At 35.2% G+C, this 516,389-nt stretch overlaps 31 protein-coding genes and 2 long non-coding RNA genes across 46 annotated transcripts; 17 read left to right on the top strand and 16 right to left on the bottom strand.

The window, feature by feature from the left end:
- Positions 1-15,756: 15,756 nt before the first annotated feature.
- Tsp74F (Tetraspanin 74F) lies at positions 15,757-20,373 on the bottom strand. Of its 2 annotated transcripts, XM_020946192.2 has the most exons (7): positions 20,170-20,373; positions 19,182-19,389; positions 17,136-17,222; positions 16,868-17,059; positions 16,653-16,748; positions 16,291-16,587; positions 15,757-16,229 (listed from the first exon to the last, which is right to left on the bottom strand). In XM_020946192.2, exons 3-7 carry the CDS (start codon positions 17,211-17,213, stop codon positions 16,182-16,184), a joined length of 711 nt encoding a protein of 236 aa, XP_020801851.1. In that variant the 5' UTR covers positions 17,214-17,222; positions 19,182-19,389; positions 20,170-20,373; the 3' UTR covers positions 15,757-16,181. The 2 variants fall into 2 exon arrangements, with proteins under 2 accessions (XP_020801851.1, XP_086692429.1); XM_086836303.1 differs by lacking the exon at positions 20,170-20,373 and having other exon boundaries at positions 17,136-17,391; positions 19,182-19,310.
- A 3,413-nt stretch (positions 20,374-23,786) lies between these two features.
- On the bottom strand, positions 23,787-33,760 carry Prestin (solute carrier family 26 member prestin). 2 transcript variants are annotated; one of them, XM_020946182.2, is made up of 6 exons: positions 33,111-33,760; positions 26,621-27,027; positions 25,917-26,553; positions 25,107-25,850; positions 24,903-25,051; positions 23,787-24,837 (listed from the first exon to the last, which is right to left on the bottom strand). In XM_020946182.2, exons 2-6 carry the CDS (start codon positions 26,644-26,646, stop codon positions 24,228-24,230), a joined length of 2,166 nt encoding a protein of 721 aa, XP_020801841.2. In that variant the 5' UTR covers positions 26,647-27,027; positions 33,111-33,760; the 3' UTR covers positions 23,787-24,227. The 2 variants fall into 2 exon arrangements, with proteins under 2 accessions (XP_020801841.2, XP_086692129.1); XM_086836003.1 differs by lacking the exon at positions 33,111-33,760 and adding an exon at positions 30,107-30,185.
- A 260-nt stretch (positions 33,761-34,020) lies between these two features.
- Positions 34,021-35,155, top strand: LOC110178958 (uncharacterized). The gene is made up of 4 exons (XM_020946261.2): positions 34,021-34,341; positions 34,398-34,611; positions 34,670-34,809; positions 34,868-35,155. The coding sequence occupies exons 1-4, from the start codon at positions 34,302-34,304 to the stop codon at positions 35,098-35,100; spliced, it is 627 nt and encodes a 208-aa protein (XP_020801920.2). The 5' UTR covers positions 34,021-34,301; the 3' UTR covers positions 35,101-35,155.
- A 329-nt stretch (positions 35,156-35,484) lies between these two features.
- Wdr92 (dynein axonemal assembly factor 10) lies at positions 35,485-37,168 on the top strand. The gene is made up of 2 exons (XM_020946245.2): positions 35,485-36,047; positions 36,113-37,168. Exons 1-2 carry the CDS (start codon positions 35,773-35,775, stop codon positions 36,963-36,965), a joined length of 1,128 nt encoding a protein of 375 aa, XP_020801904.1. The 5' UTR covers positions 35,485-35,772; the 3' UTR covers positions 36,966-37,168.
- A 104-nt stretch (positions 37,169-37,272) lies between these two features.
- On the bottom strand, positions 37,273-45,712 carry LOC110178945 (tetratricopeptide repeat protein 27). Its single transcript, XM_020946244.2, has 3 exons — positions 39,744-45,712; positions 38,851-39,688; positions 37,273-38,792 (listed from the first exon to the last, which is right to left on the bottom strand). Exons 1-3 carry the CDS (start codon positions 39,805-39,807, stop codon positions 37,334-37,336), a joined length of 2,361 nt encoding a protein of 786 aa, XP_020801903.2. The 5' UTR covers positions 39,808-45,712; the 3' UTR covers positions 37,273-37,333.
- A 44,127-nt stretch (positions 45,713-89,839) lies between these two features.
- Eip75B (Ecdysone-induced protein 75B) lies at positions 89,840-206,977 on the bottom strand. 3 transcript variants are annotated; one of them, XM_086834864.1, is made up of 6 exons: positions 205,514-206,977; positions 203,308-205,451; positions 135,230-135,318; positions 108,495-108,639; positions 97,108-97,346; positions 89,840-93,999 (listed from the first exon to the last, which is right to left on the bottom strand). In XM_086834864.1, exons 2-6 carry the CDS (start codon positions 204,746-204,748, stop codon positions 91,522-91,524), a joined length of 4,392 nt encoding a protein of 1,463 aa, XP_086690990.1. In that variant the 5' UTR covers positions 204,749-205,451; positions 205,514-206,977; the 3' UTR covers positions 89,840-91,521. The 3 variants fall into 3 exon arrangements, with proteins under 3 accessions (XP_086690990.1, XP_020801936.2, XP_020801937.2); XM_020946277.2 differs by lacking the exons at positions 203,308-205,451; positions 205,514-206,977 and adding an exon at positions 142,312-147,112; XM_020946278.2 differs by lacking the exons at positions 108,495-108,639; positions 135,230-135,318; positions 203,308-205,451; positions 205,514-206,977 and adding an exon at positions 99,230-100,222.
- Positions 206,978-208,202: 1,225 nt separating this feature from the next.
- LOC110178973 (uncharacterized) lies at positions 208,203-216,738 on the top strand. Of its 2 annotated transcripts, none has more exons than XM_020946282.2 (4): positions 208,203-208,377; positions 215,209-215,888; positions 216,040-216,611; positions 216,673-216,738. In XM_020946282.2, exons 2-4 carry the CDS (start codon positions 215,336-215,338, stop codon positions 216,718-216,720), a joined length of 1,173 nt encoding a protein of 390 aa, XP_020801941.2. In that variant the 5' UTR covers positions 208,203-208,377; positions 215,209-215,335; the 3' UTR covers positions 216,721-216,738. The 2 variants fall into 2 exon arrangements, with proteins under 2 accessions (XP_020801941.2, XP_020801942.2); XM_020946283.2 differs by having other exon boundaries at positions 208,250-208,377; positions 215,283-215,888.
- Positions 216,739-217,276: 538 nt separating this feature from the next.
- LOC110178875 (uncharacterized) lies at positions 217,277-218,710 on the top strand. Its single transcript, XM_086835235.1, has 3 exons — positions 217,277-217,873; positions 217,992-218,557; positions 218,642-218,710. Exons 1-3 carry the CDS (start codon positions 217,318-217,320, stop codon positions 218,687-218,689), a joined length of 1,170 nt encoding a protein of 389 aa, XP_086691361.1. The 5' UTR covers positions 217,277-217,317; the 3' UTR covers positions 218,690-218,710.
- Positions 218,711-224,298: 5,588 nt separating this feature from the next.
- Positions 224,299-225,295, bottom strand: LOC110178982 (SUMO-conjugating enzyme UBC9-B-like). 2 transcript variants are annotated; one of them, XM_020946295.2, is made up of 3 exons: positions 225,207-225,295; positions 224,720-225,128; positions 224,299-224,651 (listed from the first exon to the last, which is right to left on the bottom strand). In XM_020946295.2, exons 2-3 carry the CDS (start codon positions 225,081-225,083, stop codon positions 224,632-224,634), a joined length of 384 nt encoding a protein of 127 aa, XP_020801954.1. In that variant the 5' UTR covers positions 225,084-225,128; positions 225,207-225,295; the 3' UTR covers positions 224,299-224,631. The 2 variants fall into 2 exon arrangements, with proteins under 2 accessions (XP_020801954.1, XP_086691730.1); XM_086835604.1 differs by having other exon boundaries at positions 224,299-225,128.
- A 3,659-nt stretch (positions 225,296-228,954) lies between these two features.
- LOC147645182 (uncharacterized) lies at positions 228,955-234,823 on the bottom strand. The gene is made up of 2 exons (XR_015272364.1): positions 234,542-234,823; positions 228,955-229,575 (listed from the first exon to the last, which is right to left on the bottom strand). It is a non-coding gene; the product is annotated as an uncharacterized LOC147645182 (long non-coding RNA).
- A 2,111-nt stretch (positions 234,824-236,934) lies between these two features.
- On the bottom strand, positions 236,935-238,020 carry LOC110178983 (uncharacterized). 2 transcript variants are annotated; one of them, XM_020946297.2, is made up of 3 exons: positions 237,841-238,020; positions 237,582-237,673; positions 236,935-237,247 (listed from the first exon to the last, which is right to left on the bottom strand). In XM_020946297.2, exons 2-3 carry the CDS (start codon positions 237,652-237,654, stop codon positions 236,991-236,993), a joined length of 330 nt encoding a protein of 109 aa, XP_020801956.1. In that variant the 5' UTR covers positions 237,655-237,673; positions 237,841-238,020; the 3' UTR covers positions 236,935-236,990. The 2 variants fall into 2 exon arrangements, with proteins under 2 accessions (XP_020801956.1, XP_020801955.1); XM_020946296.2 differs by lacking the exon at positions 237,841-238,020 and having other exon boundaries at positions 237,582-237,785.
- A 1,014-nt stretch (positions 238,021-239,034) lies between these two features.
- Positions 239,035-260,285, bottom strand: LOC110178975 (uncharacterized). The gene is made up of 7 exons (XM_020946286.2): positions 259,687-260,285; positions 252,486-252,596; positions 241,217-241,379; positions 241,035-241,142; positions 240,614-240,778; positions 240,446-240,546; positions 239,035-240,377 (listed from the first exon to the last, which is right to left on the bottom strand). The coding sequence occupies exons 3-7, from the start codon at positions 241,329-241,331 to the stop codon at positions 239,913-239,915; spliced, it is 954 nt and encodes a 317-aa protein (XP_020801945.1). The 5' UTR covers positions 241,332-241,379; positions 252,486-252,596; positions 259,687-260,285; the 3' UTR covers positions 239,035-239,912.
- Positions 260,270-261,211, top strand: mRpS26 (mitochondrial ribosomal protein S26). The gene is made up of 2 exons (XM_020946290.2): positions 260,270-260,629; positions 260,685-261,211. Exons 1-2 carry the CDS (start codon positions 260,421-260,423, stop codon positions 261,163-261,165), a joined length of 690 nt encoding a protein of 229 aa, XP_020801949.2. The 5' UTR covers positions 260,270-260,420; the 3' UTR covers positions 261,166-261,211.
- LOC110178977 (uncharacterized) lies at positions 261,141-267,745 on the top strand. Of its 3 annotated transcripts, none has more exons than XM_086835299.1 (4): positions 261,141-261,241; positions 266,536-267,034; positions 267,104-267,585; positions 267,642-267,745. In XM_086835299.1, exons 2-4 carry the CDS (start codon positions 266,548-266,550, stop codon positions 267,690-267,692), a joined length of 1,020 nt encoding a protein of 339 aa, XP_086691425.1. In that variant the 5' UTR covers positions 261,141-261,241; positions 266,536-266,547; the 3' UTR covers positions 267,693-267,745. The 3 variants fall into 3 exon arrangements, with proteins under 3 accessions (XP_086691425.1, XP_020801948.2, XP_020801947.2); XM_020946289.2 differs by lacking the exon at positions 261,141-261,241 and adding an exon at positions 266,148-266,394 and having other exon boundaries at positions 266,541-267,034; XM_020946288.2 differs by lacking the exon at positions 261,141-261,241 and adding an exon at positions 266,148-266,394.
- On the bottom strand, positions 261,293-263,059 carry Polr3D (RNA polymerase III subunit C53). Its single transcript, XM_020946281.2, has 3 exons — positions 262,595-263,059; positions 262,149-262,537; positions 261,293-262,084 (listed from the first exon to the last, which is right to left on the bottom strand). The coding sequence occupies exons 1-3, from the start codon at positions 262,849-262,851 to the stop codon at positions 261,453-261,455; spliced, it is 1,278 nt and encodes a 425-aa protein (XP_020801940.2). The 5' UTR covers positions 262,852-263,059; the 3' UTR covers positions 261,293-261,452.
- Positions 263,081-265,958, top strand: mus304 (mutagen-sensitive 304). Its single transcript, XM_020946280.2, has 2 exons — positions 263,081-265,517; positions 265,583-265,958. The coding sequence occupies exons 1-2, from the start codon at positions 263,192-263,194 to the stop codon at positions 265,804-265,806; spliced, it is 2,550 nt and encodes an 849-aa protein (XP_020801939.2). The 5' UTR covers positions 263,081-263,191; the 3' UTR covers positions 265,807-265,958.
- Positions 267,746-268,099: 354 nt separating the features above from the next.
- Positions 268,100-304,425, top strand: geko (olfaction protein geko). 2 transcript variants are annotated; one of them, XM_086834433.1, is made up of 4 exons: positions 268,100-268,344; positions 281,181-281,256; positions 302,331-302,532; positions 303,914-304,425. In XM_086834433.1, the coding sequence occupies exons 3-4, from the start codon at positions 302,381-302,383 to the stop codon at positions 304,098-304,100; spliced, it is 339 nt and encodes a 112-aa protein (XP_086690559.1). In that variant the 5' UTR covers positions 268,100-268,344; positions 281,181-281,256; positions 302,331-302,380; the 3' UTR covers positions 304,101-304,425. The 2 variants fall into 2 exon arrangements, with proteins under 2 accessions (XP_086690559.1, XP_020801952.2); XM_020946293.2 differs by lacking the exons at positions 268,100-268,344; positions 281,181-281,256 and adding an exon at positions 296,515-297,246.
- Positions 269,112-270,541, top strand: LOC110178979 (uncharacterized). Its single transcript, XM_020946291.2, has 3 exons — positions 269,112-269,498; positions 269,568-270,024; positions 270,095-270,541. The coding sequence occupies exons 1-3, from the start codon at positions 269,164-269,166 to the stop codon at positions 270,509-270,511; spliced, it is 1,209 nt and encodes a 402-aa protein (XP_020801950.2). The 5' UTR covers positions 269,112-269,163; the 3' UTR covers positions 270,512-270,541.
- On the bottom strand, positions 274,696-275,867 carry LOC110178976 (reticulon-1-A). The gene is made up of 2 exons (XM_020946287.2): positions 275,236-275,867; positions 274,696-275,174 (listed from the first exon to the last, which is right to left on the bottom strand). Exons 1-2 carry the CDS (start codon positions 275,741-275,743, stop codon positions 274,819-274,821), a joined length of 864 nt encoding a protein of 287 aa, XP_020801946.2. The 5' UTR covers positions 275,744-275,867; the 3' UTR covers positions 274,696-274,818.
- On the bottom strand, positions 284,435-286,349 carry LOC110178873 (Cytochrome P450 312a1). Its single transcript, XM_020946147.2, has 3 exons — positions 285,674-286,349; positions 285,048-285,610; positions 284,435-284,883 (listed from the first exon to the last, which is right to left on the bottom strand). Exons 1-3 carry the CDS (start codon positions 286,300-286,302, stop codon positions 284,525-284,527), a joined length of 1,551 nt encoding a protein of 516 aa, XP_020801806.2. The 5' UTR covers positions 286,303-286,349; the 3' UTR covers positions 284,435-284,524.
- On the bottom strand, positions 286,774-289,112 carry Cyp312a1 (Cytochrome P450 312a1). Its single transcript, XM_086834094.1, has 3 exons — positions 287,914-289,112; positions 287,288-287,850; positions 286,774-287,217 (listed from the first exon to the last, which is right to left on the bottom strand). The coding sequence occupies exons 1-3, from the start codon at positions 288,534-288,536 to the stop codon at positions 286,868-286,870; spliced, it is 1,536 nt and encodes a 511-aa protein (XP_086690220.1). The 5' UTR covers positions 288,537-289,112; the 3' UTR covers positions 286,774-286,867.
- A 4,478-nt stretch (positions 304,426-308,903) lies between the features above and the next one.
- On the top strand, positions 308,904-350,712 carry LOC110178981 (uncharacterized). 3 transcript variants are annotated; one of them, XM_086834549.1, is made up of 4 exons: positions 308,904-309,230; positions 311,378-311,594; positions 322,101-322,145; positions 350,595-350,687. In XM_086834549.1, the coding sequence occupies exons 1-3, from the start codon at positions 309,023-309,025 to the stop codon at positions 322,111-322,113; spliced, it is 438 nt and encodes a 145-aa protein (XP_086690675.1). In that variant the 5' UTR covers positions 308,904-309,022; the 3' UTR covers positions 322,114-322,145; positions 350,595-350,687. The 3 variants fall into 3 exon arrangements, with proteins under 3 accessions (XP_086690675.1, XP_086690632.1, XP_020801953.1); XM_086834506.1 differs by lacking the exon at positions 322,101-322,145 and having other exon boundaries at positions 350,595-350,712; XM_020946294.2 differs by lacking the exons at positions 322,101-322,145; positions 350,595-350,687 and adding an exon at positions 313,791-314,221.
- Positions 309,505-310,107, bottom strand: HP6 (Heterochromatin protein 6). Its single transcript, XM_020946298.2, has 2 exons — positions 309,970-310,107; positions 309,505-309,917 (listed from the first exon to the last, which is right to left on the bottom strand). The coding sequence occupies exon 2, from the start codon at positions 309,836-309,838 to the stop codon at positions 309,587-309,589; it is 252 nt and encodes an 83-aa protein (XP_020801957.1). The 5' UTR covers positions 309,839-309,917; positions 309,970-310,107; the 3' UTR covers positions 309,505-309,586.
- On the bottom strand, positions 316,272-321,241 carry LOC110178970 (uncharacterized). The gene is made up of 5 exons (XM_086834733.1): positions 321,029-321,241; positions 319,957-320,881; positions 319,021-319,643; positions 317,986-318,106; positions 316,272-317,896 (listed from the first exon to the last, which is right to left on the bottom strand). Exons 1-5 carry the CDS (start codon positions 321,124-321,126, stop codon positions 316,406-316,408), a joined length of 3,258 nt encoding a protein of 1,085 aa, XP_086690859.1. The 5' UTR covers positions 321,127-321,241; the 3' UTR covers positions 316,272-316,405.
- Positions 350,627-351,987, top strand: LOC110178974 (uncharacterized). The gene has a single exon (XM_086834308.1). It carries the CDS (start codon positions 350,627-350,629, stop codon positions 351,731-351,733), a length of 1,107 nt encoding a protein of 368 aa, XP_086690434.1. The 3' UTR covers positions 351,734-351,987.
- A 356-nt stretch (positions 351,988-352,343) lies between these two features.
- LOC110178949 (histone H3.3A-like) lies at positions 352,344-361,891 on the top strand. 2 transcript variants are annotated; one of them, XM_086834639.1, is made up of 3 exons: positions 352,344-352,712; positions 352,779-352,914; positions 361,481-361,891. In XM_086834639.1, exons 1-2 carry the CDS (start codon positions 352,431-352,433, stop codon positions 352,902-352,904), a joined length of 408 nt encoding a protein of 135 aa, XP_086690765.1. In that variant the 5' UTR covers positions 352,344-352,430; the 3' UTR covers positions 352,905-352,914; positions 361,481-361,891. The 2 variants fall into 2 exon arrangements, with proteins under 2 accessions (XP_086690765.1, XP_086690718.1); XM_086834592.1 differs by lacking the exon at positions 361,481-361,891 and adding an exon at positions 353,566-353,748 and having other exon boundaries at positions 352,346-352,712.
- hid (head involution defective) lies at positions 357,028-377,213 on the bottom strand. The gene is made up of 4 exons (XM_020946246.2): positions 376,225-377,213; positions 363,499-363,976; positions 361,470-361,854; positions 357,028-359,821 (listed from the first exon to the last, which is right to left on the bottom strand). The coding sequence occupies exons 1-4, from the start codon at positions 376,604-376,606 to the stop codon at positions 359,750-359,752; spliced, it is 1,317 nt and encodes a 438-aa protein (XP_020801905.2). The 5' UTR covers positions 376,607-377,213; the 3' UTR covers positions 357,028-359,749.
- A 20,518-nt stretch (positions 377,214-397,731) lies between these two features.
- Positions 397,732-400,495, top strand: LOC110178872 (larval serum protein 1 gamma chain). The gene is made up of 3 exons (XM_020946146.2): positions 397,732-397,780; positions 398,452-398,579; positions 398,642-400,495. The coding sequence occupies exons 1-3, from the start codon at positions 397,732-397,734 to the stop codon at positions 400,430-400,432; spliced, it is 1,968 nt and encodes a 655-aa protein (XP_020801805.2). The 3' UTR covers positions 400,433-400,495.
- A 3,460-nt stretch (positions 400,496-403,955) lies between these two features.
- Positions 403,956-405,391, top strand: LOC110178871 (uncharacterized). Its single transcript, XM_086834787.1, has 3 exons — positions 403,956-404,502; positions 404,564-405,099; positions 405,167-405,391. The coding sequence occupies exons 1-3, from the start codon at positions 404,016-404,018 to the stop codon at positions 405,248-405,250; spliced, it is 1,107 nt and encodes a 368-aa protein (XP_086690913.1). The 5' UTR covers positions 403,956-404,015; the 3' UTR covers positions 405,251-405,391.
- Positions 405,392-422,368: 16,977 nt separating this feature from the next.
- LOC110178923 (uncharacterized) lies at positions 422,369-423,924 on the top strand. The gene is made up of 3 exons (XM_020946209.2): positions 422,369-422,937; positions 423,007-423,713; positions 423,788-423,924. Exons 1-3 carry the CDS (start codon positions 422,457-422,459, stop codon positions 423,830-423,832), a joined length of 1,233 nt encoding a protein of 410 aa, XP_020801868.2. The 5' UTR covers positions 422,369-422,456; the 3' UTR covers positions 423,833-423,924.
- Positions 423,925-460,663: 36,739 nt separating this feature from the next.
- CheA75a (Chemosensory protein A 75a) lies at positions 460,664-461,460 on the top strand. The gene is made up of 2 exons (XM_020946210.2): positions 460,664-460,719; positions 460,780-461,460. The coding sequence occupies exons 1-2, from the start codon at positions 460,669-460,671 to the stop codon at positions 461,281-461,283; spliced, it is 555 nt and encodes a 184-aa protein (XP_020801869.2). The 5' UTR covers positions 460,664-460,668; the 3' UTR covers positions 461,284-461,460.
- A 1,932-nt stretch (positions 461,461-463,392) lies between these two features.
- On the top strand, positions 463,393-463,819 carry LOC147645180 (uncharacterized). Its single transcript, XR_015272554.1, has 2 exons — positions 463,393-463,516; positions 463,578-463,819. It is a non-coding gene; the product is annotated as an uncharacterized LOC147645180 (long non-coding RNA).
- A 45,528-nt stretch (positions 463,820-509,347) lies between these two features.
- Positions 509,348-511,591, bottom strand: LOC110178928 (transketolase-like protein 2). Its single transcript, XM_020946219.2, has 2 exons — positions 510,673-511,591; positions 509,348-510,609 (listed from the first exon to the last, which is right to left on the bottom strand). Exons 1-2 carry the CDS (start codon positions 511,489-511,491, stop codon positions 509,557-509,559), a joined length of 1,872 nt encoding a protein of 623 aa, XP_020801878.2. The 5' UTR covers positions 511,492-511,591; the 3' UTR covers positions 509,348-509,556.
- Between the last annotated feature and the right edge of the window lie 4,798 nt (positions 511,592-516,389).

Below are 516,389 nucleotides of genomic sequence, written 5' to 3'. Positions count from 1 at the left end.
AATCTGCATACTGCAAATTGGCAAAATTCGACAAAAAATTGAATTTTTAAAATTTAAAAACGCAGTATGCAGATTTGTTAGCGCTATAAAAACTAGCACAGAACAGCTTTCCGAATTGAAAATAACGCATTTTTGGCTTAATTATGATGTTTGAAAAACGCTGAATTTCTAAAAAAATTGCCTGTTTTTATACCTTTTTTCTGGGTATTATAATTTAAGTCAAAATCTTTTAACAGCATCAACAAACGCAGTATGCAGATTTGTTAGCGCTATAAAAACTAGTATAGAGCAGCTTTCCGATTTAAAATTAATGCATTTTTGGCTTAATTACGAAGTTTGAAAAACACTGATTATTTTAAAAAATTGCCTGTTTTTGTACCTTTTTGCAGGGTCTTACTATTAATCAGAAGCTTATAACACAATGAAGGAATCATTTCCGAGCCCATAAATCATATATATTCTTGATCAGAATGAACAGCTGAATCGATCTAGCCATGTCTAGTGGAAAAATAAATTTTTTAATTTTTTCCGAAATTTGAAAAAAAGATAAGGGGTTACATCATTAAAATTGGCAAAATTCGACAAAAAATTGAATTTTTTAAATTTAAAAACGCAGTATGCAGATTTGTTAGCGCTATAAAAACTAGCACAGAACAGCTTTCCGAATTGAAAATAACGCATTTTTGGCTTAATTATGATGTTTGAAAAACGCTGAATTTCTAAAAAAATTGCCTGTTTTTATACCTTTTTTCTGGGTATTATAATTTAAGTCAAAATCTTTTAACAGCATCAACAAACGCAGTATGCAGATTTGTTAGCGCTATAAAAACTAGTATAGAGCAGCTTTCCGATTTAAAATTAATGCATTTTTGGCTTAATTACGAAGTTTGAAAAACACTGATTATTTTAAAAAATTGCCTGTTTTTGTACCTTTTTGCAGGGTCTTACTATTAATCAGAAGCTTATAACACAATGAAGGAATTATTTCCGACCCTATAAATCATATATATTCTTGATCAGAATGAACAGCTGAATCGATCTAGCCATGTCTAGTGGAAAAATAAATTTTTTTAATTTTTTCCGAAATTTGAAAAAAAGATAAGGGGTTACATCATTAAAATTGGCAAAATTCGACAAAAAATTGAATTTTTTAAATTTAAAAACGCAGTATGCAGATTTGTTAGCGCTATAAAAACTAGCACAGAACAGCTTTCCGAATTGAAAATAACGCATTTTTGGCTTAATTATGATGTTTGAAAAACGCTGAATTTCTAAAAAAATTGCCTGTTTTTATACATTTTTTCGGGGTATTATAATTTTAGCCAACATCTTTTAACAGCATCAACAAACGCAGTATGCAGATTTGTTAGCGCTATAAAAACTAGTATAGAGCAGCTTTCCGATTTAAAATTAATGCATTTTTGGCTTAATTACGAAGTTTGAAAAACACTGATTATTTTAAAAAATTGCCTGTTTTTATACCTTTTTGCAGGGTCTTACTATTAATCAGAAGCTTATAACACAATGAAGGAATCATTTCCGAGCCCATAAATCATATATATTCTTGATCAGAATGAACAGCTGAATCGATCTAGCCATGTCTAGTGGAAAAATACATTTTTTAATTTTTTCCGAAATTTGAAAAAAAGATAAGGGGTTACATCATTAAAATTGGCAAAATTCGACAAAAAATTGAATTTTTTAAATTTAAAAACGCAGTATGCAGATTTGTTAGCGCTATAAAAACTAGCACAGAACAGCTTTCCGAATTGAAAATAACGCATTTTTGGCTTAATTATGATGTTTGAAAAACGCTGAATTTCTAAAAAAATTGCCTGTTTTTATACATTTTTTCGGGGTATTATAATTTTAGCCAACATCTTTTAACAGCATCAACAAACGCAGTATGCAGATTTGTTAGCGCTATAAAAACTAGTATAGAGCAGCTTTCCGATTTAAAATTAATGCATTTTTGGCTTAATTACGAAGTTTGAAAAACACTGATTATTTTAAAAAATTGCCTGTTTTTATACCTTTTTGCAGGGTCTTACTATTAATCAGAAGCTTATAACACAATGAAGGAATCATTTCCGAGCCCATAAATCATATATATTCTTGATCAGAATGAACAGCTGAATCGATCTAGCCATGTCTAGTGGAAAAATAAATTTTTTAATTTTTTCCGAAATTTGAAAAAAAGATAAGGGGTTACATCATTAAAATTGGCAAAATTCGACAAAAAATTGAATTTTTAAAATTTAAAAACGCAGTATGCAGATTTGTTAGCGCTATAAAAACTAGCACAGAACAGCTTTCCGAATTGAAAATAACGCATTTTTGGCTTAATTATGATGTTTGAAAAACGATGATTTTTTAAAAAAATTGCCTGTTTTTATACCTTTTTTCTGGGTATTATAATTTTAGCAAACATCTTTTAACAGCATCAACAAACGCAGTATGCAGATTTGTTAGCGCTATAAAAACTAGTATAGAGCAGCTTTCCGATTTAAAATAAATGCATTTTTGGCTTAATTACGAAGTTTGAAAAACACTGATTATTTTAAAAAAATGCCTGTTTTTATACCTTTTTGCAGAGTCTTACTATTAATCAGAAGCTTATAACACAATGAAGGAATCATTTCCGAGCCCATAAATCATATATATTCTTGATCAGAATGAAGAGCTGAATCGATCTAGCCATGTCTAGTGGAAAAATAAATTTTTTTAATTTTTTCCGAAATTTGAAAAAAAGATAAGGGGTTACATCATTAAAATTGGCAAAATTCGACAAAAAATTGAATTTTTTAAATTTAAAAACGCAGTATGCAGATTTGTTAGCGCTATAAAAACTAGCACAGAACAGCTTTCCGAATTGAAAATAACGCATTTTTGGCTTAATTATGATGTTTGAAAAACGCTGAATTTCTAAAAAAATTGCCTGTTTTTATACCTTTTTTCTAGGTATTATAATTTTAGCCAACATCTTTTAACAGCATCAACAAACGCAGTATGCAGATTTGTTAGCGCTATAAAAACTAGTATAGAGCAGCTTTCCGATTTAAAATTAATGCATTTTTGGCTTAATTACGAAGTTTGAAAAACACTGATTATTTTAAAAAATTGCCTGTTTTTATACCTTTTTGCAGGGTCTTACTATTAATCAGAAGCTTATAACACAATGAAGGAATCATTTCCGAGCCCATAAATCATATATATTCTTGATCAGAATGAACAGCTGAATCGATCTAGCCATGTCTAGTGGAAAAATAAATTTTTTAATTTTTTCCGAAATTTGAAAAAAAGATAAGGGGTTACATCATTAAAATTGGCAAAATTCGACAAAAAATTGAATTTTTAAAATTTAAAAACGCAGTATGCAGATTTGTTAGCGCTATAAAAACTAGCACAGAACAGCTTTCCGAATTGAAAATAACGCATTTTTGGCTTAATTATGATGTTTGAAAAACGATGATTTTTTAAAAAAATTGCCTGTTTTTATACCTTTTTTCTGGGTATTATAATTTTAGCACACATCTTTTAACAGCATCAACAAACGCAGTATGCAGATTTGTTAGCGCTATAAAAACTAGTATAGAGCAGCTTTCCGATTTAAAATAAATGCATTTTTGGCTTAATTACGAAGTTTGAAAAACACTGATTATTTTAAAAAAATGCCTGTTTTTATACCTTTTTGCAGGGTCTTACTATTAATCAGAAGCTTATAACACAATGAAGGAATCATTTCCGAGCCCATAAATCATATATATTCTTGATCAGAATGAACAGCTGAATCGATCTAGCCATGTCTAGTGGAAAAATAAATTTTTTAATTTTTTCCGAAATTTGAAAAAAAGATAAGGGGTTACATCATTAAAATTGGCAAAATTCGACAAAAAATTGAATTTTTAAAATTTAAAAACGCAGTATGCAGATTTGTTAGCGCTATAAAAACTAGCACAGAACAGCTTTCCGAATTGAAAATAACGCATTTTTGGCTTAATTATGGTGTTTGAAAAACGATGATTTTTTAAAAAAATTGCCTGTTTTTATACCTTTTTTCTGGGTATTATAATTTTAGCCAACATCTTTTAACAGCATCAACAAACGCAGTATGCAGATTTTTTAGCGCTATAAAAACTAGTATAGAGCAGCTTTCCGATTTAAAATTAATGCATTTTTGGCTTAATTACGAAGTTTGAAAAACACTGATTATTTTAAAAAATTGCCTGTTTTTATACCTTTTTGCAGGGTCTTACTATTAATCAGAAGCTTATAACACAATGAAGGAATCATTTCCGAGCCCATAAATCATATATATTCTTGATCAGAATGAACAGCTGAATCGATCTAGCCATGTCTAGTGGAAAAATAAATTTTTTAATTTTTTCCGAAATTTGAAAAAAAGATAAGGGGTTACATCATTAAAATTGGCAAAATTCGACAAAAAATTGAATTTTTAAAATTTAAAAACGCAGTATGCAGATTTGTTAGCGCTATAAAAACTAGCACAGAACAGCTTTCCGAATTGAAAATAACGCATTTTTGGCTTAATTATGATGTTTTAAAAACGCTGAATTTCTAAAAAAATTGCCTGTTTTTATACCTTTTTTCTGGGTATTATAATTTTAGTCAAAATCTTTTAACAGCATCAACAAACGCAGTATGCAGATTTGTTAGCGCTATAAAAACTAGTATAGAGCAGCTTTCCGATTTAAAATAAATGGATTTTTGGCTTAATTACGAAGTTTGAAAAACACTGATTATTTTAAAAAATTGCCTGTTTTTATACCTTTTTGCAGGGTCTTACTATTAATCAGAAGCTTATAACACAATGAAGGAATCATTTCCGAGCCCATAAATCATATATATTCTTGATCAGAATGAACAGCTGAATCGATCTAGCCATGTCTAGTGGAAAAATAAATTTTTTAATTTTTTCCGAAATTTGAAAAAAAGATAAGGGGTTACATCATTAAAATTGGCAAAATTCGACAAAAAATTGAATTTTTAAAATTTAAAAACGCAGTATGCAGATTTGTTAGCGCTATAAAAACTAGCACAGAACAGCTTTCCGAATTGAAAATAACGCATTTTTGGCTTAATTATGGTGTTTGAAAAACGATGATTTTTTAAAAAAAATGCCTGTTTTTATACATTTTTTCGGGGTATTATAATTTTAGCCAACATCTTTTAACAGCATCAACAAACGCAATATGCAGATTTGTTAGCGCTATAAAAACTAGTATAGAGCAGCTTTCCGATTTAAAATAAATGCATTTTTGGCTTAATTACGAAGTTTGAAAAACACTGATTATTTTAAAAAATTTTCTGTTTTTATACCTTTTTGCAGAGTCTTACTATTAATCAGAAGCTTATAACACAATGAAGGAATCATTTCCGACCCCATAAATCATATATATTCTTGATCAGGATGAACAGCTGAATCGATCTAGCCATGTCTAGTGGAAAAATAAATTTTTTAATTTTTTCCGAAATTTGAAAAAAAGATAAGATAAAATTGGCAAAATTCGACAAAAAATTGAATTTTTAAAATTTAAAAACGCAGTATGCAGATTTGTTAGCGCTATAAAAACTAGCACAGAACAGCTTTCCGAATTGAAAATAACGCATTTTTGGCTTAATTATGATGTTTGAAAAACGCTGAATTTCTAAAAAAATTGCCTGTTTTTATACCTTTTTTCTGGGTATTATAATTTAAGTCAAAATCTTTTAACAGCATCAACAAACGCAGTATGCAGATTTGTTAGCGCTATAAAAACTAGTATAGAGCAGCTTTCCGATTTAAAATTAATGCATTTTTGGCTTAATTACGAAGTTTGAAAAACACTGATTATTTTAAAAAATTGCCTGTTTTTGTACCTTTTTGCAGGGTCTTACTATTAATCAGAAGCTTATAACACAATGAAGGAATCATTTCCGAGCCCATAAATCATATATATTCTTGATCAGAATGAACAGCTGAATCGATCTAGCCATGTCTAGTGGAAAAATAAATTTTTTAATTTTTTCCGAAATTTGAAAAAAAGATAAGGGGTTACATCATTAAAATTGGCAAAATTCGACAAAAAATTGAATTTTTAAAATTTAAAAACGCAGTATGCAGATTTGTTAGCGCTATAAAAACTAGCACAGAACAGCTTTCCGAATTGAAAATAACGCATTTTTGGCTTAATTATGATGTTTGAAAAACGCTGAATTTCTAAAAAAATTGCCTGTTTTTATACCTTTTTTCTGGGTATTATAATTTAAGTCAAAATCTTTTAACAGCATCAACAAACGCAATATGCAGATTTGTTAGCGCTATAAAAACTAGTATAAAGCAGCTGTCCGATTTAAAATTAATGCATTTTTGGCTTAATTACGAAGTTTGAAAAACACTGATTATTTTAAAAAAATGCCTGTTTTTATTCCTTTTTGCAGGGTCTTACTATTAATCAGAAGCTTATAACACAATGAAGGAATCATTTCCGAGCCCATAAATCATATATATTCTTGATCAGAATGAACAGCTGAATCGATCTAGCCATGTCTAGTGGAAAAATAAATTTTTTAATTTTTTCCGAAATTTGAAAAAAAGATAAGGGGTTACATCATTAAAATTGGCAAAATTCGACAAAAAATTGAATTTTTAAAATTTAAAAACGCAGTATGCAGATTTGTTAGCGCTATAAAAACTAGCACAGAACAGCTTTCCGAATTGAAAATAACGCATTTTTGGCTTAATTATGATGTTTGAAAAACGCTGAATTTCTAAAAAAATTGCCTGTTTTTATACCTTTTTTCTGGGTATTATAATTTAAGTCAAAATCTTTTAACAGCATCAACAAACGCAATATGCAGATTTGTTAGCGCTATAAAAACTAGTATAAAGCAGCTGTCCGATTTAAAATTAATGCATTTTTGGCTTAATTACGAAGTTTGAAAAACACTGATTATTTTAAAAAATTGCCTGTTTTTATTCCTTTTTGCAGGGTCTTACTATTAATCAGAAGCTTATAACACAATGAAGGAATCATTTCCGAGCCCATAAATCATATATATTCTTGATCAGAATGAACAGCTGAATCGATCTAGCCATGTCTAGTGGAAAAATAAATTTTTTAATTTTTTCCGAAATTTGAAAAAAAGATAAGGGGTTACATCATTAAAATTGGCAAAATTCGACAAAAAATTGAATTTTTAAAATTTAAAAACGCAGTATGCAGATTGGTAGCGCTATAAAAACTAGCACAGAACAGCTTTCCGAATTGAAAATAACGCATTTTTGGCTTAATTATGATGTTTGAAAAACGCTGAATTTCTAAAAAAATTGCCTGTTTTTATACCTTTTTTCTGGGTATTATAATTTTAGTCAAAATCTTTTAACAGCATCAACAAACGCAGTATGCAGATTTGTTAGCGTTATAAAAACTAGTATAGAGCAGCTGTCCGATTTAAAATTAATGCATTTTTGGCTTAATTACGAAGTTTGAAAAACACTGATTATTTTAAAAAATTGCCTGTTTTTATACCTTTTTGCAGGGTCTTACTATTAATCAGAAGCTTATAACACAATGAAGGAATCATTTCCGAGCCCATAAATCATATATATTCTTGATCAGAATGAACAGCTGAATCGATCTAGCCATGTCTAGTGGAAAAATAAATTTTTTAATTTTTTCCGAAATTTGAAAAAAAGATAAGGGGTTACATCATTAAAATTGGCAAAATTCGACAAAAAATTGAATTTTTAAAATTTAAAAACGCAGTATGCAGATTGGTAGCGCTATAAAAACTAGCACAGAACAGCTTTCCGAATTGAAAATAACGCATTTTTGGCTTAATTATGATGTTTGAAAAACGCTGAATTTCTAAAAAAATTGCCTGTTTTTATACCTTTTTTCTGGGTATTATAATTTTAGTCAAAATCTTTTAACAGCATCAACAAACGCAGTATGCAGATTTGTTAGCGTTATAAAAACTAGTATAGAGCAGCTGTCCGATTTAAAATTAATGCATTTTTGGCTTAATTACGAAGTTTGAAAAACACTGATTATTTTAAAAAATTGCCTGTTTTTATACCTTTTTGCAGGGTCTTACTATTAATCAGAAGCTTATAACACAATGAAGGAATCATTTCCGAGCCCATAAATCATATATATTCTTGATCAGAATGAACAGCTGAATCGATCTAGCCATGTCTAGTGGAAAAATAAATTTTTTAATTTTTTCCGAAATTTGAAAAAAAGATAAGGGGTTACATCATTAAAATTGGCAAAATTCGACAAAAAATTGAATTTTTAAAATTTAAAAACGCAGTATGCAGATTTGTTAGCGCTATAAAAACTAGCACAGAACAGCTTTCCGAATTGAAAATAACGCATTTTTGGCTTAATTATGGTGTTTGAAAAACGATGATTTTTTAAAAAAATTGCCTGTTTTTATACATTTTTTCGGGGTATTATAATTTTAGCCAACATCTTTTAACAGCATCAACAAACGCAATATGCAGATTTGTTAGCGCTATAAAAACTAGTATAGAGCAGCTTTCCGATTTAAAATAAATGCATTTTTGGCTTAATTACGAAGTTTGAAAAACACTGATTATTTTAAAAAATTGCCTGTTTTTATACCTTTTTGCAGAGTCTTACTATTAATCAGAAGCTTATAACACAATGAAGGAATCATTTCCGACCCCATAAATCATATATATTCTTGATCAGGATGAACAGCTGAATCGATCTAGCCATGTCTAGTGGAAAAATAAATTTTTTAATTTTTTCCGAAATTTGAAAAAAAGATAAGGGGTTACATCATTAAAATTGGCAAAATTCGACAAAAAATTGAATTTTTAAAATTTAAAAACGCAGTATGCAGATTTGTTAGCGCTATAAAAACTAGCACAGAACAGCTTTCCGAATTGAAAATAACGCATTTTTGGCTTAATTATGATGTTTGAAAAACGCTGAATTTCTAAAAAAATTGCCTGTTTTTATACCTTTTTTCTGGGTATTATAATTTAAGTCAAAATCTTTTAACAGCATCAACAAACGCAGTATGCAGATTTGTTAGCGCTATAAAAACTAGTATAGAGCAGCTTTCCGATTTAAAATTAATGCATTTTTGGCTTAATTACGAAGTTTGAAAAACACTGATTATTTTAAAAAATTGCCTGTTTTTGTACCTTTTTGCAGGGTCTTACTATTAATCAGAAGCTTATAACACAATGAAGGAATCATTTCCGAGCCCATAAATCATATATATTCTTGATCAGAATGAACAGCTGAATCGATCTAGCCATGTCTAGTGGAAAAATAAATTTTTTAATTTTTTCCGAAATTTGAAAAAAAGATAAGGGGTTACATCATTAAAATTGGCAAAATTCGACAAAAAATTGAATTTTTAAAATTTAAAAACGCAGTATGCAGATTTGTTAGCGCTATAAAAACTAGCACAGAACAGCTTTCCGAATTGAAAATAACGCATTTTTGGCTTAATTATGATGTTTGAAAAACGCTGAATTTCTAAAAAAATTGCCTGTTTTTATACCTTTTTTCTGGGTATTATAATTTAAGTCAAAATCTTTTAACAGCATCAACAAACGCAATATGCAGATTTGTTAGCGCTATAAAAACTAGTATAAAGCAGCTGTCCGATTTAAAATTAATGCATTTTTGGCTTAATTACGAAGTTTGAAAAACACTGATTATTTTAAAAAATTGCCTGTTTTTATTCCTTTTTGCAGGGTCTTACTATTAATCAGAAGCTTATAACACAATGAAGGAATCATTTCCGAGCCCATAAATCATATATATTCTTGATCAGAATGAACAGCTGAATCGATCTAGCCATGTCTAGTGGAAAAATAAATTTTTTAATTTTTTCCGAAATTTGAAAAAAAGATAAGGGGTTACATCATTAAAATTGGCAAAATTCGACAAAAAATTGAATTTTTAAAATTTAAAAACGCAGTATGCAGATTTGTTAGCGCTATAAAAACTAGCACAGAACAGCTTTCCGAATTGAAAATAACGCATTTTTGGCTTAATTATGATGTTTGAAAAACGCTGAATTTCTAAAAAAATTGCCTGTTTTTATACCTTTTTTCTGGGTATTATAATTTTAGCCAACATCTTTTAACAGCATCAACAAACGCAGTATGCAGATTTGTTAGCGCTATAAAAACTAGTATAGAGCAGCTTTCCGATTTAAAATTAATGCATTTTTGGCTTAATTACGAAGTTTGAAAAACACTGATTATTTTAAAAAATTGCCTGTTTTTGTACCTTTTTGCAGGGTCTTACTATTAATCAGAAGCTTATAACACAATGAAGGAATCATTTCCGAGCCCATAAATCATATATATTCTTGATCAGAATGAACAGCTGAATCGATCTAGCCATGTCTAGTGGAAAAATAAATTTTTTAATTTTTTCCGAAATTTGAAAAAAAGATAAGGGGTTACATCATTAAAATTGGCAAAATTCGACAAAAAATTGAATTTTTAAAATTTAAAAACGCAGTATGCAGATTGGTAGCGCTATAAAAACTAGCACAGAACAGCTTTCCGAATTGAAAATAACGCATTTTTGGCTTAATTATGATGTTTGAAAAACGCTGAATTTCTAAAAAAATTGCCTGTTTTTATACCTTTTTTCTGGGTATTATAATTTTAGTCAAAATCTTTTAACAGCATCAACAAACGCAGTATGCAGATTTGTTAGTGTTATAAAAACTAGTATAGAGCAGCTGTCCGATTTAAAATTAATGCATTTTTGGCTTAATTACGAAGTTTGAAAAACACTGATTATTTTAAAAAATTGCCTGTTTTTATACCTTTTTGCAGGGTCTTACTATTAATCAGAAGCTTATAACACAATGAAGGAATCATTTCCGAGCCCATAAATCATATATATTCTTGATCAGAATGAACAGCTGAATCGATCTAGCCATGTCTAGTGGAAAAATAAATTTTTTAATTTTTTCCGAAATTTGAAAAAAAGATAAGGGGTTACATCATTAAAATTGGCAAAATTCGACAAAAAATTGAATTTTTAAAATTTAAAAACGCAGTATGCAGATTGGTAGCGCTATAAAAACTAGCACAGAACAGCTTTCCGAATTGAAAATAACGCATTTTTGGCTTAATTATGATGTTTGAAAAACGCTGAATTTCTAAAAAAATTGCCTGTTTTTATACCTTTTTTCTGGGTATTATAATTTTAGTCAAAATCTTTTAACAGCATCAACAAACGCAGTATGCAGATTTGTTAGCGTTATAAAAACTAGTATAGAGCAGCTGTCCGATTTAAAATTAATGCATTTTTGGCTTAATTACGAAGTTTGAAAAACACTGATTATTTTAAAAAATTGCCTGTTTTTATACCTTTTTGCAGGGTCTTACTATTAATCAGAAGCTTATAACACAATGAAGGAATCATTTCCGAGCCCATAAATCATATATATTCTTGATCAGAATGAACAGCTGAATCGATCTAGCCATGTCTAGTGGAAAAATAAATTTTTTAATTTTTTCCGAAATTTGAAAAAAAGATAAGGGGTTACATCATTAAAATTGGCAAAATTCGACAAAAAATTGAATTTTTAAAATTTAAAAACGCAGTATGCAGATTGGTAGCGCTATAAAAACTAGCACAGAACAGCTTTCCGAATTGAAAATAACGCATTTTTGGCTTAATTATGATGTTTGAAAAACGCTGAATTTCTAAAAAAATTGCCTGTTTTTATACCTTTTTTCTGGGTATTATAATTTTAGTCAAAATCTTTTAACAGCATCAACAAACGCAGTATGCAGATTTGTTAGCGTTATAAAAACTAGTATAGAGCAGCTGTCCGATTTAAAATTAATGCATTTTTGGCTTAATTACGAAGTTTGAAAAACACTGATTATTTTAAAAAATTGCCTGTTTTTATACCTTTTTGCAGGGTCTTACTATTAATCAGAAGCTTATAACACAATGAAGGAATCATTTCCGAGCCCATAAATCATATATATTCTTGATCAGAATGAACAGCTGAATCGATCTAGCCATGTCTAGTGGAAAAATAAATTTTTTAATTTTTTCCGAAATTTGAAAAAAAGATAAGGGGTTACATCATTAAAATTGGCAAAATTCGACAAAAAATTGAATTTTTAAAATTTAAAAACGCAGTATGCAGATTTGTTAGCGCTATAAAAACTAGCACAGAACAGCTTTCCGAATTGAAAATAACGCATTTTTGGCTTAATTATGGTGTTTGAAAAACGATGATTTTTTAAAAAAATTGCCTGTTTTTATACATTTTTTCGGGGTATTATAATTTTAGCCAACATCTTTTAACAGCATAAACAAACGCAATATGCAGATTTGTTAGCGCTATAAAAACTAGTATAGAGCAGCTTTCCGATTTAAAATAAATGCATTTTTGGCTTAATTACGAAGTTTGAAAAACACTGATTATTTTAAAAAATTGCCCGTTTTTATACCTTTTTGCAGAGTCTTACTATTAATCAGAAGCTTATAACACAATGAAGGAATCATTTCCGACCCCATAAATCATATATATTCTTGATCAGGATGAACAGCTGAATCGATCTAGCCATGTCTAGTGGAAAAATAAATTTTTTAATTTTTTCCGAAATTTGAAAAAAAGATAAGGGGTTACATCATTAAAATTGGCAAAATTCGACAAAAAATTGAATTTTTAAAATTTAAAAACGCAGTATGCAGATTTGTTAGCGCTATAAAAACTAGCACAGAACAGCTTTCCGAATTGAAAATAACGCATTTTTGGCTTAATTATGATGTTTGAAAAACGCTGAATTTGTAAAAAATTGCCTGTTTTTATACCTTTTTTCTGGGTATTATAATTTAAGTCAAAATCTTTTAACAGCATCAACAAACGCAGTATGCAGATTTGTTAGCGCTATAAAAACTAGTATAGAGCAGCTTTCCGATTTAAAATAAATGCATTTTTGGCTTAATTACGAAGTTTGAAAAACACTGATTATTTTAAAAAATTTCCTGTTTTTATACCTTTTTGCAGAGTCTTACTATTAATCAGAAGCTTATAACACAATGAAGGAATCATTTCCGACCCCATAAATCATATATATTCTTGATCAGGATGAACAGCTGAATCGATCTAGCCATGTCTAGTGGAAAAATAAATTTTTTAATTTTTTCCGAAATTTGAAAAAAAGATAAGGGGTTACATCATTAAAATTGGCAAAATTCGACAAAAAATTGAATTTTTAAAATTTAAAAACGCAGTATGCAGATTTGTTAGCGCTATAAAAACTAGCACAGAACAGCTTTCCGAATTGAAAATAACGCATTTTTGGCTTAATTATGGTGTTTGAAAAACGATGATTTTTTAAAAAAATTGCCTGTTCTTATACCTTTTTTCGGGGTATTATAATTCTAGCCAACATCTTTTAACAGCATCAACAAACGCAATATGCAGATTTGTTAGCGCTATAAAAACTAGTATAGAGCAGCTTTCCGATTTAAAATAAATGCATTTTTGGCTTAATTACGAAGTTTGAAAAACACTGATTATTTTAAAAAATTGCCTGTTTTTATACCTTTTTGCAGAGTCTTACTATTAATCAGAAGCTTATAACACAATGAAGGAATCATTTCCGACCCCATAAATCATATATATTCTTGATCAGGATGAACAGCTGAATCGATCTAGCCATGTCTAGTGGAAAAATAAATTTTTTAATTTTTTCCGAAATTTGAAAAAAAGATAAGGGGTTACATCATTAAAATTGGCAAAATTCGACAAAAAATTGAATTTTTAAAATTTAAAAACGCAGTATGCAGATTTGTTAGCGCTATAAAAACTAGCACAGAACAGCTTTCCGAATTGAAAATAACGCATTTTTGGCTTAATTATGGTGTTTAAAAAACGATGATGTTTTAAAAAAATTGCCTGTTTTTATACCTTTTTTCTGGGTATTATAATTTTAGCCAACATCTTTTAACAGCATCAACAAACGCAGTATGCAGATTTGTTAGCGCTATAAAAACTAGTATAGAGCAGCTTTCCGATTTAAAATTAATGCATTTTTGGCTGAATTACGAAGTTTGAAAAACACTGATTATTTTAAAAAATTGCCTGTTTTTATACCTTTTTGCAGAGTCTTACTATTAATCAGAAGCTTATAACACAATGAAGGAATCATTTCCGACCCCATAAATCATATATATTCTTGATCAGAATGAACAGCTGAATCGATCTAGCCATGTCTAGTGGAAAAATAAATTTTTTAATTTTTTCCGAAATTTGAAAAAAAGATAAGGGGTTACATCATTAAAATTGGCAAAATTCGACAAAAAATTGAATTTTTAAAATTTAAAAACGCAGTATGCAGATTTGTTAGCGCTATAAAAACTAGCACAGAACAGCTTTCCGAATTGAAAATAACGCATTTTTGGCTTAATTATGGTGTTTAAAAAACGATGATGTTTTAAAACAATTGCCTGTTTTTATACCTTTTTTCTGGGTATTATAATTTTAGCCAACATCTTTTAACAGCATCAACAAACGCAGTATGCAGATTTGTTAGCGCTATAAAAACTAGTATAAAGCAGCTGTCCGATTTAATATTAATGCATTTTTGGCTTAATTACGAAGTTTGAAAAACACTGATTATTTTAAAAAATTGCCTGTTTTTATACCTTTTTGCAGGGTCTTAGTATTAATCAAAAGCTTATAACACAATGAAGGAACCATTTCCGACCCCATAAATCATATATATTCTTGATCAGAATGAACAGCTGAATCGATCTAGCCATGTCTAGTGGAAAAATAAGTTTTTTAATTTTTTCCGAAATTTGAAAAAAAGATAAAATTGGAAAAATTCGACAAAAAATTGAATTCTTAAAATTTAAAAACGCAGTATGCAGATTAGTTAGCGCTATAAAAACTAGCACAGAACAGATTTCCGAATTAAAAATAACGCATTTTTGGCTTAATTATGATGTCTGAAAAACGCAGAATTTCTAAAAAAATTGCCTGTTTTTATACCTTTTTTCTGAGTATTATAATTTTAGTCAAAATCTTTTAACAGCATCAACAAATGCAGTGAGCAGATTTGTTAGCGCTATAAAAACTAGTATAGAGCATCTTTCCGAATAAAAATTAATGCATTTTTGGCTTAATTACGAAGTTTCAAAAACACTGACTATTTTAAAAAATTGGTCGTTTTTATACCTTTTTGCAGGGTCTTAGTATTAATCAAGAGCTTATAACCTAATGAAGGAATCATTTCCGACCCTATAAAAAAAAAAATAGCACAGAATATATTTCCGAATTGAAAATAACGCATTTTTGGCTTAATTATGTTGTTTGAAAAACGCTGAATTTCTAAAAAAAATTGCTTGTTTTTATACCTTTTTTCTGGGTATTATAATTTTATATAAATTTATAATAAACCGACAATTCCTGACTATATATCAACAATGTATTATCATCGTTTGTTTATTATGATATGCCGTTTCGAACAACTGGTCTTAATGCAAAATTAAAACTTGATTAATAGCAGAGACTAATTTTACTTATCCTATGGTTGATTATTTCATTAATATACTTAACCAGAATACGATTTTTAAAGTTTTAATAAATGAAGCCATGAAGTATACTACGAAGTATAAGTTTAAAAAATAGAAACTAATCTTAAATCGTATGACTTGTATAGGTCCTCCTTTAGACGTTACTTTATTATTTCAAATCATAAATCTCCAATTCACAAGTTTTCAACTAATTTTATTAGAAACAACAATGGACAGAAATCTATATTCTCTAGAAGCAATGAAAATGCTCACTTAAAACTAGCAATTGCATTTGGGGTATTGATTATGGGACCTTATGTCTAATTTTACAGATTTATATAAAAATAATACAAGATTATGCAACAGATGATAACAATACGATCGGTTACTCAACATGAATACTCACTAGATAGGCGTATCTAGTCACGTATATACATACATAATACAAACAGACAGTTGGCCAGCTTAGGGTCAACCTTATATATCGTACACTCGGATAATACTCTTAAGACAACTCCAGCGGAAGTGAAACATTCAAAAATGGGTCTCCTCGGGACTTTGGACATCGTGAGTGGCCGCCTTTTCTGCCTGGCCAGCGGATTCCCCTGCTCTTTGGCGCTATTCGATCATATTGAATAGTAGACAGGAGAATATCATGCCAAAGATCTGGAATAAGAAAAGATATAAAATTAATTTAAGTTAATTAAATTGGAGGCGGATAAGTTACCATAAGAATGGCCACCGCTATAGAAGTGCCTCCTATAACCGCCGCATGATCCCTGATGAAGTTGGTCGTCACATAGAGACATCCCTGGTTGTACAGATTCGTGATGGTGGGAAAGATGGTGCACTCCTTGCGCTGTCCTCCAAACAGCTCCTGGCAGCAGGACTCGGGCACGGGTCCATAGCGGTTCCAATCGTGCCACGTATCCACACCGCAGCACTGCAGACGCTCCTGGGTGAGATCCCAGGCCTGGGTAATCTCCCTCCGGCTGCCATACAAAGCCATAGTGGATCTCATTTCCTAAAGGGAAAACGAGGTTGTTTCAGAGGTGTGTCTTGGTCGGGAAGAATAGGGATCTGCCTCACCTGCCGCATAGTCTGTTGCACTCGCTCACGAAACACATAACCCAAGACGCCGCCAATTAGCATGGTGACGAAAACCAGTGCCACGATTATGAAATACTGCAAGTAAGTGAGAAATAATAATGGACATGTTAAGAGGCTATGGCTTCATTTAAGAGAAAGGAATAATAGGGGTACGTATCAAATAAATCTTAATATAACCAATTCCTTTTACTCACCGTTAATAGCAGACATTTGACCTCTTTTCCAGCACCTACACAACCCAAAAAGGACACCAGGCAGATGATGATCGAGGTAACCAGCAGCACATAGACAGCTCCCGAAAAGAGATTTGTTCCAAGCAATTCATTCACGAAACTACGATCCACCAGAGTCCACAATGTCAGGCAGAAGACGATGGCTCCACCAACCTAAAAATACAGTAAGTGTGCATTATAAATTTCATTTCCTTTTAAAAACCATTAAAATCTTTCAAGGTATACTCACAAATATAACAAAATTGGCTATAAACAGACTGTACTTGACAAACTGCCCGCAGCAGTCCATTCGGGAACTGAAGCCCATATCGTCTTCCTGCAAAATGGTATTAACATATTATTAAAAGATTATTACCTTTTTAATATAATTTTAATGTTGTTTTTACTTTTTTCTATAGGTGAAGAGTCCCAAAAGGTATTTTTTATGCAGGGATAATGATGCAAAAGGATTTGGGAGAGGAGATGATGCGGAGGATCGAGATGCTCTAAATGGTAAACAAAGACATGGATTATTGAATAGGTAATAATAATAACAATAATAATAATAGTACTAATAAAATTATTTTAAGATAATTGTTTATTTTTAGTTCCTTAAGTTTGTAAACATATTATTTAAGGCCCCAGGGAAAATAAAGACTAATTAATACAGTATTACAATTATATTGGAATTATTATTTGCTTAATTTATGGAATATTATGGTGAGTATTATAGGTGTAATCTGTTCTATGTTTTTTTCCAGCCAAGTTGTGAGTATCTCAATTCTAAATAAATATTAATTCCTATTGTTTAGTCCTTTAAATTTTAGTATGAGTTTATTATGATTTTAAGAACTAATCATAAAGACTTTAAATATTTCAATTTTTAAAGCGAATAAATTTGATTTTTTGTCGAATTTATAAAATTTTATCGATTTAACCCCTTATCTTTTATAATACCCAGCAAAAAGGTATAGTAACAGACAATAATTTAATAATTTATACATTATCACAATTAAATTGGAATTATCTTTCGATATCTGATAGCTGACTAATCACAATCTAAGCTGGGAGAGACTACTGCGCATGCGCAGCTGCGGTTGAGGTTGTGACTGAGCTTCAGCTTTAGGCAGCGCTTCAGAGTCGTAGTCGGAGTCGGAGCCGGGTTTGAGCCAAAGTACTCTTAACCATGACCCACTTTTGTGAGCGGCAACCAACGCAATGGGCCTAGACAAGCGTTCATTATCGGCTCCGACTGCGTTAGCTTTCGGTGGGCTTTGGTTAGTTACGGCTCTTAAAAATGACACTTTGGCCGCTTACGTACACTTCAAGGGTTCTCTTTTTCGTGACGAATCCCGACGATCAAATCAAGTAAATCAAAGTAATAGCTTGGCTAATTAGAGTACCTTATGTACGAGTTGCCGCCCCATCTCTGAGTCAGATCGGCGAACTGCGATGTTCTCTAAATGCTAATTAAATGTAATTGCAGGCTAAGCCAGCGAATCCCGCCTCCCTTCTCCCAAACTAAGCGACATCTCATTTCGAGCATTATTCTCGCCAAATACAAATAAGTCGCCGCAAAGTTGCAGGTAGAGTAAGCCAAGTAATTGGCGGGGGGTGTTATTAAAAACAAAACAAAAATGTTCTCACACTGTCTGAATATTCACTATTTTTCATTCGACGACGTTATCATGACCCAGGGAATCGTGCCTGAGATGACAGTAAGTCATCTGAAAGTCGCCATTAATGACGACTCACTATATGTGCTGCTTGTTAACTGAAACCAATTAAGTTTATGGTAATTGTTCTAGCTCTATGTGCTACACATCATAATAGCAAATTTTAAAAGGAAAGATTTAAGGAAATTTAGAATAATCATAGATAAACCAAGATTCCTTGTAGAATGAATAATATATTATATCAAACTAAAGCCTTCTTATGTTTCGTTTTTGCTTAACCAAAAAAATACCTTTTTTGAGTACATATGGCTAAATTACATATAAAGCTTAACCTTTTCGGAAACGTTTTAATATATAATAGTTTAAATAATGAAGTATTTATATTATATATTCTTTGATATTTCAAAATTAAATATGATATAATAATTTCCTTTTAAGTTATAAACAAAATTATAAATAGATATACTATATTTCTCAAAGAAAGCAAGATCAATGTATAAGTAATACGTATAAAAATTCAATAAAATAAGCCTGCGCTTGGATTATATTTCCCTGTAAACAAGCATAACATAACTTAACTTAATTTAATACAATGTCTTAATGAACAACAATATACTCACAAGTTTGCCGTCCCGTAGCACAAACGAAGTTTTCGTTAGGTAACCAATTTTGGCGGTTTTCTTTTCCCAGCTTCAGTGTATGTAAATTGCCTCTAAGTTGTGGTTTTTTTTTTGCAAAACAAAACAAAAACAAGCTTAGCTTAGCTAAACTTATTTTTGGTTGCACTTGACTGCACAGAAACTTTAGCGGTTGGGAATTAGTAGTAGGCTAGACATGAAAAACAAACGCAAAACATAAAAGGGAAATTAATTTTAAGTAATTTATTTGTGCCTAAAATTATTTTTAGATATTTTTTTGTAAAAGTTCAGCAAGTATATTTTCAAGGATAAATTAGAAATGAGTTGATTTGTGGCCATAGATTATTTGATTATTATTTATAATAATGGTAAGACACCTTGAAGGCATGAGTTTAATTTCCATTGAAACTAAAACATAATCTTTGATTTAATTCCTGCAGACTTATAGTCGGTCTTGTTTTTTATTTACAAATAACTTTCTTTTTCTTTGATGTTTAAAAAACCCTTATTTTTTATTAATTTAACAAGTTTTTGTTTGGTTTTCATGGCTCCAATTCGTTTCATTCAGATAGCTAGAGCTTGCCATGGCAATTTATGCAATATTCGTTAATAATGTCTCTCTTATTTATATATATATTTAATACAGGTTTCTTGCATTTGTTTTAAGCGTCACTCGTAGCAGTTGATAATTGTTATTGAGTTTTTATTTTGTTTTATTTTTCGATTGTTGCTGCTGCGGCTGTGTTATTGTCAATTGCAGTTTTCCCATGGCAAACCACTTTTTTTTCCAGCCGCCTTGCTTTTCGCATTTGCTTTTCAAGTTACGTCACAATTACGCCTAGGCGGACACTATATATCCTTGCTGGGGTTTATCCTTAAGGTTCAGGTATCTTTATAATATATACACTTGGTGTTTTTATTTTTCTTAATTTAAACAGTGTTGTTTTTATAAGATTTCAGCTAGGCTTACAGGGGGCGCGTGGATGGGAAAGAGCGACTTTGAGGCGATTTGGGGAATGGCGGTTGGCGACGACTCCTCCGCTCGGTGGATGGCTTGAAACTGGTTGTGGGAACAGTCTTGGCGATCGGTTTTTTATTATTTTCGCTCACAAAGAGCTTCGTTGTTGGGCTTTTTCTGGCTTCGTGCCTCTCGAAATTACAACAATTTCGACTTGAGCAGCGGCTTAGCTTAGCGAGAAAGAGCAAGAAAGACTGCTGGCTTACAAACCGCAAATATTTCTGAATGTTTTTTCGTACTTCTCTCTTATTGATTCATCTAGTTTACTTTATGTTTTATCTATTTTTTTTTTGTTCGTTTCTGCCATGTGAAAATATGCTAAGCAAACAAAATTTGTTCGCCTTCGTACCACACTTCCTTCCACAGCCAGGGGCTTTGTTCAGGTAAAAATTAAGCATAGATCAGCAATTGAAACTTAATATTTATTATCAGAATTGTCATATTTATGAAATAAAATGCTTAGAGCAGCAGGCGGATCAGTGGCTCGTGTAGCTCTGGAAAGGGTATTTAGTTTGGGACTAGCCCATCCTTTATAAGGGGTTTCTTAGTCAGTCAAATAATTAACTTTAAAATAAACAAGAAAGGAAACTAATTTCGAGAAGTCGAAGTTAATATATCTTTACAAAATATTATCCTACGTCCGACATTTGCGAGTTTCGACTAAGAAAGAGCTCAGTATTTTCTAACTTATACTATTTATTCATAGTTTATTTTACTACAAATAATTTCTAATCTCTAAGAAGAACTCTATGGTTATTCTCATATTTTTTGGGTAGTCCCTACATAATAAATTTTCTTATTAAATACTTAGAGACATATCTCTTTTAATGTAATATATTTAAGTTGAGTTTAAGTAGTTTATTTATATTTTTATTTAATCCTTAGAATAAAGCCTTCCATTACTTCCCTAAATTGCCACTGTGGTTGGCATTTAACGGCCTGCATTTACGGACAACCTTCGGCCATTAACGGCTTAATTTTTTTGTTGGCCAAACAAATAGTTTTGACTGAGTTCAACTGAGTAATTTTGTAAGCAATTTTGGGAGCTAAGGTCAGAGTTGGTGGTAGCTCCACCCCCGAAGCAAGCTTTACTTACACCCATCGTCGTCGGCATGGTTGAAAAACGTTCAATTTGTTTTCTGTATTTTTTGTATTTTTGTTTTTATTTGTTGTTGAGGTTGGCTCCACAAATTGTTGGGTTATTTAGCACTTTTATGGCTGTGTTAACAGAAACATCACCCCGCCCGGAAAACAGCCCCTCAAAAGGCCAGTAACTGTCAAAGTTGCATGGCAGTAATAGAAATAAATAATAAAAAATTGGAAAAACAATTACTCTGCCTGTTGATTTTGCATCTTACACTAGCTGTGGGAACCTTTTGCGTTTTATAGTTGCCATAAAATTAATTTCCACATACGACGAGTAGCCGTTCGACTCGTGATAAAAATATTGCACAAAAATCGAAAAACGGTTGAAACATGATCTCAGGCGGAGACTAGAGTTGTATGGATGTCTCTCTTCAAGTGCCCAAGGTATCATTAAGATTATGTATAATTTCTAATATGATTTAAGGCAAGTCAATTTCAACACTCAGAAAAATTTGAAGATGTTCTAGATTATTATTAAAAACTGAGCCAGCCAACTTATTTAGAGCTGTAAGATTTCCTATGAATTCTATAGGGAAACCCATACAGAATAGGAATATACTTAAAATAATATTAACATATTAGTTAAACTCAAACTTTAAACATATAAATTACAATTTACAAAAACCTGAAGATTCTGTCTATTCAAAGTAAGTAAGATATTTCTTACCAGCAATTTTATAGTAAAGACATTCGGCTTCGTTTTTCTTTAATTTAGAAAATACTATTTTGATATTTAATTATCCATAAACTAGTAAATAAAAAAGGCTTCTTGTGGCTTATAATACTTTACAAATTTCATTAGAAATCATTGTTTATTATACCTTTTGCTCAGTGTACATGGATATACCCACACTCCCATACTCCGATCTCAATTGTGATTAGTGTGAGCGATTTGAAAGCCTCGTTGAGTTCTCCGAAGGTGAGAAGCGTCAAAAGCGTTAAATTGTAGCACTTAAAAATGATTAGAATGAGTCAAAGATGGAGGCTACAAGTAAATGACAACAGTTTTGGGCAAACAATAATTAAATTGTACGACAAAATCTCTGAAAATTCTGGATTATAATATGTAATAAATTCTTCTTGATACCCTTGGAATACTCCCAGCAACGATATAAGCATGATTATAAATGCAAAATGTCGACTTATGCCCCCATCCATTATCTGAACTCAAGATCTAAGTTCAATCAATCATTAGCATATTCCATTAATAAATTAATGAGTTTATACTCATGATCAAATGCACTTGTAAAGTTGAACAGTTCCCAGACCTAAAAAAAACCAATATATTAAATACAAATTTTGTTCTTATCAAGGAAAAGTCACCTTCGGGTAATTGGAACTTGGCGGTTGGACAATTGTTTTGGTGGACAGACAACCACAAAAAACGCAACCAACTCTCAGCTCTTGACCAACTCAAGTCGTGTAGGTTTTCCCATGTGCGCCGCTTCAAGTGCATTCTGTGGCCTCGGGCCAGGAGTCATACTACATATAATGGCTAATCAGCCGCTAGGCCGAACAATTGTTTTCCCTATTTGCCACCGCCTAAGGGCATTCCTCCTTCCCGTCCGCATACAGCTGATATTTTGGACAAACAATTGGCCAAAAAAAATAAAATAAATTTGACTTTAGTCATGTGCCCGCTAATTGCTCGGTGTCAGCTCCAGCGATTGTACGTGGCGATGCGGGTGCGTCAGTCTAGAGCTCAATATTCCGCCTTCTCGGTTCATTTCAGGCATTTCCTGCTGGGAATATATTTAATTAACTTAAGAGTATTATATGTTAGAAGGAATACTATACTATACTTTAATGTATACATACTTTATTCAAAAACAAAGGATCTCGTAGTAGAATTAGAAAGGAATCTAAGTTCGACACGCCGATGTTAATATACCTTAGCAGTTTGAAATTGAATTAGCTTTTTTGCCTTTGCATATCTCCAAGAAAATTTAAAATATATGAAATCTATGAAATTAAATCAATATTTTTATATACCAATTTTTTTGGGTAAGTCAAAGTTTTTCAAAAACCCAAATTATAATACCCTGCACATCTATAAAAATGTAACCCATTTTTCCCTTACAAATTATCGCTTTAAGAAAACTTTATACATTTAGGAGCTCATAAAAATAGTTCAATTTTAAAGATAAAAGGCTAAACAACTGAACAAATTTTTATTTAAAATTTTGTTTACTTAATGCACATAAAATTTCGAATTAGAAACATAACAAATATGTTAAAGTTCCAGTAGAAACTCCAAAAGTATCTGAAGTTATTTCCTGCTGCAAATTGCAGACCAATTGTGGAATGTATCTCTCAAACACAGCCTAAAAGTGTGCTTTAAAATATTTAAACATTCAATCTTAACAGAGCAAACTTACAAATGGCATAAAAACCGCAAAATACCAATAATAACAGCAAATAAATTACAACAATTTCAGTTTAATAATTATGTACAGTTTATACATCTCCATACATATGTATATGAACCTTAAAAGCTACTTGTGTGTGTGTGAATTGTTCATTTTGGTACAAATTACACGAAATCATTGATCGCTCGATCCCTGATCGTTTGTAGTTCATCGGTTGCCTTGACTGGTGGGCTCTGTTTGTGTTTGCATTAAGTACAAAAAAATCTATATTTTGGGTTTTGGAGGCACTTAGACGAACTTAGCCTAATCTGCTTGATTTTAGACGGCGACTTTGTTTCTATTCAGTTTCCTAAAAAATATATGTATACGTCTTTAGCAACTAGGAAGGGGGTTTTGGTGCTACGATTCACAAGCTATCACTTGGACATATCACAAAACTTCGAACTTGCCCCCGGAATCCCCGTTTACCGGGGATCCAGGAGCAGTGTCATCCTCTCACGCCGTTCGGCAGGCATTGGCATACTCCACACAATCATGCAGCGTGGGGAAGATCTCGAAGGGGCCTTCACTTAAGGCCATACTATGTACCAGGGTATCGTACACTCGATCCACGGGACTGGCCAGCAGCAGACGGGCTCCCCGCGCCTTTAGTTCCTTGCTCACATCGCTGAGGGTGCGACAGCCAGCCACATCAATGTGTCCAAGCATTGAAAAGTCCAGGATGAGCACCTTGAAGGCACCAGAAGAGGACTCCGTAAACTGTACACTCACAACCTTGCCGCCATTCTGCGACACTGGAGAATAGCTCGATTTGCTGCCTTTGCTGGGACTCTTGCTGCTGTCACTACTGCTGGTTATGGTGAGGGGAATCTTGTCCAGACCCACTGCCTCGTACAGAGCCCGTCGGAAGAACAGACTGGTGGCAAAGTTCAGGGATCCACTATACCGGAATATGCGAGTCTCCGGCACTTGCATGGCATTCCTATGCTGGTTGAGATCCATGTAGACACCAGGTGCCTCAGGCATATAGCCCAACAGACAGGAGTAGGGCTTCAATCCCTTGATATACAGGGCCAGCAGGGAGATGCAGATGCCTATCAGCAGACTAAAAGGGAAGAAATTAAACAATTATTATAGAAAACATAAGGAAAGGAAAGTATTAAAGCATACCCAATGTCAATGTCGATGAGTACCACGCAGAGGAATGTGGATATCCAGGTGAACATCTCCAGTTTGCCTTGCTTGGAGAACTTCTTCAGCTCCCTGGCCTGCATAAACATGGGCTTCAGGGCCACTATGATGACGCCAGCTAGGACACACTGAAAATATAAACCATTAGGAAATGATTTCACCAAAAATATGTACTAAACTCACTCTGGGCAAACTGCTAAAGAAGGGACCGATCCACATTAGGGTGACCACTACCAGCGAGGCGGAGACCAATGATGCAATCTGCGACACTCCACCCGTTTGATCCTGGATGACAGATCGCGACAAGGAGCATGCCATGGGAATGCAGGAGAAGAATCCACCGACCACGTTGCCCACGCCCATGGCAAATAGTTCCTGATTTGCTCGCACCTCATAGCCGTGCTTCTTGGCAAAGGTGAGACCCATGGACATGATAATGGAATAGGTGACAACGGCAATAGCTATCGAGTCCACGGCTACCTTGGACACCAAATCCAAACGTGGCATTATGGGTTCCGGAAGACCGCTGGGTATATTTCCCACCAGATTCACAGCGAACTCGTCATGCATGTTGAACCATTTAGATATCAGTGTGCCACCAATAACCATTATCAATTCGGCGGGAAATGGGAAGCGACAACGCTTGCTCAGGCACGGTTTCAGGCACTCGTTGCAGATCGTCATAAAGACTATGACTCCCACACAGAAGCCAAAGTTCACCAGGTTCGTCTCAGGTATACCCTTGATGACATCAATCAGCGTGTATATGATCTTGAAAGCGCCTTTGTAACGAGCCACGGAAATGCCCAACACATCCTTAAGCTGTGCGGTGACGACGTGACAAGCAGCTGCCGTGGTGAAGCCATTGACCAAAGGATCACTCAGAAGGGAGGCCAAGGTGCCCAGTCTCAGAAAGGCCATTAGGAGCTAAGAAAGAGATAAACTTGAGTCATGGGAATGGATAGGATAATCTTCAAGTTACAAAGTACTTACGTTTACAATCCCCACGGTGAGGGCTAAGGAGGTGACCACCTCCAGCTTTGTGATGGGATCCGCAGGAAATGCAGCAGCCGTGGCATTAAGCAGGGCCAACGGGGACATCGTCGTTGTGGCATTCGATGCCAACACCTCGTAATGCGGATGATCCTCCACATTGGAATACGTGTCCACCACTTTCCGCGTCATCATACTGGCCACCGCAAAGGTGCCTATGGAGATGTGCTTGGAGGTGCCCAGGAACATATAAACTAGCACCGGAAATACGGCCATATAGAGTCCATTTCCGGCGGATACTCCCGCCAGCAGACCATATGCCATGCCGTGTGGTATGTTCATAATGGCCACAGTGAAGCCAGCTATGATATCGCCAGGTAAATCCCTTCTCGGCGAGTACTTGGGTAGCCATTGCAGGATGGGAATTACGCCGGTAAAGAGCGAGAAGAAACTCCAGGTATGCCAGCAGTTTCGCAACGAGGAAGGTATGCTCTTGTCCCGAGCCGCATAGCCCGTTTGCTTGATCACCACCTCGTGGGTCAGGACATCCCGATGGATGCTGTATTTTGGCTGGATCTTTGGCTTGCTCGTCGCACTGCCATTTCCATTTGTGTTGTTATTGTTCAGTGGTTTTGTTCTGCAGAAATTTAAATGTTTTATGAAATGAAATGAAATAAAATTGAGGGATTTTTATTAGTACTCACTCTTGACTTTCTTTATCACTAGGCATTTTGACTATTTCTTCCTCTACTTCTGTGTCCTTGGGCTTCCTGTCAGGCTCCACATTGGGGTCTGTGTCTGTATAGAGATGGATGCGTAGATCACGTTGAAATTGCAACTGTCTGAAGCGAGACACTGGGCAACTTTGAATCTCTGGATCTGAATGATTTTTTCTGGGTTTCTTGGGTATAGTTCCAGTTGATCGATTTGGCGGTATATCTTCGTGAACAATGGGTATTAACAAGGTGCCAGCTTCGTTGTTGTCTGTGAAATAATCCTGGGAAATACTCCTCTGTATTTGTAAGTGACGTCGTCTATTTGGACGATCGTGCAAGTCTTTTAAACGCTTCCAGGCATCCTTGGACAAGGATTTTAGATGGTTTTTTGGTTTCTAAAATAGAAGAATTAAAAATTAAATCCCTTAATTAAAAAGCACAAATATATAAAAATTAAATAACAATAATAACCTTTCTGAGGCCGCACTATCTTGATTGGCCAAGGAAATGAGATATTTTGATTCTTCTAAAAACACTCTAAACACTGTCAATCTCACAAAGATCTTCAAGTATATGTTTTTTGTCTTATCACTCAATTTTTAAAGCCAACGAAAATTTGATCAATCAAGAGATAGTAAGCTGTGGAAAATTTTCGAGAATCCACTTAAGACAACAGCAGCTTATAATCTCAAGCATTGAATCGAGAGAATCATGAATTTTTCCACAATTGCGGTTAGATAACTTAATAAAAAACCGAGTAATTAACAACCCCTTCGATCCAGTATCATTGGAGAACTTTGGCTAACTGAAGCATCGATCATCACTGACTGTGTTCTTTAAATGCCATCCATTGTTACCCCCAAAAATTCGTGAACATTTTCGGTTATTTATATAATGAATAATGATTTCATAGGCAATGCTAATTGGTTAAATTATTTGATAAACATGCGTTCCATTGGTGACCGCAGTGTCGTCTTTAGAATTCCCCTGAAAAGGCATTCGCTATCAGTTTTTATTACGCATACGCAGTGTTGGCCAGCGTCTAATGCTTCTGACGTATTTTCCTGGGAGAAAATGTTCATCATCTATCAGTGGCCACTTGCTAAGTGCTCAATAAACTAACGTATGTACACTTGCGATAAATGGGATAACTGTAGAGGCTATTCTGTGCTTTTGTCATTCGTTTCATTGGCACAGTTAATAATCAACTATAATAATCGGTTCATGGTAGATAACTTTTATGACCAGTGTCTGGGCCAGCGCGGTTTATAAAAAACAAACAACTACAACCTACTACAAAGACTACAGTTAACTGTAGTAGAAATAATAATAGAATAATTAAAAGCCAAGGGCACATGTATACAGAGATTTATTAATAACAAATTAGTGTGAAGTTCAAGCAGCAGACCCAACTGAAAAATGTATTTATTTCTTAATGGAAATACTTATAAACAATAATGATTAAAAGCAACTGTGCTGGCTCAAGTTGTTTAACAGTAATCCCCACCATGAATAGCATATTGTTGGCTGCAGTCTTTTGCTTGTTACCAACTGACACAATTCCCGCTAAGTAGCCATAAAATGGCACTTCGTAAACCCAAGCAAGCAACTTCATAAACCGGATTTACCCCCAGTCAAAATAACAAATAACTCTCAAAAATATACAGACGTATATTTTGAAAGCTGTATTGCATCACAAAGTCATACTCATACTCTTGTAAAAAGTACTTCCCCTGATTTTTAGCTCTGTGCAGTGTCAAGTTCAATGCTTGGCCAAGGAAAATCAATATCCATATTGAATATTTCATTTATGTAGAATCAAGAAGGAGATCAAAAGATCACTGGCTCACCGAGATCAAATGGCTCAATTGCATTAGCATTTTAAATAAGGTCGTGGGAATCGAAAATAAGAGATATATGTCAGACTATTTAAAACTTTGGTATCAATTCTTACAAAGAAACTAAGTACTAATTATTAGATACATTTTAAATAAATCATTTGAGGTTTCCTTTAAGTTAAAAAGACTTCTATTTACTATTCATTTTGAAAAGAAAACCTGGCTTTTAAAATGTCTATTCATCATTTAAACAATAAACCAAAGCTTGTAACTAATATTTAATGACAAGACCTCTCAGTTTTTAAGTACATAAACAACAAATTCCTAATAATATTTAAAAGCTTCTCCGAAATATAACAGTCAGTTTATTTATAAATTTATAAATTCATTTAGCAAAGCTCGAATCTCGAATTGTAATTGCCTCTCTCCACTCCGTATTTTTCGCTCACTTTTCGAAAGTAATGACTAATACTAAAGTATTTATCCATAAAAAAATGTGAGCTTATAATATATAGAACAAACACCTCGAATCCGGTTTAATTGTGATGCCCCTGGCTCATTGTTGTTACGGGATCTCATTAGTTCTACCAGCGAACCGCTTACAAAGTGCACAATTGGCCCAAACCGAATGGCTTATGCAATGGCCCTGATCGCACATGACCATACCGAGATTAGCCCCCAGAAAAGGGAGCCAGTTAGAAAGGGTAGACGAATATATATAGTATATAATTATATAGCTGGAATATTTGTGTACTGTAAGCAAAGCGCACACAGGCGACTTCTTATCGAAAGTGTCCACTTTTGCTTATCAGCACTGCGAGCACTTCCATCAGCGCTCATTAATCGATGTTTTAACCTAGAAACAGAGACAGAATCGCACTAGAACACGTTGCCATCTGCCTTGGATGACAAATTTTAAAGGGGAATTGGGGCTACTTAAAAAAAAACTATTTAGGTTTCCTTAAAAAATTACACCGTGTTAAGTTGTTAGGCTTAGTAGCTTCAACGGAATTTTCTTTGTTGATATTTATAGTTCCAATAAACAATTACAATTAAATTATATTCTTTGTGTACCTTACTTTTCAAATTAAATAATTTAATTCAAATTGAATTCGTAAAATAGGAACTTAATGTTTATAGGTAATCTCGTTAATTGAGTAAGCAAAAACCCTTCTAGTTTTATTTCCAAAATAGTTAAAGTGTCAATCGTTTAAGCAGATAAGAAACATTACATGGTCAACTGAATTAAATCATTAAAATAATTTTGAGATAGATAAGGTATAATGAAAATGTTTTTTTAGTCAAATTATCTTATTGTTTTTATAGATTTTAAGCCTTTTGAACTTGCAATGGAAAAGTACAAGCAACAGTAAAACTTGAGTTTTTAACGCTCTCCACAGTTAATTAAGTAATATTATTTTTTCTCCAGGGGGTGACCCTGTCCTTATCGGAAACCCAGTGACCATGAAACAATGACGGTGAGCTTCAGCATTCTCAATTATTTTCAGTAACCATATGCCGTGCTTTCGATATCAAATCATTTATTGCGTAAGTGGTAAACCCAGTGTCATAGATAACGCTTTGATGGAAAGGAGAGAGAGCTAGAGCATGGGGTTTGTATTAATGTGGTACCTACTTCAATCATATTGATTGACTTGCTGTGGCTTTAACTGACGCACTTGACCCGCTCTGCTGGCGGTGACTTCTTTGCTCTGGCTTTATAGAAAAACTAAAGTATTTAGTAAAAATCTGGTCTAGTTTCCGTTCTTCTTCGCAATCAGTTGATGCTGTCTCTGTGTGATTTGATAAAAACTGACGTTGAAGTACATAAACGGGCATTTCTTGGCAAAATATTTGTCTGTCTCGGCTGCAAGATTTATGAAGCACGCGAGCTTTTTATAAACTACATACATCAGAACGTTAAGCAGGTATTTTCTGAAGCTATTATTAAATATTATAAAAAATAAAAATAAAATCTAAAAACAAACAATGGTTTGATAGACTACTTAAATATTTGTAGAAATATTTAACTAGAAAGCGATTTGTCTTTTAAAAGTGGCCCGTGACTCAGTTTCGATAAAGCGTGCCAAAGCAAAGGCCACATATCTCACAAGTGATAAGTGATTCACTTTTTATTAAGCCCAAAATAAAATGATATGTAGATATATTATTTTATTTGGACTTGCAATAAAGGTGATATATGATTTTTAACGGACAGAAGGTAATACAAATCTTGTATATTTCAGAATTAGTTTGCAAGGAATATCCCTAGGGTAAATTAATAACAATGATTAAATTTTATTACACTACCCTAGGGATAAAACAATTATAAAATAGCACAGTAGTAAACAATTTTTAATGACTAATAATCCCCGATTTAATAGGGTCAAAAGCTCAAACTCAAGCAAACATTGAATGGGGGAATATTTACATTTATTTATAATATAGGGCCCTTATCATTGCACTTAACCCTTGCCAGTGGAATCCAGTTTCCCAATCGATTTGAGCACAAAACCTGAAAAACGATTCGCAACAAAGCTATATTCCACACATAATGTTTAGCTTCCTTTAGATATGAATTGCATTTATGGATTTTGGACTTTGAATTCCCCTTTGTGTGGCTTCTGGGGAAGTGCTGGTGCGGCAGTTGGCAGATTTTTTATATCTCTCTCTTTGTTTAGATTTCGATTGTGCGGCATTTATTTATTTTCTATGGTAGGGCAAGAGCAACACCAGGAGCAGGAGAGTGGGCGGAGGGTGGGAGCTGGGGACAGCTATGTACATTTTCCATTTTCCTTCAATGTGTGCGCCAAGCACGCACGAAACTTCTGACATCGCAGTGGAAGCAATAAAAATAAAAATCAATTGGAATATAGTTCAATTGATGAAAATATTTGAGAACGCAATACTATAGTGTTTAATTTGAAAAACTGTATGTACACAGCAGAATAAGAGTCGGTAGAAAATGGTTTCCCTATACGTATTTTGTTTGATTTTTAATCTAAATGAATTTAATGTTTTGTGAACCCATAGTTATTGTTTAGCCACTTTCAAAGTCAAAGACGTAGTCGAAACATTACTATGAATATATTTTTCAGTTGAATGCCATAAGCATCAGCATTAAGTTAATTAATTTAAAAACAACCCTTTTTTTAAATTAACCTCTTTTCAATATTGTTTCACAGGTTATTATAAATTCCATTGAAAAATTATTTTAAAGTGATATCAGAAATCCTTTAATCAAGCCCAGGCACAATTTCCGGGTTTTTGCCATTGTAAAATAATAGTTTTTACAATTATCATGGCAATAATATAAAATTATACAACTTTTAAGACCCAAACTCGGAAGAAAAGCAGCGTTTTCATAAAGATTGACCCACAACAGGTGTGAAATTGGAGAGTTTTTGTGTTTATGGCCTCGATTATTGGCAATCTTTACAACTCACGTATGACTGATAATGTTGAAATAATCAGATTGTGACTAACTTTAAACTTGTTTAAAGTACTTTCTGCATTTTTGCTGCGCTTATATTGTAAGTTAATCAAAAGTTAATAAAATAAAAGGTAATTTTAAAAGTACGTATGATTATATTGTGTAAAACTCAACGCAAATCGAAGCATCACTATAATAAATTTAATATTTTCCTATTCGGTTTCTACCCTTCGTACATTTTGTTTATAGTTATTGTCAATAACATGCACTAAGTACTTAAGCCTTCAGACGTCTAATTGCATAATCTTCAACACTTTTGTTTAGACAAAAATAAAGCAAAACCAATTAAGCGCCATTCCACTATTTGTTCTTTCCAGAGCGTCGGCTTATCAACAGTACCAAATATGTATAGGGTATATGTATATTCTCAACGAGCGACGCGACAGGTTGGAAAAAAAAATCGCCAAATCGGAAGAACGACATAGCCGGATACATATGTATGTATGAACAGCGTACAGCTAATATAGTATATAGTATATATAGTATAGTATGCTAACCATGAAATCACACCATGTACTATATACTGTGCACGCTCTAAAAGGTCAACCAATAAAAAGGCTTTCCATAAAAAAAAATTTTATAAAAACGATTCAAATTTTATAAAGGAGTTACCCAATAAAAGCAACTCTAAATAATGTTAATGTTAGCTGAAGTTGAAGACTGCATAAAAGAGAAAAGAAAGAAACTAAATGTATTCTAGAATGAGAGTAATTAAAGCTTAGTTATGAACGATTCCTGAGTTGATCCTATTATTTATGATTGATTTCAGAAAGCTTAAAACTTTCTCTATCTAAAATAAATTATAACTAAATTATTTTTGTACTAAAATAATAACTCTAGCACTCAATGCAAGTTCACTCTTTGGGGGGTGCACTGTACAAAGTATGCCTGTGAGTCAAGTGCAAATGCACCCATTAAGAACACAAGAGTGGGAAGGGATGATGGGGAAAGAGAAACAGAAGAGAAAATAAAAACAATAAAGGCAATGAAAAAGCTGAAATAATATACAATTAATTTGATTGTCCCGAAATTGACGAGAAATCGAAAGGCAAGCGGAAGAAAGAAGACGAATACCGTTTGGCAATAAGAGAAATAATATATGTACTAAACAAACAAAAGAATTTAAGAATCCTCGTTGGTATTTTACCTTAAGAAAACTAAATTAATTTTTGTTGGCATTCGTTTCGTTGCCGAACAAGAACAGCTGTTGTTGTTGTTGTTCTGGTTGTTATTGTTGCTTGTTATTTCTTGTCACCTTCAACTTTTGATAGCGCCCGCCGTTGTTGAATGGTTGTTGCTTTTGTAACGGTATCACTTGTTGCCAGTAGAAAATATATGATTAACACTTTTCTGGCGCATGCATCGAGAATTGATTGAACTTCAAGCACTCTTTTTTCTGTTTGCTATTCTGCCAGCACAATTATCACGTCTATAAAACTTGTTAAAAGCTTGCAAATTGATGTTAATTAAAATATTAATGAACTATTATTGTAGGCGAATCTTCCGTTATTTATATTTTTATATTAATTTTCGCTTATTTAACCGCACACGCTCGATGTTTTTCTAATACCAAAAGCGTCGCTTGCGACACACACGTAAAACTTTGTCGTCGCTATAGTTGTTGTTGATGTTGTGGTTGCAGTTGTTGTTGCTGTTGCCAGTCGAAGGGGTCGAACGCCAAAAAAAGATGCTCGCGCCAAAAGGAAATAAGTTAAGTTAAGCAAAGGCCGCGACAGCGGACGATGAGGAAAACAGCGTTCGACTGACCCAGTTGGGAAAAAAACGCAAAACTGACAGGCCGGATGAGCTTTCCCATAAGAAAGCTTTCAACAGCTGTTTGTTGTTAATCGGAATCGGAATCCCTAATCGGAAATTATCATATCAAGTTTATACGCCATAGATATTGTTCATACTATTCCTTATTACTTATTTTTAATGGTTAAATTCTTTCGTTCTATTCTAATTTATGTAAGCAAATCGATTTGCGATGAAATTTAAAAATTTGAGTTCGGAACAGCTGAATTTTTGCTAGTGGTGACAATAGAAAAAAGCCAAAAGTAGCCAAACCGTTTTATGGCAATCGAATAAGTTCTACAATTTTTGTTTTACATTTCCTATATATAACAGATATTATTTTTATTTATTTTTAAATTAAAACAGAAAAAAAAGAAACATTAGTTTAAGCTGAGCTTTCCAAGGAGCAATCCTCTTTTTGTTGTTTCCATTTCAGCTATTTTCCCATCAATTTCAGATGGCAAATATCGGATCGTCTCTGCAAGCGGTATTTAATCGATAGCTGCATTGTGCAGCACTATCTAGCGATTCGAAAACGTAAACAATGCGGAAAATGGACTCGGCAGAGGAAGAAGCGAACAGCAGTAAGTTGATTATTAAATATATTAAATTGGTTCATTTAATCAGAAATATTTTACAGCAAAAAGGCTGAACCACCATTTCCGAATCCGATGGTCAAAGGAGATGGAGCAGCTGGTAGTAGATCTCTGGGAGGAATACATAGATGACTACTTTGGGGCGCGCAAAAGACGCCTTATATACAAAGACATGGCTGAGAGAATAACAGCTGCAGGCTTAGCCGTTATATGGACTGATGTACGGAACAAGCTTGAGAACCTAACCCGAAAGTACAGGTAAGTGTTCCTTACCTTTTGAAACGCACATTTTCATATAATTTCCATGCTATTAAAGGATAGAGAAGGAGAAAGTCATGTCCAACCAAGGAAGTCCTTCTAGATGGCGGCATTTTGAGAAAATTCACTCCATATTGAGCGATGTAAAACCAGGCAGACCATCGAGTCGAGCGACTGTCAAAGAGGAATTAGCCGAGGGTCAGTTTAATGCAATCTTCTTGCTTTACAACGTATTAATTTGTAAAGTTATTTGCAGATGATTTTGAAATATCTTTGGATGACGCCGAGACCGAGACCAACGTTGACCCCCAGTCCGAGCTCCTCGTTATAGCGCGGGAACAACTACAAATACAGAGGGAGGAGCAGATATTCAATAGAGAGCACCGACGAGCCCAGCTTAAGGTCCTAAAGTACATTGCTAGGTCGCAGGACCGATTGCATTCACTGTTAATTCAGCTTTTGACTGACACAAATGACGACGACATGTAAATAATATATTAAAACTACCTCCTAATTGTCATAAATAAAACTGCACAATTCGCCAGTCTCTTCTTCTTTTCAAAATTTCGGGCGCAATCGAGACGTTGCTTATTGCATCAGCTGTGAGGAAAGGACGTAGACAGCCATGCGGGAGGGTTTCCGGGGGTTAAACTGTGCCCCTTTAATGCATTATCGGTAATTTAGTTTAGTATTCTATGAATTATTATATGAACCATAATTTCAGGTTTCATAATATCAATTTAATAGAAATGATATTAAAGAAACTATTTTTAAAAACCTTTTGATCGGTTATAAGCCCTCTGTATAAATTGCTGCATACGCCCATGTGGACCTTCAGCTGTTTACGGCAAACGGTGGTTTTGTGGAAATCAGAGTTTAGAAACTAATTCCCAATAACTGTTTAAAACACATATCAGCTTTCCAAAACCTTATTTTATACAAATTAACTTCTTTGTGGCTGAATTATTATTTTCAACATTTATAAAGTGGTTTAAAAACAGGTTGGCAGCCCTTTTCTGTTGCAAGTAACAAGCGGCAGCTCTGCCTACCGGCAAACAAGAGGAAGAGCGAAGTCATGACAACAAAACAAGTTGCTTCCGATAATACCTTCATTTTTCACTTACCACTTTGATTATAAGGTCCAAATAAGAGATTTTCGGCATGGACAAGCCTCAATTGATCGAGCACCTTCACGAGTCGGTCAATTACACCGTCTACGATACCAAATGGGTGCCGCTGTCCGCGAAGTTCGTGGTGCTCGGCTCCAAGGCGAACGGCCACGGCATCATGGACATCTACGAGCTGAACAAGGATAAGTTGGAGAAGGTGAAGTCTGTGGAGAAGAAGGTGGCCTTCAAGTGTGGCACCTTCGGAGCAGCTTCGCTGAGGAACCGTCACATGGCCATCGGCGATTTCGAGGGCAGGCTGCAAGTGCTGTAAGAAATTACAAATTTTCATGGGAAAAAGCTCGAAATATACTTTGGCTTACTCTATTTTTCAGGGATCTGGAGCAACCGGACCTGCCGGTCTATAATGTCAAGGCCCACAGTGCCATAATTAACACCATTGATGCCATCGGAGGCACGCAGATCGATTGTGGAGCTCCCGAGATTGTGACAGGCAGCCGGGATGGAGCTGTGAAGGTCTGGGACATCCGTCAAGGGCAGGCCCCGGTGGTGGATATGTCGCCGCCGCCTCAAATGGGCGATGGGGTGAACCAGAGCAGCTCTCGCCGAGATTGCTGGGCCGTGGCCTTTGGAAATACGTACAATGCCGATGAGCGTATCGTGGCTGCTGGTTACGACAACGGGGATCTGAAGATCTTTGATCTACGATCCCTCTCCGTGCGCTGGGAGGCCACCATGAAGAATGGCATTTGCGGCCTGGAATTCGATCGCCGAGACATCCCGATGAACAAGCTGGCAGTGACTACTCTGGAGGGGGGACTTCTGGTCTTCGACATGCGGACCCAACACCCGACCAAGGGATTCAGCTACGTGGAGGAGCGCAATGCGGGGCGTAGTGTTGGCTCAAATGGAGTGATCAGCGGACCAAAGGCCACGGTATGGGTGGTTCGTCATTTGCCCCAGAATAGAGATCTATTTCTGACTGGCGGAGGAACCGGCTCCATTCGTCTGTGGGACTATGAGTATCCCGCCAAGAGGGTCATCGATGATTCGGATGGCAACAAAACCGGTGTGGCTGGGACGATGCACATGGTCAGTGCGGCAACTCTGAGCACTCAGCCCGTTCACTGTTTTGATTGGCACCCGGATAAGCTCGGCCTAGCCGTATGCGGATCATTTGATCAGAGTGTTCGGGTCCTGATCACCACCAAGCTGAACACATATTAAGGAATTTAAAATCAACAAAGACGCTTAATGCTTGTGATATCGGTTCATGGGTAGATGCAAATAGATTTATATTTTTCTCAATATAATTGCACCAACTACTGGGGTAGCTAGTCACCTAAATGAGCTGAGATACACATAAATCAATGGACAGATCTTTGATAATTAAATCAAAATAAACTTAAGCACCTTAACTTTACTCACTATATGAACTCTTTTTCTTTTATGATGCTCTGGTTACAAGATCAAAGGCTATGGATTCTTTTATCTAAGCTTGCTGACCCCAGCCATTTATAAACAATACTTTCTATTACAAGTGAGTTAAAAAATCATTTAATGAAATCAAAAAAAATGTCGATTGTAGTTAAGAACTACGAACGCGGCGCACTCATTCGCTCTTGAACTATTTTGGTTAGATCTGCGATCTGTTTTTCCAGCTCTTCCACCTTCTGCGTCTGCTCCTCCGGCACTTCCACGTTGATAACCTTTTTCAAAGCATTTAGACATGATGTGCCCGCCAATCTGGCGGAATTCAGCTGCGATGTAATCATTACCTCACTCTCATCCTCGTTGTGCTCTTTAATAGCCGCCATTGATAGTTCTGCGACCTCCAGGCAGAGATCAAGAGCCTTTAGGGCATGCTCCGATTTGGTTTCCCAACCCAAATGCTTGGGTGTGTAAGCCCGATATGATTTGACAAGCTTCTCGGCTTTTTTCAGTGGCGTTGAAGCCACTAAGGCAGCCAGTTCCCAAACAAGAGGCTCATTTCCATGCTGAATGCTCTGCAATCCCAGCAGCTTGACGAGACGTTTGATAAGCGCACTAGAGCCCGCAGGATCCTCCTTGGAAATGCCGTAGACAATTCGGGTGAGCACTTCCTGGTCGAGGTAGTGCTGCTTTAGCTCCGTCAGACGCTGATATGCTCGCATGGCATCCTCCCAGTGAGACGTATCCACGGCCACCAGCATGTAATTCTCCCACACCTTCCAGTTGCTGTAGTTGCACTTGAGGGCTTCGCCTAGGACGCGATGGGCTCGTTGTTTGTCACCTAACTTAATCAGAGCCTTGGCTAGATTGTTCCAGGACTCAAATCCGTTCGGTTCCAGGTGGGTGTAAGCTAGATACCATTTAACGGCAGCCTCCCATCGCTCTAGCTGAATGGCGCAGTAGCCGCATCGCAGCAAGATCGCCTCCTGCAGCGTGTTGATCTCCAATGACACCTCAAAATGCTCCATGGCCTGCTCGTATTCTGCCCTTCTGTAGAAGTAATTGCCCCAATAGGCTTTGGCCTTTCCGCTGGTCTTTTTGGAGTAGATCCAGGCCTGCTCGTAGCACTGCGGATCATCGATTGCGTCGCCGAGAAGACAGTATAGCAAAGCCGTTGGCTTTTTCTCCAGCTCCTGCCGGATGATTTCCGCCGCCTTATGCCGCAACTCCAGACTGGTGTAACACTCGATGACCTGCTGCCAGGCGTGAATCTTCAGGCAAATATCCAGCGCGGTCTTGGTCATGCCCAGGGAGCGCAAAAGATCTACCAATTGCAGCTGCACTTGCCACTTGGGCTGCAGATGGGCGGCGAAGCCATAGGAAAGCCTAGAACGAAGGGATAATTCCTCTTCGGAGCGGTCTAGTAGCTTAACGCACTCTTCGCACTGCTTCCAACTCCGTTCAACCGTTCTGCGCTGTCCCGATTCCTGCAGGCAGTTTAGGAGAAGGGCTGCCTGGCGTACTTGGAGCGGTCCGTGCTCTTGGTAAAGGAGCGTTTGGGTATAAGGCTCCAGCTGCTCGTCCGCCAAGCGATCCTTGGGTTGTGAACGTTTCAGTTGTTTTCTAGGAGACGAATAAAGGGAAAAATAAGTATAGTTCGTTAATCAGAGGCCTTACTCACACCTTGGCCAGCACAAGAGCTTGCAGCACGCTGGGCAGTGTCATCACTTCATTGTCCTTCGGCTCAACAAAGCGTATCCGTTCCAATCTCGTGTCATCTTCCAAGAGCAGCAACTTAGGTAGCTGTGTCTTCTCGTTCGTCTTGGTGGCAGGAGTCAGGACTTCCTGTTCCTTCAGCTGCTCCACTTTAAGGCAGAGTTGCGGGAGAGCCTTCTGCTGGAACTTGGTGCGCACACCCAGTAAACCCTCGACCTTGAGTTCCACTTGCAGGTGTGTGCAGAGCTGATCCAGCAGCTGGGAGGCCGTGTCGGAGCGGTGGAACTGCAGATAACCGTTGGCCAGCTCCAGCAGCAGCAGAGCTTGCAGCTCCCTGCTTTCGAACTGATCTATTTGGGACTGAAGCAGCACAGCTGCCTTTTTAAATTGCTCGTACAGCTCAGCCGCCAGATCGTCCAGGACATGTTGGTGCAGACAGATCAGCCGCAAGCGCCACCAGGTCAAGACCATTGAGTTGGGATGTGTTTTTTGCAATCCATCAAGTATTTCCCGGGCCATCAGCAGGAGTTCTGCTGTCTTAACATTAGGATTGAGCTCCTCGCCACTGGCCTTTAGCTTCTCCGATGCATCTAGTTCCAGGTCGAGGCTTAGCTGGCATTCGACTGCCTTGTCGAACGGTCCAGTGAAGTTATTCTGAACAAAGGCAAAGATAAGGCAAAGGAAGTCCCTTAGGTTTGTTTTTCCATTATCCCGCCAGCGTTGAAGGATCTCTCGCAGATCCTCCACTGTCCACAGGTCCTGGCGAGTCCACAGCTGACGCAGTGCTTCATCGGCGGGCAGATCTAATGGATAACAACTATTATTTATGTTTTATTTATTATTTTAGGTAATACTCACCCTCTGCAGCCACTTGATCATTAAAGTTGCATATGTAAAATTCACTGAAAGCCTCGGCAACCATTATCACAAATGTCCTTGTGATGAAATCCCAAAGATTCTAGAATAAACAATTTTTTCCACGTGCTCCACGTACTGCAAAACCCGGTTTGTTGTTGGATTTAAGTTCTGGTTTCTCTAACTATACTCATATAAGTCCTTGTTTGCTCTTAATTAAGTTGCAATTATCACTTTAACGATTTATTGCAAGTAAATAATTACAATTCTTATATTAAATTGTTGAATTAAAACCAAAACAAGTGTTTTCGGTGGAGTTTATACACATTTTAAATGAAAATACCAAAGAAACCTAAAAACAAGTGTGGTATTTTAAGTAATTTGCCAAACGGTTCATCATCCAAACCAATAACGATAACAAACATCGGTGTGGTTCCAACTGTTATCGCTTACCAACACTTGTTATTGGCGGCATTTTTAAATGAATCCTCGCAATAGCAAACTAAAAACGAAAGCATTATTTTTAGCAATTGCTAACCAACGCCAACGAGCGATACACTTAATTTCGAGTAATTAGACGGATTTACATCATTGACCAAGTCCCGACGGCGCCAGCACGCAAGTCAGTCATTCAGTCATTTAAAAATAGGTGTTCTAGCCGGGACATAAATATTTACATAATTGCACATGCAGGCAACGCGTGGAATGGTCAAATTTCCTTTGAATCTTTATCTGAAACTGAATCATTTGTTTTGGAAGGCTGGAACAAAGGGAAAGTATTACCTGTGATAGAGCGCAGCTTTTACTCTTTATTATATATTTTCTACCTTTTTTTTTGCATTTACCGGCACACACAGAATGACTAATACTCACGCGAAAGATAGCTTCGGAAAGCTTGTGGGGTATTTTTTATTATTTACGTCTTAGCCGCCGTCGCCACAGCCGTAGCTTCTAAATTTAAATTTCACGGTCAAGGTCGTCGATTGCCGTCGTCGCTATCGGAGAATGCGATGGGGGTTGGATAGGGTGGGTAGGCGCTGCGCCGGCGGGGGTGGGTGGTGATTCGAAAACAGCGCCACCGAACATAGTACAGTTGGCGATGGCGGAGAAACAAAAGAAATCGTATCTGCCAGATAAGTTGTATGCGTTATTGTATTCTAGCGAAACTTGATAGCACGAGATGTGATAATGGTTGGGTATTTGGTATCAGAGAGCCCCGCCCCTCCTCCGATGCATTGTGAGGGGGTTATCTGTGGACGCCACTTATCGTCGAACAGGAATCTGCTCCAGTTCAAGGTTGTCAATGGGGGGGAAAAACAAATCAGCGTTTTGAAAATAGATAAGCCTGGCATTTCCTATTATTAAAATATTTGTTTTAAAATTTGGCTCAAAGGTAAGCTCAGAAACTGAAGCATTGGTATTAAGAACAAGAAAGTTAATGAAAATATTGCAGATATTTAAAATATATTTATAATAGTATGCCTAGATACTTAAACTGTTTTTGTTTAATAAGTATTTAATACTAATGGTTAATAAAATGTTAATTAATTTTTGAAGCCTTTTAGTTCGCAAATATTTCTTATTATTTCAGCTGAACAAATATTCAACACAATTTCTATAAAGATTTGACTATTATTATTATTATTTTAGTAAAGCACTCAGGTTTAAGTGCTAATATTTTCACATATCAACGTCGTATACACAATAAAAATGTATTTTAATACACATTTGTAAGGTTTATTTTATAGGTTTATTTAAATTAAAACTCCCCATTTCCCTTTTAAATAAATCCAAAAATATAAGGCATCTGCAAAAGCTTTTGTAACCTTTTTTTTTGCGCCAAAAAATACTCTTAAATGCATTTAAATTTGTATTTCCACCACAGCGTCAAAAGAGAAGGAAAATCAAAGCTTTCTTATTATTTTCTCTTTAAAAACAAAATAAAACTCTTAGTTTACTCAACTCTTTGGATCTCTTTGGGGCTCAGTAGCTTTGCTCTTGACTTAGTCACTCGCCTGCAAGTTTTTTGCCATGTGCTATTTTTTTTGGCGCGATTATTATTACTTTTCGCTCAGTCCCCTCCAGAGTTTCTGCTCTCGTTCATGCCGGCGTTGCAGTTGCAGTTGCATGGCGCATGCACAAATTGCACTGAGCATGGAATCCACTTGGAGCCGGCACGCGGCTGCGGTGTGAACGTCATCATGACCCAAAACAGGCAGCTGCATCTGTCTCGGCCTCTGTGTCGAATTGCACGTCAGCAATGAATAATGCAGATACTTTTTTTTTATAAACAAATACTTTAGATACAGATACGGATTCAAACTGCTATCTCAAGTAAGCAGAATCGGGTTTGAATTTACCAAATAGCATATATGGGAACTTGTTAATTGAGCTGAAATAGATAAAGTAAAATAAATCAATAAATAATACAATATATAGGAACATTATTATATGAAAGTTAGAAAAATGCTTTTAAAGAATATTTATTAATTTAAATTCTTATAGCAATTTACCTTGTACTAAGTCTTGTTTATTTTATAGGGTAAGAAGATTTTAAAAATATATATTTTGAAGCTCTATAACCTTTAACATTTGTTTAGCTCATTATAATTAAACATAAAGTTAGTTTAACTGTCTTTAATAATATTTTTAAAAGCTTTAGCTCTTAGAAGCATAGACAGCTTCTTAGGCAAATATGAAAGATATATTTTAATAATTAAATAGCAACTTTATATATAAATATATAAAAAGTAAATCTTAGTTATGTTTATGATTGGTCCTTAAATAACAATAACATAATACTTGAAAATAAAAGACTAAGTCAAACTAAGTAAAAATAATACTTGCAGGTCATTAAGTATTTTGTAAATTCATAAATTAAACATTTCCATCTGTAATAAGTTGTTTTCCTGCAAAAATAAACAAATTTTATCGTATTTAGTATGTCGTCATAAAGTATACTTCAGATAACAAATGGCGTAAATTCTTATCGAAACCTTTTCCTTTTGTGGATTTATTTTAAAGCTTGACTAATCATATTAACCCTTTCTGGTACATGTACAAATTCCCGCTTAAAAGCTTTATTCTTTCAAAGTAATGACGCAAACAAAAGAAATGAGCAAGAAAAACTTTCCATAATAGGAGGAATTTAAAACAAAGTTAGGTGGTCTTGTTTGTACTCTAAACTAAAAAAATAAAATATAATAATAATAATAATATTGAAATAATAATGAATAAAACCTTAGCAGAAAAATTAAAGAATAATAAAAAAAATGTAATTTTTTGTTGCTATTTTAGAATTTGTGTTCCTGGAGAAATAAATTGTACCATTTTCTCTTTGAAAGGGTATTCAAATATTCTACTAAAAAAGAATGTTTCAAGATCAAGATCATGTCATGTTTTTTGCTTAACTGGTCTTTATAAATAATTTAAAGTTAAAGTTCTAAACACAAAAAACAGTTGCTCTGTACCGCAGCCATCTCACCGTCTCTATTTATATTTATTTATATCTGTTTTGCTGGCTTTAATTGCATTTCGGTTAATTTATATATATATATATATTTTTAATTTCAACACTTTTAATGTTCCTATTTTGCCCGTTTTGCTTGCGAGCCATTCAAGGTCGTTCGGGTTTTGTTTCAATATTGTATATTTGTATTTTCATTTTATTTTTATGCATCTGTGCGAGTGTATGTGTGCTTTTGTTATGGCAAATAAATGCAAATAAATATAATTTGTTTTAGTGTTTATTATACCCTTGCAGGGTATTATAATTTTAGTCAGAATCATGAAACGAAGTAAAGGAGTTATTTCCTATCCTATAAATCATATATATTCTTAATCAGCATCAACAGCTGAAGCGATCTAATCCTGTTTGGAGGAAAAATAAATTTTTGAAATTTTTTTAGAATTTTATAAGGGGTTACTTAAAATTTTTGAAATTCGAAAAAGAAAAATTAATTTTTAAAATTTAAAAACATAGTATACAGATTTGTTAGCGCTTTAAAAACTAGCACAACATAGGTTACCAATTTAAAATTATTACATTTTTGACTTAGTTATGATATTTGATAACTTTATAAATTTGTCAAAAATTCAAAACATTTTAAACATATTTGTCTTGTCCCATGATCCTAGGGTATACACACTTCGGCTTCCCCAACTTAGCTTCCTATCTTGTTTTTTTACTTGTTGTCCTCTTCAAGTGCTCGCTTGAAATAATTTAATTGCTGTGACATAAAGGCGACAGCCACACCAGTTGCCCAAACATTTGGTTACTCGATTATTAGCTGCCGATTTTGTTTCTGATTTTTTTTTACCTCTCCCTGGGTCTAGTCAGTCGAATCGATGTCAGTGGGTTTCCAGAGCGCCAGTGCAACATTTTCCAGAGTTAAAACAGTTTTCACTTTCACGCTGCGACTTTTACATAGAGTTGTGTTAGCCACTTGCTCACGGGGTGCCCTTTAATTTTTATGAAGGTGAGGATTAAACCTTTTCCAGTTCACCTTCTTTTCCTAGAATTTTTGAAACATATTTTCCAAAGTGTAATGACATTTTTTAGGTAAAAAAATTAGCAATATTTTAAATCATATTTCGAAAATAATGACCATGAAATAATCTGTTCCTCTTAATTTCCACAAAGACTATTTTTTTTCCTTATTATTGTTATTGATTAAAAACTTTAGAAGGTTCCATAGGTTTCCGCAAAAAAATTTAAATGGAGTTATCTATTATCAATTAGCAGTTCATTAAGAAAAGTCATCTTTATTATATTAATTAATATATTAAGAATATTAACACATTCATATATTGTCAACCATGTTCCATTCATAGTTCAACAAAAAGGTGCTTTTTTATATTAAAATATATAACATAAATATAATTTTAGTATTTATTTAACACCTTTAAAGTTTCAAATATATCTGCTCTTTTCCAGAAATTAAATGACGATAAAAACACTTTTTTTTTAATTTAGAAAGAATAGAAATAAGTATTATTCAATTCCTTCGTTAATTTGCTAAGAGGCTTCAAATATTTTATACTATTATTTAATATGGAATACCTATCCCCATCCCACGCACTTTTGGCCTTGAGACCATGCTTCGGTTTGACCTTGCCCATCTATTAGGAACCATAATTTCTTGTTTGCCATTCGAGATGGATAAATTTTCATATTTTTACGGTGCTCTGTGAACTGTGTGAGTTGTGTGTTGACTAAAATGCCACACAACGCATGCTAAAAAGTTCTACCGAAATTAATTTATTTCGCACTTAATTATTCAGCTCGAGCGACTGAGAGAAGCGCGCTGACCTTGGCCGGCAGCCTCCGTTGCGGCGCCGCCCTCTACCCTCGCCACTCATTTCTGGTTGCGATCAAATAACAACAGCAACAACAAAAGGCGGGGCCAAAAAAATATTAAAAAAAAAAGAAATAAAAACAAAAATTTGATCATACTCGGACATCTATTACCCAGAGAGAACCGCAAAAGCAAAGTCAGAACGCAGAACGAGCAACATTGTAGAGCTTCGCGTAACCAAAACAAAAGTTTTCGAAAATAGTTTTTGGATCTTGTGACGGACAATGAGGAAGATATTTTAGATATTTAGGAATTCTATGAAAATAATGCGCAATTGTGCAAAAGGTGCTGACTGCACTAGAATCTATATAGAATCTGTGCCTGTTGTCTGGGGATCAAGTGACATCACGAGAACATGTGGGATTCACAGGGACGACTCACAAAATGATGAGCTAAGCAAGATTTTGTTGGCAAATGCAAGAGGAATTGGAAGAATAAGGTTAAAATATTCTATATATTTAAAAATCTTTATTGAAATTATGTTATTTATTTTTGTAATATATTTATGCTGAAGTAAAGGTTACTCTTCAATGATAGTTAAAGTAAGAATTAAAACTTACTTCGGGTAGCCAAAGGCGAAACAACTATCACTATAATGTTGTTGGGTTTCATTTGTAAATTTCTGGATAGCCACTCTACCCTATATATTTCTTATCAAAATTCCATATACTGATTTCTATAAATTATATAAAACAAAAACGCCAAGTGTGTATTACCCACTGGATCATTTTATAGCAATCATAACTAAAAACAAAAAATTTAGCTAGGCAATTAACTTTTGAGTTATGCGACTTTAATTAGGCTTTAAATAGTATCATCCTCTTCTTCTTCCTGGTTATCCAGATGTATTACATGGGCCACGTCATATTTATGAGGTCGAAGCGCAATCACTATCACTATCACCGGAGATGTTATCACTAGGTACCCCCTGGACAGACTGAGGCGCGCGCGAAGCGAGGGCCTCTATTTATAGTTCCCGAGCCAAGAGAGCAGAGAAATTGAGAGCGCTAGAGAAAGTGGTACCTCTAGAGATAGGCAGAGAAAGAGCGAGAGAAAGCCATATCTCTAGAGCTACACAGAGAGAGAGATAGACATACCGAAAAATATTGAGTTAAAGATCAAGAGAGAGAGAGGGACAGAGAATGAGAGCTATACTCCATCTCCCGATTAAAATTTTAAAAATAATAAATACATTATTATTATATTTTAAAAGATATTTGCAGCGTCTAAAGACTTGTTGCCACAAACAATGTACTTATTTTTATAAGTTCCTTGTAATCCAGATATAAATCTTTTAGAGCATATTTATTATTTTGAATTTCAAATAATTCTTCCCTATTTTCTCTTTTGTGAATTACAGTTTAGTCACAACTGTTTACACATTGCCCAGGCAACGTAATCCCCATCGCGGTATAAAATTGGCAAATTACCTAAGCACAATTTCCCATTAACTTCTTTATGGGTTTTTCATTGTTTTTGCCTTATTTTTATTTTTTCTTATTGATGTTATTTCACACTTGCAGAAGTGCAAGCTCATTTCGGAACATACTATATATAATACTATATCCACCTGCTGACACCGCCCCTTTGAAGCTCTCCAAAATCAACTTGTTTTTGGCCATATTCTAAGGCAGAATCTGCCCGTTGACCTTGAGCAATTATTGCTTATTAATACTATAGCTGTTGATGTTTCTATATATTTTTGTTTTTATGGATTTTTATGCGTTTCGCTTAATTCCTGTTTCTCCGGCCAGTTGTTCTTTTCTTTTCCATGTTTGATTTTGGCGCGCGCCAAAAATTGTTCATAAGTACTTATTGCCTGAGAAACTATTTTATTAAATTAATCATTTTGAGGAGAACACGTGTGGATTTTTGTATGAAAATTCTAGAGAATATAAATCAAATAATTTAAGTGAACTTTGGTATTTACATTGTGTTTCCAGTTGGAAAACTCAGAAAAACCTTGAACTCATTGAACGCAACAATTATCATAAAGACCTTAAAATGCAAATAAAATTTAATGAAATGGAACAAAAGGAAGGTGCAATAAGAAAGCTGGTGACTTTTAAAATAACCTTGTTATTTAAAAAAAAAATTAGTATAAGAGTATATGCATTTTTATAATTAAATATGTAAGTATATAAAAAAACAGGATGTGATGAAACGAACTATAGATGCATGATCAGAATCTTAGAATATAGAGAAGAAGTATATTATATTTATAGTTAAGTATTTTGTAGAACTATTATAACAGTTATTATTATTTTATTTTGAATATTATGTCTGTTTTTTATTTTATATATAACTTTATTATATTTTTTAATAATATTTATAATTATTTAGGTAAGAACCTATAAACCTTAGTTTCCTTTAGGGCTTACTGGGTATTGGCATGTGTAATTTTACAATCAGTTCAAATTCAAGGGTTACACAGTCACCACAAATTTGCATGGCATTCACAGAGTTTATGCCCATAAAAAATAAAATATATATATGACTGCAACAGTGTATAAAATATTAAATATATTTTCTTATACCTTTCTTTATCAATGAAAATGAAATGCTATTGAAAGTGCATATTGATATTGCATATTTTTTTGCATTTCTACGGGTCTGATCTGATCTACCTATGTATGTACCTCTCTCTTTCTTTCACCTATTTCCATCTCTTTCTGGGGCGATGTTCCCTACCGTTTCTTGCCCTGTGCATTGTGAGTTATTTGCGTCGCCGTCGCCGTTTTTTTGAGTTTACCGGCCTGTCGCATTTTCAAGGACGTCGCGCTTTGTTTTGTTATTGTCTGGAGTAACTCAGTACTTTATAAAAAAATAAAATAAATAAATAAAAATACCGACAAAAAAAGCAGAAAAAAATAGCAACAAGCGAAAGTGCATTGAAATCAAAGTCATGCAATGGCTGGGAATTTTTAAAACAATTTCTGTCTATACATCTTATTGATTTCCTAATAATTCTTAATATTGTTTTCAATTTCTTGTTTTTGTTTTTCTTATTTATTTAGAATTTTAAAGGCAAACGGATTTATTTGTCAAAATATTCGCAAAACACAAACAAGGTGAAGGTCAGCCAGGAAAGTCCCCAAATGAATTTCTATTTATCTAATTAACAAAATTAAAATAAGCAAATGCCGCTGAGAATATTAAGCGATAATTTTGCAAACACTTATACACTCACACACTTAAAAAACAAATAAATAAACTCGAAAACAGCTTTGAAAAGGGAACGATGGAGGGAACGAAATGAAGCTCAAAAATTCGGGTTTATGGTCAAGGTCAAGGACGCGCCATGACAACCAGAAAATAAAGCAACAAAAATGCGAGTACAATGAATAAGCAAGGCAAAGTGAAATAAAATCAAACTGATTATGAGGCAGACGACTGTCAAAATGTCGAACGTGAAAGGAAAGTGAGGAAAGCATTAAGCGAATTGCTGGATACGCTTTCTTTTTCTAAAGATTGAAAGATCTTTTTAAAATATCTTAAAGATTGCAAAATATTTTTACATAATATTAAAATCTTATTTAGATGATTCCCAGATACTATTAAATTATATTTGAATAAATAGAATCTCTTGTTTCTTATAATGTTCAGGAGATCTTTTCAAAAGATCTTAGAAAAGTATCTTAAAGATTGCAAAATATTTTTACATAATATTAAAATCTTATTTAGATGATTCCCAGATACTATTAAATTATATTTGAATAAATAGAATCTCTTGTTTCTTATAATGTTCAGGAGATTGAATTTTTTTTGTTTATGCTTTAACAAATTTTTAATAAAATTATTAAGCTACCTTGCTATTAAATCTTCTTTCTTGTTTTATTAAATATCATTAGTATAAAAGAGTATTCCTAGGTCATTTATGTCACCCAAATTACATGCTTCATGGGTATTTCATTGAGATGCGAACTTGACATTTTCCAGATCAAATCACTCAAGATCGAATCGAAAAGAATCTGAAGAATCAATTTTAGGCTCTATTAATCACGGCGACAAAGCGAGACAGAGAAAGAGACAGAGACACTGATAGACAGAGATAGCTTGCAGCATCTGATGTTCCGTTCGAGTCCTAAAATAAAAGATCTGAATAATCAACGCTGGGGGCTCGCTCGTGCTTTTAATTAATGAGCTGAACTTGGACTTGGTGGTGAGTAGTTTTTTGTTGTTTTGTTTTTTTTTTTTGCTTTTGTTTTATTTATTTATTTATTTTGCGTTTTGTGGTTGCTGTCCATGGCAAAGCGGAAGCCGAAAAGCGCTTGACCATTTATTATCGTTTATCGCTATCGCTTATCGGCGCACTGGAAACTTAATTGAAAGTGCAGACAGTGCCGAGTAAAGAGCAAATTCTAAAATAAAATCCAGCAGCGACAGACACAAGTAAAACGGCATTAAAATGTATACAAAAGAAATAACAAATAAAGCAAAAAATAAAAAAAAGCAGCAGCAACAGCAAGGCAGCACAAACAAAAAGCCAAAGGCAGGAACAACAAAAAATCAAACACGAAACGTTGTTCAAGGTTAGGTTATCACGTTGCCAAGATCAAGGTTACATTTTTTTCTCTCCTCCTCTTTTTTTTGGAATTTGTTTTTGTTGTATATTTTTTTGTGAGACGGTTGCTAGGTGTGTGTGTGTGTGCGAGTGTGTGTTGAGTGTGTGTGCGTCCGTTGCCGTGCCAGACAGAACGTCGATAAATTTGCGAACCTGCAAAGAGCTTCTGAAATATGTACAAAAAATAAACAGGCTCAGACACAAGTAATAATTATAATTTGATGTTATACTCATTGATGGTTCTTTAAGTTGGGGAATATTTAAGATTAAAACAGTTGGAATATGCCTGGGTATAAAATATTAACTTGAAAATGTATACTTCCTAAAATAGTTCAACAGTTCACTCATAAAATCGTAACAGAGTAGGGCTTTTTGAATAAAAATCATAAAATGTTAGCTTTATTATCATTTTTATTTATTATTATTTATTGTCAAATTTTACTTATCCAAAAAATATTCTTGTTATAATAATTCTAATAAAATATCGATTAAATAATTGAGATGTTCTTGGGATCTCTTTGGGATATCTTTGTCAACAAAAAGTCTAATAACCGAATGTCATATATTTTTCAATTTGCATTCAAAAGCTTAATTAATAAAATAAAAAAACTAAGCAAGAATAGTTCATTATATTAAAACATGTTATAGAGGTGTAACAATATTAAAATGTCCCACAATTGTTGTTGTATGTTACTTATTATTAAACTAATATGCAATTTAATTAAACAAATTATAACTAACATAAAAAACCGTTCCAAATTGAAATTAAAGCATTTTTAGCTTAGTTATGATTATTTTTTACTTTGGAAGTATTCACATATATTTGATAATACGAAAATATTAAAGATACCTCTGGTAGAAACGAAATCAGTTTATATCTAAAGTAACTCTCTAAATAAATGATAATAAAAATGTAATAATACAAATTTTAATAGATTTAAAAACCACACACTTAATTCCTATTATATATGATGTTAATATGCCTGAATAATAATCTTTTAAACTTATCCAGCTCAATGCCTAATAATGGTCTAATGTGTTTATCCCCCAAAAACGTATTTGGCAAATTAAATCCCCGATATTGGATCACTTAGCGCTATTTGCTGATTTTGTTGACGCTTTTTTTTCTGTTGAGGGGGAGCTAATAAATAATTTTCGCTACTTTGATTTTGATTAATTGGCCAAATTGATGTTGAGGATGTTGAGGAAGCTTTTTTGTCTGCGATCGATCGATGACATCTGTGAAACTAAGGCTGTCACTTGTCATTGGTGAAAAATCCGATATCCGAATCACCAACGGATAAACAAAATAAGCAAGTCGAAATCGGAAGTAGAGAGGTTTTATAACGGTGCCTTGTGCATATCCATATGAATGAATGGCAAATCCGAAACAGAATCGTTGAGATATGCGAAGGAAAACTGGTTCCGATCGAATCGGCTGCGACCGTGATTTGTTTTATGCGGGCGACTGTCGAAAAAAAAAGCTTCTTTCGGAGTTTTTAGTTTGGTTTTCCAATTCCGTTCAAGTTCAAGCGCCCAACCCAAATCCATTGGATCTTGGATGGACATAAAGACCGAGGAGAGACCTAAGGTCAGTCGCTGCCGCCGGTGGAGATGGAATGAGACTGTTTAGCAACGCCCAGATCCAAATATTGACGCTCTAAATACCCGCAGAGACCGAGAGTTGGAGCCCTCGCAGTGCGGAAAAACCTTCGGTGGTGCGACACCTTGACTTCAATTTTTAGGTTTGCCGCTGTTTACCTGCCTTTAGATCTTTGTTGTTATTGTTGTTTTAGGCTTGTGGCTCTTGGAGATACTGTTTGTTGTTGTTATTGTTGTTGTGGCAGCACAGTTTCTTCCGTGGAGCCACCAAAAACTTGACCCAATTATCTTACAGCGTTAACCATTGTCTGGCATAAAAGTGCCTTTAATGCGTGTGTGTGTATGACCCTGACCCATGTCTGGGTGGGATGGGGAGAGACTTTGCTGGGTTTAATTTGTAAATTTCTGGATAGCCATACATCCATATATATTAGTTATCGAAATTCCCTATACTGATTTCTATAAATTATATAAAACAAAAAAAACGATCATAACTAAAAACTAAAATTAAGTTAGGCAGTTAACTTATGAGTTATGAGACTTTAATTAGGATTTAAATAGTATCATTATCTTCTTCTTCCTGTTTATCCAGATGTTAAACATTGGCCACTCATATTTTTGAGGTTGAAGCGCAATCACTATCACTATCACCGGAGATGTTATCACTAGGTAACCCCTAGACAGACTGAGGCGCGCGCGAAGAAAGAGCCTCTATTTATAGTCCCCGAGCCAAGAGAGCAGAGAAATTGAGAGCGCTAGAGAAAGTGCGCTAGAGGTGTTCTGAGAGGGATAGAGAGTGCTATCTAGAGAGGAGCACAGAGAGAGACAGCATACATACATCGGCTCGGCAATATTTGTTTACCATTGCAAATTGTAACTTGATCGTTAATAATTAATATAATATAAATTATATTTATTAAGAAATTAATTAAAATTAATATTAAAACTATAAAATAAAACAAAATAGCCTTTTCTTAAATAAGATGACATATGATAAACAAAAAAAAGTATAATTTGTTATCTACAAAATTTCTGATTGATGCTATGGCGGCTATTGGATATATTCTTTCGATCCGGTCCATTCCGACTTATATAACAAATGTATGCATAGTATAGATATAGTTTGACTTATTATTGATATACTTAAACTGACTTTTGTTATCTAAAATTTGTAATCCAATTAGACTGCCTCTCCGTCTGTCTTTAAAATTTCTTTTGAATACTCAAAAAGTGTTTGACTCTTAAACATTAATTAATTTCCTTATCTTTACCATCCGCCAAAAAATAAAGTAATAAAAAAGTCTAATTTCCCGTCTGATCTTCTGTCTTTTGTCCAGATTTTTTTGCTATCTCAGCGCTTCAGGCTTCCAGTTTGAGATCAACAAACCGATGGCGTTCATTCCACCCGCCGGCTGTGGACGCAACTTGACACAACTCCGACTGGCCATGTTTATTGTTATTTTATTATAACCGCCAAGTGGCCGATAAGAAGCCGATGAAATGACAAAAAACGAAGAATATAAACAATAAACACAAATCTGCAGGCTAACCGACATGTAAACAAAGTGTGACTAGCAGAAACCCCGAGGGAGTCAATGGACCATTCCCCGAGATGAATCAACTCCTGGAAATGGAAGGAGTATTTGCCTGGAAATCTATTTCTATTTATGGCATCTGGAATAATGGGTTCATCGACTGTAAATCTGCATAGCTGGGTGGAGTTCTCCGATCTGGAATCTGGACTCAGATCTGCCTGTCTGTCCCTATCTGTCCCTGTAATTTGCCAACATAATTCCCATCTTTCTGCGGCTTGGATACGTGCAATGCATTCGCAATGAACTCAGGCCCAAAATGCGACTTGCTGCTCAACTGTTGAAATGCTGAGTTGTTTTCATAACTCATCGCAAAAGGCGTCGTAAATCAATCCCCGAAAAAAAAGAATGCCCCCCCAGAGGACACAGAGATGAGCACTTGGGGAGCTCCAAAGAGGAAAGGAGGAGCATTTTATCCTCCACGATTCGTGCCAAGGCCAAGTGTCTCATGTCTCACCGCTGAGATTGCAAAAGAAATTGCTTGAAAAAAATATATATACAAAAAGATTTCTTAAAAGTTTTTAAGGAAATTTTAAGCAATCTGATTTGATATTATAGTTTTAGGGTAATTTAAAATATAGATAGCTAAGTTCTTTGATTTTGTATGGTATTTAAACAAACTTAAGCCTCAGCTCTCTTAGCCTTTTTTAAAGTTTCTTACGAGTCCCAAGTCCTGTTAATTTTTTTTAAATCTACATACATACATATATGTAGATTTTATAAGTAAACTTTTTAAGAATCAAATTACACAGGCTATCTGCAAACTGACCACAAGTACTTAACACATTTTAAGCCATCAAGGACAACTTGATTGAGAGTCGCCGGCATCGCCAACGTATTTCCGGCAGACTTTTGTCTTTTCGCTGCACTTATTAGCCGCTTCCTTTGCCTTAAAAAAAAAAAAATAAATAAATAAAAATACATAAAAAATAAATTAAAGAAATCTGATGCACAGACAAAAGAAAGATCGTGGAAAATCAAAGGAGAAGAGACAGCTGGCAGACCCTGAACTTTGTCGCTGACTCTGGGCATTGCAATTCCCCATATTTTGTTCCCAGATTCCCTTTATTTCTTTGTCGCCGCTGCACTTGAGAGTTTGCTTTGGTCCCCGGTCACTGGGATCTCTTTATTCTTTATTCTTTATTTTAATTTTTTATTTTTTTGTATATTTTTTATGTTGCCTTGAATTGAGTGAGTGAACCAATGATTATATGCATTAACAGAGATGTGCATAAGTCGTGATTCAGATGAGATTCCATTTTTATGTAAAGTAAAGTCTTGAAAAATGTGACTCATGATTTGGTGAATTTCAAAAGAGATATAATTTAAATACTTAAAAATAAAAAGTGAATTATAATTCCATTTATGGGAACAACATAAAGTAAAGTTTAGTTTTATACAAGTATTTTCTAAATGGAAAGTTTTTAAAAAAGACTTTTAACTATTTAAATATAGGAAAAACAAACTTCTAAACTTTACTATAATATACTATGAAATTAAGTCCTTACAAATATGACTCATGATTTTGTGAATTTGTTATTATGTGCAAAAGTGTAAAACTTAAATAATAAAACGTTTGAGGAGAAATATAATCACATTTATGGGAATTACATAAAGTAAAGTTTAATAAAAGTATTGGCCTAAATGAAAACTTAATCAAAACTTATTTTAAATATTTAAGTATAAGAAAGAGCAACTCATAAATTTTGCACTCCTTTAATAATCTTCAGCATATAATTTTTATATATTTTTTAATCAGTTTGAAAAGTCCCAAGAATCGTGTCACGCATTAAGGTTCTCCCAAGGGATATGTGAAGTACAGCACCCTTGAACCGCTCATTGACCGCTTAATTAGGTCGTTTAAGTACTTTGTTTCGTCATGATCGCCGAGTGCCCACTTCCTCCGACCGGAGATCCCTCCTCGAATCACTCTTTATATATAGAGTACAGTACAATGCCCGGTCCGATCGGAATCTTGATGGTCTTTCCATCGGTCTATGACCTGACACGAGCGTCAACATTTTTAATTGTGTTCTCTGCATATCATTTGATATTAAATATATGCCCCTGCAGTACAAAGAACTCGTTAATGTTCACATATATAAATGTATATATGCTTTGTACATTGGCCTGTAGTGATTCCTCGTGTATGCCTCTGATTAATTTTCAGACCGATGATTAAGTCCATTTGCATATATGACACACACATGACTTTTCATACTCTATTCCAGAAAAGGCTTAGCTGTCTAGGGCAACCAGATGTGTTGAGGTTTTTCCAGGGGGTTGGCTTAATGACTCACACACCCTTATCGCTATAACTTCAAAAAGTGGCAAAAGAAGCAATTGAAACCCATTTGGACTTTACTCTTGTTCAGACTTAATGCCTTTCAAAAGTCATAAGCAGCTTTGGAAAACAGATACAAAAAGCAAATGGAGATGTGTAAAATTATAAATTGAAAATTAACATAACTTTGGGCTTTTTATACGTTCTTATAATTAATTGAATTTGAAACAAAAAAGAAGTCTTTGAATGGGATTAGAGACTTAATGTTTGTTTTGGTTTTTGTTTTTCAATAATTAATACCTAAGAAATGTGTAAATATTTAACACATAACTGGCTAAGGTACTTAGTCTATAAGGAACCCTTTCTTAACCCCCAAGCTTTAATTAACCCCCAAAACCGTAAGACCCTTAGGGTCTTTGGAATTTCCCCAAGTTCTATCAAGTTCTTTCCCCCCCAGAAGTGGCGCTTAACTAATTTGATTCATTCTTATTACGCAGTCAGCGCTCGACTGCACTTGACCCTCGGCAATTTGCGTCAATGTCAACGCCCAACGCCCCTATGCCAACCCCCCAACGCCTCCATTTTCCCCACCCCGAAAAAAAAGTGGGCGTTGGGCTGGACAATTACCGTTGTGCGGGGCAACGATTGCGACGACGTTTGCCGGCTGCAGCAATGACCTTGAACATCCAGCGGCAAACGAATGACCTTTCAGTGCAGCACACAACCCCTCCCCCTTTTCTGGGGGTTTTCCTATCCAAACGAATCTGTTACTAAAAATAAGCTCGTTGAAAAAGCTCACCGGCTGAAGGTCAAAAACCCCACCCGGCAAAAGGGGCACATGCAATGGCCGCGTGCGCAAGTTCAAGTGCAAGGACTACTGCACCACTGCACCACCGCCATCACCACCACCCCGTCAGAGCCACCCCCATTCGGTATTCTCGGTGACCTTGCCAGGCCGCACACCTCGCTGCATTGACGTACCGGCCACGGTCACGGCCATGGCCATCATAGATGAGTGGGGTTAGTGATGAGAGCTATGGGTTGAAGGAAATTATAGTTAAATATTTCAATAAAATATTATTAAAACCTTGAATTTTCTAGTAACTAAAGATATCTTAAACTATATATTAACTAATTTATATCACTTTATTTAATAGTTATAAATAAAATATAATTTTTAACTTCTTATGTGCTAAAATATAGCCAAAAGCCCATCGGCGTTTGTATGCCGTGTGGGTGTCGTCGTCCCCAAGTCCCCATGGTCACCACTTGAGCTGCTCATCAAGTCTGCCACCCATCCACCCACCGCCATATTGACACCTCCCTCCTCCCCCCACATCTTACATCATCTCCTCCCTGAGTTTTCTAATGGAATTCTGAGCCGGCCGGCGGCTTTGGGAAAACTTTCTCATGGTCACCGCGACGGCGTTGGCCGGCATGAAACTATTTTTAAGCATTTCTTCTACCCATTTTTCCTACACACCTCCCTACACCTGTGGTTATCAACGTCACGCGGCCAACTTAAGCAATTTATTTGATTTTAATTGAAACTTAACGGAATTTTCTGGGAAAACTTGGCTGAATGAATGGTTTGAGGGGGTGTGTGGTGGTGGTGGCATGTGTGTGTGCGGCATGACAAATGGTTTGCAACTTTTGGGATTAATTGGTTAAGGGGTTGTTTTTCGTATTATAAATTGAATAAAATAAAAACATCATTAGAAGTTAAAATTAAACAAGGGTTACTTAGAAACTATAGGGAAATGTGGAACGGATTTAAAATTGTTTAATTTCTTAAATTGTTAAGAAGTTAGTTAAGAAATTTAGAAATTTAGCAATTTAGAAACAAAATAAACTAGACCTACCAAAGCTTATATATCCTGGCAGTTTTTTAATACATTTAAAAAAACCAAATCGAAAATCGAGCCTTAAATTGTTATTTACTGATAGCAAGATATAAAGTATACAGATATAGAAATATAAATATATATTTTATAATTCTCGGAAATCATTTCATTATCATTTTATCATTCTCTTGGGAATCATTTGAATATTGCTTATATACATTTTTATATACATTTACTCTTTAAAATAATTAGAGGTAAGAACTTTGGTCTAGTAAAGAAAAACAAACATGTCCTTAAGTATATAATTTTTTTATTCATAAGAGAGTTGTTAGAAAAGTTTATATATGTTTAATATAATATAAAACAATATCTCTGAAATTAATTATTCCAAAGCAGAAGAGCTCGTAATTATATAGCTTAAATATCTGAATATCCTGTTTCATTTCCAGTTTATTAATGTGTAAAAATTTGTTGTTTTTTTTAACACTTCTCAAGGAGGATTTCTTATAACAAAATCTTAAAGTCTTAACATCCAAGCCTCTTTAACATTTCCTCTTCCACCGATTTTCACCTGTTACTATATAACTACAAATTGAAGCCAATATAAAGTCAAGAGCTCTCTGTTGGCCATGCCACCTTCATTCCCCCCAATCTTGGCCACTTAGTTCCAAGAAGACAAGTTAATAAAACAAACTTTGACGACGACACGTGGCTTAATTGCATTAAAGGAATATAACTTTGTTGGCATTTTCCACACCAGATTCACATCCTGCCCACTCCCACTCTCTCTTTCTCTTCATCCTCTTTTCGACGGTGATAAAAAGCAGCCAAAGCGTCGTCCTTTTGTTGACCTTTAACGATGCCAAACCTGGCCGAGATGGCTCTGACAAGGGGCGAGGAGTCGAGTCAAGCTGCTAAAAGAATCATTTAAAAATCAAATCAAAGTCACGCGCCGCAATGTAATCAACAGTCAGAAGGAGGTCCTGCGTGCAAAAGAGATGGATGCAGTGATATTGCGAGCGTGTGAGCGAGATAGAGTGTTTGGCAGGTCCAAGGTCAAATGTCAGCAGCTGGCAGCAGGTGCGTAAGAAAGGTCCAGCAGCCCTCAACAATAAGCATCTCCACGCGCCGCAAAGTATGCAAAGATATCGGTGGCCGGGGGTTAAGCCACGTGTGCGTGTGTGGGTGGCAGGACGAGAAAGAGAAAGAAGCAGAGCGTGAGGGAGATGGGAGATCCTTTAACCTTGAACTTCACCGTTGCCAAGGCAAAAGCTTTCTGACGCCTGCAGCAGCCATCTTTGTCTCTGCTACCTTTTCCCTCTCTCTCTCTCACTTAGTCTTGCTCGTTGTCCTTTGAAGCTTTTACGCTAACCTTGCCTGAAAAGTCCTTGAGCGTAATGTAATGTGAGTGGAAAGTTTTCACAGGCCTCCCTCAGGGTAGGAGAAACCCCCTGGAAAAGCTGCCAAAGAGAACGTTGGCTCTCTCCCTTAAGGGGAGTGGCTTTTGGAGAGAGCTTCCCTAGGGTTGACTGTACTTCACTGGCATTGGCAAGCTTTTGCCTTGGCATTGCACGCTTTTGAACTTTTACCTCGCACTCTCTCTTTATCCTGACGGGGGGGGGAGGCGGATAGCACACTCTCTTTTGCACCCTGCGAAGGTCGCGCGCGGCAAGTTTGTTGCCATTTTCCGTGGGTGGTGGCGGGCAAAGCTCCTTTCTGCTGTTGCGCATTTACAAAGTTCGTCACTTGCCATGGTCCTCCCTTTTACCTCCCTCCCCACCAACCGGGTTCACACAAATTCAATTTGCATTTTGAAATAATTTTCTGTGGGCCTACACACACACACGCACAGAAACTTTCCTGGAAATGGCTGCTCTTCAACAACTATAGCATACTTATCAGCAAAGGGGCTTGGGCAGGCTATTAAGAGACTTTTCGCATATATTTTCTAAGTATGGTTAACCCCTTCGTAGAAATTTTGAGTTGCTGAGATGAAGTTCTATAAATGGAAAACATTCAAAGTCGACTTAGAACTGAAAATTTGTAGCTTTATTAAATTAAGAAGCTATTTTATAGGGTAAATATGTGGTTTCTTGAATATAAATAGGTTCAGGAATAGATCTACCTTTCCTTAAGGTATATATTAGGTATATTCAGCTCATAATGTTAAGTAATTCAATAAATTAAATCATAAAGTATTAAGATATCATTAGACCTAGGTACTGTTTTAAATACCAATCAGGTTTATCTCTCTTAAAAATACCAAAAGACACTGAAATAATTAACTATAAATCCCCAATTAACTATGTTTATCATTTTTTTGGACACCCTATATAAAATATAGTTCGTATTAAATTTAATAATATTACAAGTAATATCACCACAATAAAGTTTAATTTACAGTACTCTTCCTGTTATCTTCAAGTCTTTATAAGTTATCATTTTCTTGTTTTATTATTTTGTATCCCCTTGAAAGCCTGTTTTTTTGTGAATGAACTTTGTGGCATGCTGGAAAATTTGTTCAGCGTGACTGGAAGATAGAAAATGAGAAACCTTTTCTCTCTCCTTGGCCAACTGGACCCCTGGACAAAGGCAACTTCCGGGCCCAGGGCACAGGGTCAAAGTCAGGCAGGCTATTTATATCCTTGCCGCCACCCAACTTGCCTGATGATATCTTTCAGCCACTGGGAGGCCGCTTTTATTTGCACTTGTCAACTTGTTTACTGCCCCGTGCTGGAAGTTTCTAATTATTACGAAAGCCGAACCACAAATTTCTTGTCACGCAAAAAGGAGAAACGCAACCTTGACCAGGCGTAACCTTGGCCCAAGGGGTTGGGGTTTGTTTCGCTTTGTTTTGTTTTTTCTTTTTGGGGGGAAAACTAACTCGAACTAGTTGGGGTTGGTTTACTAACTCTTAGAATTTAGCGGGAAATTGTGGTGATAAGAAAGGGAAACTTTGTCTTTGAGAGGGTTTAATTAATATATATTATATTCTGTTAAATTTTTGGTTATAAAACTTAAATTAAATTATAGGTTTACTTAAGTGAATTTATTTATCAAAGTTATTGCTCCTATCAAACCCCTTTATTAGTGATTCCTGGCCTTAAATCTGCCAATCTTGTGGACTCTCTTCAGTTGGAAAACACTTGGTGCCAGAAGGAATCGTTAGCAAAACCAAGAAAAGCAAACATTTACATAAGACAATGGTATTAGCTTTTATCTCCTTTCACCTCCTTTCGACTCTCAAAGGACTCTCAGTTCTTGGGTATAAAGTTCACCCGCATTTGGCAAGTATTATTTTTGGAAATTTGAACTTATTATCGATTCAATGTCAAGTGTTTGCCCTGAACTTCTGGCGCACTTGAGTGGATTCCGATTCGGATGCCTGGCTGCCACCCAAAAGTATCCCCCCGCCTCACATTTTCCAGCTTCCTTTGGTTCCGTGGTTCACCCCACTTCCAACACGTGTCCTGGGTTTGCTGCTTCCGCATCCTGGCGATGGATGGTGGGGCATGGAATGCTATCGGGATTGGGTTCAGATTTTTGGATGCTGCGCAGTTTGTTGTTGGATGTTCACCTCCCCAAACTCATTCTCTCTCTTACACTCTCCCAAATCTTTCGCCGCCTGCTCAACTTCAAGGTTAACCGCCGCTCCTGTTCGCTCTCCTCCTTGCCCAACTTTTCGACGCTTGTGCGGGCGCCACGTTGTCCTGGCGGAAGCATTATGTAATCTAGTCCTAGGGCCCTGCTCCTTGCTCCTGCTCCTTGTTTCGCCACCTCCTGCTTGGCTCCTTTGGGTTCGTTCAACTCGCTTTTGCGGTCATAAATCTCTCGGATGGGACATCCTGCTGGGTCAATGACTGCGAGAGTTCGTTGCCTGGAATTGCCACACTGCCACACATATCATGATTTTTCCATTTTCCACTCCCTATTTTAGTAAAGTTTTCCCCATCACTACCATCACCATCGATGATTACATTCTGGCGTGTGGTTTGTCCCCATTCCCAGTTTGCTGCCATTAAATTGATGAATTAGCGTTTACATATTGGCCAGAAAATGCCACCCACTCAGGTTCATTTCCATTAAAATTATCTCTAACTGAATGAGGGGGGAGCTGCTATCATTTATATTTCTGTGTTGTGTTTATATATTTATGTAAATTTTTGGGTAACTTTATACGAATTCTTGGAATTCGCAATGGAAGTAGCTATGGTGGTGACCTTTGCGATGACAGGGAATTGTCTTTATAAGGAAATAAGGATGGTGATCAAAGAGGAAATTTTAAAAATTTGGGAAAAGAAAGTTTGATTTCTTTAAGAATTAAGTAAGCTTATAACCAGAACTTAATAATGATCAATTAGTAAGTATCCCTACCTTACTTTATCATTACCTTTGTATCCCTAATCTATATTCTACCTATACTTCTTTGACTACCATCCATTTTATCCAAGTAATTAAATGTTTTCACTAATTTCCTTTAATTACAATAAATCCCATAAATCATTTGCAATGCTATTTTTATACCAAAAACCCCATAAATGCGTTGTATTTATTGGTACAGCTATATTTACACCTGCTTTCCCCAACCAAAAACCCCCAATAGAAACAATTTACATTTAACCAAAACAAAGACTATATATATATATAGTATATTTCCAATCGTAAACAAAAAAGCCTAAAAGAACTTAGAAAAGAACAATAGAAACAAAGCCCCCATGGCAATGAAATTTCAATGTCAAAACTAAAATTGTAGAACCCATTAGCAGGCGGATGAATGTATGAATACCTAACCCCCAAAGGTCAGGGTGAGTCCAGTGGAAATGGTAATATCACAACAAATAGAAATCCGAAACAAAGTCTTTTGCTAAATGTTTACAGAAATCGATGGGTGAAACTACCGCGCAATCAATGACCACACCCCACCATCAGCGCCCCCTGCTAATTGCGTCTCAATTGTGTGTGGGCACCACCTACCACCCCCACCACCCCCCACTCTTTTTGAAATAGTTTTGGGTCATTTGCCTGACCCATGAACACCAATTGACCGCCGCATGGCATTCTCAGCAGTTCTCAGTGCGTCATCATTAGCACAGCAATTGTCTCACTTGGGCGGACATTGGTCATTGGTCATTGCTCTGTTCCTCCCCAACCATTCAGCAGAACTAGAACCTGAACCCCCTTTCCGTAGAGAGCACCCCCCATCGCCACCCATGTGGCCACTTCCAGTACTAAAAGCGATTTGTCAGCTATTTTTCGCTGAACTTGAAACCTCATCATGCATTCAAGACGTGAAAAGCGGGTTCAATACTCATTATTATGGCTGGTTTTTGAGAATGAATTGAGTTAATATTTTTTTTAGGAGAATTATTATAGTCTTGAGTAATAATTTGGTTTATATCATGGATATTTTTAAGCAAAGATATACTGCAAATAAATGTATAAGTAACATCTCGTTGATGTATTACATTGCGGCTTTGAAAATTACCAAGTAAATTTATTTATTTATTTAAATCTATTGAAAAGTCTTAAATTACATTAATTTTTTTGTAACTTTAGCTAATAAAAAAAAATTATTATATTATATTGTTATTATAAAAATCATATTTATTCTTTGATCCCAATAAAAAACATTAAAAATATATATCCAAGTGTACTATATAGTGTCCAAGTGTACTCCTATAAACATAAACCTCTCATTGTTTTTCCTTAATTTTCAACTGAGCTATATTTACGCTATATCTACCCCCGATTCCATATAACCCAGGCTTCCAGGAAAACAGTCCCGTTGAAGTTGGCACAATTTGCCATTGGATAATTGCTGAAACCTTGAAAATCATTGCAGGCAATCCAAGTGGCAATTACATAAAACTTTTGTTATGACAAAAGTAATGCGAACTTTGCTTAAAAAATAAACAAAAAACATTAAACAAAAAGGGCTGTGTAAAGTGTATAAGCTTATAAAAAAAAGAAACCAAACAGAGACAAAGAAAATGTGTAGTAAACATTTTCACTGGGTTCTTGTCATGCGGTCACTGTGTGGTGTTCCCGGCTCCCATTTCCCCGGAAAATATAACGAGTTCAAGCCAGTAGTCAGTCCATTGGCCCGTGGGCAGCGTGAGAAAAGTGGAAGCAAATATGGTCATAAATGTGGGTCAACGTCAGCAGGAATTTGGAGATTTCAAATTTCAGTTTCATTAGAATTTGAAGATAGATAAGCCCAAACAACAACAACATGTATGCTTTTCCTGTCCAAAATAAGATGAAGAAATTCCGCTGAATGTGAGACAGGTAAGAAACAAGCTACAAGCTGTAAGATTTTGTTTTTTATAAAGGTTTGTTTTAAGCCTAAAGTTTGTGAGTTTACCATCTTTTAAAATTAAACTAATACAAAGTAAATTCTGTAAGACTAGAATATATACAATATTAAAGGAAAAACAGAGGTAAAAGCAAGAAAGTGTATTTGTTTTATACATATATAAAATATATTACGAATTTTCTTATACTTTTCTTTAAGTTTAAACCAAATACGTCTGCATAATTCTATAGTTATTTTAATAAATATTCAACCCTCTCAAAGATGACTGCCCTTTCAAGGAATCATTTCTTTTAGCCACTAAAGTTCATGGCCTCCTAACGGTAATCCCAGTTAGTAACTGGATACTTCATCATCTCACAATTTAAACTCTAATCCCAAAGCTCCTTGTTTCATCCTCAGGTGGCAGCTGGTCTTGATTGTCAGCCTGTAATTTGATATTAGCCCTTTTTCCATCCATTGGCGTTCACTGACCTCTTTTGGTTAACACACAACAGAGAGTGAAGAAAGTTTTTTCTTGGCCCGAAAATGCGTCATGGCCCGAAACAAACTACAAGATGAATGCCCAGAAACTGTGAAGAGTATTTCATAGAAAAATGGATACATGATCGATAAAGATCTTCATTAAGTCTGGCTGAGAGCCCCGGTGACTGGGTGACCCCGATAGGCATTCAAATCTCTCGCCCAACTCTCACTTTTTCGCCGATCGACGGTGCTGTCGGTGAAAATCATTCAAATTCGGCTTAGGCACTGTCCAGAGGAGGAGGTGAGCCGAGGGCAGTTCAACAAACCCCAATGAACTCAATCCGGAGCAATGACACCTCGCTGGGCCCTACGATCTGCACTCGAGCTCACTTTCTTTTACGTGCAATATGCCCATCCCTGTCTCCCTCTTTCGTGAGGGAAAGAGCTAAGGTGTGAGGTGAGGAAAAAGGATGGATATATTTCTTATAGAGCGATTGCCGTTGTTGCAACATTTTTCACTTTCTTTTCGGGGATCGCCCATTTAAATGGGTTTCTTTGGTGATACCCTAACCAAAGAGGGGGTGCATAGTAATAGATATCCTATATAATGTATAATTATATATGTTTTAGGAATCTTATTATTCAATTAAGACTGAAGGAATTAGTTGTTCAGACTTTATTTATTCAGAAGTTGTAGGAAGATCATTTCTTAGAAATTAATAAATAAATAATTAAGAATACAAAAATAAAGGTACTGGTCAGGTGATATTTTTTGGGTCGTAGGACAATCACTATCACTATCACCAGAGATGTTATCACTAGGTACCCCATGGACAGACTGAGGCGCGCGCGAATGAAGCGCCTCTATTTATAGTTCCCGAGCAAAGAGAACAGAGAAAGTGAGAGCGCTAGAGAAAGTTCTACCTCTAGATATATGCAGAGAAAGAGAGAGAGAGAAAGCCATATCTCTAGAGCTTCACCGAAAAATAAGAGCTAAAGAGAGAGAGAGAGATAGAGAGAGAGAGAGAGAGAGAGAGAGATAAAGATAGAGAGAGAGAGAGAGAGGGAGAGATGGAGCTAGAGAGTAAAATAATAATAATAATAATAATAATAATATAATACCCAACAGGGGGATAAAAACAAGGTTACCTTTTCGATTCTGTTACGTTTAATTCCTATAAAAATCTTTTCAATATTTACTATATCATATATTTTATTAATTTTAAAACTTAAAAGAAGAGTAAACAAATCTCCATTAAATTTTCCCTACTCTCCCCTCACTTGTATCGTTTTTAGCTCCGATCGTAGCTTGTTATAGTTTTCTGATTTGTTTTTTTACTCCGGGACAGGTAATTGCTGGCAGCCACCTACCCAAAAAGAGAGTTTGAACTTGCCACTGTTTGACAATGCCCCCAACGTACCGAATCCCCAAATCTCCACCAAAAACAACAAAAAAATATGTATCTTTGCAGAAACCGGGGGAAAAGAAAGTGTTGAACTTTCGTTCGACTATGTCTCAATTTCTTTTTGGGGGGACCCCTTTCGGAGTTTGGTTTCGTTTATTCAGTTTCGTGTTTATTGTGGCAAAACATTAAATTGCTTTTAATGGAGAGATGCAAAGATTTGATTTTCGTTTGGAAAATGTGAAATGAAAGCGCTGAAAATTGTCTCTCTGGCAGCTTATTGGCATCGGAATACTCTAAATGTTTATTATGATTTGCTCCAAGTACCCCGACAGCTGCCAGAACTCAATTTCCCCCCCAAGAGTTAATGTGGTTTTAAATGTCGAAAAGTCGGGCAGATCATCGATGACCGCGAGGGTCATTAAGAAAGTTAAAGCCGGCTGCTCTGGGATAATGTTAATCGGTGAATGGCTTCAAATCGAGGATCGAGAAGGGAAACAGGATGTCGGGAGACATCTTCATTTCCGTATCACTTTTGCGGTCGTTTATGGCCAACAGCAGTTGCAGTTTTTTATGCGCTTGCATAAATGCTGTTTTATTTGCCTTTTTGCCTTTGCTTGGCTGTTGGCCAAGTTAACCGACGTGTCACTGCAGTTTCTGGGTCAGCGGCGAGTGAAAGTCACTGGGAGCCACAAGGTGCAATGGTTTTGCATAGCCAGTGAAAGGGGGGGGGAGGGGGACTGGTAGGATCTGATGAAATTATGCTCAGGTAAATCATATAGCAGGGATACACATATAATAAATTACTTGAGCATGAAAAATAACTAAACTTGGCTTACAAAAAATAACTTTAATGTGGTAATTATTTAAAGTATATTGTTATTCTTGCAATGTCTTGAGTCTCCTTCTTAAAAATTATAATTTTACATAAAGGCTTCCCGAAATATTTGCTCTAAATTAGCATTTCCTGCCCAGCAACCTTCATTCACCCCCTAAAAGATGCTGGATAGCTTTAATTAACCCCTGGAATGAGGGAAAATACACTTTTACCCAGTGAATTACAAATTCTTGGTCTGCTTACTCCACTCACTCACTCACTTCAAAAAATACAAATAAAATAACAAAAACAGACATGAAAATAACTCCCCGAGAAGCACCAACGACTTCTGGCATAATTAACTCAATTAATGGCAAAGCCAAAAGTCGGCTGAAAAGAAACTTTTAATTTCTTTTCTTTTCTTTGCTGCTCCTCTCGCTTTCTGTTCCGAGAACTCTGAGCCACTTTCATCGGCTTCAAACTCTAAACTTTAAGCCACAAACTCCAAGTTTTGGTCTCAAAACCTTTGAACTTGTGAAGCTGCTGCCAAAAAGCAGGTCAAACACACTCGAATTGAAAATTTCACTCTCATTATTGAGCTGTCTTTCGATGACTTTCGTCAATTGTTTGTTTCTAACAAATTGTCATTAATAATGATCGGGTTGAAAATAACACTCAGATCGTGAATAAAAGACATTCAATATGGTTAAAAGTGAAAACCGTTGACAAAACGAAAGAAATTTGAAGAATTGTGGCCGCGCGAAATGAGGCAAAAAACAAGAAAAATAAAAAACAAAACCAAGGCAAAATAATATAAGAAAGAAAGAAATACACTTTCGCTTTTGCTTTCAATTTCATTTCAAACGGTGGCTCTGCCCTCTCTTTCTCTTTCTCCGCAGCTATCTCTTTCCTGCTCCTATTGTCTGTCGCGCATGCGTAGCAACTTAATGCGAGGCACGAGTTTTGAAGCGACTCTTCCAGGTGTCTTTTCTCCCCAGGCAAAGGGTACACGGGGAGAAAATATATAAAATACTATTTTCCTGAAGCTGATACTAAATATGTTATCTGGGTAATTTTATTTTTATTGAATATGTGTTATATAATGATTAATAAATAATTTACCTCTCAGTTTGTAGTCAAGAATAAATATTATAAATTACATTCAATATATAATTTTTCTTATACGGGAAAATGCTTGCCTGTTGTTTTCCATATCCTGAATATATAATAAATGAATTAAATAAATGTATAAATATTACATTTAAATATTAAAGACTCCCTCCTTTTTCCAAGTGTTACCCCGGACGTATCTGAATCTATTCGGAACTGTGTAATTGATGTTTATTGGACCTGCTGGCCAGTTGAAATGTTATTTATGTTAAATCAGTGAGTGTGTTGGATGGGTCATTGAACTACTAATGTAATTTGAAAGAGAAATTGGGAGAATGAAATATAAACGATCATGAAAATTGGATTTTTAGTCACGAAAAACTATGATATATAAAATAACCGAATAGTTCCATTTAAATTAATGGACTTAATTTTAAATAGCATTTAAGTCCTAAGAAACGAATTAATAAATACAAATTTGTAGGGCATTATAATTAAAATCAGCAGTTTAAAATACAAGAAAGAAGACATTTCCGATCCTATAAATCATATATATTCATGATCAGCATCAAAATCCGAGTCAATCTAGTTTTTTTGAACATCTTATAAACGGTTACATAGTTAAAATGTTCAAAAAATTTACATAAATCTGGTATTTTTAAGTTTAAGTTGGTATGCAGATTTTTTAATTTAGTAAAAACTAGCTTAGAAAGGCTTTCCGATTGGAAAATAATGAATTTTTGACTTAGTTATGACTAATTTTCTTTGCAAGGGTATATCAATTTGAGGTTCCTAAAGTAAGCATCTTTTCTTGTTATTGTCTAAAATACATAAATATATATACATATAAATATATTAATTAAAAAACAGGTAACAAATTATACTTTTACTTTAGAATTTTACCTACAAAAGTATCAGAATATTTTTAGCAATTTAAGGCGACACTGTGAGCATTATCCATCTTCAATTTCCAACCTAGAGACACATAATATAACTATAAATTAAATACCCATTTCATTTCCCCCCAATTTTATTATGCTAGACCCCCAACTTAACCGAGACCTTTAGTCTGGACAAAAATCTGACGTTGAACTTGCCAATAAAGTAAAAAAAAAAGAAACAGGCAGTGGCACAACAAATTGTTTCATGTTCACGAACAGAAAACGTTTTTGTACGCGTATATTTGAGGTTAATTCGCATAATTCATTGCAAAGACCCTCAACGGCAATTATGAGGTTATTCAAGCACACACACACTCCGCACACCACAGCAGCACACACACGGCACACACACACGGCACACACACACTCTACCTGTATGAGATCGCTGGCCTCCTCCGCTGTTGTTGCCATTGCAATTGTTGTTGGTTTGTCGCGCTCGCTGAGCATTGAGCTTGGCTCGTGGGACATGGCCAATACGCTGATGACTTGGCCAAGGGGCGGAGCAGGGCGGTTGTGGGTGTTTGCCCGCCTCGAACGACACTTGCTAATTGTTTGTGACCTTTTTTTTGGCGGTTTTTTACGTATATATATCTATTTATACTCTTGCAGGGTATTATAAGTTTTTAAAGAAGTTTGCAACGGAGCATTGGAGTATTTGCCTACTCTGTAAATAGTTATATATTCTTGATCTTGATCGATCTAGCCATTTCCACCTGTTCATCCCCCCCTGTGAAGCAGCCCTAAGCCTTCCATTAAAAATGTTTCAAGAGAGCCCCCGAAAAATTGGCAGAATAAACTTCTCTAGAAGTAAAAGAGAGCATCGCACTCTCAACCCGCCTTCCCGCTTTTTTTTTGCCGCATTCCTGCATTCCAATAGTTTCCGCATTCCCATTGCACTTGGTCACGTGACCAATTCTGTTAATTTACTCTCACTCCTCTGCTCTCTGGCGATCTGTTAATGAAATTCGGCTTTAACAGTGAGAATTTGACGCCAAAAGTCAAAATTATCTGTAAACGCTCTGTAAACGCGCGAAATGTAAGCTGTTATCCAGCTGTAAATGTTAGTTAACAGAAAATTTGCGGTCGGTGAAAACGCAGCTCCTCGGAAAAACGTCTGAAAAGCGGGAAAACGGCCGGGAAAATTGCGGTTTTCGATGATATTCGCGAGTTAAGTGATCCGCCGTGAAAAACCAACCCTCCGTAGGGTCAGGAATCGGGTCAAAGTGCGAAAATCAGAAATAATTGCCAGCCGACGACTGGCGGGGGGGGAAAAGCGCGCGAAGCCGCCGAAAAAAAGTGCGAAAAGAGGGAAAACGGCCGGGAAACTCGACATAAGTGGTGATATTCGTTGATCCTGTGCCCCCTCTGTGGAAAACCAACCCCCCGGGGGTGGGGAAAGCCGATCAATGCGTGAAAATCCGGATTAAAAGCGTGAAATTTTCCGTCCTAGCGGAGCACCCTGTGCGTTCTAATGGCGGCCTACAGAGAAAAAAAAGTGGAGAGAAAGAAAAAGTAAAAAATAAAGTGGCTTTAATCAAGTGCCGCTAGTTTTAGTGTCGGTCTCGTATTTATTTTATATATTTTGTTTATATATTTTTTTTGTGGTTCAACACGCATATTTCCTCTGGGCAAAAGTTTTTTTTTAGTGTATGTGAGTTTCGGCCTACAGAGAAAAAAAAAGCTAAAGTGAAAAAGAAAATTTAAAAAGTGCAGTGTTTTAAAAAATAATTGTTAGTGTCGATCTAGGTATCGGTTTCAAATTCGTATTTGTTTTATACATTTTTTTTTATTTTTTGTTTTGTGGCTCAACAAGCTTTTTTCGCTGGCCTCAATTTTTTCAAGTGTATAATCTGTGAGTTGATGCAAAGAAGAGGGAGAAATGAGAGAGAAGTCGCTCTCGCCGCTAGGATTTGCCGCTAGGATTTACCGCAATGTGCGAAAGAGTGGGTGAGTAGATCATACATTTCTCTTGTTCTCTCCTTTATTATTGTTCTTCGACGGCCTGAAGTTCACCGTTAGATTTTCTGCTTTTGATTATTGCCCTTGAAATTGAGTGTAAGCAAGCGAAACTCTCACGGGAAGTGAGCTCTCGTAGGGGATATTTATTTCCTGGACTAGGAGCGCTTAAGCGATTTTTGTTTTGATTTGATGTAATGGAAATGGAAAGTGTTTGTAAATGGAAAATAGAACAATTTGAATTGGAAAGCATTAAATAATTAATGTTTTAAAGTACGTTGTAAGGATAAATTTAAATGAAATGAAAATTAATTTATAGGTAAAATTTAATCAACTATATATCCGTTTTATTTTACATTTATCTATTATTTATACGATTTAAAAAAAATGTTTAAAATATGAGTTTTATTTCGTTTTTCTTTTAATGCTAACTTAAAGAGTTTTTAAACGTTGGCGTGCCAAATTTAGCTTCCTTTCTTGTTTTTGTTTTGGCCAAGAGGCGGAGAGGGCGGTTGTGGGTGTTTGCCCGCCTCGAACGACACTTGCTAGTTGTTTATGACCTTTTTTGGCGTTTTTTTATGTATATATGTATATATGTATGTTATATTCTATTTATACTCTTGCGGGGTAATATAAGTTTTGTAAAAAGTTTGCATCGCAGCGATGGAGTATTTTCCGACTCTATATGGTTATATATTCTCGATCTTGATCGATCTCTCCATGTCCACCTGTTTATTCCCCCGTGAAGCAGCCCTAAACTTTCCATTAAATATGCTCCAGGAGAGCCCCCGAAAAATTGAGAGAATAAACTTCTCTTGAAGTAAAAGAGAGCATCGCACTCTCAACCCGCCTTCCCGCTTTTTTTATGCCGCATTCCTGCATTCCAATAGTTTCCGCATTCCCTTTGCACTTGGTCACGTGACCAATTCTGTTAACTTACTCTCACTCCTCTGCTCTCTGGCGATCTGTTAATGAAATTCGGCTACAACAGTGAGAATTTTACGCCAAAACTCAGAATTAGACCCCATGTATCTGTAAACGTGTAGAACCGCTCTGTAAACGCGTCAAATGTAAGCTGTTATCCAGCTGTAAATGTTAGTTAACAGAAAATTTGCGGTCGGTGAAAACGCAGCTCCACGGAAAAACGTCTGAAAAGCGGGAAAACGGCCGGGAAAATTGCGGTTTTCGGTGATATTCGCGAATTAAGTGGTCCGCCGTGAAAAACCAACCCTCCGTAGGGTCGGGAATCGGGTCAAAGTGCGAAAATCAGAAATAATTGCCAGCCGTCGACTAGCGGGGGGGGGAAAAGCGCGCGAAGCCGCCGAAAAAAAGTGCGAAAAGCGGGAAAACGGCCGGGAAACTCGGCATTAATGGTGATATTCGTAGATCCTGTGCCGCCTCTGTGGAAAACCAACCCCCCAGGGGGTGGGGAAAGCCGATCAATGCGTGAAAATCCGGATTAAAAGCGTGAAAATTTGCGCCCTAGCGGAGCACCCTGTGCGTTGTAATGGCGGCCTACAGAGAAAAAAAAGTGGAGAGAAAGAAAAAGTAAAAAATAAAGTGGCTTTAATCAAGTGCCGCTAGTTTTAGTGTCGGTCTCGTATTTATTTTATATATTTTGTTTATATTTTTTTTTGTGGTTCAACACGCATATTTCCTCTGGGCAAAAGTTTTTTTTTTAGTGTATGTGAGTTTCGGCCTACAGAGAAAAAAAAAGCTAAAGTGAAAAAGAAAATTCAAAAAGTGCAGTGTTTTAAAAAATAATTGTTAGTGTCGATCTAGGTATCGGTTTCAAATTCGTATTTGTTTTATACATTTTTTTTTATTTTTTGTTTTGTGGCTCAACAAGCTTTTTTTCGCTGGCCTGAATTTTTTCAAGTGTATAATCTGTGAGTTGATGCAAAGAAGAGGTAGAACAGAGAGAGAAGTCGCTCTCGCCGCTAGGATTTACCGCAATGTGCAAAAGAGTGGGTGAGTAGATCATACATTTCTCTTGTTCTCTCCTTTATTATTGTTCTTCGACGGCCTGAAGTTCACCGTTAGATTTTCTGCTTTTGATTATTGCCCTTGAAATTGAGTGTAAGCAAGCGAAACTCTCACGGGAAGTGCGTTCTCGCATGGGATATTTATTTCCTGGAATGTGATACATTTTTGTGGGCTAGGAGCACTCAAGCGATTTTTGTTTTGATTTTCTGGGTGTAATGGAAATGGAAAGTGTTTGTAAATGGAAAATGAAACAATTTGAATTGTAAAGCATTAAATAACTAATGTTTTAAAGTACTTTTTAAGGATACATTTAAATGAAATGAAAAGTAATTTATAGGTAAAATTTAATCAACTATATATCCATTTTATTTTACATTTATTTATTATTTATGCGTTTTTAAAACAATGTCGTTTTATTTCGTTATTCTTTTAATGCCAACTTAAAGAGTATTTAAACGTTGGCGTGCCAAAGTTAGCTTCCTTTCTTGTTTTTTGTATAATTTCCAGTGGCAAGGCACGCCGAGTGCATAAAAAATCGATGCCGGCCAGATCGGTTTATAAACTAAAAGGAAATACACGTACTGAAAAATTAAAAGAAACCGAAACTGAAACCAAAAGTTGCCTCTTAATTTGGGTTACCAGACGGCCGGCGCTTTCATTTCCAGCGTTCATTGACTCTTTTTTTTCCCTCCACTGAAACATATATTGTACATAGTATATATATGTGTGTATATATTTTCGTTAAGCCTTTCGAGTGCAGCATGTGAAAAGAAAGTAAAAATTTTGGTTCCGCTCCAGTTATAGTCAGCCCCCCTCCCTCGGTCTTCCTCTTGGCGAAGTTCAAAAACCCCAAAAGAGTTTCACTTTCGCTATCTGCCATGGCCGCATGTGTTTGGCTTTATTTCGGCTTTCAGAGCCAAGAGAAACTCCTAGTGTTTCAAATAGCAGGTTATTGACTTCTCCAAAATAACCTCACGTGAGGCTGTGAATTCAAAAAGCCAAATATAGGAATTTTAATAGGCGAAAAAACAGTCTAAAGCACTTATTACAGAGGGAAAAGACCAATGTAATCTGAATGTGTCTTTATAACCCTTTAAAATATATTCGAACTTATTTAAAAACAAAATCTTTAGTCAAAACCTAAAAATTCCTTGTTTATTTTACATAAATACGAAAAATATAACCCAATATATTATTAGTTATTTCAATTAAATGTAATTTCCGTAGCCTAAGATGACCAAAAACGTTCGTATTCTTAAAATTGATATTAATAGATATATTTATGTGAAATTAAATGACAGAACCGTATAGGATCGCATATTTATTTAAATTTTGTAAATTAAAATTTCTTCAATAAATCAAAGCTTAAAAATATCATAACTCAGTTTAAAAAAGTATTTATTTTTGTTTGGAAAGTTGTTCTGTGCTAGTTTTTATCAGGTTTATAAAACTGTATTCTAAATTTAAAATATAAAATAATCTAAAAATTTTCCAATTTTTTAATTTTCCAAAAAATAAATAAAATTTTTAATTTTCCCAAATATGGCTAGATCAATTCGGCTGTTGATGCTGATCAAAAATATATATGGTTTATAGGGTCGGAAATGACCCCTTCGCTGACTAAAACTATAAAAGGATATAAAAATATATAATTTCTGTAATTTTTTTCTGTGTAATCTCCCTGAATTTCAGTCATCGATGAGACTTGACTCATATACCAAGCGCCCCTCTCTGAACCCTCTTAAAAACGAAACACAAAATAACAAATGTCGCCGCAACTAATTCACAAATTGCTTTGCAGTTAACTGAAATAGTTTTTGCCTTGATTTAAGGTTAACAAAGCAAAAAAATAAAACTAAAAAATCATGTACTTTTCGAGTCTCGGTTTCAGTGGCGCTTTTATTCGCTTCGATTTTTACATAAACAGAGACTAAACATGGCAGATTTTATGTGGGAAACCTCCAAAATATTTATGGCCGGCTGGCTCGCATTTTTTTTTGTTATTTTCTGTATTTATTTTTTATTTCGTTTTCAATGTTTGCGATATGGAAATGGGGTCACTTGCAAAAAAAAGTCGCGTGCTCACTGCGATTTTCAGGGGCGAAAAATGCTCACACTATGCCGCTCAGGGCCTGACAAATTTCTCCTTCATTTCACTTTATTTCACTGTTGTTTTGTTGGTGTTTTATTTTCTTTGTGCTTTTTCTTGTTCAGCTTTTCAGTTTTCATACAAAGTCCGTTGACTTTCGTTTTCATAAGCGAAAGTGTACTCCATTTAGTTTTCGAAGCCGCCTCATGTTTTTGTTGCATTTCTTTTGGGCCAAACTGGTTTTCTCGCCGCCTTTTCTGGGTCAGCAGCAAAGAAGAGTGTGTGTGTGTGGAAAGTGTGTGTGTGTGTGTTTTCCGAGAGAGGGGTAAATGGTAGCTAGTGTCAATTATTTGATATTTGAACATTTAAATAATTATTAGAGGCAACGGGGAGCCGCCAGAGAGTTGGAGAGCTGGAAAGTTGAGTGAACTCTGGCCGAGAGAAACTCCAAGTCGAATGCAAAGAAAGTGAATTTCAGTTGCGGTCTGCACACAGAAATTGGGTCGTACCAGCCCCAAACTCCAATCCCATTCCCCTCTAAAAAAAAAAAAAAAACCCCGCTCATTGGTGTAACAAATTGATGGCGCTTAGAGCCGGTTAATGTCGTTTTTTACGGATTTTTTTTCGTATTTTTTGTTTGCCACCGCACAAGCGAAAAGTGAAATTATTTTATTTATGAGCATTCAATTTGATTTTTATGCATTTGCGCTTAAATTATTGAATACTTTTCGTGTATTTATTGGCCTGCCGCCAGCCATAGTTAATGGATACATTTGAGGCTCTGTCTTGGTTGTTTTAGGTGGGTTTATGTTGCTTTTAAGATCACTTGCTCACTTGATCTTTAGTTGAGCTGATTAACAGGTTTAATTGATTAATTTTAGGGGGTTAATTTATGATTTGATACAGTTTCTGATCGGAATTTGAGGTAAATTTAAAGTATAAATTAAAGTCAAGAAATGAGGGTTAAATATCTTCGACTTATTTGCTTATCAGGGCTTTAAAAATGGTATAATTAGGTTTAAAAATAAATTCAATTCACATAGGGTACAAAAATGAGCACCTAAAGTTATTTATTCATTTATAAAAAATAGTTGTATGTTATTTTCACATTTTTGAATTGATTTTACCATTTTGTAAAGACTAAACTAAACGTTAATATGTACAAAAATATATAATAAATATAAAGACACTTTAAATATAGTTTTACCAGTTTATAAAGATTAAACTAAGAATAAATACATTAAAAATCTCTAGAAAAAGGCACAAAATATAACTAGAGACTTCCTCAACCTTAACCACAAGGAGAACAGCACCTTAAAGCCAGCCCTTATATTTAGTTATTAATTATTCCCTAATTCCATTCTTTATTTGCCTATTAAGTGCTTAATTTTGGTTCCCTTTTTTCTATTAAAAATCCCCTATAATATGTATATCCCCGCGATGACAAGTGCCTGGGGGCTATATAGAACAATGCTCTCATATGCTTGATAAATTGTAAGCTTTATGGGATGAGCAATGGCTCACATTTCCTGACCAAATCCGGGTCGGGCTTCTCTCTCCTTTCGACCCTCAATTCACGCATAAAATCTGCAATCAAATGTAAATAGGAAAAGCTCATAAGCTCGCAGGGCTTCAATATTGGGATATAAAAACGAGCGAACCGTGCTTTGTACAGGACACCGACAAAGGAATGTATTTGCGGCAGGCTCACATCATCGGGGGTGGTTTTTCATTTGCTTCAATTTCCACAAGCAAAAAAAAAAACAGAAAAAAAAATGGAGGAAAACACACAAAAATGGTGCCAAGGATGGGGAGTGTTGAAGACATTGTCACGTATACGCCGCGTATGCCAGCAATTATGTATGTAAACGAGGGCGATGTGGTGCCTGGAGGTGGCCAAAAATGGCGGCTGAGAGTTAACCAAAATAAGGCCCCAAGGTTATGGTGCCCAATAACATAAAGAAGGGCCTACACACATACATATATATATATACATAAATGTTCTTGTATAAAAGACAGTTGAAGTTTCCCGATGCGCAATTCAATCAGTTGATGGACTGCCAAGGGTCTGGGGATTGTTGCCGAAGCTCATTATGTTGGGTGGCTTGGGTGTAACTGCTTCAATATTAATATATATATATGTACATACTTATGTAGCAGGTATTGCGTAGCCTGAAATATATGTATATATTCCAGGTAAAGCTTACCCTACCACCTACCCATCAATCAATTTTTCCTGTCTTTCTGTCTCCGTCTGAATCCGACTCCTACTCCTCCTCGGTTTGGGTAGCATTTCAAGGTCGCCTTTATCCTCATTACCCTGCAAATTAGTTGGGCTGGGCTTTGTTGCCTTTCCCCTAAATGCGTCGCAGTCACAGAAATGCCTCAATACGGTTTGGGTCAATTTTCCACCAGACCCTACAATTTGTTCCACATTTATCCACACAGTTGGAAATTTACATTATAAAAATCTAGGTATTACAGCTTTTGAGATTTATGTTTTATAAATATTTTATTTATTTAACAAAATTTATAAATTTTTTCAGTTATTTGTAAAGTTAACTTTAAGATTTGGGAGGGTTTTTTTGCATTTCTACAGATTTTACTTGCAACTTTCTTACTTCTTAAAGTAGTTTCCTTCTAGATTTAATTTAAAATATCTAAAATATACATACAAATAAAAACAATAATCAAATTTTGAAATTTATTATCTTTAAATAGATAGATTGGTTTGATTTTTAAGGCATTTATTTAAGTAAGTTCTTTTCAATAAAAGCATAGAAGTTTAAGATATCTTTAGTTCCTTAGAAGTACTTTTATATACATTTAATTCTGGTATTTAAACAAAATTTAAATTATTTCCGAAACTGAAATAGTTCAATTTTATATGTTTACAATTTTGCTAAATTAATGTCACTCAAGTAAAGAGTTGTAGAATTTTTCTCTGTGCACTTGGCGACTAACTGATAGCCTGTAATTATCTAGCGTAGGCGTTCTCAGTGTTTACGGCGCCATCATTTTAGTTATGGGTGTTTCTGTTTCTGTTTCTCTTCGCTTTTTGGACTGTCATTATGAAGGACTCATAAAAATTCCAGTTAAGCAATTGCCACTTCTGTGTCTGATGCGTTTTTCAACTGAAATGGGCCCCCAAGCGTCACGCCTTTTTGAAAAGGGGGACACACATTCAAAATGGGACAAAAAATATATTTACAAAGGATAGAATTACATATTTTATTATGTACATTTATATTTTTAGATTTATTTTGTGTTTATAAGCATATAAGTTATTTTATTATATGTTTATAACCTTAGAAGGTATAAGAATTTAAGTCAGAAGGCCAAGAAAAAGAAGAAATTTGGTAGATATTTGATTAAGAAGCTTATTAAGAACTCAAATACGATTGACTCTATATCGATTATCAATTGAGCACTCAGAACTTTTACTCCCTATAATCAAACCTGAAACCTTTAATGTTTATTTTGGTAGTATATTATACTATACCTACTTATAAGTAGATAGTAATTTGTCCTACCAAAAAGCAGTCGCTGAAGATCTGAAGGATTCCCAGGCCATAGCCAAGGGTTATGGCCTTATAAATAAAAACCCAGTGTGTCAGTCGTCCTTGGGCCTAGGGTGCCGCCCTCTTTTATGGCTGCTCCTCCTCCCCCTGTTACCCCAAAGTGGGATATATAGATAGATAGATAGACAGAGAATAGAGAATGGCAACCAACTGTTGCCGGCAAATAAATGGCTGGCGGCGACAGGCGGCACCAAGGAGGGGGTTTTTTTTTCTGTCGAACGATAAGCCGGCGTCGCCTGTCTCCAGTCTGCTCTACTTGTCAAGGACACATCAGTGGCAATAAGAAATGCGCATACAATATGACAGAAGTCGAGGAATGGGGGAAAACTTTGTTCAAAGGGAAGTCTGCCTGCCTGCCAGCAAGATGTTTGCCCCCTCTCTAAAGGGATTTGCAATGCAAAACTATGGCAAACATTTTCAATGTCATGTCCATTTTACTGACCATTCAGGAAGTGCTGCTCAATATGCCAAAAATCGAAATGGCAATGCCTTAATATATCCGCCTCCTCAGAGCACAAATCTCGTCTATCCGCCATTGAATCTAATGAATAACTACGATCACTTGATCCCCGAAAAAGTGTTTAATGTATTCGTACTCGAGTGGGACAGGAAACAGTCGCCGAAAAAGAAAATAAAAACAACATAAAAAAAAAGGTAACAGCATTCGGATAATCGAGTTTAATTTATTCCCACAAAAACCAAATGAAATAGAGCGGAATAATGTGGATTTTATGGCATACGATCAGCCAGGGAAGTGATCTTGAATATATTGGTATCAAGGGGGCTTTGATCAAGAACCTAAGGTAATATATGCTACATATGATTCATGGAGGTTTTTTTTATATAATAAAATATATTTAAATAAATCTTGATAGACTCTAGTAGCTTTTAAATCAAAAGAAATTAGCTTGTAATAGTTTTTGTATCTATATTTCGACTCATTTAATATTACTCATTCAATACAAATAGTTTTCTTTTGTAAATTACACTAGAATTTGTATATTCCCTTAAGAACTCATTGGTCTTTCCCATTCACAATTAATTTTACTTAGAACCTTGGCAACTCAGGCCACTTGTCACTGAACTCACGTACTCTTCATTGATCAAGGCAAAGTAAAATCCCCACACACAATATGATCATCATCCGGCCAAAGTTCTTTATAGAATCGAACGTAATAAGAAACCAAATTTAAATATTTATCCCGACAGCGTCTGAAATTGAATGAAATGTAATGCCCGGCACCACTCACTCTCTGTGTTTTGTTTACTTGCCTCGTGAAATGAGGTTTTATGCGTAATTTGATTTATTTTACATACCCTGACGGAGGCCAGCGATTATAGAACTATGATTTCGCATTTTGCCATGTGCCAGATTGAAACTTACGACCTTGAAGGTCGTTGCATAAGTTGCAGTCAAGTAAAACACAAACTTTAAAATGTACTCTTGCCATGGTGAGTAATGTTATCCCTGATCCCAATTCTAGGCACTCAATGCCAAATGCAGATGCTTGGGATTATTCCCATATCATCTCCTGTATCCTCTGGCATTTAAAAAACTCTTCTCTATCTTCTTTTAACCCTTGTCAAGCCAAGAATCGCACTAATGTCAACTTGCGAAAGAGTATTTGTATTGTCTGGAATTGTTTCAAAGAGCAGCATCTCTGATTTGGGTCGAGTGCTGGTGACTGGTCTAGAAATATAATATGTATGTACCATATATGTATGAAGGTTTATATATCTCCTAAAAATTATGCTGACTTTCGGGGGTGGCCTTTTTAATAGCCCTGCTGGCCTAATTCTGTTTCTAGCCAGCACTTTGAGGGCAGAAAATCAACGGATTCTGCGCGTTGCTTGGCTGAAATACTCTTTTTAAAAATGAGAAAATATGAGGGATTTTTATACCCTTTTTAGGTACTTAAAATTCAGTTAGATGCTTAAAACGCAATGAAGGATTCATTTTTGACCCTATAAATCATATATATTCTTGATCAGCATAAACAGGCGAGTTGATCTGGCTTTGTTTTAAAGAAGAAAATTTTTTATAGTATTTTTCGAAACTTTATAAGGGGTTACATCGTTAAAATGTTCAAAATTTTAAGAAAAATTTCAATTTTAATTGAGTATAATAAAAACTAGTAAAGGAAAGTTATCCGATTGGAAATTAATAAATTTTCGGCCTAATTATGATCAATTTTCATACCAAGGGTACAGAAATTTAGGGTTTTCGAAATTAGCGTCATTTCCTTTTAAACATAGAATTATATTTGAAAATTTTAATTAAACTATGAATTATTTAAAGCATTATTTAAGTAGAATACTATTTCAAATAAAATTGAAAAGCTAAATTAAGTAGGAATGATTTTTCTAACTCCAAAACAGAATCTATTTCTCCTAAGCTCCCCAATTTATTTTACACATATTTAAAGAATTTACGTTCAATTTATAAAAATAGAGCATTTCATATTCTTCATTTTCCCCATTTCCTTTTCGAGCCTTTCAGCAACCGCCTTTGTTTTTATGGCCAGCTCTCAACTTTGACCTTGAATCCCCGAATAAAAAAAAGTGGAGCATGAGGCATGGAGCACTCCTCCCTCCGCCTCAATGCGATTCTCGTAAAAATTCCCTTACGCCAAAAATTTTCGACGCAATTTCATATAGCCAGGGTTAAGGGGGCGTGGCGGGAACAGAGGCGTCGTCGCCCCCTGAGCACTTGGTTGTTGTAATTGTGTAAATAGCGAAACGCTCTAGGTTATTGGCTTGTGTGTGTGTGTGCGCGTGTGTGTTTTGTTGTTTTTCCGTGCGGTTGTTTGCCTTGGCACAACCCCCCGCCCCCCCCTGACCACTGACCCCTCAGGGGGGAGACCCCCTAGCGTAGGGGGGGAGTATTTGTGCGCGGCGCCCATGTTTGCTTAATATTTGTAAAATTAACTGGAATCGCCGCAAGGGGGCCGTCGCCAGGACTGGCCACTTGGCGAGGAATTCTTATTAACTGGACTTTCAACAGACAATCTCAGGAGGGGAGGAGGTGGGGAGTGGAGGGAGAGGAGGTGTCACAACCTACCTTACAATGGCAAACCATTTAAGCTTTATCTTTGCCATTATCTCTTTGGAGTCTAGGTAGTTGATTTCTTTATAAAACGGTATTTTATTAAATTTAGTCTGCTGAAAATGTTTTCCACTCTATAAATTTTATTAAAATAATTTTGTTAGTTCTATTTTAACATAGTTTATTTAAAATTAAATTCACAACAAACAAAATTTTATTTTCCTTTAAACTTTCCTCTATCAGATTTTAATTACGTTAGAGACAAAACCCCATAAAAAATGACATTTCCACTGCCATTGTGCTAAGCCTGTTTTAAAATTCAGACCCAGGCATTGTTCAATGAACATAGAAAAAGTGGCTGACCCACAGGAATTCTAGCACCCAGAACCCACAAGTTCCAAAGTCCTGTCTCCAGTTCCCGAATGTGCGCCACGTGTAAATAAGCAATCAAGCAAGTCGAGAACCACCGCCCACCCAACCACCGCCCACGAGCCACGTGGCAGATAACGGGACAGGGTGATCCGGAGAGGGTCCCAACTGAGAGGCCACCAGGCATGCAATGTTATTGTCAAGGACATTTCAATACAACACACGCGTCGTCGACCGAACCCACAAAAAAATATATATATATCATACCCCCCCAAAGCCCCCAATTTGTTTTGCCAAGCTTTGTGGCCCCCTTTTAGCCCACTGCCCTCCCCCTCTCACTCCCTCCATTTGCTCCCCCAGGATGCTGCGGCATTGCCTTTGACCTTTCTGAAGGAGATTCTCAGAGCTCTCGATGTGGTTTGTCCCGCTGACTGCACAAGCATGAAGGAGCTACGGGTTACAGAGAGAGAAATTTAAGGAATTTAGTAAAAGGGAGTTCGTATAATTAATACAGAATATTAATAAATATAAACTAATATGAAACTACAGCTAGCTTCTAAACTTGAACTTTAAAGGCTTACTATATTTTTTGTACTAAATTTTTATTTGAGCTCATAAATATTATTTAATTTAACTCTGATTATTTCCCTCTGCAATGCTGTGTATGTGATTGAATCCCACTTTTGTTTAGCTTCTCAATAAGTGTAAGGGAATTCTTTTTATCGAAATTCTCATACTACATAGTTAGGGAATCTTTTGAGGAGTCCTAAGCGATTTTCAGTTCAGTGGAAATTACCATTCGATTGACATTCTCAGGACTCCACGAAGGAGCCAAAGGAACCAAACTCGAAATCAAGAGGATGCCCAATTCTGTTTACACTACCCAGCAGGGAAGGCAAAAAGGGAAGCAAACAAAACAAATCGTGGGAAGTGTCTCTAAATAAATCTGCTTAAAATCAGAAATCACTTAGCCACCGCACACACGCTTCCAGGACACATACATATATATAAAAACATATAAATATATATATATATTTGCGAATATATAGTATAACAAGAAGGGAAACTAAGTTATACTCTTACAGTGTGGAATTGGAATTAAAGACCGATATTTAAATTGATTAAAACAAAGACAAAATAAGTATTATTTGCCAAATATTTGATAAGTAAATAATTAGGACTAGATTCTCCTGTTGATTTCGATCAAGAATATATCTGATTTATAGGGTCGAAAGTGATTCCTTCAATGACTTAAATGAAAATACCCTCAGCAAGGATATAAAAGGGAGCGCGTGTCGGTAATCAAGTGCAAAACGCAAAACAGAATGAAAAGCCAATGGAGGGGCACCGTGAAAAGCAAATGGAAAACTTGGGAGAACCTCTGACCCCAACCCCTTCTCCGCCCCATTCCCCACTATGAACAGGCGCGTGCAACACTTGTCAGCGTGACCTTGGCAGCTGTCAATGCCATTCAGGCTTCACTTTTGGGCCTACTCCCCTCACTCCTCCTCCTGCTTTGTGTAATTTGCGCGCTTAGCATATTTTTAGTCCCTCCAAAAAGTTTTTTGGCACATTTATTGTGTTTACCCTTCCTTCCTGCGGAGCCTTAATTTAACGACCATCCCCCAAATGGAACTCATCAAACGCTGGTCGTTTATGCCGGCATTATAGGGTTAAGGTCCTTGCGGTGGTGAGCTCTGGCCAAAAGGACTTTTTAAACGGGGTGTCAAGAGCAGCAGCCTTTGTCAAGGGTTTGAAAATATGGAATTGGTAGTGAATAATTAATAGGAAATATTTCTGGGAAGCAGGAAATGCAAATCTTTGGTAGAGAGTTTAAGAAAAGTTTAAAGAATAGGAAAGATTTTGAGATGGTTTAAAAACTTTAACATTTAAAACTAAATTCAAAGGTTTTTTACTTCTTTCTTGGAGGTATAATAATAATTGTTTAAATAAAAATGAAGCTCAGTAATGCTTGTATTAATAGTTTTTTGCAGTTTATTATTTTCCTTTTTATACAACCCTTAAAAGCTTATCTTTCCTGGCAAATGAATGACTGTTTTTCTTTAGTGTTTAGTTTGAAAAAAAAAAAATCCCCATATATTCCAAGATCAACTAAATATATTTCATATAATTAATTTGTTTCCTTTGAATCAGTTTATGAAGAAAGCACATTACTCATACGCCACCGACGCTCTCTCTGTCTCACTCTCTCTGTCTGGCTATCCTCTGACTCGCTCTGTTGGAAATTTGTGTTTGTAATTTCAATTATGGTTTACACGAGTCCCATTGTTGTTGTTTGGCTGCAGTCGATGACGCTGCTGTTCTCTGTTCTCCCTCCACCACCCACCTCCCCTTAGATATATATTAAGTATACGCCCGAGAGTTCGTTCGCCAGCTGCATTTGGCATTGGCGGCGCCTCCCCCTCTTCAACCTCGCCGCCCCCCTCTTATCCCACTTGGTGCTGCTATCAGTTCTGCCGCCCCTCGACTGCAGTTCAAGTTCAATGTCAAGCGCATTTTCAACGCGTTGTGTTTATATTTTCGAGTGTAAATTCCGCCTTTGTGTTGGTTGTGTGTCTCTCGCTCTGTTTCTGCCTTGGCTATAAAACGTAAATTTCTGTTGATATTTACTTTATATATACATATATATATACTCTTGTGTTGTTATATCTGCTGTTTTGTGAGCGAATCAATTTTGATTTATCTTAAAGTTCATATTTATGGCCTTTAACTGGAAATGCTAAAATTATTAAGAGGTCAAAAACTTAATTAAAAAAACAAGTAGGGAATTGAAATATTGAGAATCAATGGAGAATTTTTTAAAATATTGAGGATTTATCTTAAAGTTCATATTTATGGCCTTTAACTGGAATTGCTAAAATTATTAAGAGATCAAAAACTTAATTAAAAAAACAAGTAAGGAATTGAAATATTGAGAATTCTTTAAAATATTGCGGATCATTTAAGAATTCTTTTAAATAAAAAATATAATAAATTTTTACTGCAACTGTAACTAAGAATTGAGTTATAATTGCTGACTACACTAACATTTTATTTATTATTTATATATTATATTATTTTATTAGAATTTTACTATTTTAATTAATTTTCCTTACCCACATTATTTATTTAATATTTTATTTTAGTATAATTTTACTATTTTAATTCATTTCCACTACCAAAATCTCCCCTATAAAAGCCTTAAACTATTAGACTGCAACGATCAAAAAGATTACACATTTAACTAGCCATAAAATGTCAATGAACTCTGCGATTTAACCCTCTAAATTGTTCATATTTTTCAGCATATTAATGTTGCTAACCTATGTAATGTATATACATAAAATGGCCATCATTTTATCTATTAAATTATACCCACTTCCCGGATCGATTTCGTGCTTTCTAATCTATGTGAACCTATGAGCAAACTGTCGCCAGGTTGGGGAATATGCCTATAAATCGCAATATTTACCAACTCGCAAACACACGACAAAAAAAATCCCCCTGGCAAGGCCTCTCAAGGACAACTTGCGCATAATTCCAAATAAAATGTATAACCATTAGGGGGAGGATAGAGGCGGAAGGGGGTTGGGGGATTGCTGGGTGCTGAGCACGCGGCACATAAATGAAATTTATTATATGCTGCGCAAAATTTTCTATACATTTGCCATCGAATTTCGTTGGCGGGAATTTTTTCCCTGCCTTTTTTTCTCTTTCTACCCATTTGATTTTTTGTTGTTTTTGTTGCTATTTGCTATTTTGTCTATTTATTTGGTGGGGACTGTGTATAGCTGTCTCTGTTCAACGCAGGCAGCTCCTCCAGGCATGGCCCCCTCGGGAATATATCAGCAAAGGCTTAGCTAAAAAAAAGCAAAAAAATAAGCAAAAAAAAAGAGTGAAAGGCAAATAAAAGTGCGTAGATTAGAGGAAAGAGTATGGACTGAAAAAGTACCTAGTAGATAGAGATTTTCTTAGGAAAACAGGATACTCTAAGTCAAAATAAAAGACTAAATATTGGTTTAAATAAATATATATAGTATCTATATATTTCCATATATATTCCAGAAAATAGCTAATCCTTTCTCATGAACAATAAATTTTATAATATTTTTTTTTATTATACCATTCCAAGCTATTTTAATTTTAGTCAGAAGTTTAAAACGCAGTGAAGGAGTCATTTCCGACCCTATAAAGTATATATATTCTTGATCAGCATTAAAAGCTGAATCGATCTAGACATGTTCGCAAAAAAATAAAATTTTAAAAATTTGTTCAAAAATTTTATAAGGGATTACATTGTAAAAATTTAAAAAAATTGACCAAATTTTTAATATTTTAAAATATTGAATTCAGTATACAGATTTTTTAACCCAATAAAAACTAGCACAGAACAGTTATCCGAATTGAAATTAAAGGATTTTTGACTTAGTTAGGATCAATTTTAGATGGGTGATCCTGTTGAAAATTACTAGTGTATTTTGTATACTTCGACTTTTCAAATCTAGTTAACCTTTATATTTTTATTTACTTTGTTTAAGCTATAATAAATACAGCTGACTTTTTTATTAAGACAGTATATTTTGCTATAATTAAATCTTTTGAGAACACTTTACAACACTTAATAATTTTTGGTAAAAAGAACAAGATCTAGATAAATAAAAAAAACTTTATTATATATATATATTTTTCATGTAATTTGCAGAGTACTTGGTTAATTTTTACATTGTTTAAATATCATGTTTTGTAAGAAGTAAGTCATATTAAATACCGACTCTATATACCCTTACTAATCCGTTGCGTATAATGAATACCAGGCACTCGGCAATAATACCCGAAAAAGTGTATAAAAACCGAAAAGGCCTACGCACTGACGACAATGGCTATATAGAGTGAAATATATATAAACACATACGCATGTAGTAAGAGGGAGTAAGAGCTAGATGGGGGCAGAGCGAGAGGGCGATAGCTATCACATGCGTACGCACGCGTACAGTTCGTTGGGGCCGTAGGGGGGATTGGGGCTAAGGGGGAGGAGCTAGCACACACCACACACGCACCGATCGAACATTGCGTGAGTTCTTTATTTCAGCGCGTGCTCTCATCAAGCTTTGCCGCTTTTCGCTTTCCGCTTTCCTCCTCCTCCCCCCTCAATCATCTCGGGCCAGAACTTTGCTAATTTCGTCTAATCAGTTAACCTTGAATATTTGTTTTATTCCCTCCCCCCCTTTCCCCATTCCCACATCCCCAATCCCGCGGGTGTATTTATGCTTCGCTTTTATATTTTTCGTCGTTGGAATTTGCTCTCAGCTTCAGCTTCTTCTTCTTCTTATTGTTCGTTCTACTGATTCTACGCGCGAGTTGTTATTTGCCGCCTTAATTTATTTGAGGCTTGTTTTATTTCAAGGTGAAATATTCGCAAATAAAAATTTTGGCGAAAAAAAACACACACACACAAACATACACATATCGAAAGGAAATTGCCAAAAATATCTGTGCTTAAAGGTGGATGTCGCAGTGGAGAGATGCTGGTGAAAGAACTCGAACTATAGATACTCTATATAGAGTTACTAATGTTATATTTTCATATATTATTAAGAAGACATTATATTAAGTTAGGGGTTTAATGGTTCTTTGGAAACTAAAAACCTTTTGGTAATTATATCCTTTTTTGGGGATCTTATGACCTGAGGATGACTAGAATTATTAACATTCTTTCAATTGATAATTATCGTTATTTTTATTTGGTAATTTTTTGGAAAAATTAAATTAAAAAAATTTCATAACTCAGACAAAAATGCATTAATTTCAATTCGGAAAGCTGTTCTGGTCTAGTTTTTATAGGGTTAAAAAATCTGCTTTCCGCTTTTTACATTTTAAAAATTTCAATATTTTTGTCAAATTTAAACAATACAATTTATACAATTTTGAAAATTTAATTTTTTCCCAAACATGTCTAGATAGACTCGCCTGTTTATGCTGATTAATAATATATATAGTTTATAGGGTTGGAAATGACTCCTTCTTTAAGTTTTCTGCTTCTGAGTGAAATAATAATACCCTGGAAAGGTAAAAGTATTCATAAATCTTTACTTTTTCCAATATACCCTTTTTTCGGTTACTAAAAATCATTTGAATGAGCAAGTAGCTCCATTGATTGATTCTCTGAGAGTATCCCGACACCTTCACCCCTCCGGAATGCATTGTAGTTGCTGCATTTCCTGCTTGTCACTTGTCGCACTTGTCACTCATTACTCATACGCCACCGTGCCCACACTTGGTTAATTTGTTGCACTCTCCCCTCTTTCTCTCTCTCTCTCTATCTCTCGCTGCCTCCCTGCCTTCTCCCCCTGTCTCTTTTAGATTCTAATTCTGTTTCTGTCTCGCTGCGTCTCCCCTACACCCATCCCCCCCATAATCATCTCCCACTTGGCTTTGACATTGACTTTGAAGATAACAAAGCACTCGTCTCTGTGTGTGTACAAGTGGCTTCCTCCCTCTCTCTTTATCTCTCGTTCTCTGTCGCACACATTTAAAATTAGAATATACAAACACACACACTCATGGTAATGGGTGTTTTTGGGGTGGGTTGGGGGAGGGGGACAGCATGAGTGAGTGTCTCGCTATCGCTGGCATCGACTGTTGTTATCTACACGCGGTACTCACGCTGCCCAGACGCCGCCTAAAACCCCCTTCGCCGCTCTCTTTGGCTTGCTCTTACTCTCTTTTTCTATATATTCCTCGCTGGCCGCTGATTTGATTATTTCGGCAAATTCATTTCGCGACTCTTATCGCCTCAAGGTCACGGGCAAAATTCCAACACACACGCACACACACACACAGGGGACAGACAGGCGCGACATTGAAAATAATCGCTATTCTCAGCGAGGAAGAATCCGCGTGTGTGCGAGTGTGTGATAAGCTTCGGGCAACTGTAAATATAGTGATCTACGATCCCAGGTTGGAAGGTGAGGAAAGCGAATTGTCCAAGGGTTAATTCTATATAGAAAGTTTACTATATAAAAGTTTTGAGCTAAGATCAAAAGACGATCCGATCTAGCCACTTATTTTCTTATTATAGCCTAGCGGGGTATTATAATATTAGTCAAAAGTCTGTGAAGAAATATTACTAAAATAATTACCAAAATTTTTTTAAAATGTCATAAGGGGTTATATCGTTCATATTTCAAAAAGTTTATAAAAATGATCAAATAAAAATTAGGATAAATATCGATTTCCGAATCAATTCTATAATATAATCGCATACAGCAAGGGTATATAAACTTCGTCTTCCCGAAATTAAACTCTTTTCTTGTTTCTGCTAAAAACTTTTTTTTTTGTTTTAAGTAGCATTTAAATTGCTACGTTAGGAATCAGATTTCTATATATTATAGCTGCCAAAAAATTTCTCAAATTTATCTTACCTTCTCTGGTATTTTTAAACAAAATTTAAACCCAAAAATAAATAAAAACACATTCAGTATTTTTTTCATAATTTCTGTTGATATATTTTAAATACTTATTTTCAATATTTTATTCACATATTCCATTCTGGGGGGGGGGGATGGGGGGGACCTTTTTTTCATTGTATTTTTCCATTTAAAACAAACTGTAATATTATTTTATTTCACAAATACAAATTTTTTGCTGTTACTTCTTGTCTTTTTTTTATGGAGATTTAATATCAATTTTCCGAAACATTTTCTTGCTCACAATTTTTCCTTTTTGCCAAATTCTTGTGTTTAAAAACTCTTTTATTTTTTGGTTTTGCCGCAATTTGATTTTGTGACTGTCCTTGAAAATATATTCATGTGTATATATATATATTTATTTATATGTATATATTAATAGATATTATTTATATGGTATTTTCATATGCCTCAGCTGGAGTTGCCTCAAAAGTAGCATTCGTCTGTCTTTTCAATTAATCTCGTCAAAGTTTTTAGTTGCTATTACGTTACGGTTACTCCTACGGCTGTTTACGGTTACGATTTACATTTACGTTTACGTTTACGTTACGCTTAATTGTCGCAATTTCATTGTTTCAGTTGTCGCTGCCGTCGTTCGATCGGATATCTATATATATATATCCAATCCCTTATCCTTCGATCTCATTAATCGCTCAATGCTGAGATAGTTTTTTTTACATAAAATATTCACTTTTAGATACTTTTGTTTTTTGTAGCTGTTGTTGTTGTTGTTGTTGCTTGGTGTGGCTAAAAGTTACGGACAAATACGCTTATACATACATACACACACACACACAGACGACACCAAAATCGTTTCATCTACGTACATATTGTGTATATATATGTATATATATATATTTATATATATATAGAGTCAATTATTGAAGAGTGATTATTTTTTTATTTTTTGTTAATTTCCGCGCTTCTTGGCGCTGCATAAATTTTAAAAGAATATATAATATTTCTGTAGATTTCCTCATACTCTTCGGAGTTTTTCATTTCCAACAACGTTGAGAGTGTTTTCTTCTTTTTTTTTTGTTTTTTCTCTTTACATATTTTCCTTGTGGCTCATTTTTATACACTTAAAATTGTTGGTTTTTTGTTTTCTTGATTTAATTCTGATATAAATACTTTAGATATAATTTTGTGAATATTTTTTACAGAGCGCGGTAGTCAAGGGAAATTACAAAAAATAAATTCCAACTGAAAAGTAAACATAATATAATAATATCTTACCATTCAAAACTGAAAATTGAAAAAACTGAAAATTTGCAAAACTGAAAATGAAAATTGAAATGAAAAAAACGGAAGAGATTTTTTTTTGAAAATTTTTAAACAAATTTTTTATTGATTTGACAATACAAATTTCTGCGCCAGTGTAGTTTTTTGTTTGTTTTGTTTTTGTTGTTTTTTTGTTTGTTTTTGCATCTTTGTTTTTGTTGTTGTTGTTGGTTTGTTTTGTTTTCTAAGCATAAAAATAGTAATTAATTAATCATAATAATTAATAATCATAATAGTACAGCGTAATTAAATGGTAATTAATGTAATAGTTTTTTTGCTACCGCAAGTTTTCTCTTTTTTGTTTTTGTTTCTTTTCATTAATCATAAATGTATACGTTACGTTTTTAAATAATATATCATAATTTCTGTTTGTTGATTTTCTTTTTTTGTTGTATTTTTCGCTTGGTTTTCTAAGATGCCAATCAAACGTTGAACCGTTAAGCATTAGGTTTTGTTTCTTGTCATTAATATTTAATGTGTATTTATATGTACTTTAAATATGCATTCTTATTTCATTTGTTTAATTTAACATTTAACTATGTACACAACAAATATATTTAACGTTGGGTTCCTCTGCATTTCTTTCGTCTTACTGCTCGCTGCTAAAACTTTAAGCATTTTGTTTGATTTTCATTTATTTTATAAAGTTTACTTTAAATTGTATTTTTTCGTTTTGTTTTGTTTGTTTTTTTTTTTGTGGTAGTTCTTTTTAAAATTAGAAAACAATATTCATTCCACTTGATACTTTAGCATAGAAAAAGAGCTTTGTGCCAAAGGAGAAATAAGGAATATGATTAAGGGGGGATATAGCTAATCTGATAGATAGAAGGATATATAGATAGATAGAGGCTGGGGGAGGGTGGAAAACTATAACAAATTCATAAAATTAGTTAAATTCATAAAAAATGAATCATTCTCAACTTAATTGTAGTTAAAATTTGTTGCAAACTGCACTTCAATTCTGCTCCGGAGATCGCACAATAAAAAAATTTCACACACATTGTTTTTTGTTTTGTTTTTAGGTATTTTTTTCCTTTTCTTTTTTAATTTAATAATAATCATAATCATAATAATAATAATAATAATAATTTGCAGTTTTTTCAAAAAACATCCACAAAAAAGCAAAGTAGTTTTGCTGCGCCTACAAACTAAAGAACTAAATATATTTTTTACTTTTTTAAACATAATTAATATGTACAACAAGAGCTTAAAACTTATAAAACAATCAGATAGGGGGGGCGGGGAGGGTCGATAGTGGGGGGGGAGGGAAGAGGGGCTTGTTGCAGCTGAAGGAAAAGTTAATGCAAAAAGGGGAGGGCGGCTGCCTTGTGTTTCATTTGTTTTTTTGCTTGCTACGTTAAATGTTTAACTGCTAAAATATATGTTTTATGTTTTTTTCTTTTTCTTTTTTTTTTCTTTTGTAATACCATTCAAGCTTGTTTTTTGTTTTTATCTTCTTTTTTTCATTTAAATTAATAACTTGTAGTTCTTTTGTTTGTTTGTTGTTGTTGTTGCTTTAAATATTAGTTTTTAAATTGCATGCATTGTTTTTTTCATATATTTCTGTTTTTTTGCTTTGAAACTTTGTACACGGCTCAATTAAAAGGTAAAATAATTTAACTCAACGCCTGACGATCCTTGCTGATCCTTCTCCTCCTCGTGCCACTCCCAGTCTCTGTCTCTCCCACTCTTCAACACTTCACCACTCCACCACCTTACGCCTCCAGCATGACCTTGTGCACGGTGGTGGTCAATCCCGGATTAGGGGAACCCACACTCGCCGGCGGACTGCTGCTGGGAGCAGGACTTGCCGCCGCTGAGGGGGGACCACCATTACCATTGGATGCCGTCACTGTGACATCAGCGGATAGTGTGGGATAACGCTGAACGGCATTGGCGGCAGCCACCAAAGCGTGCAACTTGCTGGGCGGCGGCGTCGGTGATTTCTTGGACAAATTCAACGGTTGCGCCGAGTCGGCAATATCCACCTGGAGTTCCAGGAGGGGAGTGGGATTCGAACCGGAGCTGGAACTCGCCGGGGCACTGGAACCATTGCTGGTGGAGTGCGGCGATTGGAAATATTGACAGCTGCCAGCGGAGCTGGAACTGCAGTTGGAGGATGTGGAGGAGGAGGACGAACTGGAGCTGGAGCTAGAGCTTGAGCTGGAGCTGGAGCCATTACTATGCGGCGATACGGATTGCTGACGCTGCTGGCAGGTGGTGGTAATCACCGAACTGCTGCCCCACCTTTGTTGCTGCTGCTGTTGCTGCTGCTGCTGCTGCTGACCTTGCTGCTGAACCGGTGGCGGTGTGGAGCTGCTGCTGGGACTACGGTTACCCACACCATTGGTGGTGCTGCTGGCCGCCGTGCTATTCTCACGCTTCAGATAGTTTTGAATGATATCGCTGCGCTTCATCTGCTCGGGCGTCATGCGGGGTTCGGCCATCAGGGATTTGGCCAACACCGAATGTGAGCTAGCCATCGAGGCTTTGGGGCTGCTACGGGTCAAATGCATATGCAGCTGACTCTGGGCGGGATTACCCAGGGCGGCGGGTGTCACCGAGGGTGGTGGCGTGGCCACACTATTCGGCACCGGACTCTGGCGGGGACTCACCGCACTCAGGCTATTCGAACCGGAAGTAGAACTGCTGGCATCAGCCTCGGCGGTCTCGAATTCACGGTGTCTCAGGGCCCGGAACTTCTTGTGCGGCTTGTAGGCCTCATCCATCAGCGAGTTGGTATCGTAGAGCGGTGGAGCCTGCAACACACGCTTCAGCACTGGCATATCCTCAACAATCTGCCGCTTGAGATGACCACTGCTCGAGGGTTGGGGTGAACGTACTGGTGACACAGTCACCACACTCAGCTGGGGATGTTGCACCACCTGGGCCTGAGCCTGAGCGGCGGCATCACTGCAATCCAATGCATCATCCACACTGGAACGGGGACTGGAGCAGGAGGAGCTGCCACCGGAACTGACCGCTTTGCATTCGTTCTTCTCGTTGCCCGACTCAATGCCCGAATCTGTGGGTGAATCTAGCTTTCGGTAGCGAGCCGCTCCAGCGGTCAAATGATGATGCAGCTGTGGATGTTGCTGATGATGCATCTGCTGTTGCTGTTGCTGCTGCGGGTGAAGTTGCTGCTGCTGCTGCTGCTGGAGTTGCTGATGTTGCTGCTGCTGTTGCTGCTGCTGGTGGTGTCGCACAATCGGTGTGATTGTCAGCCCATTCTGGGTGAGATGTGCATGGGAGCCAACAATATCCATGTCAGCTGCCCCAGAATCACCACTAGAACCAGAGTTGGCTCTATTTCTGAGCGGACAACCGCCGGAGAGGGTGGCCGCCAGCAGGGGAGCCGAACTGGCCAAAGCCGAGGGTTGTTGCTGCTGCTGCTGCTGGGGCGGTGAGGCCAAAGCCACGCCCACACTCTGTGGCTGTGAGCTGCTCGGACTGCCATAATCCAAATCCGCCGATTCACTGCTGGAAACGGAACCCAACGGACTCTTGGCCGCCTCCACATCCATGGCATCGGCCCAACTGCCAGTTGGGGACTTATTCTGCTGTCCATCACTGTTATTACCATCCTCCATGGACCACATTTGCTGGCGGAGCAGTTCCTTGTGCTCAGTGCGGAATACAACCAATTTCTCGGTATGCAGGGTGCTCAATGTACGCAGATCGGGCATCGTTTCCAACAATTTGGCCAAGAATTCGGGCTGATCGGGCCTATTCTGGGCCACAATATACTGCAGGCAACCCTTGAGACGTGAATACATCTTCTCAATCAGCTCCAAATTGCGCAATCCCGGACGATCGGGTGTGATCAGGACAATGGCGCAGAAGAGACCAATCTCTGCATCCGTCAGGTTCATCGAGTTCATGCGCTCGGCAAAATTAAAGGTGGAATCCACCAGGAAACGGGCATTGGCACCATTCTGGATGGCATCACGTCGCATAACCTGACCATTGAGGCATATAATCGAATTGATTGAGGAATCAAACATGCAGATCAAACGCACAAAGAGGGCATCAAAGAGGCCGGCCTTTAGGAGCGTGAATTTATCATCCTGGGTGAGCAGCTGGAAGCCGGGTATCATGCCAGCAAAGTCAATGACACCGCGGATAACATGAGCGAATCTTTGCGAGAATTCCTGCTCCGATTGCAGCTCTGGGGCGGGATTCAGTGGGCAGGCCTGGAAAAATTAAAAGAAAATATAGTTAAAGAGGGGTTTACTCTATATTTATATATATATTTATATTTATGAGTTTATACGAGTTAAGCTCCATTTCCCCTTGGCCTGTCACTCTGAATGTTAAACTTTTCCTCTAACTGTTGCTTGTTTTTCTAGCTGTATTATCACGTCATCGCTCTTTTCACACGCGAAGGTCAGCGAACCTCCCCTGGCTCTGCCCAGCCACACACACTCATTTAAATCAATAATAATAACTATTTGTACTTCCGCACCGCCCACCAACAACTACTGCCTCTCCCCTCCCCTCTTTTCCCCCACCTCCCACAAATGTCGCATTTCCTTAAACACCGCTGGAAGCTTTTCTCTGTGAGAGGTTAGAGAATCGTAGGGGGAGGTGAGCTTTGCCTACGTCAGTTGTTAGTTTTCCTGTTAGTTTCTAGGGGCTGTTTTCACCTCTCTTTCTCCCCTCTCTTTCGCTCTCGCTCTCTCTCTCTCTCTCTCTTTATATAGCTTCCCTTTTGTAGTTTTGCGTTGAGCTTTTTTGCCGCCTGACATTACCAGCCAAGGTCGACGAACCAGAGTTCAAGGCTTTTTTGCCTTTGTGTGTTTTGTTTTTATTTTGTCCCGGCGCGTGTTTTTTTTTTTTTACTGTACTAGAGAGGGGGTTGGAAAAATGAGAAAAAAATAGGTGGGAAGGGGAGGTTAGGGTTTGCAAATGTTCATGCTATTTCGCCATTTGGTTTTCCGGGTTTTGAGTTACATGAACATGCGCCAAGTGTGGCGCAGACAGTGAACGTGCCGCCTCTACAACCCCCAGCCCCAAACCCCTTTAATTTATAATTCTATAAGTATATATATATTCTTATTATTACATATTTGATATTTTCACTTGTATTTTTCTTAATAATTTCCCATCTTTATGTTCTGTTTCAATAAGCACACGTTGTGCTGTCTGGCGCCTTCTGTTTCCAAGCCAAAAAGTGTTTTTAATTTTTGGTCTGATTAACCTTGAAAAATGCTCTTTTCTTTCTTGTGGCCTTCGGCAAGTGCAAAAAAGCACAAGCACAAGCACAAAAGCAGAAGCACAAGTAGCCGGCAACCGGCAGTTGTCGGCTTTTCTGCTTTTTATTTTTATTTTTTCAAATATTTTTTCCTCTCAATTTCTTTTCTTTTGCCGGCGCTTTTGACGTCGTCGTATCATTTCATTGTGTGTCTCTGTATAGATTTTTTTCTCAGTGATTTGCGCAAAAGCGGAAATAGTTGGCAAAAATACTAATGAGCGAGGGGGAGGCTATTTATGAACGCTCCTGAAATTTCCCGCCATATCACAGAGATATAAAAACGAAGTGACCTTCAAGGCGAGACGACGAGTATTTGTGGTATTTGCCAAAAATAATTAATTACCAGAAATTCTTTCATTGCACCAATTGATATGGGTTTGTCTAGGGAATGGATTGAATAATCTTCTAGAGAAATTTGTATAAATATATATATTACAGAGAGCAATTCTAACCTTGTTTCACTCCTCTTCCGTCTTCCGTCATAAACTAAATTGCTTCTTTTTTTTTTTGTGTGGCATTATTACGATGCTTCCTAAATGAACCACCTGACAATTTTTACAGATTTGTTCTCTCAACCTCTATCTCTATGTCTATCTCTATCCCCGTCTCTTTCGCTGACTCGTTGTCTATCTCTTTCCTATAGTGCATTTCTGTGACGCCGCTTGTCTGGCATTTGCTTCCTCATACTCATGACATTTTATGCATATATTTTTGTTTTTGTAGTAGTATTATTATTATTATTGTTTACTCATATAGAGTCGAGTCCGAATACATTCCGAGTCTAGTGGAAATATCAACTGTTTATGGTGGGGCGGTGGAAAAAAAAGAGAGGGAAATAGTGTATTATTCCAAGGTTAAAAAATAACTCACATCAAGGTCGTTGGTCACTAAGGTTCTCTACTTGCTTTTTTTTTATTTGTGCTTTTTTGTGGACTTCTTGAGCTGACGATCCAATCGATCGCCTTTCATTGGGTTTTTTTTTTTGTTTTAGTAATCAACAAATCAAATTTTAACTTATTTAGCCTTGCACTTGACTCTGACTTTGTGTTTTATTTTCTTTCTCTGGTTTTACTTTTTTCTTTTGTTTAATTTTTTGCCCGACTGGCTTTTAAATATTTGAAATAATAATTTATTTAAATGGGCAACGCATGTCTCTAGCTATCTCTCTCTCTCTAATCCTGCTATAGCCATCTCTTTCACACCGGCGATAGGTGCTTTTGTGTGTTTGCTTTCATTAATAATGACGCTACGCTTGACCTTGAGCTTTAGAACTTTATTTGTATTTGTTGTTGCCGTGCCGGGACACGTTTTATTTTTGTTGTTTTCGCTGAATTTTATTATTTGATTTTTTGTTTGTATATATATATTTTCGTAAGCACTTTTCTTTATCGCTTTTTGGTTCTAGTACATTATTATTTTGTTGTTGTTGTTATCCCTTGACTTCCATGACGTTTTTGACTTGTAAACTCAAAGCATTTATCACTCAAGTGAACTGTCTGTCAGAGGGGGGAAATCGTCATAAATTTGACATTGACAGCTCTTTGCTTTTCGTCAAGAACTTGACCCCAAACTTGCCACGGGCGGCCCCGGCAAAAGAATCCAAAGAAACCAAAGAGTCGTCGTTGAACGCTTGTAGACGCGTCTACGTGAGGCCAGCGATTTCCTGGTTTAGAATCGTCCAAACAGGTTCACCTTGGCGCATGACTAACGCCGCCGCCAGGTAGGTAGGTAGGTAGTAACCAGTAACCAGTAACCAGTGAGCAGTAACCAGTAAGCAGTGAGCAGCAGTAACTAGTGACTATGGCAGGGTTATAGTTGTTGTTTTTCCTAGAGCTGATCTATGCATGTCAACAGAAGTTGGCCCGGAAATGTGACTTCGCCTACGCTAATATAATAACCTTTTTGCCGGAATTGGAAACTGATTCTATTAGAGGGGGGGCCCAGACAGAGAAGGGCTCTATGGATTTTCATAATTTTATGGGCAATGGTTATTTATGATACTTGATTTATGATAGTTATTTCCCTACTTAAAGATCTTGAAACTCACCAGCAATGTGGGCATCGAATATGAGGGGCAATCGCGTGCCCTTTGCCGCATCGCCGAGACCTTCTCCTTGGTAAATTCACAGGTCTCGAGGTGGGCGCGTAGCACGGCGGCAAGTAGGCGTGGCTGATCATCCAGCTCGGTGGCTAATGCACGCTGTTGGCCACGATTTTGGGTGCTCTGCTGCATGGCGGCCAAAATGCGCGCCTTCTCGCGCTTCGGCACGCGTCCAAAGCGCACAGCTGGAATAAAGAAAGAAAAAAATGATTAAAAAAGGGATCTTTAGTAACCTTGCAACATCAAGTTGAAACTATACATATATGTAGGTAGGCATAAAAATTAAGGCCCCATCAATTACACAGTTGAGTGCCCCGGCAGGTGCAAGGGACAGCTGTTGTACGGTTGGTTGTCCTGTTGTCACGCAGGAAGTTCCCTTCAAAGTGGGTCATTGCCTCAGCTGCTTCGTGTTGCCACAGTCTGTCAGTCTTCAGTCTCTACTCTTCAGTCTTCGATCTACACTCTCCTCTTCTCTGTTACACTTTCTCTTTTTTTTTTTAGATTTTTAATTTCTGCCTCTGGCCGCAACCGAAACAAAAATTTGTATGTGGGTGAACTTTCACATTTCACCAATAAACAGGGAGAGAACAAAAAAAAAAACAAATCAGGCACGTTTGCGGTCACGTTTTTCGCACTTGAGAGTAAGAAAAAGAGGAACTAAAGGGAGGGACAGTGAGATTAAAGGTTTAAAGGAGATTAAGAAGAGATTATCTTAAAATTTAAGAGGTTTTATCAATCAAATTAGTTAAGTTTTTTAAAGTAAAGGCTCGTAAATATTAATTAAAATATTTATAAGATTTACAGAAGCTTATTTGATCAACTAAATACTTTATAAGATATTTAAAAATGTATCTTATATATACTTTACAAGTATTGCAGTAAACCTAGGAAATTTTCAAAAGGCTTTTTCCAATACTGGAACAGGGGAATTTTTTCTACATTTCCCTTTGTACCCAAACTTCCTTTTTCAACTTAATCTTTTTTTTGTAAAACTTTTCCCCTGACTTTAAACAAACAAAAAAAAAAAATACAACAAATCTGACAAATGTTTGGCCAACTTTTCAATGTCAAAAGAAATCTGCCGCTAGTTCAGAAAAAAATTTGACTCTGGCACAGAAAAGTGAAATAGCGTTTTCCATGCGTTTTCCACGGCTGCCAACTGAGATAGAGAGACAGAGAGACAGAGAGACAGAGAGAGAGAGAGAGAGATAGGGAGAGTTAACCGGCAAGAGAGTGTGACCCAGTTGGCGGGCAGCGAAATCCAGGTCAAACGAAATGGAAAATGAAGCCGACTCTGCGCAGGCGCAGCAGCTTGGAAGCGCTGCGCGTAGAAATTAGAGCGTTCCAACTTTCCAACGCGCCGACGCGACCGCTCTCTCGCGGTTTCTTTCGCTCTTCTTGTAGAAAATAGCAAACGCAAAACGCCGAAGCCGAAGCTGTCGCCTTCGCTGGAGTTTCGATTCAAGTTTAAAGCTCTTCCGCAGCAAAGAAAAAAAAAATATTGTATGTTTATAAACGAGGTCAACACTTCAATGGCGCTCGCTTTTTTTTTTTTGTGTGTGTTGATTGTGGCGGGTACAGTGGGGACTCAGCAGTGTGAACAGTGCAATGCTAATAAAACTTCCCTAGAAGCAAGAATTTCCCTTTCTAAATAACAGGAATTTTAGGAAAGAGGATATTTGTATAGCTTTAGAAATCTATTTAGTTTTAAGTTTATTTTCTCTATAACAAGTCTCCACTGTATTTGTTTGAAGCCATAGTTAGATGGAGTTAAAAAAAAGGTAAACAAAATGAGTGGAGGAAAATAAAGCCAATCAAAAGTAGAGAATCTCAGAATGCTTGCATTTCTCTGGTACGATTTTTTTTTGTTGTTTCTTTTTCTTTTGGAAACCGAAAGCTGGGTGTTATTTTAATTTTAACTCTTTTTTTCTGCGCTTTTGGCCAAATCTGTGTCAGTCGGGCTTAGGGAAATTGGTTTGAGCTCTTTCACTTTCTAACTTTCGTCTTGCATTGTTTCAGCCGATGGAAATTGTTTATAAAAAATCCCTCGATTCTGATAGAAACTTACGGGCATTGTGATAGTTGACATTGCCTTTGAGTATGCCCTTCAATATTGGCAATTCTTCGCCCATTTTTGTATGTTTTTTATATGCTTTTTGGATTTATTTTGACAATTTTGGATCTTGACTTGGTCACTTTTCCCTTGGAGGGCACAAAAACCACTCAGTTCAACGCGGTCATTAAGTATTTTGTTTTTAATTTTGTAAGATATAATTCTTTACAAATATTCTTTTGAATTTTTTACTTGGTTTTGAATTTTCTTTTTTTATTTGGCACACACACAGCTTTGGTTGGAGAGAACTCTCAGGTACAATATAAATATTTGGATTTTTTGAGTAACTTGTTATCTTATTTGCACTAAAAACTCGGTTAAATATTTTTTAATTAACTGCTGTTTTCGTTTTATTTTGCGAGAGAGGAACTTTCTTTGCTTCTGGGTTTTTTGTTTCACTTGGATTTGTATTATTCTTATTATTTTTTGTTGTTAAATATTTAGCAAATAAATTAGTGGTTTTGTATTTTAGATTTTATATTTCTTAATTTTTAGCGCGTAATCCAGACAGACGAGTGGTGTGTGTGTGTTTTTTTTATTTATTATTTTTTTTGTGGGAGACTCGGTCAACTTTTCTTCACATTAACTGGCTTTGGACACTTTGGGCAACTCTTGTTGTGTTTTAGTTGCTTGTAATTAATTTATTAATTTATATGTGGTTTAATTTACTGTTATTAACTATTCGCACTCGCGCGCTGCTTGGCTCTCGGCTTACTTCGGATCCCGCGGATCGCTGCTGGCTAACATGACAAAACTTGACAAGGTCTCGAACGCGACTAACTGTAAAAGCCAAAGCGCGTTACGAATATACCCCAAAGGTATCGGGGCATCGACATCGGCATCGGTATCGGTATATCGGTGCCGGAGAGCGAACCTCAATGACGGCGGCAACTGAGCTTCAGCTGCCGCCAAAAGCGAAGCACAACAACAGACAAGGGGGAAACTCGAACAAAAACACACAGAGAGCCGAAAGCCGCTAAAGTCATCGAGAGAGAGTGAGAAAGAGGGGGGCTAAAGAGAGACACAAAGCTCTTTGGTGATGATTAACCAACCATTAAGAGAGCCAGTGATAAGGTAATGAAATGTGCTCTAAATATTTCATTATTATTTAGGGGGAGTTTTTTTAAGGCAAAGAATGTAGGAATTAAATAAAGTAAAATTTTAAATATATATAGATTTTTGTAAAATTATATTATTTCTTGCTATAAAAATTAGCATTACTTTTAAGTTAGTTAAAACAAATATAACTATATATTCTAAGTATTATTTATATCATCGCATTATATTTTATCTTTTATTTATTCATTTATTGTACTTAATATCGTAAAACAATGACCCTTTTGCAAAAACAAAGCAAGTTCAAGCACTGATAAGCTTTTCTGATAAGCTTGTCATCAGCTCTTGTTATTTTTCATATTTTTTAAGGGCAGTGCTCTTTCTTACTCTCTTTACCTAAAAACAAGTTCAACAAACTTAAAGAGACTCGAAGAGATTCCTAGAGAATTATTCTCTTTACACCCCCAAAAGCTTTTCACCACTTAAGAGTACTTCGTGTTGAATTACTCAAAGCTTTTCTGGAGCTTTCGCCGTACTTGTACGTATTTTTGCACTTTTGCTACGTTCCTCACTGCGTATGAGTGATATTTTAGTAGCAAACATTACTCATACGACATGTTGGCAACAGGTAACACCTGCATTTACATGCAGATTTACTAGAAATATTATCAATTCACATTATGACTCACAATCGCTCCAGTTTATTGTTTAATTTATCCATAGAAACCCACTGAAAGAGGGGGTGAAGAAGGGAGGCTTTGTCATCGCATCGTTTCTGGTTGCTTCGGTTTCGGTTTTCGGCTGGTCAATGAACTTAGCCGCTCGAATGAGGCCACAGAAACGTAACGAAGCAAACATTTAATAATCATTCCGTCGGCGCGAGGAAAGTAAAAGTGAAAGTTGTTTGGCTCAATTTTTTTTGGGGGGGAGAAAGAGGGGTCGAAGCAACGAGAAATTTTCGTGCGTGCCGTGGAAATGCAAGCAACATCAGTCGATTGGTCAACAAACTGCCGCTGTTTTGGGCCTAAATGGGTTGCATAACAAGTAACAAAGATTGGGGCGGCAGACGAACTGGAAGCAACGAGAAAGGGGGAGTGGAGCAGGGGAAAGGGTGACCCCAAAAAATGAACAGGTTTTGAGGGCTTAAAATATATTTCCTGTAATGCATATGACCTCATTTTGATAGTGTCTTGATTATATATATATAAATATTTATTATAAATTTTATATTTTTAATATTTTATTAAATATTTCCCCTAGTTTCTTGTTATTTACGTCTCAAAACTTTATATAATTCCCTCTTCTTCTGCTTAAAACCAGTTCAATAGCATTGCTTTGGGCCATAATTGACATTCACAATAATGCCGGCAATTAAAAGCCAATTAACAAGTTTCACTTTCACTGCGTCGTCCTCATTTCACACATAAACACCATAAAGGCACAACAAACAAACACCATGTGTGTGTTTAAAGCCTTGTGTCAAGTTGCTTTCTAAATCTCAACAAAAAAAAAATGTGTTTATGATCTCTTGTTATTTGTTTGACTTCCTGAATTACGGGGAAATAATAAACGAGAAAATCAAACTAGTTGTTTACTCTACGTTTTTTTGTAAAGTTCATTAAACTTTGCAAGCAAAAAAGAGTCAGAGAAAGATGGAAAGATAGAGAGATAGAGAGAGATGGGCCTACTTTCGGCTATGGTGATTCACACAAAACAAAAAAAAAGACACCTCTGGATGGAATGGCTTTACGTAAACTCACATAAGCGACACAATTGCTGTTGCTTTGGTTTTGTTTTGTTTTGTTTTTTTTTCGGTCTTTGGTCTTCGGTCTGCTTGCGTAAGTTGTTTACAACGCGATCGAAAGAGTGTGTGGAAAGAGTGGAAAGAGTCAAAAATGACACCAAAGAAAGGGGGCCGAATAATAATAATAACAATAATAATAATAAACTTGTCTCGACTTTTTTTCTGTTTTGAAGTTTTTCTTGAAATTTCTTCGAAAATAAACAAAAAGGAAAGCGCTTGAGTAATTTTATTTTCGATTTGAAGCCTTCGTTGTTCGCTTTTTGTGGGTCATGAAAAAATGTCTCAATGAAACAAGCGTCGTCGGGGAGGTCGCCAAACGCACGGAATGCTCAGGGTAGAAGTATAGACCCTGTGCCATATTATTAATTTAACAGAAACAAAAAAAAAGGTCATATGCAATGCGTTTCATTTCATTTCATAACAAATCATCGATAAAGTGGAAAATACAAGGGAGAAAAATGGGAAAAAATTCAAAACAAAGAGGGTACTTTTCAAGGGATACAGGGCGTATGCGTAATATTGTTAAAATCAAGTTTTTAATTTATTTCTTTATTTTATTTCTTTTCAGATCATTTTAAAACATCAAATATAATTTTATAAAATATTATGTAAGTATTACTAACCCCTTCTTATCCGCCCCCTTGACCTTTATTACCAAAATCTATTACCAACTTGTTTACAAGTTCACTTGACTTTGCTGTGCTCAAAATCAAATTGGGTCAAGCTAAGCCGCAAATCGAGCAGACTTTTTGAAAAATAAAATGCATATAAAGCATGAAAAATAATTCCATTTTCCATTTCGTGTCTAATCATTTTCAAATAAAAATTGCCCGCCAAGGCGAACCGTTGGCAAAAAGGCGAATGACCGTGCCTGACCCAAATAAGAGTCGCTGCACTCGGCGACAAAACTGCCAGAGTCGTTGTGCCCTCCCCCCCCCACCCCCCTTAAACCCCCTTCTAGCAGTGCCTGCGAATATTGCAGTCGAACGAATCGAGGCCGAGTGCAATGAACAGCATTCAGCACGCCGAGAGAGGGAGAGAGCAGCACAAAGATACCGAGAGAGAGAGAGCGAGAGCGAGCCAATGCAAATGCAGCTTCGAACAAGTTGCGAGCTCACTGGCTCGGCTGCTCTCCTGCTCGCTGATGTTGCAATGCGAAACCTTCGAGAAATTTTACAAAAGTCGTTGAACTCGACAGCAACTGCAACTGCAACATTTGCTGCAACATCTGCTCTCTCTCTCTCTCTCTCTCTCTGTATGCTGCTCTCTCACTGAGAGCTGCTGGAAAACTAGTTTTTTGGCGCCGAGGCATTGAAAAAAGCGAAAGTACATTTTTTATTTCGAGCAGAAGAAAAAAAAAAAATAATATGAAAAAAAAAACAACTATAAACCCGAGAGCTTGCTCGCCCAGCCAGACGAAGCTTGTAGCTCGGTTCGTTCGCTTTGCTGGCAGCAGCGAGGTAAATGAACCTTTTGAAGGTTCAACTTGCGTAGTAGGCGACGCCAGGCAGAGTCTCGTGTAAAACAAGTTTGTTACGTTCGCTTTGCCTTTGTCTTTGCCTTTGCTTTGCTTTTGGCTTTCGGCTTTTGGCGCTCATTTCTTTGCAATTTCACCGTTAACCAGGCAGGTGAAGGCACAGCCAGAGACATTTTATGTAACCAAAAAAAAGTATATATATGTATATAATAATAAAGAGAAGCATCCAGCAAGTTGTCAAGCAGCTGCCGTTGCCTGCTGCTCTCTTTTTCGTCATTCCTTTAGTTTTAATACCCTTGCAGGGGAGTATTATCATTTTGGTCAGTGAAGGAATCATTTGTGACCCTATAAATCATATATGTTCTCGATCATCATAAACAGGTGAATAGATCTAGCTATTTTTGGCGGAAATTACAAACTTGCAATTTTTTTCCTAATTTTGTAAGGGGTTTAAATTTAAAAAAAAAAATTATAAAAATTTCCAAGTTTTTTTATTTTAAATTGAGTATGCAGATTTACTAATATTTTAAAAACAAACATGGTAAAGTTTTCCGAATTAAAAACAATGCTTTTTTGGCTTAGTTATGAGTTTTTTAAACTTTGATTTTAGCCAAAAATTGGTCATTTAAAAATATTGATATAAAGTATTCAAATATTTTAATCATATTTATGATGAATTTTCTGTTTAATTGAAAAATTCTATTACAAACTTCCAGGGTATTTCTACTTCGACTTTCCAAAGTTTCTAGTTTTATGTTGTGCTTTTTTTTTTGGTGATGGATGACACGCGTGAAATGATTTCACTTATGAACGTCAACGGACAAGTGAACAAGTAATTGTATAATAAGCGAGCAAAGGAGGGCTTAAAATGGACAAAAGACAAGAGCAGAAGTAATGAGAGTTTAAATTTAAGTCAAGAAATATTAAAAAGGTTGTTCAAGAGGTTGTTGCTAAGACCTTTACTTGGAAGCTAAACCCAAAAACACAGTTTTAGAACTATAAAAATCCACATCATTATCACAGTCTCAACTTGATTATTAGCATTTTGTACTTGAAGCTGCGACCGCCCACTCACTCACTCACTCACTCACTCACCCCGTCTCGAAGGCTCCTTGAACTGCTGCTCCGCAAAAGCAACTCCCACCAAAAGGCCCAGCCCCAAAAATTCACCCCCTCCCCTCCTCCCCTCCCTGTCCTGCCACTGAACCCCTTCCCACGACCCCGCTACAAGTCGAATCGTGTCTCCTTGTTCTCGCCGTCGTTGTCGCTCGTTTCATTTCGTGTAGTGTAGCCTCCAATATTATTTTAGTCAACAGCTTTGTGTCTGTGTGTAGCACTGGCATTTTAATGTATTTGTAATTGACCTGAATAAAGTTCAAAACACTCGCAGCGGCGAGGCAAGGCGAAATCTACATGCATGCTGTGTGTGTGTGTGTGTGTGTGTGTAGCCTCAAAATAATAATGATTGCGACAACAACAAAACAGCAGCAACAACATTGTAGCTTATATATTTATGTGTGCCTCTGTATATATACAAATAATGCTTGTGCCTTCGATAATTGACAATTGTTTGATTATTTTATGTGCTTTTGGGGACAACACACCAGCAGCAGCAGCAAAAGCAACTAATTGCTGCTGTGCATGTCTGTTGCTGCGGTTATCTTTTCAAGTTAAAAACATATCTAATAGATATACAATCTATTTAATGTTTAAATAAAAATAATACAAAACTATCTAGAGTTACTAATTATAATTTTTGAGCTACTTTAAAGGCTTAAAAATGATAAAAGTTAGCCTAAAATGTTTTTATTTATGAATATAAATTATTTTATTGGTAAAAATATTTTAAAATATTTAAAGAAGGTTCTTATGGGAAGAATTGTATTTCAAATTTTGTTTTTAAAACCCCTAAAATTCCAATATTTCTCAAATCCCTTTCAATACTTTTGACATTTTAGTCACTCTGCCTCCTCTGAGCTCCTTTTCAAGAGCTTTATCTTTGCAATTCCTCGAATCGTCGGCGCCTTTTGGCTGCCTCGTGTTGCATATTTACTTTCAATTTGCCTCTAACCTCGCGCTAATTTAAGTTCATTTCAATTAAAAGCCAGCATGTGTGTGTGTGTGTGTGTGTGCAAGTGCATGTGGCAGCTAATAAAGACAAGGCACAGGCGGCAAATGAATTTATATAGAAAATCTACATATAGCTAGAGTAAAACCTAAACAACATATTGTTGAATTTTATTTTTCCTTATTTTTTCTTATTTATTTTGTTTGCTTTTTTGTTACTAATAAATTTTCAAGCAAATCCACAAAAATCAAATGCAAAACTAGAAACTTGCGTGGGGAAGTCGAAGTGGATATACCCTTAAAGCTTAATTTATAGCACACAAAATTTTGAAATAATTAAAATGGCTAGATTGACTCGTCTGTTGATGCTGATCAAGAATATATATGATTTATAGGGTCAAAAATAACTCATTTAGTTAGTTACAATCTTCTGATTAAATTATAATACCCTGCAAGGGTATAATGAGCAGTGAGTGTGCATTGTTCGCTGTTTACTATCACCAATAAACACACATACACACTCCCAGAGAGAGACACACACACACATTCGCCACCACCTTCACTGCCGCGCTGCTGCTGGCGTCGCTGCCTTTGGTGACCTAGTTTTGTTGCACGTCAGCGGCGGTCAATGAACTGAGCTCCCCGCTTTTTTTTCTGTATTTTTTTTTTTTTGCTTTTTGTGGGGGGCGCCGCTTGTGTGCGCTAAATTTCGGTTTCGTTTTCATTTCTTGCGTTATTTTTGTGTCTTTGCAATACCAAAAAAAATACAACGAAAAAAAAGAAAACAGTGAGGGAAAAACACCAACAAAATGGCGCCTATTACTATGGCAAAAGAAATTATGAAAGCAGCCGAAACGAGCCGAAAAAGAAAGTGTTTCGAAATGGCCGCCAATTATCTCAGGGTTTTTTTTTAACTAAAAGTGAAAGTAGTTTCTTTCGCTTTGGTTACAACAAAATGTTGTAAAATATGATTTCGTGGCGTTTTCTAGGTCAGCTGCTCTTGTTTTATAACTGTAAATTGTTCATCAGCAGCAGCAGCAGCAGCAGCAGCAGCAGCTGAGCGCTTGTATTTATTTTATTTATTTATTTCAGTGTGCGTTTTATTTTAATTTTCCTTGAAAGATAAGGCAAAACGCTACTGCTGCTGTCGGCGTCGCTTAAATAGCACACGGTCATTTTTATTATAAACAATTCGACATTTTTTTTGTGTTGCTTTTTTGTTTTTCTCTGTGTTTTAATTTTTTTTTCGATTTCATTTCATTTAATTTCATTGCTGTTGCCGAGTTCGAGTTTTTGCCTGTGTTTATTTGGTTGGCGGTCGAATTTTTGTTTCGGTTCACATGACTTATTTTTGGCACTAGCTTTGGGATACAGAACTAGTTCAAGGATTTGCTAAATTCAAAAAAATCGGTATTTGATGGCTAATAAATGATGGGATTTTTAGCAACAAATGATTGGACATCAGAGTAAACAAGGGCATTAAAATGGTAATAATTATTAATACTGCCAAAGTGGTCTTTTTGAGGGTAAAGGTAGAACGATTTTAATATTGGAAATCTTTATTAAAAACCAATATTTATTATTTAAAACGTTAACAAATAATGTTTTATATTATTTTATATATCATCTATTATTCAAATTGATAAATTTGATATATTTCCCCTAAAATGTTTTAGAAAACTATCATTTTATTTATTTTTGAGCTAAATACTCTTTGTAATAATTAATATTTTCTTCCATATTACTTTCCCATTGCCTCTAACACGCGCGCTCTATTTTCAAAACCCAAAAAAACCAAGAAAATACAAAATAAAAAATATCAAAATCTAATCCATCAATTACAACATCGATGGCAACAACAAATACTACATTTATTACACAAAGGCCGCGTCTGCGTGTTGCCTACAAAACAGTTTCTCTCCCACTGTATTTCTCCCTCTCCCTCTCTCTCGCTCTCTCGCACACACACAAACATGAACCACTTTCGTTTTCGTTTTCACTGCAAACAGCAAACATGGCCGCCTGGCCGAGAAGTCAATGAACGTGGAAAAGAGAGTGCATGAGAGAGAGAGAGAGTTGGAGTGTGTAGGACTGCTTGCTTGAGAGTAAGTAAGTGTGTGTGTGTGTGTGGCTTTCATAATCTCTTGCTGGCGCTATTTCCTGTAAATATTTTCCGGGCCTGTGAGCTTAATTTAAACAAATTATTACAAAACTCGAATATAATAACAAATGCAGTCAGCGTAACAAAGACAGAGGGAGAGAGAGATAGAGAGAGAGAGCAGGCAAGAGAGCGATGGCCTCGCTCTGCTGTCTCCATTATGGATTTAGGTTAAGTGCGTTCATTCAACTTTTAACACAATTTCGAAATGGCGCACACACTTCTTTGCTCTCGATTTATCATGCGGGTGTGCTCCTCTCGCCCTCTGCTGTCTCTGTTTCTGTTTTGTATTGTTTCTCCCTTTGTGTCGTTTCGTTGGGGAATTTGTTTAAACAAAATAGACAACTTTTACTTTGCCGTGAAATCCGCGCGCCAAGCTAAATGTTGCAATACAACTACGCACACACTCATACATGGAGCTGAAATTTCGTTCATGGCTGGTCATTGAACTCAACGAAACGAACTTCGTGTGGCGTTCGGCTGGGCTTCGTCTTCGCTTCGTGTCTCGTATTTGCTGCTAGCTAATATTTGTCTCTGAGCTTGATTTCATTTCATTTCCCTCCTCTCCCCACTCCCTGATTTTCGTCTAGATTTTTGCATAATTTGTTGTTGTTGTTTTTAATAACTAATAGAGGGATAACATATGTTTGAGACTCACCATCGCGACTCATGCCAACGGCAATGCACTTTTTCAGGCGGCAATATTGACAGCGATTGCGATTGATACGCAGAATGCTGCACTGTTGATTTTTGGTGCAGGGCCGATACTGGATCTTTTGCTGGATGGAGCGTCGAAAGAAGCCCTGAAATTAATACAACAAATAAATAAAAGAGATTAGTAAAGAATAAGCTATAAGAATATATAATTTTTAGATATTTTAGGGTTTTTAAGCCATATTTATGGGAAGATTTCAATATTTTGTACTATTTACTATACTATTTATAAGGAAATGATATTGGGCATGCTTTGGGTTAAATTTGTCTTGATCCCTGCCCATTCCCTTCTTTATGTTTCTATATTCTATATCATTAAATCCCCTATTAAACCTACATCTGCATCTTCGGTGGCTGGTAGTGTTGCTGGTGTATTTCTTTCCACATTGTTGCTGCTGCTATTGCTCAGCGCCGTGTCCAGATTCTCATCGAACTTCTGGCACAGATAGTTCAGCTGCGAGGAGTCCAATCGCTGATGATGTTGCTCGCACAGTTCATCATCGCAACCCGAATCCTGAGCCTCCTCCATTTCGTCCAGCTGCTGCTCATCGCTGCTGCTGCCACTGTTGCAGGTGCAACAATTGCCCGCACTGGAGTTGCTCGAGTTGCTCATCAGCGAACAGTTGCTGTCAGAGCTATCCCTTCGCTGCTGCTGCTGCTGTAACTGTTGCTGCTGCTGCTGCTGTTGATGTTGCAGGTGATGTTGCTGCTGCTGCTGCTGCTGAGACTGCTGGGATTGTTGTCGCAGGAGATTGGCGATCTCCTTGTGTGTTTGCGCGGAAAAGGGACTATCACAGTGCAGCTGCTTGATGTTGCCATTGGGCATAACAGTTGGCTTCACATCAAGTTGTTGCTCTTGATGCTGTTGCTGCTGTTGTTGCTCTTGGCTGGGGATGCTGGTGCTGGTGGTGGTGGTGGTGGTCTGCTGCTGCTCCAGTTCCCGCTGCTTGAGCTCCCGCGCATATCGAATCTTTTTCCACGGACACTGATATTGCTCGTAGCTGCTGCTGCCACTATCATCGAGGGATGTGGCAGTTGCAGGGCAATCCTCATCGCTGTTGGGGCAGTCTTCATCGATACCCGATTCGCTGTCATTTTTGGCGCTCAGATCGGCACATGGCTTTGGTGTTGCAGGTTGTTGCGGCTGCTGTTGCTGCTGATGCTGCAGCAGCAACACAATCTGCTGCTGCTGCTGACTAATACTATTTGTTGTCTGCGTGTTTTTGCTGATGTTGCTATTGTTGGTGGTTGTCTTTACTAATGTTGCAGGTGTTTGCTGTTGCTGTTGTACGATTGCTGCTTCGTTTTTCAGTCTTTTGCGTTGCGGTTGCTGTTGCTGCTGCTGTTGTTGCTGCTGCTGCTGTTGCAGGTAAATGATTTGTTTGGGCGTCTGCTGTTGCTTGCTGATGGGCGCTGATTCCAGCAACTTGACCAATGCCGAATGCTGCTGCTTTAGCTGCTGGCTCTTGACCTGCAGCTGCTGCTGCTGCTGTTGCTGCTGTTGCTGATGTTGCTGCTGCATTGGCTGCGGTGCAGCAACAATGTGCAAATTGCCGCCGCCATTGCCCGTCAGCAACACTATCGTTGTGGCATGTTGCTGCTGCGGCATCTGCTGTTGTTGCTGTTGCTGCTGCTGCTGCTGCTGCTGCTGCTCTTGCATTGCACAAACCATTTTAGAATTAGAGATTTTTGTTTGCTTTTTGGCTTCAGAATGACACTTGAACTCTCGATTGTTGGTTGCTCTACGATTTGCTAATAAGGAACATTGCACGCACTTCACTTAAATCTCACTTCACTGGCACCAACAAAAATAATTGCTATTATTTGCTATTGAACATGTGTTGCTGCTTGGCTATCTCTCTTTCTTTCGCTTGATTTATTCAAATTGTGATTATGAGTTTTCGCGCGCTTTTCTTGCTCGGTACAGTTTCCAACGACGAGCGATTTGCGAATGAAAGCAGCGCCAGTCCAGCAAGCAACACAAAGCTAGCCCGCAGCAAGCTTTGCCAGCCGAAGTTCGTTCGTGTCGCTTCGTGTTTCTCTCTAGAGAATCTCTCTCTCTCGCTCTCGCTCTCGCTCTCGCTCTCTTTGGTTGTTTCTTTCGTTTTGTGTGTGTTTTTGTTTTTGTGTGCCAACTGAGGACATTCACTCCAAAGCGTCGACAGCGAAGCCAGCGTCTAACAATAGATGTTGCTGCTGCTGCTGTTGCTGTTGCTGCTGCTGTTGCAGCGGGGGCGCCTGGTAAACAATTCTTGGAACACCCACGCGACACCCTGATTTCCCAGGTAGGTAGCCCAGGCACTGGCACAGCCATCTCAGGTAGCTGCTGCTGCTGCTGCCACTGCCACCTGACTGATCAGCTTTGTTTGATAACAACAGAGGGGCGTTCAGCTTTCAGCTTTCAGCGTTCATGTGTTCGATTGTGTATTGTGTGTTTGCTCGTGTTCCGATATAAATGAGTGACAAATAAGATTAATTGATATGGGGGAGGGCGCTGTGACAGGCCTAAGAGGATCCCAGATCTGGAGCGATGGCTCCCGCACAGGCCCCCTACTTTGGGGTCACCAAAAGCGAGGGAATGTTGGGGGTGTGCTTTCCAGAAATTACTTTATTTTTGGGTAGATTAATTCATAAATAATAATGAAAATGGAATAAAAGTATTACGAGTAAATACTTTTGGGGCTTTGCCAACTTGCAAGTTGGGAATTTTAGCTGGAATTCATTAGAATTCTCAACTAAAAGGTTGGCCAATTTTTGCAACACTCGTTACTATTTTTTTTTTTTTTTTTAAAACAATCCTATTTTTCTTAAAAATCTAGCCTATTTTCCAGCTGTTTTTTTGTTATTATTTTTTAAACAACAAATATGACCTAAATTTGAAGACAGTCCCCGCCTAATTAACAAAATGCAAACAATTCGCTTGAGCAAATATTTTTCCCGCAATCAGTCTCTTAGTTCGATGAACTCCAGGCCGAGTGCGGGGCCAGATGATTTAATAAATGTATTAAATAATATTTTGTGCGCATTGTCATTTTGCTGTTTGGTTTTATTTATTTTTTTTGGGCCAAATAATGCACACACATAAGTCGCTCGCTCCATCTCTTTCCCACACTAGCTACGTAACCAAAAAGCCCCCCAAAACGACGTCAGCAGAGACGCGGCCAGCAAACGGCAACAGCGACAGCGACAGCGACTGAGGCTGAGGCTGCGGTGGTTCAGTTCAACGAACCCGCCATTGTCGTGACCCACATTTCGGTCAGCCACCTTCGAATGTGGAGCTGCCGAGCGAGAGAGAGAGAGAGAGAGAGGGCTACATACGTAGCCGAACGCCACAAAAGCCGAACGCCAGCCCGAAGTCGACCGAGCGAGCGATAAGCAAGAGAGCGCTTCGCTCTCAATGCATTTTGCATGCAAATTCGCTTGCAAGCCAGATATGTTCTCTTATTTCTTTGGCTTTACTGCTTTTTGTATTCTTTTTTTTTTTTGCTGCTGCAATTTTTTGAGCTGTGGCGGTCGGTCAACGACACAGAAACCTCAGGTGGGCTTGGCTTCAAATCGGGTAGGATGGGGCGACGGCGGTGGGGAGGGAGTGTCGAAATGCGTCCAAGGAAATCTTTGGCAATTAAAAAATTTGCACACATTTTTTTTAAAACCAAATTTTTACGATTTTTTTTTGTGTGAGTTTGAAAAGCCGAGGTCATTGTACTCATTGGAGGAGTGGGGGAGGTGAGTGAGTCAAGAGATTTGCACTCATTTCAATGCTGCAGCAGCAGCAGCAGCAGCCGCAGCAGGGAACTTTCGGGAACAAAACAGCTGTCCCACTTCTCTCCCGCTCTTAACAGCTCCCACCTCTGTAGTTCTTGCTCCCTCTCTCTCTCTCTATCTCCCTCTCTGTGTGTGGCGCTCTTTCTCCCGTGGTGGCGTGGCCAAATGTGAATGAACTCTGGTGGCAAAGCGAATAACAAGTTTCAAAAGAAAGTGAGAGCACTTCCACAGAGCACACAAGCACACAGCAATATGGCTCCCTCTCTCTCTGTCCCCATATAGCCCTCTCTTCTTTTGGCGGTTCCCCACACTTTTTGATCCGCAACGTCATTTTATAATTCATTCTTTGTTTGTTTGTTAAATAATTTTCTTTTTCGGCTCTGCTTTTGGCACATTTGTTGGTAATATTGTTTTTAATTTTTTTTTGGGTTCTTTTAATGAATGATTCTATGCCGCGGGGGGTTCGTTGTTTATTTCACCGCCTGTATATGCTTTTTTTTATTGCAAAACCGCCTACCTGTTGGCACGATCGGTGCTCCAACTGCTTGACCAAGATTTCTGTTCTGTTTCGGTTCTTTTTGCATTCTTTGTTTTGCTTTCAGGTTTATTTATTTATTTTTTTGTTTTTTTGGGGGGCTACCGTCGGAACTTGACACGAATTCGACCGATCGATCAATTGTCGATCGTCGCAAAAGAACTGTTGAGCAGGTCCAAAAATATTCATGGGAAAATCAATGGAAAGCGTGGATAGATTTGTGTTGAAGTTTGATAAATGTATACTATTTTTGTTTCATCCAGAAAGAAAACTGACTTCTTCTATATTACAATTTGTTCGACAAATTAAAGTTTTAATAACCCCTAACTAAAAAAATGTATTATAAATTCTAGACTCCTTTCCGAAAATATACGGAAACTTCCCAACCGATCGCCACTTCTATTTTGCCTCTATCTTTTTCCTTTCTTTCTTTATGTTCTCTTTGGTACGTCAACCGCCCACATAAACAAACAAAGAGAATAGAAGAATAAGACGAATAAGAAGACAGACAATACCTAATCTCCTGTCATAACGACGATCGTTTGTTGGGCTTTAAGAACTCTTCCCCTTTCTTTCCACACTCACTCGATGCGTCATCAATTAGCACGTGCCCCAGGTTTTTGGGACTCATTTTGGGGGTCTTCAAATCCGATCCGGAACTTTATGGCGCTTTAGCTTTTACAGTTCATTCAACGCTCATTCGTCAAGCTCGTCTTGAAGTTTATTGGACAGTTGCTAATAACTCAACGAAGGCATTACAGTCAAATTTCGTTAACTTGAAAGAAGGTCTTATATTTTGAACGAGGGATTAAGTTGAAATAAAGGAAGGAATGAATCAATTAAAGAAAAAAATTTTAATTACCTTTTAAAAGAAGTATTAGTATTTTTTGGAAATAAAATCTTTCTTTAAAAACATTATTTAGTAAAAGAAAATCATAAAAAGTTGTGAAACTCCAAAAACCAATTGAAATAGCCCTGAAAAGTATGCTACAAAATTGTACAACTAATAAAATGGCTTCCTAATTCACTATCTAGCATAATTTTGTAAGAAAATCCATTGTTTAGTATATTTTTTAACCCTTATTTAGATCGATTTTAAATATACATCAATTTCTGAGGTAGTTCTGTATCAAAATGTCTAGGATTTTCCTCATAGAGATGTCCTACTGTACATAAATACTTGCTGCTGGTTGGCCAAAAAAAAAGTGTGATATGATGTGTAAATAAATTATGTTCGAATTACAACCGTGCGACCTGCGCCTGGCCGCCCATTCAGGTCAGAGGTCAACGCTCCCAGCCAAGCCACCAAGGATAATTCACCCCTCCCTCTCTCTCTTTCACTCTGCATTCCTTATGCTCCCCGCTCTCTTCTTGTTCTCTCTCATGTTTTCTGTAGTAAAAGCAACACGAGGTCAGCCGCACGTAGGCACACAAAAAAAGGAGGGAGCAGCAGTCGCACTCATCCTCTCCCACAACAAATCCTCCCCCTCACCCACAGCACACACACACTCGCCATTTGGCCTCGCGCTCATTGACGTCACTTCTGCAGTCGCTGGCTCTGCCGCTGCGCTGCTTGGCTCAGTTCGTTCAACTCGATGCCTTCATGGTCGCCTTGCAATAGTTGTTATTGTGCTATTGCTATTGCTATTGCTATTGCTTTTGCAATTGCTTTTACTATTGCTTTTGCTATTGCTATTGCATTTGCATTCGCTTGTCTTTGCTTGTTTTCTGTTAGCTTTGCTTTTGCAAGGGATTTGGGAGAGTAAAGAACATTGTTTAATACCCAAAATAAGCATTAAAAATATTTAAGTAATATTTAAAATATAAAATACCTAATAAGAAATCATTATTTGATTTATTTTGCAATTATTTAAACAGAATTTGTAGTCTGGCAACTAATAAACAAAACCCTACAAGGTTTTAAAATAGTTTGTAATTATTTTGAAGTAGAAAATCATAACCTAAACATTATTTAAAGAAAACAACATGTTTTCGAGATATATAAAATCCATTTCTTTACTTCAATTCCTATAATTTATTTACTTAAATAATCACAACCTAAAATCAAATCCATAGTCCCTTTTTCCCCCCACATTAATCAACATAATTAAGGCATTTTCGGTACACAGATTAACTTCCATTTCTGTGGCTAACCATTATTTAATGCTTTTCCCACTCTAACTATCATATTGTGACCGCAAAAGCCACAAAACTAACGATGACAAATCAGAAATCAACACAACACATAAAACCAATATTGGAGGAGGTCCGGAATTGGAGCCACAAACACACAATAAAACGGAAATACCTTTCACATTTCACATTTTGTGTGCCAGGCGAAGGGCAAACTGCAGCTACAGAAAGAGACAGACCATATATAGAGAAAGAAAAGGATAGAGTGAGAGAGTGTGAGAGAGAGAGCGAGTGCAAGGGACATTGCGACAGCATCTGAGCTCCCGAAAAAGGCAGCAACAAAAGCAAAAAGCTCAAACCAAGGCGACCGACAATTGAGGACATTGCACTGCAATAACCTTAAAGAAAATGGTATCAACACTGTGAGAGCGAGAGGGAGAGAGGGAGCTGTGGGGAGCAAAAGAGAGCGCGCTCTCTTGACTTGGCGCTCAGCAAGCGAATTTTTTTTTTGCATAAGCAAAATATGCAGCAGAGGAGGAGTAAAGAAGGGGAGCTTCTCGGGTTCTATTTGTGTGCCTAGGAACAGTTCTGTGCTTTCTTTGCGCCACAAGAAGAAGAATAAGGAGAAGAGACAGAGAGGTGGAGAGGAAGTGACCTCAGGAAGGAAATGCATTGCATTTAATTGGTCAAAATGGACAGGTGAGGCTACATACGACCACCTGGTTGCTATAGAAATTCAACTAAAAGGGTAGATGAGTCAGTTAAGAGGAATTTTTTTGTTTTTTATTGTCGTGAATTAATTTGTTAAAATTATTTCTAAATAAATATATTATAAACAACCTGTAGATATGACTATACCAAAGGGTTCGGTCTTAAGTTGATTTATAGAGGAAGTAATTTCATTTTAAAAAGTGTAGATACGAAAATTGTTTCTCTAAATTTTGTTTCTTATTATACGAAATATGTACATAAATCCCTGACCCCCTACACTACTTTTAATTTAACCTACAACCTAAATAATTCGTTAAAACCCTTCTGAAATAATTAATTTCAATAGTTTAAGCCTTTTAGAGGTGTGAATACCAAAGGGTTCGGTGGTGAGACCTCAACTAAGTGCTAGAAAAACCCCCACAAAAAGGAAGCTCCATTACAAAGGCAAATCAAAGACTTGGCTGTGCACCTCTATCTCAGCTATACCCTGCACATGATTCTGTTCGTTTTCGCAGTGATTAGTTTTCCACTCAAACACTTTCGTTGCACTAAAGCCAAAGGAAAGATATCTAGGGGAGGGAGACACAGAGAGAGAGGAGTGTAGGGAGCTAAAGTGGAGCTCTGTCCTTTAACCAGGCCAATGAACTCCGAGGCCAGAAATTGGCGCGCACTCTCTCTCACAGCAGGGGAAAAAAAAACGGAGTGTTACGGAATGGACTGGAATGGAAGAAGACACCTGTGCCCTGTCAGACCAGATCACAACCATCCCCCTCCTCCCACTCACACCCTAACTTTTCACTTTTCCTCTGTGTGTTTTCGGGGGTGGCCTGGGGATTGGGTGGTTTCGATGGTGGTGTCTCGGTTTTGCTTTGACCCACTTTTCGTGCATTGAACTCAACGACGAAGCGAGTGCTGCCGCCGAGTCCAAACCGGATGCACGGGCTCGGATTCGGAATACGGATTCGGATACGGAATACGGATTCGGGTTTCGGGTTTCGGGTTTCGGGGGTTGATTGTGGGTAGTGCACACACACACGAAAATTTTTAGGGGTTACGCTCTGGGTGCAACGAAAGTGTTTCGGTTTTAAAGTATGTTTTTTGGGGGCTGCTTTTTGGTCATGTGACGACCCTTATGCACTGGGAGCCCTTGCTGCACCATGGGATTCCAAAAGCTAGAGCAATGACCGGAGCCTGGACAAAAGTTGAAGGATAAATGTGTGTGAAAGGAAGGAAGTAGTGTGTCCTCTCTGTTCCTCTATATATATTTTCTTAAATCATTTTTTTCGGGCTTCCTCAAGTGCTCTACATATCTGAGAATTTATATCTGAATATTTATATCCACAACCAAATGCATATTCTCGTTTCCCTCAGCTAGTTTTATATTTTCGTTGGTACTTAGGTTCCCATCTATTTGTCAGTCAGTTCGTCAGTCAGTCCCCTTTTTTAGTCGTGCGTCACAACAGTTCGAGAAAGAGACAGAGTAGAAATAGAGGTAGCAGTGCTACACACACACAAGTTCAATGAACTCGCGGCAATTATTTTGCAATTACTTTTGTGTGGCCTGGCTTATGATCTATCAATAGATAAATTCTTGGCATTGGAACACGCATAGTTAAGCTGGGGTTCAAATTGATATTTGGGATTAATATTATATAAGATCAATGGTTTAGGGAATTATTAGAATTTTAGTTTATTTTTTTGTGAAATAACTCATTTCATAAATAAACAATAATTTAAGACTATCGATTATTTCGATAGGTATATGAAATTGAAAATTGCAAGTTTCTTTACTTCAAAAAGATATAAACTTGTGTTAAAAATATGAAATTTAGTTAATATTTAATGGGAAATTCAGGATTTTGGTTTACAAAACGAAGCACTTGTTTTCAAAAGAATATAAACTTTACCTTTCGATAACTTTAAACACAACTATGCGATTATTTCGATAGGTTTTTCTATGACAAAATTTAGCAAATTAAAAGTCCCATCAGCTACCAATCTCTTAACCATTTTGTGATGATTCTTGTAATGACATCTAAAGTGGCAGCATTATTTTTGTTTTTAAGCAAATGAATTTAAATTTACCTCAACTAAGTTCCCTCATTACCCAATTCTTGGACGGCAATTGACGCAAGTGGGTTTTTAAAGTAAAGAAACATTTTTTTCTTCATTTTTCTTTTGGCGCTCAAAACAATTATCTAGCATTATTGCGCGATTGTTATGTGTTATTTGGGTTTTCTAGGTAGGCGAGCCGCCGAGTGAGCGAGCAAACAAAAATAATCATACACAAAAAGGTAGAAAAAAAAAACACACACTAATAATGCCAAACAACTCAAATCTAATCCAAGACAAGTCAAGCAATTGCGGCAAATATTAAAACAGTTGACCAAACATACGGCGGTGGCCAGAACTCGTTTTTGGGGAGACCCACGAAAAAAATATAAAAAGAGAGAGGCAAGGTCTTTTGCGTGCAACAGCAACTGCAGCAGCAGCAGCAGTAGCGGCAACAGCAGCAGCAGCAGCAACAACTACGTTTGCGAATCTAACTGCAGTTCTGCGCAGGTCGTTGCCATTTGGCAGCACCAAGAAAGAGAGGGCATCAGGCCACAAGAGCGAGACGGAACGAGCAGGTGATGACGGCCTCAAGCTGACCAAAGTGCAGTGAACTCTGAAGCGAAGCCTCCAGCTCACAGCTCCCCCAGCTGCCCCTGCTCCACTTCCTCTCCCCTGAGACTCCACTCCCACTCAAGCTCAGGCTGCTCCAACTTCGACTCTGGTTAATGCCGGGGTATTAATGTAATTTCAATCATTGTTTTCGCCTTTTTTGGTCTGCCTCCGCCTGTCATATAAATTCTTCACTGCTGTTTGGCGGCGGCTCTTTTAATGACTCACCCAAAAGACCAAAAAGCCAGACTTCCAAAAATGATACAACCAAATCAGCCCCCAAATAAAAATACAACAAAAAAAGAATATACAAAAAATAAAAAATAAATAAACAAACAAAAAAAGCCGCAGCTCACGTGCTGTATTTGGGCGTTCGTTGGCATTTTTTTTTTGCGAGTGTGATTTGATTTTGTTTCAGTTGCAACGCATTGAGATTGCTATCTCCATCTCGCTCGGCTAAGTGGGCGCTTTAAATGCATACACTGGGAGAAATAGTGAAGTATTTTTGAGACTTGAAAAATATATCTAGTTTCGGGAGAAGCCTACAATACAAAATAATTATAATTTTAAAAATATGATATTAAGGTTCTATTCTTGATTATTTATAGAGTATATTGTTGCAAGATTTGTATTTAAAATTCTCAAGTACGAAATTAGAGACAAACTCCTAGTAAAAACCAGCAAAACTTGAGGTGGGATCAGTTAAAAAAATAATACTTATAATGAAGTGTATATTTACTATATTATTAATGTGTTTTTGTATTACAAAATTCGTGATTAAAGGATTAAGATTAGCTCTAAAGTTAGAAATTACCTCATTTTTCTATAAATATATTTTTAATATAATATTTAAAAATTTAAAAAAAAAGTTCCAATTAAGTTTTTCAAACCATATTAAATAAGATATATAATAAATTACACACAAAATTTCTCTCAGTGCCTCAGTGCACAGCTGCAGCTTCGACTCATATTATGCAATAGCTCTTTGAACAATTTATGACAAAAGTCATTGCAAATTATTTTCAATATTGAGTCATATATGTGAGAGAGGCGTCGCCAAGCAAAAATCAAAATTCTCACTACAGGAAATGGGCGTGGCATCATAATGATTACAGACTATAATTGAAATATTGAGTTCAGAGTTCTAGGCAATTCCCAATATCAAGTCATCTATCATTATATCAACTTTATCTCCAATATTTTGGTGTTCAATCGAAATTATATGGAATTAATGAAAATTTTGGGTCCTACAGCAGAAAAGAATTTGGGATTTGGTAATAAAAACTAGATATTTAAGTATTTAAGCAAGTTTTTGAATATTTTGTAATAACAAAAGTGTTTGTAATATCTTAAGAAATGTGGTTCTAAAGGGGATACGAATTTGTTAAATTTAATCTTATATTTCTAGTTCAGTTCTAATAGTATTTTTTGAGTAGGCGAAAGAATATCAGCAAAAATCGAGCAAAAAACCTTATTGAATTGAACTGAAAATGTTTTGTGGGTTATCCACAAGTGCTGACAGTTGCTTGTCCAATGGCAATAATTTATTTGATTAATTTATAAATTGCATTTGTGCGCGACAAGAGCAACAAGAAAATTGCACAGCAATCTAATGTGTGCTTGATTTCAGTGTGTGTGTGTGTGTGCGATGTGTGTGTATGTTGTGTATATGTATTTGTGCAATGCAAAGTGAGGTCGCTGCCGTTCAATAACCTCGAGTGTCTGCGGAGAGACTCTCTACGCAATTGCTAAAGCTATTGCAATTGCAGCCAAACGAAGTCAACGAGCATGGCAACAACACAAAGTACACACACTACACACACTTGGCCACACACAGATACACACGCACAGCAATAGACACTCTCGCCAGAACACTAATCGGTTGAGTCCGTTTGTCTGTTTTTTTTTGTTGCTCGCTTGTCCGTTGCGTGGGGAATTTTTTCTAAGTACTATATATATGATATATATATATTATAAAGAATTTCAAAAAGTCAAAGAAAAATAAAAATTTTAAACCTGGTTTTTCCTAGACTTACTCATGCAGCTTCTTAAAGTATTCATTTGATTGGAAGTTAGTAAACATACCTGGAAATAGAGAAGGAAAAATGGGTATAAATTAATAAATTGCTTGAAATTTAAGTAAAGTTTAATAATATTTAAAAATTTTAAATATTATATAGTACTTTAATATATATTTCTTCAAACTAGATGCATAAATATTACTTTAGAACCCCTAATAGTAACTTTTCTTATCTCTAAACTATTCCACAAGTACCTACTTTATAATGTCCCATAAAAACCCCACTTGAACTCATTTGAACTGGTCAAAAAATCAAAGCTTAGATATCTCACATGTCAATACCAATTAAATGAAATCAAAATAGAATAAATCAAATAAAAAAACATAAGCCATCAGAGATTTCCCAGTTAAAATACACACACTTCACAGGCATTGCAGACGGCCCAGTTAAGATCTCTTGAAAAAGCAAAAAAACAAATAGAAACAGAAACAGACCCCAATTAACAGCAGCGGGGGAGGGGTAGGGGGGGTTGGAAAATCTTATACCCGCCATCTCGGGACATTTTCCCAACATTTGAGGCACTCAATCATATAGCTTTTTACCTATATAGTCCACTTATCAGGATTGCTGCATCTCGCAACTCCAAACCCAAAGCCCTGCTGTTACAGGTAACTCTCTTTTGCCACTTCACCTGTGATTGCACCTGCATACCCCTACCCCCCTACCCCTACTCCCTCCCTATACATGACTCCTAACTCCTGGGGCAATTAAACCAAATCAAAGCCCGCATAGAGTCTACCCAACGAGTGTTGTTATCGCATTTCACAATTTTAGAACGAGCTCTCAGATACGAATACGAGTCTGAGTATGAGTGTGAGTATGAGTGTGAGTTTGAGTATGAGTGTGAGTTTGAGTATGAGTATGAGTATGAGTGCGAGTACTAGTGCTGCTAGCAGCGCTGCAAGTAACTAACCTAACCCAAAGCTAACCTACGCTAACCCAATTCGTTGAGTTCATTAAACCCAAAACGCAAGAGGGGGGAGGTGGGGGCTGCTCATGGTTTTAGGGTATTCCCCGCCTTCTCCTTGGCTAGTTGCTAACCTCCCCTCCCCCCTCACTCTCTCTATATTTGCCTCAACTTAATACAATTCTAAAATATAGATTAGCTGTAAATCTTTAGGCCTAATCAGCGGGCATACAACTAGGTTTGCAGAGAGAGAAATAATGGAGAAGATATAATAATATTAATGAATAATATAAATATATATGATATAATATATATAATATAAAATAAAATAAAGAAGATATAGTATATTTAAAGTATAGTACTTATAAAATTATATTGAAAGAACGATAAAAATACATAAATTTATGATGATAAAGTATTAAAAGAGGTGATAATATAAATTTACAAATGAAGAATCTATAAATGAATTATATTATATGAATGAGTTTATAATATAAACATAAATTGGGTTCATAAAGATATAGAAATAGTATTAGAATTAATGAAGACATATATTAAATAAACTAGTTAATTATTGAAGATATATTATGGAAGCATAAGATTATTAAAGAAACATTAAAGAATTAATAAAGATATAGAAAGTATGAGTTTAAAACTCAAATAAAAAATATGTTTTCTGAGTTAGTTGCTTAATTCTTCATAAACTCAATATATAAAATAATATAAATTAATAAATAAATAAATAACTAATAATAATATGTCACATGTTATATATTATTCACATATTAGTTTAATCAGTTTAAGAATATTTATAACAGTTTTCTGTAGCTTTGAATTGAATAAAATTAAGCAGAAAAGATGTAGAATTTATATCATTATTATTATGATTATTATTATTATTTTTTTTTTTCTATTATTATTATTATTTTAGCTACCATTTTATTATTTTATACATTTTTTTCTCTTTACCCTTTTTCCCGTAAATATTTTTTCTCAGTGTCCCCCCAAACGATATTTCTAGACTTTTATAATGACATGCATGCGCTCCGGTCTGGGGCCACCGAGCTATATAGCTCTCTTCTGCTCGATTTTACAGCTCCTCACGAAAGAGAGTGTGTGTGTGTGGTGTGTGTGGTGTGTGTGTGTGTGTGTGTGTGGTGTGTGTATGGTGTGTGTGTGTGTGTGTGCCTGCCTCAACTAGAACTTGCTTGACTTCGTCGTTGCTTTTCTGATTTTTCTGATTCTCTTGCCTTCTCAGCTTTTCTGCTTTTCAGCATTTTTCTGTCGTTCTTTTGTTGTTGTTGTTGGCGCCCAACCGAAGTTCATTGCACTTGGGGTATAGCGGCATATTTTGCATTTGCCTCTCTCTTTCCGATTTTTTTTGTTCAGTTTTTCTTTTAGTTTTTCCTCAGAGACTCTGAGACTGAGTTCTTATCTTCTTGACCCACAACAAACACAAGAGAGAGACACAAAAGGCATAAAGGCCTTTGCCAAAAACACACAAGTCTCCTTTTCTGCATTTTCCTAGATTTTCTTTTCCATTTCATGAGTTTTCTTTTCTGCTGTCGAAATAATTGCATTAATGACACACACTCAGCGAGAAATTATTATGCTTGTCACTTAAAATTTTGTAGGTTCTGTTAATTAAAAGCAATTAAAAATAGTTTTCGCCTCTCAAGTGAATTCCTGACAAACGTCGCCTCGCTTTTTTCTTTTATTTTTTTTTTCGTTGCATTTTCTTAGCATTTTCTTTGGTTTTTCTTTTTTTGGGGACTTATTCTGACAGTTGCCTGACGGAAACACAAATTTTTAAGCATTTGAAAAACGATTTGTCGCCAGACATACACACAAGACAAGTGTCTTCGAACACTTTTATTATTAGATTAGAAAATTATGTTGGAAAACGAGTATCTTTCGAGTGGAGTAGTTTTTAGTTCTCCTTTTTTTTTGAAGAAGAAAAAAATGGGTTATGCGACTGTCTGAGAGAAGGGAATTTAGGGATCTAGAGTTTCTTTTTTAGAACTTTAAAGATTTAAAGCTTTAACTCATGAGATACAAAAGTATCTTACAGATTTCTAGGTGTTCTAGTTTGTTTTTCTTCAAGTAGTATTTGAAAATATTATTTTAATAGCAAATTAACTTGGTAAAATTCTCAATTCATTGCTTTTAAATGCAAACAAACACTCATAAAACCCCATCAACTACTCATTGAGTGTTTAGAACACTTTAAAAACCCCAACAATTTAGAAGCCAAGTTAGTAGAGTCTTTACTTGCATCGATTTGCAATGAATTAATTGCTCTCAAGTTGAATGACTTGTTGCATCTGTCACCCACTTGAGAGCGTTGCTTTTGATTTTTCAATTTGTTGTCGAAAAATACAAATAACCTAATGCCTATGGATTGGTGTCGTTGGTTCGTACGAAGTTGGAAATATATTAAAAAAAAAATAAATTTGTAAAATTTGCAATTGTAAAGAGAAACACAGAGATCGCCTTTGCTCGGTTTTCGTTTCAATTCGTTTCGATTCGGTTAGGTTTTTAAGCCCATTAAATGCAATTCCATCTACTTGACTTGGGTCCGCCAATCGAGTCACGTTTTTTAGGAGGAGCAGGAGAAGGAGGAGGAGGAGGAGGAGGTGCTGGTGGTGGTGGTGGAGGTGGGCGGGCATTTGGACCACTCCATCGACCGTCGGAGGTGATTGTACGGCCGGGCTAACAAGGTACGTGCCGTGGATTTCTGAAGGCTGGCAAACGAACGAACGAACAAACGAACGAACGAGTTTTCGCAGCCAAAAAAATCCAACTTTACATTCGATTTTGTTTTTGTTTTTTCAGAGTCAACATAAATTACGAGCAGCTTAATCTCTAGTTCTCTGCTTGACATTTTCATATATATATAGAGAGAGATCTATATAGTTTTTTTTAGTTTGGTTGCATGTTTGAGGTTATGACTTGAGGCTCTGACTGACTGACACGAGGCGGCTTCAAACTCAATTCAATTCAATTCGAAATCGAGTCGAGATTCGACACGACACGACATCATTAAATGTGGCAAGGTGTTGTTACCAGTTCGAAGTTTTTTAAGGGTCTCCATTTTTGGTGCTATTTAAGGGGAGTTTTTTGAAGGAAAAGCAAGAAAATAAGCTAAGGGAAATGTCAAATGTTGCGGGATTATGTCAGCCAAAGCTAAGCTATATAAATAAATCAAATTTAATAAGAAAACTTAGGATGGTGTGGAAAATGAGTGCATAAAAATATATATATTTATATTTATTTATATTTTTATCTAAAAATATTTTTACAAAAAATATGCATAAGAAAAATTTCAATATAAAAAATATCAGTATTAAAAGTACATTAAAATTTCTAAACAAAATATTAATGTATAAATATCTATAAAAAAATATCGTAATAATAAAGGACATTCACATTTCTCTTAGAAAACTTCCATCATTAAATATTAATACAACTGAAAGGCAAAGTAAAGCTTACTTTCCTTTGTTTACTTTATTTAATTTGTGCATTATATACTCAATTATAAACTAAGTTACAGCTTAGCTAAGCTGACCCTTTGTTTATATTATTCTAAAAACACATTTAACCTACTTCCCTTAATTTTTTACCTCGCTTAACACCCAAATAAAAGTTTTTACTCATGTAAAAATATTACTCATACGCACTGTATGCGGTTGTTAACCCCCCTTCGGAAGGCCACGCCCATCCAGAAACCCCAAAAGCCTCCCAGTGAGCAATGCAACAAAACGTCGGAAAATTCTAAACCGAGGACAGAGAAAAATATTAGATTACTCATACGCCGCGTTGACCAGGCCAAAAAGGCAGCCTGTTCCACATTAATTGCCATAAAAATAGTTGTACCCCCTCTCAGCACTCCCCCCCTCAAATGGGAGGGGGCGGGTTACACACACACACACACACATTCATAGAATTTGTGACGGAAATGAGTTAGTGCCATTTGGCATGCCCCCAAAGGCGGCATTAGGGGTGGGGGGATCATCGCAATGCAACATCATACGCATGCATTGAAAGCGCGTGCAGTGACTACCAAAAAGAGGGGTGGAGAAGGGGGAGGTGGTAGTGTGTAGAGGGGAGAGAGGAGAGGGTAGTGGTGTGCACACACACACACACCGTTGTTGATGTTTTTGGCCTGCAGCATTCCCGGGATTGCATAATTATCATGCAACATGCGGCAGTCGACAGTGGAGTGCCTGAGATTTGTGGCCAAAAACAAAACGTTGTTTAACGCCTGAGAGGGTTTTTTTTCTGCAGAGGTAAAACTCCCTCAGAGGCCACTCTTAAACCCCTCACAACCCCCTCTAAAAACCCCCTCAGAGTCCCCTCTGAAACACCCTCTTACAACTCCTCTATAAACCCCTTTAAACCCCTCTTAAAACCCCCTTTAGATCACCTCCTCTCTATGGGCTTAGATAGGCTTAGTCACGCACTTTACGCACAATTTTCAGCCAAGAGGGTAGGGTAAAGAGTTTTCCAGGGAAAAGCGAGGAAAGTTGAAAGGTTTTAGGGTTGAGATAAACCTTCAATTAGAGCTAAGCGAGAAGCTTTTGCGAGAAAGGTAATTTATACCTCAAAGAAAAAGTAAATATTTAACTAATGAACAATAAAAAAATCTTTAACGAGTGGGTAATTATTTAATATTTATATTTCAAGAACTCAAATCAAAATCACCTCTTCCTTGACACCTCTTTTACTTACATTTCCCCTGAAAACTTTTCAAACCACCCTATTTTTCCCAACCAAAACATTTTTCCCTGGCTTTTGTGGTCTCTGTGTGTGCCTGTGGGCCTTGTGCTGCCTGGCAACTAGCTCTTAGACCAAAACGTGCGTGGCATGACCATTTGCTATCGAAACCTGGCCAAAAACAAAAAAAAAAAACACAAGAGAGTGGGCAGCAGCTGCTGGTAGGCTGTTTGGAGCGGTCTTTGACCGCGGTAGTAACCAGTAACCGTTAGGTAGCCAAGAAGGATTACGAGCGAGGCCACAATGTTTGGTTGCTTGTGCGAGGTTAGTGCCACAGCAACAGCAACAGCAACAACAATAAAGAGAAAAAGAAAAAACCGAGGCAGCGGTTAAATCAGTTAAAGCTAAACGCCTGCCGGCCATAGTTGCAAGGTTTTTTTTCTTCTTTTTTCTTCACTCCACACAAAAATCCAACTGAGCCTCATTCCCCATTCGCCTCGCGTGCCCCATTGTTACTACCGTGGATGGAATCGCCTTGGAGGTTGCAACCAAAAGACTGCTTCGTGCTGCTTATCGCGCCTCAAAATGCTACGCGCCACATAAATCAATTAGGTGAGGAGTTTGGTGGGGGCGAGGAGGGGGCGATGGAAGGGCGCACATTTTGTTTTTGTTAAGGTATAATTGAAGGCTTGTTGCAAATGCTACTTACTACCCGTACAATGAAAAAAATTGGTAAATTAGGCGGCTCGAATCAAAGCCCAAAAGCTGGGGTAATGTTAGAGGAAATGTGGAACCCTTTGGTATGCAACTTAATTTAGGCTACACCCAACATTTTCAACGGTTTATGGGTGGTCGAGAATACACAGTCGTGGAAAATAACTCAGGTAACTAGGTTGGTATAAGTTTGATTAACTAGGTTTTGGTTTCTTTTAATTACTAAGAAGATGTAAACTTGAATTGTGTGAGATGTCTTGGATAAAATCTTACTATGTCTTGGGAAACCTATGATAACTAAGCTTTGAGTGGGGGGATTTTGAAGATTTTTGTTTTAAAATAAAGTTTAAAGAGTTCAGAAGTAAATTACAAGAGATGTCATGGACCAAGTCCATCTTAACTCTGAAAAATCTATTATAACTAGGTACAACCTTTACTGACTTGCCTCAAGTTGATGTATTTTTAAAGCTAATATAAGTAAAAGTATAATTTATCATGACTAAAAAGGGCATAAAACTTAATTTTCCCAAACAATTTCCATGTCTAAATACCAAAGCTAAAAGTTCAATTAACTCAAACCTTAAATGCTCCCTTAAAAAAGCATAAAGGAAGGGAAAATGTTCTTGGCAGGTAATTAACTAAATCGTGAGCCATTCCCATGCCTTGACACACCAAAATTCCTGGCCAAGATGGCACGCCCCTTTGGCCACATAAATAATTCGCTCTTAATTATTGGCCAAGTCAAGGCGAAAAGCCAACATAAAACTGTCAACGGCAAAATGTCAGACTGTATTTTATTTCATTTTTTTTTTGACTTATGACATAAGACAATTACAGCCAAGGTGCAGCAGCACATTGAACTCTGTCTCTAGCTACCGTTGATGCGGATGATGATGATGATGATGTTGCCGGGGCAAACATCTAGTTGCAACTTGGCTTGAGCTTGCAACATGTGATCCGTCGGCTTTGGGGTTCGGGTTTTTCCTCGAACAAAAGTGCATTCACCTCCGCTGACTGAGTGACTGACGTCAACGTTTTTGGCTTGGCAAAGAAAGCATCGGGGAGTCAATGCACTTTGTTGCAACTATCTAGCCTCCCTCTCTTTCTCTCTCTCTCTCTATCCCTCTCTCTCTCTCGCTTTTGCCATTTCCCTAGCTTGCGGTACTTTCATTGCTCGAACGGCAAGCAAAAAAAATAAAATAAAGCAAAGCAGAAAACTCGTTGCGTTGCAAGTTCGTTGACGTTGCCGTCTGTTGGTTGTGTGTGTGTGTGTGTGCGCGTGTGTGTGTCTGAGTGAGTGTTCTAGAATGTTGCCGCAGTCAAGAACTCTGGGCACAAAGTTTGCAGCTAGATTGCAACGGAGAAAGAGAAAGCAACAACATGTGCAACATGTTGAAGCAATGGCTACGGAAAAATAGTGCCACAAACAAAGGAAAGGCAATGGGAGAATGTGACAGAGATTATATAACTTGAATATATATATTTTTTATAACAGAATTATTTGATTTTATTTAGTTTTAGGTTTTCTAATCTCTTTTAAATGCCTCAAAAAGTATGCTATTATAAAAGTAGCATAACAAATACAACTGCATTTGGTGTCTTGAATTTATTTGTTGCCTTCTTTTAGACCATTTTACAAAGGATTTCAGGTCCTTAATTTCCTTCGAAATAGGTTTAAATATATCAAAAACTATTTATTTCAAGAAAATATTAACTTATTTAAATTTAAAACTTATTGAAGTCGAGGGAATTTGAAATACAGCTTTTTATGATGTGTTAAAGTTGCATTAAAAATAATATTGTGTTTCAAATTAATGACAACATAATTTTTAAACACTTTTTTAAGGATTTGCAACCGGTAAATTCTTTTAATTGGTTTAAAATAATTTAAAAACTTTAAATTTCAGGCTAATAATATATTTTCTTTTAATTTAAATTAAATTTAAGCCGTATAAAATTCAAAAGAATTGAGAATTGAATTAAGAATTGAGAAATTCTCCTTACTTACATCAAAGAACTCTTTTTAACTTTTAATTGATTGTAATAACCCTGCAACTCGTAGCTTAATATTTCATACTTTTCAATTAGCCATAAAATAAAGACAACCCTTGAACCCTCACAACCCCAAAAACACCTACAGCACCCCCACACCGACGCCCCTAAACAGCAGTCTAAACAAACAAATAAATATTTTTTTTTGGGCCCATCAGTAGCAGCAGCAGCTGTGGTAAAAAGTGAAACAAACCAAGTCGTTGGGCAAACAGCAGCAACACCACCCCCCCAAACCCACACCCCCTCCTCTATCAAGCTCTCAACCCCCTCAAAAAAGGGGTAAGTAACCTCGAATGAAAGCAAAAGACTTGAAGCCAGAAAGCAGTAGCACGTGGCTTGCAGAGAGAGAGACCGAGGCGAATGACTTTTAACTGGGTCAGCAAAAGTGCCTGATGTCCCTCAGCCTCAGCTACGGGGGTGGTTCAGGTACAACCCCTCTCTATATACTCCTATATACATATATATATATTATGTATATATGTTTGTGTTTGCCCAGCTACTCGACCAAATACACACACAGAGGCACACACATTTTACTATCGCTCGTAAAGAAAGAAAAAAAATAACATTGAATCGTAGTAGAGTTTTGCAGCTGCAATTGCAGCACGTTCTCTTTGGCTTACAGATAAGGCCAAAAAGAAAAAACTAAAGCCCCCTCCCCCACTGGGTGGGCGTGGCCTGGCCATTAATTTAATCCGCCATTTCATTATTTTTTTTATTGCAGTGCTAATTACTCATTCGTTGGAACTTATAAACCAATTTTGAATTTGGCCTTGGATGAGTAAAGATTGTATTAAGTAGTTTCATTTGAATTTTAACAGATCTCCCAGTGTTTGATAAAATTCTACTTTGGGTCATAAGACAAATAGATCTTTCCTTAATCTGTATTGCATTTTTTAAATCCAAATAAATACATTTTAATTGTTTAATTTTGCATTTAAAAAATATAATTTTTACTTTTCAAACTCTCTGCCTAATCACTCTCAAAAGCTCGCTGCTATGCCTGTAAGATATCTGCCATTTTTCGTTGCATACTTTCATGCTGGAAGCACTCGATCGTATTGAAGGCAGCTAACGCCAGGTGGCGCCAGCCCCAAACTCATGTAGAAAAGTATGTAAAAAGGGATTCAAGTGTGTAAAAAACGAATTTAAGATCTATTTTCAAATTTAAAATACATTTTTTAAATAAAATAAAAAGAAAATATGAAATACTATATATAAATGTTTAAATATTTTCAATTTTTTTTTTCTTTAAATTATCCTTTATATTCTTAAATTTATTTAAGCGGATAATTTCGCAATGTCCCTTTTTGCAAACCTATTTTATCGTTTATTACAAATTTTATCTCCGCCTGTGTGTGCTGTGGCTTGTAACCCAAATAGGCTGAGGTTGTTGACCCAAATTGCAAGGTGCATTGAACTGTTGGCGGGAAAATGAAAAGCGGAGCACGAAACGTCACCAGCGATGCGTAAGCGAAAGAGAGCGAAAAAAAGTGGGCGAAAAATAAGTGCGAGAGAGTGTGTGTGTGCTTTGGTGCATTTTATACAATTTTCTATAGTTATTATCTATTATTTATAGATATTATTATTATTATATTCATGCTAAAATATTTCTTTTATATATTTCATAAATTCATTAATTATTTGAAATATTTTGCCAGTAAACTTCTTTTGTAATCAACTTTTTTAAGACTTTTTAAGACTTATTTAATTAATAGATTTTTACAAGGAATATATTTCCTTTATTTGTTATATTTTGTTCAAATGGGACCTGCATTTTCCAGACTTTTCCTTGGAGATACAGAAAATTCCCATTTGAATTTCGAGCAACCTAAATAGTGCAACCTCCTCCTCCCCCTCTCTCTGTTTCTGTTGCTCATCTCCCCCCCAACCTCTGCCTCTGCCACACCTCAGGCTCGCTCTGTCACACACATACACATGCGCGCACACACCAACACGCCTAGACAATTTCATGCAACGCTGCGTCGCTGTCGGGCATCTCTGCTGGCGTCGACAGCGACTGCAGTCAGTCGTTCAAGTGCATTTCAGAGCATTAACCTTTCTGTGTTTGAGTGTGTGTGTGTGTGTGTGTGTGTGTCCTAGCACAACATTTCTGACGCTCTCTCTCTCACTCTCTGTTGCTACTCCTCTCCCTCATCTACTTGCTCTCTCTCTGGTTTTCCTTGGCTTTTCCTTTTGGTTTTCCAATTTGAAGTGCAGGCAAGTGGAAAAACCTCGAAAGCAAAATCAGTATTAAGGTCTTTGTGGTAAAATCTTAGGGAATAATGCCAATAAAGATGCATTTTTATTAATATTAACATTATTATTTATAAATTTCTAATTCATAAATTTTATAACAATAAAGAATGTTTTGAAGCTCAATAGTAATTACTAACTGTGAACTCTATTCACTCCAAGCATAATAATTTAGATTATTCGGGACTCAAAGAAAATTATTTTGTAATATTTACACTCTCTATCTATTCCCTTACATTCATCATTGCTTTCTTTTCTTTTTTGGGATTATCAAGTGCATTTCGTGCCCACATATAACATCATTATCATTATCTTGCCCTGCATTTTAAAGTTGATGCAGGTTAGGGTCTATGAGGGAGCGAGAGACACACAGCTAAAGACAGAGAGGGAGGGAGGAGATAGGAGGCAAATAAAGATTTGGGAATTATAGACAAATATTAGCTTGTCTTATTATTTGTTTATTTTCGGGTTGTGTGCAGATCAAGGAAAGTATTTAATCGTTGATAGGAAATTGTTCTAAATTCCATATCTCTCTATCTCTCTCTATCTTTTTACCTCACCTACAAATAAAATGCATTAAAAAGAAAAAAGAAAGAAAAGAAAAATCCCCCCAGAGTGCTTGGGAGAGAGCCGAGCTAAACGAGGGAGTGAGCGAATAAAAAAGCATGCTCTCCAACGATTATGCTCTCTTTTGCACTCTCTCTCTCTCTCTGTCTCTGTCTCTGTCTCTCTTTCGCCCTCTCTCCTTTGCCTTTCTTGTGGCCTATGCTGCGTACGCTGCTTCTGTTTTCTGCTTTGACATTGAACGAGTTCATTCACATTTGCTGCACGCATACAACTGCAGCGAGCGAGCACACAGATACAAAAACTACACGAAGCATAAACAACAACCGAACGACGGAGCGAAATGGAAAGAGAGAGGGAGAGAGAGGGAGGCAAAATAAATATAAAAAAAATACACACAATAAAAATAGGGAAAAAAGCAACAACCGAATTTATTCATGCGCCTGTGTGCGTTTAAATAAATAAATAAATATGCTAAATAATGTGAAAAGAATAACAAAAAACGCATTAGATAATAGTAACCAACGAACAAGAGAAAGCCCAAGAGCACAAACTGAGATCCCCCGGAATTTTTATTGAAAATTAACATCTATTTAACTATTCCTTTTTGCGTCTCCACTTTGCCTGCTCCTTCGTGTTCTTTTCTAGAATAAGCAAAAAACAACAACAAAACTAATATCACCTGCCAGAGCCTAGACATAATATTTTGTTAGTTACGAAATTGGGAATTGGGTCATTAAGGCAAACACAAAAAAAAACACACACAAATGTGTGAGTAACGATAATTAGTTGTTAGGTTAAGGATACAGGAAAGAAGGGGGAATATCATTATAGATGACAATAGTGAGTCATGCGTGAAATAGGAAGGAATTTTTAGGGGTTTTCTAGAAGCAGGGTTATTCCCATCTTTATAAGCAGAAAAATGTTGTATTTTATGTTATTAAAACAGATACTTATTAAAATCAGTTAAATTAACACTTTTTTAGGTACTAGTTTAGATCAAATCTTTAAAGAAACATAAACAACAATAAGGAACGTATTTATTTAATTACTAATTAATAATATAAACACCTTTCTATTTAAACTAAAACCTTTAACGAAACATAAACAATTATAAATTTACAAAAAACATTTCTAAATATTCAAAACCCCATTCTCGGTGGAAACCTTTTCCGCCATAATTAATCAACCTGAAGAACCCTTAAGCGTCTCTCAAAGCCATAAAACACAACCAAGAACATATAAACGAGTTTCCAAATAGAGTTTCTCAGTTGCCAAGTGTCGAAATGAGTCAGTTGTTGTTGCTGTTGTTCTTAACCAGCGAATGAAGTCATTCGTCAGCTCAAAACGCAGAAAATACAAAAAATACAGATAAACGCCAAGAATCTGTCTCTGAAATAGAGGTCAATAGACAAGACGAAGGTCCAAGTCGGATGGATCAGGTAGGCAGGAAATATCAGCCAAAAAAAAAACGAGCCAACGTTCCACGCGGCGTATGAGCAATGTGCGTGAGCCAAGACGGGTTTCCAACATGTAACCTTGAACTTCAAAAACAAAAAAAGAATACGCATGCACACACAAAAATTTGTAGCTGGTAGGCCTACCTATTCAGTTAAATATATATTTACATTCACATAATAAACATATAAATTAGCACACACAACACAAAGATGTTCCAAGAAACTTGAAACGAAACTGGTCCAAAGTCAATGAACTTCTGCTTCTTCCTCTGCAGATCGATTCAAAACCCTCTCTTTTTTTTGGCACACACAGTGGTTGCTTTTAAGGAGTTTTGCGAATCAGGGGTTTATATTTTTTAATACCTTTTAAATATATCTTTGAGAAGAAAGGAAGATTACTTTGGGTAGTTTATATGCCCATGAAGTTAGATATTGCATTTTAAAATCGAATCGGGTATCGATCTTGAACCGATATTTATCGATAATTTTATATGACAATTTTTGCGATAAATCGAAAGTTTAAAAATCTCATAACTAAGCCAAAAAAGCATTAAATTTAAATCGGAAAACGTTGCTATGTTTGTTTTTATTAGGTTAATACATTTGCATACTCAGTTTAAAATTAAAAAAAAATTAAAAATTTCGTTCAATTTTTTGTCAATTTTAATGACCTAACCCCTGAAAAAATTTTGAACATTTTTCAAAAAATATTTTTTCTGCCAGAGATAGCAAGATCGACTCGGCTGTTAATGCTGATCAAGAATATATATGATTTATAGGGTCGGAAATGAGTCCTTCATAGTGTTTCATGCTTCTGACTAAAATAATTACACTCTGAAAGGGTTTTAGGCTTATTACTATTAATTTCTTTTAATAATAAGTATTTCCAACCCTTTCTACACTCTCTTTATATTTATTTCTGATTTATTTTATCCAATTCTTATGTTTTAATATCCTTAAAATCACTGTGCCTATAATTTCGCAACGTTTGAAATTTCAGAAGCGCAGACAGATTGAATGCAAAAACAAATACCAAGGATCGCCGAAAGCCCAGACAGTATATAAAATGGGGTAAGGAGAAGGCACAGGGGCAGAACCAGAATGAGAACGAATGAACCTGGCTGTTAACCCAATTCAAGGACGTCATTGAGACATTAAACCCAAACTCGCTCCGCATCGAGAACCCCGAAGTTCCGAGTTCCAAGAGAAGTGCGAATATAAGGGAATAGGGCAAACTACTTTGCCAAGGTTGTGCAGAATGAATTCTCCTGGCGATGGCAACGTGACACGATCATCTCCAAGCGATATATATCGGAAGCTCTGAACAAAAGTGAATATTGAGAATCACTGGACTCTGGCCAGGCGAATGAACTGGCCGGCATTTTCAATGTCACAGACGACAAAGGGCAATGAAAAGCAGCAGGAGTCCCTAAGGAAATGCACCGGAACAAAAGTGGTAAGTACTCAATTTAAATTATTAAATTTTAAATTACATTATATTTATTACATAAAATATTATCAAGATTTGCTACACAAACTTTAAAAATATTTATTTTTTGGTATTAAATATTATTGTGAAATACTTTATCCTGCAAGCTCAATGCAAAAAAACACCTATACAAAGAAGGTTTTAAAAATTTCGTTCTGGTTTTGGTGGTGGCTTTATTTTATTTGTATTTTGTTTTGTTTTTTTTTTTGTTGTTTTTTTTTTTATCGCAAAATCTTGTTGTTGTACATTTTGATTTATTTTATTGCGACGCAATTTAATGCAAGGACAATTCGCCAGACGACGACGACATGGCAGGTTTTGTGTGAAGGGCAAGGGCAAGGCATATATATATATATATGTATATATCTGAGCCTGTTGCTGGAAATCAACCCTAAAACTGAAACTGAAACTGGAACCCCTGGTTCAAAATAATTCCCGATCCCTTTTTATTTGTATGTATTCCCCTGCAAAGGAGGTCAACTGAGTTCAATGTCAGACCCAAAGTCGGTGGTTGTACATCAAGTTGCACGTGGCAAGCACACTTTTGCCTTGCCACCCCCGCCAGGATAGAGTCTTGTTCCTTACCCCTCTGAAGGATATAACATATACAGTATAAGATATGCTGAACTTACCTTGCAACCCTCGCAGGAATGCACGCCGTAATGGAAACCGGAGGCCTTGTCCCCGCAAACGCGACACAATACCGTAGTGCCATCGAATTCTGGAAGAAATTAAGGGAAATTCAATATAAGTTAAGCGGGAAAAGGATATAAACTTAAAGGAGTTTGATTAAATAATAGTACAATTTATTTTATATATATAAAAATATACCAAATAATATATTTGAGTACTAATTAAAGTTATTTAACATTTAAACCTAGTAAAGATTTGCAATCAATCAACAAACTTTCATTATCACTTCTATCTGCTTCCCATAACACTCAGAAGAAAGTCTCACACACGTAATACTTTCTTCATAATAAACAAATACCGAGACGAAGAAAGCAGAAAGCAGAAAACAAAAAACTTGTTGGCTGAACTTGAGCTCGTTCTTGGCCAAAAGAAATGTTACGTAACTTTCACCGGCACAGGCAGGTAGGCAAGAAAACAACAAAAAAAGTAGCCAAACCAGAAGAAAGTAAAAAAGAGAGCAGCCAAGAATCTGAGAAGAGAGAGCAAGAGAGCGAAAGACTTTCTTTTGGTGCTGCTTGGGAGAAGAACAAAAAACAAGTTCTGAATGCTGGGTGAAAGACTTTCTTCTGTAAACTTGTTTTTGTTTTTTTTTGTTTTGGTTCTTTCTTCATGTTGAGGCAGCTTCAAAGAAAGGCTTTCTTTAGAGTAAGTAGGAAAAGATCGCAGTCTCTCTCTTTTTCTCTCTCTGTATCTCTCTTTCTCTTTCTCTTCTCCTCTTCCTCTCTTTCTGCACTTCCTCTTTTTGTTCAACAATCAGACACGCCACGCTTTGTAAACAATTGTAAATGGCAAACAATGTTCATGATCTTCACGCTGCCACGGCCAACGTCATCATTTGCAATGATCATGATCAACTTGTTTTTTTTTTGCTATTTCTGTGCCAGTCACACAAACACACACATATACATGCATGAACAGCATCTATATCTATCTCTCTCGCAGACTGCATTGCGAACAAGTTCACTGACATTTTGCACTGCAGATCGTTGCACTTTTGCCTGGGAAAACAACAGCAAAGAGGAGGAGGAGGAGGGGGATGTGGCACTGATCTCTGGGCAACGCCACTGACTGAATTCAAGTTTTCACACTGAAAGATTGCCGCCAGTAGATACATAAATGATCAACTGAGAGTGCAGTGATCAGTGATCTACTTTTAAAGCGGTTTTTTTTTGCTAATTAATTAAGAGGCAAATGAAGATCGTTTCAAAAGAGAAGAATTCAAAGAAGATTTTGATCTTATAAGTGGTAATTTTGAGGTATATTTAGTTTAACAGTATTCCCAATGTTATTTGAGTAGAAAAGATACTAATAGAGCTTCTTGATCAGTGATCCTCAAAGTATTAGAGATGTAACCTATAAAACAATAAATATTCCTAATTCAATTCTTAATAAAAGATCTTCAATCATAAAGGCCATCTTTTCATTGTACCGCCCTCATAATTAATCATTCACTTGTATCTGACAGATGCACAAATAGGAAGCAAAAAAACATCACAATAATACGCTTCTTCCCTTCCTTATAGATAAAGATACAAAACTATCTGTAAGATGTAGTAGCCGCAATTGAAGCTCTTATCGGGGAAAACATAGAAAACACACATTCATGAACTTGAGCTAAGAAAGAGAATGAAATTTCCCAAAGGCTGTGTCTTTTTATTTAATAACAAATTAATTTATTGTTGTTTTGGTTTAATTTTTATTTGCATTTGTTTTCGGTGGAATTTCGTGGCACACATTTATAAATATTCCAATGGGGGCGGCATTTTGAGAGCAAACAAAAAAATATAATTCTATAGGTGTAGATTCTGGTTCTCTCTCTCTTTCATTCCTAATTCGGAAAGCGATTCGGAAACACTTTTGGCTTACGTCATGGCCATTGTGATTTATATAAAAATATCGCTTTATTTTTTTTTTTTTTGGCAAGAACTTGCTTTTGTAATGGATTCTCGCTTATGGGTGTTACCAAATTCTATATTCTATAAACAAAAGGCGGCCAGGCAAGGTCAGTAAAGAGGAGCCTCCCTATCTCTCTCCCTCTCCCTGTCCAGCCATCTCTTTCGCTTCCTCTGTAGCTATCTCTATCTATCTAGACATTTACCTTGGGAACTTTTGAGTGAATTGTTGGCATTCGCTAATCGGCGACACGTGTAATAGCTTCCTGATAAATGAAATTCTATTTATTTGTTTCTCTAGGTGTAATAATAAAATATAGGAGGTAAACGGGGGAGGACTTGCTGATAGTTTCTTTTATGATAAAGATACGTAGTTTGGGTTTGTTTTTTTTTTGCGATCTATTTTGAAATTCACTAAGGTCGAGTGGAAATGCTATTGTTTATGGGCTTAGTTTGTAGGATTGTGAATCAGAGTGTTTGAAATTAGGTACTTGAAGTGAATGTTTTGAGGTTTACAGATTTTATCTATCTTAAGCGTAGGAGAACTTGCAACTCCTTAAAATGCAAACCTTCAATTTGCTTATAACCCTAAATTTCTTAAATAAACATAAATAAATATAGAGATTAATTCTTCTCCCTGAATAAATATTATTTATGTCAAATTCCCCCTTAATTAATATTATTAATACATTGCAAATAATATTTTTCTCTTGAAATATAAAAAAGCTAACGAAATAATCTTTTCCTGCCCAAAAAATCTATGGGAATTATCTAATACGCACTCTGCACACACTCAAACACACACAACACACACACACTACTAAACGTAGGCGACCTTGAAAGTTTCATTCACTTCACACGAACACAGACTGGGTGGCTTTTGTGGGAGGGGTGCGAGGGGTTTTTTTTTGGAGGTGGAAACGGTTGGCACTATCAGAAAAATACTAGAAATAAACCAAACAAATGGCAGCAACCCACACACACACACACGAAACACTCGCAAAAAACCACACACACATACAGATACAGCAAAATTTTGACTACTCAAAAAAATTTGTTGATATAAAAAAATGGAGAGCAAGAGAGCGACAGAGAGAGAGGATCGCCATATTGGCAATGTTCTGTGTGAGTAAAAAAAAAATACAACAAATAAATATATACGAAAAATATTCGACGAAAAAAACTACAAAATTAAAATTTGACATTGAAATTTTTGTTGGCTTCTCTCTCGCTCTCACAGTTAATCAATAAAAAAAAATTTTGCGCGTGCGAGAGAGCGAGAACGCGAACTTCAATGCGGAAATGTTCAGACAGGTTTTTTTTTTGAAATTTTTTATTATTTTTGCTTTATTTTTTGTTTTATTATTTAGCGCCAGTTCAATGTATCGCTTAATCAAGTCAAGAATACAAGATTTTATTTCCCAAAAAAATGTTGCCCGTGAAGTTCAAGAAACGCCAGTGAGGTCAGTCCATAAATATATATAAAAAATAATACCATATAGTACCTTGTAAAGTGGGCGTGTGTCCTCTGAGTTCATTGAATTTTTAAATAAAAGCTGTTGCTGCCTCCCAAAATTCAGTCACTCAACTTTTCGATTATGCAATGAGTTTAAATGAATGTTTAAGTGAATTTCGGATAATTTTTTGAGAATTCCTTACTTATAGGGAGTGCATTGATCTGCAAATTCATTTCGCTTTTTTTTGCGGGGACCTTAACCTTTCAGGGAGATCATTAATTTATGAAACATTCATCGAGAGGTTATTGATCGAAGCGTGGGAAGGTTTATTTTGTACCCTTAATTAAGCTTGGGTCATTGCCTTGGGTTTTTTAAATATTAAAGAATTAAGATCAATACAGAATATTTGAGGTTATTTAAGGAAAAAAAACTAGTTCGAGATACAAAAGTATCTTAAAGTTTCCAAGACTTATTTATATTTTTTTTCATCCCTTGATTCTCAGAAATTTCCCTCAAACCTATTAGCCAGAAAGTAAAAGTCCAGTTTTGAAAAAAATAAATCAAATCCCTCAATTGCCGTCAAGTTCATAAAGTTCAAACAAAAAACTTTTGCCTATAAATAAATTGCAACACACAAGTATTTTACTTTCAATTCGCTTTGCTGGTTTTCACTTTCTTCGTCTGCCTAATAAATTTCTAAAAATGCACAAATAATTGTGCCAATAAAAATAAAAATAAACACAAACAAAAAGTCAAATGAATTGAAAATAAAATAAAATCGAATAAAAGTTAAACTTTCGAAGCAAGCAAAAGTTCATGAAGACCGCCTACGAAAAATCGGGAAAAATATAAAAGAAAGAAAATGCAAACAAATAAATTGCGGAGAGCAGAAAACTTTTCTTTTTGGACAATTGTAGCGTTGCAGCTTGACTTTCACCGACATTTTCAAAGGCGGAGGGGGAGAAGAGGACATTAACCCGTCGCTATGTAAAAATGTCAAAAGAGACTTAGACCCGGTTTTTTTTACTTATTTATTTATTTATTTTTATTTGTATTTGTTTTTGTTTTGTTTAGTATTTTTTCTGTTGATGGCTGTAAATTGGCCGCGCATGCTCAGTTGTTGCCTTGCAGTGAAAAGTGAATTTGGTTTGGGCCAAGTCAAGCAGTTGCAGTTGGCTTTTCACTCTCGTTTGGCGGCAAATTGAAATGCGAAACTTGGCAAAACGGATGCAACCCGGCCAAGAAATTGCATTTGCGAATTCAAAAAATAAAAAAAGAAATCCAGCGATCCAATGGATTCACTCGTGGTAGCAATGAACTTGGAAACAGACTTTGTCATCGCCCGGTTTTTCACTTAGTGAAATGCAATGCCAATACACACACACACTCACACACGCATAAATAAATATCGAAGGCATTGGGGGAAAACAACAACAACAACAAAAAGAAGAAACATATACAAACTTTTGCCAAGTAAAGCAAATATAAAATTGCAAAAGCCATCGGAGTGCACCGAGTGGGTGAGAAATGGTCGGGGAATTGGAAATTGGAGACATAATCCAAGATACACTCACATAGATATACATATATATAAATATTATTTTGGTTTTCACTTTCGATTCAAAGGAGGAGTGAGTGTTAAAATGCAATGACTGGAAAAGATACTTTAGGAGATCGAAATGCAGATTTAATGGGCGGTTTTTTCCCAGTAAGATATGGGTATTATTTGATAGAGTTATGGAGACATTTGTTATGGTAATTTATGTAGGATAAATATCCTATTTGAAATATATATTAACTTGAATGGAAAGTAACTTCGGGAAGTCCAAGTTTATATATCCTTGCAGTTTGTAATTAAATTATTGGATCAAATAGGAAATTGATTATAAATAAACTTCAAATATTCATTAAAGGATATTTATTGATATTTTTATATGACAATTTTTTGGTTTAAATCAAGGCTTAGAAATCTCATAACGAAGCCAAAAAGACATTCATTTCAATTCGGAAAACTTTCCCATGTTAGTTTTTATAAGGTTAATAAATCTGCATACTCAATTAAAAAATTTTAATATTTCAAAATTTTTTCATTTTTTTATGACAATTTTAACAAGAAAATTTTAAGAAAAATATTGAAAATTTATTTTTTCACCAGACATGGCTAGATCTACTCGGCTGTTGATGCTGATCAAGAATATATATGATTTATGGGGTCGGAAATGATTCCTTCACAGCGTAACAAGCTTCTGACTTAAATTATAATACCCTGAAATGGTAAAAAATTGGGTATTTCCTAATTTTACAAAATTTTTAATTTAAATCAGAACTCATATAAAGAAAAAGCTTCTTTGCTAAATTGATAGATACATAATTAAAGCTACTTCCTAGTAATGTTAATTCATTCAGTATTCCCAATTCCCGGGGTCGCATTATCATATAAAACACCTTGGGAATACACCCGGCTTGGTAACCACAGGCCCAAAAATCCATTTTGAACCCAACGACAACGACAACGACACTTTCCGTTGCCCCAAGGTTCCATCGACGGGTTTTCATTGGAATCCAACAGATTAGCCCCCATATGAAAAGGAAAATAAAAGAAAAAAAGATACAACATTCAACCAGTACCAGTTCCCCTTTTATAGGAAGAACTACCTTGACTCATCGCTTGAACTGCAATTGCCCCGATCCGATATATATACTATATATGTTAGTCTTGAACCGGTTGTTACTCATAAAGTGCATTAACTTCCTTTACTCATAAAACAAAAGCCTGACATTGGTACAGTTATATTTTTCGGTTAAACAAAAAAAATGAGAAACATAATAATAATGAAACAACAAAAAAAACCGAAATGTGTGCGGTCGCTTCAAGTTAATTGAACTCACTTGAACTCAACGCAAACAGCAAAATGATTTCGGATGCGGAACGACCTTGATGACTGGGAGCTGCTGAGCGACTGACTAAGCGACTAAGCGATCAACGCACTGATAATGATAATCGCATTGATAATGATGGTCACACGATAGCTGGGCCTAGTGACATCACACAAGTCACATTTTTTTGGAGGCGCCACCCCACCTCGCAAATTTCCGCTTGGGCCTAATGCTAATTGGACTGTTTGGGGGGAAGGTCAAAATCAAATCAGATCGCCTATATATATTCATTTGTTTGCAAATACAATATATACATGTATATTGGCTAGCCAAGGCTTCTATACCTTTTTTGGCTAAAACGGAAGCAAATCTTGAGATTGCTTTAGTTTTGATTTTATGAGATTGAAACGGTTTTCTTATTGGAGGTAATGCCTTATTGGGGGATGTATTAGCAAGTTCTTTATTATAATATTTATGGTTCAAGCTTGTGTGAAATATGAAAATTTATTTATATATCATATTTTATATGAAATGAATGTTTTAAAGAGTTTTAAATGGTCTTAAATATGATATTTTGATAGGATGATTTTTTAATAGAGTCCTGAAGACCTATACCATTTTCTTTAGCGGTTTTCAAACTACAAATCACTTTTATTTCTCCTTTTTCTATTATTACCTAACTTGATACATTATAATATATAACAATCTTAAGTTTCAGACTTTTGGGGCTATTCTAGACTCTCCAGATCCTTCCTTATATACCATATAAGGGTTATCCTATTTTTCCCCACTCACCTATATTAAGCTCTGGTTCTCCCTTCACCGAACTGGCCACAGTTGTATCCATAACTGGGTAAGATTTGATATAATCCGGTGTTTGGGGTCTTGAGTCAGCGGGCACCACCACAATGCCACCGTTGGGATGGTGGAGATTTGCCTGTGGATATCCATGGGGATACATGGCATGTGGATGGGGGTGGTGCTGATGAAGGTGATGTTGCTGCTGCTGTTGCAGTTGCTGTTGTGGGTGGTGGGGCAGGGACTCAAAGTGTTGTGGTTGCTGCTGCACCACATTTGCCGGACCTTCCGTGGTGCTAACGGCACTCGATTTGCTCACAAAAATCACATTGCTGTGGGGCAGCTTCGACGAGGAGGAGGATGAGGATGAGGAGGAACTGGAACTCGAATTTGAATTCGAGGAACACGAGGCCATGGTCACACCTGTGGGTGGCACAGTATCCAGATCTGTGACAGGTGCTACCAGGCTTCTAAATTCCGTGGGTCCGTAGCTCTGTAGCTTGCTGTTGTGCTGATAATAGGCCGAAACGCTGGTATTTGGTGGCAATTTCAGAGCATTTTCCAAATGCGAACGACCAGCGGTCAGAATGGGCGACGAGGGCGGCGCTGTGGTGCTGGGCTGCTCGGGGGCCGGCGGTGGCGGTGGGTGGGGGTGTGGGTGTGGGTGTGGATGTGAATGGGTTGGCACTATAATACTGGCGCCCACTGTACTGCAGATCACAGAGGTCTTGGCGCTGTCCGAACTGTCCGCGGACATGAGCATTTTTGCTTATTTGCGGCACTTTTGATTGGGGAAATTTCTACGCGAAATTAATATTCTTTTTATTTTTTTGGTTTATAATTCTTGGCCTTAAACTGACATTGTTTGGTTAAAACTTTTAACTCTTATTTTATTTAGTTTGCATGGTTTTTTTACGCACTTTATGGGATATTTGCATTTGGGGGAAACCGAAGAAGCACTTGTAGTTTAATTAGGAAGTATTTTCACTTGTTTTGGGTTATATATCCTTTGCACATTACACTGCGCCAAAAGCTCACTCACTTACGAACGTAACGAATTCAGCAGATCGGAGCCGAGTGAAAAAACCGAAGTGAAAAAACCGACTGAATGAAAAATCCGACTTGCGTTGGATCTTGTTCAGTTTTTCGGCCAGCCGACCTCGAGCGAGCGTCGACGTCGACGCCGGCAGCGGCCGCTCTCGCCATTGCACAATGGGTAAAATGTAGAAAATTTTGAGATTTTTATTTGATATTAAGATACAAATTGTTTTCCTAATTAACGAAGCATTAAGATTAATAGAGCATTCAAAATATAATTTAATCAAGTGTTCTAAGGGTTTTTTTCGTAATATATTTGATAAGAAATATTTCAAGAATAAGGCTTTAATGGGACGGAACAGAAAGCGTGGTTAAAATAAAAAAAATGATCAAAATTCAGGCATAATATATTACTTTTATTTCCAAAGTTTCCTGCTTTTGTCTTCAAAACAAGAATTGATGCTAAAAACATTTATATTTTGCCCACAGTACATTGCTCTCTCCCTCTCAGGAAAGCGAAACATGTGCTGGCACTGAACATGCGGGTGCGAGCGAGAGGCCAGCAACAGCTGTGAGAGCGAAACACATGTCGGCCAAGCCAGAGATAGAGAGAGAGAGAGAGAGATCCAGAGCACAAGAGGCAGATAGAGAGAGTGGCAGAGAGAGTCACACCGAGAGAGAGAGAGAGAGAGTGGAGTTCAATAAAACTTCAGCGGAGTGAAAATTTATGAAATTACATGCAATTAAAAATTATATCACTCTCAGCAGTTAAAAATAATAATAATAATATTATTAAAGTTCGGATAGGATCGTTGACTTGCAGTCGTTGACACTGAGCGGAAAAGGTGTACCATGTAAATCAAATATTTACACGGCCAGAAAGGCAATAAACTATACAGAGACTTCGCCTAGGTCAATGCCGAGTATCTGTGAGATATAATGTATTTCCTGGATCGCAGCGCCACGTGTGTGGGTTAAAGTGAGGCAGCAACAACAACAACACTAAAACTACCACCTCCCCTGCCTAGTTCAACCCCTCCCCTTCTCCGTGGGCCAATGCCACCCCCACATTTGACCCATTCAAGGCTAGACATACGCCGTCTCGCTGCCTTTTCCAAAAATAATCTTTGACTGAGTTTTCCTTGTTTCCATTTTATATATTTTTTCTTCTACACACATATTTTCCTGGGGAGGGTTTTGTTTTTCTTTTTCTCGGCCACGACATGTTTTCCTCCAAACAAAAACACCAAGATTTTTCCCATTTTCTACGTCTTTATGGGGGCATCTTTGCGGGAAATGTGGAAAATGTTCTGCTTTTGGGATCTGGGCTAAATTAGCTGTTAATACTTGTGTTTATTGAACAGAATTGACAATGTGTTTAGCAGTGTTTTTATTATTCTTAGGGGGAATAATTGCTATTAGAGGGATCTTTTGTTAATGAACTCAAGTTAAAAGTCTTTAAAAACATGTAAAATGGTTTTTTAAAAAGTATTTCAAAATATTTAAGTGTTTACTGGTTAAATATATCGATTTAGGAGTTGATTTTCATAGCAGTAACTACTTAGATACAGATTAAGCACTTTAAGATATAATATCTTTAACTCTGTTCCTTTAAAAATATACAAAATACTACATTTTAACTATCTTTTAATTGTTTACTTTTTATTAGAAATATATTTAGAATTTATTGATCTGAAATACCTCTAAATACAAGCTATTTTAATGATTTTAAACTTATATTGATTGTTTTGTGAGAAGTACTTTTTTCACAATTAAACATAGAAATAAAACCATATCTTAACTCCCCACAGAACCCTTTTCCACGCCCAACTATGATTCATATTTACTTAAAGAAAAAGATATATATAGTATACATCTCCAGTTACCTTAAACCCAGTGATCTTCGATCACTTTCACATTGGTTTGCTGACGTCGTTCAACCACCGGACCCCTTAATCAGTAACTTGAACGGCATATAATATGAATAAAAAACACATTTTCATTTTCCTTCAGACTGCCAGACTCAAACAAAAATAAACATTGAACTTCCTTATTAATGCAATTTCAATAATGACAACAGAGTGTACCAAGGCAGCACCCAGAGTCCAAGTCCCCCGCCGTTGTATCTCAAAACCAGAGAGTTTTCGAGTCTGGAGATATATTAACGAGCAGACAAAACGAAAGTGGAAATGAACCTCCAAGGAGGAGGCGGAGAAGGAGGAGGAGTAGGAGATTCCAAACCCGGGGTTCAAGTGGGGGTCAAGTTCAATGAGCATGCTGAACTCTTCCAAAAATATTGTATTATTATTGGTTTTTCTGGGAGATGGTTTTCTTTCCTTTCGTTTTTTTTAGTTTATTAGTTTTCAAGAGGTTATTTATAGGAAAAGATAGCAGGAAAAGTGATCTTAAGATAATATTCTGAAGATATTAGTTTAAAGATTAGAGACCCTTCTTTCTTTTTAACAAACCCAAGAAATACAGAAGAAATTTCAAGGATCCTGGCTCTATATGTAGACATTCTTTCTCCTAAACAAGTATCTTTTTATCAATTTCAAAGAGTATCTTCTACAAAACTAATCCAAAAATCTCCCTTACTGCCTTTAATAACCTTATTTTTTATTTGGCAATTTTCCAAAGAGTTTCGCCATGTCATGATCTTGCCTCGCGATCATGAGGCGAGTGAACTCCTTGGAAATGTCATTGGCTTTCTCCCCTCTCATCCCATCTCGCTCGTTTTTTATGTTGCGAAAAAAAAATTCAATTCGTTTATCAGCATGTATGGTAAGCATGGCAGTTACTTAGTCACTTTAGTCACAACGACCAGATGGATCAAAGTACTCCGATAAAGAAGTGGTGTCCCTGACGCAGTTGCCTTCAACTTTCCAGCCGCGAAGCGTGTGCCTTAGTACGGCGTACAATTGACCGATAAATTGAGAATGAGGGCCAGCATGGCACGCACATGGCAGCAGAGAAATGTTTCATTATTATTATTCTTATATATTTTAATACCCTAGCAAAGGAGGAAGTGTACAAAAAATTATATAAAATTAATTAAATGATTTTATAAGTAATTTTCTTCTTATAAAGTATTATTTTTAGGCAGTAGCTTGTGAAGGAGTCATTTTTGACCCTATAAATTATATATATTCTTAATCAACATCAACAGCCGAGACGATCTAGCCATGCCTGGTCAAAAAATAAATTTTCGAAATTTTTTCAAAATTTTATAAGGGGTCACAGCGTTAAAATTTTTAAAATGTGAAAAAAATTTAAAATTTTTACATTTTAAATTGAGTATGCAGATTTTTTAACCTCAATAAAAACTAGCATAGAACAGTTTTCCGAATTAAAATTAATGCTTTTTTGGCTGAGTTGTGAGTTTTTTAAACTTTCGATTTGTGGAAATATCGATAAATATCGATTCAAAGAATAGGAATATTTTAAGTTTAGTTATGTTCCATTTCCGATTCTATACTATAAGTTAATTACAAGTTAAGGGTATATAAACTTCGGCTTTCTTGTCTACCGTAACCCATATCCTGAAAAAGTATCTCATCGATTAAATTTACTTTAAACTTATTTATAGTGACTAAGAATACATTATTTTGGAATATATTTATCATTTTATATTGAAAAAACCTTTAAGAGTAAATAAACTTCGGTTTTCGAAAGCCTTGCTTTTAAATCTTTATAATAATCATTGACAATTGTTAATCGGTTGACAAGCAGAGTTGAAGGCTTCCGTGCTACTCTTAATGCTCTCTCTTCTCTGTGTCATACTCTCCTGATCAAGTTGAACGACTCTTTTATAAGTTTTTCCTTGTGTCTGGTATTTAATTTGCCAAAAAAAATATATATAATAAAAAATGAGTGAATACTCGTACGACAGCAAAAAAAAAAAAAAACTTCCTCGATAAGTTGTTAACAATTTGGGCAAGTAGTTTTTTAGAACTCCGAAACCAGTTTCGGATTGCGTAACTCCCCGTCTGTCTATCGCTCTTCTGGCCCATCTATCTGTGGGTTTGAGTATCCGTATCTGTATCTGTATCTATATAATTAACGCACAATGAGAAGGTGCGTGAGTTCGTACGCGTTCATGAACTCGGTCAATTTGAAGGCCAACCATTTTGCGGCTTACGCATTGAAAATGTGTGTATATTTCGTCTGAGTTGTTGTTGGTTTTTTGTGTGTGTTTTTTTTATTCACTTTAGCTGTGCCGCGCTTTTTTTCGGTATTTTTTTTATTCGAATTTTCGTACTCGAGCAATTTAATTTTTTTGCGTGCCTTCTTTTTTTTCGGTCGGCATTGTTGTTCTGCTAGGATTGTGTCGTTGATTACGCATAATTTTTTGGGCCTGTTCATGATGTCATGGGCAAAGGGGGAGGTGAACGGTGCAAGAACATTTCCTGAAGGTTATCCCAAACCTATTTTAGGGGTTAGGTAATAGGTTTTCAAATAAAATTCTTATTAATTCTATTAAGGAAGGCTAAAGACATTAAAGAATCCTATTAAGAAGGGCTTGAAAAATTCTAGAAAAAGTATAAGTAGTTGAGATTAATCCTAAATTAAAAATTTTAATATTACCAACACTTGGGTAATTATTAAAGTTCTTTATAAACTTTCAAAAACTGATTTTAGATCTAGCTAACATATAAAATTATTAAGCAGTATCATTTCTCTACCATACCCAGAATATTACCTTATTTTAATTTATTATAATTTACTAAAACAAATCACCAGAGAAAAGTTAATCTCCTAATAAAGAAGAATTATCTTTATAACAGCAATTAAAACCTTTCCTGAATACTATACAAAAAATCACCTTTGAAGTGCTGACACAAACATTATGTCATTTATAATGAAATGTTTTTTCGCCAAGGCTCTTTATAGTTATAAAATATCATTGAGTAATAAAACATCTAATCGCATACGAATCGCACTGACTTAATATTTCATAATATTTGTTCACTTTCCTAGACACTTTTCCCTCGGGAAGCCCTTGTGATTACAGCGGTAAGTCCCTGCCGAGAGTGTCCCACACCCACGTGTGAAATATAGATAGATAGATAAAGCTCTTTCGGTTAGATCGTAATAGTTTCGGACCATAATATGCCATAATAATAATGACAACTAATCGGGGACTGTTGGTGTACAGTGGAACAACAACATGCCCGCCTTATCGACGTAACCAGCCCAGCGAAAAAACTTAAATAATAATAATAAACACACAGTGACAGTTAGTCTGCCTGTTATCGGTGGTGGTGGTTGCTTCGTTTGTGTTTGTTATCAGCGATGAAACCAAAATGAAGGTCAGCAGCACAAATTCCTTGGGCCTCAGGCCTTCTCTTATCTCTGTTCCTCAATGAGTGTGTCTCCCTCACACGGTATATAACCATCTCTTTCTCTGCGCTTTGTTCCCCCGCGTCATATTATTTTTTCACTTTATGGAATGGGGTTCTATGATTTTAGGTAGAGGTTTGGATACATTTTCTTTCTAAGAAGCCACTTTTAGATTCTTAAAAAATTTTTTAGAATTATAGAGCATTTTATCATTATTAATTTTTATATGAAAATTTTTTCTACAAATTGAAAGTTTAAAAAACTCATAACTAAGTCAAAAATTCATTGATTTTGATTCGCAAAGCATTCCTAAGTTAGTTTTTATAAGGGTTATAAATCTGCATACTCAATTTAAAATGTTAAAATTTTTGTCAAATTTTGATAATTTTAACGATGTAACCCCTTAAAAAATTTTGAAAAAATTTGAAAAATATTTTTTTCTGTCTGATATGGCTAGATCGACTCGGCTGTTGATGCTGATCAAGAATATATAAAATTTATAGGGTCGGAAATGACTCCTTCACATCGATACAAGCTTCTGACTAAAATTATAATACCTTTTTTATTCAATAAAAATCTATATTTACTACTTTCCATTTTATATAATTTTTGTATTGAAAGAGTATGCATTCATTCTTCTAAAACTACCCAAAATTTTCCATATATATTTCTTTTCACAAAAATAGCTAATAGAACAAGCCAAACCGGCATGTGGGTGTTGGGGGGTGAACAGGTGTGCTTATCAGCAGTTGATTTCTATTTATTCCGGACTCACTGTATTTTTGTAGTTTTCGCAAAAGGTGAAGATTCGATAAGGGATTTCAAGGTCCCCGACAGCTGATAGTTCGGGTACAGTTACATAATCTATGCAAAAGCTTTCCCAGGCCCACACTTTTTTATTAGCCAAGGTCGTCGTCGGAATTTTCGCCAATGCGTGTGTGAGCTCTTGCTTTTTATTATTATTATTTTTTTCCTCCTCTTTTTTTTTATCGCCAGTTGGAAACTGCTAAATTCTAAATCAAACAAAACAATCATCTCTTGACCATGGCCCGGTCTCAGTCTATTGAACTGCTTTCCACACAATTTTTAGCCACTTCCTTCTTTGTTGTGTGTTTGTTTAAACCCAAAGCGATAGTTATAGAGTTTTGTTTGCGGCATAAACAATTAGTGCAGAGTGCCAAAATATAAGGTATATACATATATAAATATTTATCAAAGATACAAATTTTGTTTGGATATGCAAAATATTCCAAACTAGAAGGTCTTGAGGTCAAGTTGTAGAGGATATTGATCTGGGGTCAACTGGAGGAAAGTATTTTTATTGAAAAATATATGTATAAATTTATGCGGTTTTCAAGAAATTATCTATTATTTGTTATTTAATATTTATTTATATAGAAATATAAACAATCAATCTCTTATATATTTTTATTAAATTACATATAAACTCCTTTTATTATGCAACTCGAATTTTCTTTGAGCCTAAACTCATGTCTTTCCTTGTTGTCTCTTCAAGGAAATTTCTAGCAACAATTTCCAGAGCTCGTTGCATCCACAACATTTTCCATTTCCCCCCATTAAGTCCTATATCTATCTCCCTCCTACTGTATTCCTCTCTCTTTCCTAGAATGTACTTGAACTCGTTTCTAGACTCCTTCTTTCTTGGCAAACTTCTTTCTTTTGGTTTTTATCTGCCTCTCAAGCGATTCGAGTTGGTTCTGTTTTTTTTTGGTTAATTTTCTAAGTTTTTCCACAATTTTTCCCCCTCACCGATTTTCCAATTCCCATTTCCCTCATTGTTATTATCTGCTGACATGCAAGGGCAGGAAACGCATTCCCTTATCGGTGGGGGAAGAACGCGGGCCTTGGGCAGGGGGGAAAATTAATCAAAAGTGCCTTGGAGCAGACGCCTCCACTTGAGTGCGATGATCACTCAACTCGAACTCGATTCGAACTCGAACTCGAACCCAAAACCCAAACCTCGACTCGACTCGACTCGCTTCAATCAAGGCGCATTGAACGTTCAATGATCTATCCCAATAGCAGTGCTCAGTGCCCCGCTTTAAAAAGTGAACTCGACATTGAAAAAAAGTGTATAAAAAACAGACAACTCACACACTGCACACCATCCATGCACACAACATTGATAGTTAGAAAGAGGGGGTAATTTGTATCTCATAGATTGAATATTTTAATACTCTTTTATAATGATAATTATGGTGTATTTAAAGTATATATTTTATTTATATTATTTTGTATAGACTTTATATAAAATATAAATAAAATATTTGACGGTATAAATGTAGTTATTTTATCATTTCTGTGGTCTATTTAACTTCCGTTTGTGTGGTTTCTTTTATAATAAATTATATATTAAATATAATCAAAATATAAAAAATTAACACCAAGTCTAATACGAAATATGGTCAGTGTGTTTCTATTGAAAACAATTTCTGAGGAACATAATTTCTTAAGAATTTTTTTATATATTATCTATAAAAAATATATCTTTTTTAGGAAATTTGCTAGCTAAGCTAAAAAAGAAATAAATCTATATATGAAAGGGATAAATCTATTTGATATAAATTGTATGTTGTAAATATAAAATATAATATATATTATATTTATATACTTATAATAATAATATTTATATTATTTATATTACATTGTATTAAAATCATATTTATAGGCACCAAAACCATTTTAGCTAGAACAACAAATACCCCCAACTCAACATAGAGTATTTACAACAAAGACCCAGAGAAAGAGAAAGAGAGAGAGATACATGTACAGAGTGAGAGAGGTAGAGCAAACTGTATCTGAATCTGTGTGAAGTTCAAAGCCACTGCTCTGCTGCACTGAGACAGAGATTGCTGCGATCCGATGGATGTTGATGTAGGTTCGTTTCGTTTCGTTTCGCCTCGCTTTGTTTTTCTTTTACTTTTCTCGTATTTTTCTTTCTATTCGAAAGAGAAAGAGAGATAGGGAGAGGGAGAGAGGGAGACTGGCGCTGCACTTTTGCTTTCCCGCCGCACAGATTCCAATTTCCGTTGGTGTGCGTGGATGTGGATCTTTTGGATTTTTCCACTCGCAACGGATCGCAAAGAGCTCGTCCGAGGGTCTTTAACCCTTCATTTCAGTGCAATGCACTCCGCTCTCCTGCTGTCTCTGTCGGTGTCTCTGCCCTCTCACTCACTCTCTCTCCCACTGTCTCTGTCTGTCTCTCTCCTGGTGCAGTCTTAAGTGCAATTTTTTCTTGGACATTCTTCTCTGGTCGCTTTCGCATTCGCGTATCTATGCCTAGTTGCGTGCATTGACTCTACACACAGATACGCACAAGCACTAACACACACACACACACACACACACTCAGAGCAAACGGGAGGAGGGGGGAGGAGTAGGGGCGAAATGGGAGGAGAATGGCTTTACGACTGCTTACAGTTTTGTAACTGTTATTGAGGGTTATTCGCACACAGCAATGATGAGCTCAAATAAAGCTAGGATTTTGGATATAAATAATATCATTAGTAAATAATAATATTAAATAATAAGATTATCAATTATATTAATCTTAATCATATACAATACAAATATTCATGTCTCCTTTTCTATTTTAAATAGTAAATAAAAAGTATCTGGAATCAGACAAAATAAAACAAATAAATATGTATCTTTGACTTGAAAATATTAAGCAAAATATTAAAAAATATTTTTAAAATGTAAAATGAACTATTTCTTGCCTAAATTGAATTTTTATCAGTTTTTCATTGATAAAAATCGATATTTTAGTAAATTTCATATCAGAAATAAAAACACTTTTAAATTCAGGTAGATATAAATGCATAATCTTTGTGTTTTAATATGCTTAATATGCTATTCAAAAATGTTGAAATTTTAAATGATCATTTAAGATCGATAACCGAATCAAATTAATATCGATTACTCTTGCATATTTATGAAACAGTTTTTAAAATATCTATATATCATACCCCTTAATGCCAGGTCTTTGTACATAAATTTAAGGGAATTTTATTAGAGTTTTCTTTCTGTTATCTATCTTGTTTGTTTTTTTTTAACTCCTTTCTAGCGAAAAGAAAGCCAAATGATCAGCTCTGAATTCGCACTCCACAGCTGCAGTTTTAGTTCTGCGATCGTGCTTAGTTTGTCTGATAAGCTCTCCGCAGTTTATTGACTTGTCTCGTTCCCCTGTCTCTCCCTCTGCCAAGCTCTCTATTGCCGCCACGCATGTGCACAGTTGGCCAAGTTGAATGCACTTTTGGCCATGTTTTTCCTTTTTTTTTTTGTTGTTGTTGTTGTTGTGAAAATTGGTAATTGCCACACGTGCTTTCTATGATTATGCCAGCAGAGACACAATACCTTAACCCGAGGCTCCTCTGCACCTCTTGATTGCTCTTTTTGTAAGTACTCCCTGTTTAATTGGCAATTTGCACTTGGTTCGGGGACGGTAATAAGCACCTGAACGGCCCATGAATTATGGCTTTGCATCCGATAGATACATAGATGGACAGATACATTCGAACGGTAGTTGATTGGAATGGATATGATACTTGGGCTGGTTAGCAACAGAGATACATCGAGAGATGATGGCCTAATGGTCCACCAGAGGGTTCAAAATATGACCAAAGATACTCCAAAGAATATGAGTATAATTTCATAGCACAGAAAAACATGATTATGATGATGATTTATGGATGACTTTGGTCTTTAAATGACAAACTGATGGAAATGCTTACTGATTTGGTTGGAAAAAGACTCAGGGCTTGTAAAAAGATAGTTTGAAGATTGAAGTACATAAGGTAGTAAAGAGTTAATAAGAACTAAGTGAAGTATTTCCTAACAAAGATTTAATTTAACTTTTAATTTATTTACATTTGTTAAGATGAAACCTTGATTCAGGAAAGGAGATTGTGTAAATTGAAAGTAGGAACAATGTCCTGGTTTTTCTTGATTTTTAAAATGCTTTTTTAAATCGGTTTTATATACAGAAGATCCTATATAAAGCCTACACTCTTTCCTGTCATTCTTTACAACATTTCCAACCTAAATTCTATAACGATTCTTCATTCTTTAAGCCTCAAGCTTTCGCCACTTGACCAAAGCGAATTGTGGCCCTAAAGAGACCTGACGGAAACCAATCTTTAACCACATAATTTGGAATGATTTCAAACCACTTTTTTGGTCAATAGGCTGACAGCTGCCATTGGACACACACAGATTGATATCTCAGTCGATAATAAGTGCAGAAAAGCACCATAAAGACACCATTCACAAAGAACTAAACCAACAAGTAAGAAAAAGCGAAAAGAAAACAAATTGTACCGAATCGAGGTAAAGAACAGCGAAAATCAAAAGTCTGAAGATATATAAGCCGATGTATATTTTGGCAACGTAATAAGATTATGCGATATATGTATATATATATATATATATATATATATATATAGATATATATGTATATATATGGCGGTAAGTTGAAACTTGGACTTGGACTTGACTCTGCTGGAGAAACAATTCGTGCGAAAGTGAATGACCTCCATTAACCGAAGACTTGTGTCTTGTCTTCTGTAGAATTGTGCGTTCTCCTCCGTTTCTTCTCGTTTCTTTTTGAAAATTCGCAACCCTTTGTATCTCCACTCTCCACTCCAATCTTTTTTTTTTTTTTGGAGCTTAGCATAATAATTAGTGAGACAACAGAAAAAAATATATATAAGTATAAGTATATAATAAGAAACTGGGGGACCTGAAAGAGAGTACATACGCATAAGGCCCCAAAAAAAAATTGGTCTGTTGGTCGTCGGGGAATTTGAAACCTGTTTGAGTCGCTTTTTAAACGTGTTTAGCATAATTTTTGTTGATTTTTTTTGCTTTTTGCCAAGCTCCTCCGTCTGATAATTTATGAATGCGAAGCGATGAGCGCCAGTGCCAGTGCCAGTGCCCCCTTCCCCCTCAGAAAACACAAGGAAGTAAAGTTTAATGCACGATCTGAGGGTTATAGAACATGAAGCTATCATAGAGTATCCATCGAATCAGGTGGCAAATCGATCCATGAGCATGCTTCTGGTTTTAGATTAGATTAGAGACGCCCCCCAAGCCAAGCAGGAAGATAGTTATAGGGGAGGGGAGGTCGAGACACCGAGGTCAAGTGGCTTTGGAAATCAAACAATTATCACTCAACAGTCAAGGCAGTTCAATAGGTTCGATTATCGGATTGATTGCCAGAAAAAGGAAGTGTGACAAGTTGATTAGTTAGCTTAGATATGATTCTGGGTTGGTAGAAAGAGTATAAGGTATTATATATATTATAAAGATTAATGGGTTTTCAGAAGACTTCTCTATTATCGGTAAAAGTTATGGTTCTAGGTTGATAGAAAGAGCATAATTTATATATTTTCTATAGTTCAATGGGTTTCCATAAGACTTCTCTGTAATAGATAGAGATAGAAAGATCATAAGGTATTATATATATTCCATAAGACATCTGTATCATTACAAGACATAATTCTGGGTTGATAGAAAGAGCATAATGTATATGTATTCTATAGTTTACTGGGTTTTCCTAAGACTAGATAGAGATAAGGTATTATATATGTATGTTACTACTAACGTTTAATAGGTCTCCATAAGACTTCTCTATTATTACAAGATATAATTCTAGGTTGATAGAAAGATCATGTTGTATTATACATATTCTATAAGTTAATGGGTTTCCATAAGCATTATCTATCATCAGTATAGTTTAAAGTTGAATAACTCTCAAGAAACCCCCCAGAGATCCCCCTAGAGATCCCTTAAATATTTCCTAGTTCGATACTACTCTACCCCCTGAAATGGATGATCTTACTCCACCAATTACCTGGTTATTCCCCAGGTCGTATTTCCCAGCTCTATTCCAGTACTTTCAATCGGTTGGTGCCAGGCACAGAAGTCAAACACCCCAACGACAACGACGAGATTGTTCGGAGAGTTCATTATACTATAACATGGCAGTTGGCAGTGCATTGGCGCTTTCTACCACATATGTGGCACCCCCCTCCCGGTCCTACCCCCCCTCACCTCTGTAGTTTTCCCCCTCCTTTTCCTCCTCCCAGTAGCACCAAACGATCGCATGCAAAATAGCGCGAAAAAACTGGTATGCAACTGCAATGCGGTGTGCGGAAAAAGGGGGAAGAAGTAGGGAAATTAGGGGGAAGGGAGGTAAGTCAGGGGGGAAAGGTAGCCGACAGCTGATGACGTTGCCAAGTCAAAGAGAAAACCCCCTACTACATCACCCTCCTCCCCCCACCCCCATTTTTTTACCCCCTTTTGTGCAATTCCCATCCATGATTCAGTATGCGGTATGTGTTGTTGACTCGGTCGACGATCGCAGGTCGCTGCACTCTTTCCATCTCTCTTTCAATTGCTATCCCTCTCTTTTTTTGTTTAGCACTCAGAGAAAAAAGAGAGTTACTTTATTAAATACAACATAAATATTTTAGGTTGAATTTGTTGGGGGATATATTATACTTATGCAGCAGGTTTTATTTTTTTGAATATTAATTATTGGAAAATTATAGTAGTTGTATTGTTTAGAGTCTTTTATTTAATATTTAATTTTTTTCACACATTAAATATTTTATGGATAAGGAGAATAATGTTAAAAATAAATGATAGATTTTGTAGAGAATTTAAATATTTATTCACAGTCAAATAAATTTATATTCCAAGTTGTTTTTTAAGTCTTGAACCCTTTACACTTTCTTATAATTTGTTTTTTATAATTCCCAACTGGTTCCAAAAAAATTTTATTAGAGGCTTTTATAGATTTTTTAATGAGCTACAAAATATTTTTTATAATATTTAAAACTTATATATATTACTTATAAAATGTATAAACATTTTAATAATATTGCTAGTTAAGATTTTACACATATAAAAACTCTATAAAAGCACTCATAATTATGCTCTCTGTACTAAAACTCAGTGGAGCATTCGAGTGAGTTTGGTGGGCAACTATGCTAGTGATACACAGCAGCAACTTGCAACTTGCAACGGGCAACTTGCAACTTGCAACTAGCAACATGCAGCATGCAACGACGGGCAGGCAAGTTGACTGACACCACGATGGCAGGACTTTAACCCACAGCAACCCAAAACAAAGTGAAATTTGCTATTCAGAGTCGAAGTTGAAATTAGTGGGGAAGCGAAGGAAAAGGAGGAAAATGAGGAGGAGGTGTGCTGGAAATTCGATTTTCCACGTGTTGCACGAGCATTGGCATCAAATTGGCTCAGCTGAAAATGTTGTGAAAGTGTTTCTCTTTTTTTTCGGCATTTTCTTCGATGGCTTTTTGATAGTAATTTATAGTTTATTAACTTTATGGAGCGAGTGCATTGACTGGAAAATCAAGAGGATGGAGGAGCGAGATGGAGCGATGTAAGAGCAGTGACTCTGGGAAAAACTACTCCACTCTCTCCCCTCAGTTTTTTTGTTGTATTTTTTTGGAGGTCATTTAAATGCCGTGGGTGGCAGTGAAAGTCGGTTAAAATGCTGGCAAGGAATTGAAGGGGTTGACTGACTTTGTGGAGAGGAAAAAAATACTATATGCAGCTGTGGCAGCCAAAAAAGGGAGAGGAAAAAATGCAGGGAAACTCCAGGTGGGTGGCACTTTGAGTGGGTGTCGAAAGGAAAGCGAGATCTTTGAGGAAAGATAAAGCAGAAAATGTAAATTGTATGCAAGAAATTTTACAGAAAATATAAGATGTTTAGTGAAATATAGTAATGATAACTTGTAAAAATAGTTATAGTTATATATAGTTTTCAGGTTTTTTTTTTTTTTTTTTTTAATGATTATATTTTTGTTTACACACTTTAAAGTATGAAGATTCTTAAAGTGTCTTAATCTGGTCAAAGAACTTGTTGAACTTTTAAAATTCTAGGAAAAATCATATGACAATGGCATAAAAAACCTTATAAAACCCCAACTATTTCCTTTTTTTTTGGCTATTCCCATTGACACCGACACCTTTATTTTGGCATGTAAACAGCGATGGAATAACAAAAGAAATGAAAAGTACGCAATAAGAATATGGTGGAGCAAAGAAAGGCAGATGAAGAAGGGAAGAAAGGTGGGAAGAGAAGACAGGAGACAGAAGATTTTGGTGGAGTGCGAAGAAAGAGAGAGAAGGAAACCGTTTTGGAATTTTGTTTATTTGGGACAAGTTCACTGGCAGTCAGAAGAATCCAGAAGAATCCGGGGGAAGAGAGTACCCCTTGCCTCCCCTTCTTGATTTTCGTTTTCTTTTACGCTCATATTTGTTTACAACTTTTGATTTTTTTCGTTCTTTCCTTTTTTTTCCGGTCTCTGTTTCTCTTTTTTTTTTTTTGCTTACTTAATGACTTTCTACTTTTTTTTTCTCTCCTATTTTTGTTTTTGGAAAAGTTTTCGGGGGAATGGTGCTTATGTAATGGTCTATTCTTTTATTGTTGTTTTGACTGCCGGTGTCTTTGGCATTTGGGAATTATTATGCCTTGATGTTTTGTTGTTTTTCCACGCTCGATTCTTTCGTAAACAGAATTTGGCCAGAAAGCAGAGATGGCCAAAAGAAATTGTCCATTAACGGTATTTAGCTAGAGAGGCTTACAAAAAAACTGCGCAAAAAAATAGATTTTAAAGTGGCTTTGTTTTGTCTTTAGGCCTGAAATTAAGAGGGGGTTAATTAAGGCTTTAAATGCAATTTGTGTCAATATAAGTATGATTATTTTTAATATGAATATTTAAAGAAAAGAATCTTTAAATAAAATTTCAAATTGCGTGTAAATTTGTTTAACAAATCGTTGTAAACACTTTATAAACTCTTTATTAACTTCATTAACTTGCAACTCTTTCCAACTCCCATAAAGACAGCTGCATTTTCATTAAAAAAAAGATATATACAAAGCGGATGCAATTTCGATCTTATCGTTGGATCCAGTGCTTTTGGCAACCCAATTAAAGACGCGTGTTTGCCCTTCCCTTCCACTTGGTGGAGTCCACTAAAAACGCACAAAAAAGTTCAAACCTCCTTCGAGATTCAACACCAAATGGGGCCAGGAGTAACAAACAAACCAAGAGTCAAGTTAATATCCAAAAATATTGCTTCCTTTATATGCTTTATGTATCATTATCATCAACGCCCGCAGAAAAAATCAAGCCAGCAAAAAAAGCAAATGATCTCCAGAAGGCGACGCAACAAGTTCAAAAGAATCTTTTGTTTCTTTTCTCAGCTCTGCTTTTTATATCGCTTTTTTGCATTCAGAACAACACGGAAAGCGTTTAAGTAACAAAAAAAATTTGTATTGCAAAACGTCACAGCTAAAAAAGTGACGAATACACCGGGGAATGAGACAGAAAGTCGAGTGGGTATCTTGGGGAAATGCAACAGGGGCAGGCGAAGGGGGAAACTTTCTTTAATTATGAAAGAAAAATTGGTAAATATTTAAAAAAATTAATACTCTCACAGAAATTAATTAATATTCATTGATTTGGTTTAAAAAAAATAAAGAATACTTATTAAGAACTGACTATAAAGGACCTGACAAGCCTTGGCTAAAAACTATTGCCTACTTATTGGGTGACCCAAAGAAGGGTACAAGGATAGATGTGAAATGGTTTAAAATACCTTTCCTATGAGACTTTAAAATCTATCAAGGCAGCCACATAAATCATTATAACTCGTAGATTGGATTTTATAATTTTACATTTATTATTCAGATATAAACCCCTTAAATTCTCTCCTAAAAACCACACTGCCACTGGAGTTTCTCTGTTTGTTTTTAAATTGCATTCAGCATGAGTGTTGTTATTGCTCTCCTTCGGCACATGTTGCTTCTCGTAAACGGGGTGAATGTCATCAGGATTGTGATTGTGTATTTTGTATACATTTCTTTTTTTTGTTTCAACCGGCTGGTTGGCGGGTCAACTGCCTCTTGGGTAACTTGTGAAATTTCATGAACTGGGAACTGCTGACGAATGCCGCCGATCCAAAAACAGACATATATGTGTATATATATATAGCTGATTGTATAATCGTGACGGGGCCACAATTCCAATCGAGAACGAAATGTAAGCCAGAGCGATAATTGTATTTGCGGGGGGTACTTTTTTTGTACTGCGTTTACTCTGATTAATGTCCGGGCAAGAGATTTAATTTGATTTTGCAAACATTTTATGACACTTTCTGGGAAGAAGAGCTTATGAAATGTTTAGCGAAAAAACGAATCGATCGACACAGTTTGTGCCTGGAGATTTTGTTTATAAAATCGAGTGAGTCACAATGGGAAGTCGAGCAGGTTGTTGACATTTTTCGAGTTCAGTTTTAAATGAATGCGATTGCCAAAGATGAGTAAATTCTTTAACAGGGTAAAGCTGAAGAATGATATAATAATCATATGAATTTACTCCAAATATTGAAAATGTAAATTACTATTTAATAATACTTCATTTACATTTTCAATATGCTTTAAACATTTTTTTCTTGGCTGCCCATTTTTACATTTTTTTCCTACCACTTTTTCCATTTTCCCTGGCAACTAAACTGTTTTCTCTATGCCAAACAAAAAAAGTAAAGAAGAATAAAACTGCAATCAACAACACAACAATAACAGCTCGAGACAACCATTTGTAAGTCAACGAACCAAGAGGATCAGCAACACCAACAACATCAACAACAACTCCAACACGAACAACTTTTAGACAACAACTCCAGCCATGGAGTATTTATCTATCGTTTAGTCATCTCATTTCATTTTATTTGATTTTCTTTTCGCACATGGGCGAGTGAATGGCCCCCTCGAGCGGCATTAGTAACATGGCCTGAAAGCCAAACACCAATACATTTACAACAACACCAATACTAGTACACCAACAGCAATACTTTTACACCAACCAAACATATATGTACAGAAAAAGCAATGACAACGTCCTTGCTTCAGTTAACAAGATGCCAGTAAAAATAACAACAAAAAAATAAAAATACATGTTGGCAAAATGACGCTGCAAAACTTGTTGTTGTACTCGCTGTTGTTGTTATTTTTGTTGTAGTTTGTTGTTGTTATTGTTGCTGCTGTGGTATGCCTCGTTTGCTGGGTTAGTTACCCCCAGCTCAATGGCAATGAACCAGAGAACCATTGACCGACCAGAGAAAGACAGACGATGCCGAAGCTCTCCGACATTGCAACTTGCAACACGAAGATTTGCGCGCCACGATCGTTACCAGTTTGGCGAGTTCAAAAAAGAAGAAAAAAAAAACACTGCATATAAGAAAAAAAAGAAAAACCAAAACGAAACTGGTTTCTTTTCACAGTCAACACACAATTTGCAACACGACGAACCGCAGACGCAAAGTGCAATGATCGCAACGAGGCTGCAGATTGTCGGTTTTCATGAAGGGGTTAAGTGAGAAGGGGCATTTCCCCAGTGAATGCCGGATTCGGTGGGCAGTGGCGATGACGTTGGCGTTTGCGACAAGACAAATAAACAATTTAACAAAAAACAATAACAATAACAATAATAATATGCGTCACTTGAGGCGTGGGATTCTGTGAGGTTTTAAGAGGCACAAGGCAAGCCTTTAAATAGTCCGAAAAGTGAAGGAAAGGAAGCAAAAGTTTGATATGATTTAAAGCCATTACAAGTAGGACTACTAAACTTTATTTTGTATATAAAATATATAGATTTCTGTCCATAAATCCTTCTAAAAATATCTAAACTATCATATCAAATCTTTTCTGCAAAATCTTACCAAGTCTCACAAAGATATTGCCTAACCCAATCGCTTTCGGCTTGGACTAGCAACCAATTCTTGGACTACCAAAATCTACATAAGCCATCTGAATGTTGAAATACATTCTGGCTATATATATATATATATCTTCTTGCCAGATCAGCAGTTACCCTAGCTCGGTCAGTCAGTCAGGAGACAGAGACCTGGAGACCAGAAATCGCTTTCGGCCAACTCAGCTTGATGGTATGGAATTGTAAGCCAAACCAGAAAAGCGAAAACCTGGCAAAGAGAAACCGCCAACAAAGATTTTTATACATATCTCTCTCTCTCTCTCTCTCTGTCTCTATATACACAGTCACAGAGTCTGTCTCTTTCGTGGCTGAAAATTTGGCAATGAACTTGAAACACGTGTAAGAGGTATGAATAATTTTTTTTTGGCCAAGACAAAGACAGAAAGCCATGAAAGCGTTAACGTTAACCAAAAGAGGCAAGAGACGTAGTAAGGGACTTCTTTTGTAATATTTTTGCATGATTTACGAAATTTTTGGGTTGCCTCTCTTGGTTCTTTCCATTTTTTTTTGTATTCTTTTGTTGTTGTTTTTCTGGCCGAGGTTTATTGTATTTTAATTTTTTTTAAATTATTTTCGGCGTAATAACCTAGATTCGTGGCATCGACCAGGGAACAGAGAGGTTCGTAGTCCAAAGGGGGAAGGAGGAGCTGGAGGAGGAGCAGGTGGAGAACCAGGTGAAGGTAAAGAAGGAGGAGCTGGAGGGGGAGAAGGTGGAGTCCGAGTCCAATTCCAAGTCACTTGGTCGATCGACAAAGGGAGATGGCCATATAATTTCTACCTTTTCCCACACATTTTGCTTGTTTTTCTTGGCTTTAGGTTTTTCTTTCTTCTTTATTTATTTATTTATTTTTTTGCTAGACTTTGGCTAAGTTAAAATTAAGTAAAGTGGAAAGATACTTTCGGATTTCTGTATTTTGCGGCTTATTATTTAATGCTTTACAGGGATTTTGATTTACTTTTTAATGTAATATAAAGAAAAGTCATTAATAAACCACACCGTTTTAAAAAAATAAAGGATTTTACTATATAAATATTCAAAAAATCTGTATTATAAAGAAAAGTCATTTACAAAGCACAAAATATTAAAGAGAATTCAAGATTCTGCCATGAAAATATTCAAAAATTCTTTAATATAAATATAGGTTATTTAAAGCCCAAAAAAAATTAAAGAAAATTCAAGATTTTACTATTTAAATATTCTAAAATTATGTAACATGAAGAAAAGTCATTAACAACCCACAAAATATCAAACAAAATTCAAGATTCTACTACAAAATTCAACAACTCTGTAAAAAAAAACCCAATTCCTAGAAAATGGCCCAACCCAAATTGTTGACCAACTTTTCAAACCCCCAAAAACCCTTTCGACTTCTTTTTTTATATTCTCCAAAGGTAACTCCTATTCCCACAACAGGTACCCTTAGAAAAAAAAGTAAAATAAAAAAGGGAAGGCTGTATGTAGGCTATAACCTGACAGTTCATTCATCACAAGAAACCTTTTCTACCTGCCACAAGAACCATAACCTAACGCACTTGAAGAAAACAGGCTAAAAACGTATCCCATACATAATTCCAATCAGAATAGAACGGTAAGTGGCAAGGTAGAAGACACCTGTGGCAGCACAAATTAATGATTCCTGTTGCCCAAAACCTTACCACACCTCAATTTCATTTCATTGGCATACCAAATGAGTGCCTCAATTCCTAAATTCAGTTTCGGGGGTTTTCTCTCTCGTATAACTCACCTGGAACGGAAAAAAAGAGGCGGAGAATAGATTATCAGCAAAATTAGTCAACCAATTTATATATATATAAATGTATATGGGCATGTAACAAATGTTAGCCTAATAAAAAAACATGCTCAATATCAAACATTTGCTAAAGGGCCCTTAGAACACTTCCGTGTTTGCTTTTTTTTGCGTCTGATTTGGCTTGGGTTTATGACCGCTTCAGGGTCTCGCACCACGAGAATCCAAGTGCGCAGCAAAAAAAAAATTAAGGCCCTTGCCAGAGTTCAGCGACAGGTAATATATATAGTTGGAACCTTATCTTATCATTGAGGTGCACGTGAATGGACTGGACAAACATAAATGGTTAGCATTGCCACAAATATCGGGCAGCATAATGGTAACCATGTGGATTTGTAGAAGGAAAATTTGATATTCACTAAATACTAGGAAGTAAAAAGTCTTGGGTTTATATTAATTAATAATTAATCTTAATATAAACTTCATTTGCTAATCATTAACTGCTAGAGGAAAGCTAGATTTGTTGAATTAATAATTAATAAGAAGGTAAACTTTATATGATATATACCCCTTAAGAGGTATACATTTAAGATAATTATTTAAAGTACTTAAATCATTTTGGGAAAAAGGAAAGAAATGGGAGGCAGACTCACTCTATTCCAGAAGTATCTTTTTCAATTTTTACATACAATATCTCTTGCTAAATCATTATAAATGAAATTACAATTTATAATCAATATATGGGCGGATGTTCCTTATCGAAGGTTATCTCTTAAATCAAATGAACTTCATTGAACTTGTGCTGATTGGATAATGGATAAATGATCCATGGGCACAGCGGGGGCAAACGACTAATCGCGTATCCATGAGATACATTTAACTATTTTTAGCTTCATAAATAGATAGCTGCGTGTGTGACTTTTGCGTTCACTAGAAAAACAATGAACATTTTTTTGGTTCACAGACGGACAAAGTTCTGCCTTCAAGTGCGAGTACAAATTTTGGTTCAAAAGTAAAAAAAACACTGAGTTCTCTATTTTAAAATGCGTGTGCGAGTTGATTTTTTTTGTATTTTTTTGGGTGCCCTTATATTTGTGTGCCGCAGTGTGGTCTCATTTTCGGTGTACATGCACAGAAATACAGAAATTATTTCGAAGTTCAAGGTCAGTAAACTTGCTACGCACACGCACAATGGGCGGCGATGTGAAAAAAAAAATTAAATAAAATAAAACGAGGCACGAAGTGCGGACAGCCGACCACGAAGGCAGCCGAACACCAACGGAGCTCTCTTGCTCTCCCTCTCTCTCTCTCTGTCTCTCTCTTTGTATCTTTTGGATTTCTGTGAAACTAGAACGAATTTCAGAGTGAGCTGCTCTCAGGAAGTGAGATGGAAAGATACTGAGAGAGTGAGATGAAAAGATACAAGAGAGTGAGAGAGAGAGGTCCAGGCAGGGGATCAAATGGTTGGAAGGTAAAATAAACTCAGTGAATATAATTGCATTGAGGAAGTATCTTTTAATAACATTTGTAGATACTCTTTAAGTATAGATATTTAAAGAAGTAAATGCATCTATGCATTTTATTAAAATTTTATCAAATTTTTCAAGAAGATTTATGAAAATATAAGGTGGAAATGATGGTTAGGTATTAAAAAATATTCAGATAATAAATTAAAAAATTGTTTTTAGTTAAAAAACCTTCTTTTATGTTGCTAAAAATAGTTTTTAATTCTTGTGTGAGTTATATGACAATTATCTTTATTTAGTATATGAAATATATATACATAAAAAAACTATAAACTCCATATATAATCATTAATTTCCATAAATAATATAAACAAAATGTTTAGGTGGAAATATATATGATTAACTTTTTAAGTTCAAGTTATAGTTAAATATCTTAAACCCAATAAATCTTTTATATACAAACCTATCAAGAACTGGTTTTTTAAAACATTTCCTTAAAGTAATACCAAAGAATCTATATAGAACTAAATAAAAATCTGATTAATAAACAAAAAGATCTAAAATATAGAACTCTCTTTGCTCTGTAACCATCCCCTTTGAAAGAGTATTTTCCCTGGAATGAATTTAGGAAATAGTTGGTAACGATCCAAGACTTGTGTGCGGGTGTTAAAATGATATCAACTTGATTTGTTTGAGCCTCGCATGATCTCTTGATGATCTGATGCCCCCGAAGAACCAGTTCCCAAATCTTGTTAATTAACAAAAATAATCGTTTGAAACGTGTTCAAGCCAAACTTCTGGCGATGATCGAACCGCGGAGACAAAAAGGCCGAATCATAATTTGCCAATAGCAAGGGTCAAAACACGCTGAGAAGGTCAGAAACTTAACTGGCAAAGCTATTTCCTATCACAAAGTCACACTGGGCATTCTTTTTCACAAAAAACCAATTTGAATTCTAATTCGTATGTTTACTGGCACAAAAAAAAAAACGGAAAGTTGTTGAACAACTTTTTCTCTTTTTTTTGTTAGTTTATATAGGAGTTACCTCATCCAATTGATGCTGGCTCGCTTGCTTACCTTAAAAACCAAAAAATCACACCTTTAAAACTATAAAAAACAAAACTATGCGTTCTTCTTAGCTGATGCTGAAATCAAAAGTTGAAATCACTGTGCAAGTGCCCCCCTTTTCTTTCATTTCTTTCTTGCTTTCCCCTAAGAAATTCTCTGCTTTCTTCTTGCTTTGTTTATTCTTTGTCTCTCTTTTGCTACTTTCTTCGCTCTCAAGACGTTATGTAACCTGGTCTTGGCCATGGCCTGCTTTCTTTATTTGGCCCGCCTGATGGTCAAGTGAAATGGGTTAATGGGCACTTTTTTTTCTTACTGCCATTGTTTGTTTTGGTCTCTGGTTTTTTTTTTTTTTTTTTTAATTATTTTTGAAGTGCATACGGTAGGGATTTTTTTTATCTATTTGTTTTGGTTTTTTACTTTAGATTTGATCAGAATATATATGGTTAATGCTGCATCATTCTTAGGAATAATAGAATAGAGATTGTTAAGATCTGTAGGAAAGGAAAGGTGTTTCTGGATTTTTTTATAGGATTCATATATCTAATTTTTAATTATTACCTTGTTCTGCCTTAAAATATTAAGTTCTTTTATTTTCTTATATCTAGAACCCTTCTATTAAATATATTTATGATCTCTACAAAATTAACTCCTAAATAAATGCTGGCGGATCTTGTTTAGACATTGCCCGGCTTTTTGTTCTAATGATTATTGTTAAAAGCTTTCATTGTTATTTTTGTAAATAACACAAAGTGCGTGGCTTTGCCCATGATTAATATTATTAAGAAAATTTGGACTGATGACTGAATGATGTCATTTTGGCCAACAGTTTTTCAAGTTTTTTTAAAGACTGGCAAAAAGCCTATTAAAAATTTATGAGAATTTCGCAGAGTCATATTTTGGTCTCGAAGTTAGACAATCGTAATTCGCGTAATTAGTCGAGTTCAAGTAACTTTTTGTTTAGTGTGCTTAGTTTTTGTTTTTTGGCCATGTCATGGCTCAGTTGCCAGGGGGCCAAAAAAGATCCCCCTCCCTTTCCGCCTCTTTGCGTCTGTCTGGCATATTCAAGTGTCAATTACAATTGCCTCAGGGGCGCAAAAAAACTAAAAAATTTAAATGATTATACACGGGGTGCGAACGCAGGCAGCATTTAAAATGCGTAAAACGATCTTGAACTTCAGCACAAAAAAAAAGAAGGAGGAAGTAGGCCCGAATTATCTACCTAGCGCAATTCAAGCAAAACCCACAGTCGACCCTAAACCCAAAATAAAATTAAATAAAGAAAAAAAATACAGAGCCCAGCCCAAACTCAACTCGATTTCAAAGTCAAGGGCTAAGGGGCGAACGTGTTCAAAATGCCAAATTACCCTACATAGATAAGTCTAAATTAGAAAATTAGGTTTCAATTGATTAACACGACTATAAGATACCCAATTAACTTAATTACAATTTTAAAATTATATAAAAATTTATATAAAATATAATAATAAATATATAAAATATATAGGTAGAATTTATTCAGAAGTATGATATTAAAAGCTTGGTAGAATATCAATTTCCACTGCCAACAGTTTTTGAAAGTATAAAATTATTAATTGCAGGATTTTAAAATAGTAAATTTATATTGATAACTGTCTATTAAATATATTTGTTAAAGAATTTAACAATAATGCATAAATATTTCTTATTTGTATAGTTTAAATACACAAATACATAATTAAGTTTATACACAAATTTAAATTTCAATGCCAAGTAAAAAAGTAATACTTTACTTACTGTTGGCAATGCCCTAATATTTTAGGAAATTTCAGTTTCTTAATTAATCTTATTTTTTATATATACACAATATACCCTCGTATACTCTACAACTATTGGTTATACAAATTGCTGCCCTAGAAAATCAGGAACTTTTTTTGGAATATATTATATACTTTGGGGGAGTTACGTGGCTCGTGTCACGCTGGTCGCCATTTTGTAGGAAGAACCATCGAAAGACGAAGAAAACGAAAGAGAAATGAGCGACCACTGAATAAACCACTTTTGGATCAACTCAAATTTTATGCGGGCAACATTAACAAAATAAAGAAAAAAAAATTTATACAAAAAAAAAGTAAATAAAAAAAGAAGCACAAAGAACCAGAAGAAGAAGAAGAAGCGGAGGGTGAAGAACACGCACCAAAAAGCGAACAAGAAGAAGACGACAGCAAAGCCGAAAAACCAAAACTTTTTTTGGCAGTATCAAAAAACAAAAAAAAAAAAAAAGAACACACCAAAAATAATGAAAATGTCAATGTCCGAACAACCTTGAAAGAAGCCAAAGGAGAAAAGCGCTGCCGCTCAAAATAAAAAATAAAATAAAGTGAGAGGAAAGGGTTGGAAGCCAAAAGGAGAGTCGAAGGTAAAGGAATCACTTAAGTGTAAGGGCCCAGGGCCTTGGCGGAATTTGCAATGCGCATAAGATTTTGATTCTGATTTTGATTTCGATTCTGAGCCCACCCTAAAAACAAATTCTTTAAATTCAATACCAATAATAAAGGGTTTCGCCAGGCCGCCAAAGAGCCAAAGCAATTTGAATTTGAATTTGAGATCGTTTAGATATCGGACAGTGCGCAGTTGAATAAGAAAGTTGGGAATTACAATTGGGAATAGTTTGGTAAAGTAATAATAGATAATAATAAATCAATAATAAAATCAAATATATAAAATATATTTTAACATATATAATATTACAAGAGAATCAATTTTATTATTATTAAAAACCTTGTTTGCATAACATGTTTTCCTTTTGCATTTTTTTTTGTTTACAAATTAAACAAAATATGTTCCAAAAATAATGTTTTCACTGATAAACTATTTTTTAAACACTTCCAAATAATATTACTTCATATCAACAAAAACATTGTTTTTTTAATTTAATTTAAAATTCATTTTGATTTAATAATAAAACAGAAAAATGCAAAAATACAAATGTAAACTCTCATTTCAAACGTGAATAATAAGTAGTAAACTTTATTTTGTTATTTTAATTTAATTTAAAATTCATTTTGATTTAATAATAAAACAGAAAAATGCAAAAATACAAATGTAAACTCTCATTTCAAACGTGAATAATAAGTAGTAAACTTTATTTTGCTTAATAAAAAATAAATTATATTTGTAGGTGCCTTTTTTTCATATAAATATAAAATAACATTATAAAAGCTAAGATAAAAAACATAATTAAAAACAATTTTAATTAAAATAATCTCAATTATGTATAAAGGTGTCAAAAATGGCTTATAGTGTGTTGCCCTCTAGCGGCCAGCACTAGGAACTCAAAGCTTTCGTTGAGTTCCCTAAAACTGCCGCCAAAACCCGCTAGATGGCGCCACCAAAGACTACCAAAAATGTTCGTTAAATTTCAAATAATATTTTCTCTTCTTCCAATTATTGTTTGAATTTTGTAAATAAATATAAATTATAATTCATAAATATTTCACAGACAATATTTAAGCTTTTTTGGCTGGCTAAAAGAGTAGCTGCAAAAGCTTGCCTCGAGAATTTACAGTTGCACTTTGACGTCATTGCAGATTTTGAAGGAAAAACCAAAATTGAGTTCATGAACGTTTGTCGACTTCAATTTGTGCGCTAGGCTAGGCGAGAGGCAGCAGCAGCAACAACAAAATGTGCATAAAATGCACACAGCAGTGAGTGACAGAGAGAGGGAGAGGGAGATAGAGAGGGTAGAGAGAGAGAGAGAGAGACATGCAACGAGGTCACGTGCAGTGCAATATGGCGCTGCTCTACACTCGCAGAAATCACACATACAGAGGCAACATAGCAACGAGAAGGGGCTCTGGGGCTCCTCTATGAAAATGCCCGGCAAGGTTGCACCTCCCCCTTTTTGTAGGCACCCCCCTGCTGCGTCTCCCCCCGCTGCCACTGCATTTTGCGAGACATTGTCGCTGGCTGGCAGGGCGAATGAACTGAACTGACCCGCTTCGGTGTAACCTCTAAAAAACTAAAAAAAAAAGCACTCAGCGAGCGTTAGTGTTTTGTGCAATAGTTTTTGTTGTTGTTGTTGTTGCTGGTTTTTGTCTACTGCTCGTGATATTCGTTCTACTGAAAGCGACAGTCGATGGGGGCTTATGGTGTGTGGGTGGGCGGTCTTTTGTTCATTGATTTTGAAGCGAATTAATTGGAATTTTTAGTGACTTGGTTAGATATTGTAAATTATAATTAAATATTGCTATTTTTAGTTGGAGTTCCTAGGTGGTTTTATTTTGGAAAAGTCGGGTTTTATGGCTATCGCTTTTCGATCTTATTTTTAATACATTTTCTTATTTTTGCTTTATGTTTTTTTATGTAAAAATAATATTAAATGTGTTCTCTTTATGGTATTTCTTCAATTTATATCCAAATCATTCAAAATTTTTCATAATAAATATTTTTAAGCATTATTTAAATAATTTATTTCCAATACATTACTATTTTGGAATATATGAATATTGGGTTCTTTATTTTTGATTTTTAAGACAAATTTTAAAACTAAAGAAGCTATAAGTTTAACACTATTCAAAAATTTTAATAAAATGAGTTTCTGTACCAAAATATAAACATATTTCGCGAAGGAAACTAGTCAAAAAGGGACCTAGTTTTGTTGGACATTATTTATATTTAATAAATTTTAGAGAGAATGAGAGATAGAGAGATAGATAACCAACTTTGCTCGTACTTCTCTTTCTCTCTCTCTCTCTCAGTCTCTCTATCTCTCTCCCATACCTCTGTCATTTCCGTTCGCCATCGCCAAAATCAAAAGCTTTCCGCTCGAAGCTTTGCCCCCTGAGAGTGTGTTTGCGTGTGTGTGTGTGGCACACAAATTGAGTGCAAGTTCACAACACACACACACACTTCCACACAAACGTAGGCCTTTAGCTGTATGCGTGTGTATCTGTGTGTAAATTTAGATCGAGGTTATTGCTTCACAATGCTGCCGGTGCATTCAACTCGGAGTTCAGCTCAGACAGAGAGCGAAAAAAATATAAAATAAATTCAAAGTATATCAAAAAACAGGCATTACAAAAAAATTATGTTGCATAGACTGCTCTCTCAATTAAGTTTGCTTTATGCAAATCGTGAAGCTGCATTCGCCTAGAATCACATTTATTTATATGAGTTATTTGAGTCAGTTTTCAGCAAGGTGGCAAGGCTGCTGAAACCCACTAGAAATGCTTTGGATCAGGTGAAAAACCTTTAATGACATTCAATATCGTGAGCTTGAAATTGAGATTCAGATTTTCAGTTTTGCTTGGCTAATTAATTAAGACTTACGTGGCGGTAATTGATCGATTGCAATTGACTTACCTGAAAAGAGAATAAATACATATTTGATAAGTAATTGAAAGTGATTTTTATATAAAAGATGAGGTATTAGATATAAGTTTTTAAAGCTAAAAATTAGAAAATGTTTCTGTATTGAAATGCTTAAAAATGAAACCTAAATTTCATTGATTATTAATAGAAGGTTAGGTAATTACAAATCCATTAAAAGGGAATAAATTAAATGCTTTAAAAATATTTAAAAACAGTATAACAAATGTAAATCCTTTCAAAAATACCATAGCATACTTTTTTGCAAACTTTTTCTTTAACCCAAAAAGTGATATATCATTAACAATGAAAATTCGTTAAGAATACCATTTACTTTTGCCCCCGCGAAAAAACTTTTCCAAACCAATTAATCTTTGATCTTCAATGCAGCCGAAGCATAAATCAAGCATTTTCCCAACATTTTCAGCCTTCGCTGTGGCAAAGCCAACTTTTGTAAGCCATCATCCGCTCACTCTTGGCCCAGTACGGCGATAAAACAGTTAAGCAAATTTTCATTCAGGGGCATACTATATATTATATACTCTATATATATGTTCATATATATATAAGCAATCCAACTCGACCAGGAGCGGATCAAGGCAACTTTGCTGGCAGCTTCCATGCTGCTGTGGTGCCCCTCGTTTGGGCGCCAGAACCGGGCCAATTTGAAGGTCGGACATTGGCCCAAAGCGACTGATGCATTTACCCCAGAAAAAACTGCAGTCGCCGAGCATGATTTTGACGTTATATTCTCTCTCGCTCTTCGTTCTCTTTCTCGCTCTTGCGTCCCTCTCTATGACGGCCACGTTGCGTATGAGTAATATAAGTTTCTGTCTCACTCGCTCGCCCCGCTGACTGTCTATGTCAGCAGCAAAAATGTTGATATGTCTGCTGGCTTTGACAGGCAAATGTGATTTCTCAACCGACGTAAACAAATGCACTTTTGGAAGGATGCACAATTGAAGCAGATGCAGTTTTTGGCTTAGCTTTTCATTTTAGTCAGAGGCTTATAACACGGTGAAGGAGTCATTTGCGACCCTATAAAGCATATATATTCTTGATCAGCATCAACAGGGGAATCAATCTAGCCATCTCAGGGGGAAACAAATTTTTCAACATTTTAAGATAGCTTTTTTAAGGGATTACATCGTTAAAATTTTGAAAAATTTGTAAAAATTTCAAAATTTTTAATAGAGTAAGCAAATCAATTTTACTAAGAAAAACTAGCACAGGACAGTTTTCCGATTTAAAATTAAGGCTTTTTTGGCTCAGTTATGCGATTTTTCAAATGCTGATTTATCGAAAAAATTGTCATATAAAAATATCGATAAATATCGGTTAAAAAAATGCGAATATTTTAAGCTTGGTTATAATCGATTTCCTATTTAATCCTATAAGTAAATTAGAAACAGCAAATGCATATAAAATTTATTCATTAACATATTCAAAAACAAAGTAAATAACTCACAAAATTGATCCTAATCAAGTATACGCACTGTGGCCTAAGCAAATGAAATTGAAAACTGAAATCGAAACCCCTAGGCAGCCTCATCCACCCCCTATTTTTTTTTTGCATCTCCCCTTACACAATTTTACACCCCCCCTTACACCCATTTTGCATTCCCCTTGTATCTCCCCACTTCCTCTCCTAAGCGAAACGCAAATGTTAGCAAAGCGGCAAAAAAAGAAAAAAATAAAGCAAAACAGAACAAAAAAATTTTATTAGGTCATATGGCTGGCATCATATCGCCGCGTACATCGACTATGGCGATAATAGAAATAAACACACACGGTCGCACAACAATCGCACACTCACACACACACACACACACTCGCAGAGATAGGGGGCAGCAATGAAAAAACAAACCCGAGCTGCGGCAGGTCAATGAACGCCATGGCAATTCCAAGGCCAAAGCCACAATGCCTAGAACCCCAGAGAGAATCACAAAAAAAGTAGTAGTGAGAGAGAGGTAGTGCGATAAGCGAGAAATCAGAGAGGTAGAGAGGGGAAATCAAGGAGAGAGGGAGAGAGAGAGAGGCAAAGGAAATTGGCTGGGAAATGGTTGGTAAAATTAGGAAAACCACACTTCAGGTTGCAAGGCTTAGGGAAAAAAAGGATCCTGAAGGCATTATAAAATACACAAAAAATCACACCAACTCTCTCAACTTTTTGACACTTTCAAGTAGTTTGGAGAATATATATTTTATATATATGTATATGTTTATATATATAACAAAAGAAATAGAAAGAGAGAAGGCTCTTTAATAAGGCCAAATGAACTAGGCAGCTATCGGGAGTCTTTTATAATGCCGGCGACTGTCGCTTTGCTTATCTAATCGTTTTGCCAGCAAAAAAAAGACTTAGACAAATTGCAAAAAATATAAAAAAAATTGTATGAATAAAAAACTAATAATAAGAAAAATAATTCCAGAAAAGAGGCAAACTATCAAAATTAACTCTAGATATGGGTAAAGCCTGGCAAATATGTCATGTAAATAAATCTTCTATTTGATAAATAATGATGGATGACCAGGAACATCAATAAATACAGCATTAAGTATAAATATAACTGCAAATATTATAAAAGATAACCATAGAAATATTATAGGCTAATCAGATTCTGACGTATTAAGGAATATGTTAACGTATTTCCTATTTAAATAATATTATTTTATAAGTTATTCTTTAGAAGAGTCTTTCATAGGATGATAAACATGAGTATAAAGAAATCTTTCTAACATTTCTTATTTTATATTTGTATATTTAATTCCTTATTAGAATGAATTCAAACTTAATTCCTTATTAAAATGTATTGTATTTTTATCCTTTCCTATGTTAAATATTACTAAACAATTCCTTATTCCCATAACAACTTTCAATAATTCCACTCATTATTTCCCAATTAAAAATTTCTCAAAAGGTTCACAAATTAATAGAATTCCCACCGAAAAATATCTGACAAAAGACAAACCCATTTATCCACAAGAAAAAAAAAGTGACACCAAAGCATTTTGTTCGATCACAAAAACCTAATATTGTCGGTCATAAATCTCTAACTGGCAACAGACAGAACAGCAAAAGAGCGGAAAAATATAAATACAACAAAGTAAATGCCACAAAATGTCAACAAATGCCCCAAATACTTGGGGCACGTGCATGTGAATATGTGTGTAAATGAGTGTGTCAACGAATCACGTCACTTGCCACACTTACGACAAGAACTAAGTATGAAAAAGAATTAATTTTTTAGGAGGCTAAAAAAAAAAACACTAAATTCCATGGCACTATCTTTGTGCCATCTATGAACGCTATCAATTGAAAGCGAAATTCACTTTCATCGCCCTCTCGACATAATCATTGCTGTATACAGCTGAGGGCGAAAATATAGTACTTTGGAAAAAGAAATAATATAAATAAAAAATATAATTATTAAGGAAAGAATCTAAAATGATAGATTAAAATATAAAAGAGAATATTTTGTCATAAAATATATAGACTGTTTTCCATAGGGAATTTTATCTAATAGCTGAAAACCAATTAAAGTGCGATCAGCTGAGGATTGTAATTGTTAAATTTAATATTTCAATTATTCCTATAGTAATTTTCCACTTAAATATTCACGTTCCATAGTTCTTGAATTTTTTTAAAAATATAATTCTTTAGTCCCTATTAATTTAACCCTCACTGTGAAATCCCCTTTCACCAAGCGACCGAAATATTCGTCCCGTACATTTGGCCAAGTTCAACGACCGCACGAGTCCCTGGCCTAGATTTTACAACAGCAACAAACGGCAGAGCAACAGACGCTGCTGATATTGCCGTTCGTGCTTTTACTTTCGTTGCAACTTCGGCTTGCCTTCGGCTCGCCACGCTGCCTTCGGCTTTGGTTTGATTGGTGCTTAGATTCGGGCCTCCCGTTCTCTCGCACACGAAGTTCCAGGCTAACGAGCTTCGAGATAATGTTGCTGTCCGTCCAAAATGTACAAGATAAAAAATATAGTTTATACAGAAAATAGGAGTCAAGAAAGATAAAAAAAAAACATAAAATATAACAGAAATTATGTAAGCTTTATAATTTAAATATATATAAATTAGGGTTACTAGGACATAATAAATAAAAATAAATAAAGTAAGTTATCTTGGGAAAGCCGAAATTTATATACCCTTCAAGAATATAAAATCCTTCATAACTAAGCCAAAAATGCATTAATTTCTTATAAGAATGCTTTACTATGTTAGTTTTTATTGGATTAACAAATCTGCATATCAAATTAAAAATTTAAAAATTTTAACATTTTTTTTTTTTTTTAATTTTTTGATAATTTTAACGATTTTCAAAATTAATTGAAAAATTTTCTTTTCTCCGGGACATGTCTAAATCACCCATGCTGTTGATGATGATAAGAATATACATGATTTATAGGGTCGGAAATTATTCTTCACTGCTTTCGAGAAAAACTAGAATTCCCTTGCAAAGGTATAATAATGAAATATTTTAACAAAAGTCTTCAAATAAAAACAAATACTTGAAAACTTTTCAAATATTATTAAATTAACATATAATTTTTATGCCTAAAAAGGTTTATAATTACAATATATTTTAAAATATTTATCAACTTACATTTCCCAAAAACAAACCTCGCATAAACGAAGACGATTCGTTCCAAAATGTTTCCCATTCACACACTTTGATTGCCAAACATGAATATGTAATTTAATTATGCGGCAAATATTAATCATAATTTGCAAAATCATGAAATATTCACTGCACAGGAACAGTCACATTTATAGTCACAGGATATGCCCCGTTAATACGACAATAAAATTCTTATTGCCTGGCGGCAAACCGAGAAATCCCTTCTCGGAGATAACACTAAAAAAGCACAGAGCGAGCAAATACAAAAACTTATTGCTATCGTCATGACGCGCCTTCCGCCACCGCCCCCTTCAGTTTCTTCGCTTTTCCTCTAGCTCTTGGCTTGTTGCGTTTGCCTCTTGTTTTTGCACAAAAAGGAAATATTTAGGTTAATGAGTTCAACGACCGACGAGGAAGCGCCAAAAATACACATTCGCAGTACATGGAGCCAATAGAAGAGATAGGAAAGAAAGTGAAATAACTTTTTTTGACGGAGACGGGGAAATTTATTTTCACGGCGCTTGTGGATTAGGGAAAAGCGCAGGAAAGTGGGTGGGGATAGGGGAAGTCGAGCATTAGTAGGAATTCTTTAGAATTTCATGAAAGCACTAATTAGAATTAGAAATAATTAATATTGATGGAATTATAAATAATTACTTCTTAGTTAGATATTATTAATAATTAAAAATCAAGTCTTCTTGCGAAATTTATCTTCAAAATGCTTTAAATTTTTGTAGAAAACATTTTGTAGAAAAATGTTTATAATTAAATTGGAGAGATAATTGTAAGCCATAATAGTATTTGGTTTTTAATTACACAAATATTTATGAATACAATTTAAAATACATAAAATCCTAAGTACTTGCTATTTATTTATACAGGAAAAATAAATATTCGGAATAGATTACGAAATAATAAGATATTAAAAATATAGATAAGAGTTAGAAATCCTAGAAGTAAATTATATTAATAAAAAAAGGGAACTTGATACCTTAAAATTTCAGAAACAACATTTTAGAAACATTTTTCAAATTTTAATGATTTAAGGAGTATTCTAGTTTATATAATTTTTAAGATTTAATGTTCTTAATACATAATGATATAAATTAAAACCCAAGCACTAAAAAAAGGATCATTAGTCCAAAGATATCTTAGGCTTGCCCTTCTCATTTACCCTAATACGAAGTTATATAATTGTGAAGTTGTTTTTCTGGTATATCTAAAACCTTATATATTTATATATGTACATATATATATTAGGATGATTCACTAACTCACCAGCTAAGACACGTCCAATGAGACGTTCCGTATCGTCAATATGTTTTGCCTGAGCAAACAGATCCTCCCGACTGCCGACAGTCATTGTTCTTGGTTTTGTAACTAGGACCTCGACTTGAAGATTGACTAATGCAACTATATATATTTTGTTTGATTGGAATTTGATTGATTGAACTATATAGATTTGCTAAGATTTGTACGAAGTGTTTGTTCTATATATTTGCTTAATATTATTTAGTTAAGGCTTCTCTTTCGTATGGCACCTTTTGTGAGTGTTTTGAATTTGCTTCTTTTGAGCTAACTATACTAGCTATGGCTTTAGTTCCTTAGTTAATTAATTTATATGAATTTAACTATTAAATATTTTTGTGTGCACACGGGAAATATCACAAGATAACAGCAGCAGCAACAATGATTTTTGGGGATTTTTTACGTGTTTTATTTTTGGCCAAGTCCTTATGCATTTTCATCTAATAAATGCCACAATTTGTTTTCTCATCGTTAACTAGTTAACATTTAATAAAGACTTTTGCACTCTCTTTTATGACACTTTTTAAGTATATATTTATATATATTCTTTTGATTTTGTGTTTTTGGCTGTTTTAGAATTCACGTGAAAATTACGACAATTGTTTCTTTTGCGGTTTTATTTTGAGCGCCGGGCACACAGTCTCTCCAAATGTTCAGAGTTCGTTCGGTATTCGCGCAGCGAGCGAAGAACGCTGAATAATAAGCAAAACAACAAACGCGCGGCGCCAAAGCCGAAATGCCAGAAGCTGACTCAAAAACAACAACAAATCGCATGGCAAAAGTTTCTATCAGCTGTTTGCCATTTGCCTAGTTGTTGTTCTTGTTTTTGCTTTTGTCTTTGTTTTTGTTTTTAAATTTTTTTGGGGCCCGCCATGTGGGTAGCCAGGTGAACTGCTTGCTTGAAGCTTTTGCACTGCTTGCAAGCAGAGCTTTTCTAGAGCGCCAGGATTTGAATTGAAAAAAAAAGGGAATTATAATAGGATTGATCATAATTAAAGGTTGTTTTTTATATAGAAGTCTTAAATAAAACCCTGCAAATCACTGCCTAAAATTGGTAATATTTTTAGAGAAGGTTCAAATTTGTGAGGAAGCTCAAAAAAGACTAATAAAAAGGATATTTTGTGTGGATTTTGTTACTTTCAGATCTAAGCAAGTATGTTTAAAATACAAAAAGGATGTTTATTTCATTTTTTATTTAACATTATATTTGCCTAATTCAATAAGGGAACAAAATATAGCCTTTTTGTTTATATATCTTGAATTTCTTTTTACACAAAAGTGATTGGCATTAGGTTAAAGTTAAAACATTCATAGAAATACGAAACTATCAGATTGTGGCCGCCAAAAACAAAACCTGCAAGGGAATTAAGAAGCTCAGCTACAAAAACTCAGTCCTTAGCCGAATTCCTATAGCCTCTCCGCTTGGCAACAGAAGCCCCAATAGCCATGTCCTGCTAGCTGAGAGCCCAATAGGCCAAAAGCAATATAAGCAACCAAAAACCAACAAAAGCCACAAAGCTCAAATGCAGAGCGGGCCAAAGTTAAATGAACTGTGAAAATGCCAATGACAAAAGAATTATTCAAGGCCGAAGTGACGAAAAACGAGACGAGGGAAAAAGAGAGAGGCTTGAGAAAGGCTTTGGGGATAGGTCTAAAGCCTATATTTCAAGGAAACTTCAGAGAATAAGTTTAAAAAGTTGCAGTTATTAACAAGAAAAATTAATCAAAGCAAGAAGCCTTTAAGCTAAAATACGATTTAAGCTAGGTAATGGCGTTTTTTTTTGCAGTTTGTAATTAAATTAGAGGAACAATTCGGAAATCAATCATAACTAAGCTTAAAATATTCGCACTTTCTAATCAATATTTTTATATGACAATTTTCTCCTCAAATTAAAGTTTAAAAACTCATAACTGAGCCATAAAATCATTAATTTTATTTCGGAAAGCTGTCCTATGTTAGTTTTTATTACATTAATAAATCTGCAAACTTAATTGAAAAATTAAAAAACAAATAACATTTTATTCAATTTTTTTTTAAGTTTTAACGATATAACCCCTATAAAATTTCAAAAAAATTAAAAATATTTATTTTTCTATGGGACCTAGCTAGATCGATTCGGTTTTTGATCCTTATCAAGAATATATATGATTTATGGGGTCGGAAATGACGCCTTCACTGCCTTCACTGCCTTCACTGCTTCTGACTAAAATAATTATAATTATAATAATTATACACTGCAATATATATAATTCTACCAACTATGACTTAATAGTCATAGTTACAAAATATTATACAACATCAATAGTAAAATATAAAAAAGCTAACTATATCCCTTCCATTCGAGACAAAAACATAAGAGCCCCTTGACTTGGGGTTCTGTTCTGTTAGGTAAGTCAACGTCTGTGGCAACAGTATCCTTGAGCTACATTGGTATTGTCCTGACCAGTAGCAACAACCAAAGCACCCATTTTCTCAACACTCTCTCTCTACACCCTAAAGAGCCCAATGTCACACTGTGACAAAATGTCAGCGAACGCATTTGAACTTTTCATTGCTGTTGCAGCAGCAGAAACAGCAGCAAACTTCCCACGTAAAATTGGCGACTGGGGCGAACGGGCCGTGCCTCTGGGTCTGCCCTCGATTCGGATTCGGATTAAGATTTGGACTTGGATTCGGCTGCCATGTTGCACAATCCCGTCCAGCAGCAGCAACAGCAGCCGTAGCAGTCGGAGCTATGTGTCGTTGCACGAGTTCAGGGTCAGTTGGTGTTGCACTCAGCGCCCAGCAGCTAAAAAATGGGTGTGGGTTGAAACACTTGGGCTGAGGCACTCGAAGAAAAATTAGGGGGATAACTTTAACATTTCAATTACATTTTTGTGAATTTATAATGGAAAATGTTGTAGAATTTTAAGAAAGAACTAAACCTTTACTATTATTCTTTTTATTATTATAAAATTCTATTTTTCTCGAGAAAATCAATCTGCAGCTAGAGTTGATTGATCTTAAATTATAGAATATGTATTTAAATGAAGTATTTGTTATATTTTATCAACAATTTTACTTTAAGGTTTATATAGAAATGCTTAATGATTGTTTTTGAATTGTTTCCTTCGACTTTTGTCTGCTATAAAGCTAACTAAATTAGGTTTTAAATGTGTTTTTAGGACTTTTAAAGTATTTTAAATATTTATCTCTTATTCAGGTATCAATTCTGATCTATATTATATTTTTGAAGATTTTTTTTCTCTGTATTTTATTCTCATATTGCTTGGGTTGTTGTGCCACTGCCACCAGTGCTCCATTAACTGTGTTAGGCGCCAAACGGTGTGAAAATAAAAAGCACTTAACCCACCAGCAAATTCGCCACTGATTCGATTAGGCAAACACACCGCTGAGAGCTGGAAACTGAATAAATCAGGCAAGGGGGGAATAAGCCAAGTTAATAGAGAAACATTTTAATCTGTTAGAATAAATAAAGTTACAATCTCCATGAGATGACCAGGGGTTATTATGAAGCAGGAAAGTGAAGTAATTTTAAAGGGAAAGTCTGCAAAAGAGTATGGATAATTAAAAATTCTTTTTAATAAGTGGTTCCCCAAAAATACTTTATATTTTTCTAGTTCTATCAAATAAAAATGATAAAAAATTAACGACAATCAATTAAAATTGAATTCAATCAGCTTTCTTTGATTTTCTCGATATATATCTGAATAAACTCATATATATACCCAATAATCGTTTGATTCGCTGACGTGGTATCCTCACACACTTACCAAACTTCCATAAACATTTAGTACATATACATTTATAGTGTGGATAACCTTCAATGTCTATTCAACTCTCGGGGAAATTCGTCCAAGGACATGAACTTAGCTCACCCCTAAACGCGGATTCGACTTCATGTAAATTGGGAACAGAAGGCGCCGCTAAATGTGGACCACCTCCCCCCTTTTTGGCAACCTTGCAAACCTCTTCAAATTACAAAATAAAAATAAACGAGAGAAATATTCAGATAAAAAAAAACATTTGGAAATTTTAATTAAAGCCAAAAATAATGGCAATCGAATTGGAATTCTTTGGCTAATGGTCTAAACGGTACTTATGTACATATATGTATATATATATATATATATTTAGATTGTTCTTTGTTCATGTGTAGGTGTATGTGTGCCGTGTCATTGTCCTGGATAGAGTGCAACGACTTTGGCCCTTCAAATGGAACGTCACGAAAAGTGCGTGGAAAGCTGTGTGGAAAAGCTATTCTGAGCTGGGCTTTCAAGAGGGAAAAGCTAATGAATTTTCTGCAGGGAAAAGCTGTGCAGAGATGCCAAAAGAAAATTGTTATGGGTTTAAAATTTATCAAAAATGGTGCTATAAAATGATTATATAGTTAATTTGTTGTTAAATTTGGCAGTACACTAATCATTAAAAATAAAATAACAAAGTCAAAAGTAAACAAAAAAATTTACATATTTATATATATTTGCAGAGTTTTTGGCATAAATTTTGAATATTTAAAATTATTTACGATTTCTGTGGCATTCATAAATAAAAGATTTATTTAAGGACTTCATTGGAAGTGTAATTATATATTGTAAATTAAAGTAGAAGTAAAAAGGTAACAAAAGTATTAGCTTGTTGTTGAAGATGTCACTGGAATACAACAACTATAGCATACTTTGTAGCATATATTATTCCTTGACTTGAGTTATATTTTAGAACATTTTTAATTGGTTTTAAATCTATTAAAAAAATCGGAATAAAATTAGCTGCATATATCGTTATAATCTTTCTATTCACAAACCAAAATTTATTGTTTATTTAAATAAATAATAAATAAAAGTACTTTTGTTCCAGGGATTAAACCAAATTTAATGGGATATATTCAACGCAATAAGTTGTGATAGGAAGCGCATAAATATATATATATATTTTTTGTATTCCCCAATCAGCAGACAACAATAGGAGAAGCAATAAAAAAATAATTCACACACAAAAAAATAAGGGAAGAGGCCCCCAAAGAGGGGGCTGGGTGGCAGCTGCTGGAGAGAGAGAGAGAGAGTGAGTAAGAGTGAGAGTGAGAGTGCGTGAATGCTCAACCCACACACACACATACACACTGGCACAGCGACTCACTCGCACACACAGATACACACTGGGACAGCACTTGGCCCAGATTATTTTGAAGGTCGCGCATTATCGACGGTCGTTCACCTATTTACTTGGCAGCCAACAACAAAGGCAACACACACACAGCAGCGACGGCGACTGCGACTGCGACGCCGACTGCGGGTGGGCTCCGCATTTTGGTTATTTTGTTTTTTTTTTTTTTTATTGGGCTTTTGCTTTCTTTCTGCTCATTTTTTCTGCGTCTGTTTTGTTCATTTATTCTATACATGTACGCAGTTATATACAAATGTATGTAAATTCATAAATATTCCTATACATACAGTAAATATAGGAATTATGGGAAATTTTAAATTAATTTATATGAATATATGTATGATCTTCTGGGAATTATATATAAATTCATTTATTTTTTGGGGTTTTATTTATAACAAGAAAAGAAACTAACTTTGAGATGCAGAATTTTATATACCCTTGCAATTTGTAATTGAATTTTACGATCGTAATGGAAATCGATCTTAAAGGTTAAAATATTCGCATTATTTGAATCAATATTCGATTCTTTTATATGACAATTTTTTAGACAAATCAAAGTTTAAAAAACTCATAACTGAGCCAAACATACATTAATTTTAATTCGGAAAGCTGTACTATATTAGTTTTTATTAGTTTATTAAATCTGCATACTCAATTCAAAATTTAAACAAATTAAAAATTTTATCAATTTTGAATTGACAATTTTAACGATGAAAAGCCTTAAAAAATTTTTAAAATTTTGAAAAAAAATAAATTTCTGTCAAAGATGGCTAGATCGCTTCAGCTTTTCATGCTGATCAAGAATATATATGATTTATAGGGTCGGAAATGAGTTCTTCAGGCGTTACAGGTTTCTGACTACAATTAAAATACACTTAAGGCTATAAAAATACCATAAATGATATAAACGATATACATGTATATAAATATTTACCTAATAATGTTAAAGTTACGATAAATTCATTATTTTTTTTAAATATCTCAAAACACTCTCTGACTTTCCTTTCAGATATAAAATTATTTACGTATCTAAAAACCATATCCTCCCTATCCTTCTTTAAGCAATCTTCCCTTATTTTCGAGTCCCCACTGTACCCACTTCAAATTGGTTTTCTTATAGTATATAAATACTCCGATATATACATATTTTTTGTAGGCACTGTCTTGACATTAGGTGTATATTTAATCAGCAGTTTTCACGGCTGTTTGTTGCTTTTATTGCGGTGGCAGCGCGTGCGACATTTGTTGCTGTTTCTTTATATTGGGAAAGCTCTCGGAAAAGGAAGCATGAAAATTATGCGGAAAAGCTTTCCACAGGAAGTATTGAGGCAGGCTTTTCTTGATATTTTCGTGTTAATGCGCATTAGGTGAGCCAGCGAAAATAAACAAACGCTTTACAAACACCAATATACTTAAGAGGTTAATAAACACACACACGACAGATGGGGGGGGGGGGCATATTGTTGGCTTTCAATAAGCTAAAACATATGTGTAACATTAAATTTTTGAGTGTAATGGGAGCAAGGTGGTTGGAAATCTCTGGGGGAATGGTTTACAGAGATGGCAGTGAGGGAGGTTATGTATCTTCTTTCATTTGGCAAAGTAGGCCGACGACGAAAGCTTGTATACAGAGTTAGGTCATTAGGTCACGACTGAGTGAGAGAGAGAGGTAGGGGCAAAAGAGAGGGATGAAAGCAGACTGTAATATAATCAGAAAGCATCGTATTTAAGCCAGAGAAAGGTGGAAAATGGTTGAGAAATACAAGAAAGTACGAGTTATTAAAAGGAATTTGATTATATACAATTCATATATAATATACATTTCAGTATAAATGTTTATATTAATATACATTTTCCTATATTTTATATATTAAATAAAAAAAAATAGATTTTAATGCTTTCCTTGTTCTGTTTAAATCATCTTTATAACTACTTTTGATCGAAATGAATTTTTAGTATATACAAAGTGATTTATTTTTAAAGAACCTTTATAAAAATATGAAAAACTAAGAAAGTTCTAAATTACAGAATTTATTTAGGACAAAATCTTAACTTAAATTTACAAAAATCTTTATAAAAAGGCATTTCCCTTCCTTAAGCTCAAAAAGTAAAGCGCAAATAAGCCCTAAGAAATGTTAAAACAAATACATGTGCGTTTTCCCCAAGGATCTACGCACTCATTTCAGAATATTTCGAGCCTAGCTGACTTTAAACATCCCTCAGCATGAATCAATAATATCTTAACACCCTTCTCTTTCCAGTTTTTGTATTTTTAGGAAAGAAACTTTTTCATTTTTCCAAGCTAAAATAAAAGAACCCCATCAAAAATTTTTAATAATAATTTACTAGAAAAAGACAAGTACTTCTGAGAGAAATAGAGAAAGAGAGAGAGAAAGACAACCAAAGACTAGATGGTAGAACAAAAAAAAGAAAATAACGTTCGTGGAAATTCTGAGTGGGCCAATGGGGCGTATGAGTTATTTTTAGCCACAAGCCATGAGAGAGAGAGAGAGAGAGGGCCTAGCACAACAGTCTCAAACTTGAGGCTGCAAAAGATTCAAACACAGCTGAGTGGGGAGTTCCTGGGGGGAGGGAGAGGGTGCTCCTCATGGGGTGTGGTGAGTACCAAGGGGGAAGGGGATGATGGTGGTGAATACGTTGACAGGTTCTCCCCCCCTTTGCGTGTGCAAAGCAGCTTATGTGGGGACTTTCGACTTCGCCCAAGGGGGTTTGACACATTGACCATGAATTTGCTTTTACGAAGAGAAAAAGTTGGAAGAGGAAGGAGAGGGGGACAGGAATAAATACACTGGAAGATAAATGCTATAAATAATTACGAAAAGGTAAGGATTAATATGGGTATTAGAAGAGCTTGCAAACACTAGGAAAATCATGTATTATCATGTATTATTGAAGCATGTTTAAATATAAAAAACTATTAAATAATAATGCAATGATATTTATAAAATGTATTTTAAGTAGGTTTATTTTTAAACCAATTTAATAAATAATTTTTAAGTCGTAGGTAGGTTTTCTTTAATTAAATAATTGCCCTTAAGAAGCATTATATTTATAGAAAAGAAACAATTCAATGTTAGCAATGAAATATCTTCTGGAAAACAATTCGCTACATAAGTATCTTTTTAAATTATATAATGAAGATTTAAGTTTAAAGTTTTAATTATATAATTATGTTTAAAGGGCATTATATTTATAAACAAACAACTAGGTAACCTTAGCTTTTCTTAAAAGAAATATGCTCAAGAATATAGATTTTTTAAAGGCACCCCTATAATTTTCAGTGCACCTGTGGGTGGTCCCAGTGTTGCAGGTGAGCTAACGGAAAATATCCTGTATATCCTGTCAGCTTTTGACATAGCTTTCCGCTTATCAGCACGAGTGCTGGCTTAAAATCATTTATCATAATTTCAACACAGAAAAGCTTAACAACTTTTGGTCTTTTGTCAATAAGAAACAGCATATTCAATTAAACCATGAAAACAGAGACCCTAACAATGCGACAGAGCAGGATAGACTGACCGGGAGGAAAGAGAAAGAGAGAGAGAGTGAGCACAACGAGCACAATTTCCACGAATTGCTCCATTAATAACACTAGAATTAACCGAAAGGTTACTAAAAGTCAAGGCCACCGAATGAAATTCGACACATGCCACAGGGTTCGGGCCAGAAAGCAATAGGAAAAGGCCAAAAAGAAAAGCGAAAAGAAAGAGTGGGAGCCACAAGTGCGATAGAGATGGCTTTAACAGTGACAAAGTGCTAATGCGTGTGAGAGTTATGTGCCAAATTTATAGGCTTCTCTCTCTCTATATATATATATATGTATATATATTGGTGGCGGTGGCAATCAACTTGGTTAACACACACACACATATACCCCCCTCGGCCAGAAACCAAACTTAATGGCTGTAAGGAAAGGAAACACATTTGGGGTCGTAAAAAGCCCGAAGCAAAACGACCAAGAAGTTCAACAGAAATATTTCAAATATTCTTTCACTGTGTTTGGGTGAAAATGCTTAATTAAATTTGTTGCTGCCCAAAAATTTCCACAACAACAAAAAAAAAGGAAAGAAAAGGAAAAAAAAATGGAAATGAAAATGAAAAGAAGCCGAAAATAAACAACAACAAAAACTAATGGTTTCATTAGCTCAAGGTTAAGGTCGCCTCTTAATGGTTGTGTGTGTTTCTGTGTGTATCCAGGCAATCTGCTGAGCTATTTGTTTAGGTTTCAGTTTAGGATTTATAATAAAAGCCATAAAAAATCATAAAGAGGTGCAGGAAATAAATTATGAAAAGAGCAGAGAGCGAGTTAAATAAATAATTAGTCAAGAGAAAAGTTAAAAATTGAAATAATAAATATGAAGTGTGGGTTCTATTAAGTTTCAAAAAGGTTAAAATAATTTCTAAAAGGTTTTAAGCTATTTAAATTGTACTCTGAATTGTTTTTATACTTTTACAACTATTGTTTATAATTTTATTGATTAAAATAAATATTATTTAAGCCTTAAAAATAGATAAGAAACTTATGAAAGGCTGGCTCTACATTATTTTAAAATAAAACTGCATCAAGTTTATCTCCTAAGAAAAGCTTCAGCATTCATATTTTCCCTTGCATTAGACCAAAGTTTTCCCCTTTTGGAAAATCCTCAAAAGCTGCTAGTGCACTGGAAAGCTATGTCAAATGCATTTTACACTTTTCCGGTTGCATTCACAGCTAAAAGTTGTTGCCAAAAGCTTTTGCAATTGAATGCAACTATTGCAAAGGAATGAAAAGCGAAATATAGGCAACCCTACAGATAGAGAAATATATATAAATATATATAATAGAGAGAGAGAGAGAGCAGAGTGCACTCTGAGAGAGGTTGAGCAAGTGAAAAGCTTTTCCTTGCAGGTGAAAAGCCACAAGTTGCCACCGGGAAGTGCAACAGTTGCAGCGGCAGAGAGAGAGAATTCCGCGAACAGCTGTTTGCAACAAAAGGGGGTAGGAAAATACAAGAGGACCTTAAAGAAAGGTCACCCAAAAAGAGAGGAAAAAAATATATGCACTAGCTAATTAAAGTAAATATTGTTGGGTAAATATTATTAGTTACTTTTAGATGAAATTCTACCTTAAATCATTTACAAATAATGATTTTAGAGCTTAGAAAAACTACTTGAAAATACCTTAAAACATTCATTCATTTAAAAACAAATCTATATGTTGTTTAATCTTTCCTAAGAAAGGATAAAATTCTAACAAATGTTACATACCAATATTAACTCCACATTTTCTAAGAACGATTCTAAATCTTTTCTAACAAATATCAAGAAAGATTATAATTTCTTGGAATAAATAATTATTTTATATATTCACTGCACACTTCCTAGTACTTTCTCTCAGTGCATTGCAGTCACATCCTGCACCAAGGATCCGACATTGAGCCGCCCTTGATCGCAAGTAACCTTCAGCAGAGGGAAAAGCTTTTTCCTTGACGACAGCAAAATGAAAACTGTAAAAAAAATACAACAACAAACAATAAGGGCTGCAAGGACATCGAGTGGGTCCTTGTCTAAGGGTAATTGGTTTGGGGGCCAAAATGGGTAAAGTTAAAGCCCCTGCTAAATTGTCAGTTAATTGACTTTGAGTGGCATTAACTGGCATCCGCGAGAGTGACTTACATTTAATTGAACCTGACAGCAAAAACATCAAGTATTTCTTTACATACCTGCAATGAAAGAAAAGGGAAAATGGATTAATTATAAATATGGGTCAATTTTAGGAATAGAATATTATTATAGAATCTTTATTATTATTATAGATATTTAGTTATTAAGTATTTTATATATATTTCTAATTATAGGGTATGGTAGAGTGCCCTTATATATTTATCTATTTTATATATAACTAAAAGTAGCAAGAAAAGATATGTGAACAAGTCTTACACACATTTCCTAGAATAAGATTATATAGTCCCTAGGCTAGTTATATATCTTCCAATTTGCCGAGAGTTTCACTAACTTTTATTTTTGTTTGTTTTTGCACATTTCGTTTCTCCCATTTCTTTGCACAGTTTTTTTGCCACTTTTTGTGTTATTTGCTTTTTTTTTATTGCGCAGAGCGCACATGCCAACGACCTTGACCATCACAATTTATTTTCATTTTACTTTTTCCCTCCCTCTCCGCCTGTTTGTGTGTGTATTTGTGTGTGTGTAGCGAGTGACACACATTACGTAGGTCCCCATTTAGTTGCTTACACAAGACCTCAGGCAAGGCCAGCCACTCTCTCTCTCTTTCACTCCCTCTCCCTCTCTCTCTCTCTCTCTTTCACTCACTCTCTCTGCCTTTTATTTATTTATTTATATTTTGTGGTTGTTTCGTTATTATTATATTTTTTTTGTATTATACACTCAAGTGTGAGGGTGATTTTCTATCGAGCACATAATGATAGGGAAATCGTTTTGGGTTTTAAATTATCCTTAAATGAGTAAAGATAGTTAATTAATAAATTCAATGGATAATTTAATAAAATATGTGAATGCTATGCAAAAGATTTATTATATTTCATATTTTTATTTGCTAATTTATTTATTTATCAATTCGAAATATTCATGAAAATAACATAAATGATAGAGATGATTATTAATCATTAAATAAAACGGATATATAAATAAGATATATAAATTTTATGCAGATGATTTAGTATGTTTTATATATTTTAAATAAATAAAGCAATTAACAGTTCAATATAACAATAATAATATAATAGAATAATAAAATACATCATTAACAACGAGTTCTAGAATAGGACTTTATGCTTCCGAGTAATTTATTATCCTTATTGTTGAAATGCTTTCGATATAATATCTAACTCTATCTATATAATAAAAGATCAGGTTTATTTTATTCCACTTAATAAATAAATTAATATAATTAACTTGCACTTAAATGTTTTAATATTCTTATACAATTTTCAAGTTAATTTATTCAGTTAGGAAAGATAATTTCTATTATAATAAATACTGTAAGAGTTTTAAAGTTTGTTCTATATATAACATAAGGTTATAAGCAATTCATTTAACTATTTAACAGTGGTTATTATTATCTCATTTACTGTAACACCTGATTAATCACTTAATTAAATACTTGTAAATATTTCCTCATTTGCTAACGATTCCCCCCTATCGTTGACCACCTGTCAATAATTTATTTAAATCCCATTTGTATTCCTCATACAATTTTGCTTCCTCTAAATTTGTGCGCACCTGTAATTCCACCTGTGCGAGAGAGAGCAAGTTCATTAGAAAAACTTAATGCGGAAACTGGCGGTCGACTAACCGATATCGAAGCGTTTCAATATACACATTTTCAATGTCACAGAACAGAACAGAACAGAACAGACGCGTGGGGAAATCTATATTTATATATATAAGTACATAGAGTGAGTGTTCCAACGAAAACCGAGTAATGTGGGTGAGGTCAATAGAGACCCCAAAGACCTGGGCAGAGGGAGCTACGTCAACGAACAATTGAGTGATTGAGTGTGTGTGGGTCTTGTGGTGGCAACTCTGGCAGCACAGTGGGCAAGATGCCAGGTAAATTACCCAAGGCACGGAAGTGAGCCAAGGCTTTCTACTCATCAAATCAACAGAATTTTTGCCAATTTTCGAAATAATAACAAAATAAACTAAAGTAGGAAATGCTCAGAATATAGCTGGATAAGCAGCTAAAATTGGGTTATTATAACACAAGAATAATACTTAACAACAAACCCCTTAGAAATAAAGCAAATTTCATCATTACATCAAAAGTGTTGGTAATTGAAGCCAAAATGGCAATTATAAGTTGACATTGACATTGCTTATCGCACACAGGACACCCACTGGGAGGGAGTGATAAAGAGAGAGAGAGAGGGAGAAAGAGACGGGGAGAGGGAGCCTTCGTCCTTATCCTTGTCCTTGTGCGTTCATTATACAATCCGAGACACACGCGCTCAGACCGCTGTTTGTGTGTAGTTGTCAACGCATGCACATTTCATTGCCATCTTGCAGTCCACAAAATCCACACACACACACACAAATACATATGCAGACACACACACACACACAGACAGGGCCCACAGCACGGCCCTGACCATGAACAAGAACTTGTCAATTTCAAGCAGCAGCAGAAATAATATACTGCAAAAAATCAGAGTCCTTTTTTATGAAAATATATATTTTCTTTTGCTATAAACAAGGACATACTGATAACACATAAAACTTAAGTATTTTTTATATATGTTTTTATATTTTTTTGCATATTATTTATCAGTAATATTTTAAATTTCAATTTTGAGCAGACAATAATGACTACACTGCGTATGAGTAATAAACTTATGAAATTTTAGTATTGATTCATGTATTTAATTTAGAATTTACATTTTAAATATATTGCACTGTATTAAAATTTATTATATTTAACATCCTGGATCAACTTTATTATTATTAAAATTAAAACAAAAATGACCAAACTGCGTATGAGCAATAAACTTTTGAAATTATAGTATTTATTGATGTATTTTATTTATAAATCATATATTTACATTTTACATGTATTGTTCATTCAAATAAATTATTTTTACCATCCTAGATAAACTTTTTAATATTGAAATTGAAATAACAGTGGCAACACTGCGTATGAGTAATGTGCATTCGACTTTTTAGCATTAATACATGAATTTATTTTGCATAAAATCAGATATTTAAATGTCAAATATATGGTTTACCGAGTTCTTCTTCTCATTATTATATTAAATAACAACAAATGAATGTTTTTGCAAATAATACAAATAAATTCAGGCAACATTGCGTATGAGTAATATTTTTTAGGGCTAATTGCATGAATTCTTAGATTTTTGTATTTCATTGTTCCTAAATATTATTCTATCATTCTGTAAATAATAAATTCTTTCAAGTATATATATTACTATATATTACACTAAAGACAACACTGCGTATGAGTAATATTTTGTGGGAAGAAATTTTTTGCCGTTTTTTATAAACTTCTATTAATAAACTGTTAATTTTAAGCAATAAATACTCATCTAAAATCAATATAACATTGTTTATTTTTCCATTTTTTCCAGTGGAAGCTGTTGTAAAGCCAAAAAGGACGCAGTGAGAAAGTGAAGAACGAGGAAAAGCTGCGGAAACCCTTTTTTTCGTTACGTGATTGTAGTGAGTGAGTAGCCAACGTAATTTAATTTTTTTGTTATGAACATATTTTGCCTCCCTCGATTCTTGGAAAGTTTATCAAGCAAAATTGCATTAAGCAAGTGAAAAGTTATATTTTTGTGTCACTTGGTCGACTTCATTAATGTTGCAATATGGGATGATAACCCAAAGAAACCATTGATAATCGTTATTGAAGCTCCAAGGAAAATTGGTACCGAACCCTTCTGTATCCTCAATTTAGTACTCTTAATGGGGTTTGATTGGACTGAGGGGAAATTCCGCTAATAAGTGATTTAGAATGATTATAATTGCAGAAAATTATACTTGAGAGGTTGAGAATATTAAGGATAATTGAGTAAATATTATTGGTATGGCAATGGGGAATCCTTAGGGAACGAGTACAGATAAATTTAGTAAGCGACGATGTTTTTTTTTAATAAAGGTCATAATAGAATAATAAATTTCTATATTCAAAATCCTTAAAATAATGTTAAATATTTCAAGAAATATATGTCAAGTATTTAGTCTGTAATTTAACTTTCAATTGAGGCCAATGAAATCGTTACCCTCCCACTTGCATAAACTATAAACAAGTGCTCCTATTCAGATCTGAATCAACACAGTATTATTCTTACAAAATACTCCAATTTTTGTAATTAAATCGAGCTAATTGTCGGGAAATTCCAAGTTTAATGGCTTTGGGTCAATGACACCAGAGACTGGGAACTGAGACCAGGCAATACCATGTTGTTTATAAGAAATAACCAATCAAACTTTTGCCTGACACACTAACCCATATATATCTATATGTATATATATATAGTAGGTAGTGGAAAGCAAAGAAAACTATTTTGCACTTGAATATTTATGAGAGCCATGGCGGGGAATAGGGGGGATAGAAATGTCAAGTACTTTGGCCCTGACCTGACCTCCGATACAACGTCGGTTGCCCACGCTATAACCCCCTGTAACCCCAGTCCAGTTGAACCGGCAAAAGCAACAATGTACAGAATGCCATCAAAAATTCTCGGCCAACGGGGCGGGGTGATGTTATTTTTCCCATTTTCCACCCATATTTGTGCTCTCCCTCTCTCTCTCTATCTTTGTTCTACCTCTCTCTGTTACTCTAGGAAGTGTGTAAGAAAATTTCATTGCCATCGCATTCACGTTCAATGTCAGGTTCATGCGCATCGCCTCGAAAATGCAAGGCAAAGGTTATGCAGCAGCAGCAGTTGCAGCCCCCATTCGAGGGTATAGATGGGGGGTGGGGTGGGGAAAGAGGGTGGTGATTGGGTGGCTAACATTTTTTGGGGTGGTGCCATTCGGCGGGTTGTAAGGTCACTGTCAAGTGGCAATGGCAATGTCCAAGGATAAGCGGGAGTTTGTCGGTTTTTGGAGTCATTTAAGTGGCAACGTTTGTGGGGATACTTTCGGTATTTGTTTTGGGTTTGTTAAGGTCCTTTGTCCTGGCAGGATATGGGTATCGAGAGGGAACTCAATTAATGTGGTCCTATGAGAGGTGTTTTAATGATTCCTGGGGTCAATATATATATATTTGTAATATAATTCGTTGCTAAATAATTTTTACTAGTTAATTGGATTGGGAGATATTAATAATATCAGGTATTATATTATCTTTTACATATTTTAAGGAAGTAATGAAGGATATTTCAAGAATGAATGATGATTAATGAATGAATAATGAATAAGACCTCAAATGTATTTTAATAAATTCTCCAAGAATTTGATTTATATATGTAAATTTGTTAATATAATTTGTTGTTAGCCTGGATAAAATGATTTTCTTATAAGACTTTATATTTAATAACATTGTTCAAATGTTAAAACCCATTTTAATAAATGAATTAAGGATATTTTAAGAAGCTAATCAAGAAGACTGAAAAGTATTTTAAGAAATTCCACAATAATTTCTTTTTTATACCTTTTAAAAATTTATATAGTTCTAACCTATATTTCCATATAATACTGTACAATAATTACCCCTTATTATCCTCCTCCATTAAAAAACATTTCATAGATTTAACAGATTATAATATAAAATAAAATTATAATATGAATTTAAATATAAAAATGATCTTCTGATCCACATAATCCCCATCAAAAATGCAAACATAAATGCCAGGCCACAACAACACGATCGTGTGTGTTATTGACCTAAGTCAAGGGCACTGCACTTGGGCTATATATCCCCCTATACCCTATGTGTGTGTGTGTGTCTGTGTGTGAGAACAACATATAGACGGGAATGCAGATTTCAGATCGGAGTACAGCCGCGATTCGAATCGGAGTTGAGGGGTTTTTTTTGGGGGGGGGGGTATAGAGGGAGGAGGTTTCCCCCTCTCTGTATATTTTTGCAGAATCCGTGAACGTTTTTAGGCGCGCAAATAAACAAAAAGCAGATCACAAAGGCGGCAAAAGAGGGGGGGAGGAGGAGGAAGAAAAGAAGGTATAAATAGCGCCCCCAAGCTTCCCAAGCGTGACGCTCTATGGCCTTCTCTCTCTTTCCCCCATCTCCCTCTCTCTCTCTCTCTCTCTGTCTCTGTTTTTTTTTTTATATTGTATTTTTAAATTCTCTGTTGATGTTCGTGGAGTTCTTGGTTGCTTTTGTTTTTGGTTCGGGTGAAGTCATGTCGTTGACAATATCAAGGCCAAGCCCACCTACCTACCAACCCTAGATACACTACACCGAAAAATATTTAAGTGGGAGTTAAAGATCAATTCATTAATTTGATTTTATTTTTAATTTATGATTTTAATGATTTAAGTTTTTAGGAAAAGTATTGATGAGTTCATAAACTAATGTATCCTATATTAAATATGATTTCAAATGTTGGTCAAATTGGTTTAATGATATGTTTGGTGTTTTTCGGGAGCTTTAAACCAATAAAATTGAGTTTATGTAGCAGATTAACAATTTTTTACCCTAAATAATAATGTATATAATAGAATATATTAAATAACCATAATATTTAATTCTTTTATCCTAAAATACCATTTTAAAAGATCATAAAAAACATGAATTGATCAAATATATGTATAAATCAGTAATAGATAAAATATTTGATATTATTTGAAGTTTTAAGAGTGTTTGTTATAAGAAAATCATGAATTGATCAAAGACTTAAAATTATCCAGATTAATATAGATTTTCTCTGTGAACATTCTATCCTTTGCTCCCTTTTTCGGGAGCGTTAAACCAATAAAATTGAGTTTATGTAGCAGATTAACAATTTTTTACCCTAAATAATAATGTATATAATAGAATATATTAAATAACCATAATATTTAATTCTTTTATCATAAAATTCCAATTTAAAAGATCATAAAAAACATGATTTGATCATATATATTTATAAATCAGTAATAGATAAAATATTTGATATTATTTGAAGTTTTAAGAATGTTTGTTATAAGAAAATCATGAATAGATCAAAGACTTTAAATTATCCAGATTAATATAGATTTTCTCTGTGAACATCCTCTACTTTGCCTGTCTCACGTGCTGTCGTTTTCGCTGTCTCCCTCTGTCTCTTTCTTATGCCCTCCCTCCTTCTCTCTCTCTCTCTCTCTTGTTCCCTCCCCCTCTCTTTCCTTCTCTATCTCCCTCCCTATTCCTGTCTCTTTTTGCGTTCTTGGCGATCCACAAGAAGCCAACGACTTTTGCTTGTAGGTCAATGGCACTTGCCGAAGCCACCACAGAGGCAAAAGGCGAAAAAGGGGCTCTTTTTTTGCCAACCAGTTTTTGTATTTTTTTGCCCCGATCCTGCTAATAACCAGACGTATATATGTATATATATTTAGAGATATATACTCCCTCTGGATGGTGCCGCTCTCTTCTGTCTGCCCTACATTGGACCCAAAGTCTGCTTGATTTAATGGTGCTGCTTCTGCTTTTGCTCCTTTGCCAGCTTGATTCTGATTTTTTTTTGCCAGGCTCATTTCTTCGTCGTTTTGAACTGTTCTGCATTCTGTTGTTGTTACCAAAAGTTCAAGGTCTTCCAATATATCGTTCCAGCCTCGATTTGTGGATGGTACAGTGGAGAGGCAGAGGAATTTTGTACATTTTTGCAAAAGATTGCAAAGATATGTTTTAGGTATTGAAATATTATCAGGGAATGTATCCCTTATTTTAAGAAATGTTTATACACATTTTAATATTTTATAGCACAATGATGTATAGTCAATAATAATAATAAACAAGAAAGGAAACTAACTTTGGGAGGCTGAAATGTATATTTCCATGCAGTTTGCAAACTAATTTAGAGAATCCTTTTTTAAATCGATTAAAATATTCGCATTTTTTGAATCGATAATAATCGATAAATAACGATTAATCATTATTTTTATAACATAAATCAAAGTTTAAAAAGCGTTGATTTCAATTCGGAAAGTTTTCCTATGTTAGTTGTTATTGGGTTAATAAATCTGCATAATAAATTTACAATTACAAAAAATTTAACATTTTTGACAATTTTTGAAAATTTTAACAATGTAAACCCTTATAACATTTCGAAAAAATGTTTAAAATTTATTTTTCGACCAGACATGGTTGGATTGGTTCGGCTTTTGACGCTGATCAAGAATATATATAATTTATAGGTCCGGAAATGACTCCTTCAAGCGTTTTAAGCTTCTGACTCAAATTATAATACCCAGAAAGAGTATAAAGATACTTAGAAGATTGATATAATTTTAAAATTAACATTTTTTATTTTTTAAGAAATCACTACTCCATTTTTTTCTGGTGACCGCTGTCTGCACCGATTTCGTGCCAATTTGCTGTTTTTTATTTATTTTTAAAGAGTCCAGCCGAGCCCTTTGTCCGCTGATGCCCTCCCTTAAGTCCCCCTTCCTGGCCCCTTTCCTGACCCCCTTCCTGTGGTTCCGCTCTGCTGGCCAGCTTAATTATTTAACTCTCGATTCGAGTATTTTTTATATGCAATTCTTTTCTGTCTGCGCCTGTTTTGCACTCCTCTCATTTTTGTTGTTTGTACTTTTGATTTTCTTGTTCATTTTGCATTTTTTTTTTCACTTTTGTGGTGCATTTAAATTGACTTTGAGCTTCACTTATTCCATGTAATTAAGACGTTTCCGGTTCATGACCTAAATGTGCAATTTAGGGCAACTCCAGGGTGGCCTGAGGGGGTGTGGGGGAGTGAAAGAAGAGGGGGGTTGGTGTTGATATTTGCATAAACATTGGGGACGACAGGCAAGTCATTGTGTCTTCTGCACTCGCTATGACTCAGGGGGAATTAAAAGTTGGCCAAACAATGGCACAAATTAATGCAATTTAGTGAAGGATGATCCTTAAGTACAGTAAAGTTTTATACTATAATGGGTTCTATAGTATATAAGATTTATAAAATATGATTCACTTTTAGTAGCATTTTCCAGACCTTCAGTTTTTAAAACTACCTTCAAAAAAGTCTCGAATTTATATGTATCTCAGTATTTGCGTGCCCATCGGTGCTTTCCCTCATATTGTCATCTAATATCTAAAACAAATATGATTCAGTTCGGTGCCAGCTATAAGAAATTTAAAGCTTTCCACCAACTGAATCAGACTCAGACCCGGGGACAACCTTCGCAAACAAAAGCGGCACGTGTCAATGTAAAAAAATATCTGAATAGAAATAATGTCAGAGTCGGACTTCAAGAGCAGGGCCAGACACTAGAACAAATGCAGTAATTATAGAAAACTACTGAATATACATATGTGTGTGTTATAAAAAGAATAATATACATATATGTTTATAAACAAAAGCATTTAAATAAAATATGATAAACATTCTGTCTGTGTTGTATTTTTGATTAAGTATACGTAAAATATTAAGACACAAATTAAAAACATTAAACTTGAAATCTCTTTTCAAATAACTCTTTAAATTAGAATTTATTTTAAAAATATGTTATAATAACAGATTTAAACTCAATGTTTTTTTAACCAGAAATTAAAGTACTATTTATAATAAGTATACATCATATACAAAATATTAATAAATAGACAAGTACGGATTTTATAAAATCTAACAAAAGGATAAGACTATTTTTAGCTAAAGAGTACTATAATTTCCAATTTGTTCTATCCCTTATTGCCATAATGTTCAAATTTGATTCTAAAAATGTTTATATTATATTAAGTAAATTATAAATCTAAATCTTTTCTATTTCTTATATAAATAATGTTTAAATTTTAGTTTGAAATTTCTATTATTGTTTATTATTGCATCAATTATTTTAATAACATTATAAATTCTTTTTAATCTTTACATATATCTCTGACAGGCAAAACAAAGTCTTAATATAAAAACTAAAAGACTTCCTTAAATCGCTTGACTATTTTCCGTGTAAATAGTTATATTAATAACCATAAATACCGCTATTTGAATTTCTCTGTAAAGCAATATCCATAAATGTAGTCTTGGGTTTGGGATTACCAATGGGACCTTGTGTATGAGTATGTGTATGTGTGTGTGTTGGCCTAGTGGCATAACCGATCGTAACGGTACTCTCGGCGAGGGCAGATGAGATGAGCACTCGAGAGAGAGAGAGAGAGAGAGAGCGCGCGCTATGCGATGTGACGCTCTCAAGTACGTCACATCACTCATACGCCCCGTTGTAACTGTAATCAAATTCGCTTTTCGCTAATTGTTGGCGCCATCTCGCTCGCTCATTGAGGAAGTGTTCTAGATTCACGTTACGCCTGCACTTGTCTACCTCTCCCTCGCACACCCACCGCCTCTCGCTCATACTCAGTGTCTGTGTGTTTGTGTTTGTAATTGTTGTGTTCTCGCTTTCAGTGTGTCACATTTTTTGTGTGCTCTTTTTTTTTGCTCGCTTTTGTTTTTGTTTCTATTGCTATTTTGCTATTGCTTTTCGCCTTTTTGCTATTTTTCTTCCGCTTTCAAGTGACCTTGTTGCTAGTTTTTGTTGTTTTTTCTCTCTCTTTTTTCTAACATTTTTATTGCTCTCTCGCCCACTTGTAATTCGCATTTTTATACAATTGCACATTGTATAATATTATTTGTATTTTATTAGCATTTTGCTGATTTTTTGTTTTGTTTGGTTTGATTTTGTTTTTACTATTAGAACAGGTTTTCTTTTGCCCGACTTTGTGTGGCATTTTTTATCCGCTAGATACTTTTGTTAACTGTTTTTGTTTTTTATTTTACTTTTTATTGGCATTCAGTTAAGTAACTGCAAAAATTAGTTATAACCAGACCTGGACTTGGCGTGACTTTGTGTCAATGTTTTGTTGATTTAGTATTGGATTTAAATTGAATTTGTTGAATGAGGGAGGGGTTTAGGAATTGAATTAAGCATAGTTCAGTTCAGTTAGTACAACAGTTATAAATCAATCAAACTGTTGGTTAATTAAGCGAAAAAAAAAAAACAATATATAGAATGTAATTCAGGGTCTACAAGTTGGCCTAAAGGAATTCTATGCGGAAGGGAAGGGCATTAAATAAATGGTTTTGAAGACAAAAGAATGTTCTCCTAATTGGATCAGTTTTGTTTATATTAATTCAAAATATAATAATAAATAAACTACTTAAATGATCCAAAAATCAATTGATCATTGTTTAATAGTATTATTATTTTATTTCCGTAATGAAAACCACATAATACCACAATTTAACGTTGCAATTTACATTGTTATTAATATGCATTAGAATTTTCTATCAATATTCAATTCAGTTATAAAACACACTCTGGGGCACACTTGACTTTCCAATGGCTATTGATGGGAAATTAGCAATAAATACGTAGGTATATATATTTATTATTAGTTTTTGTATAACCTCAAGGTCGAAGAACCCCCAATGCCGCCCACCATCTCTTGCTCTCTCTGTCTCTATTTCACCTTTTCGATCGACTCTCTCTCTATCTGTGTCTCCGATGATCGTTGATTTTTATTATTGATTTTTTGCAATGGCAAATAGTTCAACCAAACCTTAACAAATTACGCGTTTGATTTTTATTCTATTGAATAATAAGTACAAGTGGCAATTGCATTTAGTATCGCCCCTTTATGGGTGTTATGTAAGCGAGTGAGAGCAAGGTCGTCGGATGACTGGAACTGGGACTGGGCCAGGCAATCCGGAAAAATAAGTCGAAAAAAAACAACAAGCACCGCTGCTAATGAGTCAATTGAAAGTTGGCCAGAACGCAGTAAGCCAAATGCATTTAACCAACATACACAGGCTGTCACTCAGTTGGCCCGGTAATCGAATTATGGCCACTGATTTATACTGAAAAGCTACTGACTGAAATTCTTTCTGACATATGTATATATATTTTTTTAACTTATAAATTTGTTAATTGAATTTCTGGGACTTAAAATCACTTGACATTTTTTTGTGTAGCATTCAGTGCACTAAAGATAATTGTATGACAGTTTATTAACTGAAAATAATAAACAGTTAATGATAATAATTTATCACAAAATTTTGGGTAAGTTTATAGAAAATAAAAAAGCAAATTAACTTCGGCTTGCAGTTTGCAATTTAACTTAAGAATCGTATTGGAAATCGCCATGTTTCAATCGATATTTATCGATATTTTCGTTTGACAATATTTTCGAATAATCAAAGTTTAAAAAACTTATAACTAAGCCAAAAAAGCATATATATTAATTTGGCAAGCTTGGCCATGCTTGTTTTTATTAGGTTATTAAATCTGCATACCCAGCTTAAAATGTAAAAAAAAAAATCAAAATTTTGATATATTTTTGAAAATGTTCACCAGTTATAAAATGTATTTTTCTGCCGTAGATAGCTAGATCGACTCGGCTTTTGATGCTGATCAAGAATATAAATAGGGTCGGAAATGTCTCCTTCACATCGTTATTAGCTTCTGACTAAAATTATAATAGATATATAATATGTAAAAATACTATAGGAAATCCACGTTTGTTCATTTATTTGCTTCAAATATTTTGTATCACTAAATAGTTAACTCACACATTTAAACTGCCTTCTTAAATAACAGTTTGCGTAACACTATATACTAGTTAGTTAGTAGAACGGTTTACACAACAGTTGGCTAACTCGAGCGTATGCAAATTATTTCCCACTGAGCGTAAGGCTGCCCCTTTCCTCACTTAACTTATTTTATTTTTATTATTATTTTTTTCACAACCAAGAGTGCAGGCAACAAAGTAAATAAATAAACAATGTATATTTTGCACTGAAATGTGCACGAAAGTCAAGTGTTTTATAATGATGATTGGTAATTATGTAAATAAAATCAGTAAATATAAGAAACAGTTCAAACAATTCATTATTCACTTAATATATTTTAATAACCATTCAAGTTTTTTCAACACATTTCCACTTATTTTCCCTGATTTTTCCCTCAAGTATGCCTCTGGTCTGTGTGTGTGTTGTGTTTGTATTTATATTTTTTGTGCCACAATTGCTGGCTGTCACTTGCGCAAAATGATAACAATGGAATATAAATAAATACATTTCATGGGGAATATAGACGTTTATGAGTGGTGTGTACACACACATTGACCCATTGCTACTGATATGTTTTTATATATGGCATTGACATTGAAAACTTCTCTCTTTCGAAAAAAAATAAATAATACAAAAGAAAAACAGGTAGCAAAATTGGGAAGACTCTCTCCCTCTCACTTTCACAGATTTCTTCTTTTGACTCGGGGGGAAAAGGCAAATAAATCTATTCGAAGCCAACTCTGGTTGGCCTTGACTTTTATTCGCATCAACTCACAGACTCGTTTATTTATTAGCCAGGCAACAAAAGGAGAACGGCAAGAACAACAAGCCAGGCCAAGTCCAAGTCCAAGAAATCAGTTCTCCACACACGCTTCTCCATATATGTATATATATATATTGTATAACACTCTAAGCGTATCTTGAGAAATGTGCAAAAAAAAAAATAAAGAAAATCAATGCAAAGAATATAAATAAAAAACCCACAGCTCAAGCAAAATGAAATCATTAGAATACCGAGAGTTCTCCGGCTCCCAAAAATCATTCTCAACTGTCACTTTCAAACCTAAAAACTCTCTCGTGGAGATTCGTGGAACAGGTTCTTCACAGCCAACATATGATTTAATCCATACTAAAAATAATAATAATACATAATCAAATCATTAGGCGGAACAATAAACAAAACTTTGATTAATTACACGTCTTAGGCGAAAAACAAAACAAAATTGAAAGTGAATAATTTATGGAAATACTAGCAGAAATTATACAAGATAAAAAATGTTTAAAGAACTGGGAAAAACGATAATAAATAAATTAGTTATAATTAGGAGACAATCACAGTAATCAATTTGAAGAATTTGCATAAAAATGGCAAAAACATAAATTAAAAATGAAAAGATTACATAAGTTCTAAACAAACAAATCAATTCCCTTTTACTTTTGATTTAAAACTCTACCAAACAAATTGTGCCAGACAAAACGGAAGTAGCCCCGTAAAATCACCAATGCAGATGCAACTAGCCAAGTTATTCATAAATAAATTGAAAACAAAAAACGGAAAACAAAAAATCAGATATATATATATATCATTTATACGCATTTCACCTATATATGCAGATTTAATTCCAAAAAACTCAGACATCACGTCAGAGAAGAGCTGAGAATCAGCAGACAGAGCGGCAAGTTTATTCCAGTTGAAGTTCAAGGTGAGAGAGCAGCCAAGCAAATTGCCGAACACACACAAAAAATTAACACAAATAAATATATTTATATGTATATATAGAAATATACATATATATAACATATATCGCACAACCTTGGCATTGCTAAAAAGAAATAAAATAAATAGATGTGTGTCGAGCAGGCATTGTTGACCAACCCCCGAAAACAATTTCAATTTCAATTTAAATTGATAATTAAATTTAAATAAAAATTGTGCTTTTTAAGGTGCAGCCTTAGTATACATATATATATCATTTCAATCTGAAAAGTTATGAGGTAATCCCCTGATGAATTGGAATTGTTTGCAGTTCTTAAATCAGACTTTTACCCATTGACCCAATGCTTCCATCTATGGCATTTCACTTTCAAAACGTGCTGCTAGCTCAGATCTATATAGTGAGTAAAATTACTCATATATAGTTTGACCTTTTAGCATTACCGTTATTCCCTCACATTTTCTATATGCTTTATATAGATACGTGTAACTGTACAAACAGCTCTATTAACCGCTGACTCACAAGTGACTGAATTCATTTTGATTTCCTACACGCATCAAGTTTGTCTGTCCCCCAGTTTTAACACTAAGCTACAGTTGTTAAATAATTAATAAGAATTACTTTTGGAAATTATTTCTAATATATAAACCATATAAGCAAGTGTTGTATGGTTTAAATTTATAAACAAAGAAAGTCCTTCTGTGCTGCATTTCTTATGGTGTATTTATTGATGTATAATACATCATTTAATAATTCGGTTTTTATATAATATATTAATATTAATATATAAGAATCATAAATATATATGTCATAAAAAACAGGAACTATATTTATTAACAAAATAACCCTTTTATAATAGAAACTCATTCCCAAAAAACCCTCTTAGAATTATTTTCTATCCAATTATTGAAAGATATATGTATAAGAGATGTATTGGTAAATTCTGTTGTTCAGTGCCCCTGTATCATATTATATATATATTATGTATGGCTATGGTAGGAACCTGTCAACCGACTTATCCATATATATGTATATATATATATATATATATCCCAACCGTATAGCGATCGGCAAGTGCCGTCAGGGTCAACGGGTTGCTGGTTTAACAGTTCGAGTTGTGAGGGAATGAGAGACTTACCTAGATCAGGAATCGAACTGGAAGGCTCCTCGCCGTTGCTGCTGGAATTGTTGCTGCTGTTGCTGGAGTTGGAGTTGGAGTTGCTACTATTATTGTTGTTGGAGCTGGAGGCATGCTTGACCTTGGGTGGTGGCGGTGGCGGTGGTGGCCGCATCACCGAGCTACCCAGATTCTGTGATTGCTGCTGTTGTTGCTGGTGGTGGTGGTGATGTTGCATGTTGCTGCTGGCACTCGAACTGGAGCTAGAGCTAGAGCTGGACACCACTGGCGTGCGAAAGATGTGCGCAGAAGAAGAGGAGCTGGTGGAGCCACTGGGTGAACCACTGCTGGAGCTAACACTGGCAATCACATGTTGCTGATGCTGATGATGTTGCTGCTGCTGCTGTTGCTGTTGCTGGAAATGATTGGCAGCAATCACGTTCACATGTCGCGTGCTGGTGCTGACCACAAACTTGCGAGCAGCCGCCGTGGGTGGTGGTCCTCCAGTGGAGATATATTGCTGTTGTTGCTGCTGCTGTTGGGGTGGTGGTGGTGGCGGCGGTGGCGGTGGAGGAGGTGGTGGTGGCGCCAATGGTGGCGTCTGTCTTTGCTGATACTGCTGCTCCATGTAGTTGGAGTTCCCTCGCCTGGCAATCACCGGGGAAACGGGCGCCGATCGGGAGTGGTGGTGCAGTGGTGGTGGTGACACTGAATGTCGCCTGGTGGCCACCACCACAGTGGTTTCATCGTACAGACGGCCATCGCGGATCACTCGTACATGTTGCTGCTGCTGTTGCTGGTGGTGCAACGGCGGAGGCGACACCTGTTGCCGCTGCTGTTGCTGCTGCTGTTGTTGCTGCTGTTGCTGGTAGTGATGCAGGGCCGAAGGACTCGCCGAGTGGCGACGCGACAGATGCTGACTGGAGGGCAGGGTGCGGGTTATGATGATCTGTGGCGTTCCGCCAGTAGATCCAGAGGCGGTGGTCAGCAGAGCTGTTCCCTCTGGAGGCATAGATCGCACTTGTTGCTGCTGCTGCTGTTGCTGTTGCTGCTGTGATGTGTAGATATGCTTGACAGCAGCAGCCGTGGAACTGGTGGCTCTTTGTTGCACATACTCCACACGGGGAGTTAGAATGACCTTCTGGGTGCCACCGGGTGTGGTCAAACCTGTGGGCTGACGTGGCGGCACAGTTTGGACCTGGACGTGGGTGTATCTTTGGGGTACTTGGGAGGCACTGCTGCTGGGTTCTCTTTCCCGTTCCCGCTCCCTTTCCCGCTCTAGATCCTGCTGCTGCTGCCTCTCGCTCTCCTCGAGATGCAGCATCTCAAAGTCGATGGGCTCGGTTTTGATCAATTTGGAGCTGGAACCCGAGAATGATCCCGGTCCAGAGGAGGAGGAGGAGCCCGAGGCAGCGGCAGCTGCTGCCTGGACTGCTTCCATGCACTTGAGTTTCTTCAACATGATGTTTTTATTCAAAAAGAAAAACGCGTGAAAGTCGCCCAAAAAATATAAATATTTTATATATTTAGATATAAACTAAATATGTTTTGTTTGTTGTATGGAAAGAGTTGTTGCTTGTTGCCTTGATTTTTGTTTTGTTTTTTTTTGTGGATTTGATCCTGAATCACTTTTGCCTCACTGCTGCTTTTCTATCCTTTCCTTTGCTTGCTCCTTTTTTATTTAAATTTAAAATCAGTCTCTTCTTCTTAACGCTTTTGTTGTTGCTGTTGTTGTGGTAATTTGTAATTTGTTTTAGTTTTCTTCTGGGTTTTCAGGATTATCAAAATATTTGTTTCGTCAGCCTTCAAAGTTGCATGAAAAAGTTTGTCCTTTTTGTATTTCTGTATGCTATTGTATCCTAGAGAGTTTTCTTGGTTGTGTCCTTAGTCCTTAGTTGTAGCTTAGCGTTTTGCCCGATCCTTACCATATATCTATATAAATATATATCTTTATCTTCTCTGCTATATTCTGGTTGAGGCTTCTTCCGTTGAGAATGACAATGAGTTCCGACTGAGTTGAGTTTGAATGAATTATTGAATTCCGAGTCTGAGTTTAATTTTAGTTGCTAATAATACTTGATGGTTTATTGTTTTGCTGATTTATGCTCCGTTCGATTCACACCACCAGCGGCTGAGTATGTTTTGTAGGTATTTCCTTGAAGTAGCTGTTAAAAAATTATATAAATTCCATAAAAATCATCCTAAAAACATGATGTTTCGAACTCACTTTATTTGCAAATTGAAGTATATCGATTGATTGTTGAATTGATTGATGTATTGATTGATTAAAATCGTTGAATAATATGTATAAGAATATATATTTGTATTTGATGATCGTATTTTGGGGTGTGCGAGTGTATAAAGTTTAAACCTTTTAATTTGTTTATTTACACAATTTTATACACGATTCACAAGATATATTAATTAGTATTTTATTCCAAAAATATATATATATGTGTATATATGAGTTATTTATTTATTATAGATTTTGCACATGAAACACAACGCTGTTATAAACTTGTTGTTACAAATTTTTTTCTTTTTTATTAAACCTGAGCAGTGATTTTCTTTAGCTTTTTTTGAAATTTAGATTTCCGTTTTATGTTCTTCCTGGGAAGTTTTCTCTTTTTTATGTTTTAAACACCTCTAGAAAAATATATTTATATATTTATGGTTATTATTTAAGCTTTTGTTATTTTTGGGGGACGTTGCAGGAGCTTTGATAGATTGCCAACTTTGAATTTTAATTTCACTTTAAGATCTTTTTACTTTTTTCACTTGAATTTTCTTTGATTTTTGAATTTGATTTGCTGTTGTTGTTTTTTATTATTATTTTGTTACACTTGTCTTTGCTGACTTTTGACCTTTGTGCCTGGCAAATATTTGCCGGATTTGTTTATTAGGAACAGCTTATTGAAACACATTGTAAAACACATTATATCCTACACTTGGAATGCCACAGCTGTTTTTACTGATTTTCCAACATTTTCATATATATATTTACATATATATATTTTTTTTTCACTCGAATAATTGGCCCACAGCTGAGGGTCGGCTTAGACGGGGTAAAGGGGGGGAAGCAACAGCTGGGGAGGCGGTTTAGCAGATATTATTATTATTATTTTTGTTGTTGTTGTTGGTTTTTGGTTTATTCTTTTGCGGAGGACTTTCGGTTCAAGAACAAGGACACGGGAGAAGGACCCAAGCAGCTGTTCTCGGCCTGCACAAGGACAAGGACGCGGACGCGGATGAGGACGAGGACGAGGACGAGGACGCTCCCGATGCGATGCGGCGACGGCGACGATATACGGGACACGAGTACGGCAACGGTTACGGCCACGGTCACGGCTCAAATGTGGCCCACACTTTGGCGCCCTTGACAATGGGAGGGGCGGGTGGTGGGCTACCGCTTTATGGCTTATGTAAGGCAGCCCGACGCTGTCCCATAATTATTGCACATTTTTTTTTTAATAGCACAAAATTTCCTTGCTTTAATTTGTTAATTGTAAAATTCACTTGGCTTTTCTCAGCTGTTTTTTCCGTGTGTGTGTGTGTGTGTGTGTTGATTTTGTTGTTTTTTTTTTGCGCTCTGCTAAAATCGCGGCTGGCTCTGGCTGGATTATATATATCGCAAACCGTTGCGTTGGCCGTACTTTCTCGACTGTGCAAAAGCTTCGTTTTGCCGAAAGCCAGACAGAACAGAACCTAAGGAGAGCCAACGGGTTCTCACGGTCGATGTATCTCTCTCTCTCGCTGTGTGCTCTCTCTCTCTCTCTGTCGGTGAAAAAGCTGCACAACGAAAGTGAAAACCGTGTGAAAAATGAGAGGAAATGAGCAGGAGTGAACGGAAATCAGCAAAGAGAGTAAGACAGAGAGAGAGAGTGAGTGAGAGAGAGCGTCTGCGTATGAGGAAGCAAAGGCGCGAAGGCGAAGAATACAAGCAAAACATAAATAAACAAAAATAAATGCGAATGAGACAAAAGCAAAAGACGCACATAATAATGCTTTTTAGCTTCTTTTATGTCTTTCTTCGTCTTCTTTTTCCCTTCTGCTGTGTGTGTGAGGGGGGTTAACAAATTCTGGACTGGGGCATTTCAATGGGGGAGTTTTTCATGGAGTTTCTAAGGGTTGTTGTTTTGCTTTGGGGGGTTGCGTTTTCTTTCTTTATTTGGGCCTCGACTTCCGCGTTTCGGGTGCGTATGAGTAATATGTGCGTGCCGGGGGAAGATTCCTGGACAGGGGAAGTGGGTTTTTCCCTGGGGTTTGAGCTGAATTTTCCTGGGTTAGGGCAGGGTTACGCATTGAGGTAGGTTCGGTCGGTACGTAATGGATGGAACAAGTGGAGTGTAGAGTAGGAAGTAATGAATATTCAAAGTTGGAGCGGAAAGTTCTTAGATTTTTTGGTATTCTTGATTTTATTAGAGAGCAAAAAAGTATAAATTTGTTATTAATTAAATATTTTTACTTGAATATAAAAAGAATAAGCACTTGACTTTATTTAGAAGCTTAAAATATTTTCCAAACTCCATTTTAAAAGGAAGGATAATCACTTAAAGGCACAACCTTGCTTAACCCCATTAATAGTCATGTAAATCGCATAATTTCGCTCACTTTCACTCGGTCACCTGTCCGCAAAACATGTGACATTGTTTTCTACGAAAAGTCAAGTGAAAAGTAAAATGCATTTTTCGTAACGCCATGAGATAGAGCGATGATGATGCATCGTGCCAAACGGAAGCTTCCGCAAACGTCAGTGGAAAAGACCTCCAAAATAAAAGCAACAACAAAATATTACAATAACATTGTGCAGCAAAATAAACCGCTATTTGCAAAAGCGGCAGAGGCAACGCTGACATTCAGTGTGCATGGCAACAACACTCAATAGCAGACTAATCAACAAACAAAAATATAACCTCACAAACCCGGGGGCAACCAAGTGGAAATTTACAGAGGGAAAATATTAATTATTATACTTAAAAAACGTCTTCAATATTTTGAATTTAAGTTTAAAAGGGGTTGGGGTTTAAAAACTAATATTCTAATCAAGTTCTTAAAGAAAGAAGAGAAGAGAGAAGGATAGCAATTGAAAATGTAAGTCAAGTAATTTAAATCTTCAATGATCTTTAGAAATATAATTTAGAAAATAGACATATTTTGTAGTAATAATAATTTATATATAAGTATGCAATTTTAAAATATCAAAAAGTAAGAGCAATATGTATTTAATTTTTTATTACATTTCTTTTTAAAGCAAAAATATAAGTTAAAGTAAAATCTATACTCTCCTATTAAGAGTTTTATACCAAATTTAAAGCACTTCATTAGCATTAAAATATTAATTAAAATTTGCAACAAAATATATTTAAATTATTAAAAATAGTGCACAAGTCACAATATAATAAATATTTTTAGTTAAAACTTATTTATTGAATACAAAATTCTCAAATATCCAACACACTCCTCTTTATTTCAAGTGCATTACACACACATAGGCCGCAAAAAAAAAAAAATAACCCCAAACACACTCACACACACACACAGCCCCATTGAAAGTCGGCAAATGTATTGACCTTAACACTGAACGCCAACAGAGGCGTGCTTTTTGTACTTGTATTGCAAAATAAGAACTTGAAATAGAATGAAATGAGCCGGAGAGAGTAAGGCAGAGAGCAGAGCGCGATTAGAAGGAGAGCACGAGAGAGAACCAGAACGAGAGCACACACACGTGTGCGTGTTCAAGTTCACCCACACCAAGGCAAGGCTAGAGCAGCAGCAGCAGCAGTAGCAGCAGCCTAACAGAGCGTCTACAGCTGAGCAAGCAGCGCACTGTTATCGCTCTGTAGATACTCTGCCGCCATATATAGTTCTCCGCTCAGCTTTTTTGGGGTATCTGCATTTTTGCGGAGTTGCAAGGAGACCGATGAGGGGGGGGGGGAGGCACTTGCAGGGGGTGTGGCTCCGGATCTAATGAGGGTTGCAACTCCAGACGAAGTTACGGGCCAAGTGGAATGAGTCAGACAGTTGGAGGAATGGGGTCCACAAAAGGGGGCTGGGAAGCAGGATTTCAATTGCGATTTTAATAGTTGATGATTTTTGAGTTTCAATATATTATTGAAGGATTAGTTACAAGTCAAATCCGAGAGTGAAAGGTCAAGGGGAAGTATTTTTCATGTATCTTTTTGTATCTACTTTTTTAATCAGGGTTTTAGTCTCAAATATGAAGCTTTTTTGAAGTTTTTTTTTTTTATTTTTAAGTTTGTTTAGTATTTATTTATTATTGAAACATTTATAGCTTTGATTCGAAGAACACTATTAAATTTTTGTACACTTTAACACTGTCTTATTAATTTATACTTTATTTTATTCAACGTTGGTTTGAACGAAAATAAATGTTAAAATGTTAAGTGTTGTGAATGTTCACTCTTTTTTAATAGAACTTGGCAAAAATATTTATGAAGTATTTTATTCATTCATTAAATAGTTTCTTTTGTATTTATTATAATAATTTTCCCAGTTTTTCAACTGTTTGGTTTTTTCTTTGATATCATATTAAGTTTACAATCTAAATGTGTTTAAAAGTCCTTTTTGGCACTTTTTTTTAAACATAGTTACTTTCATTACTTCTATAACCACGATTTTACATTAATTTTTAATTTTATATATATTTCAAATTGAAAAGTTTATAATATTTCAATTAATTGGTGGCCATTTAAAGAAAAGTCCTGTAAATTGTTAAGTTTCCAGTTTAATTATTCCTTTTTTTGGTTTTAATTCCATTTTGGACAAAGTTTTGTTTTAAAAAACGAGTTCTTGACTCTAAGAATTCCAAATTTGTCTCACTTTTCAGCAAATTGTTAAACTTTAGATCTTTATTTTACCATCTCCATCTTCGTTTTTATATATTTTTTATCTGTGGCACACAAAGCTCTCACAACACTGAAATCCCACCGTTTTTCATGGCATATCTGTATCATTTTCACTTACAAAGGCTTCACTTAATCGCCTCGCGCATCCCACAGATACTTGCGATGCATCTGCATCCGAGGGATTGCTCGTATCTAGACCGATCGATACGATTTACATTAAGTTTATTAAGTTTTTAATAATATATTTTATTTTTTATTGGGACAAACGAAAGTTAAGACGATTGCGCAGATTAAGAGTTAGAAGGAGACGAAGAACGCGACTGGGAGACGGAACGCAACGGTGCGTTCCACATGACGTCGTCAAAATGACTGAGTTCCGACCAGTCTCGTTCTGAGTTTCCACATTTTTCGCAAAAGTGAAAAATTCTACTTTCAATATGAAAACGAGCAGCGCTGTCGACGTCGACGTCGCTGTTCGCATGGGAGTTGTGCATGGGAAAGCCAGAAGCCAAAGAAGAAGAAGAGGAAGAAGCAGTAGAACAAGCGATTGCAGAAAACGCAGCCCACTGTGGGTGTGGGTAAGGTAGGTCGTGGTATGGGAGAGAGCAGAAGCTTACCAACAGAGAGAGAGGGAGAGAGAGAGCCGCCTTGAACGGAGAGAGAGAGATAGAAAGAGAGAGAGAGAGCCAAGCGAGAGCTTAACATGCAGCGAATGCAGAAAACAAAGCGTAGCCCAGAGAAGTCAATGTACAAAGCCGATTGGGGGTGCAATGGACGTGTGGGCCGTGGAACTTAGACGCGGACATGGAAGTCGTTACAGTGAAAGCTCGTTACATGGGATGAGGAATTAATAAATGAATAAAAAATAAATAAATAATAAAAATATTCATTAAAATTAATTAAATATAATATTTATTTAATTAATAATAAATTCTTGTAATATATATATTAAAGATAATATTACAGGAAATTAGTAAAAGAAAGCTTAAGAAGAGAATTCAGATTTCAAGGCAATCCTGTCTATCGCCAAAATGTAGGCAATAGTTTTTTATGTCAAGAAGTTGCCTGCTAAAAGGGTAAAAAACATAAATTTATGCTTTTTGGATAATTTTTGTTTATTTTTTCTTATATTTAATTCTTGCCCTTATTCTTATAAGTATTTCGACATTAATTATATTAATGGGAATGGGCCTTTTTATAAGGTATTTTATTAAAAACAACAGTATTACAGCAATGGTTTTATAAAGACTAAGATCTTTAATGTTACAAATTACAGTTTAGTAAACCAAAAATATATTACTTATAAATTCCATGATATTTTATATATACTTAACCCATATACTATATTTAATTAATATTATAACTTAAATATTCACTTTTCATATATAATTTGGTAATCTTTAATTTTTATTTAATTCTATTAATTGTTATATTGGACTATCCACTGTAGTCTATATTTCGCAAAGCGAACATTCATGTTCTCAGGTCTGCGTCCTGCGTTCATTCCTGTCTCGAATTGTTTGCCCCTTTTTTCCTTTCCTTGCTTCCTTTTATTTGGGGTTGCAAAAAGTGTTTTTTTTTTTTGGCATTCCGGGAGTTGTCCGTAGCACAGAAATTAAAAATAATTGCAAAAAATACGCCGAGTGGGTGGGATTTCTCTGCATCTCTGTCCCACGTCTGTCTGCCTGGAGTTGCAACCCTTCGGGCAGCGAAATGAAAGCAAACTTCCAGACTCTTTCGCATTCAGGGGGAGTTGTGGAAGTCAGACCTTCCAGGGGGGACGAGAAGGAGCTATGTAGCTCCTGGCGGAAATGGAGTAAGGGAATGGTGTGGTTTCCTAGACACACTCACTGCTGGGCTACATTTTGTTTGGTAAGGTCGAGATACTTCCTCCACAAAGCCTCGATTTTAGCCAACTTCAAACAGGGGTTGCACTCTAATGGAGTTGGCTTCCCTTTGTCTGCGATTCCATTTGGGGTAAGTTCTACGGACACAGCGCCTTGTAACCTTGATTCTGTGTGCCTTTTGGCCAGGAGAAGCTTAAGATTTCACAAAACTTATTATACGCGATTTGAAAACACCCCATTATGGTTGTCTGAGTAAGTTTATTAAGTGATTTTGCTGTATATTTGATCTTTTAGTAGATAAAGTTAATGATTTGTTAGAGGAATGTGTATTTTGTTTATGATTTTGTTTTAGAAAACATTAATTAACAGGTTTATTTGCACAAGGCACCTCTCAATCTATCTCTACCTCAATATCTCTTTATCTATCGATCTATCTCATTATCTCCCTACCTCTCTATCTTTCTACCTCTCTATCTCTCTATCTCGCTATCTCTCTATATCCCTAACTCTCTAACTCTCCATCTATTTTTTTTTCTATCTATCTTAATCAATAACTCTTTTTAAATCCTAAGAAACCAGCTGATTTTTCAAAATTACCCCTCTCATCCCCTTCTGTTTATATATTTGCTCATTGTAAACAAATGAAACCCTGAATTAATATCATTTAACCTCGCCGAACCCTAAGGGCCAAGCTAGACACCGCAACCTCCCCGTCGAGGACATGGCAGTGTCCCTGGCAGGAGCCACTATGATTATGGTTCCTTTATATATATATATATATAGCGGCCAAATATTATGGTCAATGACAGCGCCATGAAATTTGCAACGTGGCGGCACGTGGCAGGGGCAACCAGACAACACCACTACCCTAGGTCCTGGGGGGAGTGTATCACCCATCATAATGCAGCTCTCTCTCTCTCTCTCTCTCTCAGTCTCTCGAAGTTTCTCTGCAAAGAGCTTAGGTGCAAAAGCGCATGTTTGGGTGCTGCAACATGCTGCACATGCCACATGGCTGCACGAAGGTTAAAATCATTTCAGGGGCACTACGACAACACCATGAGCATTACAACTGCACTGGCCGGCGCAGACCAAGGACCAAGGGCAAGGACACGCAGGCATGCGCATTTCCGCATTTCGTTTGTCGGGTCCTTGCCACGGCACACAGTCTCGTGTATTCGGATCCTTGGCTCAAAGTGCCTCATGGCCAAGGTCCCTCAACTGCGTGGGGGCGGAAGAGCTCAATAGTGGTGGCAAAACTTTGCTGAGAAATTAAAACAAATTAAATTTAATAATTGTAATTATCAGGGATATCATAGGGTTAAAGTAGTTCATCAAAAAAATACTCACAACTCTAAAATGCTATAAAAACTCTTAAAATTCTTAACTTAAAATATATTTCAACAGTTTAGCTTTAAAAACAATATATTCAAGACATATAAATATAAGAAATAATTAAAGCAAGTAAACAATATTATCCTTAACAACTCTGTGTCCTGCAGACTCATGTTCAATGAAGCAGCCGCCAAAAACTTCTGCAAATGACATTGGAATATATGTATATATACCTTTATATATCTATATATATATATGTTTGTGTATGGGTGCCAGACATTGGGGGGTTAGAGGTTGAAGGTGAAAGGCAGATTAATTTCAGGGCTCTTTTTGCATTTCCTTGACAATTTGCTTAACGCAATTCGCTCAATTGCAGTGCAAGGATATATGGCACACACGTGTCACCCACGCTCATGCAAGTCCTGAAATTCGGCATTGCCATGATGGCCATTGCAAAAAGGTCAGCCAGAATATACACACAAGTCCTTGTCCACTTAGGGATTAAGACATAGCAAGGATATACATATATATAATGTAATTGTAAAGGTTTCTAGTTATATTTGCATCATAATTAAGCTATTATTTTAGCTCTAGACTAAACCAATAACCAAACGAATGCAAATGTACACAAGCCATCCACCTCCACTTAATCACATATCAATTTTGAAAATAAACCCAAAAAGAAGGTTAAGAGCCCGAACCAATTACTGGGTCAATGTGCGTGGCCTGAACTGATGATTGTGGCCAAAAAGCTAAGCACAAAGTGTGCTATAAGTCAGTCGCCTCTGCACAGAGAGAGTTCATTGAAACTAATTTTCATCGGGAGACAAGGACACTAACGAGGGGGTACAGTAGGTGGTAGCATTTTCCTTTATTTATGGCAGGCAGGCGGAGGTAGGCGGTCCCGGTCAATGACTCAGTGGGAATATTTTGGGGTTCCCTCTGGATTTGAGTTCAATCCACTTGTCCTCCTCTTATCCCTTATCCGGTTGGTACCTCTTTGTTTCTAATCTTTTAGTAGGTTAGACTTGGAACTTCTTTGAAATATTATTATTTGTTTGAATTATAATTTATAATAATATATTAAATAATAACTTATATAGAATTTGTAAAGAATATTTATCTAGATTGAGTAAAAATGTCAGTAAATGTAGAGACTCTCTTAAGTAATTTGTTAGAGGGTTAGATAATAATCATATGGGATTTATTTATTTGTGAATAAATAATTTAGCATTTTTAAGTATTTATTTAAGTATTTGGTTAATTTATTCTTAAAAGTATTTATTTTTGAATTGGTGATTTATTATTGTAAAGTAATAAACAATTTTTAATTTATTTATTTAATTAACTTATTTGTGTAAAGGTTATTTAACAAACTTGGGATGCCAACGTTTATATACTCTTGCAGTTTGAAATTTAATCATAGGAATTATAAAAAGCTTAAAATATTCGCATTCTTTGAATCAATATTTATCGGTATTTTTATATAAAAAATTTGATGACAATTCAATGTTTAAAAATTATATAACTAAAAACCAAAAATGAATTAATTTGAAATCGGAAAGAATTCCAATGCTAGTTTTTATTAGGATAATAAATCTCAATACTCAATTTAAAATGTAAAACTATTCCAAATTTTGACATTTTTTTTTTTTAATTTGACGATGTAACCCTTTATAAAATTTTCGGTTTTTTTCTAACTGTGATGGCTAAATCGGCTCGTCTGTCAATGCTGATCATGAATTTATATGGTTTATAAGGTCGGAAATGATTCATGCACTGCGCTATGAGCTTCTGACTTGCAACGGATATAAAGATGAACAGCTTTATGCAATATAGATTAACTGCATCTCTCTCTCTCTTTATATTTTATGTAGTCGCACTTAGTCTCTTTATCGCACCATCTCCCTCTCTCTTTCTGGTTTCGCACACTGACACTGCAATTGCTCAGTTGGCGCGAAGCTCTCGGCAAGCTCTCTTCGAGGCACGCAACGAACGTTGGAAATGGAACCGCAGCGCACTTTAACCGACTTACCCTTCGAGGTCCTCGATCTGATATTCAAAGCTCTGGCCCGTAAGCCGCAGACCTACTGGGGCTACACCGACTTGCATTACTCTAACGACAAGCTCAGCTTGGCCGAGACCTGTGAATATCTGGGCAAGGCTTTTGCCTATCACAGTCGCGGTATATACAAGAAGGCCATGTATGATAGTTCCTACACGTATATATCGAAAAAAGCCTGGCCTGTGATACTCTCATTTTGTGGTTCAACGGTGGAGGAATATGTCGGATCTCCGGGTTGCTGTTGGAGCGCTGAGGTGGCCAAGGCGGTGGCAGAGTATTGCCCCAATTTGCAAAAGGTCAAGTTCCAAGTGTACTCCGATAATGGTGACCTTGTGCTAGCCGTGTTACACAAGGCCAAGAGCTCAATCAGAAGCCTGTCCTTTGGATATGCCATGTTCCAATCTTCGGAAATAGGTCCAAATATATTGCACAAATTTCCAGAATTGTCCCAACTAAGTTACTTAAACATTGATCCATTTTTTGTTGATGAAGGTGAGTTCAAAAATGAAATTATTCCGAGGTCACCTTCGGGAAGCTTCGTGAACCGCCCGAAGTCACAGGACCCTCGAGTGCTCTCGTTTGATTATTTTAATAAGAAATTATACTCTCTTTATCTTTAATCTTAACACTTTTTTTTGAACAGCTTACGAGATACAAAGATTTGTGACCATAGAAGAATTATACTTGTCTGCACCTTATTCCCAAATGGAAAATCCCAAACCATTAAATCTTTTCAAGATCCTGGCCCCTCTGAAGAAACTCCGTCTTCTGACGGTAGTTGGCATACATGTAATATCTGAGACAGATGAAATTGAAGAAATTCCAGAATTTCCCGCTCTTGAGCACTTCAAACTGTCCTGTTCTACTATTTCAATGGAATTTCCAAGTTGTCCCAAACTCAAGATCCTTCATTTGGCTTACGACAAATGCTATATTGAAGGTTTGGTCTGTAGATCGGTTCTAAAACAGGGCGAAGATTTGGAGAGATTGATTGTAGAGAGTCGACCATCCCAATACGATAATGATAGTCTTTTGGAAGTGATTCGAAAGTTTAAGAAACTTCGATACCTTGATGTAACAATACGAAAAATTAAGTTTGATCTGGAGTTTGTGAGAAAACTAATGAGTGCTTTAAAGGAAAATGGTATAACTGAGGAGGACCCCTTGGAGTTGGTATTTGATGAAATAAGTAAAATAGATTGGCTACGTCATTGGGTAAGGTTAATATATATACATTGGTTAAAGAGACATATATTTATTAGACTTTTCTTTGCAGTTGTCTCATGTTTCAAATCCCAACTTAATAAAGTTACGTGTTTTTTAGAAAAATGCAAATAATAAATGTTTAATTAATACTTATTAGTGGGTTTTGGTGGGAAAAATGGATTGAATAATTTATAAATTTGTCTTATGATATATAATATATATATATAATAATAGAAGTACATACATATATATATTATTGTTATATTATAAATTCATTAAAAAATCATATAAGAATTCTTAAAGAAAGTCACTGATGAAAACTGTCATCATCTTCGTAAAAAAATGTCATCTAAATATACATCCGCCTAAAATAAATTTGGGAAAAATATTTGTCTGAGGGAAATTTTAGTAAATCCCTAAGAATATCTTATGCACCCATTACACATTGTGATTCATTATAACTACCGCACTGATTTATAAAATTTAAACTTGTTAGAAATGGCAATAAAATCAAATCAAGTCTAAAAAAAGAGAGCTTTATGCAATATAGATTAAATGCATCCCTCTCTTTGTATTAAACATAGTCGCTCTTAGTCGCTGTATCTCTTCATCTTCCTCTTCCTCTCTCTCTCTTTCTGGTTTCGCACACTGACACTGCAATTGCTCAGTTGGCGCGAAGCTCTCGGCAAGCTCTCTTCGAGGCACGCAACGAACAATGGCAGTGGAGCCGCAGCGCACTTTAACCGACTTACCCTTCGAGGTCCTCGATCTGATATTCAAAGCTCTGGCATTTAAGTCACCAAGCCATTGGAGAAACTACACCGACTGCCATTACTCTAACGACAAGCTCAGCTTGGCCGAAACCTGTGAATATCTGGGCAAGGCTTTTGCCTATCATAGTCGCCGTATATACAAGAAGGCCATGTATGATAGTTCCTATACATCGAACGAAGCCTGGCCTGTGATACTCTCACTTTGTGGTTCGACTGTAGAGGAATATGTCGGATCTCCGGGTTGCTATTGGAGCGCTGAGATGGCCAAAGCAGTGGCAGAGTATTGCCCCAATTTGCAAAAGGTCAGGTTCCAAGTGTATTCTGATAATGGTGACCTTGTTCTAGCCGTGATACACAAGGCCAAAAATTCCATCAAAAGCCTGAGCTTTGGATATTTCTTTAATAAGTCCTCGAGAACAGGTCCGGGTATAATGCACAAAATACCAGAGTTGTTCCAACTGAGTAGCTTAAAAATGTCTCCATTTCTTTTTAATGAAGGTGAGTTAAAAAATGAAATTATTTCGAGGTCACCTTTGGCAAGCTTTGTGAACCGCCCGAAGTCGAGTACTCTCCTTTAATTATTTGAAAAGAAAATTATACTCTTTTCTTTGCACAGCTTACGAGATACAAAGATTTGTGAACATAGAAGAGTTGTACTTGTCTCCGCCTTATTCCCGAGATCTCAAGCCATTAAATCTTTTCAAGGCCTGTGCTCCCCTAAAGAAACTCCGCAGGCTGACGGTAAAATGTGTACATGTAATATCTGAGACAGATGAAATTGAAGAAATTCCAGAATTTCCCGCTCTTGAGCACTTCAAACTGTCGTGTTCTACTATTTCAATGGAATTTCCCAGATGTCCAAAGCTAAAGATCCTTGATATAGCGTACGACAAGTGTTATATTGAAGGTTTGATCTGTAGATCGGTTCTAAAACAGGGCGAAGATTTGAAAAAATTAACCGCTGAGAGCCGACCATCTCAATTCGATAATGATAGTCTTTTGGAAGTGATTCGAAAGTTTAAAAAACTTCGATACTTTGATGTACCGATACGAAAAATTAAATTTGATCTGGAGTTTGTGGAAAAACTAATGAGTGCTTTAAAGGAAAATGGTATAACTGAGGAGGATCCCCTGGAGCTATTATTTGATGAAATTAGTAAGATCGTTTGGCTACGTCATTGGGTAAGGTTTATATACATATATATTTTTATAAAGATATATATATATGTATATTTATAATATAATATTTAATTATTTTCTTTGCAGTTGTCGTATGTTTCAAATCCCAACTTAATAAAGTTACGTGTTTATTAAAAAAAAAATTCAAATAACAAATGTTTTAGTAATATTTATAAGTGGGTTTTGGAGGGAAATGGTTAGAATAATTAAAAGTTTTGACTAAAAATATGAGTATATTATTTTTTATATTTTACATGGTATCTTACATTTCAAAAAGTCCTTTTTGGGTTTTAATTTTGCCTGTCCTTTTTTATTATGCCCTCCTGCATATGGCAAAGGTTAATCATTGTTCCTTAAAACCAACCCATCGGATGAGTAAGCCCCGGGAATTTCTGGCCCATGTTGTTGAACCTTGTTCCTTGCACCTGGACACGCACTCCTGGCTGAAAAGGTGTATGTGTAATTCCGATGGCTATGACAGTTCGGCAACAAGTTCAAAGTTCATGCCGGATTTAGGGTCTGCCCGAGGCATTAGTCATATCTCTGCTGCTGGCTGAATTGTCACCTGGGCCAAATCGTTGAAATATTTTCCCCTGTGCGTGATAGTGGGAAATATTTGCTTATTTTAGTCAGACAAAGAATGCATATTGGCTTTTTCACTTGTTGGATAAAATGGTCTCTAAACAAAAATGGATTTTATTCATTTCAATGTTATGTATGTTTAGAAAATTGTAGGAGTTGATGGAATAAACTACCTTCTTCTTTGAAATTTAAAAAAAAAAAATTTATAATATTGGTACTATATATCCAAATCTTTTTGAACATACAATTGTCAACGGAAATTTGAAATACTTATAACCCTTTCAACAAGGTCAAATCAGAAAGTTAATGAAGCATTTATGTTTTAATTTCAGGTGATTTGTAATATAAACTAAGAGCAATAGCTCTGAGAGAACTCTTTACCTCTATGGATGTGCTCGGATTACAATATTCAAAGAGAAGATCGAGTATTTCTATGGGTAAGTCCGAAATATTTATTTTTAATTCCATTTCCATTATCGAATTTCTTCTCTATGTGTCACTTGTGAGCTCAGTAGATAAGAAAACAAAAGGGAGTTAAACGAACCAACGAGCTAATACCCTTGCTATTAATTAATTAATAAACATTAAACAAAATGAAGTATTCAAGGTTTGATCAAATCTAAACAGATTATCTGAATATTATTTCTTTTTATGTAAATGAAGATTAAATATTCTCTACCTCTTTCTATTAATTACATTATATATATTTACAAACATTAATCTGATAGCGAGGCAACTTTTGCAAGTGTATTTTTCTGAGACGAAATGAGAGATTGCCCTCAGACATAAAATTCTCTGGAATAAGAAAACATAAATAATCAAGAAAACTGATAAGAAATAATAATAGAGCACAATATTATACTCTAAGTTAGACTTTTTCGATAGGCTTAATGGGTTTTAAAGTTATTTTGTATTATTTATTTATTTAGTATTTATTTCTCTCATCTCATGTTTTATGTACATAACTTGTTCAATCGTGGCCTAAGTAATTCCGAGTTCGGTATTAGTGTGAGCTGTAAATAGATAAGCCAAGTTAAAAAAAAGTAACCCTCCTTTTAGTCCTATATTAATCAGACTTACCCAGTTTATTTTATATTTCGGTTAAGAGTGTTATACAAAATGATGTGGAAAAGCTTTTGCTTTCGACCTAAGCCAAAAGAAATTAAGAGAACAATAAGAGAAGAAGAGTGAACTAATGCAATATCTTGCTACGCTCTTTAAAAGATTTCATCATAATTTTTGCTGATTTCCAAGATAATCTTGTTTATAATAATTTTATTAAATATAAATCTTAAAGAAATTTTAAGTTTCTGAATTCTATTGAACATAAAATATATAACATTTATTTAATTAAATTCCGAGGCATCGATTTCTTTATTGTTTACTGTCTGAAAACACTTATTTTATACGAGACCTTATTAACTGCGGTTTGGTTTTGCTGATGACTGCATTTTATGGCCACTTATTTGGCCAAAAACATCAAGCAAACTGGGCAAAACTGATGTAGATTACAGTTATTATGCCCCTGTTGTGAAGCAAACCCCCTTTGGGACAACACCCACATGATAAACAAAAAAAAAAAACAAAATACAAAACAAACAAACAACCACGACTGAGTCCAGACAATTTGGCCTTCTTCCCCAAACCAAAACTTTCGCTAATTTGTAATGTTGCACAAGCGAACGGAAGACTGCAACGGGTTAAGGGAGGTGTACAGGGTTAAGGCAGCACTGAAAAAAATTAGCCCACATACAAAGAAAATAAAACAAAAAAGATACATTTCCCTCAAGAATATGCACAAAAAGTTTTTAATAAAAAATAGTACAAAGTAGTACATTAATAGTACATTAATATGTAATAATTAATAAATGGATAATCAAGAACGCATTATAGAAATTACTTATAACCATAAACCAATTTAATAATTACTAAAGTAACATTTTTTTAAAATCTATTAACTTTGTAAAAATAGTGTAAAATATTATTTTGCATATATTGATTTTTTTGAATATTAAAAGTAGCATGGTGATATATATACTTTTCTCCCTGTGTAAAATTTTGCTGACACTTTTGATGCCCGTTGCGTGATAAGGGCGGACCAGATGAGACGGTGACGCAATGCGGTGCAGCATTGGAGGTCAATAAACCATGCTGAATGTTTGTAGGATCGGCGTTAAATTCCACACAAAAAAAGGGGTTGAAAAGCTTTTCACAGGGGATAGCACTCGAGTTTTGAAGCACAAAAACCAGGCACATAAAAAGCCTCTGTTATCAAAGGGGAGGTGAAAAATTTTACAAATGCAATTAACAAATATGTTAAGCAAGATATTTTTCAGATATTTATAAACTGTAGGTCAGCTATTCGAAAGGTTTAAAATATAAATTTATAGGCATTAATATTTTAAATAACTTTCCAAGTAAAATTCACAACTTTTTGACAAAAAACAAACCCAATTTGTATACCCTTTCAGGGTGTTATAATTTTAGTTAGAAGCTTCCTAAGCACTGATGTAGTCATTTCCGACCCTATAAATCATATATATTAACCAATTTTTTTTATATTTTCTTCAAGGGATTATCGTTAAAATTATCAAAAATTTACAAAATGTTTACATTTTAAATTGAGTATGCAGATTTATTAACCTAATAAAAACTAACATTGGAAAGCTTTCCGATTTAAAATTAATGCATTTTAGTGAGTTTAATGAGTTTTTAAACTTGGACTTGTGGAAAAAAATTGTTCTATAAAAATATCGATAAATATCGATTTAAAGAATGAGAATATTTAAAACTTAGTTATGATCGATTTCCGATTCGATCCTATAATTAAATTGCAAACTGCAAGGGTATGTAAACTTTTAATTTATGTTATCAATATATTTTCGTAATTTTTAAGTGCTGTACATTTTTGCTTCTATACTCTTTGCTATTAATTTTCAATTTGTAAGAATTTTTTATCCACATATCTCTCTATCAAACAGAGATATTTTCGCCATGTAAAATGTGCACCTGTTCGAAGCATATCTCTTTCCCCTTTTTCCTATTTATTTTCCAATTTCTGTTGCCAAAAAGTGAGTCCCTTGCCAGCTGTTATTTTTTTTGTAAAGAAAAAGGGACAATTTGTCATTGAAAGCACCCACCTTTGTAAAACTCCCGCTGTCAGCACAAAAAAACAAGGGGGTTGCAAGTTGCATGTTGCAACCTGCAACCTGCTACCTGCAAACTGTGACTCACCTCACCTAGTTTCCACTGCGGAAATGGAGTGGAAATGCGGGGAGTTGCACAATAGGCCGCCTGAAGTGTCTTTTGCCACTTTGCAACTTTCTCCATTTCTCTGGTATTAGCGCACACACACACACACTCACACACACACTCTCCCGCTCCAGAACTTTCTCTGGAACGAAGAAGCAGAAGAAGAAAAGCCTGACTAAGGAAAACCCGCCCAGCCGGTTCTCGGGAAATTTGTCTAAGCAAATATCACGCTTGCAGGTAAAATGCAACTAGTTTTTCCAGCAAAGCAAAGCGGGGGGAAAAACTTGCAATGGCAATGACCCAACAGGCTTTTAGCCTTGAATCTGCTGCAAGTGGAATGGAAAACCAGTTGGTTGCATTAGAGGCAAAAAAAGCTAGAAAAAAGTAGTTTTTCACTTGAATATATTTTCCAGAATCTTGTAAATTGATTTTTAAAAATTATAGATTTTTGTTTTGTTAATAATGAGAAAGCTATCCTGCTTTGATCAAAGCAACCAAGCTCACTAAGTGTGTTTTTTAGAAAGTGTTATCTCTTGGTTAGGAAAATCTAAACTTCTTTCCTGATTTTCAAGTTTTTCTTTTACCAAAAAAAACTAAAAAACCATGCCCTTGGTCAAGTCCAATGCAATTGTTGCCAAAAAAGCTTCGAATTTGTTATTAAAACTATGCAATTTCTGGTTACAATCTTTATGGGGCCCTTGGCTCGCCACAATGACGCCAAATGAGCTGTCAGCAACGAATCATTTCCCCAACCCCCTCTCAAAATTACCACCCCCAAAAGCAACCTCCAGACGCATTGATAAGACAACTTTTACTTTAGTGAGCAGCAGAATTTTCTAGTTTTCACTTGTCACACAGAACAGATGGGGAGGTGGGTGTTCGGTGAGGTTAAGTTGCAGTTGGAGTTGGTGTCCTTTTTCTGGGCGCGGCACTTTCTAATACCCAAGCAGTGTATGTGTGTGTGGGTGGGGGAGGGGAGGGGAGCCATCAAATGAGTCAACAACAAAAGTGCAAATAAGCCAAAGGGGGGAGAGCGGGAGAAGGTGAGAGAGCAGAGTGCAGCGGGAGCCAAGAACCGACGACGACGATGACGACTCCTCCTGGGGCAGAAGCAAGCGGTAGGGGTAGGTCAACCACCAGACATTGAACCCAACACACAGCACAGACACACACACACACACACTGACACTCACACACACACAGTTAGGAGAACAGCAAAGCAAACTTCCGTTGAGAGCGCGAAGCAAGAGAAATAGAAAAGAGAGCCACTCGCCATGGGATCATGGAGTTGGGGTTGAGGGGGGGCAACGAGGTTGCAGCACGTGAATTGAGTAACTTGCACAACAGAAAGAGAGAGATAGCATAAGCAGTGCAATGTCTGCCTTGGTGAGCAAAAGAGAAAACCAGATAGGAAACATTCGGTGAAGAGTGTTATAATACCCTATAAAGCAAGGGTTTTTTGTTCTTGATACTTGAGTCTGTTAGAAATTATAAATACAAATATATTAAGTACTAAAACTACTGCTTAAAATAAATAAAATTTATGAATAAATGGTAAGTAGATAAAATTATTTTTTAATGTTTATCAGGCTCTCATATTAAGGAGTATCAAAGGTTCTAAAGGAACTCAAACAACAACGGCTCGGTCGTTGCCTAGCATCGTCGTGGTCGTCGTCATCGTCGCATTTTACGCTAGTTTAGTGGGTTGAGTGACACAGACACAGTTTGCGGCCAGAGCGAGAGGGGGTCGGTGGGTGGTGCGAGGGGGAGGGCGCAAAAGCGAACGAGTTTGCAATTGTAGAGTTTTTTTGTTTTGGTGATGGGGGGGGGGGAAGTCAGTTGCGATTTTGTAATCGCAAGCAAAGTGGCGACACGACAGGGTTGCCACTTGGTTAGAATTAAGGTATATCTGTATTTCTCAAAGCAGTTATTTATAATTACTGTAAAGTGTAAGACAATTTTGAAAGAGTTTTTATAAGTCACAAGAATATTGTGCCATTATTGGGAAAATCGTTTTTATGCTTGTTTTTTTTTTTGTTATTTGCTAATTTTTCTTTTAATCTTCATCATCGTCTTCATCTTCTTCGTCTTCATCTTTTTCATCTTCTCCTTCATCTTCTCCTTCTTCATCTTCATCATCTTCTTCCTCTTCTTCATCTACTTCTTCATCTTCTATATCATTTTCTTCATTTTCATCATCATCTCTATTTCCAAATTCATCTTGTGCCCTTGCCATTGCAGTATTACGTGCTATTCTCTCGTACTTATTAAAATCCAGTACATACAAATTGATGGCATCCGTGTTAATACCTTCAAAGAGACTCGGCTTACCCAAAATTTTTTGAATGCGCATCAGGATCTGGCCAATGGTAAAATCCGGAGACCAACACATATCCTCGGCCAGATCGGGAATATAAACATCGCCCGTGTCAGACACATTCGGATGGAATATAGGCGGAAATATCCGGCATTTGGGTGGAATTTTCGGGAATTCGGGAGGAAAACTCATGATCACCGTATACTTGCCTCCCTCCCATGGCGATGACTCTGGGCCAGTAATCAAGCACTTCCACTGGTACAGATTGAATGAACCATTTAAAAAGGTCGACGGCTCGGCTTTAAATCCAACAGGGCGATCCTTAAAAGCCTGCCACTTCTGCCACTCATAGTATAGGCGCTGACCAGAGACCTCCATCACCTTAGGAATTCTTTTAAAAACACAAATTTTTTATCGTACTTTCTGAAAAAAAAGACCAAAACCAAAAATTCCGTATTAGTTTTCACACTGCAGATAAAGTTACTTAAATAAAAACTGTACCTAACTGTAGCACCCGTAGAGCACAACTGAAACTATTCAATGTTGGGTTTACAGATCAACAATCTCAGTTAAAAAGAAGTCAAGGCATACTAGAATATAATTATATTTTATTTTCGATATCTATATGATTTTTATTTTATTTTAAGCCAATTTTAAACCAATTTTAAACCAAGGCATATGAAAATTCAGCTCCTAAAAATGTTTACCATTTTTTCTCTGAAAAGTATGCAATACTTTTATTTGCAAGGTTTAGTAGTTAACATTTTTTGCTAATATAAATCATATTATATATTGATTTATTTTAATTTAACAATATTTTTCTGGCAACTTTGTTACCCGCTTAACCCATGCCTTATAAAATATTGACGAAAAGGAAAGAACTGGCGAAAACAGCGAAAAGCGTGCATGTTGCAAGCTGAAAAAAAATGAGAAGAAAAACGACAAGTGAAAAACTCCCTGAACGACCACTGCAGTTCTCCTCTTCGCCCTTCTTTCTTTTTTCTCCTTTCCCTCCATTCTCTGTCTTTCTTCACTCTCTCTCTCTCTCGCTCTCTCTCTCTCTCTCTCTCTTTCTCTGTCTCCATTTTCATCTCCCATTCCTCGCTCAAGTTATGTTTCGGGATGTGGAGTATACCACTAGGATGGATGGATACCTCACTCACACACACACAGCTTTTCCTGTCTGCAACTGTGTGTGTGTGTGTGCGAGTGAGTGTGGTGTGTGTGTGTGTGTGTGTGTGAGACGAAGCGAATCGAGTCGAGAGTAGAGTAGGACAAAAGGGAGACACAATTTTGGTAGCAATGACCTTCACCGCGTTGTTCAAGTTGCCGTTGTTGTTGTTGCTGCAGCTCCAGCACACAGACGCGCACACACACACAGGCAGAGGCACACGAAAGCAGATGCAGATAAAGAGAGGGATAGAGATAGAGGGTGGGAGTGAGGAAAACGGAATAAATGATGCATGAGTGCAGATGGTTGTGAAGTTTGTTTTGTTGTTTTGTGGGGGACATGGAGCTGGTGGGTGCCTTTGGCCTCTAGGTGCCGCATTCGCATGCCCCCACCCCATCGCCACCCAATCTTTTTGGGAACACATTAAAAAAAAAGTGTCCTTTCAAATGCTTTAATAAATTAATATTCCAAGAGATTTTAATTAATTAATTGATTTCGAATAGCGTTATAGAGAATATATAATTTTTAAAAGTTATAAACGGAAAAGAAAGCTTACTTCGGAAAGCCGAAGCTTATATACCCTTGCATTTTGCATTAGAACTGTAGGATCGTTTCGGGAATCAATCATATTTAAGCCTTTAAATATATTTGAATACTTTGAGATTTATCGATATTTTAATATGATCATTTTATCGACAAATTAAATTTTTCAAAACCCCATTACTAACCAAAAAATGAGTTAATTTTAATTCGGAAAGAATTTCTATGTTAGTTTTTAGTAGAATAATAAATGTGCTTACTCAAATTTATAATTAAAAAAAAAAATTCTTGTAAATTTTTAAAATTCTCACAATCTAACCTTCTATAAAATTTTTGAAAAATTTATAAAATTTGTATTCCCGCCGGAGGTGGCTAGATCGACTAGGCTTTTGATGCTGATCAAGAATATATATGGTTTATAGGGTCGGAAATGACTCCTTCACAGCGTTACAAGCTTCTGATTTAAATTATAATTCCCTTGTAAGGGTATAAAAAGTTCAATTATAAATAATACATTTATTTATTAAAATAATATTTATTTTTTAAATAATTAGTAATAACAAATGAGTTCTATAACTTATTAAACACAATTTTATTACAAAATTTGTAAAAACCTATATAGGTTATAAGATAATATATTATAATAAATGTAATAATATTTACATGTATTTAATTTAACAAAAATAGGTAGATACATTTTAATTTTATGTTCCCTAAAATTCCCAAGCAATTCTAGTACTAATTAAGACAACAATAGACAGAATACTAGTATTTATATAACCTAGAATTAGAAATAATAATTGCTTGTCCAAGATCCTTTTCACAAAATGTTTGTATGAAATTTAATTCCCCTTTTTTGTCCCCGTGTAGTATCGAACCCCTTGGCCCCCGTCCCCATTGTTGTCACCGCTTTTCCCGCTCGCTTTTCACTGCACAAATTGAACGTATAAAAGATAAAAGTGCTTTTGTGCTGCTGCTGCTGCTGCCATTGAAAATGGAGTTGTGTGTGGAAAAGGGGCGGCCAGGAGGTGGTTTGTTTTTTGGGTGAGAGAAGGTGGTGAACCTAGCGTAAACTTGACACTGACGTTGCATGCAACCCTGCCCCCTCTCCAACCACGCCGCCAAGCAGCTCCACTCCTCACTTTTTAGCCCCAGGGTGCGGCCCGTCGCTTTTTGTTTTCGTTCTCTCCTTTCGAGTTGAGTCTTTCCTTTATTTTTCTTTTTTTTTATATATATTTTTGCCTGCATTTTGTTTTCTTTTTTTTTTGTTTTTGTGAAAATTGTTCAAGTGCGACGCAGACAGAGAGGGGGGAGTTGTGTAGGAAGGGAGTTCTTGGGCGGGAGGGGTGTTTAACTTTTGGTATCATTGACCTGGAGTTCTCTGGAGTTCCACGAGCTCAGACAAAAGGAACCTCCCCCCCCTGATTTTCTTTTTTTTTGGTATTGGGAGCTGGTGGAAATGAGGATCGAGGGAAATGGCAACGGAGTTGGAGTTGGCCGGTTAGTCATTGTCGACGCCATTTTGGAAAATTTGTCGCCAGTGCATGCGAACAGGGATGTACTTATGTATGTATGCATCATATACATATACATATGTATGGATGTACATACATCGCTATGTAAGCAATATACATATTTGCCGTTGAGCTTTATATTTCCCCCACTTTACAATAGGTTAGTCTGGTATTGTTCTGTCTGTCTGTGTGGATTAAGATATTTCTGTGTGTGTGTGTGTGTGTGTGTGTGTGTGTGTGTGTGTGTGTGTGCTCTTTATACACACAGAGTGTATGTATGACAAAAAGTTTTCGCTTTTCGTTGATTTTCATTTTAATTGTGGTGTCTCGCTGTTTATTTTAATTTCCATTTTTATCTTGTTTTTTTTTTGCTTACTCATCCGTTTTCAGGGAGTGGGAAATTTGTCAATGGTCGATGGGAAATTAAGTGTAACGGAGATGGGAGAGAAGTAAAGATAAAGGATTTAAGGACATTATAGATAACATGGAAGAGTTAATATTATAGAAAGAACTATAAAAATAAAAGAAAATAATTTTATTTATAACTATTAAAATGGTTTCTTTAAAATATAAATAAAATAATAGTACAATACAAAATTATGTAAAAGATAAATATTTGCTAATTACTCAAGCCATAAGAAAACATTTAACATTTTTAAACCATTTTGATTAAATTAAATCAAGCAAAACTCTGCAGAACTAAAATCCATTCCTATTACACAATATTATTTAATAAAGTCTTCCCATCATTATCCTTAAATAAAATACAAAAGTTGATGAGAGCTTTTATTCATATTCTCCTTAAAATATAAATTAAAGAGGTAATAAACAAATAATTAAAAAAGAATTAAGTTTGTCAGATATTTAGAAATATTTAAACTATAAGAAAGCATTTATTATTGATTTTTAACAATCTTAATGATATTTAAACAAGTAACAGTCTTATTTATATAGTATTATTCTTTAAAGAATTTTTTCTTTATAAATTCCTTTAAATCTTAAACCCTTAAATAAAATACAAAACTTGACAGTTTTTATTTCAATTTATTTTATGCCACTTGGGCAACATTTTCACTAAACATTTTTCACATATAGAATTCAGTGTTTATTTCTAAAACAAACTAAACCACACTTCGATGGCTTTTCCTGGTAAGAATTTTCACGCCTCCTATTTAGTACCATTTAGTTCTTCAAACAGCAAAAGCAATTCGGGGGAAAATTCCCAGTTCATCTGCAATTCAGCTCATTTGCAATTCAAACTTGTTTCCACAGTTACGCCGGCTATCTCCGAGTGCAAATCTCAGCTGTCCATTATCGTTGGGCATCTGTCCAGCCGGCTCCTCCTCCTCGCCCTGGACACACACTCACCTTGTCCATTGGACAACAGATGGTCAGGGTGCTAGTGGTGATGGTGATGGTACTGGCAAATGGAGCACTCAATGGACTAGGCCAATTAAAAATCCAGTTCAAGCTCAGCCAGTGCATCATGAGGAGGAATTCTGATGGTGAAGGGATTCCTTGGGAACAGGGAGGTGGACAAATAGAAAGGAGGCGGTGAATGGGAACCTGTCAATGCATAAAGCAAATCATAAATGCGTTCCTATTCCAGGTTTACACTAAAAAGTAGATGGGTTGTTTAGTGATTCTATGAAATAGAAGGGAAATTAATTATTAAATATTTTGAAAAATAAATAAGTAAAGAAATCAGTATGTAAGTAATTTAAGATTTAATTAGTTAGGAAAATAAGTAAAAAAAAACAAATAAATAAATATATAGGCAAATAGATCAACAAATAAATGTTATAAGAAATAAATAGAGAATGAACTAAATCAAAAATAATAATAAAATAATTTAAGAAACATATAACCAGAGAAATATCTAAGTAAGGTAATCAATAGGTAAAAGAATAAATAACTAAGTCAAGAAATAAATAAGTCAAGAAATATAAGTACCTTAATAAATAACTAAAGAAAGGTATCAGTAACTACAAAAATAAGTAAAGAATGAAATAAGTAAATAAATAAATAACTTAAGAAGAAAATATGGAAAGAAATTATTAAGTAAGGGAGTAAATAACTAAAAAGTAAATTAAACAAATAAATAGTTAAAGAAAAACAAGTTAAATAAATAAAAAAAACAGGCATTCAAATAAATTAATAAATAAATAATTTAAGAAATAAATAACATCCTTCTACATAAATAATATCGTACAAATCTTTCCACTCTTTTATAATATATATATATTTTAGATAAATCCCATATATTAGTTACTTAAAAATACATTTAACAATTATATTCAAAATCCATATCCAATTTACGCAATTCTTTCCTCTCTCTCTTTCAAGCTAAATGCTTTATTTAAATCACTATTTATTAGTTACCTTAAAAAACACATGTAACTAATAAAATTCAAAATCCACATCCATTTTAGACAATTCTTTCCTCGCTTTCAATGGTTTCTGCATCTAACTAATTAAATACAAATGTATAGATTAAATAATAAATAATTTACCAAAAGCTAACATAGTCAAAGATACTTGCTAATCTCTCCTGTGCAGTGTAGACCCAATGCCACCCTGGACTCTTCCCACTTCACCCATCCCCCCCTCCAACTGATGATGATGAATGCCAGACCAGACCTGTTCTGGGATCCAGCGGGGGAAGGAGAGGTGGAGTCACTGTGACTCGGTTTGGATTCGGATTGAGAATAGAGCTCGGGTTGCGGGTTGCTTCAAGGTGGCTATGGTTGTGGCAGTGGCAGTGGCAGTGGCTGTGGCAATAACAGTGCAGGAAGCCGCTGCAGAAGCACCGAGAATGCCATGGCCAATGCCATCGTGGCGCAGTGTCAGTGTCAATGCCAGCAGAGACCGAGACCCCTAGAAACTGGGTGAGAGTGTGGGCGGGGATGGAGAATCACGGGAGAACTCGAGAACTGTAGAACCAGAGAATTGGAGAACTGCAAAAGGCGAAGGGGGAAGAGAAACGAAGAGAGAGGGGAGAGTGAGAGACGCGAAGCGGTTCGTTGCTGTGGAATGCAACAAAGGCTGATGCCACGATTCCCAGCGATTATAACATCGGCTAGCGACGACTCGAGAGGCCATTAGCCTGAGTGCTTCTAGGCCCAGAAGATTCCCGTCCAAACAGAGAGAGAGAGAGAGAGAAAGAGTCACTCTCTCGAAGTTCCTCATGGCAAGGGGATTCCCCCTCAAAATCAACTTTTAACCGGTGACGACGCCTGCGCTTAACGTTCTTTGAAGCAAATGTGTTTTGCAATTGCATTTGCCAGGCAATGCACTAACCATAGAGGAGTTGATAGATGGTTATTAAATTATGAAACATATATCATAAAAAAATAAAAATTTTATATGTTTTAGGATATTTTTGATATTTATTGATAGAAAAAACTATTTAAAACTCTGTTATACATCCTAAAAGATAGAGTCTTCACAAGTTAATGAGGGAAAGCACACTATCAGTATCCTTTGCTGATGATTCTGACGGACTATCCCAATCCTAGGAATCTTAGGAGAGGTACATGCATTATCCCTGCCAAGTCCATTGCCTGGTTTATGCCAATTAGTTTGATGTGAAAGTTGGCAATGAGCAGCAAAAGACCTGAAAGCAAAAATAGAGAAAAGATAGAAGAGGGAAAACCGAAATGGTTTCGGTTTGAAGATTGTTGATTGAAAACTTACCCACAAATTATGCGATGGCAAAAAAAAAAAAAAACGTGTTTGGCTCACAGCGTTGGGCATTAAGTCAGCCAAACTAAACTGCAACGAATAGGAATCCGGCAAACTAAGAACTGAGAGAAGGGATCGGGGTACAGGGAACAGGGAGCAGGGTACAGGGAACTAGGAACAGGTAACAGGGAACAGGGAGCAGGGTACAGGGAACTGGTAACTGGGATTGGGTAACGCATTCAACGTTCGTCGACCTTGCAACTCGTTCTGCACATTACATTTATTTATTTTTGTTTTGGGCTCCAGCAATAGGCAAAGTAAGAGAGGAGGAGGTTTACCCCTTTCCCATTAGTAGATGGTGGGTTGTCCAGATACAATCAGTCGCCGGTTTGTTTGCCTTCCCGGCAGTATGGTCATTGAACCGAAGCAGTACTGTAATACCCAAGCCTCATTGGCCGAAAATACATATCCTGGTGGCCATAAGTTGTAGTCACAAGTCCTCGATTTCCCTTTCTACCGCTGTCTGGGCCGGCACTTGGCACGAGCACGGTACAGTTTCTGCCCCTCATCGACAGACACATTTTGGCTGGCTGTCTGAATAGCTCTCCCAGCCCCGAAACTCTTACTTCAACAATGCTCCACTACCCCAAAGCTACGGAAAAGAAATGGTTTTTCACAGTCACACTCGCATTCACAGACATTTTGGGGTGTGGTGTCTCGGAAAGAGGAAGTGCCAGGACATGGAGCTGATATTCACAGTGTTTATGGCTCAAAGGGAAATACAGTTGACCCTGGGCTGTACTCTGCATTGAGATTAAAAGAGAGTAGGAAAAGCTCGCACAAGCTATATGGGATCTCTATAGGCGCCATCTATGTCAGAGTGGCTGCATTAGCAGAACTTATTTGTTGCCTACTTTTTGGCTACAGTATGGCTTTACGTACATTTCCGGTCGGGGACAGCCATTGCTATTTTACGATCTTTACTAAAAGGAAAATTCCTTATTTTTTTAAAGAAATAATAAAAAAAAAATATAACAAATTTATAATAATTATACAATTATTTAGAAGAAATAAAAGAAGACTGTATTTCAAAATATGAATTTTAAATTATTTTAAAACTTAAATGTACAGATGTCGGGCTTTTAAGTTAAATTAAACTTAAAATTTTTATGTCTAATTATTTGTTATCCAATTTTTAGTTATTTATTTAGTTTAATTAATTAGTTATATAATTAGGTCTACTTTTGCCTCTAAAAAACTACCGATGTCAACTGTGTTTTTCGCATAAAAAAGTTATAGTTCCTTATGTTAACATGGGAAAAGATTTTTAATATTTAAAATACAGAACAATTTGTTTAATTTTATATTTTTTAGGATTAAAAAATGCTCAGGCTAACATGTCAGTTTTCTTTCAATAGATATTCCCACTTTTATAGTCATAATACCTTAATAAAATATTTGTAATATAAAAATGAGTTTAAATACAAATTTTGAATTAAGTTGATATTATAATTTAAAAGAATCCAACCTCATATTTAGGTTTAGCTTTCAGAAGCACATATACCTTCTGTTGTATGTAATATAACTTGTTTTTCTTATTATTTGAGATCAAAATATGTTTTCTATATTCACTTCCTTTATCGAATTTCCTGCAATTTGATCAACTTAACCTGGCCAACCTCAACGCGACCCCTTGTGTTTAACCCTCTATAAACAAATTCAGGGAAATTAGCTGACGCGAAATTGGTTTATCAAAGCGAAATCAGATTTATGGTGCTATTTACGGGAGAAACCCGCATAAAAACTCCGAAAACAGCCAGACGCGGAGTTGCAGGACACAGATGCCGACAGGACTTTCAAGAGAGTGAGACAGACACAGAAAGAGAGAGAGCGAGAGACTGAGAGACGAGAGACCGAGAGAAAGGGAAAGAATGAAAAAAAAAAGAAAAGCCGAAAAAGCATTTCGTCGTTTTTAGCCGGCACGAACGGATCAATGACCTGCATTTCACAGCCGGAGACACAATTCAATCGATAAAAGTGAAGAGTTGGGGCACCAGCACACAGACACTGCACAAACACACACACACACATACATAGAGCGCAACATGCACACACACACTGACACAGCTAAAGGAAAAAACAACATGGCGAACGTGAAATATGCAAGGAGCTTCCTGCAGGAAAAGCCAAAATGGCAGACAGCATGCGGCGAACGTGACGCAGTGCAGGAAAAGCCAGTGGCGGCGGCATGAGCGGGTAGACTGAAGCCGCAGGGATGAAACTTTCTAAAAATTTCTGGAACAACACAAAAGCACAGGCTCGTATATATTTTATTCCATTCAATCAAATCAGGGAGGGGGAAGCACGGGCAGGCTGATTAAAAATTCACCAAGTGGTAGCAACTATGCTTGGCCAAGTTCCCAGACAGAGAGAGAGAGATGGCCACAAAAGGAGTGGGCTTATGTCGCATGCATTGGAGCGTTAAATAAAACGGCAAAAAATAAAACAAATTCACATTACCAGCAACTGGCAACTAGCAACCCCCTCACAAGAAACACTCCGTGTGTCTGAGCCATTATCCTTCTGCTCCCTCCTCCCCTCCGAGAAACAGAGATCCCCCTCATATAATTTCCCTCAAACTGACCTCAAACTGTAGACAAAAAGGTAGAATGCACAAAAGTTTTTGTCAACTTTTTCTTAAGGGGGCTTAACACACAACGCCTCTGTGTGTGTGTCTCTGAGGTGAGCGACTTTTGGGGGTTGTTATTCGGCAAAAAATAAGAAATTAATGATAATTCTTATAAGATTTTATATTAAAAAGCAAAGGAAAATGGTTAGAAATATAAATATAGATGGATTTTCAAAGAAACCCCTTATTTACCACTCTGGTTTTAACTTTACTTTTATGTTTAATATATATAACTTACCCCATTTATATATTTAAACTGCTAATCCATTTCCGGACTATAGCCAAGGAATATGGAAAGAAGTATCACTATACAAATGCTTATTAAATAAAACACTAGAAAGCCAAAGGTAATATAAAAACAGGCCGAGAAAAGAAACAACATTTTTTTTTTAACAAACAATTTTAGACATTTAGAGAATTAGGAAATTGCAAAAAAAGGAAAAGATTTATCAGATGAAATTATTTGTTTACTTTTAGACGTTTTTGTGTTGTGATATATGACAGATACATTTCAAATTGTAAGCCAAAAGGCAAAGCTAAGGTGTTAAGGTATAAAATATTGTATATATTTCACAATAAATATATATTTATCTTTTTTATTAACAAATATAAATATATATAAATATAAATAGGTGCTTGTTGATGTAAGCATTTACTTTAGTACGACGATTAAATATTACTGTAAACGTAAAGCCAACTGTGATAATTATTAATTTGTAATTTACCTCAAAGCCTTTGCGGAGAATTATTATTTTAATCAGAAGCTTGTAAACCAGTGAAGGAGTCATTTCCAACCCTATAAGTCATATATATTCTTGATCAGCATCAACAGCTGAATCGATCTAGATACTTCAGACAGGAAAAAAAAATTCTAATTTTTTTTCAAAATTTTTTAAGGAGTTAGATCGTTAAAACGATCAAATATTTATAAAAATTAAAATTTTTTAAAAGTTTTAAATTGAGTATGCAGAATTATTAAACTGATAAAAACTAACATGGGAAAGCTTCCCGAATAAAAATTAAACAATTTTTGGCTGAGCTATGATATTTTTAAAATTTTGATTTGTAGTAAAAATATACAATTTGTAAATTCAACATGACACTAAGAACCTTCCTATAATATACCAAAATTATATTATTTAATGTTTTTTGAACATTTCAAAAAGTGAACTAGTCAGAATTGAATTGATATGATAGATAAATGATTTATAGACAATACATTTATAGAGTATACATTTTACATGTGAATTTAAAGCATTAAACCTAGTGATCCTTTTTCCGTTCTATACAATATATGCTTTTAAGCTACAAATACTAACCTCGACCATGAATTCCCTCCAAAAATTCCTAGAATCAGAAATGCAGAAATAAAACAAGAGTGTAATAAACCCTTTTTTGGTGAAACACTCTCAAAAAGTAAGCAAATTTGGATGGTATGCGGTTGCTTGCAATATAAATTTGTCACTTTTTGCATATATTCATCATACGACCCGTGGACCCTGAGCTGTGTAAGTGTGTGTGTGGCAAGCCAATTAGCCTTACTAACACACTCCCACGCCACATTTTTTGTCGGTTTCCCCTCGTTTTATATGTATTTTTTGTTTTTTTTTTTTGTTGATTTTGATGTTTCTGCCTCGAGTTGCGCTCGGAAATGAAAACTGCAGCGAAAGTCTGGGAAGCAGGGAAAAAAGCGAAATTTTTTGCAGTCATCCCGAAAAGTGCAGCCCTGCAAAATTGGAGTTATCCTTGCTCTCTCTCTCTCACACACACTCTCTCTCTCTGTATCTATCTATCTCTCTTTCTCTGAGCAACTCTCCCCCAGCGTCCATCTCTTTTTCTCTCATCATCCATCTCTGTCAGTTGCAGACACAGACAGTTGGAGAATGAGATTTTCCTGGTTCGGTTTTTTGGGGGAGTTTCCCGCGGAGTTTGGGCTTCTACTGTCTGGGCAGTTTCTGCTCCCTTTCCAGAGTTGTCATGACAACGAACCAACCGATATTCCAGACTGGGTGTTGCCAAATCCCGGACACTGAAAATACGACCAAAATATCAAAACATCTCGCTCCCCCCGAAGCGCAATGGGTCAGTGTACAATTATTTTAATAAACGAAAAAAAAATAGAGATAAAATTGGTAGGTAGAATGGCATGATTTTGGGTAAGAGCTGTGACTGATATTATTGGCATAAAAACTCTGTTTGTAATTAAGAAGTTTATAAAAAATAAACTGTTTACATTTTTAAAGTAAAGCCAAAGAGTTTAGGTACATAAAATGTAAATAACAAGTACATATTTTTTTAGCATTATTAAAAGAGTACCAAAAAGCAAGAGAAATTGTATTGAAGTTTAATAATTTAAAATGTATAAATTACAAAAACATTTATAAATTGTAAAGGCCTTTAATAATGCAATTTAATACAAATTAATTAACAAATTTATGAATGATGCTCTTCATAAAAAACATAATCTCTCTGATTTTTATTAAACTTTCAAATTTGTTAAGATTTGACTTCTTTCTCATATTTGGTTTTCTTTTTCTATCTATGTCATGTTCTTACAATAACTTTTATAATAATATACACATATATTTTATAAAAACTACCATTTATCTTCCCAAAATAATCAAAATTTAATTAAGAAAAAATACTCAGTTACATTTCTCATAAATAAATACAATGTAGGTCGATTTTTATTGCTTTTGTTGGTTAAGATCAGCTGGTGGCATTATTCCGAAATATCCATTACCCATATAGATTTGTGGACTTTCGGGTCCAGTGCCATCAGGATTGGTCTTCCAGGTGATCGTAAGACAGGGTTCATTTGCATTGGGATGCTTTGGTATTGTAATTTGATAATTTGGGGCATCCTCCGGTCTGATATTATTTTTTATAAAGAAAACAGATTGAGGAGCTACGGGAGGTTGTTGACGCTGCTGAGTTGTGTCCACTGAAAATATACAGAGGTTTGAATTAATAAATATTATTTAAGAAGATTTTTGAACTAAAATATAAGGGGATATATTAAAAACACAATTTAAGAACAGATTATAGTTGGAAAATTAAATTATTACCTTGCTTTTTATATTATTTTGAAGATATATATACATAAATGTTAATCAAAGCTCTTTCCGGGCATTAATTAAGCCCCAAAACCCATTGTTTTTAACTCCATATAATGGCAAAATTTTAAATCAGAAATAAATGATTAAAAAATATTTATAATGCCTTAATTATAGGTGACACAAAAGTCGGAAATGTAGGTTAAAATCTATTGAACTTACATGGCTGGCTCCACGCGCAGGCAATCAGCAGCGGAAAGAAAGCCAGAAACTTGTGCAACGCCTCTGATTTCATATTTATTTATATATGTAGCCTATATGTGGAAATATAAACAAATACTGTTGTTGTCTGGCTTCCTATACTAGATGCAATCACTCGGTATTATCGCACAGACGTCTTTAGTCCCAGAGTTCTCGGCTTAGACTGAGCCGGAGAACTTTGGGGACTGATCGTGGGGCTCTCTTTGCGGCACTATCTTACCTGGTATTCTCCGGGTTTTACTTATCAACTTTCCTGAATGAATTCCAGAGTGAATTTGTAAACAAAGCACAGCTCAAACAGCATCGATTGGAGATTATGAATCGCAACAACTGATAACAGAGATCGTGTGCCTCTGAAATCAAATGAAAAGTCTGTCTCTCTGCAATGGGTTTATATACTAATTTACATATACAAATATGGGGTCATCGATTGCTAAGAACATTAATCCCAATCTGCAAATGTGAGAGAGAAATCTTTAAAAAAAAAAAATAATTTTAAAATAAATACAATATAATAAATGAACATATAAGTTTTAAAAATTTGATCAAAATATTTTTCCCCCTAAATCATGGCTAAATTGACTCGGTTGTTTATGCTGATCAAGAATATATATGTTTTATAGGGCTGGAAATGATTTATAACCATTTTATGATATCAAGAAGACCTGAAATATTTGCATTTTTTACATAAAATAATAGTGTATTAATATATTTTTTATTTAACAATTTTCTAGATAAACTAAAGCTAAAAAAAAACCATAACATAGTCAAAAAATCATTAATTTAAAATCGGAAAGCATTTTTGTGTTAGTTTTAATTCAGTTAATTAATTTGCATACCAAGTTAAAACTTTAATAAAATTTAAATTTTTGTCAATTTTTTGTTTAATATTTAACGATGAAACCCCTCTAAAAATGTTGAAAAAATTTATCACTTATTTTTTTCCTTAAATCATGGCTTGATAAATTCGCCTATTCATGCTGATCAAGAATATATATGATTTATAGGGTCGGAAATGATTCCTCCACCGTGTTCTGAGCTTCTGACTATAGTTATAATACCTTGAAAAAGCAAGAGTGTTTTGGCCAGTGTATTTCGCATAGCCTGGACGCAAGCCACAGTTTGGAAGCAAACCCATAAAAGTAATCTAAGACACAATCACACTGTGGAACCCAATTTTAGCTGGTGGCTGCCTTGGCTAACTGCTGTAGTGGAACCCATTCCCAGTTCTGGATAAAAATTAAATTAATTTATGAAAAAAGGGAATTTTATATTAGATTTGTACAATATATTAAAATATTTCAGCTACAAGCAGCCTTTGTCTGTCTGTTTCTGCAAAAAAACAGTTGTTTATTATTATTATTTAAATATTTTGAAATTAAAAATTTCCCCCACACCAAAATAAAATATAGAGTTTCTGTTTAAATTCTCAAATAATTTGAATTTTTCCTTTTATTTAGTAATACTCTTAGCCTACAGGGAAACGTGTATGAGACACGCTTTTTTTTCAATTAGATTACAAAAAACTAAACAAACAAGCTTAGCAATTAAACTAAGTGTCCTTCAATAGTGAAATCTTAGCGCAACAATTAATTATTATTCTCTGATTTATCAATCGAAAGTTTTGGCTAACAATAACATACAATTATCGAATCTATTTGAAGCGCCGTCAAGTCGCATTCACTTAAACTTAATTATAAATAACAATTTGTGTCATTCGATTTTTTATGTATTTTACAAATGTCGCTTTTAATGCTTAAGTATAATTATTTAATGTATTTTGTTAAATAAGAATATATTGCAAATCATGTATATTAATTAGAGTTAGGTTTAGGGTATTCCAATTTGATACGTTTGTTTCTTATTTCGCGGACAGTGTGCTGAGAGGGGGGGACTGGGCGTGGTCATAAGGGCACTTTGGGGGGAGTTGGTTGTACACTTGAAGAAAACCGAATTAAATACTCTTGCCTTGCCCGTGGACGGAAACCGTTGCTTATAGAAATACAAAAAATAATCGAAAAATGCATCCTTCTTGGAAGACAAATGAGAATGAATTTTCAATTTGCTGAGTTTTGTGTTTAATTAATTAATTAATTAAACCATTAATTAATTTGAGAAACTTATGAATTGAGGTTCATCCTCTTCGTGTGGTTTTGTGTCTTTTTTCTTTCTTTTTTTTTTTTGCTACTGTACACAGTCTTTGTATATGATTTTTTTGTTGTTTGTTATTTTTTTATCGTTTGCTGGCTGCTTATTTTATTTTTTAAATTATTTGAAACCATATTGATCCCCTTACACCTCGGTGCTGTGCGTCTGAATTCGAACCTTTTTCACACTGCCATTGCGACGCATTGGAGGGGGTGAACTTCCGGATCCGGAATAGCCTGGATTTTGAATGCCCAGCGTGGGATCCGGCCTTGGTCTCGGTTTCTTGAGGCTCGATCTCAAGGGTGAACGGGTCACCGAATCGAGTGTAGAGCCATTGGACACACTGGTCACCGTTGTGCTCATGGAGGCCACACTTCCCGCAGTTCCGGCTCCATTTCGGATGCCACTGTACGGTTTCCCCGAGGCATCCGTCACCGAGACACCATTGCGACTGCGTGGCTCCTTAAAACCAGGATTATTAAATGTGGTGGCACTACCCGGAGATGCAGCATCCAGTGCCATGGTTGGATCACCGCCAGGACTGCGTGAATAGATCACATCGTACAGGGCGGCCACAAACAGGGCAACAGTCAAAACAATTGCCACAATCTGGAAAATGGGAAATTAATTCATTTTTTAAAGATATTTAATTACTAAACTTTCACCAATTCACTCACCTGTATGTAAAAGGAAATGCCCCGTGATATCTTGAAGCCAAAGCGCTCTTGCTCATCAATTTGCAGAGCAAACAATACCGTGGCTATGATGGCCAGTACACCTGTAAGGGAAAATTCAATTAAATTACATGACTTATCAGTTCCTGTCACCTGTCTTCCTTCACTCACCTCCCAGGAGTGCCAGCATTAACTTCACTATCACTAGAGTTGTATAGGGCATCACCACCTTCTCCCTGGATGAGATCATCGCATGTTGAATGACCGACAAAATGCAAAAGATGCCCAGCACAGCTGAGCTGCCAATGGCCAAGAGACCACTGACAAAAACTGCATCTAAAAAGGGTTAGAAAAGAATACATTAGTATTTAGTTAAAGTATAGCAATGAATATTAATAATTAAAAGAGAGGTTAAAGGGGTTTGAAAGTGTTTAAATGTGTTTAAATAGTATTGAAATGTATATTTAACTTATTAGTTTTCTGTTTCATAGAAATGTTGCTTATAAATACACAAACATTTCCTTTTTAAATCTTATAAAATTACAAATTAGGATGAATTAATTTCTATAAATTGAATTATTTAATTACTTACTGCTTAGCCTAAACTTGGATACATCATTGCCGCATTTCTCTCGATTATATGTCAATTGTTTGCAGACCTTAAACGGTCCGAAATAGCCTCGATCGAAGTCATAGCCGCCTGTTTAAGGAAAAAATCCAAATTAGTTTAATCAAATGTATATAAAATATATATAAAGTACAGTGAGCACTCACCCGATCGACTATCGTAGTAACCCCAAATGGGTATGCCAATGGCCACAGATGCCAAGGCGAAGCAAACGAAGCCCAGACAGGTCACCCCAGCAGCATAAAGTGTCGACTTTGCCATGTTTTACTGTACAGCATAACGAAAGTAATGCAATTAAGGTCCAAAGAACTGAAAAGAATTATAAAAAATGCATATTAAATTATGGAAATGTAAATCTGCTTAACTCTTTCCCCCTTTCCCATTGACTTTGAGCTACTTTTTAGTCAAAGCTTAGGCCGAAAATCTTCTTACTTGCCACAGATAATACAAGGCACAAACCCACCCACCCACATGACATACACTCGTAACCCGTAAGCCACCTTCTATCCATCCGAGAGCACTTTGTCATGCTCACATCGAGCCGTGTTCTCATCACGAACAATTAGATCCCATTCATACATAAAGAGCTACTTGCCGACGACCTTGAGATTGCATACAAAAAACAAAAAAAAGACAAGAAAAATAAATGCTTACGCAGAGGAATTTTCATATGTGTGTGTGTGTGGGTCTCAATTCAGTTTTTTCTCTAAGCGGATTTCTGTCATAAACCGATTTCCTCTTACATGTAATTAAATAGCAATTTATAAGCAAGTATTTCAAGAGTATATTGATACCCTAAGACAGTTTAAAACCAAGAAATGTCAGTTATTTTTAACAGATCTCCGCTAATTGATGAGATATTTAAGATTGTGGTGCAAAAAAATAGTATTTAGTAAGTAAGTTAGCGAAACAGGGCGTATGCGTAATATTTGAGACTGTGTGGGAACAAAAGTGAACAAAAAGTAAATGTTAACTATGGGTTATGCATATAATGTGATATATAGCAAGGGGTTATTATAATTATTAGCTAATTTGTTGAATAATTATTAATTATCATAAATAGAGCAATTTAGATATTATGAGGCAAGTACAACTTAGTGGAAGTTTAGGGTTTATTCAATTAAATTCCCTTTCAAAACTACAAATTACTATCCAATTTTATGTATAGTATTTATTTAATCACTATACCATTTAATTTATTTTTCATACTTTATTTCATAAAATTAAAACACTTTTTAAGAACTTCTTTATATAATTCATCATTCCTACTCTACAATCATTATGACTCCTCCAGAACTTGCCTCAAAGTATGTTGAAAAGTATAGAATACCTTTCCTTCGTCTTATTTTCATTCTCTTACCGCCATGAAGCTAATAAACTCAACAACCTTCTCAATAAGCCACTCAAATAAACCCACCCATTCGCCCATCCGTCTTCGGGTAATGACACAAATGGTATCACATGCAAGTAAGTTGAGTGCCTCCAATGATGATAGATCTTGGGCTCAGTCTGAAACCAGAAACCAAGAGACACTATATGTATATACACTCTACTCTAGTCAAGAAATCAGAAATGAAACCGAGACATGGTTGCCTCACATCTCTGCAAAACAAACTGAATTGGAGTGGAGAGCCGTCCGATTCTGATGATGTCTGGGTTGCTCTTAGCGGTAAATAGAGAGGCGGCGGAGTTGCAATGTGTGCCGTCTGGCTTAAATTACCTCAGCGAATGCTGATGGTTCTGCTACTTGGCTCGAAAAGTTGGCCAAAATGAAGGCCCGACTGGGCTCTGGCACTGAATCGAAAGCAACTTAGTGAAAAGATTTTGAGAAGCCATTTAAAGAGAGAGACAGTCTTTAAAAAGAAGAATCAATTAAGATTTAAGTAATTGATTTTTGAGAGGTATAAAATAATGTATTAAATTCTTAGAGAAAGTTTAAGCTGCAGTTTTGTGCCTGATTTAAATTAACTTATATACTAATTAATTTTAAACTACCTCAAATAAAACTCTTTATAAAGCTTCTTCTAAACCATTTCCTTTTCCATCTTAGAACCTCTTTCTGTTCTTTTTTATATCTTTTCTTACCAATTCATTCTGCAACTTTGTTGTGTGGCTAACAAATGGCAGCTAACCTCTAAGCCAAAGCCAAATCTAAAGCCAAAGCCAGGCCAAGTCAAAGTCAATGGAATGAACTTTTCTCAATTGTGTCACGATTTTCAACTTGCATAAATTTTCCCCCCCTTCCCCCTCGATTTTCCCCCTCTCACTCACACTCATTTGAGACCCGTCGCGTGGCTTTTTTCTCTGATCGTGTGTAGGTGGTCAAAAAGGTGGAAAGAAGGCCCAAAGAGGCGGTTTCAGTTTTGGTATTTGGATTGGAGACGGAGTCTGAGAGACTGGGTTTATACAGCTTTGGGGCATTTTGATTGCCCGGCTAAGAGCGTGATTCAGAGGTGATGTGCATATGTTTATATGATTTACACATCGTGCGTTGGTGTCGAGGTAGAAATAAATATAAACAGTCGGAATTCTTTAAAGGGAAAAAGAAATTTAAAACTTAATTCGATTAGGTAAATAAGTTATTTGAGACGTAAAGAATTTCAGGCTAGGGAAATTCAAAGATAATATAAACTGTAAGCAGGAGAAGAAGGTAGGTTTGTTTATGAATTTGTACAAAAATAAAGCAGAAATTATTTAAATATAAAATATAACTTTATATCTGCTTGATTTTTGACTAAATTATTAACTTCACATTACAAACAATAAATTGTTTATGTATATAATAAATGTGTGTATTTTTAGATTGAAATTTACTTGATAAAACCTACAGTACAGCTTTATTTTGGGATCATAATTGGAATCAATGTTTGTGATTTAAATATATCAAAAAAATTTGTTATTAAAATTAAATTAAATATTTTAAATGATAAAATATTACACAAACAAGCTCTACTGTAAAGACCTTGGCTTATTGAATGTGCAATATGACTGGTCAAGCTACCTAACCACCAAGTGTAATTGTCAGCGGGCCGTCCGAGCCAAGTTAACCACACATTGGCATTGCCACATCGTGAGACGGCCACTTTGTGTGGGTTTTTCAGGTCTCTTAAAAAGTCTAAAATATATGGTATGTCTGGGTCTAACTATCGGTCTTTCAACCCAAAAGATACAGCCATGAATTACAGCTGCGTTGAAAATATGAGGCGTCTACCTTTGTTGTAATCAAGCAAAGTGTTATAAATGTAGTTTGCAAATCACTAATGGGAGTTATTCGGACAATGTAAAGGATATATATTCTTGATCAGCATCATCAGTCCGCATGTCCGTCTGTCCGTCCGCCTGTTCGTTTCTATCCGAACTAGTCTCTCAGTTTTGAAGCTACATATCTGAATGAAACTTTCCAGTTAGTATTCTATATACTCTCACTAGTATAAAAATCGGAACAGTACGGATCGAACGACTATATCATATAGCTGCCATCGGAACGATCATTAAATGTTGAGGAGAACGCTCCCTCTCTCCTTCTCTCCCACCCCCACTTGCCTACCACTCTCTATTTAGCTCTCTCCCTCTAGCTCTATCTGCATCTCCCTAGAGATACCTTCTCCTCTCTCTCTCTGCCTCTCTCTCTAGAGATGCCTCTTTCCCTCTCATTCATGCTTTCTCTGTTCTCTTCACTTGGAGAGTATAAATAGAGGCGCTGCCTTCGCGCTGGCCTCATTCTGTTCGCGGCCTCCGAAGTGTTAACATCTCTGGTGATAGTGATAGTGATTGCTCTTCGACCCGAAAAAATATCACCCGACCTATGGAATGCAATGAATTTATATTTATCAATATTTTTATATGACAATGAAAATTTAAAAAACTCATAACTTAGCCAAATATGCATTAATTTTAATTTAGAAAGCGTTGCTATGTTTGTTTTCATTGAAATAATAAATCTGCATACTCAATTTAAAAACTAAAATTTTTCTCAATTTTTGACAATTTTGACGATGTAACCCCTTATAAAATTTTGAAAAAATTGGTAAAATTTTATTTCTCCAGAAGATGGATAGATCGACTCAGCTTTTAATGCTGATCAAGAATATATATGATTTATAGGGTCAGAAATGACTCATTCTTATCGTTACAAGCTTTTAACTTAAATTATAAGACCCTGTAAGGGTAAAATAGCTCCTTAAGTCAGTTTCAATCCGACTTAAACTCTCAACTCAAGTCACATTTCCATTTACATCTAAAAAAAAGCCAAATCAATTAACTTTGGGAACGAAAGCCAGCTAAATAAAGCAATTTAACAAAGATCACAGCGGAAAGGAAAGGCCAACAACCTTTTGAGGTTTTTTCCAAGTCCGACGACGACGACGACCCATCAATTTCCAGACCCATTTGCCTCTTACTCACTTAATCAGGGAAATGTGCAAAAATTTTCCGCCGCCGCCAACCCAAATAAAAGGGAACTTTGACTAATGAAAAGTCGCTTTTCCGCGGAAAATTGGGTCACCAGTGGGACCCAGCAGCAGGAGGAGCGGGAGTGGGAGGAATCCAGACCCAAAGCAGACAGGAAATTTACTTCAATTTGTCGGCCAGCTTGGCTAGGCTCGCACGCCTGCAAATCAAATGGAAAAACGTGTCGCGGGCTGGCTCTCTAATGGTTTTGCCTCTCACCTTTCCACCCTCCGCCACACTTTTCCCCACCTGTATTGTCCACCTTTATAGTTTTTTTTTTTGCTATTGATTTTCAATGGAATCGTGGTTGGACGACTTATTGTTTGATTTTTATATAGGGGAATGTAAAGGGTATACTTTATTTATAAATTAAATTTAATATAAAACAATAATAAGAAAAGAAACTCGGAAAATTTAATGGATAATATATTATACTTAAGAATACATTAAATATTTAGGCCCTATTTTAGCTCTTTACATAAATATTTATAATGAATAAAAACAGATTTTTACCATAAAATTTATATTGAATAAAAAGAATAATTAAAGATTCATATACTAAAATGTCCTCAAATTCAATATATTTCCTAGAAAACTATATATTTTTGAAGCTGTTCTTTGCAAAATTTTAATTCAATTTGTTTTTAAATGGAACAAAATTATGATAATTTAAATATTTTAAAGTATACCCCCAATGTATATATATTTGTACATTCTAACTCGTATCTAGTTGGCAACGCGAATTGAGAGTTTTCCATGGCGCATTTTCCTCGTTTTTTTTTGTTTATGTTTGGCAGCACTTGTTGCCATGGCAAAGTGCAAAACAGGCCACAACAGCTGCGGGAAAAGAAAAGTTTTGTGCCGTTTCTGACTTGGCTGTTGCCTTGGAAAAACTGTGTGTATGTGTGTGAGTGTGTGAAATTGGGAACAGTGGAAAATGCAATTTGCTTGGGGGCAACACTTTTTTTCGGGGGTAGCACATATAAAACATATAAACTTCACTCAGTGAGAGGTTGAGACAGATCAGGCAGCTAACTAAATTTGGGGTTATTTTATAAACTTCAATTGGGGTTGCTTTGGGTTAAGGTTCATTCTGGCAGTTAATGAAATGGAAAAATCCACCTGTCAGGTTCTAGACCTACTTCCCCACATGGAATATGAGTTGAGATTTAAATTAATATGTATTTCATGAGAAAAATTAGATATAATTACATTTTGAATTAAATGTTTAATGAAATTATATAGTGTTTGTTGAGACTTCCTTGACATTTGCAATTCCATGGAATCTTTTTATTTGTAACCAAAAGACAGCAGATATCCGTTAAGATAAAAGACAAAGATACAACTTCCGCTTGGTTCTTAAGATCTTCTAGCTGTTCTAGAGAAAAGACAGAATCCCAAGTTTCAAAGAACTGACAAGCTAATGCTCTGTTCTAAATCCAGGAAAACATTTGTACATATCTCAGGTAGTTCGGTCTCAGAAATGGGTCAAACTTGGCCCGAAGAAATGGAAATAAGGTAGCTGGGGTTTTATAATTGCTATTCTTGTTTGATTTTATGGTTAACACATATCACTGCGGCCTGTCAACGGAAGCTCCCATCGTCTGGTTCCCTATTTCCCATTCAATTCTGTGAAAGATTTTTCACGTTTCGTTGGGCTGTGAAAAACTTTTACTTTGCTGCCGCTTCTTTAAACACTTTATTTTCTTCTCTATATATATTTTTTTTTTTTGGGTGAAAGTTTCCGCTTGACAAAGGCCCTAGCGATGCGATATCTTCCGCTCCTTGAAGCACACACAAAGACTCATAGATACACACACACTCTGGAGTAAAGTAGTTCAGTAAACTGTGGGCATTCAGCTTCTTCTTTTTCTCTTTAGTTTTCAGTTAGTATTTATCTATCGTTATGACAAGCGTGCAACATGCTGCAAGTAAGACAAGTTGTGCAAACAACAATCAAACTGCCAACGCCCTCAAAAAAAACTTGTTCTCAGTCCCTTTACACAAAGAGAAAATAGAAGTTTAATTGGGAAATTGTATGAAAATTATTAGTAATTCACTTTATAAAGAGTTATTTTTGTTTTCATAGTTTATAAAGTCAAATTTTTATAATATTTTAACTACAATTTTAACTTCAAATTGTAGAATGTTTCTTGAAATTGAATTTTATTTAATAATATAAGATCACAGAGAGCGGTATGGCATATCGTGGGGTTATTTTATTTAACAATTGATATTCCCATAAGAAAAAAGAATTAATAGTTATTAAATTCTTCTATATTTTACTAATATCCATTTTTTAAATATTGTGGAGAATAAATTCTGGAATACATATTATTTGAATCAAGGTGCATTATTATGTGCTATAGTTTATTATATATTATTATTTATATAATTCATTTTCTAAGACTAGAGAAAGTACAATTTTGAATGGAATTCTTTTAAATTTTATTTATTTTTTTTTTATTTTATTAATTGAAATTATTTGAGCTTCAAGTTGTGGAATATTTATTGAAAAACAAATTACAAATAAAGCTGCTGCATTCCACGAGGTTGTTTCTTTATAAAACAATATTATAAATCCGGAAAAAAATGTTGTATAAAATTCTTCTTTATTTAATTTTTTTTACTATTTCTATTATTATTATTTATCATAAAAATTCTGTGATTTTAAATAATGAGATTATGCTACCTATTAAATGTTAATCTACACATATTTAAGGTTATACATATAGATCAAGCAAATATTTTGTGCCACGTGTAGACTCCCACAAATTCATCCCTATTCCCGACACCCCTAACCCCCCCAATCCCCCTTTTGTCATATGTGTGTCAGACATTGTCATTAACCAAAAGGGAGGAAAACTGAGTGGAGGAGCTGAAGGTGGTAAAGGAGCTCTGGAAACAGTTTGCTCTGCGGCCAGCTGTTGCCTGTCCCACTCTATTTTCCCCCCGCTTTTCTATTTCCACCCTCCCCAAGCCCCACCCTGCTCTTAGTTGTTGTTTTTGCATAGTTAAAACCGTTATTTACATAACATGTGCATGCATTTTACATGACACGGTTAACCATCTTCTTCTTCTTCTGGCCGTGTCAAACAATTAAGCATAATTGCTATATGAAACAAGCAGGCAAAAGCAAAAGATGAGATGGTATGGGGCATGTTTTTCCTTGGGTCTTAAGTTTTAAGTTCCACAAATGCCTCAAGTCTTGAGCCTGCTTAAATGTTAGTGTTTATAGCCTAGATGACATTGTGTTGAAGCTATTGGCATTAAACCAAGTTAGTTACAAGCTAAGCTAGTCGGGTTTCAAGTTTCTGGAATGTGGGTGGGAATTACTTTATAAATAGATGGGTATAAATATAGTTCTGTAAATCATATAAAATACTAAAAAACAATACTATTTGACTATCGATTACTCAGCAAATTCAAGTTTTGTATTTAAGCCAAGTCTTACCCCCTTTTTATACCCTTGCAGGGTATTATAATTTCAGTCAGAAGTTTGCAACGCAGTGAAGGAGGCACCTCCGACTATATAAAGTATATATATTCTTGATCAGGATCAACAGCCGAGTCGATCTAGCCATGTCCGTCTGTCCGTCTGTCCGTTTCTACGCAAACTAGTCTCTCAGTTTTAAAGCTATCTGAATGAAACTTTGTAGTTAGCCTTCTATATACTCTCACTCGTATATATGTCGGAACGGGCCGGATCGAACGACTATATCATATAGCTGCCATAGGAATAATCGGAAAATTTTTACAAAAAATTTTTTAACTTTTTCAGTTTTCAATAGAATTGGATCAAATTTGAGATATAGCCATTTTACTATACTCTACAATTTTGCATAAAATTTTATGAAAATCGGACTACTATATCATATAGCTCCCATAGGAACGATCGAGAAATTAATACAATTAAATTTATAACTTTTTCAATTTTCAACTGATTTTCATCAAATTTTAGGTACAGGCATTTTATATTAGTCTTAAATTTTGTGTCAAATTTCATGAAAATCTGACTATTATATCATATAGGTGCCATACAAACGATCGTTTGATGTAGAGGAAAAATGCAAATCTTTGAATGTAAAACTGCAAATATAATATGTATAGGTGAATACAATGAAAGCAGGTATTACTTCATTGTTTTTTAACACAAATATATATCATTTATATTGTATGGTTTTTTATTCATAGAAGTTCTATCTGCAAGGGTATATAAACTTCGGCGTGCCGAAGTTAGCTTCCTTTCTTGTTCCTAATGATATCTTGTTAGTGTGCCACCCAAGGCGATGCCAACACATTCTGTTTAATAATGATGATGGCCGATTGTCGTCTATTCATTTAATTTGCTTGTGCTAATTTTCCAAGCTTGATACGGCAAAAGTCATGCCTCGGTCGATTCAATAAAGTCATTAGCTAAAGTAGCCAATGCATCCCCATTGGGGAAGATGAGAGGAGAGAATCCAGAGAGAGATGCGGGATGCGGCCCACTGACTTGGCAAATGGAAAGTGCAACGAGCCAGCGACTGATGCTATTTCTACACAGAAAATAATTTTTATTTAAATCAAATTTATTTGGAATTTTTAAGAGGTGATGAGAATACTAAAAAGGCAAAATATGAACAATTTCTAAGTGGCTAAAAAGGCTAAAAAGTACGAAAACTTTCTTATAAAAAATAGAACCATTATTTTTCCTGAATTTACAAGTTTCTCTTGACTAAAATAATATTTTTTATAAGAAAAAAATATATATAAATTCATAAATATATATATATTCATAGATATTTCGATAGCGAATGCCTAAAAATACAAAGCTAACCTTTACAAAAACAACTTAAAGATTGTAGCAAGCAAACTTTGTTTATTTGATATTTTAAAGCGAGCTATACCATTATTCTTTTAATATAAATGTTTAAAAATTTTGTTAATTAACCAAGTTTATTTCAAAATATTTTCTCTCTGTGTAAACTCTGTTTGCTGCAACTGCTGCTGATGTTGCAAGAACAAGTCGTGTGCATGTGTGCGCATTGTTAATGGCTGCCACTGTCAGTTAATAATTCTGCGTGCCGCTCTCCACGCCCCAGGGCGTTGCCAACTAACTAACTAACTAACTAAACTAACCAACCAACTACCAAGATGGTCCGTTATCTGGCTAGAAGACGATTTATGGTCTAGAAAAGGCGGAAGCATAGAGATTTATAAAAAATATGGAGGAGAGTTGGAGTAGAACTTTGTGGGAAGTTACCAAAGCTGTAATTGCCATTTAATTTATTTCGAGGAATTTGTTTTAAATAGATTTATAATAAAATAATTATTTACACCTCTTCCTTTCTTCTTAGTTTATTTACTTGAATATTAACCCTCAGTTTCTAGACCCTTTTTCCTGGTTTTTAATCAGATTCTTTCGACACTTGAAACTTCACTTTGATAAATAAATAAACAGAACGGAACAAAGCCTGGCACCACCAGAATTTCTAAAGACTTTTGCTGCTCAGATGGTTTAGAATGGCCACTCAAGTGTATCTGGATTTATCTTATGGTTTCGGATTTTTCTTTCTTTGGAAAACCCCTAAGAAATCTGCTCACCGATGCAGTCGATAAATCACGTGCGCCACTCAGGAATTATGATTGCAAATAATTTAAAGCCCAGTCTTTACTGTGTTTGGTTGACTAATTAAATAGGCAACTGCTTTTATGTTATGTTAATTAACAAACACCTTTAGGGATGAATATAATATCTAACTGAATATACACCATAACTTAATTAAATAGATTTCAATGTCTGCGAAAAACCATTCATACATTTTCCCAACAAAAATCCCACACAAGTTTCTCTGATATGCAGATAAAAATATACATATATATACATATATATTCGTATGTATAAGCTCCCACATCATAATGGAATTAACATATTGTTAATCACTTGCAGATATTGTTGAAAAACAAGTTTTCATTAGTGGGGAAGCCAAAGGTTAGGCGTAAAGAAAAACCTCTAATGAGACCGACACAAGTACTTCAAATGTAACCCTAAGAATTCTTTTACTAGCTTTATTAAATAGACCTCGAGTGCGTATTGTAAAGAATATATATATGTTAAATATATTTATGTGTAAGTATCGTTTAAGTTGAGTCATGCGAATATTTCTGATCATCTTTTGGCCGCTGCCCTTTTAATGTAATTTAATTTGTGCCTCATTCCAGTTTGTCAGTTATTGAACCGGTTTGCTATTGTCTCTGCCCCACAGTTCCTTCTCACTATATTCATTCATTTATTTATGATTTTTTAACTCAGAGTTCAAGGGTATATATGTATTAATACATAACTTGAATATTTATCTAAATAAATTCTATTAAATATTTAACTATAAATATTATATATAAAAAAATTAAGGCATTTCATAGTCGCTTGATTATTTTTACTTTTCTTTTATGCTTATGGCATATTTTAATTTCATTTGTTTGCCATCAGTGCCTTTTCTTTGACCTTTTTTGTTGTTTGGGGTCCACGCGGCGTATACATAATTTCATAATTTAATTATGTCGCAAAGACAACTTCAGTTTTTTTTCCTTTTTTTATTGTTGCGCGTATAAAAATGCGTATAAATTAATAAGAATGAGAATTTGAGAACTGAAGAAATATAAGGCAAAGACAGTGGCGCGTTATAAGGTTAACAACCTTGACCGCGAATTTTTGACGAGAAAGATGAGTAGGTAACATTCTTTCATTTAACTTTACTTCGTCTTTATTTTGTTTGGTGTGGAATTTAGCTGATTCTGCAAATGTTTTTGTTTTGTTTTCTTGGTAAAGAAAACCCCTTAAAAGTTGTTGTGTGGCTTTAGCTTTCATATTTCACATTAATATTTTAATTACAGAACCTTGAGGGTATCTAATTAAAAAAATAGACTTTTAAAAGCAAGGTTTTGGGTGGCTTAATTCATAAAAAATGGAATTAATATACTTACTTGAAGCTTATTTTATAAATCCAAACCCAATTTAATTAAGCACACTTTGATTTTTCTTCTGCTATAATCCATGACTTGGGGTATGCGTATTGTGGTTTTATGAGGATTTAACTAAAAAGAGATAGAATCATTAATTAATTAGGTCAACGAATTCGATTTTATTTACAAATATTTTATGAATTCATGTAAGTATTTTTTTTTACATGAGGTAGTTTTCTTAAGCTAAAAACAATTACCTAAATTTTATTAAAATATGATTAAGATTCAAATAGCCTTGAATAGTTTTCTGGGAATTAAAATGTTTGATAAGGTATATTTTTCTAATTAAACAATTTTCCCATTTCCTTTGCCTTTTTAATTTACACCTCAGTTTCAAGTCACTCATCTATAACCAATTATATTAATTATTTATTTATATTTGTATACTTGTGAGACATCCTCTTCATCTGTCACTAATCAAACACCTTAATCAACAGCCCGAAATCACTTCCCCTAATTAAAAGATAAACTATAAACCTAAACTATGCACAATTGCAACAACAATTACTTAAAATCTTATCAACAAATAAGGTTTGGAGGGTTGGCAATTGTGCCTTGAATTGCATGACAATTACCCCCAAGCTGGAGCTAGAGAATTTCAACAAAAATTTGTATGCCAGTTGCACAGCAATGACAATGGTTAATGGGAACCCCCTTTCGCTTCCGATAACCCCCTCCATGTCCATGAAAATTGCGTGAATCACGTTAGTCGGCGGCGGCGTGACAATGGGTGAAACGCAATCAAAAGTACTTAAAATCCTCACCGAAAGTTGACAAGCATCCAAACGACAATTCGAAATGGTTTTCGGTTGATTTTGATGGCTTTCTAATGTTTCCTCATGTTTCCCCTGTTTTGGGGTTGGGCAAGAAGAAAACACTTTAATTAGAGAGACTTGCAGTTCAGCATATGAATTATAATTGACCCCCAAAAATAATAGTTGTGTCTCTCTGTTGAGTTGTGTTTTTTTGTGTGTTATGCAAGTCAAAGCCTTTACTCTTGACCTGTTCAAGCATTTTTTGGTTGATTGAGCAATTGAATGCCACCGAAGAGGAGGGAATACACAGAATATACAGAATTTTTGTTCAATTTGAGATGAAGAATTTCGTAATCAAAGTCTGAAAATACAATGAAAATTTATTGACTTATTCAAATGGGAAAATAAATTGAATCAAAATCGAGTTAAATAATCATTATACGAAATCAAATTCAATTATTTTCAAAGGGAAAGTATTTCAATATAACTTCTATAAGACCTTATTAATAAACTGTGATTTGATTGATTGTATTATATTATTTATTTGTATATATTTTAATATAATTTCGTGATCATTTTCCTAGACATTTAAATAACTTGGCATGTTGTAAAGTCGTAAAGGAAACATTAAAATTAAACCACCATTAAACCATTTAAATTTTCTTTGCTTCCAGAAACAACTTGTAGTCTCATTTAAAATGAGGAAGCGTATAATAACACAAATAATCAAATGATAAAGAGAGGTTTTTTGTTAATTAAAGTGCTCATTAGTGATAATATAATTTTAGGCACACTTCGATTACATTGCCCAGAACTTGAAATCAAATTTAAAAATATAAACTTTTCCTATAGAAATAACAAAGTCTATTTCTATTTAATTTATATATTTTTTACACGATTTTATTTGTATTATATAAAGTACCATGTACCACGTACCTGTATTATATTTTAGGTAAACAAGTATTATAAACACTTTTAAGCCCTCTAAACAACATGTTTAGTACCAGTTAACATATGTTTTTCTATATAACTTTTTTGTGATAGGTTTTCAAACAAAACCCAATACTTTTGGAAGTCCATTAATTCTAAATTAACAATGATTTCTACCGAAATGAGTGCTGCACTTTCGTTGAAAGCCTCTCCCCTCTCCTCTTAATTGGAACCAAACGCAGCTCATCTAATTTCCTGTTCGACAATGGAAAAACCGTTTCAATTTCGAATCAATACGACGGGAACTCCCGCTCACATACACTCGAAACAAAGTGTATAACAAAAGAATCTCTGAACCGCAGCCTCCCTCCGAAAAAAAACATAGAGCGCTGTGCACTTAAATAGCTGCATAAATTTCAATTAAAATGCAGCAAAATAAGAAAAAATAACAAACAAAACGAAGAAATAAACCCTATATAAGATGAAGCTATTCCAAATCCAATTAAAAGGGCACTTAATTACGCAGTCAAAGTGTGTAATAAAGATAACTAAAGAACACTTGTAAGAGAAAAAATTAATGCAAAAATATAATTTGCATAAGACAGGCAAAAGTTTTCGATTGACCATGAAGACGCCTGCGCAACCATTGCAATTTTACAGTGGGTTTTTAGATGGTAAATTGTTTATGTAATTTTTTGTAAGTTGATATACCCTTCCAGTTCGCAATTCGATTATAGGAGAGCATTGGCAACTAAGCTTTAAATATTCGCATTCTTTGTATCAATTATCTATATTTTTATATGTCAATGTTTTGCACAAATCAAAGTTTAAAAAACTCATACCTAAACCAAAAATGAATTAATTTCAATTTGGAAAGTTTCCCTATGTTAGTTTTTATTAGATTAATAAATCTACATACTCAATTTAAAATTGAAAAAATTAAAATTTTTTACCTTTTTTTTTGAAGATTTTAACGATGAAAAAACCTTGACAAAATTGCGAAAATTTGTTTTCCTTTCTGAGATAGCTAGATCGACTCGGCTGTTCATGCTGATCAAGAATATATATGGTTTATGGGGTCGGAAATGACTCCTTCACTGCCTTACAAGCTTCTCAATTAAATTAGAATACCCTGTAAGGGTATAAAAAAGGATTTCCATTCATATACAATTATTTCTTAATTAAGATCATTTATAGTAGTTTTCCTGTGTATCAGAACCACTGTTGCCAGCGAGTCTTATATTAGCTACGTATCTCTTCTTCGCTCTTGGCAATGCACAAAAAGCTAACCACGCAAGTGTGACGTTGTCAGTTGTTGTTGTTGTTGTAGTTTGTTGTTGGTGTTGTTATTATTGTTGTAGTCTTTTTGTTGATGTTGTTATTTTTGTTGTTGTTGCTGTTGGCCGATGTTATTTGGTCACTCAACCAAAGCTCCACATTTTCCACTATCCACCACGGCCCCCCCTTTTTTAGCCACAACTCAACGCAATGCCGTCGACCTGCCTACATTATGTAAAAATTGAAAAATCCAATGGGGCGTGGTCGCCAAGCAACACACTAAAAACTTTTTAACACGCATTAAAGAAAAACAAAAAAAAACTTAAAATAAACAAGAGGTGCAGATAAAGCGCATCTCAGAGAGGAAAATAATGCAAGACATGAGCTTACATTTTAAATAAGTTTGTATTAACAAAGATAATAATTCAAAGAATAATTTATAAAAATTTATATGAAAAAATAATTAAAATTCAATTTATTGAAATAAAGAATATATGTACCTATATAAATATATAACTATTTTCCCCTGTGCATTCAAAAAAAAACATAAAGGTAAAGAATCTTTCCAACGACCAGTTTTTTGAGGGCTAGCGGTGCTTAACGTCACCTACTTTTCATTTTGAATTTTGGTGTTTGTTTTTTTTTTTGGTAGATAAAATACCTTTTCTTCAGCATGAGTGAGTGTGTGTGCTCTAACTGTTAAAACCGGTTATGTTTTTGGTTTTCTTCAAGAGTTTTTTTCGGGCATTGAAAACGAAATTTATTTTGAAATTGTGTTAAAAGAGAAGAAAATGAGAGGAGCAGAAGCGCTACCTGTGGAGTTTTGACCGAGTTTTCATTTTGTTGGCATTTTAACATATTTACAGATTCATAAATAATACCAACATAATTATCCCAAGAAAGAGCTCATTATAAAGAATATTTAAACGCTAACATTTCCTAAAAATACAAGTATCTATTGAGGCAAAACATTTCCCTCCAAGCTTGGAAATTAGTGTTAATTTTTTACCAGTTTGAGAGTTGATGTTATAGCATTTTTCATTCCATTATGTTACTTTTATTTTTCGTTTCCTTTAGCTCAGTCGTAACCAGTTTGATATATAAACAGCATTTGCATATTTTAACCATAAGCCATATAACCACTCCTCAAAACTTGATAAGTAACTTGAGAGATAAGACATCCAAACGTGACCATTACGAATAAAGAAAAATAAAAGATGAAAATGAGGAGAAAACGCATAAGAACATATAAAGAATATAAGAAAGCATTGAAAAAGTGATCGGTAAAAAACGCGTGCCAGGGTCAAGTCAAGTCAAAGTTTTATAAAAGAGAGGTATGTTTTTTATAAAAAATGCAGTTCACAGAACCCAAAAAAAGAAACCACTTTAAAAATGATTCTCTTCATTTGGGAAATTTTGTTTTTAATTTCTGTACAACTGATAAAAGAATTTTCGTTTAACACAAAAATGTTTCCATTAGTTTTACTTGTCCTATATTATTTCTAATAACACCTAAAAGGCAATGCAAACAATATTTATTTCTCCATCAAAACTGACAGATACTTCCCCCTTTTTATGCCTAATATATTCCTAGATAAATCATGTCATAAATCTATCTACCTTATATTTCCTACATATATTTTTGGCAATTTCTTCTGTACAAATATATTCATTTATTGCTTATTGGTGGTATAAGCAATCCATAAAAACGTCGCTCCAAAAATAGCCCCCCAAAAAGGCGAAACCTTGGCGTGCCTTTGGAAAACATTTTATTATCCTAGTTTTATGGGCACCTAAAATGTTTCCTTGGCTAAGAATAAAACACTTGGGCTAAAGCCCAATGCTTTGCACTAATTTTACGTAAGCATATCCCACCTCAAAATGTCCTCATTTCCTCCCCTCGACTTGGCTTTTCCTACAGTTAATAGGTCACTTCAGTATCAGGATTAGGTCACATGGGCTGCACCCACTTTGCTGGCCAAAAAGGTTAAGTTGGTAATTAAATTTGAGGTCAGTTTTTGCAGTGTGCTTGGAGGGGAGAGAGGGGGGTTCTAGACTTTGTAGCTAACTTGGCTAAAAGCTTTTATCTGCGGGAACGGAAACGAAATGTAATGAAGTCCCTTGCGTGCCAGATTGTCATCATTTGGCTGAGATCATCAGAAGGGAGTCGTAAATATAGTTTGTCAATCTTTCGCCTGGCTGAACGCTCTGATGAAAGGTTAAGATGGTTAAAAAAAAACTGAAACAACAACTGAAACAAAAAATCATGACAGTAAGCTGGAAAATGAAGGGATTTTCTTAAGTGCTTCGGGCCAATTTTGTTACTGGCCTCTAATACATTAGATTGTGTTTTTGGTTTTTACGTTTTCATGTAACATTATTACGGATAACTGGTTTGGGGTTGATTCTAAGCCAAATGATGTCAGCACTCGTTAAGTTTTCTGCGTTTTATGCTTTCTTTAACTTTTATTAAATGTGAAAATAAGTTCAGAACCTTTTTGAGTATTGAGGATAATAATTTTCTTAATAAATAATATATATATCTTCTGTTTCTGAATTTCCCTCTAAGGCTTACCTTTCCATTTCGTGTCTCCCGTTTCACTTTTGCTTTTCTATTTGTTTAAACACCTTAATTAGGTACCAGACTGCACTGCGACATTTCGCGATAATTATTTTGTATTTTCCCCTTACCAACATTTCAGGGGGCTCAAACGAAGAACAACAACAATTCCTGTTTTAATTACTCCACAACATTTGCTAATTAAGTTTTTGCAGTTAGGGCGCAACACTCTTATCACAATTTGCGAAAATTCTCAAAGCACTGTGGAAAAGTTTGCATATTTAAGTTGAAGTCGGAGAACTGCTCCAACGATTTTCCCCCCGCTTTTAACCGACACCTGCTGAGCTGCTGCCGTGACTGAAAGTCGTTTAAAATGTTTCACTTACTGATGTTGTTGTGGCTGGCATAATTATTTTTATAATTTTTTTTGTTGCTTATTTCTGTGCTTAGAGAGTTGTGAGCTGCAGCTATGTAAATAAATTTGCAGAGGCGTAGGGTGTTCAAGGCAAGACTTTTTGACTTTTGTGTTGTGCAGTTGCCAGTGCACTGAAGTTGTAAATCATTTTTTTAATTTTTAATCACTTTTTCTTGATAAGCCAAAGGGGTTTTGTTGGGAAAACTATAAGAAAAATCGGTGGCTTACTACAACATTTGTAAGCTGATTTAAAAATATGTTATACATATAACTAATAATTGAATAAGCATTTATTTTATATACAAATAAATAATAAAAAAATCTCTTACTATATGATTCAACAATTTTACATTCTTGGTTTATCAACCTCATCTGAGTCACGTTCTCAGATAGCAAATCTTATCCGATATTAATATCTGTGTAAACTTTTCTGGGAAATGTTATCGGATAAGCAAGCAAACTGATCGATTCATAGGATAAGTAAACTGGATAAGAACTCAGTTTGTTGTTATAGCAAAGAAAAAATCTACATTGTTTTAATTAATCTTGTAAATGTAAATAAAAGGCACTATAACAATTTTCATGTAGTTAACATATATATTTATATTTTTTCTTTATTATAAATAATATATTTTTTACCAGATATTTTTTCGGAATTATTATAAATTTCTAAAAAATATATAAATATTCCTATCTACATATCACATAAATATTAACTAGGTTCAAAATTATATTTTAAAAAACTTAATCTAAATATTATTATTTAATTTACCTTAAAAATTGTTTATATTACAGGAAACCAGCAGGAACTGGTGAGTTCGACATATATTTCATTATTTATTTTATTTTAAAAATGACTTAAAACTTATTAAATTAAACATTAAACATAAAATAAGTATTTACCTTGAATTAAAATAAGTTTTTTTGGAAAGTAGGCACTTCTCGCTATTAGTAAATATGTAATTTTAATATTTTAACAAGTGATATATTCAATATTTAATTAATTATTTTGAATTCTATCACCTGATATTATTTAAAAACTCGAAAAATACGTCTGAAATCCCAAATAATGTCAACCCCCGAAAATTCCTTAAAAAAGAAAACAATTGCGAAAAAACATATGAAACAATATTTGCGGGCCAACCAGAAAGAATTCCCATTCCAATCAGAGAGGTAAACAAAATTCACAAAAAGGCAACGATATATAAAAAAATGCCAACAAACCTGTATGAGTTTCTTGCTGCTCCAACCGCAGTCGCAGTCGCTGCCTCGGCCGGCGTCGACGGCAACGCCAACGCCAAGAACTTCGACTTAAAAGCTCTCACGCGAAGTTGCCGTTGTTGTTGTTGGTTGGTCTTGCTGCTGCCGCTGCCTTTTTGCATGCGCAAACGATGGGGGAGCAAGCGAGAGGGAGCGATATTCAAGCGCGCACACCAACACACGCGCCTTTTGACAGGTAAGCGAAACACGTCGCGCAAGCAGTAGAAGAAGCGGGAGAAGCAATAATGAATGATCGTCGCTTTAACTTTTTGACTGCATTGGTATGCGTGTGTGCATTTTCTTGGCTCTTAACACTTTTCAAATAAATATTTCTGCCACTTGTGCACTTGTTGTTAACGGGAATGCACTTAATTTAAAATATTCACCGCACCGGCTGCGCAGGCGATTTATTAAGTTTAACCCACACACGAACACAAGGCGAACAACTTGAATTTAAATGCGGCCAGCGCGGCGTTGAGACAGCGACTAAGCCATGGAATCTGAATGGGCAGTTACTTTGCTACCTTCATGGAAAAGCTCACCTGGCCGGAAAACTTGAAAGTTCGTTTCAGTGTTACCACATACAAGATAACCGAAAATGCCAGAGTACATTGCCTAAAATATCAACGGTCACACTGCAGCAGGGTTATTCAACAGCAAAGGCAAAACTGATAATTGTTAATTAAATTGCTTAAAAAATGCTACGTGCCGGCTGCCAAGTGCTGACACAAACCGCCCTGCCCGCCGGCAAGACGGGCGGCAACAGTTTTGCTTTGGAATTTGTGCGCTGGCGAAGGAAACCCCGATGGCTGCCGGTGGCCAAGAGCAAGGTGTTCCGCGTGCCAGAACGCAAGAAGCAAACGGAGGAGGAAAAAACAGAACTAATGCGACTGCACAACCAGTACAAGTTGGTATAAAAAAACCACAGAGAAACATTTATCTAATCACAATATCCATTCAAGAACCCAACTCCGATCCGTGCGTCAGTACCTGCGGGAGGAAGTCATCCGCCATGAGGAGACCTCCACAGCGGATCACATTGTGCTCACACCCGAGCAGGAGGAGGCCGAATTCCAAAAGTGCCTGGATGTGAATGCCGCCTGGAACGCCACAATTGCCAAGGAGCGAGAGGCGAGGCTAGCGAAGGAGCGCGAGGAAAAGGTTGCCTATGTGCAAGAGCGATTGGAGGCGCTGCAGGTGCGCGAGGAGGAACGCAAAGAGCAGGCCAATAAACGGGTACTCCGCGAGATCGAGCTCTCTAAGACATACATTACCAAGGAAAATCTGGACGCTGCTATCGAAGCGGCCTTGGCCAATCCGGTGGATCACAACTTTGCCATCGATCTGGCCGGAAATCTGTACCGCGGACGCAATACATCTCAGCTGCTAGAAGCCAATCCCAATCCCAACCCGGAACCCAACCAGCAGGCCTTGAGTAATTAATTTTTCTACTATTGTTCGTTACATTAAAAGTGCTTTTTAGCTTAAATAAGGTGTGAAAGTCTAGATAATGGATCAGGTTAGTGTTATAGAGCTCTCAGGATTCAAGTTTAAATACGAATTGGGCACATTTTGGTGTGGATCATGTCCATAGTACAAAGTTCTATGTATATATTTAAAGATTTGTTTACGAATTTTAAGCATAGGAATAACTTAGAGTTAGGCGCAGCCTATTTACAATATTACATATCTACTGGGGAGAATTGGATGCAGGATGCTGGTAACGTGTGCTACGTGTTCGGTACCGGATTCGGTCGCTTGGCTGCCGTCTCCTGCTGCTCGAACAGATGCACCCAATCTGGCGTGGCCTTAAGCTTGGCCTGGATCGGTCCCAAATTGATCATGTTGCCGCTGCGCTGCTCTCGGTTCGCTGTCACAGACATGAGCTCTTGCAGGTAGCCCGGGTCCAGACCCATATCCAGATCGAAGAGTGTGTCGCCGAGTTGGAGTTTAACTCGCCCCGACCTATAGCGCAGGATCTTACCAATTTGGCCCTCTTCCAACAGGCGCAGAACACTTCCCTTGCCAGCTTTTGTCGACTTGCCGGCAGCAGGACTTGGTGGTTCCGTTTCACTGGCAGTTGGTGACATTGTTGAATCATTATTTGGTGGTTCAGCATCATCCGGATCATCGCTCACACAGGGCAAAACATCCGGCAGTTGCATTAGAAATATCTGCGATTGGCTCGAGTCGAGAAAGTTGCCAATGGTGCGCGGATATCGTCCATACTGTAGGGGAGGTTCCTCCATTCGGTTCATTTGCAACTGCTGCAGGTGCTGAGCCACCGCTAACGTATCTCGGCTTGAAGATGGACTAGGTTCCTCCTGCTTGACCAACGGTAGGGCCTGGTTGCTCCAAAGACCTACAATTTCAAGAAGTATGATCCCCTTTTCATTAGGATGACGCAATTTGGCCAAGATACGTACCCTCCTTTAGCAGGATGGGCTTCAGGGCATTCTCAGTCTTATTATCCTCCTCATCAGTGGGCTCTGCATCGCTGGCATCCGAATCACCCAGCAGCTCGTTTATTCGTTGAGCCTGTGCCCTGTCGTCCTTGCGATCCGCTCGTTTCCTGGCCACCGCCACCTCTTCGCCTGCTCGGGCATAGGCCGTGCCATTCCCTGTTGATCGGCGTACATGGACATCGCCCGCTCCCTCGGAGAAGAGGCCCTGGGTTTGGATGAGCGTTGAGTTGCCACCACCGCCGCCACCACCCGAATTTCCACCACGACCACGTGTTGCTCCTGCACCGTTTCCCCGACCACCACGACGTCCGCCCCTGGGCTGGGTTGTGTCCTTGGAGGTCTTAACATTGCTAATAATTCACAACGGGTGAAATAAGGTATATACTGAGTAAAGCTAAAATGCTTACGTATTTTTATTTCGCACCGCATTCAAATTGGGGGCAAACACCTTTTTGGTGCCCCCCGCCGCTGCGCCACGTCCACCCAGTGTTAAATCCCGGGCGGGCGTCAATCTGGTCATCCCGTTTAGCGTCTCCAGTGGGCGTGATACGGTTCCCGGTGTCAGATTGCTGCCGTTACTGGTATTATTGTTCGTGGTAGATGCACTACCTCCCGGAATAGACGATGCTGCTGCTGTGCTGGCCGTCATCCTCTTCGCTGGCATGGCGTCCCATTCGCGCCGCCCGTCGTCCTCCCCGAAAGATTCGCTGTTCCTTCGCTGAAAATTCGTTGGTTTCCTTTATTTTCTTTAAAAATTGCTTGCTTATTGAGAGCGAGCCACCACGTGCTAGTGCTGTGAAAACATTGATGACACTATCGATAACACCAATTCGTTGGTGGTACCATCTATCGAACCATTATTGAACTACTCTGAAAATGAAGTGTGACCAAATTCCAAATTTTAGAGATTTATGGAATTTGCTTAAGAGGTCACACAGTTCGCAGAAAATTCAATTTTGTTTTTATGGAAATTTGGCTGTTTATTCACCAAAACCATCGAAATAATGGCCTCAAAGCGGTTTGGTCCTATGAAGGATCTTGCCAGAGCCAAGAAGCCTCGCCTTGATGTCAGCGTCACCCGCGCCTCGACCCGCCCCAGCCCGCCGAGGAGCATCATGGACTTCTGGGACGATGACGACGATGTGATTTTGATGGCCACCCAGCGGGCGGAGGCGGAAATCGAGGCGGAGGAGCGCAAGAGGCGGGGAGAAGTGGAGGCCCCAAGCAATATCCGCAGCGAGATTACCTTCAGCGAGTTCGCACCCACAGCCCAGGGCTGCACCAGCACGCAGCAAATATTTCTGCCGCCCCCACCGCCCGTCAAGAAGTCCAACGTTTTGGATTTGGATGATATATTTGCGGATGACGATGACTTTGACTTCCTGGCCGTTACCCTCATGGATAGCGAGCCCCAGAAGCCTGTGGAGCAAGTTCAGCCCAGCACCAGTTCTGGCAGCAGGATTAGCATTCATCAGAAAACCACCACGAGCACGACAACCATGAATTTCACACAATCGCGGCAGCAGGAGCACCAGATCAAGTTCCTAATGGACCGCATTGAGGCTCTGAAGCGAGACAAGTCGAAGCTGGAGAAGGATCTGGGGGACAGCAATGAACGCAACGAGATCAGATCGGGAGAGGTGAGCCTGCTCCGGGATGAACTTAAGCATCTGCGCCAGCAGCTCCAGGTCAGCAAAATGGAGAAGCTCGCCCTGGCCGACGAGACAAACCGGGATTGCAATAAGAAGGTGGCCGAGGCGGCCAAGCAGATAGCAGCCAAGGATATCGAATTGAAGATTAAGAACGCCGAGTACACCAAGCTGAAGACCCAGCAGCGAGCCCATGAAAAGAGTATGAACATGAGCATGAACATGAGCCTGGCTCCCATCGTTGCTCCCGATGCCTCCGAGCAGCGTATTCTTCTCCAACTCAACCGGCTCAATATACACAGATCGGTGCCACGCTTACTGAGAGCAGATAGTGGCATCGACTTTGAGTATGATGAGGTTCGAGATCAGGATCAAAGGCAGAAGAAGAGGTCACTGTTCGAGACCGAACTCAAACAGTTGCTTCTACATTACGCCCAGCTGCAGGCGCAACCGGAATCGCTGGACAATCTCATCCCTCGAATCCTCAGCTCCGTGGGTAAGGTGTTTGTCGAATTCGCCTCGTATGCCCAGAGCTTGAAGTTTCCGCCCAACTGCACGCTGTATCCATATAATCCATATAACTTGGACATGGAACCGGAGGTACTGCGGATCTCCCTTACCCAGCCGGGTCATATGTTTGAGAATGAAAGAGCTTTAGTCCTGCGGAGATACATAGGCACCTTGGCCTTGATATGCCGGCAGCACAGTGATATTTCCAGCGCCCTTCTCGAGTGGAAACATAACGAGGAGTTTGGACTATTGGAGCTGGCAACTGAGGCGGTTGTCAAGCTGGGATTTTGCAACGAGATAGGCGAGCATTTTGGATTGCTGGAAGCGTTGGCTTCTCTACTAAATAGTCTCCTCCTTCTGGATGCAGAGGAAATATTGAAGGAAAAGGAAGAGCCACTGTTTGACCTGCTCAAACAGTTGGTGTTTACGCGGCCCAGTCCCTGGGTTTTCAAGGAGCTGAGCTCGTGCTTATTAAACGCCAATCGACAGCCACAGCTGATGGCCAGGATGTGTGTGAAAAGCCCCAGAAATTGCTTTGTTTCGGACCGCGTCCGATCCATTTACCGCTTTGCACCCGAGTCCTGCTTATTGCAAGTTTATGCCGGCCTTCTGGAGCTGTGCTTCTTCAGCGAGACTCCATTAAGGAGAGATCACTTCCAGCTGCTGCTTCAAATAGGCGGAAATCATGTGCGCTTTGCCTTTGAGTGCTTCAAGAATCCCCCAGATTTTATACTGGAAATGTTGCCTTACTTTGCTGACGACGAGGAGCAAGAACAGGATCAGACTACGACTTTGCAGGCTTCTGTGTCCAATGGTTCCTCCTCGGCATCCACATCAAACTCCCATCTGAACGGGAACTCGAATTCTGGATCCTCGCAGCGCAGCAACAGCAAGGTCAACGAGTGTGAGTGTTATGTGAAGCTGTGCCTTAGTGCGGTGACGATTATCTTCCAGATGATGCACCAGTGGATGCTGCACGAGAAGAGAGCAGGCACTGAAACAGTGGGCGAGATATCCCGCGTTGCTGTCCATCTGCTCAACCTCATCTTCCATGAGTACTATCTGACCTGCCTGTTTCGCGATTCTGAAGAAACCACTAAGCACTATCTTAGCCTCACCTGCAGCTGGTGGCGGGAGCACGCGGACCTTTTGGGTTTCCAGCCCATTCAGTGTAAGTTTCGAACATAATTTCTTTGAAAAACAAGTAAACTCATGTAATTTCCTCGTCCCCTTTAGTGCGTTTACTTGGCCGGCTGGAGAACTCCCACTTTATGCTCAAGCCCCTGCATCAGGAGGCGAATCCTAAGAATCCGGGTAACGATCTGGCCGAATGGAGTCGCATTGTCAAAGATGCGGACACACAAAAAGAAAATAACTCAACGCAAATATCGTACAATTCTAAATTACTCGACGTCGACTTCTTTGCGGGCCTTAAACAAGTGGATTACACCTTTGAATAATTCGTTTAATTCAGTTGTTGGGTTTAACTAGTTTTGGTTTAGGTTCAAAGTATAAAATCTTACTTAGGTAGTTCTATTAAATTGTAAAATTTCCATATCTAGTATTAATAAATTGTCTGATACCAGGTTCGTCTGTGATTTTGAAAATGAAATCAAATCCGTTTAGAAATATTTTGTCTTGGGCTTAAACAAATCATTAAAAGTCTGATGAAATAAAAATTAAATAAACCGCTCAACAACAACGAAAGTATCGATAACAGTTGATGGTTTTCTTAAGCCAGTTCCGATTACAATGAAGTTGTTTGATTCACTTACGAACTAGCTTGAACAGCTGACTATATGCTCATTTCAACTAGTTCGGTTTACAAATAAAGCGCAATTTTTACTTATTCCCAGAACTCAACTTAAAAATTGCTTATTTAAGAAGAAATAACGATTTGCATCGCTCGCAAATATAATAGTCGACGTTCCGCATATTCACTTGTGATATATTTTAGTGTGATGTGCCGAAGGTACTTCGATTAAAACAAATACAAGTGTCTTTAATTTTCGGCCTTTATATTGTTGACGATTTGCTGAATGCTCTAGGTAATGTTTTAAAAAATTTCAAAGTAAGGGGCGGGAAATGTGTCAAATATACTTGATTTTAAAGAATCCTGCTTAAATTGACCATGTCTCCCGATCTCCCCTGTTTAATCCTTAAAAACTGATATTCTTACATATTTTTAGTAAAGCCAGAAAATGAAGACTTCACCAAACATAACCGACTTGCCGCTGGAAGTTCTTGGCTTAATATTTAAGGAGTTGCCGACCTTGAAAGAGCAAATATGTCTGGCTAAGGTTCATCCCCATTTTGAATTGGCATTCTCTTGTCACTATAGGCATAAATTTAGGAATCTCAACATTTGTGACTTGACCAAAACGGAGCGGAAGTTAATGCTCCCCCTTTGCGGATCAAACGTGAATTATATTAAGGTCCATGAATCTTTCGACGACACTATGTTGAAATTAGTGAAAAAACACTGCCCAAACCTTCAGTACATAGAGCTTGAACTTTCGGAGAAAAATATCAAAGGCGTAAAATCGATTCTGGCAAAAGTTAGAAGCCTGAGAACAGTTTCCATAATCGCCAGCTCGATAATGGGAAATGATCTGGGGATTGTCAAACTACTGAAGTTTCAACGGAATTTAAAACGTCTTAATTTATTTCATTTCTGCGCCGACGAATGTAAGAACTTATTGATTGAAATTCTAATATGATTTTAGTCCACATCGAACATCGGCATTTCTTTTTCAGTTATTGAAGTGCGTAATATGGTGAAATTGGAGGAGCTGATAATTTGCAGTCGCTCGGATGATATTAACTTAGACGAGCTGTGCAATCGTCTTAAAAAACTTCGAAAGCTGCAGGTTATTGGCAAGGTTTTCACTGCTTCGCAAGAATTTAAAACAGCACCTTGTCCGGCTCTAAGAGAACTCCATCTACAAGCTCGAATCACCCCTGACGTCTTAGCATGGATTCTGGCCCATGCCGAGACACTAGAGAGATTGAAGTTTAACACTAGATTTTATGGATACTATGATCCAAATATAGTCTTTAGCGAAGTAGTATCAAAATGCAGAAATTTACGCTCCCTTTGCATGCCAATTGACCAAGTGAATAAGTATTTTATCCGTCAGGTAATTGAATTTATTTCCGAAAGTGAGTTGACATTAAAAGAGCGGCCGCTGGACGTAAGTTTTCATAATCCGAGAATGGATCACGAAATTCAAAAAGTGGTAAGTGATTTCGAAATATTTTTAAGGCTCATTTAACATGATTTCTTTTTTTGCAGCTTTCCAAAACATCAGCTAAGCAGGTAATTGCTTTGACGGATTGTTTTTGAAAAAATGTATTACCTAGATGTTTAAGCTGAAATAAATTTCATAAATTTTCAAATTCATAGTTGTAAAAGTTAAATATTTCTTAATTTTTATTACAAATACGAGCTCAAGCTTTTCAATAATTCATAGTCTGGTTATTACTTCTCTCATAAAAGTTTAATGAATCCTTGACCCTATAAATAAAATGCACTTTTATAAGATCGTAACTTCTAAATAGTGAATTAACTTAATACTCGATTTTTTACGTGTATTTCGATATGCCATTAAAACAAGCCTATTTGAGTTGAGTTTCCGATAGTACAAAATTAAATAAACCGCCCAATACAGTCAAATTGCCTATCGATAATAGTTAATTTGACCGAAGTGTGCGAACTAGTTCCAATGAAGTTGTTTGGTTCAGTTGCGAACTAGCATGATCAGCTCTTTTCAACTGGTTCGGTTCATAAAAAAGCGCAGTTTCTTTCATTCCCCCAGCAAAAGTTAAAATTTGCAAGAAATAATGTTTTGAATCGCTTGCAAGTCTAATAATTGCGTTTCCAAGTATCCGCGTGTGCTATCTATTAGAGTAGTGTGTTTCAGGCGCTTTAATCAAACCAAATATAAGTGTTTTATATTTGCCGGCTTCACTTGTTGACGATCGACGCTGCTCCAAAGGTATGTGAAAATAAACAAACTTACACATACATACATATATGGCACACCAATCTTATTACATCAGGTTTATGTACAAAACACGCAAATTATACGTTTGTGTATGTTTAATTATATATATATAAGTATTTATTCATTTCGTACATCGCTTCCCTGCAATAAGTCAAGTGTCATTATCATGCCGCCTACGTCTTCTGCTGAACCAACTCTCTCGCTCTCTCATTTTCTCTCTTCAAAAATATACATACATCAGTATTCATTAGTCGAAATATAGATTAATTACTGATGAATACTGATGGAAGCAGCTTTCATCAATTGTTTGTATGGAAATTCATTAACTGTATTTCATTTAATGAATTACCTGATGAATGATACTGCAGGGTTAAAACTCAATGGGTAGATGTGATCATCATTAAACTTGACATCGCATTTAAACCTATTAGGAATTTAAAGATGTACATACATACAGATATATAAATATCTAGGGGTTTTTACACATGTATGTACGAAGGTATGAATTTAATTTTATTTACAAGTAAGCTCTATATTTGAAACTAATTTATAAGCATTTCGTCTACTACTAAGATATTGTGGCAATCTTTAATCGGTGCCTAAGATATTTTCTTAACCATTGAAGTGTATAAGTGATATGTTTTTCTTAACGTGTACGTGTAATTGATTATGCAGTGATAAGGGACAAAGCTTCCAAAACCGTGAATACTAGTAACAATTCATAGAAAAAGTCGTAAGGGAATTTCATCACTAGTACAATATTGTGTGCTGTTCAGTCGCTTGGCGAGCTTCGTTCGGAACAGATGCGATATGGAACGGAATTATAAATACAGTGCGGAATATTTCGAGAGAGCTTTGCGGATAGCTCATCGTTGTGAAAAGCTGCGCGTGGAGAATTTCCACATCGAGGCAGTGAACCAAAGTGGTGAAAACTTTTGCAGCGTCATCTACCGGATTGCATTGCAGTTTCGCCGTTTCCCAGAAAGCGCTGTAGAATCGGGAAAATATATACTTAAGGATGTACTACCAGCAGTGGCGGAACTAGGCACAGACGAAGGGGTCATGTTCAAGCAGATTCTTCCAGCAATTTCAATAATTCTAAAAAAATCCAAAGCAAACCTAGGCGAACACAAAATAAGTGCAGAGTAAGTACAAACAATGTTACAAACTACATTTTATTTGCAACTTGTTATTATTTATATATCCATTTTCAGTTGCCTGCTAACCGAGAGGTCCGCGGGAAAGGAGATATATATCCTGGAAGATCTGGGCGCACTCGGTTACACCTGCCTTGATCGATATGAGGGTCTGAACTTGGAAGATGCCAAGATTTGTCTGCGGAAAATGGCTCAATTTCACGGCGCTTCTATGATGTTGTATCAGAATCAACCTGAACTGCTGACAAAGTTATCGCCATCGAATTATGCCCAGGGAATATCAGATCCATTTGCCAAGGGTATCCTCCTAGATGGCACGGAATTTGCGGCTAATTTATTTGCCGGAGAATTACCGGAAATATCAAGGAAAATGAAGGCTCAAATACCGGAGGCCTATTCCCAAAGATTACAAAATGTTGTTGATCCAAAGAAATCCAAATTTAATGCTATCGTTCATGGCGATCTTTGGGTGAACAATATTATGTTTGATAGGGCTAACAATAGGGCAATTCTTGTGAGTTGTAAAGTCATTTGTTCTCTTATTGTTATATTTATATTTATGTATTTCTTTAAATCGTTTTTAGGTGGACTTTCAAGATTGTTTCTGGGGAAGTCCCGCCATTGATCTGCAGTTCTTTTTTTACACCAGTCTTAAGCTGGAAATTCTTCTAACTCGCCAAGATGAACTTTTAAAACACTATTTCCATTGTCTCCATGAGACCTTAACTTTTTGTGGCTTTATGGAACCCGTGCCTACTTTTGATCAATTAAAGGATGAGATGCATCGTTGCTTATTTTATGGATACTATGCTGTTACCTGTGAGCTACCCATTTGTTGTGTCTCCGCAGAGGCAAGTGCTGGTTTTAATCTACACACCCTTGGCGATCCAGCAGCAATGAGAAGCAAACGTCTTCAGCTTTTCTCTTATGATCGAGTTAGAAGAACGGTTAAGGCCAGTCTGCTTGAGTTTGATCAGCAGGGAATACTGGAAATACCTTAAATAAAGAGTTTTGTATTGAATTTAAAAAAATTTAAATTTATTGGTACCTTGGGAGATGTCATTTATCGCTTTTAACATTTACAAAATCGATTTAAATTTATAAAATTGAAAAATATCTGAAACTTGTCTCATTATTATTTGATTTAGTTGGATATATGAAACTAAATATTGTTTTATTGTTAAAATATCGTTTTATATATTGACTTATAGTATTTATATATCTTCTGCTATCCCTAGGTAGAATTTTTGTTCGGTATTGTTGATATTTATATATTCTTGATTCATTAAATTTTGCCAACTCCCCCACTTTGTCCGATTCCCAACTCAAGTGTTACTTCTTGTGTTTATAAATAAATTTGTTGTCTGCCAAAGTTTCTGTCCAGGATTTGGGTGTGTGTGCGTGTGTGATGCATGAGCCTCGCCTGGCTGCATTCAATGCGATAAAGTTCTCACCTCCGAATCCACCCTGCAGCCTCCTCCTCAGGAGCTAAATATGCAAATCGCTTTGCAGTTATTCTTAGAAAGTTGTCAGCTGCCAAATTGGCTCCAAGTAAAGCCAAACGAAGCGAATCCGAGGAGCATATAGGGAGCGGAATCCAAATCCAGTTGTCCGGAGGAACATTCATAGGGAGTGGATGTGGGAGGAGTATGGGTGGTTAAGTGCATTTGACGCCAATGTTACTGCTTGGAACACGCTTTTGTTCTTCTTTCAAGTGTTTAAAAAGCAATTTATTGTTTTTGCTTAGAAGAAGGAAGTCAGCTTAACTCATCCTTAGCTACTGTTTTGCAAAGTAAATACTGGAAAATCACTTGTGGCATTTATTATACCCTTGTAGGGTATTATAATTTTAGTCAAAAGTTAGAAAAGCAGTCATTTCAGATCCTATAGAGTCCGATTACCCAAGTCCGTCTGTAACAAACTACATAGTTTGCGTAGAAACGGTCTCTCAGTTTTAAACTATCTCGATCGAACGGATCGGATCGAACAACTATATCATATATCTGTAACAGGAACGATCGTTAAATGTATAGGAAAATGCAAAACTGTCTCTTTTCCTCTATCGGTATGTCTACTTCTCTATGTATCTCTCTCTTTCTCTTTCTCTCCCTCCAAAACTATCTCTAGAGTTAGGCCTTTCTCTCCCAAACTATCTCTAGAGTTAGGCCTTTCTCTCTCTCTCTCACACTTTCTCTGCTCTCTTTAGTCGGAGAGTATAAATACAGCCACTGCCTTTGCGCTGGCCTCATTCCGTTCGAGACCTTCGCAGTGTTTACATCTCTGGTAATAGTGATAGTGATTGCCCTACGACCTCAAAAATATCACCTAACCAAAGCAATACTTATGGTTAACCAGGAAGAAGCTCACTTTGATGCTAATGAGAGTATATAATATCTACACTGTAAGGAATTATGTTTTAACCATCACAATTACATCATGTACACATAGAGATAAAGCCTTTTTATTTTCAATTTCGATATATCAATATTTACAATATTTTCTATATGATATTGATAGCAATCTTATCTGTCCATATATTATATAAACCCTGCTGCAGCCCCCACTAAGTGCAGTCGTGACAATCCCACAAATCGTTTCAACTGTCGCTCAATTACCATAGCTCCCTGTTAGCTGTTGGCCAGCGTCCCCCCTTGGGTAATTGTAAACCTTAATTAACATTGAAAACAAACACGACGACGGCCCCGAAAAGCAAACAGAAATCTGTCTAAGGCTGCCAGCAAAGTCGAAAGAAACCCATAAATCAATTTTGAAATGCATTAGAGACAGGTGGTGGTTCTTTGGGGGTAAGGAAATGGCTGGAGGCATAAAGTGAGTGAGGAATTGCAGCGACTTCTGAGCTGCTTCTACTGCTGCTGGTCAGTGGTCAAAAGTTGCAACACAGTCGCAGCAATGGGGGGAAAATCTCCTTCTACCTCGGGCACCTTTCAATTAATGCGTATTTCTCCAGTGTCATGGTCCAAGTTGTTTCCTTTGCTTTCATCTGGGGTTGCATTTACTTAACGCCTCTCGCCTCAGCACTTAACTTCCGTTTCCTGTTTCCAAAGGGTAGAGTTTCGATGCCGAGTCTCTGAGTCTCCGTATTTTGGTGCAAAGAGGCATTTCCAACTAATTGAAAGTGCAATGCGATGCTGCAGAATGCAATTAATGCCCCCAAGGACCTTGGCTGGGTGAAACATTCACCCTACCTGCCTTTTACGGCTTGCAATAAGAAATTGCATTCGAAATGCACAAGAAAAATGCTAGACAAGTTGAAATATTTACAGGGAGAGCTCAACTGAAAAGCTATGAATGAAAAACCATATCAAATAATCTGAAAACTCCTTAGATATCGTAAGTTTTCTCACCGACCCACTCAAGACATTTCCCGACTCTATTTCCTCTATAAATAATGCTTGAATAACTTAAGAAACTTTTATCAATTAGCTGCCAACTAACTACTCAGCCAAAGCGTGTGTGTCTCAGGGGGTGAGCATACAATTAAAAGCAATAAATTTACACAAGGCGACCATAAATCAAAGTCCGATCATAATCTCCGGGGTCCAAGCATATCGAGAGAGAAAAAGCCAAAAAAGAAACACATTTCCCTTTCTTATTTTCAGAGTTGGAGCCCAAAAGTTCAGATTCTACCGCAAATCCGGGGAAATCGTCGCTTCGCTTCGTTTATTAATTGTACAACTGTCTCCAATCATAATTAATGAACTTTTGGCACATCCTCCTCCGCAAAGCTCTACATGTTGTCCTTAGTTCATCGAGGGGATATATGTATATATATATAAATGTTTTCCTTGGCACACCATAAATCTTTCGTTTGGCAAATCTCTGTTGGGCTTTTCCGTTCTGCCTCCACTCTTTCCTCCGGGCTTCGGTATTTCGTTGCTCTTTTATTTGTTTTAATGGTCGGCAGTAACAATTAGTCACATTAAAGGATTTACTGGGATATATTTAAGCTTTAAGTAGTTGTAATGGTAAAACTTGTTACTTTTGCTCAGATGTTTGAAAGAGATATGAATTTTATTAACTATTGTGATGTGTTTGAAAAAAAAGGGGAAATGATGCTTGGTATCTTTTTTGCTACAGTTGTATTTTTAGAGAAAAATAAATATATTACATTATGCCAAAAAGGTTGCACTCAATAGATTTTATATTTTTGAAACAGAACGACGAATATATCACGCTTAGTTCAAATTAAATTTCTGAATAGAATGCACTTCAAATAATTACTTTGCATAGACTTTCTGCAATTCATTGACTATCTAGTTATCTCTGTCCGGGAAAGTGTAAAATCCCTTATCATTAACAGCACACAGCACATTCTTGGATAGCTACAATGGATATCGCATTTCACCCGGAAAAGTTTGAAAAGTAAATAATTTTTCACTCGGCAAATGCCACCTTCCATCAGTAGCTGTAGCTGCTCATTTATCAATGTTGTATATGTGAGGTTTAGTCAGTTAGTCATTCTCAAGCCTAATTTAAATAATTTTAAAATGATGACAAAAGCTTTCTAGCAAATTCAAGTAATTATGCGCACACATGGCAGCCAGAGAGAAGAGTTAGAAAAGGAGTCGACCGGCATTAACACTTTCACAGCAAATAATGTAAAGATAAATGAAAGCATCATTAGTCATTGGGCCAACCCCATGAAAAGAACTAATCATATGTGCGAGTCCTACAGAAGGGTTGGGATTATCAGCGATTAAATCCCACAGATACCCAAGTATTATTCATATGTAAATTCTTTGTGGCACGATGTGTCAGGTTTCTACACTTTGCAACTAAGTACTTTTAGTCTTTCTATAGGAAATTATTTATTGGTCTTCATTAACATTGATTTGCTGAATGCTTTTGATAATGGTGTAGCCAATTTAAAAATTGAGGGTGGGAAGTGTGCTGAGGATACTTGATTTTGTAAAATCCAGCTTAAATTTACCGTACCTCACAGTCCTTCCTCATTAATCCTTATCCTTTTGCTATCCTTATCCATTTCTTTTATAGCCCGAAAATGTATAATACACCAAACATAACCCACTTGCCGCTGGAAGTTCTTGGCCTAATATTTAAAAAGCTGCCTGGCTTAGAAGAGCAATATGGCTTGTATTGCGCAAAATTATTCTAGGCAGCACCTTTCTTTATTTATAATTAATATTTTTTAAATTCAAAACTATTTTGTTTATTCACACAGATGCAAAATGATAGCTTTATTAATTTAAAATTTGATTGTAAATCAACAAGCATCATATTCCCGTCATTAAAGTTGTTATATTTATGTAGTAAGACGTGGAAAAACCTATAGATTTTTTCTGATTAAATATTCGGCGGTATCTTCCTCTTGTTCGAACTCATTGAGTGATTCCACTTCTGTTTTAATGTTTTTTATATCATCGCCACCGGCACATTGTTCCTCAGTGACTTCTGAATCCGAGAGGAGACTAGGATCCTCGTTCTTAGTTATAATCGGTTGATCAATGTTCTTGTCGCACTCTTGCATAGTTTCCAAGTTGTCCAGATTTTCCAATATTTTGCAATTTTTTGGGTTACCGATGCAAAAACAATTGAAAATTTGTTGCAGGCCCTTCACACGCTCATCGATAAGCGGTTGCTTCCACATATACAACTTAGGCATAGTGAAGAGCAACACCAGAGCTGAATAACAATTAAATAATGTATTAAATATAATAGAAATATTCAAAGACCTAATACTTGCCCAATCGGAAGAGAGTGGAGATATAGAAGAAATGTCCCACAAGACTTATTGCAGCCATTATGGCCAACCATTTGATCGTTTCGAACGGCGACTCCATGAGAGCTATTGATCTTAGATTGATACAAAATCCATTGATCTTGGTCGAAATAAATTGAGAAAGCTGCTGAGACTGCTCCGGTGTAATGCTAATATCCACGTCCAAGTACTTCTGGAAGGGATTTCCCCGAATCTGTGTCCTATTCAGGCACTGCAGGCACCGCACATAGATGCGGTATCCCAACGAAATCCACAAGACTATCTGGCCGGAAACACTCAACACACTGATCGCCGACTTGTGGGTGAAATCGTAGATCAAAGCCTGAAGGATTACGAATGTCAGGAGCGACCTGCGCCAATTGTGCCAAAGGATCAATTGCTTAAACTCCTTGCGAATGCAGACTCTGGCATTATCCTGGTTCACCTCCGACACCCGAGCTGAGGTTGGAAATAAGTTCGAAACTGTGGCCATATTTTCTGAATAAGTTTTTTGATTTAATTTTTCGAGATTAGGACAAGGCAATGGAATGTTGAGTTCAGCTCAGTCGGGTTGTTAATGACTGATTTACTTGACTGAGTTTTATGTAGGGTTTTGTTAACAAAATCAAAGGTGACTTGGTTGTAGTATGTTTCTTGTAATTCAGCTTTTAAATGTAGTGTTTAGTGTGTAATGGTTGATAAAGTTACTTGTTGTATTTCTTTATTTATTTGTTCTAACATAAATGTCTTATTTATATGGAAAAAGTCTTCAAACTCTCAAATGTCATGAGCATGTGTTGCCAGGTGGTAGCACCACCTGCTTATGACTGGTGAAGGGTGAATAGAACCCACAAAATTTCACTGAAATAAGCATAATAAATGGGACACACTTAGAGTTGGGTTGGTGGTTGAGTTGGTAGAGTTACTCTTCGGTTTGCCTCACACACAAAATGCGGTTTCCCTTATGTGTTATCACCATTTTTGCATATCATTTATTTTAAATTATGTACTTATTGTCTTTAAGATTATTGTTAGGCATTTCCTGTCAAGATTTCTTAAATTTTTCGTTGATTTCAGCTGGTTTATATTGTTTCAAAAAAGTTTCCTATGCTTATTCTCTTAAAATTAGCCTTACAATATATTTTTTAATGTATTTTTTATTTGGCAGCCTACAAATTCTGGCCTGTTTCCACATTTTCAAGGATTTTTAATACAATCTGAATGATTTTCAATACCACTTTCTCACAGCTTGTTGCCCGTTTGATCCGAACCGTCAATGGGTTCTTTGTCGTTGGGTTTCAGGCAAATAATTTTGGCACAAGGTGTGACCAATGCCTATTGAGAGTTTTGTCAATGGCACTCAGCCTTCTGTCCACACTAACTCAATCGTTTCTCGATTGATTTGTCAAAGGCATTACGCTAATATTTTGAGCAAATACTGACAAAACGGCACTTGCTCATTGGCGTCAAAATGACATCGAGTGGTTTCACTTTTCCACCCTCAAGATACCGCTAAAATAAAATTATAAATGAGGGTGGGTGAAGAGGATATGGCAATGGGAATGACTTTGGGATTTGTATTTTTAGAACTTGAAAATAAATGAATTAAATGAAATATTATTAATCTATCGAATTTACCCTAACTTGTACCAGTTTATCCTATTGAAGAAAAGAGGAAATCATATTTTAAACATTACAATAACTTCTTGTAATAATTTGATTTTATATTATAAGTATCTTTCAACCCATTGGTATCTACAAATTCAACCTAAAGCAACTAAGTTCTCGCATTTCATTTTAAAAAGTCTTCCATACAGGAAATTAATATGCAAAAAGTGATATCTTTGTATTTGCTTTAATTAAACTAAATTCCCCCAAAATGGGGGAAACGCATCAGGACATCAGGCACACAAATGCATTCTCTTACAGGATATTAGAATGTTTGACAAGTTGTCAATGCATCATCAAGAGGCAAAAGGACAAGCAGAAAATTGCACAAGAAAATAACGTAACATTCATTTCGAATGTAAATTAAAACAAATACACATAAAATTACTTAAAATGGCAATGAGTTCATTTTGTTCCTGTCAAATATTCAAAGACATTGCAGGGAATGCAAATATATAGGAAATATTTTCAGTTATGACCATATCACATGGGATTCGATATAGAAATTGTGGAAAATAATAAAGGTTTTATTTTATATTTGTATATTTTAAATGAGTATTAAGTTGGGCTTTAAAACAAATATTCCGGATGAAATTATGAAGTAAATAAAATAGTTTCTCCAGTATACAATTTCTAATAAACTTTTAAAAACTGTTTAAAATATAGTTTACTTTCAAGATGCCTCAAAAGCTGTAGCAAATCTTTGACAAATTGTATAATTTATTTAAATACTTCAATGTCATACAAGCATAAGATGTAAATGTCCACAAATGAAAATCTCAGCAAAATATTCTTCTTTCAGGCTGATAAAGTTGTCATATGAGTTTGACCGTCTCACTACTTATTCCCTTTCGACTTCTTTATGGGGCATCGACGACGAATGTCAGGAATTTCTTGTATTAAAATCGAAATTGCCATGGGGCTGGACTGGAATCAACCCCAGAAATGGACAATTGTATCTCTCGGTGAAGGATACATAAGTGGGTAGAGGGGTTTGGAGTTGAATGGATATTCCAGCCGTCGAATCCTGTCTGAATTCGGGCCCTGTCCTTACAGCTGTCAACATGTTTAATTGAAACTGACACTCAGTGTCATTTTATGGACATTGCCATGCGTTACCGTTACCTTAACTTGGCCTGTAATTCGACTTGGTTCAGTCCCCGTCCCCTGGTCTTGATTATTTTGGGGGGTAAACATTCCAAAGGAGAATCTCCATCCTGTATTTCCTTCTTGTGTGGTATATTAGTTAAATTTATATCCTTCGAGAAATTTCCACATATGATTGTGGTTTTCTTTTCGACTGACTGTCTTTTTTACTGGATTGTGTTTAAGAAATCCTGTATAGGTTTATATTTCTCACATTGTTAATCCAAACTCTACTTTCCCACCTTCATCACTGGATAACTTTTGCCCCTGACTAACACTTGAAGGATAATCCCCTCGAAAGCCTGAGGAAACTGTAATTATTATTGCTAAGCTCAGTCGCCTTTTCCTCATCCAAAATAATATAAAGGAAGTAAGAATCGAGCCCTCATTTAATTGCAGACTAGCAAATACTCAAGAAATTTTTATGCAGGCAATTCTTACTTTTTTTTTTTGCTCGCTTTTCGTTTTGGGGGGGAAAATGGAAAAGCGACTCTTGCGACTCTTTTGTTTTCGTCACGGACGAGTGGCGAAAAGCAATCACGACGGCCCAGGAAAAGCAAAAATATCTTTCGCCACATTTCCTTATTTATATTTATTTTTTCTTCTTTTTTTCCCGGTTGTGTTTTGTTTGCGCATTTTTCCTGGACGTCTTTTGTGTTATTGGTGAAATTAGAATTTCTCATTAAAATAAGTGTTGGCCGAGGAAGCCGCTTGACTTGAGACATTCAAGCGTCTCCCAGGGCAAGGTGCTCGTCCATGGCAATGGACTTAAGTCGGAAAATTCCACATCATTTTCCCCCCATTTTTGTTTATGCATGGTCACTCATTAGTTGAACTTGGCATCTGAGTGACGCCGTCTGACATTTATATATATATATCTTGTATATATCTTTATTTGTTCGACTTTAGGAGAGTCTGAGGCAAGTCCTACTCTTACTTTTCTTTTCCCATTTCAAGACTTAATGGCTTTTCTATCCAATTGTCTGATTTTCTTGTGAGTAATTAAAATGGCAACTCTTTTTCATTTAATATTTTATTTTCCAGAACCTCATCTTATTAATCTTCAAACGTGGGTCTATTAGAGGTCTAATAGGCTTAAGAAACTGTAACACTTGGCGGTTATTTAAGGGTTACTGATTAAAATATGTCCTCTGTGAGGGAAAATCAAGTCACGGTCTGTTTAACAGATTTATATCCTTTAATGGATTTATGTTTTTATCAGTTTGCTTTTTGGTTTTTAATGTGAGATGTTTAAGGGTTAAAAATACAAAAGGATTTATGTAAAAACTTAGTATGGAGAGAGAGAAATTCTAAAAATATGTCCACATTAATAGCGATCTTAATATAATGTATAAAATGTTGAACATATTCTTATATAAAATTTAAAAATTCGAAAAAATATCGCAAGTAAATACACAAATCTATATATATTTTTATTGATTCATTCTACATATTTTACAAAGTTATAATATCGATCCATATCCAGTATTGATATGCTGATATTTTTTGTCATCCCAATTTTTAATGTTTAATCTATACAAATTGTAATAATTAGGTCTTACGAATTACATTTTATTTTCCACTTAAAGAACTCAATTAAATTTCTGAAAGAGGAGGTAAAATTGTAGACAAAACGTTTTGAATTTGATAATTTCATTAGTTTCTGTTTTACAGATTATTGTATAGTTTCCTTTCATGACATCAAATAGGGCTTGACTTTGCTATGGAAAACTATATCTGTGGATTCTGCCTTTGTTTAGTTAGCACAACTTTTCGATTGTCCAACTCAAGGGCCACCCTGACCACACACAACACCCAACACACACACCACACACTGGCAACGGCAACACACACCACATGCTGCATCCGCAGATGTTTGATAGGAGAGGCACAACAATGTTGCTACTTCGGAGTTTGAAGTGCGGGCCAAAGTTTGAGCTTTGAACTTTTGGCTTGTTACATTCAAGTGGCTGCCATGTATAAATGTTTGGTTTTCAGTGCCGCAAAAAGTTTATGCAAAACACAAAAACAGAAAACTTTACATTTACTCTGAATATGTGTTGCCGGTTTCAGTTTATAGGTTTCTGTTTTTCAGTTATTGTGGTTACTGTGTGTGCTGCTGACAAGTTTTCCCCCTTATAGATAAAGTACAATTTCTTTAAGCAATTTTTGTTTTAATTAATTCTGTATTACTCTTTTTTCTCTTGTTTTTTTTTTTATATTTGCTACATTTACGTGCCTGGAATTCCTTGCCCTTTAGCTTCTGTTGAATGTCTTTAGCAAAACAAATTTCGACCCCCAGCGGACTGCATTTAATTTTTCCCTTTCCCTTTATTTGGTTTCTGCTTCATTTCTTTGTTTGCTGTGCAGTGTAATTAGCCACCACCTTCGGACCAGGAAAAGGACAGAACAGGACCATCTGCAGATGCTTCTTCTATTTTTAGACCCTTCAATAAAAAGGGTATTATAATTTTAGTTAGAAGCATGTAACGATGTAACGGAGTCATTTCCGACCCTATAAATCATATATATTCTTAATCAGCTTGAACAGGCGAGTCGATCTGGGCATGTTTTGCGAAAAATAAATTTTTGAAATTTTTTTTCACAATTTTATAAGGGGTTACATCGTTAAAATTTCAAAAAATTAACAAAATATTTGAATTTTTGTAAATTTTTAATTGGGTATGCAGATTTATGACCCTTATAAAAACTAACATAGGACAGCTTTCCGATTTAAAATTAATGCATTTTTGGCTTAGTTATGAGTTTTTTAAACTTTGATTTTATTAAAAAAACTGTCTTGTAAAATATTGATATATATATCGATTAAAAGAATTCAAATATTTATAGCTTAGTTATATTGATTTCCGATTCTTTCCTATAATTAAATTTCCAACTGCAAGCGTATATAAACTTTGGCTCCCCGAAGTTAGTTTCCATTTTGGGTTTCATGTATTTTTTGTTGCATTTTTTCTTTGGCATAAAAAGTTTAAGTTGACATTTTCCAGCAACAGTTTGTAATTTTCTTACCCCTTTTTTTCAGCCAGCATATTACGCAGTTTTTTTCGTTACTCCATTTCCTTACTAATTTCTTGCTTTGTGCATTTTACTTGCAGACTGTCTAATTACATTAGCAAAACGTTGGCCAAATCCTACAGTTTTGCATTTGCAGTTGACATTCTTTTGGGTGAGGTAAGTGGCATTTAAGAGATATTTCTTTAATTTCTTTAAGTTTTTTTTGTGGGCTTAAAATACCTATAATATAATATCAAGAAATTCCTAGTATCTACTTAGATTAAGTTGAAAATCTCAGACACTTGAGACAATTTAAATCGATTGCCTTTTTTATGGTAACTTTATTACAGCCACACATGTTCGTTGTAACTCGAAACCGATTATTGTAACACGTGATTCAATTTCGTTGATCAATTTTAATTGATTGCTTCAATTGGTTTTTCTCTGTCAAAAAAAAAAGGGCTTTCCCTCCTTTCACCATACAGATTTTTATGTACAAAAGCCACTTTATATGCAGTTTGTTATTCCTGTATTGCCTTTTTTCACTGTACTCCTTTTTATTTGCGCCGATTTTTATGCGTTTTTAATGTGTGCGAAGCAGCTACTCCTTTTCCTCGCCTGTATTTCGATTCGTAAATGTATTTTCCAAAGGGATTTTTATGTGTTTTTAGTTTATGGCAAAAAGGGCTCCGTCTTTGCCCTTATACGGATCGTTAAGTTTTCCGATTTAATGCGAGTCTTTTCGGGGGGTATGAGAAGGACCTTAAAGTATGACACACTAATTAGCATATGCAGCTTATCGGGAAATGCTCTCAAACCTCGAGATTGGCCAAAGCCCAAAAGGGGCACCATCCATTAGCCATTAGACCGAGGGACAATATTGACATAATCGACTTTCAGCTGTGACGCCGCCCCGGCGACACAATTTAACCACAAATGAGGCTTGGCCGTAGGGCAATGTCACCATTGCCGATTACTTCAAAGTCACCCACTCTCCTCGAAGAGAAATCTTCAAACCCCAGGAGCCACAGCTCAACTCAAACAACCACAATTTGGAGGCGGTGGTTTGCATTTGTTTCCAAAATCTCCCATAGGGAAGGGAGCCTGGTTTACTTAAGTTGAAACAATGAGAAATGTGAATTGACCGGAGAATGCGGTGAGGTAAACCACATTTGGTCATCATGTGGAGCCAGGAGTTTGGGAGGGAAACACGATGACAGGCTTTAAAATTTCACTTATTTAGAGAAATAATAAACTATAAAATTAAGGATTACTTCAGTGTCTTTACAAATTTCAAGATAATGTGAAGGAAAATATTAGCTTTTGAAAACTCAGGGATTTTTAAGTGGAAATGCTTAGCTTATTGAGGAAAATTAGACCTTCTCATTCATATTTTTAACGAACAATATTTTAAAATAAATAAATTTAAGCGCTTTAGGCTTTTATACCCAAAGGTTCAAGATCCTTAAACCATTATAGTTTATTGCCAATAAACCATATCTGAAATATAACCCAGAAATGTAAGTGCAACTCCCCTCGCAAACCCAGTTTCTAATCCTTTTCTTGCCTTAAAAAATTAGTAACCCGAAACACACTCACACTCTTCACTTCAATTATAATTAAGAATCCTGGCCTCAGGCCACTAAAAATATTAAACATTGACGAGAGGAACGCCGTAAATTATGCTACGCCATAAACTTATGCGTGATGTACAGATGCTGGACATTAAAAATGTTTGTAAATGAAAACTGCGATGGCCTCTGTCTGTCAGCGGCAATAAAACATTTCTGCATAATGTCTAAGGGTTTCTGGACCTGGATTTTATATCGTTTTAATGAGCAACAAAGGACACCGTGAAGATCTGTGCATTTAGATAGATAGAAATATGACAGCTGATACTAACCAAAAGGGGAAAGACCACGCACCGAGAATACTCATCATAATTAAAGCCAAGGGGTTTGTTTCGCGCAATAAAAGCCTCGAAGGATTCATATGGATAATTAAGTTATGGCGGGTGCCAAAAAAGATGAAGGGTTACAAATCCAATAAAACAATCGTAAAAACCCTGGACGAGCACTCAAAATATTTCTAAGGCGCATATTTTAATTTTGAGATGGATTTGAAAGGGGTTTTCTTTTTTTAGAGTGACTAGGGTTGGTCATAAAAAAGCAGATGCAGTTGAATTTGCTTATTAAGTTTACTTTTTAATTTAGTAATTTTATAGTTTTTTAACTGATCCATATATATATATATTTCTTTAATTATTTTCAATACGTTTTAACTACGACTTGACTTAAATCTTATACCATGTAGATTGTACAGATTTTAACCTTTCGAACTGCATACTTTCCTGGTATAAAACCTACACCCATCTCAAATTTAGCTACCGAGTTCAATAATCTTGGAACCCCTTTTATCCCTGCCTGCTCTTCGATATGCCAGAATCATATCAGTTGGCAGATAGAACCAACTTTTATGCGCTTGTTAACAAAAGCGTGAAATTCAATGCCCGGCACGAGATGGAGAGTATAAAAAAAATATATATATATAAATGAAAGAACAATTTACGACACTGCGAATTAAACTTGATTTTTATTTAAATAAATTGCATTTTATATGCTTTTCACCCCCCTCCATTCTCGTCCTTGGTTGCCACGATAATAAGCAGGCAACGCTCGTAATTTGCACCGGAATTCAATGGGTGGATAATGGTGATATGAGAGAGTGTGTGTATATTTTCACAAGGATATAAGGGGCAGACTGAGAGACGACTGCTTTATGCATTTTTATTTATTACAGGAGCAGGAAATGTTTGTTGATTTTCCGCTGCTCGGTTTGGTTCGGCACAATAAAAATCATCGCCAGCCAGAATTTATTTTCTAGACGAACGCGCCGAGCTCCGTTTGAATCACATAAAAATGAGCTGGCAGAAAATATACCCAAATTGTACAGAGGCTTTCCTTCCTTATTTTTTGTGTTATTTATATCATTAAAAACGGAAAAAGTACGTCGCAAAAGAACGCAACAAATTTGAATAGCAGCAAGTGAAACGAATTGATGAGGTCCCAGGGCTTTACGTGAGTGTAATGAAAGTTTGAATAATACTTCTGGAATAAAGTAAGGAAAAATATTCCATAATAGAAGAAACGCTTGTGAAAAGTACATACCTTCTGTAGTAATTAATTATCAATTTTAAGGGAATTTATTACAGTGGTTTGAAATGATCAAAGTTGCGCGCAAGTAAGAAATTTGAGTCATTTAAAAATTAGAGATTGTACATAGATTGTACATATCATCTTTAGTAAAAATAACCCGAAAATTTTACCTCAGAATCCAATTTTATTTCTGACTATCCTTTTTCAATGTTTATAAGATTATTTATTGTTTTTTTTTCTGCAATTATTAAATTTCCACCATGGGTAACATCCAATTCGTAATGCTCATCTTACAAAGAATCGCCTAAATTGATTTTCTTGATTTTACAAAGATAAGGCTCAATGGTGTGCAGGGTAACTACAAAGTTTAGTTCCAACTTAACCTGTTTCTCGCCCAGAGGTTCAAAGTAATAATTCCGCAGGAGATGAGCCAGAAGCATTTTGATCATTACCATCGCATAGCGTTGACCAATACAGCTTCGGGCACCCTTCATAAAGGGTATAAATGTGGAGGCATCGATCTTTGGCTCTGCTCCACTGGCCCAGCGATCTGGATTGAAGAGTTTTGGATTGGGGAAGAATTCTTTGCATCGTCCTATGTAGAATAGTGCGAGGATAATAACGCTATCCTTGGGTATGAAAAATTCATCTGAAATAGTTTGAAAACACAGAAATAAAATTAGAGAGATATAAGTATAAACCTTAAGACTAATAATTCGCATTTGTGACTATTTCGACTGACTAATTCTCTTAAGTTCAAGTTCGAGTCAATTCGATTTAGGGAAGTTCAATGTAATATAAATAAATACTTACCTATCTGAAAGTCGGCAGTGGCTTTCCTGGACACGATTGGAGCCGTGGGATACATCCGCAAGGACTCCTTCACACATGCCTCGACGAACTCCAGTTTTCCCAATTGATCTATGGAGATGGGTTCGGTTGTGTCCCGACCACACACCGACCATACTTCTTCCCTACATCTTGTCTGATGCTCCGGATGGAGTGTCAAACTGTACATGCAGAACTTAAGGGCGGTGACTGTGAGATCGTAGCCAGCATATATAATGGTATCCACCTCCTCGCGAATATCCTTGAGAGTCAATTTCTGTCCATCGGGATCCTTTGCCTGGAGGAGAGTATCCAGACAGCAAAGGGATTCCTTTCCTACGTCCAAATCTGCATTCTTCGTGCCATTGGAATTCCGATTCTCTGCATCCTGTTCAATCTTATCCCTTCTCTTTTGGATAATGCCCTCCGAAAAGCCATGGAGGATTTTTAGTAACTCCTGCTGGCGCCTAAAGTGTCTCGTCTGCCGGAAAATGAATTTAATGTGGTAGAAGGGATTCTTCAGACGTAAATGAATGATGTCCACCAATCTATGATGGAAAAGAAGATATCAAATGAATTGGAAAGATATGTATACAAAGATGTTAACTAACTCCCTGGAAGCAGTTAGGTAGTTCGATATCTCATCCGATTGCGCACCCATTGAAACCCCTAAGGCAGTCTCACACAAGGTGTCCAAGCTGAAGCGACTGGTAATTTTGAGGAAATCCAACGGCTCTCCGGTCTTGGAGTATTCCTCAAGGTTGTCTACAAGACTCCTCGACTGCTTCTCGAAGACAGCCACAAACTGCTTAATCATGGCATAGTTGAAACCGGACACGACGATCTTCCTGCGATGCATCCACTTTTCGTCATTACTGAGTAAGACTCCATCGTTGAGCCAATCCGTCAAGACATGGTAGTCCTCAGGCTTGTGCATCAGCTGATGGGCACTGCTTAAGGCTTGAATATCCTTCGGGTTACCGTTCAGAAGATAGAGTTTCGGGCCAATCCAAATTTTCCCACGATGATCGGTCAGGTGGCTGCTGACCATCTTGTAGATGCGAGAAAACGGAATCGGCCTCACCAAGTTGGCCAGGATGTGAAGGTGGCCAATAAGGGGAAACGACGGCGGACTCGGCCAGTTGTGGGTGAGCCGGTTCAACCTGGCCTGTTTTTCCAAGACATAAAATAGGATCAAGGAAATACCGATCACTAGGAGACTAACGGCGATCCAGTACATTGCGTCGATTGCAATTGCCAACAACTGTTTGCCGGCGATGTAGCACCAAGCGTTTTAAGTCTCGTATAGTCAGAGATCAGAAGCTATGAATACAAATGTGGGTCACTGACCCGTTGGCCATAAAAGTGTGATATATAACACCTAATTTGTCTAGGAATAATATTCATATTAGTGGAACTTGGAACTGGAAAATTAGAATACGTTCTGCAGCAATAATAAAAATGTTTAGTGTGGCATATTAATATTTAAGTATTAAGACTATAATAGTATATTCAATGACTAGACTTTGTTAACCTTGCAATCTAGTTTATAGCTTTAAAAGAATTGACTAAGCTGAGGAAAGCTGTACATTGGATTTAATATTTCCCCTTCACATAGATATATTGATCCTATTCCAGCCTTTAAGTTACAGGCAGCTCATTAAATACTTTTTAGAGCTACATTGACACGCCTTGTGATGCTTATTGCGAATTTTGGTAGTTCAATATTTTCTATACTTTTATTTTAATTTCAGATTATATATATATTTAACTACTAAAATTATTAACAATAGATAATGTCGCACTCATTTAGCGTCAATTTTCTTGACTTTACATAAAAACGGCTTTATGGTGTGCAGTGTGATCAAAAAGTGAAGCTTCAACCTCTCTTGCTTGTCGTCCAAAGGCTCAAAGTAATAGTTTCGCAAAAGATGAGACAGGACCAACTTGATCATTACCATCGCATAGCGTTGACCAATACAGCTTCGGGCGCCCTTCATAAAGGGTATAAATGTGGAGGCATCGATCTTTGGCTCTGCTCCACTGGCCCAGCGCTCTGGATTAAATACCAATGGATTCGGAAAGAAGTCCTTGCAACGTCCCATGTAGAACGGTGAGAAGATCACGTCGCTGCCTTTGGGTATAAAGAATTCATCTGAAAAATGTTTACAAGAAGCGATGTTTATAGTTCAAGATCCAATTTAGATAAGCTCAAGAATACTTACTTATCTGACAGTCTTCCATGGCCTTTCTGGCAGTAACTGGACCCGAGGGATAGAGCCTCATCGTTTCCTTTATACATGCCTCGAGGAAGTCCAGTTTTCCCAACTGATCTATGGAGATGGGTTCGGTTGTGTCCTGACCGCACACCGACCATACTTCTTCCCTACATCTTGTCTGATGCTCCGGATGGAGTGTCAAGTTGTACATGCAGAACTTAAGGGTAGTGGCTGTGAGATCATAGCCACCGAATATAAGGGTATCCACCTCCTCGCGAATATCCTTGACTGTCAATGGTTTGCCATCGGGATCCTTTGCCTGAAGTAGAGTATCCAGACAGCAAAGAGTTGGTTTTCCTTCGTCCAACTCTGCATTCTTCGTGCTGTTGGTATTCCGATTCTCTGCATCCTGTTTAATCGCATCCAATCTCTTTTGAATAATTCCCTCCGAAAAGCCATGAAGGGTTCTAAGTAACTCCTTCTGGCGCATGAAATGATTCGTCCGACGGAAAATAAACTGAATGCGATAGAGTGGATTCTTAAGCCGCTTATCTATGATCACTAGGATTCTATAGTTGTATTTAGAGAAAATCAATTTAAAAAAATTAAAAGGAAAAACAAATTAAACTCACTCTTGAACCGCAGTGAGGTAGTCCGATTTCTCAAGGGATTGCGCACCCACTGAAACCCCTAAGGCGGTCTCACAAATGGCGTCCAAGGTGAAGCGACTGATTAATTTGAGGAAATCCACCTTCTCTCCGGTCTTGGAGTATTTCTCAAGCCTGTCTATAAGAATCCTTGACTGCTTCTCGAAGACAACCACAAACTGCTTGATCATGGCATAGTTGAAGGCAGGCATTATGATTTTCCTGCGATGCATCCACTTTTCGGCATTACTGGTGAAGAGTCCCTCGTGGAGATAATCCTCAAAAACGGCGTAATCATTGGTCTTCTGCAGAAGCTGCTTGGCATTGCTCAAAGCTTGAATATCCTTGGGATTACAGTCCAGGATATAGAGTTTTGGGCCTATCCAAATCTTTCCCCGATGATCCTTCAAATGGTTTGTGACCAGGTCTGTGGCGTTACGGAACTGATTTGGCCCCACCATCTTGGCCAGGATGTGAAGATGGCCAATAACGGGATATGAAGGTGGACTTGGCCAATTGTGGGTGAGCTTATTGAGTTTGGACTGCTTCTCGAAGATACGCAGCAGGTATAGGATACCGGCAAGGAGACCGAGGTAGAACCAGAACATTGCGTCTAGTACTTTAAATATGAACTGCCTTTCGTTGATGTCGCATCAAGCGTTTTAAGCTGAACAGAGTCTAAAATCAGACTATGACTACAGGTCTGGGTCATCGGCACTGTCAACGGGGTTCAAAAAAGTTAAACATATATCACACTTGAAGAAATATTATTCCTTTGCGGGATATTGATGTTTATGAATGTATATTTTGGCCCATTTTCTGTTACTCAAATGTATTTGTAATGCTATGTTTATAAGGTTTATAAAATTCACCTTGAATTATTTATTTAAAGCGAAGGAAGTATAGTCTTTAAACACTTATTTTTTAATTAGTTTTACAGAGGTAATCAATCCTGAGAGTTGTGGAACATTTTATTTTAACATGGGATCACAGGGATAAATCTATTTAATTTGATTCACTATTATTTTACATCACAATATATATTATATTATTTCCCGATATATATTTATATTTAAGAACAATTGAATTTGTTCTTTATTTCTCCAAGTGCAATAACTAAACGATCTCTCACTGCGTTTTGCATTATTGTGCAATGCAATATTAAGAGCAACAGTCGCCGCGACAGCGTTTTTAAGACTGTGAATACTTATTTATAAGAAATCCGTATATCCAAATATATATATTATATAAGCATATTCAAATCGATGGGGTTTTTGAATTTGAAGTGACTCTTTTTGCCCGCCCAAAGGCGGTATAAGTTAAGTACTTGAGATCAGGCAGCGAAGATGTAAACAAAACATTAAGAATGGGTTTTTTTTCTTTATACAAAACGAATGTGGAATACTCTTGTCTGACTGAAATTCGTCTTAGGAATAATTATATTAATTACCTTATAAATAGTATTTCCAAAGTTTATACTCTCCATTAATGACAAATCTGCAAATATTATCTTTAAGTTTTGTTTTCAACCCCAAGGTTTAGAATTTCACACAGAAAAACAAACCAAAGATACACTTGATTTTCATTAATGCCTTAAGCCTGCCTGCCACTTTTTCTTAATTTTATTTGCCAAATTATAATTCCAATTGTGTTTCGCCCGATTGCATACCAATTTCATAAAGCTCGTAAAAATGAACGGATGGATGAGTTGAGACGACACCACCCAGATCGTTTAGTGTATACGTGTGGGGAAATTGTGATATAAGTTCATTTCTAGGATCATAGATTAACCATTTACCTTGGAAAGTAATTCTAAAAATAACTTGTAAGGTTAGAAATAACAAAATTAAGGAAGAAATCTTTCTTATACGGTTGAAAAATGTTTTATTAATGAGAAATATATTGCTTATAAAGTAATGCAGCTTGGATACAACAAGTATTCCGTATTAACAAAAAAATGTAAATAAAATAAATGTATCTTGAGATATTTAATTGTTCATAAATATTTAAAAACTCGTCTCAACTAAGCTCTCATTATTTAAAATTTTTATAGCGAAACTATATTTAGAACTGAACACTTAAAGTTTCCTTAAATATGAATACAAACCCTAATGATTATTAAGTAATTCTAGTCAAAAAAATATAAATATTCAAGTAGTTAAAAACAAATAAACTACGCAAATATATTGCTTCGATGGACTTCCCACAACAATAATCAAACAGTTCATCACATTTATAGATAATATAATTTCAGCATTTACGAATAGAACAAACATTCTTTATGGGAACTCTATTTCGATTGTCATTTAATACACTCTTCTGGAGTCTGTGCTGTTGTTGGCTTTCCTCTCGACCAACTGTCATTCAATTCATTCGGTTTTTTATTTCAAATAGTGCAAACAGACCAGCACAAAAAAAAAAAAATTCCCCGCCTCGTGTTTACACTAATTAACACGAAATAAAAGTTAACAGCCGAAACAAAATAAAAAAAATGGGGAAAACAATAAGAGAGCAAGCAGAATTGTAATTGCAACGGATGGGACTGGGTTGAAAATAATATTTGCTGGTCAACATTTCAAACAAAAATAATTAATCCTTTACTTTTTGAACTCGTAATACGTATGCATTTCCGTCACTGCAAAATTTGTATTAAAGCAACTGGACAAGTGACATAAATATGAGTTTAATTAAAATTGTTTTAGTCAGTTCAGGTTTCACATATAATGCAGAAAATGGCAGTGAGTTTAATGCACTTCAATTGAAGTGCCTGGAAATACGTTAATTAAGTGCAGATCTGTGTGATTTATACTAATTAGAGGATATTGACGTTAACTTGGCCATATAATCAGCATACATTATGGTCTAAAGTGGCAGGGAAAATGGATTAAAAATAGATTAAATAAAGCAAAAGTATATTTCTGTTTTCAATCAATATTATCTTAACTATTCTGTTACTATACCTATACAATGCAAATTCAATACCTTGGCCTAATCGCGAATACCATTCAATGCCACTAATCACAACTAGCTGGACAAAGTAATGACAATGGCCCTTTGAAGTTGCAGGCGAAGCCGAACAATTGCTTTCGCGTAAATTCCTTTATCTAATGGATGCCAATAAACAGCCGATGTACACTCACTCTCACACACACACATCCTGGCCAGTCTTATGCGGTTTATACATACATATAATACGGTTATGCACCTGACAGGACCAAGAACATTGTCTCAAATGCTAAAATTAAAAGTGATGAGCGGTTAAGGATGGAGTGTGTAGGATATGTTTCGGTGAAAGGTTAGTTTCTTGAGGTGGGAAATAAGGTAGTTTCAACTAATTTGAATTTATGCAGGAAAGTGTACACTATTTCCTAAGATACTTTAAATTATACTACAAATATATTGGTACTTATCTTTTATTAGAAATTTAAGATGGAGTTATTATGTCTTGATAAATATTTAAAATATCAAAACAAGATTCAGTCTTAAGCTTAGAGGACTCTTTTGTTATCATTCCTTTGGGCTAGAGTATTTATCCTTCGGATCCTGGATACTACAATTGTCCCCCCCTCATTATTGTTGTTTGTGGGCATTGGTGTTCTGTAATTAAACTGCATATTATCAGCCACAAGAGACGCACACACAACTGCACACTCAACCACTCTGAGCCCACACTCCCCTATCACTCCCCATCCCCTGCCCCTAGATGTACCACATAATTATGCAGACATTTCCAAGTCCTGGACGAGGTCAAGGAAGGGGCAAGCCTGACCGCCCAGCTGTCACTTTGTGTTCGGCTTTTGTGTAAAATTTAATTTGGCTACATTTAATTATTGTTTATGTGGTATGGCTTGTCCCTCTGTCGCTGCCATCGAATGTTGTCATCTTATAAACAATGATAATTTGCCAAATGCAAGCCGATTGGCTAATAGATATCTCTGGTAGTATCTCTTCTCACACATCTCATGGCTAAGGCGAGAAATGGTCAAAGGGCAAGCCAAAGCGATATCAAAGGCTTTAAATACACCAAAGAAAAAGAAGATTAAATATAAATAAATAAATTATATTAAACTAGTTGTAATAAACAAAAATTCGGTGTATCAAACGTTTACGAATGCTACAAACTTACATTCACATTTAATGTTTTCTAATTTAAACACCACGTTTTGAAAGTAAAATAGTTACTATAATGCTTATGTATAAACAGTATTAATGGTTTTTTTGCATTAACCTATTATATTTAAATTGCCACAATGAATAACGTTTACTATCTTTTTTTCGCATTGTGTTTAGTATTATATTTTGCAAATTATTGGCAGTGCATTTTACCCGCTCACTAATCGCATGTGTTGTGTCAACATTAATCGCATCAAATTTAATTTCACAATTAAATGCAAAGACGCGACGCGTTTAGCATAAATTAAGCAGCCTGTAAATGGAAGCCGCGGGCGGTTGTCCTGCTCCTGCTCCTGCGGTCTGGCTTTATTTTCCTTAGGTGTTTAAGGTGGCTTTAAACCCAAAGCCACCCTAAAGGCTGAAAAAATAGAACTGTAAACACCACCAAAGCCTTGGCGGCTGCTTCCGTTTCCGTTTCCCCTAAAAGGGTGTGAGTGTACATTTCGAATTTCGCGCGTATTTATTGCTTCAACTTAATTTAATTGACAACCCAATCTAAGGATTCATTAAGCTTGGGGACTTAAATGTCTTTAATTAGTCAGAGCAAAATCAATTACATTCCATTTGCTACCTTATACTCATTTAAGAAATGAAAGGTTTACTTGTAAAGTCTATTGATAAGTTTAGAAAGTACTATATCAATTGAGGCTTTTATGTCTAAATAGTTAATAATTGCTTTAAAATCAAATTTATTGTTACCAACAAACGATTCTTAATTGAAGGAACCTATAAAATATGGCCAGTCATTGATCATTGTATGTCTTAAATGGATGTCAAGTCAGATATACACTTCACACAATAAACTAGATCAATAAAGATATTCCTATTTATAATTTCTTTGTGATGAGCTTGTTTATGAACCAGTTTTAACAATCTTCTAATTTATCTTTAGACTTGTTCCCAATCATCTTAGTTTTCTTTCTTGATATTAACTCTACCTTTGCGTAAATTGTAACTACAGCGAAGGTCATCAACTTTGAAACATAATTAAGAACATTAGCTTTAACAACTTAAAATTTTCTGCATTTTCCAGTTTCGCTTACAATTTTGAGTGATATCTCAATGCAGCAAGTGAAACCAGTTTCGCTGCCAAAAGTAAGCAATCAAGTTTTGAGCTCCTCTTAATACAAATTTGAATCTCAAAAAATTTATCGGGATCAAAAATGATGTGGCAACATGACGCCTTTGGTTACTGCAAAACCTTAATCTTAACCAGTCTCAACTGATGGCCCCCTAAGCATTTGGCGGCATTAATAAAGTAAAAATAATAATTTTAAATTACTTTTTTAAGCCTCATGCTTGGCTGCCCCGGCCGTCTTTTTTCTCTTATTTTATTTTTAAATTTTTTCACATGGCGTTTTTGTTGGGCTTTTCGCTGCTTAACCTTCGAGGCGCAAAATGTTTTTTTTTTATAAACTACAAGTACTCGTCTTTTAAGATACTCTTCTTGGTACTTAATTGTATAGTTATATATTAGGTAATATATACAAAATGCTCATATATTATTTTAGTTTAAATAAATCTTATTATATATTCAATATATATTTCAATGGCCTCAAAATCTTGATTAGTGAACTAAACATTTTGTTATAATTATTACTATACAATATTTTTATATTGAATGAATAATACGTCTTCGATTTTTGATTAAAACCACCAAATTCTTTATTCATTTTTTTTATTTAAACTGAATTTTTGTAAGGGTATTTTAGGCATCACCTATCGTTGCTTAATTATTTCTTGGTGTTGTTTTTTTTTTGGACAGGGCGTTGTTGCAAGTGAAGGACAGCTCGACAACAACTACGGCCACTGCAATTTGAAGGCAAGCAAAACAAATGAATTCTGGGAGATGAAGTCAGAGCGGGTTGAGAGTTTCTTTTTTTTGCTTGCAGCTGTTCTGAATGTAGTTTTTATTTCATGAAAATGCACCTGAAATAAATAAGAGTACTTCAATTATGTATGCTAAAAATATTCATAAAAGGAGCTTTAATTATAATTACCTAAAGAATATGACAAATACTCTCAATATGATGTTTAAATGGTAATGATTTGTTTTATAGCAAAACGTTGATTAAATTCAGCAAGATTCCTAGACATACTTAAATAAATAAACTGTGCTTTATAAGAAAGGATGTTTGTAATATTTAAAATATAGAAATAATTAAAGGTAGTTTATTTGTGATATTTTTTGTTATATTCAAAAACAAGCTCATAAATGATAATAATATTTTGGCTTTAAATCTTTATATTAATTAATATAACTCCAATTATGCTTTGATTTAAATATATTTGGACACAAATATAATCTTCAAACATGCTTCGTATTATTTATATTCCTATTTGTTATTATTTTCAAAAATATTTGCTTAATATTTGTGATCAGTGACTGTCTTTTTCTTGCCGCCATTAGAATTGTCTTGTCTTGGTCAGCCTCAAGATACAAGTTAACAGTGGCAATTGCCTCGACTTCTCGATTGTTGCACTTCACTTGACTGCAATTTGGCCAAGTAAAGTTCGAGAAACAGTTGTCGCTGTTCTTGTTGTTACCTTTAATTTGAGTACGTTTCTGTGTTGTTTTTATCTCGATTCGATTTCTTATTTTTATTTTTAGCTGTTTTTGGTGATTGTTGGCCACGGCTAAGTCACGTTCCGATTGCGCATTTAACGCGTTCGACCGTCCGGTTAAGTAAGTTAAGTTTCTTGGCCAAAAAGTCTCTCTTGATTTGTTGGCTCCTTGTTTTTATTTTTTTTTTCTTTTGCGTTTTTGGACATTGCAACATTTGGCTGCCTGTCAGCTGGCAGGGTCAGTCGGGTTTTTTCTACCCTGAGGCTCGTCAGCACAATCATAAATCTGTCGGCGGGCACCCGATGACCTTTCTACCTGCCTCGATAAGCGGTCAATTTGCAGCTGTCCTGGGGATCCATAAATCTGAAAATTAGGAAAATCACTTAAATATTTACAGTGCCTTCAAGTTGGCCTACGTGACGAGGCACGTGACCGAATAATCTGAACCAAAAGCGATGATTTCGGTTCAGTTTGTGGTCATTGTAAGGTTAGGGTTCAAACGGAAATGCTAGTTTTCTACCAAAATAATTAAGTATTCTGAAGTGCACTTAGAACTCTTGAGGGTTCTGTAGAAAATTAAATATTGGAACCGTTGGATGAATATTTGACAGTATCCTTAAACATATGTGAACGCAGGTGCTGCTATTTGTACTTTTCAAAGGAATTTTGATAGGTTTTTACACATTTTTTATATATATAAGAGGTTTATTTTGAAATTTAATGTAATTTTATAGAAATCCTGGAAAACCATTTAAACATTACAGTTTTTACGTTGTATTATATTAACGAAAACTGAACTATTGTTTGACTGGGGAAAGTTCCTTAAAGGATTTTTTTGAAATATTTATTTATACTATAAAGAAATTTACTTCAATTTCTTTAAAGTCTATTAAAATGGTTATCTAAAATAATTTCTTTGGATAAAAACTATACTTTGGACTATACAAATTTTGTTTATAAATTTATAAAGATTATTAAGAAGGTAATTAGATTAGAGAGATAGATTTATAGTCAAGTTTAATTGGATAAAAGTACATATCTGATTGATTATTTGAGTAGTTTTCTGTACGTTTTCTTACGTTAACAATTTTTAATGGGCTTGTGAATTGTATTATAATAATAGTATTATAAAAATATATATATTGTTTAGTCGTGCAAGATTTAATATTAATAAACTTGAGTAAAATACTAATATGACTTCATATTTAAAGCTAGTTATTTATATACATTTTATTAGGCACGATACGGATAAATATCAAAATAATTTCTCTCTCTTTTGGGATCGTATCTTCTAGATAAACCTTTACCCATTGGGAATCCCTTCAATAACCCCTCTATAATTCCTATAATCCCTGATACTATTACATATTAAGTAACTTCGAATTTGTTGCCACATTACACAAAACTACAAACGTGGAACCCAATTCCCTATCGTGGGTCATTAGCCTGTTCGGGTAATCGAACTTGTTGAGTAAGTCGTCCAGCTTAAGTCGGTATATGAATGTACATATATATCATATATATAGTATGTACAACTTGTATTTATGCCTACACACGATCGATGGTGGTGTGTAAGTGACTTTGCTTTAATCAAACTTAGTTTTTTTCAATGCGACTGATGGACAGCTGTGGTTGCGACTACTGGCCGCAGACAATTAGCACCGGCCAACACGGCACAGTGCTAGCAAAAAGTACATACTCACTGAATACACTCTCTGGGTCTCTCTGAGTAAACCTAATCGAGAAAGAGAGTTGTATTCCTCTCCGCTCTGGGTTTATGTATCTCTCTCTCTCTCTCCGATCAGCTGATCGCTTTGGACCTAGCTTTAGTGGTGTGTCTTGGAAGCACTTTAGTTCACTGGCATTGCAGGTTTCGGCCGTATCGCACGTACAAACCACAACCGTCGCAAGCTCACCTCATCGCGTGTGTGTTACCTGTATTTGTACCTGTACCTGTTTTTATTTTGGATTTACAGTTACTAACGAGTTATGTGCGCTTGAATGCCAAATTTAATTGCCGCTTTTTGCATGCTCGCCAGCAGTAATTTGAAAACGTTTTCGAAGAGTTAGTAGTATATGAAAAAAACGAAAAGCGTCGACTTTCGTTTTTCCCCTCTCCCCAACAACTTTCATTTTCCCTGTGCTTGGCTCGTCGTGTTGCCATTGAAAACAGTGTCAAAACCAAGGTGCTAAAAGAAGTTAATACCTCACATATATAATCGGATCAAAAAAAAAGAAGAAAAAAGTAAAATTCAAAAGAGAAAAAATAGTATAAAAAACAAAAAATTGTGCAACAATCGCGCGTGTGTGAATTGTTAGTGTTTTGTTTTTGTTTCAACGAATCTTCATGACCATCATGAACACCGCCTGGCGCTGTCGCCTCATGATCTTCGGCATCGTCTCCCTGCTGCTGGTGGGTGACCTCTTTGGCTACGGCGGCGGGATCAAGTCCAACCACCCCGATCACCACGCCGTCCGCTCCGGGGGCGGTGCGGTGGCGGCTGGAACTCCAACGGGTCCGGCGGCTGCAGCGGCCAGCAAGTTCCAGACGAAGAATGCTGAAATCGAGATAGCCGAAGGTGAGTTTCGCAAAAAACATTTTATTTTCTTTTTCATACATGTATATTTTTCATTGACAAAAAATTAACTTGGTTAACTCGACTGGCCATATTTTTAAGAGGTTTTTATTTAGTTCGTGTTTTGGCAATTATCCAAATCATACAAATTATGAAACGCGTTACGTTTTTTATTATTTCGGAATTTTAAAAAGTTGTTTCGTAGAGCTTGACGTTTATTATAGCCTTATATCAAATTAAAATACGGTTGAACCACTTTTTCAAATTAGGGTAAATCGGTGTTTCGATATTATTATTTTTCTTAGATCAATATATAAAATAAACCTGAATATTATTTTAAACTGGATCCGTTACATCTAACATATTTTAAATTAAACGTTATACTTAATTCCCACAAATATCTGCAATTTAGTTCAATTTGTATGTGGTCATTACGGGAAAAAATTATATATGACTTATTTTAAAGTATATTTCTCACAATTTCAATTTATTTTAATTATTTAAAACTGCTCCTATATCTTGCAGATCTATCAGTAAAAATTAAATTCCAACAAATAACTTCAATTACTGGCCACAAATTTGAACATAAATATTTTTCTGTAATTATTAAACGTTCGTGGCAGTTAACAAATTTAATAATCGGGTTCAATCACTCGTTAGCGAGCCTCAAAATATTTTTTGCTTAAATTAGTATTTAATTTTTGTTGTGTTATACCAATTTACTTGTGTATTTTGGCCGTATCAAGGTTAATTTCGATTTATAAATGGAGGCTTACGTACAAACAAATATGTAGGCACGTGTAAGGTTTATTTTGGGGCTTAAATATTTAATTGTGATTTTTTTTTGTTGGTAGGTGAAAACCGGAACTGAGCCGAGGGAGACTTAAAAGTGTTATTGTTTATTGCACACGTGTAGAAAATACATTAGAGGTGTCAGAGGTTTATAATTAATCAAAATATGATGTATTTGGATAAATAGGTTTCTTTTATGTGAAGTACTTACATTTATGGAGCTTTTCAAAGCACTTTCAATTAGTCATTTATCTTTTTTTTACTCCCAACAAAGTCTGAGTCCCATAATTTCTCATTAGGAGCTGTGTATAATTCTACAACTTTTCCTAAAGAGTTTTTTTAAAGTACAAGTACTAGGAAATGTTAAACAATTTAAGTACCTAAACATTATCTGTAGCTGTACGTTGTCTGGCATATTAAACAGATACTTCATTTGGCAAAAGTTTCCATCAACTACAGGTAGAGTCATTAATGTTTTATGATCCGACTTTTTTGTGTTTTTTGTTGAGTGTCTATGGAGAAAAGTGACTTCATTATTCGAGTACATGAATAGTAACGTTTTTTGAGTAGTGATATCAATCTATGGAAAGTTTATCAAGTAAATAATTTTATATTCAAAAGTAAACTTTAGTAAAGTCAAAGTAAATACTGTTCTATAATTTTTCAAATGTATATAACTGAAATAATTTATACTGGCCTTCTTGCAATTCATCAAAACTACGCAAAAACTTCAAAATATGCACAAGAGTTGTTGAATTATTTAAATTATTATTCAACACAGTCGAAGTTCATGTCCAAACCGATTGTTCAAGAGCTTCCAAATGTTATTCGAATTCACTTCTTCGGCGCCACTTTCTCGCTGATTTGCATACACAATAAATCGAACCCTATATCGAATGACATAACCTATTGGAGCATTGCACAACAGATGTCGGAAATAAAATCCAACACATGTGTGTAGAGGAAATAAAACTAAAATAAGTAAAATCGAAACGAAAGTCGAGATTAATTAATTGATTTACAATTTATTTCTACTAATAAAAATTTAAAAACTTTTGGAAACTACTAACTATTACAACACGAAAATGCAGTTGTATGTATCGATTCTCTATGAAATATTAAATTTTTAACAAGAACTAAACAATTTCTCTTTTTTGCATGAAATAAATATAAATATGTTCAATATTTAATACTTATAAATGAGATATATTAAAATAAATCTTTAAAAATCACAAAATCGAAATGAAATATATTTAAAACCCATCTTAAAATGTCAACTCAAGTCATTGTTTTGTAAATAAGTTCAAAGTCCTTCATTCGTCTGTTCATTAAGATGACTAACACCATTCGCAAGTCACTGGATTTCTGGTATTTCTTTTGTGTTACTCGAGGTGAAAGTGGAAAAATGCCAAGCAAATAAACTTGACGTAATAAAACTCCGAAGAAACACAACAAGTTTTTTTGCTTTGCATGTTGGCAGACAAGAGGTCTCTTTGCAACTTTCCCAGAGGTTCGCCGGTTCATTAAGGGTTTTTCCAAATACAAATACAGTCTCTTAAAATTCCAGTTTCGTAAGCGGGGTCTAGACTAGATTAAAGAGACTTTGCTAGTCACTCTCTAGAGTTAACAAAGTTCATTATTCTAACCTGATTACTCAAACAGGAAGTGATGGAAACTCGACTTGATTTGTGACATTTAATTTATCGAACTAAGCCCAGACACCCGAAGATTGGATGGGGTTTGGAAAATATTCAGACCGACACCGACACCATAACCGGTTCCGGTTCCAGACGTAATCGTTACCATCCGAAGAAGTTGTCTAGGCCAGAAACAAGTTCAACGGAAATCGAGAGTGAACTTTTGGTTCACAAAACGAAATAAATATTTAAATATTCACGTCGAGAGCTCTTGTAAACCGCCGCTCGGTTTCCATTATAGCACGTGCCCTTTCCCAACTTGCCGGTTGAAAATTATCTGAATTGACAATTTCAGTTTCTTCTTTCCATGAGACTTCCTCTCTAGGCCAAAACAGAAGCTATACAAAAAGAATACAACAACCTTTAGTTGATACAAGGCAGTGCGGATTTTGCAATTCAATTTGTATTTATTTCCATTCAATTACGTGCACTCGGAAAGCAAATTGATTCACCTGAAGTCAACTTAATTGACTTGATATATACATATATCTAGGTGCAAGAAATCGAATTATTTAACAGTCTGCAAAAATTCAAGTTCAATAGTTTAAGTATGTTAAAGAATTCAATTTTACAAGACATCGCATTAAGAATTACAGAACCTGTGAGTTGTAATGAAAAAAGAACTTATTTTCTCCTTGATAACTTTTAATGTTTTAAAATTCTTTCCTTTTATTAATTATCTAATTACTTGATATAAAATCAGCAATCAAACATCTAATGATCAAGCGGTACAATGAATTAATTTCCTAAAAAAAAAAACGCTGAAACCTGCTTAAAATAAATTCCATTTCTAATTAACTGATAAACCTGATAATGACAATGGAACTTTTTGTTTGAAAACAAATTTTTATGGCAAATTTCTTCTGAATATAAACAAGTTTTTAGAAATACAAATCAAAAAATGTATTTAACATTCCTAATAAACATAAACCAACTGAGTCATGCTTTACTGAATTTTTTAACCAACAAACTGTATTTATAATGAGCCTAAAAAACAAGCCAGATTCGCGTCATAAATTGCAAATTTCAAATTTAAAACGAGAAAGGAAGCTAACTTCGGCACGCCGAAGTTTATATACCCTTGCAGATAGAACTTCTATGACTTGGAATCTCAACAATATAAATTATATTTATTTGTGTTAAAAAACAATGAAGTAATACCTGCTTTCATTTCATTCACCTATACATATTATATTTGCAGTTTTACATTCGCAGATTTGCATTTTTCCTCTACATCTAACGATCGTTTGTATGGCACCTATATGATATAGTCGTCCAATTTTCATGAAATTTGACACAAAATTTAAGACTAATATAAAATGGCTATACCTCAAATTTGATGAAAATCAGCTGAAAACTAAAAAAGTTATAAATTTAATTGTATTAATTTCTCGATCGTTCCTATGGGAGCTTTATGATATAGTAGTCCAATTTTCATAAAATTTTATGCAAAATTGAAGAGTATAGTAAAATGGCTATATCTCAAATTTGATCCAATTCTATTGAAAACTCAAAAAGTTAAAAATTTTTTTGTAAAAATTTTCCGATCATTCCTATGGCAGCAATATGATATAGTCGTCCGATCCGGCCCGTTCCGACATATATACGAGTGAGAGTATATAGAAGGCTAACTACAAAGTTTCGTTCAGATAGCTTCAAAACTGAGAGACTAGTTTGCGTAGAAACGGACAGACGGACAGACGGACAGACGGACAGAAGGACAGACGGACAGACGGACAGACGGACAGACGGACATGGCTAGATCGACTCGGCTGTTGATCCTGATCAAGAATATATATACTTTATATAGTCGGAGGTGCCTCCTTCACTGCGTTGCAAACTTCTGACTGAAATTATAATACCCTGCAAGGGTATAAAAAATCAGTTAACGGTTGTAGCCTGGAAGTTGGATTTTCTCACCGCAAATAGGGTTTCCTGCAGTGGTTCCGCATTTGAAGTTCAAAGTCCGAAATAAGCCAACCGCCTAACTTGGCTAAAACATAATGAATATTCCGATAATTAATAAAAAACTAAGCATTGGATGACTGAACACAAATATTCCAAGTAAAGTTCAACGCATTGACTTGGCCTTGTGTTCGGGGCATGAGAGTCGTTTAAACAAAAGAAAAAAAGACGCAACAAAAACATTAAACAAAATGTTGATAATATTTGCAACAGCTGATTGAGCGAATGGCCGAATAAATATTTGATTTAACTCACCGCATATAATGCAATCGAAAAAATTAACATAAATTCTTATCTCTTTCTTAACAATTTTCAATTTCTTTAAATGTATATTTGCTCAATTGTTTCCGAAATGAGTTCTTTGTTCTTGTTAGTCATTGTTTCGGATCTATTAGCTTTAGATTTGGGCAACCTTGAGGTCGGATTCTTTCCATCTCCGATCACCGATCTCTCCGCTTCTCCCCCGATTTATTTTTATTTTTTTATTTAACGATTTGCGCAGTTCCCGAAATCTTAATTTGAAAGCAGTTAGCTATGCAAATGAGCGCCAGACGGAGTTAAGCAAAAAATAAATGTCAGAATCTGATGGATGCCTGAATTTCTAACCTTTTTGTATTGTTTTTAAATTTTCAGAGCACGACTTCAATGAGTTCTCAGCCGCTGCCGAGGCTCTGAAGCCTGGAATGGCCGTGGTGACAGGGGCGAACCTGAAGAGCAAGTCCCAGCTGTCGGATACCATCAAGGAGTCATGTCTGCCAAAGATGCTGTGCGAGCTGGCCTCCAAGCCGGAGTACCAGCTCAGCGAGAAGGAACGTGAGCTGCTCAGACTGATCAGGTGAGTGGATGCACTGGGAGAAAAGAGTTGGGAGAGGACAAGAAAATTGCTCAGAAGGGTGCACAAGGAATTTCCAAAACATTTCAGAACTGGCCTTTTAACAAAAGCTATACATTTATGATCTGAGCTATACTAGAGTCTCGATATTAAATAATGCTGTCATTATCATAGATATTAAAAACACTCATATAATATTTAAAGAACTTTAAGCATTAAAAATCCTTTATTCTTATTATCACTTACGTAAATTACATTAAATTTCTTATAAATTTATGAAGTAAATGTTTATAAATTTTGAAAAAACTAAAGATCTACTAAAAAAACGTTGTTAAGGCATACCAAATAAATTAGCTAACATAACAAATTGAATATAAATGTCAGCATATACGGAAAATACAAGAATTTATAGAGTTTTCTAACAAATATGTTTTCAATAACCGGTTGACAGTGACTTGCACATCAGCTTCCACTAATAATATACGTTTTCTGCGATAAAGACAATCCATTTATAATAGATATTTGACATAAAATTAAAGCTTGTTAGAAAGACTTTAAAGAGTATCAGGTTTAACATGTTTTTAGCTTACAGAAAATCTAAAAATATCAACAAAATTATTTATAATAATAAACACATATTATTATAAAAGTAAACAAAGCGTTTGAAACTACTTTTATAATAGGTTGAAAAACATATATATATAAGCTATTTAAACAGGTTGTTTCAGAACCTGTAATTACCTAACAAAATGAGTTTGAAATTAAAAAGTATGCCTTAAACATGTTATATTTTTCCCAGTAAATATTACCTAGATAGCTTAATTATTTTTGAAACTATAAATTCCAACAAGTAGAACCAGTTTCAATCTGATCTAAAAATGATTTGCATGATCAACAGTTACAAAGGCGTCTCGCTAACCGGTTTCAAATAGGGTTCGTTTAAATTTCTATTATAATCATTTCCCAGGGAAATAGATTTTCTAGGTAATTGAAAAAGCAAAGTGCAGCTGAGGTTTAGGAGCAAAATAACAAAATTATTCTATTTGGAGTTAGCCCGATGTGACAAATACTTGAGCGATAACCTACCTCAACTTCAGCTGTAACCTCGCACTTGAGACGAAGGTGAGACACCGAAGCTGATGTAAAAGGCTTAGCTTTAGAATCTATACTAAATCAACAGCAAGGTGAATGGCTGAGGCATTCTAAAGATACAGAGTCTAGAGATATATACTCACCGAAAGCGAAACCTGAACAAACTCCGTCAAAGCGCTTGAGGCTCACAGGCGAAGCGTGAAATGATAATGACTTGATATAATATTTAACATTTGTTCAGTTGTGGATAAACTTCCGTCTAATGCTGTGCCTTCCTCCCTCCTAATTGCAGATCTCCGACGATGCCCTGGATGATGAATATGCCGCCGAGCAAGTGGTACTTCGCCGCCCACATGGGGGAGCTAATGCGTCACACCGGTGACCATCTCAGCGGACCGATGGGATGCGCCAATCTTTGGCCCAACTGCCCGATCAGCTCCAAGAAGCTGATGAAGCTCAGCTACAAAGTGAGGGTCTAGTGTGTACCCTCACTTGATCAATTAGGTTTAAGCATTAGGAATAGACACCTCGACTTTTGTACAATATGTCTTCGCCTTTGGATCCACCCTGACCTTCCTACCTTGTACATGACCTTATGTTTAGACTTAGACCTTAGTCCCGACACGACTGAAGTGACTGTGGAACTGTAAGCACTTGTATCTACTAGCTGCGAGTCCTAGGTAGATTTTAATTACATACGTGTGACTAGTCACGACCCGATTTAGCCTTAGGTCTAGTCGTAAGTTCGATGCTCCTGTAATTGTTAATAAATTACACTATTTTGTGTTTGTTCACTCGCCCTAATGATGTGTCTTAATCCGTTTTAATTGTTTGCTGCATCACCATTTTGTGAAATGGCTTTAATAAAAAGTAAACACTATTTCAGTCTCCCAAGTGAACGTACGTGCTGTATGTAATTGCTAGGAAGCGTTCAACTTGCTGGCAATGGATTTATATAGTTAGGAATTACTTTGCACTGGGGAAGGTCGACTTTTTGCTATCAAATGCGACAATCATTGGAGATTTCGCTTGACGACGGGGTGAAGTTTAATTGATTCGACTTAATTGACATGCTACAGGCAGTGGAAAATTGTTACTAAGTAACTAAAAATATAATCTCGAAATAGAAGTATAATATTTTATGTTATAAGTACTAGTGCAGTAAGATATTTTTTAAATATAATTTGTAGGGAAACCTTTTTGCAGGGGTAATATGATATCTACCTAGCAAAGTCGTCTGTCTGATTGTCAATTTATCAATCCATAAAAACTAGTGTATCCTCAAAAAGATCCTCAAAAGATCCTTAAATTTCCGTCATTACAATGTAAGGAAATGCTTTAATATAATCAAATATTTTTATTTGTTTACTTTTACTGTATTAACTAATTACCTCTGGCAAAGAAATAGAATTAGTTAATAAGATCTTATCTTACTAAATTTGTGACATTTATAAACGCTTGTATTATTTTTGATTTCTCACAATTCAATATTACTCTCAATTGTTTCTGGTTGACTTTAAAAAAATTCAATTTTGCCTCAAAGATATTGAAAAACAAAATATAAAATATTGATTATATTGTAGCTCATAAACAAAATAGATTATAATGCAAATTAGTGCAAACACAGCGAGTTTTTGAAATTTTTTGAAATAAATTGAAGCTGCAGTTTAGTTTAAATTGTAAAATCTTTAAATTAAATACTTAAAGACCCATTTAACCATGTTTTAAACTAAAAAATAACTATTTTGTGCATACTTTCGGGGCTAAGTTAAAAAAGACTGCATACCTCCTACCTTGAGTGCACAAAAAACAAAGCCACAAAATTTTTAGTGTACACTTTATATGCAAATTTAAGTCGCCTCAATGACAGGGTACAAAATAAAAATTAGAATACTTTTAGCTTTGTTTACAATTGTCTCTCTGGACAATCCAGTATTCCGGTCACATTTTCCAGTAAAAAAAAAACAAACGATATTTGAGTGAAATTGATGGATTATGACAAACATATTGATGACTGAATTATCAAAAAATATTTATTGAAATGAAAACAAAAACAAGAAAGTATTTTTAGATTTCGCCTATACATAAATCAGTCAGTGACACGAGGCAGTCAATGAAGTAAATCAATGCAGCAGGTTTCAAAATTGATTTTCAATTGAAATTCCACTTACACTTGTCGCCCCGAAAAACACGTTCAATTTGGTAACCATAAAATTTGGGCAGAAATTGCAATTCAAAGCATAAAAAACAAAAACAAAAAAAGTACAATAATAAAAGACAACAAATTTGTAATATTAAACTGAAATTGGGTCAGATTCGTCCAACTGTTTGCTGCCTTTTTTGTTTCTGTTACGCTACTTGCGTGTTTTGTGCGCAACTTTCATTGTTTTGGCCTGGCCCAAATTTCGAGTTTGGCTCAATTTCTGCCTTTTTTTTTTATTATTTTGGTTTGACGTTTGACAAGTTGTTGGTTTATGCAATCGTGGAGGGTGAGCTTGGAGGGAGGAAAAATGCAGGTGTATTCCCGGTGCAGTCGCATTGTCTTAGACTTCTGGCAGGTTTTGGTAGTGGGTTTTTCTGTCTTGTAATAATTTCCGCATACTTGCCGGCTCCAAAAATGAAAGCTAATTTTTGGCGACAGCTTTGAGTCACCGAATTTGGAATTCTCTACGGGTTTATAATTTATTGCCGAATTAAAGTTGGAATAAATTATTTACGTATGTGTTGTGAAAGATATCTGTAATGATGTAATTTATGAAAACATTTTCTATATTATAATATTATGTTGTGAAACGAGTATGTTAATTGTTTCTTGATTCTAAACTCTCATATGTGTATTTAAAATCAATCATCAAAACAATATTAAACCTATCCTTTCCCTGGGCTAACTAATACGTGTATTTAGAGTACCATCTCCTAGTGTATTTAAATTTTTATTATTATTAATTATTTAACTACTCTACCCGTCTCTAATACACTTGGAAAAGCCCGATTACTTTCCCCTGTAAAAATTACATTTCCTTAATTTACTTTCCTGCTGCGCATGAAATTGTATCGCGAACTTTTCAAACACCTCAACGGTTAGGAAAAGGCAAATTTTCCATCGCAATAGTTTGGTGCATTTAACCATCACTTGAGTGCCTCTTGAGGTAGTCTCCACTGTGGCTGGATTGCATAACTCGACCGTCGTGGTGCCTACGTGAGTTGGCCGAGAGCTGGTGGCTTTAAACGGGTCCCGGCAACTTGGCCAACTGACTGATTGAACCACACTCTTTGGCGGACGATCAACGTCAGGCGGTAAATTATTCTTTTTATTGAAACCTCAATTGCATCTACACAGTTATTTGTAAGTTGAATTTCCTCGATATGGCTTTCATTTCCTTGCCCCCACTTTGCTATGCTGATCCAGAGCTCTCAGCCTCTCAGCTCGTTCACCTGGTCAACGACACGTGCTCCTCAATCTCTTGATAAATGTTTAAGCAAATAATAAGCATAAGCAATGGGCTAATATTAAAAGGTGTTAATCATATTAAGTGAGGTATAGGGAACTTGTGGTATTTAAGAAATAGTTTAAACTAGTTCCAGTAATGCTTATTACTACCAGCTTTTGAAGCTCTCATTGGGACTACTATTATTCTGTCCTGAATTTGGTAAAGATAGATTCTTCTACTTTCGAATAACAGAAAATATATTTGTTTAATGAATATATAAAAATATTTAACATAGTTATAGGTTTCTATCTCTATATATCGGTTCCACCTTCTGCTAAGTCGGCCAACTTAAACTTTGTTGACCCATAACGCCAGCCACGATCGAAACCAAAACCAATTGCTCGAAATTAAGCTAACATTTCGCCCATGTAGGAAATTTCGCACTTGGTACACCAGACAGACACACCTAACGGAAATGAAGTAATTGATATGCAAGCCAAATAAATATAAATAAAGAGTGAAGAAAGGAAATCCCCAGCCGATGCCCCCAAAAAGTCCGAATGTTTGGCCATATTTTGGCTTGAAAGATTTCATAACTTTTTATAATTGCACAGACGAAGAGAGCAACCACACCACAAAGTTAGGAGAAATAAAACCAGACATACAGCTGAGGTTAAGATAATAGCACCAGCTTGAACAGACAATGTAGTCCAGCACGAAAATATACTAGTACAATTTTTGTATGATCATATAAACTATATATTTTTAGTAATTGTGTATCAAACTTTTTGATTAATCACTTTCTACCATGACTGATAAATATATACAAATACAAATTAATATATTTTTTTCTAGTGTTTAATATTTATTGTTGCTAATATCTTCACCATTTGTTTATATATGTAAAGAGAGACGCTTTGGAGTTGAGAGAGCTTGGTGCCTAGACTGCTGCGCCCTGCGCTTAGTGGGCCTCACTTTCACTTACTGGTCTTGTCTTTGGCTTCCGCACAAAACTTGGTCAAAATGCAAAATAAACTTGGCCTGCAAAAAAAAAAATCAATCCAAAATCCAAGCAGAGGCGTCGAAAAGAGGATGAAATAAATGTCCAAGCTCCTCTTATATTTCCACTTAATATATAATAATTTAAATTTGACAAATTGATATTCACTTATTTCATATTTTCACACAAATAAATTCTGACATTTGAGTGTTAACACATTATTTGTAAAGTTAATACAATAAATCACAAAGGAGGTCTCTATTTGATTTAAATAAATAAAATTTGTATAATATATACTTAATATTTTTTAATCGAATCAGTTTAATGTTTGTGTTTAAATAAATCCCATTAAATTATTGAGTTTAAATTGGTTTAACTAATAACAAAAGGTTTTAGTCTCTTTAAAATAGTTTAAAGAGCAAAAGTTAGGACATATCTAAATATAGAAATATTCACAAATAGGAATTTATCGAATTTTCTAATTCTAATACCAAACCTCCTCCTTCCGCCATAATTTCTTTCTTCAAAAAATATAACCCTTCTAGTTTTATTTCTATAAATCTAACTTTATCTTAAGTGTCGCAAATATTTTAATTTGCTGTAAATCCAAATATAATAATCCCCTTAACATCTCTTTTCCTACGTCTCTGTAACACACACTCAATACACTCATTTTGGGGAGTGTAAGCTTTACACAACAAGTGATTTCTTTGGGGCCTACACTTGAAGTTCGGCTCCAGCTCTCCGACACCGTCTTTGCTCCTCTCTCTCTCTTTGTTTACATTTAAGTTTGCGTTTGGTTTACTTTTTATGCGGCACTTTGGCGGCTTTAAGCGGCTGCAGGTCGCTTTAGTCAGTCCAAGACTTTCAAGCGCACCAAGTCGCTTCGGCCGTCGTCCGTGGATATACAAATATTCATCAATATACATAATAGTATTACGTTGTGTTGCCCAACCTTTTCTCGACGGCCATGAATCTCCGGTACATCTGCACACTGTCGCTGGTGCCGACGCTTTGCGTGCTCCTCGTCTTGCTGCTGGAGTATGTGGAGGAGGGTTTGGCCCAGAACCCTGATCCATTATTCGAACTGCCTGTCCAGCTGGTGGGATTCCCTGTAATTGTGCTCTCCGTCCGCCTCTCCCAGTTCGCCAAGAAGCTGGCCTACTCCCTTAGTCCCAGTGAGTTCGATATGATTTCAGCCTTTTAATTCCAAGTGAAAGTTGATAATATGTTGTGCATAAATTAAGTGTTTTGCATTGTTGAAATCAGTGCAGGAATTCGATGGGGAAATTCCTAACAAATGCGAAGCCATCCGAAAGTTTTGAGAGCGTGTCGGTTGAATTGTAGAGGAAATTTTATATGGATAATAATTTCATAACTTTTACATACTTACATACATACATATGTACCATGTGCTACTCTTCATTTCTTTTAATGAAACTATCAAAGTGATTTTGTTCTTTGGCAACAATCCTTATTTATTCAAATGTATTTTGTTTGATAAACATTTTTTGAATAACTGAAGGGACCTTGCTTATTCAGGAGGATGAAAGATCACACGTTGCTCGTAATACTTTATGACCATTTGGGGCCACTTGATGTTGGCCACGTTGGCTGCCACCAAATCGGCCCGATTGGTGCCCCTCCAGCGGATCAAAAACATCAGTTGGCCGGAATCGTTGGTGGCGCCCAGTATTTCCAACGGCTCCAAAAGGGAATCTATTGATCGTATATTGGAGTCAGAGGTGTTCCGATTGTTATTGTTGTTGTTGCTGTTGTTGAACATATTGGTGCGTTGAGTTCCAGATAGTTCAGTTTCTGTATACAATTTATATAAGATGCCAAATGACCGGGTTCACCAGATCCTAGAGGTCGTGGTAATAAGTAAATATAACTTTCACAACTTTAAGAACTTACACGCTGCTTTTTTGCTGCAGGCAAAGAAGCTGTCCAAACAGGAAAAGAATGTTCTAGGAATTTCCGCTGCACAGCTTCAATTTTTAAGTTTGAAACGAACGGAATAGAACAGTTTTTAACATACATATAAAGCTATCGGTCATCCAGAGCCCGGGGAATGTTGGAATATGGAATAGACATTTCATTATTGACAAAGACTTTTTTAATCGAATTTGTATAATTAAAATATTAAAATTGAGTCCAAAGTCTTAAGTAGTTGCAAATAAATGAATATATATTTGCAATAACTTATATTTGTTTTGTTTAACAGCTTTAAATTATTTTATGATAAACTGATTTATGAGCAGTGTGAATGTGAGTTTCACATCTTTTTAAAATATCTAACGTACTCCTGTGATGTGATGGACTATTGTATGGTATGGGTACGGCACTGTTGTATTTGATTTTGTAAAGATGTGAAACATAAATTCCCAATAAACTCTTTTACGGACGGCCTTCACATAACAGCTGTTTACTTATTGAAAACACAACATTGGCCAATAAGAAATCTATAGAATTGATATAAATTATTTTGAAGTAATACCTTATAAATGTCAATGAATTATTATATATATTGTTTATGTAATTACATCTTCAATTTGCAATATTTCTGCCTAGATCGCTTGCATACAAATTAAAAATTGATTATTAAATTAGGAAGTATATATTTGTAGGGTTCTAGAAGTCTTAGGTAATTTATCAGCTAATTCTAAACTCCTTAAGTAATATTTCAAAATGAGGTATTCACACCACTTTGATGTGTTATCATTGTTTGGGGGCTTTCCAAAACCACTTGCGGGATGATGGTGTGATTGCTTTTTGGCCCGTAAAAACCTGATCTGCAAGTGCGATGACAAAAGCGGTGTCCAACTGTGATCGTGATCGACCACTTAGCCGACAAAATTGTGAAAATGGGTTCAAGGCTGATGGTAAGTCAGTAGCTGAAACCATAACAAACACAAAAGCAACGCACAGGCGGAAATAAAGTCATTGAGTGTGATTGGGGCTTTGATGTACATTATACATACATACATATGTAAGTATGTAGATGTGGGTAGGTCAGGTGAAGCGATGAATGATTAAGTGGGTATATCCCAAAATGAACAAGAAAGGGAACTATGCCAAAGTTTATATACGCTTGCTGTTTGCAATCGAACTAGAGGATCTATCGAAAATCGGTTGTAACTAGCCTTAAACAGTCGATATTTTAGAAATGTGTACATACAAATTGTTACGACGAATAATATGTTTAAAAACTCATAACTAAAATAATAAATTCAATATACTTTAATTGTTATCTAATAAAACAATTTGTAACATTAGGAAAAGGTTTTAATATATATTTTTTGTTATTCCCTTTTTCTTACAGGCACATATAGATCTCGCAGCCGTAGGGATACTGCCCACCCGCTGTCCCTTGACGCTGAGTTGGCCCAAAAACAGATCCTGCTGGAGTTTGGGTCGCAGGCTTGCATCCTGGAGGAACCGTGCCGTGTCCACGCTTCCCGTCACTCGAGTAGCAGCGAACGACGATTGCCGGGTGAAGGCAAGGCGAAGCCACATGCCGCCTGGTCGGAGGTCTTGAGGTGAGTTTGACTCATAAATTTGTAAATATTTTGCTTTGCTAAAAGGGGTTGCGGTACTACTTAAATATTGTTTAAAATATGCACATACATTTCTATTTCTTTAAATATTTAAAAGGCTTATTAATATATTTGGTTTGGTCAATGCTAATATTGTTTATATAGCCAAAGCTTTGTACATATATATGTATATTTAGCTTGGTCTAGACACAGCTTTAAGAACACTGCATATAGTAGATAGTATAGTATATAGTCAAATATGTAATTAAGTAAAGATTGTCTTAAATACTTGAATTTATTTCCTGATTTTTGCTTCATCTCCTACTCCGTGAATCCTTTTATGGCTGACTTACTTTATGGCAAACTCACTCGAACCTTGAATTGGCAGTAACAACTTGAACTTTCTTTAGTTCTGGTTCTATTTCTGGTCTGGAATTGCATTTCTCATTGCAGTTTGGCAAATGAATGGCTTGTTTTTAGCTAAAGCAAAATGTTTTCCAATCAATTTTTATATCCTCCTTGTTGTCGCTGTCTGTCTGTCTGTCTGTCCCATCCTTAGAGTTCGCCCATTGTCATTGGCATTGCTAACTCATCTGTGCATAATTTAATGTCTCCTTGGGTTTAAAAGTGCATGTCACGACTCTGACTTTGGATTTCAATTTGTAAGTTTACATAAATTTGAGTTTATTTTTTGTGCAGCAGTTCCTGATGAGTTGGTTGCCCTCGCAGCTTCCCCATCAGCATCACCATTGTCATGGTAATGTTGTAAAAGCAGCAAATTATTCTTCTCGCCCAAGCTAACTGCTGTGATTCATAATTAATGCGCTTGTCTTTGCAGTTTTCCTTCTCGTCTTTTCATTTTTTATTATTGGCATTTTAGGTAATAAAAGCAAGGAAGCCCGGGGTCAGTTGCGGCAGTAAAACATTTTTATTGTGACCTGAAAGTTTCCAATTTTGAAATACTCGCACTCGGCAGGAGGACAAACAAAGGGCAGATTAAAGAAAAGCTTCTTAGGACTGTTACAGCAGACGTGTCGTATGTGCAACATTTTCTCATTTCGGCCAATAGACATTCGCCTTAAACTCCCCATTCATTTATTCTATTTAATACATATTTTGTGATATCGCAAAAAGGTTTCCTCCACATGCATCTGACACTTTCACACTTAATGTGCAAAAATGCTCACCATTTCACCCTACGCCCTTGCCCTCAAAATTGTGTGTGTTTGTTTGTTTGGCCAACGTGTCAAGAGCAAATATTCAAAATTATTTTTGAAATGTTCGTCTCTGTCTGAGAGAGGAGTCCGATTCCGAGTCCGAGTCCAACTCGAGACCTTCATCCCTGACCTGCCTGCCGCCTCTGCCGTCTGGCTGTGATGTTTTCTCGTTTGGTTTTAGTTTTGTTTAGGTTTCGTTGCGCTGCAAATGTAATTGGCATTAGAAGAAGAAGTTTTCTGCAAACTCGACGTGTTTTGTAATAATAAAATATGATTAAAGTTTTTGATTAAATTTATGCAAGTGCCCAGTGGGGGAATGGTATGCCGATGCTGGCTTTTTCTCCAGGTTTTTGTTCTCTTGATTTTCCTGAGGGGCATCTGCAGATGTGTTTTTGTTACCAGAGTTGATTAAATTATGCCATTGCAGACGTGTGAAATTTCAACTGTCCGAAGCTGCTCTTCATAGGTGTAAAGCAAAAGGGTTTTGGTGTACAAAAAAGGAAAGGATATCACACAAAGTAATCAGCAGGGAACATTCCAAAAAGGGATACCTTTGTAATTTGGTATAGAAGGAAAGAGAGAGAAATTAGGTGGTTTATTGTATATAAAGAAATAAATTTGCTTAAAGAGTTGTGCTAAAATTAACTCATAGCTTAGTTTTCTGCTTCTTCTTCAAATTCAAACTAATAAAAGCAAGCGTTTTATTAACCAAAAATCACATTACTTGCTTCTAACTGCATCTTTTTGACCATAAATATATCATCTCATGCACAATTAATTCACAAATGAACCAAGCAAGACTTACACCTCACACTAAAATACACATCAGCATCCCTTTTCTGTCTGCTTCTGAAAATTGCTTTTGTTTTTAAGCAAAGGATATGGCTTCATCGGTGTTTTCTATATGTGTTTACCTGCCGACTTATAAGTAATTATTTTCTGTAATCCGACTCTCCACACCGCCTGCAACATGCACCATCAGGAACTACAAAGTGCAACCAGGGATTGGTGGCATGAAGCAATGGTATCTTCTCTCCCTATTCATCGGTGATGCTGTGCGGGATGTGCCGCTGTGCAAGCATTTGGCGAAAAGGATGCCCTGTCCAGGAGTTGGACCGCTGCCGCCACCTCAACCCCGCTGAAGACCAAACCCCCAATTCCCATAGATAGCAGGAGGAGAGTGGCTTCAGGATGGACCTTCCCCCTTTTTTTTAGTCAGTCACATCGGACATCTTTGTTAATCATCCATCTTCTGGTCCCTCATCTCCATTCTCCTCCTTCGTTCACCTTTTTCATTACGCAGTACTTTTAGTTGCTTTTAAGGGTTTTAATTTAAACGAACGCTTAGATTTATGAGTAAACAAATGAAAATAAACAAACCAGTTGGAAATACAAAAAAATCCAAGCCCCAAATTTGTGTGTTCCTATGCCAGGACATGTCTCCCTCAATTTTTCCGCTTGGACAATGCATTTCTCTTTCTCTATTTCCATGGCAGGAAAGGAGCAACAAAAAATTGATACGCCAAAGAGTATGCGAGGAAAAAATTCGGACTGGTTGCAACGCCACTTGCAAATTGTTGACGCAAGGTATTAAGTCTCAAAAGAGTGGGTTCTCCCATACCCTGTAATTATTTTGAAATTTTTAAAGAGACTTGATTTGATTTTGGGGTTTAAAAAATAAGTGTTAAAATTTGGTTATAAATAATAAAGTTGAAAAATAAAATGGTTTCCTTAAAAAACAAATATGATATGATTTCCAAAATCAAAATTGAAATACATATATCTTTAAAGACTGTTCAATGTTCTTTCAGATTTAATCGATTTCCTTAAATATTATTTAATTGATGTAGTTGCCCAAAGACCAGGATAAGCTTCAAGTGTATGAGCATTATGTATCTTGAAGATTGTGAGCTCTTTGAATTAGCAGTCTCAGTTGGCTTAGAATTGAACCACAATATAAAATTGTAGAACTTGTATACTAAATAGTAAGCTTAAAACATTATTAATATATTTAGTTAGTAATTTTTACACTGTATGCTTAATTATAAGTTCAGCTATAGCAGTTGTGCCTTTTGCCTGCTTATAATTTCATATTCTTCCGGGGTATGTGAGTTTCAACGTATCCTGGAATGTAATTTTATTTATAATATGAAAAATATTACCTTCCATTAGGTTAATTTTTTTACAAATCACACATCACCCAAGATTCGTTCAGTTTTTCCAACTTGCTCCCAATTTCCAACTCTTACCTTCCACCCCTGCACTTTCAACAAGAATTGCAACAAGCCAAAACACACACAACTCTCTCGGGGGTCTCAGAGCCTCTGGACTCTAGCCCCTAGCCCCTAGCCCTTTGCCCCAAACCCCAACCTTCAACTCCATCGCCTCTGTGTTTCCCATTTATTAACTCGTTGCATATGGTTTGCATACAAACTGTCGCTTCTGTCGTCGTCGTCGTCGTCGCTCCGAGTGCTGTAAATAAAATAAGACGACAGTTTGGAGCACAACTGAGGTTGGGGATTGGAGCTTTTCGTGTTCCATGGAGGCAACTCTGACAACTTTCGGTCGGTCTGGCTTGCACAAAAGTATGCTGCACTTTTTTGTGCACTTTTCCATTGCTGTGTGCATTTTTCCGCTGACAAACATTCAGAAGAATTTTCCTTTTCTTTTTTTTTTTTTTGGGAAAACGGGTGCAAAAAAATAGAAAGAAATGAAATTGTTTGTGCTCCTAAGGGGTATGCCCCTGCATGTTGCTGTGGGTTTCTTTTCATACCTCGTATTTGTAGGAGGAGTATATTCCTACAATCTAAGGAATATATTCAAGACTTCTTTGTAATAAATTTAATGTTGATCATCTGAAGTCTAAAGGAAACTAGATTTTAATACATTACAACTTCTGAACTATTACAAAATATTACCTAAGTTGATTATTACTGCATTTTATATTAACCAATATTATTTTTCTTTGGAAGATTCTTTGTATTTTAAAACTAGAGGTATTCCTGCTTCTATCTTTGATCTTTTGCTACCTCTTCTCTTTATTTGTCTTGCATTTCCTTTTTCTGTTTGGGTTTATCACATTTAATTTTTCAAACCATAGTATTCCCTGGATGTGGCCGCTTTCTGCTTGCTGATTTATGCGGCAATATTCGCTGGCAACGTAGTCACTTGTTGAAACAATGGTGAAGTTTATCTTATTACAAAAAAAAAGAACCCCTCTGAGTTGATTGAATTGTGTGTTTTTATTAATAAATATTTGATTAAAGCGTTAAATATTTACAAACTTATGTGACTAAGTGTTGGTGGCCTGCCTCTAAGTGGGTCTTAATTCAATTGCAAATAAAAGAAAACGAAATGCCTTTTATGATAAAATAAACCACTTTAACAAATTAGATCAGTCATATTTGTGATATTTAAATATTTAAATATTTATATACGATTTTGTTTGAGACATATTTTCCCTTCTTAGAATTTCTCTTAACTTTTGTGAACAACATGTACGAATTAATGACCCATTGTACTACAACTACAGAGCTTATTTTTAACATTTGTTTTGTTCCTTTTTATAACATTCAGTATCTCTTTCTTTACATAAACCTAACCTGTTTTAAAATATACCTTTCTGCCATCGGGTTGTATATAGTACTCATTGACTCCCTGCGAATTGGTCACGTAGATGTTTTTGTCATCTTCGTGATACGATGGCTTCTGACTTCCGCTTCCGTATCGATTGTCACTGATGTAATTCGTGTTTGGATAGTTGTAGTGGTTAGGCCTCTCATTTCCTGTCTCATCTCCAAATCGAACATGGGTTCCTGGCATAAATTCACCGCGATTCAAGGAGTTGAAGCCACCTTCGAGTCGATAGTGACTGCTCACCACGAGACGATCCTCCTTGGCCTCGCCCAGGTCATTGTATTCGTAGGTGGGAGCATATGTGGGTCGATTCAGGATCTTTCCTTTGCGAATGTGCTGCTCATAGTGATCGGGGAAGATAACCCGAGCTCCTCGTTGGGGAGGAGCGGCATCATCGTAGACTGCATTCGGAGGAAGTGAGTCCTCTTTGTAGCTTTGTTGGTTTAGTTGCAGCTCGCGAAGACGCTGGATTTGCAGCTGTTCTTTACGAATTCTTAAATCTTCTCTGAGTTGATCTTCCAGAATTCTTTCATCTTCTCTGAGTTGTTCTTCTCGAAGTTGTTCTTCTCGGAAAGATTCTTCTCTAATTTTTTGTTCCCTAAGTTCTCTAAGTTCAGCTTCTCTGAACTGCTCCTCTTCTCTTAGCCTTTCCTCCTGTAACCTCTCCTCTTCCGGATGCTCGTTGGTATCTCGGAACACTATCCTTTTTCCTCTGCGTTTATCCACACCAAAGTCCGATTCTGCCAGACCATTGGGCAGAACAGTTTTCCAGCCTTCCATCAAGGACAGTTGCTTGGCTCGCCTCACATTTTCAGCTTCGGGTTTGACGTCCTGATCCTGGGGGAATCTCAGCTTCCGTTGGGCCGCATCACGATTAAATTCCCTAATAACATCCGCTGGAGTGGCATCCGGAAAGCGTATATTTGTTCCATCCTCGTGTTCTTCCTCACTTTGGATGTCCTTAAAGGTAACCACTCGGCCTTCGCCTTCGTTGTCGGGAAATTGCAGCACTCCAATTAGTTCGGTGTGAGCCTTGGCAGCCTCTTCCTCCTCATCGTCCTGGAACTTCACCAGCTGCTGCTGACCAGACTGTGTGTCCAGATTATCCTCTTCATCGTGAAAGTCATCATTCAGATTTAGACTCCTCCTTCGCCTTCTCCGCTGGTACTCGACACCATTAAGGTATTCGGACAGCACCTGGGTAAAGAAGCTACCTATGCCGCTGGTTATATCCGTGGTAGGTCGCTGGGTGGGTCTGGGAGGTGGTCTAGGAGTGGTATAAGTCTGACCACCACCACCGCCTCCTCCGCCACCAGTGAGAGCGGAGAGAATGCTGAACAGGCTACCTGTTCCTCCATCTCCTAAAAGAGAGGTTTCAGGCTTCTCCTCTGGCTCACTGAAGAACTTGAAGAAACCGCCGCGATGATTGTTTAGGTAGTGAATAATTTCCATCTGTTAATGATTTAAATATATTAATTAAATATATTTTCCAAAGAATATTTATATATGAATTTATAGAAATTAATTGTTTAGACTCTTACCTCATTCTTTGGACACTTTTCATAAGTCTGAATACAGCTTCTATCTCCTCCACTCAAGCCCAGCAGCGCAGCTCTTCCATAAATTAGAGCAGGTGAGGCTACAGGAAAACCAGCCAGGAAACTGTATTTAAGAATAAATTAATATAAGTGTGATATGGAAATAAATAAATAATAAGCTCTTATAATAATATTATTAATAATCATATAAATAATAATAATATTAATATTGATAATAATAATATTGATATTAATAATAATATACTGCATAGGGGTATTATGATTACTCTCTGAACCTTGAAAAGCAGTGAAGGAATCATTTCCGACCCTACAAAACATATATATTCTGGATCACAATGAACAGACGAGTTGATCTAGCCCAAAGTTGAATTTTCTAAAATTTTTATTTGAGTATGCAGATTTATTAACCAAATAAAAACTAACACAGAAGTGCTTTCCGAATTCAATCTAAGGCTTTTTTGGCTTAGTTATATGAGTTTTTAACATATGATATGAGTTTTTAACAATTTGATTTGCCGTAAAAATTGGCGTACATAAATTTCGATAAAAATGCTATTCAGACTTCATATTTAGACAACACATTAACCATAATGTTTAGACATAATGGCATCCTTACCTTTCGACCTGCATAGATATTTCACCCCTAATCTTTCCATTAAGTTATACAAGTCCTTCAGACCCTTCCTGGGCAGCCTGTTTATATAAAACTTAATTGACTTGAAGCCAAGAATTTGCGAAAGCCAAAAACAGTTTCAATTTACAATAGCCACCTATCTCAGACCTCTTCCTCTGAACTTATTACCCCCAGACGTAGCTCATTTAATGGAACAATCAATATGGTTAGAACAGGACTGGGCTGCAGTAATGAAGTCTAATCCCGGTTAAGGCTGCACCCCATCTGCCTCGAAATGCAAATTTAATAATATTTACTATACAACTAAAGCCCCACCCTGCAAAAGTGAAGCTCTCCTCCCTATATATATATATTCTTGTTCCTATTCCTGTTTGCAAACTCACTTGGTTATGGCCGGGGAGGTAACGAATCCGGGCAATTGGCCACGTAACGTTTGACCGGCAATCATCTGGCAGAGCACCTTGGGCACGCACTGCAAATCGTCGTTGCGAGCGATGTTCTCCAGTGCCCTAATGAGTCGTGTGTTGGCCGGTCGTCCTCCTCCTCCACCTCCTCCACTGGGGTATCCTTGTGCTCCTTGTGTTCCAGCAAATGCGCCGAGAAGGCTGCCCAACGGGCTGGCTGACTGTTGGGATGAGGAGCCACCACCTCCACCCAAGAGGAGATTCGTAAATTGCGGTGCATACTGCTGCGTGGAGCTAAGCAGCGAGGCCAGGGTGGCCAAACCACCACCCATTACTCCTCCTCCAGCTCCTCCTCCTCCTCCTCCTCCTCCTCCTCCTCCTCCTCCTCCTGATGACTGAGTGGCAGGACGATAGTTGAACTGCTGCTGCGGCTGCTGAAAGTGCTGGGACTGCGGTGGTGGTGGCGGTATCTCGCCAATTTGATACTCGTAGTAATTGTGTCCCGGTCTGGGTCGCTGGGATATGCCAGCTCCAGGTGGTGCTCCGCCTCCTTCTCTTACGTTCTGGGGATTGTATTGATAGTGTCCAAACTGCGGCTGTAGGTGCACCGAGAGAAAAGGGGACAATAATTGGTTAATATTAGCATTTAGGTTTATAAATATGTAAGTTAATAAGTAACCCCAAAAAGGTAGAGCTTCAGTGTTAAAGAATACTATCTAGGAATTAAAGAAAATTTAGATATATTGATACTGTTTAGATATTTGAAATCAATATTCTATATGACAAACTTCAGTAACCATAACTGCTTCGCTTTTTATATCTCGCAATACTTTCCTAATCTCAACTATCATTTTAAAATTTCCCTTTAAAATTATCTCTTTTTCTAGCTTATGTTAATTTTTCTTCTTAGTGTACCTGGTTGGGGCTCTGTATCTGCGTCTGCTGATGCTGGTGCTGTTGCTGGGGTTTTGGTCGCTGCAAATAATTATCAAAGTTGTTTGCATAATTAGACGAGGCTGGCGCTGGCGCTGGTCCTGACCCTGCTCCCAGTCCACCTCGATTCCCATTGATGTCTTGGCGCTGGTACAGTGGTCGCTGCTTTGGCTGCTGGGGCACAAAATTGGATGTCTGCTGGGCGGCATAACTGGGCGGTGGGTAATCATGGCTATCGTAGGAGATTTTCTGTGAGGCAGTGGTGGGTGGTGGTGGCAAAGCAGGCGTGGGTGGCCTTGTGGGTCGTCGATACGTTGGGGCAATGGGACTCTCATCGAAGACGTAGCCAGGTCGCTTAAGATACACATCGTCCACGTGGCCAGGACGCGGTTGGTGGGGTTGTTGATGATTTCCACCCACCAAGAGGGAAGATTGCACTGTGTAGGCCTGATCATCTTGAGGTGCCTGCTCCCGTTGATACTGAATTATTGACGGGGGTGTGGGCGTATATCGATAGTTTTGCTGGGTATATGGATCCAGATAGCTAACCACCGGTGTGGTGGGCAGTGGAGTGCTCTGAAAGACCGCCGCGTGTGAGTCCTGGGGAAAGGAGAACTGCTTGTCCAAAGCTGTAGCCTGCTGCTGGTGCTGCTGGTGTCCCAGGGAACTTGGTATTTCATGCCTGTAGTTGGGTTCCAAATAGCTTGGAGGAAATCGATTGAAGATCCCACTCTGTGGCATCACATCCGAGGGCGTGAAATCCAGCATTTGTGAGGGCCTAAAGCCACCACCAGAGGTCACTCTCGCCGAGGTCTCTGGAGGGTTTTGGTTGTCTTGCACCTGCACCTCATGCTCCTGCTCCGAGGGAAAGAAGTTTTTCAGCTTCACAGATATTTGATTTTCCTCGCTGTCAAAGTAAAGGATAATACATTAATAACCAAAGTTTATCACAGCAGGATAATTTGGAAGATTTAAGAGGGAGATATTAGGCATAAAAGATGTGACAGAAATTTGCATAATTGAGGAGGAGAAAAGCGCAGCTCAATCAACTCACCCGTTGCCATTTCTTATGCACGACACGTCGGCGACTAATGCGATAATTAGAATTGCAATTTTCCATTGCACACTCTGCGGGTCCCATAGCAATTGCATTTTGGCGCAGGATTTCCTTTGGAGAGGGGACACGGGGGGCGGAGTGGAAAATATGGAAAATCCCGCAGCTCACGTCACCGATTCATAAGCTCCAAGACAAGGCACAATCTTCGCACGTCGCCTAAAGTGGGGAAAATGGAATGGAAAACATCATAAAAACTTGCTGTCAACTCAAACTACAAAAAAAGAATTCCTTCTCGGTGACATTTTCTTTGCTACATTTGCACATAAATTTATAGATTTCCCGAAACCCGCGACACCCCCCGGGGGATGTACATTTGCATTCATATTAATGCAATTCTCACGTGCTAGCCCCGGCAAAGGAGTTTTTGCCGACGCCGACATTTGTTTAATTCCGCTTTTTATGATTGCGCCGTGTTTATGCAACCGCACGACCGCCAGAAATAATCGGGGATCCCATCATCTTCAGGGGGTTTCCCAGGCTCCCGAGAATCTTGCAGAATTATTCGGATTATTGTCAAGTTTTTATTTGGCGGTGGGACTTGGCTCACTGACAGGCCTTAAAAGTTTAACGCCCTCCGAGCGAACTGTTTTGGTATATATCTTTATGCCCAGTTTCCCAGTATTATTATGAGAAGTGTCTATCCTAGTTTTAAGTGGTCTGGTTGTAAATAAACTCTTTAGCATGATTGTCCTTTGTCATACCCTTCCAGAGCGTGTTATGACTATAGTCTGAAAATCAGTGAAGGAGTTATTTTCGACCCTATAAATCATAGCAAATCAGCATAAACATCCGAATCTTTCTGCCATTTCCGGAAAATACCAAATTTTTCAAAATTTTTAATTTTTAAAAAAAAAAAAAAGGAAATATTAAATTGAGTATGCAGATTTATTCCTTTTTTTTTAACTAATACAGTAATCCGTTCCGAATTGAAATTGAGCCTTTTAAGCATTGATTGTTGTACGTTTAATATTACATTTTAATATATTTATTGTATTCTCTTTCTTTGCAGAGAAACAATTTGATCCAGATTCAATCTAAGAAATTGGCTGAAGAGGTGAGCACACCAACACAAATTTCATATTTAACTTATATCTGAATTAATTTTTACAACCACAATTCATATTTTTTTGTTTTCTTTAAATTTTCTTTATTTAACTTTGTATATTTTTATAGACTTTCATACATTTTTATGCATTTGTTTTTTATGGATCAGTGAAAGTGTGTTTGTCTTGCGTTCTATACTTTGGGCTTCCAAGTCTTTTTCTTGAGGTCTATTGTTTTCTTTAGTTTTTAGCACAAAGTTGGCTCAACATTTTGCACCTATTGTGATTTCTTTGAACCATCAATTTCACCATAAATTATGCACAGGTTGTCGCCTCATTTAGCGCTCTCCTCTTCGATTTGCATTTGCATTTAAATGGAGTCAAGGTTATTGTACCAAAGAGTGTGTGTTTGTGTGGAAAAAATGTTAAAATTTTAAGCACTTTTTAAAGATGACGCACAAGAAATTTCGAAATTTGCCGGGTTAAAGTCTGAGCATCTTGCAGCATCTGTGCCGAGTTTGAAAATAATATATTATTTATGTTTTCTTGTGCTTGGGCAATATAAAAACAACTACTGCGCCAAATGTCTTGTTGAATATAAAATTTAAATTTCATACAATTGCGAAACCGAGACGGAAACGGGGACTGAGACGGGCAACAGACTTTCCACAGCTGTAATTGCAGCCAAAAATTTTATGATGCCATCCCCAAAATAAAAGAGGAAAGGGGATTCCCCAAAGTACTAGAAAACTGCATTTGCCCAGCAACAGAGGGCGCTGCACTAAAACCAAAGGACAGCAGACGGCACAAATGGAAGTTTACAACAAGAAATGGCAGAGAGCTAATTTTCCAGGAGCAGGATGCAGCAGCAGTAGTAGTAGCAGGTGCAAGGATCACAAAATGCAGGAGATACACTCACACACACACATACACACCCACTCTAAGGATGGAGGCGTCGACACGAAAGGACACTTTACGCTCGAGATGCGTTCCAAATTGTGCGGGCAAAGACGAGAACACGAATACGGATACGGATACGGATGTGGCGTACGTGTTGTGAATTCTTCTGGCACAGCATCTCTCCTCCTTCAGCTTGTCAAATTACATAATCCACTCAACACAAGGACCACAAGGACACACCCCCTCCAATTAGGTTTAATGTTTAAGGCGTGCTGAGGTTCGATTTGAGTCTTATTGCTGGACATGCACAGGGAAAAAATATTACGTTTATTATGCAAGTCCTTTAATTAATTTAATAAGATCTTGCGAGAATTTCCAATTATTTCTTTTATATAAAGAAAAGTTTTTCCCTTTTGAAAGGTTTTTCTTGTAATATTTATATATACACTATTTTGTGGTAAACCCCACAGTTATGAAATATTCAATGCCATCTTTTATCAGATTTGTTTTTAGGGTAATTCCCATTTGTTAATATATTATTTCGCTACACATTATGATTCACTGGCTGCCACTGTCTTCTGTAAGTTAACTTTTTTTGCGCAATTCTCCTGCGCTGCTGTTTGCCTTCACAACTTTCTTTTTGCTCTTAACTCTTCCTGGCTGGCTGAGCTCGAAAATTGCCCGGGCGCAGTTTCTAGACACAATTGCCATGCTTTGTTTGGTTTTTTGAATTGTTTAAATTGCGACATTTCGAGAGCTATTTTTGTATGGGGCCCGGCTTTTGATTTGATTTGCACACTTTCAGTTTCACTTACTCACTGCACTTTTTTTGTATATTTATTTATATTTTTTTGGAGGCCGCCGTCGGTGCTTCTTTTTCTCAGCGAGTCGCAAACGAAACTGAAAGCGAAATTTTGAATTTAAAAAACTGGTTGGCTTGACTGGTGAACTTAGGCGACGCAACCGTCGTAAGCGTGAGTTTTGTAAAAAAAAAAACTCGAAAGAGCTGCACATGCGCCGTACGATGTCTTTCCGGCTTTGAGTTTGGCGTTCGTTTGACACGCGACGCCGGCGCAGAGTAGCCTCCAACTCATGGGGAGATACAAATATATCTGTAACATAAAGCTATAGTCTGGGAGATTCCAGAGCAGAGAAATATATAGAGAGAGAGCTCTGGGAAAAAGAGAGCTGTAGAGCGGCTACAAGAAAGCAGAATCTGCTTCAAGAGATTGAAGAAAGAGCGAAGAAAGCCTACAGATTACGATTTTGATGCTAATTTTTAATATGTTTTAGAGAGAAGTACTAGGTATTATTACAAATACACCAAATTGATGACAAACTTTAAAGCAAATAAGGAATATATAAATTATAAATGATTTATGTGCGTAAGATGTTTTAAAGATATTTCAAAGCTAAAAAGTATTATATATAAAAAGATATTTATATAATCGAGACGATGTCAAAAATATGATAATTTGCTAGTAAACTTTTAAATTAGATAAAATATATTATAACAGAAATAGGGATAGGTACGAATAAATAAATATTCATGCCTTAAAGATATTTACATTGTAGGAGTTAAAAAAAAAGATTACTATTCATAAAAGCAAGCTTCTAAAGTGTTTAATATTAATTGTTTATAATTAACAAAATTAGTAAAAATAGGTTTTAATGTTTAAAACTCATCTAAAAGCTTTCATTAATTCCAATCAAATTCATTTCACAAGAAACTTCCAAAAGCACTTGAAAACACGTGTATTCAAGTATTTATTTATTTACTACTACCCTTAATTTCAATATAAAATTTAGCAACCAATGTGTCAATGCAACAGGTAATCGGATTTAGCATTATTGATCTCTTTGCTGGATCATTCACCTCGGGTTACACACGATCACTTGTCAATCACAATTAACGCTTGCATTGCGCCAATTAATTGGAACATTTGTTACACTTTTCCGAGCGAGAAATGATTGTCCAACAAAGACAGACGGACAGACAAGACAGTTGGCCAGCTAAATGGCTTAATTATAATGGGCCAAAACGGACGGAGCAGCAGCACCAGCAGAGTCTCAGTGAAAGTTTAGGCCCCCAGAGAGGAGGCCAAGCGGCTAACAAGCGGCAAACAAGCCCAGGCCCAACTGAAACAGAAACTAAATCGAGTTGAGTAATTTTCTGCTCCCCCGCCAGTTGGCTTTCTTTTCTTTTCCATTCCAACTGTTGGTAATAATAATTTACACCTTTTATCGCCTCTGAGGTAACCCCAGCAGCATTCAGCTGGGATGATGGGATGATGGGGCTGAGCGACTTGGTGACTGTTTTGGCGGTCAACCGAAAGCGAAACCCAAAATTAAAAAAAAACTCCCAGTAATCGTGGGCTGTTCCTCGAAGTCGGTTTTAAAATCTGTGCCAATGTCTGTCATTCAACTTGCTTCGGTTTTTTTTTCGCAATTTGTTTACATTCGGTGCCTACGTTATGCAAAGTTTGAACCGCCGTCTTTAGGTCATGATTGATGAATATCAAGCCGATGGACTTTTATATCCGCCTGTGGGAGTATATATTCGGGGTGTGTTGCCCGACCATGAAAGGTCGTCAATGAATGTCTGATTCATCACAATTTTATGGAGCTTTTCTCAAACCCAAATAGGTGAAGTTATTGCGTTTTTATGTAGCTGAAATTAGAGAAATAATTCGGTAATATAAAAATAATAATATTAGGAAAAAGTTTGCATTCATCAATAATTTGATACATTTTTGGACAAATCAAAAACTGAAATACTAAGAACTAAGTCAAATCATACTAAATTGCAATCCAATTTCAATTCAATTTCAATTTCTGAACTAGTTCTTATAGTGCTAAAATGCAAAAAAAAAAATTATCACTAGACATGGCTAGATCGATTCAGTTGTCATTCTGATCAAGAATATATATGATTTATAGGGTCGGAAATGATTCCTTCATTGTGTTAAGCTTCTGATTAATACTAATACCCAGCAAAAAGGTATAAAAACAGTACATTTTTTTAAACAATCTGTGTTTTCCAAATATCATAATTAAGCCAAAAATGCACTAATTTCAATTCGGAAAACTGTTTTGTATTAGTTTTCAAAGCGCTAATAAATCTGCATATTTCGTTTCTTGATGCTGTTAAATGCTTCAGAATAACAAAATAATAACCTACAAAAAGGTATAAAAACAGACAATTTTGTAGAGTAATCAGTGTTTTTCAAAGATCGTAATTAAGCCAAAAATGCATTAATTTCAATTCGGAAAGCTGTTCTGTGCTAGTTTTCAAAGCGCTAACAAATCTGCATACTGCGTTTTTAAATTTTAAAAATTCCATTTTTTGTCGATTTTTGACAATTTTAATGTATTTTTCAAATTTCGGAAAAAATGAAAAAATTTATTTTTCCACTAGGCATGGCTAGATCGATTCAGCTGTTCATTCTGATCAAGAATATATATGATTTATAGGGTCGGAAATGATTCCTTCATTGTGTTATAAGCTTCTGATTAATACTAATACCCAGCAAAAAGGTATAAAAACAGTACATTTTTTTAAACAATCTGTGTTTTCCAAATATCATAATTAAGCCAAAAATGCACTAATTTCAATTCGGAAAACTGTTTTGTGTTAGTTTTCAAAGCGCTAATAAATCTGCATACTTCGTTTCTTGATGCTGGTAAATGCTTCAGAATAACAAAATAATAACCTACAAAAAGGTATAAAAACAGACAATTTTGTAGAGTAATCAGTGTTTTTCAAAGATCGTAATTAAGCCAAAAATGCATTAATTTCAATTCGAAAAGCTGTTCTGTGCTAGTTTTTAAAGCGCTAACAAATCTGCGTACTGCGTTTTTAAATTTTAAAAATTTCATTTTTTGTCGATTTTTGACAATTTTAATGATGTAACCCCTTATGTATTTTTCAAATTTCGGAAAAAATGAAAAAATTTATTTTTCCACTAGACATGGCTAGATCGATTCAGCTGTTCATTCTGATCAAGAATATATATGATTTATAGGGTCGGAAATGATTCCTTCATTGTGTTATAAGCTTCTGATTAATACTAATACCCAGCAAAAAGGTATAAAAACAGTACATTTTTTTAAACAATCTGTGTTTTCCAAATATCATAATTAAGCCAAAAATGCACTAATTTCAATTCGGAAAACTGTTTTGTATTAGTTTTCAAAGCGCTAATAAATCTGCATACTTCGTTTCTTGATGCTGGTAAATGCTTCAGAATAACAAAATAATAACCTACAAAAAGGTATATAAACAGACAATTTTGTAGAGTAATCAGTGTTTTTCAAAGATCGTAATTAAGCCAAAAATGCATTAATTTCAATTCGAAAAGCTGTTCTGTGCTAGTTTTCAAAGCGCTAACAAATCTGCATACTGCGTTTTTAAATTTTAAAAATTCCATTTTTTGTCGATTTTGACAATTTTAATGATGTAACCCCTTATGTATTTTTCAAATTTTGAAAAAAAATGCAAAAAATTATTTTTTCACTAGCCGTGCCTAGATCGATTCAGCTGTTCATTCTGATCAAGAATATATATGATTTATAGGGTCGGAAATGATTCCTTCATTGTGTTATAAGCTTCTGATTAATACTAATACCCAGCAAAAAGGTATAAAAACAGTACATTTTTTTAAACAATCTGTGTTTTCCAAATATCATAATTAAGCCAAAAATGCACTAATTTCAATTCGGAAAACTGTTTTGTATTAGTTTTCAAAGCGCTAATAAATCTGCATACTTCGTTTCTTGATGCTGTTAAATGCTTCAGAATAACAAAATAATAACCTACAAAAAGGTATAAAAACAGGCAATTTTGTTGAGTAATCAGTATTTTTCAAACATCGTAATTAAGCCAAAAATGCATTAATTTCAATTCGGAAAGCTGTTCTGTGCTACTTTTCAAAGCGCTAACAAATCTGCATACTGCGTTTTTAAATTTTAAAAATTCCATTTTTTGTCGATTTTTGACAATTTTAATGATGTAACCCCTTATGTATTTTTCAAATTTCGGAAAAAATTAAAAAATTTATTTTTCCACTAGACATGGCTAGATCGATTCAGCTGTTCATTCTGATCAAGAATATATATGATTTATAGGGTCGGAAATGATTCCTTCATTGTGTTAAGCTTCTGATTAATACTAATACCCAGCAAAAAGGTATAAAAACAGTACATTTTTTTAAACAATCTGTGTTTTCCAAATATCATAATTAAGCCAAAAATGCACTAATTTCAATTCGGAAAACTGTTTTGTATTAGTTTTCAAAGCGCTAATAAATCTGCATACTTCGTTTCTTGATGCTGTTAAATGCTTCAGAATAACAAAATAATAACCTACAAAAAGGTATAAAAACAGACAATTTTGTAGAGTAATCAGTGTTTTTCAAAGATCGTAATTAAGCCAAAAATGCATTAATTTCAATTCGAAAAGCTGTTCTGTGCTAGTTTTTGAAGCGCTAATAAATCTGCATACTTCGTTTCTTGATGCTGTTAAATGCTTCAGAATAACAAAATAATAACCTACAAAAAGGTATAAAAACAGACAATTTTGTAGAGTAATCAGTGTTTTTCAAAGATCGTAATTATGCCAAAAATGCATTAATTTCAATTCGAAAAGCTGTTCTGTGCTAGTTTTCAAAGCGCTAACAAATCTGCGTACTGCGTTTTTAAATTTTAAAAATTCCATTTTTTGTCGATTTTTGACAATTTTAATGATGTAACCCCTTATGTATTTTTCAAATTTCGGAAAAAATGAAAAAATTTATTTTTCCACTAGACATGGCTAGATCGATTCAGCTGTTCATTCTGATCAAGAATATATATGATTTATAGGGTCGGAAATGATTCCTTCATTGTGTTAAGCTTCTGATTAATACTAATACCCAGCAAAAAGGTATAAAAACAGTACATTTTTTTAAACAATCTGTGTTTTCCAAATATCATAGGTAAGCCAAAAATGCACTAATTTCAATTCGGAAAACTGTTTTGTGTTAGTTTTCAAAGCGCTAATAAATCTGCATACTTCGTTTCTTGATGCTGGTAAATGCTTCAGAATAACAAAATAATAACCTACAAAAAGGTATAAAAACAGACAATTTTGTAGAGTAATCAGTGTTTTTCAAAGATCGTAATTAAGCCAAAAATGCATTAATTTCAATTCGAAAAGCTGTTCTGTGCTAGTTTTTAAAGCGCTAACAAATCTGCGTACTGCGTTTTTAAATTTTAAAAATTTCATTTTTTGTCGATTTTTGACAATTTTAATGATGTAACCCCTTATGTATTTTTCAAATTTCGGAAAAAATGAAAAAATTTATTTTTCCACTAGACATGGCTAGATCGATTCAGCTGTTCATTCTGATCAAGAATATATATGATTTATAGGGTCGGAAATGATTCCTTCATTGTGTTATAAGCTTCTGATTAATACTAATACCCAGCAAAAAGGTATAAAAACAGTACATTTTTTTAAACAATCTGTGTTTTCCAAATATCATAATTAAGCCAAAAATGCACTAATTTCAATTCGGAAAACTGTTTTGTATTAGTTTTCAAAGCGCTAATAAATCTGCATACTTCGTTTCTTGATGCTGGTAAATGCTTCAGAATAACAAAATAATAACCTACAAAAAGGTATAAAAACAGACAATTTTGTAGAGTAATCAGTGTTTTTCAAAGATCGTAATTAAGCCAGAAATGCATTAATTTCAATTCGAAAAGCTGTTCTGTGCTAGTTTTCAAAGCGCTAACAAATCTGCATACTGCGTTTTTAAATTTTAAAAATTCCATTTTTTGTCGATTTTGACAATTTTAATGATGTAACCCCTTATGTATTTTTCAAATTTTGAAAAAAAATGCAAAAAATTATTTTTTCACTAGCCGTGCCTAGATCGATTCAGCTGTTCATTCTGATCAAGAATATATATGATTTATAGGGTCGGAAATGATTCCTTCATTGTGTTATAAGCTTCTGATTAATACTAATACCCAGCAAAAAGGTATAAAAACAGTACATTTTTTTAAACAATCTGTGTTTTCCAAATATCATAATTAAGCCAAAAATGCACTAATTTCAATTCGGAAAACTGTTTTGTATTAGTTTTCAAAGCGCTAATAAATCTGCATACTTCGTTTCTTGATGCTGTTAAATGCTTCAGAATAACAAAATAATAACCTACAAAAAGGTATAAAAACAGGCAATTTTGTTGAGTAATCAGTATTTTTCAAACATCGTAATTAAGCCAAAAATGCATTAATTTCAATTCGGAAAGCTGTTCTGTGCTACTTTTCAAAGCGCTAACAAATCTGCATACTGCGTTTTTAAATTTTAAAAATTCCATTTTTTGTCGATTTTGACAATTTTAATGATGTAACCCCTTATGTATTTTTCAAATTTTGAAAAAAAATGCAAAAAATTATTTTTTCACTAGCCGTGCCTAGATCGATTCAGCTGTTCATTCTGATCAAGAATATATATGATTTATAGGGTCGGAAATGATTCCTTCATTGTGTTAAGCTTCTGATTAATACTAATACCCAGCAAAAAGGTATAAAAACAGTACATTTTTTTAAACAATCTGTGTTTTCCAAATATCATAATTAAGCCAAAAATGCACTAATTTCAATTCGGAAAACTGTTTTGTATTAGTTTTCAAAGCGCTAATAAATCTGCATACTTCGTTTCTTGATGCTGTTAAATGCTTCAGAATAACAAAATAATAACCTACAAAAAGGTATAAAAACAGACAATTTTGTAGAGTAATCAGTGTTTTTCAAAGATCGTAATTAAGCCAAAAATGCATTAATTTCAATTCGAAAAGCTGTTCTGTGCTAGTTTTTGAAGCGCTAATAAATCTGCATACTTCGTTTCTTGATGCTGTTAAATGCTTCAGAATAACAAAATAATAACCTACAAAAAGGTATAAAAACAGACAATTTTGTAGAGTAATCAGTGTTTTTCAAAGATCGTAATTATGCCAAAAATGCATTAATTTCAATTCGAAAAGCTGTTCTGTGCTAGTTTTCAAAGCGCTAACAAATCTGCGTACTGCGTTTTTAAATTTTAAAAATTCCATTTTTTGTCGATTTTTGACAATTTTAATGATGTAACCCCTTATGTATTTTTCAAATTTCGGAAAAAATGAAAAAATTTATTTTTCCACTAGACATGGCTAGATCGATTCAGCTGTTCATTCTGATCAAGAATATATATGATTTATAGGGTCGGAAATGATTCCTTCATTGTGTTAAGCTTCTGATTAATACTAATACCCAGCAAAAAGGTATAAAAACAGTACATTTTTTTAAACAATCTGTGTTTTCCAAATATCATAGGTAAGCCAAAAATGCACTAATTTCAATTCGGAAAACTGTTTTGTGTTAGTTTTCAAAGCGCTAATAAATCTGCATACTTCGTTTCTTGATGCTGGTAAATGCTTCAGAATAACAAAATAATAACCTACAAAAAGGTATAAAAACAGACAATTTTGTAGAGTAATCAGTGTTTTTCAAAGATCGTAATTAAGCCAAAAATGCATTAATTTCAATTCGAAAAGCTGTTCTGTGCTAGTTTTTAAAGCGCTAACAAATCTGCGTACTGCGTTTTTAAATTTTAAAAATTTCATTTTTTGTCGATTTTTGACAATTTTAATGATGTAACCCCTTATGTATTTTTCAAATTTCGGAAAAAATGAAAAAATTTATTTTTCCACTAGACATGGCTAGATCGATTCAGCTGTTCATTCTGATCAAGAATATATATGATTTATAGGGTCGGAAATGATTCCTTCATTGTGTTATAAGCTTCTGATTAATACTAATACCCAGCAAAAAGGTATAAAAACAGTACATTTTTTTAAACAATCTGTGTTTTCCAAATATCATAATTAAGCCAAAAATGCACTAATTTCAATTCGGAAAACTGTTTTGTATTAGTTTTCAAAGCGCTAATAAATCTGCATACTTCGTTTCTTGATGCTGGTAAATGCTTCAGAATAACAAAATAATAACCTACAAAAAGGTATAAAAACAGACAATTTTGTAGAGTAATCAGTGTTTTTCAAAGATCGTAATTAAGCCAGAAATGCATTAATTTCAATTCGAAAAGCTGTTCTGTGCTAGTTTTCAAAGCGCTAACAAATCTGCATACTGCGTTTTTAAATTTTAAAAATTCCATTTTTTGTCGATTTTGACAATTTTAATGATGTAACCCCTTATGTATTTTTCAAATTTTGAAAAAAAATGCAAAAAATTATTTTTTCACTAGCCGTGCCTAGATCGATTCAGCTGTTCATTCTGATCAAGAATATATATGATTTATAGGGTCGGAAATGATTCCTTCATTGTGTTATAAGCTTCTGATTAATACTAATACCCAGCAAAAAGGTATAAAAACAGTACATTTTTTTAAACAATCTGTGTTTTCCAAATATCATAATTAAGCCAAAAATGCACTAATTTCAATTCGGAAAACTGTTTTGTATTAGTTTTCAAAGCGCTAATAAATCTGCATACTTCGTTTCTTGATGCTGTTAAATGCTTCAGAATAACAAAATAATAACCTACAAAAAGGTATAAAAACAGGCAATTTTGTTGAGTAATCAGTATTTTTCAAACATCGTAATTAAGCCAAAAATGCATTAATTTCAATTCGGAAAGCTGTTCTGTGCTACTTTTCAAAGCGCTAACAAATCTGCATACTGCGTTTTTAAATTTTAAAAATTCCATTTTTTGTCGATTTTTGACAATTTTAATGATGTAACCCCTTATGTATTTTTCAAATTTCGGAAAAAATTAAAAAATTTATTTTTCCACTAGACATGGCTAGATCGATTCAGCTGTTCATTCTGATCAAGAATATATATGATTTATAGGGTCGGAAATGATTCCTTCATTGTGTTAAGCTTCTGATTAATACTAATACCCAGCAAAAAGGTATAAAAACAGTACCTTTTTTTAAACAATCTGTGTTTTCCAAATATCATAATTAAGCCAAAAATGCACTAATTTCAATTCGGAAAACTGTTTTGTATTAGTTTTCAAAGCGCTAATAAATCTGCATACTTCGTTTCTTGATGCTGTTAAATGCTTCAGAATAACAAAATAATAACCTACAAAAAGGTATAAAAACAGACAATTTTGTAGAGTAATCAGTGTTTTTCAAAGATCGTAATTAAGCCAAAAATGCATTAATTTCAATTCGAAAAGCTGTTCTGTGCTAGTTTTTGAAGCGCTAATAAATCTGCATACTTCGTTTCTTGATGCTGTTAAATGCTTCAGAATAACAAAATAATAACCTACAAAAAGGTATAAAAACAGACAATTTTGTAGAGTAATCAGTGTTTTTCAAAGATCGTAATTAAGCCAAAAATGCATTAATTTCAATTCGAAAAGCTGTTCTGTGCTAGTTTTTGAAGCGCTAATAAATCTGCATACTTCGTTTCTTGATGCTGTTAAATGCTTCAGAATAACAAAATAATAACCTACAAAAAGGTATAAAAACAGACCATTTTGTAGAGTAATCAGTGTTTTTCAAAGATCGTAATTAAGCCAAAAATGCATTAATTTCAATTCGAAAAGCTGTTCTGTGCTAGTTTTCAAAGCGCTAACAAATCTGCATACTGCGTTTTTAAATTTTAAAAATTCCATTTTTTGTCGATTTTGACAATTTTAATGATGTAACCCCTTATGTATTTTTCAAATTTCGGAAAAAATGAAAAAATTTATTTTTCCACTAGGCATGGCTAGATCGATTCAGCTGTTCATTCTGATCAAGAATATATATGATTTATAGGGTCGGAAATGATTCCTTCATTGTGTTAAGCTTCTGATTAATACTAATACCCAGCAAAAAGGTATAAAAACAGTACATTTTTTTAAACAATCTGTGTTTTCCAAATATCATAATTAAGCCAAAAATGCACTAATTTCAATTCGGAAAACTGTTTTGTATTAGTTTTCAAAGCGCTAATAAATCTGCATACTTCGTTTCTTGATGCTGTTAAATGCTTCAGAATAACAAAATAATAACCTACAAAAATGTATAAAAACAGACCATTTTGTAGAGTAATCAGTGTTTTTCAAAGATCGTAATTAAGCCAAAAATGCATTAATTTCAATTCGAAAAGCTGTTCTGTGCTACTTTTCAAAGCGCTAACAAATCTGCATACTGCGTTTTTAAATTTTAAAAATTCCATTTTTTGTCGATTTTTGACAATTTTAATGATGTAACCCCTTATGTATTTTTCAAATTTCGGAAAAAATGAAAAAATTTATTTTTCCACTAGACATGGCTAGATCGATTCAGCTGTTCATTCTGATCAAGAATATATATGATTTATAGGGTCGGAAATGATTCCTTCATTGTGTTATAAGCTTCTGATTAATACTAATACCCAGCAAAAAGGTATAAAAACAGTACATTTTTTTAAACAATCTGTGTTTTCCAAATATCATAATTAAGCCAAAAATGCACTAATTTCAATTCGGAAAACTGTTTTGTATTAGTTTTCAAAGCGCTAATAAATCTGCATACTTCGTTTCTTGATGCTGTTAAATGCTTCAGAATAACAAAATAATAACCTACAAAAAGGTATAAAAACAGGCAATTTTGTTGAGTAATCAGTATTTTTCAAACATCGTAATTAAGCCAAAAATGCATTAATTTCAATTCGGAAAGCTGTTCTGTGCTACTTTTCAAAGCGCTAACAAATCTGCATACTGCGTTTTTAAATTTTAAAAATTCCATTTTTTGTCGATTTTTGACAATTTTAATGATGTAACCCCTTATGTATTTTTCAAATTTCGGAAAAAATGAAAAAATTTATTTTTCCACTAGACATGGCTAGATCGATTCAGCTGTTCATTCTGATCAAGAATATATATGATTTATAGGGTCGGAAATGATTCCTTCATTGTGTTATAAGCTTCTGATTAATACTAATACCCAGCAAAAAGGTATAAAAACAGTACATTTTTTTAAACAATCTGTGTTTTCCAAATATCATAGGTAAGCCAAAAATGCACTAATTTCAATTCGGAAAACTGTTTTGTATTAGTTTTCAAAGCGCTAATAAATCTGCATACTTCGTTTCTTGATGCTGGTAAATGCTTCAGAATAACAAAATAATAACCTACAAAAAGGTATAAAAACAGACAATTTTGTAGAGTAATCAGTGTTTTTCAAAGATCGTAATTAAGCCAAAAATGCATTAATTTCAATTCGAAAAGCTGTTCTGTGCTAGTTTTCAAAGCGCTAACAAATCTGCGTACTGCGTTTTTAAATTTTAAAAATTCCATTTTTTGTCGATTTTTGACAATTTTAATGATGTAACCCCTTATGTAATTTTCAAATTTCGGAAAAAATGAAAAAATTTATTTTTCCACTAGGCATGGCTAGATCGATTCAGCTGTTCATTCTGATCAAGAATATATATGATTTATAGGGTCGGAAATGATTCCTTCATTGTGTTATAAGCTTCTGATTAATACTAATACCCAGCAAAAAGGTATAAAAACAGTACATTTTTTTAAACAATCTGTGTTTTCCAAATATCATAATTAAGCCAAAAATGCACTAATTTCAATTCGGAAAACTGTTTTGTAATAGTTTTCAAAGCGCTAATAAATCTGCATACTTCGTTTCTTGATGCTGTTAAATGCTTCAGAATAACAAAATAATAACCTACAAAAAGGTATAAAAACAGACAATTTTGTAGAGTAATCAGTGTTTTTCAAAGATCGTAATTAAGCCAAAAATGCATTAATTTCAATTCGAAAAGCTGTTCTGTGCTAGTTTTCAAAGCGCTAACAAATCTGCGTACTGCGTTTTTAAATTTTAAAAATTCCATTTTTTGTCGATTTTTGACAATTTTAATGATGTAACCCCTTATGTATTTTTCAAATTTCGGAAAAAATGAAAAAATTTATTTTTCCACTAGACATGGCTAGATCGATTCAGCTGTTCATTCTGATCAAGAATATATATGATTTATAGGGTCGGAAATGATTCCTTCATTGTGTTATAAGCTTCTGATTAATACTAATACCCAGCAAAAAGGTATAAAAACAGTACATTTTTTTAAACAATCTGTGTTTTCCAAATATCATAATTAAGCCAAAAATGCACTAATTTCAATTCGGAAAACTGTTTTGTAATAGTTTTCAAAGCGCTAATAAATCTGCATACTTCGTTTCTTGATGCTGTTAAATGCTTCAGAATAACAAAATAATAACCTACAAAAAGGTATAAAAACAGACAATTTTGTAGAGTAATCAGTGTTTTTCAAAGATCGTAATTAAGCCAAAAATGCATTAATTTCAATTCGAAAAGCTGTTCTGTGCTAGTTTTTGAAGCGCTAACAAATCTGCATACTTCGTTTCTTGATGCTGTTAAATGCTTCAGAATAACAAAATAATAACCTACAAAAAGGTATAAAAACAGACAATTTTGTAGAGTAATCAGTGTTTTTCAAAGATCGTAATTAAGCCAAAAATGCATTAATTTCAATTCGAAAAGCTGTTCTGTGCTAGTTTTCAAAGCGCTAACAAATCTGCATACTGCGTTTTTAAATTTTAAAAATTCCATTTTTTGTCGATTTTGACAATTTTAATGATGTAACCCCTTATGTATTTTTCAAATTTCGGAAAAAATGAAAAAATTTATTTTTCCACTAGGCATTGCTAGATCGATTCAGCTGTTCATTCTGATCAAGAATATATATGATTTATAGGGTCGGAAATGATTCCTTCATTGTGTTAAGCTTCTGATTAATACTAATACCCAGCAAAAAGGTATAAAAACAGTACATTTTTTTAAACAATCTGTGTTTTCCAAATATCATAATTAAGCCAAAAATGCACTAATTTCAATTCGGAAAACTGTTTTGTATTAGTTTTCAAAGCGCTAATAAATCTGCATACTTCGTTTCTTGATGCTGTTAAATGCTTCAGAATAACAAAATAATAACCTACAAAAAGGTATAAAAACAGACAATTTTGTAGAGTAATCAGTGTTTTTCAAAGATCGTAATTAAGCCAAAAATGCATTAATTTCAATTCGAAAAGCTGTTCTGTGCTAGTTTTCAAAGCGCTAACAAATCTGCGTACTGCGTTTTTAAATTTTAAAAATTCCATTTTTTGTCGATTTTTGACAATTTTAATGATGTAACCCCTTATGTATTTTTCAAATTTCGGAAAAAATGAAAAAATTTATTTTTCCACTAGACATGGCTAGATCGATTCAGCTGTTCATTCTGATCAAGAATATATATGATTTATAGGGTCGGAAATGATTCCTTCATTGTGTTAAGCTTCTGATTAATACTAATACCCAGCAAAAAGGTATAAAAACAGTACATTTTTTTAAACAATCTGTGTTTTCCAAATATCATAATTAAGCCAAAAATGCACTAATTTCAATTCGGAAAACTGTTTTGTATTAGTTTTCAAAGCGCTAATAAATCTGCATACTTCGTTTCTTGATGCTGTTAAATGCTTCAGAATAACAAAATAATAACCTACAAAAATGTATAAAAACAGACCATTTTGTAGAGTAATCAGTGTTTTTCAAAGATCGTAATTAAGCCAAAAATGCATTAATTTCAATTCGGAAAGCTGTTCTGTGCTACTTTTCAAAGCGCTAACAAATCTGCATACTGCGTTTTTAAATTTTAAAAATTCCATTTTTTGTCGATTTTTGACAATTTTAATGATGTAACCCCTTATGTATTTTTCAAATTTCGGAAAAAATTAAAAAATTTATTTTTCCACTAGACATGGCTAGATCGATTCAGCTGTTCATTCTGATCAAGAATATATATGATTTATAGGGTCGGAAATGATTCCTTCATTGTGTTATAAGCTTCTGATTAATACTAATACCCAGCAAAAAGGTATAAAAACAGTACATTTTTTTAAACAATCTGTGTTTTCCAAATATCATAATTAAGCCAAAAATGCACTAATTTCAATTCGGAAAACTGTTTTGTATTAGTTTTCAAAGCGCTAATAAATCTGCATACTTCGTTTCTTGATGCTGTTAAATGCTTCAGAATAACAAAATAATAACCTACAAAAAGGTATAAAAACAGGCAATTTTGTTGAGTAATCAGTATTTTTCAAACATCGTAATTAAGCCAAAAATGCATTAATTTCAATTCGGAAAGCTGTTCTGTGCTACTTTTCAAAGCGCTAACAAATCTGCATACTGCGTTTTTAAATTTTAAAAATTCCATTTTTTGTCGATTTTTGACAATTTTAATGATGTAACCCCTTATGTATTTTTCAAATTTCGGAAAAAATGAAAAAATTTATTTTTCCACTAGACATGGCTAGATCGATTCAGCTGTTCATTCTGATCAAGAATATATATGATTTATAGGGTCGGAAATGATTCCTTCATTGTGTTAAGCTTCTGATTAATACTAATACCCAGCAAAAAGGTATAAAAACAGTACATTTTTTTAAACAATCTGTGTTTTCCAAATATCATAATTAAGCCAAAAATGCACTAATTTCAATTCGAAAAGCTGTTCTGTGCTAGTTTTTAAAGCGCTAACAAATCTGCATACTTCGTTTCTTGATGCTGTTAAATGCTTCAGAATAACAAAATAATAACCTACAAAAAGGTATAAAAACAGGCAATTTTGTTGAGTAATCAGTATTTTTCAAACATCGTAATTAAGCCAAAAATGCATTAATTTCAATTCGGAAAGCTGTTCTGTGCTACTTTTCAAAGCGCTAACAAATCTGCATACTGCGTTTTTAAATTTTAAAAATTCCATTTTTTGTCGATTTTTGACAATTTTAATGATGTAACCCCTTATGTATTTTTCAAATTTCGGAAAAAATGAAAAAATTTATTTTTCCACTAGACATGGCTAGATCGATTCAGCTGTTCATTCTGATCAAGAATATATATGATTTATAGGGTCGGAAATGATTCCTTCATTGTGTTAAGCTTCTGATTAATACTAATACCCAGCAAAAAGGTATAAAAACAGTACATTTTTTTAAACAATCTGTGTTTTCCAAATATCATAATTAAGCCAAAAATGCACTAATTTCAATTCGGAAAACTGTTTTGTATTAGTTTTCAAAGCGCTAATAAATCTGCATACTTCGTTTCTTGATGCTGTTAAATGCTTCAGAATAACAAAATAATAACCTACAAAAAGGTATAAAAACAGGCAATTTTGTTGAGTAATCAGTATTTTTCAAACATCGTAATTAAGCGAAAAATGCATTAATTTCAATTCGAAAAGCTGTTCTGTGCTAGTTTTTAAAGCGCTAACAAATCTGCATACTTCGTTTTTAAATTTTAAAAATTCCATTTTTTGTCGATTTTTGACAATTTTAATGATGTAACCCCTTATGTATTTTTCAAATTTCGAAAAAAATGAAAAAATTTATTTTTCCACTAGACATGGCTAGATCGATTCAGCTGTTCATTCTGATCAAGAATATATATGATTTATAGGGTCGGAAATGATTCCTTCATTGTGTTAAGCTTCTGATTAATACTAATACCCAGCAAAAAGGTATAAAAACAGTACATTTTTTTAAACAATCTGTGTTTTCCAAATATCATAATTAAGCCAAAAATGCACTAATTTCAATTCGGAAAACTGTTTTGTATTAGTTTTCAAAGCGCTAATAAATCTGCATACTTCGTTTCTTGATGCTGTTAAATGCTTCAGAATAACAAAATAATAACCTACAAAAATGTATAAAAACAGACCATTTTGTAGAGTAATCAGTGTTTTTCAAAGATCGTAATTAAGCCAAAAATGCATTAATTTCAATTCGAAAAGCTGTTCTGTGCTAGTTTTTAAAGCGCTAACAAATCTGCATACTTCGTTTCTTGATGCTGTTAAATGCTTCAGAATAACAAAATAATAACCTACAAAAAGGTATAAAAACAGACAATTTTGTAGAGTAATCAGTGTTTTTCAAAGATCGTAATTAAGCCAAAAATGCATTAATTTCAATTCGGAAAGCTGTTCTGTGCTACTTTTCAAAGCGCTAACAAATCTGCATACTGCGTTTTTAAATTTTAAAAATTCCATTTTTTGTCGATTTTTGACAATTTTAATGATGTAACCCCTTATGTATTTTTCAAATTTCGGAAAAAATTAAAAAATTTATTTTTCCACTAGACATGGCTAGATCGATTCAGCTGTTCATTCTGATCAAGAATATATATGATTTATAGGGTCGGAAATGATTCCTTCATTGTGTTAAGCTTCTGATTAATACTAATACCCAGCAAAAAGGTATAAAAACAGTACATTTTTTTAAACAATCTGTGTTTTCCAAATATCATAATTAAGCCAAAAATGCACTAATTTCAATTCGGAAAACTGTTTTGTATTAGTTTTCAAAGCGCTAATAAATCTGCATACTTCGTTTCTTGATGCTGTTAAATGCTTCAGAATAACAAAATAATAACCTACGAAAAGGTATAAAAACAGACAATTTTGTAGAGTAATCAGTGTTTTTCAAAGATCGTAATTAAGCCAAAAATGCATTAATTTCAATTCGAAAAGCTGTTCTGTGCTAGTTTTCAAAGCGCTAACAAATCTGCGTACTGCGTTTTTAAATTTTAAAAATTCCATTTTTTGTCGATTTTTGACAATTTTAATGATGTAACCCCTTATGTATTTTTCAAATTTCGGAAAAAATGAAAAAATTTATTTTTCCACTAGACATGGCTAGATCGATTCAGCTGTTCATTCTGATCAAGAATATATATGATTTATAGGGTCGGAAATGATTCCTTCATTGTGTTAAGCTTCTGATTAATACTAATACCCAGCAAAAAGGTATAAAAACAGTACATTTTTTTAAACAATCTGTGTTTTCCAAATATCATAATTAAGCCAAAAATGCACTAATTTCAATTCGGAAAACTGTTTTGTATTAGTTTTCAAAGCGCTAATAAATCTGCATACTTCGTTTCTTGATGCTGTTAAATGCTTCAGAATAACAAAATAATAACCTACAAAAAGGTATAAAAACAGGCAATTTTGTTGAGTAATCAGTATTTTTCAAACATCGTAATTAAGCCAAAAATGCATTAATTTCAATTCGGAAAGCTGTTCTGTGCTACTTTTCAAAGCGCTAACAAATCTGCATACTGCGTTTTTAAATTTTAAAAATTCCATTTTTTGTCGATTTTTGACAATTTTAATGATGTAACCCCTTATGTATTTTTCAAATTTCGGAAAAAATGAAAAAATTTATTTTTCCACTAGACATGGCTAGATCGATTCAGCTGTTCATTCTGATCAAGAATATATATGATTTATAGGGTCGGAAATGATTCCTTCATTGTGTTAAGCTTCTGATTAATACTAATACCCAGCAAAAAGGTATAAAAACAGTACATTTTTTTAAACAATCTGTGTTTTCCAAATATCATAATTAAGCCAAAAATGCACTAATTTCAATTCGGAAAACTGTTTTGTATTAGTTTTCAAAGCGCTAATAAATCTGCATACTTCGTTTCTTGATGCTGTTAAATGCTTCAGAATAACAAAATAATAACCTACAAAAATGTATAAAAACAGACCATTTTGTAGAGTAATCAGTGTTTTTCAAAGATCGTAATTAAGCCAAAAATGCATTAATTTCAATTCGAAAAGCTGTTCTGTGCTAGTTTTTAAAGCGCTAACAAATCTGCATACTTCGTTTCTTGATGCTGTTAAATGCTTCAGAATAACAAAATAATAACCTACAAAAAGGTATAAAAACAGGCAATTTTGTTGAGTAATCAGTATTTTTCAAACATCGTAATTAAGCCAAAAATGCATTAATTTCAATTCGGAAAGCTGTTCTGTGCTACTTTTCAAAGCGCTAACAAATCTGCATACTGCGTTTTTAAATTTTAAAAATTCCATTTTTTGTCGATTTTTGACAATTTTAATGATGTAACCCCTTATGTATTTTTCAAATTTCGGAAAAAATGAAAAAATTTATTTTTCCACTAGACATGGCTAGATCGATTCAGCTGTTCATTCTGATCAAGAATATATATGATTTATAGGGTCGGAAATGATTCCTTCATTGTGTTAAGCTTCTGATTAATACTAATACCCAGCAAAAAGGTATAAAAACAGTACATTTTTTTAAACAATCTGTGTTTTCCAAATATCATAATTAAGCCAAAAATGCACTAATTTCAATTCGGAAAACTGTTTTGTATTAGTTTTCAAAGCGCTAATAAATCTGCATACTTCGTTTCTTGATGCTGTTAAATGCTTCAGAATAACAAAATAATAACCTACGAAAAGGTATAAAAACAGACAATTTTGTAGAGTAATCAGTGTTTTTCAAAGATCGTAATTAAGCCAAAAATGCATTAATTTCAATTCGAAAAGCTGTTCTGTGCTAGTTTTCAAAGCGCTAACAAATCTGCGTACTGCGTTTTTAAATTTTAAAAATTCCATTTTTTGTCGATTTTTGACAATTTTAATGATGTAACCCCTTATGTATTTTTCAAATTTCGGAAAAAATGAAAAAATTTATTTTTCCACTAGACATGGCTAGATCGATTCAGCTGTTCATTCTGATCAAGAATATATATGATTTATAGGGTCGGAAATGATTCCTTCATTGTGTTAAGCTTCTGATTAATACTAATACCCAGCAAAAAGGTATAAAAACAGTACATTTTTTTAAACAATCTGTGTTTTCCAAATATCATAATTAAGCCAAAAATGCACTAATTTCAATTCGGAAAACTGTTTTGTATTAGTTTTCAAATAAATAATAACCTACAAAAAGGTATAAAAACAGGCAATTTTGTTGAGTAATCAGTATTTTTCAAACATCGTAATTAAGCCAAAAATGCATTAATTTCAATTCGGAAAGCTGTTCTGTGCTACTTTTCAAAGCGCTAACAAATCTGCATACTGCGTTTTTAAATTTTAAAAATTCCATTTTTTGTCGATTTTTGACAATTTTAATGATGTAACCCCTTATGTATTTTTCAAATTTCGGAAAAAATGAAAAAATTTATTTTTCCACTAGACATGGCTAGATCGATTCAGCTGTTCATTCTGATCAAGAATATATATGATTTATAGGGTCGGAAATGATTCCTTCATTGTGTTAAGCTTCTGATTAATACTAATACCCAGCAAAAAGGTATAAAAACAGTACATTTTTTTAAACAATCTGTGTTTTCCAAATATCATAATTAAGCCAAAAATGCACTAATTTCAATTCGGAAAACTGTTTTGTATTAGTTTTCAAATAAATAATAACCTACAAAAAGGTATAAAAACAGGCAATTTTGTTGAGTAATCAGTATTTTTCAAACATCGTAATTAAGCCAAAAATGCATTAATTTCAATTCGGAAAGCTGTTCTGTGCTACTTTTCAAAGCGCTAACAAATCTGCATACTGCGTTTTTAAATTTTAAAAATTCCATTTTTTGTCGATTTTTGACAATTTTAATGATGTAACCCCTTATGTATTTTTCAAATTTCGGAAAAAATGAAAAAATTTATTTTTCCACTAGACATGGCTAGATCGATTCAGCTGTTCATTCTGATCAAGAATATATATGATTTATAGGGTCGGAAATGATTCCTTCATTGTGTTAAGCTTCTGATTAATACTAATACCCAGCAAAAAGGTATAAAAACAGTACATTTTTTTAAACAATCTGTGTTTTCCAAATATCATAATTAAGCCAAAAATGCACTAATTTCAATTCGGAAAACTGTTTTGTATTAGTTTTCAAAGCGCTAATAAATCTGCATACTTCGTTTCTTGATGCTGTTAAATGCTTCAGAATAACAAAATAATAACCTACGAAAAGGTATAAAAACAGACAATTTTGTAGAGTAATCAGTGTTTTTCAAAGATCGTAATTAAGCCAAAAATGCATTAATTTCAATTCGAAAAGCTGTTCTGTGCTAGTTTTCAAAGCGCTAACAAATCTGCGTACTGCGTTTTTAAATTTTAAAAATTCCATTTTTTGTCGATTTTTGACAATTTTAATGATGTAACCCCTTATGTATTTTTCAAATTTCGGAAAAAATGAAAAAATTTATTTTTCCACTAGACATGGCTAGATCGATTCAGCTGTTCATTCTGATCAAGAATATATATGATTTATAGGGTCGGAAATGATTCCTTCATTGTGTTAAGCTTCTGATTAATACTAATACCCAGCAAAAAGGTATAAAAACAGTACATTTTTTTAAACAATCTGTGTTTTCCAAATATCATAATTAAGCCAAAAATGCACTAATTTCAATTCGGAAAACTGTTTTGTATTAGTTTTCAAAGCGCTAATAAATCTGCATACTTCGTTTCTTGATGCTGTTAAATGCTTCAGAATAACAAAATAATAACCTACAAAAAGGTATAAAAACAGGCAATTTTGTTGAGTAATCAGTATTTTTCAAACATCGTAATTAAGCCAAAAATGCATTAATTTCAATTCGGAAAGCTGTTCTGTGCTACTTTTCAAAGCGCTAACAAATCTGCATACTGCGTTTTTAAATTTTAAAAATTCCATTTTTTGTCGATTTTTGACAATTTTAATGATGTAACCCCTTATGTATTTTTCAAATTTCGGAAAAAATGAAAAAATTTATTTTTCCACTAGACATGGCTAGATCGATTCAGCTGTTCATTCTGATCAAGAATATATATGATTTATAGGGTCGGAAATGATTCCTTCATTGTGTTAAGCTTCTGATTAATACTAATACCCAGCAAAAAGGTATAAAAACAGTACATTTTTTTAAACAATCTGTGTTTTCCAAATATCATAATTAAGCCAAAAATGCACTAATTTCAATTCGGAAAACTGTTTTGTATTAGTTTTCAAAGCGCTAATTAATCTGCATACTTCGTTTCTTGATGCTGTTAAATGCTTCAGAATAACAAAATAATAACCTACAAAAATGTATAAAAACAGACCATTTTGTAGAGTAATCAGTGTTTTTCAAAGATCGTAATTAAGCCAAAAATGCATTAATTTCAATTCGAAAAGCTGTTCTGTGCTAGTTTTTAAAGCGCTAACAAATCTGCATACTTCGTTTCTTGATGCTGTTAAATGCTTCAGAATAACAAAATAATAACCTACAAAAAGGTATAAAAACAGGCAATTTTGTTGAGTAATCAGTATTTTTCAAACATCGTAATTAAGCCAAAAATGCATTAATTTCAATTCGGAAAGCTGTTCTGTGCTACTTTTCAAAGCGCTAACAAATCTGCATACTGCGTTTTTAAATTTTAAAAATTCCATTTTTTGTCGATTTTTGACAATTTTAATGATGTAACCCCTTATGTATTTTTCAAATTTCGGAAAAAATGAAAAAATTTATTTTTCCACTAGACATGGCTAGATCGATTCAGCTGTTCATTCTGATCAAGAATATATATGATTTATAGGGTCGGAAATGATTCCTTCATTGTGTTAAGCTTCTGATTAATACTAATACCCAGCAAAAAGGTATAAAAACAGTACATTTTTTTAAACAATCTGTGTTTTCCAAATATCATAATTAAGCCAAAAATGCACTAATTTCAATTCGGAAAACTGTTTTGTATTAGTTTTCAAAGCGCTAATAAATCTGCATACTTCGTTTCTTGATGCTGTTAAATGCTTCAGAATAACAAAATAATAACCTACGAAAAGGTATAAAAACAGACAATTTTGTAGAGTAATCAGTGTTTTTCAAAGATCGTAATTAAGCCAAAAATGCATTAATTTCAATTCGAAAAGCTGTTCTGTGCTAGTTTTCAAAGCGCTAACAAATCTGCGTACTGCGTTTTTAAATTTTAAAAATTCCATTTTTTGTCGATTTTTGACAATTTTAATGATGTAACCCCTTATGTATTTTTCAAATTTCGGAAAAAATGAAAAAATTTATTTTTCCACTAGACATGGCTAGATCGATTCAGCTGTTCATTCTGATCAAGAATATATATGATTTATAGGGTCGGAAATGATTCCTTCATTGTGTTAAGCTTCTGATTAATACTAATACCCAGCAAAAAGGTATAAAAACAGTACATTTTTTTAAACAATCTGTGTTTTCCAAATATCATAATTAAGCCAAAAATGCACTAATTTCAATTCGGAAAACTGTTTTGTATTAGTTTTCAAAGCGCTAATAAATCTGCATACTTCGTTTCTTGATGCTGTTAAATGCTTCAGAATAACAAAATAATAACCTACAAAAATGTATAAAAACAGACCATTTTGTAGAGTAATCAGTGTTTTTCAAAGATCGTAATTAAGCCAAAAATGCATTAATTTCAATTCGAAAAGCTGTTCTGTGCTAGTTTTTAAAGCGCTAACAAATCTGCATACTTCGTTTCTTGATGCTGTTAAATGCTTCAGAATAACAAAATAATAACCTACAAAAAGGTATAAAAACAGACAATTTTGTAGAGTAATCAGTGTTTTTCAAAGATCGTAATTAAGCCAAAAATGCATTAATTTCAATTCGGAAAGCTGTTCTTTGCTACTTTTCAAAGCGCTAACAAATCTGCATACTGCGTTTTTAAATTTTAAAAATTCCATTTTTTGTCGATTTTTGACAATTTTAATGATGTAACCCCTTATGTATTTTTCAAATTTCGGAAAAAATTAAAAAATTTATTTTTCCACTAGACATGGCTAGATCGATTCAGCTGTTCATTCTGATCAAGAATATATATGATTTATAGGGTCGGAAATGATTCCTTCATTGTGTTATAAGCTTCTGATTAATACTAATACCCAGCAAAAAGGTATAAAAACAGTACATTTTTTTAAACAATCTGTGTTTTCCAAATATCATAATTAAGCCAAAAATGCACTAATTTCAATTCGGAAAACTGTTTTGTATTAGTTTTCAAAGCGCTAATAAATCTGCATACTTCGTTTCTTGATGCTGTTAAATGCTTCAGAATAACAAAATAATAACCTACAAAAAGGTATAAAAACAGGCAATTTTGTTGAGTAATCAGTATTTTTCAAACATCGTAATTAAGCCAAAAATGCATTAATTTCAATTCGGAAAGCTGTTCTGTGCTACTTTTCAAAGCGCTAACAAATCTGCATACTGCGTTTTTAAATTTTAAAAATTCCATTTTTTGTCGATTTTTGACAATTTTAATGATGTAACCCCTTATGTATTTTTCAAATTTCGGAAAAAATGAAAAAATTTATTTTTCCACTAGACATGGCTAGATCGATTCAGCTGTTCATTCTGATCAAGAATATATATGATTTATAGGGTCGGAAATGATTCCTTCATTGTGTTAAGCTTCTGATTAATACTAATACCCAGCAAAAAGGTATAAAAACAGTACATTTTTTTAAACAATCTGTGTTTTCCAAATATCATAATTAAGCCAAAAATGCACTAATTTCAATTCGGAAAACTGTTTTGTATTAGTTTTCAAAGCGCTAATAAATCTGCATACTTCGTTTCTTGATGCTGTTAAATGCTTCAGAATAACAAAATAATAACCTACAAAAATGTATAAAAACAGACCATTTTGTAGAGTAATCAGTGTTTTTCAAAGATCGTAATTAAGCCAAAAATGCATTAATTTCAATTCGAAAAGCTGTTCTGTGCTAGTTTTTAAAGCGCTAACAAATCTGCATACTTCGTTTCTTGATGCTGTTAAATGCTTCAGAATAACAAAATAATAACCTACAAAAAGGTATAAAAACAGACAATTTTGTAGAGTAATCAGTGTTTTTCAAAGATCGTAATTAAGCCAAAAATGCATTAATTTCAATTCGGAAAGCTGTTCTGTGCTACTTTTCAAAGCGCTAACAAATCTGCATACTGCGTTTTTAAATTTTAAAAATTCCATTTTTTGTCGATTTTTGACAATTTTAATGATGTAACCCCTTATGTATTTTTCAAATTTCGGAAAAAATTAAAAAATTTATTTTTCCACTAGACATGGCTAGATCGATTCAGCTGTTCATTCTGATCAAGAATATATATGATTTATAGGGTCGGAAATGATTCCTTCATTGTGTTATAAGCTTCTGATTAATACTAATACCCAGCAAAAAGGTATAAAAACAGTACATTTTTTTAAACAATCTGTGTTTTCCAAATATCATAATTAAGCCAAAAATGCACTAATTTCAATTCGGAAAACTGTTTTGTATTAGTTTTCAAAGCGCTAATAAATCTGCATACTTCGTTTCTTGATGCTGTTAAATGCTTCAGAATAACAAAATAATAACCTACAAAAAGGTATAAAAACAGGCAATTTTGTTGAGTAATCAGTATTTTTCAAACATCGTAATTAAGCCAAAAATGCATTAATTTCAATTCGAAAAGCTGTTCTGTGCTAGTTTTTAAAGCGCTAACAAATCTGCATACTTCGTTTCTTGATGCTGTTAAATGCTTCAGAATAACAAAATAATAACCTACAAAAAGGTATAAAAACAGACAATTTTGTAGAGTAATCAGTGTTTTTCAAAGATCGTAATTAAGCCAAAAATGCATTAATTTCAATTCGGAAAGCTGTTCTGTGCTACTTTTCAAAGCGCTAACAAATCTGCATACTGCGTTTTTAAATTTTAAAAATTCCATTTTTTGTCGATTTTTGACAATTTTAATGATGTAACCCCTTATGTATTTTTCAAATTTCGGAAAAAATTAAAAAATTTATTTTTCCACTAGACATGGCTAGATCGATTCAGCTGTTCATTCTGATCAAGAATATATATGATTTATAGGGTCGGAAATGATTCCTTCATTGTGTTATAAGCTTCTGATTAATACTAATACCCAGCAAAAAGGTATAAAAACAGTACATTTTTTTAAACAATCTGTGTTTTCCAAATATCATAATTAAGCCAAAAATGCACTAATTTCAATTCGGAAAACTGTTTTGTATTAGTTTTCAAAGCGCTAATAAATCTGCATACTTCGTTTCTTGATGCTGTTAAATGCTTCAGAATAACAAAATAATAACCTACAAAAAGGTATAAAAACAGGCAATTTTGTTGAGTAATCAGTATTTTTCAAACATCGTAATTAAGCCAAAAATGCATTAATTTCAATTCGGAAAGCTGTTCTGTGCTACTTTTCAAAGCGCTAACAAATCTGCATACTGCGTTTTTAAATTTTAAAAATTCCATTTTTTGTCGATTTTTGACAATTTTATTGATGTAACCCCTTATGTATTTTTCAAATTTCGGAAAAAATGAAAAAATTTATTTTTCCACTAGACATGGCTAGATCGATTCAGCTGTTCATTCTGATCAAGAATATATATGATTTATAGGGTCGGAAATGATTCCTTCATTGTGTTAAGCTTCTGATTAATACTAATACCCAGCAAAAAGGTATAAAAACAGTACATTTTTTTAAACAATCTGTGTTTTCCAAATATCATAATTAAGCCAAAAATGCACTAATTTCAATTCGGAAAACTGTTTTGTATTAGTTTTCAAAGCGCTAATAAATCTGCATACTTCGTTTCTTGATGCTGTTAAATGCTTCAGAATAACAAAATAATAACCTACAAAAATGTATAAAAACAGACCATTATGTAGAGTAATCAGTGTTTTTCAAAGATCGTAATTAAGCCAAAAATGCATTAATTTCAATTCGAAAAGCTGTTCTGTGCTAGTTTTTGAAGCGCTAACAAATCTGCATACTTCGTTTCTTGATGCTGTTAAATGCTTCAGAATAACAAAATAATAACCTACAAAAAGGTATAAAAACAGACAATTTTGTAGAGTAATCAGTGTTTTTCAAAGATCGTAATTAAGCCAAAAATGCATTAATTTCAATTCGAAAAGCTGTTCTGTGCTAGTTTTCAAAGCGCTAACAAATCTGCATACTGCGTTTTTAAATTTTAAAAATTCCATTTTTTGTCGATTTTGACAATTTTAATGATGTAACCCCTTATGTATTTTTCAAATTTCGGAAAAAATGAAAAAATTTATTTTTCCACTAGGCATGGCTAGATCGATTCAGCTGTTCATTCTGATCAAGAATATATATGATTTATAGGGTCGGAAATGATTCCTTCATTGTGTTATAAGCTTCTGATTAATACTAATACCCAGCAAAAAGGTATAAAAACAGTACATTTTTTTAAACAATCTGTGTTTTCCAAATATCATAATTAAGCCAAAAATGCACTAATTTCAATTCGGAAAACTGTTTTGTATTAGTTTTCAAAGCGCTAATAAATCTGCATACTTCGTTTCTTGATGCTGTTAAATGCTTCAGAATAACAAAATAATAACAATAATAACAATTTTAATGATGTAACCCCTTATGTATTTTTCAAATTTCGGAAAAAATGAAAAAATTTATTTTTCCACTAGACATGGCTAGATCGATTTAGCTGTTCATTCTGATCAAGAATATATATGATTTATAGGGTCGGAAATGATTCCTTCATTGTGTTTTTAAGCTTCTAACTAAAATTTTAATACCCTGAATATGAATTATATAGAAATGTAGGTAGACAATTTTTAATATATAATTAATCATTTTTTATAACAAAATTCACGTTACCTTTTATATTTACAGCACATTCCTTGAAATAATTCTGTAAGTGCGCCATGAGACCCAAGGAACATCCGGAGCTGATCTTCGACGTGATCCCCAAGCTGTACGAGGAGCACTTTAAGGTATTCGTAACTCATCTGGGCAATGTGCAGGAGCAGTTGCATGTCCTGCCCCGCAAGTTCTGCCGGATGTATACCACACGTCCGTTGGCCAACCAATTGCTAAAGTATCTGGAGTCCCGCCAGGCGAAGATCGGGGAGGAGGACTTTCAGGTGGTGGAGGAGTGCAAGCCTTTCCCGCTGCGCCTCAGCGATGGCAAGCGTCTGGAGGCGATGCTCTGTTCTGGAAGTGAACTTGGCCACAATCTCATCCTGCTCATACGGCGGCCTACAAATGCCGGAAAATTGCTCTACTGCTACTCGGCGGCAAGGTTGGAAAACCTCGGTTGCCTGCTGGCCAATTCTGTCTTCAATTCCTGGATCTCCCAGGGCACAGAGCAGTTGTATCTGAATCTCTCAGATGTTAATCGACCCTTTGAGCACGTGGACTTTGATGTGTTGGCTGCCACCATCGAAGAATATCGTAAGAAGCACAATCAAGTGGTGCTTCTTAAGCTGCCGCTTTTCGGTTACGAGGAACTCGTCTATCAATTGGATAACACCCGGCTCCATGGTCATATTCGACTTGTGGGCAACTTTTTGGAGAGCTTCAAGTGCCTCAGTTCCGATCTGAAGCCCATTCCGGAAAGGGTGATCAAAGTCCATGTCTGCGACACCCACAACTGGAGAACGGTAGCCAGCCGAGAGCTGAAGGAGGAGATGATTGCCACAGTGAACTTTCCACTGGATATGCTCAAATGGTCGCCACAACCAACGAGGATGCATCTGCGGCAACTGTGCAGCCTTGTGCGACCCCAGCACATTCAGGGTATTGTGCCCTTCCACTCGTCTGGCAATGTGCCACCAGCTCCACAATTTCTTCAATGCTTCAGGTCCACCTATGCGGCAGCGAGTAAGGCAAAGGAACCTCCATCAAAGGCTCAGGAAACGCAACCGAATCAAAGAGTGGAGAAGCGAAAAACGAAGCCACCTCTTAGGGTTATCAATGCCAAGCGACACCACTTTGTGGACGATGAAAATGATAGTAGCAATTCGAATTAGAGATTCAGAATTTCAAGTAACACTTTTTTTATATTGTTCATCATAATAATTTAAAAATGAAATATCATTGCTATTATAAATTTTATTTATGTATATTTTTTAAAGAACTTTGCTGCTTTTATAATTCTTTGCCAATTTATCCTGCAATTTTTGCAGTTATTTATAAATTTGCTATACAATTTTAAACTTAAACTTTAAACTTTTCGTTTGCTCTTAAAGTAGTATAAAGTTCAATATAATTTAATACGATTTCATACACTCTGCAAATATTTATAAGCTTGATATTCTTAGGATTTTTCTTTTATTCTACGAACGGGGTAAGTAAATCATTATCGAATATTTGTTTAAATTTGTTCTTTATATAATAATTTTTAAAAATATTTCAGTAAGAATAGGCGCTTTATAATTTACCTGAAAATTAGTGTGAATATTTATTTCACATATTTCAAATGGACACAAAGGAGGCCATCCATTTTAATGTTTCCTAGTCAATGCTGATTTTCACTTTTTTATTCAGTCTTTCGTCTGTGTTCTACGAAAAAGTTTCATTCGGGAAAAAAAAACTTATTTTGGTAAGAGCTGTGAACAAAAAATTATAAAAACTTTTAAATTGAAAATTTCTATACTGAAAAATAATGTCGTGTAAATTCTTATTGTTTGTGTTCTTTTTGTGTAAAGCTTGCTTCGAGTTTTCATCATGGCCCGTACCAAGCAGACTGCTCGTAAATCTTCCGATGGAAAGGTTGCCAGGAAGCCGGTGGCCACCAGGCCTTCCAAGGAACCAGCTTCCGGTGAGACCAAATTAAAGAAACCCCATCGCTATCGTCCTGGAACTTTGGCTCTTCGTGAGATTCGTCGCTACCAAAAATCAACTGAGCTTCTCATCCGCCGACTGCCATTCCAGCGCTTGGTGCGTAGCATTGCAGCTGAAATAACATCTGATATACGTTTTCAAACGGCGGCCTTAAGCTGTCTCCAGGTGGGATGTTCTTATAGTTGATAAACTCATTTATAAACTGAATCTTTTTTAATTTTTCACTTGCAGGAAGCGTCTGAGGCTTATCTAGTGCGCTTGTTTGAGGACACTAATCTATGTGCCACCCATGGCAGGCGTGTGACCATCATGCCCAAGGACATATACTTGGCACGTCGCATTCGAGGCGAGTCCTAAGCAGACCCAGGTACACGATAAACACTCAGTTTAACTAACATTTTAATTTTAACAAATATTTAACATACAACTAATAACTACTTGCATGCTGCTCCAAATACATTTGAACACGCTGCACTATTTCCATATTTAATCAAAGGCTTCCTTTCGGGAGCAGGTTATTCGTAAAAAGGTTGTTCAAATTATTATGAAATGCCTGTTGGCATGTAGGAAACCCCAAACTAAACTCGTAGCCAGAATAAATGACCACTTATCAACGTGTAATGAAATATGGTGCCTCTCTGCTGCCATAAAAGATAGCACAGGCCAGTCTCCCCCTTTGTACTTGATCCTGGTCAGCGGGTTTTGTCGTCCTGGCATGTCCGTATGAATTATGCTGATGGTCCCACACAGACAGGACCACCTAGTATCCTTCCTAGCATCGTTGTGGGTCTCATTTATTACATTTTGGCTTTTTGACAGATTGCTAAGCGTACTGCTAAGCGTTTCCGCACTAATTTCCGTGTCCTGCAACTATTCCTTGTCCTGAACAAGTTTAAGCAGTGAAAGAAATTGATTAAATATTTAATTTTAATATGATTTTATATTGGTTTTTAAAAAATCCTTTTAATAAACAGCAGTAGGTAGTAATTCTTCAACAAAATAATATATTTCTTTTTAGAAAGAGAACAGAATTTATTTCAAGTGTACCCCTGACTGACTGGCCAACATTAAAAGCCAAAAGCAAATTACTCATCACATCAACGGGCCAGTAAGGATTCTCCATGCTACCCCTGCCATTCCAAGCTTCCTTTTTATTATGTATGCCATGTACAGGGATTTTAATAAATCGTTTCCTATCCTATCCGTCTCTCCTCGGCCAGGACATCCTTTTTAGATGCACATTTTCTCTGTCCGGGTTTTTATTAGTTTGTCAATAAAGTGCCAAAAGACGTTGATTATGATCGCCATCATATATGGCCATGGCCTGTCTCTCTTATGAGTTATCCGTCTGATGGCCCCGCAGGCCAGGAAAATTTACGAGCCCAACTCGAAAGCATTTCCACAGATATATGAGATTGTTTATTTCCTTCCGTTTGCCATGCTTCTTAACCTGTTTCATCAGGGATGCAGGGAAGTTGTCCTTGTGTTTTCTATCTTTCAAGTTCAAATGGAAAGGATACTTATCAGTTTTCGGAGATGAGAAAAGTTTGAGCCAAGTTGCCGAAAGCGAACAAACATAGGAATTTAGAAAGTAAATTACCACACATAGTCGCTAGGACATAACTGAGCTTATTACTAGTATTTAGTATTGTTCATAGTAAAATATTGATGCCTAATAATAAATTCTTACATATCCGCACTTCAATCTTGTGGGAGAAAACACATGTAATCCCTGTTCAAGAGACAAGTTTCTTACATTTGTGTCCATGTTTCAGGAGCCACTTCCTTCACAGGGAAGAAAGGGAGTTATCTCTCCTTTGTGTACATTTTGTAATGAATTTTTAATGCATTTAATGCAGCACGTGTATGTATTTCACAGAACCAAGCTGGGGGGGAGATTTTTCCTTAATGAAATTAACTTTTTCTTCTTCCAACCTTTCCCTCATTTTCGGCTAAAAACTGTAATAAGCAGATGCCTTGGATTTATTTATAATTGAATTACTTTTAAGTGGCTTTTAAGTGGCGAATAGTTAAGTAGAATGCAATTTAATTAAAAACATGTGAAAATGTTGTGATAGATAAAGGTTTATTAATTCAAAACGGTTGGGGAGTGGCATTATTTCAATTCATATCGAAGGATTTCTGTGGCATACCTCAACATTTTTGCAGCATTTTAAAAAGGTTAAGGGGAAAAGGTAAGTTTTGACGGGATAATAAGGTGCTGCAGTTATTAACCAATTTTATATGGAAATTTAAATAGAAAACCATAAATATTTGCTATTCGATATCCATTTAACTGAATCAGCCACGCGTCTATGTAAATGGTAATCACAGTTTGGAATTTAATATCTCGTTTTGATTGACACTTGCATGTGTCGTGATTGAAGGCGGAAACGGACGTCATGACCGCCGTCGAACTTATGGCTTTGCGGGTGGCCAGGTTAACATAATTGCCCCAGAGTTTCCATTATAATCGTCATCGCCAGCTTAATCCGTTAATAACACATCATTTTTGGTGGTCGCTGAGGTATCCCGTTACCAGGTCGCGTGTCGCCGGCTGCAGGAGCAGCAATTATGGCCATTTAATCCGCGGCCACAACAACGGAGCAGAAACTACAAATTGGTTTAGGCATTCATTTGCCGCCTAAGTGGCCAGCAATCGGAAGAGTCCCTTCACACGCACTCACGGCACTCATCCCCTTTTTATAATAAAACCTGAAAGGGGTGGGTTTTCGTGTTTGTGAATAAGGGGAAAAAGCAGCGGAGCCAGTGATCGTGGATTTTGTTGCAGCCTGAAAGTATGTAATCAACAACTGAGATTAATTTAAAATTCGACATTGTGCAAAAGTGTAAAATATATATAAGTGTAATATTAATAAACTAAATAATTAATAAATACAATAAAGATTAATTTAAGAAATAAATGGAACCTTTTTTAATATTGGGCAAATCAAATTTGAAAAATTTCATAACTAGGTCAAAAAAGAATTAATTTGAATTCGGAAACCATCTGTATGTTAGTTTTTATGCGGGTAATTAATCTGCATACTGAATTTCTACAAAATTTAGAGAAATTAAAATTTTTGTAAATTTTTTAAAATTTTAACGATTTTACCCCTTATAAAATTGTGAAATTTCGAAAATAATTGCATAATTTTATTTTTTGACCGGACATGGATAGATCGATTCGGCTGTTTTTGCTGATCAAGAAAATATATAGTTTATAGGGTCGGAAATGATTTTTAACCATTTTATAACAAAAATAAAGATTTTGTATTTATTCAAATTTGGCGGTTTTCTGTATGGCGGTTTTCTACATGGCGGGTTTCTACATGTCGGTTTCTACATGGCGGCAACTGATCGTCATTTAAATTTGAAATGGCCGGTCAGTTGCCGCCATATAAGCTAACAGAAAAAATTGTTGTTGTAAAATAATTTGTTGTTGTTGTTGTAAAAAAAAAATGTTGTTGTTGTTGTTGTATATTGTTGTACAACAATTGTTGTTGTTGTAGGCCCGAGCGATGCTTCAATTTGGTGCAAAATCAACGATTTCTGATTTGAGGTACCAGGCGAACAGAAAGCAGCAGCAAGCAACTGCATTTTTGGTGGTCAAGAGTTGCCAGATCGATCGCATATGCCATCGATCCGGCAACGCTGGTTGCCGGCCAGCTGAAAATTTCATCGATCTGGCAACGCTTAACAGCCTAATGGTGCCAGATCGATCGCATATGCCGTCGATCTGGCAACTCTTGACCGCCAAAAATGCAGTTGCTTGCTGCTGCTTTCTGTTCGCCTGGTACCTCAAACCAGAAATCGTTGATTTTGCACCAAATTGAAGCGTCGCCAGGGCCTACAACAACAACAATTGTTGTACAACAAATTACAACAACAACAACAACATTTTTTTTTTACAACAACAACAACAATTTTTTTTTACAACAACAACAATTTTTTCTGTTAGCTTATATGGCGGCAACTGACCGTCTATTTAAATTCAAATTCAAATTTGGCGGTTAATTTGAATTGCGGCAAGTGATCGCCCATGTTAAATTCAAATTCAAATTTGGCGCTTACTGATATGGCGGCAACTGACTGTCCGTTTAAATTCAAATTCAAATTTTGCCGACGTTAATGGATTATTTTCTTTTGTTATTGTAAGTAGTTATTGTTTTACATTGATGTTGCTGTAAACGAGTTTTTGTTGTTGTAGGCATAAACTAGAACATTTTGGACATTTTCAAATTTTAAAATAATCGTAACTTAGCCAAAAATGTCTTAATTTGAATTCGGAAAAAACTTTTGTGCTAGTTTTTTTTTGCTTAATAAATCTGCATTCTCAACTAAAAATTTACAAAAATTCAATTTTCTTGTCGAATGTTGACAATTTTAACGATGCAATTAAATATATAAAAATGTATGTATATATCTATGTACTTACCTCAGCATCCAACCCTTGCTATTTTAAATAAAATAGCAAGTCTTCATTTAAAATTGTTGTATTTTTTATTTATTTTTCTTTTAAATCTTTTTTTATGCATTTTTTGTTGTTGTTTTTTTCTCTGCAAATCTTACATTATATTTATGCGCGCTTTATTTCATTTACACATAGACGTATTATAATGTATATATATATATAATTTTTGTTGTCTTATGAACATATTCATGAGATCATTAATGATATTTATATGTATATTAAAATATTACAGCATAATGTATAAAATGTACAAGTTAAACAAAGATATCGTCTGCTTTCGAACACATAAAACAGAAGCAGAAAAATGCTTAGAACTCTAAAACTGAACTGACCAAATTCTGAATCAAACTTAGGATCGAAGTTACAATATATGTATGTATGGTATGGTATTATATGGTATAATATATATGCGAATACACGTCATCGTTTGTCACTGTTTTGGCACCAAACAAAAAATTCTAAACAACAAATGGCATTTGATTCTATGATTCGAACTGCACTGCTCTATATAAATTTATATACAAAGTCGATACAAGTAACGATACTTAAATTTAAAAACGGATTAAGTCGCATTGGGTCAAAAATATTTATATATATAAAAATTCATTATTGTGTGTTTGTTTCGTTCTCTGATTTTTTCTTTTGTTTCTTTTGCTTCGTTTTTGTGCTTTTCTTTAACTTTTTGTTTTTGTTTCGAGTATTTATGGCAAACCAAAAATCGAATTTTTCATCGAATTTTGGGCGCAAGGCCACAAAACTTTACCGAGATCATTGTGAAAACTAATTAGCAATGAACCGGGAAAGGAGTTCGGGACAACATTTTCCGGTTCATTTGTTGCAAAACAAATTTACAAAAATAATTTTTCATTGGGTTTTGGATGTACATATATGTAGTTGTCTGAGTGTTTCTATCGTTTTGTTTTTTTTTTTGTTTTTTTGTGGTAATACAAATTATGTTTCAATACGGGAAATGTTCTATTGTCTGGGATTGGCTTGGGTTATGTGAGGACACTTACACTATACAAAATTAATATTGCTTTATATATATATATTTATATATACAATTACAAACTGGAGTCCGGGTAGGACAGCTCAAAAAACTCATTAAATCGAAACTTAAACTTCATTTAGAATTTAAAACTAAAACGCTTGGCGAACTTAACACTAAAAACCTTTCGTTACATTATTTATTTTCGGTTTCTCTGCTTAACTTTTCACGTTCTGCTTGATTTTTATATAACATATTATTTCTGATTGTAAAAAAACGGTTGATTGTATTATCTGTATATTGTATAAATCCATGAGATCAATGCGATTTTTGGGAATTGTTTTTTCTTTTCTTTTTGATTTTGATTATCTCTTTACTCTCTCTTCGCTATGTTCGCTGTCATGTCACGGTATTCGATTAGCATTGGAAACGCCCTGGGAAATTCGAAGCAAAACAATTGTTGAAGTTTGGCAGCTTTTCATTAACATTTTCCTTATCCTTTCATTTCTTTTTTACTTTGGCTAGCTGAGCGGAGATCAATTTCCATTAATTTCCATTTGTGAGAGATCATTTATGTGTGCATTCCAAAAAAGACTGTGTAAGAATAATGGGGAAATCCATATATCTATGTATATATAAATATTTTCCTGACCAAATTTCAAAGTTTCTTGCCGTCCAACTTCCTGGGCGTGTGTTTTAAGCTTAAAACTACAAAATTGTGAGACCAATTTGAAGATGATGATGAACAAACACTGATAAATCAAAAAAAATTACAATTAAACATAAATCATAAGAAATTTAACTAAAAAATAACACGACATATAAACCGTAGACACAAAACATCACAAAAATGGCATAAAAACTATTTACAAAATTAATTTAAGTTGCTTTTCTTTTCATTCATATTTTTTTTGATTTAGTTTTTTCTCCTCTTTTTTTCTTGTTTGTTTTAACAATTAAAGCTAAGTGTGTGATTTTTTTTTGTGGGCTTGGCTTACATTTACAAAAATTCTACTAGTTAAACATATATTTAAAATATATTTTCTTTTTTCGTTTTGCTTGCAATTCGAAATTACAAATGCGAAGACATTGAAATTGCTGTTTATGTATTATTTTGTTCTAAATTAGAAATACAATTTTTTTGTTGTGGTTGAAGAAAATGCAATTGGAAATGATTAAATGCAACATAAAAAAGCAAAGATTATCAAAAGTATCTCAAGAATTGGCAGTAGTTTTTCTTTCTCTCTCTCTCTGTCTTATTTTGTACTTGGTTAATTTAGTTTGTAAATATTTCTATCGTTTTTTCAAAAGGTTGTACAAAAATAAGTGTGATTTTTGAGTCATTTGCCAGTCTCTAAGAGTTTTCATCATTTTACTTTGAGCAGTTTGAATTGTTTACTTTGAGGAAAGCACTGTTTCATTATCGTTTCAGATGTATATATATATATATATATACTTACAAAATGCAAATAGACAGAGATAGAATACATATATTGTTCTTGTGTCCCGTCAACCTTCTTAACTTTACACACACACACATATTTATCTGATGTATATATAACAATCGCTTTACGAATTAATGACTTTGCTGATGTTCAATAAATTCGTTGCACTTATTTAGGGTTTCGCTATAAATCTTAGTATATATATGTATATATAGATCAATCGGCATACTGAATTCACTATAGATCATTCGATTACATTCGTCTTCGACTTTGTTTTCCCTTCTTGGCGGTGGTTTCATCGCGCCGCAAAAAAGCCACAGCCCATGGCCAAAACGAAGACAGTCACCACGGTGGGCCAGGTGAAGCTCTGGAAATAGAGAGAAAACAATATATAAATAAGATTGTATACAAATAAATTGAAATATATACAAAATTATTGACAAACAAGCTTTAATTTAATATTCAATTTATAGGATAGCAAGTCCTGGCCTCATATAGCTCCCTTGTGTGGCATAAAATAAGTATCTAAAAACCACACACACACGTGGCCATAAAACCACCCTCTAAAAATCCAACTCGAAACGTAAATCAAGCGAAACTATTGACTCTGCCCAGCGGATGAACTTCACTGTGGTCTGACCCAAATGGGCGGTCAACTTTTGTCCGGTCAATGGTGTAATTATTTTTCTATACAACGCACTTGACTATCTATCCCTCCCTTCATCCGAGCAGCACCCGCATCAATGGTTATATAATTTACACCATTTATTTGTCCAATAATCCACGCTTCAATGGTCGCTGTGTGGTCGAGGAACTGATGCAGCAACCACCAAATGCAAATTTTTGGTTTGCTTTTCATACGAATTTGTACCAAAATTTTTGGCCCCGATTTTATGTGGCTATATTTTGTTAGGACCTTTGAGGTTAATGGCATGTGAAAGACCATCAAACATGTGTCTAGATTTTTGGGTTTTTGTCACAGAAATATCTATGTATATGAAATCAATATTCTAGTTTAGGAAAATCTCTAATTAAAAGCTATTGCTGATTTATCAGGTTTTCAAAGAAAAGTGCGTATTGAAAAAGTATAATCTATAGCTATATAGAAAACTTTTGATAGATTACAGAATTTCTCACGCTCTCATTAAGCAGCTGAGACAGTTCGTATATATATAGTATATATAGTCTCGGATAAGGTCGAATCCCAGTGAGCCGAGGGAGCTTCCCGATTGCAGCTCCCCGACAGCCTCACCAAGGATGAGCCCCCACAAAGCGATTGGCGATAAGACTTTTGCTTTATGCAATTAAACAAAAAAAACAACAACAAATCGTAACGAATAAAATGTAATAAATTATAGGACAGAGACTGAGTGTGTGTGTCATGCAATTTGCGATTGAATTTCTTCAAGTTTTGCATTTCTTTAAATTGCGCAGGCAAGAAAAAAAAAACTAAAAGAAAAAAACGCGACGCATAAAATGTGTAAACTCAAAGGCCCGACTTGTAACTATACAGAGGCGAAACTTACTATATAGTTTCTATATAGAGAGGCGCCTGACATGATTAACATAAAGCCAGAGACAGGAGTGACAACAAGACTGACTCGACTGACTGACTCTTTCTCCTCCTCGCTGCGCAATTAATTTTTATCACACATTTAGCATGTGCACTTCACTCCAGCGAAAAATGTATCTATGTATCTGCTGGATCGTTGCGACTCTACATTTCGCGTGTGGCAATTTGTCATTGCTTTTTTTTTTTGGGGGGGGGGGAATGAAAATGATATTTTTAGCCTTATTTGCCTGAGCCTTTGAAAAATGTTTGCCACGTGCCAGGGATTTCTGACTAGCAGATGTTTTCTTCCAGTTAGCCGAGTTAATGAACTCTCCCTCTCACTTGCCTGATTATGTTATAATATAATTGCTTGAGTAGAAGGCTCTAAAATGTGGAATTTTTGTGGGAAAAACTGTATATAACATTACTTTAAAATATATATTAAATATTATAAATTTCTTACCTTCTTTTCAGCCTGTGTCCTTTGTCGCTCCCGCTCCACCTGTCGCTGCTGCTGACTGTGACTGCAATTGCTGCTGCTGCTGCTGCTGTTCTCCGTATTATTGGAGGTGTTGCTGGCTTGATTAATATTTTGGCTAATCGTTTGATGATTATTAATATTGCTGTTATTGTTGGCATTATTATTTGTGCTGCTGCTGTGACTGTGACTGTGACTGTGACTATGGCTGTTCTTCTTCTTCCGGGGCGGTATACGGCCATTGAACTCCTGTAAACGCTCCCGTCCGGCCGTAAAATTGTCGTAACGATCATCAAACTCAAACTCCCAACTTGCCTCATGATCGCTCTGATATTCGCGCTCATCCTCGCCCGTCGAGGTCAATCGCTTGCTGTTTGGTGTAAAAAATAAAAAGGAGAAAGAGAAGACGCACTATAAATATCGCTGCATAAGCTATATAATACATATATATATATATAAATATAAATATGTAGGCAAAAGTGACTTGGGAACGTCATGAGCAATTATCAGTAGTATATATGTACATACATAGATGTTCATAATAATAATCCAGCCGCAACTTGGAGACTTCATTAATTAATAAATACAAAAAAAAACTTTTGCGTTGTGTCATGGGAATTTGAAATGGAAATTGGAATCGGAATATAGGGGAATCTGTCTAGCAAATTGTATATTATTTTTTAAGAGTTCGAGGTTCTTTTCTAATCTCTATATCAAAATATATAAATTATAGAGAAGGATTTGTATTGTATATATGGTAAGTATTTTAGTTAAAGAAAACTCAAAGAAATTAAATAAAGATTATTTTAATTGGGAATTAAGCTTAAAATATTCGCATTGTTTGAATCAATATTTATTGATATTTTTATATGACAAATCCAAGTTTAAAAATCGCATAACTAAGCCAAAAATGCTTTAATTTCAATTCGGAAAGCTGTTCTGTGCTAATTTTTATAGCGCTAACAAATCTGCATACTGCGTTTTAAAATTTAAACAATTTCAATATTTTGTCGAATTTTGAAAATTTTAATGATGTAAATTTTATTATTATTAAATTTTCCATTTTCGGAAAAATTTTAAAAATTTATTTTTCGACCGGACATGGCTTAATCGATTCAGCTTTTGATGCTGATCAAGAATGTATATGGTTTGTGTGGTCGGAAATGATTCCTTCACAGCATAACAAGTTTCTGAATTAAATTATACCCATCAAAAAGGTATAAAAACAGACAATTTTATTGAAAAATATAAGTTTTAATTCGGAAAGCTGTTCTGTTCTAGTTTTAATTGTACTATTAAATCTGCATACTCCGATTGTTGATGCTATTGTTAGTTTTTGAATTGAATTATAAAACCTAGCAAAAAGGTATAAAAACAGACAATTTTGTCCAAAAATCATAGTTTTAAAAACGCATAACTCAGCCAAAAAATCATTGATTTTAATTCGGAAAGCTGTTCTATGTTAGTTTTTAATTGATTAACAAATCTGCATACTCAGTTTTTAAATCTAAAAGATTCAATATTTTGTCAAATTTTGGCAATTTTAATGATGTAACCCCTTATAAAATTTTCAATTTTCGGAAAAATGTCAAAAATGTAATTTTTGACCGGACATGGTCAGAACGACTGGGCTGTTAATGCTGATCAAGAATATATATGATTTATGGGGTCGGAAATGACTCCTTCACATAGTTTCAAGCTTCTGACCCTGAAAAGGGTATAATGAACTTGGAATATTAAAGATATGTAAATAATATGAATATAAATACAATATGGAAATCTATAGCTTATAGATACATTTTCTTTAATACATTTTAAAAGATTATTGCACATTTTCTGTATAAGATTTGCATTTCAAATGAATATATATTTCACTCTATATAACTCTCTGAAGAATTTATAGCCTTATCGAACTCGGTTTAGCCTGCAATTAATTCCCCAAAATCCTTGAATATCTCACACATTCCCAACATCTGTATCCCGTATCCGTATCTGTATCTATATATCTACTCACCGTCTGGCCGCATCAGACTGGCTCCGCTGCAGACGCATCTTGGGCGCCAGTGGTGTGGACGCCAGCGATGGACTATGGACATGATTGTGCCACCCGAAGGCCGCCGAGGAGGTCGAGGTGCCGGCACTGGCCGTGTTCGGTGTGGGCGGTGGCGTATAGGTGGCATAGTAGGGCCCATAGCCGGGATGGAGCAGGTGGGGCGACTGCTGTGGATAGCTGTGGCTGCAGTGCATCGCCGGCGCTGACTGTGGCGGCTGTGGTGGCATCGGTTGCGGTGTCGATGGCGCCGGGTATGGCAAATGTTGCTGCTGCTGTTGCTGCTGTCTATAGAAGTTGTACTCCTCGCCGGAGGAGAAGCTCACGCTGGTGCGGGGAGTGCGCGGATGTGGATTCGGATGGCCGTGGGGAAAGAATACATCGCCGCCGGTGTAATTGCAGGAGGGGCTCTGCGGTGGCGGATACTGGAAGATTTGAGGGGCTGCAATGAAAAGAAATGATTACTTTAACTTATTTACCATAAGAGTATTTATTACAATTAAGTTTACATCATAATATCATCCTGTTTTTATTTATAGTCTCAATATAATCATACAAAGATGAAGGTAAACAAAGGCGACATTGGGCCGAGTCAGTGACAATGTAGGGAAGTGTCTAAGGTCGGGGGGCTTTGTCTGGGCCATTGTCTTGCCAAACTGCCACTTAGCCGGCTGACTGACTGTAAAAATGAAACAAAACCTGCAGTAATTATGGCAAGAGTCCTCACCGATCATAAAAACAGACCATAAAAAACGATCACAGGTAGCACAAATTAAAAGGGAACAACTTTATACATTAAGATAAATATATAAATATCTACAAAAGGTTCCTCTGATTAAGTAATATGGCAATATAAAATGTATCTGTTTGCCAGTTGAAATAATTAAAAAACCATTTTAAACTTTATTTGTTCACTTGAGACCTCTACTGATATTTATTCCAATCTGATACATATCAATGTACAATCGCAAACACTTGTTTTCAGCGTTAAGTATCTTTGTATCTTTTAGCAAACAAAACACTGAGAACGTATCACAGCCAAAATCTACTTGAGAGATTGAAAAGTATCTCAACCTGCCAACAAGAGATCACACAGTACTTAGCATCATTTATGCATGTAATAACGATACAAAAGCGTATCTGTATCTTCTGTATTATTATTCTTGCTATTTTTTTTTAGCTCTTTGCAATTTCATGCAAATCGAAACAACAAAAGCGTTGATAGGTAAATGCGCTGCTAAGCTTGGCCACTTGATATGCGCATAAATTGCAATAAAACTGGGGGAGTTGGGTGTACATTTTCATCTGTATATGATTTCTTAATGTTTATTTACTTGATAGGAAAAAAGCCATTGGCCCAGCGACAGCTGATTGATGGTAATGCTAGATTTATACAGCAGCCGGCGGCAGAAGTATCTAACAGATACGATAATTACACTGACCGCCTCGGCTAATCCATCTGTCCCTCTGCGGTGGTCAGCCGGCAGATACTATACATACAATAATGTCACTCACTGTCAACCTGCAGGCGGCAACTAATTTGCAATTTGACCCAATAGCCTTGAACTCGAAACGAATCGAAATGAGCCCACAGCTGCTGCTGCTGCTGCTGATGCAGTTGCAGTTGCAAGAGCGAACAAAAATCTGTATTTAATTGCGGGGCCAAGCCGAACGAACGAACCAAGAGCCACTCCTTGCCGAAGCCTTACCATGTGTATCTGTATCTGTATCTGTAAGTTACTGCCAGGCATTTGAAACTAGTTTGCTGGCCAACAGCACCAGCAGCTGAGCAGCAAGACTCACGTGCGCTCACCGCGCGCCATATCGTCGCTTTTAACCTTGAAAATCTGCCAGCCTCAGCTTTAGCTTTAGCTTCAGAAACGAAGCGAAGCCAACACGGCAGGGATCATTACCTGCTGCCTGGCCAACTTATATAACTAGCCATGCCAAGTCGATGCTGCTGCTACACAGCGAGAAATTTCAGTGAAATCGGTCATTAAGTGGAATTTGGGAGGGCAAACTTTATATATCCTTGCAGTTTGTGATTTGAATTAAAGGTCCGTAGAGGAAATCAATCATAATTCAACTTAATATATTCCCATTATTTAATCAATATTTTTAAAGGACAATTTTTACCAAAAAATATGGATTTCAAGATTCGGCTTTTAATGCTGATCAAGAATATATACGAAATATAATGTCGGAAATGACTCCTTCACTGCTTTACAAGCTTCTGACTAAAATTATAAAACCCTGAAAAGGATATAAAAATAAAGCTTGAAAATTGTTTAAAAATGTTTGGTATAAAATAAATAATATTTTAACCCTTACATTTATTTTATATAAAACTTAAAGACCGACATTCTCTTTTGTGTATAGCCTTTATGATGAAATTGACGATCTATAGCCAAAGCCGAAGACAGATAAAAATGTTATTACTAATTGCAAATTGTGTGGAAAATCATTTACCAACCACATTTCGTTTGCTTTCCCATTTGCATATGAGATACATCATATATGAATATATATATATATATAGATATATGTAAGTATATTCAATCGGTGCTGGTAAATAAATCATTCACAGCTCAGTGACTTAATAGTAAGTAGGAAAACTTAGCTAGAATGCAAGTTAATGTGTGATAAGTATCTAAACTTTGTGTTAATATAACAATGTTATCTTTCGGAAATCTTTGAACATAATTGTACAAATTCTATTGTTACGCTAAAAGCTTTAATTAAAATCATTTTGTAGCGCTAATTTGTGCAGCTCACATAGAAATATCCAATTAAAATTAATGAAATTAACACCTTTTAATATTGATTTGATGAATTATGGTAATCATTTTAATTCACACTTTAAAGAGACTTATCTTTTAATGCAGTTTTAAAGTTTCCAGTTATTAAATGATTTATCAGGGAAATAAAAGTGATAATTTGTAAAGTCACAGTTTATAAAGTTTTCCTAACTCGAGCATGGAAATTGTAGTATAAAACATGGTAATTAATGACGTTGATTCGGATTTATTTAATAATTAAATGTAGTATAATGGTAAAAATAGTTTTATAATATTTAATAAAGCTAAAATCACTGCTTAAATCACTGTTTTTAGTGGTCATCTCTATGAGGTGGTTGGGTCTGCAAGCAAAACTTTAGCAGCCATGCAGATCGTTTACGGCACCTTTGCAATTTTTATGATCACAACTCAATGCGGGCAATGCAATTGTTGTTAGTAAGTACTTTGGTCAATTGTTGTTGTTTTTTTGTTGTTGGTGACGAAACGTGACCAATTGTTAGAAGCATTGTTTTTTATTCAAACATCTATAGTATGTTTTTTTTTTGTTACCTGCGACAATATGTGGAAAATGTTTAATTGAATTACGAGTACCAGAATCTTGCGATGCTGGACAGCATCAGCAAAAAACTCGTAATTATGTGTATAATTTACTTTAATTTTCCATCGGTTCTGGGCAATGTTGCAACAATTTCTAAGGCCGCTGGGCAACAGCTGAACAGCTGACAAACATCAATCAGGCAACGACAAAACAACGGCCAGAGTTTAACTAAGCAGAACGCCTCAGAAAAGCCTCAAGAACAGCTCCCCCCTCCATCCGTATCTGCTCTGCGGCAGCGGAAAAACGTGAAAAATGAAAAAATGCCTCGCTTTAGTTGCCACACAAAAGAACACACACACGAACACACAACAAATCGTCGTCGTCGTCGTTGAAATGCATTTTTAGTTGTGCCTTTTTTGCAGTTGATTGCAGTTGCAGTTGCAGTTGCAGTTTTGCTACCCGCAGCATATGTTGCTCATTATAACCTTGAAGTGCTGCTGGCTTAATGGAAATAAAGAATATATATATAGGAAAAAATAAAAAAAAAACTACACATAAAAATATACTATAGTCACTGGCAAAGTATGAATAAATACGAGTACTACGGGTACCCGTAATCGTATCTCCAGCAATTGCGTCGCACTTCGAAACGAGTTTTTTGCAAAATGCGAGCTCCATAAGTTGGTCAGTGGAACGGAATGGGAAATGGTCGGTCAGAATATTGGATTAATCAGAGATATAGGGAGAGGAAGCTATAGAACAGGTCGGATATATAGGAAGGAAGTTGCGGTTGAGATCGGTATCATAAGTTAAATCTTATTTAAAGTGCATTATTTAATGCAATTTAAGAACAAAATTAATAATAAGTGCATTATTTAATGCATTTTAAGAACCAGAAGTATGCCTCTTTAAGCATAACTGACACAGAATCAAATTCTATATCTTTGTACAAACTTCTCCAGTATAAAAACCTCAAAGAATACCTCATCCCATCTCATGTTTCAATCTTCTTTCCCCACTAAACTCCCAGCGTCAAGTTAAATCTTTCAGCAAACTGCAATCTTTTCTGGCAAAATCTTGACAAAAACCTCTCGAAACAAGCGGCAACTTCACTTTGACATTGACATTTATTGATGAATATTTAATTTTAAATTAAAAAAAAGAAAAGAATCTCGAAACAAGCTTAAGAGGACAGAACAAAGGAATACTCCACAACGAACTTCGTCTTGAGGTTAAGCAAATATTGGGGATTACAACATGAAATACATGTCCAAAGGAGACCTGAATAATTTGGCCAAAAAGGAAAAACCTCAGTTTACAGTTACACACGCCCACACACGAAGAGGAAGCAAACACACACACACAAAATGGCCATAATGAGCAACAAAATCCCACAAAAATTACATTTAAAGTCGTACATTTAAGGCGATTTGTCGTCTGTCACGATGCGAGATTACTAATTTGGTTGGTCAACTCACATTTCAAGTGAGTTCGTCTGTCCGTCTGTCACCTTGTTTTAATTAGGCAACCAGCTGCTGCACCTGGATGAACGGTAAAATTTCACTCAAGCCCCAAGGTAAGGTGACTAATTAATGACAAGATTCTTAAGGAAATCAATAGAGAATTCGGGAAATAATCATTCTCCTGATAAAGAACACAGACTCTGTTCTGGCTTCTCCTAAAAAAAAAGTTTGTTTAATGCCATTTTGGGGATTTCGATCAAGTTTATATAATATATTGTTTTGTCTCGAATTGAATGTCAATCAGGTGTCGATCTATGTGTGCGCTTTATGACCATATATCCCGCTGTTTTATATACCAATTTTGGTTAGCCGCTAATTAACCATTTGTGGAATGCGAGAAGTTTGTAACAAAAAAGAAGATATATCTCAAAAGAGATATGCGGAAGCTGTTGACAAATCTGGCAATTGGGAAAGTCACATGAGAATGATTCATTCAACCAAAAAAAAAGGAGAAAGTTCTGTTGAAATGTAAGGATGATTCTTTGATCTTGACAAATTTAATTAACTTGCGTAATACCTCGAAAAGAGAAAGTGTCTTTGTTTAAGGATTTAAAGAAATTAGATGTGATCTGCAAATCGTGAGAAGAATCCAAGAAACAGAACAAAGACTGAGGTCATGTTTATTAAGTTCTAAGATTAAAACCCATATCATTGGCAATTTTAATTCCTAGCTTTGATGATTCAATTCAGTCCAGTTATATTTTTTAACGGAGCAATTTTGCAATATTTTCCAAGCAAGGTCAGCTCTTAATGCGTGTGCATAAAAAACTAAATTAAAAACAAAAACGGGGCCAGCAGACACGCAAGTTTATTCTATACAAAATAAATGCATAATAATGCAGGAATTTAATTAAATACTTCAAGAATTAAATGCCGTTGTGAAGCCGCTTTAAAGAATGAGGAACCCGCTTTTGAGGAACAACTGAATAGAATTCCGAAAAATTCCGATTTCAACCGATTTTTCCCATTTCCATGAGAGCATTTTTCTGGAAATAGCTCAAACGCTTATCACGACAGCCCAGCTAAAGCTATGCTAAGATGGGGGAAAATCTATTCTCTATAGAATCTTCATGCTGCTTCTGCTCTGCTCAATATTTTATCAACGACAGACAAATGCAATTTTTCAATTTCCTCTCTTCACTCCGAACAACAAAGGGAAAAGCGCAGCTTAAAAGGCTATAAAAAGCCAAAGGAAAATCAGGCACAAGACACTTTTCCAAGCAACTTATACGATGCACATCGATTGTCAGGAAAACTTCAGTCTTTTGGATTTTCAGTTGTTTGCATATATTTTTTTACAGAGGGGGTTTTTTCAAACTTCTTTCCTTGGAGGGGAATGGAAAACTGGTGAGCATGTGTTTTGTGTCCGGGAAAACATATAAACATGGCTGGGAAAAGGGATAGTAAAATATAACTGGCTGAATCAGCTCAAAAGAACGAGTTAAGATAAATATAACAAGAAAGGAAACTAGCTTCGGGAAGCCGAACTTTATATACACTTGCAATTTGCATTTGAATTATGGGATCGAATCAGGAATTGCTCATAACTAACCATAAAATATTCCATACATTTTATAAGAAAATTTTTACGACAAACTGAAGTTTAAAAACTTAATAACTTGGTCAAAAAGGCACCAATTTTTAATTCGCATTTCTATGTTAGTTTTTGATAGGTTTATAAATCTGCATACTCAATTTACTAACAATTTAAATTAAGTTAGTTTTGACAGTAATAACTAAAACTTAAATATGTATATTTAAAACTTTTATTTACTAAAATAAACATGTTAACTTTTCTAATTTTCCAATAATCTTGGTCATAACTTCAAACAAAACTTGATTTTTTTAGAACTTTAGAAAAAACATGCTTTTAGCAGTCAATTAAACCAAAATCTCCTTTCAGCGACCAGCTGCAATTAACAACGTAAATGCGAAAATTACAATTAAACAATAAATAAATAAGTACGTCAGCCAGCAGCAGCATTCGATCAGATGCAACGCAATTAAAATAATTAAAAATAAAAGAGAGAAAAAACACAATAAAAAACTGTAGCCACAAAACGGCAAACTGCACGTCTCAACTAACAGCAAAAAGTTATTAAAACTGAATGGAAATTACATATGTACATATGCGGCCCCTGGTCGGGCCAGACTGCCTGTCTTCGCTGCGTCACGTCACCCACAAACCACTCGGAGTCGGCGTGCCCGAAGGGTTATCGCCACTCGATCCCACCAATCATCAGCCCCCATTATCCCCCTCTATATGGAAACCGCTGAGCCATCGAACTACCGAAAACTACCCCTTTGGGGCGTACACAATTACACGAGCTTATTTGTTGATTTAATTGTCATTTGGCACTTTGTTTGCACATTTAGTAATCGCATTTGATTTGTTTACCATAGAAGTGGAAATGGATACTTAGGAATAGGTAAAAGGGGTTCTTTGAATTTGAATTAATCACAAATGAATATAAGATATTACTTCAATATGGTTTTAAAAGGAAGTCAAGTAAATGTTACTTTAAGAAAACCAATACAAGAAAATGTATATTATTAAATTCCCTAAGAAATACCTTGGATTTTACCTTTGCAATTTGCTCTTCCAACTCTTTTTCCATTTTTAGGAAAATTCTTAAAGTTGAAACTTGGGTAATGTCTGTAGCATTTGCCACCTTGCCAATTATAACAAGTAGCCAGGTGTATGCCAACGTGTCTGACGTCTCTGTTTTCTGTTCCTACTGTTCTCTGTGAAGAGGAGTTGGTATATCCTGTTCTTAGTTTTCCGCCTTTTGATACATATCCTTTTCCACTTTTGCCCTGAGCGCATCGCCCAAGTTCCCTTTGTCCTCGGCTGTTGAAAAGGAGTTTTGTCGAGTTTGTCAAGGATGGATAGATGGCATTTGCTTGCAGCTTGTCTAGGCTCAATTTCATAACAAAAACTTGAGCACGTTTTGGCGGCAGGACGAGACTATCCTTAAACCACCTGACGCCGCCCCCAACTTAACCTCGAACGAACGCCTCAATGCAAACAATTTAGCACGGCCCCGGCGGAGACTTAATCAAAAGCCAACTTGGCCAGATCCTGGCAACAGACACACACCTATACACAGGTGAATTGCGCGTTTTTTATAGTGCCTTGAAAGTGTCAAGTTTATGGCGCTGACAGTCGCATTCAGTTGACTTTTTCTTATTAGGCAAAGTGCCTGTCGCCTGGCGGCCATTTAAACTTGAAAAACGTGTAAAGTTCATTGCGCTGAACGATGTTAAATGTTTGTAAACAAAAATCAGAGATGCCAAAGGGAAATTGAATAGTTATAAACATCACTAATTGGAGTATAAAATAAATCGTGGTATTTAGTTCAGCTTGGTTTTCTCTTACAGGTTGCAACATTTAATAAACTTGAGAAAAGGAATACTGACTTATTTATAGAATAATATGTACATATCCCAGCTTTAAAAATAATGTATTTCACATGTGTTGCCAAAAGTATTCAGCTGGCAAACTACTTACGAACTTTTATGAGCAAATAATGGTCTAGTAAATCAATTCCGATTTTTACTATGGGTCGCAGCTGTTTTTTCTCTTTTTCAGAAGATCATCAAAAAGAGCTCAAGCCCAATTTATTAAGGCAGTAAAATCGTAAAAAACTATGAAGTAAAAAACATAAAAAGCATCTCAAAGCATGAACCTAAATTAAACGAAACAATTATCAGAGATTCAAAGCAATTTCCAAGGAAATCGAAGTACAGGGCAAAGCTAGATTCACGGTCAATGCAAAGGCAAAAGCGTAACAACAGAAAAAGCCATAAAAAAATAGAGAAAAAGCAAAATGGAAAAATATATATCGAAGCGCATATAGCTCGGCATAAAGCTTGCTGTATATATATACATATATATAAATCAGCTTGGCAACAGGCCAAAACAAATCGAGATGCAAATGATGATGATGAAAGCAGAGGCGCAACCACCTATCCGCCGCCACTCTTTGGCCGCCCATTCTCACTCCTCCTCCACCACCCCATTGGGGATAGGCTGTACAAAAAACGAAGAGTGCAAAAACTTGCGGTTAATCGGAGCCTCTCTCTCTCTTTCCCTGCCTCATTGGCCACCATCTCACTTGCTTTGTTTTCCCTGCGCAGCACCCATCAGCTGTGCTTTGTTGTTGCCAGGCAGGATGCGGCAGGAGACGCCATTTTTTTGCCGCCATTATGCCGCCTCTTTACCGTTAGCTTCGGCGAGGCATCAACGAAGTTGCCGAGCAAAACAAAATGGTTGAAAATGTCAAGAGCGACAGCGACGCCGGCAGCGAAAAACAACGCCTAGCAGCGCAAAAAACAGCTGTGCGTTGGCAACAGCGAAAACAAAGGCCAAGAGAGAGGCCAGGCAAAAATGATGCGAATTTGCGGGCCAAAACGAATAGGCCAAAAACTGAGGTTAGGTAAGGTTTTATAGGAGAAAAATCAGAGATGGGAAGTATCTATGGGTGGTAAAAGGTACTTTATTTTGTACCCATCAGAAGTACAATGTGTTCCATATAATATTATTATTTATCTTATGAGATTTTAGAAGTATCTATGGTATGTCTAGGGTATATATTCAAGGAATTTTTTTGAATTATAAGATATTTAAAATATTTATACACTTTAAATAAAGCTTGTACCTCTCACATCACTTATTGGGCACAACTGCTGTCATTGCACCCTTTGTTGGCTGCCAATTGGAATGGGATATGTGGCATATGTAAGTGTGTTTGTGTGTGTGCTAGGATGCTGGATGCTGTTGGAGGCTTAATCCTCTCCCAAAACAAAAGGGACTCCCTCTTACTCTCCCTCTCCCTGTGTCCTTCTTCGCCCCGGTTTTTGTCCTTTGGTACGGAAAAGCTCTTTTGGTATTTAGGAATTTTTCGTCGGGGTTGTTTGCGCCTCGCATTTTTAGGCTTTTAGGGTTGCTAGCTGTTAGCTGATGACTAAGCGCTTTTGCGGCCAAAAGTATTCAGCAGACGTGGGATGTACGGAAGAGGGAGGGAAAGAGAGAGGGAGTTAGGGGAACCAGGACAACAAAAAAAAGGGTGCTCGCATCTTGGTTAACGACAGTTTATCCCGTTCTTGTTTCAAGTGCCCCATAGCGTGTTCTTCACTAGTTTCGGGACGTGTTACTATTAGATAAATTATGCACTTGAGTGGCTCACTGAAGCACATGATCCACAAGTGTGGAGCAAAGTCTGGAACAAGGAAGTTTGCTTAAAGCTTTGAAAGCGGGAGGAAATCGAGTTTGAAAAGGGGAAAATTAAAGAATATAATAATAATAAAAATAGTATTTAAATGGTTTTCTTTTATATTCCTTAATGTATAGGAAATATCTTATTTATTACCATTTCTGTTAACTATTTCTCTCCCTTTGTCCCAAATAAATAATTATGAAATATGACATTAAATAAGGAAAAATATGAAACGCCCAAAAACTGAGTCACTTTAAAAACCGAGAAGGGAACTCTCTATATATAATTTTTTGGCTTGACCAATTGTTGCTGACAGTCGCAAAAAAAATAAAAAAGGTAAGAGCTCGAAATAAAATAAAAACAAAAATTTATGGTTGCTGTTTGCTAGACCGCAGCTGGCAATCATCGACAGCGACAAAAATCTATTATGCAAAAGGCAACACACAAAAATTAAGGAACGCGAATGAAAAACCGCAAAGCAAACATGAAAAGCGCGCAAAAAATTGAGATAAAAACAAAAAACTGACCGCACTCAACGTGGCCGAATACAAAAGCTACTTAAAGCACCGTTAAGTCAAACACTTTGCAAATGGGCCCCACACCCTCAAACCCGTTTGCACTGCCCCCTCACCGCACGAGGAAAATCGCGAAAACAAGCTGCCTAAGGTCAAATGGCGTTTAATAATTTTGGGTTAGTCAAACCATAACACAGATACGAGCGAGCACTGCGTTGCAGATACATTTGTATCCAGCAGATACTACACAATATATGTAGGTATACAGTGCACTCAGAAGTAAGACATTCGACTCGAGTCGAGCTTGGCGCGTGCCAATTAAACGTGCTTAGCTTTTTTGCTCCCAGCTCTCTGGGTTTACCAGGCCAGGTTGGGTCTTTATTTTCTCGCTTTTTGCTGGTCCAGCAGCAGCAGCAGCAGCAGCACACGCCCAACATTGTGCCATGAAATACGGCTAATATCGCATGACAGCCAAGTTGGCGGTTGTCTTGCATCTGTGCAGTGGCTCTGACCACCTTAACAGATCTTTGGTCGGGATTGGTGGGAGATTTATGCGCTCATTTTCGGGATATCCAAAGATATTGATCTTAAGTTTTCAAGGCATTTGGATGTGTGTGATTTATTGAGAGTATCAGTATGCTAATAAGACTTAATAGTATAACTATAAGATAATCAGCTAATAAATCGAAGAGTTATTATTATACCAACTGGTATTGTTAACTGAGCAAGTAAACAAAACTGTTTCAAAGATCATTGTAACTTGATCCCTTCCTTGATCAATTCCTTATGTTTACGTTTCTGCATTTTTGTGTCTTCCAGTTTATTTGATCAGCTCAATCCTTCCTCAATTGAATCTTCTCAATTTTCCCCCTTTTGAACTCGTTCGATTAATTTTTATTGAATTACCATTTTCGGTTGCGGCTTCCTTTCGACTTTGGCCAAGTAATTTAATGCAAATTTCGTGTTGCCTTCCGCTCTCCCTTTTTTCTTGAGCTGATAAGCTGACAAAGTGCTGACCTGACCATACACAAAAAACAAAAACAAAAACAACCTGGATAAAGGCAGTTTACACAGTGCTGGGATCACTGGGATGGATGAGTCAACAACCTTGAAAAGTGAAACTTGCACGGGGAGAACTGAAGCAGTTAACAAATAACGTCACAACAGCAACTTGGCTAATTGCTGACCCATTTTAAAATGCGAACGCACAACTTTCTTGCCTGTCAAGATACTTCCTTGTGAATTTGAAACCACATTCATACAGTGTTGTAAAAAATTATTATATTGTAAAAATGTATAATAATATCATCATTGGTCAGAAAATATAGATTGTATAATGATAAATTCTATTTCATTTATTTTGATTAATGGTAATAAAAGAATTCTAAATTATCTTCAAACTTTATCTTGCTGATGATTGGTAATTGAAAATCTGAATAATGGTTATAAAAATGTACAATTTTAAAGATTAAGCTTGTCCTGAATATTATTTCATCTTCTTTATTTGGCACATAAAATAGTTTAAAAATTCTTGTAAATATATATTTCCATCTTGCATTTTACTAAGAAACATTTTCTAATAAAATGTGACTTTTAGTTGGCAAGTTTTTTTTATTATTAATACACAGAACTGTATAAATTAAAATGTGAAGTTTCTATTTATGATTCAATTAATAGTATTTTATAAATGTAATTTTTAGAGTATAAAATCTTAAGGATTTTCAAAATTTTGTTTCCGATTTGATATGGTTTCTTCCGTAAATAATTTAATACTTGTGTTCTTTGTATTTTGACAATATTAAATGATTAAAAATTAAAGATTTTTATGCTCAATTTCAATAGTTAGTTCTATATATATTTTTATAAGCAGTAAAGGCTCCTAATTTAAATCAAAAATTCTATAAATAAGTTCACCAGCAGTTTATGAGATTTTGGTTCTTTAAAAGTTCTCAAAAAATTTAATTTTTTAGATTATAATTCTTTAAGGATTCCCTGAATTTATTTATTTACCCCAAGTAAATTCTTTTTAAAAATCTGAATTTATTTATTTACCCCAAGTAAGTATATTCTGTTTAAAGATCTTTTTAAAAGACTTACCACTCTGCTGGCTCTGATAGATCCTGACCCACTCGCAGAGGGCATAGAGCACCTGGTCGGTGGGCACTGGCGACTGCATCGGCGTCTGCGTGGCCGAGGATGTGGTGTTTGGGGACTGCGAGGCGACGCTGCTGGCGCCGTCCGACGAGGCGGATGAAGAGGACGAAGCGGATGATGATGAGGAGGAGGCGGAGGACACTCCCGACGACGACGACGAGGAGGATGCGCTCGAGGAGTGCGCAGAAAGCGGGGGATGGCTGTGATTGTGGGCGTGTGGGTGGCTGTGCGGGTGGTTGTGTGGGGAGGAGTTGCCCGAGGCACCCGATGAGCTGGAGGCTACGTCATCGGTGCCGCCCTCGGGCAGAAAAAAGGGCACGGCCATTGTAGGTGCGTGTGTGTGTGTGTGAGTGTGGGTGCTTCCTTCCTTTTTTATCCCGTTTCCTTCCTGCCGCTTCTTCCTGCTTTTTGTTTTAGCTTCGCTCTTCTTCGGATTGTTCTTCGCTGGCTTTTATTTTTTGTTTTTATTACTTTTCTTTCTTTTTGGTTTTGTTTTAAAAACCTTTTAGTAAAGAGTTCACTTTAATTGATTTTGTATTTCTTGTGCAAGATTTTGAATATTAAAAACTTTCGCATTTTTTGTGCAGTTTTTGGGTTAGTTTAATTAGTTTTCGTCGTTATTTAATTGATATATTTTTTGTTGTTTTCGATTTATTAACCAACACTCAAGTCAAGTTTTCGCTTAGTTTCTCAGATTCTTTTGCGTTTTTCATCAAGCTTTCGACTCGCGTTGCAACTTATTTAAAAACACAAACAATTTCCGACACGATGATTTCGGTTTCCTACTGCTGCTGCTGTTGTTGTTAATTGTTTTGAGAAGCACTCGCAGACTCAAAGAAAGAGCGTTGTGTGTTTCTTCTGGAGGAGAAAACACGTCTTACTGGCTCCGCGGCTAAAAAATAACTGTTCGGCTCGCAAGGGAGCCTCAAACTACGGCAGCAGCGAGCGCTGCGCTGCGACAGCGAGGCGGCGTAGGCGCAACGCACTATGGGACGAACGACCACTATTTGTGGCAATTAATAGCTTTAAAACGAAGTAATATTATTAGGTTCGGTGCTTAGAATAAAGTTTACTATAACAGGAGAAAGATAGCTTACGAAAAATTGGCGTGGTTACGGTATTTTTAAAGGATTTAAGTTTTATGTTTAAGGTGTACTTTTCAATGAAATGGTATTTAAAAAAATGAAACTGTGATAAAAAAGGGCGTTTTACAAAATATTTCACACAAAAAATCGCAGAATTTATACATAATGTTAATAAAAACGTATATTAAGTTTTTAAAAATAATATATTTTGTCAGAAAAACAGTCTTTTGCCCATGGTGCAACGTAGGCCGCAGCCAGTGCAGTTGCTCTCCCTCGCTCGCTCTTACACATTCCCACTCCTGTACATGCACATGCATGCAGGTAGTTGATGGATTGCGGGGTCGGGCAAGCAGAGCTGCAACAGAGAGTGAGTAAAGAATACAAAAAAAAAATTATAAAAAATCTCGCTCTTTTAATACCTCGGGTAAGCGTAGTGGAAGGGTATACTCAAAGGCAGTGCATAAAATAATACGAGTTTTCTTTTGTCTGAAGATAATTTAAAGGTTTACTTTGCCTACATTAAAGAAATTTGTTGTGCGTAGTATTTCAATTTTAAAACATTTTGAAAAGTTCTTCATACTTTAGTTAACAAATGGTAAAAAAATCAAATACACAAGTCTTCAGCGCTGTTTAGAAAACATTGTCAAAAAACTGTCCCAGCCATTAAAAATAACCCGGAAATGGCCCCGAAATGTATGCATCAAAAAGTTGTCAAATATTATTGCCTGCAAGCAACAGTGCGTATGGGGTATACTTTGGTCGGGACGCTAAAGGCAATGTTCTTTCTTGTTTCAACTGAGAGTGAGTGGGCAGCTGTGAGCGAGTGTGTGTGTGAGTGCACAAAGATCTTGTTGAGCAGGTAAATGCCGAAGAAGGAGAAGAACCACCAGTGGGAGAGGCAGAGAAACAGAAGAAAAGGCAGTAGAAGAGGCAGTGACGCCGGCAGCGCTGCTCAGCGAACACCAAAGCAAAACAAAAACTGCGATTGTACAATGCTCTCCGCTTGTTGTTGCTGTTTTTGCTTTTTAGTCTCTCATTTGGTTTTTGATTTTGATTTTTTATTTGTTTAGAAAAAAGAGAGTGCGAGCTGGCAGAGTGTTAAGAGCGAGCCCAACGAGAATTAAGAGGCTTCAGAAAAACGCAGCATAAAAAGTATTAAAAAATAGGAGTAGAAGCCATCACAGATTTGTAAACTCTGATAAAAAGGTAGTAGCCAAATAGGAGGAAAAAACTACTAAAAGGTTGACATAAATTTAATACTTCTGAGCTGTTTGTTATTGACAAAATGACTACTAAATATTTTAAATTTACCCCAAATAAAATGTATTACATATTTAAAGATTAATTTTATATTTTTTTCTGATAATTTAATTGATAAATTATTTTAAAAAATCATTGTAACAGCTTCTTCTCAATAAAGATACTTAAGTTTTGTTTTTGAATCCCGAACTTGTTTTTGAGCTATTGTTTTTAGAATTTTAGATTTTAAATATTGGATATTGGTTTTTTCGATCAATTTCACCATATTTCAAAAATTGACTGCAACATGGAAAACCAGTTTTCAACCTCTCTGTCTCTCTTTCTCGCTTTGAACCTCTCCCTCCCACACTTGAAACAGGCCTTTTCCTTCTCTTTCTCGCTCTTTAGCTCTGTCTCTGTCATCCGGCAACTTTGCGCGCGAAAATGCTTAAAAAAAAATTACGAAATACGCACAGAATTGTATTTATGCATTTAATCCAAATTTTATGGCACATTCGATTGTGATAATCACATATTGATGGCTTATTTAATTAACACCGTTTTTGTTAACGGTTCAGGTGTTATTATGCTTGCCATATTTACATACAACGGATTTGTTGTTTATAATCAAGTTAGGATAATACAGTAAAACACGTTTGTTTTCGATTCACTTGTTACCTCATTTCATTATTTAATTACAGGTAAATGTGGTTTAATTTAGGACAAAATTTAATATCAATTTAAGATTTCTACCTAAATTTATGTTATCTTGCTATTTTTCCAAATTTTTTTTTAATTTGTTCTTGAATATAAATTTAAAACTTGTGTATTTTACCTTAAATCCAAGTTCCAGGTTAATTGAGCTCAAAAGATATGCTGATAACGTCCAGTAAAGATAAGCTTCAGATACATAATGCAAGGATTGCTCAACATGATGAAATTCATTAAAAAAGAACACGTATTTCATAAACACACTTACACACATAAGCTAACATCCGCATACAAATAAGAAAAAAATGAACATGAGCGAGCATGCAACAAGCGAAGAAGTCCAAAAGCAACAAGGCAAAGCAAGGAGGAGAGGCAGGAACAGGGATAACACAGAAAAAGGGGCTCGATTTTTATGATTTGTTCTTTTGTTTTTACTCAGCTCAGCTTTGCTTATTTTTTTAAGATGGTTTTTATTTGGTTTTCTTAATCTTGTTTTATTTTTTTTGTTTATTTGTTAAGCTTTTTCAGTTGGAACTCCAATTACTTGAGGAAGGAAAATGTCCGAGCGAAACTGATTAAGCGTAATATGAGTGCTTTTTGTCGTCGAATTGGCTGTGGATAAAGCGATAAATAAACAGAAATATGATGAATTAGGGGTGTGTCTGGGAAGGGGAGGGGTGTTGGGGTTCTGCATTTGTCATGATTGTGCAAGCGTCAAAAAAAAATATATAAAAATTAAAGGGGTTCTGACATGAGATAAGAGGTACTTTGGAGTGGTCATGGTGAAATCATTTTTGATAAATGTCTAAGGAAGGGTTATTTATCTCTTTATCATATCATATTTAGAGGCATAATTAAGAACTTCAATAAATAAATTAATTAAGAAGGTTAAATAAGAACGGATTGCGTTTTAGGATGCCTAAAAACAAACTATTTTTTAAAGATATTTCATAACGTCTTGAAAGTAAAGTTCCTTCCATTATCTTCATCCAAAACTCTACAGTAAAGTTAAACAAATCAGGTCTCCAGCTCTTCAAGCTCTCCAATATATCCCCACAGAGGCTCAACAATTGGAGTATGGAGAAATAAAAATTAAAAGACTTCCCCGTTTGACATTTCTGGGTCAGCGACCCAAACAAGCTGCTGCCCGCCCTCTGTCGCTATCTCCCTCTTTAGCTCTATATCTGTCTTTTTTCCTCACCATGCAAATACCCCTTTAACTGGGGGAGACTGTTGTTGTTGTTGTTGTTGTTGTTATTGTTGGTGCTTTTATTATTATTATTGAATATGATTATGTGGCACGCTGCAAAAGCGAGCGTAAATTATTTATTACACAATTTCTGCAGCCCAACAGCAGCAGCAACAACAACAATAGCAATGAAAACAAATAAATTTCTGCACTCAACTTGAGTATATTTTTTTATTCGAACGCTACGCAAAAAAATGTGACGAAAACGCCACTGCCGCTTGGCTTCAATAAAAATACATACATATGTAATAATTCATACTTGCAACAAGTAGAAGTAGCAACAATAACGGGAGCAATCAATTAGGCGCAGGCTTAAACAACATTAAATTGTGCGCCTGCGCAGCGGCTGTTGCAAAAGCGAGATGTTAAGATGGCAAGATAGTGAGGTGCAAGGGAGATGGTGAGTGTTCTACGTAAATTACCGCTGCTTAATTTAAGCATTCGCAGCTTTCGTCACTTAAATCATAAAGTTAATGCAACAGACAAGGACGGAGGCAAAGGGAAGTGAAAGATAAAGAATAATGAAATATATATTACTTCAATATCTTTACATTTTGGATCCCTTTAGTTTTTTTTTTAATCTTTATCAGAAGTAAGCTCGTAAGTTATGGCACTAAAAAAGTGCTTATTTTTAATCAGCAGACTAATCGATTTAGGTGATTATAAAGAAAGATACATATACATGCGAGGAAAGTATATTAATTTTCCACAAATTATATCAGATAGATGGAAATGTCTATTGGTTAATCGTTATTAAAGATAGGGTTCTTCTTTAACTCATGGCACAAGTACTAGGCTTTTTTTTAACGATTAGAAAACATTTTAATTGGGGGAAACGCACTTGTGCCTTGGGATCCGGGATCTGGCCCTAGGCACCATCTCGGCATCAGATGTGCCATGGCGTGTCTCCAGGATGTGGATGTGTCGCTCCCCTATCAATTTATTGATTTAGATCCCCCATTTTTCCCCCTCATAGACTCACTTTTCCAGCAATATAAATATTATTTTCCCTTGAAGATGTTACAGTTTCTGTGGCCACCCATTTTTCATTTTCATCAAGGAACGGGTACCCTCCGCCTGCAATCAGCATCTGCCATCTACCGATGACCTGCTCTTGATAAGAGCAGAAGCAGCAGCCCATCCCCCCAAAGTAAGGCCCCCTTTCAGATGCGCCCATGCCAATTGCAACTGCAAATGAAGCAAGCGCAGGAGTTGCAAGCACTAAGAAAAATATTGCAGGGTATTATAATTTTAGTCAGAAGCTTCAAACGCAGTGAAGGAGTCATTTTCGACCACATAAATCCTATATTTTCTTGGTCAGCATTAATTTAAATTTAATTTTTTCGAAAATTAAAAAAAAAAAGATAAGGGGTTACATCGTTAAAATGTTCAAAAATTGCCAAAAAATAATTTCATTTTAAGGTGACTATGTATATAAATTAATCTAATATCAACTAACATAGGACAGCTTTCCGAATTAAAATTAATGCATTTTTGGCTTAGTTATGAGTATTTTAACTTAGTCTTTAAAATTTGTCTTAAAAAATTGTCATAAAATTAATGCCATAATAAACTGTCTTTCCTTTCTTTTTTATGATATTTATTTTACTTGAACAAATACATAAAGGTAATAGGTATTAATTATATATTTATTTCGCTACATATACCCAAAAGATTTATTTATTGTTTAACGAAATAAAGTAAAAATGTAAAACTATAAATAAATAGATACCAATTTTTGTGCAGTGCATTAAGAGTAGAGTTTACTGATAGGGGGAGGTGGAGGTGAAGCTGGAAGAGCAGCAAGTACCAGAGGACCAGATGAGGAGCCAAAGGCAGCACGCGACCAAAAGCGTCACATGTGCCGCAATCTTGCCCAGCTCCAAAACGCACACACACACACACACAGATACACACCCATACGTACACACACGCCCCCCAGGATAGGCCTGTCCCTGTGCCACACCCCCCACACTCTCTCTCACTCTCTCCCTGTATCTCTTACTCTCTTTTCCCCCCTACTATCAGGGGCAATGGCAAAACGAAGCAGCTGCGAAACGACAAGAACGTTGACTTTGTGGAAAAGGCTAAAAAAAAATATAATAAAAGAAAAGGGTGAAGAAATGGGGGGAAAAGCACAAGAAGAGAACACGATAATGATGATGATGATGAGGATGATGATGATGTGGGGAACTTGATGCTGCGCTGAAAGGGGGCACAACCGCAAAGTCAGAAAAGGGGGCTGGTTCTGGGGGTATTACAGTGAGGAACATAAACACACCTTTTAACTTTGTTTATTCAGTTTTATAGCAGTGAACTTGGAAGATAACTGATATTAGATTCGAACAATTATTAAAAAAAAATTATAAATTAGCATACAAAGAAATTAAATAATAATACAAGAGGTTCCTTTTAATATATGGAATCTTAGGAAATTATTTATAGTCAATTTCAGGAGTTTTTTTAGTTTAGAATAAAAATTTACATTAAAGAAAATTAAATTACAATGTAAGAGGTTCTAATAGTTTTATTTATAATAAAAGGAAACTAAGAAATATATTTAAGCATCAATTTCAGACCTATACTTGTGTAAAAAAACATAAATAAAAACCATATTATTTACTGTATTAATCAGAAATACTTCATAGATTTGTTAAGTATTGAAAATAAGCAGAAATATAAACTAATCAATTAAATCATACAATTAATAAATAAAAAAAGGGGTCGAAAAATTCACCCAACCACCTTATTTAACCCTTGTGCTCGTCTTTGGCTGCCTTTGACACTGCCCTAGCGCAACATTCATCGTTCACAACGTTCTCATCTTCATTATTATCATCATTCCAATAACGTTGGTGCACCATGGTATATACAACAACAACAAGAACAACAACATCATCATCATCAACACCAACAACTACACCAACAACACATCATCCAAGTGGGTCACTGACCTATCAAGCGCAAGACCTATTGAGCACCGAGCACTGAGCCAAAATGGGGAGCAAATGTTGCCGCCTGCCACTGCTGCCTGAGGAAAGAGGAAAAACCAAAACGGAAAATCCCTCTCTCGCTCTGGAAAACGAAAGCATACAAAAAATTAAAATAAACGAACAGGGGCGCGCCGCATCAAGGGCAGCAGCAGCAGCAGAAGCGGCGAAAAAAGGGGGGTATGTGCGCACACTTTAGGTGTCAAAGTGAAACTTGGCCGCGGGCAGCAGATTTGTTTTTTTCTTCTTATATATATATATTTTTCGTCTTTCCCCCACGGTTTTCTGTGGCAATTTTATTTACATTTTGTTTTCCCCCTAAGGAAAAGAAGAAGAAATGAAAGGGTTACGTTACCCCATGGTCCCACCTGAATTGGGGTAATTTTGTGTACCAAAAAGGGGCCTAGTAGGGTCCGCCAAGTACTTGAAAGAGTTTAAATAGCTCAAATATAGGGCTGTGAAGACTCGAAAGGGGTCCGGCCAGCAAGAGGCCTATTCCTTAGGTCCCCGATCAATTGAGCATAAATAATAATATAATAACCCTATAATGAGGGTAAACTGCGATTAAGGGGAGATAACATTTTACAATCAAATCGAGATAGGATGTTCCAATGCTCAAGGGAAGATCTTAAGTTCATGAGATATAAACAGCATTAAATTAACAACAATCTTTGCAAAATTATAAATCCCGAAGGAACTTCTTCAGTTACTTTCCTAGCTAAAAATATTATATCTATAATCTATAATATATTTTCCTTCTTAGAAAAACAAATTGTTTAAGAATTTCTAATCGTCTTGAGCTTGAGAATTCATATTTGGTCATATTTTCGTTTATTAAATATTACAGGTTTCCAAAACAAAGACTCCTTGAAAGCGTCTTTAATTAAAACCTTTTGATAAATAACCTCTAAAATTAAATAGCTCCATTTAATATATATTTTTAAGTAATAAGCCATTAAATTATTATTATTATATTATTTTATAATACCTTTAATGCATGAACTATCCTTTTCTGCTTACTAAACTTAATTCCTCTTGACGCAATGATTGCAGTAGCATTAATAATACGCCGCGTGGGTTCTGTCAGTTATACCTTCTGTCCGTCTGTCCGCCTGTCCGTTTGTCCGCTTGTCCGTCTGTCTGTTTGTCCGCCTGGTCTGTCCGCTTGCCTTACATCGCTAAATCAAACACAGCGTAACAGTGGAAACGGTAGCCAGAAACAGACAACATGCCAGGGCCAGAAAGCAACAAAATGTCATGATTTACAATAAGAAATCATATATATCAGCCTGTTTGTGTTCACTTTTCGTTTATTTTTCGCTTTTTATCTGGTTTCGTTAAAAAACAAAAACCAAACCAACAAAAATGAACAGAATCGAAGAACCTGAGCTGACAATGAGCGCCTAAAGGGTTTCCAAACTGGAAACAAACAGAGAGGCAAGGGAACAAAAAATTATGTTACAAAGGCAGAGAAAAACCTTTAAAGGGGGGATGGGGAAACCAGAGAGAGAAAAATAGTGTAAAGTAAATAAATATAAAAGGTTTATAATATAATATTTGTAATAAATATTACACTAATAATAGCAAGTCCTAAGTCCTTAAAAGAATTGATTTGATTTGATTTTTAAGACTGATATGAAACATTTTTATTATATTTTAGGATATCATTAAAGCTTGGGTAATATAATAATTAGTTTGTGATTTTAACTTTTATAAAATATAGATTTTCATACAGTTTTTACAAAATCGAGATGATATGTAGATAAATAAAATAATTGATGTTAACCGGTGCGTATACTTGATATTTATACAATTCTCCCAATTGATGGTAATATCTATTTTCCACCGACTTCATGATTATTAAAATATATCAAAAATATTTATACAAATTCATACAACTTATATTATAAAATATATTATATTATATGCTATTTAAAGTTTCTTGTGCTATTTTTTCTCTCTGTACCCTCGCAGTGCAGGGATGGGGTTCGAGAGCTGGTGCGTTTATTTTGTGTAAGACAGGTAGCGACTCACCGGTACGTCTCGGGCCCCCCTCCCCTTATTCACCTGGCCCTGCCCCCACCTCCTTCGGTCCAGTAAAAGTGCGCAGTTAAACAAAAAAAAAAAAAAGAAAATCGGTCCAGGGGAAACACAGAGGAAAGAGGGAGATAGCCAGCAAGACGGACAACGAAGTGAAACGCGTCGAAAAAAAAGATCAACATAATCGATGATGTGGTTCCATCCCCAACGCACCCCTCCCTCCCCCTCGCCCACCACCACCCGTAAATGTGTTAAAAAAAACGCGCAGAGAGATTAAATGAGCATAAAAAGCAGGGCTGCCAAGAAATGGCATGACAAAAGAATACAATAAATAAATATAATGAATAAATAATAAAGACAAACAAAGGGAATGTATTTATAAATAGTTATTATTTAAGAATATTTATTATTAATAAGTAAATGTGTTATGAAATAAATAATTAACAGAAAATAAATAAAATAAAACATGAATAAAAAGCGACTAAATAAAAAGCTATGTAAACTTAAAATTACCATTGCAGTTTGGAATTGTATTATGGGATCATAACTCCTTCAAAAAGGAATTAATTTCTATTCGGAAAGCATTTCTGGGTTAATTTTTGTTTGCTTAATAAATCTGCATACTCAATAAATAATTAAAAACAAAATTAAAAATTCCATAAATTTTTCAAAATTATAACGATGTAACCCCTTATAAACTTTTGAAAAAATTTATTAAAATTTTTATTTTCTAAAAACATGGTTAGATCGATTCGCCTGGTCATGTTAATCAAGAATATATATGATTTATAGGGTCGGAAATGCTTTCTTCAATGAAAAAAAGCTGCTATCTTAAAGTTTAATACCCTAAATTGGTATAAAAAATAACATTTTATTAAAACTTATTTTGTAATTACCAATTAATAACATATTGAATGTTTTAATCTTTATTTAAGTCTTTAACAAATTGAATATACCTTAACCCTATTTTAGTGCTGGGTACCTAAAGGCAACCTTAAGATGCCAAACACGAAACAGCGTTCATCAGCGACCCATGTCCGCGACAGACAAGACCAATACGAAGACGAAGACCCAAAACCCAGAGCCATTCTCAGACCCCAAAACCCAAGACCAATCCTCACCCTACACAGGTGTGCACTGAACCAAATAAATAAATGTATTTAAGTTAATAAATTAAATAAATGCTGGCAAAAATCAAGGAGTTATAGAACCCAACACACATTAAATAAATATATTGTATATATTTTTTTCTCCCTGTACACAGCTGGATCTGTCCAGTTCTTACTTTTTTTTGCGTGAAATAAAATAAAATATTCATGCTGAGTCCAACTTTTTTGAGGCCTGAGGGTCGATCGCTGTCGCTTCGACTGCTGCTGCTGTTCCCTTAAAGCCTCAGGATACCAAAGTGAGGAGGATACAGTCCAGGCTCTTCATAAAGTGAAAATTTGTAGCATATTTTCTGATCATATATGTACATATATACTCATATATATATATTCAAGGGAGTAAGCAAATGCGCAACGTCTACCACAAAACAATTGAGAATCTTTGAGAGTGATGTCCAACAAAGGAGCTATTAGGATTCACGCTGAATGTGGAGCAAGAGGTTCCACCAAGCAGACAGGGAGCACCCTTTACCCTTTATAGGGTATAAATATATCTCTATAACAAAAGGATATTAGTTAGAACTTGAGCAATATTAATTTACGGTAATGTTCAAAGCATTTTTTATATAAATAAAATATTTTGAGCCTCTCTATTAAATCCTTAATGATGTTTCAAGCTCTCTTTTATTTTTCAGAGTAATACATTTAGTTTAAATTATATTTTTGGTTAATAAATCTGATTCATAACATGATATTAATTAGAACCTAAAGTATATAAATTTTAAATAATTTTCTATATTTATTAAATATATTTAAAAGCTCTCTGTTACATTCCAAAATAATATAAATGAAAAGATCATAGATTCCAAATAATTTCTAAAACATTTGTAACTTAAATAAAATATATGTATGGGTTCTCTTTTAAAAACCAAAATATATAAAAAGTTCTCTTTTATTTTTAAGAGTAATAAATTAAGATAAGTAATATTTTTATTTATAAAAGTAAATTAAACTTCCACATATTTAACCAAGTAGCGCTACAATATCTCTTTTGGGCTTTTTGGGTTCCAAAGAAGCAGACGAAAGCCCATCAAAAATTATGCCTCGCAGGCAAATGATGCCAATGAAGGAGCAACCAAAGACCCCAAAATGAATACAAAAAAAAATAACAAAAAACAGAAAAAATGACTGCAAAATGTATAAAATGAAGCGAACAAAAATTATACGCAATCGAATGGAGTGGAGCGAAGCAGAGTGGTGGGGGCAGCTTCTGTGCAAAAAAAAAAGAAGAAAAGGAGGCGGACAGGCGAGGGCCAGGATCCAGGCAGCGGGCTCACCAGATTCCGATATCAGATCAGGGGCAGCATCCTCTCGGTCCTCTCGATCCTCTCTTGGCCAGGCTAACAAATTATGCCCGGTGCGATCGGGGCTGGTCATAAAACATTCGCGCTGCACTCGGTCAGCGTATCACGATCGAATTGGGAGGGGAGACATTGGCACACGCATTGGATTGGTACCAGTTTTATCACTTAGAGAAATTATTATAGAGTTTATAAATTTAAATAAGAAAGGAAGTTAACTTCGGCACACCGAAGTTTATATAAGAAAACTCTAATTTTTATGGTTGCCACATCCACTTGATCAAAGTCTATCAACCACCAAGAACTGGATTAGTAATATATATAAAAAACACACACAACAAAAAGAAGAAGAAGAAAACTAAACTTCCTCTAGCTAGGGTCTTGCTTAAGTATAAGACTTGAGAATCGCAGAGGAGAGCGCTTTATGTACCAAATAGTTAAACAAAGCCTATCTTTCAGTCGAAAGCTTGAAACTTAGTGAAGGAGTCATTTCCGATCCTATTATTCATATATATTCTTGATCAGCATCAACAGCCGACTCGATCTAGCCCTGGTTGCCACATCCACTTGATCAAAGTCTATCAACCACCAAGCACTAAATTAGTAATTTATATAAAAGAAGAAGAAGAAAACTAAACTTCCTCTGGCTAGAGCCTTGCTTAAGTGTAAGACTTGAGAATCGCAGAGGAGAGCGCTTTATGCACCAAATAGTTAAACAAAGCCTATCATTTAGTCGAAAGCTTGAAACTTAGTAAAGGAGTCATTTCCGATCCTATTATTCATATATATATTCTTGATCAGCATCAACAGCCGACTCGATCTAGCCCTGGTTGCCACATCCACTTGATCAAAGTCTATCAACCACCAAGCACTAAATTAGTAATTTATATAAAAGAAGAAGAAGAAAACTAAACTTCCTCTGGCTAGAGCCTTGCTTAAGTGTAAGACTTGAGAATCGCAGAGGAGAGCGCTTTATGCACCAAATAGTTAAACAAAGCCTATCATTTAGTCGAAAGCTTGAAACTTAGTAAAGGAGTCATTTCCGATCCTATTATTCATATATATTATTGATCAGCATCAACAGCCGAATCGATCTAGCCAGGTCCGGCATAAATTTAATTTTTTCCAATTTTTTTTGTCAATTTTAAATTTTTATAAGGGGTATCGTTAAAATGGTGAAAAATTGACGAAAATTTGAATTTTTTAATTTTTAAATTGAGTATGCAGATTTGTTACCCTAATAAAAACTGAAATTAATGCATTTTTGGCTTAGTTATGATATATTTTATATTTGACATATTAATACTTAGCTAACTTCAAAGGTATTAAGAAAATTATTCATGTTTTATTTTTTGTATATAAAATAAGTTTTTAATATATGATTAGTGTACTTACCTTGAACTTCTATGAGTAGGAATCCCTACAATATAAATTATATATATTTATGATTAAAAACAATGAAGTAACACCTGTTTTCATTTCATTCACCTAAACATATTTATATTTGCAGTTCACAGATTTGCATTTGTCCTCTACACCAAACGATCGTTTGTTTGGCACCTATATGATACAGTCGTCCGATTTTCATGAAATTTTACACAAAATTTAAGACTAATATAAAATGGCTACACCTCAAACTTGATGATGATCTGTTTAAAACTGAAATAGTTGAAATTTTTAATTGCATTAATTTCTCGATCGTTCCTATGGGAGCTATATGATATAGTAGTCCGATTTTCATAAAATTTTACACAGAATTGTAGAGTATAATAAAATGGCCATATCTCAAAATTAAAAATCTGCTGAAAACTGAAAATGTTATAATTTTTTTTGTAAAAATTTTCCGATCATTCCTATGACACCTATATGATATAGTCGTCCGATCTGGCCCGTTCCGACATATATATGAGTGAGAGTATATAGAAGGCTAACTACAAAGTTTCATTAAGATAGCTTTAAAACTGAGAGACTAGTTCGGGTAGAAACGGACAGACGGACAGAAGGACAGACGGACATGGCTAGATCGACTCGGCTGTTGATCCTGATCAAGAATATATATACTTTATATGGTCGGAGGTGCCTCCTTCACTGCGTTGCAAACTTCTGACTGAAATTATAATACCCTGCAAGGGTATAAAAATATATATCCATACATAAATCACATTTCTCTTGCAATAAAGTACTTATTTTCACCTAGATTTAAATTCCAGTGCATAAAGTATCTGCATTGAGCATACCCAAAACCCTGACTTTAGCTCCACCACTAACCCTTCATCTCAAGTCATGTTCTTGACCATCTTTCTGGCCTGCTCCAGCATCTCTTTGGCCATCTTTTGGCAAAGTTTTAATCATGCGTTCGTGTTCGCCCAAGTTTTCGTTGCCCTGCCGTTTTGTGCTGTGTTTCTTATAATGATTGCATTTATCATTTATTCTGCGCGTCAACGAAAATTATATGCCTGAGCTTGCCCAGGAAGGTAAAGGGTAGGAGATGCGGTACGATCCCTATATATGAATATATACCAGAGCTCAGAGCCAAAGAACACATATTGAAGTGGTTTTGCCGTCGATTTGACCATTTTCAATGATTTTTTGTTTCAATTTTAAAAAGGTTTTTTAGATTTTTTTGGGATTAAAGATATACAAAAAATGTTGTTTAGAATTTAGAAAGAAATAGATGGATAAATAAATTGTTACAAATAAAGATATTAAGATAGTTAAAAAGATAGAGAGTTAGAGATACAGAGAGTTAGAGAGTCAGAGTTACGAAATACGAGAGTTAAAGATTTATAGAGTTAGAGAGATAGAGAGTTAGAGAGTTGGAGATATAGAGAGTTAGAGACTTAGAGAGTTAGAGAGTTGGAGATATAGAGAGTTAGAGAGGTAAAGAGTTAGAAGAGTTAGGGAGTTAGAAAGTTGGAGATATAGAGAGTAAGGGAGTTAGAGAATTAGAGATTTAGAGACTTAGAGAGTTAGAGAGTTGGAGATATAGAGAGTTAAAGAGTTAGAGAGTTGGAGATATAGAGAGTTAGAGAGTTGGAGATATAGAGAGTAAGAAAGTTAAAGAGTTAGAGAGTTGGAGATATAGAGAGTTAGAGAATTAGAGATTTAGATAGTTAGAGAGTTAGAAAGTAATAAAGCTAGAGAATTAGAGAGTTAGAGGACTAGAGAACCAAAGAGTTAGAGATTTGAGAGTAAGGGGGATATAGAGAGATAGAAATATAGAGATAGAGAACCTTGATTGCCTTTATAGCATTTTCTTTCTAAATATATATTAAATAAAAGTTACTACTTTAAAGCGCTTACACATATCCCTCTTCTAATATTACCACAAGGCAACCTATTTAATTTAGAGAAAAATCTATATATGTTTTAATGTAAATTTTCAACATTATTTTTTATAAATAAGAATCCCAAATTAATCTCCAAGTAACCAAAGTTAATTATAGAAAATGACATTAAAATAGTCCAAATTGAAACCACAACAACTGCACGAACTGTGTATTGTTTTAGAGGAAAAACAGTTAGATCGTTAGTTAATTTTGAATATGTGAAAGATACGGCTTGGGATTACCCTCATCAGAGCATCGCCTGCAGTTGGCCAGAAATTGTGCGATAAAAGTCATAGAACGCCTCATATGTATCTCTTTGTATTTATTTTCCTATGCCATTGCAGTTAGCGTGTCTCTGTCGAGATACAATGTTGTTGTTATATAGTTACTAGATAGCTAGCTGCTGGTGCTTGAGATTTCCCCCTTTTGGGGCAATTATAGAAGTGGCCAACTCTGCGGGCTCTGGCGGCAGCCATTTATAATTGCGGGGCCAAGACTTTTCAGCTACCGGTTGCAACTGCAACTGCAACTGAAGCAAACTACTACCGCAGCGATTGATCAAAGACAAATAGATGGACAATAATAAGTGCGGCGAGTATCTGGCAGATACAGTTTTGCTGGGCTGGCATGCAGCACGCGCCACGAAAGGAAACCGATCCGACTACTGCCGCATATTAATTGGAATTACTGTAATTGCTGGTCCCGAAAAAAGAAAACTAAAACTAAAACCCCAAAAACGTGTGATCCTCGAATAGATCCGGTCCTGGTGGTCTCTCTCTCTGTGTCTGTGTGTGTAATCATTCTCCCTCCAAAACTCCATTGAAATCGATCTGCCACAAAACGAAAGCGAATCTTAAATCATGCTCCAGTAACTCTCAGCTTCTTGGAATCAAAGAGGAGCCGCCCAAAAGGGATGACCAGTGGTTGCTCCTCTTTGGAGCAAGTGATTCGCTTGGCTGATCGCCACTTCTGGGTCACTGAGATCACCTCAGAAATGGGTTAAGAGAGCAGATGGGACAAGAGTTTGTCTCAGGCATCAACTTAACCTTTTTCAGCTAAAAGATACATTTTTAAAAATTAATTCCTTTTGAAATTAAGTTACTATTTATACCCCTAGATAATCAATCCAAATTCCCTTCTTACAAATCTTTAACCCTTCTATCTTTATTCACTAGAATAACTTAGAGACAGCTCTGTCCCTCTGGAAATGTTCATGCGAAATGCCTATCTTTAGTTGGGGAACAAAAAAACATTGTATCTGCAAGATATGCGAACCGTTGATTAAAAATAAATTGTCAACTTTGACAATCGTGCGGCAGTTTTATATTTATAAACCAAAAGAATTTCCTCTGTTTTTGTGAGAGGGGAATGACAATTTTTTTGTTTACAATATTTTTTATCTTTTCTTGTTCTGTTTTTCATTCTGTTTGTTATTTTTAGATTTCTGCTGTGGCAGACAGCAGGGAGACTTGGTTTCGGTTTCTTTTTTTTTTTTGCAAATGGGGAAAGAAAAAGTTGTACTCCCAAGAATCATCCCTCAGATCGAGGTTACCCATGATTAAGCATTTCCCAAAAGAAGAGAATTATTAAAATTCAGTTTATAAAAGTCACTCCCCGTAAATTTGTCACAAGTCGAAAATGAAAGGTAAACTGGCACAGAACAAATCACATAAAACGATGGGAACTTTTCAGGTGGGCTGACTGAGGATCGATGTTAATCCTCGCGATGATTTGGCGCTTTCAACTCGTTAAGGTAAGGAATTATATGAAAGTTGATAAGGCAGTAAAGATTCTTAAACGGGAGGAGAACATATACTGTGACTTATAATCTCATATAGAATACCATATAAAATAAAGAGAATCACCTAAAACCTTTATAATAATAAATAAAATATTAAAGAATTCTAAAGACCAAGAACTTATTATTTTCGGTAAAATCAAAGCTAGTCAAGTCAGAATTAAAGCTTTCAAATAATCCCTTTTCTCCAATGAAACCCCTTCATATATCTCAGCTTTGAATTGCTGCATATATTAACCACTAAAAGTACTTAACACTTTACCATTTCCCAGGCCCATTTACCCATCAATTAAGCTATATATAACCCACAAAACTTCGTTCTCATAGATGTCAAACAAAACCGAGAACTGATGTATGGATATTTGTAAGGCATTTGGCGTATTAACAAAACTAACCAACACCTTGAAGAGAGATCAAAAAACCCATTGCAATGGGTAGGGGAAAACCCCAATTGAAAACTCATCAAATGGAAATTATCACCGTATGTGTATGTGCGACCGTTATTTGATTTTCCCAACATATAATAATCATAACTCGAATTGAAAATCACCACGGCAGGCCAATAAGGGCAATCAAACAAGGCAAAGAACCAAGGCGCACATGCAGCATAATAAACTAAATGGTAAACAAATATTGGTAAAGAAGTATATATATATATATAAATAAATGTATATGAAAGGGGGTTCTGGTTCTGACTGTGGTTGGGGTCACCACCACCACCAGCAGAGGGTTCTTTAGTGTTTACCCAAAAATGGTCGCGCAAGTGCACTGAGCGAATTGGGTCATCAACTCCACCTTCTGCCTTCTACCTGATGCATTCACTTCTACTCCTCCTCCTCCCTCGATTGGCGTCGTATTTCAATAATTCCTCAGACACTTAATTTGTTTAACGCTTAAGACCTTAAAGGCTGATATGCGTGGGCGGGCGTTTCCTGGGGTTTTTTGATCCAGCGATAGATAATGGCCACCGATAGCCATCGACTTGGTTAATTGTCGTGACAAGTCGTGACAGTTCGCATGAAAGCCCTGCCATTGTTTGGAGCTTCTTCGATCTCCTCCTCCTCCTTCTCCATTCCCATTTTCAGCAGTGTATTAAATTTCGGGACAAGAAGATCAACAGAAATTGGTTTCATTTAAGTACACTCGGGGAAAATTATGAGACAAAAGGAGGTTTAAATAATAGATACCCTTCTAGGGTATTATAATTGTAGTCAGAAGCTTGTTATGCTGAAAGGAGTCATTTCCGACACCATAAATCATATATATTCTTGATCAGCATCAACAGCCGAGTCGATCTAGCCATGTCTGGTCAAAACAATTTTTTTGTTGAAATTTTTGCAAATTTTTATAAGGGGTTACATCGTTGAAATTTTCAAAATTGGACAAAAAATTGAAATTTTAAAATTTTAAAACGCAGTATGCAAATTTGTTAGCGCTATAAAAACTAGCACAGAACAGCTGTCCGAATCGAAATGAATAAATTTTTGTCTGAGTTATAAGTTTCTTAAAATTAGCATTTTCGAAAAAAAATTTCAATAAAAATATCGATTTAAAGAATGCGAATATTTTAAGGTCAATTATGGTCGGTTTGCTAAACGATCCCATAATTCAATTTCAAACTACAAGGGCAGTTTCCCAAAGTTAGTTTCCGTTCTTGTGTTATGAAGGTTTCAAAAATATATTTATAATATTTTTCAGCTAAGTATATATTTTCATTACTTCGCTGATTTTTATGATATGAATTTTTTAATAAAATCATTGTTGGGCACTGGTTAAGATCAGAGCCCCAAAACAGACAGAAAAGGAGTAGAAAACTATACAAACATTTTAAAACTTTTCCTTCTAGGTATTATTTTTAAATTTTTGTAAGTCTAAGCTTTCTCCCACATCTTAAATTTACTCATTTTAATGTTTAAACCCTACTTAATTCTTCGAGTGCATTATTTAAACAAAAAAAGAACTTACTTGAATTTTATCTTGGTTGACCCAATTTCTGGTTGTTTTTATTTATTTTTTTTTGTCGACTTTTGCCTTATTAAAGCCATCCCCGTTGACTACCGATCGAGTAGCCCAGCGGTCTGGAGCTGGTCTTTTGGAGCGATGATTCACATCAGCTTCGGTTTGGTTACACATTTTGCCATTGACGAGGTGGTGGTGCCATGCCCTGCCCCGAGGTCCACATGCCATTCCAAAAAGACCCCGCACGAGTGCGTATGCGTCAGACCTAAAATATGTTCAGCGAAAAAGCAAAAAATATAATATGGTAACAATAAATATAAGAAGCTTTTGGAGGTTGCCAAGAGATAGCTGAGTGAGTGAAAATAGTTAGAAAATGGAAGGTTAAAAGCGCTTATGTAACCACTTTTAGGGCGAGGGAATTATGGTAATTGAAAATGAGATAAAAGCGATCGGTAGCCACACATATTTGGCAAGTGAGTCATGGGAATAGGAGTCCTTGAGGGCTTATTAAATGTAATTTAAAAGTATACCAAAGCTATAGTTATGACATTTTAAATACTAAAAACTCTTTTAAATAACTCATACTTAAATGGGGTTTCGAATTAAAGCGAAAATATTCCATAAAACAAAGTAAAGAACATTTTAATCTCTTTAAACTCCCGTAGCTTCTGTTTAAAATAGATCCTTAAGATGTCACAGCCCGCTTGCTGTGAAAGAGATCATTAAACCTAAGTAGCTTTCCCCTGATACATATAAAAAGAAAAGCCCCTAATATCTAACACCTAAAACCCCTTAAGAACCTATAGAAGGTTTTCCAGCAGTTCTCTACCCCACCAATCACACGCCCAAGACCCAAGATGATGTCCGTTTTATAACCCATCAACAACATAAAAAAATTTAAAAAACGAAAAGGTTGACAAAAGGCCCTAGTGATTGATGCACTGAAATTGGTAGGGGATCCGCCTGATAATGACTTTTTAAATACAATTTCCAATGCGCTAAAAAGGGGGCAATCATCAGGCAACCGATGACAAAGAACAAAGTGCGCAAATGGGTTACGAAGACCTACTATTAAAGCGCACTATTGAAATGTAAGTTGCATTTCATAAGCCTCCCGGGGGCCAAGGATCACGGAAAAGACAGCAGCGGAAAGGAAGAGAAAACAAAAAAAAAAACACAGACTGTGATGACATTTGAAAGGAGCGACAAGGGGCGACGATTTATGGCAATTTGATGATACTGATGATGATGACAAGCCCATGGAAATTCTGTGCCAAGATGCAAATGCAATGCGATCCGCGATCCCAGATCCAAGAACCCAGATCCCAGAACCCAGATCATGTGCTAATATTATGCAAAGCACTTAGGATCGAAGACGGGAAACTGGAATCCCAGATGAAGGCAAAGGCAACCCCCATGGTGCTCATTGCACGTGGAAAAGGGATTTTGTAGTCACTTTCGGTATTATACATATACATACATATACATATAATACACTACAAGGAAAATGTGAGATTTTTAATGAATTTTATTAGATTTTTGTTAAATTATAGGGAGAGAAATGTATACTTAATATGTGAATTTGAGAACTCTTTGACAAAGACATCTAAGGTAATAGTAGACAAGACTTTATTAAGAGAATTGTTCCGATTTCTGTTTTAAAATATTACTATATTTGTAGGCCCCATTTCTAGGCCTTGAAATAAAAACAACTATAAACTTTAAATACCTGTACTTCACTATTTAGTACAGGGGACTACTTTATATTGTAACATTTTAAAACAAAAATTAGTGGAGTACAGGTATTTAAGGTTTATAGCAGTAATAGATCACAAAAACCAAACATATAAGAATCCCCCTTAAATAAAACCTTCAAATTCAAGAACCTTAATTTTACTTCAACTTTTCCTACCACAAAAATAGCTTGATTTATTTTCTCTGAGTGCATCTATTTGATATTCAACATTGACAATGATTAGACAATATTCACCAGCAGCAGTTTTGTCACGTTTTGTTAGCCCTAAAGTTTTCCTTTATTTTTTTTTCCATCAGATGATCAGTTTTGATGAGGCAGCAATTGCTTCAATCCGTAACGGTCCTATAACAGGCTTATTTTTTTGGCCACCATCAATAAGAATCAATCAGCGCGGAGACAGACAGAGTAACTACAAGTATCTGGGGATTGAAAAAGTATCTAGTATCTGGCAGGGCTTCCTTTACGTTTCGGTTCCAACTCATTAAGTTCTTCGAGCGCAACGTTTTGTCACCGGGGGGAAACAAAGAGCTTTGTGCCATAACTGGACGTTAATTTACTTCAGTCGGCCTGCATCTGGACTAGGTCTGTGTTCCTATAATCCGTCATGCCTGGCTGCCGATTTACATTAATGCGCCAATTTCTGAGCGAACAATGGGCCAGATATATACCCATTTATATACTATATATATACCGAGACATCCGAGCCGTTGTCGACGACTGTAATTAACATTTCTCGCATTATAATTTGCCCTTTTTTTTCCGCACATCCAGTCATCATCGGCAGACATCAAGTGGCACCAAGAATCACCGACTTTGTTGGCAATTTAATGTCCGCACATTTGCAGGAGGAGGAGAATGAGGAGGAAGTGATCGACGGTGGTCGTTCCTGGTGACTAACAGGCAAATGAGACTCGCTCTTAGGGTAATTTTCACTGATAAATATATATATATATATACACATTAACCAACAATAGCCACTTAGGTGGAACAAAGTAAACAATACTTATTGCAATTGTAAACAAAAGAAAATCAGAGCAATTTTCTATAAAGAAAATGAAAGTGGTTGCATTAAAAGAGTTCTTAATACTGAAAAACTTTTAAATATATAGAATTTAGTGCATATATCTTTGTAATATAAAATAATAATATTTATACAAGTAAATGCCTTTAAACAACATTAAAACTATACCAATAAAACGTATAATTATTTCCAGTTTCTTACTGAAACCTATTTTCGATTTATGGATTTCTCTTTAGACATACAATACTCTACTTTATTTATTAAACTATATAATACATTTTTATAATAAATTGAATCACCCTACTGAAACCCAGATTATGTCAGAGAGCTATATAGATAGCTTAATCAAATTGCATTTCAGTTGATTTTCGGTTCATGTGTGACAAACAAGTGCGATGAAATTTCGCGGCCTCTTATCAATATATTTTTTAAATATTTACATCACTGTTCTCAGAGCTGATGTTATAGGTAAGCTTAATTAACTAATGTTAACAAATAATAATTAATTAATTAATATGTACCTTAGGTAATCGTTACTATTTGGAGAAGCAGCAACACCTGCTGGAAATTCTTAATCATGTTAACGAACCTCTTATGAACGAACAATGGCGATTATTGGGACAGCAATTAGTAACCGATAAGGATCAATATGTGGTAGGTAAAATAATAAATATAAATATCTATATGTACTATAAATAAATAATTTCAATTTTAAGGTTTACAATGAACGCATGACATGGTTTTACGAGGCTTTCAATCTGGGAAAACTGCTACCTAGAGAAGCCTCTTTCAATCCACTGAATGATGATCATTACGAACAGTTTTTGGGGCTCTACACATTTTTCTACAACACCAGAGATTGGTATACTTTATGGCAAAATATTTGCTGGGCTCGTATGTATATGAATCCAAGTATTTTTGTTCAAGCCTTAATGCAAGTGCTACTAAAACGAGAAGATTATCAGGCACTCATTATGCCCAAAGTCTATGAATTATGGCCAGAAACCTATCACGATGCTGTCACCGTCAGCAAAGCCAGAAAATTTAATTTTGCCAATTTTTGGTCAAGACAAGAGAATGAAAGAGATATTATGATAGAGGAAGTTCATCCTCAAGAAATGGAACCTTTGAGTTTGAAGGGAGGTCCTTTGAGGAACTCCCATGAATGGCTTCAGGCAATGGCTGATGTTAATATTCTGAGAATAAAGGAAAACCATCAGAAAAGTAGAAATAAACTTCAGCACTTGTTGGAGGACATTGGCTGGCAATCCTACTGGTATTATCTCAACATGGGCATAGTTTTAGCTAAGGAAGAGGAGGAGTCACATGATCAGTTACAGGAATGGTGGTATTACCAACTAAGCCAAATACTGGCTCGTTATAAGCTGGAGCGATATGGCCAGCAGATGTCATATAAAAAGTTAAGCCTAGATAATGACTATCATAAAACTACAAGGAGGATTAATGAATATCTTGAGAGATTGGAGTCTTTGGTGGACGAAGCAATTGCCTCCCGAAGTTATATTCAAACCAATGATAGTTTTATTAACTTGGATTCTGGTAACAATTGGTTAATTGGTCTTAGAGAACTTTTTCCCTACGACTGGACACAATTTGTAACTGAAGCTATTGAATATAAACCTCAACTTTTGCTAGATCTTCGCACATCTCTGAGATTTGAATACTTTTATTATTTTGCTGAACGACTATTGCATTCCTATCATTGGTATAGAAAGGCTTTTCAACCAAATAATAACCGCAAGTCTTATATACCCAAGGATCTTTGCATTACTAATGTGGAAATTAGTCCTTTGATTACTTACGATCAACCTGTGGATGTGGATCTCAGTAATCTCCTCCATGAGAAGCATTTCTATATAGCTGGGCAATTTTTGTGGCCTTTTACACTCCACAAAAGGCAATATAGACTACAACAAGAGGACTTTAACTACACTTTGGATGTCTCTAGCAACAATAGAACAAAATCAGTAATTTTTCGAACTATTTTGACCACTTCAGTGAGAGGATCTCTTCACAGGGAACCCTTTTATCATTTGGATTCATTCTTAACTGTGCTATATCCAGGATTAAACCGTATAACCAGAGAGTTGAAGGATTTTAATGGATTGATTGGGGATCACATTTCCCTTACCGAACTGTACAAGTTTGTGAAGCTGGCCGAAAGGGATGAGGACTATGAATTTCCTATGAATATTTCCACACCGAATTGTGGTTTCCCTAGACGTCTGATTTTACCAAGAGGTGGACAAGCAAATCCTGTAAAAATGCGTTTATTAATTGTTGCCACTGCCTATGACTTTAAGGCTCAGCAGGGAAATGAAATTAATTGTGATTTTAGCAAAGGTATCAGTCGTTGGGATGAGTTACCCTTGGGTTATCCTTTTGATCAATTAATGGAACAGGATAGTCCAGTAGATCCTGAAGTCTTTGGGGAATATGCTTACTGGAAGGATGTTGAGATCATGCATGAAGATCGTTTAAAATAAATATTAAAACAAGTTTCCAAGTTTGTTAATATTTTTACTTAATAATAAATGGTAACAAAGAAACACCTTTTGTTTTTATTTTGAAAACTATTTAAATACAATGTAGTTACTTAGAAGATCTCTTATTTTTCCTCTCTCTTATCCCCAATCGAACCTTTTAAAATATCGTTAGAGTGCAACTCCATAAATAAACTTTAATTCCACTTTACCGTTTTTTTTTTTTATGTTTTGACTATACCCCTTCCTTAATCCTATCTCCATAAAAAAACCAACCTAAACCCTTTAACGGATAGTGACGCCAAATTTGGGTAATTACCAGGCATGGGGAGATTATTAAGAATAGAGGGGGGCACTCCACATGGGGCCTCCCAAAAACCTCGTATCTAACATGTGTATAATATTAATCAAAATTACACTGAAAGAATGGTTCTATAAATAATTAATAAGTACATTTATTTCTAATATTTAAAGGAATATTTTGATTATATTACAATAATATATTTTAGTAAATGCTTTATCTGATAAAAGATTCATAATAATGCTTTTTGGAGAGTTAGAACATCTTTTAAAGATATTTATACACCAAAAAATATCTTGATCTGTCTCTATATTTTATATTAATCATAAAAACACCTAAATTAATAAAATATTTCACTTCCCTCTCGTTTACCTAATCATATTTATTTCTAAATCAAATTTCAAAATTATTTTCCCTGCACACAAGCTTAGAAAATAAGAATAACCGCATTGAGGAACCAAAACAAAAATCAAAAAACAAAAAAAAAAAAAGGTATTATATGAGGTAGGGGGAAAACTGTGACGGACACTACGTTGCATGGATGCAAAGCACTTTAATGTCGAGTCGAAAAGAACGGTTCGAAAACCGACGGACGAGACGACAGCTAAACTTGTTATACGCAATCGAATCGAAAATATGGGCGAAATAAGGCGGCAAGCGGGAAACCGGCGGGCTGTAAATCTAGAACTAGTTTTGGTTTTTTTTTTCTTGCTTATACACATTTATATATATACATATATACTCCTCCTCCGTAGCCCCGATGACGCGGTATAAAAAAGAAAATATTGGACACCTGCACATGGATTTCGTAGGCAGCCCCCGAAGTAACCGAGCAAGAGAGGGGTCCACAGTGAAGCCCGAATAAAAAAAATAAAAATAAAAATTAAATAAACGCACGGACAGAGGCCGAGAAGCAGATAACACTTGGAAGAGGAACACAATCAGTACGAAAAATGACTCAAGTCGAACAGGAGATACTCTAACAAGTTGGCGATACTCATCTTAGATACTTTGGAGATTCAGTTAATATTGTATCTTTAAGATTAAACAAACTGAGGCAAGGATTGGAAGGGTTTAGAAGCATGAAAATAAAGATTTATATAGCCAAGAAAATGTAAATATTTTTTAAGGTTAATTCTGCAACTAGACAAAGAATGACAAGGCTTGGAAAGATTTTAAAGTTTAAAAATATAGATTAAATTAAATTTTTTTTAAGTAAATTTCGTGTTTCTTTTATTCTATAATTTTTGTAAAGGTATCTCAATCTTGTCTTGAAAATCTTTTTTAATATCTTTATTAGAGTTACCAGCAAAAGTATCTTAATATTGTGTTGAGTATCTTTTAGAAAAAAGAGCCTTCTAAGGCCATATATTTTGTGATTTCTTTTAATACAAATTAGCAAATGATTGCCGTAAAAAGTATACTCCCTTATTTAAGGATATATCCCTCTGATAACTATAAAAAAACCACCTATTTTGTTACTTATTACTAAATGTAAATTTATAAATATTATTGCAAATCCCCCTGAAATCCCACAAAAAACGACAAACTGCTTCACAAATTCGTGGTGATCATCTGACAAAAAAAAAGAGTATACTTAGAAGACTAGACTACCCTTAGATTTTCTTCAGCGTCAGTTATCTCTCTCTCTTTCTCAGTTTCTCAAATCCATCTCACTCCCACTAGTTATCCCTGCTCGATTCCTTAGGTAGCTGCCAAAATTTTGCCTGTCCCGAAAAAAATATACCCCGAAAAAAGACAGAAATAATAATAATAAAAAAGGGGCAGCCAAGCGTAGAGCGATAGAAAAGGGAAGGACGAAAACTAATGGCCAGGCTTTTATTTCCAAGAAATTTAAAACTTTACCAAGGAGCAAAATGAGAACCCAAAAATGGGGAAAAAAAAAAGGAAAGGGAAAAGAAAAATGGTTCTACGAGGTGTTCAGAAAAGATTCGACCGGATCGGGGCACACATATTGGGAACACATGTAGGAGAGTTTGAGGATCTGCAGAGGCAGGTAGAATATCTAGTAATGGACTCTAATTCTTGGTTCTTTCTTAATTTTTCCCCCTATAATAATTTATGATGCCCAAAAAATAAAATTAAAAGTTTGCCAACTGATGAATAACTTTTTTATCTTCTTTATATATAAACCCGTTAAAAAAAGATCTTCGACAAAAGACAAAAGTATCTGCCATTTAAGGAGATTCCAGTTAAAGTACAGCATTTTGTCCAGGCTATAAAAAGTCTTCGATTCCTGTCTCTTCTCAGTCCTTCTGTTTGCTTATATATATATATGCAGATTTATCAGATATATATATATATTTAACTGTACAATCGGCTGAGAACTGCTGTCGGCACTCAAGAACTTGATTGCTTTTTGAACTTTCCGACAACGCAACTCCCCCACGTTTCCCGCTTTTCTTCAACTTCGACAGGGTCTTTGCCATTTATGCATAATTAATAAATTGCCTTTTTGTACGCAAAAAGCCAAGAAGAGTTTATTCAATGATTGCAACGATAAAAAAAAGGTGGCCCATCCGCTTTGGGAGACTTTTTAATACGAATAAAGATACTTTATTATAGCTAAGGATAACGAAGATAAACATACTCTTATTTATAAAATGGAAGGAATATTTTATATAAATGAAGAAATAAATTAATATGCTTAAGCAAGAAACGAAGTTTGGGAAGATATTACACTTTATTTTAAAAATAAATGCAGTAGATTATAAATAAAGCTTGAAATAGTCAAATTTTCAGGGTTGAATTACCTTTGATTTTACCTTGGTACATTTTCTATCGATATTAAAATTCCTTATTTATAGTTTTATAGATCCATTGTGAGTATCTTGAGATACATCTTAATTATCCATAAATAATTTGATTATTTTCAAGTAATCAAACAATAATTTTTTTCCTAGTCTGAAAAAAATAAGAGTAGTTATACGAACATATATAAATTATAAATAAAAACAATATAGCAAAAAGTAAGATAAATTATTTTATTTAACCTGCTATGCGTAAAACTTTACCTTAATTAATTTCCTTACTAGACTTGTGCTTAATGACCCATAATTAAGAATTCATAGAATTTCGATTAATGTATAAACTGAAAGATAGCCGAATTAAATTCCACCCGAATCTAATGTCAGATAAGAAGGTTAGACCTTATCAGTCAGCTGTTGAAGAAAGTCTCCAAAGCATCGCATAAGCTTCAGAAATAATTTAGTATCAGTCTGAAAGTCTAGCCTTAAGCTAGCATTTAATTTCGTTAGTCTCACAATGGAACATGAAATTTACCTCACACTTTTGCCGGCGCATGTTCTAGATTTAATATTTCAACATCTCAATATCAATGACAAACTGCAATTGGCCCAAACAAATCCGCTTTTGGGACAAGCTTTTGCCCTGCACAGTCGAAATGAATTTAAAGATCTCGACATTCGTAAATTATCGGCCATTTATTGGCCAGTAATCTTGCCTCTATGCGGTTCTCAAGTGCGACAAATAAATGGCTTGTGGGACAGCCAGAATATCATTCCATTTCATCTAATCGAGATGCAATGTCCGTTCTTGGAGTCCATTAAATTTAATGTAAAAAGTGAAAACTGGATGCAGATCACTGCGCTGATACTCAATAGGAAAACCCTAAAGTCAATTCATCTGCATATAAGTGAGGATTGTGAACCGTCTGTGAATATCATCAACGCCCTGATGCAACTACCAAACCTAATTAAATTACTTCTTCACGGTTTTGCCGGAGATGTAGGTGAGTTTTAGAGCTTAAATCTTAATCAAACTATTCTTAAAATACAGTTTATCATTTACAGTTTATCAATTACAAAATTTGATTAATTTGGAAGACCTCAGCCTAAACTTGAGGAGTTACTCTCAGGCCATCAATATATTTGGAATTATTTCCACTCTGCAAAATCTTCGCAAATTGCACATTTCAAACATTAACATAATGGAAACTCAGAACTCGTGCTTTAATCAGTTACAGGATCTGGAAATATTATCCTGTCACACTTACTCAATGTTACCACATATTCCGCAACTGAAATCATTAAGATTCAGAGGGAATTTTAATTATACGCCAGACTTTCAATGGTTTTATTGGATCTCACTGCATGCATACACTTTGGAGTTTTTGGAATTGTGTTTGCCAAATGAAGAGTATAATTTCGGAGAACAAGACTTACGGGAAATTTTTCAAAACTGTACAAATCTGAGAACTTTTCATTTAGGTAACTCCATCACCTGGCAATTCGTCGAGTCTTTTATGAATTTGTTGAACGCAAAAGGTTTCAGCACAGAAATGCCATTTCAATTGGTTTTGGAGAACTTAGAAGAAGTAAAATCAATGGTGAGTTTTAATATAATATAATTATCACAATGCTTTGTCTTAATGCTTTACTTAATTGTTATTAAAGTTCTTTGGATCGCCATACTTGGGACTTGTTTATGTACGGAGTCCAACCCCATGGGAGAGATGTGCCTGGGGCTGCATTCAATAAATAATTAAAATAATATTCATAATACCAAAAAAAGTATGCCAAAAAATATTGTATAAATACTTAAAAAACAATGTTTATCTATGTACATGTATTAAAAGTTTAAATTTTTGTAAAATAAATATTTATACTTGCTGGGTATTAAAACTTAAGTCAGAAGTTTGTAACGCAGTGAAGGAGTCATTTCCGACCCTATAAATCATATATATTCTTGATCAGACTGAACAGCTGAATCGATCTAGCCATGTCTAGTGAAAAAATAATTTTTTTCATTTTTTTCAAAACTTGAAAAATACATAAGGGGTTACATCATTAAAATTGTCAAAAATCGACAAAAAAAATTGAATTTTTTAAATTTAAAAACGCAGTATGCAGATTTGTTAGCGCTTTGAAAACTAGCACAGAACAGCTTTCCGAATTGAAATTAATGCATTTTTGGCTTAATTACGATCTTTGAAAAACACTGATTACTCTACAAAATTGGCTGTTTTTATACCTTTTTGTAGGTTATTATTTTGTTATTCTGAAGCATTTAACAGCATCAAGAAACAAAGTATGTAGATTTGTTTGCGCTATAAAAACTAATACAAAACAGTTTTCGGAATTGAAATTGGTGCATTTTTGGCTTAATTATGATATTTGGAAAACACAGATTGTTTAAAAAAATGTACTGTTTTTATACCTTTTTGCTGGGTATTAGTATTAATCAGAAGCATATAACACAATGAAGGAATCATTTCCGGCCCTATAAATCATATATATTCTTGATCAGAATGAACAGCTAAATCGATCTAGGCATGTCTAGTGGAAAAATAATTTTTTGCATTTTTTTTTTTTTTTCAAAATTTCAAAAAAAGATAAGGTGTGTTACATCGTTAAAATTTTCAACAAATTTTAATTATTTTAACATATAAAACTGATTATGGAGATTTATTAACCAATTAAAAGCTAGCATGGGAAAGCTTTCCAAATTAAAATTATGGCTTTTTTGCCTGAGATATGTATTGGAAATACAATTGGCAGCGCACTGATCAACATCCCTGGTATATCATTACCACAGAAATCGTATACTTTTCGAATGAATATATGTATTGTTATCGAATAAGTACCATCCCTAAGTCTTTGTATGTACCATCACCTCTCCATCGCTTAGAACTTAAATAAACAACAAACAGCTTAATCTCTCATTAAAACTACTCCTAAATAAAACTATTTGTGTTACTCAGCCTAAAATCACAACAATATGATGTATTGAATATTCGAAACTATGATCCTATGGCTAACACCAAGGGTATCCTAAGTTAGCTTTCTTTTTTGTTTTACTTTGATTTCGAAATAGGGAATTATACTCAAAGTCTGACTAAATTCCTCATTATGCCTGATGAAATCTCATTACACTCAGCAAACTAATAAAGCCTCTCACAAATCGTGTTAATCATCACTCAACAAAAACTCATCTTTTGTTTCTCGTTATCGCCCCCAATATGTGTGGGCGTCGATCGTGTGTTCAGTGTTCCCCAATCGAAAGATCACGATCCATATCGTTTATATCGGAAGTAAGTATTCCCCAAGTTTTCGCAAAGTCCTTTGTCTTTTGTTTCGCTTTCAGTGGGATGAGCGATGGAGGAGCACTGTCTCCGTCTCCTGTCCTCCGTCCTCTGTCCAGTGTCGCCTGTCTTGGTTTATCGCTTCCCTGGGCATGTCTCAGGGGTTGTCCCATATCTCACAGTCTCTGACAGCTGTTCACATTCTCTGGACAGTGAAAGTGGGTCAACGTGGCCACATTGATGGTTAATGACATTATTGGGGTAGGTGGTTTTTGCCGAGTTTTTTGTTTAAAAAGGGAATGATTGGTGGGTGGAACTGGGAGTAAGTCTTGAAATCTGGCTAAAAATGTCAGCATTTTATTATTTATCAATTAATAAGAACTACTTGCATTAATATAAACACTTCAAATAATAAAATAATAACTAAAAACTTCAACAAAAAAAGTTTGTTTAATATAATTACTAACTACTTTTCGTAAATCAAGATTTTCGTTCCTTTTTTTTAGTGTATTCACTCAATTCTTATCGACAGCTTACTGATAGGGTCAGCACTAACACTTGGCAACATTTAAAACGAAATCCCTGGGAAAAATCAGCTTCTTTAAATTGACATAAAATTGTAGGTCAATAAAAGGTTATTATTTTCGTTGGCATCGCCAAAACCGATACTACGCTTTAATATTTTTAAATTCCAGGGCATTTAATTAAAGTACTTTCACGTTCTATTATCAAGCTAGCGAACTAAAGTTCACTTAAATCATCAATTCTACGAACAAAAATAATTACCAGACATATTCAATATCATCAAGAGGGCAATAAAAAATTAATTGTGGCAAATCAATTTTATGTGAAATTTATGTGCAGAATTCATCCAGATAATTTTTAAGATCGATATAAAATATTATTATAAGTACTTGTAGGGTTTTATAGCACTAAATATATACTTTTAACTCTTAAAACTGTTCATATAAATATGTGAGCAATTTCCTTCTTCAAAAATATATTAAAAATACTCCTAGAAAATAAGAACTATTAATGGGAAGAAGTAATTCTAGTAGTAATATATAAAATATATTTTTCACATGTTAAATATATGTGTATATTTTGAGTTTAAACTTAATTTTGTTTACATTTTGTCAAAAAAAAAAACTAAGTAAATTTAAAAATCCAACTTCAACAACTTGCCCCTTACAAGAAGTTGACATCCTTGGCACTAGATTCAATTACATTTACAACATAAATATCGCCAACTTGGCTTAGCAGCAATTAAATATAGACAAATACATATATATGTATATAGCAAACAGACTAAAATCGTGTAAATTGCTTTTGAATTATGTATGACAGTCGATTTGATTGAAGGTTGCCCATTGATTCCTCTAATTGCTTACCAATTTTAAAATATATAACTTGCCTAATTGGGCTTTTAGATATAATTCAGCTATTTTATATTAAATTTCTCTTTATATTTATAAATGTATAAACCCTTTGTTAAACTTAATAAAGCATCACACTGGCCATAAATAAACATATAAAACGTTCAGACAGAGGACACGCCTTCTTTTCTCTTTTGAAAATTCCTATTTTGCATCACAGCCAATATTTGGACACACCTACGGATTTAATGAAATTGTTTTTCCTCTATTTATTTTGTGCATACCAAACAAACTGAAAAATGGAGCTCTAAATATAAAGCATCAACCAAAGCCGGAAAACTCAATTTGACAGCAAGAAGGCCTGTTGGAAAATGGCAAAATTTGCGCCATGAATCTATCACCATCGAAAGCTAAAAATAAGAAAATTAATTGCCACTCCTCAGATGCCTAGAGAAAATATATAAATCTAAAGATATATTCTTGTAATTACAGAATGCTTCAGTTGAGTATGTAAAAGCTTTGTACACCTAGAAAATATAAAACATTCTCAGGTTCTTAATATCCATATATTAACCTTTTTATTGGCTTACTGTCTGCTCTTCACACATACTTACTTAATTAAGAAATTAAGCGACTACCTAGACTATATTCCCCCCAGTTGATCGCCTTCATAATTTCTGCACTTCCAACTAAATCGAGAACCCATGAAACCGCAATCGCAACAAAAAAAAAAAAAGAAGTCAACAGAAAAACACAAGATTCGCATTAAACAAAAAAAAAATAAGAAAAGAAATCAAGAAGTGATCCTCCAGAGTCCAGAGGAGAGGGATTTCTGATTTGACGATGAGTCACCTTTGTGTATATAGTATATAGTAGAGCTCAGCCATCAGACATTGGCACGATCTTTGCTGGAGAAACGTAAACGTGTGAAGTGAGGAGGCCAAAAGAGCTTTTGCCCGGGTTCCAGGGTCTTGGCCACAATCGCATTTTCGGTCTAACTACCTGAAAGGCGGACCAGGGACTTGCTAATCATATCGAGCCACGAATTGTTGATCATTTAAACTGTGGGCCAAACTGCAAGATTTACTTTTGGGTGAGTCACCCAAAGTGCAGGTAGTAACTTGGTCCAGACTAGACCCATCTTTTGGCCAGAGATACCCTAGCTTTCAAGGGGAAGTTAAGGGTTTTATGAGCTTTAATATTTAGCAAAACAATCGTAGGTTTTGAATAAAATAACTAAGGCTAAGAAGTATGTAAAAAATAACCTCAAAACTACTCTCAAAAAACATAAAATTGATTTTAATAACTATTGTAGGGTATGTATAAAGCCTGAATTAAACAATTAAGTAACTTGTTAGATGTGCCAGAGGGCCAGGGTCTTTTCAGGTAGATTTATTGTATAAACAACTTCGAATGGGCAAATAAGCCAAGACTCTGGAAGACGGGGGCTTCAAAACTGGCGCGAGGAGGTACAAAATATTTATATTTAAGCTTATTTATGGGTTTCGGTCTGGGTCTGTCTCCATTCCATGAGTCATTGTCCGATCTCTGCTCCATATGTGCGGAAACTGAACTCCTTTTCCAGCAGCAACTCTTTATTGTTGTTCGTTTTTTATATATATCTTTTATTTTATTCTTATTTTTTTATTAAAAGCTGATTGATTTTATAGGCGCGATAAGTTTATTGTAGTCGATTGGTTGTGTGTCTGTCATGCCTCTCACACAGATGACTAATGTTTACTTCGGTATTTCTTTGTGCAAAATGGTTGTCGGATCGATCGTTGTTGAAAAGATAGTTATAAACACTTTGAACTGGTCGTTGACATTTGACTTGCCCAGAGTTTTATTTATTTTTTTTTTTGTAAAGTTTATGTGTAAATTAATTGTCGTTTTGGAGTGGGAACTTGTGATTATTGTTATTGGTTTGTAATTTAAATAGCAAAAAATATAGAATTTATATTACCAAGTATCTTTAATATTGCAATAAAATATACAATTTACAAGGGCTACAATTTTATATTTAAACAGTACTCGACTGAGTAATTACTGTACAAAATAATATATATTTTATATATATTTTTATATATTTTATATTTTAAATCAACAAATTCTTAAAAAAAAATTAACACCTCTTTGCTCTCCTTAACCTTAAACAAACCCTCTTTTTGAATCCTTTCTAATAAATTCTCGCCCCTTCTCGCCCTCCCAACCCACCATTAAAGACCTTGTATTATTTTCCAAACTCTAAAAGGCTTTATGGATACCTTGTGTTCGCTTATTGGCTTGTGTTTAATTAATTTAACAGGCAAATGGCAAATGGAAACCATAAATAAGGCCCGCAACTAATTGCTGACACAGTTAGCGAGACAAGACAAAAGCCAAAGACATTTGGGGGATCAAATTGGCGTGGGCGCTGCTGACAGTCAAAGATCAGAACGTGGCCAAGACCAAACACCTGCAAATGGAAAATAAAAACAGGAGGGACACTAGTCCCACAAGTTTCCATGGAAATCGAAGAGACAATTTTATGACTTACAAATTTTCAGTAGCTGCCAACCATCCATCCCAGTTTCGAGAGGCTGTCGAGATAGAATCGAAGCTGAAGTTCAGCTTAAAGTTTTGAGGTTTCTCTCTCTCTGCTGGCACGAGCCATATAAATCGGCTGAATCATCATCTTCAACACAATTACAATGTCTGGCCCCAAGAAGCAGAAGAAGCTCTGATGTCTATTATAAATCTTTATCTCTCTTCTCCTCCGAGAAAAACACGCCCACTTTAGGCACCTTAGAGACCGGTGGGCACGAGCCACAAAAGTAGCCAAGATATTTTGTTTCTACCAAGATGTTTTTTAATTAAAAAAAAAAAACCTAGCTCAACAGCACACAGACAAACACTAAATAAAATAAATGACTTTTACTCTAGGGAGCCAAAAGCTTCTTTATATATTTTCTTGTCTTGATCATCGCACAACCTAAAAGTCATGGTCGCAAAGGTTTTCTTCGATTCTTTTGGTTTGGAGAGGAACCAGAGAGAAGTTATAATATATTATTTAAGTTGTTTTTAGGAAAATATAAAATATTTTTTATATATGTAAAAAATAAAATCCTAGAAATAAATTCAAAGATACATTTGATAAATTAGAACTAAACATAATTTGTTATTTTAAAGGAAGTCTAACCAAAAACATTATAAATTCAAGATCCGTAGAGCCATGGGATTTTACTGGAAATAATCTTTTTTCCTTATAATATTTAATCTTTCAAATGAATATATTGACTTTACATAAAAATCTGTTGCTATTCCCTTCAGATTAAACTTTATATGAATGTATCTTTTATACATTTCTATAAGCCTTGAATATCTTTATAACTATATAAATATCTTTTATAAATATATAGTACAATAGTCATAATAATTATGCATTTTACATATGTTCTGCATATAATTTCCTAACTTTTCTCATTATTTAATTTATTAAGAGCATCTAGAATTCGCTTTAACTATTTAAAAACCGCTCAGCTCTTGGCTAGCTGGGCGTTTTCCCCCCAACATGGGGCCATGTCCAGCGGCAACAACGAAGTACAACTGTTCCACAACTGTTTTGGGCATCGTCATCATCATCATCGCTGTGGTTGTCTTGAGTGTCTGACTATTTTTTACATTTTTTTTTTAACTCCGAATCGGAGTTCCAGTACCCAAAGTCTGCGCCTGCGCAAAAGCCGCGCGCCGCCTTGGCACGTGCGGTGCAGTAAAAAGTCCGAGACCAAAGCGCACTACAAGCTTCATTTGGAATACCCTTTAAATTTTAAAGAGAGGGGTATATATGTATATATATAAGGTACCTTACTAAATGTAAGCCATAAAATATTTTATATAATAAAAATATTTAAAAGGGTTTTAAGGCTTTCAAAACCTTTGAAAACTATTTCCAAAAAATTAAAATTAAATTTAGAAGAAGTTGTCTATTTATTGATAATGATTGATATTCTGTAAATGTTTTCCTTAATTATTATTTCTTCACTTAAAATGAATAAGTATCTTTTAGTCGAATTCTAAAGCCTTGCCAGATTTTAATTCGTTTCGTTTGGTTTGGTTTCGTTTCATTTCTGGTTTTGAAAAATGACATACAATGGGCTTTGGGTCTGAGCTTGGATTCGAAGCTGGAGCGGGGTTTTTTTCAGTGGTGTGGGTTGGGTTTTGGGGGCATTTGGGCTGGAAAATCAACTTGTTTGTGTGTTGGGCTGTGTCTCTTGGAGCTCAGGTGTTGGATTGGACTCGTAGCTCGGAGTTGGAGTTGGAGTCGAGTGAAGTGGAGTGAAGTGGAGGCAGTGCCACCGTTTGATGACTCTCTTTCGACTCGGTCTCACTTTGGGGCTTGATTAATTTACGACCTAAGGTCAGAAGATTGTGTACAAAGGGTTTAACTTGTCGCTAATCGGTCAAGGTTTCTATTGTTAGCCACAGGCCATAAAACAAAAGCCACATAATTGCGACTGCATTTGGGCCTTAACCCAAAGTACAGTTAGCAGATCAACTTAGATTAACAAGACTCAGAATCTCAGCCAGAGATTTCCTTACTACTCTTTCAGGTTTAGTTTTCTTTTTATGTCTTGCAATGCTTCTGGTCATGGCAAATTTAAAATTTGAGCAGCCGCACGCCAACGTCTTGGCAACACCTGCTCTTGATTCGGTTCGGGATCTGAATCTAGATCTGGGCCTGGTTAGGATTGTGTCTTAATCAAAACATTAAACCCTTTTGGCATGCCTGCAAATTGCCAGGCAAGGAGCCGTGCCCCTAATGAGGCTTCAATCCTCGGTAATGAACTGCAATTGCTTATGGAGAAACAAGACATGATCTCGACTGCATCTAATGAGTCCGCTTGGGGTTTCCAGTAATTGATTGGTCAGAGGATGCAACGGCTAATGAACCCAGGAGGTGTTCGGAGGACCAATCAAGGAAATCTTACCTCAAGGATCTTTAGTACTTAAAAAAATTAAATAAAATCCAGCATGCAATTCAATTAAAAGAGGTTTTTATTGACCCTAGATAAGGTGTGTTTGTAGTCAAATTTGAAATGATATATATATCTATCAAAAAGTTTAATAATTTGATAGTGCAACATAAAATTCAACTATAAATCTTTAAAGATAAAGTGTTGTCGATTGTCATAAAATGACTATAAAGATTTGACATATCATAAAGATAAATCTAACATGTATAAATATATAGTTTAATTAAGTACAGTTCTTAACATTTAAAAGATAATTTTTATTTCCAAATAAATAGACTTAAACCCTTTACTAGATTATTATACCTTCAAAACTAAATCACAATTAAAAGAGTAAGAAAAGCAACAACAGCCTGTCAAAGATTTTAATTCTTTAATTTGAAATGTTATTTAGTTATTGATTTCTTTGGAATATTATTTATTTAATTACTTGTTTAATTGTTTCAGCATTTGATACAAATGTTTTTTACTTATTGGTTTCTTTTCAATTATATTTATTTAGTTACTTCTTTATTTGTTTCTATGGTTGTTTTAACTATGCTTAAATCGTCATCTAAACCTCTTTGTTTATTTATTTAAAACCCTTTGAGTTAACTACCTAATATATTGCCCAAGTAATCTCCTATATTTAAGACCTAATAAAAACGGTGTATACTTAGCATAAATTTAACCAAAGATATCGACAAAGGCCAGGTATTAAACGAGATTATTTGACTACCAGTGTTGAGTCTATTGTGATCTTTAGCTCTTGGCTCAAACAGCAAACACTTTGGCCATAATTTATGGCCCTTAGAACTGTTTCTCTTGGACACGTTCAGAGATCCAGACCAGAATTCGAGTTTGAATCCGAATCTGAATCTGAAACACAGGAACTGGTTGCTGATGTTGTTGCTCAGTTACTGGTTACCACCGGGCCTAGGGAAGTGCTACCGTCTTACACAGATACACACACTGTACGCATACGGACACGGCGCGGACTGTCAACCACACCTCGCCGAGCCGCGGATCACCCCAACTTTTGCTGGCTGACGGGCTGGCGTAACCCATAATTTTAACACCAATAATAAAAAAACCAAAAACAAAAAAAAGAAAATAAGCAGAGAAACAACAACGACGCGCAGTGCAGGTGTGCATCAAGTCGCAGTAGCGAACTCGGGCCGTGTATCTTGACATCTCTTGGATACAGATACATCGAGATACACACACTGGATCATAAATTTACGTTTCAAATTGTCTTGAAAAAAAAAAAAAACAATAACAAACCGAAAAAACCAGTTCTCGCCCAAAGTTACAGAAAGGTTTTTATTTTATCATTAGTTCCCTGGCAGTTTGGATCCATCAAGTTGCATTAGAACTTATGTTTTGATACCTTTTTAGGGCATTATAATTTTAACTAGAAGCTTTTAATTTAGAGAAGGAATCATTTTCGATCTTATAAATCATATATATTCTTGATCAGCATCAACAGGCGAGTTGATCAAGACATCTCAGAAAGAGAATTTTGTTTTTTAATTTTTTCAACATGTTTTAAGGGGGTTTCATCGTTAAAATTGTTAAAATCCGATCAAAAATTTGAATTTTAAAAAATGGTAAATGCAGTATGCACATTTAATATGCTAATAAAAACTAACACAAAAATTCTTCCCGAATTGAAATAAATGAATTTTTCACTTAGTTATGGGTTTTTTAAAAATTTAATATATACGAAAAATTGTCATATAAAATTATCGATAAATATCGATATCTTGACCAAAAAGCCAGCGATTGTCAAAATTGAAGTATATACCGATTCACCATTTAATTAATTTGTAACAAATTATTAAACTACATTTTTAAATTACATTTATATCTTTTAAATAACATTTATAACACTTTTTAAAAATTTACTAAGTGGATCAAAATGAAATTAATTCAGTATGCAGCTTTGTTGACCTAATAAAACCTTTCACAAAGAAGCTTAACGAATTTAAATTAATTTTGTATTTTTTTTTGCTAAGGTATTTTTATTACTTTGATTTTTACAAATATTATGTCGCTATATAACGAGTTAAAGAATGTGAATAATGATTTCCAGTTCTATTCAACTGTAAGTATATATTTTGGTTCTCATTTTCTTCCTTTCTTGTGTTTCCTTATTGATTGAATTTTTCCGGAGAACTTTACTAATTTGAGTTTAATTAAGGTAATAGAAAGAAGTTTTCGTGAAATAAAAAATGGTGCAAGAGAGGAAGAAGTTGATTACAGGTAATTGTGCACTCAGGACTTGGTAGTTCAACTTACGAAAATTTAAAAAGAATATCCAGAAAATAATTACTGCTTAATAACACCTACGTATATTTTTAATTTCCAACGAATAAAAGCAAAATGCTGACATGTATTTTTATATAGCTACCTCCTGATTTCCCTTTTTCGCATTGACCCAATTTTTTAGCGAGACACTGAAACTGTAAAAATTCTGACAGCTCAGTTAGCTGATTTAAAGTCAGTTGCCCTGCGAGCCATAAAAATCCAGGTAGCGTCATACCCCCAGTTGGACAGTCAGCAAGATTAATTATCGCATTAATTAACTGACCCGAAAAAACGAAAGTTTTGCCACACACAGGAAAAATTACTCATAATAGCAGGAAAGCAGAGGAGAATGCATGCAAAATAATGTTACTTATTTATAGAATACATATTATATTAATTTACTAACAACAGATCCCAAGCCCCTCTTTTTACCTCTAAATATATATATTACTTTCCCAATACTGACTCACCACAAAACTATGCCAACTAATTTCCGCTGAAGATCTATGCTGATCCGTTCCAGGACATCGTAAAACACTTGTCTGCAAGAAGCCAAAAATACATCAATTGACTTTATGGCTATGCGAGGAAATACTTTAAGAAATAAATGCTGATTTGTTTTCGGTTTATAATGAAATGTTAATAGCTAAAACGACACGGTTAATCAGCAAGAAAATTGCACTCGCCCACGACAGAAGCCAAAATCTATTGGAACAATACACCGTCGTTGGCCACAAATATTAATCATGTGAGCACTTAATTTGACACTTGGCCATAATGGAAAGCACTCGAATGGATGAAGCTTCGAGCTGCAGGAGGAGCTGAAGGAGAACCGTCACTAATCACCAACGGGAACAACTTTAAAGTGGCCTGTCTGTGACCGTGTCTTATTCTGTTCAACGGCCAGAAAGGCAGACACTGCCACCTGCCTTACGCAATTAAGCGAAAGACATTTGCTGGATGAACACTGACAAAAAAGAATATAGACTTGAAATTGGTTAGAATTTATAAAGTAAATAAATGTTAAAGAATGAGGTTCAAGCTGAAAATCAAAGCAAAAAGGCATGTAATTCAAAAAGGTTAAAGGTTGTCTAGAAAATGTTTAAAATTTTCCATTTACCTAAGCAACTCTTAAAAATTATGATATAAATATTATATATATATATTTTCCTTCAATTATTTCCTGTGTAGGGACTCATTCGCTGGACAAAAGGTTCACTCTGGACTCCAACTTCAACTCTCTTCCGACGTTTCCCTCCGCGGTAATTACTCAATGTGCCCCAAAACTGGTTCTCCTCTTCTGCGTGTGTAAGTCAAGTAGCTCGGCTCAGCCAGATTACAGAAGACAACCGGACAGTGGGAAAAATAAAAATAAAAGAAATACAGACCAGAAACTCAACAAAAACCTAAACGATCAAAGCTTTTGCTATGGCCAAGAGAACCCTTTTCCAGTAATAACTCCCAGCTTGGATAGGGGGCGGCCTGGCCTCGGGTCTAGGGGCAAAACTGATAAATATTTATGTGTCATTAGTTGGATGCCCGGGCAGTCATCAGGTGGATGCATTGAAATGCCTTTTTGGTTACTAAGCCCGCTGTTACTACAGGTGATTTATAACCAAAACGGTGGCAGGAGCTGGTAAAAGGATAGGATTTAATATGCTGCGTAAAACTAATCAGAGCTTGAAAACTAAGGTATTTAAATTATACAAATTAACAAGAATAACAAGAATAACAAGAATAATAATAATCATAGTAAAGGGGGTTTCTACCACAACTGGGTTTAAATTGTGTTTAGAAATATCATATAAAATATATTAACCATAAAGAAAACTAATTTCGAAAAGCTTGCAGTTTGCAATGGAATTGTAGGATCGTGAAAACGATCCTAACTAAGCTTAAAATATTTGCATTCTTTGAATTAATATTTATCTATATTTTTATATGACAATTTTTGCGAGAAAATCCAAGTCAATATGAATTTTAATTCGGAAAGCGTTGCTAAGTTAGTTTTTCATAATAGATCTAAAAACCCAATTATGAATTAACAAGAAATTTAAATTCTGGACATTTTTGACAATTTTAAAGATTTAACATATTATAAAATGTTTAAAAATTGAGGAAATGTATTTTTATTAATATTTTCACCACGAAATAACTTTTTGGCCATTTTATGCCTTCAAGAAGATTCAAAATATTCGCTTTATTCAAACCGATTTATCAATAAATTTAGATGGTAATTTTTAAAACATATCAAAACTTAAAAAATCCATAAATAAGCCAAAATTGCCTTAATTTCAATTCAGAAACCTATTCTGTGCTAGTGTTTTTAAGGTTTCTAAATCTGCATACTCAATTTACAATTTTAAAAATTTTAAATTTTTATCAATTTTTGGGGGGAAAAAAAAACAAATAAAATGTGATAAAAATGTAGAAAAAAATAAAAAAAATTTATTCTTTAATCGGACATAGCTAGATCGACTCGCCTTTTGATGCTGATTAATAATATATATTATTTATAGGGTCGGAAATGACTCCTTCAATGCGTTACAAGCTTCTTATTTAAATTATAATACCCTGCAAGGTTTTAGAAGTACATTATTATTATAGATGATCCATAAAATACCTATAGACCTAGAGCTTGGCCAACAGAAAAAGTAATTCTGAATGACTTAAACATACTTTTTGAATAAATCTCTTGTGCCATGAGTGCCATGAGACCAACGGATTGATTAGCTGCCCGACATATACCAAAATGCCTTAGTTTCCAGATTCCAAATTCCCGAGCCTAATGCCCATATGGCCATCCAAGTGACCTGCCCTCAAGTGGGTATTATTTTTATGTGGCACGGACCAAGAGACCCGAGGGAAACCAGGAGGGGCAATGTCTCATGTGTCACATTGCCCGGCCAAGAGTGAGAGGATGACACATGCCGGCGGATTGTTAAGTACGCTTTAGGGCAGATTAACTTAACTGTGCATAAAATGCCGCACACTCGACACAAAACCAAATAAAATGCAAGAAAAGAGGGGGAACAAACACTGCAGGCAGGAATGCAGGCCGAGGACTGTGAAACAAAAGTAAAAACTGTCCTAAAATATTGCTGGAATGTGTAAAAAGTCATGCATAAAATTAGTTTCAACTTGGTTGCCCGCTGCGTCCTGATTTATTTTCCACAAATGGAAATTTTAACACTTGGGCAACACGTGCGTTCTTGGAATACTTTTGCCTCTCAAGTGCCATCGATCCCCTTTCCTTTCTTTTTTTTTGTAGTTAAAAATCCATAAAAAATAAAGAAACAAAAATGCATTTCAAAAATATGATGAATATGACATGTTGAAGTACGTGTATCTGTGAAATTCAATACGATAAATATAGCAAGAAAAAACAAATAGGACTTTAAAGAAATTTTAAATAAATGCAGTTTGTTTTAGATTACAAAAGAAACACTTAAATAATGAAAGAAAGAAATAATATGCAAATAAAATATAAAGCACATTTTAATAGATAAATAAAGTGAAAATGAAAATCATTTGTGCTTAAACAAACTTGTTACAATTCCTATATTTTTATTTATATTAAAAAAACAAATAAACTCCATTATGTTATTATCTATAATTGCTTTCTGGTTCCACACGATCAGTTTTCTTAATTAATAACAGAAAGTAATACTTGAGAATTCCCACGCAAAAGACTTATGTTGTAAGTGTTTTTAAAGGTACAAGTTCTTCAAGAAGCTTCGCATAAATTTACTGATCACCGAAGCTCGACCAATGTGTGCAATGAGGCAAAACGAAGGCAGGAAATCAAATCCATTGAGAGTTCCCAAGTTCCAGACAAGAAAATCATGAAAACATCTCATCTTAAATCATATATTTTCTTAAAAGCCCAAAAGAAAAACTGCTGCGGTTAAAAGAAAACACACCCAAAAAATAAGGTAAAGAGATACACCAAAAAAGTAACCTGCGCCTGCGCACCCATCCATGGCAATAGCAAATTAATTTGTTTGATGTGCTCTTCTTAGTTTTTTATTATTTTTGTTTTGTTTTTTTGTGTTTTTGTGTTTCTGTGTTTTTTAGTGTCTTGGAAACCCCATCCATGTGCAGTCAATTGTTAAATGAGAATAATGCCCACCAACTACAAGCGTTTTCACGCCATTCTGAGCACTTGTGGGGGAGGTGGGAATATCATGAAGTAGGGGCCGCACCCGACTAGGGTTTCTTCGATTTGTTTATTTAAGAAAATGTGAAGAAATCAGCAAATGTGTGAGAATTAAATTGCTTAACAAATTGTACAAATATCATTGGGAGCTGGCACTCTCATGTGTATATGTATATTAATCGATTTTCAGTTTGAGGGGGACTCTAGACATTTGATCTATGAGAACACAGAGTCAATGTCTGGGCTAGCTTCCTGCCATTAAAATCGTAGAGTTCTCAACGTGGTTACTTCAACTGAGATCTTGAGAGTTATAGATGGCCTAAACAATGAGATTATTTTTTAATATTACGAGAATTTATTAATCGAAAGATATATATAGTAAGGAACACAGTCTAGAAAACAAAGTTAAAAAAATTATGTGTATAATTTATTATAGAAAGATCATGCAAAACATTTAAATCTATAAATTATATACCAGGAAAAGGAAACTAATATTTTAGGTAAAAAAGCTCCTCCTGCAATAATTTAAAAATGTAACCTTTTTATTTTATCACAACAAAATGGTTTGAAATTATGGAAAGAAAACCATCCTGAGGCCATACATACACTTGACCCATTTAAGAGACTTTCCTTTTTGCTTTGTGTCGGAGTTGTTAAATCGCAGAACCGCAGAATATGGCAAGCTGGATGCTTAAGTGATTAACACCCGACATTCTCGAAGGGGATCATTAAGCAATACATAATCCAATTAGCACACGGGACGAGGACCGAGGAAAACGATCCACAACCACCACCACCTGTTGGTGTGGCAAACAAAAGGATTTCATATTTTGTTTAAATCAACGAACCAGAAACATTTCGATGACGATGAACCTGCTAAGAACTTGAACAAACAAGTGATCACGATCCCTGAAACGAACGTTGATATGGATCAACACAACATTTACTTTTACTCTCAATTGTTGTTGTTGCCTGGACCCAGTCCATAGACCTTTTCTGATATCTGATCTGATCTTTGCCGTAGATAAAAGAAATGCCAATTCTACTTAGAAAATGACACGCAAATGGCAAAGGAAGAGAATACAACATACACAGAGACTCTGTAAAGTGGAAAAAGGTATCGAGGATTATCCGTCCTGGTCCTGGTGCTGGTGCTGGTCCTTGGGCCCCTCATCAATATGTCTGCAATTAAGTTGGGCACGAATTCGTTATTAGGGGTCAGGGCAATTGATAGCGATGCTCTCGGATGCATTATTCAGAGCACAAATTGCGTGAGGCACAAAGGCAGCAGCAGCCACGATCATTACATGTCCAGGATAACCCCTGTGCAGGCTCCTTCCCTCCTGCCATTCATCCTATGCAGATCGAGTGCATCGCAAGGAGGGGTGCCCCCTTTTTGAATTGATCTCCCTCACATAATGGCTGCATATGCATGGATTGGGTTCCGATTGTGTTTTTGGCTCAACACTGAGAACAATTTATTGATTAATTCAGATATTTCGAAAGAAAAAAAAACTATTTAAAAATATAATGTTTATGTATAACATATATGTATATACATATTTGCAATTATTTTAATTGTGAACGGGTTTTCTACTATTATTTTCCATTAATTATTGAATTTTGAGAATTTCAACTACATAAAAAAATGTATAAAACTTGTCTGGAGTTTATCGCTTTCAAAAGCTTAAATAAATAGCTTTTTAAAGCGAGTTGGAATATATAAAGTATTCAATTTAAAGCTATATTTATTTAATATTTTACTATACTACTCCAAGTAAACAATAAAATTAACTATGCTAACAACATAGCCATAATAACCATTTACTCACTTTGGATTAAACATTTGAAACAATTTTCATCAATTTGCATCTTTTCATTTAAATATTTTTTTTTTTAATATCTATATGTATATGTAGACATTTCTGCAAGTGCACAGATAGACTGATACTGTATACATACATACATATGTACATAGGTACAAAAAAAAAAACAAATAAGGGAAAATCGCTGAACGATTGCTTCAATGTTTAAGGGAAATGGCGGGAGGACTTAACCCCATGGCTGTCATTGTCATTGAACGGCTGACAGTTGCACGAATGTAATTGGCTGTAGGTGCGAATGCAGAACGCATGAAAAATAGAGGCGTGTGAAAATGATCCACTTCGATCACTTCAAAATCTCCTAAACTTCCCCTGAATCCCACACAAAGTAACGTGAGAATTTTAATTTAAATCAATGGCAAAGGGGTACAAAACTACGGGGGTGATCAATGCTGCGTAATGCTGCCAATTTATTTGAAAAAAGTTGATATCAATACTTTATACTATATATGTATGAATAAACATATATGTATATATGTACATATAACATTTTAGGGAAATCCCCTTAGTACGTTTCTGAAACAGTATTCCTCGAGCTTTTGAGCACATAATTGAAACAATGGAAATGAAACAAAAACTTTAGATTAAATAAATCTCGAATCTTATATTTATGTATATAATAATAAGATATATATTTCAATGAACTATCAAAATGCAATTAATAAAAATCTTAAAATTGCAATTGTGAGTAGATATGATATACTGTTATATGATAAATATATGACAATAAAAAGATAACCAATTTTTTTGGTATGACATTGTTAGCTTTTTTATATCTAAAATGTCGCTAAATTAGCTACAAAATAACAATGTGGCTGATCTGTTTATAGAGAAATTTGTTGAGTTGATGAGAATCAAACAAAGGCATTTGGCAAAACAAAGTTTAGTTACTGTGCAACTGTCAAAGGAGTCGATTGCAAAATTTTTTGATCCAGAGCTAAAGGAAATGTCATCTCGTAATATATTAAACCTTCCGTTGGAGGTTCTGAATTTGGTTTACAAGTCAATACCGGATATGAGAGATAAGCTGAATCTGGCCATGGCCAATGACTATCTTGGAAAAGCATTCGCCTTCCACGCCGGCGATATTTTCAAGAAGATCGAAATTAAGGACCGACCAATCACGGATTGGTCAGACATTTTATTCCTGTGTGGATCCTCCGTTACCACGATCCTAACCAATGAAAAGGACAATTCCCTGACTGTGATCGAGCTAGCCTCCAAATACTGTCCCAACCTAAAGGAATTCCACTTTCCCGTTCGACGCAATTCCTGGAATCAAATTAAGCCGCTGCTTTTGGCTCTAAAAAATCTGTCATGGATTGGAATTATGAAGGATTATTATGGGGAGGCTTATGTGGTTGATACACTGCTGAAAATGCCCAAGCTGAAATGCTTAAAATTAAGCGGGTTCATCGATAAAGATTGTAAGTATATTTTGGAATTGGAAAAACTAAAACAAAATCGATTTTAATCAAATTTATTGAACTCTTTAGTGCAAGGATTTGGCAAACTTGTGAATTTGACTCAATTGACTATAATAAACTCCGAATTATATACACTCTTTGATACATTTACAATTTTTTCTCCAATGAAGAGCATAAATAAGCTGGAATTGACGTTCGCTGTCTTTAAAATGCCTAAAAACTATGCTGGCGAACAATTGTGGCCGAAAATCGAATCACTTAGAATTTACAATGGGAAATTTTACACGCCGCTGCCTTACTTGCCGACTCTAAAATATTTGACAATTGAAGGCACTTCAAGCGTAGATCTCACCGAAGTATTTGGACAATCGGTTGACAATTATGGCAAAACCTTGGAGTCGTTACGTTTTTACCCAGTAAACCTCATGATCAATCGTCCTCGATACATAAATGTTGATGAGCTTGGTATAATAATGGAGCTAAAGGCTCTAAAGGTACTCCAATGTCGGGTGCGAAGCGATGGTTTTATTCACTATATATCCCTTTTGGAGAACCTGGAGCAGCTAAACTTGCAGCAATCAGGCATCACTAACAGTGGAGTCATGATGGTGATATATAGATGCAAAAAACTGCGCCATCTTTACATTTTCGGATGTCGAATGGTCAAAAAAGATATATTTCTGGAAGCTGTTCCTTTTTTAAGATTTAGTCGCACTACGTTGGATAATCCTATTGAAATCCATGTTGATAGTGGTTACTTTGGTGATGTCGATGAGGTAAGTTGAATAAAAAAATATATATGTTTATCATGAACTTTATTTATTTATATTCCAATTTATTTTATGTTCAGAGCGAGCTTGGTGGAGTATTGAAAATTCGATATTTAAAGACATAGGAAAAATGGTGAAACATGAAATATGTTACTGATTTCGTGATAAAAAAAAGCAAAAACAAAAATAAGAATACAATGTACATGAAGTTAAAAACATTTCTTTCACATTTTATGATTAAAATATATCATGTATATGGAAGAAATTCGATTGTTTATATTTTGGTTATTGTTTAATCAAATAATGCAATTAGATTTTTTCATTTGTAATCAATCAATAATTGGTTTACAAAGTGAATAATTCGGTAACTACTCTTAAAATATTTTGAAATATTTAATCAAACACTTATTAATTCGATTTTTATTTTATGATTATTAGCCTTCAGTATTCCCAATACCTAGCCGAAAATAACTTTTGAGGTCCGTAGAATTTGTCAGTTAGGGAATCAAGATCATTAGCACGGCACTCAGAAAATGAAAGGAACCAGCCCAGGGCAGGGCAGGGCAGGGTAGACACGCCAGACAAACTGGCGACGCCTTGTGAAAATTTCTCTCCTCTTCTGTGCGCACATAATAATAAAGAAAATAAATATACGAGGAATACACACACACACTACAACGAAATAAGACCATAAATGCATTTCAACAAAAAGCAAACCAAGAAGAGCCAATGAACCTAAAGAGCAAAAAAAAAACAAAATAAAATAAAAATAAAAAGGAATAAAGAACGAAAGAAAAAAAAAACACGAAAACCAACAGAGAAAATATATACATACTAACATACAAGAACCCAGGGCCCCAAACCAAAAAGGCCATAAATAAGCCGACATCGGCTTCGCTGCGCATGCGCCGCAGCATTTTGAGGCTCTTCTGCACTTCAACTTGAGTCTCTGTCCCTCCCGTCCCCGTCCCCGTCCCCGTCCCCGTCCCCAGCATCAGCATCTTGAGCTCTCCCTATCGAACCCTCGCCATCTGGTCGAGCATTGGGGAGCCCCAGGTCCAGACTTAGAGAAGCTGTGTACCAAAGCTAAGATATACACCAGCTTCAACTTGGCCCAATTGATTTGGTGGTTCATCAATTGTCTTCAAAAAAAAAAAAAAAACAAATTCATTTTATGTTACTAAAGCTTTAAAAATGTACATTTTACCCATAATTAATACAGAAAATTAATACACAAAGCTGACCAAGAGAATTTATTATTAAAAGCTTCAAGTATTGCATTTTGTAATTCAATAAACATAAACAACTTATTTTCAAAGGTTTTTTGAAAATATAGAAAACATGAAAAGTTTATATATCCTTGCAGTTTAAAATTGAATTATAGAATCAAATTGGAAATTGATTAAAACTAAGCATAATATATTGGCATTTTTTTTAATCGATATTTATCGATAGTTTTATATTACAATTTGTTCATGAAAATGTAAGTTTAAAAAACTTATAACTTAAACTTAACTTAATGCAGATTTATTGCATTCTCAAGTTAAAATTTACAACAATTAAAAATGTTTACCCATCAAAATTAAAAAAAAAAATTGTTTAGTTTTTATATTCTCTTGAAGATAGCTAGATCGACAGGGCTGTTAGTGCCCAGATACCGAGAAAGGGTATAAATATAATAACAAATTGCAAGTAATTCTGTATATATATTTTCTAACATATTTATTTTCATCTATTACTATTTAAGTAAGTATTTGAATAATTTTATAAGCATTTACGAAGTTGGTTTCATGTATATTTCTTATAAAAAAAAAGAACCTTTAACGCCGACTTATGCCAATGGAATTTCTACAGTTGGACACACAATTTTCTAGTGCAACTTTTTCACTAATGATGACTAAGTCACCTGGCTGGCTGGGCACGAATGATTCACGCATTTTGCCGAAAGGTGCGAAATTCAAAACGCAGGTGGGCCGCCAAGTCAAGGAAACAGCATACAGTTGCAGCTGTCGACGGTGCTCCATGTAAACATTATTCTCCTGTCACTATTTAAAACTATTTTTTATGGCCATCAGATTGCTGGGAATTCAGTTGAACATTCTCCCAAAGTGACTGATAAGCCCCTGAACCCTAATTAAAATTCAATTAAAATTATCAGTGAGAGTTCAAACTGCCATGAATACCAAAACATTCTGTAGAAAAATTATACTCACGCTTGTAATAATTCATCAATTTATTTTGTATAATAATCTGCTAAAATGTTGATAGATTATTTCCGTATAAATATGATTGAATTTTATGATTTTTGAATATTGTTATCGAAGACTGTATAAAAGAAATAACATACTTAATTATAATAGGATAACTATATCCAAAATCAAATCAATAGTAACCCCATTTGTATCACTTTAAGTCCCCAATTTATGCCTTTTGCTCAACCAAAGAAAAAAAAACTTAAAAAGAGTCGGAAAAACATGATCTGGCACCCGAATAACTCATATTTTAATCTATATCTCACAGGCACTTGCCTGAATCCAGCACAATCCTAAATTATATGTCCAGTACCCGCAGCGACAAGTGGAACTTTTGCATAACGATTTAATTAAAGTTTTGATCACAAAAAAAAACTAGTCAAAAAGCTGCGAAAACTTAAAGCGCAAAATGAAATCATAGGGGACAGGAGCAGACCACAACGTTGGCTTATTAAATAAATAAACTATAATTAAGCATAATGCATGAGTTAGTGGTCGTTGAAGTAAGTAGTGAAACTCAAATTGCTATGCCTTGCGATACCCTAATGAAAAGTTTATAAGAGAATTACAAAGAGAAATGGGAGGAATGAATTTCAATTTGTATTTTTTTATTTTTAAAGAGACGTTAGTGAACCTAAAAAAAAATGTATACATATTTTATTTAGTTGACCTTTATAAAAGTTTTTGATTTACTTTATATAGTTTTATATATAAATGCATTATTTTAGTCTAAATCAATATATTAATATCATTGTAATTCATTCAATGTTGAAATCTAAAGTCAATATGTCTACGGTTTTGGCCACTTTTAAGCTGCATCCACGCATTGTCTTGACCCAACTGGAAGCCGCCAGACTGTCTAAGACCAGTAGTGGGCCAACAGCAAGTTGGCCAGCCAGAAAGGCAGCAAAAAGCAAGCCAAAACCCAGTTCAGGCCAGATCCCAAAGCAGTTGACTTTTTGGTGTATGTTGCAAACAGATCCTCGCCATAATTGGAAGCAGTCTCGCGGAACTTGTTGAGCTGAAGTAGCAGCAATAGCAAATTATAATTGCACTGAGAGAAATATATTGAATACAGAAATATATCAAGAAATTACAGCAAATTTCAACAGAATTTCAAATATATTTTTAGCCAACAAAAAGGGGTAAAAATACATTAAAAAAAAACTAAATAGAAATAATATTCAAATTGCATTCAATTAATTACGAGTTTAAATTACAAAACTTGTTAATTAAATTTATAACATGATAGCATTATTGATAAAATGAAAATCCCTTTTAAAATGCTTCTTAATTAATTTGTAAACATTCTAAATAGTCGCAGATTTTTAACAGTGTATTACAGTCTCCTCCCCATCGACTTCTGGTTTCTATTGACCTAGTCGATCCGTCAGTTAGTAAGTCAAGTTTGCTGGGAATGCACACGGGTAAATCTATATATATATATATATATATGGAAAGTGGAGTAAGCCTGGTCTGAAGCTTCGATGGATTCACTTTTACTTTTGCCTGGCGGCCGACTCCTTCGGGTTTTCTTGTTAATGTGACAGGTTTGCCAATCGTCTTGGCCAATTGACACCTGCATGCTAATAGAGCTCACTGGAAATGCGATGCTTAAATCATGTCTGCAGTTGAAGGATACAAAATATATACACATACAACCTACACACAACAATATTTCGAGTTAAGCAAAGTAATTTTCTGGCTTCCCTTAAAAGGTTAAATACAAATTGTGTGACAAAATGCTTATACCAAGTGACCATTGTTGGGCATTTATTGGGTAATCAATTGACCAAAAGAGGCAAGTCTTTGTTTAAAAAAATCAGCAAATTAAATGATGAAAGATTCTCTCCAGTTGGAGGTTATATATCAATAGTTATAATTACTAAAGATCTCTCAACGTATAGCTACAGCAATCTTCTTTCCACCCTCAATGCTGGGTAATTGCTATCACAACGATCCTAATCCGGTTTAGATTCCAGCTCATTAGCAACGGGTCACACCTGAGTGACCGCTGAAAATATATATTTCCAGGTGGCAGGTGCTTCTGGGATCACCAATGAATCATAACTTGGTCCGCCTTTTCTTTCTTTTTTTTTTTTGGTAGCAGGGACAGATCGTAAAACTAGCTTCAGACCAAAAAAGGAAACATGATTTTATAGAGATATTAAAAAAATCCAAGAAGACAAAGAACAAACTGAGCTCCATAAAAGGGAGTAAAAGGGAGCACTGGTATTGGATGCGAATTCAGCAAAGAAAAACCAACCGAATAGGTGACAATCGAGGGATGAGGACGACAATGATGATGGGTCGTAAACCCGAAGACAGCGCGATAAATGCTGCTCTGGCTGTGGAAGAAGGAAATTAACATGAAATTGTGAGACGAGGAGACACGATCACACAATCTCACCCCATAATTGTTGAAGAAAATTGCCCTCGGTCTTTGGCCCCTGAACCCAGAACCCCCGTCCCTAGGTTGGTTGGTTACCCGGCACTTGTGCCCAGCACACTCTGCAAGTGTGTCTCGGGTTCACGTCCAGGCCCCGGCTAGAGAACTAAACCGAAACCGAACTGAACTCAACAGATCTTGGCTCAGCCATATGATCCCTTTTCCAGGGTCTTTGTTTTTACAGTGCGATAAGACCAATGGCCTGAAAAGCAATGGCCCCAAGGCGCACTATCGGATACCCTGGAAAGTAAGTGGGGCCTATTAGGCTCTAGATAAATTAAATAATATTATATATAAGAAATACAATAAATACTTATTATGTTTTTAAATGTTTAAAGTATTTGAATTCAGTTCTTTTTGACTTACTAAATAAAAAAGATACAAGAAGTATTTGCATTTTCTAAAGTCTTTCTCCAGTGATACCTTTGCTGATCACTTGATCTTTATTCAGGGGTATTACCCGCTTCGATTCCTTTGTTTTCACCCAGTCTCCTGGGCTGTCCCTCTCTTTTTTTTTTCAGTTTTGTTTATTTGTTTGTTTGTTTGTTGGCGTAGGACTCGCGACCCTTTTTTGCTGTCTCTGCCCCTAAAAACTCCTACTCCTACTCCCACTCCTAATTCTACCCCTACTACCAGTTCTTTGCTGTTTTAGCCATCCGATCCCCAGTTCTAGTCCCCGGACTGACTGACAAGTTTCACCTGTCCGTATTTGTCCATGGGGTGATCTATCATGGGCTGCCCAGACAGACGGAGACCTGTCCAGTGGCTTCGTTTTTTCGTTTGGGTTCCTCCATTCAGTTGGTACTTCTTTCTTTCTGCAGAGGGTTGACGTTTCTATTGCCCCGGAGATTTGCTAAAGGAACATTTGTTTGACTAGATAATGGGGCAAACACACATTTGGATGTGCATACATATATGGGTACCTTTAGACTGGGATGTGGTAATCTAATAGGGTTTCCCAAACATTGGTTAGGTGGGCCAGAACATTGACTGACCCTTGGCTATGGATGGATCACGGTTAAATTGCACTTGAAGAAATATTACTATATATATTTGATATGTATTTACATGAAAGTTGTAAAGAGAGCCTGGAAAATATGAGAATTAATTGGAGTTTTGTCTTAGTTTGAAATCTCTTGTAAATAATCCTAAATAGGTTACATTTTATATATTGACAGTACTTATTGGTATACATTTTTTGAAATTTTTGAACGTTATAGAAGATTTCCTTGTCTCTTGAAGGCTAAAGACTACTGAGAATTTAATAACATTAGTTTGAAAACTCTGATGGCTACAAAAATGTAATTAAATACATGTTGTAAGAAATTTTTTAAACAGTCTTGACTTATATTTATATTGAGTTTTATTTTAAGTTAAATATTTCTGTTATATAATCGAAGTTATGTTTCTGTTTTAGCTTTCTAAGTTGAAGGAGTTTGAATATATATCAGATAATAATTTCCACTTCCTTTATTTATTTTACTATTCATATTACTATTCTATTACTATTAAAAAACGATTCAAATATTCCCATTCTCCTAAAGCAAAATAATATTTTTGTTAAATATTTTTCCAGCATTTGAATGCAACTTTTTGTAACTGTGTACCATAGTAAAACGATATCCCGAGGGCGGCCTCATAACCCCAATCTCCTCCCTGTTGGTCCGGCAGTGTGTGTGCGCAACCCAGGCATTGAAAGTGAAATCATTCTTTGGAGGGGATCCAATGGGTTTCTCTAGCCTCCATGCTCCATGGCCACGCATGCCGGACGGAGCTTAGAGGGACACATGACAGACGGACGGAGGAACGTGCAAACTGCGTGCCCGGCAACTTGACATGGCGATAATGATTGACCCAAAAAAAGCGTGCATGTGTGTGGAGTTCTCCCAAAAAAAGTGAATGTCATTAGAAGCATTTCGAGGCGCGTTTACCAGATAAAAAGCGAAACAGAAAATGACGAAAATAAAAAGCTAAAGCACAATGCAACAGCTGTCAATCAAAGTGCAGCATAACCATCAGCGAACAAAAGGCCAAAACAATCTGAAAGATACTCTGCAAAGAGCAGGGGAAAGTGCTGAAGTTGTTTCTTTAACAAAAATATTAACCAACAAAATAGTAGTGATGGTAATGATAATACCAAATATATATCATAAATATTTAATTAAATGTATTATAATTTATATATACAAAAGAAAACCATTGCACTTATTTCCTGTCTATTGTTTTCCACACTTAATCATTTTATAAATTTCAGAATATTCTCTTGTCGAGAGCATTTCCCAGTCGTTGTCAATTGTAAGGGGTTAAATTTCCCCCAATATTTCCCCAGGCTTACTGGCTGGCTGTGTAGTTTTCTTTTGGTGCTTCTTTTCTGGTGCGTAGCTCGATCTTTGCCACAGCCTGCTTATGCAAGCAAAAGGCCCCCAGCTTGGTTGCCCCAGATTCTGTGCCTCCTCTCTCAGCCTGCTGTTGCCCTTTTATTTTCCATTTTTTCTTTTTTTTTTTCCTTTTTTTGTGATTTGAAGCTTGGCAGCAAATGCTTTCGATCGCTGCCCTCGATGATAGAACAAAAGTTTTGTTTACATTTTGTTTTGTAAACAAAGAGAAATTCTACATACATAAGAATAAGCACTGAAAGAAAAGGAAGGAGCTTCCGAAATTGATGAAACAGTTGAAAATATATTAAAAAATTTATATAATTACTGTTTCAATTGCTTAAACCTTTCCTTATGCTATTTAATATTAAATAAGATATGAAAAATATACAAGTATATAAAAGCAATTTTTTCTCTTGTAAGTAAAACTAAATTAAAAATGAAACAAAGGATGGATTTAAATACAAAAATTAATATATTTGAATTATCTAAACCAAATTAGGCTGTGAAGGAGTCATTTCCGACTATATAAATCATACATATTCTTGATTAGCATCAACAACCGAGTCGATCTATGTATCTCACGCAGAAAAGAAAAAATTTACCAATTTTTTTTTAACTTGATAAAATTGTTTAATTTTTAATCATGTTAAATTGAGTATACAGATTTATTAATCTAATAAAAACTAGCAAAGGAAAGCTATCCGAATTAAAATTAGAGACTTAATTTAAATTCGGATAGCTTAGCTTAGCTTAAGCTTAGTTATGAGTTTCTTAAACTTTAATTTTTCCTAAAAAAGTCATATAAAAAAATCCATTTGAAAATGTCAACAGTTTAAGCTTAGTTATGATCTTTTTCGATTCGATCGTATAAATTCAATTGCAAACTTCTAAGTTTCCTGTCGTGTTTTTATATTTCTTTAAATGTTAACAGTATTTCTCACTGTGCACATCCATATAGATGGCTGGAAAGATGGTCGCAATGAATATCTGTGTTTTGAGCAATCGAACACGACCACGACGACATGTTGCATTCTAATGGCCCCGGGCCACAACTCATCTGCTGCTCCCACTGCCGCCTCCTTTCGCTGCCTCCGTTGATCATGTTTATTAATTAATGATCAGTCGTCGTTGGATTTTTATTGTGGCCCATGTACCCATACAAACGCTATACATATGTATTCATTTTTATGATGACCAAGCGTTGTGCTCTGTTTTGAGCATATAATTTATGACATTTTATTGTGTGGCAAACGCGAATGTGGAGACACAGTGTGGGATCAGAACTCCCCAATGATCGAAAGGCTATTTTAGCCGAGAGCAAAGGTCATTGGAATTATTTACTTATAGAGAATTAAATGGTTTGGTCTTCCGATATTATAATGATTTTTTGTGGGTCATTTGTGTTTGTTGAATTAGTTTTTCTAATGTCTTTATTATTATGATTTTTTGATTAAGACAACTTTGCAAAGTAAACTAATTTTTAAACCATATAATTTAAGATTTTAATATTAAAAACCTAAATAATCTTATGAATTTACTATGTATCACATAATCTCCAAAACTCTATACATAATTCATAATTTATTCTCTATACACCTAACCCAAATCCCTTCTAATAACTTCCCATTTAAAGATCTTTCATCCCAACACCGCACCTCCCTCAGGCACCTGGCGAAAAAAAGGAAAACCCATAGATCACAATAAAGATCTTGGTAACTGTCATGGATTACCATACAGTAGTAGTTGTTGAATCTTCGTTGCTGTTCGCCACATTAAACCTCAAAAGTAGACAACAGAAATAACAACACACACATAAAATACAAAATCAAAATACAAAAACAAAAAAAAAATAGGAAAATCGAAATTGATTGTTGTTCGTGTTGTTGTTGTTGTTGTTGGTGTGTTGGTGTTGTTGGTGTTGGTGCACTCAAAAGATAGATTGCTCATAGATTTTCGAGGTAGAAAAAAAAGGGAAAATAAAATCGTGTTACAACAACAGGAACGATACGGGTTACCAAATGGGCAACAAAACCAAAGAAGAAGAAAAAAAAAACGAAGGCAACCGAGAAGAGAAAGAGCTCGGAAAAAAAACTGTTGTAAAACGCATTTTGACTGACAGGTACCCATAGGTCTTGAAAGGACGGATACGGACCAGGGACAGACCTTCTTCAGGGGCCTCAGCTGAAAACTCCTCAATTTGATTGCACGAGTCTGAAAGCAGACAGAGAGTGAGATAGAGAAAGAGAGAGAGAGAGAGAGGGAGGGAGAGAACAAGAAAATGAGATAGAAAGTGAGAGAAGGGGAAGCCCCGTATGGAAGGAGATTGAGTCTTAGGGACAGTGCAGACAATCTATCGATTAATAAATACAAACAAAATAAAAGCTTTGGTAAATAAATAGCTAAATATCAAATCATTAGCAACTTATTCATATAAGAAAAGAATAAAGAGATAATGGTTACAAAAAATAGAATGCTATTTCGATATTATAAGAATACAATCTTCTAAAAGCAATTTAAATAACTAAACTACAGTTGATTTTTTTAATACCAAACAAGAGACTATCTAAATGTATGTTCTTTTAAGGAGAACCATAAGTTGATATATTAGTTTTAAAATGCTATTGCTTAGAATAATTTGTCTCATTATTTTATCACCATAAGTAAAGGCTAAAAATAAAAGGCTAATAAAAAAACCTTTAAAGGCAAATCTTATTTACAAATTATATGAATTTAAAGGAAATCCCTCAAAGATTTTTACCTAGAGAATAGCTAAATTATAGTCAACTCAAACAGATCAGGGTTGTGACTGAGTGAGTGAGTGAGTAGGGGTGCTGAGACGTTGGCTCAATTTGAAAATCGACAAAACGTGCAACTCACATGTCATACACGCTTACGACGTCCGACTGAGCGACAGCGATCCCAGCCAAGATCCCCTTTCTCTCTCTCTCTCTCTGTCTTTCTCTCTCTCTATCCCACTTCAATCCGACGATCTTAACTCCCTTTCAAAAGGGGACAACAGCTGGACGTCGGCTCTGTGGTGTAGGTATGGTATGGTGTGTGTGCGTGTGTGCCTTGGCAACCTCAGCTCTTGGGACTCGGTTGTACCTCAACTATTCTTCTTCAACTCTTGTTCAACCACGCACTCTGACTGACACCATCCATCGACCTTTTGGCAAAAGGGTCTTTTGGGGAAGGGGAAAGAAATACTCTTTAATAAAAAAAAACCAAGGAAAATAATGGGTGACACTGGAGAAAAGTCTTGCCAAAAATATTGGGAAACTAATTACTACTTTGGATATAAAAAATAACAATTAAATAAAGTTGATTGGATGAAATATTAAGTCACAACGAAGTCCAATTCAGACCAAGAGGTTAAGTTATAAAATCAAAAGTTGGGGAAATTTAGCTGAGGTGAAAAAAATCTAGAGGGGAAGCCTTAGGTGTTTTTTTGTTGCAATTAATTTATAAAATTATTATTAAAAGTATCTTTGTTTATTGTTTATATTGTGGGTTTCATGCTGAGACAAGTTTACTTTGTTTACTTTTTCATTGTTTCAACCAAGGGTTTGCTTTACATTTTGTATAACTCGGTTTAATAATAAACACTCTTACGAATATAAGAATTAGTAAAAAAATACAATATAAATATAGTTTAATAAAGTAAATACCAATTATTATGGGCTTTGGGTTCCATTGTTGTTTTTTTTTTTTACTGAAGGTTAATGGATCGTTGGGAGTATGCCTTTGATGACTAGAATTTAATGAAAACTTTTAAGAGCTTAATTTAAGGTAGAATTTGCTAGCTAATCTCAGTAGGAAAAAGTTTGATACCTTTTTTTTAACCCATTAAATTGTATATATTTGATATTAGCATTAATTTCATAATGTGCTTAAATACAGTTGAATTAAGGGAGCTAAGAGTACATAATACCTAAAATCTTTTAATATTATATTTTCAATTGTTATCCTGGTACCTCTTTCTTCTTTAACAAGTAAAAAGTAATCCTTCCTTGGACTTCAAATTACTTCGCGAAATAAGCTCAAGGAATAAGAATTAGAGCTCATTATGATCGTTTTGGGCTAGTAAATAATTTCGTTTTGGTCAAAAGCTATTAAATCCAATTTGAAGAAAAGCCAAATCAAGAGCAGCAAATTTACTGAGGATGGACCAGGGAAAACTAAAAGAAAAGACGGCACGAGCACATCAAATTAAGAGGGAAGGAGTATGAGACTAAAGAAAGAAAACGGCAGACAGAAGACACAGAGGAAAACAGCAAATAAAATACATACTAAAAGCCCCTAACCGATGTAATTTGATACCAAAAAATCATTATGCACAAACCAACATATACTGACTACATCTAAGTGCCTATGCCTACATATATTTATATAGTATATATAGAGAATAAACAGAGTTCCCTGTTGGCGAGGCAGATAAAGAACGAACCCAAGACGACGACGACGACGACTAATTGCCATCAATTTTTTGCATAAATCTTGGCAATATTATGCATGCAAGTCCATGGCAGAATGATGGTTATATCGGGCAGCTGTGGGGCTCTTTTCTGAGGATCAGAACATGGCACAGTTAAATGCCCCAACGACACCGCACTCCACTTCAGGATTGCCCACAGAACTGCTCCTCTCTCGAAGGGGGAATAGGAGGAGGAATAAGAGGTCGTGTATGGTTAACCAATCAAAAGGTTCTTCAACCCATCCCACGGGGTCTGGTTCTTGGTCTTTCCCGATCTACGTAGCTTAGCCATTGCTAAAGTGGCACGATCACCAACATCATTATCATATATATATATATATATATATTTATACTGTATATATATGCAACCATATCCAAGACAACGACAATGGACCACAAAGCCAGCATGTTGCCAAATCAAATAGAAAACTAGGAAGAAACCAATGAGATCAAAATTGAGACTTTGGATACCCTGTAAAAGAAGTGTAGTTTATACAGAAATAAAGGATCATCTATTTATATTTGTTATAAACTAGATTTAAATTATAATAAAGTTCATCAAATCTTAAATCTTTAAACTCCTTTTTGACCAAAGTCATAGAGACTCTCCATAAGAGTATCCCAACAGCTAGAACCCAACTTGGGGCCAAAAAGAGGAGGCTCCACGATCTCATGGGGCAAACACGATTTGAAAATTGCGTACGTAGTACATTCTACACACATAGATGTGTATGTCCGAGGCCCAAAACCCAAGTTCATTATGTCCACGAAGGAGTCGGAATTGAAGTTGGATTTGCAGTGTGTGTGTGTGTGGGGTACAGCTGGGGACAAAGCCACTTCACTGTGTGTGCCACGGACCACGATCATTATGACGTACTATAAGAGTATAGTATACTATACCAAAGACAATCATGATGATCACCGTGTTGATATCGTCGTGGTGCCACAGTCACAGTCACAGTCACAGTCTCAGTCACAGTCCCAGTCAGAGCCAGAGACAGAGCTAAACACGGAGTCAGGCTAGTCCCCAGGACAAGTTCAATGACTCTGGGCTAGAAGTTCATTGCAATCGTAGTTGGAACCGCAAACCACATGGGTTGCGTCTCTTGCTCCTCATCCTGCCCCTTGAAGCGATCCTCCCGAGAGCGTGTGCTGCACACTTTCTGTTTTATGCCACGGACAGGGACAGTACCCCAGGTAGAGTCCCAAAGGCTTTACCACTTTGATGCACTCAGAAAAAAATGGATTATAAAACCCATCAGTAGAAAGTAAGTCTCTTTCTTGAAAATAAGTTGTAAAATTCAAGAAAAAAAGGCGCGAAAAAGTATGCAATCAAATTCTATAGCTGTTAAATATATAAGAATGGTTCAAGATATTTAAGCTATGAAAACTTTAAAACCTTTTAAGATATTTCTATAAAATTGAAAAAAAATGTAATACAAATTATTAATTGTTGTCCTGCCTTTTTCCCACAGTGTATAATTTTTCATCCTCATTTTTCCAACATTTTCGTATTCCTCCCTACACTTGTCCTAGAGTTCTCTCTCTTCGTATTATTTGCTAGGATTAAAGGCATTAAAAGACACGAAGTGGAGGATCATGTGGAAGAAGCAGACAAAGACAGGGTAAACATGAGATAGCTGTATTGCTCTATCTCTCTCGCTCTCCTCCTTTTCCTTTTGGGTGTGTGTGTGTGCTGTGGCAAATAAAACATCTGTGCCGTAAAATCAAAACACAAGAGAAACACGGCTTACGTACTACAAAACTCGGTCCGCAAAATGTTGCGCACGTTACGAGGGTACATTGAACTTTTCCGGGGTACTAAGGGAAACTGTGAAACTATATGTTATATATAAAAATATATTGAAAGTCAAGTTTAAGAAGGTGTAATAAATTTCTAGTTTAAATTAGAGAGATATGTCCATTTAAAGACTAAACTTTATATTCAAAACTGCGCTTACATTTTAATAATGTTTAGCATTAAAAATAAAGTGATGCAAATTAATTAAATATGTTCAATTTAATACTTAATAATTGAATTTCCTTTTTAAGTTCTTTGTAGTATCATTTTAAAGGAAATACTTATTTAATTTAGCCATTTAACTCAACGAACACTCTCCCAAGGAACTACAATCCGTTTTACCCCAAAAAGTAGGCAATAAAATGTTTGACAATTGTTCCAGTGACTTATTTCCGGCGGAAATGGGAAAAATTTCTATCTTTGAAATGAATGTATTTTAAAACTGCTCGGTTAGGTTATTGTTTAAGAAGAATGTAATTTCAAAGCCCAGCTGAAAAGCTAAAATTATTTCTATTTAACAAGAATTTAAGAACAATAAGATCAATTTTGTATTATTAGGATAAATTAATTTTGAAAACCAATAAAAGGTTAATTTTTTAATTTCAATTAGATATTAAACTAATTGTTCTTATTTTGAAGGGGTAAAATTATGTAATTTATTTAAAACCCCTTTCGTGGAATCCCATAAAATGTTTTTTCACATATTTAAATTTAAAAATAAATAATTGTTGTGATTATTTGAATCTTTAATGCCACCCCTCGCACACTGCGAATCAGTTGGTTCTTCTTCTCAAGTCCCCAGTTGTAGGCTGAGTTTCTGTGGCTCCAAGGAGAACTTGCAAATTGACGTCGTGGGGCGATCGTGTGGACCCTTCTCCTGCTCCTCTTTTCCTTCTCTTCTTCCTTTTCAGCTGGTTCTCCTCCTGTTCTTTTTGATTTTTTCCCCCTTCCGCTTCAGATGTGAAATTTATTCAGGGAGCGACAGAGAGAAAGAGAGAAAGAGAGAAAGAGAGAGAGAGAGAAGTAGAAAGGGAGACAGGTCGAGGATCCGTTTGAGGTTATTACACTCTCCAAAGAACGAAGCCTTTTCCTTATTCCACTTTATTTATCTCTACTCCTCTCACTCCCCTTTATTCGGTTTTATGGCTCTCAGCATAGGAAGGACTATAAATCCACATTAGGATCCGCTTTTTTGGCGCGCTTTTTTACCAAGGCTTCAGGTAGGAGAGAAGAAAAACTACACAAAGAAATGAAATTCAGGTTGCTTTTCTTGGTTCTTCTATGGAAGTTTTCTTATTAACTGATGGAAGGGCTTAAGGTACTTAATTGAACGTTAATTGGGGATCAACATTTGGCATTTACGTTGGTATAGATTTATTGTTATTTAACCATTTTATTTAAGCATTTTAATAAAATATTTTTATAAGAAAATTATAAAAGCCTTTAAAAGAAACGATATCTAAATAAATTATACTACAAGTTAAGGTAAAGCATAATCTTTGTTTAATATATATTTTATAACTTCTTTATTAACCAAAGAATACTATGTATTTCAAGATCGTTTGAAATATGGTCTTAAAGCCCGCTTTTACCAATTCTTTACCTGTGCAGCTCGGCAACACTGATCTTGCACTCTCTTCCTGGCCTTTTCGCTCTCTTACTTCAATCTCTTAGTGCAGCCGATGGAAAATTTACTGCTCTTGGATATCTCTCTCTCTCTATCTCTTTTGCAGAGTGTGTTTTTTTGATTTTGTTGTTCTTCTCGATTTTCTATACACGCCACACAACACACACCAATACCAATACCAAGATCAACACCAAGACGGCTACGCCTACTACATACAGGCTCCTCCGGTTTTGTCCGTTTTGTTTTGTTCATCTGCTTCTCGCCGATCGAGGGGTACAGTAGTCTCCCGCCAAAATTCAGTGGCGCGCTCTTTTTGTGCGTTGATCTTTTACGTTTTTGTTTTGATTTCCAGCTTCTTGTAGTAAAGTGGCCCGTCTGGTGGGTTTCCACCGATTTCAGTCCGATTTCCACTGACCGAACCGGACCGAAGAATCGAAACAAGCAAAGAATCAGGCGTTGCTCCGCTCACTCTCTTCGCTGGTTTCTTTGCCTTCACGCTCCCAGTCTCCGCATTTTCGTTTTCAATTAGGTTTAATCAAGCAAACGATCGATCATATTGACTTGTTTTGGGGGCTTGAGGTGTGCGTTTTTATTTTTTTTTTCGGGTTTTTTTATTTTGTATTTTGCCTGGGTTATTGCTCGCTTTTCATTTTCCTGTTCTGGTTTCAGTATACATATATACATATCTACATATGTATATATAGTTTTTTTGTTGTTGTAGTTTTGCATAAAAACTGTTGATTAACTGCCGCCTGAGGGGCTCAGCTGCTGGTTTTTGGTTTTCGTTTTGATTTAACTGCGATCACTTCAGTTCCGATCCATTTCAAGGAGCCCAAGGGGCGTATGAGGGTTTTTTTTCGCTTTGAAAGGGCCCTCGTTTTTTGGTCATTTTCATTTGTGACTTGATTTTGGCCATATTTTTTTTGGAATTGCAAATGTTGTGGGTTTTTGAAGCCATATTTTTTAAGAGTTGCAACAATTATAGGTTTTGTTTTAGAGCTTGTCGAGATTGTGTGATTGCACAATCCTTTTTTGAAGGGATACAGTAGAACACTAAAATAATATTCCTGGATTTTGGAATATTACATCATAATGGAGTTTATAATACCTTGATTTACATTAAACTTATCAATGATATGTTATCATTTACTATAAGTTTGTAAACAAATCCTATTTGCTCACTATAGATAGAATCAGAGATATAGGATCTTAAGTTAAATATTCTTTTTTCTTCAATTAAGATAACTTTAACCTGTTAATTTGCAGTAAACAAATTCTTATTTTATAGTTTGAATTGTTTTTAATATCCCCTAAATATTCATAGTCCCTCTATTTAAACTAGACCCACTTCCTACCCTATATTTGTACACATATTCCCTTAGGCTTAAAGTTGGCTTTTACTTTTAACCAAACTTCGTCTAATGACCGCCAGAGGGATTTTCCGTTCGATCACGTTCTGTTACGTTCTTGTTACGGTTTACCCAAAAAGGCAGAGGGAAAAACAAACGGAATCATTTAGCAGCTATTGGATATGGCCCGGGTTCTCAACCAAAGTGTGTCATTTCTTTGGCTTCTAAGACCAAAGTGCCAGGCCCCTCTTGGCCTCCTCTGCCCCGGCCCCCATCCTTCCCCCCAAAAACCCACTGTGCGTCGTCCCAGTGTAAGTGTAAATTACATCCACGGTAGCAGCAAAAGGCAGCCAAACCACTTGGATGGCGGCGGGCATTATCATTATGTTTATTACACACGCAGACATCGGGCACAGCTCCTCGGCAGCAGCCATAAATACACTTGAAAAAATATTCCAGAATGCTATCGAATTTAAATATCAAATGTTTTTTTTTATAATTAATGAAGGATTATAGAACGTTCAATAAAGATTTATATATGAAAGCTTTAAAGACTATAGAAAATTGTGAGAACCATTATTTTTTAAAATTTAAATAAATTTGCATATTTATCTTTACTATATTTATTATTATTTTTCAGTTATTAATAAGCTATAAGTTCAGAGATTTTTGGTGCTCACTTTCGCTATAAACAGAGCTCTCATTAACAGTCATTAAAATGATAATTTAATTTAGTTCAAAAGGTTTACTATTTCACAGAATCCTTTGGTAAGCAGTAATTTCTCTCAGTGCATCCACAGCGGGAGCAGCACTCCGATCCGATCATAATCAGGCAGTCAGGCACTCGAGTCCGTCCAAGGGTATGGGGGCGAGTCTCGACAAGTTGCTGCCTGCACGGACCGATCGCGACTTGGGTTTGGCTTCACTATATTCCCTCCAAGCACAGGCACCTCCTCCTACCCCCTCCCCCCTCTTCACTGACCCCCACCAGCATATAATCCCCCCCTCACCACTCCTTTGAACCCATCACGTTTGGATGCTGTTCGGGCCCGCATTTAAAGGTTGGCTTGCTGTCTCACTCCTGGCACAGATGGGGTCAAGTCAATAGTTCTAAGTCACTCTATTTAATTATCAACTAATTGGGAAAAGATTTTCATAATCCTAATTTTGTATATTTTCATATTTATTTTTATAAAACTTTATATTTCTTTTAGTCTTTTATAAGTGGATATTTTTACTAACGTATAGTTTTAAAGCTTTTCTTAAAAAAATACAGCTTAAGTTTTTTTTTTATAGAAGCCAAAAATGTTGGTATCTAAAATTCACACATTTGATTCGATTGTCAGAGAAAATCATATAAATTTTATGAATATTATAAAATTATTTTACTGTTTTTAGTAAATGTGTAAGTAAATTACACTTTAACCACATTAGAATCAAAAGATAATATATAAAGCTAACCTCTTTAAAACGTATTTCTTTATTTATAATTAATTTTAGATTTGAGAACTTTATAAATTTTTTTAAATGTTACTATATCTTTTAGGAATTAATTTGTTATAATTATAATTCATCATGAAATTAAGATACCATTATTTTAGATATATAAAATATATTTATTTGAATTAAAATAAAACTCTTTTTCCCCTATTTTTTCATCCCCTACTGTTTCTAGTTTTCATCTCTTTTTAACTTTGGGGCTGTTTAAGTGCCGTCGACGTCGTTGAATCTTTAAAACTTGATTTTAAGTTTGTTGTGTGTGTGTGTGTTTTTTTTTTAATGTGTGTACGGCTGCTGCAGCGGCAACTGAACACCTGTGCTGGGTTCTATAGACAATATTATTATTTTTCTTCTTGTGGCTCCACGGTGGTGGGGGCTGCTTCTTCTTCTGCTTCATCGCTGCTTAACCTCATGCAATTTAATGTCATGTTTTTCGTCTTAGTTGCTGTTGTTGGTTTATTTTTTTTTGTATATTTTTTATGACTTAAGTGCGTGTTTAGGTTTAAAGGTTTATGTGGCTATATACATATGTGTGTTGGTTTGCTTTTCAGCGTTTTATGTCCAGTAAATTTAGCATCTTAACCTATTTATAATGAAATGAAACGCTGAGGTGTGGACTGCGAGCACTGGCTCAGGATTATTGCTTGTGTCATAATGTCCCAGAATTTATGGGGGGACCCATTAAAGCACAGTTACCGGGATTTTTAGGGGGTCTAGAAGATAATTGCAGCGAGCATCAAAATCAAAGCAGCAGATACATATGGATTTCAAAGCAAAAGTCAGAGCAAGAGAACATAAAATGACGCCCCGAGATGATTTACCGATCCACACACACAATTAACACAGGTCCAAATTGACATAATATTATGGTAAATTTATGCCCAAAGCGATCATTCACAATAGAAATAAAGATACAATAGATGGGAATACACTTTGTTACTCAAAAATAACAACATTTAAGGTGAAATAAGTGTAGATCGATAGTTAAATGACAGATAATCTTGAATAATTACTAATTGAGTTTTAAAAAGAGTTTGAAATCGTTTTTGAAAAAGAATATTAATACTAGATAATAATAATAATATTAGGAAGTATTAAATATATTTTTAATGTCAAATACATCAAGATGGTCTTCAATTGAAAGTTAAGTTTCCTATTTGTGAGTTCTTGTTTTAGAAAACTTCCCTAAACTTTTAAACTAATATACCATCATTCCCTTTTAGAGTATAAACATAATTTATTGTAAAATACACACAACATAAACATGAGTTGAGCTTGGTGTGTAGGACAAGTTGTAACCAAAGACAATTTGAAATTTATGCGTGATGGCTGTTGGTTTTTGGTTAACAAGTTGGCTACCGATTCGACTTTGGGTCGATGAAATCGATAGCTGAGCAGCATAACTAATTAGCTTTATTGGAAATTCAAAAAGACAAAACATCGGGCAAGTGGCCAGAAACACACAATTAATAAATATGAACATGCTAAGAAACCAAATAATGTGGGTTAATGCAATTTTAATAAAAGTTTATGATTGCCATTTATGGAAATTCCAATGCGGTATCTTTAAGATCACAGGTTGGTTTTATTTTACAGGAACTATAAAAATTGAGCATAAAGTCCATAAAATAAAATAAAAATCAAAGTATAAAGCCGAATTTATATAATAAAAACATAACTTTAATGGTAATAAATATACAAATAAACCCATTTCCTTTAAACACATGCTGACTTTACCTTCAAAGTAAACTTACCAAAATGGTATTAAATTATTCAAGATTTTTCATAAACCCGCTAACTAATCACAGCAAATGAACAAAAACCAACAAAAGGGTCCCCAAACTAACAAAGCGCATTCAATCAACATAACGCAAATAACAACAAAAAAAATAAAAAAAAAAACCAACAGTTGCAAGTCATAATAAAAACTACAACAAAGCCCACAAACCAAAACAAATACAATGGGACGTTGCAAAGGGAGCCAAAGATGGGTACACTACTAAAAAAAAATATAATATTTTTAAGGTTGATTATATATGTCTAAATAACTTATCAGCTTGGAACATAAATCAACTCCAGTTCTTGAGTTATAGCTTATATACCTTAATGACTTTTCAAAATTATTTAATTATAGGATAAGAAGTTTCTTTATAAAGACACAAGTTAGGGATTTGTAGATCATAGATACTTTTAATATTATAATTAAGATACAAATGTATCTATCAAAGATTACGATCACAAAAGAATCACAGAATGTTAGAAAATAATTATTTTTAAAAAACCCTTACCTATAACGAAGAATTTCTTATATGATTTAGACTCTATAAGTAAATCTCTTTATAAATTAAGTTGTCATTTTGAAAAACTCCAGGAACAAATACCAAAAATACCGAACAGATTCTCCCATCGATTGATATTTTTCATATCCATATAACACCTGTTTTAATTTATTATTTTAAGACAAATTTTCGGTCCAGTGTAGTAACTGCAAAAACACTTTTCAGCCCAACATCAGCAGCTACTGGGCATACGCCAAAAAGGAGGCGACCATCCACCACGCCCCTAAGCAAATAGACCGCAGAGAGTTCCAATATGACAAAGCCTCTTTCGTCTTCGTCTAGAGATCTTTAGCTAGCTGATCTCCAGCTTCCCCAGCATCATCACCATCATCATCGTCATCGTCATCATCATGACGATCTTCAACTCAACTTCACGCCGCAAGTCAAAATGCAATTAAGCGCAGCTACTGGACGAGCTCCAACGGTTGGGGAACATGGACCTCTATAAACAGGGAGGCTGACGACGATGACTACGTTGTAACTATCAAGCCAGCAGATTGTCAGAGACACATAAAGAAAGATATAGTCGGGATAGATATGGGGGGAGGGAGGTAGGTAGGGAGGTAGGAGCTTGGGGAATGGGAGGCCCAATGCACTTGGGGCGTTGATGGTTCGGGTGGAGTTGAGCGCGAGCGCACACACAGATGGATAGAAAAAGATACAAATGTACAGAAGAGATACATACATATATGTATACGTGTATCTGTACGTGCACAACAAAACTCGATTTCAGTTTAAGACGCAGTAAAAAGTTGTAATGCAGCTTAAGACGGCAGCGCAGCCGCTTTAAACATAGAGGAAGGAAAAGAACTGAACGAAACAGAAAATACAACAACAAGAGATACAACTACAACAACAAAAGATACAACTACAACAACAGCAGATACACCAGCAATAAGGAACAGCAACAAAAGATACAACAACGTTCATACGTATAGTACAACAAAAAGTATAGTACAACAACAACAACATATACCCCAACAATAACACCAACAACAACAGCAGCAGCAAAATCTACAACAAGCATACAAAATAAAAGCTTTTGTACTGGAAGTGGCAATTACACGCAACAAAATTAGGGGTTCAGGCACCCAAGCCATAATTTGATATATGAAATTTAACGATTTAGAAGGGGGCATGTGGGGTATGGAGGAGGTTGATGGGTCAGGCCAACTAGTAGCTGGTTAGTTATTATAAAGGCCGAAAGAGAAATTGGGATAGATCAATCAGTGTAAACAAATTGAAATTGGGTTTGGCGCAATCAACTAGTAGCATATTGTAGGGTATGCATTTGTCTAGTTAATATGCTTTCATAATTTATATATATATAAAGAAATTTGAACCTTAGTTTCTTTCCTTAATATTTTTATTTGTTTTAAATTTCTTTATTATTACCTATGAATTCTTTAAGAGGCAAATATATGTTTATAAATGTTTATATGTACAATGTTGGATTGTTTAAGACTTAATATGTTTATAATTATTGGCAAGAGCTTTAACTTGCACAAATATTAAACTCGATAATGGTGTTCCCATATGAGGTAATAATTTAAAAAAAATTTAAAAAATTAACCCATCTGTGGAAATATTTTAAGAACATATACAAATCTTTCTGCAAGTGTATTCAACTGCCAGCCGCAACAAAAAAGGTTCTTAAAGAGCTTTATGCATCGTCGTCGTCTTTTCCGTCCGTTCTGTCCGTTGTGTGTCCGCTGTGTCCGTTCCGTCCGTAATGTCCGTAAAGTCCGCACTGTGCGCCGAACAACAAACCGGTCCCTATATCGAAGGAGTCTCCTAGTGTGTGCTGTTGATTTGTGGCGCGTCGATGTTGCACTGTACAGTGTACACCCTGCAGCGTTGCAGCTGCACTCAACACTCCACGGACAAGCGAACGGACATACGGACGGTTGGACGGACAGATGGATGGGTAGGTTGGACCTGCAAGTAGGCGGTGGGTTTGATGGGTGCGGGGGAAATGGGGGTTTATGGGAGGGAAAAAAAAGGGAACCCATTGCTGGGGTTTGAGAAGCGGGGGGTTACTCGAACATCTTGTTGCTGCTGTTATTATGACGCTCGAGCAGCTACTGTGCACTGCTTAACGATCTTTTGCCCGATCATGCTGCAGCAACAAACCAAATCCAAAAGCTCTTACAAACGGGCACGTTTTTTATTTTGATACCCTATTATGTTGCGAGAACAGAGAGTGATGTTTCCTAGTTAGTTCGAGATTTTTAAAGTAGTTTTAACCCCTAAGTTCCCTTATTTATAACTTTAATATATTGTATCAAATTGAGAGAGAATTTATACATTAGGAAAAATGATTTGCGAACTCTTTATAAAAAGATTAACATTATGTTATGCATATTCTGAAATTTTTATTCAATTTGTAAACTCTTTATATAAAGTTAAACCTAATTGTTTGCAGCTTCTTGTATTATTATACATCTTAAAATAATATTAAACTATTCCTTGCTTCTTCATCTATTTGATTTAAATTTTTAAAGCTAAACACCTAATATTTTTTTAATAGTTGCTTAGTAAACAGTAACAATTAGTCGTTATATTTATCGTTATGCTCTTGGCTTTTCTTTGGTGCATTGTTTTTATTATTGCTGGCTGGCTGGCTACCGTTTGTGGATCGCTTTGGAAACGCTTTTTGGCTCATTGTCAATGTCGCTGCCTCTGGGGCACACGAGTTTTGAGCTTGGATCTCCCAGCCACCGATTGGCGATCGAGAGGCTGTGGGGATCTATATATACATATATATAAAGAAGAGATCGCCTCATGATTCATTTGTCGTGCTTTTGACATTCATAACATTGATTCGAGCAATTGCGAATGCAAATCAGCACTTGGCCATGATTATGGTTTAAGTACGGTCTGATCCAAAAGGTTTGAAGTTCTCAGTTCTCTAGGGTGCACAGAAAGAAATTCAATTTGACTTTTAGTTTTGAGATACATTTACAGTTTTTTAGAAAATATAGCACCAAAATCTACTTCAGAATAGCTTTGAAATAATTGCTTTAAATGTAAACGAAGTGATTTATGATCTAAAACCTTACTTTAGTAGCATTTCATTCCATATTTTACCTTAGAATTTATTTAAAAAAAGGACTGACTTAAGTTATAATTTCTCCCTCTGTCTTTCGTTTCATAAAACCCTCAATTATTTGTCTTTCAGCCAAAGAGTTTCCACCCACTTGGAGGTTAATCTATGGAAAATGATCCGTGATTAAAATGCTTTGCCCATATATACTATTTGCTTTCGGTCAAACTCCGGTTAAACTTTGACTTGTCTAGTGCAATTCTTATTATTGGCCTCCCCCCAGGGGGTGTGCCCCATTACGATTTCAATTTGATTTCAAGGATGGGGGGTATTGCTAATGAACAATTGCTGGAAATAAATGAAAAAAAAAAGAAAAAAAACCAACTGACCCTGAAACGTTGTTGTAGCATCGCCAGATAATCGCAATTATGTGGAATGGTCAAGGTTGGGCCGCGACATCTGGGCTTCTGAGCTAACAAAACTCGATTCCATTTATTGACTCTGGGAAATTTAAGTAGCCAAACAGAGGCAAATGTTCTGGGTAAATAATAGCACAAGAAGATATCGTAAAGGTTGACTTTAAGCAAATAGAAAGGCACTTTACACTCAAAAGTGGAAAGTGGTAGTGCTTATCTTGAGTAAACTCTAAACTGAAAGAAAGACGATTTCACGGTTGGGCTTCGAAGGAGAGGTGATGGGATGTGAGTGATCGACAATGAAAATTATGGAGGTGCGATAAGTCCCATAGAGGTTTTGGTTATATGATTTAAGAAAACAAAAAGAAGTTGCCTTTAGAAAGATGCTCAGGGATCATTATGCGTTGAGAATAACTTAAAATTCATTATCATAATAATGATAAGTAAATAAAATAATAAATAATAAATAATAAATAAAATAATAAATAACCCCTTCGAAAATAGTCCTAAGAAAGTTTCGGCATTAACTTTGAAGTCTTAAGTTTAGTGGAACTTATTTTTGAATTACCAAACACTTAAAATATTCATAACAATATATCCAACAGGTATATATAAAAGTACGTTTCCTTAACCTTATCCTTTGCAAACCCAGATTTTACCAAAAAATCCCTCCAGTAAAAAGAACCCAAATCACAGCTTAGCTTACTTTTAATATGCATATTCAATATTAATATCAATATACCAATCTGTGGCGTGCAACAAAGTATGCAGTATCTCAGCCCTATAAATAGGCCCTGTCCCTTTTGTCACGCCTTCAGTTTTGATTGATCATTGCCACGCGATCACTAAAAATAGCCGCGTCCTATAGGAACGTACTGTACCGCGTATACAATAATACAAGTACAAGTACATGTAGGTACTTCGCAATCACTAACTGGGCAGAAGAGCCAAGAGGCAGCCATCGCGGCCAGGAAAAAACCAGATTAAACCGCAGATGCGCTGTCAAAGTGACAGGGGCCACGAGGAACGACTTGATTGCCCATGTGACCAGGGCCCAGGAACTGATCTGAACCGAGGACTGAACCCCAGTGACTAAGGTAAGGAACAAAACCGGGGAGCTAACATCAACAACATTTACAACAACAACTCCAACAACTCCAACAAACGTTCAACGTTCTAATGAACCCAAAAAGATTTTACGCGCCAAAGACTTTTTTCACGTCGACCACAAGTATCCACAAGATACGCTCAGAGTACAACTGCAAAAAGAAAAACCTATGAGATGGGATAAAGTTTGAGGAGGAAATCGATTACGGGATACCCTATGGCATAATAATATTATTAAATGTTTAATCTTGAGATTTATTATGATAAAAACTATAAAGAGCTCACATGCTTCAAGTAAATCAATATATACAATCAACCTACAAGATTTAAGAGTATTTTGTATCTAATAATTTATATATTGAAATGTATATTCATTTAAAATATTATATTATATTATATTATTTAAAATATTATTTTTATTAGGGAATTCGACCTGAACAAAAACTTGCTGTTTCTAAAATAAATTAATAAATATAAGAAGATACAAACGATTTTTGAATACACCACAAAGGTTTTTTTCTCCAATTATTCGTAAATAACAGTTTCTGAGCTATAGTAAAATTTTTAAATACAGAAAATATGATAATATATAACAAAAATTATATATTTATTCCCCCAAACTTATTCTAGGGTATCAAATAGGCTCAGCCAACTAACAAAACACAACTAGAACCAAGCGTAGTGCCTGCCTTTTCACTGTTTTGATACGATATAAAATTAAAGACCTAATGAAGTGGAGGCAGCGACAACGCTGAGATAAATATGCACAACAAAAATAATACAAAAAACAAAATAAAAAACTAAAAAAAAAAATTGATATATATATATATATAAAGAAAAAAAATCAACAAGGAGAGAACTCGTTTGACCAGTAACCGCCAGTTGTTTGGGGCAAGAATCATCATAATTTTTACTATCAACTTGCAACATTGGGACACATGCGACGTCCGTCGATTCCTCCAAGCGATTGCGTGTGCCCCGCCTCCTTCCCTATCCCTTCCCATCCACCCACGCCCCTCTCTGGTGCCAGAACGAGACAAAACAACAACATATAGAAATGATATGAAAACAGGTCATTGCCTTAATGGATCTTGACTCGCCTCCGCCGCACTTCCAGATACAGATACGAATATATCTGGGAGCACGTTGTGGCGTGGATGCAAACGAAGACTGCGAAAGGAACGAAACGAAACGAAAGAAACGTTGCCTGCATACATAACTAAAGAAGAAAATACAACAAAAATAAGAAAAAAATATTACAAAACTAAAAACGAGGAAGGCACACACACAGATACTCACTCACACACACACAGAGAGCCTGGAAAATCAACGATAAAGATTTAAGCAAATAATCAAATGCATAAACAAGAAAAAGGGGGAAAAATCATAATATTGCCGAATGAAAGTGACTGGGAAATGCTCTTTCTGAGGGAAATAATGGATGGGTATATAAATGTCAAACAAAATAAATTTAATAGGTAAATTATAAAAGTAAATAAGTTTAAGTAAAGTAAACCTATTAAAATATATATAAATATCATAAGAAATGACGTGAGAGATTCTTCAAGAAATATATAATAAATAATTTGAACAATTGTAACTTCTTCAAGTTAACTTGTATAAAATAAGGTATATTTCATTCTTTAAACAATTTTTTATAAATTTCGTAATATTTTACTTTTATTTTAAATTAAATATATAATAGATAGGAACCTCCAAAGTATCTGGAAAATGGTCTTTCTGGAGAATTGATGATAGGATATATAAATGTGAGAAAAATAATTAAAAGTATGTATTTATAGATAATAAATATAAATTTGAGACTCTTTAATAAATACAAACATAAAGTATGAAGTTTCTTAATCTAACTCATATTAAATAAGTTAAATTTTTTATTCTTAAAAATAACTTTATAAATTTCATTTTATTTTCCATTATTCCAAATGAAATCCATAATATATAAAACCTATAAATACCCTTTCTTTCCTAGCAAACCGATGCACTCCATTGGCTTCTGCGACACTTGAGCAAAGATTGAAGTGCGATCGACCTGGAGGAGGAGGAGAATTCAAAGGGGCTAACAAGAAGGGTTATATACATAACATATATATATATATATATATATACTCTTTAAAATCGTACACAATTCAGATTTATTGTTAAGGCTACAGGGAACAAGCTACTGGAAAATCTGTGAAGAGCTGTGAGTAAATTGGGTTAAAAGTACAATTGTCATTTAGACTCTAATTGGAGGCGTGTGCGGACCAGTCCGCTGATTGGATTTAAGTCCCCTAACTCTGTCACTTGGCCACAGGCCACAAACAAATCAATTTCAATCCACAAGACCAACATGGGCCTTTTTATATACTTATATCTAAATATATGTATGTAAATATATGTATAAACTTGTGTACAATGGGCTACTGTTTGGGTTTTTGGCCAGCTGCTAAAGGTGCACAGAGAAAAAATCCTACAAAAAATGCTATCTAACTATTAGAGTTTAATTTATTTAGAAATTAAATCAAGTTTTCTTTAGGGGAACCCCTGTTCATAATCTTCTTTTTAATAAGTCTTAATAAACTCTTATAATTTCTTATTACAAAAAATCATATATATTTTCCAAGTGCCTTTCGTTTTGACCAACTCTCAGCTTGACGCGTGCCCGCCTGGAGCTTTTTTTTTTGTATTCTGGCCAAAGCTGGATCTTAAGATCTAGAATTGGCTTCTCCAGTACAGTGCCGCCGCCTTTTGCCAGCTGTCGGCTGCCCCATCGCCGCAGCACTCCTCTTCCTCCTTCCACCTGGTTTTGGTGGCCACCGGTGATCCGGTGCCACTTGATCTCGGCTCCTTGCTCCACCAGCAGGCAGCCGGCTGCCGGCAGCCAATACTCTCAGATAGATAAGCTAACCAACTGCTGGTTGCATCTTCAGTTTGCTTATGTAACACTAGACGAAGACGACTCCTCCGTGGCTTGCCGCCGGAGGGCACATCGGACTGGTTAGAGGAGCAGCAACTGCAGCAGCTTTTGTGGCATGCTGCCTTTTGATAAATTGTATTTGCTCAGGAGCGGAGTTTGGCAAGTGTGAGTTAAGATTAATAATAATATTAATTTAATAAAAAATAAACTTTAAAAGTAATAGTTTAGGAAGCAGGAATATTTCCCTTTATTCCGCATATTTCTAGGATGATTTTTTAGAGTTTTGCTGAAAACCTAAACTAATAGATTATTTATAGTATCTTTTCCAGTATTATTTATAGAATCTTTTCTGATAAAGATTTTAAAATATGCTCAAAATCTTATTAAATAATATCTTCTGGACAAAAAAGATTTAATACTTGGCACTTTTTTATAAAAAAAAATGTCATAGATATAGCTATACAGATGAAATTATTTTAAAATGTGCCAAAAAGTAGGTACTGATATATTTTAATACCGAATTTATTAAAAATATATTGTGAGTGCCATGAAAATCTCTAATCCCTTACAAAAAATATACCACTTATGCTACTTTATTTTGTATCATAAAATACAACTAAGTTATGGAGCATTTCTTACATTTCTTTATATGAATTAATCATGTTCATTATTGTAATAATTTTTTAACAATTTCTTTACCAAATTTTCAGACACATTTTAAAGGAAGCTTTAATTCCCTAGTGGTTTTTTTAGAACTCTTTGCATCATTTCAATTGATTTTTAAAAATGTTACCATTTCTTTAATATTACATATATTTTTTATTCTTTTCCCTAACGTTTCATATACTATTTTTGAATTATAATTATTTTTAAGTAAGTAAAAATAATTCCCCCTATTTTTTAGGTTCAACCGCTCGGCGGCTTACGCAACAGCTGTCAGCAATAGGTTCAATTGTATTTTTAGCATTTGCGCCTTGGTTAAGTAGACATTTGCCTCAGAGCCCTGGTGTCGAGGTGGAGCCGGGTGTGCCAAGAGGGGAAAGGGGGGCAAGCAGGCAGGGGCAAGTGCACGGGGCACAATAATTTATTTGCAGAACAGCCTTTTGATGGAGCAACAGCCACATCCAAAGAGCAACAACTAGAAGTGCAGCAAGTGGCGGACACACTGGGGGCAGGAATACAGAAACAGCAAAAAAAAGTTGTACTAGGAAATAATAAATTATAGATATTAAGCAGAGGAGTCTCGACTGTTTGATATCTGCTACGCCATAAACAAAAGCCAAAGTTAATTTAAATGGGAGCTAGAACACACAAGTGATTTAAAGAACAATTAAAAGGGGGTCCTGATAAAAAAGGAAACTCTTAGAACTAGTTTAAAAATTTAGTCACAAAAAAAGAGATTTGAAATGTTTTGCTAATATTTTATAATATATTAATTATAATGGAAAATATAACAAGAATAAGAAATAAACATAAAAAGACCATGAGATAAAAGAAACCCCTTGACAACTTCAAAAATATATATAACTTATACTATACAAAAACGCAAATGAAACGATTTAAAATGTTCTTGTAATTTTTTATAACAATTTAATAAGAAGAAACCATAAAACGACCATGAGATTTAAGGAAAACCCTTGATAACTTCATAGTTCTATACAACATTTACAATAAATAGTTTGCTTCACAACTAATTATAGTTTCTAAGTTAATTTAAGCAAAAATTTGCAATTAATTTTTATGAATAAATACTAGATAGTGTTAGTTAATTTTATAGAACCACTTTTATATGCCACAAAGGCATCCATTAGGGCGTCCATACATTGTCACAAAAGTCGGGGCGTTTCTGGGTCTGCCTTTGGACTCCAATGGACTCCATGGAGGAGCGACAAGTGCAGCAATCCCTCTGATTACACACATTTTGTGTGGCATGCTGGAAAACTCTTGTGCTGGCCAAACTCCCTCTTATTTTTCAGGAAAAGAATTACATTTAATGTGGCCCCAGGGCCAGAGCTGAAGCTGGACCTCGGGACATGAACCGAAATTATCTAATTTGCAAAAGTTATTGCGATTAATTGGGCGTAATTATTGCGTGTCGTTAGCCGTAGCTAAATGGCGCCTTTTATGCAGCCATCGTAATTATTTTTCTCTCTCTTTTTTTTCATTTTCCCTAACCCTAGCCTTTTTCCTTTCCTATTCCTTTGCCGATTTTCCCCCCATTGGACTCTGCTGACCACTTGTCAATTTTAATTGATTGTTAATCTGAGCAGAAGCCTGATCTCTCGGACTCTCCTGCAAAGAGTGGCCCTTTCGATGGGGTTAATCTTATAACGCAGCAAGTTAATTGTATTAAATACGCTCTGCGGCATTGTTGTCTTGTTTTTATTTTCATAAACTGCAGTTTCTGCCCGGAGTTAATGAACCATTGATGATCAAGGATAAGCACCAGCATTGTGGACATGGCAATTAGTTCGAGCTGGATTCGCTTTTGTTTTTTTGTTTTCACTTGGCTCTTCATTGTGGCGATATCTAAATATAGATGGTTATATTGAGGGGGGACCCATAAAAATAAAAATCTGTATGGGTTGATATGTGAAGCTGCCGACATAAACCAATTTATTGCTGATAATTGCAATAATACAATGCAGGGAAATTGTATAAGTATTGGTTTATTATTATTGAAAGCTTCGAATTAGAACTCATTTTTAAAAATATTTTATTTGACTCTTCTGCTTATTTTGATTGCGTAATAATATTTTATAATATTTATTCCCTTAGTCTTAGGTTTACGATCCTCACTGTTCCTGTTCTGATCCCTAGAGTTCATTGGGATTGAAATTTAATGGTATACATATACACTTGCTAATTGAATTTTAATTGAAGAACACTAATTAAAAGAAGAGTAACACGATCATATAAGCAAAGTTGTAGAGCTTATAATCTTTAAACTAACTTAATGGGAGTGAAAAATTGAATTTTTATTATATATATGATAAATAAAAATCCTATATTCGTGATAATGTATATATGAATATAATGAATATTTTAGAGTTATGTGTGATTATGATAAAATCTACAACAAAATAGATTATTCTTACATAATAATACTAATTACGTTGAAAAACATAATTCATTTGTGAACTTAAAATAATGTAAATATTCATATTTAAAGAAAAAAAGGCTAAGTTTGAAAGGTCAAAGTTTGTATACCTTTCAAGTTTGCATTTGGATCAGGAGGCCAAATTTCGACTTTTCATAACTAAGCCAATAATTCATTAATTTTAATTCTGAAAGTTGTTATGTGCTAGTTTTTGTTAGGTTAACAAGCCAGCATAATAAAATTAATAATACAACAATTTAAAAATTTTATCAATTTTTGAAAGTTTTTACAATGTTATAATCCCTTTAAAAAATTGTTGAAAATTTATAAAAAATTAATTTTTATCGGACATGGCTAAAAAGATTCGCCTGTTGATGCTGATCAAGAATATATATGATTTATAGGGTCGGAAATGACTCCGTCACAGACTTATAAGCTTCTGACTAACATTATAATACCATTCTTTTGGTCAATATTAATATATATTTTTATGACAATTTATTTATACAAATCTATTTCTAAAAAACTCATAACTTAGCCAAAAAAGCATTAATCTTAATTTGGAAAGCGGTCCTATGTTAGTTTTTATTAGGTTATTAAATCTGCATACTCAATTTAAAATTTATATACATTTTAATTTTGGTCAATTTTTGACAATTTGAATGATGTAAATTTAACCTTATAAAATTAAAAAAAAAAAAAATTAATTTTTTATTCTTGCCAGAGATAGCTAAATCGACTCGACTTTTAATGCTGATCAAGAATATATATGATTTATAGGGTCGGAAATGACTCCTTCACCGTGCTTTAAGCTTTTGACTAAAATTAAAGTTCCTAAAAAGGGTATAAAAATATTTAAAAATATTAATAAATAATAATAAATATAATACCTTATTTATATATAACCTTTTCTTAAACTGAACTTGTGAGTTTAACTCTTAATCATTAATTTAACAAATCCGACTTGTTAATTGATTAATTAAATTCCATTAAAATGTCGATCTATCTTTTTCACAACTGCTTGCGCAGAAGAACTTAGAAAAAAAGAACCCAAATCAGAGATATACCCTTGCAAAGATCCCAAATTTGGAAATCAAAAAATCCAGTGTGGGTGTAACCCAAGGTTCCACCTCCTTGTCACTCAACTGACTTGCTTTACATTGTGTCTCGGATCTCGGATCGCTCTCTGGTGATTGTTATTAATGATGGACATAAATCAATTGCCCGTGGAGTGGCTCAATATGTTGGCCGAAAGGTTCTCCCACCTCACGTATCTGACCAGACGGACCCAGGCCAGTCAATTATGCCAATTGCTGGCCCCAAAAAATCTATCTACGCGCACATGTGCGCCGAGATACAGATGCATTTTGTATCCGTATGCCCATGTCCGTGTGCAACGGTTATTCGGTGCTGCGCATGCGCACCACATGAGGTCTAATAAAAATTAAGCGCGTGTTGCATTTGTTATTGTCAATGTTGTTCATGGTTCGTTGTTGTTGTGTGTTGTTGCAGTTGTTGTTCACTGGCCACTTGACCAACAAACGAAACAACACGTACAAAGTTTGACGCGTGACGTGGTTGGCAAACAACACTGCACAACAAGGAAATTAATATCTTAGAGATTTTAAGTTAATGTTATGTGTAAGAATATTAAAAGAAATATAATTTGTATATTCGATATAATTTAAGAAGCTTATTATTTCAGGAAAAAATTAATTATATCTAAGTGTCATTTTATGAATATATCGAAGGGAAAAGATGCTAGTTAAGTAAAATAGTTCTTTTTTGCAGAATTATTGGTTCATAAAATATAGATATACTTTAATTAGATAATATATCTAATGATCAGAACTTTATCCTAGAAAAAAGTATACTAGATTTTGAAGGATTAAGCTATATTAAGAGCCTCTTAACTTTGACTTAAAGTTGAGTATCTGTAACATGCACTGGTCATTGAGAAACTTCCTTTGCATCTCCCTTTGTACGATTTCTATACCTTAAAAACTATAATTTCTATATAATAATATATTATATAATATTTTAATATATATTTTTAAAAGGCTGATCTTAGGAGAAGAACTTTAAAAAATTGTCCCATAATAACTACATTTCGTAACTTTAATCTTAATTATTTTATTCCTTCGATAACAATTTATGTATTGATTTTGAAACTTTACTTTTGTATAACATGTTTTTTTTCACACTTTTTGTTATGCATTAAACTGAAAATAATTTATGTAGGCCAATGCTGGTTGGCAGTGCCACTTGTGGCACGAATACACAACGACTGCACACTAACACAAGGGCAACAACTTTCGCATTAGGCCAAGTCAACAGCAACAACAGGCCACAAAAATTTGTTGTAACCTGCCACGGAAGCCGCGACGCGACGCCTTCTTGAATTGGCCAGCAAACGTAGGAAGCCAAAGTTGCCATTTACACAGAGAGAAATAAAATTATCTAACAAATTTTAAATTAATTTTAAGTACTTGTAAAATTTTGTATACATTACAGAAATAACTTTGAATTCCTAACTTATTTATGCATTTTTAAAGTTCTATCTTTCTTTCATAAACTCCTAACTAATTTATGAATTTTCCAAGTTCTTTCTGGAAAATATTTGAAGTAAAATATAATACAAATTAACTCAATTTTTAGGTGCACATTTTACATAATTTCATTATATGATTAATGTATTATTTTTAAGGCAAGCCTAAAGTATTTAATACCTTAAAATAATAATTTCTTCCTGTGTATGCAAAGAGGAAAAAAAAGATAAGTTGAATCAGGCCTTGTGGCGAGCCTTTAACATTTGTGCCACAAGTGTCTTACGGCCTCTTTGGGGCCCCATGGATATTGCAGTTAATTTTCGCAACGACGCAATTGAGTTTTCCATCGCCCACGCCACGCCCCCCCACTCCCCTCACTCCCAGCCTCCTTCGGTCCTCCAGCAATTGCAGCTGGTTTATGACGACGTTTGATGCGGATCGAGTTGCAGGTTTAGTGCAAGTCTCAACCAGTGCCGCCTTATCACCTGCTTTGGGAAACTTGGACAGCTGTTTGGGATACTCTATCAATTGGGGGAATTACCTAAAAAACAAATTTTACTTTAATCTTTGAGGGATTTTATAAAATTAAGCCAAGAAATTAGCTGAATTTATCTCTTAAGCTAGTTTTTGCAAGCTCAATAATATTATATTTATATGTTTAAAAGCATATTGTTGTTTAATGAATATTAAATATTAAAATATTTACTGATATAATAGTTAATTTAGTTATATATAATATAATCCTAAAACTACGCATTTATTTTATCTAGAAATTTGTTTTACATACATTTTCCCAGATCCTTTTATTAATATCCTTTCAAAAAAGAGCATTATAAGTACCAATCACTACAAAAATAAAAAAACATACTTCTTGTTTTTCTCGCTGGCTTGTTTTGATATTGCATTTTCCTTTGCCAATTTTTTTGGCGCGCAAATTTTCAGGTTTCGTAATGTTTTTGTTTTTCTCTCTCTCGAATTTTTTATTTTTTTTTTTTGGGATTTGCTTAACTTAAAGATACGTTTTGGTTTGTGTCTGGGCGTTGTTGGATTTCTTGGACACTGAACTGCCTCTGGGTTACCGCTATGCCAATCAAAGTGCATTTAATTAATTGAAATACGTTACATTAATTACACTATAATTAAAAGTTTGATTTATATTGCTGAGGACTGAGACCCCATCGTGGTCGTGTAGGTGTCCATTAATTGTTGACTGACCTGTCCGCTCTGTTCGCTTCGATTTCAGCGATTTCTGCGATTTATGCTAATGCCTGTCACCTGTTCGACCACTTGGTTAAACTCCAAAGCCCGCGGAGTGATCATTAATCTGGGATAGAAAAGCCTCGCAAATATGCTAAATTTTGTGGTTTTGCTTAATGGTTTCTTAAGGTGGTATATTTGCTATTTCGTCAGATTTTTGGTTTAATGTTTATAGGCTTCGAATACTATTATTTAAGCTTTGTTTTATAGTATTTTAAAGTAATTTTATAAAGTGTCAGGGTTCGTAGAATATCGCTAAAGAACAAGATAATTTGCTTTTTAATGGGGGTTTTAATTACTTATAGGTTTTATGGATTTTAAATAAAAAATTTAAATAAAAAATCCAATGAATGAAATAAGGAATTGAAGAATATTTCTCTAAACTATAATAATTTCACTTAAGACTGTACTATAAATCAGGATTTTCCTTTCTCCCCTCATAAATCCTACTCAAAACTTTTGTTTGATTGACAATGCTGCCAGAGTTGGTAGAAAGATGGAATCTTTTCGGCCCCTCCGTCTTATTCCTTTTGGGGTTTTTGGGGTGCTGATCCGAGTCAAAGCATCATCTAATGTCATGCCTGGCTGAGGACAGCGAACTGTCACTTGACGTTACGTTACGTTCGTGTGCTGCTCCATTTGACAAAAAGGGAAAACTCCCTGGCACTTTTCCGTTTTCACACAAGACACGAGGCACGGGGCGCAGGCGCAGGAGCGCACACTTTCCCCCACAGGCCATAGAACATGTGTTGCATATTACTTGGAAAATGCCCTGAATAGTTTTGCGGCTTGCAGATGGGTGTCTTTTCGGATACTCATTCATTTTTAGGGTATAATGGCACTATGTTATACTGTGTAGCTAAAACCTAATAAGGTTTTATATTGAAAAAATTAATACGACAAGATTTAAAGGAATAAAATAATATCTTCTTGTTAGTCTAAATCAGAATTAAGCATAAGAAATTCGGAAAATGCAAGTTCTATAAATAAATATAATTTAAAGACAATAAAGGATAAATATTGAACAAACTTATGGCCATAAAATACCCCTAAATAAAATGTTTTGTTAACTTAATTTAATATTTAATCAACTATTAATGAATAATCTTTTTGTGAAAGAGATTTTAATGATAATGTTTCAATAAAATATACCCTAAATAATAACTAAGTTATTACTCTGTAATGTATATTTTCCAAGCTGATTTCACAATTATAAATACAGGGTATCTTAAGTTCAGCATATTAATTTCCATACATTTTTTCCAGGAGGAATGGGCGGCATGCGCGCCTCCCCCTTGAAAAGCGGGCAATGCCAAGTTGAAGTGACGTTTTCATTTTTCGGAAAATCCCCTCTCATTTGACTTTTCCTATTTATAGGTTGTGGCAGGCGCGGGCGCGTGTGTGTCCCCTATTTAACTTTTTTTTTTTTGTATTTGTTCAGTGGCTCTCCCCACCGCCCCCCGAAATGTGTCCGCTTTTCCCCGTTTTGGATCTTGAATGAATTTGTTATAAATATAAACTAAACGCGCCCTCTGCTCTGGCACACACACTTTCTGGGGAAATCCATCCGTGAAAATGTAAAATATCTCCTGCTGAGTTTAGTTTTTCTGGCACTGCGCACTTTTTTTTTGTATTTCATGTCTTTTGTCTTCAAGTTCCCCAGAGTTTTTTTCGTTAGCTGCCTTGTCTTTTGTTTATAACTTTTCAATTAATGCTTTATTATCGCTCTTTTTAGGGGGAATTTCCACCACCCTCCCAAAAAACAAAAACACTGATGATCTGTTGATGGGACTTTGGATGAATTTTCTTTTTTGGAAGGCCAACATCTGGCTGGGGGTAGGTGAACTATCGGTGATTCCAACAAATTGAATTATTATTGTATGATTTTCAACACCCTAAAGAAATAGAACTGATAGGGGATTGGAAATTAGAAGGTGTTTCATAGGACAGGAATGTGATTGATTATGTTGTTTTGTGTTTTATAAAAACAAGAAATGTTTTTAATACAATTTAGATTTATTTAGGAAACTATTTTAACGGACTGTAAAGCCTTTTTATAAGCTTTATAGATTCTAGATTAAAACATGAGCCTGATAATGTCTTACTTATTAAATTTTTCATGACTCACTTAATATTTTGAGTACTATTTAATATTCCCAGACCTTACTTATTTAACCAATAAATAATCTCTCACAGCATCATATCAATTACATTTTAACAAGCTTTCCAGCTTCCAAGATAACAATATATAAAACATTGTTGCCATTGAACAATCAGCAAAACAAGATCGTTAATCGCTATAACAATATTTTATAGAAACATGAAGTTTGCGTGCTAAAATTAAGTCAAATCCATTTCTATAAATAGAACGGATTCAGTAAGAGCCATTAACAGTTCAAAATGAAGTGGACTGTGGCTATTTTACTACTCTACTTGATCCACAATATTAAGGTGAATATGGTTTATTTATTATGAATATGATTATTATATATTTCATTATTCATTCACCAGTGCGAGCAATCCTATGTGGTTAGCAATGAAAAACTGGAACCCTTTGAGGGCGATTCCGAAACCTTGGTGATCTTCAGTGGCCTGAAAACTGTCGGTCGGGAGAGGGCCCTTAATGGATCCTTTAAGTTCCTGGGTGAAATGAACAATGATGACTTTAAGGTTTCGGTGGAACTCTATTCCAGTCCCAATGGCGATGGTGACTTTAAACGAATGGTCATGGATGTTCCTCCTACGAGCATTTGCGAATGTTTCAAAAAGTTCTATGTCCAATTCGTTCAACCTTCGTTGAAAAGTGGAGAGACTACCAATTTCCCAATGGTCGATGAAGATACCTGCCCCATTCCCGAAGGTGATTTCTATATTAAAAATATTCTCTTCAATACCGAAGATTGGCCGCAGCAGGTGCCACGGGGTATTGTCAAGGCCATCATTACGTTTTTTAACGCTGGCAAAAATGTTGGAGGCTTGATAGTGGTTGTCAAAATTGACGATCGACAAAGTTAAAAGGTGGATTTTGATCTTCCGATTGTAGAAGAAAAAAAATGTAAGGATGAGTACAAACATTGAAGAGATGTAGAGAGAGATGAGATGAGTTTACTTTATATATAACCCCTTTATATAAACATATATCATATTAAAATAACAAAAAAATATATATAAATGTCTTTGAAAGCGAAAAAATGAGTACTTTTTTCTAAAGTAAGTATAAAATGAAAGTAATGTTAATGGTGCTTCTATTTATTTATAAGGATTGCATTGACATTACAAAAAGACAAAAAACTCTTATAAGAATAAGTAAATATTTATATTTATATTATTTTTTCTGATCAATATAAGAACTGTATTTATTAGTTTATATTTTTTGGAATGTGATAGTTAAAACTATGTTTAGATGGTTCCCGTAAGAAACCTTTATTAATAGTTTAAATTACTTAAAATTTGAAAAAATAAGCCATAAAAAGATATCTAAGAAAACTTCAAGACCTAAAAACCTCATATATTTTCTTAACACATAATTCAATTGTCCAATAGTTCACCTCCCGCACCTGCATGACCTTAAGAACTACGACCCAATTGTGTCAGAAAATCAACCACAAAAGATCAACGAAAATTTTTCAATTGTTGCAACGAATCAATAAAGTTGCAATCCAACTGTGGTCACCTGGGTTTGCAGTTGCGGTAAGTGTCCCGGACCCCTTGTGGATCGAAGACAATAAGAAAACTGATCAGACAGTAAGAAAACTGATCAGACAATCGAATTCATATGCGAACACCTATGTCACGCACCCACACCCATAATGTCTGAGGAGGCCTTTCAATTTATGCAAAGCACAATCGAGATCGATCGAAGTTACTCAATTAAGTGCCAACAATTTGCAGTGAAGTTTTCAATTTCAATCGCTTGCCCCAAAGAAACGTGCCACATGTTGCGAGTGATTTTGATTCTTTTTTTATATGTTTATTTTCAGCAGGTTTGCTTTTTTTGTATTTGACTCTGCATGCGCTAATTTGAGCAAATCAAACAAGACCTCGGCAAGAAAAAAAAGATTTTCAAAGTTGTTTTCGGTGTCGTATCCAACCAGTTTCGATTGCTGCCTGCGTGCAGTCTTTTTTATGAGAAAATACAAAAATAACAAAAAAAAAAAACACCTGCCACAATTGATTAAATCACGGCAATTCATTACTGCGAACGATGAACTACAAACAGATACAAGTAAATATGACTTAATACAGTGCGGTTTATGGCCGTAAATTAAACATTAGTTGAAGGTTTTGTTAAAGAAAAATGAGTTACATTATTTAGAAAATAAAGTTATAAAGTAATGTAACAACTTAAAAGGAAATTATAATTTACATTTAATGTTTTCAATTGAAAAATCACATGCTACAATGTAATATCTGCAACATCTATTTCCTTTTTAATATTATTTTCTGCACTTGATTGTATTTTGGTTAAATTCAAAATCGAGGTTGATTGATTTTCTGAGTTCTTGTGATTCGTGGGTGTTCATTCGTTTTGCTTTGGCAAAACGTGAGGGTTTCCATTTGATCAACAAAAAAACTGGGCTCAGACAGAGTGGCTACCAATCGATTTCCCTATCTACTCCCCGCTGATTTTTTTGGTCGCATAAATCAACGGTTTTTGCGCAATAACGCTTTTTGGCACGTTCTAAAAGTGTTAATTGGATATTTTTTTTTTTGTTGGTTGGTCTTAACCCACACACAGCGATTTGCATGAACTAAAACCTGCAATTTGTGTGTGGGTTCATGTCGATCAATGATTTGATCAATGCTGAAAGTGCTTCCATTTATTTATTCTCACAAAAAAAAAAGGGGCGTGAATTTTGTTAAATGCAAATGAACCTTATTACCTAATGGCTGCCGATTGAGCAATAGTTTAACTTGAATTTAATTAAGTTTAAGGGGTTTCATTAAGAGGTAGTATTTTTAAAGAATTTGCTGAATTTTTAACCGAGAATTTGTAGGTGAAAAGTAAAAATTTGTAAATATATCAATAAAACACTACTAAATATGATTAAACAAATCAATTAGTCACTGGGTTTATTCCTTCTTCAACTTAGAATCATTAATAATGTTAGCACTTTGTTTCAGGTCAATGATCATTCACTTAACCAGAAGTGATAAATAAAAACAAATTTATATCCGAGAGACATTTCAACATTTGACCAACTCAGCTTTGCTCCGAGTAATCTATTATTTTTACGACTTCTTTGGGGTAATTTCCAAGTGTGATCTCTATGTCGTGCTTTTTTATATCAGTTTTTGATTATTTCCAGAATTTACACAATCATTTTAATGTGAAGCTATAAAACTGTTCGAAGCCCGCAGCAGCTGCCTTTTCAAAAATGAAATCAACTTGTACAAATTGTTTTCAACAGAATTATTATGGCATCTATCCCAAGGCCCCAACGACAATGATTAAATATTTGGAACTTCTGTGTGTGTTTGTGTCGGTATCCACAAAAACAACAAAAAGAATATAGAATATAGTAATATAATGGAGCGATGCGACTGAAAACAATTTTATTAATGGGTCGCGTGATTTAATGTGCCCTCCGTTCGATATGGATATAGCCATAAATCTGAGGGGGAAAAATGTGTGCCGCTTAATTGCGTAATGATTGAGTTAGTTGTTGGTTCGTTTTGGGTTTTTTATGATCCTAACCGCTAATTGGAGGATTAAAAAGCGACTCCCCATGGTGGAAAATGATCACAGAAATTGAGCCAAAGAATGAACTTTTGAACTTTAATGAGGAATCATCCAATTGGTTTAATTTGGGTTTCTAGTAAAGAAAGAGTTTCTCACGTTTTGGATTAATTAGTTTGGGGTTTGTAAAGGTTTCTGAACCTAGTTCTTTTTAAGACCCTGTTCATTTCCCTTAATTTCTGATTCTGCCTTTAAAGCTGTCATCGCCATATCTCAAATATGTATGTATATTTGCTTCCCCAAACAGTGTCATAAAATTCTGCTAATTAAACAAAGAGCTGTGGCTGACCCAAATCTGTTCCGAGAGTTTCGCCATAAAAGCTGAAACATTTTTAATGGGCAATTCAAAAAAGAATATCCACAGATTTTCCACTTGAAAGTTTTTGGCAAACCAAAAGAAAAACAAGGACAACAAAGAGTATTGATCCCAAAATCCGCTACAAATGGCTCTGTACTTCAGCGAAAAGTCTTCAAAAAAAAAGGAGATATCATTTTCAAGGACCTAGAGCCTTTCCTAGACTTTAAAAAGTTGACATGTGATATGAGGAAAACCTTTTAAATCCGCAAAGAAAAGCGAGCAAGCCCCAAAGTATGCAAAGGTAACTTTGGGAGGAAAAAAGGTCCACCATCATCACTGCACTGTGAGGGGGACAAAACCAATTTATAGATAATAAAATAATTAATCATGCACTTGTCCAACTGAAAGTCCGAGGACACGCAAACACCCAGCCCATTATGGCCAGGATCCCTTGGCCATTAACTCGGCTGTCTAAAAAGGGACTTGGACTATGATTGATGTCTGCAAAGAGTGACTAGACACAATTTTCCAGTCCAGTCTCTCTCTGTGTGTGTTTGTGTGTGCGAAAATCACGAATTTTCCTTTTGGCCAGAATGATTATGATAAGACAATTTCACTTGGCTTCTCCCTCTAATTAAAGTTGTCTCGCTGAATATTTCTCTATTTCATTCATTTTTTTTTGCGGCATCATGGTAAATAAGAAGCGTTACTCATTAATGCAGGCACAGCCACTCAGTTGACTGAATGAATTATTCATATGGGGTTTTCTCCCTAGATTTCTGACTGACCTTATAATTTACTCGGCACAAGTGGCACACTTATTTCTAGGCTTGGTCCTTTTCGGACACATAATTGAACTGAAGGACCTGGAAAATGAGGGTTTTCCCTGGCACATTAAGTAATTCCAAATGGTCAAATGACTTGGCAAAGGATGAAGGGTGTAGTAGAAATATAACAGGTGTCGGGGATATAGTCAATGACAGCAGAGTTTCCACAGATTAGGAAAGGAAATTGGTACTTTTGTAACTAATTAAACATAGATTATTATATTTACATTTCAAATTTACTAAGAAGCACTTATTTTAGCAAATTTAAATCATATTTTAGCTTCCAACTTTAAGTTCCTATTCCAGCAATTACCAAAAATTATCCCTGCTTAGTGCGAACCCTCAAATCTCCTTTAGCAAAGTGAACATTTTGCACAAAATTGCATTACCGAGTTGAACAATGATTTATGTGGCAGGCAGCCGCACCTACATTTATGCCACCGCGTGGCCATAAATCACACCAAAAACGCAAAGCTGCGATTCTACTTGCAGACCTGGCTAAAAAGCAAGCAAAAGCCAACCAGTCCCGTCTAGAGAGACCGGGCCAAAAGTGTCTGTCAGAAAGTCAGAAACGGGGTAAAGTCACAGAAGTCTTTGGCAGACAACAAATTGATATTTTTAACATGCGAGTTCAAATAGATAAAGTCAATTGATGGACGGACCGAGCGCAGAGCCGCAAATAAGAAGAAAAATCAGTAGCGGTTCCCCGCAAGACCCCAACCCGCCTCAGAGAAGTCTCGCATGGCATGACAATTAGCCGACCCACAGGGGCCACCGTTTGCCCACTGTGACGCCTCCTTGGGACAAAGAGACCAATACTAGAGACTCGGCACAGTGGGGATAAGAGCAAGGGACTCGTGACAAAAAAAAAAATATAATTATTGAGAAGTTATCATTAAGAAATATATTGTAATTTTAATGAGGTTTCAAAAGGGTTTTTGATATATTATATTTGGAAATAAATAAAATCATTATTATAGTTTGAAATTTTATTGAGTTACAGAGGATTAAAGAAATGATTCTTCTAAAGTCGTGAAAAAAATATAAGAAAAATTGAATTTAGTGAGAAGGTAAATATATAGCAATTTGGATGAGACTTTAAAAGCGGTTTTAATATATTTTACATGCAAATAAATGAAATCCTTATAATAGTAAAACTCATCATTGGTTTATAGTAAAGAAAATAAATTGTTATTCTGGAGTCGTGAAAAAATATAATAATTAAGAAATTATTATTAAGAAATATTATTAAGAAATATTATTAATTTGGATAAAGTTCTTTAATGGGTCTTTATTGTACTTCCAAATAAATTGCATCTATATAATAGTAAAAACTTTCATTGGCTTAAAGTAGAGAAAATAAATTGTTCTTCTGGAGTCGTGAAAAAATATAAGGAAAAATTATAATAATTATGAAATTATATATATTATTATATATATATTATATATATTTTAATTTGGATAAAGTTTTTTAAGGTATCTTAATATATTGTACTTGCAAATAAATTAAATCCTTATAACAGTAAAAAGCTTTCATTGGCTTGAAGTAGAGAAAATAAATGTTCTTCTGGAGTCGTGAAAAAATATAAGGAAAATTATAATAATTAATAAAATATTATTAAGAACTATGGTAATTTGTATTAAGTTTTTAAAAGGGTCTTAATATAATAAATTGTAAATAAATAAAATCCTAATATTAGTAAAAACATTTATTAACTTACAAAGGAGAAAATAAATTGTTCTAGCATAATACAGATAATCTTTGACAAATTCCTAATTAATTGCTTAAATCTTGGTAAATTTTTGAAACTTATCTTATATAATTTTAAACCACTGTTTGTTTTCACTGTCAATTTGTTTGCCTCTCCCCCATTGACAGCAACTACTCAAAAGACCCTTTCTCCTAGTTCTGCTCGCACTCTTGTCACAAATTGTGCAAATTTATTTTACGCGCTAAATGCAAAACGTGCCCGGCCAGCTAAATGGCTAAAAATTACAACTCAAAGAGGGAATCTTTTGCTTAGCCTTCCATCTATTGTCAATAAAAGAAGCTGCTGGATACCCATTTCTCATTTTAAACTGCCTGCTCTTAACTTCCTTGAACTGTGGGCCCACCCACAAATTCTCTCACATGCACAGTGTTGACGAGTTATTATTATTAAAAAGAAATTTATATAGAGGTAAATAGGAAAATAATGGAAGTTATTATTAGTAAGTATTATATCAATTTATTATAAGAAAATTACGATTTAATAAGTTATTGCAAATATTTTCCATGATTTTCTTTATACAAGATTTTCTTAAAATATATACGATATTTTTTTAGCTTCAAGAAATGTAATCATTTATCCAAAATATATCAAAAATTGTTGATTTATTTGTTATAAAATATATAAAATATTAAATTAGCTGTATAAATTATTAACTTATGTTATTAATACCTTTTCTTTTTCAGATTATTTCCCAAGGAATTCACAAATTTTACAGTATTAAATTAAGTTTCCAGCATACCTTGTTTCTCTTTGTTAAAATAAATTCTTTAACATTAATAATATAATATAATATATAATATTTCTTAAAAATTCTGTAATAGCTATAAAATATCCAATTACCCAGTACCAATTACACACAATTTTAAAATGAGTGCAACTTTGGCCAGGCTTTTAATTTGCGAGAGCCCCTTCTTAACTCCGTTTGCCTAACAATGCGTGAAGTTTGTCGCCGCTTTTGATGGATTATAAAAGGGGAGTTTTGGTAGCTTTTCTCAGAGAATGGGGACTCTTCTATTTTGCCCTAACACTTTTGCCCTTTGTACGCCTGTAATTATTAATGTATGGCAGGCATTTTCTTTTATTTTTTGGTTAAGCATTATGCAATTTATTTCAGGTCTGGCGCTTGACAAGTTTTCTGCGCATTATATGCCCTGATGGACAAGCCTTTTTTGATTAATTACAAGTTTAGAATGTGAAATGTTTGAAGGTTTTGAAAGGGTTGCATCAATTATTAATTGGCTTTAAGTGGGGGTTTAAAGCAGAGTTCTTTCAGTATTAAATTCTTTTAAAATCTTTCCTAACATATTTATGCAGACTCATACTCATATGTGCATCAGCTAATAGGGCTTAAAGAGCTTATCTCACTTTTCCTCGACCCTCTTCAGTTAATATTTTTTCGTCTGAGCTTACAAATGACCACTGCTCTTTTTTTGTTTGTTTTGTACTGAACTGGCTTTAGTTTTTATATTAAATTCGCTGCCGTCTGGACGCTGGCCATTAAAAGCGATGCTGCCAGACGGAACGCAGAGGTAGAAAGGATACCTTTTACGTAAATCCCAGAAGGAAATTAAAAGCCAAAATGAAGTTGCAATGGGGGGAAAAAGGAAGCTTAAAAAAATAACAAACAAAAAATGGAGCAGAAGAGAATTTATCGTCATATTTACAAAACAGCAGTTCACTTGGCTTGTCAAAATCACCTTATTAGGGATCAAATAAGGTAGGAAGATTGTCTCGGGACGAAAAAGCATTCTGGTAAATAAAATAATATTTTTAAACAATTTTTTAACTGAAAACAAAATATTTTTCTGTAATATTTATTAATAAAAAACTTAAAATGCTTTGAAATAATTGGAAAACAATCATTTGAAGTAAAAAGTTCGAGTTAAACTAACTTTATTTTAATTTTGTATAGAGGTTGCCTTAAATCATCACCCAAAGGTAATATATAATTTAAGCAACTCTTATAAGAACCTTCAAAAATTTTTGATATTTTTTATTAAAAATAATTTTTAGCAAAACAAAACTACCCTTCAATTAAAGGGTATTCCCATCAAATGAGGCAGGATGGCTGGTTGGAGCTGTGCAGGACTGACAACTGAGTGACGCAGCCGCGGGTGTCATGTCCTTAGTATTTGCTTTTGTATTTGGTTTTTACTTTATTTTTGCCTTTTATTTACCAAAAAGTCAAACAAAGCACACAATTAAAATGGATCTGGCGGCAAAAGTCGCGAAAAACTCACTCACATCGTTGCTTTTTTTTTGGTGATTAATGTGTCTTTAGCGTTTTCCGTCGCACAGAGTTATTATGATTACTTTGGCCACGCCTCCTGTTACCTTACAGACACCTGTCTAAACACCTGAATATTTAAGTTGATTTTTACTAGGAATTGTATTTAATGCAAAGAATAAAGATATATAAAGAAAAAAAAAATGTATACCTAAACTAATTTTAATTGAAACTAACATAGAAAGCAAGTAATCTTTGATAAGTCGAAGTTTGTATAACCTTGCAGTTTCTTCCTGGTTATTCGGATACTAGTCAGATTAAATAGAAGACTAACAGCAAAGTGTGATTAATTTTAAAAATCTAATGAATTAAACATAAATTAAAGAAATAAAAAGTATTTTAAGTTCCTATAAATTAAAAATTCTAACATATCAACAGTATTTTATTCAATATTCAATGATTGCTAGTATTTACCATATTTTTCCTATGAACATTTGAATGTAATTCGCTAGAACAAATTAAATTGTCTCTGCATGTGACTCTTTACGCATTAAAAGTAATAATTTTTGTCACTTTCATCCCCTGTTTTTTTTTTTTTGTTTTGCTGGACTTTTGCAGACACTTAGTCGTTGGCTAATCATAAAAAATATTAAGCGCTGATTTTGACGCGACATTTTTAACGTTCGAGCGTGCTAATGAGTTTTTGTCAAGTTATTCTGTCTGGGTCCCCGAGAGTCCAGGAGTCCGAAAGCTGCTTTGTTAATTAGTTCTTCCGCTCCAGAAGTATTTAAGGCTTACGTGTTAGTGTAATATATTTTTCCTCCTTTATTTTTTGTGAGGGGGTTTGTCCTCTGACATGCGATTAATAAATAAATGCTCTTGGAGTCCTGGGGTCCTTGCGTGTCGGTGTCCCCAGTCGGTCCTTAAATGCCTTTTGTTTGTAATTTGTTTATGGGTTCATTTCCCAGCGGTCAATTGCTCGGCTCGTCTGTGATTTTTTTATGGTTTGTTTTGAATTTTTCTACACCAAAGTTTGCCCCTTTTGTTTTCTATATATACATATTTTTTTGTTTCTATATTTTTTATCCGTTCAAACACCTTTTCAATTAGCCAGGCCGCACTTAAAATCCATTTCAGGCGTTAATTTCTGATGGCACAAAAAGCGTTTAAGCTTCGCTGAACTGGCAAGTGACACCTGCCACCCAAACACCTTGAATGAAAGCCCTTTCTTTTTCATTTTTTCCCCCATTTTCCGGAAGGGTTTTTCCACATGCCATCTGACGATTTTTAATTGAGCGAGCAGACGTGCAATGTTAGAATAAAAAAACCATGCGAAGCTGATTATTTCATTGGAAAAGGTCTCGCATTATAATAAAATGGAAATACCTAATTAAAGTTAATTTCAACGTAAAGTTAAGTGCTACAAATTGATTTTGGGTAGAAAAAAATAGGGAAGTAGATACTTTTTTAGGTAAAAAAGTGAAACAGAGGATTGGAAATTAAGCTGTAAAAGCACATTTAATATAAAATAAATTAAATAAATAAGAAATGATCAATTGTTTAGAAGAAAGTTAGCTTCATTGAAAGGTAAACTCAAACAAAGTTCAGAAAGTGAAATATTTACTTGTAAGGAATGCAAATAAAAATCCTATTTCTTGCTTGATAAAAATACAAAGATTTGCTCTTAGAAAAATTAACTTGTTAAGAAAAAACAAAAAGATATAAACCCAATTAAGCTCTTAACTCTAAGTCTTCGTAAACATAAACCCACTTCTAAATAATGTCTTTATTTTGCTAAGAAAGAAAATAAAGCAACTTTCAGGTCAATGAGTACTCAAGCTTATCAGTAAGCCATATACTTGATAGTGAAAATTACGTAGTAAATTTCTCCCTCCTTTGAAAATTCCTCCATCAAATAAATTTTCCTTACAAAAGAACGGTAAAAAGCCTAGAGATCATTTGAAATTCACACGCCTCTGAGTCATTCCAGGTTGATTTTCCCCACAACCATTTCCCTCAACCAATTAACAATGCAAACAAATCATTGGACCCAACAACAAGTTCAGTAAAAATTTGTATCTGTAACATTGCCACAAAAAAATCCAAACAGACGAATCCGAAAAAATGACAAACATATCTGTGGATGTATCTCTCTTTATGTTGTATCTTTGTATCTGCTGGATGTATCTGCTGCACGTCTCATTGTCATTAACCCCAAGTCCAAAGGTAACTATATGGCATCAGACCTTTCTCTCAATCTCAACTTTTGCGCCTGTGTCATCTAATTGACATTTGTTAATAGTTTTTCTTTCCATTTTCCTCATTTTTGGTGCATCCATAAAAGGCGTTTGTTCATGAAAATTGTCTGTAATTTTTTTTATTGCCAGCCTTGTGTATTGTGTTGACTAATCATTTTCAGTTCATCGTTTTGTTATTGTTTCGATTCTTATCTATTTTCCAAAAAGAATACAACACAAAAAACAGAAAAAATCTAAACCTTCGACCATCGATCAGAGTGGCCAGTGTAGAAATGTCCAATATAATTGCTTCAATTTTAGAATTGTAAATGCAAATGGCATAATTGGAAGATCTTCTCTAGGTTTTCTTTTTTGGATTTCTGATTATCCTCTCCGGTCAATCCATCAATCATTAATCACAAGTGACGATCAGTTCAGTTGTCTTTCTGTATCAGGTCAAGTAATGAGCGGACCAAGAATCAGGTTTACAGTAGCAATACATTATTTTTGAGATACGATTATTTGGGATTTGTGAGTTAATTAAATCAATGGGGAAGTTTGAAGAATAAGGGAGCATTAAATGGTAGTTTATGTGCTCTAAAATCACTTTAATTTAATTTAAATAATTGGAGAAGATACATATAGATTGAATGAGTTATCATAAAACAATTTAAATAACTAGTAATAATTAAGAAGTATTACGAATAACTTTTATAAAGTTCCTATCTTAAAACTTATCAGTTTATAATTTAATAGAAAACATGTATGATTTAAATGAATCCCTTGACTATAATTTTGCTTAATTATATTGGTATAAATCGTTTCCTATATCTAAGAATTATGTACAATATATTTTCAATAATCTATATGATTACACACCAATTTATAAGAATTTATTTTGAGCTTAGCACTCTATTCTGCAAAATTCGTTACAATTAAACCAAGGTAATTATGGTTTTGCTTCCTCCAAATCTATATTTTTGTGTGATTGCATCTCCTCTTAACCCCTAACTTCCATCTAAAAGCAATTATAACCTCTTTTAAGACCTAAGAGAGCCATCTCAATCCCTAAACTCAGATCACAACCAAAAAGGGATACACTTCCTGAGGGTAAAATCTAAGCAGCTCATGGCTCATCGCAGACGGCGGCAATCAAATCAGTCGAAACTTGTTATCGCTTCCTTTGACTGACACCCCGGCAAATTAATGGGCCTCCCACACACCTCACACACACCACACACCAAACACACACCACACACAACACTCCACGGGAAATGCAGGGGGAGATTGCAAAGTGACTTTCAGGTGGCCCTCGGATTTGAAATATGTAAAGCATATAAATTATGTGACAGCCCAGAGAGCGGGCGACAAACTGTGAATGAATCAAAGGATAATCCAATTTATTTTACATTATATGCAGCACCAACTGCAGCTGCATGGCCCAGGCCCATGGCTCATTGTGCCAAGACGTAGATACAAAGATACTTCAAAGGTGTCAAATGAATGCAATGAAGTATCTAAGGGGGGGAAGAATGGAGAACGGAGATTGTGGATTGCACTTTCAGGCAATCAATACGTTTTTGTCTTTAATGTAATTTACTGCTTATAATTTGCAACATTTGAGAGATGCTCGAAAAGCCGGCTTGGAAAATGAGGATGATTAGGGTAAATGATGGGTTGCCATAATGAGTGTGTGGTGTCGGCTCCTTTTTGAGAAGCTAAGAAGGATGGTACTTTATTATGATACTAGCATGTTTTCTATTTGGACTTGGCCAAAGAATTTGATTTACTTAATTGAGATGAATTAGAGATGTTTAAGAAATAAAGGATGTATTTAGACGTTGAATTTGTAGCTGTAATAGATTTATAAGGCTTTTAATCAATCATTATTTAATTTAGCATATTCTTGATCAGCATCTAAATCAGATATACAATAGTTTCATTGTAGATTCTAACCCCTTCCTTTAAAACCTTATGATGACCTTAAACATAACTTCAGCTGCCCACAAAACCACTCTTGTGGCGAATTTTTCTTCTAGCAACCTTTGTATCCTTTGAGAAAGAATATTTTACGCTCAACTAACTTTGCTGAAAAGGGCATAAAGACAAGCGAATCTTTTGCAAAATCCATACACATGTCAGTCACACTTAACCCCGCGGGTCCAAGCATCTAAATCATCATCGTCAACGTCAGCGGGAGACCAAGATCCTGGACCACAAATCCTGATTTGCTTTGATTGCCTTGCGGCTGAATTATTATTATTTTTGAAGTCAGCAACTGTTACGCTTACCGTAGACAACTTTTTTATAATTTTTTCCATCTATATATATACGAAATATATTGTTTTCTGCACTGTTCCCCAACGTTTATTATGATTTTGCGGAAATGTTTTAAGGCAAAACGAAAATTTATGCACATCGCATATGTCAACAGATCCCTCAAAAAAAACGAAGAAGTAAAAATTTGGACAGAAGAGAAAAGAAAATTTGCATATTTGCATTTTCAATTCCATGGTTAAGGGGTGCTCGATTTGTTCTCTGCTTTTGGATTTAATTGTCAATAAAAATTCGCCAAGCGGAAAATTTGTTGGGCAAACAAACAGAAATTGAAATGTTCAGTTTATGTCTGGGGAAAAGTTTGGGAAAATGTTTTGTTAGAAATTGCATTCAAAAGTAAGAAGAACACATTATGCATGGGAATATCCTTTAAGCAATCTTTTCCGGAAAGGAAGGGAATCATATTTAATTTCTAATAGTAAAGAAAATATATTATTTAAATCTATGATTATTTTCTTAGCACAGAAAAGGGGTCTGAGATTTATTTGAAATGAGGGGGACATACACATTGGACCTGCTTGGTTCCTGTTCTTGTAATTTTGCAATTTACATTGCAGGCTTGGAATTTACACTTGCAGGCAATTAATAATGCTGCATTAGGACCATCCATAAAGCAGACAAGCCCACTCACATCCCTGACAATTAAGCTGGATAATTAAGTTTACCGTTCATTGGCTTTACCCCGAACACACACTCACACTCACACACACACACACCCACCGACCCACAGGATTCCCTTACTGCAGATTCTATGACGGATTACAACGAGGGGAGGGAGAGAAAGGGGAACCCCCACAAATTCATGAACATCATGAAAATCGCACGTCATGGAGATGGCAAATAGAAGCCTTAGATTTTGAGTGCATTTCCAAATCAACCAGAAACATTTTCACCCGAATTTTCTTCGTTTTCCCTACGCCATCGGACATGTGTCTGCATTAATCAACAACTGACCATGTTGCTGAATTTTTGATGGCAATTGGAAAACACTGAACTTGCATTTGCTTGGGTTTAGTTTCGCTTTTGGGGGAAAATTTATTGATTGGAAGAAGATTTGAAAAAAAAAATTGTAAAATTTTGAGGTATTTAAATATTGTTTTGTAAATACTTCTTACTCTTGATAAAATTATAAATAGATATCACATAGTTAGGAGGTTCCGAATATTACAAATAAATATATTTTATGATGTAATATTTAGTCTTTATAAAGGTATTTTTGTCTCACTTTCCTATAATATATTTAAAAATAATCCTTTAAGATAATTTCGCTTCCTTGTCTCCCTTGAATCATCATTATATTCTTGATCTATAAAACACTCTCTTTCGACAATAAAGGATTACCCATCTAGCACACCTCAGCTGACATTAAGTTCGTGTCCTGTCATCAGTCATTAAAGATGTCATTCCTAGACGCAATTAAAACCATTCAGAATGAACATTTCATTGCCCAAACTGAATGACTTTTCCACATTTCCACACCCTTCCCCCTTTTCCCGTGGAAGTTTTCACCCAAAAAAGCGACAACATTGTCATAAACCTAGCCTGACATTAAGATAACTTTTAATCATCATAAAAAAAACGATGCAAAAACGAGAGAGAGTGCAAAAAATAAAGGAGTCAAAAATCAAATCCTGACTCCTGTGCAACGTAAGCGGCTTTTCGTGTTGCCGCCGCCGGTGCACTGTTGCATGATAAAAACCCCGGAAAAACAGAGTAAAAAATAAACTTGAAAACATTTCAGCCAAATATTTTTACACGGCCAAACAAGAAAATAAAAAGAATAATGTAAATATCTTTGAACGGACTTACCGACAACGACGACTCTTTCCTGATTCCCAGTTATTAAATTGTTTCGGTAGCTTTGCATCGGAGGGCAACCGTCGAAACGGAAATGTAATGAAAATTCAATTAAAAAATGGCATTTGCCAGATTTTACTTCCTGACTTTCACTCTGGCCAAAAGGGGGCAAATTCCATCAAGCTGAAAGGAGGGAGGAAAATGGACAAAAGGGTTTCTGATGAGTTACAGTTTGGGGCAATTCAATGGGATTGCAAACTCATTTCGGTTTGGCGAAATGTGAATGCAAGTGTTAAAGGATTTAATGTAAAAGTAATTGGAATGGAATACCGATTTTATAAAATAAATTTTCAAGTTGCTTTAAGTAGTAAATGTATTTTAAGTTTATATAAATTATTTAGAGGAAGTAATGATATGTATAAGAAAGGGTCCTAACTAAGACAGTTTTTGATCTATTTCCAAATATTTAAGTGCTTCTGTGGAAAAATACTACTAGAATTAAGTATTGTTAAACACTGTTCTCTTTATATTGTTATACCTTATATTTATTGATTATTAATTTGTCAATTAACAAAGTTCAATATTGGCACAAAAGACAAATCCATTTCCCAACAAAACTGTTTATTAAAAAACATTATTTTTATACAAATAAAAAAGTGTAAAAATTATAATAAATATCCCCCTGTTAACCCAAGCCTAAAAATAATATAAAATCAGCTTGTTAAAAAAAATGTCAGCATAACATGTAATTTCACTTATCTGACATAATGTCATCGGTTCGGAAATCGTTGTTACAACACACGCATTACCCAAACCAAAAAATAAACCGAATCAAATAAAAATTTCACATATAAATTACGCAAAAAAAACAGACAACATACACATATCCTTGTGTAGAATTACCCCTTATCGATACGAAGAGTTGACTTGTGTAACGAATAAAAGTCGCTTGATAAGCCCTATATAATGCCAACCCCTTGATAAAGAAAAGAGAAAAAAAAAAAAGGGTGTCATCCCAAACTGCGTATGCTAATCACATGCCAAAAGGACACCCAATCCAAAAGCCATTCCCCGTCCCGAAGTAAATCGCTTTCAACATGCTTAAGCACCATCCAACGAGGCAAAGATTCATTCCTTGCTTTCTTCCTTTCTTTTTTTCCTTATATAAATATATATTGTATTTTTTTAGCCTTCCTGGTTTTGTGTGTTTGGTTTTTTATAGCCTGGCGCCGCTTGAATGATTTTTATGGGTTGTGTGTCTCCTTGGCTAGAAGGAAAAGAGCGCAAAACTGATTTGCATGTCTTCTTTTTTTTTATAAAAATATATATTTTTGGTGGAATCTCTTTCTCTATTGTGGCATTAGAATTTTGTTTTTATACCCTACGAATCAAGGGTTATCATTGATTTTAGATTAGCTTGCGAATTGAGAAAGCAGCAAGCCTTGAAGATGTGCTTTTTGTAATGGTAAAAATGATATTATTAGGATGTATTTTTCCATGATAAATATCAATTTATCTGTGGATTATTTTTTCAAAATTTTGTATTCTAAAGAAAAATGTTTTATATTTATTATTCTAATATAAGAATTATTAAGTAATATGCCCCATTACATCATTAGATCTAGACCAAGAAATTGTAGAATAGATTCTTTCATTGAATTCTATATTTTTAAAACACTTTCCTAAGAGTACGTATTTCTTGTACTTTAAAATCATATATATCATATTTAATTAAGAAGGTATTCAAACATTTCTCTTACTTTCTCTTCTAAGAGTATTAATATATTGTACTCTTAAAACAAAATATTTAATTGGCAAACCATTTAACAATTTTCATTTAACAAACCATGGAAGTAAAAAAACTTTCTTTAGGATTCCTTTTTTCATGGTTAGTTGAGCGTTGCCTATAAATTTTCCATATAGCACCCTTTGAAGAAACCATTGAAGTAACATTTAATAAGCAGTAAAACTCACTGGTTCTTGGTTTTATTTTTGGGCCACCAGGGAGAGATTTCCCTAGCTTCTGAGCATGCTTTTTACCTACTTTTTTTTTTTTGTATTTTTCTCTTTTCAATTTCAAGAGCCATTAAAGAGTGTGCATGCAATTAAGTCGAGTGAAAATTTCATAAAGATAACAATCGACAAGAACAAGAAATAAACATGGCAGGCAGAGAGATCGGATCAGATCACCGCTGGCACAAGACCAAGACGGACTGGGAGTAGGGAAAACCTGCCCCCCAGTCCCAAGACTCCTCCTCCTTCCATCAGTCAACACTTCAAATAAAAAACTTGAACCAGGGCCTACATTAATTTGCGTTTAAAAACTGTTTTTAGATGGCATTAAAAGCAAACAGAGGGACTCCACTCCGATCGGGACTAGAGACCATTAACAAAGTGTCTCCAGATGTTTTGTTGGGAGGATTGGATCCCCTCTCACCTTCGACGGCAGCAAAACGCATCTCGTATTTAACATAACATAAAAAGATGAAAAGTTTATTATGATTGTTGCGACTGTCTGTTGTTGCTGTTGTTATTAGCTTAAAGAAATGGTTATGGGACGAGCGCACGCCATCAAATGTCAAATGCCAACAGTCACAGTTGTCCGTCCATCCCAGAGGCCGATGATGATGATAATGATTATTATTATGCCACAGCAGCCACTGCGAGGGTTGATTTATTAATTTTTAGAACTTGAACTAGATGTTGCATATATTTTTTAAATAAATAAAATTAAAGAGAAAGGACTTAAGGCTTTATAACAAAGTTTTCTCAAAGTTTCTCAATCAAATAAAGAAATGGTAGAAAAGTAGTCATAGTATTTCAAGAATTTTAAAACATATTAATATAAAATCTATTAGAAATATTTGAAATTATTTTAAAAATAGTTAAATCTTTTATATTAATTTTCTCTATAAACTGTAAGACCCACCCGCGTGCCATGATCTTGTCATAAAACGTTCAGAGTCATCAAAGTTGCACTTTATGCGAAACGATAGTTGTTGGTGTGTGCCAGTGTTTGTTGTTCTTTTTTTAAGTTATGTTTCTTTAATTTTTTTTAATATTTTTGTAGTCTTTTTTTTTTAGTTTAAGTTTTCCCTTGCTGCTTGTGTTGTCGTTGCACGTGTTCATCGTCATTAGCATTAGCGGGTCTGTTGTATTAGGCGAGAACAGAGAGCAAAAGGAAAAAGATCAGACTTCTTTTGCTGGTTCTTTGCTCTTTGCACTCAACATAATCGTTGAAATTATGTGGCTCCCATTTTTCCCCACTTTTCCCCCAGAGTTTCCCCACAGTTTTCCACAGTTAAATGGTGTTTGGCATCGTGTCATAAGCCGGCAGCTAAGAGGCCCAGACCCGCATGGGGTCTTCTCTTGGTTAAGATCGCTGCCCTTGGGGGGAGAAGCACTCACACACATCTGCTTGCCATAGAAATAAAGTTCAAATCATTACGATTTTGGGGAAATATAAATATAAATAAAAAAGGTCGATAACAAATCATAAAGCGGTAGTGGAACAGTTAGTTTGAAGGCAGCTAAACTAATGACTTTATTTGGTGATCACAATACTTATTGATCAGAACCGGGAGCTTATGAGATCTTAATGAAGTTTAAGCTTCAGGGGGAAAATGGGAAAAGGAAGTGGGGCTTTTCTTTTTTTGAAAGATTTTTTCTTTATTTGAAAGATTCTTGAATGGAAAATAAAGTTGGTTTTGATAAGTAATGTAAATATTAAACCCTAAGAATTGATGGTAAACAAAATATCTTTATCTTCTTTATATATATTTTATTCTCAATAAATTCTCTTCTTAAATATTTAAAAAATACTTTACTTAACTTTTCCCTAAGAACTGATAGAGACATTAGTCTTATTCCTTAACATATTATTTTTTAAAAAGACTCCCCCTAAATAAACCACTCTAAAGCCTGTCCTCAGCTTGATTTTCGTCTTGAATATGATTTATAAATACTTCCATTTACATTCTCAATCGATTGTAACCAAATCCGTGAATGTGTTGTGCCATCGACCGATGGTCTTATCCCTCCAAAAAGATCATTTATTGTGGAGGCAAAACACACACACATTTAATATGCGGCTGGCTTTTTGACAAGCCGAAGAGCGCCTCGAGTGTTGTCACAGAAGGCATTACATGGATTTATTTTTCCCCAGCACCATTGCTCTGTGTTTTTGTGTTTCCCCTGGTGGCCAAGTGGCATGAAACACTTGACACTTGCCGCTGACTTGTGGCATAAGCCATGACATGTGCGCTGCCTTGGATGCTCCAGCTTCAGTTCCATCTTTGGCTTCAGCTTCGGCTTCTGTTTCGGTTTCTGCCGCCGGAGATCATCTTATTTCAAGATCTTTCCACGGAAAATTTGTTTGCCGCTTGCTGATTGCCTGTCGGTTGTTAGAAAAATATTACTTTTCCCTATGTATATGACCATATCGGGGGGAACTATATAGAAGAACCGCTGCCGCTGTCTGTCAGTCGGTGGTGGAGTTCTCCTTGAGTGAAAGTTGATGTGCATGAAAAGTTTTAATTGCGCGTCGAGTCTTTGCCCAGCATCACTGGGTGGCAGGGTCTTATACCATAGTTTTGGGCGTTTTAAATACCCTGTAATAGCCAAATACGAATTTCTGAAGTCAAAAAATATTTGTAGTATTGAAATTATTTTAAAATCTTAAAGAAATAAATCCATAATCACAAATTGGATTTAAAAAGTCGTAGAAAAAAAATACTTTTGTATCATCATTAAACTCACAAACCAAATTTACTTTGATGGTTGAACTAACTTATTAAAAAGCTATATAATTTATTGAATTTATCCTTAATAAGTTAAAGAAAAACAATTCTGAATTATATATTTAAATATCTCACTATTTGTTAATTTCAATTTACATAAATCCTATTCCTGGGTATCTCCCATTCCTCACACAATTTTCATTCACTTTTTATTGGGAATAACATGAAAGCCAACAGTAATTTTTGGGGTCATTTTTCGACTAATAGCCTTAAAACGATAAGAGCAATCTTCCGAGTACAGAAAAAAATAAATAAAAACCCCAAAAAAAAAAAGTGAGGCAGCATCTTTGCTTCGTGTCATGTGAAGTGTGGCATGTGCTGAGATGTCTTTCTGAAAATGAACTCTGCGGGGGTTGGAAAATTAAAAAGGGCACGAGCTCAAAATATATGAAATAGATGCTGCGTAGGATCTTCAAACCCTAAGGTCGTAGGAGTCACTTCATATGGAGGAGATGTAAACTATTTTCTAAGATATCTATCGAAAGGCTACTTTCTAATTTTCCAATTCATGACACGTGCTGTCTGTGGGAGGTGGTTTATTTTAGAGATCATAAAAACCTTTCTAGATAAAACATTTTTAAAGGGTTTATTTGTTAACTTCATTGAAGAATATCATTATTTGTGAATGTTTATAAAAAACCATATTTTGATACATTTTTTTTCATATTTCTATTGTAAAACCTATAGACATTATATTTTTAATAATTAGTTTTATAAAGAGCGTTTAAACGTTTAGGTTTAGCCATCGAAGAGGAACCTATAGTTTTTATACGAATATATTTATTATTTTTGAGAATAATTGAATAATTATAAATTGCACAACAATAATGCTTAATTTACTTTCCCTAAATTGTTTAAAAAGAAGAATATTCTCTAATTCCTCACTCCCATTCCCCACAAATAATTGCCCCAAAATAACCCATTTCTTTGACTCTGATCATCAATTTTCGACACAAGCACACAAAGACAGAGTATTTTTTACTGCTTACAAGAAAAAACCATAACAAATTTATAAACTATTTCCATTTGTGTTAAATTTTTTTAATGGTCCTTACCACACATTAAGGTGGAAGATCAACTGAAGTGGAAATCAAAGAGAAATGCCAACACGCAGGTCAGAACTTTAAGATCAGGGTAAACTGAGCAAGACAAACTACGATTGAGCGAGGTCAAATGGTCAAAAGCTAATAAATTAACCTCTGTGGCACCTTCTCTGCCTCCGAGATATATCAAACATCTATCAAATGTAGATCAAGTTGTGGTGATAAAAAGAGATCGTTTCACATTAATTATAACTTTTAAAAACAACATTAAGACCACGAGAGGAGCACACATTTTGATTGAATGCATTCCGGGAACAGTTTCCATTATGTTAAGCTAATTTTGTTTGTAGATCATAGATTTTTTTTTATTAAAAAGCATAGTCCACTTCCATTTAGGTTTCATTTCTTCCTGAAATCACCTTAATTGTCTTTTGCCTGAGCTCCATAAATTTTTCTTTTTCCTCTGACGGTGTGGCTGTAATAATTTTTACGATTTCATTTGATGTCGTAATTATGTGGACAGCATTTTATTTCCAAGAAAGAATTTCTCCTTATTTCCACTAACTGCATTCCTATGACGAAAACTACCTTTTCTTGGCAATAATTTTAAGGTTTTTTTTAGGGGTTATCTATTCCATTACCTTTGAGTGGATATGTTTGAAAAGTTACGACCAGACCTTGACAGGTTTCTGTTGATGAGGAACCTTTAAAGTATTTATTTTCCCTTTCCCAGATTTAATCCCACAACTGTGCAAATATTTTTCTGCAAATTTCCAATATTTTTGCATTCACAAAAAACTACCAAATTTCATTCCAGTGACCATTATCCCCAGAGCATTATCTCCACAGCAATGACCAAACGAAAATAATACAAAATCGAACCCAAAAAACCTAGGCAAAAGTTTATTTGTCAGGACAGTCGAGAAGTGCAACAAGCGAACCCTAACGATTTCATTAAAAATGCAGTCAACTAGAAAAAAACTCAATTAATTTTTTTGATGTAAAAAACTGTTTTCCCCTCCTTCCCGTATCAATGAATTGGACAACATGCAATCCGAAAAACAAATTTTTTTTGTGCAAATCATTCGGCAAACAAACACAAATGTGCATAAAATGACAACAAAGCAACCAAATTGAGGGGATGCCAGAGATGACCATCAAGTTCGGATCAGGACAGATAAAAAAAATGTATGATGTACAGTGCGTTTCGCTTCTATAACTCCAAGAGAAGGAGCAAGCAGTCAAGTATTTTGTGAAATATAATTGGTATCTAGGTTTGAACCTCAAGCATATATACCTTGTTGTCTTAAAAAAATGATTTATAAATTTTCATACGCTTGCAACAGTATTATAAATTTAGTCAGGAGCTTGTTAGGCTGTGAAGGAGTCATTTCCTACCCTATAAATCATATATATTCTTGATCAGCATAAAAAGCCGAGTCGATCTAGCCATCTCTGGCAAGAAAAAATATTTGGCATTTTTTTTTTAATTTTATAAGGTTAAATTTTCATCTTTTAAATTGTCAAAAATTGGCAAAAATTTAAATTTTTATAAAGTTAAAATTTAGTATGCAGATTGAATAGCCTAATAAAAACTAACATGGGACAGCTTTCCGAATTAAGATTAATGCATTTTTGAGTAAGTTATGAGATTTTTAAAGAATATATTTGAAGAAAAAAGTTATCATAAAAATAATTGATAAATATCGACCCAAAGAATGGTATTATAGTGTTACTCAGAAACTTGTAAGTCTGTGAAGGATTCATTTCCGACCCTATAAGTCATATATATTCTTGATCAGCATCACAAGGCAAACCTTTTTGCCATGTCCGAGAAAAATTTAATTTTTTTTAAATTTTATAAGGGTTTAAAATTGTCAAAAAATTTTAAACAAAAATTTAATTTTTTTAAATATTATATTTAGTAACCAGATTTATTAACATACTAAAAACTAACATAGGAAAAGTTTTCGTTTTAAAATTAATGCTTTGTTGTGAGTATTTTAAAATTTGATTTGTCGAAAAAATTGTCATATAAAAATATTTATAAATATTGATTTAAAGAATATTTCAATCTTGGTTAAGATCGATTTTCGATTCTTGTTATACATAAATTATTTCTTTTGTTAGTTTTAATATATATTAATCTTGTCAGCAAATTTTTCTTTTTAAAAAACCCTTTAACTTAGGTAACATTTAACTTTCGAAACGCACTGTACTGTTGCATACATCAGTCGGGTTTCCCCGACTGCAAAGTGCAGTGATATATATACTGCACTGTCATTGCGTTGGCAACGCGCGTTAAATCTAGGGGATGGGTACAGAGAAACCCCATTTAGCAGGGGTTTTCCCTATCACTTTTTTTGTTTTTTAATGTAGTTCAACAGTTTTTTGTTACTTAAAAAAATTGACAGCTTGACCGCAGAGAGGGTGTGTGTATGCGTGTGTGTGTTCTGGTGGATATATTGTTATTACATTGCTGTTGCAATTGCAATTCAAGCGCGAAATCATTAATATCCTTTCGTCCTTCGTCCCCAAAGAGTCGGCTCTTTTTGTAGTTGCTGCATTTCGAGTTACAGGCTTTTTTATGAGGCTTCCAAGGGGTACGAAGACCCATTGTTTGTCTCTCGAACTTTTGACGCACCTAATGAAGTTTTTTTCATGGGGGAGAAAGGAGAGAGAATGTTAAAGTTAAAGGCGATTGAACTTTACCTCAATTGTAGTTGCTAAAAAATATTATACCCATTTACCTGCATTTTTAATGAATTATTTTGGTATATTATATCAAATATAATATCATATAAAATCCCTTGGGACATAACTGATACTGTCAACAAAGTTTCCTATGACACTGATATCCCATCAATCCAAACAAGGCTTTATTTTTCCATTGAATTATCCTTATCTAGAGCACACCCTGTTACAACTATAATTAAATTTCAAGGACTTTCTCTTCCGCCTAAACACTTTCTCCCTTAAAAAAACAAATCCTGTTCACCCCATATCCTGGCATCCATCAAAGTCAGGCCTCTGATAAGGTCCAACCAAGTCCTAGTGCACTTGCCCCGTAATGGAAGTCTACCCCCCATTACACCTTTCTGATATTTCATCGGCAATTATGCTCATCCACCCAGAACATCGACCTCACGGATCTCGGCTCAATAGTCTAATGAAATTATCAATGTGGCATGCAACGCAGGACCCAGAATGTGTGAGTCATCGCTGTAAGGCGGCACACAGTAATCACCTACTGATGTAAATACAATATTTTCAATATAACCACTTAACGCTTAAATCCAGCCGAAATACACAGACAAAAAGATACTGGCAGAACTCACAGCCCTCGTTTTGAGGGGTAGCTAAGTTTGTACCCCCACACACATAAAAAGGGGGTATTAACTACTGCGAGGGTTGCTTGAGGAATAAGTATCTATGGTATGAATTTAGGTAAATATATTATGATATATTTGGATAACAAGTAAACTTAAAAATGTTTGGCATAATTTATCATAACCAAAATTTATGAAGATTAAATATTTTAAAATATACTTTAAATGTTTTATGATGATATTGGTAAAAATGTAATATTTTAAGTCAGTTTTTTAATAGGAACAAAAGGAAATTTTACTTTAAGTACTTTATCATCTAAGTTCAGCGTTTAAAGCACATTTATAGATATATTTCATATGTCACTTTATACATATATTCTTTTAAATCTTTCATTCTGAGATTTACTAGTACTTCTGGTACTTGTTCGTTTAAGTTTATTTTTCAAAGGACTTCTAAGTCTATTAAATACTACTCTGCAACTTGTATACTTATAAATTATAAATTCTATACTTTACTAGTAATATTTATTCACTTATTCGAACTTCTTAAGTCCCCCTCTCTACTCCGACTACAGGGCGCCCCTGTGTTTTGTCATTCAACCAAGTGGCATCGCCGGCATTTGACGACCACCACAACAGTATCAATGCACAAACTGTACCCGTCACCATCATCGGTAAACTGTCTCTCTCCCAAGGAACAAGGGTTGGGGTCGTGGTTCGTGGTCGTGGTCTGACGCTCGGGGTCGGGGTTACAGTTAACAACCCCCAAAAGGTTCATGGCACAAACGAGGGTTCAAGATGCCGCGACTGCGAGTGCAAGGGAATTGTCATATTTACTCGGTGGACCCAAAGAGCGGGCTCGAATCCCAAACCCACTGACTCACAAGTGACTGAGTAGAAGCACTGCCAAAGGACTCGAACGAACTGGACTGAGTGACGGAAGGACTCACTGACTGACTGACGAACTGCCAACACGTACACGTGTTCGTGGTGGTTGATGTGACTTACCAACTGACCATCTGTCGTGGATAATATGGAAGGAAGGATAAATTCAGTGAATGAATACTTGAATACCCTTAAGGGTTTACCCTAAAATCGATTCATTTTTACTTAAATAAAATAAGGGAAAATAAAATCATAATATCTTAATAAACTTTCCTAGCAAAGTCTTAATAGATAAATAATCTCTGACTACAAAATTAAATCAAATTGAAATGTTAATAGTTGTTCAGCAAAATATCTTTAAACTTTCTTATTAAAGGGTCAAAAGAAAACAATTTAAATGTTCCAGTCATTTTTAAAATATTCAAAGGGTATTCACCATTCGACTCTCCTAGGGATACCCCTTCTTATACCAATTCAAATGACAACTGTACTGGGCACAAGTGGCATACGCTTCGCTTGGCTCCTGGGCTCTTTTCTGTTTTTTTGTACTTTTGAGCTGCAACAAATTCGGTTAGATTTCATTCATTCCTTCATAAATAATTCCACCTTTTCATTTTTCCTCCTAGTCCCGAGAAATTTGCATAACGCGCAGTGGCGGCAAACACTTGAGAAATTCCTTTAGAATCTCCCCTCGTATCTCACATTTTATTTTTTCGGCGAGTCGAGTCGAGTGTGTCGGCATTTTCATAGAGCAAAAAAAAAAAAGAGTTTCTTTTACTAAGGGGAATATTGTCAAGGATTGGTTTTCACAAATGCTGGGCTTAATTGTTTGGAAAGATTTCTAAGAGAAGGGTTGCAGAAGATCTCCTTTTATGCAAGGATGTTAGTTATTTTAGGTAAGCTGTTTGTAGGGATAGGACCCTAAGCACTCATTGGAGTTGTTGATGCCTTTTAGGGGAAAAAGGAACTTGTTTTATAAATGTGGGTAAGAAAATATATTTGTTTTTATACCCTTGCAGGGTATTATAATTTCAGACAGAAGTTTGCAACGCAGTGAATGAGTCGTCTCCGATAATATAAAGTAATTAACTACGAGTAGTAAGTAACTCTGAACATTATGTATCTATGAATATCAAGAATCTATGATCAGTAAGTAACTTTGATCAGTAATTATCTATGACTAGTAAGTATCTATGACCAGTAAGAAACTATAATAAGTAAGTATCTTTAACCAATAAGTATAAATTAACTTTAAGTAACTATGAGCAGTAATTAACTCTGAACATTAAGTATCTATGACCAGTAAGTATCAATGACTATCAAGTATCTATGATCAGTAAGTAAGTATGATCAGTAAGTAACTATGATCAGTAATTAACTATGAGTAGTAATTAACTCTGATTCCTAATTATCTATGACCAGTTAGTATCTATGACTAGTAAATATGTAAAAGCGACCATGGCAATAAAGAAATTAATTGGAATATAAAGTCTAGGCCTAGGTCGGATACCACCAATAACTTCTTCGTACATAATATAAATGTCATGGTTAAGACTTACCGCAGTAGAGGACACGTCATTGTTTACTTCCTTCCACTGTAGTGACCAAGAATGGGTGGCTTTATCCGAGTGAGCTTCTTCCTGGTCATCCAGATGTATTGCATTGGCCACGTCATATTTTTGGGATCGAAAGGTAATCACTATCACTATCACTTGAGATGTTAACACTAGGTACCCCTAGGACAGACTGAGGCGCGCGGGCCCTCAGCGCCTCTATTTATAGTCCCCGAGCAGAGCAGAGAATAGCAGAGAAAGTGAGTGTAAGTGGGTGGGAGAGAAGCAGTTGCCTCTCGAAACTAACATAGAGCGATTAACATAGCGAGAGAGGGGGAGAGGCAGAGAGGAGCAGCGAGCTGATATTTAATTTAACTCTGATCAGTAAGTAACTCTGAGCAGTAAGCAATTCTGATCAGTAACACTAATAAACAATGACTTCCAACTTTTGTAACAACACATTTCTGAGACTTGGCCGGCAGAAGTCACTTCGTTCCGGGGATTTTTTAACTAGTTAGGAATCATATGCAATCAGTAATTAACTATGAGCAGTAAATAGCTCTGAACATTAAGTATCTATGACCAGTTAAGTATCAATGACTATCAAGTATCTATGATCAGTAAGTAAGTATGATCATTAAGTAACTATGATTAGTAATTAACTATGAGTAGTAATTAACTCTGAGCTTCTTCCTGGTCATCCAGATGTATTGCATTGTCCACGTCATATTTTTGGGATCGAAAGGTAATCACAATCACTATCACTTGAGATGTTAACACTAGGTACCCCTAGGACAGACTGAGGCGCGCGGGCCCTCAGCGCCTCTATTTATAGTCCCCGAGCAGAGCAGAGAATAGCAGAGAAGAGCAGAGAAAGTGAGTGTGAGTGGGTGGGAGAGAAGCAGTTGCCTCTAGAGATTAACATAGAGCGATTAACATATCGAGAAAGGGGGAGAGGAGCAGCGAGCTGATATTTCATTTAACTCTGATCGGTAAGTAACTCTGAGCAGTAAGTAATTCTGATCAGTAAATATCTATGAACATTAAGTAACTCTGATCAGTAAGTATCTATAACCAGTAAGTATGTATGATCAGTTACTAACTTCGAACACTAATAAACAATGACTTGCAACTTTTGGAACCCACCACATTTCTGAGACTTGGCCGGCAGAAGTCACTTCGTTCCAGGGATTTTTGAACTAGTTAGGAATCATATGCAATCAGTAATTAACTATGAGCAGTAAATAACTCTGAACATTAAGTATCTATGACCAGTTAAGTATCAATGACTATCAAGTATCTATGATCAGTAAGTAAGTATGATCAGTAAGTAACTATGATTAGTAATTAACTATGAGTAGTAATTAACTCTGAGCTTCTTCCTAGTCATCCAGATGTATTGCATTGTCCACGTCATATTTTTGGGATCGAAAGGTAATCACAATCACTATCACTTGAGATGTTAACACTAGGTACCCCTAGGATAGACTGAGGCGCGCGGGCCCCCAGCGCCTCTATATATAATCCCCGAGCAGAGCAGAGAATAGCAGAGAAAGTGAGTGTGAGTGGGTGGGAGAGAAGCAGTTGCCTCTAGAGATTAACATAGAGCGATTAACATAGCGAGAGAGGGGGAGAGGCAGAGAGGAGCAGCGAGCTGATATTTCATTTAACTCTGATCGGTAAGTAACTCTGAGCAGTAAGTAATTCTGATCAGTAAATATCTATGAACATTAAGTAACTCTGATCAGTAAGTATCTATCACCAGGAAGTATGTATGATCAGTTACTAACTTCGAACACAAATAAACAATGAATTGAAACTTTTGGAACACACCACATTTCAGAGACGTGGCCAGCAGCAGTCACTTCGTTCCGGGGATGTTAGAACGAGTTGGAAATCATATGCACAGATGTGGAACAATTGGAAGCTATTTGATTGAAACCATGAACTTATTCTTCTATATAACTTGACTATTATATAAGTCGGGGAATGGCGAATCGGTGGAGTTTATACATATATGTATACAAATATATAAAGTTGCCATAGGAACGATCGGAAAACTTTAAGAAAACAAATTATAACTTTTCCAGTTTTCAACAGATTTTCATAAAATTTGATATATAGCCATTATACAATAATCTAAAATATTGTGTAAACTTTTATTAAAATCGAACTACTATATCATATCTAAATAAGTTTTCTTAACTTAAAGTGCCTTTTAGGTTTTTCATGTCAGAAATTAGTAAGTAAATTTAAAGACTTAATATTTAAATAAATATATATTATTATTATTATATTATATTCATCTCGAAATCCATAATAGATACTTGAATAATCCTTCTTAAATCAAGCATATTTCTCTCTATTGATAGCTCAAACATCAAATGGTCTGAGCTGATGGGAATAACTCATAAGGCGGCTTAACCCCTTCTATATCCCCTTGTTCTCCCTCTCTCTCTCTCTCTAACCCTTGTGAAACCTAAGCAAAGCCACTAACTAACCACAAAATCCCTTTTGTGGCAGCTTCACAATGATAGACGAACTAATTGGCAGAGTTCTCTGTTCAGGCTACTTACAATGACCATCAGATCCCCAAAGGAGTTCTCGGAGCAGGCTCAATAAAGAAATCATTGATGTGGCGAGTTAACAAGACAGGAGGTGTATAGGAAGCAGTGATGCTTCAAAAATTAAATACATCTTTTAAAATATTTATAGTTTTTGTAGAGTGAAATCTAGTTATTTCACTCTACAAAAACTATAAATATATATTTACTAAAAACTAGAATCTAAACACTATTTTCAAAATAAATACTTTTTCTGTTAAAGATCACAGTAAATACAAATGTTTAACAGACTTTCTCCTTTTAAAAAAATATTTCTAACTAATTTCTACATGATTTTAATACAAAATTCTTTAAAAATCCGAGAATATTGATTACTTCTCCACATTGTAAACCTAAAAAATAAATCCAAATGTTCATCGCTGATTAGAACCACAGTCCTTTGCCACATCAATAGGCCGCTGGATGCATCAACACTTCAGAGAGTGCGACTCTAGGCTTGAGGATGTGGGTATGGATGAGGATGAGGATGTGGGTATGGATGAGGATGAGGATAAGAATGAGTATGAACTTGGTCAGCTGGGGAGTAGAAAGTACACTCTGGACACACAATGGAGGAGCACTTCGTCTTCTGGTCCTCGGACTGCCACCACAATTATTTCCATTTGATTGGGCAAAGAAGAGTGCGTTTCTTCTTCCTGCTTGGGGTCCCTTTTTGCATTTATGTGTGGTCATCGTTTGGCCGTGTTTATTGCTCTATATGCTTGAGTGCATTCGGATGAGGATGCTACTGATGATGATGATGATTATGCTGAGGATGCCACTGGAGAGCTTTCTTTTTGGTCCACCCAAAGGCGGAAATTTACAACGCCAGTGAAAGGAGGGGAAGTTTATAGGTAAAGGTTGGATGAGTTCGCAAGGGAAAAGGTAGTAAAGTATTTAAAAGAAATTAAAGGGATAATCTTGAAGTAATTTGTATATATTTTATCAGCTTTCAGAATATATAAAATATATAATATTATATCTCACTAAATCCCTGGAGTTCCCTAAAGACTAAGTAAATTAGTTTACTAAAGAATATTCCAAAATAATTACTACTTTAAAGTACATGCAAGTGGATATAAAATAACCGTTAAAACCAGGAATTACGCAGCTAAATTCCTTTGAAAAAGACTGAACTAACCCAGGAGAGCCAAAGATAATTGCCCAGAAATGGCAGCAAAAAAGGGTGACTAAGCACCAGGTGGAAGCACGTTCGATTATAAGTCACCCAAACCCCCCCCCCAACTTAACTATTTTGCATTACTTTTCCCAGGATGCGGGTGACTTTATACATTTATTTGTGGGTTAAAAGAGGGAAAGGAGCTATTATTAAACAGGGCAGGACTAATGGTTAACTGGTAAAAGGGTTACGCTTAACTTACAACCAAGTATGCTTAACAAAGTTAGTTAAGGTTATTAACATAACTGAAGTAGCTGCAATTATATTTAATGCAATTGGTTTACAAAGCATGTGACAGCCTTGTTTAATTGACTAGAAATGTTTCAAAAAGAATTTTGTATAACTTCTTAAATATATTTCTTGAAACTTTCTGGTGTTATAATTTATCACAAAACCCAAAATCACCTTGATAACTCATTCCAACTAAAAAACAAACTCCAATTAACTTTTCGACCCTTTTCGCACCTCTTTTTTTGTTAAGAGTTTTCTTCCTTATTGGCCTGGCCAATTGTCGATGATCTGTGGTGTGTTTTTGGCACCCAATTATGTGCAGATATATCCAGAGGCCCGACAACTACAATCAACAAAACAAGAAAAAAATAATGTATCCGATCCTCGTGGTCGTTTACATCTCATTATCTGCTGACTGCCACTCTTTTGCCTTTCACCTACTGACCATAAAGTCCTACCTGACAATTGCCAATCACAGCACGCAAAAATATATAAAACAAAAGCCAGGCCAAATGTACCCAATTTCATCCAACCATCCATCCCCAGCCAACAGAAAAATCCACAAAAATTACCATTTTAACCGCAGACAAATTAGTGTTATTAACACTTTTTTTACCACTCTTCCTCCATTTGTATATCCTGTAATCAGGTGAAAGGAGGGTATAATGGTACTCTTATTAACTTGTATACAAGATTTTATAAGAATTTATTAAAGAAAAATATAACAATGTGTTTAGAAGAATTTTTACACATCAACTCATATCAATCCCTCCTTATAAATCTTAACTATAAGCTTCCGGAGGTATCTTTTAATTCAAAATTTTCCCTACATTTTATTTTTATTTTTGTATTTTATACTGCTTATTGTTTGTTGTCTGGTAATACATCTTTTTGGCAATGGCAGAGAGCACTTTTCACGCTTGAGCCACGCGCAGAGATCCATTGGATAGCCCCATCCCCCTACTCTTTGGGGGGTTCCTACATCTGATGCAACTGATGCAACGACAGATACCACGCCCAGTGTGCCAGACCTGACCGCAGGTTTTAATATTACAAAATGTTCAGCTTCTCTTTTGGAGCCGTTTGTTTGGTTTCGGTTTGGGTTTCATGGATTGGGGTCTGGGTTTCGGTTTTTGGGCTTGTGAGCTCCTGTGAAAACAAACAACAGTAATACCCGCATAATACCAACTCCTGCCTCCTCGTGTCACCGAGTCTCATTCGTAAAAAATCCATTAAAAATGCGTTGGGATATTTTTTTTCTGTTATTTCTTTTCAGGTTGCATTGGGGCAAGGTGTTGACTGAGTTTCATTTGACTTTTTTGCTGGGTTTTTATGTTTTACTGGGGGAGATTGTAGAGTTTTTAGAACAATATATGAAAATTCTTGGAGATTTTTTAATAAATTTTCGAAAATAATATCCGTTTTTGAGTCTATTATATTATATACCGACAAATAAATATGTTATGTATCTTAGAAACCTTTTTGAAGTATTTACATTTAAACATATGTTAAGAATTAAATATATGTATCTACAATACATATTTTTCTCAATATTAAGTAGATTTTGAACTATTAAATATTAAAGTTTAAGACTTATATATTTGAAATATTAAAATCAGGGCATAGCCATAAAAATAAATGAACTCTTATTCCTAATATTTGCTATATGTACTAACTTACATTATTTAAAAATATTCCCTATATGAAATATACATTTTATTTAAATAAATTTCCTACTTAATATTCCTTTTCAAAACTCTCGAATCTCCCCTCTTGTGCCGTCCCCCATTTCTTTTTGCAATTTTTTGCTTTTTGCATAATACTTTAATGCATTAACCGGTAGCTGCTGCTGTTGGCGATACACATTTATTTTTTTTGCAACTGCAATTTTCTGGTAATGATGCCGGGTGAGATGAATATTCTTTGCATCGCAAATCACAGCTAATTAACTTAATAAGTTTATATTAAAGAGCGAGAAAAAGGCCCTGCCGAATTACGTCTCATTTCGATATGGATTGGTACTGTTATTGACATTGAGTTATTTTCTTGTTTACATTTGCTAATTGCAACTTTTTGTGTGTCCTTGTGGCCCTTGTTGTATCTGTGTCTCAAGTGCTTTTGTAGGTTGTCAACTTCCAGTTGTGATTTTGAATTTCGCACCGTTTTTCGGTTTTGTGTCACATTCACAATATATTCTTTCGACACTTGAGTGTACTTTGCATTTGACAACAATATCCAAAAGTGATAACAATAGGTTAAAAAAACACACTTTGAGTGTGTTTTTTGTTCACACTAATTGCCACAGAACTTGATGGCTAATGTAAATGTTTTTAAGGGTCTACAAGTCTGGCATTGACGCATAACATTGAAGTAGACTAAATAAATGGATGGAATGGTATTGAATAGAAGTTATAGAAACACACCACAAGGGTTATACATTTGATAAACAAAATGTGTGAAATTAAAACAAAAAAATTGACAATGCCCGGGTAGATATATATACAAGACTCTGAAAGGTTCTTGAACTTAATAATGGAACTTTAAACCATTTCCTTACTACTCTCCCATACTCCACCTCATTTAATGCATAGGTTCCTCCTTAGCTAGCGCCAGTTAATTGCCAGAGAAAACCCAAGAAACCAGAACCCACAAGGTATAACCCATAGAACCCAAACCCAAACTCAAACCCAATCTCTTCCAGACGGGACATCGAGAGCGTCTCCCTTCCCTTCGTCTGCGGTTAATCATGCATCGTAACCAAACTCCGGTACACATGCTAATGGAGACTCTCCTCTTGGGTGTACTTTATACTTAATTTACCAACAAATTTTTCGGGGCCTCAATTTTGTTCAATTTACTTGCCGTGATTTGCAGCAATTTCGGTTTATTGTCCGGGTCTGAAGTGTCTAAAGAAGGTTCTAATGTGATGGCTCTAAGATCGTTTTTTTTTGACCTCCTAATGCATTTTTTTCGGTTTTTCTTATTCCACGGTAGCGATAAGGAAAATTGTTTATAATGGGGTTTTCTGTGGTCGACCAATTGAGTTTTTCCCCTAATTGCCCGGGCCACTGGACTTACGCTTCAGCTAAGAAGTCAAAGGAATCGAGAGAGAGTCTTTGTGGTTGGGTAAAGGGGTTTTCCAGCAAATGATTTTCCTCCTTCTGGCTAATGCCTAACTAATTGAGTAATTTTTGTGTGACTGCCGGGTATCAATCATTCATCCCTTTGGATTTGGGGGGATTCCATCTAACGCCGACTCGTTTAGCAAGTTTCCGGTTTCTTGAACCCTTTCTCCTGTCTTTCTGGGCGTTGCGAATTTCCCAAAAGACGCCTAACTTTACGCTTTATTGTTACAAATTTGCCTTGGTCCTGGTCTGTGCTGTCCTGTCCTGTCTCATTCCTTATCCTGCTTACAGCTGGACCAAGGCGATTGCTATTCAATTCCTTTGGGAATCGTCTGACTTTCTTTCACTGCCGGGCAATCAATCATTTGCCTGACTTATTCACTGGCTTCCTTTTCCTGCCATTGTCCTTTTATCGGTACATCGGTAAATAAATGTGACTATAAATCGAAAAATTATAAACGCTTAAGCAGTGACCACCGTTTGACCATTTGACCATTATTTGCTCAAAATAATATAATATGAACTATTTCATGCTCTTAAAAAAAGGATTTCTTTTTTAAATTAGATCTTGTTAAAATTGTAAGAAAGGGAATTTAACCTATGTCACATGTATTATAAATATTAAAAAATATAACTCTTGAATAATAGAAATTAAATGATGTTTAGTGCAATTAAAATATATATCAGTCTTATGAAACAGAACGTATTTTCTAAGGCACTTAGAACTACCAACCTTGAAGAAAATGTATTTTAATATTAAAATAATAATACTATTAAACGAATTGGTCAATAAATCGTTTAGAAAATGTATGTATGTTTAGAGAACCTGCTTAATAGAGGAATTCCTTGAACTCCTTAAACCTACTAAAATATTTAATATACCCGACAAATACCCTAGAATATAACCTAGCAAACTTAACTTGACCATCTTGACTAAGCCTTTAACAAATCCAATCCCCAAAAGGATAAAACTAACCAATTCAATTGATAAACTCACTTTTTTGTTTGTTATAATTCCCAATGGAAGGCGCAAAACAGTTGGTAAATTTATGCATTTATTTTGACAAGAGCCATGATTTATTGACCGTACGTAATTTGTAGTGTCTTTGACAGAAGTAGAGTCCAACCCTCCTTTCCTCCTTTTCTTTATTTTTAAAAAATTTATTTGCATTGACGCATTTGTAACCGCAACGAATTTGTTTGTAATAAAAATTTAAATGTTAATGTCCATCGGATGCCACTTCAAGGCAAGACGAAGAGAGTCTTTGTTTCTCTGCGGAACCTCAACCACAAGTTGACCAGAAATAAAAGGAACGAGTTGGCCAATGAAATGAAATATGACCACAGACTGACACTCGAGGATGGTAAAAAAGGATTGGAATTGGGATTGAGATTGAGATTGGCATAGGATGGGGTTCCCAGGCTGGACAACCCCTTTTTGGGTCAAGGGATTGCGTGGCCACCAAGTGGTTTGGCAGGTTACAGGAGGTTTTTGGGTAGCTTGACCCACTTGGTTCCAGCTCGGGGAGTTAATAAATACGCTGTCCATAAATCCAGTGAGAGATCTGTTGGATTTACGACTTTTATATGGATATTTGGATGATACAAATTGATAAGGAATAGGTTTGCATTAGTCAAATAATGTTTATAATACAAAATAAATTATATATAGGATCAATACTAGGCATTAGATAAATTTAAACAATAAAATAAAGCTTGTAGAATTCAAGAAAAATGTAAAATGTAATGTCTTTATCATATATTTGCTTATAAAATTAATTAAATATATATTAGGCATAACATTTGATATATAAACAATCAAAAAACAATTCATTGTCTTGTGTTTCTTTGTTTTTTCAATCCCTTCATTGCTTTTCAACACATTTTCTCTCTATAAATACCAATTAAAACGCTGCTGGGGAGCATTTTGTGTTACCCCAACAGTCTAATTTAAAAATCACCTCATTCAGAACACCACCTTTCCTCCCTGAACTCACGAGTGTGTGCCTCAAGTGGGCGCCCAAGAATAAAACACATTTACTTTGGCCCTACATCCACTGCCACAAACTGAAAGCCATTTGGCAAGGTGACGCCTTTTTATTGCTCCATTTTGTTGTTAAATTTAGAACTCGGAAAAAACGATGAGAAATCTCTTAGGGGAGCCAAAATAAATGCAACAAATTTTATATAAATTAGAAGTGATGAGAGAAGAAGGGAAGATGGGAATGACTTATTTGAATTTTTTATCCCAAAAAATATGTTAATTATTAACTACCTTGTGTTCTTTTGAGGGGGGAAGTTTTTTCACAAATAAATTAAACAACTTCAAGTGTTGACAATGAAAAATCTACTAATAAATCTTTAGAGAAATGTAGAAGGAATGATATTAATACGAAATAAGTATGTGGAAACAAATCAAGACTAATGCCAGATAAATTTATATGCCTTTTAATGGCCAAACCGCACCCATTTAATTACCATTCCCAGCCCGGAAGGAAAAAGTGGAAATAAATTAAACTAAGTTCTCGGTTGGCCACGAAAAACTATCAAAGTCTACTTAATAAACAAATTTTCACATAAAATTACAATACAGAAAGAGCAGAGGGAAAGGTGTGTGAGTGGGGGAGGAAATACACTTGGAGAATTTATGGTCAGGGGAGTGGCTTAACTGCCAAGGATTCCCAACCAACGATAAGGTGCCAGGCGAGGGTGTAACACCCATAAAAACCCAAAGATAAACTGCGAAACCTGGAAAACAGGATCCCCTGTGTTCAAGTAGCAATAATTATATTTTTATTAGACATTTATTGCCTGCCCCCCAACACAAAACATTTTAATCAAATCATTCCACACACTGAATAAAAACCAAGCGAATCGAATTTATAATCTTCCCCAAAAGAAAGCACTCTTATTGAAATAACATGGAAGATTTTCCCCAAATAGTTTCCAATGTAATTCAATAGCTAAAAGCAAACCCAAAAAAAAGGAATCTCAAGCGGCCCAATAATGAGCCAGTCAGAGATAAACCCACAACAGAACAAAAGTAAATAAATAAATCGGACTGCTAATTAAAGGCAAAAGGCGAAGAAGTCGGCGGCGTGAGTGTTTGAAGCCTCAACCAAAAATAAGAGCACATCTAGGAAATTGTTAGGGGAACAGAGTGGAGTCAGCACTTTGTAGCTGAAATACAGATAAAGGGAAAAAATAATACAAGAATTCAATTGAAGGAAAGGCGGCGACATACCAAATGACATGACAGGAAGGGAGCCAGGCCAAGCCATAATTAAAGAATAAGGAATAATGGATGCTCTTTCCTGGTAATTGAGAGAAAAATAATGAGATCTAGACAGAGAAATTTAATGTTAACATTATAATAGTAATATAATGAGAGCTGTTAATACTTTTACCTATTTTAAGGGGCTTTTTCATAAGACAAGTTGAAGAAATTTAATGCAGACTTCAAACTTAAGGAGAGGTAAGTTCAATTTATGTTTAAATATTCAAGGAAATATACCTTCAAATCAAATTCTTATTTAATAGAACTCTCACCCCATTTAGAGTATATTTTTGTGTAACCAAAACACCGAAGCTAGAAGAGCACATGCATATAACCGAATCCCGTGGACCCCCTGGTGCGTTTTTATATAGAAAAACTTTTACTTTGATGTTGGTTTGGAGTTTCCCGATGCATTGGGATTGCATGTCTCAGTTACATGTCAACAGCCAGAATCCAGAGAGAGAAAGAGCAAACTGACAAGTGTTAAACTGCATTTTTGTGTTTGACTTTGACTAGAAATTACATTTTGACTCCATGCCACAATCAGGTGCAATGACAGGAGCAGCAGCCACGACGACATCCAAGTCTAGTGGATATAACCTTACACAATCGTCAGACAAATGCAATCGGAGCGAAAGCTCTTCATATCTGTCTGAAAATTGCATTATATCAAAAGCATTCTTGTGGCCATCGAATTGCTGTGAAGACATATCCCTCTGACAGACTTGTCAATATGTAAATTGTTTTGTTGTCGTCACCGAGGCAGTTACACGCACAATTTCCCTGAGATTCTTTTGGCTTTTCTGTCATCTCAGCGTCAAGTTCAAGTGTATTCGTCGTTGTCTCTTTTTGATTGGCTTTTTATTTCTTACAGACTGAATGTATTTCAAGTCATTTTCGTTGGTTTCTAAGCACTTTAAGCCTTTTTATGGCAATTTATGAACATCGAATCATACACTTTGGCACTTGAGGGAAATTTCAATGTCAAAGTCAATGCTGGAGGCTTTGAAAAAATAATAAATTTAAAGGGCGCATTAATTTTATTACCCTAATGCTTAGACCTTAAAGAAAAATATCTTAGAAATACCCTAAAAATTTATTGAAAGAATATAAAAACCTATATATATTATATACTTTTAAAATATATTAAAAAATTATATTTTTAAAGCTGTCAAGTACTTCAAGGTTGTTTAAATTTTCTTTTAATGACTGAAACCCCCTTATTTTTCATAGAATAGTACTATTCCAGAAACGTTCTTTTTAAATAACCTATAACTTCAATTTTCACTTTCATTTATAAAGTTAAGACACATTTTTTGAATAAATATTTACATGCTTCAAGATCAATTCCAAGTTTTCACTGATATTCCAGGAATCAGCCACAATATCCTCAAATATCTTCCGCTTAGCTTAACCCTTTGATCCAAAACAAAAAGTGCACTCATTTGTAAAGCTCATGAATACTCAGAAAGATGCTGCGGAGACATGAGATCATATCACACGCACTCAAAAAGGAGAAAAATTAATCAAAGCAAATTGCGCATAAAAACTGACCAGGCAAGTTACCAAAAGGATTAATCATCCTAATGCCCAGAAGGGCTAAACAAAAAACTTAAAATTCGTCTTGGCACTTCACATGGCATCAAAGATGTGAGTGAAAAGTCCATCGGCAGACAGAGTGTCTGGTCAAGGTGTTGACTGACTGCTGCGGGAAGAAAAAAGGGACTACAAAATGGCAATTAATTGAAACATGAATTATTAACGCCGCCCCATTGTCCATTGTCCATTTTGCCGTGACATGACCAAGGTAAATTCCAACGGATGCTGCTGCATCTTCCTCTGACCGTCTCGCTTGAGTGATGAGTCCAAAAAATAGAAACTTTTGATGTTGATTTTTGGCTGCTTTTGTTCTCGATTTATGTAGAAAACTTCATTAATCTTGCCGAAATGTTTCAGCATCTATTTCCCTCTTTTCACTCATGGAAAGAGCAGGAAAAGCGCAGTGATTGCATTGAAAACTTGTAGAAGTTTTGTAGTCAAAATTCCAGTTTATCTTCATGAGTTTACATGATTAATTAACAAATTATTCATTTGAATATTGGATAAAAAAAAGAGGGAGCATCATGAAGATAGATCGTGAGAATTAAATTAGTAAATATATGATCAGTTAAAGCAGGATTTGTTATATAAAAAATTAAGATTATTATATAAATAATATATTTTTAAAAATTCTAAAAAAGAAGATGTATTTTTCGCTGATTATAATTTCGATAGAACTTGGTTTTCCCAATTAATATATTATATATGCTATCTAAAGATTTCAAATTCCTCAAATATATAATTATCCTGATAATACCGACACTGGAAAAACCTATTTCCCGATCTTCAGCTGTGGTCTCTTGGTTCCCCTTAAAAATAAACATGTTGTCTGTCCCCTCGATCATAAATCATACAATCCACAGAGCGAAGGAGGATGTCAGCCATGTGGATCATGATCGGAACATTATGGCTTGTCCTAGGAATCAATTGGGATTCAGAGGCTGTGCTGATTGGAATTTGTAAAGTCACAAAGCCATGGCTGGCACTTAATTATGGGATGCAGGCGGTGAAGCATGCCCACTGTGGTGGAGACCCTAGTATCTTTTCCATCCATAAATCTTGAAACAAAACTGTGCCCGATGCCCCTTCAAAAATCCTATAGAATGTCAAGGGTTCCCCTCAGTGACACGCGCCTCTTGTCACTGAAAAATTGCTCTAAATGTTGGCACAACTATTCAAATTAATTGATTTAATGCCTTGTCTCGTGCACGTCTCCCCCTTGTCCCTTTAGTTTGGATTATTAATGAGGACTTGAGAGAAATTCCTAATTAGAAAACCAGACAAACTTTCTTCTTTTTCTCCAAGTTTTTCGGCATTCAAATTTCAATTATTCACCTTGGAGCTGGTATATATTTTAATAATCTTCCTGATGCACTCCTTCACGTCGCCTTCTTTTAGTGTTTTACTTGAATGACACCTGGCGAGAGTCGAGAGCTGAAGTAGTTTTATTTTCATTGCAATTTTCCTCGCTCGCAATTAAGTTAAAGCGCATTAAAGTGAATTTATGACAGCTTAATTTCATATATTAAGATTTTATGTCGACGATTTGGAGCAAGGGAAGGTGTCTCTGTCATAAAATCAAGCTCGGTACCAAGGGGTTCCTGGGATTAGCTGGCGGATAATCAAACTATATGGAGCTACCGCAAGTTTCCTTAGAACTCCCCCCCTCAGGACTTTACCAATTCAGCCATTCAATCAGTGCAGACAGGTGGAGTAGTTGCCAGTTGGGCGGCCGTGGGTTAAGTCATCCATTCACCCACTCAATGACGGACGATTTTATCTGGGAACTTGGCCAAGACTTTGCCGGGTAATCGGTTACTAAGGAGGTTGCTCGAAGAGTTTTGTGGGATCATTTTAGCAAGTATAGTTAGATAGATATATTAGAGATATATTAGAGATAGATAGATAGATAGATAGATAGATAGATAGATAGATAGATAGATAGATAGATAGATAGATAGATAGATAGATAGATAGGTAGATAGGTAGATAGGTAGATAGGTAGATAGGTAGATAGGTAGATAGATAAATAGATAGAAAAGTAGATAGAAAGATAAATAGATAGGTAGATTGATAGATAGGTAGATAGATAGATAGATAGATAGATAGATAGAAAGTTAGATAGATAGATAAATTTATATATAAATTGGTAGATATGTAGAAAAATAGATATTTAGATAGATAGATACATAGATTGATTAGATTAGATAGGTAGATACGTAGATAGATAGATACATAGATATTTAGATAAATACATCGATAAATTGATATATAGGTAGATAGGTAGATATATAGATATTTAAATAAATATATGAATGAATATGTAGCTTCTTATACCAATAAATAAAGAGTTTATTTTATAAATAACTATACATTTACTAAAGAACATGAGTGGGCACATAAGGGTTCTTTAAGCTCCCTGTACTCTTTCCATATTTTTTATAGCTAGTTTCTCAATTTCTTTCAGACAATCGTAGCTCTTTGATCAGTGCAACTTTAAAAAAAAGAATGCCATTAACATTTGGCTTTAATGACAACAAAAATTCTTTGACTCTGCTTTCTCTCTTACTCTTGAGATTGTAACAACAAATTATGTGCGTTGTCCACGAAAATCCTTTGCTTGCTCACTCAGTTAGTGAAATGACTGCAACCTTTGTTAGTTATTTTGTCAGCAAAAGCTACCAGCCCAAAACTGCTCTAGAACCATTTCTTAATAAATATGTATAGGTTTCTTTCAGATAATTTATGAATCTCCTCTCGTGCTTGAAGCAAGTTTCTTTATGTTCTGTTGCTGATGTGGCCATGTCGTTGCGTTGACAGCCAAGTGAAAAATGCATTTTGCCCGCTGGCAATTGGAATGTGCAAGTCTCCCCGAGTCTCTCGTGATGCCAATGGATGGCGATGGCGATGGCGATGATGATGCGAATGACGTTCCAGAAGCCAAGTTCGGGCCATTAGCGGGCAATTGCGCATAAAAGTCACGGAGAGACGACGGCACCATGACACCTCCGGGGGAAGATGGGCTATGATACTGAGAGTCCGCTGATCAGCAAAACCAATATTAAATAATGTTGTAAAATGCGAAACATTGAACCGAATCGGTTTTGGCTGTCATGGCTAAATAAATAAATAAATAAATAAAATGAAATTAAGTCTGTCTGCTCTGGCATTCGATTTCCCGGTGACGTGCTCACAAAAGGTGAAATGACGACAACGCGACGAGGCAATAAAAAATTGCAGCTCATTTGAGCTTTTTCTTTCCCCCTCCGATTTTCTTTTCAATCGCGTGCGATTTGGCTTTGCCTTTGTATCGACTTAATTTATTGATGACAGACGCACGATAAAAAGCGAAAAAAATAAAGAGAATTGTCATTAGAAGTCATAAACGTGATTGACAGACAGTGGTAATCTTAGTACAGCTATTAGACCAGCGGGTATAATGAACCTTTTTTCGCCATTGTGGTTAACATTGCAACAGTTGAGCTTTGTTTAATCGGTTGCTTTGGTTTGTCACCAAGGAAAATCTTTAAAAAATAATTTATTTCTTGGAAAAATTGATTTTTAGAAGCATTAAATAGGAAGTAAAGTTGTGGTTTCCGTGGGAGATTTGTTGAACTAATAAATATGACAAAAATTTAGTAAGTACTTGTTATGAAATTATAAGAAATATGGGTGCTTAAACTTCTTTGTCATCCAATATTTTGCACATATTTCCCTTCAGTTTTGCAGTTATGATTTCTAAATAATTTATACATAATTAAGGACCTATTAAGCAGAACACTCACATAATTTATACAAACAATTTTACCTACAGTTTAGAGATAAATACATCTAAATTCATCATTTAATAACCTGAAGAAAATCCTTTAAAAAAGTCATAAAATTTAAGCAGAACATTCTGATTTTTGTGTGTTGATTATATTCTTTACTCATTCAATTTCCAGCCTCGTCTAACCATTCCAGTCCCATTTACGGACATTATTCCAACTCATTTAGTTTGAAACAACTCTTCAGAGAGCTCTTCAGAAAAAAAACCCCTCATTCCCCTAAGAGAGCAACTTAATTAAATCAAAACTCAGCCAGAAAATTACAATTAATGAACCGAAAATAACACCGAAAACCGCAAAAAGGAGAAAAATAAAAAACCTACGCGAAAGAGCAATAAATAAATTCGTTGAAAGTGAAAAACTTAACCCTTGAACAAATGTGCCATGTAAATTTCTGGAATAAATCTTTAAGCAGCGGCAAAACGAGATGGGACACGGAAGGACCAAAAAGGAGTACTGGGCATTAAATTAAATTGCTCAACAGTTTGTAATGCGGCACATTAGTGTCAGGCGATGACAAGGACATCCCGAGCAAAAGGGTTAGAATCCATCGGCATTAACACGTGGTTGTTGTCCTGGGAACAGGACGAAAATAATTTGAAAATTTATAGGCAGGACACACACATTGGTTCGGTCCAGCAGGACGAGAATGACCCACCACCATCACCATTACCGGCATGGGACAGTTTTTCCCAAAGATTTATCTCAACGTCCTGTGAATGAGCATAATTAGTGGTGGCGATTTCAGTTCGGTGGGGAAAAATCTCCATTTACATGCAATTTGTTGCGTTTAAATGCCTTTTATATGCAAATACATCCTGGTCGGTCAGCTGGCGGCAGGATGTGGCGCAGGAAGACACTGAGAGCACCAAAAAATCCCTTTTATGATTTTTAATGAGCCTCCTCTTGGTTTGCCTTATGATTGATGCAAATACTTGGGATGCTGCGACTGCTTTCAGTGTGAAATTTGAATATTTATGACCAACGGTCATGTATATATGGTGCGGAAATTTTTATGATCTTGTTGCATAAAATTATTATATATTTGTTTTGTTCTTTTTTTATATTTATTCGTCCAGTTTGTTACTTACATCCTGCTTAGATTTTGGAAACTTGTTTCTCAAGGCGGGCATTTTTTTCTTTGCGTTAAATTATGTGTTTTTAAAAGACATAATTATGCGCTGGATTTTGTGAGAATCGAGAAATTATGTAAATTTTGGTAGTTATTTTTATAAGATTTTATAGAGTTGTTTCTAGCAAGATTTTTAGGTATTCTAGAAATTTAATTGATATTTTTGGAGCTTTGATATCCAATTTATTAATTGTAATTTAGCTCTCATATATATTTATGAAGTATCTTTTTGGTTTTATATATTATTTAAAGACTATTTAACACTTTCTTGTTTCTAATTTGTATTACAAATTCTTTCTTCTCTGACAAATTATCCAAAATATATTAATAAGCACCCCGGACTAGTTCGATCCTGAGCAATTAATCAAATTTGCCACACTTCCTTCGGTTTTCCTTTGTATCCAGAAAACCCAGTGGAGCGTAAGACGTCCGTCTGTCACATCATCAAAATGCATTAGATGGGAGAGAAAAAACTAATTACGAACCCACAACAATCCTTTGGCTTCTTCAACGGAGCTAATCACAAAAACGTGACATCATTCGCCACGCCTTTATTATGATTTTTATTAATGAATCATGCATGCCATTATCCTATACATTATATATATATTCTTTTCTATACCAATTTGTCGGGTAGACGACGACAAAGTGCGAAAGTCGCCGTGAACTTGGGTTTTCTGTATTTTAATCCGCGCGTTTAATTGAAACCCAAAAGCCCTGAAGGTTTTATGCGGGTCCCAGAAGTCAAAAGTGGTGGCTTAATGCCAACAAGATCTCTCTCGTCAAAATCTTATAGATATTAATGATGTTTGGACACACAACCGAATTACGAAACAATTAATTATATGATTTATCCCAACGTTCATTTGTATTTTTCTCTTTTTTTTTTGCGTGACTTTGCGCTCTGAGTTCTAATTTGCGGCTTGATGGGGTTAAGCTTGAGTCAAATGTTTATCTACCCGCATAAGTTATTGTTATCTTTTCCATTTTTTAACTGTAACATATTTATTTGTTTTAATTATGAGTTGTTAAAGAGTGAGAAATGAGTAGATAAACTTGGTGAGGAGGAAGCACTTTAAACACATTTCTAACATAACAACAATGTGCTTTATCTTTGAACAATAAAAATAAAAACTGATTGAAATATGTAAAGTTTGGTTTTTTACGTGACTCTGGCAAAATGTTTTCTTATATTTTGCAATAATCTGCAACCCCTCAAAATAAGTTATTTCCTTTACATTTTCTAACTCACCATAGTGTTTTTTATTGCCCGCTGCGTTTGCCCCCATAATTCAGGATTTTATCTGGGGAAAACAATCTGTGACAATAATTCTTAGGCCTGACATAATAATGTACCTCAAATGTTTTATTCGTGTTTATCGCTGGCAGTTTTTCCACCGCAGCACAAACTTTGTTTTTCCTCATCGTTTCGATTTTCTATTTTCTTTTTAGCAATTCCCAAAATATGGCATAATATTAGAGGCCCACTTATTGACTTAATGGGCATCTTGATAGGAGGCAAAAGTAGCAAATATTTGATATATGATCTCACAGCGGGTTTGGGGGTTTTATTTTTTTCCAAGGAAAAAAGGAAAAGTCACGGCAGGGTGGTTGCCAGTCAGGTTTCTACTAATTAAAACGGCGGAAAAAAAGAGGCTGTGAATCCTGTGTATGTGACACCAAGAAGATCATTAATAAGGATATTCTGTTTCACCCAATTGTATTCATTTATTGCGTTGCAAGTAAAAAGTAAAAGAAACTCCTGTTCTCATGGCAATGCAAATATTTATATAAGACAAAACTTGATGGGTTGAACTGAACAAAAGGGTTAATGAGTTCAAGCAGCTACTTAGACGACCTGATTAATGGATCGGCAACACATGTATGCAAAATATCAAAAAGACTTTGAGAAAACTTTGCATAAAATCATTAATTAAAGCACACACACACACCAGGGATTGGTGGAAAAAATATGTAAATTTTCTAGGCAAAAGTAAATCCCGTATAGAATAAAAAACAACTCACATAATTCCCAATTATAAATTCATTGAAATGACATTTAGGCCCGAGAGATCTCTCACCTCAACACCCCATCATCAGTCACCTCACCTTGGGCCTTGGGCCTGTCTGTCAGGCGAATTAATGACTTTACCCCCCTGGAAAGGGATTCTACAAATAGAAAAAAATCATAGTTAAATCTAATAAATGTTTATTTTTTCCCTCGACCCTATGCAAATTCTTAGCTCACACTCAATTAACTTTGTTGTCAATCAAATGCAAATATTGTGGTTCCTTGGAATAAAAAACTCCGCCGATCCATTGACAATTGCAATTTGTTTTGCTTTTTCTTTTTATTGTCGCCGTCTTTCTGGTGTTTGTTGTGGTTCATTAGAATTGCTCAATTATTCCATCAATATGCATTTGTTGTTAATCGAATTTTCGTTGACTGCCTGTGCCTCATGCATATTTAAGTGATTTCCCCGTTTCCACAGTCCGTTGTGTGTGAAAGCCAAAAAAAGGATATAGAAAGTGGCAGGACTTTGTTGGATTCTTTGTAAATTTCCCTGGGAAAGTTTGGCTAGCGTGACGCCCTCTAAATATGTGTCTTCCAAGAAGCCAACATTTGCATAAATGTTTTCAAAGGACTCTTGCTTATTTGGCAAAGAGAAATTAAAGTTCATCCATGGCAATGTATTTAAAGATTCATGAGGATTTTATATATGCAAATGCAATGAAGAAATGAATGCAGTGCAGCTGCAAGTCCTAGTTTTTAATTCTTTAGTTTAATTTATTTATAGAAAAATAAATAAATAATGAAAACAGGTTTAAATTTATCTAAAGAGTTATAAGAACTTTATATAGAATTCAATTATAATACGACAGAGAAAGGTTTTCGAATAAAATAAAGAAGTAACTAAAGTTACAGACTTCTAAAACCCATTTCAAGTTATTTTAAAATGTTTTTCATACTGAATTTGATACATTTTAAACCAATAATTAACAATCTTGTTAGACAAGCTTTAAACATCCCACTTTGGACCTTTAAAATTGTCCTTCCTCTCACATCCTTCACCCTAAGTCCTTTCAATACCTTCCTGTACAGAACCCACTCTCTCTCTCTCTTTTCCTTTAAATCGCTTCAACCAGAATGATCAATCAAAATCTGAATTTTAATGTTATGCGGTGCATGAAACCCTAACAACAGGAATAAGAAAATAACCATATCCTGTGTGTGTGTGTGTGTGTTTGTAACAACAGCCAAGGAAAAGGGAAAACAAAAGTGTAAAAGAATTTCCATTGCGACACACAGGGGTGCTCTGAGCTCTACTGGCATTTTTCTAACCCCTTTTTATTCAAATCCGGTGAAAAGGCGAAATATTTGGAGAATTACAAAAAAAATCAGAGGAGAAAGCAGGAGAAAGGGTTGAGAGTTAACTGGTTACCAGTAGCTGCCGCAGGAAAATAGTAAAAATTGTAAAAATCCTATTAAGCATTTTCCGGGCACAGCTCCTGGTTCGGCTTTTGCTTTTGACACTTCTCTGGGGTACCCTTTATTTTTTGTACAATGTTTAAGGTATATAAGGTTTATGTTTATCTTGATATAAGATATATATTTATAGAAGACAAATTCCATAAGGAATTCTGATGTTTCTGTAGCATTAAAGGGAATAAAATAAAGAGGTATAATTTCTAGACAAATAATAATCACTGGGTATCATCCATTCGCATAATTATGCATAACTTGGCCTTGTTTCAATTTACATTTTTTGGGGGAGTGGATTTTCCAGCGGGGGAGACTGGCTTAAATGTCTAATTTAAATGCATGTGCTTTTAACAGCAACAGACAGAGATTGATGATTGTTTTTTGGTCTCTTTTTCGCCGCAAATAATTGCTTACAAATTTCATCGGCACAGATTTTCCTCATTAAATGATATATGTATATATTTTCAGATCTCTAAGCAGGTGCATTGGTTCCCTTCATAAATCTACCCCCATATCATATATCCAACTCCTTCACATGTGTGTTTGGCAGGAACAAAAGGACTCTCCTCCACATGTGATGTCATCTAATCTATTTTTATTCTTTTAAATTTATGATCTCTAACCAATCTAGTTAGCCATGCTCACTTAACGTAAAGTGAAAAACTTCTACGCTATATCTATTGTACATTTGAGGTGTATAGAATTTTTAAAGCATTTATCGTAAATTTTGATCGAATCGGAAGGGATACTTGGGCCACTTGGGCCAACCCTTAACCGCACATTCTCACTCACTCACATCCTGTCGGTTGTCCTCAGATCCTGTTGTCCTGTTGTCCTGCTGTCCCCCTTGTCCTTTTTGGCCCGAGAGCAAACAAACAATATAATGTACTGATTAGGAAGCAGAAAGACAATAAATGGACCTCGGCTGCCACAGAGGCAGATGACTAAATGGATGAATGCCACAGCGGATGTCATTAGGGATCATTTTTAAATAGCCTTTGGTCAGGCGAAGAAAAGATAATAAGGGAAAGTACAGGGATTCGACTAGAAGATACCTAATTCTTTATCATTTTTTACAATTTTCTAGTATTTTTCTAAGCTAACAATTTTAAAATAATTTACACCTTACTGTTTTAGTGATATGTGAATAAAATATACTTATCTATAATTGTTTTGACTAACAAAATAATTAAAGAAAGTAGAAAGTGCTAGAGATATTTAGTGATTTTGTTAATTCACCTAATCTTTATAATATTCAATTTTATATTGTGTTTTAAATAAAAGAACCTGTGAACCTGAATCTCCAAACAATATACCCTCTCGAAATCACAAAATATAATATTTTAAAATCCCAAAACCCAGGGAAAAGGAAGTCGTAAACACCACAATATAGAAATTTATCACCACAAAAACAGGGGGGACGACTGCAATTCGTTGCGCCTCTGGGAAAAAAGGGTCACTCCAAATAAATATGTCAAAATTGATACCGAACCCAACGCCAACGCAGTCAATGATCATGTCAGCCTGTAAAATCCCAAAAATTAGTTCCAACCAATTGAGTTTCGCCAAATGCAATATTTTTTCAATGAACTTTGGTGGCATGAAGAGCATTTCACGTTGCACGGCTATTAGTTCAGGTAAAGCGAAAAGGTAATGCAGCAAAACGAAGCTAAAGTCAATGGAACAGGGCAGGTCACCCTTAAAAAGGGGTTAATCAAGTTACAAAAGGATTTAAGAAATAGGTTTTCCTAACAGAGATGTTAAAAAAAGCTCTACGCTTTTGAATTTACAGATTCCTTTTAAAATACTACATTTAATTCAGAGGTTCTCCCTTGATGTTTCATACAAAACTGGGTATTCATTATGAATTTAGTATTTTTGAAGAAAACTTGCATTGTTCTCAGTTAAAATTTTGTCAGTTTCTAAAAATTGGCCTATACAATAAACTAAAATTTTTGTCACAGGTCAAAAGACTCTATTCCTTCCTCACTTCTTCAAAATGCATATGGAAGCCTTGTAGATAATCCTGGCGGATATGCCAAACATGTCAAGGAGTACGGCGGGTGGACCCGATCGTGGTACAGTACGCACATACAAATGCTTAACCACAAAGTTCCGCTGATCGGCCAAGGCACTGAGCACAGCCTCACCCAGGCCGCCCTGCTGGTAGTGATCCTCGACTACAACGATCCTGCCATGACAGAGCCTTCCGTGCTTTACAATGAGACGCGTATCCAGAGGCTTTACAGTAAAAGGATCAATTACACGGGCTGTGATGCAGTCTTCCTCCAGCCTTTCGGCGGCAGCCAGACATTCATAGAGGGTAACGCCAGCTCCGATCAGGAGCACCTCATCCGAGGGTTTCTGGCGCACAATCTTGGCCTGCCCCACAACAAACACTTCATCGTTGTTGTAGATAACTCGGGTGCTTGGATAGGTGGTGCGGATGAAGCACACGCCCTTTGTATTGGCGGCCAGCTCTACGGCACGCTCTGCACTCACGGCATCCGTGGGATAAAATACCGTGCTGCCTGGGATGCTGCGAAACAGGGCTATATCCTCCAGTCCCATATGTGACGGTCCATCCTCGCCAATGCTGCAGCCGCAATGAGAGCCAGCAAAGTTTACATTGGTATTAGAGATGGCACCCATGCGGATCTGGTCATAGGCTCGCGTAAAGAAGGTTGCATGCGTGGAGACAAAGGCCACAGTGCGACGTCGACAGGTGGCACCTACCGCCACACCAACCAGATTCTGTTGGGCTATATAGCACTCGATGAAACGCGCTGGAAAGGCATCCCTCATCTTATCCGCATACGTAGAGTTCTTGGTGTCAGCATCGAGGACAATTACTCTGGGATTATCCGCTGCGATCTTGGCCAGAGCTATGCCATAGGCCAGCCGGGTGGCCACCGAGTCCCCAAGGCGGTAATTGGGCGGAACACAAAGCATTATATTGCTGATGTTAACCTCGGGAGCTCGGCCACACTTGCTCACTCTCTTGGGTGTTAAACGCACATTGGGATTGGAGATCAGAAACTGTCGAATAATAGTAAATAAGTTAATAAAATGTAATTAAATAATAAATATATGTAAACTGACCTGCAAATGCTGGATGGCAGGCTCCGCCTTCTTGCCCAGCGGTTGTCCATGCAACTCCTCGGATCCCTCGACGGATAGAAAGTCCTTGCCCTTGGTAGTTCTGGCCATTATGGCAGTGGGTTTATCCTTTGTGCTGGCAGCATTGTAAAAGGCCTTGGTCAGCTGATCAATATCATGACCATCCACTATTAAAGCATTGAAACCAAAGGCATCCAATCTCTCCCGATAAACCTCCATTTCAGCGGACATGTCCACCGGACACATCTTATTCACATCGAAGATAACACACAAGTTGTCCAACTTGTAGTGGGCAGCAAAGTGTAGGGATTCCCATACGGCTCCCTCGGTGGATTCGCCATCCCCCAGGATCACATACGTACGATATTCAGCCCTGTCCAGATATTTACCCACGTATGCCATACCGGCGGCTACGGCAATTCCCTGTCCCAGGGAGCCAGTGCCCACATCAATAAAGTTTAAACGCGGTGTGGGATGCCCCTCCAGGTCGCTGTCCACCTTGCGTAGATTTCGCAGCTCTTCTACTGGAAAAAGACCCGCCTCTGCCCAGGCTGCGTAGAGAATGGGTGCAGCATGTCCCTTGGATAACACCAGTCGGTCACTGGAGGGATCTCGGGGATGCTTTAGATTGAGACGCATTTGCTGGAAGAAGAGCACAGCCATGATCTCCGCCAGAGAGGCACAGGAAGTAGGATGGCCAGATTTGGCCGCCTGAGTGGAGGTTATTGAGTGAATACGCAGCTTATGGGCCACATCTTTGATACTCTGTAGAGCCTTTTTGTCCAACTTTTGGTAAGACATGTTTCCAACTCTCTGATACTCCAAAATTTGATATTCGATTTTTGATTCTGTCAAATGGAACAGAAACTTGAGACAACTTATAAAAAGGGTGTCAGTTTGATATCGAATTTTTTAGGGAAGAAGTTCTTAATATACTTTTCCACATTTTTTACCCTCAGAAAACTAAAATTATAAACCTATTGAAAGTCAGATACTTCCTGTATTCTTTTACGTGATACCCATAAAATTATTTGTAATAAAACAAGGATATTTCTGCCTGCTTTCCGCCCTTTTTGAAAGAATTCCCACAAGTAACCGACTTGAGAAAAATACGTTTTATGTCTTTCATTTATTTCCCTTTTTATTTTGTTTATTAATTGCTAAAAATTCGTAGCAAATTGCAAGCAATAATCCTCAAATACACACTCGAATCAATCAAAACCCCTGAGAAATGCCATAAAAAAACGCAGGGTAATAAATATTTTGAAAGACGCAGCTCACAACAAGAAGTAATAAATAAATCCTGAATGAAAATTAGTTGAAATTGCAGTGTGAATTTACGGTTAAAAAAGTGCAGTTGATATTGTGCGAGAAAATATATAATAAAATCCCAAAATGCAAGACCAACCCCTGGAACCAATAAATGCCCATCAATGGAGAGGTGCAGTTTTGAAAACAGTTTAAATTTGATTTGGGTGCGAATGAAGGTCCATTTGAGGGTTGACTTTGGGATTGGGATCTTTGGTAACCCTTTCTTTCCCGGGGTCACCGTTCCGTCTGTCCGAGCGTTAAATAAATCATTTCTCTTCGATTAATTCGCTTGCTGACATGTGCACACTCATATGTCCCGCCTGAAGGGGCTACATTTATTTTGTTGTATTTTTTATAAGAAGGGGTTATGCAACCGCTACTCATGTCAAATTTTGGCTTTTTGCTCTCCTTTGTAGTGGCATGGAAAATTGTCCAAAGCCGTGCAGTCATAAGTTATAAATTAGTTAAGAGAGTTCCCTTCCCAAGCACTTTAAAGTCACCCAAGGGGGTTGCTTAAACAACAAAAAAAAGGGTTTCCCTCCCATCCCTTTTCCACATCATCGAGTTTTGCTTCTTTATATGCGTGTGTGTTGTTTTTTAAAGTTTTAAGTGCATTGATTAATTTTTATTTTGATCGCTTCGAATTCAATATTGTTTGCAAATTTCCTGTAAATACGCCGCCAGTTGGTGTGTGTAATTTGTCGTCATTTGGAAACGCCCCGCCTGGATTCCCTTGATGTTTGCCACTTAGCAAAAAAGGGTTCTTGTATCCTTTTTGCCATTTTTCGAAGGACGAATTTCGGGTGAATTTATGTAGTGGAAGTGTGTTAAAAATGTAAGCTGATAGCCGTGAGAAAGATGGGGATTGAGAAAGGCAGGGAAACCTAAATGAGATAATTCTCCTTAATCTTTAAAGAAGAGAGTTTTTTAAGATTTTTGTTTTGAAAAAGGGTGTAGGAATAATCAACTATTTCATTGTATTTCCTAACTTTCCTACTAATATATAACTTAATTGAGTTTGACTGACATCTGTACCTAAAAGACCTTTCCCTATTTCCAACCCAGAAAAGCATAGAGAATTGCCTTCGAGATTCGTTCCCAGGCTAAGCAGCCACTCGACATCCATGGGACATCTGACTAAGTGGAATCGATTGACCTATGTCCAAGCTCATTTATTGATTTCCAGCATTTCCTATGCAAATGTTAGGTCCCTCTCCATCTCCCTTTGATCTGATTGCGACGCGTGTGTCCGGTTGAACGATGCCAAATTGGTCACACCCTTCGGATGTCAAAAGATATATCGATGTGGAGAGACAACAAATCGATTTGCATGGCAAGGCAACTACTAATAATAATAACTTACTGCCCGGGGTGACATACAAAACATAATACAACATAATTGTGAGTTTGGAGGACCAGCTTGACCAGCCGTCGTTCCCTCATAACTCATAATAATGAAGTGCAAATGCCTCTGTGCGTCCCTCGGTCTAATCGGCTTTCAATCCAAACAAAAGGACTCTTCGTCGCGTGCCTTTTAATCCGTGTCCTTTGCTCTCCTTTCTCCTTTTTTTCTCCCCGGGTGAAAGTCCTGCCCCTGGCGAATTTGTTACGCTTTGATTTCTCCTCTCGGAATGTGATCCCTTTTCGCTTCTTTTTATTGTCTTGCTGTCTGGACAGGACGAGAGGTACCTACTTGAAGACGTGCCCTCGATTAAATTATTATACATTTATCCCTGGGCACAGAAGTGAGCCCTTCTCATGGCGGGGATAATGATAATGTTCTTTGTGAGATTTAAGACAGATTTCGATTGAGTTGTTCGGCTGGAAAAGGGTTAGTTGCAGCCAAGAAAAACTCCTGGCAAACATTTGTTGGTAATTTTGTTAGGTAACAAGAAAGTTTTATAGTTTTGTATACCCTATCAGTGGGAAAATTTATCTTTGCAAGGGAACTCGATTATAAATAAGCCATAATTGTGAAAGCTTTTCTATTTACATTTTTATGTTCGCGGATAAGTTTGCAAACCAGTTCTTAACATATATGTATGTATCTCTTTTTATACCCTTGCAGGGTATTTAAATTTCAGTCAGAAGCATGAAATGTAGTGAAGGAATCATTTCCGACCCTATATTTCATATATATTCTTGATCAGCATCAAAAGGCGAATCTTTTTAGCAATGTAGAAAATAAAATAATTTTTGAAATTTTTTTTAAATTTTTTTAAGGGACATTTTGACCTTGTTGACAATTTAAAAAATTGACAAAAATTATAATATTTTAAAAATGTAATAAAGGTATGCCAATTTATTAACCTATTCAAAACTAGCAGAGAACAGCTTTCCGATTTGGAATTAATGTATTTTTGACTGAGTTATGACTGATTTTCTCTGCAAGGGTATATAAATGTCGGGTACTTAAATTTAACTTATTTTCTTGCTTACATTTCTAATGATGTTGAAATTTTGATCTATTATTCCAATATTTTATATTTAATTTGTTAAAATACTATAAATAATATACATTACCTGGAGAAAAACTATAAAAACCACTAATCCCGCAATATCCAGACACAATTTTGTATTATAAATAAGAAAAAATCGGAATACATTCAATATAATAAATAAATTAATATATCACTTACCGAATTTCTCATTTTTGTCATCGTCTTTTATTTGTTAGGTTGGAAATTTAATTTCAATCAACACACTTCCTATTCTAACGGCTAACGATATTTTCGTCTCTTTCCCTCCTTTGAATTTTTTGTAAAATTCGTTGCGAACCGAACATTACTGACCTAGGCTAACTTTTACTTTTATATTCGCTTAGTTAATTCGCGCACTTCAAACTGTACATTTACCGCAAGAAAACATTTCTTTTTCTTCGTTTTCGTTTGAGCGGTTCTTTGCCATGCACGCACACCCACAGTATGCAGTGAGTCAAGCAACACATGCATACATACATGGCGGGGGCTGCTGCTGCTGCTGCTGCTGCTGCCGTCGGCGGGAGTCTCATCTGTTCTTGTTGTTGTTTTAGCGGCTTAAATTGTATATTCACTTGATAATTGTTATTAAACTGTCTTTATTTGTTACCAAGTACATAGTTTTGTTGGTATTTAGTGTTTTTACTTCGCTATTTGCACAATTTGTCAGTTTTTCTTTTTTCTTTTCCCGCTTTTACACTTCGAATTGGAGGGAAAAACGGCGCTCGCTTCAGAATAACATAAAAACGTTAATATTTCACTTGCTTTGGGTTTTTTTATGTGTCCCCAAGTTAAAAGCAGTTAGTTGAACTGATTTACTCGATTTGTTTGTATTATTAAACATTTATTTCACATTAAAAACGTTTTTCAGCAGCAGCAGCAGCACACGGCAATTTTACTTTTTGGCAATGATCTCTCATTTCTTCTTCTCCTTCTCTAAGCTCTCCCTTTCCACCTCACTCTCGCGCTCTTGAAAGCACTCATTGCCATGTTAAACGGCTTACAATGGTGAAAAGCGGCTTGAAAGAGAAGAAAAACAAAGACGGTAAAGTTCAAATTAAGTGAAGCTGCTGCTGAAAAATACATTTATCGTCCGAAAAAGTTCGTGATAATACCAAAAGATTAGTTAATACAACAAAACAAAGTGCATTTTATATGGGAACAATCAATTAAACATTGAAAACATGCATTTGGCAACATAAAAGTAAACAAACCATATGTGTGTAAGTATGTGTTGCGCCTCTTTTCATTTGGAGTTGTGACGGCAGTAAATGTAATTAAGCAAGTGCCGAAGTGTCTCGCCTAAAAACTTAATGAAAAGCTACGTTATAATCAAAATAATTGACAAGTTATTTTTAAAACTGCAAAAAAAAAAAAAACAATTAAGCTGCAGCAGCGGCAGCAACCACCGATGCGTCAATTTCACCAAAAATGACATTTGGTTGTTGTCCAAATCTAAACACCATATGCAAGTTTGGGATGATTCTCAGTGGTGAAGAGCGTGGGGAGAAAAAGAGGAGAAGGAGAAGATCAAAATTGCCAATGGAAAATTTTGCGTGCTGCTGCTAAAATACGTTTTAGTCCACAAAAAACGTTTAATAAAACCAACAAGAGGATTAAATCAGTTCAACTAACTGCATTTAACTTGGGGACACATAAAAAAACCCAAAACAAGTGAAATATTAACGATTTAATGTAAATGTGAAGCCAACGCAGTTTTTTCCCTCCAATTGGACCCGTGAAAAGGAGAAAGAGAATAAGAAAAACTCAAATATTGTGCAAATGACAAGGTAAAGTCACTAAATAACTACTAAACTATGTATTTGATAACACATTAACACATTTTCATAACAATTATCTAGTGAATATAAAGTTAAAGCCGCTAAAACAACAACAAGAACAGATGAGACT

The sequence above is a fragment of the Drosophila serrata genome, unplaced genomic scaffold (assembly GCF_035046125.1).
Source record: "Drosophila serrata isolate PLE 108 unplaced genomic scaffold, ASM3504612v1 contig_2, whole genome shotgun sequence".
Taxonomy (NCBI): Eukaryota; Metazoa; Arthropoda; class Insecta; order Diptera; family Drosophilidae; genus Drosophila; species Drosophila serrata.
The sequence above is the reverse complement of the archived record's forward strand: the minus strand, read 5'-3'. Positions and strand labels throughout refer to the sequence as shown.

What these genes read in the sequence shown, in the direction of transcription:
- Tsp74F (XM_020946192.2), bottom strand. Translation starts at nt 17,213, where the DNA reads ATGGGCTTCAGTTCCCGAATGGACTGCTGCGGGCAGTTTGTCAAGTAC. An exon ending in TCAAATGTCTGCTATTAACG is followed by an intron (nt 16,749 to 16,867) that starts GTGAGTAAAAGG and finishes ACTTACTTGCAG; the next exon opens with TATTTCATAATCGTGGCACT. An exon ending in TGCAACAGACTATGCGGCAG is followed by an intron (nt 16,588 to 16,652) that starts GTGAGGCAGATC and finishes TTTTCCCTTTAG; the next exon opens with GAAATGAGATCCACTATGGC.
- Prestin (XM_086836003.1), bottom strand. An exon ending in AGTGATAAAGAAAGTCAAGA is followed by an intron (nt 26,554 to 26,620) that starts GTGAGTACTAAT and finishes AAATTTCTGCAG; the next exon opens with AACAAAACCACTGAACAATA. An exon ending in TCACCGTGGGGATTGTAAAC is followed by an intron (nt 25,851 to 25,916) that starts GTAAGTACTTTG and finishes TCTCTTTCTTAG; the next exon opens with CTCCTAATGGCCTTTCTGAG.
- LOC110178958 (XM_020946261.2), top strand. Translation starts at nt 34,302, where the DNA reads ATGCGGAAAATGGACTCGGCAGAGGAAGAAGCGAACAGCA. An exon ending in AGAGGAAGAAGCGAACAGCA is followed by an intron (nt 34,342 to 34,397) that starts GTAAGTTGATTA and finishes AATATTTTACAG; the next exon opens with CAAAAAGGCTGAACCACCAT. An exon ending in AACCTAACCCGAAAGTACAG is followed by an intron (nt 34,612 to 34,669) that starts GTAAGTGTTCCT and finishes ATGCTATTAAAG; the next exon opens with GATAGAGAAGGAGAAAGTCA.
- Wdr92 (XM_020946245.2), top strand. Translation starts at nt 35,773, where the DNA reads ATGGACAAGCCTCAATTGATCGAGCACCTTCACGAGTCGGTCAATTAC. An exon ending in GAGGGCAGGCTGCAAGTGCT is followed by an intron (nt 36,048 to 36,112) that starts GTAAGAAATTAC and finishes TCTATTTTTCAG; the next exon opens with GGATCTGGAGCAACCGGACC.
- LOC110178945 (XM_020946244.2), bottom strand. Translation starts at nt 39,807, where the DNA reads ATGGTTGCCGAGGCTTTCAGTGAATTTTACATATGCAACTTTAATGAT. An exon ending in TGATCAAGTGGCTGCAGAGG is followed by an intron (nt 39,689 to 39,743) that starts GTGAGTATTACC and finishes GTTATCCATTAG; the next exon opens with ATCTGCCCGCCGATGAAGCA. An exon ending in GCTCTTGTGCTGGCCAAGGT is followed by an intron (nt 38,793 to 38,850) that starts GTGAGTAAGGCC and finishes TTCGTCTCCTAG; the next exon opens with AAAACAACTGAAACGTTCAC.
- Eip75B (XM_086834864.1), bottom strand. Translation starts at nt 204,748, where the DNA reads ATGTTGAAGAAACTCAAGTGCATGGAAGCAGTCCAGGCAGCAGCTGCC. An exon ending in CGTTGGCATGAGTCGCGATG is followed by an intron (nt 97,347 to 108,494) that starts GTGAGTCTCAAA and finishes TCTTTATTCCAG; the next exon opens with CTGTGCGCTTTGGACGCGTG. An exon ending in ATTCGATGCCCACATTGCTG is followed by an intron (nt 94,000 to 97,107) that starts GTGAGTTTCAAG and finishes TAATTTTTCCAG; the next exon opens with GCCTGCCCACTGAATCCCGC.
- LOC110178973 (XM_020946282.2), top strand. Translation starts at nt 215,336, where the DNA reads ATGGAACCGCAGCGCACTTTAACCGACTTACCCTTCGAGGTCCTCGAT. An exon ending in TCCATTTTTTGTTGATGAAG is followed by an intron (nt 215,889 to 216,039) that starts GTGAGTTCAAAA and finishes TTTTTTGAACAG; the next exon opens with CTTACGAGATACAAAGATTT. An exon ending in TAGATTGGCTACGTCATTGG is followed by an intron (nt 216,612 to 216,672) that starts GTAAGGTTAATA and finishes TTTTCTTTGCAG; the next exon opens with TTGTCTCATGTTTCAAATCC.
- LOC110178875 (XM_086835235.1), top strand. Translation starts at nt 217,318, where the DNA reads ATGGCAGTGGAGCCGCAGCGCACTTTAACCGACTTACCCTTCGAGGTC. An exon ending in TCCATTTCTTTTTAATGAAG is followed by an intron (nt 217,874 to 217,991) that starts GTGAGTTAAAAA and finishes TTCTTTGCACAG; the next exon opens with CTTACGAGATACAAAGATTT. An exon ending in TCGTTTGGCTACGTCATTGG is followed by an intron (nt 218,558 to 218,641) that starts GTAAGGTTTATA and finishes TTTTCTTTGCAG; the next exon opens with TTGTCGTATGTTTCAAATCC.
- LOC110178982 (XM_086835604.1), bottom strand. Translation starts at nt 225,083, where the DNA reads ATGGAGGTCTCTGGTCAGCGCCTATACTATGAGTGGCAGAAGTGGCAG.
- LOC110178983 (XM_020946297.2), bottom strand. Translation starts at nt 237,654, where the DNA reads ATGAAATCAGAGGCGTTGCACAAGTTTCTGGCTTTCTTTCCGCTGCTG. An exon ending in CTGCGCGTGGAGCCAGCCAT is followed by an intron (nt 237,248 to 237,581) that starts GTAAGTTCAATA and finishes GTATATTTTCAG; the next exon opens with TGGACACAACTCAGCAGCGT.
- LOC110178975 (XM_020946286.2), bottom strand. Translation starts at nt 241,331, where the DNA reads ATGGCAAAGTCGACACTTTATGCTGCTGGGGTGACCTGTCTGGGCTTC. An exon ending in AATGCTGGCACTCCTGGGAG is followed by an intron (nt 240,547 to 240,613) that starts GTGAGTGAAGGA and finishes TTTCCCTTACAG; the next exon opens with GTGTACTGGCCATCATAGCC. An exon ending in GCATTTCCTTTTACATACAG is followed by an intron (nt 240,378 to 240,445) that starts GTGAGTGAATTG and finishes CCCATTTTCCAG; the next exon opens with ATTGTGGCAATTGTTTTGAC.
- mRpS26 (XM_020946290.2), top strand. Translation starts at nt 260,421, where the DNA reads ATGCTACGTGCCGGCTGCCAAGTGCTGACACAAACCGCCCTGCCCGCC. An exon ending in CGACTGCACAACCAGTACAA is followed by an intron (nt 260,630 to 260,684) that starts GTTGGTATAAAA and finishes TATCCATTCAAG; the next exon opens with AACCCAACTCCGATCCGTGC.
- Polr3D (XM_020946281.2), bottom strand. Translation starts at nt 262,851, where the DNA reads ATGCCAGCGAAGAGGATGACGGCCAGCACAGCAGCAGCATCGTCTATT. An exon ending in GCGGTGCGAAATAAAAATAC is followed by an intron (nt 262,538 to 262,594) that starts GTAAGCATTTTA and finishes GTGAATTATTAG; the next exon opens with CAATGTTAAGACCTCCAAGG. An exon ending in GCCCATCCTGCTAAAGGAGG is followed by an intron (nt 262,085 to 262,148) that starts GTACGTATCTTG and finishes TTGAAATTGTAG; the next exon opens with GTCTTTGGAGCAACCAGGCC.
- mus304 (XM_020946280.2), top strand. Translation starts at nt 263,192, where the DNA reads ATGGCCTCAAAGCGGTTTGGTCCTATGAAGGATCTTGCCAGAGCCAAG. An exon ending in GGGTTTCCAGCCCATTCAGT is followed by an intron (nt 265,518 to 265,582) that starts GTAAGTTTCGAA and finishes CGTCCCCTTTAG; the next exon opens with TGCGTTTACTTGGCCGGCTG.
- LOC110178977 (XM_086835299.1), top strand. Translation starts at nt 266,548, where the DNA reads ATGAAGACTTCACCAAACATAACCGACTTGCCGCTGGAAGTTCTTGGC. An exon ending in TCATTTCTGCGCCGACGAAT is followed by an intron (nt 267,035 to 267,103) that starts GTAAGAACTTAT and finishes TTTCTTTTTCAG; the next exon opens with TTATTGAAGTGCGTAATATG. An exon ending in ATCACGAAATTCAAAAAGTG is followed by an intron (nt 267,586 to 267,641) that starts GTAAGTGATTTC and finishes CTTTTTTTGCAG; the next exon opens with CTTTCCAAAACATCAGCTAA.
- LOC110178979 (XM_020946291.2), top strand. Translation starts at nt 269,164, where the DNA reads ATGGAACGGAATTATAAATACAGTGCGGAATATTTCGAGAGAGCTTTG. An exon ending in GAACACAAAATAAGTGCAGA is followed by an intron (nt 269,499 to 269,567) that starts GTAAGTACAAAC and finishes ATCCATTTTCAG; the next exon opens with TTGCCTGCTAACCGAGAGGT. An exon ending in CTAACAATAGGGCAATTCTT is followed by an intron (nt 270,025 to 270,094) that starts GTGAGTTGTAAA and finishes AATCGTTTTTAG; the next exon opens with GTGGACTTTCAAGATTGTTT.
- LOC110178976 (XM_020946287.2), bottom strand. Translation starts at nt 275,743, where the DNA reads ATGGCCACAGTTTCGAACTTATTTCCAACCTCAGCTCGGGTGTCGGAG. An exon ending in CTCCACTCTCTTCCGATTGG is followed by an intron (nt 275,175 to 275,235) that starts GCAAGTATTAGG and finishes ATTGTTATTCAG; the next exon opens with CTCTGGTGTTGCTCTTCACT.
- LOC110178873 (XM_020946147.2), bottom strand. Translation starts at nt 286,302, where the DNA reads ATGTACTGGATCGCCGTTAGTCTCCTAGTGATCGGTATTTCCTTGATC. An exon ending in TACCTAACTGCTTCCAGGGA is followed by an intron (nt 285,611 to 285,673) that starts GTTAGTTAACAT and finishes TTTCCATCATAG; the next exon opens with ATTGGTGGACATCATTCATT. An exon ending in CACTGCCGACTTTCAGATAG is followed by an intron (nt 284,884 to 285,047) that starts GTAAGTATTTAT and finishes AAACTATTTCAG; the next exon opens with ATGAATTTTTCATACCCAAG.
- Cyp312a1 (XM_086834094.1), bottom strand. Translation starts at nt 288,536, where the DNA reads ATGTTCTGGTTCTACCTCGGTCTCCTTGCCGGTATCCTATACCTGCTG. An exon ending in TACCTCACTGCGGTTCAAGA is followed by an intron (nt 287,851 to 287,913) that starts GTGAGTTTAATT and finishes ATACAACTATAG; the next exon opens with AATCCTAGTGATCATAGATA. An exon ending in CATGGAAGACTGTCAGATAA is followed by an intron (nt 287,218 to 287,287) that starts GTAAGTATTCTT and finishes AACATTTTTCAG; the next exon opens with ATGAATTCTTTATACCCAAA.
- geko (XM_020946293.2), top strand. Translation starts at nt 297,015, where the DNA reads ATGACCATCATGAACACCGCCTGGCGCTGTCGCCTCATGATCTTCGGC. An exon ending in TGAAATCGAGATAGCCGAAG is followed by an intron (nt 297,247 to 302,330) that starts GTGAGTTTCGCA and finishes TTAAATTTTCAG; the next exon opens with AGCACGACTTCAATGAGTTC. An exon ending in GAGCTGCTCAGACTGATCAG is followed by an intron (nt 302,533 to 303,913) that starts GTGAGTGGATGC and finishes TCCTAATTGCAG; the next exon opens with ATCTCCGACGATGCCCTGGA.
- LOC110178981 (XM_020946294.2), top strand. Translation starts at nt 309,023, where the DNA reads ATGAATCTCCGGTACATCTGCACACTGTCGCTGGTGCCGACGCTTTGC. An exon ending in GGCCTACTCCCTTAGTCCCA is followed by an intron (nt 309,231 to 311,377) that starts GTGAGTTCGATA and finishes TTTTTCTTACAG; the next exon opens with GCACATATAGATCTCGCAGC. An exon ending in GCCTGGTCGGAGGTCTTGAG is followed by an intron (nt 311,595 to 313,790) that starts GTGAGTTTGACT and finishes ATGCACCATCAG; the next exon opens with GAACTACAAAGTGCAACCAG.
- HP6 (XM_020946298.2), bottom strand. Translation starts at nt 309,838, where the DNA reads ATGTTCAACAACAGCAACAACAACAATAACAATCGGAACACCTCTGAC.
- LOC110178970 (XM_086834733.1), bottom strand. Translation starts at nt 321,126, where the DNA reads ATGCAATTGCTATGGGACCCGCAGAGTGTGCAATGGAAAATTGCAATT. An exon ending in TGCATAAGAAATGGCAACGG is followed by an intron (nt 320,882 to 321,028) that starts GTGAGTTGATTG and finishes TTACTTTGACAG; the next exon opens with CGAGGAAAATCAAATATCTG. An exon ending in AAAAGTGTCCAAAGAATGAG is followed by an intron (nt 317,897 to 317,985) that starts GTAAGAGTCTAA and finishes AATCATTAACAG; the next exon opens with ATGGAAATTATTCACTACCT.
- LOC110178974 (XM_086834308.1), top strand. Translation starts at nt 350,627, where the DNA reads ATGAGACCCAAGGAACATCCGGAGCTGATCTTCGACGTGATCCCCAAG.
- LOC110178949 (XM_086834639.1), top strand. Translation starts at nt 352,431, where the DNA reads ATGGCCCGTACCAAGCAGACTGCTCGTAAATCTTCCGATGGAAAGGTT. An exon ending in CGGCCTTAAGCTGTCTCCAG is followed by an intron (nt 352,713 to 352,778) that starts GTGGGATGTTCT and finishes TTTCACTTGCAG; the next exon opens with GAAGCGTCTGAGGCTTATCT.
- hid (XM_020946246.2), bottom strand. Translation starts at nt 376,606, where the DNA reads ATGGCCGTGCCCTTTTTTCTGCCCGAGGGCGGCACCGATGACGTAGCC. An exon ending in CTATCAGAGCCAGCAGAGTG is followed by an intron (nt 363,977 to 376,224) that starts GTAAGTCTTTTA and finishes TTTTCATTGCAG; the next exon opens with CCCCTCAAATCTTCCAGTAT. An exon ending in CAGTCTGATGCGGCCAGACG is followed by an intron (nt 361,855 to 363,498) that starts GTGAGTAGATAT and finishes TACACCAAACAG; the next exon opens with CAAGCGATTGACCTCGACGG.
- LOC110178872 (XM_020946146.2), top strand. Translation starts at nt 397,732, where the DNA reads ATGTCCGCACATTTGCAGGAGGAGGAGAATGAGGAGGAAGTGATCGAC. An exon ending in TGAGGAGGAAGTGATCGACG is followed by an intron (nt 397,781 to 398,451) that starts GTGGTCGTTCCT and finishes TATGTACCTTAG; the next exon opens with GTAATCGTTACTATTTGGAG. An exon ending in CCGATAAGGATCAATATGTG is followed by an intron (nt 398,580 to 398,641) that starts GTAGGTAAAATA and finishes TTCAATTTTAAG; the next exon opens with GTTTACAATGAACGCATGAC.
- LOC110178871 (XM_086834787.1), top strand. Translation starts at nt 404,016, where the DNA reads ATGGAACATGAAATTTACCTCACACTTTTGCCGGCGCATGTTCTAGAT. An exon ending in CGGTTTTGCCGGAGATGTAG is followed by an intron (nt 404,503 to 404,563) that starts GTGAGTTTTAGA and finishes TATCATTTACAG; the next exon opens with TTTATCAATTACAAAATTTG. An exon ending in TAGAAGAAGTAAAATCAATG is followed by an intron (nt 405,100 to 405,166) that starts GTGAGTTTTAAT and finishes TTGTTATTAAAG; the next exon opens with TTCTTTGGATCGCCATACTT.
- LOC110178923 (XM_020946209.2), top strand. Translation starts at nt 422,457, where the DNA reads ATGTCATCTCGTAATATATTAAACCTTCCGTTGGAGGTTCTGAATTTG. An exon ending in CGGGTTCATCGATAAAGATT is followed by an intron (nt 422,938 to 423,006) that starts GTAAGTATATTT and finishes TGAACTCTTTAG; the next exon opens with TGCAAGGATTTGGCAAACTT. An exon ending in ACTTTGGTGATGTCGATGAG is followed by an intron (nt 423,714 to 423,787) that starts GTAAGTTGAATA and finishes TTTTATGTTCAG; the next exon opens with AGCGAGCTTGGTGGAGTATT.
- CheA75a (XM_020946210.2), top strand. Translation starts at nt 460,669, where the DNA reads ATGAAGTGGACTGTGGCTATTTTACTACTCTACTTGATCCACAATATT. An exon ending in ACTTGATCCACAATATTAAG is followed by an intron (nt 460,720 to 460,779) that starts GTGAATATGGTT and finishes TTCATTCACCAG; the next exon opens with TGCGAGCAATCCTATGTGGT.
- LOC110178928 (XM_020946219.2), bottom strand. Translation starts at nt 511,491, where the DNA reads ATGTCTTACCAAAAGTTGGACAAAAAGGCTCTACAGAGTATCAAAGAT. An exon ending in CTGCCATCCAGCATTTGCAG is followed by an intron (nt 510,610 to 510,672) that starts GTCAGTTTACAT and finishes ATTATTCGACAG; the next exon opens with TTTCTGATCTCCAATCCCAA.